Source organism: Lithobates pipiens, unplaced genomic scaffold, assembly GCF_037356315.1.
Source record: "Lithobates pipiens isolate NorthernLeopardFrog02 unplaced genomic scaffold, aLitPip1_a1.2 Scaffold_22, whole genome shotgun sequence".
Classification (NCBI taxonomy): domain Eukaryota; kingdom Metazoa; phylum Chordata; class Amphibia; order Anura; family Ranidae; genus Lithobates; species Lithobates pipiens.
The window spans coordinates 168,170,781-168,657,221 of record NW_027507784.1 but is presented as its reverse complement, the minus strand read 5'-3'; the positions used below and the strand labels follow the sequence as shown (position 1 = coordinate 168,657,221).

Below are 486,441 nucleotides of genomic sequence, written 5' to 3'. Positions count from 1 at the left end.
TCTCAGGAACACCAATGACGGGGCAGCACTATTCCTCTCAGGAACACCAATGATGGGGCAGCACTATTCCTCTCAGGAACACCAATGATGGGGCAGCACTATTCCTCTCAGGAACACCAATGATGGGGCAGCACTATTCCTCTCAGGAACACCAATGACGGGGCAGCACTATTCCTCCCGGGAACACCAATGATGGGGCAGCACTATTCCTCCCGGGAACACCAATGATGGGGCAGCACTATTCCTCCCGGGAACACCAATGATGGGGCAGCACTATTCCTCCCGGGAACACCAATGATGGGGCAGCACTTTTCCTCCCGGGAACACCAATGATGGGGCAGCACTATTCCTCCCGGGAACACCAATGATGGGGCAGCACTATTCCTCCCGGGAACACCAATAATGGGGCAGCACTATTCCTCCCAGGAACACCAATGATGGGGCAGCACTATTCCTCCCGGGAACACCAATGATGGGGCAGCACTATTCCTCCCGGGAACACCAATGATGGGGCAGCACTATTCCTCCCGGGAACACCAATGATGGGGCAGCACTATTCCTCCCAGGAACACCAATGATGGGGCAGCACTATTCCTCTCAGGAACACCAGTGATGGGGCAGCACTATTCCTCCCAGGAACACCAATGATGGGGCAGCACTATTCCTCTCAGGAACACCAATGATGGGGCAGCACTATTCCTCTCAGGAACACCAATGATCGGGCAGCACTATTCCTCTCGGGAACACCAATGATGGGGCAGCACTATTCCTCCTGGGAACACCAATGATGGGGCAGCACTATTCCTCTCAGGAACACCAATGATGGGGCAGCACTATTCCTCTCAGGAACACCAATGATGGGGCAGCACTATTCCTCCTGGGAACACCAATGATGGGACAGCACTATTCCTCTCAGGAACACCAATGATGGGGCAGCACTATTCCTCCCGGGAACACCAATGATGGGGCAGCACTATTCCTCCCAGAAACACCAATGATGGGGCAGTACTATTCCTCCTGGGAACACCAATAATGGGGCAGCACTATTCCTCTCAGGAACACCAATGATGGGGCAGCACTATTCCTCCCGGGAACACCAATGATGGGGCGGCACTATTCCTCCCAGGAACACCAACGATGGGGCAGAACTATTCCTCTCAGGAACACCAATGATGGGGCAGCACTATTTCTCTCAAGAACACCAATGATCGGGCAGCACTATTCCTCTCAGGAACACCAATGATGGGGCAGCACTATTCCTCCTGGGAACACCAATGATGGGGCAGCACTATTCCTCTCAGGAACACCAATGATGGGGCAGCACTATTCCTCCCAGGAACACCAATAATGGGACAGCACTATTCCTCCTGGGAACACCAATGATGGGGCAGCACTATGCCTCCCGGGAACATCAATGATTGGGCAGCACTATTCCTCCTGGGAACACCAATGATGGGGCAGCACTATTCCTCCTGGGAACACCAATGATGGGGCAGGACTATTCCTCCCGGGAACACCAATGATGGGGCAGCACTATTCCTCTCAGGAACACCAATGATGGGGCAGCACTATTCCTCCCGGGAACACCAATAATGGGGCAGCACTATTCCTCCTGGGAACACAAATGATGGGGCAGCACTATGCCTCCCGGGAACATCAATGATGGGGCAGCACTATTCCTCCTGGGAACACCAATGATGGGGCAGCACTATTCCTCCTGGGAACACCAATAATGGGGCAGCACTATTCCTCTCAGGAACACCAATGATGGGGCAGCACTATTCCTTCCGGGAACACCAATAATGGGGAAGCACTATTCCTCCCAGGAACACCAATGATGGGGCAGCACTATTGATCTTTTATTAAAAAGAATCAAGCGACCAATTTTATACAAAAGTAAAAAACAAAACCATATTATAAAACTTCAACAGAAAACAAAGGAATACACATCAACGTTCAGAATATATACACTATATACATAGTCCATTAGCAAAACATGTTTAGAAGACTATTTACATAAAGCAGCAGAGAGGGCCTAAGAGGCACAACCCATCACCTATGTATGCAGCCATTTATCAAAAATGAATCGTAAGTTATCTAGGGTGATAAGAGACAGACAGCCACACCCGGAAAATAGATTCCTGGTAGTCAGGGAGGCTTGAAACCCCTCCACGCCTTCAACCAAGCCCCCTGACTCCACTTCTTCTCCACCTCATGCAGAATGTCATACACCCCCACCTCAACAGGAAGGATTTTATGCCGAATGCTGACCTGACACCGTGCGTTCCAGGTGAAATAACGGACTACTAGGCTAACTAGAAAAAGTGTATCCAAACAAAAAACCCCACCAGTATTGAATGCTCCGTACGCCCACTCAGCATAACCCAGCCTGGAGAGGAAAGGGACACAGAGGGCCCGCCCCACCTGTTTGTACTCTATGTTAAAGGGGCAATGAAGCAGAAAATGGTCCATAGTCTCTTCCTCATCCGCACACTCCTCCCGAGGACAGCTACGATCCACCCCACTGCGGAATTTCAAATTGCCCCGAACATAGAGCCTCCCATGGAAGCACAACCAGGCCAGATCCCTAAATTCCGTAAGAGGATGCTGGGACTGTGACATCATAATGGGCGGGGACATCATCCGGTGATGTCCCTATATAAGTCGCCGCACGCCGTGTCCCCGTCATTGTGAGCAGAGACAGCGACGAGGCAACATCTCCTGAAGAGAAGAACAGAAGACGGCGACAGCGGAAGCGGCGACAGAAGACTGGGCCACCGCTTGTAAAAGAGCTAGAAGAAGGCGCGGTGGCCCGGCAAGAAGAACCAAAGAGGGGGACAAGACCCCCAAAGTCGGAAGAAGAGGGCGGCGGTGAAGAAGAAAGCCGGGTTCCTCCGCTAGTAAAAGAGCTAGCAGAAGATAGTGGAGGAGTCCGGTGAGAAGACCCCCGGAGTTGTGCAATAAACTATTTTAACCCTTGTGTGTTGTGTTTTTTTTGTATATTTTTTTCACAGGTGAATGGGTAGGGGTACATTTTACCCCATACTCATTCACATAGGGTGGGGGGCCGGGATCTGGGGGATCTGGGGGCTCCCGGATTCCGATAAGCCCCCCGCCCGCAGACCCCGACAACCAACGGTCAGGGTTGTCGGGAAGACGCTCGCTCGTCACCCCCTTTCCTGGCCGGCCGGGTAGCATGCTCGTATAAGGGTCTGGGGGGGACCCCCACACCGTTTTTTCGGCGTAGGGGGTTCCCCTTAGAATCCATACCAGACCTAAGGGCCTGGTATGCTCTCGGAGGGGGAACCCACGCCAAATTTTTAAAATTTAAAATTTGGCGTGGAGTTCCCTCTTGAGAGCTGATAATTCTGTCAGAGTCGCCTCCGTATAGACGGAGATCCGACTTGGAGGCGACCTCCATTGAAATCAATGGGTACCAGTTGCCTACAAGTCGGATTGAAGTAGTACAGGAACCTTTTCTGAAGTCGGAGCGACTTCAGTAGTGTGCATTAAGACGGCTCTCATTCACTTACATTGATTTTTACATGTTCTCCGACCTAAGGCGACTAAGGGCGATCTGAAGTCAGATCTGAGTCGCCCCTGTGTGAACCGGCTCTTAAGGTAACCATCCTCACCTGTGGTCTGTTTACTTGTAATTACTGTGTGAGTATAAGAGGTCAATGAGTTTCTGGACTCCTGACAGAACCTTGCACCTTTCATCCAGTGCTGCACTGACGTTTCTGGATTTTGAGTCATGGAGAAAGCAAAACAATTGTCAAAGGCTCTGCGGGAAAAGGTAGTTGAACTGTATAAAGCAGGAAAGGGATTTAGCGGCGGCTCCTGAAGAGTATGCGCTATGCGTTTTTTTTAAAGTTAAAATTGTCTAAACTGCAGTTTGGTTTGGGCACAGTTATCTAAATTAGACTTCAGCATCAGTCTGACTGGACTGTGAAATGTTCAGCCTGGTCACAAGGGGCACTGTCTCTTCTGGCAGGCACGGAACTATGGTCTGGTTAGGTGCTTAAGTTACTCTCTCTCTGAGCCAGCCCAGTGGGAGGGGTGCTCTCACTGTGCTTTCTGGGAGAAGGTATTTAAGGTGCGGATGTCACATGGTTCGGGGTTCCGGTCCAGAATGATGTACTGACTTCATGGTCCTGGTCCTCCTGACCAGCCCCCAGGAAGGCTATGGCCTGGGGTGCGGATCCACCCGACTTTGATGTCTCAGGGCTGGCTAGCCCGAGGTAAGGAAACTAAAAGAAGGATTCTGAAGTGGTTGGGTGCCGTCTCTGGTTCAGGAGAGACCTAGTGACTTCAAGCATTCCAGGGGAGGACTCTTCAGCAGAAGACCACGTCGAGGGGTTGGTTTCTTAGTAAGAGCCTGGAAGGACTGAAGTAACCGAGAGAATCCGGTCTTGTGGATATCGCCAAGCTGGCTGAAAGATCCAGGTATCCTACAAGTGTTTTCAAGCTTAGTTTCCCTACGTGTTCTACAACAACGTCTGTGGCAGAGACATTATCTTGTACATTCTACAACAACGTCTGTGGCAGAGACTTGTTCTTGAGTAAGCACCTTGTTGGCTGCTAGGCCTTGTGAGAGAGGGACTGTCCAACCCGAGTGATCATCCAGTTGTGAATGAAGGTTGAATGTGCAACCTACAAGAAGTCTGAGGGACTATGTGTCAGGGCTCCGTCCGTTCCGTGTGAGCGGATTGCCGCTCGCGCATGCGCACTCGTGCCGCGGGTCGGCGCGTGCACGCGCGACGCCGGGCGCCTCAGGCGCGCCAGTGCACGCCGTTCGCGTGCGCGCACACGTGTGCACGCTAACGCGATTGGCGCCAGTGGCCCTTTTTAAAGGTACAGCTGCAGATGTTCTGTGCTGTTCGTCTGCAGCTAGTACCTGAGGCAACCCGTTTTTCTGCCTGAAGTTTACCTGATTACCCGACCCGGCTCCTGTCTGACTCCGCTGCTCTCTCCTGCCCCGACCTTGGCTTGTTTGACCTATCTCGGACTGATTACCATTGCTGAACCTCTGCCTGTTGACGTTTCTTCTTGCCTCTCCCCTGCTGGTTCCTGCTTGTTGTCGGTCCTGTTTATTCTCCTGCTCAGAGACCTTCCTGAACCTGCTACTGCCTCTCAAGGTCCGTGGACTGTCCACCCAGCCGCGACGGTCAGCTTGCCAACCATCATCGGCTGCCATCTGCTGCTGAGGTTCCTGCATCTGGAGGATCTCCATCTCATCAGCATCCGCTGCTGCATCTGGCCAGACGCTCCTACCCCGCTGTGCTCTTGTCCCTCTGTTCCCACTTCAGGGGGACTTGAACCAGAGCCGTAAGAGAGGTCTCCTTCCACCAAGTCAGGCTCACCACCCAGGTACCTAACAGTACGAACAGCCATGGCTGTGCCTGCGGAAGGGGCCTCCGCCATGAAGGAGATCTGCTCGCATCTTGCGGCCCTCACCCAGGCCGTGAAATCCCTTCAGGATGGATACACCAGGTTGGAAGAGCGTGTTCAGCACCTATCTAGTTCCGGTCCAACAGTCACGGTACCTCAGCCTCCTCCTGCTCAGCCAGCTACTCACTCTGCCGTTATGATGCTTCCACCTGAACCAAGGGTACCTATCCCAGAGAGGTTTGCAGGGGACTGTTCCAAGTTTCGGGCATTCCGCAACGCCTGCCAGTTGTATTTCGCCCTTCAGCCCAGAACCTTCTCCCTGGAAGCAACTAAAGTGGGATTCGTCATCTCCCTTCTGCAAGGAGAACCTCAGTCCTGGGCCCATCATCTTCTGGAAAACGATAACTCCCTCACCCAGACCCTCTCTTCTTTCTTCGAAGGAATGGCCCAGCTCTATGACGACCCCCAACGGACTGCCACTGCGGAATCTGCTTTATCTGCGCTTCAGCAAGGCCGTAGAACGGCTGAGGACCATGTTTCGGACTTCAGACGCTGGAGCGCAGACACCCAGTGGAACGAGTCGGCCCTGAGACATCAATTCTGTATGGGTCTGTCTGAAGGCCTTAAAGACGAACTGGCCCGTGTTGGTACCCCAGACTCCCTGGAAGGCCTAATTGCTCTGGCCATCCAGATTGACCGGAGGCTTCGTGAGTGAAGGGCCGAACGCTCCTCTCAACCTCATAGACCAGCCTGGATGACCGCAAGAACTCCTAATCCGGCACCTTTCTTCACCTCTTCCCCTCAAGGGGGACCTGCCAGTGTTGCTCAAACCTCTGATGAGCCCATGCAGCTCGGACTACTGCGGCCCACCCTGTCACCTGAAGAGCGAGCCGGCGCCGGCAGCTGAACTTGTGCTTGTATTGTGGCGGATCTGGACATTACGTGACCAACTGCCCTGTTAAGACACGTAAGTGCCTTTCTTCTGTGTCCAACAGTTCCGTAATCTTGCCAGCCAACACCTCCCACATTGCTCTTCTACTTTCATTACAGCTTCAGGAAAGGACAGTCCGCGTCAACGCTATCCTTGATTCCGGGGCCTGCAGTTGCTTCATCGACTCTGCCTTCACCGACTTGCATTCCATACCTCTTCGGAGGAAGCCTCATGGACTTTCCATCTTCCTGGCCGACGGTTCTCAAATTAAATCCGGTCAAGTCACCCAGGAGACCTTTCCACTACTAGCTACCACCTCTTGCTAGCACACGGAACTACTAACTTTTGATGTTATTTCTTCACCACTATTCCGGTGATCCTAGGCATACCGTGGCTTCAGGCCCATAACCCCACCATTGACTGGTCCTCCGGGGAGGTGAAGTTTCTATCCCCCTATTGTCTAGATCACTGCCTTCCTGGGGTTCCTGCCCAGCCCGGAACGCTTCTCTGTCTGGACTCAGACCTGGACTTGTGTCAGTCAGTTCCTGAACCCTATCACGAATTCCTGGACGTTTTCAGTAAGCGGGGGGCTGATTCCCTTCCTCCGCACCGTCCTTATGATTGTCCCATCGAGCTTCTTCCAGGAGCAGAGATCCCGTTCGGACCTGTCTTCCCCCTGTCTGAGAAAGAACAAGAAGCCCTGAAGGTCTACATTGCTGAAAACCTTAAGAAGGGGTTCATTCGCCACTCCACATCTCCTGCTGGTACCGGAATATTCTTCGTCACCAAGAAGGATCAGTCACTTCGGCCCTGTGTGGATTACCGGGAGCTGAACAAAATTACGGTTAAAACCGTTATCCTCTACCCTTGATACCTGAACTTTTTCTTTTACAAATATTTTATTGAAAGTTAAGCATAACATATCAATACAGACATGTGACTGAGACATCAGACAGAAAAATGAGGGAAAAAGAAACAAGTGTCTCAATGAGGGGAGGATACATAGGTGTTATAATGTTCCACAAGACAATAAAGGTAGTAAAAGAAAAAAAAAAGCAAAGGCCCAGTATAAACAGATAATCATATTGTAAATTCAATTGCGTCTCAAAAAGGCCATATATAGTGCAGCCTAGCTCAGGTGACATCAAAAATATTGATATAAAGACACATAGGTGCCGGGCTTTGCTGCTAAACAGGCATACAGAAGGAGCGATGGAGAAAAATAAAGATAAAAAGAAAATGGAATTTTCCTCCCTGAGATGAGTCACCTTGACTTCAAAATATCTCATATCAGTATAATCTTCAACCACATGTCGACTCCTCTAAATGGGAGTCACCAAAAAGGACAAATAGAAAAAAAAGAGGAATAAATAGAATACAGACCGTGGGTAAGAGTGCCCACAAAGAGGGAGTAAAGAAAAAGATAAAAAGCAAAAAGGGGGGGGGGGAGAAGAAAGAAAAGAGAAGGGGAAGAGGTCCTCTGGGGCCGTGCCCACACGCCCCTAAATTGAAAGAAGTTGGTCATTAAACCTAGAGGGCCGGATATAAGTTATCCATGGTTGCCACACTCTGAGGAATTTGGCATGGGTGTCAGAGGTAAATGATGTCAGCTTTTCGTTAACCATTATGTCGTTCATGCGGTTTTTAACAGCTTCAAAGCTAAGTGTTGGAGTTTTCCACGCTCTTGCAATAGTAATCTTAGTGGCACTAAAAAGATGCTGCGCTAGCTGCCTCTCCGGGCGAAAAAGTTCTGGGATGGGTTTACATAAGAGGGCTTCGAAGGGGTCCCTTCTAAAATTAGAGTGGAGCATATTACGCAGTAGGGTATAAACCCTAATCCATAATCTGCAGGCCTTAGGGCATGACCACCAAATATGGGCCATGGTGCCTGCACTTGCACAGCCCCGAAAGCAATTGGGTGAGTAGGAGGGGATAAAGCGAGCTATCCTTGATGGCGTATAATACCACCTGTAAAAAACTTTATATGCATTCTCGAGGATGGACACATTCCTGGAACTTTTCATAAGGGACAATGTCATGGTCTGCCAGTCCTCTACATCCAACCTCCAGCCCAGGTCCGTTTCTCATTGAAGATGATACTTCCTAACTGGGGGTTTCTTAAAAGTAGTAATAAAGGAATAAATCAAAGATATTAGTCCGGAGGAATGAGGTTGGGACCTACAGACACGTTCAAAGGGGGTCAATGCGTACGGGGTAGGAAGAGCTTTGAGAAGCTGTTGAATGAAATGCTTGAGTTGAAGGTAACTGTAATGCTCTCTAAGGGGGATATCATGGGAAGATCTCAGGGAGTCAAATGTAAGCATTCTCATTGGGGTGAGCAGAGAATGGACATCCGTAAAGCCATTATCCGCCCACCAGGAGAATTGCCTAGGATTTTCACAGCTAGGGGGGAATAAAGTGCAATGAACAAGACGTAATAATGGCAGGTGGGGGGACAGTAATCCCGCCGAGTATTTGACAGAATCCCAGACCCGGAGGGAATGAGTCATACAAGGCCCAAACCCACACGGGCGGTCCTTTGGGGGCAACCATGGTATTGAGGAGATAGGAATAGGATGAGAATCAACAAGGTCCATGGTAGCCCATAAAGGCATTTGATAAGTGTCGTGAAGGTGGGCCAAGGGAGCCACGGTCGCCGCAACATAATAGGCTTGAAGGTTAGGGACCGAGAAGCCTCCATTAATTTGACGAACGTACATTATTTGCTTATGAATTCAGGGCCTAGAGGAGCTCCAGATAAATTTTAGTAATCTCTTTTGATGAAGTCGGAGGATATGGGAAGCTACCGGTACCGGTAACACTCGAAAAAAGTACAATAATTTTGGGAGATAAGTCATGCGTACCGCGACGATCCTGCCGAACCAGGAGAGCGGAAGGTGAGTCCAAGAAGATAACGAGTCAGTAAGTTTCCTAAATAGAGGAGGAAAATTTGCCTGGTACAAGCCCTCATAGGTGGGAGTAAGACGTATCCCTAAATAGGGCAGCGAGGGGAGCCACTGAAAAGGGAAATTCATTTTTAGGGAGGCCAATTCTGATAGAGGGAGATTTACCGACATTGCTTTTGATTTAGTGGGATTGACTCGTAGACCAGAGAGAGATGCAAAGGATTCCAATAGAGAGAATAGGTTGGGTAAGGAGACTCTAGGAGACGTCAGTGTCAATAGGATATCATCTGCAAATAATGACATTTTATGCTCAGAACCAGCAATCGGAATGCCTTTTATGTCTGGATGCGAGCGAATTGCCTCAGCCAGTGGCTCCAAGGCCAAGATAAACAATAGGGGTGAGAGTGGACAGCCCTGCCGAGTACCCCTCCGTATGGGAAAAACAGGGGATTCAAATCCATAGTATTTTATTTTAGCTTGAGGGGCATCATATAGGGCCTCCAACCACCGCATAAACGGGGCACCGAATCCATAATGGCGAAGCACTGACATAAGGTAAGGCCAGGACAGAGTGTCAAAGGCCTTATTCACATCCAGAGATAAAAGCATAGTCTCCAAACAGCGGTTACGAGCTACAAATTGTAAGTGAATGATTCTCCTGATGGCATCCCATGCTTGTCCCATGGGGACAAACCCCACCTGGTCCTTCTTAATTAAACGGGGAAGAAAAGAATTTAGGCGGTTAGCCAGGATTTTAGTGAGAATTTTCATGTCAAGATTAATCAATGATATGGGTCGAAAATTAGCCCAAGAGGAGTGATCTCGATCTGGTTTCGGTAGCATCACAATGTTAGCTGTCAGTAAGTCAGATGTTAGTTTTTGTCCGTTTTTAACTGCATTTAACATGTTGGTCAGAGGAGAAGTTATTACATCCACCATCTTTCTATAATAGAGGGCTGTGAAGCCATCTGGACCAGGCTTCTTACCAACCTTTAAATCTCTAATACATTGTCGCACCTCAGATTCTTGTATGTCACGGTCCATAAGCTCCCTGTGAGTCTCAGACAAGGTCGGGAGCGAGATGTGTTGCAGAAAATCTGCCCGAGCTCGCTCACTACCTGAGTCAAGAGCAGAATATAGCTTAGAGAGCCTATAACGGAATTCTTCTAGTATACGGATCGGGTTGCTGGTGAGCACGTTGTGTCGAGTGCGTAGGGTAATAGGGGAAGGTTTGGGGTTAAAAGTCCGTAGTCTTTTGGCCAACATCGCGTTAGGTTTGTTTGCTTTAACGTACCAATGTTGTCTAGACCAGCGGAGCACACTCTCCGCCTGGTCTGTGAGGCTAAGGTCCAATTCCATACGAGCCTGGTCCAGAAGCCTACGATTATTTGGGGTGGGGGATTGTTTAAAAGATGTGGAGATGGTCTCGAACCGGGATTCTAACATCGCTTGCAGTTTTAGCCTCTCTTTTTTCCGTTTAGATGCTATCTGTATAATGTGCCCCCGAAGCACGGACTTATAGGCTTCCCAGAGGGTCACCGGGGAGGAGACGGTTTGAGAATTAAGACGAAAGTATTCCTCGGAAGCTCTAAAAAGATCTTCCCTAATATCTGGGAGTGCCAATAAGGAGTCATTCATAATCCATGCAGATCGGTGGGGGTTATGTTCTAAGGACCAACAGACCACCAATATTGGGTCATGATCCGTCCAGGGAGCTGCCAAAATAGAGACGGATTCTATCAGTGGGAGGTGTTTTCTGAGCATTATCATGTGGTCTATTCTAGAATGGGAATGGTGTGGATGGGAATAGTACGTAAAATCTTTACTCGTTGGGTGAAATTCCCTCCACAAGTCTACTAAATCATGGGAACGTAGGGAATGGGAAAAAGTTTTAGCAGCGGATGTCGCAACCACACATTCCGATGGATATTTGTCCAATCTAGGATCAAGGGCAACATTTGAATCCCCGGCTAAAAGCAAGGTCACCATTTGGTGAGATAGCAAAAGAGAACAAACGTGTGATAAAAAAGGGCCCGGTTTGGAGTTAGGAGCATAATATGTCATCACAGTTACCTCAACATCCTGAATTGATCCTACCAACAAGAGATACCTACCGTCGGGGTCAGCTATTTGTTTAGTACACTTGAAAGGGGCAGACTTATGAAAAGCTATCAGCACTCCCCTCTGTTTGGTCGGTCCATTAGCTAAAAATACCTGGGGATATTGGGCGTCAAAGTACTTAGGGCTAGAGGAAGAGGAGAAATGAGTTTCTTGCAAACATGCTACATGTATACGCTGTTTTTTAAGGTATTTAAATATCTTTACCCTTTTTTGTGGGGAATTCATGCCCTGAACATTCAGGGATAACCAATGCAGAGTCATCATCAAGGGGTATTAGGCATCATATATATGGCAGCGGGCACGACCCCAAAGGACCTGAAGGAGAGCAAAGAAAAAGAGGGATGGAAAGGGAGAAGAGGTAAGCAGTAGAAGAGGAAAGAAAGAACAAGCACAATAAGGCCAGAAAAATACCGGTGTATCAATCGTGGGCTAAACATTAGTGCGAACAAACGTGGGTCCGACAGCCCACTAAAAGGTCGGTGGTTGGCTGGGACCATAGTCCCAGACAAGTATCGACTCCTTAGGGGCGCAGTGGTCCACCGGACCCCTTCGGCCTATATTATCCATAAACCATAGAAAAAAAACAAGAACAACATGAGCACACATTATACCAGTAAACATATATTACCAACGTAGTGGGAGTAAACACTAGCTCCCAAGTCAAACCTGAAATTGGTGGGGTCCTCAAGGGATCCCCCACCCAATAAAAAATAAATAAAAAAAACACGCGGTCCATAACCAGCAGGGGGAAAAGAAAACGAACAGATAAAATAATAAGTATACCCCCCAAAAAAAGTTACCATCAGTACGGCTCCAAAGAGCCTCTACGGGATACTGGACCCGAGGGAAACAACAGTTCCAGTCAGAAGTAGTTCAGGTTTTCATCCATTAGAAGCTGCCTGGAAGCGCTGGGCTTGAAGTGAGCGAAGGGCCTGGGAGCCCTGCCTGGAGACTTGCGAGGAACCGCGGAGAGGCTGAGACCTCTGTGGATGCAGAGTAGAGGGGCCTTCTTGAGATGCAGGGAGATCCAGGTGAAGTTCTTGGAAGTGGCGTTTCAGATCAGACACAGAGGAAGCTTGAACGTGGCGACCTTGGTAGAAAAAGGAAAGTTTGAAAGGAAAACCCCATCTGTATTTAATACCGTTGGATTGCAAAACTTGAAGGTAAGGTTTCAGGGTTCTCCGCTTGGCAATTGTAACCGGAGGGAGATCAGAGAACAATTGCAAAGAATGGTTTTGAAAAGAAATTTCCGGGCGATCTCTTGCTGCCTGCAAAAGTCTTTCTTTGGTGCGATAAAAATGAAGCTTTATAATAACATCCCTAGGTGGTCCATCGGTAGGTTTGGGCGCTAAGGATCGGTGGATACGATCAAATTCGAGACGTTCAAGTGGGATCTCTGGGGCCAACTCCTGAAAAAGAGCCGTGACCTGCCTTGCAAATCAGGAAGTCCTCGGATCCTCAGGTTGTCTCTGCGGGCCCTATTTTCAGAATCTTCTAATTTATCACGCAGCATATCCAGCTCAGCATGCAGTTTGTCAACTTCTTCCTCATGGCCCTCAAGAACTGTAGTAGTCAAGTCCATGCGCTGTTCTAGTTGGTTTGTGCGGTGGCCTAGTTCTTTAAGGCCCCGCATGAGGTCTGAGGAGAGCTTGCGTGAGGCTATAGTAATCTCATCCCGCACTATGGAACGAAATTTTACCAGCATATCATCATCTTGCTGATTATCAGGGCTTACCAGGTCCGAGGGATATTGCAGCAGGCTGTCCGTGGGGGAAGCAGGAGGAGCTGCAGAGAGCCTGGTAGTATCGTCTGGCTCCAGAGGTTCGGGCGCCATCTTGTCCCTCCCCGTAGCGGCAACTATTTTAGGCTGTTTAGGGAACTTAAGCTTATGTTTCTGCGAACGGTGCATATCCGCGGGTGCCCGGTGATGTCCGCCATTCCAGGAGCTATGCGGTCTGCGGTAGCTCGGCAGTAGTGCTCTATTGGCCGAAGGTGAAGCGGCCGGTGGCGCGGAGCACGGGGATTAGGCAGCCATCTCCCGCGATCGCGCGCATACGCCCCCCCTGATACCTGAACTTTTTCAGAAGCTGAGGTCGGCTACTATCTTTACCAAGTTAGACTTGAGGGGAGCTTATAACCTGGTCCATATACGGGCTGGCGACGAGTGGAAAACTGCCTTCCAAACTCGTTTTGGGCACTACTCGGGCTCTGTAACGCCCCTGCCACTTTCCAGCATCTGATAAATGATGTTTTCCGGGACTTTCTGGACATTTTTGTCATTGTGTACTTGGATGACATTCTGATCTTCTCCGGGTCTCTAGAACAACATCGTGGGCACGTCGGCAGAGTGTTGCTTCGGCTCCGGCAACACGGGTTATACGCCAAAGCCGAAAAATGCAAGTTCGAGCAGCAGAACATTCAATTCCTTGGCCTTGAAATTTCCCCAGCAGGCATTAAAATGGACCCGCAGAAGGTATCCGCTGTTCTTGATTGGCCAGCTCCCACTGATAAGAAGGGGATCCAGCGCTTTGTGGGCTTTGCCAATTTTTATAGAAAGTTCATTAAGGGGTTTTCTGCCATCATCTCTCCCATCACCCAGCTCACTAAGCAAAACGTACGCTTCTATTGGGGCCCTGAAGCACAGGTAGCCTTTGAGAAACTCAAGAACTTGTTCACTTCTGCTCCCATTCTCAGCCATCCTGACCCGTCTCGACCCTATATCTTGGAGGTCGATGCTTCCGAGGTAGCAATGGGGGCAGTGGTTTCCCAGCGCCAGGGCAACAATGATCTGATGCACCCCGTAGGGTTCTTTTCCCGAAAACTTTCTCCTGCGGAGAGGAACTACGACGTGGGGGACCGGGAGTTGCTAGCCATCAAGTCCGCTCTAGAGGAGTGGAGATATTTACTAGAGGGGGCGGTCCATCCCGTACTAATTTACACTGATCATAAGAACCTTGAGTACCTCCGTACCGCTAAACGTCTGATGCCTCTGCAGGCCTGCTGGGCCCTCTTCTCTCGGTTCTGCTTTCATATTACTTATCGTCCTGGTTCAAAAAATGTGAAGCCGGATGCGCTTTCTCGCATGTTTGATGGTTCCAAGGACACCGCACCCCCAGACACCATTCTTCCTGCTAGCACCTTTTTGCTCGTCCAGCCAGACCTGCTGTCCCAGTTAAGAGGAGCTTCCCTCATATCCTCTTGTCCCCCGGAGATTACATTGGTATCCAGAGAGGGTCTGCTATGGAAAGACAATTTAATCTTTGTCCCTAAAGACGTCCGAATGAGGATCCTGGGTTTTCTTCATGATCACCCCCTCGCAGGGCACTTTGGCTTCCGCAAAACACTGGAGCTTGTACAGCGTACCTTCTGGTGGCCTGGCATGAGGGAATTCTGCAAACAGTACGTTAACTCCTGCCCCGTGTGTAGTCGAAGTAAAGTTTCCAGAAACCGGGCCTGGGGGCTGCTAAAACCACTCCCTGCACCTGACCGACCCTGGCGAATGATCACAATGGATTTTATTGTTGAACTTCCTCCCTCTGAGAACTGTACAGCCATTTTTGTGGTTTGTGACCGCTTGTCCAAGATGGCCCATTTCCTACCCTTGAAGGGAACCCCCTCTGCATCCGAGACGGCTCACATCTTCATTAGGGAGATAATCAGACTCCACGGGGTACCCGCTAATATCGTGTGAGACAGGGGGGTCCAGTTCACTTCTCGTTTTTGGAGAGCCCTATGTGAGACCTTGAAGATAGAACTGGCCTTGTCCTCCGCTTATCACCCCCAGACCAATGGACAGACTGAGCGTACCAACCAGACTCTCGAACAGTATATTAGATGTTTTACGTCTTTTGTACAGGACGATTGGGTATCCCTTTTGCCCTTGGCGGAATTCGCCTATAACAACGCCAGTCATTCTGCCACAGGGCAATCCCCGTTTTTTGCAAATTATGGTTTTCACTTGTCTTTTCTTCCTGATCTCCTTTCAGAATCCCATGTTCCAGCAGTCCAGGACACGGTGTCCTTTCTCCATCGCAACAACCGGATCCTACGAGAAGCCATAGCTAAGGCTCAGGCGGACAGTAAGAAGGTCTTCGATCAAAGGAGAAGAGGAGAACTGGTTCTTAAAATCGGGGATCAGGTATGGCTTTCCACTTCTAACTTGAAATTAGCCTGTCCTTCCAAGAAATTGGCACCCAAATTTTTGGGGCCGTTTCCAGTTAAGAGGAGGATTAATGAAGTGTCTTATGAACTATCCTTACCTGACTCCATGAAAATACACCCAGTTTTCCATGTATCTCTGCTCAAACCTGCTGTACCTGATCCCTTTCCTGATAGAGGAACAAGACCACCTGAGCCTGTGCTGGTTAATGGAAACGAAGAGTATGAAGTGGAGGCCATTTTGGACTTCAGAAGACGGCAGGGACAAGGTCAGTTCTTGATTAAGTGGAAGGGCTATGGCCTGTAAAATAATTCTTGGGAACCTGCTGTTAACCTGCATGCTGACAGATTAATTCGGGCCTTCTTTTCCGTGCACCCGGAAAAGAGAGTCGCTAGGGGCACCCGGAGGTTGCCCCTTGTGGGGGGGCAATGTCAGGGCTCCGTCCGATCGCGCGCTCGTGCCGCGGGTCGGTGCGTGCACGCGCGCTGCTGGGCGCCTTAGGCGCGCACGGGTGCACGCCGTTCGCGTGCGCTCTAACGCGATTGGCGCCAGTGGCCCTTTTTAAAGGTACAGCTGCAGATGTTCTGTGCTGTTCGTCTGCAGCTAGTACCTGAAGCAACCCGTTTTCCTGCCTGAAGTTTACCTGATTACCCGACCCGGCTCCTGTCTGACTCCGCTGCTCTCTCCTGCCCCGACCTCGGCTTGTTTGACCTATCTCGGACTGATTACCATTGCTGAACCTCTGCCTGTTGACGTTTCTTCTTGCCTCTCCCCTGCTGGTTCCTGCTTGTTGTCGGTCCTGTTTATTCTCCTGCTCAGAGACCTTCCTGAACCTGCTACTGCCTCTCAAGGTCCGTGGACTGTCCACCCAGCCGCCACGGTCAGCTTGCCAACCATCATCGGCTGCCATCTGCTGCTGAGGTTCCTGCATCTGGAGGATCTCCATCTCATCAGCATCCGCTGCTGCATCTGGCCAGACGCTCCTACCCCGCTGTGCTCTTGTCCCTCTGTTCCCACTTCAGGGGGACTTGAACCAGAGCCATAAGAGAGGTCTCCTTCCACCAAGTCAGGCTCACCACCCAGGTACCTAACACGATGGCTATGGAAAACTACCAGTACACCAGTGTGAGCCCAAAGGCTTGTATTCACTTGCAGCAGGCACTGCCACTCCACTGAAAAGTGACAGGCAGAGAAGGTGATATTACATTTCCTCCCTGCCTGTTTTAACCCCCTAAATGCCAGTGTCAAGCGGTCTCTCTCTGTACAGGCAGTGTGAAGTGGCCTCCCTCCCTCTCTCTCTCTGTACAGGCAGTGTAAAGTGGTATCTCTCTCTCTCTCTCTCTGTGTACAGGCAGTGTCAAGCGCTATCTCTCTCTGTGCAGGCAGTGTGAAGCGGTCTCTCTCTCTCTCCCTCTCCCTCTCTGTACAGGCAGTGTGAAGTGGTCTCTCTCTCTGCAGGCAGTGTCAAGTGGTCTCTCTCTCTCTCTCTCTCTCTCTCTCTCTGTGCAGGCAGTGTCAAGTGATCTCTCTCTTTCTCTGTGCAGGCAGTGCGAAGTGGTCTCTCTCTCTCTCTGTACAAGCAGTGTGAATCGGTCTCCCTCTCTCTCTGTGCAGTGTGAAGCGGTCTTCCTCTCTCTCTGTGCAGGTAGTGTCAAACGGTATCTCTCTCTGTACAGGCAGTGTCAAGTGGTCTCTCTCTCTCTCTCTGCAGGCAGTGTGAAGCGATCTCTCTCTCTATGCAGGCAGTGTCAAGCGGTCTCTCTCTCTATGCAGGCAGTGTCAAGCGGTCTCTCTCTCTCTGTACAGGCAGTGTCAAGTGGTCTCTCTCTTTGTACAGGCAGTGTCAAGCGGTATCTCTCTCTGTACAGGCAGTGTCAAGTGGTCTCTCTCTCTCTGTCTCTCTCTCTCTCTCTCTGTGAAGGAAGTGCCAAGTAGCCCCTCTCTCTGTGCAGGCAGTGCCAAGTGGCCTCTCTCTCTCTCTCTCTCTCTGTGTGCAGGCAGTGCCAAGTGGCCTCTCTCTCTGTGCAGGCAGTCCCAAGTGGCCTCTCTCTCTCTCTCTCTGTGCAGGCAGTGCTAAGTGGCCTCTATCTCTCTCTCTCTCTCTCTCTTTGCAGGCAGTGCCAAGTGGCCTCTCTCTCTCTCTCTGTGCAGGCAGTGACAAGTGGCCTCTCTCTCTCTCTCTGTGTGTGCAGGCAGTGACAAGTGGCCTCTCTCTCTCTCCCTCTCTGTGCGGGCAGGGACAAGTGGCCTCTCTCTCTCTCTGTGCAGGCAGTGACAAGTGGCCTCTCTCTCTCTCTGTGCAGGCAGTGACAAGTGGCCTCTCTCTCTCTCTCTGTGCAGGCAGTGACAAGTGGCCTCTCTCTCTCTCTCTGTGTGCAGGCAGTGACAAGTGGCCTCTCTCTCTCTCTGTGCAGGCAGTGACAAGTGGCCTCTCTCTCTTCCTGTTCAGGCAGTGCCAAGTGGCCTCTCTCTCTGTGCAGGCAGTGCCAAGCGTTCTCTCTCTCTCTGGGGCAATATGGAGCAGTGTCCCTCTCTCTCTCTGCTGGGAATGTGGTGTAGATAGATGGTGAGCTGATTCAGAGGTTTAATGGGCCACTTGCCTGGACCTGCCCCCCAGGCCTAAGGCTGTCAGCCCTCCCCTGCAACCGGGTGCTTAATAAACACACAGAGTAGGCAACCTGCCTACATACATGTTAAAAAATATCCTGTTCTCTTTGTATTTCTTCCTTTGAAATGTGAAATTCATAGTGATCCTGCCAGTCTGTTTGCTTTACAACACATCCATCTCAGCATGGTCAGTTTTATGGCTGTGCAGGGAGCCCTGCCTGCCTGTCTCCCAGTTATAATACTTTTGCTGACACACCCTCCCCTGCATAGCCATTCGCTGGGAAGATCAGTGTACTGTTTCTCTCCACACTCATATCTCTAAGCTCCTTTTGCAGCTGAGAACAGAAATCATGTGATCATTAATAAAAAAAAAATAGTGTAGCAGGCATGTTGTAATGCAATTTTTCCTTTTGGCCACAAGATGGAGACAGAGAGATGCTGACTTATCCTTCCAGAAAACTCAGCTGAGGTAAATGAGGAGAGGGAAGTGCTGAGATGATTGAAAGGTGATTGAGAGGTTTTCCACACAGCACTACAGAGAGAGTGCTGACAGAAAATCTGAGGAGGGCTGTCTGAGGAGAGTGAGGAGAGTGGTACCAGCATCTGATAGAGGGGAGAGACACACGCTGACACCAGGGACTGTGTGACCCAACAGAGGGAGAGAAAGCCACGTTTTTCTTGAGACTACTCATTACTAGTAAAAAAAAAAATGCCATTAATCTATCCCCTAGTTTGTAGATGCTATAACTTTTACGCAAACCAATCAATATACGCTTATTGTGATTTTTTTTTACCAAAAATATGTAGAAGAATACGAATTGGCCTAAACTGAGGAAGCATTTTTATTTTATTTTTTAAGTGGGATATTTATTATAGCAAAAAGTAAACAATACTGTGTTTTTTTTTTCAAACTTGTCACTCTTCTTTTGTTTATAGTGCAAAAAATAAAAACCATAGAGGTTATCAAATACCTACAAAAGAAAGCTTTATTTGTGGGGAAAAAATAAAATAAAAATGTAATTTGGGTGCAGTGTTGCATGACTGCGCAATTGTCATTCAAAGTGTTACAGTGCTGAAAACTGAAATTTGGCCTGGGCAGGAAGGGGATGAAAATGCCCTGTATTGAAGTAGTTAAAGTGGAAGTGAACTCCCCTGTCGTTTTCAGCCAAGGAAGCTGCCATCTTTGCCTCTGTTTAATCTTCAACTGCTATGGTGCTGCACATGTGATTCGTTATGACACCAGCCATTGGATGGTTTGATAGTTTGGCTGAGAGCACAGCCAATGTGCAGTGAGCATTCCCAGCATGCCTTTTTTTTTTTTAACTGTTTAAATCGATGGGTTTACTTCCACTTTAACCACTTCCCACCTGGCCAATGCATATATACGGCCGGGTGGGAGCCGTCTACTCCTGATAGGACGTTCCTGAACGTCATTCAGAAGTAGCGGGATCGCGCGCGCGCGTGCCCGCGCAGCGGCGCGATCCCAATGTGCTCGTGTCACCCGGACACGGCACATCTGAGATCGGCAGGAGGGCTCTGTGATTGGCCCTCCTGATCACATGACGGCCGTGTCCAATCACGGCCGTCATGTGATGTAAACAAACAGCCGGTTGCTAGGCAATCGGCTCTCCTCTCCTCACACGGAAGTCATCGCTGAGGAGAGGAGAGCAGAACGCTGCAGCCGGCTGATGATCAGTGAGTATGGGCTGCTTTTTACAGCTTTTTACTCACTGATCATCAGTCTAGTGTCAACACACAACACACCACACAGTACAAACACAGTCCCCACATATGTCCCCAAACCACACATGTCCCCAAAACATACATGTCCCCAAATAATAAAAACACATGTCCCTAATAATAAAAACATGTCCCCCACATATGTCCCACTAAAATCACATGTCCCAATGATTATCTGCACACATATGTACGTGATCACCTGCACACATATGTACATGATCATTTGCGTACATATGTCCGTGATCACACAAACCAATTATTATACAGTTAACGGAATTTTTTTTACCAAAAACATGTAGCAGAATACATTTTGGCCTAAATTTATGACAAAATTTGATTTTATTGGATTTCTTTTCAAATAGAAAAAAGAAAATATTGTTTTTTTTCCAAATTTCCGCTTTTTTTGCGCTTATATCGCAAAAAATAAAAAACGGAGTCGTGAATAAATAACACCAAAATAAAGCTCTATTTGTGCAAACAAAATGATAACAATTTCATTTGGGTACAGTGTAGCATGACCGCGCAATTGTCACTGAAAGCGCGAGAGCGATGAAAGCTGAAAATTGGGCTGGGAAGGAAGGGGGTGAAAGTGCCCTGTATTGTAGTGGTTAAATGCAATCATATGGTTCATTTCGGCAAATTGGGCTGGATATTAAATATAGTTGCTGTTCTTATCTTGGAGAAAGTTAATAATTCTGAAAGGTTTACAAATACTTGCACAGACAACAAACTGAAATCATCAATCATAGCAGCTATTTCTGCTGTGCTTGTTCTCCATAATAATCAATATCATTTTATTCTTTCAGAGACAAATATAATGGGCTATAAATGGAATATAAAGGAGACATTGCAGTCGGCATCCTCACACAGTATTTTAAAAATCATTCAACATTTTCCAATTAAAAGCATTTCCAAGATGGAATGAAGATTTATCGATTTTGTTATCGATTATATATATATATATATATATATATATATATATATATATATAGTTTCTCACAAAAGTAAGAACACCCCTCACATTTTTGTAAATATTTTATTATATCTTTTCATCATGTGACAACACTGAAGAAATGACACTTTGCTACAATGTAAAGTAGTGAGTGTGCAGCTTGTATAACAGTGTAAATTTGCTGTCCCCTCAAAATAACTCAACACAGCCATTAATGTCTAAACCACTGGCAACAAAAGTGACTACACCCCTAAATGCAAATGTCCAAACTGGGCCCAATTAGCCATTTTCCCTCCCCGGTGTCATGTGACTCGTTAGTGTTGCAGGGTCTCAGGTGTGAATGGGGAGCAGATGTGTTAAATCTGGTGTTATTGCTCTCACTCTCTCATACTGGTCACTGGAAGTTTAACATGACACCTCATGGCAAAGAACTCTCTGAGGATTTGAAAAATAATTGTTTTTCTACATATAGCTAACCTAGGCTATAAGAAGATTGCAAAGACCCTGAAACTCAGCCGTAGCATGGTGGCCATGACCATACAGCGGTTTAACAGGACAGGTTCCACTCAGAACAGGCCTCGCCATGGTCGACCAAAGAAGTTGAGTGCATGTGCTCAGCGTCATATCCAGAGGTTGTCTTTGGGATATAGATGTATGAGTGCTGCCAGCATTGCTGCAGAGGTTGAAGGGGTGGGGAGCCAGCCTGTCAGTACTCAGACCATACACTGCACACTGCATCAAATTGGTCTGCATGGCTGTCATCCCAGAAGTAAGCCTCTTCTAAAGATGATGCACAAGAAAGCCCGCAAACAGTTTACTGAAGACAAGCAGACTAAGGACATGGACTACTGGAATCATGTCCTGTGGTGTGATGAGACCAAGATAAACTTATTTGGTTCAGATGGTTTCAATCATGATTGGCGGCAACCAGGTGAGGAGTACAAAGACAAGTCAAGCCAAGTCAAGCATGGTGGTGAGAGTGTCATGATCTGGGGCTGCATGAGTGCTGCCGGCACTGAGGAGCTACAGTTTATTGAGGGAACCATGAATGCCAACATGTACTGTGACATACTGAAGCAGAGCATGATCTCCTCCCTTCAGAGACTGGGCCGCAGGGCAGTATTCCAACATAACGACCCCAAACACACCTCCAAGACGACCACTGCCTTGCTAAAGAAGCTGAGGGTAAAAGTCAAGCATGTGACCAGACCTAAACCCTATTGAGCATCTGTGGGGTATCCTCAAATGGAAGGTGAAGGAGCGCAAGGTCTCTAACATCCACCAGCTCTGTGATGTCGCCATGGAGGAGTGGAAGAGGACTCCAGTGGCAACCTGTGAAGCTCTGGTGAACTCCATGCCCAAGAGGGTTAAGGCAATGCTGGAAAATAATGGTGGCCATACAAAATATTGACACTTTGGACCCAATTTGGACATTTTCACTTAGGGGTGTACTCACTTTTGTTGCTAGCGGTTTAGAAATGAATGACTGTGTGTTGAGTTATTTTGAGGGGACAGCAAATTTACACTGTTATACAAGCTGTACACTCACTACTTTACATTGTAGCAAAGTGTAATTTCTATAGGGTTGTCACATCAAAAGACATGAAATGTCACATGAAAAGATGTAATAAAATATTTACAAAAATGTGAGAGGTGTACTCACTTTTGTGGGATACTGTATATCAGTGTTGCCGACCGCCCGTATTTTTACGGGCAGCCCAAACAAATGTCCGTAGTACGGAAAAAGTGCCAGTAAAAATGGCTGTGACCAGCTCAGCTTGGAACTGCGCATGCACAAATCCTGGAGATGCCCGAGACAATCTGATCTGCACCTCTAATAATTGCTCCGCCTCTCAGCCAATCAGCATTACTGTAACCCGCCCTCCTCCTGCAGCCCGCCACATTTGACAAGAAGATGCAGGCAGCCAAAAGTGTGGCTGTACTGTATTGAGGCAGGCGGGAATTACCATCACCATTGCCATCAATCCTACTTGTTCTCCTGGCCACTCTGTGACAGAGGAGAGGCACAGCTGCAGGCTGCATGTTCTATAGAGCCTGCTTCTCCCTCTGTCAGGACCGGAGCATCTGTGAGACTGTGACAGGGAGTGAGGCAAACCCGGCTCTCTGTGATGTCCCTCTGCCCCTTCTCCGGTCAGTAGCATGAGCACGGAGATCAAAGATACACAGACAGGGCTGTGTGCATTCTTCCTCACCCTTCTTCTGCCAGCAGTGGGGGGTGAGGATTAATAAAGCAGCGGCAGGACTGAGCAGATTGTAGAGGGGGACACTGAGTTGCAGGCAATCATTGCGTAGTAACCTCTAGCAAGCGAATGGTGGACAGTAATGTGTAGTAACCTCTAGCAACCAAATGGTGGACAGTAATGTGTAGTAGTCTCTAGCAACCAAATGGTGAGCTGTAATGTGTAGTAACCCCTAGAGTACTTCTTGGCACACAGATCAGCGTGCCAGCATTAACAGCATAATTTACAGAAGCCAGCTTGTGGGATGCCCAACCTGACCGTGCACTGCCGGCCTAAAACTAGCCTGCCCACAGCGTCTATATGGGAAGGGGGGTGACACCAACCCTAGTGACATCACTGCCAGTAAGTGCCAGCAATACTTTGTGATCATGTCAAATAACCGTGTCCATGTGTCAAGTTGAATCAGGTAAACAAACTTGAAGCACCAGGAATGGGAAGCAGTAAGCATCAGTCTCTTTATTCTGTTTGCTGGGCAGGCTGAGGCTCTCTCTGTGGGAGGCACGGCAATCTGTCTCTCTGGCTGTGCAAGGTAATGTGGGAGCAGTCTCTCTCAGTGGGGTGATGTGGGAACTGTCTCTCTCTCTCTCTCTCTCTCTCTCTCTCTCTCTCTCTCTCTCTCGAGACATAAATTAAGGTAAATCTCTCCAGTTTGACATAGGTGAAAAAATACTGATGAGTTACAATAATCCGCCTTTACTATACTGTAAATAAGAAATATGTTTTTTGACTTAATATCTACTTTAATCGCATTGTTAATTGCACTTGTTACTTGTTTGTAGCCTAAATACTGAAATTCGCACTTAAACTGTATTTTTTTTTACTTTTGGAAATTCCAGTAAAAAATTGGCTGTGCCAATAAATTTTGGATGTCATGCCAGTAAATTTCAATCTGGTAGGTTGGCAACACTGCTGTGTATATATATTACATACAGTATAAAAAACATAATCCCCTATTATTAGGGAGTAGCTAGCAATACTTCCTGTACCCCCACTGGAATCAAGTGACTATGAAGATAATATTCACTAGAAATTTTGAGGACAGAAGTAGAGGTACACATTACACCCAGCTCGTGCACCATATAGCAGCACCCACCAAACTCTACACAGTACATACACCATAAAGCAGCACACACCCTACCCAGCACACACCCTACACATCACATACTTCACAAAACAGCAAGCACCATACCCAGCATAAACCCTACACAACACATACACTGCAAAGCAGCAAGCACCAAACGCCGTACACACCCTACACCAGGGCTCAAAATGTCCTGAACGACTAGCTAGGCCTCAAGGGTTATTTGCCACCCCTTGCCCCACACAACCCCGACCCTGCCCCTCCTTTAATTCTGCCCCTAAACACACCCTTATAAATTATCTCATGAAGTTACACTTAAATGTTTTATGCAGAATTAAGTTATAAAAATAAATATTAACAACTTTATCCATGCCCACCAATGCAGTCTGTGCCCACCAATGCAGCATGTGTCCACCATGCTGCCTCTGCCCACCATGCAGTCTGTGTCCACCATGCAGCCACTGCCCACCATTCAGCCTGTGTCCACCAATGCAGCCTCTGCCCACCATGTAACCTCTGCCCTTCATGTAGCTTCTGCTCTCCATGCAGCCTGTGTCCACCATGCAGCCTACCTGTGCAGGGGAGGCGAGGAACAGGAGAGCCGCCCGGATGATCAGAGCGCATGGAACACAGCGATAACAGCTTTCATTTCAATTGCTGTGTTCCCGCCGCTCAACATCACATACAGCCCCACTCCCTGGCCGCGGAACTTTGATTGACAGATCGCCCTACCTGGGATTGGACGGGTGATCTGTCTGTCAAAGTCCTGAGACCAGAAGGAGGGGCTGTATGTGACAGCTAGTGGCGGGGAACACAGCAATTGAAATTAAAACTGTTATTGCTGTGTTCCCTGCACTCTGATCATCCGGGCGGCTCTCATTTCTCTTCCCCTCTGTGATCACTGGGAGAAGGACTCCCATTTAACTTAGGCTGATGGCAGTGCTCCCCCCCCCCCCCCCCCCCCCAACTCCCAGGCAGCACTTCCTCACCAGCCCTCAAAATCTAATTGCAAAATGAGAGCAGACAAGTGGAATTTTTGAGGGCTGCCCAACACATCACATGTAGCACCCTCCCAGTTAGGCTGTTACTGTAGGTAAATTTAGTTATTAGCTCTACTATGGTGAGTGGAGTGGTTGCTTCCAATTAGGCTGTTAGAAATACTTCATTTGGCTGCACTGTAGTGAGTGGAATGGTTGTTGATTATTTGGGTCTGCTCAGGGTTTTGGAGCTGAGAATTTGATTGCCTCCCCCTGCTTCTGTAGGAAGAAGGTTCCAGAGCATAGGGAGGGAGAATTTAATGATAAGCTAAATATTTATAATACCCTGGCCAATCCCTGGAAGAGGTCATCCAGAAGGTGTCTGGGGAGATGATAGACAGGGGGCCTGACAAGATTGTTCTTTCCTCATCTAGGAGGGTTCTTGTACTCCTGGGGCTGCAGCCCCTAGGAGAAGAATCACTGAGACCAGAGACTACCGTTTAAGCCTCAGTGGTGGCTGGGCTGAGGGCCTTAGAATAATTGCTGCAGAGGCATATCTGCTGAAGGACACTGCTTTGGCGTCCTTGACTGAAGAAGGAGCTATTTTTATCTTTCTGTAGCAGACAGTTCCTGCGACATTATGAGTAAAGATCTTATTGGGACTATTATTTGTGTAAGTGCCAGAAAGGATCAGTGGCCACAGATTGCCTTGTGGACTGCAGCTGTAGGGCCTTAGACATTCCTACCATGCCTTGCTACCTCCAGAAAGCTGCTATCGAGAGACTACAGAGAAGTTTGTCCTGTGCTGTTGCTGAATGTTTTGGAGTATCTCATGACCCCAAACCCCTTCCTCCTGTTAAAGTTCTGCTGCAGTGAATCACAAAAAGACATTTGTCTTGTGTCGGTGTGTTGGTGTGATTGGTGGCCTCTGTGCTACCTTGGGAGGATCTGTTTGTTTCCAGCAGCCCCCTCAGGGATGAGTGCTATACACAAAACACCACAAAGCAGCAAACCCAGAACCAATACCAGTGCTGCTTGATAACCTTTTGCTGCTCACCTCCTACCACTGTAGATTATTTTGTTGATAATTTAGCTTTACTGTTTATTAAAACGGTTCTCCACTCTGTAAGAATAAAATTTTGTCAAATTCTGTAGATGCTGACTTTTCATAATAGGACACTTACCTGACTTCACTTACCTGATCTAGTGCTGTCCTCACCTGGGCTAGTTCTTCACTAGTCTTCAGGTTCCCGGGCGCCGGTGTTCTGTCGAGAAAGGTCCCCCATCGGATAGTGTCCACCCTGTACTGCGCAGGCGCAGCGCTTGCTCAGTATGGAGAACAAAGGAAATGCTGAAAGTCTCCGAACATAAACAGCTGTTCATAAGCTGTACTTGGTGCCTGCGCAATTAAGACTACATTGTGCCACATGCTCCTGCATTCTCCCGATGCTCGTGCAACTCTGCAAGGGGTGGGTGTAGGGGCAGATGCATACAGAAGAGATAATACATGTTTAAAAAACACACCCTTCAGTTGTGTAAACATACCCCACAAAGATGTGTAGTTTATTGATAAAATCACCCCGAAAACCAGCCCGGACTTATCAGCTCTGCCCATCATTGTAAAATATGGCCTCCTCTGTCCTCTGTTTTGTTGCACATTCACAAATTGCACAGTCTATTTGCCTTTAGTAAATCAATCCAATAGTTTCTTCATTCACAGATTCCTGTGAATGAATGACGTGGGCGGGGCTTTTCCACTGTCATAGGGGGGGAATGGGGGGGCACTTTGAATACGGGTGTAACATGTTACATGTTCCAAAGGTGTAAAACATGTAAACAGTGCTGCGCAAAAAATATATTAAATGTCCATAATCTATGGAAGACAATCCGAAAAGGTGCAGGTGGATAGATGTAGATTGATAGATCTGATATTCAGTGATCCCTTCACCACATAAAAGGATGGCCTCTCACCTCCAACCTTCGACCTAAAAGGTCACTATGCAGTAAACGATCGGCAGGATCCACACATCTTACGACCATCAATCTATTGCCAATCACTATAATGTGAACGAACGGTGAAGCAAACAGGTCCTCGTATCATGGAAATATCGGGATCCGAAGTTTCAAAAGGTCAAGTTCAATAGTGCTCTCTGTATTGCATTTTTAATAATTAAAAACGAACGGAATTGCACTTACAAACTATCTCACTCAAGCCGAGTGCTAGGCATCCAGACAACAATGTATATCAATCCGATGTGATGGCTGCGGGTAACGTCATACGCGACACCTGACCCCCTCGTACACGTTACGTCCGTAGGTGGGACTTCCTCAGCGCCTACGGACGTAACACGTACGAGGGGTCAGGTTTCGTGTATGACGTTACCCGCGGCCATCACATCGGATTGATCTACATTGTTGTCTGCATGTGTCCATGCACAATGTGGCATTTAAGTTCTTTTTTCAATTCAGTGTTCAGGGGCATGAAAAAGATGACCCAAACCTGTGTTCAGAGAAAAACCTGTTAGCATATTTTACACACATACATGCATAAACAAATGTGTATGTGTGTAAATTAATTCCAGTGGTCAGAATAAATTAAAATTCTGGCCATTAGAATATGTTTGCGAGCATGTGATTCAAAATGTGATACGCCTGTAAACATGCATAAATATATGTAATTAGCTGCCAAAACCAGCATTTTTTACACTGGGGTTTTATGCCAGCTCCTGGCAGGAAGATCCATTGTAGACAGGCATATTTTAATACGTGTGTGTTCATGAAACCTAACAAAGATCCAGGCAGCAGTAACGAGAAACTGACAGACATTCTAATTTCTAACCTTACCCATTTTACCAAAATTATTATTTTCACAAAAAAATTATTTAAAAAAAAAAAAAATTTCTAATAACCTGGAATGCATTTGAGAGGGGGAAACATCCCTAATAAGCTAAAGTAGCCTTTGTTAGAACTTTTTCCACATTTTGTAGAAGTATTAGTTAATTCCTTGCATTTCCAATTTTCAAACTGATGCACAATAGATAATAGGACTTTTTCTTCACACTTACCTGTATAATCCATTTCTTTGAGTACATCACGGGACACAGCGCAGCCATATACATTACTACCAGGGACGTCCCAGAGAAAAAGCCTTGAGGGGAGGGAGACACCCTGTATGAAAAATACCATTGAATTTATACAGCAGCCTGTAAGACACTACGGCCAAAAGCTGAGCCCTCTGCTGCCCTAACTTCCACCTCATAAAATCTTGTGAACATATGCGGCGTTGCAAATCTGCGCCACCGATGGCGAAAAGCCCAGGAGGTTCCAACACCCCTTGTAGAATGAGCTCTAAGCCCAAAGGGAGGATCTTTACTGTCCAGGCCATAGGCCTGAGTAATTAACTGGTGAATTCAACGTGAAATGGAAGCCTTAGAAGCCACTTGACCCTTCTTGGAGCCTTCTGGCAAAGCAAAAAAAGGCATCAAGACTTATGATGCTTGCAGACCTTTCCAAATAGGTTCTGACTGCACGCACCATAACCAAAAGGTGCCACTACTTCTCTTCTGGCGAGCCAGGGTGAGAGAAAAAAGAAGGTAGAACAATGTCTTGATTTAAATGAAAATCAGAAACTACCTTAGGCAAAAAGGACAGAAGAAGACGTAGCACCACCTTATCATGATATAAAATTTAATTTGGCTCCCTACAGGAAAGGGCCACCAGTTCGGAGACCCTTCTAGCCGAAGTAATTGCAAAACGAATAGCCAACTTCTGTGTCAAAACAGAATCTCGTTTATCGTTTCAAAAGGTTGCTCCTGTAACACGGACAGAACCAAGTTCAAATCCCAAGGACACAGAGGAGACTTCATGGGAGGCAATAAATAACTCACTGCTTGAAGAAAAGTTTGGATCAGGGAATGTGAAGCCAAAGGCTTCTGGAAGTACACTGATGAGGCCGAAAACTGCCCCTTGCTTATTGCCAAGGCTAATGTCTTGTCTTCTCACCAAGTACTTGCGAGGATGTCAACTTCTGGCTTCACACCAAGCAATGTAGGCCTTCTAAACCCTGTGATAGATCTTCCTGGTGACCACCTTTCTGGCATTTACCAATGTAGACATCCTTGGTCCTAAGATACCACAATCTCCTAGCACCCTGGCTTCAATAGCCATGCCGTCAAATTCAGCGGGTGTAAATTTGGGTGGAATATAGGCCCCTGAGACAGTAGATTGAACCGGAGCAGAAGCGTCCAAGGCTTGCCTACTGCTAATCTCACTATCTCCAGGTACCAGGCCCTCCTGGTCCAGGCTGGAGCTACCAGGATGACTGATGTCATCTCCTCTCGGATCCTGCTCAAAATATGTGGCAGGAGAGGAATCAGGGGAATGCATAGATCAGAGAGAATTGAGCCCAGGGAACAGTGCATCTATCCTGATCGCAAGGGGATCTCTTGCTCTGGATACAAACTGCTGAATCTTGCAGTTGAATCTGGATGCCAACATATCTACCTCCAACTTGCCCCAACGCTGGCAAATCTTCATAAACACCTGTCAGCCATCGTGACGGGGTCTGTTACCACAGACCTTCAAGGACTGGGTACACTTTTACTATGAGGGTCCACTCCCTTGAATCTATACAGCACCCTACAGGAAATTCTTAGTTCTGAGCTGCCCAGGAGTTCCACTACGCAGGGTCCAGCACCCAAAGGTTGCATTACAGGCAAAACCTCCTCGTTGATCCTTCAATCTTCTTTACGAGGCTCGGGTGCTGTTTATCTTAGCATAGTATCTTTTTGAAATGGATCCAATCTGGAAGAGCTGTCCCTTGATTCTCAGGAACCTGTGTGGGATTACAGCATGGAAGCTCACAGAGAGCTTAAAAGTTGCCATCCACCTTTTCAGACACTGGTGGAAAAACTGGAATACTTCCTGTATGGGAGAGGGTTATATAGAGGCGTACTTCCTTTTTTGGTTATTCTACCAGTGTCCATTCACCTGAAGGTGGCGTATAACCCCAGGTATAAATGTATATGGCTGCACTGTGCCCCGTGATGTACGTTATTCCTAAGGCTGGGCTCGCATATATGCAAATTTTAACCACACGCATCCAATTCGCATAACATGTGAATGTGTCTTTCAATGGAGGCGGTTCATACATGTGCAAGGTGGCCACATGTGGTTATAAAAAGGGTCCTGTGCAATTGAAAAAAAATTGCACCTGAATCACACCTAAACCTGTGAACAGAAGTGCATCGGACTGCCGCAATGGAGCACATGTGTGAACCCAGCTTTAAAGAGACGCTGTTATCTTAGCAAGTAGAGCAAGGTGACAGTGACCCTGGAAAAGAGCATCCTTAATACTCACCTTAACTGTTTTTCCTCTTAGCTCTTTGCTTCTCTGCAGCCAGCTACCTAGGGGAGCTATGACATCACCCCCCAGTCACTTCATAGTGACCAGACCTAGCAATTGGTTATTAGGCCCAGGCACCGTCACAAGGGGATAGGTCACCATCTTTCTGCTCTCCTACTGTCAGCACATTTGCAGGCTGGATATGGCTTCTACTGTAGTACTGGCCCTCTCACTTCAAGTGCTGCTGCACAGGAGATTACAAAAGTCTGAAATCAAGTTAAAATCAGTTACTTACACTAAGGGGGTTATTTACTACTTGGAAGTGCACTCACTCTAAATCTAAGGGGTAGATCTGAAATAAGTGGAAGCTCTGCTGATTTTATCATCCAATCATGTACAAGCTAAAATGCTGTATTTCATTTTCCTTGCATGTCCCCCTTGGATCTACAGCGACTTTACTTCCAAGTGCACTTGCAGTGCAAAGCGGAGTTTCCTTTAGTAAATAACCCTCTAAGTTCATATGAAAAATAAAAAAAAACAAGAAAAACAAATGTAATGATAATAAAAATGCTGTAAAAACTGTATTCAATGTATATGCCTGGAGATCAGCTTTACCAAGGCACATTTCAATATACACTAATTTGAACTATACTCAATGACAGATGCACAGGTACTTTACATACAACACAACAGGTAAAACATCATTTTGATGGGTATTTATTTAGGAAAGGGATACATTTTTTTTTTTTAGACCTTTTTAATTCTATAAACAGTTATTATAATCAGATTTTAAGTATTTACAAACATGTGACTATAGTGTACATTAGAGACTCAATGTATAATAAAAAATTAATATAGCACCGGACTATTTTAATTTTGGGCAGGTAAAAAACAGTTTTGGACACATAAAAAACAGTTTATAATAGGTGAACATTTGAAAATTAGAGAAACAAATATGATTGAATTGCATTCCCACTCTTTTTTGTTAAATACCTTGTAACTTTTCAATTGTTTTCTGGTTTTATCTAGGTATTAGTGTATTTATATTCCCAGTGTTGCTTGATTGCCTTTCCTTGTCAGTGTAGATGCGAGAATCCCTCCCACTGTGCTATTGTTTTCTGACAGCAGCGGGTCCCCCCCGCCATCAGAATACAATGATCACTGCTGGCGGCTGTAGCTGCCAGCAGTGATTTTACGAAAAAACTCTGACAGGTTGGTTGTACTGAAGTCGATTGATAGATTGACTTCAGTACAATCAGCCTGCCCATAGATTGATCGAAATGTAGCCAATTCCTGCTGAACTGGCCAAAGTTTGATCCATCTACAGCCGGAATTAGAAAGGCAAAAACAAATTGTGTTAAAGTACAAGTATAGTAATAAAAAAAACAGGCCCTCTTCCAAGCCTTCTAAATACACTAAGCTGAATCATTCACCCTGCAAGTGCTTACATTTTTTTCTCCAGACAGCAGCAGACCCCTGATTGTCTACATTCTTGGCAGTAAAAAAATTGTGCCAATTTGCATGCACTTTCACATTAACAGCCAATATTCTTGAATGGGCGTTGCTTCTGCAGTGCTGGTACAACCTTTTCTATATGACAGTGTGCGGGCCAGGCAGCCTGTCACTAGATTTTCACTTACGGAGCTGTAGACAATGCTGGAGGACGCAGCTGTCAGAGAAGGTAAGCACCTGTTGGGGGGTTGTTTTTTTAATTATTGAACAGGTTTTTAAATGATTGAACAGGAGCATGTTATTTTTAATTGTGCCCATAGTTCCATTTTAAAAGAGGATTTAACCAATTGCACTGCTATACTTTGAAATACTCTGCCAATACTCACCAATACATGCCAATACTTTGCAATAAATTTTAACAGAAAGAAAGAATTTATTTATTTATTTTACCAAATTTTCAGTCTATTTTGATTTATAGCGCAAAAAATAAAAAACACAGCAGTGATTAACCACTTGCCTACTGGGCACTTAAACACCCCTCCTGCCCAGACCAATTTTCAGCTTTCAGTGCTCTCACATTTTGAATGACAATTTCTCAGTCATGCAACACTGTACCCAAATGAATTTTTTGTCCTTTTTTTCCCACAAATAGAGCTTTCTTTTGGTGGTATTTTATCACTTCTGTGTTTTTTATTTTTTGCGCTATAAATGAAAAAATACCGAAAATTTTGAAAAAAATTCACATTTTTCTTTGTTTCTGTGATAAAATTTTGCAAATTATTAATTTTTCCTCATAAATTTTGGCCACAATTTATACTGCTACATATCTTTTGTAAAAATAACCCAAATTAGTGGATATTATTTGGTCTTTGTGAAAGTTAGAGAGTCTACAAGCTGTGGTGAAAATTATAAAAAATTTATCACATCTGATGTACTGGTGGCCGATCTCATTTCTTGTGACCCGAACAAGCCAGGAAAGTACAAATACCACCCAAATTACCCCTTTTTTGAAAGTAGACATTCCCAGGTATTTAGTAAGAGGAATGGTGAGCTTTTTGATGTTGTCATTTTTTCCCACAATTCTTTGCAATATTAAGATTTTTTATTTTATTTTAATTTTTTACACAAAATTGTCATTGTACTAGGTTATTTCTCTCACATGGCATGTGTATACCACAAATAATGGCTCAAAATAAATTCTGATACTCCTCCTGAGTATTACGATACCATATGTGTGGGACTTTTCCACAGCCTGGCCACATAGGCCCAACATGCAGGGAATGCTGTCACGTGTTCTAGGAGCATAAACTACACATCTAACTTGTTGGTTACCTATTACACTTTTGAAGGCCCTGGAGCACCAGGACAATGACACGTGACACCGACGTGGCACTGATGACAGATGTCACTGATACGTGGCATTGATGACAGATGCCACTAATACGTGGCACTGATGACACGTGACACTGACAGATGGCACTAAAATGTGGCACTGATGACAGATGCACTTATACGTGGCACTGATGACACGTGGCACTGATAACAGATGGCACTAATATGTGGCACTGATGACAGATGGGACTAATGATACGTGACACTGATGACCGATGGCACTAATATGTGGCACTGATGACACGTGACACTGATATGGCACTGATGACAGATGGCACTATGTGGCACTGATGACACGTGGCACTAATGTGGCACTGATGACAGATGGCACTATGTGGCACTGATGACACGTGGCACTGATGACAGATGGCACTGGGGACAGGTGGCACTGATGACAGGTGGCAGATGGCACTGACAGGTGGCAGTGGGGGCAGATGGCAGTGGGGACAGGTGGGCACTGTATTTTCTTTTTTCTTTTTTTACACTGTCTGTGTGAGTAGGGAAAGCCGGCAAAGAGAGATAATCTCATATGTTTACATATGAGATCATCTCTCATTGGGCACGCCGATCACGCTGTAAGCGGCCGCTGTGATTGGCCATTTACAGCGATCTGTGACTGGCTGTGTCCAGGGGACACGGCCAGCACAGAACTTCCCCGATGCGCGCCTGCGGCGGTGCGCATCGGGGAAGTTAAAGGGAGAACGTCCAGGGATGGCCTCCTGGCAGTTAGCATCCGCGCTGCAGCCGTCTTTTGGCTATAACACGGGCGTGAAGTAGTTAAATACCACCAAAAGAAAGCTCTATTTGTGTGAAAAAAAATGACAAACATTTCATATGGGTACAGTGTTGCATGACTGAGTAATTGTCATTCAAAGTGTGAGAGGAAGGGTGTTTAAGTGCCCAGTGGTCAAGTGGTTAAAGAGGAACTGCAGTCTGCTCACATAATTTGTAAGAAAAACATCTTTGCCATTCTGAAGCTTCCCTCCACTTTGCATATTTTATATATACTGTGATTCTGTACTTGCCTAATTTGCTGCAGAAATCTCCTTCCACTGAGTCTGGCTGCAACCATTTTAAATGTGGGCAGCTGAATCTGTTGCCTGTTGACTTCCTGGGTTTACATAGACACACCAAAGCACATCTGCAGTTCTCATTGGCCCTCTTATGACTCCCCCCCCCCCCTCCCTTCCTGCCAAACTCTCACAAGAGTGAGAGAGCTGTACATGATGTCATAAGCCTAGGCTTTTTACCAGACAGGAAACAGGAAGTGGGCTGTATAAATGTATTTACTGGCAGAAAAAAATGTTTACTATCCAAAGTTAAAACAACAAAGGCAGAAGATTTAATAGATGGAAAGTTGAAAAAAATGACTGAAGTTCTGCTTTAAATCCTAGCTCATATCAAGTAACTAGCCCTAGGAGATACACAGAGATGAAACAAATCCTCCTACAAAAGGTGTACATGTTTATCTGCCCTTCTCTCTTCTTTAAGCCTAGTACACACGGGCCGAATGTTGGATGACATCAGCTGGTTCTATAACAACTGGCCAACATTCGGCCCACGTGTATGGCAGCCAGCTTCTGTCAGATGAGCATTCTGGAAAATCAGCAGCCGACCAGCTTCAGATCAGCGTTCACAGCTGACTCAAGTTCTCCCCTGTCAGAACACAAAAGAACAGCAGGGGAGATCATTGTACTGACCTCAGATCGTTAGTACAGCAACTCCGATAAGAGCTCAGTTTTTGTTTTTTTTTAACTAGTGGTACCAGGCTTTAGATTCGTTCAAAGTGTCCAATTTATACAGCATGTCAAAGCTTTCAGAAAGCAGGAGCAAAATAGTGAGGAGAGCTGATTGGAGGGTGGGGACACACACCCCTCCACACGGCACCCAATCACAAGCTGTGTGCTGGAGCTTCCTCCCTTGTCACCTTTTGGTGTCAGGGAAACTTGTCAGACATGATTCATGCAGACAGCAGAGGAATGAGGCAGCAGACAGAAATGACACAGTGCTCTGGATTGAGATGAAAGGAACACACTATAGAGCAATATGCTTTGTTTATGTTTCCTGTCTGAGGTTTACAACCACTTTAAGGAAAAATGAAAGTTATGAATAACAAGAAGCTTTAAAAAAATAGGATTTTTGTACTCACCGTAAAATCCTTTTCTCTGTAATTCACCGACCGACACAGCTCCTTTCTGTAACTAAATGGGTTTTTTAGCCTGCCATTAGGAGAACTAGGCAAAAAATTGTAACACAATACACAGAACTTAAGTCCCGCCCCGGGGGGCGGACCCTGTGCTAACAACCCTCCCTGCTCCCAGGCAGAACTCATTACGTCAACAAGCAGTATAACGTAGAGAATGGAGGGGTGGGTGCGGTGTCGGTCGGTGAATTACAGAGAAAAGGATTTTACGGTCGGTACAAAAATCCTATTTTCTCTTATATTCACCGACCGACACAGCTCCTCTCTGTAACTAAATGGGACATCCCCAAGCAGTGCCAAACGAGAGGTGGGAAAAAACAGCATTAAAACTTCATCCACAATGGCAAGTGGGAACTAGTGAAACTAAACACACAACAAAACAGCAGTGTACGGAAAAACACACCGCCATAACCCGGGTATTCTCAACAGGAGAAATCCCCAACACCGCAACCTTTTTTGCGGAAGTAATGCAACAGTGCATTAACAAACAGTACTGCGTTTTTAATCAAAAAAAGGGAAAAAATCGCAATTGCAACTACACGGCCGCCTGCAAAACTTTGTGGCCAAAACAGGCATCAGCCGATGCACTGACGTCTACCTTGTAGAACTTGGTAAACGTATGGACAGACGACCAGGCCTTACACACCTGAGCGACAGACGCTTGGTGTCGGAAGGCCAAAGACATTCCGATAGCTCTTGTAGAGTGGGCCGTGACTGGAAAGGGGGGCGCCTGCCCCTTCAAGGCATAGGCTTGGACTACAATCTGTCTGATCGACCTGGAAATGGTGGCCAAAGAGACCGCCATACCCTTCTTTGGACCAGCCACCGAAACCAACAGTAAGTCCGACTTCCGAAAGGGAGCCGTGGCAGACAAGTACACCTTCAGAGCCCTAACCACATTGAGAGCGTGAAGGGCCACCTCTTTGGGGCGCTTCGGCTTAGGACACAATGATGGTAATACAGTGTCCTCATTGATATGAAAAGCCGAAACCACCTTCGGTAGAAAAGACGGTTGCGGACGCAACACCACCTTATCCCTGTGGATGACCAGATAAGGCGACTTGCACTACAAGGCCGCAAATTCTGAAACCCTCCTGGCAGATGTGATGGCCACTAGAAAGACCACCTTCTGTGAAAGGGTCAACAGGGGAATCTCCCTGATATTCTCAAATGGCAGCTTCTGAAGCGCCGACAACACCAGGTTCAAATCCCATGGGGGGGTAACGGTGGACACACCGGAGGGACTTCATGGCGAACCCCCTGAACAAAGGTACTCACTAATGAGTGAGATGCCAGGGGTCGCTGAAAAAAAGACAGTCAGGGCTGAAATTTGCCCCTTGGTGCTCAACGCCATTTTCTGGTCTACTCCTTGCTGAAGAAACAGCAGGATCCTGGATATAGAAAAGGAGCGCAGATACCACCCTTTCTCCTCACACATGGAGATGTAGGCCCCTACAGGTACGATGGTATATCTTCCGTGAAGAAGATTTCTGCGCCCTCAGCATAGTTGGAATCACCGAGTCCAACAGACCCCAGTTCCTCAGCACCTGGCTCTCAATAGCCATGCCGTTAAAACCAGCGATGGTAAAGCAGGGTGAAAGATTGCACCTTGAGATAGGAGGTCCTCTCGCAGCAGCAGTCGCCAGGGAGAGTCTGCCACCAGAAGCACCAGGTCTGCGTACCAGGGCCGCTGAGGCCAATCTGGGGCAACCAGGATTACTGGGATCCCCTCGGCTTCCACTCTGCAAAGTAGACGTGGCAACAGTTTTAGTGGAGGAAAGGCGTAGATCAGCTGGTACTGATCCCACGGAGCCACCGGCGCATCTGATGCGTCTGACCACGGATCTCTTGTCCTGGACACGAATCTTGGCACCTTCCGATTGAGACGGGAGGCCAATAGATCCACATCTGGTGTGCCCCATTTCAGGCACAACAGCCTGAATATCTCCGGATGCAATGCCCATTCTCCTGGGTCCAGCATCTGATGACTCAGATAGTCCGCCTGGCAATTTTCCACCCACGGGATGTAAATGGCTGACAGGGCTGGAACGTGTCGCTCTGCCCACCGAAGTATGTGAGCGACCTCCTGAGCAGCGGCTGAGCGTCTTGTTCCCCCTTGGTGATTTATGTACGCCACAGCCGTGGCGTTGTTGGACTGTATCCTGGTCGGACGTCCTTGAAGACCCGTCGACCACGTGTGGAGGCACAGCCTGATCGCTCTCAATTCGAGCAGATTGATCGGCAACCTGGATTCGTCCGTCGACCAGAGGCCCTGAGCCGACTGAATCCCCATCACTCCACCCCAGCCTGAGAGACTGGCGTCCATAGTGATCACCGTCCATTTCAGAGGAAGGAACGATTTCCCGGACTGAATCACTGGGGACCTCAACCACCAGATCAGAGAGTCCCTGACTGGCTGGCTCACCTGGACCCATCGATCCAGGAAAAATGAAGAATTGTCCCATTTCATCAAAATCTCCTTCTGCAGGGCTCTGGTGTGGAACTGGGCATAAGGTAGTGCCTCGAAAGAGGCTACCCTGAGCCCCAGTACTCACATGCAAAAGCAGAGCGACGACCACTTGCGATTCATCAGCAGGCTGACTGCAGATCTGAGAGTCTGCAATTTGTCTGAGGGGAGAAAGACCCTCGCTTCCCTGGAGTCCAATAGTAAACCCAGGTACTCCAGATGCTGGGTCAGTACAACCACCGACTTCTTTAGGTTCATCAGCCACCCAAATTCTCGCAGAGTCTGCATGGTGATCGCCACATCCTCCTCTAATTCTGAGGCGGAAGATGCTCTCAGGAGGAGATCATCCAGGTAACCCACGATCACGATCCCGCGTTGTCGCAGCAACGCCAATACTGGAGCCAGTACAAAATCTCCTTCTGCAGGGCTCTGGTGTGGAACTGGGCATAAGGTACTGCCTCGAAGGAGGCTACCATGAGCCCCAGTACTCGCATGCAAAATCAGAGCAACGACCGCTTGCGGTTCATCAGCAGTCTGACCGCAGATCTGAGAGTCTGCAATTTGTCTGAGGGGAGAAAGACCCTCGCTTCCCTGGAGTCCAATAGTAAACCCAGGTACTCCAGACGCTGGGTCAGTACAACCACCGACTTCTTTAGGTTCATCAGCCACCCAAATTCTCGCAGAGTCTGCATGGTGATCGCCACATCCTCCTCTAATTCTGAGGCGGAAGATGCTCTCAGGAGGAGATCATCCAGGTAACCCATGATCACGATCCCGCGTTGTCGCAGCAATGCCAATACTTGAGCAAGTACAAAATCTCCTTCTGCAGGGCTCTGGTGTGAAACTGGGCATAAGGTACTGCCTTGAAGGAGGCTACCATGAGCCCCAGTACTCGCATGCAAAATCAGAGCAACGACCGCTTGCGGTTCATCAGCAGTCTGACCGCAGATCTGAGAGTCTGCAATTTGTCTGAGGGGAGAAAGACCCTCGCTTCCCTGGAGTCCAATAGTAAACCCAGGTACTCCAGACGCTGGGTCGGTACAACCACCAACTTCTTTAGGTTCACCAGCCACCCAAATTCTCGCAGAGTCTGCATGGTAATCGCCACATCCTTCTGTAATTCTGAGGCGGAAAATGCTCTCAGGAGATTGTCCAGGTAACCCACGATCGTGATCCCGCGTTTTTTTCACAGCAGCGCTGATACTGGAGCCAGTACTTTGGTAAAGACTCGGGGGGTTGATGCCTGGCCAAAGGGAAGAGCCAAAAACTGGTAATGGGCTTCCCCGACTGCCAAACACAGAAATTTTTGATGCCGAAGGCATATGGGCATGTGCACGTAGGCATCCTAGATGTCCAAAGACGCCAGGGAGTCCCCTTGATGGAGTGCAGCGACTACTGAGCGAACCGATTCCATTCTGAACCTCTGCACTTTTACAAAGTGATTGAGGGCTTTTAAGTCCAAGATTGGACGTACCCCTACCTTCTTGGGAACCACAAACAGATTTGAGTAGAACCCCTGGAAGCGTTCCGAATCCCGGAACTGGTACAATCAACCCCTGATTCAGCAAGTACCTAACTGCCCCTAGCAGGGCCTCCCGGTGAGCTGGGGACGCGGGAGGGGAAGAATCTGTCTGGCGGCCAAGAGAGAAACTCTATCTTGTAGCCTGTGGAAATCAGGTCGCAGACCCATTGGTCGGATAACCGGGAGGTCCACCGGACTGCAAACTCCTGAAGGCGACCCCCCACCCGAAATGTGGGTGGGGACAAACCTTCATGCAGTAGCACTTTTGTTCGCAGGCTTGTTAGGCTTGCGGTACCAGGGGCGCTTCCGACCGTCCGTGGACGTCCCGTCGGGCTGGGAGCATTTTGTCGAAGCACCGGGCGGACGAAAAAGCCGCTTGTGAGTGGAAAAAGAGGGCCCTTGCCTGCGACGTGGCTCCTTAGCCTTCCTGGCCTATGGGAGTAGTGTACTCTTACCATCCCTGGTATTTTAATAACGTCATCCAACGAGGCACCAAAGAGCCGGTTGCCAAGGAAGGGAAGATCCGTCAGGGCTTTTTTGGATGCCTGGTCAGCAGACCAGCATTTAAGCCAAATCAGGCGCCTCAGCACCACAGCTGACACTGAAGCCCTGGATAACAGAGGGAGAGTATCCAGGGGCGCGTCACAAATGTACTTAAGGCCTTGCACTAGTTGGTCTGCTAGTTCCACGCAGACAGGGGAGGCATTTTGCTCTCCAAATTCGCGGTGCAAAAGTTTTGCCCACTCAGTTAGTGTCTGTGACACAAGTGCGGATGCCAGTACTGGCCGCACGGCTGACCCCACAACTGTAAACAAGGAACGAGCCACTGCCTCTGCCTTCCTGTCCATGGGATCCTTGAATGCAGGAGTCCCCTTAACCCGGATACTGGGGGGTCCACGACCGGAGGGGCCGACCATTTTTTGAGAAGGCTTTCCTCAAAGGGGTAACGCACTGCCATATTTTTGGGAACCGAAAAGGTCCTTTGCAGCCGACCCCATTCCCTGTAGATGAACTTGTCAAAATAAGCCAAATACGGGAACACCTTAGGTGAACGTGCTGGCTTGCGGGACCCAAAAGGGACTGCTACCTCAGCAGAGGGATCCGCTGGCTCCTGTATCTTCAGGGTATCATGTACAGCTGTGATAAATGCTCCAACAATCGCTGTCGTGCCCGGACCGGGACAGGGAATCATCCTCGCTGTCCGAATGGTCCTGGTCAGCCTCGTCTGATAGGTCAGAGTAGGGGTCACCAGCCGCAGCAGGGTCCAAGTCTGCATCAGAGCTTTCCCCAGAGGACGGGGGGGGGGGGATAGGGGCCGTTTACGTGCACCTTTCCTTCCATGCACCACCTCTATTTTTGCAACAAAAGAGTTAAGGATCGCCGTCAGGGTGTCCATGGGCACAGCGCTATCCGCAGGTGACCCGGTTGCAATAGCCTGGATTTCAGGGGAAGAAACACCAGTTTCTGAAGCCATGCTGACCCTACCCTGTCTGCCACCTGAAAGGGGACTTAGGATAGTGAAAGTCCCACCCTCCTGCTGCCGCCGCATGGGGGGGTAGGGGTACCTAGTGCCAGACTCACCACCCTGGGGTGTTCTGTGAATGTTACTAGCCGCGCCTGTAGTCCCCAGGAGGTTACCCAGTTGCAGAGTGAAGAAACTGTGTCAGCATCAGCTGTATAGGATAGCAGTGAAACGTTCAGCAGAGCTTGCACCAGCATTCATGGAAGAGCCATCCAGCGTCCTGTATACACAGTGGACACAGGAAACAGCATGTGAGAGCACATGTGAGGCTATCACAAGAGAACTGCGGTGAAAAGAGTGCTCAGGCTTCAAGAAAATGGCCGCCAATGCAACTAATAGGAAAATCCTATAGAAGATAGCTACTGAGGCTCACAAGGGGAACCTGCTTCGCCCACAGCCAAGATGGCCGCCGGACAGCGCCATGCAGTAACAGGAAAATCACAGAACAGTACTGCCTGCCAACAGTCAGAACACCTCCACAGACACCTTTTGGGACCCCCCAGACCAGGACCAACGCTAGCCGCACAGAGCCCCCTACAGGTGAGAGACCCAGCGAACCCCACGCACATACACCACCCACAGCACATGCAGCAACCCCCCCCCTCGGAGGGGGGAAGGAGGGGAGATACGGACGTGGGAGAGAAGAGAAGGAGGTGAGGTGGCCCCCGAATCGACCTCCCAGGGAATGCCCAGCTGCTCACCCCACCGAAGCAGGGAGAGCCGTACTTACCAGTCCTGAAGAGCTGGGAGACTTTCCATCATCAGCATTGAAGCTCACCGACCACCTCTGGAGCTGAGGCATGTTGTGGCCTGCCGAGCCTTAGCTGCGACCTGCGCACGCTCGATGGCCGGACTGGGAAGACTACAAGGATAACTTAACCAGCCTGTCACCCAGCCAGCAGTTGATAGAAGATCTCAGGATCTTTCATCTTGCGCAAAAAACATCAAACCTGCATCACAAAAATGGACCAAAGGGCCCGCAGGGTTCCTAGGTCATTCTCCTTCGCTAGGCAAAATAAAACTGAGTTCTGCCTAGGAGCAGGGAGGGTTGTTAGCACAGGGTCCGGCGGGACTAAAGTTCTGTGTATTGTGTTACAATTTTTTGCCTAGTTCTCCTAATGGCAGGCTAACAAACCCATTCAGATACAGAGAGGAGCTGTGTCGGTTGGTGAATATAAGAGAAAAGATAATTTGCATATAATTTGTTTAAAGGGTAACTCCACTTTCGTGGGGGAAAAAAATATCAAATAAAGAAAAAATAATATAGCACATATAATTGTGAAACTAATCATATTGTAATTGAATGTTATTAACCTCCCTGGCGATATTCCCGAGTCTGGCTCGGGGTGGAATTTCAGAACCAAAAGCGGTAACCCTGAGCCAGGCTCGGGATTGCATCTCAGGATCCAGGAAGAGTGTGCTTACCTGATCCCTTGGATCCAGCGATGTCCCCCTGCTGTGTGAGCAGCTTGTCCTCTGCTCGATGTATCACTGAGCCGAGCTCCGTTCCCTGTGAGCGTTGCGACGCACGCGGATGGAGAACGCCGCCAAATTCAAAAAGTGAAACACACACATTACATACAGTATAATGTAATCTTACAGATTACATTACTGTATGAAATGATTTCACATCCCTTTTCTCCCTAGTGGTTTGTCCAGTGCCCTGCATGTAGTTTTATATTATAAAAACTGTTCTTTCTGCCTGGAAACTGGAGATTGTCCATAGCAACCAAAACTGTCCCTTTACATCAAAAGTGGTTTTAGACCAGCTAGAAAACAACGATAATAAATTACTCGCAGAATTGAGCGATAGCGATTTGTGGGGAGATCCGTCATCAAACACTGAAAAGTAATGACAGCGACAATTCTGCAACTCAGCAAATTTCAGTGTTTTTGATTACATTATTAAATTATTTTTATTATTATTATATTATTATTTGGTATAATTATTTATAGTTATTTATTATATTTTAATTTATGATTTTCTTTTTCAAATTTTATCATACCAGGGATGTCTACTAGACTCTAGTTTGGACAGATTTAAGTGAGTTATTCTGAAGAATTACAGGCCTACAATATAAAATGCCAAATTTCCATGTAAAATAATTGTACTGCTTTAAGCATCAAAAATCTGAAATAATCATACCGCCAGGGAGGTTAAAAATTACCTTTCCTTTTCGATCTGCAGCCACTGTAATTTTCTGAGAATGCATTGCAAAATGACTACCAGGGGCGGATCCAGGGGGGGGGCAACGGGTCAATTGCCCCCCCGAGAATACCGGCAGGCTGGTTCCGCGAGTCCAATCGCGGCCGGTTCCGCGAGTCCAATCGCGGCCGGTTCCGCGGGTACCCGCGCGCCCGGTTCCGCGGGTACCCGCGCTGAGTGGACGGTGAGGGGGGGGCAGCTGGGCGGCTTAGGAGGGCTGCTGGCCAATCAGGAAGCCAGCAGGCAGGGGAGCAGGGAGATGACATCATCTCTCACTGCCCTGCATCCCTCCAGTTCCGCCCTCACTGTGTATGAAGATCATCTCTCTGCTGCCTATCTTCACTCTGGGACCCAAGAAAAGACCACCTTAGCAGAAAAGTGACACAGTAGGTGACAATCTGCAACGTGTGGCAGGCTACGTGGCAATCCGCAATGTGTGGCAGACTACGTGGCAAGTGGCAATCCGCAATGTGTGGCAGGTGACGTGGCAAGTGACAATCCGCAATGTGTGGCAGACTACGTGGCAAGTGGCAATCCGCAATGTGTGGCAGGCTACGTGGCAAGTGGCAATCCGCAATGTGTGGCAGACTACGTGGCAAGTGGCAATCCGCAATGTGTGGCAGACTACGTGGCAAGTGGCAATCCGCAATGTGTGGCAGGCAACGTGGCAAGTGACAATCCGCAATGTGTGGCAGGTGACGTGACAAGTGACAATCCGCAATGTGTGGCAGGCTTCGTGGCAAGTGGCAATCCGCAATGTGTGGCAGGCAACGTGGCAAGTGACAATCCGCAATGTGTGGCAGGTGACGTGGCAAGTGGCAATCCGCAATGTGTGGCAGGCTACATGGCAAGTGGCAATCCGCAATGTGTGGCAGGCAACGTGGCAAGTGACAATCCGCAATGTGTGGCAGGTGACGTGGCAGGTGACGTGGCAAGTGGCAATCCGCAATGTGTGGCAGGCTACGTGGCAAGTGGCAATCCGCAATGTGTGGCAGGCAACGTGGCAAGTGACAATCCGCAATGTGTGGCAGGTGACGTGGCAAGTGGCAATCCGCAATGTGTGGCAGGCTACATGGCAAGTGGCAATCCGCAATGTGTGGCAGGCAACGTGGCAAGTGACAATCCGCAATGTGTGGCAGGTGACGTGGCAAGTGGCAATCCGCAATGTGTGGCAGGCTACGTGGCAAGTGGCAATCCGCAATGTGTGTCAGCCAACATGGCAAGTGACAATTCGCAATGTGTGGCAGGTGACGTGGCAAGTGGCAATCCGCAATGTGTGGCAGGCTACGTGGCAATCCGCATCTGGTAGGAGGCGACGTGGCAAGTGACAATCCGCAATGTGTGGCAGGTGACGTGGCAGGTGACGTGGCAAGTGGCAATCCGCAATGTGTGGCAGGCTACGTGGCAAGTGGCAATCCGCAATGTGTGGCAGGCAACGTGGCAAGTGACAATCCGCAATGTGTGGCAGGTGACGTGGCAAGTGGCAATCCGCAATGTGTGGCAGGCTACATGGCAAGTGGCAATCCGCAATGTGTGGCAGGCAACGTGGCAAGTGACAATCCGCAATGTGTGGCAGGTGACGTGGCAAGTGGCAATCCGCAATGTGTGGCAGGCTACATGGCAAGTGGCAATCCGCAATGTGTGTCAGCCAACATGGCAAGTGACAATTCGCAATGTGTGGCAGGTGACGTGGCAAGTGGCAATCCGCAATGTGTGGCAGGCTACGTGGCAATCCGCATCTGGTAGGAGGCGACGTGGCAAGTGACAATCCGCAATGTGTGGCAGGTGACGTGGCAAGTAACAATCCGCATTTGGTGACAAGTGACGTGGCAAGTGACAATCCACATTTGGTGGCAGGCGACATGGCAAGTGACATCCTCAGGGCTCCCACTGATTCTGCATTATGGTGAGTTGAACCATTTAATTTTATATTACAATGTATTATGTATTAATAGAAATAATACGCTTCAATCATCCTGACACCATAACAACCATGGTGCCGTAATGATTGAAGCGCAAATACCAGCCATTTCCCATATAAATTGCCCCCAAAAAAACATATTTTATAGCAGTGCCCCTCCCGAGATTAGACTCTGGATCCGCCCCTGATGACTACATGGAGTTGTGTGTACTGACCATTCCCCAGAAACATAATTTCCTGCTTGTGTGATTGGCTTCACAATTTTCGCAGAAGTCTGCCTAAGATACAAGTCAGATTTCAGGCATCCCCTGCAACAAAAATTTTTTATTTTTGGAGAGATACTTTCAATAGGAGCACGTCTAATGGGATGCAGGCCCAGCAGATTTCCTCATTAGTGCCCTTCAGCAGCACACCTAACAGTTAAAGCAGAGTTCCACCAAAAAATTATTTTTTAAAAGGCAGCAGCTAAAAATATTGCAGCTGCTGACTTTTAAAATAAGGACACTTACCTGTCCAGGGTGCCCGCGATGTCCTCAACTGAAGCTGACCTGTCTCTTGGCTCCCGAGTGGAGGCGCCGCCTGGTTCCTTACTCCGCATGTGCGAATCACGCTGGGCATCCTGACTGGTTCCTCCTGTCTTCTAGGACCTGTGTTTCTCCCAAAAGACAACAGAGGGGACGAAGGAGGGGCTGGTCATGGTGCAGATCGCTGCAGATTCTGTGCGATCTATCACTGGAAGTGGGAGCAAGTACCTGTATTAAACGGGTATCTGCTCCCCCCTAAAAAGTGCCAAATGTGACATTGGAGGGGGGGGACGAATACGATAAGTGGAAGTTTTTGGGTGGAACTCTGCTTTAACCGCTTGCTGACCGCTGCACACAGATATACGTTGGCAGAATGGCACAGGCAGGCAAATGGGCGTACTTGTACATCCCTTTGAATTTGCCACAGCGGGAGCGTGCCCGCTGTCCCAGGAACTTGATGTAAACAAGGCATTTCCCTGTTCTTCCTAGCAACATAACAGATCCACTGCTCCCTGTCATCGGGAGCAGTGATCCCTGTCTTGTCAGTGGTAGCCTATCCCCCCTACAGTTAGAACACCTCCCTAGGACACACTTAACCTCTTGATCGCCCCTTAATGTTTAACCCCTTCCCTGCCAGTGTCATTTACACAGTAATCAGGGCATTTTTATAGCACTGATCACTGTATAAATGACAATGGTCCCAAAATAGTGTCAAAAGTGTCCGATGTGTCCGTCATAATGTCGCAGTCACAATAAAAATTGCTGATCTCTGCCATTACTGATTTAAAAAAAATTATAATAAAAATGCCATAACTCTTTCCCCCATTTTGTAGACGCTATAACATTTGCGCAAACCAATCAATGTACGCTTATTGCCATTTTGTCCCCCAAAAATATGTAGAATACATATAGGCCTAAACTGAGAGACATCTTTTTTTTACATGTTTTTTGGGGATATTTATTCTAGCAAAAAGTAAAAAATATTGCTTTTTTTTTTTCAAAATTTACGTATTTTTTGTTTATAGCGCAAAAAATAAAAACCGCAGCAGTGATCAAATACCACCGAAAGAAATCTCTATTTGTGGGGGAAAAACAATTACAACAATTGGGTACAGCGTCACATGGCCACGCAATTGTCAGCTAAAGCGACGCAGTGCAGAATCGCAAAAAATGCTCTGGTCAGGAAGGGGGTAAAATCTTCTGGTGCTGAAGTGGTTAATTATGAAACCACTCCCATTAGACCCACTCAGTACAGAGACACAGACAAACACACATGGATTTCTTCAGACTAACAAACGGTAGGAATCTGCTACAAAGTTTGTTATAATCCTTGCAATGTACATAGATCACCCAGAAGGGAATGTTTTTTTCTCAACAAAAGTGGAGTTGCGCTTTAAAGTCACATGGCACACACGTGAACTGGTATTTTACTGGATATGTCACTGTCCTGGTTTTCTTGAATATGTGGTTTATTTAAGAGGCCTTTAAGTAACCTAGAAAACAATACATGAATCTTTTCTAATATGGGTAATTTCACTTGGGAGACAAAATTGGAGCATGGAGCTGTCTAAATTGTTAAAGATAGCTCTATTGCAACAATGTTATTAAAATAAATCCTCAATATATGTGTACTTTATGTTTCACAAATTAGAATTTAGGTGGCAACAGCCAATGAAACAGCAACACATTTAATGGTACCCCTCTGCCATCTGCTGGATGAATTCTGAAATCATTTTATTTTTAGAAATAGTATGAAGCAGCCATTCTCAATCAGGGTTCCCCGTAAATCTAGGATTCCTCTAATGCCGTGTACACACGACCGGTTTTCCGTCAGAATAAACTCAGAAGGTTTTTCCGACAGAGTTCCGCTGAAACTGTCGTGCGTACACACGATCACACCAAAGTCCGACTGTTTAGAACGCGGTGACGTACAGCGCGTACAACAGGGCTAGAAAAAGGGAGTTCAAGACCCAGTGTGCCACCCTTTGAGCTCCTTCTGCTAATCTCGTGTTTTTCTCTTATTAGTAGAAGTTTGGTTAAAGACGATTTGCACTTTTCAGACTCCAGCTTATTCCTATCGTTTTACTGCTGTTCAGTTTGTGCTTGTGGGTTTGTATCTGGTTTTCAGTGAGTGTTGGTCAGTTCGTACCTGTATTTCAGTGCGTTCTGGTCCGCTCGTTACTGTTCTTTCTCTCGCTTTTCACAGGCCTTGCTGTTCTTTAGTGCGTTTAAGTTCGTTCTGACCAGCTGACCGTTTTGAAACCATGGTGCGGGTACGAACTCGTTGAGTTCGTGCTGTGTGGGGGCTTGGTGTTCATACTTTGACCCAATCCCGGTCCATAAACAGGGCGAAGAGGAGTTCATGGACCAAGAATTGGTTACTCCAGTGTGACCAATTCTCGCACATCTCTTTGCTTTGTGAGATCCAGCAGAATAATCCTGAAGATTTCAGGAATTATCTCAGGATGACAGACCCCGTTTTTCACCATCTGTTGGCTTTGCTGGCACCTTATATCAGCAGGCAGGATACCTGCATGTGGCAAACCATCACTCCGGAGCAGAGGCTAGTCGCCACCTTGCGGTACTTGGCGGCTGGGAGAAGACTACAGGACCTCAAGTTCTCGACAGGCATCCCCCCAGGCTCTGGTAATCATAATTACAGAGACCTGTTCTGCCATCATTAAGTTTTCTCCTTTAACATCACATTATATGTATTTAATGTTTGCTAATGTATTGTATTTATTTCATCATTCCCTAATTACCATGATTGGAATATGCTGTAAATGTCCCTTTTATCCTCATACTCCTTTTTTGGCCTGCATGCACATTTGCCTTCACTAACCTCCCCAGTAGGGATGAGCCGAACACCCCCCGGTTCGGTTCGCACCAGAACTTTCGAACGGACCCCACGTTCGTTACGAACGTTAGAACCCCATTGAAGTCTATGGGACTCGAACGTTCGAAATGGAAAGTGCTAATTTTAACGGCTAATATGCAAGATACTGTCCTAAAAAGGGTTTAGAGACCTGGCTCCTGCCCCAGGGGACATGGGTCAATGCAAAAAAAAGTTTTAAAAACGGCCGTTTTTGCGGGAGCACTGATTTTAACCACTTAAGGACCGCCGTATTGCCAATATACGTGATCAGAATGGCACAGGCAGGCACAATCACGTAGATCTACGTGCCTGCCTTCCAGCGGGTGGGGGGTCCGATCGGACCCCCTCCCGCTGGATACGGCGGTCCGTTTCCCTCCAGCAGCGATCCGTGATGAGGGGATGGCCGTTGGTTTTCGGCCACCCCCTCTGGATCGCTCCTGGCCAATGACAAACTTCCTCCCACTGTGTATTGTTTACACAGGAAGGAGGAAGTGATGTCATTCTCCTCGGGGCGGTCTTTTTGACCGGACTACGAGGAGAAGACTAATAGTAAGTGTGCACCAACACTACACTGACATGTAGGTACACACAGGCACACAAACCCCCCCGATCGCCCCCCGCCCCCCCTCCCCCCCCCCAGTCACAGTGTCACTGATTGCATTGATCATTTCTTTACTGATCACTGCATTCAGTGTCAGGCCGCGTACACACGGGCGGACTGTTCGCCCAACCTTGTCCGCTGAACAGTGTTTGGGCGGACAGTCCGCTCGTGTGTGGGCTTTCAGCGGACAGTTTCAGCGGACAGTTTGACGGACAAAGTCTTTCGGAAATTCCGAAAAACTGTCCGCTGAAACTGTGTTTGAGCGAACAGTCCGCCCGTGTGTAGGCTACTTTCGAAATGAGCAAACTGTTCCCGCTCGGAGGAAAGTCTGCTCATTTCGAGCGCGTGTGAAGGTAGGCGGGGCCCGCGACGGAGACGTCGCGGGCCCCGCCGCCTGGAATGGGCTTAAGGGGGAACCCCAACGCCGAAAAAAATCGGAGTGGGGGTTCCCCCAAAGTCCACAACAGACCCTTGTCCGAGCACGCTACCCGACCAGCCAGGAAAGGGGGGCGAGCGAGCGCGCCCCCCCTCCTGAGCCGTACCAGGCCGCGTGCCCTCAACATGGGGGGGTGCCTTGTCCCCATGTTGATGAGGACAAGGGCCTCTTCCCGACAACCCTGGCCGTTGGTTGTCGGGGTCTGCGGGCGGGGGGCTTATCGGAATCCGGGAGCCCCCTTTAAGAAGGGGGCCCCCGGATACCGGCCCCCCACCCTATGTGAATGAGTATGGGGTACAATGTACCCCTACCCATTCACCTGTGAAATAAAGTACAAAAAAAAACACAACACAGAGAAAAAATATTTTATTGCACAGCTCCGGGGGTCTTCCGTCTTCGGGGGTCTTCTCGCCGGACTCCTCCGCTATCTTCGTGTAGCTCTTTTACTAGCGGAGGAGCCCGGCTTTCTTCCTCCCCGCCGCCGGCCTCTTCTCCCGACTTCGGGGGTCTTGTCCCCCTCTTTGGTTCTTCTGCCGGGCCACCGCGCCTTCTTGTAGCTCTTTTGCAGGCGGTGGCCCGGTCTTCTGTCGCCGCTGCCTTCCGTTCTTCTGTCGCCGCCTTCGGTTCTTCTGCCGGGCCACCGCGCCTTCTTGTAGCTCTTTTACAGGTGGTGGCCCGGTCTTCTGTCGCCGCTGTCGCTGTCGCCGTCGCCGCCTTCCGTTCTTCTTCTTCTTCTTGTTCTTCTTCTTCTTCCCCAGGAGATGTTGACACGTCGCTCTCTCCGGCCGGAATGCCAGAGCCGCGCTGTGCGGTCACTTATATAGTGACAATGGGGCGGTGTCACATGGTATATGTCACATGGGTTGGTCACATGGGTTGATGTCACATGGGGACTATGACATCATAAGGGGGCGGGGTCACCATGTGACCAACCCATGTGACATATACCATGTGACACCGCCCCATTGTCACTATATAAGTGACCGCACAGCGCGGCTCTGGCATTCCGGCCGGAGAGAGCGATGTGTCAACATCTCCTGGGGAAGAAGAAGAAGAACAAGAAGAAGAAGAAGAACGGAAGGCGGCGACAGCGACAGCGGCGACAGAAGACCGGGCCACCGCCTGTAAAAGAGCTACAAGAAGGCGCGGTGGCCCGGCAGAAGAACCGAAGGCGGCGACAGAAGAACGGAAGGCAGCGGCGACAGAAGACCGGGCCACCGCCTGCAAAAGAGCTACAAGAAGGCGCGGTGGCCCGGCAGAAGAACCGAAGAGGGGGACAAGACCCCCGAAGTCGGGAGAAGAGGCCGTCGGCGGGGAGGAAGAAAGCCGGGCTCCTCCGCTAGTAAAAGAGCTACACGAAGATAGCGGAGGAGTCCGGCGAGAAGACCCCCGAAGACGGAAGACCCCCGGAGCTGTGCAATAAAATATTTTTTCTCTGTGTTGTGTTTTTTTTTGTACTTTATTTCACAGGTGAATGGGTAGGGGTACATTGTACCCCATACTCATTCACATAGGGTGGGGGGCCGGTATCCGGGGGCCCCCTTCTTAAAGGGGGCTCCCGGATTCCGATAAGCCCCCCGCCCGCAGACCCCGACAACCAACGGCCAGGGTTGTCGGGAAGAGGCCCTTGTCCTCATCAACATGGGGACAAGGTGCTTTGGGGTGGGGGGGCCGCGCGGCACCCCCCCATGTTGAGGGCACGCGGCCTGGTACGGCTCAGGAGGGGGGGAGCGCTCGCTCGCCCCCCTTTCCTGGCCGGCCGGGTAGCGTGCTCGGACAAGGGTCTGTTGTGGACTTTGGGGGAACCCCCACGCCGATTTTTTTCGGCGTTGGGGTTCCCCTTTAAGTCCATTCCAGGCGGCGGAGCCCGCGACGTCTCCTTCGCGGGCCCCGCCTACCTGTACACGCGCTCGAAATGGGCGGATTTGCCTCCGCCTTACGTGGGCGAGTCCGTTCATTTCAAAAGTTGAGTGAACTGTTTGGCAAACAGTTCGCTGAAACAGTCCGCTCAAAAAGTGCCGTGTGTGGCCATGTCCGTCCATGCTAATTTTGAGCGGACTGTTTGCCGAAACTGTTTGACAAACAAAGTTGGGCGAACAGTCCGCCCGTGTGTACGCGGCCTCAGTTGTAAAAGTAAAAACTGTCAGGGCAGTTAGTGTTAGGTCCAGGGTAGCCCCCTATCACCCCCCAATAAAGATTTAACCCCCTGATTGTCCCTAGAGTTAACCCTTTCACCCCCTTCTGCCAGTGTCACTAAGCGATCATTTTTCTGATCGCTGCAGTAGTGTCGCTACTGTCGCTAGGTAGCTAGTTATTTTTTTAGGTTCACCGCCAGGTTTTTATATCGCTAGGTACCCCGATATACTACCCAATAATGGTTTTAACATCCTGATTGCCCCTAGTTAACCCTTTCACCCCCTTTTGCCACTGTCACTAAGCGATCATTTTTCTGATCGCTGCATCAGTGTCGCTACTGTCGCTAGGTAGCTAGTTATTTTTTTAGGTTCACCGCCAGGTTTTTATAGCGCTAGGTACCCCGATATACTACCCAATAATGGTTTTAACATCCTGATTGCCCCTAGTTAACCCTTTCACCCCCTTTTGCCACTGTCACTAAGCGATCATTTTTCTGAACGCTGCATTAGTGTTGCTACTGTCGCTAGGTAGCTAGTTATTTTTTTAGGTTCACCGCCAGGTTTTTATATCGCTAGGTACCCCGATATACTACCCAATAATGGTTTTAACATCCTGATTGCCCCTAGTTAACCCTTTCACCCCCTTTTGCCACTGTCACTAAGCGATCATTTTTCTGAACGCTGCATCAGTGTCGCTATTGTCGCTAGGTAGCTAGTTATTTTTTTAGGTTCACCGCCAGGTTTTTATAGCGCTAGGTACCCCGATATACTACCCAATAATGGTTTTAACATCCTGATTGCCCCTAGTTAACCCTTTCACCCCCTTTTGCCACTGTCACTAAGCGATCATTTTTCTGATCGCTGCATCAGTGTCGCTACTGTCGCTAGGTAGCTAGTTATTTTTTTGGGTTCACCGCCAGGTTTTTATAGCGCTAGGTACCCCGATATACTACCCAATAATGGTTTTAACATCCTGATTGCCCCTAGTTAACCCTTTCACCCCCTTTTGCCAGTGTCACTAAGCGATCATTTTTGTGATCGCTGCATCAGTATCGCTACTGTCGCTAGGTAGCTAGTTATTTTTTTAGGTTCATCGCCAGGTTTTTATATCGCTATAGCGATATACTACCCAATAATGATTTTAACCCCCTGATTGCCCCTAGTTAACCCTTTCACCAGCGATCACAGTATAAGTGTCTCTGGTGACGCTGGTTAGCCAGTTAGTTATTTAGGTTCCCCGTCAGGTTTTTATATAGCGCCAGGGACCCCCATATATTACCTAATAAAAATTTGAACCCCCTGATTGCCCCTAGTTAACCCTTTCACCACTGATCACCGTATAAGTGTTACGGGTGACTCTGGTTAGTTTGCTTTTTATAGCATCAGGGCACCCACCATTTATTACCCAATAAAGGTTTAACACCCTGATCACCCGGCGGGTGATATCAATTAGGTTTTAGGGTCAGGGTCTGCGTCGCCCCAGGCAGCGCTAGGTTAGCGCCAGTACCGCTAACACCCACGCGCAAAGCATACACCTCCCGTAGTGGTATAGAATCTGAACAGATCAATATCTGATCTGATCAGATCTATACTAGCGTCCCCAGCAGTTCAGGGTTCCAAAAAAACGCATTGTTAGCGGGATCAGCCCAGATACCTGCTAGCACCTGCGTTTTGCCCCTCTGCCCAGCCCACCCAAGTGCAGTATCGATCGATCACTGTCACTTACAAAACACTAAACACATAACTGCAGCGATCGCAGAGTCAGGCCTGATCCCTGCGATCGCTAACAGTTTTTTTGGTAGCATTTTATATTTAAATCCGGAAGGCAGTGCTTGGTTTTCGGGGTCCCGTACGTGGCTAGGCTCCCAAAAAGTCCCCCACATGTGGTATCCCCGTACTCGGGAGAAGCAGCAGAATTTATTTTGGGGTGTAATTTGACTTACGCCCATAGCATGTGTGAGCAATATATCATTTAGTGACAACTTTGTGCAAAAAAAAAAAAGTTTGTAATATTCCCGCAACTTTTGGCAAAATATAAAATATTCCATGGACTCAACATGCCTCTCAGTAAATAGCTTGGGGTGTCTACTTTCCAAAATGGGGTCATTTTGGGTGGTTTTGTGCTATTTTGGCATTTTATGGCCTTCGAAACTGTGATAGGTAGTGAGGAGTTAAATCAAAAATTTGCACCCTTAGAAATCCTGAAGGTGGTGGTTGGTTTTCGGGGTGCCGTGCGCGACTAGACTCCCAAAAAGTCCCACACATGTGGTATCCCCATACTCGGGAGAAGTAGCGGAATATATTTTGGGGTGCAATTCCACATATAACCATGGCATGTGTGAGCAATATATCATTTAGTGACAACTTTTTGTAAAAAAAATTTTTATTTTTTATTTTTTGTCGTTATTCAATCCCTTGGGACAAAAAAAAAAATATTCAATGGTCTCAACATGGCCCTCAGCAAATAGCTTGGGGTGTCTACTTTCCAAAATGGGGTCATTTGGGGGGGTTTTGTGCCATCTTGCCATTTTATGGCCTTCAAAACTGTGATAGGTAGTCATAGGTAGTGAGGAGTAAAATAAAAAAATGTATGCCCTTAGAAATCCTGAAGGCGGTGCTTGGATTTCGGGGTCCCGTACGCGGCTAGGCTCCCAAAAAGTCCCACACATGTGGTATCCCCGTACTCAGGAGAAGCAGCAGAATGTATTTTGGGGTGTCATTTCACATATGCCCATAGCATGTGTGAGCAATATATCATTTAGTGACAACTTTGTGCAAAAAAAAAAAAGTTTGTAATATTCCCGCAACTTGTGGCAAAATATAAAATATTCCATGGACTCAACATGCCTCTCAGTAAATATCTTGGGGTGTCTACTTTCCAAAATAGGCTCATTTTGGGGGGTTTTGTGCTATTTTAGCATTTTATGGCCTTCGAAACTATGATAGGTAGTGAGGAGTTAAATCAAAAATTTGCACCCTTAGAAATCCTGAAGGTGGTGATTGGTTTTCGGGGTGACGTGCGCGACTAGACTCCCAAAAAGTCCCACACATGTGGTGTCCCCATACTCGGGAGAAGTAGCGGAATATATTTTGGGGTGCAATTCCACATATAACCATGGCATGTGTGAGCAATATATATATATATTTTTTTTTTTTTTTGTCATTATTCAATCCCTTAGGACAAAAAAAATAAATATTCAATGGGCTCAACATACCCATCAGCAATTTCCTTGGGGTGTCTACTTTCCAAAATGGGGTCATTTGGGGGGGGTTTGTACTGCCCTGCCATTTTAGCACCTCAAGAAATGAGATCGGCAGTCATAAATTAAATGCTGTGTAAATTCCAGAAAATGTACTCTAGTTTGTAGACGCTATAACTTTTGCGCAAACCAAAAAATATACGCTTATTGACATTTTTTTTACTAAAGACATGTGGCTGAATAAATTTTGCCCTCAATGTATGACTAAAATGTAGTTTATTCAATTTTTCTTATAACAAAAAGAAGAAAATATCTTTTTTTTTCAAAATTTTCGCTATTTTTCCATTTATATCGCCAAAAAAAAAAAAAGCAGAGGCAATCAAATACCATCAAAAGAAAGCTCTATTTGTGGGAAGAAAAGGACGCAAATTTCGTTTGGGTGCAATATTGCATGACCGCGCAATTACCAGTTAAAGCAGCGCAGTGCGAAATTGGAAAAAGACCTCTGGTCCTTAAGGTGTTTATTGGTCCGGAGCTGAAGTGGTTAATGACGATTAAAGTGAAAAAAAAAAAGTGAAATATTCCTTTAAATATGGTGCCTGTGGGGTGTCTGTAGTATGCCTGTGAAGTGCCACGTGTTTCCCGTGTTTAGAACAGTCCCTGCACAAAATGACATTTAACGGAAATAACACCATTTAAAACTGCTTGCGGTTTTAATGTTATATCTGGTTCCTGCAATATGGTTGAAAATCATTCAGAAAAATGGAATGGGTAGCCCTCCCTGCCCATTACCAGCCTATTTGGGTCTTGTACGCATATTAAGGGGAACCCTGTACGCATATTAAAAAAAGGAAATGCGTGTGGCCCCCAGGCCCTATATACTCAGAACAGCAGTATACAGGCGGTGCAAACAAGACAGGGACTGTGTAGGTTTGTTGTGTTAAGTTGAATCTGTTTGTAATTTTCAACTGGTACATTTTTAAAGTGTAGCTCCAGTCAAAAAAACTATTTTTAAGCTTTTTGGAAAACATAGGGAAGGGTTATCACCCCTGTATAATTTGTTTTGTCGTCCATCTTTTTTCATCTCACTTGCTGCTGTCTCCTTGCGTTTGCAAGTAGGAGATGTTTGTAAGTTGGATGTTTGAAAGTAGGGGCCTGCCCTATATGCTCTGCAGAAATGGCGGAACAAGGTGTTGGTTTTGCCACAACATTGTAAGCCCTCAAAGTGACTCTTGGTGGGCGCTGGAGCGCCCTGCTGTGAACGATTATATCAAGAATTGTAATTACATGCCATTGTTGAACAGTGGTAGAAAAATTGACCTTTGGTGGTTGTGGTGCTGGTGCCACAACACTATAAGTCCTCACCGTTACTCTGGGTGGGCACAGGAAGGGGCCCTCCTGTGAAATATTATATCAAGAATTGTAATTACATGTCCCTGTTAAACAGGGGCAGAAAAATTTGGCCTTAGGCACTGCTGCTGGTGCCACCACACTGCAACCTCTTCCATATACTGTAGTTTTTTTGCTGGAATTAGCCCTGCTGCAAAGCATTGCATCAAAAATTGTACTTAAACGCCCCTGTTAAACAGGGGCAGAAAAATTGGGCCTTAGGCACTGGTGCCACCACACTGCAACCTCTGCCATATACTCTAGTTTTATTGCAGGAATTAGCCCTGCTGCAAAGCATTGCATCAAAAATTGTACTTGAACGCCCCTGTTAAACAGGGGCAGAAAAATTGGGCCTTAGGCACTGGTGCTGGTGCCACCACACTGCAACCTCTGCCATATACTCTAGTTTTATTGCAGGAATTAGCCCTGCTGCAAAGCATTGCATCAAAAATTGTAATTAAACGCCCCTGTTAAACAGGGGCAGAAAAATTGGGCCTTAGGCACTGGTGCTGGTGCCACCACACTGCAACCTCTGCCATATACTATAGTTTTATTGCAGGAATTAGCCCTGCTGCAAAGCATTGCATCAAAAATTGTAATTAAACGCCCCTGTTGAACAGGGGCAGAAAAATTGGGCCTTAGGCACTGGTGCTGGTGCCACCACACTGCAACCTCTGCCATATACTCTAGTTTTATTGCAGGAATTAGCCCTGCTGCAAAGCATTGCATCAAAAATTGTAATTAAACGCCCCTGTTAAACAGGGGCAGAAAAATTGGGCCTTAGGCACTGGTGCTGGTGCCACCACACTGCAACCTCTGCCATATACTCTAGTTTTATTGCAGGAATTAGCCCTGCTGCAAAGCATTGCATCAAAAATTGTAATTAAACGCCCCTGTTAAACAGGGGCAGAAAAATTGGGCCTTAGGCACTGGTGCTGGTGCCACCACACTGCAACCTCTGCCATATACTCTAGTTTTATTGCAGGAATTAGCCCTGCTGCAAAGCATTGCATCAAAAATTGTAATTAAACGCCCCTGTTAAACAGGGGCAGAAAAATTGGGCTGCTGGCATCACCCAGAACCAAAAATGTTCTTCCAACATATCAGCGGAGGAGGAAGAGGATAGACAATCAACATAACAGGACAGTCACTCAGCATCAGCATAGGCAGTCTTGAAGGGATGTGGTATTTCAAAAAAAATTATTCGGTTACATCAGCTTCAGGTGCTTGGTAGCTGTGGGTGATCCAAGACTGATTTATCTTGATGAAGGTCAGTCAATCAACTGATTCGGTGGACAGGCGCACCCTGTGATCGGTAACAAAGCCACCAGCAGCACTGAAGGTGCGTTCCGAAAGAACGCTGGATGCAGGACAGGCCAGTAGCTCAATTGCATACTGTGCAAGCTCTGGCCAGTGATCCATCCTCAAGACCCAGTAAGCTAGAGGATTTTCGGTGGGAAAGGTGTCCAAGTCTGACCTTGCCCCTAGGTATTCCTGCACCATGTAAATCAGACGCTGGCGATGGGTGCTGGAACCAATCATACCTTGGGGCTGCGGACTAAAAAATTGTCTGAAAGCATCAGTCAGACGGCCACCTTCTCCACCGCTCCTTCTGACCGATGCCTCAGCAACACGTTGTCCAAGACCAGGAGTTTGTAACCTCCCAGTCTCTGGGAACGCGTTGCACAGAGCTTTCTGCAAGGCCTCCCGGAGATGTCTCATCCTCTGCTCCCTCTGCGATGGCAAGATAAGGTCGGCAACCTTACCCTTGTACCGTGGATCAAGGAGAGTGGCCAGCCAGTAATGGTCCCTCTCCTTGATCCGAAGAATACGAGGATCCTTCCGCAGGCTTTGCAGGATCAGGGAGGCCATGCAGCGTAGGTTAGCTGAGGCATTCGGTCCGGAGTCCTCTGGGTCACTAAGGACAACATGATCCGCAGCTACCTCCTCCCAGCCACGTACAAGTCCACGTGTTTCTTGGGACTGTAAATCATCCCTATAAGACTGCTGCTGCTGAGTGCCAGCCTCCACCTCCATGCTGACACAATCATCCTCCTCCTCCTCCTCCTCTTCCTCCTCCTCCTCCTCCTCATCCTGTGTGATGGGTGGCACAGCAGGAACACTGTCTGAATAAAGGGGGCCTTGAGAGGCAAGGAAGTCCTCCTCTTCCTGCCTCTGTTCTGCCTCAAGTGCCCTGTCCATTATTCCACGCAGCGTATGCTCCAAGAGGTGGACAAGAGGTACAGTGTCACTGATGCATGCACTGTCACTGCTCACCATCCTTGTGGCCTCCTCAAACGGTGACAGGACAGTGCATGCATCCCTGATCATGCCCCACTGGCGTGGTGAGAAAAAACCAAGCTCCCCTGACCCTGTCTTGGTGCCGTAGTCACACAGGTACTCATTGATGGCCCTCTGCTGCGTGTGCAGCCGCTGCAGCATGGCCAATGTTGAGTTCCATCTGGTGGGCATGTCACATATAAGGCGGTTCTTGGGCAGGTTCAACTCCTTTTGGAGCTCAGCCAGCCGAGCACAGGCATTAAATGATCGGCGGAAATGCACACAGACTTTCCTGGCCTGCTTCAGGACATCCTGTAAGTGGGGGTACCTGCCCAAGAACCGCTGCACCACCAGGTTAAGGACGTGAGCTACACAGGGCACATGGGTCAGTTGTCCCTGTCGGAGGGCGGAGAGGAGGTTGGTGCCATTGTCGCAAACCACCATTCCTGGCTTAAGCTGGCGTGGCGTCAACCACCTCTCGGCCTGCCCCTGCAGAGCTGACAAAACATCCGCCCCAGTGTGGCTCCTGTCCCCCAAACAAACCAGCGCAAGCACGGCATGGCATCGTTTTGCCTGCGTACTTGCGTAGCCCCTGCAACGCCTATGGAGCACCGCTGGTTCTGAGGACAGAGCACTGGAAGAGGCCATGGAGGAAGAAGAAGAGGAGGGGGTGGAGGAGAGAGGTATGTCACAACCAATAGTAGCATTTTGGAGGCGTGGTGGCGGAACAACCTCCAACACTACTGCACCTTGTCCTGCATCCTTCCCAGCAGCCAGAAGAGTGACCCAATGGGCCGTGAAAGACAGGTAACGTCCCTGTCCATGCCTGCTGGATCATGAGTCAGCGGTAATATGCACCTTACCGCTGACCGCCCTGTCCAGCGAGGCAAGGACATTGCCTTCCACATGCCGGTAGAGAGCCGGAATCGCCTTCCGTGAGAAAAAGTGGCGTTTGGGGACCTGCCACTGAGGAACCGCACATTGTACAAACTCACGGAAGGGGGCCGAGTCTACCAACTGAAAAGGCAGCAGTTGAAGTGCTAGCAATTTAGCCAAGCTAGCATTCAACCGCTGGGCATGTGGATGGCTGGGAGTAAACTTCTTCCGCCGGTCCAGCAGCTGGGGCAGGGACATTTGCCGGCTATAATCGGACGTGGGTGTACCGCTAGCAGAGTTCCCGGAAGCACTTGGCTGTGACACACCTAATTCTACACCTTCATTCCTCTCAGAGCAGGTTTCAGAGAGGACTGAAGGTCTAGTGGGGTTGGAGATGCCAGCTGATGAGGAGCAAGGAGAGGTCCGCTTTGTTCTTTGGTGTGGGTCTTTGAGGTACGCTTGCCAACGAGCTGCATGGCAGGTCAACATATGTCTGGTCAAGCATGTGGTGCCCAAGCGGCTGATGTTTTGGCCACGTGAGATACGCTTGAGACATTTGTTGCAAATAGCAGCGGTGCGATCTGATGCACTCGTCTCAAAAAAGGCCCACACCAAAGAACTTTTAGAATAACGCGCAGAGGCAGCGCTCTGCACAGGCGGAGCTCTGCGGTGTGATTCAGTTGGTGTGCTGCCCCTAAGCTGGCCCCCGGAGGGCATCCTGCCTCGTTGGACATGTGCCTCCTCCACCTCCTCCTCCCTCCTTCCAGGCACCCACGTGGAGTCAGTGCCCTCATCATCCCCTCCCTCTTCATCGCTGTAGCAAACCTGGCAGTATGCTGCAGCTTGTGGAACATGACTGCCAGATTGCTGTCCTTTTTGAGCATCCCCTCTCTCTGCGCTCACGCTACTGCCTTCCTCTAGCTGAGTGTCATCATCAGAGCCCACCAAACACTGGGCATCCTCCTGGAGCATGTACCCAACACTGTGCTCAAAGAGTTCAGGAGACTCCTCAGGAGGACGTGGTGGGTCTAGGGAAGGAGTCACTGATGATGACATTGAGAGGAGGGAAGACGATGCGTTGGCAGCTGCTTTGCGACTACCCTGAGACTGGGTGAGAGAGGATGAGGAGGATGAAGTGGGCTTGGTCATCCACTCTACCAAGTCGTTGGCATGTTGCGGTTCAACATGTCCAGCTGCCGAAAAGGACAAGCATGTCCCATGGCCACGTACTGATGACAATGCACCGCGTCCACGACCAGCACTGTTGTTTCTAGACACAGAGCCTGCTTGCCCTCTTTTATCGGCTCGCGCCTGTCTGCCTCTCCTTGCTGGCCTTCCAGACATGGTAATGGCCTGAAGGGAGTTGGGTAAAACAGCAGTTGGGTAGTTTATATTGTGCTGGAGGCACACACAACTTCCAATAACTCCTGCAGATGGCAATTGGGCTCAAATAGAGAACAGCTATGTAGGTGGATTATAGCGGTATGTACTGGGTACAGAGCACGCAGACAGCACGCACTATCTCCTAACACTACTGACTGCAAGCTCTATTATTAAAGATATATAAATATAGTGAAGTGAATAGTGAATATAGTGGTGTATACTGCGGTCAGGGCACAGACAATAACCACTACACAACAGCAAGATAGGAAATCAGCGAAAAACGATCGGTGTGTACTGTGTTGAAGGTACACAGAACACCCACTGCTTCAGATGCTAACACACTACACGAGGCCGCCTCAATGGCGGCCTTATATAGTGTGGGGCGTGCACTACACAGCCTCAGCTATGATTGGCCACAGGCATCCTGCCTGTGGCCAATCATGGCTCTCCTCGCTGCTGGCGCTGCGATTGGCCAAGCATGCGGGGTCACAGTGCATGCTTGGCCAATCATGAGCCAGCAATGCACTGCGCCATCGCAGTGCATTGTGGGCCGTGAGCGCCATGCGAATTTTGACGCGAACGGACCAAGTGTTCGGATTTCGCCGAACGGACGAACAGCCAATGTTCGAGTCGAACTTACGTTTGACTCGAACACGAAGCTCATCCCTACTCCCCAGCATGCTATCCTGGGCCCATATACACCTATAGCCTAGTCCCTTTAACAATGTATATGGTCAGCTCCTTTGTACTGCTTTCCCCGAAAAACACCCCCTAAAATGTGTCCAAATGTAATGCGAGTCCTTAAATGAATTTATAACCCTCCCCCACCCCCTAAAATGTGTCCAAAGGTAATGCGTGTCCTTAAATTCAGGCAGAGTGCCTGAAGCTTTTTTTTTTTTTGGGCTCCCAAAGTCACCTTAAACCCTTCCCCCTCCCCATACAATTTTATCAATGGGCCATCAGAAGGGGTGAGCAATCTGATAAGTGGGCCTTATAATTTTGTCTTTTTAAATACCCCTTCAAATAAATGTTATACTGATGTTGTGCAAGAATGTTTTTGTGTAATCTGCTTGCAATGTTATGTGCAAAAGTACTTATATTTTTTTTTCTTGTTTGACTCCACAGTTTCCTTCAACACCACAGGAATGGCAGACTGTGACCTGCCATTTTGCTGACCGTTAGGACTTTCCCAACTGTGGAGGGGCGATAGATGGGAAGCATGTCCACATTGTGCCACCACCCCATTCGGGGTCTTACTATTACAACTATAAGCCCTTGTATACACGGTCGGAGATTCCGACAACCAAATCCGTCTGAGTAATTCTGACGGATTCATTCCGGAAGAGGTCCGGAAGTGATGTTGCATACACACGGTCAGACAAAGGTGTCGGAAAATTCGATTGTACATAACGTGATGACGGGACTACGTTCAGGCTAGTAGCCAATAGCTTTGGTCTAGGAATTTGATCTGAGCATGCGTGGCACTTTGTCCGTCGGAGTAGGCTACACATGATTGGAGTATGTCCGATTGGAGCATTTTGTCTGAAAATTTTACCGGCAAGTTGGTCCATCGGATATTCAGATGGAAACCACACACAGTCGGAATATCCGATAGGACACATTCCGTCTGAATCTCTGACCGTGTGTACAAGGGCTTAGGGGTTTAATAGTGTAGTGTTAATGGCGGTGGTGTCAGCACACTATGAGTTCCCCTATGTGGATGTGGGGAAGAATGGCCGTATCCCGGAGTCTTTGCCCAGACTGAGTTTTACCAACGTCTCCAGACTGGTGGCCTGGAATTGCCACCTGATGTGGACAACATGGAAGGACTCCCCTTCGTCTTCATTGCTGATGAAGCGTTCGGTCTGGGCAAGCACCTGATGAGGCCATTCCCCCAACGGACCCCCTCACCCCGGAGAGGAGGGTTTTTAACTACCGGCTGGCCAGAGCGAGAAGAGTCGTTGAGAATACCTTCGGGATAATGGCCAGCCGGTTCCGCCTGTTTCTGACAGCAATCCATATGGCGGACTACAAAATCAACCACATCATCCTGCATAATTATTTAAGGAAACATTCCCGGAATTATCTAGCTTCAGTTGGGCCTGAGGCCGGACTTATTTCAGAGAGTTCCCTGACAGGCCTGGATACTGGCCATACTGGCTTGGCACCCCAAAGCGCCCGTGAAGTTTGGGAGAGATATGTTAATTGTTTTTGTAGTTACGAGTTTTTGGTACAAAGGACAAAGATTATTCATATTATACTGTGGTTTATGTATGTCCGGGGGATGTGGATGGGGCCCCACCCTGGGGATCGGTCCGCTTATCTCGCTAGGTCAAACGTGTATTAGCAACCTATGGCAGCCATTACATTTCTGACATGGAATGTCCGTGGGGTCAGGGACAAACTTAAACGCACGCCGGTATTTGGTTGCCTAAATCCTATCAAGCAGATGTCATAGTACTGGTTGAGATGCACATTACCGGCCAGCTTCAGCTAGCATTGAGGCGCACCTGGATAGGATGGGTATACCATGCAACACATACTCCTTACTCCCGTGGCGTGCCTGTCTTAATAGCTAAGACAATGCAATTCAATTTGATATCCACGCAGACGGATCGACAGGGCCGGTTCATCTTTATACACTGCACCATATATGGTAGACAATATCTTATTCTGGCTTTGTATATACCACCTCCATACACTGCTAGCCTTGTGACCAAGGGGTTGTCATTTATGGCACAACATGCCAATACCCCCGCCATTTGGCTTGGGGACTTTTAATATGGCCCTGAACCCGAGCAAGGACAGATTGCACCCTAATCCAAACCCATCACTCCCGACTGTATCCCATCTGGGTCGCACCCTCACCGAATTCTCCATGATTGACACATGGCACTATAAATACCCAGATAACCTGACATTCTCAGCAACGCACTCCACCATGTCCTGCATAGATTACATCGTCTCGGACATGTTGCTCCCCCAGTTGGAGGATGCGGGATACCATGCTACATCACGGTCAGATCACGCTCCATGCTGGGCTGCTATCCAACTTGCTCCTCAGGTGGGACCACGTATGTGGCGCCTCCATCCGTATTGGCTGACAGCACTGGGGGAGCAGGATAGCATAGCAGGGGAATGGCGGTATTTCTTTGACACGAATAGGGGTACAGCATCGGGTGGCGCAATATGGGAGGCATTTAAAATACATGCCCAATCTACTCTGTCTAGGGGAATCAACAGGTTGAAAAGGTCCTCTAAATTACTGACCCAGCAGGCATCGGAAAAACTAGAATCAGTAACACAAGATTTCATATCAAACCCCACAACGACTAACACCACGTCTCTTAAGCTCCCTATAACAGATCAGTTACACTTCGAGCAAGCCAGGCGGAAGCATTTTTTCTCAAAACAGCGTATTTTTGAACAAGGCGAGCGGGCTGGTAAACTCTTGGCATACCTGGCTCATCAGGATGCTAGGGTGCCAGTGGTGGTATACCTATTGGACGAGCGAAACGTCCTCATTTGTGATCCGACATCTGTCGCCAAGATGTTTCGGAAATATTACGCAGATCTATACACCTCCCATGTGGAGGTTACAGCGCAGGAGACCCGGGCATTTGTACAGTATATATATCATTCACACAACTGTGTGAAGCCCAGGCCAAGGAGGTAGAGGCCCCTATCACTAGTGATGAGGTTGTTGTGGCACTATCCTCCTTGGCTGTGTCTAAGGCCCCGGGTCAGGTCGGGCTACCGCTAGATTTCTATGCAACTTACTCAGAGGTGCTAGCCCCCGAGCTTCTTAACCACTACAATACAGGGCACTTTCACCCCCTTCCTTCCCAGCCCAATTTTCAGCTTTCAGCGCTCTATCGCTTTCAGTGACAATTGCGCGGTCATGCTACACTGTACCCAAATGAAATTGTTATCATTTTGTTCGCACAAATAGAGCTTTATTTTGGTGTTATTTATTCACGACTCCGTTTTTTTTTTTTTTTGCGATATAAGCGCAAAAATAGCGGAAATTTGGAAAAAAAACAATATTTTCTTTTTTCTATTTGAAAAGAAATCCAATAAAATCAAATTTTGTCATAAATTTAAGCCAAAATGTATTCTGCTACATGTTTTTGGTAAAAAAAATTCCGTTAAGTGTATAATAATTGGTTTGTGTGATCACGGACATATGTACGCAAATGATCATGTACATATGTGTGCAGGTGATCACGTACATATGTGTGCAGATAATCATTGGGACATGTGATTTTAGTGGGACATATGTGGGGGACATGTTTTTATTATTAGGGACATGTGTTTTTATTATTTGGGGACATGTATGTTTTGGGGACATGTATGTTTTGGGGACATGTGTGTTTTGGGGACATGTGTGGGGACTGTGTTTGTACTGTGTGGTGTGTTTACACTACACTGATGATCAGTGAGTAAAAAGCTGTAAAAAGCAGCCCATACTCACTGATCATCAGCCGGCTGCAGCGTTCTGCTCTCCTCTCCTCAGCGGTGACTTCCATGTGAGGAGAGGAGAGCCGATTGCCTAGCAACCGGCTGTTTGTTTACATCACATGACGGCCGTGATTGGACACGGCCGTCATGTGATCAGGAGGGCCAATCACAGAGCCCTCCTGCCGATCTGAGATGTGCCGTGTCCGGGTGACACGAGCACATCGGGATCGCGCCGCTGCGCGGTCGCGTGCGATCCCGCTACTCCTGAATGACGTTCCTGAACGTCCTATCAGGAGTAGACGGCTCCCACCCGGCCGTATATATGCATCGGCCGGGTGGGAAGTGGTTAATCTATACAAATACGTTTTTGAATCTGAGACCCTTCCTGCCACCCTCCTTCAAGCGTCAATCATCGTACTCCCAAAACCAGGAAAGAGCCCTCATCAACCTGACTTGTACCGTCCAATCTCTCTACTTCAGGTGGATATAAAAATTTTGGCCAAAATATTAGTTACCCAGCTTAACCCGAATATTCTATCCCTAATTCACCCAGACCAAACCGGGTTTATGCCCGGAAAGAGTACGGGCAATGAATATCCGTAGACTCCACATGAATTTACAGGCTTGCCATGAGACAGTAGGTAATAGGGCTGTGATAGCGTTGGATGCGGCCAAGGCATTCGACTCAGTAGAGTGGGAGTATCTGTGGAATGCCTTCGAAGATACGGTTTTCGGCCTTAATTTTATCAAATGGGTTAGATTGTTGTACTTTTTTCCCGGAGGCCCGGGTGGCGGTGAACGGGCAGTTGTCTGGGCCCCTGTCCTTGGGGCAGGGGTGCCCGTTGCCCCCGATCCTATATGCCCTGGCTGTGGAGCCACTCGCTGTGTCCCTCACAATGAATGCAAACATTTGAGGGCTCCGGATGGGCTCTCCGGTGGAGACAGTGAGCATGTATGCGGACGACATGCTCCTGTATCTGGAGGACACAGGTCCATCCTTACGGGCCACCCTCCAGACCATCGAAGAATTTGGTAAACACTTGGAGCTACGCCTAAATTGGGTGAAGTCGCAGATCCTCCCCTTGGATGTGTTCCCACCAACGCAGGACGCAGCCTCTCTACCATTGCATAGGTTGTCAACCATTCGGTACTTAGGCATTCAGATCACCAGGGAGCCCCTAGAGTACATCCCCAATAACATAGAGCCATTGATCTCCTACCTGAAAGCTAGGACCCAATCCTGGGCCAGACTTCCATTAGGAGTAATGGGTAGGATCAACTTCGTGAAAATGATTTTGTTGCCCAAATTTCTTTACAAATTCTGGCATTCACCGATTATTCCCCTAAAAATTTTCAAAACACTGGCCACCATCCTCAATACTTTTATATGGGGCTCCGGGAGGCACAAACGGGCATGGAACACCCTCAAAAATCCCACTGATCAGGGGGGAGCAGCACTCCCAGCTTTCCCATTTACATAAAACCACACAGCCACGCACACTCCCCCCTTCAAGTCCTGTTCAGGGGGAGGGATGGCAGTAGGCGAGGGGAGGGTCACAGTCCTTTGCTTGACCAACATAAACGCATATAGGAAATTGCTCAGAAAATGACCAGGGCAGACTCGGTGCACTCCCATATCCCCCTATGGCATAATCCTCAACTGAGGGAGCTCAGGTCGATACTGGGAATTGGCCTGTGGGCATCAAAGGGCAGTGTACTTACCCCACTTGGAGTGCGTAGTTTTCAGACACTGCATGGAGCATTTGGGATACCTCTGCATATGATATTCCGTTATGCACAGCTGTCCCATGACCTCCAGGCTCAATTCAGTGAGGGTTTTCCAAACCTGTGGGGGTTGTCCCTGGTAGATGTTATAGTTGGTGAAGAGCCTTCCAGACTGATTTACACCCTGTACAGCATACTTAGTACATGTTCAGTATCCCGAATCATTGATTATAGCAAAGCATAGATGGGAAGAGGAGGTAGGCCCATTGTACATCATACATAAATCCTACCTTACACTGACAAGAATTCTTAAATACCAAGCTTCTCAAAATCCATGTTGCCCGAGGTGCACAGACCACCCATGTACATTTTATCATCTAATGTTGACCTGCTCAGATATCCAGGCCTACAGTTCCTACACGACCACATGGGCTCACCCCTACAACTGGATCCTAAAACCTGTTTGCTGGGCTTTTTTTCGGATGTTCCAACTGATAAAATTCCTTACAAGAGACTGTTCAGTGCTGCTGGTAGCCAAACTATGGATGCGCACTGCTCCTCCTACAGTCCAGGCATGGATAGCTTAGGTGAATCTACCACTGCCACTATAAAAAATAAAATAAAGTTACATATACACATAGGGGTGCCCCAATAAGTACAAGATTTGGGACAGATGGCTTAATAGCACCGATACCTGCACAGATTAGCCCCACTCAACTAGGTGATAACTGGCGGGTTATGCAAGTATTACTCTACCAGGCATGTAGTCGGATTGTTCAACAACATGCTACGGTCAGGGGGGAGGACGCACGGTGCAGTGTGTAACAAAATAGAAAGGTGCTAATACTATGTGAAACCCTTGGGTGTTGGTCCTGCTGCTTTGTATTCTTTTTTTTTCTCCAGTGGATGCAATTTATTTTTCCTGTTTCTACTTTCAGTTCTACTATATTCATGGAATAATGTAGACTGTATGTCATTACATGATTTTGTTTATTATACGATGAGACTGTAAGTTCTGTTACTTTGATTGCCAATAAACTCGTTTACAAAAAAAAAAAAAAACACACCTAAGCTAGCAACAAGTGCCCATTAAACATTAAAAAAAACAAAACAAATGCAGTCAGTTCAGTTACATGCATGTGGACAGCAACCAGCTGTGGGGGGGGGGGGGGGGGGGGGGAACTTGCATTCAGCAAAAATAAGGACATGCGTCATGTGAAACAATAATTCACACACAGCCTGTTAGGACTGTGCATAAAAAAGTCTGCAAGATGCAACAGTATTCGTATGTAAAAATATTCCTTTCCACTTCTTACATTTTCCAGAATGCACACAGCATTTTGCTACCTAAATTACTTTAAATAAGGGTTTACAGCTACTTTGGGACTCGCAGGCATCGATCTAAATAAATCTGTCGCCCTTCAACAACAATCTCTATCATACCTTGTTGATATGGCTGCTAGGAACTTTGCCTTTAACCTCTTCACGCCCGCCCTATAGCCGAATGACGGCCATAGAGCAGGCGCTTTCGTCTGGGAGGCCGTCCTGTTTACTTCCGCAATGCGCGCCGCCGCAGGCACGCATCAGGGAAGTTCTGTGTTTGCCGTGTCCCCCGGAGACAGGTAAACACAGATCGCTGTAAACGTTTACAGCACGATCGGAGTGTCCAATGTGAGATGATCTCATATGTAAACATATGAGATACTCTCAGCGCCGCTCTCCCTCCTCACACAGACAGCACGTGAGAGATGAACGGCTGCAAGAGTGTGTGTAAAAAAAAAAAAAGCCATCTGTGCCACCTGTCATTGTCCTGGTGCTCCAGGGCCTTCAAAAGTGTAATAGGTAGTCAACAAGTTAGATGTGTAATTTATGCTCCTAGAACACCTGATGGTGCTCCCTGCATGTTGGGCCTCTCTATGTGGCCAGGCTGTGAAAAAGTCCCACACATGTGGCATTGTAATACTCAAGAGGAGTGGATTTTTTATTTTGGGGTGTCATTTGTGGTATACACATGCCATGTGAGAGAAATAACCTATTACAATGACAATTTTGTGGAGAAAAAAAATGAAAAATCTTAATTTTCCAAAGAATTGTGGGGGGAAAAAAATGACAACATCAAAAACCTCACCATGCCTCTTACTAAATACCTTGGAATGTCTACTTTGCAAAAAAGGGTCATTTGGGGGGGTATTTGTACTTTCCTGACTTGTTCGGGTCACAAGAAGCGAGATAGGCCACCAGTACATCAGATGTGATCAATTTTGTGCAATTTGCACCACAGCTAGTAGACTCTAACTTTCACAAAGACCAAATAATATCCACTAATTTGGGTTATTTTTACCAAAGATATGTAGCAGTATAAATTGTGGCCAAAATTTATGAAGAAAAATTTATAATTTGCCTATTTCTGTCAGAGAAACAAAGAAATATGCTGTTTTTTCAAAAGTTTCAGTCTTTTTTCATTTATAGCGCAAAAAATAAAAACCCCAGAGGTGATCAAATACCACCAAAAGAAAGCTCTATTTGTGGGGGGGAAAAAAAAGGACAAAAAAATTTGGGTACAGTGTTGCATGACTGAGTAATTGTCATTCAATGTGTGAGAGCACCAAAAGCTGAAAATTGGTCTGGGCAGGAAGTGCCCAGTAAGCAAGGGGTTAAGGCTACTTTCACACTTCAACTGCCCAAGCGTTAGCAGTAAACAGCCACAAGTTTTAGTGATGCTTTTAACCCCAAAGAAGGGGTTAAACAGCAACCACAAAGCGACACCAAAGCACTTGGTCAAGGCAGTTTGGAAGCAGAGTATACACTGCTCCTGCACCACCCCAAAGGTGCTGCTTGCGGGACTTTGCAGACCATCCCACAAGCGGACTGGCCCAGTGTGAAAGCACCTATGAGAGGTGCTATTTATAGTGCTAAAACACCTGTAAAGTGCCTCAATGTGAAAGGGGTCTTATAGCAAGGGTTCCAACACACTATTCCCAAGGCACACATTCCTGTAGTGATGGCTGTATGTATAAGTAGGTACTGAAGCGACCACCAGCTGGAACTGTGAATGGTCAGAGTGAGATGTCACCAGCACACTATAGATCTCCAAAATGGGTCCGAAGCTTTATTCAGCAATCACATAGTTACAGCAAAGTTTTGGAGCAACGCAGAAACCCCCCCCTCATCACACGCCTGATGAAGGGGTCTTACATGGCGCCAAAATATTGCCATTTGCTTTAACCATGTGATCACCGAATAAAGCTTTGGACCCATTTTGGAGATCAATGGTGTGCTGGGGATAATTTCTTACTTTTATAGTGGGGGGGGGGGGCTCACACAAAGCGCTTTCTAAGGCACTGGACCCTTGTTCAAAGACCAGGAAGTACATTGGTAGTTGGATGCTGTTAGTTCACAGTTTCTTCAAACTTGGATTTGTCTCAAACCAAACCTAATCCCTATCAATATATTAACAACCCCCACTCGCCCCCCCCCCCCCTTTTTTTTTCTTACATTGAACCAGTGAAATAAGGGTAAAAAGCAACATTACATTAGTTATATATCCGTTTAAAATGCAAGCTTCTGGGAAACATCCAATTTCTATTTTTGGGAAATGTTAACATCTACTTTAAAAGTGACATAAGTGAAACTTGTATCAACTCACATGTGATTTAATAATATCAGAGGCAAAACACTATGGATGATAAAGTTTTTTGTAGTTTTTTTTTCCTTTGGCAATTAAAGTTTAGCAACAAAGCTGCAAAGATTCTTCAATTTTGTCTGGACTTTGCAAATGATGTAAACCTTGGTGATAAGGTCTCCATTATATAAATAAAAAGTAGGGTCCTAAAAAGTTCATGAAGTGGTTGGGGGCTCATTAAGGGAAATAAATGGCCTATGACTCTGCTAAACTCCCCTTTGAAAATGCTTGTTTTCTGGTTATCGTGATCATACTAAAGCCTCATCTTTAATGTTATCTTAGTCAGGAACCTAGGAAAAGTATAGAGACAACATGCATAGTTGCAGGTCTGTGGCCAAAAAGAGTCAAGCCACTAGCATTTCCAGAAAGTAAAACAATGGCAGCCCTTTTGTCTGAGTCACATTAATCAAAGGAAGAACACGAAATGTAGCTGTGTTGCCCTCTGAATACCTGCCTCATACGAGTTTATTCGATGGTAAATAGAGATTTAATTTTACAGACCAGTGGACCAACTAGTTTTACCATAGATATGTAAAACAACCTTGACCCTACAGAGGAAAAAAAAAAAATCCTAAAATTGAATTCTACTTTGATAAAAAAAAAAAAAAAATGTAGATGTAAGCATAATGATAAAAATATTTACACATGCACAAAAAGTGCATCCACCCAAAGAAAGAATGGCGTTGGGAAAAAAGCTGAAACAGAAATCGGTTATAAAGTGAAAATTTTCCGAGGACGTCATCTTTCATATAAGAAATGTTTACAAATTTTCAAAAGATTGCAGCATTTGTATTGCAATGCACGAGAAAACGGATCCAAATAAATGATGCGCTATAAAATTAACCGAGGTATTTGTAAATCTAAAAATAAAAAATAAATGAATTTTTAGAGATCCATGCCATAATCCTTAGCATGTGAGAAGACATTTAGAGAAGCGCCTTTATTCTCATTTCCAGGATCTTCTCCAGCACTAAAATATACTGACAGCAGTTCATTAGAAAAAAAAAAAAAAAAAAGTCCACAATCTTTAATCTTCCTCCTCCTCCTCTTGCTTCACCTTTTTCTTCTTCTTCTTCTTTTTAGGAGGCTGTTAGAAGGAAGTGCAAGAAAGACATATAAACAATGATAAAAGCCAAAGTACAGTACACCTACTAACATGGAAGAATAAACGTAAGCTATTTTGATTAGCCCTTGTACCGTACATTATTTAAACAGATCTCAGCATCACATGCAAAAAAAAAAAAAGTGCGTAGAATAAAATACAACTGCTTTAAGGAGCAGATTTTGTCATATTCAGACTTACACATGCTAGCTTGAAACTTCAAAAAGGTGAAAGCATGCATGCACAAAAAAAAAAACAAAAAAAAAAAAAAACAAAAAAAAAAAGGGTAAACTGCCAAAAGAAATACTCTGCCGATGCTGCCAAACTTTTGAAAATATGCATTACAAAAATGCTTAATTCCTAGAATCAATCTCTTGCATCAGTACTCTGACCTGGAGCGAGCAAGCAGGCAACCATGGAGTGTACTCTTGATCTTTACGCTTGTTGCAGGTAAAAAAAAAAAAAAAACAAAGTACTGAAGACACTGGATATGCATGACAACCAGGTAACTGGCATTTTCAGCAGGTTGAAAATGGCAGCCTCAATATTGTCTCAGATTATTCTATCCCTGGCCATTCTTATACTACTACTCTAATTACCTCAGCTGTGCTAGTTGTAGGCTCTTCCTCTGCTTGTGCTTCCTCTACTTTTACTTTAATTTTCTTCTTTTTTTTCTTTGGGGTGGACTCAACTTCTTCTGGTTCTGGGGGAAAAAAAAAAAAAAAAAAAAAAAAAAAAAAAGGAGGACGTTGAGCCAAAATCAAGCATTTCTAAGAATCTTTTAAAAACAATCCGCATATGATCACTTGCCTTCTGCTGCTTCTATCTCTGTTATTTTGGGTTTCTTCGCTTTTTTCGCTTTGACCTCAACTGGCTGCTCCTCTTCCTGCTCAACCTCCTCAAACTTTCGTTTCTTGGGGACAGAAGGCAAAGTCGAATCCCCCGATGGGTCATAGGTCCTTACTTCACTGAAAAACACGCATACCAATAACATGTTAAAACTAGTTATTCGCTTCAATAAATAGGACTGAAAATCTTTTAATAATAAAAATTAGGAAGAGAAATACAGCTAATTTTCTAGTCATCTGATGCATCACAACTTTTGTTCTTTACCACTTGCCATAACCATATACACAGCTTGCTAGCAAGTGGTTATATCAAGATAGCTGCAGCCAAGATCTTAGTATCTTTTTGATGGCGATTCGCCGTCTAGTAAACGTGATCCAGGCAGCTCTACAGCCGCCTGACAACTTTTACGGTATTCAGAAGGGCCGTCCCCACCTCCCTCCGCTAGTAAAGCGGCCAGGATTGCTTCACACAGAGGAGATTAAGCAACAGCCATTCCCCAATCTTCTCTGATAAATGAAGCTGGAAGAGAAAGGTTGTCACTTCTGATTTCAGAACGATCACCTGTGCTTGGTTAACTGCTCTGGAGGGCAGGGGAGATATTGGGAAACTAGCAAAAAAACCTGCCCCTGTAAACAGCGACTGGACCACATATGTGACGTATCGTATCCCCAGGAACAGAGTAACTGCAATAATTATAGGGCCATTATTCATGATTAACTCACACTGATGAGCTGTTAAGACTTTTAAATCCTTGACTATAAGAAATAGCATTGTCAGGATTACTTGTACAAATGCTCCAATGCCTAATACGATACCTGGGCAGTCATGATTGATCGGTGCGGCAGACAGCCACCTCTTCTCTCTCGGCTTTCAGCTGCTTTATTGAAATCTATACAGGGACAGAGGTGCTTGTAACTACCCCACCGTAACCATTGATCACCCCCCGCCCCCCCCCCCCAATTGTACCCATGTCCTCTTCCATGTTCCCAAGGTCCTTCCTGCCCTAGGATGTAGAGTGGAGGAAGGAGTCTAAATCTGGCATGTACAGGCACCTTCCTTTTCTGAACCAACAGTCAGTGATCAGTGACTGTCCATCGTAAACAGTTTACAATGCTTCAGTTTATGAATGAACAGGAGCCTCTGTCTCCTGTCCATTCATCTTCAGTGGAGCTGAGGCTGCAGAGAAAGGGACTGGGGAATTGCTATCTTCAGTCCCTTTCCCTGTCTCAAAGGGCAGATGTCAGGGGGTCTGTTTAGACCACTGATATCTCACCAAAGCCCCAACCACCACCCCCAACTGGGTTGATTATTACAATTTTCTTTTAAGTAAAATTGTAATAAAAAAAACCACTGACACCGTCCCCCGATTTCTTTCTCATGAACCGTAAAATACTTTCAAGGCCTGGTTGACCATCCTGCTGTTTAGTGGTGCTGAGATGTGGAGATTGCAGAGCAAGTCTATGTGAGGTAACAGGCGTTTAGGATATTGGTCACCCAATGCCCAGATAAGAGGCAACTTCCAGCAGGCCAATCATGTAAAAGGTGCCTTAGTGTGGAGATTTAATTTAAACTTCATGTCTCAGGGAAAAATTCCTGACACCTTCTAAAAATTGGCCATAAAATAACCTTCGGCCTCAGAAGTATCCTCAAAAAAGGAGTACCAAGTAATATAGAAAGAAAACCGATCCAAAGCCTAACCGCAACACAACTTTACAAAATAAATTACCTTTTGTGCTGATATTTGTCTGCCCTGGCAAGTGCTTTTCCAGTGCCGCTTATTCTTTTCAGCTGGAGGGGGTAAAAAGAATAATTCAGTAGGATATCTAACATATTACCAATTATAAGAATGGAAAATCCATATACTGGAGTGACACAAAAGGTGGAAAAAAATGTCTCAGATGAGGTAGTGACTGATATTGCCCTCATAGAAATATCAGGCAATATTAATTAGTCATCATCACAGACAAGACAGCAAGTTGTACTCCATTTACATCACATACCCCTTTCTCCTCCAGATTTCGAAGACGCACTTCCAATTTTGCTCTCGTCTCTACCCCCAGCTGAGAATTTGTGTCCTCCCCAAGGGCATCATATCTGATAGCAAGAGCCGCCTTGGCTGCCAGCATACGGGATATCTATGTGGGGGGGAAAAAATAAAAATTAGCAAGTTAGTAAAGAAAATTGCTTATGGAATGCTTAAAGTGATACTAAACTCGCATTTTTTTGGTTAAAAAACAAACAAACTGCCAAACATGTTATACTTACCTGCCCTGTGCAGTGGTTTTGCACAGACAAGCCCAGATCCTCTTCTTGGGTCCCTCTTCAGCCCCTTCCCTCACAGCAAGAAGCTTGCTATGGGGGCACCCAATCTAAGCTGCAGCTCCCTGTAGCCAGACACTGAGCCAATGCCTGGCCGCACCCCCCACCCCTCTCCTCATTGGCTCACTGACAGCAGCGGGAGCCAATGGTACTTCACACTGCTGTCTCAGCCAGGGGGGTGGAGTCCCAGACAGCAGAGTCTCTTGTGCAATACCGCTGGATTGAGATGGGACTCAGGTATTATAATCCTTCTGTGTGCAGCAGCCCCATCTTAACGCATAGAATGCATCAAGATATAAAAACAGCCTTTAGAACCACTTTAAAGAAGTGACTGCAACAGCAGTTGAATCTGTTCACCCTTGTTGTTGGGCCTGTTAGCACAGCTGTTTGCCTTGTTGTTAACCATACTTCCCATTTACTGCCTTATGCCAGGGTTTATGAATATCAAGCCTGTGTGTCCTGTACTCTACAATTAGCATAAAAATGATTGATTTACCTGTAAATTCCATATCTTGGCATACAGTACAGAGCACAGGCCATCCTCCCCTCTGTTATTCTACATAGCTTGCTATAAAATTTAAGACTCATGTAGTGGTATAGGGAACCACCCAGGAGTTGTAGCCTCAAACTATTTGCCTTTGTCTAGTCATTTGAAGGTATCAGACTATAACCAAGGGTCTATAAATATCAAGCCCGTGTCCCGTACGCCAGGCTATAGATATTACAGGGCGTCAAAATCTCTCATTTCCTTTTAGCCATCATACAAAATATAGTCCTATATTTTCAGATGTCAGTGATTTCTTAGAAAGTCCATTGAATGTTTGCAGGTGGATCTAAGAAAACGAGCTTTAGCAAAAATAGGGTACAAATGAAAGTTTTGACACAAAACGACATCCTATAAATGACATACTGTCATTGCAGTTACCTGCACTGTAAAGAAGGCGGGGGTGATGGGGAATGTGATGTGAAGTGGGGGCTATTGCTTGAAAAAAATATAATATATACACACACACACGCGCGCACACACACTGACCGGACTTCCATTATAAAAGGGCTCTCGGCAGTAGAGTGTGCAACCTGTGTTGTGATTTAATACCTGGCCATCCACCTCTCTTTGCTAGTGCAGAGTCCAATCACTTGAAGGTACCATGCTCTAATGCCAGGGTTATGAATATCAAACCTGTCCTCTGCTTTATGACTTAAGAAAATCTGATACTGAAGTTGTCTGGCAGCAGATTAACCATGAACATATTAAGTACTTCGAAGAACAGGCCTCCCAAAAACAGGGTTTATGTCCATTAAAAACACTAATACCACAGAACCAATTTTCTAATGTCCATCAAAGAGGGATCAGCTAAGGCAGGAGGACATAAAATGGCTTCAAGCAGTAAATCTCACAAGACTCACCTTTCCCTTATTCTTAGGCGTAGTCTGTCCAACTAAGGAAGCATGGTAAATTAGACCATATTTAGGAGTGTCCCTTTTGGTCTTTAGTGCTCTAAACAATGCCTTTTCTGCTCCCAAGATCTGCACAGTAGAAGCCGGGTGTTTTGCTAGATTTAGAAGGGAACCTGGAAAATAACACACATGATCAGATAATCCAGAACTTTATATTAGGAGCCCACGCAGACCTGTCTTTTCTGATACACTAGTCTGTAATGCATTAAGGCAGCACAATCAAAGTTAATGAACCAGAACACATGATTGAACGTGCATCATTTTTGCCTAATGCGGCACACAATACAATACATGGCAGTACACTAAAAAAAAAAAAAAAAAATGTACGTAAGAGTTGGGAAAATGTGTTAGGGGCAACCCTTGAGAATGGAATACAACGAACCGCATTATAAGTCTCAATGGGATTTTAACCAGAGAAATGTATAGTATTAAAAAAAATTTTTATATATATATATATATATATATATATATATATATATATATATATATATATATATATATATATATATATATATATATATATATATATATATATACACATATACATATACATACACACACACATTTCTCTGGTTAAAATCCCATATATATATATATATATATATAATTATTATTTTTTTTGAGGTTTATATTTGGAGATCGCACACCCTATTGCTTGGCTATACCACTTAGGCTTATTGACAATTTTTGGCCAAGTGCAGAGTATTTCTAGTTTTTTTTTAAACCATATACAGATTTTTGCACAACAAAACTCACCTGCATGAGCAATAAGTCTGGCACCAACTAACTCTCCTACTAATATAGTAAGGTTAGGGGCTATAGCCATCATTCTGTTCTTGAGATAATCATAAAGCTGTGATCTGTACTCTGTAATCTCAATCACCTGCACACAGAAAAAAAAAAAAATACTGGATTAAAGCAAACTGCCTAAAAGTAAACATTTTACTGCAAATTAAAGAGGTGAACCCGAAGACCCCATTCACACAGATGCAACTTGTCATGCAATTTGACAGTTCCAAATCACATGACAAGTCGTACCCCATGGTCGGCAATGGAATCTTTCAAATTGGTGCGGCTCTTCTGCTGCGCCAATTTGATATAAAAAAATGTTCCTGCATTATTTTCTGCGATTTCAGATGTGACCTGCATAGACATCTGTGCATGTCAGGGAAGTCACACGATTTCAAAGCAGCATTCAGTGTTATCCATGTCTTAGAAAAGGAATTAGGTTAGGTATGAAGTACACCAACCACATACATTAGGTGGAGGTGTTCTGTATTTCAGAAGTAGCCAAATAGCTGATGAAGACTGAGATCACGCTGCAGAGTGCACAGAGCAGCACTGCATTTAGGATCAACAGGTATTTTTCTGCACTTAAAAAACAGATATATGTTTATAGCGCAAAAAAAACAAAACAAAAAAACGCAGGGGTGATCAAATACCACCAAAAGAAAGCTCTATTTGTGGGGGGGGGGGAAAGGTCAATTTTGTTTGGGAGCCACATCGCACAATTGTTGATGAAGTGGTGAAAAAAATAAAAAATACATACACCACACACCAAAATCGGCTGAACATCGCTTTAACCTTAAAAAGATGTGTGTTCCATTGCATTTTTGATGCTATTTACAGCGGTACAGTCCAGTGCAGAAAAAAATGCAGCATGTTCTATTTTTTTCCAGAACTGGCAAGCACTGGTGTGAACTATGCCATTGAAAACCATATAACTTACTTTCCATGCGTTTTTAATGCAGAACAAAAAAAAAAAAAAAAAAAAAAAGCACTGGACTGCATGTGGTGTGAACTGGCCCTTCTATTTTTGGAGAAGGACTGATTTTACAAAGCACTATGTGATAATTACCTGGTCACACAAGTGTAGGATGTTGTTTATATCCTCCTCCGATACCTCCGTACCCATAGAAATTTCAGCAGCAGCTTTAACTTCTGCCTCTACTTCCTCTGGCAAATACTCAGAGAGGTCAAATGTAGCAAAGTTAACTCGATCACCTATTGGAAAAGAAATTGACTGTAGTAAATGAGCAGGCTATGAACAAAATACTACATTCATTCAACATTTAGCATATGTATAGTCCCTTCCTGAGCCTGGTACAGACTCTGTAGTTACCTGACAAAAAACCCCATTAAAGGTGACCAGAAGCTATAGGATGTAGCAAGTGTATAGTTCTCTAACAACTTTGGCCTCAGATGAGGTAGTGACTGAAATTGCCTTCATAGAAGTATCAGGCAATTAGACATAAATCATCATCACTGGCCAGAGGTTGCTGCAAAACTAGTTTGAGAGATTCAAGAAAACATCCCTTCTTACTAAACTTGTGAATTCTCAGTTAAAGTGTTGACACCCAGCCTGACAACCATAGCAATAACAACAATAACAATAATAATAATAATAATAATAATAATAGAAATGTTGGTAAAAATCTTTTTTTTTACCAGAATTTCAAACAATTCACACACACTTTTTCAATAGTTTCACATGTCAAGAATAAAGAAATATTTGTCCCAGTTAACTAGGTTTTAAATTTTAGTTTTTCAAAATTGTCTTGGTAGAGAATTCTGCAGCCATCCCATTTCAATACACTGAAAATAGCAAGCCTACATATTACACTTCACTTTAAACAGAAATTGTAGATCAAGCCAATAAAATTACAAGTTAGTTGGACACATCCACACAATCAAAATGCAAAATAATTATACTTTATCATATTTTGTGTACAGATATGAACTTACCAACAGCTTTAAGACACTTGCAGTATGCCAGGTTATCAGTGATAATTTTGCCAAGCTCAGGGAAGTGCCAACCATACCATTCTCGGCAACGCATTATGTAATTGTTCAACTCTTTATCCAGATCATCCAGAAGAGCTTGGGTTAAAGAAAGAAGCCATACTTACTGTTACAATAAATACAATTTTCATCAGTAAAGTTTCTTTAATCTTTTTAAACTTTCTTACATATGGCTTGTACAATCATTGTATCCACTTTGTCTGGACTGAATTTGAGTTTGTATCGAGAAAGACTGTAGAAAAAGAAATATAAAACAATCAGCATCAGGCGTTATTCCACAATAAAGCAAACTGCAGAATTATAAAATTACTATCCTTGATACAAGTTTACTAAAGGCACTTAAACTGGATTTTGTAGAGGTTCACACACACAATTAGTAATCTAGCAAGAGAAACGTGAACGTAAAAGCGGAGTTCCACGCATTTAAAAGTCAGCAGCTACAAAATGTGTAATTTTTCCTGATTTAATAACCAGACTCATGATCCAGGCACACGAAGCATCGCTCCTCTCCGCCGGCATTTTAACTGTGGGCGCCAGCCACGCTGTGAATGGCTGGACATTGTGACCCGTGGCGTGTCCCAGAAGATTGGGGGTGTGTGTATATATACACACACCCCAGACCTTTGATGTGGTGGTTGAATTTGTTTCTTACCCCCCTTTTTATTGTAATCTTGCAATTAATCACTTCAGGGCTGGAAGGATTTAACCCCTTAATGACCAGAGAACTTTTTACAATTTGGCACTGCGCTGCTTTAACCACTTCCATACAGGGAGTTTTCACCCCGTTCCTGCCCAGACAAATTTTCAGCTTTCAGTGCTGTCACACTTTGAATGACAATTGCGTGGTCATGCTACATTGTACCCAAAATAAAAAAAAAAAAAAAAAAAAAAAAATCCCCACAAAGCTTTTTTCTCATATTTGATCACCTCTGCGATTTTTTTCTTTTTTGCGCTATGAACCACAAAAAAAAAAAAATTAGAAATAATTTATTCCTCAGTTTTGGCCGATATGTATTCTACATTTTTTTTACCCCCCACAAAAAAAAAAAAAAAAAAAATCCCAATAAGCGTATATTGATTGGTTTGCACAAAAGTTATAGCATCTACAAAATGGGGGATAGATTTGTAATTTATTTATTTTTTACTAGTAATGGCAGTGATCTGCGATTTTTATCATGACTGAGATTGCGGCGGACAGATCGGACGCTTGACACTATTTGGGGACCACTCACATTTATAAAGCGATCGGTGCGATTAGTATACAAGTGACTGGCAAGGAAGGGGTTAACACTAGGGGGCGCTGCATGGGTTAAATGCGTGTCCTAGAGAAGTGAATCCAACGGTGGAGGGGGGGGGGGGACTGATGAGGGGAGGAGACCGGTGTTCCTCTGTACTCTCCTCTCCCCTGACAGGACGTGGATCTGTGCGTTTACACATACAGATTCACATCCCGGCTCTGACATCGGGCAATCGTAGGTGCCCGACAGACATCGCGGTCACCGGGCACAAACACCAGGTCCCCAGTGTTGCATCGAGCATGCGCTCTACACGATGCCGGGAAGCAGAGGACGTCATACGACGCCCACCCGGAGGGAGGAACAGTTCCTGTAGCGTCATTTTACAATACGGCGGTAGGGAACTGGTTATTGTACAGTCATACGATGCTGTACCAAAACAAAATTTGCGTCCTTATTTTCCCACAAATAAAACAGAAAAAAGGCCGTAAAATCCATTTCATTGACAGACAGCACTTATTCAGAACTATAGGGACGTCCCAAACATGAGGGGTGGGGCAGTCAAACAAACCAACCATATAACTGTAGCTCAACGAGAACTGGAGCACAACCTGAAAAGCAAGAAACCCCCTAGACCACAGAACCTTGCGGCCAAATGAGGCATTTGCAGATGCCAGCACATTAACTTCGTAAGATTTTGTGAAAGTGTGCACCGACGACCGCCTTGCAAACTAGCATCGACACCTGACGGAAGGCCCAGGAGGCACTCAGCACTCGAGTGGAGTGCGCCTTCACCAGAGGGGGGGGGGGGTTGGGGGGACCCGACCCCTGGTAGAATAGGCCTACGTGTCTGATCCATCTAGACATGGTCGCAGACGAAGCAGACTCCGAAAGGACTCAGTGGCAGCAAAAAAATACACCCTGATCACCAGAACCACATCCAGGGTGTGCAAAGCTAATTTCCTGCAGATTTCAATCAGAAACGTTTGGAAGGAATGAAGGACAAGGACGAAGATCCACTTGTCTTTGTGAATCACCAGGTAGGACATACGACATAACTCCAATTCCGACAACCTGCGAGCAGAAGTGATAGCCACCAAGGCAGCCACTTTCTGTGAGAGTGAGCAGGGGAATTTATCAATATTCTCAAAAGGAGGCTTCTGTAGAACAGAAGGCACCGGATTCAAGTCCCAAGGTGGCAAAGGGGACCGCACCGGTGGAGTCACACATCGAACCCCCTTGAATGAAGGTACGGACCAGGGAATGCAAAGCCAGGGGACGTTGGAAGAAAACTGCCAAAGCCAACACCTGGCACTTGATAGTGCTCAAGGCCAAATTCTTTTCAACCCCGAAGGAATGTCAAAATCCATGCCACGGAAAAGGAATGTGGGTGAACACAGACTCCCACCATGAAACGTACACTTTCCACATCTGATGATATATCTTCCTGGAAGTAGACTTCCTAGCTTTGAGTAGTGTCTGAATCACCAATGCAGATAAGCCTCTATACTTCAGCACCTGGCTTTCAACAGCCAACGACAGTAAAGCAGGGTGTAAGATAGTCTCTTGGGATAACAGATCCTCTGAGAGGCAGCCGCCAGGGGGCATTTGCAACCAGCCGCACCAGGACAGACTAGGCCAGTCCAGGGTCACTGAAATGACTAATTCCTACGGCCTCGATCCTGCGTAACAGCCACGAAAGAAGCTTTAGGAGGAGGAAAGATCAGATGATACTGGCCCTACCAGAGTGTTTGCCAGAGGATCCGGAAGACCTGGCCACAAACCACTGCACCTGTTGATGCTAACAGATCTACCTCTGGAATGCCCGAGAGCAGGCATATCTGTTAAAAATTATCCCGATGAAGGGACCATTCCCCTTGGTCCAACACCTGTTGACTGAGATAATCCACCTGCCAGTTGTCCACCCAGGGAATGTGGATGGCAGAGATAGCTGGGACTGAGCGCTCTGCCCACCGGAGAATGCCAGCCATTTCAAGTCCCGATAACACACTCCTTGTTCCATCCTGGTGGTTGACATAGGCCACTACCGTGGCATTGTCCGACTGGATCCATACCAGGAGACCCTGAAGTCAATCTGTCCAATGATCCAAACAAAATCTGATCGCCCGGAGTTCCAAGATGTTGACAGGTAGCCTAGATTCCTCCAATGTCCAGCAACCCTGAGCAGGGGATTTTCCACGCCGAAGAGCCAGGAAACAAAGCCACCAGATCAAGGACCCATTGGTTTCTTGGCTCAGCCGAATCAGATTGTCCAGAGATCATGGACATTTGTCCAATTTTAACAGGATCTCATATGGATAGAGCAAAGGGGACCGCCTCAAAAGTACATACCACCAGGCCCAGCACCTGCATGCAAGTCTGCAGGGTAGACTCGCCTGCTGGACAGCAGTAAGCGAGTTGCTGTCTGTAACTTCTGGAGTTTGTCCAGAGCGGAATCCAGAGTCAAACCCAGATAATACAATTTCTGAGTAGTTGGGGGTAGTCTCAGCCACCCAAAATCCAACTGTCTGAATAGTGATCTCCATTTCGCCCCTCGGGGTAGCAGGAGACTCCACTCGCAGAAGGTCATTCAGGTAGCCCAGAGCAGCAATTTCCTGCTGGCGCAGCAACACCAGAACCAGGCCAACACTTTTGTGAAGACCCGAGGAGCTGAGGTGAGACCAAAGGGTAACGCCACAAGCTGATAATGCTCCTCTCCCACAGCAAAGCAGAGGAATCGCTGGCAGTGTGCACAAATTGGAATGAGCAGGTAGGCATCCTTCAGGTCGATGGGCTTCCTGATGAAGGGATGCCACCAAGCGAATGGACTATTCTGAACCTGCACAAAGCAGTTCAGGGCCTTGAGTTCCAGAATTAGTCTGCATGGCCGTTGTCCCAGAAGGAAGCCTCTTCTAAAAGATGGTGCACAAGAAAGTTTGCAAACAGTTTGCTGAAGACAAGCAGACGAAGAACATGAATTACTGGAATGGTGGTCTGATGAGTCCAAGATAAACTTATTTGGTTTAGATGGTGTCAGCATATCAGTGCTCAGACCATATGCTGCACACTGCATCAAATTGGTATGCATGGCTGTCATCCCAGAAGGAAGCAGCTTCTAAAAGATGGTGCACAGGAAAGCTTGCAGGTTGCTTAAGACAAGCAGACTAAGGACATGGATTACTGGAACCATATCCTGTGGTCTGATGAGACAAAGATAAACTTATTGGGTTCAGATGGCGGCAAGCATGTGTGGCGACAACCAGGTGAGGAGTACAAAGATAAGTATCTTGCCTACAGTCAATCATGGTGGTGGGAGTGTGATGGTCTGGGGCTGCATGAGTGCTGCCGACACTGGGAGCTAAAGTTCATTGAGGGAACCATGAATGGCAACATGTAATGTGACATACTGAAGCAGAGCATGAGCTCGTCCCTTCGGAGACTGGGCCACGGGGCAGTATACCAACATAACCCCAAACACACCTCCAAGACAACCACTGCCTTGCTAAAGAAGCTGAGGGTAAAGGTGATGGACTGGCCAAGCATGTCACCAGACCTAAACCCTATTCAGCATCTGAGGGGCATCCTCAAACAAAAGGTGGAAGAGTGCAAAGTCTCTAACATCTACCAGCTCTGTGATGTTGTCAAGGAGGAATGGAAGAGGACTCCAGTGGCAACCTATGAAGCTCTGGTGAACTCCGTGCCCATGGTGGCCACAGAAAATATTGACACTTTGGGCATGCATACACACACAATATATATATATATATATATATATATATATATATATATATATATATATATATATATATATATATATATATATATATATATATATATATATATATATATATATATATATATATATATATATATATATATATATTAGGGGTTCACCGAATCCGATACCGAAAATGAAAAATACACTAGGCCGAAAACCGATACAGAAACATTACAAAAAATATTTTTATACAGGAGATGGTCAGAGACTGGGGGACACGGTACAGGAGATGGTCAGAGACTGGGGGACACGGTACAGGAGATGGTCAGAGACTGGGGGACACGGTACAGGAGATGGTCAGAGACTGGGGGACACGGTACAGGAGATGGTCAGAGACTGGGGGACACGGTACAGGAGATGGTCAGAGACTGGGGGACACGGTACAGGAGATGGTCAGAGACTGGGGGACACGGTACAGGAGATGGTCAGAGACTGGGGGACACGGTACAGGAGATGGTCAGAGACTGGGGGACACGGTACAGGAGATGGTCAGAGACTGGGGGACACGGTACAGGAGATGGTCAGAGACTGGGGGACACGGTACAGGAGATGGTCAGAGACTGGGGGACACGGTACAGGAGATGGTCAGAGACTGGGGGACACGGTACAGGAGATGGTCAGAGACTGGGGGACACGGTACAGGAGATGGTCAGAGACTGGGGGACACGGTACAGGAGATGGTCAGAGACTGGGGGACACGGTACAGGAGATGGTCAGAGACTGGGGGACACGGTACAGGAGATGGTCAGAGACTGGGGGACACGGTACAGGAGATGGTCAGAGACTGGGGGACACGGTACAGGAGATGGTCAGAGACTGGGGGACACGGTACAGGAGATGGTCAGAGACTGGGGGACACGGTACAGGAGATGGTCAGAGACTGGGGGACACGGTACAGGAGATGGTCAGAGACTGGGGGACACGGTACAGGAGATGGTCAGAGACTGGGGGACACGGTACAGGAGATGGTCAGAGACTGGGGGACACGGTACAGGAGATGGTCAGAGACTGGGGACACGGTACAGGAGATGGTCAGAGACTGGGGACATGGTACAGGAGATGGTCAGAGACTGCACACATGATTAAGAGATACAATGATACATGACAATGCAGCCTCACCAGTGCCCGTCAGATGCAGCCAGCCAGTGTCCCCCCATTGCAGCTAGCCTGTGAAGGGAAGAGAGGAGGAGGAGCCACCTCCGTCGCCTGTTTGATCACCCTCCCCCTTGTCCGGGCACTTTGATAGACAGATCATCTGTCCAATACTGCGGGTGATCTGTCTATCAAAGTGCCCGGACAAGGGGGAGGGGCTGTATGTGATGGCGCGTGGCCGGGAACACACAGCTATTGAAATGAAAGCTGTGATGTTCCCGGCGCTGTGATCAAACAGGTGGCAGAGGCGGCTCTCCTGCACTATAACTTTTCATGATGGACGGCACCAGGGGCGGAGCTCCGTCCCCTACCCAGGCAACGCCCCATGGTTGGCTCCATTATCGGACGTTTTTCTCTTTCGGCAAATTGCTGAAAAGGGCATTTCGGCCGCCGAAACATATCGGCTGAAATTTCGGCGCATCACCTGAGGAAAAATACCTGAAAAATGCCCTAAGCTCAAAAAAAGAACACGAGCTTCTTTGGGCAAGATTATAGGCGTTTTTCTGCCTTTTATATGACCTGAACAAAATCGCGGCTTGGAAACACTCAGGAGTGAATGCAGTATAAGTGGTTAAACTTCCCTCATTTACATACAGAAGTTCATTCCTTTGATCTAAGAATGAAATATTACTTTACTTTGTTTATAGTGATCTACCAGCTTGGACAATGTTATGAAAAAATTTAGCAGGCTGCCTGGATTTTTTTTCTTTTGACAGCTGAGTGAGCAGAGAACTCTACATTTGTTTCATTAATCAGGAAATTCTGCATAGAGATCATGGGGGGGCGGGGGTTGAATCGAGATCATGCTTTTTTTTTTTTTAATGATTAATCGTGCAGCTCTAACAGAAACCCAAACGTTGGCCATTTAGTGAAGTCCTCATGGTGGCAAAAGATCAGGAGGAAATGCCCAAGTATCTTAGAGGGTTCTGGGAGGAAGTTGTGATAATATTAAATGACCTGTAGTGTCATATAACACACCTAGGCATCCACTTGAGACTGAGCTCTGAATGGTTGCACTTTTACTGTTAACGTTGAAAATTTAAACATTTGATAAGTGAATAAACTCACATTCCTGGCATCCTGATTGTTTTGCATAAAAAGGAATACTATTCAGGGGACACTCAAATAAGTGTACTGCAAGTAATAGAGATACGGAATCTCATACTTACTGTAAAGCTACAACATTGATCTGATAACCAAGGACAAACCAGTCTTACTTTTCTGTGTCACTGGCCCCTATATGAACCATAGGAATGGACAAACCCCTTGATCTGTACAGCACCCTACAGCTAACGGGAAAACAATGCCACCTAAAGATATACAGCCAATATCAATAGGTTTAGTTGAAGTACCATACCAGAGACATATGCGTATGTTTGTTCCAGGCCTTGGTTTCATTTTTTGGAGGACAGAATATAAGAATGACAGACACAGAGCCAAACAGCAATGACAACTTCCAAAATTACTCTCCTGACATTCTCTAAAATGCATCTCATTACCACCTTACTCCAAACTATGATAATTGCCAATTTAAATAAATAAAACAAAATGGCGATAAATTTGTTACCTGTGGGCCAAACCAAGAGACATAGCAGACATTTCGCGGGTAGAAATTCCTGCAACAAGGCCATCAATCTGGTTGCGGATACCCCTCATCAGCTCTGCCACCATTGTATTGTGAACACAGCTGAGGTTCACTTTGTCCTGTTGAGATAAATTTGAGAGCACTATTAGAGGAGAAGACCATTTTAACCCATCAAGGTGTTGAGTAGTCATCACCTCACCCTTTACTATAATTGCTCAGCATAAGTAGTCAAAATAAATTTGGGAGGTAGCAGGACAGACCGAGAGATAGCAAGACTATGTAAAAATGTGTAGTAATTCCTCAAACCAGGAGACTTTACAAAAGGTATGCCATTTAGTCCTGTGGTCAGAATGTTTTCAAGGATAACAGGTGTACGTTAAAGAACTCAGAAGCTGTATTTTAAAGCAAGCACCTTAAAATCTTAAAATCTAAAAGGGCAAGTTCTGCTTTAAGTGCTCCTCCTCTGCCACATTTGGATGACATTTTCTTTTGGGAGTGGCACCTAGTTTTGACAGGCGATCGAAACAGTGGTTCTCTCCCTCTTCCACCCTGCAGTCTTCTGGGACATGTCACAAGCCTGCCAGACCATTCAGGAGGGACACCGTGACTCGCGCATATGCGGCGTGCACCCGGCTGCGAAGCACCAAGCTGTCACAGCTGGGTGCCCACAGTTGAGATGCCAGAGCCAGGAGAAGGGACGGCTTGGGTGAGTACAATCGCTGGATCCTGGGAGAGGCAAGAGTGTGCTTATTAAAATTCAGCAGCTATGGTTTTTGTAGGGGTTGACTTAAAGGGACTGTAAAGTAAAATTTTTTTTTTTTTAAACAAACATGTTATACTTGCCTCCACTGTGCAGCTCCTTTTGCACAGAGTGGCCTCGAAACCTGCTGTTCTGGGGTCCCTCGGCCGCTGTCTATGCTTCTTCCAGCAGTTACTTCTGGTGAGAAGCACCTGCGGGCGCGCTCCCGTGATACAGCCAGCGGCTATAGCCACTGGCTGTAACACACGGCCCCGTCCCGCCCCCAGCTCGCCACATCATTGGATGTGATTGACAGCAGCGCGAGCCAATGGCTGCGCTGCCCTCAATCCATCCAATCAGCAGCCAGGCTGAGCAGTGAAGAGGACGGCGGGGGCGAGCGCGGGACTTTCGAGGGGTCAGGTAGGTAAAACAGGGGGGGGGGGGTTGGGGGCGCCGGCACTGAGATGTTTTTTCACCTTAATGCATAGAATGCATTAAGGTGAAAAAACATTTACCTTTACAACCCCTTTAATAAAAAAAAAAAAAAAAAAAAAAAACTGGAGCTCCTTTTTTTTAAAGCTTAAAAAGGACGCAATGAATGGCCTTACAGACCATGACTAGAAGTTATAGTTAATAACTAAAAGTACTGCTAAACAGGATTTTGACAATGGCAGCTTCTTGGAAATCTTAACATTTCAGAACTCTAGCTATAAAAACCTTCCCTCTAAACCTTGTTCTGCCTCTACCCAAAAACATTAAGTCTGCATTCTTTGAAAGAGCCAATACTGGAATCACAGAGATACAAGAGCTAGTTCATGATCACAAACAAATGGCCACTGCTTACACCTATCCATTATAATGCATGTGCTTCTACTATAGAGGCTCTCAAAATTTAGTTAGGACTACATAAACATACTGGGGTGACGTGAAGTGGCTCTGCAGCTTATGTATTTGCAAATATGTGCAAACTAAACCCCTGTTTAGACAGAATAGGTTTTTTTGCAGGCTGGTCGGCAAGTTAAGCTTTTGTTTTTCATTGTTCATGATGCCAGCCAAACTGAAATAATTTGGTGGCCGGCTGACCCTTTCAAATCTTTTTTTCAGGCTAACATACCTTGATAACGCCTCCAAGCTTGGCATCTGCAATAGCTAGTTGCTCATGTGCTTCCTTTGCAGCTATTTTTTTAAGGACTTTTCTCAGGTTTTTGCTGATCTTCCCCTCAACCAAAGCAGTGGCAGCTGTGAGGAAAAAGGAAAAAAACAAAAAAAAAAACTTTTACATCCAACATACATTTAATGTATCCTGCCCACCACTAGAAAAATGATGCCTCAGTGGTAGTGACGAAAAGTTAAGGTTAAATCATAGTATTTCAGGTTAACAAAAATCCATCACAGGCAACTGTACATTTCAATTTAAAAAATGCAGGAGCTTAGAATATTTACCAGCCAATGCTTCTGTTGTGTCTTGAAATTTTTCAAAGTGTTTAAGCTTAACTCTATAAACAAAAAAGTAAAAAAAATTAAAAAAAATAGTTAAATACTTATAATAGCACTGGAAAAATGGATTACAGAGCTGGACAAGTCTGAAGCTAGGAAGTCAGATCTCCAAATTATATTTTTTGTGAAAGAACATGTGTGGCCCCTGGCTTTATATATATGCTTTCCATATACAAAGAATTATGTGGCTACAGCATTGTACAGCACTCTGTCCATCCTTGATTTAGGCTAGGTTCACACAAATGCATTTTGCAGTTTTGGTTCAATAGATTTAAATTTTTGGAAACGCATCAAAAAGGCAGGCATTGCCTTTGATAGTTATCTGCTGCATTTTAGCTGGTGTCTGCCACATGACAGACACCTGCCCCCTAACAAAAAATCAAAACTGAAAAAACTGCACTGCAAAATGCACAGCGAAAACCGAAACCTTCATAAGTGTGAACACCTAGCATAATTTCAGAAAAGCACATTTACTAATTTGTTGCCTCAGTGGTAGTGACGAAACTGTATTTAATCACGGTTCATTCAACAATAATCCATCATTGGCAACATTACAGTATCAATTAAATTTACTCACATTAAAACAAATATTAACATTACAAAACACCCCTGTGGCCAATATCTGGTGTCCGTTCCAAATTCAAACAACTTGAAACCAGCTCCTGATAAAATGCTTTCACTTTATTTCCAGCAGAGATCTAGGTCTCCATATAGTATATCTATGTCTCTATACAGATCTATAATCTGACACACACACACCTGTAACTGATGCCGTGGTTTAAGTTAGCTGTATTGTGGGTTACCCCATTTTATTAAGATTTTTTTTGTAACACCCCCCCCCCCCCCCAAAAAAAATATTGGCTAGATTTTACTTTAATCACATCATATGTTTGTTTTGTTTTTTAAACTCAGCACAGATTCTATGTAGAACTTACACTTTGTTGGCCTTCTCTGGCGTTTCAAATTCTTTCCATATACTATCTACTTCCTGTAACTTGCTCTCATCCAGGACCTGTTAAAATATTATAAAGATTACAGTACCCAACAGCAGATACAGAGGATTAGTTATAAACTGATAACATGCAAACCATAAAGAAGAAAAAAAAAAAAAAAGTACTAAAAATAGCACCTGGAAAGTCCCTGTAAAGTGCCTCTGCTGCAACCAGTGTGAAAACCCAAGTGCTTTCACACTGGGGTGGTGCGCTTGCAGGACAGGAATAAAGGTCCTGCAAGCAGCATCTTTGGGGCGGTGCAGGAGCTCTGTATACACCACCCCTGCCCATTGAAATTAATGGGTACTGCTGCGGAAAGCGTCTGCAAATCGCTTCGGCGGTGGCGCTTTTCAGGTGCCATTAACCCTGCCGCTAGCAGGGGTTAAACCCCCCCCCCCCCCCCATCATCACTGTGTGAAAGGGATCTTACTCTTGGACCTCTCTTCTCCTTTGATACAGTTGACCATCTTACTCTTGAAAAAACTCCATTCCCTTGGTGTGTGCGACTGTACTCTTTGTTGGCTCCCAGCTCCTCTATTTCACTGCACCTTCATCATCATAACGCTCCGTACACAGGCAGAATTTTGGGAGACCTTTGCTGTTTCAAAAAAGTACTGGCCAACATTCTGCCGTTCGGCCATCTGTCAGACATGCATGCTGGAAAACCAGCAGCCGACCGACTCCCGTTTAGCGCTCTCAGCCAATGGTCAGAGACAGCTGATCGGAGTGGTGTTCTGGTGGGGGGCCGTCACCCCATCAAAACTCAAAAGCTCAGCAGGGGAGATGGCTATACTAACCTCACATGGTTATTACAGCTGACAGTTTTTTTCGTGCAACCCAAAAAAAAAACTGCAGCCTGTACCTGACTTAACTAAAACCTCCTCTCCTCTGTTTGGGGTCTTGTACTACACTCCTCCACGGGTCAGCTGAAGCTCCCAATACCATTCCTATACTGACACCCACATCTTTCTACCCCTTAAAGATGGAACTGCCACTCATTTGTCCGCCCCCCCACGGTGACACGTTTGGCACCTTTCGGGGGGAGCGGATACCTGTCCCCACTTTGGGAGACCAGGCTGCAGCAAATTAAGTCAGCGGCTCCCCCCTTCTCGCGCTGCCGGGCCAGTAGGGGAGCGCAGTGGTGCCTCGCGCATGCACATTAGGGACCAGGAGTGAAGCCGTAATATTACACTGCCGGGTTCCCTTGCCGGCAATGCCGGCGGAAGCACCTGACAGCTGTTGGAAACATCAGACACGGTGCCAACATTGCTGGACTCCAGGACAGGCATGTATCCTATTAAAAGTCAGCGGCTGCAGTATGTGTAGCTTCTGGCTTTTAATTTTTGCAGGGGTGGGCGGACCTACCCTTTAAGCTCACCCCATCAGTCTGCTAAGGCATCAAGAGACATTAGTATGACTGTCACGCTACCTCCTCAAACTCAATCAATCCAAAACTGCACACACAATACTCATATGAGCAGGGCCTTCTGATTCCTCATGTACTGAATTGTATTTTAACTGTACTGTCTGCCCCAATGTTGTAAAGCTCTTTGCAAACTGTTGGAGCTATATAAATTCTGAATAATAATTTCTCCCCCATACCTCTACCTGACAACTAAATGTCTTTTTTCTATCAGTTTATTACCTTTTGTATCATTGACACCCCCTTTTAGATTATAAGCTCTAATGGGCTCCAGTTCCTCTTGTACTGAATGGTACAGTAACTGTACTGCCTGATTTTTGTAAAGCGCTACGCAAACTGTTGGCACTATATAAATCTTGTATAATACAATTGCTTTTTTTTTGCAACTAATTAGGCCCCGTTCACAAGGGCATTCTGATGAGATTTGCTGCAAGTTTTTCAGGTGGACCTGATCGGTAGGTCTATAGGGTCCTATGAACAGATGGATGTTAATGGACCCAGCTACCTCCGGGTCTGTCCAATAAACACACAGATAAGGACTGTGTCTTCTTCCTTTTTTGTGGGCCAGATTAGAGATAGCTTAATTTTAACCATGCCAATATACGTTGGCACTTTGAAGAGGGATATCGTTATGGCAGCAGCTAGCTACCATAACCCCGGTATCTTCTCCAGTCAGCGAAATATGGTTTCAGATAAAAGTGGTCTCTGCGGCAGAACCACCACAAGATCACTTATCAGTGATGGGAGAGGGCCCTCCTTCCTCCGCCACTTACCAGAGACGTCTGTAGCAGCAGAGGCGATTGGGTCCTCTCCCTGGCTTGGTATGGAGATGAGCGAGTGGAAGATGGCCCCCACCCATCTCCATACCATTGCAGGGCAGAAGCGACGTCAAAACATCACTTCCACCCATAGCTCTTAAAGCAACTTTTAATTTTTTTATTGCATTTTAGTGTAAATATGAGAGCTGAGGTCTTTTTGATCCAAGATCTCAGATTTAAGAGGTCCTGTCATGCTTTTTTTTATTTTTCTATTACAAGTAGGGTTGAAACAACTATTCGATTAATCGACAACTAATCGATTAAGAAATTAACCGATTACTATTTTCATAGTAGATTAATCCGCCAGTAACATATTGGGGTAAAAAAAAAAAACGAGTCCTTTATGGTACAAAAAGAGCAATTGCTATTGTAAATTTTACTGTCACAGCTCTACACACACACAAAAAAAAAAAAAAAAAAAAAAACCTACAGTAGTGATATCTGCTTTGTACTATAAAAAGGTCTAACTTTAGTTTTAACCCCATTATGTGTTACTCAACATCTTAGACCTGGTTCACACCTATGTGTTTTTTTGGGGCTTTTTGCAGAAATGTACTACAGTTCATTTACATGGTTTCCTATGGGACACGTTCACATATATGCTTTTTTCAGCCGATGCGTATTTGGAAAGGGTCAGGGACTCTTAATGCAAAACTGTGCTTTTTTTGGTTCAATATACTTCATTGGAGAATCTGCAGAAAAGCATGTAATGCGTTTTTGCAGCAATTTGTTTTTTAATCTGTCCAACAACAAATCGGTCCAAAATAAAAGCAAAATCGCAGAAAAATCACATGTGCAAAAATCAAAACGCACAGCAAAAACAGATCCAAATCAAACTGCATAGGTGTGTACTAGAGGTGCAACGGATCAAATCGTTCCTCGGATTAGAGTCACAGATGAGATCATTTTTCAGATCAGCAAAAAAATAACTGAATTTGCAAAAACCTGTGAAAATTCCACTACCATATAGTCCCCACTGTAAATTCCACAATCTCCCCCACTGTAATATTGGCAGGGTACGGCTGAGTATCGCCGGGTATTGGCAGAGTATTGAGGGATGGCTGAGCATGGATGGATGTGACGCCAATTGTCACAGAGCAGTGCTGTGAGCACTACAGGTGCAGCCCACAGCGCTGCTGCCATCCGATCTCTCCCCTCCACTGTACAGATCAGTGCACAGAGGGGAGAGAGGAACTGGCGTCATGACATGACGCCGGTTTGTTTACAAGTGATCGCTCCGTCGTTTGACGGAGCGATCAAGTAGTAAACGGCCGCCGGGTGTACCAAGATGGGCGCTGCTCCAGAGTTAGGCAGAAGCCACAGACTCTCAAGGACAAGGCAGCGGAGCACTCCACGGATCACGTGGCGTGCCAATCCGAACAGGTTGACCCGTTCGGATCACGGATCGTGACGATCCGTTGCACCCCTAGTGTGTACCGAGCCTTATGCTGGCCACATTGAATATTCTCGTCTGAAAATTGAGCAGACGAAAAATCTTTGTACATTCGCTGAATGAAAGAATGTTGTTTGAAATTTTCACTCGTTTTTAACATTGTTTTTAAAATGCACAGGTAGGCATCACTGCGGACGGTAGGCTTTTTTGTAATACCAGCTGGCACGTCTGCCGGGTGGCCGAAGACCCCAACAAAGCTAATGCTTTGTTCGAGGTTCTGATCTAGTAACCCGAAAGCGATGTCATGACATCACTTCAGGATTGCTGGCATCCTAAAGGCGCCAGTTGCAGAGGAGGGGCTTGGGGTCTTAGTCCCCAGATCTGCCCCATAAAGTGTACCTGCCACTGCCTATTACTGCCACAAGGGATGTTTACATTCCTTGTGAAAGCAAGAGAAAATACGTTTTTTTTTTTTTTTTTTTAAAGGGCAGTGTAAAAATGTAAAATCTACAGAATAACAGCACCCGATATTGGGCTGAAAGGCAGAGAGAGAAGGAGGAAGGAAAAAAAAAAAAAAAAAATCGGTATTGGCCCCGAAAAGACTATATTGGTCAATCCCTAGTACATATACATGATCTGGCTCTTCTGCATAGCGGGTGCGAATGCATGCCACTGGCGACTCAGCGCGAGCCAATCAGTGGGTACCTCAGACTCAATGTCTGCCTTTGCCAATGATTTGGTAGAGGCAGAGTGTCAGTCTATTAACAAGGCAGATTACTGTTCTGTCAGTGAGAAAGGCATGGATCTTGTGTTCCCGCAAAGCCAGGACAAAAATCCATGTCTTCCCCTAGTAAAATCACCTTGAAAACTGTACAAAAACACAGGCTAGGGGCACAGTTAACCCTTTGATCGACCTTGGTGTTAACCCCTTCCCAGCCAGTGTCATTTGTATAGTGACCATGCATATTTTGGTAAATATCACTGTATTAGTGTCACTAGTTCCCACAAAAGTATCCGCTAGTGTCCGATTTGGTCCGCCGCAATATCACAGTCCTACTATAAGTTGCCGATCACCACCAGTACAAGTAAAAATTGAGAGATAGAAAACCACACTATATATATATATATATATATATATATATATATATATATATATATATATACATACATACACACACACACTAACATTTGCGTAAACCAATACACGCCTATTACGATTTTTTTTACCAAATATGTTGCAGAATACATATTGGCCTAAATTGGTGAAGAAATTAGATTTTTTTTTTACTGAATGTGCTTTAACAGAAAGTAAAACATATTTTCCCTTCAAAACTGTTTATCTCTTTTTTTTGTATAGTGCAAAAAAATAAATGCAGAGGTGATCAATTACCACCAAAAGAAAGCTCTATTTGTGAGGGGAAAAGGGACATACATTTTGTCAAGTTAAAATAACAATTCCTTGTGACAAAAATGGCCTGGTCATGAAGGGGGGTAAATCTTGCAGAGCTAAAGTGGTTGAATAACATCCGAAAACACAAATCTATAAATGCGGGGATCGTGGTGAAAATCAGCCCTTAGGGGGTATACAAGTCAGTGAATTTTGGAGGAGAGTTGTGTGAATATATTGATATTAATGGCCTCGTGGAATGATCGCACATTCTTTCAGCCATTGCACTTCATCCGGACTGCAGACTTTTTACAACATGCAGTGTCAGCCTGTCCTACAAGCCCAGCAATCATCACACTTTCATGTATTCATCTAGATGTTTGCAATCATGCCAACCACACCGCCTCATATCATACTGATAGATGGCAGCACAGCTTTCCTATGAGAGGAGTGCGCCATGTGGCCGGACCCCGGGGCACTCGCCACGTGGAAGCGGCTCCTCGTTTCCTCTGACCGGGATATAACTCTCCCTTACCTTAAATATGGCGTAACCCGCCGCGGTCTCGAACAGCACCAGCATGGCTGAACCGGGATGTCTGCGGCGCTCCGAACCCTCAGCACACCACTCGGAACCGCGCAGAACAGACACGTGTTAGCCCTAACTTCCCCGCACATGCGCAGAAAGGACCTGTAATCCTTGGCATCACTTCCCGTTCCGAGGCCGAGGGGCCGCCCACTTCCTGTCGCTGAAATTAGCTCATTGACGGAGGTCTTTTGCGCATGCTTAGTACAAGAGAAAAGCTAGTTAGTAGAGAATAATAGGACAGTGCTGTTGACAGGAATCTTCACATTGTAGTGGTGATAATTGCTGCTGGCTGTCTGTGTGTAGCGGCCATAATAACCCTTGGTAGGGCGGCCTTAGCTTTTGGGCTTACCGGTTACCTCCGCTTGGCTGGTTCTTCCACGTATAGGGGTTCCCAGATTTAGTACCCAACAACTTTGGACGCTGACACCATAAAAGTCCTTTAGAAAAGGATTTTATTTGCAGGGGTAACATCCAACAAACACAGTCTCATATGGAAACAGAGGGCAAGGGTGAAGAAACTCAGACACCTTGAACTGCTAATATCAGAAAGTCTCTAATACCACCCAGAGAGTAGCCACTCGCAGCTGGGTGCTTCAAGGCTGAACAAATCTCTAGCCAGAGATTATGGCAGTCAGCACTTTGATTTAGAACTTGTGAAATCTTTGACCTTGAGTAACTTGTAACAGAAGTGAATAGGAAAATTTTTCCTCAGTACCTGGAACATTCTCTGTCTCCTTGGCGGTACTGGAAAAAGTGTGGATTCATCAGTGTCCTTCACAACCCAGCAACCAGGCACTTCTCAGGATGCCAGCTTGTTGGCCCTCCTCCGAAGAGTCCTCCCCCGGTCACTTACACGAGCTGCAGTGCCCCTCCAAGCCGAGAGCACACCTGGACGCCTTGAATCCTCCCTCAGTTACTGCGCCTTGGACCAGCTGGTTCTGAGACTCGGGAACAGACGGATCCCTACCCCAGACCAGGCGGGTCTATTGGGGTTAACCAACCGAAGCATGCTGTGGAGTGACAAACGCTCCCGTGACCCGCTGATTGGCTCCGGGAAAGCTGATACCTAAAACGTCCAACCAGGCCTGGTTCTGAGCCTATCATGTGCACCTAACTGTACACATGACCAGGCAGAACTTTAACACAGCCCAGCCAAACTGATGTCAAAGTTAAACTACATAATTAACCCTCAGAACCCCTTTACTGTTCTGAGGCAAAAACTAAATTTGTACATGACAGACACTTTGTCCAAAGTGTCATCGCTACATGTAGATATGTTCTGTGTCTGTACAGCCAGTGTTTGCTGCTCTGTGTGTGATGTCTATGTAGCAAGGTGCATTGGGTTCTATTTACTAAAACTGGAGAGTGTAAAGTCAGACTCATTTCTGCATAGAAACCAATCAGCTTCCAACCCAAGCTTGTTCAATTAAGCTTTGGCAAAAAAATAAATAAAATGGACGCTGATTGGTTCCTATGCAGAATTGAGCCTGATTTTGCACTCTCCAGCTTTGGTAAATAATCCTCATTGTGAAGCTCTTCTATGTTGTACAAAGGTTTAGATTCTTGGAGGCTTTATAACTGGAGTGGAAACCTTTATCTCTTTACATCATGCTAAACCTGAGATCATAAAAACACAGGGGTGGAGCCTAAGGAGCCCTTCACACATGCATGATAGACCACCCCTCTTTGAAGGTACAGGGGTGTATTGCACACCCAGCATATAGCACATTTGGGTGGGCTCCCGCCAGGCTTACCTGCCTCTGCCTATCCATTATAATGCATGTGCGTCCACTGTGGAGCCTCTCAAAATGTAGAGTTATAACTGCAGTAACTACCGAGGTACCTTGACGGGGGGCTTTGTAGCTTACACATGTATTTGCAAATGTGTGTAAACTAAACCCCTGTTTTTAACATGTACCACCCCCTACCTAGGTAGGTGCTAGAGGTTAGGATTTTTGTACTGCTGGTAAATTTGGGCAGGCCTATCTGGAAGCTAGGCCTGTTTGTTTTGATCTGTGTGGGCTGGGAGTGGCTCAGAGTAGCAGCTGTAACTCAGACAGCATCACTCCACTGTCACCTTCCTCTTTCTTTTGGAGGATTCTAGAAGAAGAGGAAGGGAAGAGAGGTGGAGCTGTCTGGGGCATCTCAGGGAGCCCTGACCAATCCCCAATTAGGATTGGCAGGGGGCAAGCCTCCTTGAAATACCCGGGGTCAGACCAGCTGGGGAGGAGTTGTTGGGTGGAAGAACTGAGGATGGAGTGCTAGGCTGACTGGGTCTTTGGGGGAGCTCTGTAGGTGGGGGGGGGGGGGGTGTCGGGCAAGTCTTCAGGAGGGAACCACCAGTTTCAGCCAGGAGGGATGGTGAGTGACATGTGCTATCAGGAGGACTGGAGAGGCATGCCAGAAAGGACTGAGGAAACAGACAGAGCTGGGTGTGCAGCTAGTAGGGAGGATTGCGATGTCATGGGCAGTGAAGTCAGGCCGCTGCAGCCAGGAGGGCTGGCAGGGCCTGAAGGGGGCTTACTGGGAGCAGTAGTCCACCTATAGGACAACTAACACTAGGGACTTCCTATTCCATTGCTGCTACATTAAAGGGACATGCACTCCCTGCCTGCAAAAGGCGGTTGCTAAGGCCTGGCTGTGCCAGTGTTAGGCCTAAACATGTGCTAGCTGTGCCTGAGAAGTAAGAGATGTGCCGGAAAGAGAGTAACAGTCTGCAGGCAAGGCATGTGCTGGAGTAACTGAGTGTATATAGCTATCCCAATAATTGATTGCTACACAAGCAGCCAATCGTTTGTTTCACTGGGCATCTCATAAATTCCTCTACCCATCCAAGTGTTATCTATTCCCTCAATAAAATAACAAAAACAAGCATATGGGCTGTTCATTGTCTCCAAGGTGATTGGGAAGTGAATGCCAGGCTGGGCAGGGTGACAGGTGGGCCACAACATTCAGCAACCCCTACAGGGGTACCGCTACAAACGCATGCTGTTAGGACAAATCAGTTGATTGCAGGCTGGTCAATAAGTTGAGTCAGGAATTTCTTTGGTTTTGTTTTGCATGCGCTGCCCTTCAATGTGCCCCTTGCTGCAAAGGCCAGTTATAGGTGAGGGCAGTGGCCATTTGTTTGTACTGATGAAATATAAGCCAACATTTAAAGAGGAAGTAAACCCTGATGAGTTTACTTCCTCTTTGATTCCCTGCAAAGGTAAAGCATAATGGACTACTATGCATCGCATAGTAGTCCATTATGTGTCACTTACCTGACACAGGAGCCAGCGAAGTCACCACTGTCCCCTGTAGTCCGGAGCATCCATCTTCTCGGTGGGTCTCGCTGCTCCGCCGCTGTCATTTGATGAAGCCGCAATGATGTCACTACCGCGCATGCGCACGGGAGCCGCCACTCGTGACATATCGCCGTTTGACAGCGACGCGCTCAGTGCGCCTCCACGCCGCTGTCTACGGCACATGCGCCGTGGACAGCGGTGCCTGTGTTTTGACAAATATCTCCTAAACCGTGTACGTATAGGACAGGAATCTGAAATTAGCGGACCTCCAGCTGTTGCATAACTATAATTCCCATCATGCCTCTGCCTCTGGGTGTCATGCTTGTGGCTGTCAGAGTCTTGCTATGCCTCATGGGACTTGTAGTTCTGCAACAGCTGGAGATATTTCTTGGACCTACAGGTAAGCCTTAATCTAGGCTTACCTGTAGGTCAAAGTGGTTTGTAAGGGTTTACAACCACTTTAACATGTGTAAAAATCAAGCTGGCCATTAGACAACAAAATACATTTCTATTTCAGACCCCTTTCACAATGCGGCAGTTTTATGGCATTTTAGCAATAAAAATAGCACCTGTAATGCGCCTGAAAACTGCCTCCCATTCATTACAATGGGTGCTTTCACACCAGGGCAGTGCACTTGCGGGATGTTCAGAAAAGTCCTGCATGCAGCAGCGCTCCCAAAACGTCCCTACCCACTGCAATGAATGAGCAGCGATTCCAAAGCACCTGAAAAGCGCTTCAGAAGTACAGCAACACAGGAGTTTTTAACCACATCTTTGGGGTTAAAATCACCCCACTAGCAGCCAAAAGCCACAGCTTAAACAGTGTTGAAGTGCTGCTATAATGAGCAGCTCTTTAGCACTAACATGGCTGCGGCCTCAGTGTGAAAGGGGTCTAAAGGACACTTATATGGAGAGTACTGGGATATATCGGCACACACAGCATGATAAACAATAGAGAAGAAAAAACTATCATTCACAAGCCTATATATTTCTATCCTCAAACTGGATTTTAGTGTCAATATAATAAATAGGAATGTTTTAACTTAACTATATTGGAATAACTGAATTCATAGTCTGACCGTAGGAAAATACAGGTAATTAACAATACCCATGCACTTACAGAGCTTCAGTCTTTAGTATTTTACCTCAGCAAACTTGAATTACACACCTTGGTATTTGTAATGTGTTAAAGGACTGGTGCCTTTTTTTTTTACTATAAATATAACTAAACTCAGGTCATTTCCTAATTAACAAGGCATCCTCTTGTGGGTTCTCCAAAACTAGAGTTATTGCTATGATTGTAAAGCCCGTAACACACGGTACAATTGTTGGCAGGAGATTGTCTGTTGACAGACTGTTGTCCTAAAATCTTACCATAAGTACGCTCCTTTTGACAATTGTTGTCCAACTTTCAGCCAACAAATGTTGAATGGCAGGCTTGTAAATTTTCGGCTGACAGCAGTGAGACGCCAGATTTTCGTATGGTTAGTACATAAATCCGTCACACAAAAGTCGAAAGTACAAACACGCATACTCGGAATCAATGCTCACCAAACACTAAATTAGCAGAAGGGGCCCAAAGGGTGGTGCTCAAGAGCTGAAATTCCTCATAGTACATCACAACGTTTGTGTTTGTGGCACGACAATTGTGTACTGTTAATATGCAAGACAAGATCCTGGCACACGCCCCCTTTTAATAAAAGGCAGACACTCGGTTGGCCAACAATGGTACCGTGTGTATGAGGCTTTAGGCCCCATTTACAGTTCGCACAGCAGGAATGCTTGTTCCAGCTTGTATTTTTTTACACGTTTGTTTCACAACAAAACAGCCATCTGCTAAAGACCCATACACACATTAGATTTTCTGCAGATTTTTGTCTTCAGATTTACCAAAATCATATAATATGAGGTCAACCAGGCAGTGGTTTTGGTGAATCTGAAGACAAAAATCTGCAGAAAATCTAATAGTGTGTATGGGGTCTAACTGCCATTAAAGCTGGATACACACTATCCAATTTTCTGTAGATTTTTTCCTTCAGATTTACCAAAACCATATAATATGAGGTAAAACCTTAAGGCCCCTTTCACACTAACGTCCCGTTCAGGCCCGCCTGTCAGTTTTTCAGGCGGACCTGAACGGGTGCTCCATAGAGCTCTATGGAGCGTCGGATGTCAGCGGTGACATGTCCGCTGACATCCGACCCGCTCCGATCCGAAAAAGTGTAACGGAGGAAAAAGCTATTTTTCCATCCGTCTGCGGATCGGATCGGGTGACGACGGGCACTGTGGTCCGTCGTCATCCGATCTCCCATAGGGGAGAGCGGCGCTGTGACAGGTCCGTCCCTGCACAGTGTGCGGAGACAGACCTGTCATCTCCCTGCTCAGCGGGGATCGGCGGAGTGATCCCCGCTGAGCAAACGGACATCCACGGGGCGGATCAGAACTGATCCGCCCCGTGTGAAAGGACCCTTAGAGTTTCAATTTGTATGCAATCAGGCAGGCCCTTGCACTACATGGTTTTGGTAAATCTAAAGGAAACCAGACAACAAAAGTTGTATAGTGTGTATGGGGTCTTACAATCAATGGCATCCAAACACGTGTTGCGCATTTTGCTCCAAAACAGCTAATTTGCATGTTTGTTGTCGAAAAGTCAGATTGAGTGTATGGGCCTTAAGTGGTATGTGTGGTGAAAACCAGGCACTGTTCATCATCTGTCCAATACAGTCCCAGCAGTGAAGTGTAGTGGCAGCATCATCCTGTAGGGGTGTTTTTCAGCTGCAGGGACAGGACGAGGTTGCAATCAAGAGAAAGATGAATGCGGCCAAGTACAGGGATATCCTGGACAAAAACCTTCGCCAGAGTGCTCAGGACCTCAGACTGGGCTGAAGATTTACCTTCCAACAAGACAATGCTAAAATCACGAAGGAGTGGCTTCACAACTCGGTGACTGTTCTTGAATGGCCCAGCCAGAGCCCTGACTTAAACCCAACTGAGTGTCTCTGGAGAGACCTAAAAATGGCTGTCCACCAACGTTTATACTTACACCTGGGTCCCCATCAGGCTTCCTACTTACATCAGGGCCACCATCAATCTCCCTACTTACACCAGGGTCCCTATCAGGCCCCCAACTTACATCAGGGCATTGGCAGTCATCCCATGGAAAATCAGCATGACTATCTCCAGGCCGTGGCTTCCATATGTGCCCTTGAAAAAGCCAGGCTTTACCAGATCATCCAGCCGGCTAGGTGGGTGATATATCCGATGGTAAGTAAGGCAATCGCTGCAAAGAGACACAAAAGAACAAGATAAACAGGATAAAGAAGCCGACCATCTACTTCTTTGGTGTCCACATATGTCTGACACGGATCAGCCCCTACTTGCTACAAAGTTACAATGCATAGACTGATCACTGGGGGAGAGGAGACTGCTCCCTCCTGTTTGCAGCAGACTTATGACATCATCTCATTTTGTGATAGCATAGGGCAGGTGACAGGTCCTTTTTATGAAAATATTGGGAGTAAAAAACAAAAATGAATTATTTTTATTTATTTTATATAATATCTTTTTTACACTTTTTTTTCTACTTAACTTTATTGCTATCAGAATGGGCAAACAAACCACCATATGTAATAGCATTGATAAGATGACGGGTCATATTTATGGAGACGCTGGGGGTAAAAAAACATTATTTTAATTTAATATCTATTTTATATATATATATATATATATATATATATATATATATATATATATATATATATTATTTAAACAAACATAAATAATTTTTATTTATTTTATATATTTTTTACACTTTTTTTCTTTACTTAACTTTATTGCTATTACAAGGGGCAAATAACCCCCCATATGTAATGGGTAATATATTAGCTGTAATGGAGGACAGTGGGGAAATTGGTAGTCTAATAGGTTAACAAGCCCCCTATGTTATTGCATTGGGTAGGTGATAGGTCATTTTTATAGAAATATTGGGGGGGGGGGCTAGACACCCAATGTCTCCATGAAGAGAACCGGTCACCTGCTTAAATCCAATAACATAGGGGGCTTATTCACCTATTAGACTACCAATTTCCCCACTGTCCTCCATTACAGCTAATCAATCACAGGTCATGCTTGATTAGCTGCATCCTCGGCTCCAGTAACCAAGGAGTTGAAGCTGTAAACCCAGAAATGGGGTAATACGCATCTCTTCTGGATTCATTAATGTTAAAGGGGATCAGGGAACAAATGTGCAAGCCAAATCCTACGTTTTTGAGCATCCACAAGGAATGGGAGGGCCTTGGAAGCACCACACATGGTGGCGATGGGGAGGGTGTACCATTCAGAGCCCTATAGAAGTGATCATAAACAGGATCACTCCCTACGTCCATGTGTAGATTATCGGGCACTTAACAAAATTACAATTAAAAACCGATATCCTCTGCCTTTAGTGCCAGAACTGTTCCAAAGACTGGGGTCTGCAGTAGTGTTCTCCAAGCTGGATCTTTGGGGTACCTATAATCTAGTCCGCATTCGGAGTGGAGATGAGTGGAAAACCGCCTTCCGCACATGGTTCGGGCACTTTGAATACTTAGTTATGCCCTTCGGCCTTTGCAATGCCTCTCAGGTACTCACCAGGGGCCGAAGTGCTGAGAGCGGCTTCGCTTGCAACTGGGTGCACAGTACCCCTGAGGGTGGAACAGCGGGTACAGGGCACGAAGGGGCACGGGTTGCCAGCAGGTGACTGGTTTGCAGGAAGTCTTCTGAGGGAGGAAATGCCCGTGCAGATGGCCTTGGGATGTACTTGAAGAGAACACCCGGCAGGGGTTCTAACACCTGACTTGTGTGAAGGTCTGGAAGAGGGCTTGTGCAGGAACAGGCCGAGGGTCAAACACAAGTAATCAGTCCGGGAGCCAGCAAGGCTGAATGTAGAGGATAATCCAGAGGCAGGCTGAGGGTCAAACACATGTATCAGTCCGGGAACTAGCAAGGCTAAGTGCGGAAGACAGAGGATATTCCAGAGGCAGGCCGAGGGTCAAACACAAGTATCAGTCCGGGAGCCAGCAAGACTAAGAGCAGGAAGGCCGTTAAACAAGCCAGGGGTCAGGTCAGGAGAGAATCAGAGTAGTCTTCAGGCAATCCGGGTCACAACAGGAAGTGGTAAACAGGAACAAGAAGCAGAGGAACACAGGTGAGCTGAGGAGACAAACCAGCCAAGACACAGAGCAAATGGTTGCCTTTTATAGGCCTGCCAGAGTGATCACGTGATGTGCAAACCCGCCGTATCGCGCACCCGTGTGCACCTCTGCGCTGGTCTTCCCCGCAGGCGCACAGGGAAGCACCGACGTTGAAGTCTGTTGATCCTCTGACAATGCCCCTGCCACATTACAACACTTCGTGAATGACATTTTCAGAGACTATCTTGACCTATTTGTTATTATTTACTTGGATGATATTCTGATTTTTTTCCTCCTCCTTAGCTGAACATCGAGAACACGTTAGAAACGTTTTAACACAACTCCACCTCCACGGTTTAAACGTCAAACCTGAAAAATGCATCTTTGAACAACAGAGCATCCAGTTCCTTGGTCTGATCATTTCGGTGGAAGGCATTAAAATGGACCCTCAGAAGGTTTCTGCCATTCTGGACTGGCCAGCCCCTACTGATAGGAAAGTAATTCAACGGTTTGCGGGCTTCGCAAACTTCTACAGGAAGTTCATAAGGGGATTTTTCACCATCATTTCCCCCATCACAAGATTAACCAAGCAGGGCCTAAAGTTCCAGTGGACTCCTGAAGCTCAAGCAGCCTTTACAACTTGGAAAGATCTGTTCATCTCAGCCTCAGTTTTAAAGCACCCTGACTCGACCCTGCCATACATCTTGGAAGTAGATGCCTCAGAGATAGTGGTTGGGGCAGTGCTTTCCCAGAGACAAGGACCTAAATCCCTTCTGCACCCAGTCGCGTTTTTCTCTCGTAAGTTATCCGAAGCAGAGAAGAACTACGATGTTGGCGATCGAGAATTATTAGCAATCAAGTCTGTGCTTGAAGAATGGAGCTATCTTCTGGAAGGAGCAGCTCACCTGATCCTTGTTTATACAGATCATAAGAATCTGGAATATTTAAAGACTGCCAAGAGACTAAGACCACGACAAGCCAGATGGGCACTTTTCTTTACCAGATTCTCGTTTCACATAAGCTATCGCCCCGGGTCGAAGAACACCAAGCCTGACGCCTTGTCGCGAATGTACAATGAACCTGAAGCTCCTTTTGTCCCCAGACACCATCCTGTCTTCAGGAAACTTCCTCCTGCTCCAAGGGGATTTACTTTCTCAAATCAAACAAGCTTCCATTGGTACTGCTTCCCCACCTGACACCACTCTACAGTCCAGAGACGACCTTCTATGGTATAAGAACAAGATTTTCATTCCCCAGGAAGTGCGAGTTTTGGTCCTTAGTTCCTGTCACGATCACATGCTGGCCGGCCATTTTGGGGTGCACAAGACCTCTGAACTGCTTCAGAGCATGTTCTGGTGGCCACAGTTACGGAAGGACTGTAAGGATTATGTGGAGGCTTGTGCTACCTGCATCCAGAACAAGGGCAGCAAGTCTAAGGCATGGGGCTTGTTGAAGCCATTACGTGTCCCAGAGAGACCATGGAGGATGATCTCCATGGATTTCATTGTCGAGCTGCCACCCTCAGAAAATTGTACTACAATCTTTGTGGTGGTGGATAGATTATCCAAAATGGCTCACTTTTTGCCAATGAAGGGCACACCCTCTGCCACGGAGACGGCCAAGGCATTCATCAAGGAGATAGTGAGACTCCATGGCATCCCTGCAAATATTACTTCAGATCGAGGAGTGCAATTCACTTCCAAGTTTTGGAGGGCACTTTGTGGGGCTCTGAAGATTGACCTCTCCTTCTCCTCTGCCTATCACCCTCAAACAAATGGCCAGACGGAGAGAACGAATCAGACGCTGGAACAGTATCTGCGCTGCTTTTCCTCGTTCTCCCAGGATGATTGGGCTCCTCTTCTACCTCTTGCCGAATTTGCATATTATAATTCTGTTCATTCTGTCACTAAACAAATTACGGTTTCCATCCTCTGTTCCTGTCCAACAACCTCCCAGAGTGTCCGGTACCAGCCGTCCAAGAGAGCCTAAACTTCTTCGAGTCAAACAACAAGCTTCTGCAGGAGACTATGACAAGGACTCAGAATTACAATAAAGAGGTGTTTGACAAGAAAAGAAGGGGGAGCTTGATCTCAAAGCCGGGGATCAGGTCTGGCTATCTACCTTGAACTTGAAATTGGCATGCCCATCCAAGAAATTGGGCCCAAAATTCGTGGGTCCCTTTCCAGTTGTAAGGAAGATTAATAATGTGGCGTATGAGCTGAAGTTACCGGAATCATTTTGGATTCACCCGGTCTTTCACGTGGCCCTACTCAAACCCGCAGTTCCAGATCCCTTTGCCAACCGGAAGGTCGGTCCCCCTGAACCAGTGATCATCGATGGAGAAGTTGAATATGAGGTCGAATCCATCTTGGATTGCAGGGAAAGATGCAATCAAGTTCAGTTTCTGCTGAAGTGGAAGGGGTACGGGCCTGAGGAAAACTCCTGGGAGCCGGAGTCCAACATCCATGCCAAGAGATTTATTCTTGCCTTTAAGAAGTCCCATCCGAGTAAGATGGCACGGTTCGGCATCCGGAGGCTGCTCCTTGGGGGGGGGGGGAGGGGGCAATGTCAAGAAGGACGTCCCGGTAATCCGGCGGTATTTGGAAGACCTGCCCGCAGAATCCCTATCCTAAGAGCTAACCTGCGCACACGGGTGTGCGTTAGCGCAAACGGGCGCACAAGGGTGCGTGATGGCGCGAACGGGTGCGTGATGGCGCGAACGGGCGCACTCCGGTGCGCGATGATGCGAACAGGCACACGTGGACGTGCACAGGTGTGCGCGGGTGCCTGCAGACGCGCCGTGTGACTGTTTTTGGCACCCAGAGGGCTATTTAAGGGAATCCGTCACTGTGCCTCCTTGTTGTCCAGTCTACAGCGTTTCCTGTGACCCTGCTACCTGTTACCAGTTGACTTGATTCCTGTCTACTTGGTCTGTTCCTGACGACATCTGTTTGCTGCCTGCCTCAAACCCCGGCCTGTCCGACTACCCTTCTGCCTCTTCCTTTGGATTGAACGCTGCTCGCCTGTTACCGACCCGGCCTGTACCTCGACTACCCTTCTGCCTCCGTTTGGTACCTGCTCTGCCAGCTAGGATTAATTTGGCCTGTCTGACTCTGCCTGTGTTACTGCCTGACCTCTGAGCACCTTCCCGCAACCGGCCGATCCAGCCCTCCTGCTGTACTACAGGACACCTCCTCGCTGTCAGCTGTTTCAGAGTTCCTGCCAAGCTAAGGCACCTCCATACTTCTGCTGTTCCAGTGTTCTGCCAGATTCCTGGGCACCACTTTGCAGCCTGCAGATGCTGTGCTCCTGCTGCCCTGCAGAACTCTTCCCAGCTGTCTGCGGTGTTCCATTCACCAGTTCCAGCTTGCTGTTCCTGCCTGCCCTTCTCCTGCTACTTCAGAGGTCCGGACCAGTCCCACACCTGCTATCTATCAGGCACTTGTGCCCTCTGAACTCCTGAGTCCCTGTCTCCACTACTAGGGGTTCTCGAGCCAGAGGCTTACGAGAGGCCGCTCCCTGCATTCTGGGCTCCAACACCAGGTACGTGACATTATCTCTCACCTTGACTACTGCAACTCTACTCCTCATTGGCTCAACTTTACATAGACTATTCCCCCTTCAGTCCATCATGAATGCTGCTGCCAGACTCATACACCTTACAAACTGCACAGTGTCTGCTACCCCTCTCTGCCAATCCCTCCATTGGCTGCCACTTGCCCAACAAATTAAATTAAAAATACTAACACTTACTTACAAAGCCATCCACAACTCTGCCCCCAGCTACATCACTAGCCTAGTCTCAAAATACCAACCTAATCGCCCACTTCGTTCCTCCCAAGGCCTCCTGCTCTCTAGCTCCCTCATCACCTCCTCCCATATCCGCCTCCAGGACTTCTCCCGAGTCTTGCCCATCCTCTGGAACTCACTACCCCAATCTGTCAGACTGTCTCCAAATTTATCCACTTTTAGGCGATCCCTGAAAACTTTCCTCTTCATAGAAGCCTATCCTGTCTCCATCTAACAACTGCACTATTTTCTCCATTAGCTCATCCCCCACAGCTATTACCATTTTGTATAACTTGACCCTCCTTCCTAGATTGTAAACTCTAACGAGCAGGGCCCTCTGATTCCCCCTGTCTTGAATTGTATTGTATTGTAATGTCTACCCTAATGTTGTAAAGCGCTGCGTAAACTGTCAGCGCTATATAAATCCTGTATAATAATAATAAATAGAGGTTACATTCCACTCACTAATTGGCTGTTAGAGGTTACGGCGCATTATTACTGCTGACCAATTGGTTGCAAGAAACTAGTGCATAGCATTACTGCTCATTGATTGGCTGCTAAAGGTTACAGCACATCATCTCCTCACTGCTTGCCTGCGTATTCACATGCACCAAAATTCAGGGTGCTGTGGCACCATGTTATTTTGAAGAATCCACCTCCAATTTGCTTATTTTTGCAAAACATGATGTTAAGCTTAATGACCACAATTGTAGGCAGGACTTTCAAGCATGCTCCTTTACCTCCCCAGTGGGCAGCATTCACGGTCCACGACTATTTACATATTAATGCCGCCACTATTTACATATCAATGCAGGTTATTTACATGTAAACACAGAGTCTGCAGGTGAGTCATCTGTACATGGCAATAGGGCAGAGCTGGGCAGCAGCAGCAGAAGTTTACACTGGGATATTGGGACACAGCATGGGACTAAAACTTCAAGGGATAAGGTAATTTAAACTGGGATAGTTGGCAAGTATTATGCAGCTACTTTGGGCCCCACTACAATGATGGGGCCCAGGGCAGTTGCCCCTTTTGCCCTGCCTTAAAAACGGTCCTGACTATATTTAGGTAAACATTATAATAGCTGAAGATGTGACTCACTAAAAACACATCACCATCCCCTTTTTAATACAAATCCCCAGAGGGTGGGGGGTAGGGGGAAGAAAAAAGGAAGGAAGGAAAAGAGGAAAGAAGAAGAAAGAGGAGGGAAGGAAAAGAAGAAGGAAAAAAAGAAGAAAGGAAGGAAGGAAAGAAGAAAGGATGGAAGAAAAAAGAAGAAAGGAAGAAAAAGAAGAAAGGAAGGAAGGAAAAGAAGAAAAAGAAAAAAGGAAGAAAGGGAAAAGAACAAAGAAGAAAAAGAAGAATAAAAAGAAGAAAGGAAGGGAGAAAAAGAAGAAGAAAAAGAAGAAAGGAATGAAGAAAAAGAAGAAAGGAAGGAAGGAAAAGAAGAAAGAAGATGAAAAAGAAGAAGAATTTGTCCCCAATGTCCCCTCACTTACTCATATTGGCAGATATAGATGAATTTCATCAGGATGAGCTCCTGCATATGTTTGTGGAAAATATCGTCTAGCGTCCTCCCCAAGTCATCTCGCAGCCACGTGTGAAATCCCTGCCGGCAAAAAATAAAAAAAGCGCAAGATCATTTATACATCAATGTGCGGGGATGGCTGCTGACCGAGCGATGACAGGTCCTCCCTTACCACCTGTCACCCTCCGGACATCCGGTGATAGTCGGTCTGAAGGCTTTTGGTACAGAACTCATCCTTCTTCACCATCTGTAGCAACAAAATGATTGGTCAGCAGTGGCAGGAACACATGTAATAAATTAGCAGGAAGCTAATACTTGCTGATAATTATGTTTATTAGGATATTCCTGATATTATGATAAAATTATGATGATGACAATTTTTGGGACAGGAAACATGTATTTACAGTAGGCACAAAATTTAATATAGAATAGACAATATGAGGGTCAAGTGATTTCTATTCATTTTCTGTCTTGATAACACAACTGGAAGTGAGGGGAAATCCCATTGCCTTCATGTAATACCTGTCAGCAGCATTTGCATAGCTCCAAACTGTCCCTGATTTTGAGGGACTGGCGGTCACATGCAGGGCTGGACTGGCCTACCGGGAAATTTCCCGGTAGGCCACCTTCCCTGGGGCCGTTTTGAGCTGTGGCTGACTGCAGCGCTCCCCTCCCTTGCTCTCTCTCTCCTATGTGTCACACACACAGCATGCATCTCCCGCATTGTGTTTCACAGAGCTGTCTGGGTCTGTGTTCAGCTGTGCTGTAGCAAGGTCCCGCTCCGTAGACCGGATTGTGTGATAGTAGATGTAACACTGATTGAATCAGTGTTTTGCCTATCACACGAGCCAGTCTAGGGGGATGGGACCTTGCTACAGCACAGCTAAAGACAGACCCAGCCAGCTCTGTGACACACACACCGTGGGAGATGCATGCTGTGTGTGATCCAGGCAATGCCATGACGAGTATGTATTGATGGGCACAGTAAGGCTGCATTCATGGGCACAGTGAGGCTGCATTCATGGGCACAGTGAGGCTGCATGCATATGCACAGTGAGGCTACATTCATATGCACAGTGAGGCTGCATTCATGGGCACGGTGAGGCTGCAATGATGGGCACAGTGTGGCTGCATTCACGGGCACAGTGAGGCTGCATCATGAGCACAGTGAGGCTGCATTCATGAGCACAGTGAAGCTGCATTCATGGGCACAGTGATGTTGCATTCACGGGCACAGTGATGTTGCATTTATGGGCACAGTGAGGCGGCATGGATGGGCATTGAGGCTGCATGCATGGGCACAGTGAGGCTACAATGATTGGCACAGTGACGCTGCAATAATGGGAACTGTGAGGCTGCATTGATGGGCACTGATGAGGCTGCATTGGTCTCTTGTACCATGTCTGCAGTCTCTGACCATCTCCTGTATCATGTCTGCAGTCTCTGACCATCTCTTTTATCATGTCTGCAGTCTCTGACCATCTCCTGTACCATGTCTACAGTCTCTGACTATCTCCTGTATAATTTCTGCAGTCTCTGAGCATCTCTTGTTTCATGTCTGCAGTCTCTGAGCATCTATTGTATCATGTCTGCAGTTTCTGAGCATCTCTTGTATCATGTCTGCAGTTTCTGAGCATCTCTTGTATCATGTCTGCATTCTCCGACCATCTCTTGTACCATGTCTCCAGTCTCTGACCATCTTTTGTCAATCACACAGATGACAGGAAAGGGGGTGGATCCAGACTTCCTGTTGTCGGTATGATGCTTCAAGAAAGTCTGTAGCCCCTCCCACAGCATTTCTTTATTTGCATGTGGAGTTTATTAGGTGGATGGCCAAAGAGATATCCATCTGTCTATGACTGGTATTTTGAAACCCTTACTTTAAACCCCCATGAAAAGAGGGTCAAAGCGCTTTGAGCCAAACACGAAAGTGTAAGGCAAATGCAGCTGGTGAGTGCGAGAGCATAAGGGGAGTGGTGTCACAAGCACTGAGGTGTGGTGGAAGAGTTTTGAGAGAAAATTATTATCATCATTGTGGCTTATTTGCTATCATCCCTTGAATTGTTTATTGATACAAACTGCTTTTGTTTATTCATTAAGAGACTGACACATTGGGGGTTATTTATTAAAGGTAAATCCACTTTGCACTACAAGGGCACTTGGAAGTGCAGTCGCTGTACATTTGAGGGGGACATGAAAGGAAAATAAAAAAACGTGTTTTTGCTTGTACATGATTAGATGATAAAATCAGCAGAGCTTCTCCTCTTCCCCTCAGATCTACAGCAACTGCACATCCAAGTGCACTTCCAATACTATTGTAGTGCAAAGTGGAGTTGCCTTTAGTAAATCAACCTTATTGTCACTTGATTCACTGGGTGTTTATATTTTTATTGATTGATTAATTGTACATTCAATTATGCATATATTATTGATTTATTGTCAGTTAGTAATTTATACATATTCAAGCACTTTGCAGTTCATGTTTATAGTCAGCGGTGTACACATACACTGTTTTTTTAGCGCCACCATTTCCATTCTACTTAGGAGGAATATTGATTGCACATCTCTTGTACCATGTCTGCTGTCTCTGACCATCTCTTGCATCATGTCTGCAGTCTCTGACCATATCTTGCATCATGTCTGCATTCTCTGACTGTCGCTTGTACCATGTCTCCAGTCTCTGACCATCTCATGTACCATGTCTGCAGTCTCTGGCCATCTCTTGTACCATGTCTGCAGTCTCTCACCATCTCGGGTACCATGTCTGCAGTCACTCACCATCTCTTGTATCATGTCCGCAACCTCTTACCATCTCTTGTCTTATATCATGTCTGCAGTCTCTGAGGGAGTCTGGAGAGGAGTCAAGAAAGGGAGTGCCGCCCGGATGGGGGTCATGGGAGAAGTCAGACGTGTGTGGACTGTGGAGAGGAGACTATAGGATAAAGTCTATAAGATCACTGATCTAAGGGGGGGGGGGGGGGGGAGTGAATACAACAATGTAAGGGAGTACTGATATAAAGGTTTCCCCCTATATTATTAAACCCCCTACCTTAGTGTATCATTTCTGCAGAAGGTGGTCTCTGGTTAACAGAGCCCCCCCCCCCCCATGTTCCCAGAGTTCCTGGAGTCCCCCCTGATGATTGACCAACTTTTAACTGGAATTTGTGTGTGTATATATATATATATATATATATATATATATATATATATATATATATCTGTCTTCTCTGTTTATAATAAACTCTTAAAATATGCTTTAAAATGCATAGTTTTCCCTTTCATGAACAAGAAAATAATGGCATTTGCTGTTGGGCTGGTATAAAAAATGCTATGGGGCTGGTATGAAATTTTTCCAGGGCTGGTTTTTATTCCCAGTCTGGCCTGTAGAAAGCTAATTTCCTCTATATGCAGCCCCCTGCTGATTCTTCTATCCAACTTATTTTACTTCCCCCCCCCCCAGTTCACCTTGTGCTCCCTGCCCCCCCCAGTGCTCTCCTCCCTCGCCACACTCTCCTGCCCCCCCACAATTCTCTCCACCCCTGTTCTTTCTACCCCCCCACTCTCCAGATCTCCCCACCATCCCAGTACTCTCCACTCCCCCAAGTGCTCCCCCCTGTTCGTGCTCTCCCCCCCAGTGCTCCCCCCTATTCTTCCCCCCAGTGCTCTCCCCTCCCCCCAGTGCTCCCCCCCTGTTCTCCTCCCCCCAGTGCTCTCCACTCCCCCCAGTGCTCCCCCCTGTTCTCCTCCCCCCAGTGCTCTCCACTCCCCCCATTGCTCCCCCCTGTTCGTGCTCTCCCCCCCCCAGTGCTCCCCCCGTTCTTTCCCCCGTGCTCTCCATTCCATAATAACCTCCTAATTGGCTCTCCACCGAGAAGATGGATGCGCCGGACTACAGGGGACATCGGTGACATCACTGGCTCCTGTGTCAGGTAAGTGACACATAATGGACTACTATGCGATGCATAGTAGTCCATTATGCTTTGCCTTTGCAGGGAATGAAAGAGGAAGTAAACTCATCAGGGTTTACTTCCTCTTTAAGGATGTTCCTTATAATAGTAATCACAGTATTGATAGCTTTGAAGTGGGTTGCAGTGCTCTACGTATTTTCCCCACTCTTTCGATTTATCCACATAATAGATAATTGTTTACACTCCTGTGTAATTAAAATAGAGGGGCATTCCCGCAGGCAAAATGGTGCTCCCTGCTCCGCGCGTGCGCAATGGAGCATTGTTGGTTAGTGGAGGAAAATGGGATTGCCATTCCCTTAGTTAAAATGGTAGTTTGCTCCGCGTATGCACGTATTTAAACAGAGAGGTGCACCAATATGGCTGCTCCAGATGACGTTGTGCTGACGAAACGCCTAGGGCGTGGCCATAGGACGCACACTCTCCTTCACATACTGTAGAGGCTGGCGGCTGTTGTTTTATACTGGCGTTTTTATAAAGAGTCATATGTGAGTAATTTTCTTTCTAATAAATTTGCTATAGAAGCTTTTTACACTATGGATGTTCCTCTCTTTTATTAACAATTCGAATGAGGTATTTCCAACGGATGAAAAACTGACCTCCCAGGGAGACCCCAGGCAGGGACACAGGGGCTTACACTGTGAAAGCAAGTCCACCCCTGCAGGGGCAGGGGATCTGGTGAGGGCAATAGCATCTCTTTACATTGGAAATTCGCCCCGGGGGAATTTCTTTAAGAAGTGGCAATACTCTTTCTGCACCAGTCACCTATAAGAATTTCTTGGGAATTTTGTTGGAACTTTTAGCTGGACTATTTATTTCATTATTTCAAAACATTTTCACACCTTTAAGATTTATTGCATGTATAAGTGGACAGTTTCACATTTATGGCACATGCACTTGAGCACTAATTTTGGAGGTGCAAATTTATATTTGGATATTTATATGCACGCAAAGTGATTGATATTATCAATTATTTTATTTTTTTCTTGGTTGTCACCATCACCCGACTAATTCATTTACTGATTCACGCTCAGATTTTAGACATATGGCACACGTTGTAATTAATAGGTTTTCTACTATTTCTATATATTATTCAATTTTATAATTTTGTACATATTTTTCACTTTAAGGTTATGAAAACAGGTGCCTTTAAGGTATAGCACACTGTTGACTCTAGACACTGAGCCTGCTTGCCCTCTTTTAGTGGCCTGTGAGCGTCTGCCTCACCTTGGTGGCCTTCTGGACCTGTATATTTTGTTTTGCAACACCACACTGCACTTTATTGTGTACTGTGTACACCACCAGAAAAGTAGCAGCAACTGCACTACGGTTGCACTGTATTGTGTACTGTGTACACCACCAGAAAAGTAGTAGTGACTGCACTGTATTGTGTACACCACCAGAAGTGTCGTTTTGAGAGGACCAGAAAAGTAGTAGCAACTGCACTACTGCTGCACTGTATTGTATAATGTGTACATCACCAGAAAAAGTAGTAGCAACTGCACTATGGCTGCACTGTAATGTGTACACCACCAGAAAAGTAGTAGCAACTCCACTATGATTACACTGTATTGTGTGCTGTGTACACCACCAGAAAAGTAGTAGCAACTGCACTACGGTTGCACTGTATTGTGTACACCACCAGAAGTGTAGTAGCAACTGCACTATGGTTGCACTGTATTGTGTAATGTGTACACCACCAGAAAAGTAGTAGCAACTGCACTACATTTTCACTGTAATGTGTACACCACCAGAAGTGTAGTAGCAACTGCACTATGGCTGCACTGTATTGTGTGCTGTTTACACCACCAGAAAAGTAGTAGCAACTGCACTACGGCTGCACTGTATTGTGTAATGTGTACACCACCAGAAAAGTAGTATCAACTGCACTACGGTTGCACTGTATTGTGTACACCAACAGAAGTGTAGTAGCAACTGCACTATGGCTGTGTTATATTGTGTACACCACCAGACATGTAGTAGCAAGTGCACTATGGCTACACTGTATTGTGTAATGTGTACACAATACAGTGTATTGTATTGTGTACACATTACACAATACAGTGTATTGTGTAATGTGTACACCACCAGAAAAGTAACAGCAACTGCACTACGGTTGCACTGTATTGTGTAATGTGTACACCACCAGAAAAGTAGTAGCAACTGCACTACGGCTGCACTGTATTGTATAATGTGTACATCACTAGAAAAGTAGTAGCAACTGCACTACGGCTGCACTGTAGAAACGGTACACACACTCACATATATATATATATATATATATATATATATATATATATATATATATATATATATATATATATATATATATATATATCAAATACCCAACCTGAAGTAGATTACAAATAGTACACCAAGGAATGCACTGCAGTACATAGATCTAGGCTACACTGACTGGGTTGCTGCAGAGTATAAATGTATGTGTGTATATATATATATATATATATAAATATAAATATATATAAAATACACTGCCACTAACTGAACAACCTGCCTGCTTAATCTAAATCATACTATATCCCCGTCCATGCCAAAAACACTACACAGGGCCGCTGTGTAGGCAGCCTTATATAGTGTGGGTCATGGATTTGGTCCCCCTGAGCTATGATTGGCCAAAGGCACCCTGCCTTTGGCCAATTATGGCTCTCTCAGCAGAGGGGGCAGTTGTGATGGTGGCAATATGATGGGGCAGTTTTGATGGTGGCAGTGTGATGGGGCAATTGTGATGGTGGCAATATGATGGGGCAGTTTTGATGGTGGCAGTGTGATGGGGCAATTGTGATGGTGGCAATATGATGGGGCAGTTTTCATGGTGGCGGTGTGATGGGGCAATTGTGATGGTGGCAATATGATGGGGTAATTTTGATGGTGGTAGTATGATGGGGCAGTTTTGATGGTGGTAATATGATGGGGGCAATTTGATGGAGCAATATGATGGAGGCAATATGATGGGGACAATTCTGATGGTGGCAGTTTGATGGTGCAATTTTGATGGGGGCAGTGTGATGGGGCAATTTTGATGGTGGCACTGTGATGGGGCAATTGTGATGGTGGCAATATGATGGAGGCATTTTGATGGGGGCAATATGATGGAGGCATTTTGATGGGGGCAGTTTTGATGGTGGTAATATGATGGGGCATTATGATGGGGGTAATATGATGGAGGCATTTTCATGGGGCAGTTTTGATGGTGGTAATATCATTGGGGAAGTTTTGATGGTTTCAATTTTGATGGCGGTATTATCATGGGAGGAATTTGATGGGGGCAATTTGATGGTGGTAATATGATGTGGTAATATCATGGAGGCATTTTGATGGGGCAGTTTTGATGGGGGAAATTTGATGGGGGAAATTTGATGGTGATAATATGATGGGAGCAGTTTTGATGGGGGCAGTATGAGGGAGGCAACATGATGGAGGCATTTTCATGGGGGCAGTTTTGATGGTGGTAATATGATGAGGCAGTTTTGATGGTGGCAATTTGATGGTGGTAATATCATGAGGGCAATCTGATGATGGCAATATGATGGGAGCAATTTTGATGGTGGCAGTATGATTGTGCAATTTTGATGGGGGCTATATGCTGGGGCGATTTTTATGGTGGAATTGTGATGGGGCAGTTGTGATGGTGGCAATATGATGGGGCAGTTTTGATGGTGGCGGTGTGATGGGGCAATTGTGATGGTGGCAATATGATGGGGCAGTTTTGATGGTGCAATTTTGATGGGGCAGTATGATGGGGCAATTTTGTTGGTGGCAGTATGATGGGGCAATTGTGATGGTGGCAATATGATGAAGGAATTCTGATGGGGGCATTTTGATGGGGGCAGTTTTGATGGTGGTAATATGATGGGGCAGTATGAGGGGGGCAATATGATGGAGGCATTTTCATGGGGCAGTTTTGATGGTGGTAATATGATTGGGGAAGTTTTGATGGTGGCAATTTTGATGGTGGTATTATCATGGGAGGAATTTGATGGGGGCAATTTGATGGTGGTAATATGATGGGGTAATATGATTGGGGCAATTTTGATAGTGGCAGTATGATGGTACAGTTTTGATAGGGGCAATTTTGATGGTGGCAATATGATGGGGTAATTTTGATGGTGGCAATGTGATGGGGCAATTTCGATACTGGCAGTATGATGGGGCAGTTTTGATGGTGGCAATATCATGGGGCAATTTTGATGGTGGCAGTATGATGGGAGAAATTTTGATGGTGGCGGTATGATGGTGGCAACATGATGGGGCAATTTTGATGGTGGCAGTATGATAGGGCAGTTTCGGTTGGGCAATTTTTATGGTGGCAGTGTGATGGAGCAGTTTTCATGGTGGTAATATGATGGGGGACAGTTTTCATGGGGGCAATTTGATGGTGGCAACATGATAGGGGCAGTTTTGATGGTGGTAATATCATGGGGGCAATTTTATGGTGGCAATATGATGGGGCAATATGATGGTGGCAGTATGATGGTGCACATTTGCTAGGGGCAAATTTGATGGGGCAATTTTGATGGTGGCAGTGTGATGGGGCAATTTTTATGGTGGCGGTATGATGGGGCAATTTTGATGGTGGCAGTGTGATGGGGCAATTGTGATGGTGGCGGTGTGATGGGGAAATTTTGATGGTGGCGGTATGATGGGGCAATTTTGATGGTGGCAGTGTGATGGGGCAATTGTGATGGTGGCAGTAGGATAGAGCAGTTTTGATGGAGGTAATATCATGGGGGCAATTTGATGGAGGCAATATGATGGGAGCAATTTTTATGGGGCAATTGTGAAGGTGGCAATTTTGATGGTGGCAGTATGATGGAGCAATTTTGATGGTGGCAGTGTGATGGGGCACTTGTGATGGTGGCAATATAATTTGGCAATTGTGATGGTGGCAGTATGATGGTGCGATTATGATAGGGGCAGTATGATGGTGCGATTATGATAGGGGCAATTTTAATGGTGGCAGTATGATGGGGCAATTTTGATGGTGGCAGTATGATGGGGCAATTTTAATGGTGGCAGTACGATGGAGCAATTTTGATGGGGGTAATATGATGGGGCAATTTTGATGGTGGCAATATGATGGGGCAATTTTGATGTTGGCAGTATGATGGGGCAATTGTGATGGTGGCAGTTTTGATGGGGGCAGTATGATGGGGCAGTATGAAGGGGCAATTTTGATGTGTCAGTATGATGGGGGCAATTTTAATGGTGGCAGTATGATGGGGCAATTTTGATAGTGGCAATGTGATGGGATAAATGTTATGGGTCAATTTGATGGGGCAGCTCCTGCAAAAGGTAATTTCTTTTTAAAAGATACTAATGATATCCCTTATTTCTGTGCAGATATATACATATACATAACAAGATATATATATATATATATATATATATATATATATATATATATATATGGTATCTCACAAATTAAGTACAGCCCTCACATTTTTGTAAATATTTTATCATACCTTTTCATGTGACAACACTGAAGAAATTATACTTTGCTACAATGTAAAGTAGTGAGTGTACAGCTTGTATAACAGTGGAAATTTGCTGTCCCCTCAAAATAACTCAACACACAACCATTAATGTCTAAAACGCTGGCAACAAAAGTGAGTACACCCCTAAATGAAAATATCCAAATTGGCTCCAAGTAGCCATTTTCCCTCCCCAGTGTCATGTGAACCGTGTTATAAGGTCTCAGGTGTGAATGGGGAGCAGGTGTGTTCAATTTGGTGTTATCGCTCTCACTCTCTCATACTGGTCACTGGAAGTTCAACATGGCACCTCATGGCAAAGAACTCTCTGAGGATCTGAAAAAAATAATTGTTGCTCTACATAAAGATGGCCTAGGCTATCAGAAGATTGCCAAGACCCTGAACCTGAGCTGCAGCACGGTGGTGAAGAAGACCATATAGCAGTTTAACAGGACAGGTTCCACTCAGAACAGTCCTCGCCATGGTCGACCAAAGAAGTTGAGTGCACGTGCTCATCGTTATATCCGGAGGTTTTCTTTGGGAAATAGACGTATGAGTGCTGTCAGTCTTGCTGCAGAGGTTGAAGGGATGGGGGGGGGGGTCAGCCTGTCAGTGCTCAGACCATAGGCCGCACGCTGCATCAAATTGGTCTGCATGGCTGTTGTCCCAGAAGGAAGCCTCTTCCAAAGATAATACACAAGAAAGCCTGCAGTTTGCTGAAGACAAGCAGACTGAGGACATGGATTACTGGAACCATGTCCTGTGGTCTGATGAGACCAAGACAAACTTATTTGGTACAGATGGTGTCGAGCGTGTGTGGCAGCAACCAGGTGAGGGGTACAAAGACAAGTGTGTCTTGCCTAGAGTTAAGCATGTGGGAGTGTCATGGTCTGGGACTTCATGAGTGCTACCGACAATGGGGGGCTACAGTTCATTGAGGGAACAATGAATGCCAACATGTACTGCGATATACTGAAAACGAGCATGATCCCCTCCCTTCAGAGACTGGGCTGCAGGGCAGTATTCCAACATAACGACCCCAAACACACCTCCAAGTCAACCACTGCCTTGCTAAAGAAGCTGAGGGTAAAGGTGATGGACTGACCAAGCATGTCTCCAGATCTAAACCCTATTGAGCATCTGTGGGGCATCCTCAAGCAGAAAGTGGAGGAGCGCAAGGTCTCTAATATCCACCAGCTCCATGATGTCGTCATGGAAGAGGGCTCCAGTGGCAACCTGTGAAGCTCTGGTGGATTCCATGCCCAAGAGGGTTAAAGTGGCTGTAAGCCCATTACAACCACTTTAACCTACAGGTAAGCCTAGATTTAGGCTTACCTGTAGGTGCAAGAAATATTTCCCAAACCTAAAAGGTTTAGGAGATATTTAGGAGATATTTACAGAAATAGCGGCACCGAAAGCAGCACCGAGAGACATCGGGCACAGGTGCACTGAGCGTGCCATTTTGTCAGGAACCATGAAACAGACAGAGACAGAAGTACAATCAAATCACAATTGTTTATTAACCACTTGACCACTGGGCACTTAAACGCCCTTAATAACCAGACCAATTTTCAGCTTTTGATGCTCTCACATTTTGAATGACAATTACTCAGTCATGCAACACTGTACCCATATGAAATTTTTCTCCTTTTTTTCACACAAATAGAGCTTTCTTTTGGCGGTATTTAACCACTTTCAGACCGGACCATTTTGCTGGTCAATGACCAGAGGTCTTTTTACAATTTGGCACTGCGCTGCTTTAACTAGTAATTGCGCGGTCATGCAATGTTGTACCCAAACAAAATTTGCGTCCTTTTTTCCCCACAAATAGAGCTTTCTTTTAAAGGTATTTGACTGACTCTGCGATTTTTATTTTTTGCGATATAAACGTAAAAAGACCGCAAATTTTGAAAAAAAATGATATTTTCTACTTTTTGTTATTAGAAAAATCCAATAAACTCAATTTTAGTCATACATTTAGGCCAAAATGTATTCAGCCACATGTCTTTGGTAAAAAAAAAGTCAATAACTGTATATTTATTGGTTTGTGCAAAAGTTGTCACATCTACAAACTAAGGTACGTTTTCTGGAATTTACGCAGCTTTTAGTTTACGACTGCCTATCTCATTTCTTGAGGTGCTAAAATGGCAGGGCAGTACAAAACCCCCCCAAAGGACCCCATTTTGGAAAGTAGACCCCCTAAGGAAATTGATAAGAGGCATGTTGAGCCCATTGAATATTTTATTTTTTTGCCTCAAGCGATTGAATAATGACAAAAAAATATATATATTTTTTTTTTACACAAAGTTGTCACTAAATGATATATTGCTCACACATGCTATGGGCATATGTGAAATGACACCCCAAAATAAATTCTGCTGCTTCTCCTGAGTACGGGGATACCACATATGTGGGACTTTTTGTGAGCCTAGCCGCGTACGGGGCCCCGAAAACCAAGCACCGCCTTCAGGCTTTCTAAGGGCGTAAATTTTTGATTTCACTTCTCACTACCTATTACAGTTTTGAAGGCCATAAAATGCCAAGATGGCACAAAACCCCCACAAATGACCCCATTTTAGAAAGTAGACACCCCAAGCTATTTGCTGAGAGGCATGTTGAGTCCATGGAATATTTTATATTTTGCCACAAGTTGCGGGAAAATTACAAACTTTTTATTTTATTTTATTTTTTTCACAAAGTTGTCACTAAATGATATATTGCTCACGCATGCCATGGGTATATGTGAAATGACACCCCAAAATAAATTCTGCTGCTTCTCCTGAGTACGGGGATACCACATATGTGGGACTTTTTGGGAGCCTAGCCACGTACGGGGCCCCGAAAACCAAGCACCGCCTTCAGGCTTTCTAAGGGCGTTACAGTTTTGAAGGCCATAAAATGCCAAGATGGCAGAAACCCCCCCCCAAATGACCCCATTTTGGAAAGTAGACACCCCTAAATTTAGGGGTACACTAGTGAGACTAGGTAATAAATGGCGGGTGCCCTGAAACTATAAAAAAATAACTAACCAACCAGCGTCACCTGTAACAGTTATATGGTGATCACTGGTGAAAGGGTTAACTAGGGGGCAATCAGGGGGCTTTATGCGGTAGTATATGGGGGTCCCTGGCGCTATAAAAAGCTGCGGCGAACCTAAATACCTACCTGCCTAACTAGCGTCACCTGTGACACTAATACAGCGATCAGAAAAACGATCGCTTATTAGGCTGGGTTCACACTGGAGCGATGCGGGAACGCCACGAATCCGCGGCGGGTTCCCGCATCGCATGCCTCCCGGCGGCAGTTCACACTGCCCTATGCGAACTGCTGGGAGTGTCAGTGAAATGTTAATGACTCCCCCAGATCAGTTCGCAAATCGCAGTGCGATCTGCAAACTCGGATCGCATGGTGTGAACACCCATGCGATCCGATTCTGCTGCGGACCAAAAAAAGGGTCCCGTGCAAATTTGCGGCGGGTGCGGCGCGAATTCAGCCATACTATCTGTATGGCTGAACTCGAATCGCACAGAGATCGGATGTGATTTGCACTGCAGTGCGGTGCGAATCACATCCGTTCTCATAAACCGCTGCAATGTGAACCCAGCCTTAGTGACACTGGCGACGGGGGGTGATCACGGGGTTAAACCTTTATTTGGGGGGTTAGGGGGGTACATTAGAACTAAAGGGGGCTAACCCTAACTGCCCTAACAGTTATTACAGTCACAAATGACACCAATGCAAAAAATAAATAAAAATAAAAGAAAATGCAATTGGTGTCACTGTGACTGGGGGGGCAGGGGTAATTGGGGGGGTGATCGGGGGGTGAAGGTTGGGTGTGAGTGTGCCTGGCATGTTCTACTGTGTAGTGTCGTGTTGGTGCAACTCACCGATCCTCTCTCCTCGGTGCCGGAACGAAAAATACCGACACGGAGGAGAGATTACATCACTTCCTCTGCCTGTGTTTACATTACAGGAGAGGAAGTGATGTCACGGAGCATTTCCATTCTTCGGGAGCGATCGCGAGGGGGTGGCCATGAATGAATGGCCGCCCCTCATCCCGGATCGCTCCCGAACGAATACCGACCGCCGCAGGCACCGGGGGGGGGCCCGATCGGGCCCCCCACCCGCGGGAAGGCAGGGACGTACAGGTACGCCCATATGCCTGCCCGTGCCATTCTGTCGACGTATATCGTCGTGCGGGTGGACGGCAAGTGGTTAATCACCACTGGGTTTTTTATTTTTTGTGCTATAAAAGAAAAAAGACAGAAAATTCTGTAAAAAAATGAATTTTTCTTCGTTTCTGTTATAAAATTTAGCAGATTAGTAATTTTTCTTCATAAATTTTGGCTAAAATTTATACTACTACATATCTTTGGTAAAAATAAGTACAAATTGGTGGATATTATTTGGTCTTTGTGAAAGTTATAGAGTCCACAAGCTATGGTGCCAATATCTGAAAATTGATCACACCCGAAGGACTGACAGCCTATCTCATTTCTTGAGACCCTAACATGCCAGAAAAGTACAAATACCCCCCAAATGACCCCTTTTTGGAAAGAAGACATTCCAAGGTATTTAGTAAGAGGCATGGTGAGGTTTTTGAAGTTGTCATTTTTTCCTACAATTCTTTGCAAAATCAAGATTTTTTTTCCTTTTACACCCCAAAACACATTCTGCTATTACTCCCGAGTATGTGTGAGACTTTTACACAGTGTGGCCATATACAGAGGCCCAACATGCAGAGAGCACCATCAGGCGTTCTGGAACACCCAGGACAATTCTGACATGTCTCCCCTACATGTAAAATTCCTCATTTGCTAGAAAATTACATAGAACCCCAAAACATGATATATGTTTTTTTAGCAAAGACCCTAGAGAATACAATGGTGGTCGTTGCAACTTTTTATCACGCACGGTATTTGCGCAGCAATTTTTCGAACACATTTTAAAAAACAAAACAAAAACAGTTTTGTGCTTAAAAAAAAAAAAACAGAAAAGTTAGCCCAATGTTTTTGTATAATGTGAAAGATGAAGTTACGTCGAGTAAATAGATACCTAACATGTCACCCTTCAAAATTGCACACGCTCGTGGAATGGCGTCAAAACATTGCTACTTAAAAATCCCCATAGGCGATGCTTTAATTTTTTTTACTGGTTACATGTTTTGAGTTACAGAGGAGGTCTAGGGCTCGAATTATTGCTCTCGCTCTAACGTTCGCAGTGATACCTCATATGTGTGGTTTGAACACTGTTTTCATATGTGGGCGGGACTTATGTATGCGTTCGCTTCTGCATGCAAGCTCATGGGGACAGGGGCGCTTTAAAAAATGTTTTCTTTTTTATTGTTCATTTTACTTTATTTATTTTAGTTTGACATTTCTTTCCCCAAAAATAATTTTTTTGATCACTTTTATTCCTATTACAAGGAATGTAAACATCCCTTGTAATAGGAATATGGCATGACAGGTCCTCTTTACAGTGAGATATGGGGTCAATAAGACCCGACATCTCACCACTAGGCTGGGAAGCCTGAAATAAAATGAAAAAATAAATAAATAAAATAAAAAGATGGCAGGGTATTGCAGAGTATTGGCAGGGTATTGGGTATTGCAGAGTATTGGCAGGGTATTGCAGAGTATTGCCAGGTATGGCAGAGTATTTCAGATTATTGGCAGGGTATTGCAGAGTATTGGTGGGTATTGCAGAGTATTGGCAGGGTATTGCAGAGTATTGGCAGGGTATTGCGTATTGCAGAGTATTGGCAGGGTATTGCGTATTGCAGAGTATTGGCAGGGTATTGGGTATTGCAGAGTATTGGCAGGGTATTGCAGAGTATTGGCAGGGAATTAAGGGGTTACATTTCAGTGAGCAGGGATGTGGGCACTGCAGATGGAGCCCACAGCGCTGCTGACACCGATCTCTTCCCCCTCCGCTGTATTGATCGGTACAGAGAGGGGAGGGAGGAACCGGCGTCATAACATGTGATTTTGTCGGAGCGATCACGTGGTAAACGGCCGCGATGAGCGGCCGTTTACCGTGATGCGCCGGGTCCTGTGGACCCGGTGGTCACGGATGCTCTCGAGTGCGCGCCTCAGGGGGCGCGCGAGAGCAGAATTCTGGGAGGCCGTTAATTAACGGCCTCTCAGAGTTAAACAACCGCCCTGAAGCCGTTAATCGGCTATGGGCCGGTGGTTAAGTGGTTAATAAAAATAAAAGGTAAATAGAAAAAAGTGTAGTCAAGCATAGCCAGAGTCCAGTAGCCAGATCGGTTAGTCAGCCAGTCCAAAGTTCATAAACCAGATCGGGTAATCAGCCAGTCCAGATGTCAAGGATCCAAGGAGAGCAACTGCAAGCAGGATAGAAGCCAGGAGGGATGTCAGCAAGCCAGTCTTGAAACAAACAGCAGGAGATGGTTCCTAGTGATGTGACCAATGCGAAGGCAAAGGAAAGAGTGAGCTGGAATGCTTTAAATAGGCAGGTCAGATGAGCATCATCGGGAACAGCTGGTAACTGTGGAAAGAGAAGAGAGCTGGCAATTAGCCGACAGCTGAGCGGCCAGCCCAGAGGAGGAAGGGCTAAGCCAGCCCTGACACGTTTCTAACAGCGATGATGCCATTAGTGGCAGAACCAGCGCGCATGCACGGGAGTGATGTCATCGCGGCTCCTGCCAAGATAACCGGAAGTCACCCGGCGTTGGTACTGATAGGTACCACTGATGGATGGCACTGATGGACACTGAGAGGTGGCACTGATGGGCACTGGTAGGTGACACTGATAGGTGGCACTGATATGCAGCACTGTTCCAGCACTGATTGTGGGCACTGACAGGTGCCACTGTGGGCACTGGCAGGTGGCGCTGGTGGGCACTGGTAGGCATCACTTGTAGAGGGCACAGGTGGGCACTGAGGAGCCGGGGCACATTGCAGAGATCGGGACTGATGTCCCTCTCACTGCCGACGGTGGTAGGCCTTTTTTCCCGTGCACAGGACGACATCAATAGACATAGTCCCGGCAATGTAGGTCCACGCTGTAGCCGTCATTCGGCTATAGCGCGGATCTCTAGTGGTTAAAGAGGAAGTAAAGCCTCTTAAAAAAAAATACACCCTGCAAGGCAAAGGCATAATAAGCTAGTATGCATAGCATACTAGCTCATTATGAATTACTTACCTGAGATTGAAGCCCCCTCATCAGCCCTCGTTCACCTCCTCCAACGCGTCCGGAGGGACCCATTTTTCTGTCTCACATCCACAATAGGAGAGGCATATGGGCTCCTGGATTCCCTAATGACCCCCGACTTTTTCATTTCAGCCAACTGTTGATTTGTGCTGGGAGGAGGAATTGGGGGAGAAAAGGACTTGTTCTGAGAGAGGAGTTTAGGGGTGAAGGATGATTTGAACTAAAAGGGGGATTTGGCGTGGGGAGAGGGGGAATTTGTGTTGGGAAAGGAAGAGGATTTTTGCTTGGAGTGGGAGTTGGGGGGGGGGGGAGGGGTTGTACTGAGATGTAATTTGTTCTGAGAGGGGGAATTTTGGGATTGAAAGATTTGTGCTGCGGGGAGAGGATTTGTGTTGGGAGGGGGGATTTGGGGGTGGAGGAATTGTGCTGACCGGGGGAGAAGAGTTGTGCTACAAAGAAGTAGGTAATTTGTGCTGGGAGGAGGAATTTGGGGGAGAAGAGGATTTGTTCAGGGAAGGGAGATGGGGGGGGGGCGGCGATTTGTACTAGAAGGGGGATTTTAGGTGGGGAGAGGGGGTCTTGTGTTGGGACGTGAAGAGGATTTGTGCTCACAGGGAGAATTGACAGGGGGTTGTACTAAGATGGGGTGATTTGTGCTGGATAACAGGGGGGGATTTGGGGAGAGAAAGATTTGCGTGTGGGGGGGGGGGGGGGGGGTGTTGAATTGTGCTGAAAAGGGGAGAAGACCTGTTCTAGAAGGTGTTAAACAATTTGTGCTGGGAGGAGGAATTGGGGGGGGGGATTTATACTAGAAGGGGGATTTGGGTTGAGGCAGGGAGGGAGGGGGATCTGTGCTGGGAAAAGGAATGGGGGGGGGGGGAATTTGGTGAGAGGAAGATTTGGAGGAGGGGGTTGTTGGGGAGGGAGAAGATTTGTAAGATTTGTGTTGGGAGAGGGACGTGGTGCCACTCACATGCACATTGTTTTTTCTTATTACAACATGGATGCATGTCTTATTTTACAAAAAAAAAGGTCGCCTCTTTTCAAAGCAATGTTAGCAGATGAAGGTTTACCATTCGCACATATTCTACTGAAATGTGAACATTTCCCACAAAATCTCGCTTCACCTTGTCTTCTCTCTCTTTCTATGAAGAGAAAAGCCATAGCAGCAACATGTACGTCACTAGTGTGGGCCGGCCCGGTATGACAGGAAGTGACGTCACCCCCAGGACAGGGACACCATCGTTGTTTGAGTGTGTAGTGCTGTTATTGTGCCCGGAGGAGGAAAAGAGGAGAGCGGCCGGAGGCGCCAGATACACCGCGGGGGATACGAGGCAGCATGTCTGACCAGGTGAGGACAGGGGGGTCTGCACGGAGCCCTGGAGCCTCTTGTAGGTGCGCGCGGCTCTCATTGGCAGGAGGGGTCACTAGGCAGGGTGGCCCGCAGATTGCGCTGAGAGGAATGCGCATGTGTCAGAACTTGTAGTAGAAATATGGAGGGATGACTTATGTAAGTGCAACCAGAATGGTGACAGGTCGTGTTATATAATGGAGGATCGGGCATGGCTGGGCTGATCATAGAGGACGGAGAGGATCGTACATAGACTGGACAAGGAGGGCTCATCTCCTACACATACCGCCATGGGGTGTCTGTGGGGAGGAAAGGCATGCAGTTGTTAGGGGAGGAGCTCTGTGATGTACACAAGACTTTGTAATGGCTGACACACTGCCCACATCTCTGATTACAACTGGTGTCAGTGATCAGCTTCCTCCAGGGATCAGTGATTATCCTAGAGCTGCATTCCAGGACTCCCCTGTATTGTATAGGTCTATTGGGCCAGCCTGGCACACTACATAAGTATATCCCATGTCTGTTGGCTGCTGGGAAGCTGTAGATCACACCTAGTAGTTGGTGCTACCACAGGGATAGTGATGTGAGGTGCTTTCGCTTTACATAAAGACGGGGGGGTTGGTGACTCACTCACTTAGCACCACCATTTATAGAACACCTTTTATTGCTCTCTGATAATAGAAGGTGTTTTCTGGATCAGAGGGAGATTGTGATGTCACCACCCCTCTTCTCCACCTCATTAAATGAGAGAACACCTTGTATTTCTATTGTAAAAATGAATGCAAAGTGTTCTATAACTGGTGGAGGTGTAAAGTGAACGACCTCTGTGTGCAAAGACGAAGCCAACTGCATAGAAGCTGAGCAGGAACTGAAATTTTGCAGCAATCTTAGTAGTAACAGTCATTTTCAGCTTCCCCCAACAACCCATCTGGTATGAAATGCACATTGTGCCAAGCTAGACCAATCTAATGCCGCCTACATACGATCGGACTTTCCAGCGGACCGGAATCCGTCGGACAATTCGATCGTGTGTGGGCTCCAGCTGACTTTTTTTTCCCCCAAAAGTCCAACAGACCTAGAAATAAAACATGTTTCAAATCTAAAAAAAAGTTTGTGTGCTAGTCCGACGGACCAAATACGACGCAAGGGCAGCTATTGGCTACTGGCTATTGAACTTCTTTGTTTAGTCCCGTTTACGTCATCACGTTCAAAATGAACGGACTTAGTCCGGTTGTGTGTGGCCAAGTCTGTTTCGTTCAGAAAGTCTGTCGGACCTCTGCCGAAAATCCGTCGGGAAGACCGTCGGACCTATTCCGTCAAAAAGTCTGGTCGTGTGTACGCGTCATAAATGTGCGGTGCTGAGAATCCCTGGAGGTCCGCCTTAAAGTGGTTGTAAACCGTGACTGGTGTAAAAAAGAAAAAAAACTGTAAGGCAATTGTATAATGTGCTAGTATGCATCACATACTACCACATTATGGAATACTTGCCAGCAATGCCATCACTCCTGTGCACGGGAGCCCTCGGTTCCCGCATGAAGCTTTGACGTCTTGGCAAGGCATGCCCGGACCTTCAGGGCTCATGCAGCGGTGACGCCACCAGCTGCATGTAGGGTGAAGATTCATTTTAACTGCAGGTAAGCCTTATTATAGGGTTAAAGCATAAAACAAGTGCTTTTAAAGGCGATTGTTAAAAGGAACATTTTGGGTGCCCGGGAGCTTTTTGCCACAGTGTGCAGACTGTCCCATACCCACCCCATATCACTGTGGATATCCGGAAGATATTAGTTAAAAGGTTGTGAGCACTGACCTTATTCTCTCTGGAGAAGAGACGCTTGAGAGGGGATATGATTTCAATATACAAATACCATACTGGTGACCCCACAATAGGGATAAAACTTTCGCAGAAGGGAGCTAACAAGACTCGTAGCCACTCATTAAAATTAGAAGAAAAGAGGTTCAACCTTAAACTACGTAGAGGGTCCTTTACTGTAAGAATGGCAAGGGTGTGGAATTCCCTTCCACAGGTGGTGGTCTCAGCGGGGGGGGGGGGGGCTATTGGTAGTTCCAAGAAACTATTAGATAATCAATGAAACAACTTCAACATACAGGGATATACAATGCAATACTGACCTATAATCACACACATAGGTTGGACTTGTGTCTTTTTTTTCAACCTCACCAATTATGTTACTATGTGCTGTGATGTTGGCGCTCCCCTTCATCTGTGCTTCCATTTTCACACAGTCTTATTAAGATTTGGTGTCTTCCACTTCTTGATTGGCTGAGCTGACTTTCAGTGCATTGAGGTTAACTTCTTCCTGGGACTGAATGATGCCAAGACTGTACACTGAGCTGTGCATGACAAGGCATGGTATTTATGACAGCAGAGATTTACAAAGTCTCTATCATAAAAAGCCCACCTTTCAGCATGTTTATATCACGAGTTTCGCTTTAAAGGGTTTGTTAACCCACAGGGTACAATTTACATTATCCTCTTGGTTAATAAATCTAATGTCCCCCTATGACTGTGCTTTATAAAAAATGCAGCTATATAATTTGTTTACAGAGCGCAGAGTTGCGCTCACGTGACCCACCAGCTCTCTCCTCTCTCGCATGACAGCTGCAGCGGCTGGGGTCAAGGATCCCCCTCTGACGTCATTCAGGAGGAGAGAGGCAGTTCCGTCTGCTGCAGCTGTCATGTGAGAGAAATGAATGACGGCAGATCCCATTATTGCTGATCTGCGCTCTGTAAACAAGGTAAATAGCTGCATTTTTTTTTATAAAGCACAGTCACAGGGGACATTAGATAAATCAACCAAGGATAATGTAAATTGTATCCTATTTGAGTAGCAGAAGGGGAGGAGCAGACACAGAGCTCACAGATAGACAAGGAGGGAGGACGACAGAGGAGGAAGAAAGCAAGGCTGCGGATGACGGAGGGATGTAAACTGACCACAGTGTCAGAGCTCAGCAGCCATGATACACATGGTCAGTTTACAGGGGGAGGGCAGAACCAGGCAGGATCAGCCAGGTATTTTAGGTGTTATAGGGAGCCAAATTGCACAGCACAGTGCTGTACAACATGCTTTAAAAGAACAGGATTTTTATTTAATTTTTTTTGGGGTTAACAATAACTTTAAATTCTGTAGCCCATACAATCAGAATCTGTCTCCTACTGATCTGGAGTCAGTAGGGTGTACTGATTGAAGGGTTGTTAATACGGAGAATCGGAGGTGAGCTTCCTGATGACTGTGATTGGTGTTCACAATAATGGCAAGTTCAGGAGCCATCGACGAGGGCTTGGTCCCTGTGCTGGAAACAGTGTGCAAGTGCATTCCTAGCACAGAAACATGCTGCATATATGGAGCATCTCAGAAAAAAGTTCATATGGTGCTGCATATACACTATATTACCAGAAGTATTGGGGCGTCTGTGCGTTTGGTAGAGTTCACTGAGATTTCTGTATTTTCGATGACCAGGCACACATCCAGCATGGTATGTATCCCAGCGTACACCTGAGCAAGGACTTTCCTTTTGGCGTCCTGTATCTTCTCTGTGGCCCCTGTTTGTACAACCTAAAGTCACTGCAAATTACAGACCACCGGCACTATCTATATGCTGGTGTGAATGGCTTCCTCAGAGGGGTTGAAGACATTCCACACGGGCTCCCCAGGCTACTTGTTGCCAGTTCTGATGCAATAGCATCATGTATAAATAGGATCTGTGTCCCTGGCGAAACAAGTCAGCCTGCGAAACGTGGTCAGGTCAGCCAAAAAGTGGACCTCAAGCTCAGGAAAGTAGTAACTTGGACAAACCAGTTTATTACCTTGCTTTTAAAGGAATTAACCCCTGTTTTAAGGATTTTTATAAATCTTTAAATAAAGATGTGTAAAAAAAAAAAAAAAAAAAATGTTTGAAAACCTTTTTGTGAAGTGATTATTAAATCCAAGGAGGTACATGTAAAGTCACAAATTTTCTACTGCTGTATTCCTTTAACATTCCTACATGTAGTGGAAGGTTGGGTAGCCTGCTACAAGCTTTTTTGTGTTTAAAGGGTAACTCCGCCTTTGTGGGGAAAAAAAAGCCAATGAAAAAAAAAATGTATCTACAATTGCTACACAATTCATAGTGTAATGTTATTAAAAATTCCCTTTTCTTTTCAATCTAAAGCGCTGTTGTTTTCTGTAAAATGCAATATGGCGACCTGGAGGTGTTCTGTACACAGATGGTGTACAGAACACCCCAATGCAAGCATTCCTTGCATTAAAGCGGTAGTAAACTTTTTTTATTTTTATCTACAGGTGAGCTTTATAATGCATACCTGTAGGTAAAATTGAACCAGTGGACTCAAAATGGACATTAGGCACCTCAACACAGTCATCTAAAAGTAAAGAGAAAAGATTAAAAAGAACAAGGTGAAGTTAATTCCTAGCGTTGAGGGCTACCACATAGACATCACCATAACCATACATAGGCCGACCTGTAACTTGATAAGAAGTTGGTACAGATGTATTCCACAGTTATGTGGTAGGCCTGGTATAGGTTGATGTGAAGGATAGACTAACTCTACATGTTTCGCGCTGGCATGCTTCTTCAGGAGCTTGAAGTAATAATTCTATGTAAGCTAAGAAATCATACATAAAATACAATGCTAATAATTTGCATAAAACACAGGTATGTAGCATAAAGGAGTGACTCAAGGTATCAATCAGTGTGTGTGTGTATTGTCCAGCCAGTATACCAACGCAATGGAAATGAGCATGGGTGTGAGGACGCAAACAAGAAAAAGCACCCGCCATCACGGCGAACAAACAGACCATTCACCAAAGCTAGTTGGAAGCTTTTATTAGATCCCAGTGTTATCTCTCTATTATGGGTTGCTTATGCTTATCCGTTGGTATACTCACCGTCTAATCCTAGTTCTGCTTCCATCAAGCTTCAGTGTATGGTCTGTTTCTACTCCCAACCTGAGAAGTGGAGGTTCAGGGCCGCTCTGTGCAATTCCATTGCACATAGCAGATAAGTATATGACTGCTTGTTTGTTATTGAAAAAAAATAGAATTTACGGTCACTTTAGCCAAGATGTTACATTTCCCTAAGGCTTTTTGTTATTGAAACCTTGGACATCCCACTGACTCATTCAGTTTGAACTATCGCTTCTGTGAACAATTTGGTTTCTTTCAGCAAAAAACTGACTTGGACTAGGTTCACACACATGCAGCTCTGCAAGCTGCATTTTGCGTGGGCACGGTAGCTCATTCAATTGAATAGGCTGCCATGTCTCCAGGAATGCAAGGAAAAGGTCCTTGCATCATTTTAGTAATCAGAGCCAGCATGGGAACCGCATGTGCAGTGCGAGTCTGATTTCTAGTGCGTGGCTTTTTTTCTGTGTGGGTGGCTGCGGGAATCACCTGCACAGATGTCATCTTGAACTTAAAGCGGAGGTCCACCCTAAAGTGGACCTTCCGCTCATTGGAACCCCCCCCCCCCCTCCGGCGCCACAATTGGCACCTTTCAGGGGGGAGGGGGGTGCAGGTACCTGTACAGTACAGGTATCTGCACCCACTTCCGGCGTAGATTCTGCAGAAGGTACGCCCCTTTCCGCAGAATCGACGCCCCTTTCCGAAGGCCCCCCCGCTGCCTGCTGGGAAACACACGGATCCCAGAGACAGCGGGGACCATCCTTATTGCGCAGCGCGACTCGCGCATGCGCAATAGGGAACCGGGAAATGAAGCCGAAAGGCTCCACTTCCTGATTCCCATACCCAAGATGGCGGCGGCAGCACCCGAGAGACAATTGAGAGATCGGCTTCGGGTGCCGACATCGCGGGCGCGCTGGGCGGGTCAGTGTCATTATTTTAAGTCAGCAGCTGCAGTATTTGTAGCTGCTGGCTTTAAAAAAAAAAAAAAAAAACGGCGGACTCCCGCTTTAAAGTGGAAGTAAACTCCCCTATCGTTTTCATCCACGGAAGCTACCATCTTTGCCTCTGTTTAATCTTCAGCTGCCACGGTGCTGCACATGTGATCCGTTATGACACCAGCCATTGGGTGGTTTGACACTTTGGTTGAGAGCACAGCCAATGTGCAGTTAGCATTCCCAGCGTGCCGTTTTTTGAAACGGTTTAAATCGATGGGTTTACTTCCACTTTGAAGCACCGCATACAAGCTCATTATTAACCACTTAAGCCCCGGATCAATTTGCAGCCAAAGGACCAAGCCCATTTTTGCGATTCGGGACTGCGTCGCTTTAACTGACAATTGCGCGGTCGTGCGACGTGGCTCCCCAACAAAATTGGCGTCCTTTTTTTCCCACAAATAGAGCTTTCTTTTGGTGGTATTTGATCACCTCTGCTGTTTTTATTTTTTGCGCTATAAACAAAAATACAGCAACAATTTTGAAAAAAATTCAATATTTTTTACTTTTTGCTATAATAAATATCCCCAAAAAATATATTTAAAAAAATGTTTTTTTCCTCAGTTTAGGCCGATACGTATTCTTCTACATATTTTTAGTAAAAAAAAAAAATCACAATTAGCGATTATTGATTGGTTTGCGCAAAAGTTATAGCGTTTACAAAATAGGGGATAGTTTTATAGCATTTTTGTTAATTTTTTTTTTTTACTAGTAATGGCAGTGATCAGCGATTTTTATTGTGACTGCGACATTATGGCGGACACATCGGACATTTTTGACACATTTTTGGGACCATTATCATTTATACAGTAATCAATGCTATTTAAATGCATTGATTCCTGTGTAAATGACATTGGCAGTGAAGGAGTTAACCACAAGGGGGCAGTGTAGTGTTATGTATGACGTTATGTTTTTTTGTATTGTAGGGGGCGTGGCCTGGCATGTGACGTCACTGATCGTCCTTCCCTATAAAAGGGAAGAGACGGTCGTGACAGCCACACAGGGAAGCACGGGGAGAGGTTTGTTTACACAGACCTCTCCTCGTTCTTCAGCTCTGTGACCCGATTGCGGGACACCAGCGGCGATCAGGTCCGCTGGTCCCGCGGTCACGGAGCATAGGACCGGGTCGGGAGCGCACCCACGGCTGGGTACAGCTACGTGATTGTGCCCAGCCGTGCCATTCTGCCGACGTACATAGGCGTGAGGCGGTCCTTAAGTGGTTAAATAATTACCTTAGATTGAGGTCCCTGCATCACATACCAGTCAACGCCGAAGGAGCTGACATTTCCCCCTCTGCGTTTCTTCAGGGTTAGTGGTTTCAGTGCTGTGAGTGTCCGGAGCCGCGATGACGTCCCTCTACGCGCACGTGCGCCGGAGTCCTTGGGTTCTGGCAAGATGCACTGGATTTTTGCCGCACCTTCACGGCGAATGCGCTGTGGATGTCAGCAGCTGCATGCAGGGTGAATATATTCTAAACCGTGTAGGTTTAGGAGGTATTCATTTTACCTACAGGTAAGCCTTATTATAAGCTTACTTGTAGGTAAAAATATAAAAAAGGGGTATACGACCACTATAAGTGGACTATACACTGGTAGATTTTTCTTTTTCCAAACAAAATTTTTATCCTGCTCCTTTTTAATCTCCTCATCCCTTTTATGTCTAGACCCTACCAATGATTAGAAAATCAAATAAATGTTCCTGACACTGACGTTTTTGAATGAAATTCCAATAGCAAATGACAAGCTTAAGGCTGTATTCACACCTGAGCGTTTTTAGCTCGTAAAACACCCAACAAGCAAAATCCCATTCATTTCAATGGCACCTGTTCACATCTGAGCATTTTATCACCTGAAGCAAAAGGCCTGAAAAATGCCCTAAGCTCAAAAAAAGAACATGGGGGAGATTACAGGCATTTTTCTGCCATTTACATTGGTGACCTGAACAAAATCGCTGCACAAAATGCAGTAAAAAAAGAACGTAACCTTCAAATGCTCAGGTGTGAATGCAGCCTTAGGGCTCTTTCACACGGGTGACTGTTCTGCCGCTGTTAAAAGTATGTTTTGTTATTTTAAAATTCCAAAACTCCAGGCACAGCGAACACTTGCAGTTGTACATTGTGATTAGCTGTGTTTACTTGCGTTTATATGCAGCCGCATTTAGCTGCGTTGGAACATTCTTGCCATTTCTGATGTGTTTCCTGTTGTGTTTCTTTCCTTGTTGCTGCTGCTATCCACAGGAGAAATAGTACACTGCGATTACCTGCAGTTGTGTACAGATGGCTGCAATAAATCGGTCCTGGACGCTGTCAAATTATATTTTCTAACCGCACAAAACCCCATGTAACGAAACCGTTGCTAAATGCAGTGTATGAATGGGGCCATAGGTCATTGTGTGAGTTTAGCTGCGGTAGATAACTTTATCTGTCCGCAGCTAAAAGCTGAATTTTATCCGCCTGTGTGAAAGGGGCCTTAGGCCTTCATGTGTGTCTGTGACGAACACCTTTCCTCCATTAGCAAATGGCATGTGTTAGCTTGCATGGAAATTTTCAGAACATTTTGAAGCTCCATTCAGCAATGCTTGGGTATTGGTAGCTTCCCCCAGTTGTCTTCCAGGACTACCCGAGAGAGATGGAGCTCCTCCCCCGGACAGGAAACACATTGCCTAGAGCTCTTTAAAAGGCGCTCCCTCGCCATTCGGCATCTCAAGCGGAGGAGACATGTTACCTGGAGGAACTGTCTTTTAGGGGAGATGGAGTGGGAGAGCATCCATTATCAAGGGCTGACCAGACCAGCCGAAAATCCCCCTTACCTTAAGGCCAGGAGGCCTTCCTCTCCACAGGCCATGGGTTCCCTCCGCATTGTTATAGAGTTCCACATCCCCCATCTCTCCGGTGCCTGGTGAGGGAGTAGGCAGTGATGGGGCATTGGCGGCAGCATCAGCAGTGAGAGAGCCCACTCTCCTCACTGTAGGACGTCGTGACGCATAAAATTGCAGACGTCGCTTCCGGTGGATATGATTTCATCACTGAGCGCCAGAGATTTTGGTTCTGGCTTTCGGCGCAGAGAGCAAAGGGGAATGTCAAGACAGTGTATTTAAAAGGGCAACAACATGGGCTTTAGACGCCAACAGCAACGGAGCACCATGGAGGCATCCCATGCTTTCGGGGAGTCAAACGCCAGCTCATCATAGGAAGGCTGGCCCGGCCAGAGCCTCTTTTTCCTGTGATTCACTTATTACAAGGGGAGCTAAGAAGACCCTGGGGGAAACCACCTTTTATAGCTCTGTTGGGCACCTTAGCACACCGGGAGGAGGCCAGGATTAGATGAGTTCTTTTGTTAAACAAAACCCTCTCTCCTTCTTGTGCTCCTTTCAGAAAGAATCATCCAGATCATAGAAAGCCATTACCAAGGCAGACAAAAAGAAATGTCCTCCTTGTCGTGCAAGGCTCTTGTCTAGCTACACAAAAACCTTGTTTCCTACTTGCATCACAACCATCCTGAAGAGCGAGGAAGATTCTACTTTTTTAAAATTCCTCTGCTCCTTCAAGGATAAAATGCAATCTACTTTTCAGTCATTCAGAAAATGTATCTCCGATGCACAAGTCTCGGGCACGGTCATTAGCTAACCTGATCATGTGCCCACTTCCCCCTACTCCAGTAGGGTCAGGAAAGCCTTTAGAGAGTAGGGAGAGTTCTCTTAAACACTGACCCGGACTCCTCCCAATCGGATTCAGGACAGGGGGATTCAGGAGTACCCACAAGGTTCAAACATTCCCAGGAGGAAGTGGATGAACTAATGCGGGCCATCTATGAGACCTTAGAGATGAAAGAAGGAAAAAAACACTCTCAAGACATGACAAAATGTACCAAGGGTTGATTAAAAAGAAACCCAAGGTATTCCTGGTGCACAAAATCATGACAGATTTTAGTGCTTAGGGAGTGGGCGAAACCAGACAAAGGGCCCTTCTTTTCAAATAGCCTGAAAAGATTTCCCTTTGAGGACCCAAACTGGAATCGATCCCCTAAATGATATGCCCCCCCTAGCAAAAGTGTCAAAACACTCGGATTTGGTCTTTGAGGACATGAGGCACCTAGTGGACGAAAAAGGCAATGTAATCCTAAAAAGATCATGGGACACCGCAATGGCAAACCTCAGACCAACACTGGCAACAACTAGCATAGCCTGAAATTTTGGTTAAAACAGCTGCAAGAGCATCTGATGATGAGTACCCCTAGGGCAGAGCTGTTAAAATCTTTCCCCATGCTCTTTAACCACTTTCAGACCGGACCATTTTGCTGGTAAATGACCAGAGGTCTTTTTACACTTTGGCACTGCGCTGCTTTAACTGGTAATTGCGCAGTCATGCAATGTTGTACCCAAACAAAATTTGCGTCCTTTTCTTCCCACAAATAGAGCTTTCTTTTGATGGTATTTGATTGCCTCTGCGATTTTTATTTTTTGCGATATAAACGTAAAAAGACCGCAAATTTTGAAAAAAAATGATATTTTCTACTTTTTGTTATTAGAAAAATCCAATAAACTCAATTTTAGTCATACATTTAGGCCAAAATGTATTCAGCCACATGTCTTTGGTAAAAAAAAAGTCAATAATTGTATATTTATTGGTTTGCGCAAAAGTTGTCACATCTACAAACTAAGGTACGTTTTCTGGAATTTACGCAGCTTTTAGTTTACGACTGCCTATCTCATTTCTTGAGGTGCTAAAATGGCAGGGCAGTACAAAACCCCCCCAAATGACCCCATTTTGGAAAGTAGACCCCCTAAGGAAATTGATAAGAGGCATGTTGAGCCCATTGAATATTTTATTTTTTTGCCTCAAGCGATTGAATAATGACAAAAAAAAAAATTTTTTTTTTTTTTTACACAAAGTTGTCACTAAATGATATATTGCTCACACATGCTATGGGCGTATGTGAAATGACACCCCAAAATAAATTCTGCTGCTTCTCCTGAGTATGGGGATACCACATATGTGGGACTTTTTGGGAGCCTAGCCGCGTACGGGGCCCCGAAAACCAAGCACCGCCTTCAGGCTTTCTAAGGGCGTAAATTTTTGAGTTCACTTCTCACTACCTATTACAGTTTTGAAGGCCATAAAATGCCAAGATGGCACAAAACCCCCACAAATGACCCCATTTTAGAAAGTAGACACCCCAAGCTATTTGCTGAGAGGCATGTTGAGTTCATGGAATATTTTATATTTTGCCACAAGTTGCGGGAAAATTACAAACTTTTTTTTTTTTTTTTTTTTTAACAAAGTTGTCACTAAATTATATATTGCTCATGCATGCCATGGGCATATGTGAAATGACACCCCAAAATAAATTCTGCTGCTTCTCCTGAGTACGGGGATACCACATATGTGGGACTTTTTGGGAGCCTAGCCGCGTACGGGGCCCCGAAAACCAAGCACCGCCTTCAGGCTTTCTAAGGGCGTAAATTTTTGAGTTCACTTCTCACTACCTATTACAGTTTTGAAGGCCATAAAATGCCAAGATGGCACAAAACCCCCACAAATGACCCCATTTTAGAAAGTAGACACCCCAAGCTATTTGCTGAGAGGCATGTTGAGTTCATGGAATATTTTATATTTTGCCACAAGTTGCGGGAAAATTACAAACTTTTTTTTTTTTTTTTTTTTTAACAAAGTTGTCACTAAATTATATATTGCTCATGCATGCCATGGGCATATGTGAAATGACACCCCAAAATAAATTCTGCTGCTTCTCCTGAGTACGGGGATACCACATATGTGGGACTTTTTGGGAGCCTAGCCGCGTACGGGGCCCCGAAAACCAAGCACCGCCTTCAGGCTTTCTAAGGGCGTAAATTTTTGAGTTCACTTCTCACTACCTATTACAGTTTTGAAGGCCATAAAATGCCAAGATGGCACAAAACCCCCACAAATGACCCCATTTTAGAAAGTAGACACCCCAAGCTATTTGCTGAGAGGCATGTTGAGTCCATGGAATATTTTATATTTTGCCACAAGTTGCGGGAAAATTACAAACTTTTATTTTTTTTCACAAAGTTGTCACTAAATGATATATTGCTCACGCATGCCATGGGCATATGTGAAATGACACCCCAAAATAAATTCTGCTGCTTCTCCTGAGTATGGGGATACCACATATGTGGGACTTTTTGGGAGCCTAGCCGCGTACGGGGCCCCGAAAACCAAGCACCGCCTTCAGGCTTTCTAAGGGCGTTACAGTTTTGAAGGCCATAAAATGCCAAGATGGCACAAACCCCCCCCAAATGACCCCATTTTGGAAAGTAGACACCCCTAAATTTAGGGGTACACTAGTGAGACTAGGTAATAAATGGCGGGTGCCCTGAAACTATAAAAAAATAACTAACCAACCAGCGTCACCTGTAACCGTTATATGGTGATCACTGGTGAAAGGGTTAACTAGGGGGCAATTAGGGGGCTTTATGCGGTAGTATATGGGGGTCCCTGGCGCTATAAAAAGCTGCAGCGAACCTAAATACCTACCTGCCTAACTAGCGTCACCTGTGACACTAATACAGCGATCAGAAAAACGATCGCTTATTAGGCTGGGTTCACACTGGAGCGATGCGGGAACACCACGAATGCGCGGCGGGTTCCCGCATCGCATGCCTCCCGGCGGCAGTTCACACTGCCCTATGTGAACTGCTGGGAGTGTCAGTGAAATGTTACTGACACCCCCAGATCAGTTCGCATATCGCAGTGCGATCTGCAAACTCGGATCGCATGGTGTGAACACCCATGCGATCCGATTCTGCTGCGGGCCAAAAAAAGGGTCCCGTGCGAATTTGCGGCGGGTGCGGCGGGTGCGGCGAATGGCTGAACTCGAATCGCACAGAGATCGGATGTGATTTGCACTGCAGTGCGGTGCGAATCACATCCGTTCTCATAAACCGCTGCAATGTGAACCCAGCCTTAGTGACACTGGCGACGGGGGGTGATCACGGGGTTAAACCTTTATTGGGGGGGTTAGGGGGGTACCTTAGAACTAAAGGGGGCTAACCCTAACTGCCCTAACAGTTATTAGTCACAAATGACACCCGCCGGGTGATCAGGGGGTTAAACCTTTATTAGGTAATAAATGGCGGGTGCCCTGAAACTATAAAAAAATAACTAACCAACCAGCGTCACCTGTAACAGTTATATGGTGATCACTGGTGAAAGGGTTAACTAGGGGGCAATCAGGGGGCTTTATGCGGTAGTATATGGGGGTCCCTGGCGCTATAAAAAGCTGCGGCGAACCTAAATACCTACCTGCCTAACTAGCGTCACCTGTGACACTAATACGGCGATCAGAAAAATGATCGCTTATTAGGCTGGGTTCACACTGGAGCGATGCGGAAACGCCGCGAATCCGCGGCGGGTTCCCGCATCGCATGCCTCCCGGCGGCAGTTCACACTGCCCTATGCGAACTGCTGGGAGTGTCAGTGAAATGTTACTGACACCCCCAGATCAGTTCGCATATCGCAGTGCGATCTGCAAACTCGGATCGCATGGTGTGAACACCCATGCGATCCGATTCTGCTGCGGGCCAAAAAAAGGGTCCCGTGCGAATTTGCGGCGGGTGCGGCGAATGGCTGAACTCGAATCGCACAGAGATCGGATGTGATTTGCACTGCAGTGCGGTGCGAATCACATTCGTTCTCATAAACCGCTGCAATGTGAACCCAGCCTTAGTGACACTGGCGACGGGGGGTGATCACGGGGTTAAACCTTTATTGGGGGGGTTAGGGGGGTACATTAGAACTAAAGGGGGCTAACTCTAACTGCCCTAACAGTTATTACAGTCACAAATGACACCAATGCAAAAAAAAAAAAAAAAAAAAAAAAAAAAAAGGACATTGGTGTCACTGTGACTGGGGGGCAGGGGTAATTGGGGGGGTGATCGGGGGGTAAAGGGGGGGTGTGAGTGTGCCTGGCATGTTCTACTGTGTGTGTAGAGTGTTGGTGCAACTTACTGATCCGCTCTCCTCCGTGTCGGAACGAAAAATACCGACACGGAGGAGAGAATACATCACTTCCTCTCCTGTGTTTACATTACAGGAGAGGAAGTGATGTCACCGGGGATTTCTATTCGTCGGGAGCGATCGCGAGGGGGTGGCCATGAATGAATGGCCGTCCCCTCGTCCGGGATCGCTCCCGAACGAATACCGACCGCCGCAGGCACCGGGCGGGGGCCTGATCGGGCCCCCGACCCGCGGGAGGCAAGGGACGTACATGTATGTCCTTATGCCTGCCCGTGCCATTGTACCGACGTACATCGGCGTGCGGCGGTCGGCAACTGGTTAAAGCAGTAAGCTTCATTGCGGATGCCTCGACCGAGTCTGTAAAACTCTCAGCCAGAGCAACCTCATTATCTGTTGCAGCAAGGAGAACCCAAAACCTGGCCGGGTGACACAGCCTCCAAGTTGCGCTTATGTAGCATTCCTTTTTCAGGCAAGTTTTTTTGTTACTCACCTAGATGGAGCATACAGCCGATAGGCAAAAGACCTTTCCTGTTAAGAAAGGAAAAAATAATATCCCAGAAATTTCTGGGAATTTTTTTTTTCTCCAGGATTAAGGGGAGCCAAAAATGACTTGCCTACCCAGAACGGGTAGCGGTAACCCAGAAAGACAAATGTGTTTTTTTTTTTTTTTTTTTTTTTTTTTTTTTTTTTTTTTAGCCCTCCTGACAAAAATTTCAAACCACAATCAAGCCAGCTGCCAAGTGGGAGGAAGATTGGAGTATTTCCTTACACAGTGAAATAACTAACCTCCAACAGTTGTATTGTCCAAACAAGGAGGGGCCAGAAGTCCCATCTTAATGAGTATAGCAAAATAAATATTCTCCTGGGCAGAGGAAAATCTGGAATCTTTCGGCAATCCATCTCAAAGGAGTGCAGAACAATCTAGCCAATTTTTTTTAAGCAGTTAATCTCACAACAAGAATGGTCACTAGACTCAACAGTGTTTGTGGAAATAGTTTCCAAGTGGGCCTTCCATAGATTGGCGTTTGTTGGCAAATAAATCGATTAGCCAGTGGCAGTCGATGCCCTCCAGAGTTCGTAGACTTTCAGGCTATGTTACACCTTCCTATCTCTATAGCTGATCCCAAGAGTCCTCTCCAAATTCAGATCAGACATCCCTTATCCTAATGGCACCTTTTTGGCCAAAGAGGGCATGATTTTCACTTCTGCTATAATTCGCGGATCGACCACCTTGGATGTTACTTTTCAGTCAGAACCTGCTATCCCAGGGCCCAGTACTGCATCCCAATCCAGCCACGCTAAACTTAGTGCCATGATATCTGAAACAGAGATCCTGAAGTCTAAGGGTCTATCAAACTTAGTGATAAAAACTGCTACAAAGTAGCAAATCAGTTAGAAGAGCAAATTACCTGACAGTCTGGAGGAAGTTTAACCTCTGGCTAACAAAGAACGGAAAAAGAGAATATGATTCTTCAAGAGTTCCTTCAGGAAGGCATTGATACAAAAAACGCTCATAAATCGATTTTGTAAGGCAGTCTCTAGACTACGACCAGAGCCATGTCATAAAATTCTGACATGGGACTTGTCTATCGTGTTAAAAGCAGTCATTAAGGAGCCTTTTGAGCCGTTATAAAAAGGCATCCTTAAGACTGATTACCCTTAAAATGTTTTTTCTTATTGCTATGATGTCTACTCGCAGGGTCTGCGAACTACAGGCTCTGTCAGAGAGTCCTGACCAAGCATTTATCCCTAAGGTTGCTTTTACCTTTCACAGATATCAGGATATAGTGTTACCCTCCTTCTGTAATAAACATTCAATAGCAAAGAAGGGCAACTACATCAGCTGGATGTCAGGAGATGTCTCGTAGGCTATTTGGAAGCTACCAAGAGATTCAGAACATCAGAGGCCCTGTTTATCCTCTTCTCAGAAAATCGGAAAGGTAAACCAGCTTCTAAAAAGACAATAGCTAGGTGTATAAAGATGACCATCTCAGAAGGGTACAAAACTCTACACTTGGACCCTCCACAAGTCTTGAATGCACACTCCACAAGGGCGTTAGCCACGCCCTGGGCGGAAAGAGCCGGCGCTACCCCAGAGCAGATGTATAAGGCCGCCACATGGTCAAGCATGTCTACGTTCATTTGACACTATTGATTGGACGTTTTGGGTGATCAAGCATTTGGGAGGAAAGTCCTCCAAGCAGTGGTCCCTCCCCTAAAAATTGGGTGAGTACATATTCATCCTCTCAAGGGCTGTCCTGGAATTTAAATTGGGCCATTAGGAATGGAATTGTACAAGTATTGGTTTATGATGGATTTGATCGCATGAATAAAACAAATGTGTACTATCTATCTGGTAATATTTACAGACAATCTGAATGGACAATAATATAATGTCATGCTTTAAATCCATTATACTTGTCATGTTAGATTACACTTAACTATAAATATTGCCTACCCTAAACATACTGGGGCTCCCTCGTTGGATCTGTCTTTCTGTTTCAATATGTTTATTGAAAATTTGAATAAGTAGAAATAAACAAGAGATTACAATCTGCTCCTTGAGTGCCCTCATAGAGGCCACAAAACATGAATACAAAACCAAAGGGCAAACCATCACATTATACTTCTAATAAACACAAGATAAGGAAGGGAAATGAGTAGGGGATGATATTGAGACTGGTTCCAGTACCAAACAACTTGTTCCCTTGTTGTTTCCAGAGGGTGAGCCCTTTTCCTACTACCCCCGTCCCGGGTGGCAGCAGTATTTATTAGCAATGGGAGAGATTACAAAGGAGAGTAAAGAGAGATAGGGAACAGAAGAAGGAAGGGTAAAGAGAAGAGAGGGGGAGGAAAGGAGGGGGGGAAGTTCGGGCGTGGACGCCCCGCCAGGAGAAATTAGACCAAGCCCAAGCATGCCGCTTGGAGCGCGGGGAACTCAGGAGATGCACGGCTCCCAGATTTTTTGAAATTTAGCATGAGAATCATGGACAATACTGGACATACGTTCCTGAAGTAACATAGCAGTCATGCGGGTCTTAACCCCTTGAAAATCTACCCGTTGTGACTTCCAGGCTTGGGCAATGGTCCGCTTGGCCGCTATAAATGGATAGGTAGCCAGCTTCTGTTGAGGTGCCTCGCAGGCCAGGAGCCGGGCAATGTAGGAGAGCTAGCTTGGCGTCCCTTCGGATCGTTAGGTGAGTGTCTGCAGCAAGCCAAAAACCCTAGACCAGAACCCCACCAACCTTGGGCAAGCCCACCATGTGTGCATAACATAACCTCGCTGTCCACAGTTGCGGAAGCATCTGTCAGTACTCCCAGGGAATGCCCGAGCTGTGCGGGCAGGTACCCAATACCATCGGAACATTACTTTATATGCGGCCTCTAGGGTATTTGTGTTGAACGAGCATTTGGCGACCGTTTTCCAGGCCCTGTTTCAGTCCTTTGGGTCTACTGGAGCCCGAAGGTCCTTTTCCCATTGAGTCATATAAGAGAGGGGTGCTGATGGAGGGCGACCATTCAGGGAGGCATAAATGGCCGAAATAAGGCCTGGGGACCCTGGGGCTTGATGGCATGTATGTTAAAAAAAATTTTTTTTTGGAAGGGATAGGTGGACATGCGGCGCAATGTTGCAATCCAGTGCTTTAATTGGATAAAGTAATAATGCTCTGTAGCCGGCGCCTCTTGTGTTTCCCGGATACTCTCCCAGAAGGGGAATGAACGTGAGGAAAGAAAATTTTGGACTTGTGGGTAGCCATGCGAAGGCCACCAGGAGAATGCCTGGGGCTCCACCAGACCGGGTGGGAAAAGAGGGTTATGGGTGATGGGGAGTAGGGGTAGGAAGGGAGACATCAGATTGTTGGAAGAGCGAACTGAGTCCCACACCTGCAGACCATGTAGCAGCATGGGGCTCAGGGAGGGAGGGCGCAGATTCCTGGGAAGCCAGAGGAGTGCCTGAAGTGAATACGGGTCACAGCCAGGCACCTCCAGGAGCACCCACAGAGGAACATCCGTGGTTGCATGAAGCATAGTCAACGGGGAGAGCTGGGCCGCTATGTAGTATTTAGAGATATTGGGGACCCCCAAGCTTACCTGGAGCCTATGTGTATAAAGGGTCGCTCTAGGTACCCTGGGGCGTTTGCACGCCCATATAAATTGGAGGATCCTATTCTGCAGGAGTCGGAGGAAAAAAGCGGGTACCCGGACAGGCAAAGTGCGAAAATAATAAAGGACTTTGGGAAGGATCGTCATCTTCGCCGCTGAGATCCTCCCTACCCATGAGAGAGTATGAAATTGCCAGGCTTGCATAAGGGTGGAAACCATTCGTAACAGGGGATAATAATTGGCCGAGAAAAGGGAAGAGTAAGATGGCGTAAATTTGACACCTAAATAGTCAATCGAGTGGGATGCCCAACGGTAAGGAAAATGGTCCTGAAGTCGCTGTACCAGTTCCAGAGGGAGGTTAATAATCAGCGCTGTGGTTTTGGAGGGGTTAATTTGAAGACCTGAGAAGGCTGAAAATCGGTCTAATACTAGTTGCAGGTTGGGCAGTTGGACCTGTCTTTCAGACAGCCAAGCCTATAAATAGAAAATAATCAATGTGCAGAATTATAATGACTTCCTTGTGACACAGCATTTTACTGGATGTATTCTTGGGGTTGATTTGTTCCTGAAGATGGGCCATTGCATTGAGGGCTGCATTTCTCAGCCTTGGATTTAGAGACCACGTGTGAATATGGCCACCACTAAAAATATAGTAAGGAACGGTTAAAACTTGGGTGTTTCTTCTTTCTCTTTTTTTTTTTTTCCAGCAGCCATATTGGTGGTTCAATACTGTGTTTGTTTGTTATTTATTTTGTTAGTTTTTGATAGCTGAGAAGGGATAGAACCCCTGTCATGTCTCTGTTTTATGTCCCTGCTAGGTATATCACTCTGTTTGTCCTAGTGACCATTGTCGCCCACACAAAAAGGAATGGAAAACGCCAAAATGTTACAGAACATGAGAGCAAGGGATATTGGTAATTTTTTTTTTCTCTCAGTGGGGATCATTGATTTGGTGACAACTGTCTAAAATGGGGATTCTCCTCAAAATGTAGAGATTTATACTCCCTTCTTTGAGACCTAAAGGGAAGTAAAGAAAAATCAGGACACAGACAGAAAATTGAAAGGTTAGTTCACCTTTTAAAATATGTTATACTCCTATTCAGGGTGCAACATGTTGTAGCTGGCCCCTTCTCCTCTATGCCCCCACTCAGCGTAATAGTGGGTAGGGGTTCTTCTCCCTGCACCCGCTGTCATGTTTTGAAAATGGTGCTGGGCTTCCCCCACACAGCCACATCATACATTCGCTGCAATCTGTGAATGTAGAAACTAAAAGTCGTGTCTGTCACCATGGCAGTAGCTTAAATCAGGGGTTGACAAATTTGCTTGGAATCTAGGAGCCAGCTAAAAAAGTTAGGAGCCAGGTCCGTGATGGCGATCTGGACCTGTCCCTGGCCTGACATGGAGACGAGTGAGGGGAAGATAGCGCCCCAAGCCCCTCACCTGTCTCCAAGTCATTGCCCATAGCTATTAGAGGGACATTTTATTTGTTTTATTTTTTTCAAATGACGATTTTTTTTTTTTAAATTGCATTTTAGTGTAAATATGAGATGTGAGGTCTCTCTGACCCCAGATCTCATATATAAGAGGACCTGTCATGCTTTTTTCTATTACAAGGGATTTTTACATTCCTTGTAATAGGAATAAAAGTGACCAATACGTGCAACCTGTAGAATTTTTTAAACGTCGCCTATGGAGATTTTAAAGGGTAAAAGTTTGTCGCCATTCTATGAGCGGGTGCAATTTTGAAGCATGACATGTTGGGTATCAATTTACTCGACGTAACATTATCTTTCACAATATAAAAAAAAAATTGGGCTAACTTTACTGTTGTCTTATTTTTTTTTTTATTAAATAAATAATTTTTTCCCCAAAAAAAGTGCGCTTGTAAGTACGTTGTGCAAATATGGTGTGACAGACATTATTGCAACGACCACCATTTTACTCTCTAGGGTGTTAGAATAAAAAAGAAAAAAAAAGTGTGTGTGTGTGTATATATATATATATATATATATATATATAAGTGCACTGTTCAGCACAATTGTAGTTCATACACACTGCGTACAGCTCTGAAACAGACACGGCATGGAGCTGTAGGCAGTGTTTGCAGGAGCCTGACATTGCACCCTTGTCTGCTGATCCTGCCTGCAGGCCCCCGTTTTTAAACATTATAAATGCACAATTTTTTTACCTGCAAAAATATGTACTTTTCAAATTTTTTTTTTTTTTTTTTAAATTACATAAGAATTAAAGTATAATGCAAGCCTTTTTTTTTTTTTTTTTTTTTTAAGACAAACTATAAAAAAAAAAAATCAGATACACTTTATCTGCTTTTGTAGTAATAAATGTTAATACTGTAAAGCTGGTCACATGTATATAGTTTAACAGATTTTTCCATCCACGCAACAGAGTGCTGATTGGATGTAGGTGCTATTCAACTGAAAATTTTCTACCTGGCTTCTTAAATGTTGTACGTGGCGTGTTGTTTTTTTTTTTTTTTTTTTACATTTATATCGAAGGATTGGGGGGGGGGGGGGGGCGGCAGCTGACAGGGCTAGCCAATAAGCCAAGAGATTTGCAAAAAAAAAAAAAGGGTGATTATTAGTCCGATATTCTCATCATGTGTTTCAGGTATAATATATATAATTTAGAGGTCGGCCGATATTTGTCATTTTTTAATTAATCGGCTTCGGCCGATTGTGCTGGTAAAAAGGCCGATTTATATGTTCAGCGCGACTTACAAAAGACTTCTGTAATAGAAGTCAATGTAAGTTGCCTTAAGACATCAGTGAAGTGACTTTCCTCCTCTCTGGGCAGTCGGCCAAGAAAAGATCAAAGAGATGCAATGTTTCTTCTTCAATGGACTGAGTGCCGGTTCACACTAGCGCGATGCCAGACATCGCATTTAATTCGCAGTGCACTGCTGTTCACTTTACATGCGATGTCATACAGATAGTATGGCTGATATCGCACCGCATTCGGTCCAAACACGCACAGGACCCTTTTTTCTGTTCGGACCAGAATCGGATCGCATGTGTGTTCACACATATGCGATCCGATTCATGTCCGAACTGTCAGTTAACATATAATGACACTCCCCAGCAGTTCGCATATGGCAGTGTGAACTGCCGTGCGTGTCGGGAGCGATGCGGGAACCCGCACATGATTCGCAGGGTTCTCGCATCGCGCTAGTGTTTGGACCTAATGCGGTGTGATATCAGCCATACTATCTGTATGATATCGCATGTAATGTGAACAGCAGTGCGCTGCAAAATTACATGCGATGTCTGGCATCGCGCTAGTGTGAACCGGCACAAACTCCCTGTGTAGGCGTTCTCAGTTTAACCATTTAAAGACTAAATCTTTTCTGACACTTGTTGGTCAAAGGTAAAAATCCTGTATTTTCTGTTAGAAAATCACTTAGAACCCCCAAAAATTATATATATTTTTTTAGCAGCGACCCTAGGGAATGAAATAGTTGTTGCAATATTTTATGTGACGTGGTATTTGCGCAGAGGTCTTTCAAATGCAATTTTTTGGAAAAAATACACAGATTAAAAAAAAAAAAAAACGAAAACAGTAAAGTGAGCCCTTTTTTCGTCCAAAAGTTTTGCGTACCTGTTATGTATTTAATATATAGCGTTTGTTTTTTTTTTTTTATCTTAATTATACATACAAGTGAACTGATTGGAGGTTTGTTTTGTTTAATACATGTTTAAATGTAAGAAATTTTCTGTTTCACTTATTACTGAAGGCTGTTTTCACACTGGAGCTGGCAGGCGTTGACGGTAAAACACTACTAGTTTTAGCGGCGCTTTACCTTCATTTTAGCGGCGCTGTTCGGCTGCTAGCGGGGCACTTATAACCTAGCTAGTGGCCCGGGGAAGGGGTTAAATGCGCTTGTGAAGCGCTGCTGCCAATTCGCATTGCATGCGCTTCAGCAGTGGTGACCATTCATTTCAATGGGCAGGAGTGGTGGAGGAGCGGTTTACACGCTCCAAAGATGCTGCTTGCAGGATTTTTTTTTAATGTCCTGCCAGCGCATCGCCTCATTGTGAAAGCACTCTGTGCTATTGTTAGCCCAAAAGCGCCTGAAAAATGCCCCAGTGTGAAAGGTGTCTAACTTAGATTTTATGAGATGAAGGGTAAAAAAAAAAAAAAAAAAAAAAAATCGGCCTAACATATCTGCCCAAAAGAATCGGCATCATATATCGGCCGCCGCAATTTCTAAATATCGGCATCGGCCAGAGAAAAACCCATATTGGTCGACCTCTAACACACACGCACGTGTGCATATATATATATATATATATATATATATGTATTTGTATATGTGTGTATATATATATATATATATATATATATATATATATATATATATATATATATATATATATATATATGTGTATGTGTGTGTGTGTGTGTGTGTGTGTGTGTGTGTGTGTGTGTGTGTGTATTAGCAGTCCTTACCCTTTCCCCACATTATCCAAACAAAATAAAATTTTGGCTGGTATTCCACTTTAACTCTTGACTCTGACATGCAGGAAGGTATCTGAAGAGAGTTGTATATCTTTGTCAATTAAAGTTTTTCATGTTCTATTAGCTCTTTCACTAGAGTTCAGCTTTAATTGGTTCAATCCTTATTATGTTTAATTTTGTATTTTCATGCTTAATGACCTTTTTCGGGTTATAATTTTAAAGCAGTAATAGGTCTACACTGTGGTTTGCACTATACCATATTAAGTTACTGATTAACCACTTCAGCCCCGGAAGTATTTACCCCCTTCCTGACCAGAGTATTTTTTGCGATTTGCCACTGCGTTGCTTCAGCTGACAATTGTGCGACGACGTACCCAAACAAAATTGACATCCTTTTTTTTTTTTTTTTCCCTCCATAAATAGAGCTTTTTTTGTGGCATTTGATCACCATCATGCGGTTTTCATTTTTTGCACTATAAACAAAAAAATTGTGACAATTTTGAAAAATGTTTTTTTAAAAAAAGCAATGTTTTTTTTAACTTTTTGCTATAATATCCTCCAAAAATATAATTTTTATATATATAAAAATTTCCACAGTTTAGGCCAATATGTACTCTTCTACATATTTTTGGTAAACAAGAAAAAATCGCAATATGTGTATGCGTAAAAGTTAGAGCATTGGGATATTTTATGGCATTTTTTTAAAATTTTATGGCAGCAATCTGCATTTTTTTTTTTTTTTTTTAATATCGTTACTGCGACATTGCGGTGGCCAGATCGGAAACTTTTGACATTTTGGGACCATTGACATTTATACAGCGATCAGAGCTAATAATGGCCACTGATTACTGTATAAATGTCACTGGCAGGGAATGGGTTAAACACTAGGGGCCGATCAAGGGGGGTAACTGGGTTCCCCTTGGTGTGTTCTAACCGTGGGGAGGATGGGCTCACTACAACATGACAGATCACTGCTCCCAATGACAGGGAGCAGTAGATTTCTGTCATGATGCTAGGCAGATTGCAGATTTCTGTCATGATGCTAGGCGATTGCGGTGAGGAGAGGCAGAACGGGGAGATGCCTATATAAACAAGGCATTTCCCTGTTCTGCCTCTCCTCACCGCAATCGCAGGCTGCCGGCGAACATCGTGTTCGCGGGACCCATGAGCATGCGCCCACTAGGCGCCAATTTAGAGAGGACGTAAGGGTACATTCTATTGCCTGCCCGTGCCATTCTGCTCATGTAAATCAGCGTGAGGTGGTCGGCATGCAGTTAAAGAATAACTAATAGAGCACTGAGAAAATAACTGCTGCATATTTCACACATAACAGATTATATTAGAAATTGTTCTGAAATGTGGCCGTTTTGTTGTACCGCGATACTGAGTATTAAGTGCTGACAGTAGAGCTGCTCTGTGTGCTGTCTTGTCTGTTCTGTAGATTGTTGTTCCCTTAGAAGAATATTAATTCTCACCTTTTCTGCATGATGAGCATGCTGATTCCACGTTCTGGAAAGCTGCTCACTCCGTACGGGGCTGAATCAGCATCACTATGCTTATGAGAGGACATTAAGACTCGTGAACAGACTATGTAAAACGGGGCATTAGGCATCTGACTGCTGGGGAAAGGAGGGATATGGGAATAGTTCCTTCATCTGCCTGCAGTCCTGCTTAATGTACAAACTAGGCTTTGTATAGTTTTACCCATTACAGTGTGCGTATTGTTAACCTTTCTAATTTTTGGCACTCTAGCCAGTATTAATAGACTCTTGTCAATTATAATTCTCAAGTAGTTAGGTGTTAATTGTGCCCTATTTTCAGTGTAGGCTATACAATATATTATCAATATGTGTTTATTTGGTGCATTTCCTTTTATAATCTAATGTCCTCATTCACACGTTTGTGGGGCATTAACATAAGTCTGGTATGTTGCATGTTAAAAGACATGGGATTTTTTTTTCCCAGAATCATGCTTACCTAGGCAGGTCCAGCATTGGTCCGATGCTGCATCTGTCCCCCGCCGGCACTAACACTGAGAACCAAGCTATCAAACCCAGCCGATCACTCCGTTCTCAGGGGTCGTGAGCAGAGAGATGGTCACTGTCAGGCACCGCTGTCTGCTCTGGCCCTCCCTTGCTCACTGGAGCGCTGAGCTGTGGAGGGGATGGCCTGGCTTAGGCTTTCAGCGGCTTGCTGAGAGGATGAGCCAGGTGTCAGCCCAGACATGTGGGTGGATCCTGACTCCATTATCACAATCTTGTCCGAGCCTGGACCGACTATGTGACGCCAGTAGACTACAGCCCACCGTCTGCTGAAAACCGGTCACAGGAGTGCAGAACAAACCGCACTCCTGTCATCTATAGGAGGAGTACAGCCAAACAAGCTTTGGCTGTACTTCTCCTTTTAACTTTCATTAGATTAAAAGTAGGGATGCACCGAAATTTCGACCGCCGAAACATATCGGCCGAAAATGCCCTTTTCGGCAATTTGCCAAAACAGAAAAACGGCAGAAAATGGGGCGTGGCCTGGGTGGGGGGTGGGGCTCCGCCCCTGGTGCCGCCCATCATGGGGGTATACTATAGCGCAGGAGAGCCGCCTCCACCGCCTGTTTGATCACAGCGCCGGGAACATCACAGCTTTCATTTCAATAGCTGTGTGTTCCCGGCCGCGCCGTCACACACAGCCCCTCCCTCTTGTCCGGGCACTTTGATAGACAGATCACCCGCAGGATTGGACGGATGATCTGTCTATCAAAGTGCCCGGACAAGGGGGAGGGGCTGTGTGTGACAGCGCGGCCGGGAACACACAGCTATTGAAATAAAAGCTGTGATGTTCCCGGCGCTGTGATTAAACAGGCGGCGGAGGCAGCTCTTTTCCCTGCACAGGCTGGCTGCAAAATGGGACACACTGGCTGCAATGGGGGACAGGCGCACTGGCTGCAATGGGGGACAGGCGCACTGGCTGCAATGAGGGACAGGCGCACTGGCTGCAATGGGGGACAAGCGCACTGGCTGCAATGGGGGACAGGCGCACTGGCTGCAATGGGGGACAGGCGCACTGGCTGCAATGGGGGACAGGCGCACTGGCTGCAATGGGGGACAGGCGCAATGGCTGCAATGGGGGACACCTCCTGTACCACGTCCTCTGTCTCTGACCATCTCCTGTACCGCGTCCCCTGTCTCTGACCATCTCCTGTACCGCGTCCCCTGTCTCTGACCATCTCCTGTACCGCGTCCCCAGTCTCTGACCATCTCCTGTACCGCGTCCCCAGTCTCTGACCATCTTCTGTACCGCGTCCCCAGTCTCTGACCATCTCCTGTACCGCGTCCCCAGTCTCTGACCATCTCCTGTACCGCGTCCCCAGTCTCTGACCATCTCCTGTACCGCGTCCCCAGTCTCTGACCATCTCCTGTACCGCGTCCCCAGTCTCTGACCATCTCCTGTACCGCGTCCCCAGTCTCTGACCATCTCCTGTACCGCGTCCCCAGTCTCTGACCATCTCCTGTACCGCGTCCCCAGTCTCTGACCATCTCCTGTATAAAAATACTTTTTTTAAATATGTTTCGGTATCGGTGCGGTTTCGGTTTTCGGCCTAGTGTATTTTTCATTTTCGGTATCGGTTTCAGCACCAAAAAACCCTTTCGGTGCACCACTAATTAAAAGAGAAGTTCAGGAATGCAAAAAAAAAAAAATGAGTCGTACTCGCCTTGATGACTACATTGCTAATCCCGACTTCAGCTGTCCCCCCCCACAAATGTCAGTTTGGTGAATGTTTTGTGTTTTATTTTGTTTTCCAGGAAGCCAAACCATCCAGTGAGGACTTGGGAGATAAGAAAGAGGGAGGCGACTATATTAAACTGAAAGTAATTGGCCAGGTAAGCATTCACAAATCCGAGATTTGGGTTTTTATGTTTTCTCTAATAAAATGATCTTCATAACTATATTTAGGCAGTTTAAACTGACTGAAATGGTAAACTATAGACAATTTATAGGGTTCGCTGGGGTATCGCCTAAATGCTATTTGTTGTCATATTCCTCACATGCCTCCTGCACATGCTGTCCCTCCTATACACTTTACAGTCCTTTCCTGCATGCGCTGCCTACCTTCACCCCCCTCCCATCTTCTTCTTCATACCTTTCACTTTTCACTTTTCTCCTGCAAATGTTACCCATCCTCCATACCCTTTGCACTCTTCTCTGCACATATGGTCCCCTTTCATACCCTCCACACTCTTTTCCTGCATGTACTGCCTTCCGTCATTCCCTCCACACTCCTCTTCTTCTGCTCATACTGTGCCTTATCATACCCTCCACACTCTTCTTTCACACATTGCCAGCAGTCATAGCTTCTGCACTCATCTTTCACATACTGTCTGCCTTTAAAGTGCATCCAGAAAGTATTCACAGCGCTTCACTTTTTCCACATTTTGTTATGTTACAGCCTTATTCCAACATGGATTCAATTCATTATTTTCCTCAAAATCATGCAAACAATACCCCATAATGACAATGTGAAAAGTTTGTTTGAAATCTTTGAAAATGTATTAAAAAAAATCCAAAAAATCAAATTTACATAAATATTTACAGCCTTTGCCATAAGACCGCTTACACACTGAGCCACCACCGGCATCAGCGGTAAAGCGGCACTATTTTTAGCGGTGCTATACAGCCGCTATCGGGTTGGTTTTAACCCCCCGCTAGCGGCCAAAAAGGAGTGAATGGAGCAGCTGTTTTAGGGCGTTTTGCAGGTGCTATTTTTTAACGCTATAGCGCCTGCAAAACACTCCAGTGTGAAAAGGCTCTAACACTCAAAATTTAGCTCAGGTGCATCCTGTTTCCATCCTTGAGATGTTTCTACAACTTGATTGGAGTCCACCTGTGGTAAATTCAGTTGGTTGGACAGGATTTTGAGAAGGGTGCATAAAAAAATTCTGTAGCATAAGGCTGGGTTCACACTGCTGCGGGGGGAGATCCGGATGTGATTCGCACAGCAAATCACATCCGATCTCCGTAGCAATGCGAGTTCAGCCATACAGATAGTATGGCTGAATTCGCAGCGCTCCCGCAGCAAACTCGCACGGGACCCTTTTTTGGGTCCGCAACAGAATCGGATCGCATGGGGGTTCACACCATGCGATCCGATTCCTGTGCGAGTCGGCAGATCGCACTGCGATATGCCGACGGATCTGGGGGTGTCATTAACATAACATTGACACTCCCAGCCGTCCGCATAGGGCAGTGTGAACTGCCGGCGGGAGTAATGCGATGCGGGAAAACGCCGCGGATTCGCGGCGTTCCCGCATCGCAGCGGTGTGAACCCGGCCTTAAGGTTGCTTTCACACTCAGGCGTTGGGGGAGTCGACGGTAAGGCTGGGTTCACACTGGAGCGATGCGGGAACGCCGCAAATCCACAGCGTTTTCCCGCATCGCATGCCTCCCGCCGGCAGTTCACACTGCCCTATGCGGACTGCTGGGAGTGTCAGTGAAATGTTAATGACACCCGCAGATCAGTTCGCATATCGCAGTGTGATCTGCAAACTCGGACAGGAATCGGATCGCATGGTGTGAACACCCAGGAGAAGTGTGTACCCCTCTCCTACAGCGCTGCAAAGATGCTGCTTGCTGGACTTTTTTTTACCATCCTGCAAGCGTTTCACACTGGAGTGAGATAAGGGGCTCTTTTCAGGTGCTATGCAGGAGCTATTTTTAGTGCTGTAGCATCTGTAAAGCACCTCAGTGTGAAAGCAGTCTGAAGGTCTCAGTGAGCACAGTGGCCTCCATCAACCGTACATGGAAGAAGTTTGGAACCACCAGGACTCTTCCTAGAGCGGACCGCCTGGCCAAACGGGGATTGGGGGAGATGGGCCTTAGTCAGGTGACCAAAAAACCCGATGGCCTTTTGGCCTGAATGGCAAGCGTTGTGTCTTGAGGAAACCAGGCACTGTTCATCACCTGGCCAACGCCATCCCTACAGTGAAGCATGGTGGTGGCAGCATCAAGCTGTGGGTATGTTTTTCAGTGGCAGGAGCTAGGAGACTAGTCAGGGTCGAGGGAAAGATGAATGCAGCAAAGTACAGAGACATCCTTGATTAAAACCTGCTCCAGAGCGCTCTGGACCTCAGACTGGGACAAAGGTTCATCTTCCAGCGGGACAGTGATGCTAAGCACACAGCCAAGGTAACAAAGGGGGTGGGTAAGGGACAACCCTGTGAATGTCCTTGAGTGGCCCAGACTTGAACCCGATTGAACATCTCTGGAGAGATCTGAAAATGGCTGTGCACCGATGCTCCCCATCCAACCTGATGGCGCTTGAGAGGTCCTACAAAGAATGGCAGAAACTTCCCAAAAATAGATGTGCCAAGCTTGTAGCATCATACTCAAAAAGTCTTGAGGCTGTAATTGGTCCCAAAGGGGCTTCAGAAAAGTATTGAGCAAAGGCTGTGAATACTTATGTACATGTATTTTTGTGTTTTTCATTTTTTTAAATAAATTTGCAAAGATTTCAAACAAACTTCTTTCACGTCATTATGGGGTATTGTTTGTAGAATTCTGAGGAAAATAATGAATTGAATCTATTTTGGAATAAGAGCGTAACATAACAAAATGTGGAAAAAGTGAAGCGCTGTGAATACTTTCTAGATGCACTATGTTTGCTACCATTCCTTCTGTAATCCTCTTCTTCTTCACTTGCCGTCCTCCATCATATGCTCCGCATTCCCTTCCCATGAATGCCACCTTCTATTGTACCTTCCGTACTCTTTTCCTGTACACAGTCCCTGCCAAAACACTTTCAGAATTATTTGTAATTTCCCCAAATTTGCACCTTTTTGCTAGAGAGTAATAAATCAGATACTGCTTGTTTGTCTTTCTTGACAACCGGCTTTAACCAGACCTTTTCTGTTTAATTTGTCTATTTTTTTAGGACAGCAGTGAAATTCACTTTAAGGTAAAGATGACGACGCACCTGAAAAAGCTGAAAGAATCATACTGTCAGAGACAGGTAATTGAATTGCAGGCTGTGGCAGTTGTGACAGTTGTTTAGAACTACATATTAGTCTTTATAGTGTGTAGTCTGATCCGCCTGTATATGAAGTGTGATCAAACATTTGGGTGGGGGGAGGGAGGAGGAGATCTGCAGCTTCACTGAGGGTATATACCAGGAGTAGAGTAAGTGAAGCTCTCAAAAATCATTAGGTCTTGAAAATGAATAGCAAATTTTCAGTGTCAGTCTTTTATGTGACTGTGCAGTAATGCATACCAGCCAGTATTTTTGCCTTGTAAGTGTTTGACAAATGCCATTCAACTACCTTGATGAAGATGATAGGTTGAAAAATATCTGCTCTGTTTTCATCAGTTTAGTACTGTGGAAAATTGGTTCACCCAATTTTTGGATCAATGCGCATATGTCCAGCTCAAAGAATGGAGAAAAGATATCTATTAAGCTTGTTAGGGGCCCATTCGCACATTGCCAAGTACTTTACCACTAGGTACAGCAGTGCATGTTGCATGTGTTGGTGCAATATGGTGCCATTCATTTGATTGGTACTTAAACGCATCTAATGCCAGCCATAGATGATTCGAATCGCGGCCGAGATTTGAACCGTATATGTGCAGGCTGAATGTATCCAAGTTGATCGATCAATCCACTTGGGTACAACCAGCCTGACAGATTTTACATTTGATTATTGCTAGCGGCTGTTATAGCCGATAGCCATATTCACTGTTTTCTCCTGGCGGGGAGGCTCTGTGGGAGGGATTCCACTGTCAGCACTTGCTGTGTTAATGGGGGAAACTTTGGTTACGTGAAAGAAATTTTGCCCCATCTGTGGCCGGGCCTACTGACGGACATGCCTTGCAGTTTGCTGCCAAAAAAAAGATGCCTGTACCATTTTTTGATAAGCACCTCAACACGTCTGTTAGAAGGTGTGTAGGGTTGCCATTTAGACAAGCACATTCTAAAGTGGCTCATTTTCTTTACGGGTGACCACTGTTTTTGCCATAGAAAGATAAAATAGAGCTGTTTTGGCTGTGGTAAAGTAGTAACTTGGCCATGTATTTGTTATATGGTTATTTTATTGGGCTGTGATGTGCAAAACACAGCAGCTCTCGAACAAAAGTTTTTTTGCATATTAGTTTCTATGTGCTATTATTGCACTTTGCTGTTTTCTGTATTACATTGTGATCGCCCCACAGTTACTTCTCCTCACCTGGTAACCTCACAGTAGTAAAGGATATCTTTTGCCAAACCGTGTAACGCAGGTTCATAAAGTACCAGGGCTAGTATTATTGTTGACCCAGAGTGACTGATCACCTTACGATGGAGTTCTTCTTCATTCTTCTGTCATAAAAGGCCCATGCCTTCACCTTCCATGTCCAGTACTCTAGTATAAAGAAGATCGCAATTTTAGGTGATCAGTGTGGAGAAATCTACAATCCAGAGCACTGCAGGCCTGCCACTTGTCATGGTTTGTTTTAATATATTACTTTATAGCCACTTTTTGAGTTTTTTTGTTGTTCACTCTGGAAGATTAGGAGTTTATTTTGCTTTAGTTTTTTTTATTTTAACCATTTGCTATTGGGCTCAGAGGCTAGCAGTAACTTTTCCCCACTGTTTGGTCAATCCATCATTTTGGGCTATACCTTTTTACTAGTGTATATTAATAAAATTTTTCTTCTTTTTTTTTTAGGGCGTTCCCATGAATTCTCTAAGGTTTCTTTTTGAAGGACAGAGAATTTCAGATCACCAGACCCCGAAAGAGGTTAGTTGTGTACATATATTGCATAGTTTGTTGCACGAGTGTCATATAGAAATAGATTTGTTTTAATTATACAGGACAAAACACTGACTTAAATATATTTAGACTTTGGGTTATAGGCTGGTACCATCAGGTGACTGGACACTGGTAAAGCTTTTCTGGGAAATGCTCCCTGCATGTCCCCGCTATAACCCTACGCCACTCTGTGGGTCCTCAGTTTTTTGCTGGTGTCCTAAGGTGATGGACCTCTTTTCATCTATGGAGAAATTGATGTCCGCTAACTAGATTGTTTGTTTGTTTTACTTTGAACCTTTTAATCAACTTTTCACAGTCTTCTAATACAACAATAGAAGCCGTGTATCTGGATCAGTGTAACTTCAGTCCAACCTTGGGACTGGACCTTTGCACCAGACTAAGACTTAATTCTGGCACCGTTCTCTCCATCTGATTTTAGCTCTGTTTCAGGCACGCCACAAGCAACCCACCTAAATAAAGCAGACATTTTTTTTTTCACCAGTGTCACAATTTTTCATACAGCTAGCTGCTTTATTACAGCTATCATTGTCCATGCCTCAAAAATGCCAGACTCCTTCAGTACAGTCTGTAGTGAGTAGCATCCCAATATGCCTGCCCTGGGAGAGGCAAACATAGAAGGAAATGGGGAGGACCTGTAGGTGATGCTAGAGGAAGCCACAGATGATTTCTAACTTCATATCAAAACTTCAAGGAATATGCTTGCAGATGTGGATGTGCTCATGGTGCAAATTATCCTCTAGAACTTGCATTGGATGCTCTGGTAATTCCATGGACTAATTTCTGGCTAATCGATGCCTTTCTTCCAGTGTGCATTTTTCCTCAACTGCCCCGCATAATAGCGCAAGAGATGAGACGTGTTCCCCAGCTTGTCAGGACTGGTAAGTACAGCTCTCCATGCCTCGGTGGGGCTGAGCAGCTGAGCATTCCCTGGGAAGTCGATTCGGGGTCTCACCTCCCCCCCAGCTGCATGGGCTGCTGAGCGATGTGTGTGCCACATAGACAGGGGCCCCTGGATACTCTCCCTCCTGTTATCCAGGGCTTCAGTGTCAGCAGCGGTGCTGAGGCGCCTAATTTGGCTAAAATGCTGGTCGGCTGACCAGGCATCTAAAAAAGCCCTTACGGATTTACCCTTCCTTGGTGAGCGGCTCTTTGGACCCTCATTGGATGACGTTATTAAGAATGCCACAGGTGTTAAGAGTACCTTAATCTCACAGACCAGGAACGCTGAGGCGCCACGCCGTAGGCAAGGGCCCTCATTTTCCGCTCACAAATGGCTTTTTTGTCCGCCTGGGGCTTCGGCTGCACGTCCCCAGCCCGACAGGACGACCTCTGAAGGACAGAAGCATCCTTGGATCTGCAAGCCTGCGAGCAAAAGTGATACCGCATGAAGGTTTGCCCCCGCCCGCAACACGGGTGAGGGGGTTGCCTTCAGGAGTTTGCAGCCCGGTGGGCCTCTCGGCTGTCCGACCAATGGGTCTGCGATCTGATTGCCCCTGGCTACAAGATTGTTTGGTGGCCAAGAGAGATACTTTCTTCCCCTCCTGTGTACCCTTACTCCCAGCTCGCCGGAAGGCCCTAATGGGGGCACTAAGGGACCTGCTGAGTCGTGGGTTGATAGTACCTGTTCTGGAACTGGAAAGATTCCAAGGGTTCTACTCCAATCTGTTTGTAGTCCCCAAAAAGGAAGGGGTACGTCCAATCTTGGACCTAAAAGCCCTCAATTGCTTTGTAAAAGTACAGAGGTTCAGAATGGAATCGGTTCGCTCAATAGTCACTGCGCTCAATCAAGGGGACCCCCTGGCACCTTTGTACATCCAGGATGCGTACCTGCACATACCCATATGCCTACGGCATCAGAAGTTTCTGCGATTTTGCCTGCACATACCCATATGCCTACGGCATCAGAAGTTTCTGCGATTTTGCAGTTGGGTAAGCCCACTACCAGTTTGTGGCTCTCCCTTTTGGCTTGGCATCAGCCCCCCCCCCCCCCCCCCCCCGAGTCTTTACCAAGGTATTGGCTCCAGTTTTGGCGTTGTTGCGACAACGCGGGATCGCGATCGTAGGTTACCTAGACGATCTCCTCCTGAGAGCATCTTCCGCCTTGGAATTAGAGGAGGATGTGGCAATCCCCATGCAGACCCTGCAGGAATTTGGGTGGCTGTTGAACCTAAAAAAGTCGGTGATCGTACCGACTCAGAGCTTGGAGTACCTAGGCTTACTGCTGGACTCCATGGAAGGGAGAGTTTTTCTCCATTCAGACAAGCTGTAAAACTGTTGATAAACCGCAGGTGGTCGTCACTACGCTTCTGTATGCAAGTCCTGGGACTCATGGTGGCCTCCTTCAAGGCAGTACCGTATGTCCAGTTTCACACCAGAGTCTTGCAGAAGGAGATTTCGAAGAAATGGGACAAATCTCCGTTATCCCTGGATCGTCAGATTCAGGTGAGCCAGTCAGTCAGGGACTTCTTCCTCTGGTGGCTGAGATCCCCAGCACTTCGGTCCGGGAAGTCATTCCTACCTCTGAATTGGACAGTGATCACAACGGACACCAGCCTAACCGGCTGGGGTGGAGTACTGGGAGTACAGTCGACCCAGGGCCTCTGGTTGGAGGAGGAATCCAAGTTGCCGATCAATGTGCTCGAGCGATCAGGCTATGTCTCTCATGGTCAATAAGACTTCTAGGGCGTCCGATCAGGATCCAGTCAGACAACACCACGGTGGTGGCATATGTCAATCATCAAGGAGGAACAAGAAGCTTGGCCTCCGCATGGGAGGTCGCTCACATCCTTCAGTGGGCAGAGTGACATGTATCGGCCCTATCAGCCATTTACATCCCGGAAGTGGAGAACTGGCAGGCGGACTACCTAAGTCGCCATATGCTGGACCCAGGAGAATGGGCGCTGCATCTGGAGGTGTTCAGGCTGCTGTGCCTACATTGGGGCACACCAGACGTAGTTCTTCTGGCCTCCCGTCTCAATCGGAAGGTGGCAAGATTCGTGTCCAGGACAAGAGATCCGGTGGCTCCGTGATGTCAGTACCAACTGATTTATGCCTTTCCTCCGTTAAAGCTGCTACTACGTCTCCTTGGCAGAGTGGAGACCGAGGGGATTCTAGTAATTCTGATTGCCCCAGATTGGCCACAGCATCCCTGGTACGCAGACTTAGTTCGCCTGGTGTCGGATGCCCCCTGGCGACTGCCGTTACAAGAGGACCGTCTGTCTCGAGGTCCGATTCTCCATCCTGCTTTACCATCGCTGGTTTTAATGGCATGGCTATTGAGAGCCAGGTGCTAAGGAACCAGGGCCTATCGGACTCTGATTCTACCTATGTTGAGAGCACAGAAATCTTCTTCTCGGAAGATATATCATCGTACCTGGAAGGCCTACATCTCCATGTGTGAGGAGAAAGGATGGCGTCCGTGCTCCTATATTATATCCAGGATCCTGCTGTTTCTACAGTGAGGAGTAGACCAGCAATTGGCTTTAAGCACCATTAAAGGACAAATATCAGCTTTGGCTGTCTTTTTTTTTTTTTTTTTTTTTTTTTTTTTTTTTTTTTTTTCAGCGACCCCTGGCGTCTCACTCCTTAGTGAGCACTTTTGTTCAGGGGTTCCGACATGTAGTTTCTCTGGTGCGTCCACCCCTACCCCCGTGGGATCTGAACCTGGTGCTGTCACTTCAGAAACCACAGTTTTTGAATATTTTAGAGATATTCCCCTGCTGACTTTTTCCCAGAAAGTGGTCTTTCTAGTGGCCATTACATCGGGCAGGAGGGTTTCAGAACTGGCGGCCTTGTCTTGCAAGTCGCCCTATTTGGTTATCCACAAGGATAAAGTGGTGTTGCGTCCGCAACCTTTTCTGCCGAAGGTGGTTTCGGCGTTCCACATCAATGAAGACTTCTTGCCATCTCTGTGTCCTAAACCGACACATCCTAAGGAGGTGGCCCTCCATTCCCTGGACGTGGTCCGGACTCGGAGGGTGTATTTGTCGGCTACGGCTCCCTTTCGGAAGTCAGACTCCTTGTTTGTTTCGGTGGCTGGTCTGAAAAAAGGCATAGCGGTCTCGTCGGTCACCCTTTCCAGGTGGATCAGACAGATTGTAGTACAGGCCTACGCCTTGAAGGGGCAGGTGCCCCACTTTCCAGTCACGGCCCATTCCACCAGGGCAATTGGAACTTCTTGGACCTTCCGACATCAAGCGCCTTTCGCTCAAGTGTGTAAAGCAGCGACTTGGTCGTCTGTTCACACCTTTACTAAATTCTACAAGGTAGATGTCAGTGCATCGGCTGATGCCTGTTTTGCAGGCGGCCGTGTAACTTGCAATTGCACTTCATTTTTATTTTATTTTTTTCTGTTTTTTTTTTTGACAAACACAGTTAGCTTTTAAGTAAATGCACTGTTGCATTGTTACCGCAAGTTCCGAGGCGGTTTGATAAGGTGGTGACTCCCAGATTAAGGAGCACTTTTTGTGGGTAAAATTTTTATGCTGTTTCCCACATGCCTTTTGTGAGTGAAGTTTTTATGCTGTTTCCCACCCCTCGTTTTGGCACTGCTTGGGGACGTTCCGATGGTCTAAGTAAAGCAGCTGTGTCAGTCAGTGAACGTAAGAGAAAATAGTCTTTTTTTTTTTTTTTTTTTTGTACTTCCCATAAAATCCTTTTCTCTGTAGTTCACTGACTGACACAGCATCCTCCCCTCCTCCTATTTTTTTTTCCGTTATACTACTTGTTGATGTACCGAGGTTGCAGGATGCAGGCTGGGGGGGTTGTTACTGAAGGGACTGCCCCTTGGGCAGAACTAGAAAGTTCTGGTTTTGTTGTACATGTTAACATGTTCTGCCTAGGTGGCGCAACAAGCCGATGGTCTAAGTAAAGGAGCTGTCAGTGAACTACAGAGAAAAGGATTTTACGATGAGTACAAAAAATCTTATTTTTATAACCGCTTACCTGTAAAAATCCTTTTCTTGGAGTACATCACGGAACACAGAGCCATAGTATTAACTATATGGTTATATAGGCACCTTCAGGTGATGGACACTGGCACACCCAAGACAGGAAGTTCACTCCCTATATAATCCCTCCTCCTACCATGAGTACCTCAGTTTTTTTAGCAAAGCAATATACACAAATCCCAAAAGAGGGACCTCTGTGTCCCGTGATGTACTCCAAGAAAAGGATTTTTACAAGTAAGCTGTTATAAAAAATCCTATTTTTTTTATTGTACATCACGGGACACAGAGCCACAGTAATAACTGTATGGGTGTTATAGGCCACCTTTAGGTGATGGACACTGGCACACTCTAAGCAGGAAGTTTAAGTACCTATATAACCCCTCCCCTTACCAAGAATACCTCAGTTTTTTCGCCAGTGTCTAAGGTGTTGGTCACGAGTAAAGATTTGCTGACCTCCATTGGAATAATCCTTTGCTGGGGCAAGCCATGCAGCCAGATCCATTCAAAGTGTCTTTTCAGGCCGAATTGAATGGTACCCGGGCCTTGTGTCGGAAGGAACGAGGTTTAGCCTGTAACGCTTCTCATTTTAGAGAGCTGTACCCCAGGATCCAGTGCTTTGGTTTTTTCCAGCCATATTTCCTGGCGGGGTGCTATAAGAGTCCAAGGGTGTGGAACTCCAGATTAAAAAGGGGCCCTGGTCCTTGAAGGTTTTCTAACGGAGCCCGCCGTGAAGGGTGAAGATTGTGCCCATTTGATTTACCACAGAACCCTGCAGCAGGATAAGTTAAGTGGAGTTCCCTAAGGAATTTTTTTTAATTCTTATGGGTTTTCTCCTTTAAATAAAAGTTGTCATGCCTAAAGTCGCCACCGGGGGCTGTCAAGAGCACGTACCTGTTCCATGCTTGTCAGTCTTGCTCTGAGTCAGTAGAAGCTGCAGGCTTCCTCCAGTCCTAAGCCTCAGGTAAGATGTTGGAGGGGGGGGGGGGGGTTCTTTTTAAACATCCCCCACCTGGACAGAAGTTTCTTTTCTCTCTCTCCAGGCCAGGCAGAAGGAGCATGGAACAGTCCACTGCCGTGCTCACGTGGTTTGCTTTCCATCGGCTCTCCTCCCCAACACCCACCCCCCAAATGCCGATCTGGTCGGATCAGAGGCCCTTGTCTCTTTTCAAAAAACATTAAAAAAAGGGGGGGGGAAGTCGGAGGGAGGGGGGCAAGGCTTAGTGCGGCATCTGCATGCTTCAGCATCCACGACATGGGGCTGTGTGGGCTATAAGTGCACGACGGAGGGACACAGAGCAGACGGGGGCATGTGAGTGTTTACTTGGCATCAGGCTGAGCATTAATAGCAGTGGCAGTTGCTGGACTATTTGCTCAGTAGTGGGTGCATTTTTTTGGCAGTACCTCTGCATTGGTGCTTGGCACTATCGTTGGCAGGAAGGGAGGTACAAATACCCCAAAAAAACAAGGGATCTCCCTCAGGCGCTGAGGACCCTGGTCTTGCCTATGTAACACCACCCCCCCCCCCCCCAAAGGCCTGGGGAGGCTGGTCTGAGAGCCATGGGGTTTGTCAGGGGTTGCAACTGTTTCTAACATTCGGCCCCTGTCTATATTACTGAGGAGAAAGGTTATCAACTTTGATTGCATCTTCCCAGAGTGGGAGAAAACGCATTAGGTCCACTTCTTCTACCCAGGACCCTCAAACGGGAACAGTGGGAGGGGGAAGATGAATTGCCCTCAGGGGACCGTGAAGAGGCTGATGACTCCTCTTCCGAGGGATCAAGTGGGGAAAGACCTTCTTCAGCTTCACAATCTGAGAAATTGCTGGTGCAATCTATTACTGAAATGGTCCGCTCCACATTCAAGCTACCCTTAACTGAGTCGGCTGAAAAGCCCACTTCTTGTTTGGGTTCACTAAAGCCTCCTCAAGCTTTGCGTGCCTTTCCTGTCCATTCATTGCTGGAAAAGCTTATGTATTCTGAGTGGGATCACCCAGATAAGCATTTTTTTCCCTCCTAAAAGGTTCTCAACACTTTAGCCTATGGAGGAAAAAATTACAAAGCTGTGGGGCATACCAGGAATTGACGCTGCTATATCCTCTGTGAATAAAAGTTTGACTTGTCCAATTGACAATGCACAAATGCTTAGGGATCCAACCGATAAAAAAATTGGAATTTCTGTTAAAAAACATTTTCTCCTTTTGGCAGGTTCAGTAGCTCAACCTGCAGTGGTGGCAATTGGGGTATGTCAATCCTTGAGAGACCACTTGAGGTGCTCAAGGTTTCCCTGAGCTGCGGGCCCAGGATTTAGCAGAGCTGCCAGTGACTGTTTTTGCAATTGACGCGATCAGAGATTCTGTTCTTCAGACCCAACGCTTGGGTTGGTGTAGAATCTTATGGTTGAAAAGTTGGTCAGCCGAAGCGCCATACAAAAATCTCCTGGCTGGTTTTCCTTTCTTATCATACATCACGGGACACAGAGCCATAGACATTACTATGTGGGTTATAGGCCACCTTCAGGTGATGGCACACCCAAAGACAAAAAGTCCACTCCCTATGTAACCCCCTCCCACCACTGGGAGTACCCTCAATTTTTTTTGAAGCCACCGTCTTTCCTAACAACCTCATGCAAAGGTGAATGGAGGGATCTCTTTTCGACCTGACCATCTGCACCAGCTCTCTTATGGCATTTATCTTTGCCTAAGGCAAGAACACCTTTTTCTGGGCTGTGTCTATGATCAGACCCAAGTACTCCAGCCTTTTTAATGGTATTAAGGAAGATTTTTCTAGGCTGAGAATCCAACCAAGATTTTCCAGGTAAAGTATGAATTAAGCTGTGGCGCTAAAACCTTTTCTAACAAATATCCTGGTGTCAAAAAGGTGTGTAGAGATCTAATCAGTGTAATAAATAGATGGCCCTGTTTATTGCCCCGGAAAATAATATAAATAAATACTGTGAATTGATGTGAAATGTGTGGTCTCCTGAGGACCACCTTATAGGTGGTACCTACCAAATATTATATATATACTTCTTATAAATGCGTGTTGTGTAGAAAGGACAATTTTTCTTGTTGGCATGCAACTCAAAAAGTACACATGTGTTATAACCAAAGAATAGTGAAAATATTTCATAAAAATGTAAATAAATAAACCATATATGCTAAGTGAGAGAGATCATATGCAAACCACCAGCCACTATATTAGTGGTCTGTAAACTGTGCTCTATATTATGAGTCCCAAGAGTGACAGTCCAAGAACAGCAAAAACAAAAAGAATTCTTTCAATGCCCAAACAAACTTTTTCAAATCGCATCACACAGTTGCTCGAAAAAACGCATAAAGTCTCTTCAAGTAAAAAGGGTAGACCAAAGTGACTAGTGCAGAAAGGTTAGGAACAATCTTCTCCGGTGCGCCACTCAGTGTCAGAGAAATAATTGCGCTCACCAGACAGAGAACCCTGAAAGGGTTAGCCGAGCAGTCACAGTATAAGCCACTGTGCAGCTTTCCTTGGGCTCTGCTCCTGCTGTGCTGGGGGAATGTTCGCCCTTTTACTTCCGCAAATAGTCCGTTTAGCAAGTGCATGAGGGAGGAAACAGAAGTACAACCATAGTGCAACACTGTTTGTTAACGATTTATTTATCTAAAATCCAAACTACTCACAATATTTCATAAAACAATTCGCCTTTGAAATGGCTGCGCTGGCGTTGCTGCCTGTATAGCAGTATGAGGTGCACGTCCTAGGCCACGCCCTACGCGTTTCGTCAGAGCGTAGGGCGTGGCGCTCTGACGAAAGCACCGGAGAAGATTGTTCCTAACCTTTCTGCACTAGTCACTTTGGTCTACCCTTTTTACTTGAAGAGACTTTATGCGTTTTTTCGAGCAACTGTGTGATGCGATTTGAAAAAGTTTGTTTGGGCATTGAAAGAATTCTTTTTGTTTTTGCTGTTCTTGGACTGTCACTCTTGGGACTCATAATATAGAGCACAGTTTACAGACCACTAATATAGTGGCTGGTGGTTTGCATATGATCTCTCTCACTTAGCATATATGGTTTATTTATTTACATTTTTATGAAATATTTTCACTATTCTTTGGTTATAACACATGTGTACTTTTTGAGTTGCATGCCAACAAGAAAAATTGTCCTTTCTACACAACACGCATTTATAAGAAGTATATATATAATATTTGGTAGGTACCACCTATAAGGTGGTCCTCAGGAGACCACACATTTCACATCAATTCACAGTATTTATTTATATTATTTTCCGGGGCAATAAACAGGGCCATCTATTTATTACACTGATTAGATCTCTACACACCTTTTTGACACCAGGATATTTGTTAGAAAAGGTTTTAGCGCCACAGCTTAATTCATACTTTATCTCTGACCTACTCCTTTATTTTAAGGGGTAGATTCTAAGCACAGGCAGCTTCAACCTCTCGAGTTTACTTTTTATCTTATTCTTATTTTCACCTGTTTTTCTTTCAGTTTTGCAGTGTATAGGCATTATATCTGTCCATAGCGCAATCTTATTTACCTATTTTCAAGATTTTCCAGGTATTTGGTTGTAATGCACACACTTTGCTCCAAACGGGCCACAGACTGGTCTATTAACAATAGATTGTCCAGGTAGGCCAAGACTGTTATGCCCTGCACCCTTAGCCTGGCTAGAGGTGGAGGTGGAGCCAGAACCTTTGTAAATACCCAGGGTGCTGTAGCCAGCCTGAAGGGCAAGGCTACAAACTGAAAATGATGCTGTTCTACCTCAAACCACAGAAACCTTTGGTGAGCGGGGAATATAGGAACATGCATGTATGCATCCCTGATGTTGATAGACGCTAGAAGTTCTCCTTGTAGGATAGAAACCACCAAGCTGATCGACTCCATGTAAAAAGCGCGAACCTTCAGGAATTGATTTAGATTTTTTTTAGATCTAGAATGGATGTGATCTCTCCATTTGGTTTTGGTACCGTGAAGAGGTTTGACTAGAATGCCAAACCTTGCTCTTCTGTGGGGATTTGCATGATCACCCCCTGAGCCAGTAATCGGTCTAATGCCCGAAACGGAGATTGCCTTTTCCCTGGATCTTTGGGAACGTTTGATCTCAGAAAACGAGGCGGTGGAAACTCCCGAAACTCCAGTTTGTACCCTAGAGCTATCGTGGAGATGACCCATCTGTCCTGAATTTCCTCCTGCCAGACTTCTGAAAATTGCATAAGTCTCTCCCCCCACCCTGGCGAGCGGGGGCGCCCATTCGTAATGAGGCTTTAGAATTCTGTTTTGCAGGTTTCTGCCCCCAGGACTTCTTTTGTGCCTGGGCCTGACCCTGAGGCTTTCATCTCGGCTGTGACGGCGGAGGCCATCGCGACTGCGTAGAGGCAGATGGCCCTGGCGATGTAGAAGGCGAGCCCGCTTAAATGAAAGGCGTTTATTCCTTCCCTTTTACTGGCAAAAGGGTACTCTTCCCACTTGAAATCTTTTTGGATGTAGTTGTCCAAATCATCCCCAAATAGCCGATCCCCATGAAAAGGAAAACCAGTCAGGAGCCTTTTGCATGGTGCTTTGGCTGACCAATTTTTCAACCACAGGATCCTACGCATGTGCACAAGCGCAAGGAGAGACAACTGGTGAATAGAATCTTTAATGACGTCGATAGCAAAACAATGCTCTTGGCAGTTCGTACAAGAACATCCTTAAGGGCCTGTCTAAACTGGTCCTTCAGGGATTGACAGATGCCTGTTGCAGCAATTGCAGGCTGAGTAACTGCGCCTGCCAAAGAAAGAGGATTTTAACAGGAATTACAACCTTTTATCTGTTGTATCTGTTGTATCTTTGAGCATTGTCTACTGGACAAATTAGACTTTTATTCAGTGGATATAGCAGCGTCAACTGCTGGTACATTCCATCTTTTGGTGAATTTCTCCTCCATGGGATAGAGTACTGCAAATCTTTTTGGACGGAGAAAATGCGCTGCTTTGTAAGGCCACGTCTTGGTCCTCTTCATACCAGGTAGACGTCCAATCATCTTCTTGCAGTGGCCCACTGAAGTTGGGTCTGTTGATACCTTTGCGTCATATGCAGGGATGAACGGTAGCATTGCAGTTCTTCATGTGTGAGGTGTCATAAATGCAGTTGATTCATGCATGTCATGTTGCTATACTTTTTATTCAATTTGAATTTCTAAGCAGCAAAATAGTCCGATAGGAATACTTCCATTAACAGCCATAAAGAGATTTGCTTTTTTTTTTTCCTCCTAGGGTGAACTTTTAGCAAACTTTAGTTTACTGCATAATATGAAGAAGGTAAAGACTGTTGGTCTTGTCTCTTCTCAAACACTTGCAGCACATCTTGATGAGGTGTGACATCAAGCATGATCGTCATCTTTGTAGTTTAACTGCTACACTGTGTACAAGTAGTGTGGTTTTGTTGCTGTAACCACAATGTTACTATAATGGCTCTGACCACAGTGACTGGGCTGGAAGCTTAATGCAGTGTCTTGCAAATGGTGAGTTTTTGTCCTTTGATTGTGATACCTTGACAAAGAAGTGTTGTCAAAGACTGCTACCGTGCTAAGTACTCTGTTGGTTTTCATTTAAAACATTACAATTTTCTGATAAAGTCTTGTGATATAACCCTGTCTTTTTTTTGTTTTACAGCTGGGCATGGAAGAGGAAGATGTTATTGAAGTTTATCAGGAACAGACTGGGGGGCTCTCTTCGTTTTAAAATTTCCTGGGGTTTTTCATCCCTTCTTTTGGCACTTCCTTTATTTGCCATGTTGGATTTTTTTCTTAATTTTATTTTGTAATATGCCGTTTTTACCTTCCCTACGTACTGTTTCATTTCTCGCTGTATCAAGCCAGCTGTTGTCACCTCAACATCACTTCATTTCAGCTGCAACAGTATGTACCAAGATGAGCAACTTCTGCATACTGTATCAGTTATGGCCTATCTGTCTTCTCTGCTTCTAAACGGTGAGGATCCAGCATGGAAAAGACATGGTAATGTGAAGACAAGGCGAGAACAACTGGGGACTTTGGAACTGCTTCACTTTTAAAATAGAATAACCATGACTCCATGAATAACTTCATTGTTCCAGCGCCTGCCCAGGAGATGTAGGAATTATGTTCTTAGAGGTGTCCATGCTACACAATCCATTATGTACAAATGTTTGGTGTATCTTTTTATTTTTGTGGGGCATGGGTTTTAAAAAAAAAAAAAGAAAAAAGAAAAAAATGCGTTGTCTGTATTGGCTTAATTGAAGAAATATTAAAAAAGATAAAAAAAACACACACAAGAAACATTTGTAAAACCTGCTCTCTGCTTTGTTATGGCTTTTCCCAGTGGTATTGAAGAACACCTTCAATTTAGATATTTTCACTTTTATTTCAGTGAGTGTTTTTGGCAAAGTCTAGTTTTGCAAGTGTTTAGAGCAACTCTGTCACTGTACTAAAACAAAACAAAATTGCTATTATGCCTGGATATCAGCCTGTTCCGATGGGCAAAGTTCAAATACTTCAAGGTAGTGTTCCACTTGACTGCTTCCTTAAGTTCTTTCAACCAGTGGTCTCTAAACTGCTGCCCTTTGCTTGACTTTATCTTGCCCTTGACTCCCACTGGCCACTGTCCAACCTCCCTAAAGCTTGTTGTAAACTGGCCCTTTGCTTGGATACCTGTCTTAAACATTCCTATTATTTATTATTATTCACTATGATGGGCTGCTTCACTGGGCAGTAGCAATTTTCAGGAGGCAAAAAAAAGGGACGGTCAAGTTGCAAAACTGTTTACCGCTGAAGATTTTCAGAGCATTTAGACTGCATTCATCAAGGCAAAATGAAACAACAAAAATTTGTAATACATGCACATTTTTACTATATTTTTTTAATCCCTTTAAAAACCCTACTGAAAAATACATGTTGCTTTGCCAGAAATGCACACAGCTCCTTTGTCCTGGTGTGAGATGACACAGTGGGGTTGATTTATTTAAAATTGGAGCATGCACAATCTGGTGCAACTCTGCATAGAAAGCAATCAGCTTTCAGATTTTATTGTGATAGTTTAATTAACAAAGCTCTTGTTGCTAGACGATTGGCTACCATGTACAGCTGCACCAGATTCTGAGTTCTCCAATTTTATTAAACCCCCACAGCATTTTTGTCGACTGAGTAGTGTCAGCCCTGCCTATATGTCTTTTGCTGAACTACTCCTACCCCTATTTCCACAACATAAGCCTAATTATTTTGTAGTCCAAATTAAGAACTAGGGGGGATCTTTGAAATCCTGCAGGAAGTATACAGGAGATAAAGTTTTTGTACTCGTCAAACAAGAAATACCAACTTTTTTTCGATCGTGTATTACACAGACCACAATGGAACAAATAAGAAGTTTATTTTTGGAGTTTACATACAGTACACTTTAATGGTAGGAATTTGCATTTTATAATATACAGTTACATCTAGAGTTTGTATAGTGACAGAGTTGCTTTTTAAAGGAAATAAACCGGGGCAGATATCTACATATCTACTGCATAGTGTTTTCTGCATTTGTTGGCAAAAACTTGGAAGCCAAGGCCTGAGAAACCCTGATTCCTAAAATTTTTCAAAATTATGGTAATATGTTTTTAAAAAAAAAAGTTGTTAAAGAATTTTTCTTTTTGAGTTTTCTTTTGTCTATAAGCATTTTATTCAATGTCTATTATCTATAACAAAAAAAAAAAAAGCTCAAACCTTTTCATGCGCATTTACAGTCTGTACAGTCACCATTAGATTTGCCAACTACACAGTATGAGGGCTACCTAACAAGTGGATATAACCTGAATGGATCTTTAAGCTTTCTGTGCTACACAGTTGATTGTAAATCTAAAGCTTTCCACACACAAAACAAACTGATTGTACGTTTGGTTTTATAATGGTAATAAACCCAAAAACAAATATCTAATATATTGCAGTTTACAACTTAAAGGCGGTGGCTTCATAGTAATTATTAAGGACTTTATAGGCAGAAATGTGTTAGCGGATTGATTTTAATTCTGTTACAATAAAGTAAAGATTTGGTGGATTCTGCTGTGCTGTATGCTTGCTTTACTTAGTGTAATGCTAGATGCACTGGCAGATTTAGATGGGCTTGACAATCAAATAGGGTTGTGCCGATACTAAGCATTTTCATGAGTACTTGTACCCGTGCAAATGCTCCAATACCTAAAATTGATACCTTTTGCATTGCGATTTGAGACTATACGAAATAAATGGGCTCAAATCGCACTGCAAAGAATCCCATGTGATTTGAACAGGAATGCGGTGCGATTCCTGTCTAAATCCACATGCAAGTTTCTGCACCGCTCCTGTGTGAACCCAGGCTTGTCATAGTGACTTCAGCCTGGGTTACATAGGAGTGGTGTAGGAAACCGCATGTGATTCTTTGCAGTGCGATTTGAGGCATTTTTTATGGACTTAAATCACACTGCAAAGATAACAGTACTCGTACTCGCAGGTTAAAAAAAAAACAGTATCGGTGCAACCCTACTATCAAAGCTGAACTCCTGCTAACACTTTTTAAGCATTTAAAAACACCCCTTTTTTTTCTCATTTTTTGGGATAAGGGTTTTGCATAAATGAATAAAGAGGACTATTGTAAGCAGATGTTAGTGTTAAAGCCTAACTCCAAATTTTATTTCACTTTAGTTTGAGCCAAGCTGACCCAAACCATTTTCTGTACTAATACATGTGGCTGCTGTCAGCACTTTATAAACTGTATGTAGCATCAGCAGCACGCAGCGTATGGGCACCGTGTCCTGACAGAAACAGGAAAATCAAGTCAGGCTCAGCCATTCACAGGACGCTTTGTATTTTTTGATTGAGTTCAAGACGTCCTTTGATTAGCTGTGGTGGAGAGACAGGATGATGATGTCATGATTTCTACCTCAGAGGAAGCCTTGTACTCATTCATGAAATGCAAAGAATCCTGTAAATGGCTGAGCAGAGTTCAGCCCAACTCAATTTTGTTCCTGGGAACAGGACAGGAATTCCCTGGACCGTTGCCAGAACACAGCACTGTATAATGCGTGTAGCTAACTTTTCCAGCGTTCTTGTCTTTCATGAACAATGAAGGAATGAATAGCCCTGCATTGTATATGATAATGCTGAGGGACCACCCAAAGGGCCAGGGAGAAGTGCAGAAGCCTGGTGGAGTGAGGTGTACAGTAAGTAATAAAGCCTCTTCCAATACCCCTAGTGGGACCCCCCCCCCCCCCCCCACGGCAAGGGTTTTTTTTTTTTTAAACAATCTTAACGTTCAGCTTTAATTAGATTGTGCAGCAATTGTTTAATCATTTGTTGTGTGTCTGATGTTCCACATTATTACAAAGATTGTTGGACTATTGTGCTAGTACCTCATCCATTCCAGTTAGTCTACAAAAAATGTTTTAAAGTGGTAGTAAAGCCTTACAGACCACCTTTTGCTATAGGTATGCCTATAATAAGACTTGCCTGTAGCTACCCAGGATATCTCCTAAACCTGCACGGTTTAGGAGATATCCCTTGTATATGCATGTGCCGACATCGGCACATGCACACTGAAACAATGGCACATATGCGCCGTTGCTTCTGTGAGTGTGCTGTTATTACAAGCATGCGTGGGAGTGACGTCATCGCGGCTCCGGCCAATCACAGCGCCGGAGCCACGATACTCGGAAGTAACCCCTGGGAGTGATGTTGCTGGCCGGTGCTGTGTACGGGCACCGCAGCAAGGGCTTTGATCTCGGGTAAGTATTGCATAATGAGCTAGTAAGCTGATTATGCCTTTGTCTTGCAGGTGTTAGTTTTTTCTTTTTTTAAATGGGTTTATAACCACTTTAAGATATAGTGGATTTTACCCGTACCAAAGAGGGATGACCACTCCAGATTAAGAAAGTAACATTGTTTTATTACAAATGATTAAAAATGTTTGTATGTTAAAAACAGAGTACAATTCCAAATATTATGTTGGCCATACTTTGCAACTTGATCCAAGAGGTTGATGCGCTTCACCTTCCTCAGGGCCGCCTTCGTTTGGTAAAAAATGTGTAGGTTGACATTGTAAGACATAAGATGTTAATTTTAAAGCACTATAGGATTTATGCTCATTATTGTATGTTCTTTTCTTTAGTTAGGCTATTTTTCTTTGCAACCAAACTAAGGATGTCCTGAGGAAGCTAATGGGTGAAACAAGTTAACCTCTTGGATCAATTTGCAAAGACTAATGCTGATGGTTATGGGTATGGCCGACATGATATTTAGAATCGTATTCTAATGTTTTTAATGTACAAACATTTTTAATCAATTGTAATCTAGTGTAGTTGTCCCTCTCATGTACCATAAAGTTCAATATATCTTTAAAAAAAATTTTGTAGAATCTATTGAATCTATCTTCCACATGAAGTGTAATTTTTATTAATTGATAACCTTTGAACGTACTTTTGGTATTTATGTGTAAAATAAACCATTGTCATAATATATGAAGGATTTGGGTTAATCTTTTGAAGCAAGACTACGGTGTTAGTAAAAAAGGCTCCACAACCCTCTAGTAATATTTATGTATATGAGAAAAAAAAAATATATAAAAAAAAATTCATAGCCTTCAATGGCTGACTTTTCCCTTCTACAACACTAGTTGCCTGGCTGCCAGCCTAACCTAATTGCTGTCATGAATTACATACAGCCAGGCAACTGGCATTTTCAGGAGAAAAAAAAAATAGAGATTCTAGTGGAGAAATGTGACAGCATCAGTTGGTTTTGTATTAACTACTGCAGCTGGTAAGCACTGGGATTTCTGGTGGGAATGCTGTAGCCCCTGGGAAAGGAAAGAAGCAATTAGATAATTTAGAAAGTTTTCCAGCAACCACACAAAGCTTAAATACCACTATTTTAGGCCAGCTGCACACAGGCAAAATAATTTACTGATGTTTGTTTAGGAACTTGTTGACAAAGTCTGTGAGTAAACCTATGTGTAAAGGCCTGAGTTGTGTTGAGTATAGGTGAGTAAAAGGTATGTAAGCATATAGACAAGTAAAATCCTTCTTCATTGCCATTGTTGTACTATACTCCTTTATATTCACGTAAAAAAAAAAACCTATGTGAGTAAATTACTGAACTCAAATGTAAAATTTTATATTTTTGCTTTACTGCTCTGTACTCTGCTATATTACAGATTTTTATTTTTTGAGCTGTGTTCATGGTCCAATAGACAACAATGGATCTCATTTTGGCAATAAAACCTGGAAGCTGATTGGTGTCTTTTGCAGAGTTGCACCAGATTTTACATGCTACAGTTTTAGCAAATAACCCCCACAGTGTCACAAGATTGCTACTCAGGGCAATATCGGCCAGCTATGAAAGAGGTACCGAAAGGGAAATTTTACCAAGAAGCCGCAACCTGCAAATAATGGGATGCACACCATTACACATAACTAATTTGTTTGGTGCTGTAAAAAAAAAAAAAAAAAAGGGCTAAACTGCAGCTTTAAATATATGCTGAATTTACATGATTGTTTTTTTGTTTTCTTTGCTAATGCACATAACTTCCTAAAAGCAAACTTTTTTAAACCAACTCTCCTTCCACAGGTAGAGGCAGTCCAAGTAGTTCCAGGAACTCAAAGTAAGAGAAAACCCAAGATCTGGAGACACCTTGGGTCTGGTCCATGCCAACAGACTCCTTCATCAGTCCTCTGTTAAACTGCAGTTGTTTCTCAAGAGCTGCTGTCTGCCTGTTAGGACAAAAGAAAAAGTTACTTTTATCTATTTGTACACTGCGATTGCACAGGAAGCAATTGTAAACATTGTGGTACTAGGAACACTCCAAAGATGATTGTGGCAAAATTGTAGAGAAAGCTTTTCTGAAAATTTAAAACAGGATATTTTAAGGAAAACAACAATTTCAGTAAAAAAAAAAAAAATTATAACGCATATGTAATTTCAATATTGTTTTTTAATAATTTGTTATTTAATAATTGTTGAAATTTTCTAAACCAAGAAATATAATGTTGCTTCCTTGCAATATGACAATTTGCACCACCCTCTACCAAAAATCTTACTCGCTTACTTTTTTGACTGGCTTGCTGAAGTCTGTACAGCGCTACTTAGCCCCTGTTTGCGCCTGTGCGATTTTACGCACATGTTCTGATGTGTGGCAATGCAAGACGAGGATTACCATTATTTTCTATGGGGGTCTGTTCACACCTGTGCATTTCTCTTACATGCATCTTGGAAAAAAGAACAGGAGCTTTCTTTGGTGCAACAATGCACAATTTCAGCCTCATGGCTTTCAATGGGAACATATTAAAACGTACTGTATCCAAGATGCATAAAAAAAACACAGTAAAATGCACATGTACTAGTATGAACTTAGCTCTGATATCTCTAGGAAGACTTGCACCAAAAGATACTTTTTGATAAATGCTAAAACAAACTTAAATGTTTTTAATTACAGTAAAATAAACAATTTTTTTTAAATTAAAGCCTAACTCTGCCCAAATTTTTTTATTTTTTTTTAAGTTTTAGATAAAGTGGGTGATGGCTAGAATCGATGTCTGTTTTTTATTGCTTTTTCTCAGTCAAGGAAAACCCCCCATTTATTTCCTGTCCCCGAGAACATGCAAAAAGTATAAACAACATTCACAGTAGGGACACAGACAATGATAAAAACCTGACATGATTGTTAACTTTTCCCTTAATGCTTTTATTCCTGTTTCTGCCTCCTCAACAGTTTACACAGGAAGCAATGAAAACCAAAAAGAATGCTTAACCTTTCCCCAAACTAGCCAAAACTACAAAATAAAGTTTGGTCTTAATTAAATAATTTAAAAGTGAAAAAACAGCTTACAACAATAGAAGTATAAGAACTATGTGACTGCAAAGGAAGGTTTACATCCATGTTTCTTTCTCATCCATTGAGGTAAACAGGAAATCTTTCACCTTTGGGTTATGCTACTGCCTACAGGAGGATTGGACACGACCAACAATTCTATGCCAACCCAAGATAACCCCTTCCCACTACCAGAATGCCTAAGTATTTTTCTAGTGCCCTAGGAGGATGGATGTCTTTTCAGCTCTGCAGTATAAAAGACTAGCCAGTTTTGGCTAGCACTTTATTTTCTTACTGTTCAACATATTTTTCTTTAAAGAAGACTCTTCTGTACACTGCTGCTAGAGCTGGTAACTTCTATTGCAGCTATCTGGCATGGCTGCACTCGGCCTGGCCTCTGGAGTGCCCCATCTGAACCCCCTGGAGTGGACATTGAAGGGATAGCCTGAAAAAGATCTTATGGCACTGGTTTCTGCATAGGGCGCTTTCCAGACCCTATTTTGGAAAAAAAACGCAGAGCTGTTTGAACCAATTAGAGACATTCCTCTCTCCACTCTTCCGCACAAGTTGGTATTCCTTATTACCATCACCTCTGCAAAGGGTGTATTAGGACTGCAGTCTTATCCTGCAAGGAATCTGGTTTTCAATAGGAACAAGGTGGTGTTAAGACCTAGAAATTCCTTCTTTCTTATGGTAGCCTTTTACTTAAGCCAGGATATCTTTCCATTCATCTCTTCCCTCCATTGTCTGGATGTGTTTCAGGTCATGGAAGTCTATGTTTCTACTATGGCTTCTTTCAGGGAGACTGATTCTCTTTTTTGTCATCCCAGAAGGACCCGAAGAGGGTGCTCTGGCTTCAAGTTCCACCATTTTTTAGTTGTACAGGCAGACCATCATCCAAGCTTATGGTCCTAAGGTGCAATGTACTATCTGTAAGTGCTTCTTGGACTTTTTTCAACCTCAAGCAACTGTTTTCAGATTTGCAAGGCTGCCAACTTGTCTTCTGTTGACACTGCAGAAGGAAGGAGTAGACGTGTAGGAAGAAGAAGATGATGCAGCGTTTGAGGCAGGTCAAATGGTGGACAATGGAGGATTCGGAGCCTTGTGGAATTCCAGGGTGATAGTGTCTCACAGGCTCAGAAAGCCTTCATGAGTTCTTTATGAGAGATGGTCTAATCTGATTTGGATTTGCATCTTGTTGAATCTACACCTACGAAATGTCTGCCACTGGATTCCTGGTGACCACCGCAAGGTGCTTAGTCATTTCCGTTACCCTGCCCTTTAGAGGCACTAGTTTTTTGCAGACTGGGCTCATCCTGATAAGGTCTTTGTTCCCCCTAAAATGTTTAATGAGTAGCTTTATCCAATGTAGAAAAAGGATACTAAGAGAAGACATATGCCCTCTATGGATGTTGCGGCTTCTTGTCTTAACAAGAATTTAACATGTCCAATAGAGGATGTTCAGTTCTTGAAGGACCGGCAGCTAAGAGATTAGAGACCTTGCTGAAGGCATATTTCTCTTTAGCGGGGGCAGCTATGCAGCTGGCTGTGGCAGCCATTGATGTCTGTCAAGGGCTGGGTAAAATGCCTAGTTTAAGATACTATAGCTTCTGCAGGTCCTGAAGAGGGTCCAGTTGAGGATTTGCCTCAAACCCTTTGCTTTGCAGTTGATGCCTTAAAAAGATTCTATCCAGCAGATCTGGTTGTAGCATGGTTTCTCTGGACTACAAGTTGGTGCTCTGAGAATTTTCTCCTCCATATTTTATGCTTTCAAATATTTCTGCAAATTTCCAAAAACTATCATTGCTTTTTCAGGTGTTCTACAACCTTCTTTTGCAGGGGGTGCAGTGGGTTTTACTTGAATATCTTTATGGTCCTCAAGACAGATGGCAATGTTCAACCAATTTTGGACCTGAAAAATCTGAAAAACTTTCTTCAGGAAAAGTTTGATGGAATCAGTATGAACAGTGGTAGCCGTTCTGCAACTGGGATATTGTCAGGTTGACATAAAAGACACCTATCTCCATCTCCCATTTTTTTCTCCTCATCAGAGGTTTCTCTGATTTGCTATAGAGAATTAGCATTATCAGTTTGGTCTGGCCAGTGCCTCTTGGGTTTTTTTACAAGAGTTTTGGCTCAAATTCTGGGTCTTTTAAGGATCCAGGGGGTGCCCATTCTGGGGTACTTAGAAGACCTATTGAATGGAGTGCCAAAGATTTAAACAATTACAAAAAGGATACCTACGTTGTATCAAAATAGAAAAATTTGTGGTTTGAAGCTAATGGACTTTAATGGTACCATAACATTGGAGATACACAAGTAGATATAACAAATAAAGTTTTATTAAATCAACATCAACATGTTAAAACATATACATTTTAAAAAAACATATTGCTCTGTCTGTTCAAACATAAAAGGTGCCACCGAGAGAGATGGGAATACCAGTTCACCCTGTATCATTTATATTAGCATACTCGACATGTTTTGTGGATATTCACCGCTTCTTCAGGAGCTTTATTTGCATAATATGATGTTATTGGAACAGAAACAATGTATAGTACTACAGAAATGAGAAAAAGAAGAAATAAATTTGTCATAATAAAAACATAATAGAAAATCACATACAAGAACTACATAATAATAGGGTGGTGGTCACAGCCCTTACCCAGAGCAACAGCATGAGCGACAGTCTGAAAGGGTGGGTCCGCCCCGGCGGGTGCAGAAGCCCCCCGCAAACAAGAAGTGGAAGGAATGGAATTTATTAAAAGGTATAATGAACAAATAAAAAAAACAAATATCTGTATTCCTCAAAAATCATGAAAGAAGCTTTTCATTAAGTGTTATGTCAATAGTCAAGTGCTCATCATAATAAATGTCCACAAAGTTACATATTCTTGGTATGACTTTCTAAGGGTTACTCTGACATCAACAGCCAACATATGCTGTAAGGAAAAATGAAGGAGCAGGGTATATTCCGATCTTCAGACCATATGAATAAAATAATTTTTCTATGGGGATATATCTGCAGATAGCATAAGGAGAGCATGGTATCATCTTTACCTTTAGACCCCTTTCACACTGCAGCATTTTTCAGGCGCTTTAGCGTTAAAAAAAACGCCTGTAAAGCGCTTGAAAGAAGCCTCATCTGCAATCCCAATGTGAAAGCCCGAGTGCTTTCACACTGAGATCCCTTTCACACTGGGGTGTTTTTCAGGCGCTTTAGTTTAAAAAAAGCACCTGAAAGAAGCCGCAACTGCAATCCCAATGTGAAAGCCTGAGTGCTTTCACACTGAGGCGCTGCGCTGGCAGGGCGTCAAAAGAAGTCCTGCAAGCAGCTTCTTTGCAGCGCTTTTAGAGCGGTGAATACACCGCTCCTAAAGCGCCCCTTCCCATTGAAATCAATGGTAAGTGCCTGAAAAGCGCCTGCAAAGCACTTTTGGCAGCAGCGCTTTGTGGGCGCTTTTAACCCTTTATTTGGCCACTAGCAGGGGATAAAAGCGCCCCACTAGCGCTCGAAAAATGCTGGTAAAGCGCCGCTAGTTTAAGCTGCGCTTTACTTGCATTTTTCGGGCGCTGGCAGTGTGAAAGGGCTCTTAAAGCACTTGGGCTTTCACATTGGGATTGCAGATGAGGCTTCTTTCAAGCGCTTTACAGGTGCTTTTTTAAATACTATAGCGCCTGAAAAACACCCCAGTGCGAAAGGGGTCTTAATCCCTTTCATATGCCAGGTATCAGAAAACGGCAGGAACAATCATGCAGAGCAGATAGATAAATTGTCTCAGCTGTATCAATACTGATACTGAAGAAGCACTGAATATCCGTTAAACATGTCAAACATGCTTGCATAAATGATACAGGGTGAACTGGTAATACAATCTCTCTCAGTTGCACATTTTATGTTTGAAGAGACAGCAATTTTTTTTCTTTTTTTAACATTAATATGTTTTAACATGTTGATGTTGATTTAATAAAACTTTACTTTTTTTATCTACTTGTGTATCTCCAATGTTATGGTAACATTAAAGTCCATTAGCTTCAAACCACAAATTCTACTTAGAAGACCTGCTACTCAAAGAGCAGTCACCTCTGCATCTGCGGCACCATGTGGGCCCCATGGTTCAGTAATTGTAAAGATTTGGCGGGGAACTTAATATTCAAAAGTTTTTTTTCCTCCAGAGAAATGTGTGTCTCTGAAAAGTCAGATGGCTTCCCTCAGGGGGCTAAGAAATTCCTTGATCTGCACTTGGATGAGGGTGTTGGGGAAGATGGTTGTACTTTGTGCTCAATTTCATTCCATTGCAGGAGAACGTCCTGACCGCATATAACAGGAGATCTCAGTCTGGATTCTCTTTTTGTCCTTTGCAGAGATTCATGTTCAAGTCAAGTAGATTTGAAGCTTACCCTACCCTACCATTAAGGGGCAAATTTTAGCCTGCCTTGGCAAAATTTTTCCAGAGGCCAATTGCTTTCCACTCTCTGGTATGAGCATTTATTCAAGGACTCATATATATGGTTCCTCTAATTAGGTCTCCATTGCCCCGTGGGATCTCAACTTGGTATTGTCAGTCTTGCAGAGACCAGCATTTGAGCCAATCATAGTGCCTCCAACTTGGAAAGATACCTTCCTGGTCGCTATTACCTTGACAAGAAGGTGGCTCTTTCGAGTAGGGAGCCTTTTTTGATAGTTCATAACGACAAGGTAGTTCTCCATCCGTCTTTTTTGCCAAAGGTAGTTTCGCCTTTTCATCTTAATCTAGATATTGTCTTGCCTTCTTTTTCCCAGGCCTGAGTCACCAGGGGACAGGGCCCTTCACACATTGGATGTGGAGCGGGTTATAAAAATGTATTTCAAATTGACTTCTGCAGTTAGGCAGTCGGACTCGCTATTTGTGCTTCCCGAAGGACCAAGGATGGGTCAGTCGGCTATTAAGTTGACTATTTCACATGGACTGCTTTCTCAGGTCTGTAGCTTGAAAGGAAGGAATCCACAGTTTTGAGTGACGGGTCACTCTACCAGGTGTATAGGGGCTTCTTGGGCTATCTGTCACCAGGCCTCGGTGGACCAGGTGTTCAAGGCTACAAACTGGATTTCAATTCACATCTTTATACATTCTTATAAGATGGATGAAAGTGCTGCTGAAAATGCTGCATTTGGTTGCAGTGTCTTGCAGGCTGCTGTGTAGCTTTGGGTCTGGCAATGATGGCTATGTCTCCCTCCCTTCATGGGCAGTGCTTTGGGACATTCTAGTTAGCCATGTTTATTAAGCCTGCTCTGTGTCCCGTGATGTAAGAAAAAGAGAACTGGATTTTTGTATTTACCTGTAAAATCCATTTCTTGGAGTACATCATACAGAGGTCCGTCTCCTCTGTATTGGGAGATATTGCTTGCTACAAAACTGATGCTCTCCTGGGAAAGTGGAATTATAAAGCAAAGGACTTCCTGTCTTTGTTTGCCAGAGTCCATTTTCCAATAGGTGGTGCATAACCCAGGTAGTCATGTAAGCCTGCTGTGTGTCCTGTGATGTACTCCAAGAAATTGATTTTACAGGTAAGTACACAAACCCATGTATTCATGCTATAAGACAAATCAGGGTCATACATGCATATGACTTTACAATAAGTGGGCAATGTCTATGCCTGTAGATATCTGTAAAGAACATAACTGAGTGTATTATAAAGAAATAAAGACTATACATTAACTTTAAGGCCCCATTCATACAACAGCACTTGCTTCAATGTGCGGTGATGTGTTTATGTGCACCACTGTACAATTTTTCAATGTACATCAATGCATTTTTTTTCACAGCAGGAACCAAAATCCTTTCCATTCAACCTATTACTGTGCAGAACTAGAGGTTGACTTTACATATCTGACTCAATACATGGTCACTTACAGAATCTGTATTGTTCTTTATCAGTTTCTAGAAAAACACATCCCGAAACACAACACAGTATCCTGAAAAGGTATTATTGCTCTATTGAATTTAACCCCCTACCTTGCTAACAGTTGAGCATGTCTTTGAGCTTCTTCCATTAGCGCCTTGGCTTCTGCCTCTGCCATCAGCCTCTGACGTTCTGCCTCTTGCCTGGCTTGTTCCTCTCTTTCCTGTTTCTTCCTCAGGTATTCTTCACGTTCTTCTGCTGCCATGTCTAAAAGACGCATTCGTTCTTCTGCTTCTAAGCGCTCCTGTTCTTGTTGCCTCTGCCGTTCCAGTGCTGCAGGGTATAGTTATATTAGAGGATAATCAAACAATTTATGTAGTATCACACTTGAGAAATCACACCTGAAGAAGCTGGAACATCTTTGGTAAAGTTGTTTTTATCTGACAGGGAAGGGTAGGAAATGCCTCATCCATTATGATATATTTATTATGCCTTGTACACACGATCGGACTTTCCACTAACAAAATGTGGAATGTGGTCGGAAGGGTGTTGGCTCAAACCTATCTTGCATACACACGGTCAGACAAATGTTGGCCAACAATTACGAATGTAGTGACGTACCAGACGTACTATGTGTTTTTTCAGCTCTATACCGCCACCCTTTAGGCACCTTCTGCTAATTTCGTGTTAGTAGAAGTTTGGTGAGTGTTGATTAACGCTTTTCTTTTTGCGCTTTTGATTTAGTGCTTTTCAGTTTGTTTCTGAATGGCCGTTGGTCAACCAGACATGTTGCAGAGTCGGAGGAGATAACATGTTATTATTGGCCTTGGAGTTATTGCTTTGCCATTTTTTTTGTTGAATAATGATTTGATTTGGTATATTTTCTATATTTTTGGATGCATAGAATGCACTTTTTGGTTAAGTTTTATTGGCAGATAGCATGTCTATTTTTTTTTTAATGCACAATAATAAAAATGTGGAGAATAATACTTGGCTATGTGTTTTACTTCAAATGATAGTTTGGGAGTAGGCAGTTACATTTAAAAAAATACCATGTAAAATTGACAAGGGACATCAACATAGTTGTATCTTTGATCTTATAAACTATGGGGTAGTGGTGTTGTGGTAATGTGCACAAATAAAAACAAAAACAAAAACATAATAATATTATTCTTGATATCACAAAAAAAAGCCTTTGAAAATTCCTTTGCAATAACTCCATCAGTATCATCAGCAAAGTAGCTTCATGATTATCCCATTAAGGAAGAAGAGATTTGTGCACTGAATTTGGAGATTTCATAATTTGCCACGTCACGAATGTTAATTCTCCAGTACGAACACTAGTTTACAAGACCGACCGCTTCTGCTTCCAAGCATGCGTGTTTGTACTTTGGACTTTTGTCCGACGGACTTGTGTACACACGATCGGAAAATCCCACAACACACATTTGTTGGCGGAAAATTTTAACACATGCTAGCCAACATTTGTTGGGGGAAAGTCCGACAACAGATGTTCGATGGAGCATACACATGGTTGGCTTTTCCGCCAACAGCCTGACATCCAACATTTCCTGTTGGAAAATCTGATCGTGTGTACAGTGCTTTACACTACCTTTTCTAATACAAGAATTAAATTAATTGTAGTATACTGACACTAAAAGCACATATGCCTGAAGGGTATATTGCTATTTACTAGCAATGCCTATGACTGAAAACAGCCACAAGCACTGGAAACTGAAAATTGTTTGTGCAATTTCTGCCTTGTGTTTGGCCAAGTCTGACTACAGAACAATCCTACAAGTAAATGGTTCCACACAACCAATTACCATATCATCTTTAAAGCAATGTTTTTTAATATTATAACTTAACTGTCTCTACATTTGTATTTCCTAGAATATAAGTCTAAGGCCAGCCACACACATTTACATTCTGATTGCATAAACTCTATCACATTTCCCATCTTAGTACTGGCACCTTTCCAAACATTCCATACATTTCGGCCTATCAGGTAGTCCATCACACTATATAAATGTTAGTAAATCTAAAGGAGATAGTACAATCCGATTGTTATGTGTGTTCAGCATAAAACAGTGCATTGGTTTTGTCATCCCTAGATTTTTACATTTCGCAGGTATTTCAGCAGCAAGATCTCCTCCTCTCCTCAGTTCCTGACTTACAACTCCTCCTTCGGCATTTTATTTAATGTATAATAAATTAAAACCCAGAAATTAGGCAAGCGATAGACAGAGCATATTTCTTTCTTTCAACCACGGGCAAGTGAAAACCCATTATGATGACAATGGAAGGTTCTTGGAACTAAAGGTGCTGATATCTCACTTCAGGAATCATGGATATACTGTAAACACAGGTAATTCTACTTATTAGCATCTCCTTAACACCATAATACAAATTTTCAATGGACTGACACTTCAATGCAGCTATGTGAGTTTGTTCCATCAGATGGAGCCAATGTACATAGGGATTACTTATTATTAGGGAAATTTCAGTGTTTGACATTCATCCAATTAATGTAAGTGTTATATGTATTACTTTTAGTGTTAACTTTTGCAATGAGATCCCACGCAAGGTTTGGTTCTGGTGACATTTTTTGGTGCTGATACACAATGTATTACCACATTACCCAATCTCTCCAATTCTTCCTCCTGTTTCCGCCTCTGAATTTCTTGCAGCTTACGCCGATACTCCTCTTGCTGGAGCCGTGCTCTCTCTAGTGCTTGATGTTCCAACTGCATCCTCCGAACCTTCTCCTGCTCCTGACGCTGTCTCTCTTCTTCCTCCTGCTTTTTCCGTATTCTAAAAAAGCAGAATATACTCATTGGAAGTTAATGCACTTCCTATATGTCTGATATCTTTACACTTATTAAGAGAAAAAATTTAAAATTTGCTTGGTATATATTTTATTCACTCATTATGTTCAGCGCTAATAAATAATGTTAATTATTTGTCAGGTCAGTATGAAATATCCTGGCCTCTCAATCTCCTTAGCTTTTTTATTGTATAAAACAGTTGTTTACAAAGTTCTATAGCCTAAGCTGAAAATTACACACACAAGGGGACTCCTTTTTTGAAAGCTCTGTCCAAAGTATTAATCAGAAAAAGCAAACTGCTGTGCTGTCACTTTCAATAACCCACAGTGCTTAGGGAATCCTTTATCACGTATTGTATATGATTATTTGTAAGACAAAGACACATAGTAAAAATACAAATTTAAAATATAAATGTTAAAATTGATAAAAATATAAAAAATATAAAATATAAATATGTTTACCAAAAACTATTATAGTTTATATTGAAGAAAGATAGACTCAAAAGTGACAGCTTAGGTACGTTTAAAAAAACAACATCCAATTCACGTGTGTATTCATGATTGATTACATGTAGTTGAAAAAAATAACAAAATAGGGCTGGAATCTGTAGATTAGAAAACTAGCTGAACAGGTGATCTCTGTAGCAGGTAAGACAATTCGCAATGTGAAAGCCATAGTGAAGATACTTTAGGCGAAGCACTAACAAATAAAAGCATGTGCTCACGTTAAGAAAGTAAGTGCATTCAGTTTACTTTAACTCGAGAGTTATAACATTTCTTTAAAACCTTTTACAGCCAGAGAGAACAGGGCTAAAAAAAACCTCTAGATGGAACTGCAGCCTTTTGCCATTCCTCCAGCACAAATTAATTTATTTTCAAAGCATCCCTGTATGATTACTGGGAAAAAACAGGTTTTGTTTACCTGGACAAGGGGAAAACCTTAGAAGGTCTGTTATAGCTGTATGTTTTTCGGCACACATGGTAAATTGCATTATTAAAGCCTAATGCTACAGAATGCAAAAAAATATTTAAAGTGGTTGTAAACCCTTACAACACACTTTGACCTACAGGTAAGCCTAGATTAAGGCTTACCTGTAGGTCCAAGAAATATCTCCTAAACCTACACGGTTTAGGAGATATTTGGCAAAAGACAGGCACCGCTGTCTATGGCGCACTGAACGCGGCACCGTCAACAGTGAATATGCCGCGCGTGTCGGCTCCCGTGCACATGCGCAGGAGTGACGTCATTGTGGCTTCACCGAATGACAGCGGTGGAGCGGTGAGACCCACCGAGAAGATGGATGCGCCGGACTACAGGGGACAGCGGTGACTTCGCTGGCTCCTGTGTCAGGTAAGTGACACATAATGGACTACTATGCGATGCATAGTAGTCCATTATGCTTTACCTTTGCAGGGAATGAAAGAGGAAGTAAACCCATCAGGGTTCACTTCCTCTTTAAATAAGTAGTGCTGCAGTCCTTAAAACAGCAGATGGTTGATTTTGAGGTTTATTTGTAAAAATATCACCTTGTAATAAACAATTCCTTTTGGTTTGTTGACACTTTGTAGCATTCATTCTAGCCTCTGCAAACACAACATTTTATGTGCCTCTCTCTGCCTACCATACAATCCTTACAATTGCCTTTGTGTTATCTAGATTAATTTATAAAACAATTCCTATTCTGGACATCAATTTTCTAATGGAGTAATCCTTATTATCGTCAGCTCCATCTAGAGGTCAAAATGCTTCTGAAGTTTTCTGAAATACCTCAATGAGAAAAAAATAGCACATTTTTGCCATTAGATGGGGCCAATGATTATAGGGATTACTCTATTAAAGAAATCTCAGTGTTTGACATTCATCAAATAAATGTTTTATAAATAAATCCCAGTTGTGTATGTTACTTTCAACTTTTGTGATGGGATCCCAGGCAAGGCTTGCTTCTGATGACCCATGCATGCATGTTTGTCCATGCAATGTTGCAGAGTGGACTGGTACACTGATTCTGTCCAAGCTAAACATTTCTGCAGGTGTCTTTAGTGATATGAGGATATTCCTTGCATACATAGTCTTCAAGAATAGAGACAGAAAAACTTCCAATGGGACGTTTCGCAAACCGCGAACGCGGCCGAAAGTTTGCGAACCACAAAGTTCGTGGCGGGCCCCATTGACTTCAATGGCAGGCAAACTTTAAAAACCTACAGGTCATATTTTCAACCACAAAATAATTACTAGCTGTGCACACATAGTGCCACCACATGGCCACTGACATAACACATGTATGAAGTGAATCTGGGATCGACAACTACAAGCATTCTTTTTTTATATGTGAAATTTTGACAATTCAGGACACAGGAGCGCATGAAGGCAATGGAGGAGAGGAAAGGTCAGGGTAGGCTATGAAGAGGGTGCAGGAGATGATCACCAGCACCCTGATATTGAGCACTGACACCAGCACCGTGATAGAGTGCACTGACACCAGCACCGTGATAGAGAGCACTGAGACCACACCAGCACTGAGATAGAGAGCACTGACACCACACCAGCACCGTGATAGAGAGCACTGACACCACACCAGCACCGTGATAGAGAGCACTGACACCCGCACCGTGATAGAGAGCACTGAGACCACACCAGCACCAGATAAAGAGCACTGGAGCCACACCAGCACTGTGATAGAGAGCACTGACACCAGCACCGAGATAAAGAGCACTGACACCAGCATCGTGATAGAGAGCACTGAGACCACACCAGCACTGAGATAGAGAGCACTGACACCACACCAGCACCATGATAGAGATCACTGACACCAGCACCGAGATAGAGAGCACTGACACCACACCAGCACCGTGATAGAGAGCACTGACACCAGCACCGTGATAGAGAGCACTGAGACCACACCAGCACAGAGATAGAGAGCACTGACAGAACACCAGCACCGTGATAGAGAGCACTGACACCACACCAGCACCGTGATAGAGAGCACTGACACCAGCACCGTGATAGAGAGCACTGAGACCACACCAGCACTGAGATAGAGAGCACTGACACCACACCAGCACCGTGATAGAGAGCATTGACACCAGCACCGAGATAGAGAGCACTGACACCACACCAGCGCTGAGATAGAGAGCATTGACACCACACCAGCACCGTGATAGAGAGCACTGACACCAGCACCGTGATAGAGAGCACTGAGACCAGCACCGTGATAGAGTACACTGACACCAGCACTGTGATATAGAGCACTGACACCAGCACCGTGATATAGAGCACTGACACCACACCAGCACTGTGATAGAGAGCACTGACACCAGCACCGAGATAGAGAGCACTGACACCAGCATCAAGATAGAGAGCACTGACAGCAGCACTGATACCAGAAACTCGCTGCTGGGCCCCAAAAATATGACACAGTTCAACCTCTTCAAACAGGAGGGTATGGGCATATAGTACGGTGTGCTTTTTTTGTACAAGGAAATGAGCCAAATGTAGAAAAAAGGTCTGTGTGCTCGATTAAATAAATTGTTTATAGAGATATACATGGTCTACTGGTCACATGTGTTGAATTCCTCCGAGATCCATGCCTCATTAATTTTTAGAAATGTGAGGTAGTCAACACTGTCGTGAGCTAGGCACGATCCCCCCTGCTGCACTGAACGTCCTTTCGGACAGGACACTGGGCAAGGGGCAAACCAACAGTTCCATTGCAAATTGGGCAAGCTCTGGCCAGAGGTCAAGCCTGCCCATCCAGTAGTCCAGGGGTTCATCACTCCTCAGAGCGTCCACATCGGCCGTTAACCCGATGTAGTCGGACACCTGTCGGTCTAGGCGTTCCCTGATGCTGGATCCGGATGACACCTGTCGATGGGTCGGCTGAAAGAATGACCTCATATCAGAAGTCACCAACACATCTTCAAACCGCCCTCTTCTTGCAGGCGCTGTTGGATTGGTACCTGCAACTCTTTCTCTGGGAGTGGGAATTGCTCCTCTGCCAGCGCACGCAAAAGCAGAATGTAGCATTTCTCAAAGCAAGGCCTGGAAGTGCCCCATTCTGACAGCCCTCTGTGATGGTGGTAACATTTCCGCCATTTTGTGTTTGTACCGGGGGTCTAAGTACGTTGCCACCCAGTACTGGTCCTTGACCCTTATGCTTTTTATACGGGGGTCCCTGTTAATTTTTTTTTTTCCCACCCTCCCCCCATATTTGTTGGCCCTTCCTCCTCAGTTTATTCCATTAATACCCGGATGTAGGTTTCTGTCCTTTTGAAAATTCTCAATTTTTTCCATACTGCCCAATATTTGTTCATTTGGTTATTCTCCATTTTAACTAAATATTCCATGTTATTAATATATTCAATTCTCAACACCCACTCTTTAATGGTGGGTTTTTTAACTTGTGTCCAATTTACCGGTATCAAGGCTTTTGCTGCATTTAGCAAAAGAAGTACCAACGTATTAATTTTTTTATTTTTTCCTTTATTATTTTTCATTTGTGAATTACTACTTGTATCCTCTACTCCATAGAACAAACATTTCAGCGGGCAGCATGGAATTTTTTCTCCGGTTATTATTTCTATATAGGCTAAAATCTCCTGCCAATAAAGCTTTATTTCTGGAAATTCCCACCAGATATGCAGTGCTGTTTCTGGGGATTTACACTCCCTCCAACAGTACTTAGATCTCGATGGATCTATTTTGTGCAATCTAACGAGAGTTAATTGCCATCTCATCATGTACTTATAGTTAACCTCTCTAGACATTGTGTCGGACACCTGCCTATATACTGACGCCATCATTTGCCTCTCCTCCAATTTAATACCCAAGTCCGCTTCCCATTTTCCTATTGCTGGTATGCTATCTTGTGTCTCAATTTCCGATAGACATTCATACACTCTTAACATACAGTGTTTTACTTTTTCTTTAGAATTACATAATTTTTCTATAGATGTTAGAGAGTTCTCGTCTCTTATGGGTTTTGGAATTGAACCAACAAAATGTTGAATCTGTACATACTCCCATTCCTTTAATTTTTTCCATCTATACTTCTCCATTATATCTTGTTTTAACATCAAACTACCACGTGAAATTATATCTTTTAATTGTATATTTTCCATTTGTTTACCTAATTGAGTGCCATTTCCTGGAGTGAAAAAATCTGTGCCCTCTAGTGGAATTAATGGAGAATTGTATACCCATTTATTTCTCCGGTGTAATGCATCCCATATTTTTAGTGTTATAATCGTGATTGTGTGTGCCTTATTCGTGCCCATTCTAAATCTAAATTTTGGGGGGATCCAGATAATTTTTTTTAGTTGTGTGCCTGTTAGTGACTCTTCCATTTTTACCCACTTTTTTTCCATGTAAACATTTGCCCATTCCACCATTCTTGCCAACATGATTGCACTGTAATATCTATAAATATCTGGCAAAGCCATCCCACCATTTTTTTTTACCTAGTTAATATATTATAATTTATCCTCGATTTTTTATTTTGCCAAATAAATTAAAAAAAAAGTGTTTTTATTATTTAAAAAAAAAATGTTTGGAATATTAATTGGGAGCATTTGGAGTTTATAGGTGATTTTAGGCAAAACCACCATTTTTAAAAGATTAATTCTACCTGTCCAAGAGATTGATCCCGTTCTTATTTCCCCTAACACTGTTTTAATGTAATTTACTAATGGAATAAAATTTGCATGGTATAGGTCCTGGACTGTCTTTGTGATTTTTATACCTAGGTATATTATTTCTTTTTTTTCCCATGTAAAGGGATATTCTTGCTGTAATGCCATCTCTTCCTCGTTGTCCAATCCTATATTTAATATAACCGTTTTAATAGGGTTTATTTTAAAATTAGAAAGCGCCCCATACTCTTTTATTTCTTTTATTAAGCTAGGCAAGGACAGTCTTGGTTTAGTTATGTATAGGAGTAGGTCGTCCGCGTAAGCCGCCACTTTATGCTCTTCTTCCCCCCATTTAACCCCGGTTATATTTACATTATTACGCATCTTTGACAAAAATGGTTCCAAGGCGATTACATATAGCAGGGGCGAAAGTGGGCAACCCTGCCTTGTCCCATTTAACATTTCAAACGCGGACGACATACTCCCATTTACTCCTACTCTGGCTGTTGGTTGTGTATATAGGTTAATAATCCACTTCAGCATCTTTGGGCCTAAGCCCATGTTCCGGAGAGTTTCTATTATAAAACACCAATCAATTCTATCGAATGCCTTTTCGGCATCGATAGAAATCAATATCATTGGGGTTTTCTTTTCCCTGTCTTTATACATAAGAAGGAGGGTCCTCAGGCTGTTATCTCGTCCCTCCCTTCCTGGGATGAATCCAACCTGGTCCCCATTTATTAATTTCGGCATCAAGTTTTTTATTCTTGTTGCTAAAACCTTCGCGTATAACTTTGTATCTACATTCAACAAAGCTAATGGGCGGTAGCTGGAGCAGATGGATTCATCCTTACCCGGTTTCGGGATGACTGTTATATTTGCCAATAGGGCCTCTTTCCTCATAATCTCATCTTCGCCCAGTCTATTCCAATATTTACATAATTCAGGGACTAATTGATGTTTAAATTTCTTGTAATACCTGATTGTAAAACCATCCGGGCCTGGGCTTTTCCCATTTGGTGTTTTTTTTATTGCTTTAAATATTTCTTCTGGTCTAATTGTCTCCTCTAAACTTTTGACACTTTCTTCTGATATTTTTGATAAATCTGCTTCACTTAAGTATTGCTGAATTTTCATTTTCCTTTGCTCCTTTTGTGCCCCTGATTCTTTACTTCTTATTGAATATAGGGTATTATAATATGTTTTAAAGGCCTCTGTGATCTCTGACGATCTAAATTTCACTTCCCCATATTCATCTTTGATTTTCTCAATATAATTTAAAGCTTTTTTTTCCCGAGCTATTCTTGCTAAATATTTCCCTGACTTATTTTCCCACAGATATCTTTCTTTAGCTACATTTTTATACACACTTCTCTGTTTTTGCTCTATCAAATCATTTAATTGTGCACGTTTCTGGATGATCTCCTTGTATATCTTTTTATCTAGATGTCTCTTATGTTTTTGTTCTAACTCATAGAGTGCTTTTTTTAAATTGTCATATCTTACTTCGCTTTCTTTTTTTTTTCCCGATTCTATACTAATTAACTTCCCTCGAATTAGAGCTTTATGAGCTTCCCATAAGGTGGCTTTGGAGACTTCTTTGGTGTCATTTATTTTAAGTTATTTCTATTTCTGTTTTTATATTACTCTCAACATCGTCCATCTCAATCAACGCCTCATTTAGTCTCCAAGTCCCCCTTTCGGGCTCTTTTTTCCTCATCCTAAATTTTGCTATCACTGGAGCATGGTTCGATATCGAAATGTTACCTATCTGTACATTTACCAACATTTCCAATGTATCATGATCTAAAATTATATAATCTAATCTTGCGTAAGTATCGTGAACCGGGGAGTAATATGTATAGTCGATTTCCCTCGGGTTGCATGCTCTCCATGCATCTACAAGCTGTTGTGTATGAATTTTTTTTTTAATATTCTATGTTGTTTAATTTCTTGAGGGGAAATAACTGATGTACCATCTATTTCGGGCTTCATGGTGAAGTTCAGGTCCCCTGCTATGATCACATGGCCTTGTTTATATTTCTCTATTAATTTCAATATACCATTCAAATTTTTTTTGGGGCCTTATTGGGGCAGTAAATGTTAATTAATGTATATTTTTGTCTTAATAAGTTACCCTTTAAGAATAAAAACCTCCCTTCCGGGTTCACCTTCATCTCATCCAGCTTCCACCCAACCGCCCTTGCAAACCCAATAGCTACCCCCCTGGCTCCTTAATCGGGGAGTCGGCATAGAACCAGGTAGGATATTTTCCCGTATCAATCCGAGTGTTGGAATCTAGGGCTAAATGTGTCTCCTGTAAAAAAACAATATCAGCATGATAGCCCTCTAATTCTTCAAAAATATTAAACCTTTTCCTTGGAGAATTCATTCCTCTTACATTATATGTTACTAACTTAAGTCCAGCCATCCGGTACTTCTAAAATCTTTCTTATTTCTTTTATTGGTTTCAGGCCAACCCCCTTTCCCACCCTCCTCCCCCCTCCCATTCCCATCCCGTCATTTGATGTAATTTTGACCCCTTGGTCAGGGATAATTTCTCCGGAACCTCTTTGTTCCTTATATCCCTATGTCCTAGGGTGGAGTTCTGTTGGGCCGCGTCACCATCCATCTCGCCTATCACTTGCGAGGTGAATACTAAACATTCTCCCAGTCCGTCCGTTCTTCCTGCCAATAAGGCATGCAGGGAACCCCCAGTTATACTGCACCCCGTTCTCCTTCAGAACTGTCAATAGCGGTTTTAGGACTCTTCTTCTTTTTAGGGTGTCTGGAGATAAATCTTGGAATATCTGTATTTCCTTTCCTTCATATATAATTGGCGTTTTTACTCTTATGTTTTTCCAGAGTAGGTTCTTAACCTCTTCCTGCTGAAAACGCACTATTATGTCCCGTGGGATATCTTGTAACAGTTCTTTTGGTTTCCTTAGGCGATACAGCCTTTCGATGTTTATTGGGTTAGTTATATCTTTATTCATCAATGGATTACATATCCTTTTTATTATTTCTGTTAAATCTTCTTGCTGTTCAGTATCTGGGACACCTCGTAATCTTTTTTTTCTTTCTTTCCCTGTTTTCCTGATCCTCTATTTTGTAGGCTTGCTCTTGTTGACCTTTTTTTAAAGAAATAATTTCAACTTCTAATTTCTTTATTATGTTTGTTTCTTTCTCCACTTTTTTTTCCATTTCTTCTACACGATCCAATACGTGCGCAAGATTCTTATGCACTCTGTCCATTTCCTTTTTCATGGAGTTTTCCAATGCTGCAAACATTGAAATTATTTCTATTTTTGTAGGTAATGGTGAGGGATTTTCTAACTGCAACGAGTGCGACTGTATAGACCGTATTTTCTCGGTTTCATGATCTAAATCAACTGATTGATCCATCTCCACTTCCGGCGTGTTCTCTTGAGCTTGTAAGGAGTTATTTTGAGGTTGTTGTCTCTTTCTTTCTCTCTTTTCTTTATCCTTTTTGTCCTTATTTTCTGCTTGAGTACTTCTTGTTTGCAGTTGCTTTTCTTGTTGTTGTTGTTTCTCCGAGCCCCCCATTTGCATAACAAATTTATTCATGGAGCCAGGACTCACTACCAGGCTCCGCCGGGGTGATTTAGAAATTGTTCCGGTCTTAGGCGTCTTCCCCTTCATTTTCTGGGTATCAAAATATCTGCTCGATCCCCAAAAGTAATGTGTCACCCCTCAAACACTGTTTGTCAGCTTATAGTCTCTAAAAATACATTTAATTTATATTTGTATATAGTTTCAGGCGAAAACTCAGGCCTCGTATATCATGAAGAGATTCGTTAACAAAATGATTTTAAACTTGTTACGGCTTAATTTATATATTTTCCTGTTGTATAGGACTAGACCAGTTTGTACCAAACGCACAGTATCCACACTCGAGAGACTTTCCTCCTATTAACAAACCATTTTTGAGCCGTTTACTCCTCAATAGTATGTTGCAATGCACTCGTTTATACAGGTTCTCTTGTTGGGCATGTTAACCAAATTGCTGCCATCCTTTGCAAAAAAGAGTGCAATACAAAAGAGAATAAAAAATAAACGCCAATCTAGTGTCTCTTTATTCGCTGTATAGGAGTGTAACAGTTAGCCATAATGAATTTTTCCTGGGTTGGTCACTGGGTTGCTCGCTACAGACCCCACAGCACAACACAGTTTATTTGGGGGATCAATTTCTGTTACAGACTGTTTTTCCGCACTTAAGATGTTGATAATCATAAGCCTTTAGCATTTAGCCTTTCATTCAGTAACGAGGAAAAAAAAAAAACAGGAAGAGAAAAAAAGAAAGTTCTCCAGTGCATCACTGCAGCTTTATATCCCACATATTGCCATTTTTCTCGCTTTCCTCCTCTGTCTGAGATCTCTTTTTAACGGTCTTTCAGGTATAAGTATTTATAATTTCATACCTGCTCCTATGGTTTTCACTCCTCTGACCAGACACTGCGTTCGTAGCAAGAAGAGGGCTCCTCTTACTGCTATACCTTTCCTTCGCCGCCAGAGGGCACCAGACACCGCCGTTTCACTCCACTAGGAATCCGCTCGGGACACCGTACCTTCACGGTCCGACCCTCGCAGCAGACTCGGCTCCACTCGTCCTGGTCCACCCGGTCGTCCCCGCAGCAACGCCACCCGCTTTCCGCGCGGGGCTCCGGGAGACAGCGGCGACGTGGACAAGGCAAGGTAAGCCTCAGGCTGCAGGCACCACAGGATAGGGAACGCTGGGGGAGCGGGGAGAGGCTAGCGCAGCGCTGCCAGAGCCTCCTTCAAGCCAGGCATTGCTGCGGTATCGGAGCAGCACAGGGGGAGCCGATCCTCATCCGCACGCCTAGGTGTGGACACGCTCCCTTCCTAGTCTCCTCCCCCTCATCAGGCCCCATGGGGGTCCCTGGTAAAACACTGGAGCATGAAGGCCTCCATTTGCACCAACACATCTTCAAACCGCCCTCTTCTTGCAGGCGCTGTTGGATTGGTACCTGCAACTCTTTCTCTGGGAGTGGGAATTGCTCCTCTGCCAGCGCACGCAAAAGCAGAATGTAGCATTTCTCAAAGCAAGGCCTGGAAGTGCCCCATTCTGACAGCCCTCTGTGACGGTGGTAACATTTCCGCCATTTTGTGTTTGTACCGGGGGCCTAAGTACGTTGCCACCCAGTACTGGTCCTTGACCCTTATGCTTTTTATACGGGGGTCCCTGTTAAAACACTGGAGCATGAAGGCCCCCATTTGCACTAAACTGGAAGCGGTGTGGTGGCCAGGCTCCTGCTCATCATCCAGGATAATGTCGTCCTCCTCGTTCACCTCTCTCCATCCACGCACAACAACAGGGATCCCAGAAAGGTTTAAAGCATGCTCTTCTTGCTCCTCCTCATCCACCCCGGTACCATCCTCCTCTGACTCCTCTTAAGACTCCTGTTGTTGACTTGTCTCAGATAGAGTAGCCCCCCCTGGGAATTCATCCAGCATTGCGACTTCCTCATCTTCCCGCTCCTGCTCTTCCACGGCTTGATCAATGACACGACGCAATGCACGCTCCATAAAGAAGGCATAAGGTACCATGTCACTGATGGCGCCATGGCTGTGACTGACCAGGTTGGTGATCTCATGAAATGGCCGCAGAAGTCTGCATGCATCGTGCATGAACAGCCACTGGTGCGGTGAAAAAAAAACCAGCTCCCCAGAACCTGTTCTGCCGCAGAGTTCATACAGGTAGACGTTAACTGCATGTTTCTGCTGGAGCAGCCTATCAAGCATATAGAAGGTTGAGTTCCATCGCGTCGGGCAATCGCAAATAAGACATCTGACCGGCAGATTGTGTCGTCGCTGAATGTCAGCAAGGCGAGCCATGGCCGTGTAAGATCTTCTGAAATGGGCCGAGATTTTCCTTGCCTGCCGCAAGATGTCCTGGACCCCAGGGTATCTGACAACAAATCGCTGCGCGACCAAGTTTAAGACGTGTGCCATGCATGGCATGTGTGGAATTTTGCCTTTGGCACCGTTGTCACACACCACTTTACCAACTGTCAAATTGAGTGGTGTTAGCCACTGATCTGCCTGTGAACGCAAAGCTGAAAGGAGTGCCGGGCCAGTGTGGCTTTTGGCTTCCGCGACAACAGACGCAGCACGGCATGGCAATGTCTCACCTGGCATGTCGTATAGGTTCTGGGGAGCTTGGGCGGCGCAGCGGAAGAGACGCTAGCAGCGGAAAAGGAGGAGTCAGCTGAGGAGGAGAGGGAGGAGGATGGAGTAGGAGTAGGAGGAGAAGAAGAGGCAGGCCTGCATGCAATCCATGGCGGTAAAACCAAATCTACACGGGTGCCATGGGTTACATGCTTGACGGCCATCAGAAGGGTCACCCAGTGGGCAGTAAAAGTGATATAACAAAGTAAACAGTAACAGTACAGCGCATATAAATGTAAATAAATAAATAAAAATCAATCAGTTAATAAAGTGTGTATAACACAAAAGTCTATAAGTGAAAAAACAATCAAGTGAAGTTATCAAAAAGAGTCCGCTTGTGCAGTGTGTCTTCAATCAACAAAACAGGTGATGATGTGATCCCTTCACCAATGAGCAAGATGGACTCTCACCTCAAATAATGGACCCCTGATATATCAGACAGGTCAAAAACGCATGTTCCCATCAAGGGTTAATCACAGCAATCAGCAAACGTAACAGCAGTACTCCAAGGATAATTCCTTTCTCATGTCCTCAAATCAATATGATTCCACATAGAAGTATAAAAAACAGAATCTAGTGCTCTCCGTTTGAAACGAATTTATTAAAAAAGAAGCAGGAATAAAAATGGTACACTCACATTCTTATGCACTGATCTCCAGTGCCGAGTAATGGGCATAGAAACAAATATAATCCAGCGTCCATGCACGGATCAGTGTAACAGCTTGCGGATGACGTCACGGCTTAGGTCACGTGGTCCGTATGCGTTGTGTCCCCGAAAGTAGGCGGGACTTCATCAGCGGAGCCGCAACGGGGACGCACCGCGTACTGACCACGTGACCTAAGCCGTGACGTCATCCGCAAGCTGTTACACTGATCCGTGCATGGACGCTGGATTATAATTGTTTCTATGCCCATTACTCGGCACTGGAGATCAGTGCATAAGAATGTGAGTGTACCATTTTTATTCCTGCTTCTTTTTTAATAAATTCGTTTCAAACGGAGAGCACTAGATTCTGTTTTTTATACTTCTATGTGGAATCATATTGATTTGAGGACATGAGAAAGGAATTATCCTTGGAGTACTGCTGTTACGTTTGCTGATTGCTGTGATTAACCCTTGATGGGAACATGCGTTTTTGACCTGTCTGATATATCAGGGGTCCATTATTTGAGGTGAGAGTCCATCTTGCTCATTGGTGAAGGGATCACATCATCGCCTGTTTTGTTGATTGAAGACACACTGCACAAGCGGACTCTTCTTGATAACTTCACTTGATTGTTTTTTCACTTATAGACTTTTGTGTTATACACACTTTATTAACTGATTGATTTTTATTTATTTATTTACATTTATATGCGCTGTACTGTTACTGTTTACTTTGTTATGTGGGATTTGGTATTTTGACCTATAGTATTCTAGCTGCATTTTTTTATTATTTTTTTCATTATTTCACTATTTATTTTTATTGTGTTCAGCGCTGATTGATTTTCGATTACAGTAAAAGTGATATACCTTCCCTGCCCGTGTTTGCTAGACCACGTGTCTGTGGTCAGATGTATCTTGGCACCGACACTGTTTGCCAGAGATACATTCACTTGCCGCTGAACATGGCCATATAGCTCTGGGATGCCCTTCTGTACTTCCTTCCTGGGACCTTCCATTGTTCCAATAGCCACAAATTTTCGAAAGGCCTCCGAATCCACCAGTTTATATGGCAGTAGTTGGTGGGCTATCAGTTCTGACAAGCCAGCCGTCAACCGTTGGGCAAGAGGGTTATCCGGCGTCATCATTTTTTTGGCGTCATCATTTTTTTACGCTCAAACATTTGGCCCACGAAAGCCTGCCTTTTTGCAGAAAAACGTGAGCTTGGCATGATGGAAGATGGAGTGGAGGACAATTGTGAGGAGAGAGGAGAAGGAGAAGTAGAAGACGAGGCTGGACGGTGAGAGCCTGGAGTGTGGCTTTGTGTGTATCGTTGCTCCCACTGGGCTCGGTGATGGCAGCTCATGTGCCTTCTTAAGGCAGTTGTCCCTAGGTGAGTGTTGGGCTTACCATGACTTATGCGTTGACTGCAAAGATTGCAGATGGCAACACTATTGTCAGCAGCGGACACGTTAAAAAAAGCCCACACTGCGGAGCCATGTGCCGGCATCCTGGGAGCGCCAGATGTGACTGTACATGGTTGATGCCTCGCTCTTGATACATTCGCATTCTGCTTTGTCCCTCCTGTGCAATCTAAGTTCTTCCTGCTTCTCCTCCCTATCTGCTGGTCCATATCTCCCTCTGAACTCCCCTCCTCTTCCTCTCTTGTGGGCACCCACGTGGCATCACTAGACACATCATCATCGACGTCACCTTCCCCACCGCTATAAGTAGAGATCTCGGAGTAGTCAGCAACAGCGGGGACAAACCTCCTCCTTGGGCTGATCTGGTTACTGTCGTCAGACTGCTGAGTGGTGGTTGTTGCTACCTCCTCTTCCTGATCCAAAGCCAAGAGTGGCTGCGCATCGGAAATGTCTTGATATGGATCCGAAAATAATTCCTGTGACTCAAGCGGAAGGTATATGGTGGTGTTGGTGGTAGTGTCTTTGGGGGTGCACATAGCAGAGAGTGAAGAAGAAGGTGCAGATCGAGAGGATGAGGAGGGTGCAGAAGAGTAAGGTTGAGTGAGCCACTCAACCAAGTCTGATGCGTCCTTTGACGTAATCGCACGCACCTTCTGCAATTTGCCACTTTGGCTCAAGTCTGTTGCTCCTGCCCTACCCCTACCACCCCTGCGGAAGGGCCTGCCTCTTCCTCTGCCTGTTATTTTTTTAAATTACCCTGTGACAAAAGTCTCTAGAGAAGTGCAGTATGTATGTGGAAGAAGGTATATAACACCCCGCTTCAATCTGTTGTTTTTGGGGGCCACTGGTCTATCACACCAGTTATAATACTTTTTTTTTATTGCGTTTGTCACTCTTTGTAGTATCGCTGCAGAACCGCTCAGCAGTCACAATGCTGCACAGTGGAAATGCACTATACTATGCTTTCTATATGTGCAAGTATTTTATACGTGTATTACACACCTATATACTGCACACCAAATAGTACACCTATACCAGTCCTTACAATGACCTTTGTGGACCTAGTAGCTAGTGATTTGCAGACTGTACCTCAGTCCTTACACTGATAAAGGACTGCTGCAGAATAGGGCAGCAGTCAGCAGCAGTGCACCACAACCCTATATATTGTACACCTATACCAGTCCTTACAAGGACCTTTGTGGACCTAGTAGCTAGTGATTTGCAGACTGTACCTCAGTCCCTACACTGATAAAGGACTGCTGCAGAATAGGGCAGCAGTGCACCAAAACCCTATATATTGTACACCTATACCAGTCCTTACAAGGACCTTTGTGGACCTAGTACCTAGTGATTTGCAGACTGTACCTCAGTCCCTACACTGATAAAGGACTGATACAGAATAGGGCAGCAGTGCACCACAACCCTATATATTGTACACCTATACCAGTCCTTACAAGGACCTTTGTGGACCTAGTACCTAGTGATTTGCAGACTGTACCTCAGTCCCTACACTGATAAAGGACTGCTGCAGAATAGGGCAGCAGTCAAGTATAATATTCTTTCTATATTTGGAAGAAAGTATATTATACGTGTACAACCCTATATACTGTACACCTATACCAGTCCTTAAAAGGACCTTTGTGGACCTAATAGTAATAGCTAGTGATTAAACCGACTGTCCCTGCTGCACACAGCGTCCTGTCCCTCCCTGCACTGACAAAAGATAGGCTGCTGAAATCACCAGCACAGCAGTGCACTGAACCCTATATACTGTACACCTATACCAGTCCTTAAAAGGACCTTTGTGCACCTAATAGTAATAGCTAGTGATTAAACTGACTGTCCCTGCTGCACACAGCGTCCTGTCCCTCCCTGCACTGACAAAAGACAGGCTGCTGCAATCACCAGCACAGCAGTGCACTGAACCCTATATACTGTACTACACCTATACCATACCAGTCCTTAAAAGGACTTTTGTGGACCTAATAGCTAGCGATTTGTGTCACTACAGTCTCTCCCTGCAACACAGAGCAACCTCTCCCTATAATGACATAAGACAGAATGTAAAATGGCCGCCAGATCAGGTCTATTTATAAGGTAGGGGGAATGTCCAATTGTCCATGTGCTGAAATGTCTCAATTGGCTGTCCTGTACCCCATGATGGATGTGTCATCATGGGTCAAAATTCTTTGACACTGTAAACACATATGTCCTTGGGCGAACAGCGGCAATAGTCCGACAATCGGGCGAATCGCGAACACGCAAAATTCACTGCAAAACGACCGCGGGGCAAACAGTTCGGCCATCCCTATTCAAGAAAATCTACATTACTAAGGGAATCCAACATACTAAAACTCTTGGGTCCAAGGATAGGTATCTTCAGTGGCGGCTGGTGCTCAATATTTTGGTGGGGAGGGAGTGGGTGGGCGTGGCACCCTCCTTCATGGGAGATAGATGAGAAGGCAGGGATCCCCCCCTGCACGGGAGATGAACGGGAAAGCGGCAATTGACAACCTCCATGTGGTAGACGGACCGAAAGGCGGCTATCCCCCCCCCCCCCCGTGGAAGACAGACCAGAAGGCATCAATCAGAGTCCTCCTTACCTTAGGATGCAGGGGAAATGAAGAGTCAGGGGCTGAACAAATCTGAAAGCAGTGCAGAGGAAGCAACATTTCCCAGAGAAGAGTCCGGTCTCTATCGTCCTTCACCGCCATGGACAGAGGGGCCACCGATCACACTGGGATCAAACCCACTTCCCTGTCCTGGTTCCTGGATGGAGACTTCAGGGGGCGATGAAGAATGAGCTGCAAAGGCAGATCACAGAGAACCCTGCTCTTCCAGCAGAGGTATGGAGAGGGCTAGGACTGCAATGCTTCTTCTCCCGGCTGAACAGGAAGTGGGGCCTGAGACTTCCTGGCCAGTCAGGTCTCAAGACCCCTTGCTGATTGGCCCGGGAGGAGAATCATCAAGACAATAGCGAATATTAATTCGCTATTGTCACACAACTGGGTGGGCTCAGGGCACAGTGCTCTGCACCCCAAACCCACCCTTTTTTGAAAGCCAATTAGAGCCTCAGGCTCTAATCGTGTGCTTAAAAAAAAAAGGCCCCACTGGAATCGATGCGTCCAGCGCCCTGCATGTAAATTAGGGGCAGAGCACATGGATTAGGAGGGAGACGCCCCTGCGCCCTGCATGAATGGGTGGCCACTGGGTATGTACAACACATTTTTACAAATGAAGCAGCAGTGGATCAACTGATTAAACTCATTCATACTCCACTTTATACAGTATCTCACAAAAGTGAGTACACCCCTCACATTTTTGTAAATATTTTATTACATCTTTACATGTGACAACACTGAAGAAATTACACTTTGCTTCAATGTAAAGTAGTAAGTGCACAGCTTGTATAACAGTGTGAATTTGCTGTCCCCTCAAAATAACTCAACACACAGCCATTAATGTCTAAACCGCTGGCAACAAAAGTGAGTACACCCCTAAGTAAAAATGTCCAAATTGGGCCCATATTTTGTGTGGCCACCATTATTTTCCAGCACTGCCTTAACCCTCTTGGGCATGGAGTTCACCAGAGCTTCATAGGTTGCCACTGGAGTCCTATTCCACTCCTCCATGATGACATCACAGAGATTGTGGATGTTAGAGACCTTGCGGTCCTCCACCTTCCGTTTGAGGATACCCCACAGATGGTCAATAGGGTTTAGGTCTGGAGACATGGTTGGCCAGTCCACGCCTTTACCCTCAGCTTCTTTAGCAAGGCAGTGGTCATCTTGGAAGTGTGTTTGGGGCCGTTCTCATTTTGGAATAATGCCCTGCGGCCCAGTCTCCAGAGGGGGGGGATCACGCTCTGCTTCAGTATATCACAGTACAGGTTGGCATTCATGGTTCCCTCAATGAACTGTAGCTCCCCAGTGCTGGCACCACTCATGCAGCCCTAGACCATTACACTCCGACCACCATGCTTGACAGTAGGCAAGATGCACTTGTCTTTGTACTAATCACCTGGTTGCCGCCATACACGCTTGACACATCTGAACAAAATAAGTTTATCTTGGTCTCATCAGACCACTGGACATGGTTCCAGTAATCCATGTACTTAGTCTTCTTGTCTTCAGCAATCTGTTTGCGGGCTTTCTTGTGCATCATCTTTAGAAGAGGCTTTCTTCTGGGACGACAGCCATGCAGACCAATTTGATACAGTGTGTGGCATATAGTCTGAGCACTGACAGGCTCACCCCCCACACCTTCAACCTCTGCGGCAATGCTGGCAGCACTCATAATTCTATTTCCCAAATACAACCTCTGGATATGACACTGAGCACGTGCACTCAAATTCTTTGGTCGACCATGGGGAGGTCTGTTCTGAGTAGAACACGTCCTGTTAAACTACTGTATGGTCTTGCTCACCGTGCTGCAGTTCAGTTTCTGAGTCTTGACAATCTTCTTATAGCCTAGGTCATTTTTATGTAGAGCAACAATTCTTTTTTTCAGATCCTCAGAAAGTTCTTTGCCATGAGGTGCCATGTTGAACTTCCAGTGACCAGTATGAAAGAGTGAGAGCCATAACACCAAATTTAACACACCTGCTCCCCATTAACACCTGAAACCTTATAACATTAACAAATTACATGACACCGGGGAGGAAAAATGGCTATATGGGCCCAATTTGGACTTTTTTACTTAGGCGTGTACTCATTTTTGTTGCCAACGGTTTAGACATTAATGGCTGTGCATTGAGTTATTTTGAGGGGACAGCAAATTTACACTGTTATACAAGCTGAACACTAACTACTTTACATTGTATCAAAGTGTTCTTCAGTGTTGTCACATGAAAAGATATAATAAAATATTTACAAAAATGTGACGGGGTATACTCACTTTTATGAGATACTGTATGTTTGATTTCTCCAGTCCTAAATTCAGCAAATAAATTGTAACTGCATGAAAAATAAACCAGGGGGTGATAAAAATCTGCTCACAACTATGTTTACAGTTGCCCACACCCCACTTTAGTTGACAATTCACCAAACAATCTGAATGCACAATCTCCTTTAGGTCTACAGATAATTATGTATGTTAAGGGGCTGTGTGATTGGATAGAAATTGATTGGATTGTGTAGGTTTGTTCTCCTATTACACAGACAAAAGAGGGGAAAGGGGAATGGTGGGATTTTCGATAAAGCACAAAACCAGAACCAAATGAATCAATTAGTAGATACTATTTAATGGTGCACATGGATGCATGTGAGACAGTAAATAACATGTAATAAATAACATAATAAATACATATAAATGTATACACACACATAAGTGTTCCTACACACTAAATAATATATTTTAAAATGTATTAATTAGCCCAAACTTGCATATAGACATGATTGATTGCACACATGATAATGTAAAATTGATTCAAATTTCTTCAAGGTAGTCTCAATACATCGATATATAGCTCCACGCACATTTCGTGGATAACTTCCACTCATCAGGATCAAATGCGATAACGTGCGTAGAGCTATATATCAATGTATTGAGACTACCTTTATCGTGTGTGCAATCAATCATGTCTATATGCAAGTTTGGGCTACATTTAATATATTTTAATAAATATTATTTACTATGTAGGAACACTTATGTGTGTGTATACATTTATACAGTGCCTTGCGAAAGTATTCGGCCCCCTTGAACTTTTCAACCTTTTGACACATTTCAGGCTTCAAACATAAAGATATAAAATTTTTATTTTTTGTGAAGAATCACCAACAAGTAGGACACAATTGTGAAGTGGAACGAAATCTATTGGATAAATTAAACTTTTTTAGCAAATAAAAAACTGAAAAGTGGTGCGTGCAAAATTATTCGGCCCCTTTACTTTCAGTGCAGCAAACTCACTCCAGAAGTTCAGCGAGGATCTCTGAATGATCCAATGTTGTCCTACAAGACTGATGGTGATAAATAGAATCCACCTGTGTGTAATCAAGTCTCTGTATAAATGCACCTGCTCTGTGATAGTCTCAGGGTTCTGTTGAAAGCGCAGAGAGCATCATGAAGACCAAGGAACACACCAGGCAGGTCCGTAATACTGTTGTGGAGAAGTTTAAAGCCGGATTTGGATACAAAAAGATTTCCCAAGCTTTAAACATCCCAAGGAGCACCGTGCAAGCGATCATTTTGAAATGTATCAGACCACTGCAAATCTACCAAGACCTGGCCGTCCCTCTAAACTTTCAGCTCAGACAAGGAGAAGACTGATCAGAGATGCAGCCAAGAGGCCCATGATCACTCTGGATGAACTGCAGAGAACTACAGCTGAGGTGGGAGAGTCTGTCCATAGTACACTGCACAAATCTGGCCTTTATGGAAGAGGGGCAAGAAGAAAGCCATTTCTCAAAGATATCCATAAAAAGTCGTGTCTAAAGTTTGCCACAAGCCACCTGGGAGACACACCAAACATGTGGAAGAAGGTGCTCTGGTCAGATGAAACCAAAATCGAACTTCTTGCCCACAATGCAAAACGATATGTTTGGCGTAAAAGCAACACAGCTCATCACCCTCAACACACCATCCCCACTGTCAAACATGGTGGTGGCAGCATCATGGTTTGGGCCTGCTTTTCTTCAGCAGGGACAGGGAAGATGGTTAAAATTGAGGGGAAGATGGATGCAGCCAAATACAGGACCATTCTGGATGAAAACCTGTTGGAGTCTGCAAAAGACCTGAAACTGGGACGGAGATTTATCTTCCAACAAGACAATGATCCCAAACATACAGCAAAATCTACAAAGGAATGGTTCACAAATAAACGTATCTAGGTGTTAGAATGGCCAAGTCAAAGTCCAGACCTAAATCCAATCGAGAATCTGTGGAAAGAGCTGAAAACTGCTGTTCACAAACGCTCTCCATCCAACCTCACTGAGCTCGAGCTGTTTTGCAAGGAAGAATGGGCAAGAATTTCAGTCTCTCGATGTGCAAAACTGATAGAGACATACCCCAAGCGACTTGCAGCTGTAATCGCAGCAAAAGGTGGCTCTACAAAGTATTAACGCAAGGGGGCCGAATAATTTTGCACGCCCCACTTTTCATTTTTTTATTAGTTAAAAAAGTTTCAAAAATCCAATAGATTTCGTTCCACTTCACAATTGTGTCCCACTTGTTGGTGATTCTTCACAAAAAATAAAATTTTTATATCTTTATGTTTGAAGCCTGAAATGTGGCAAAAGGTTGAAAAGTTCAAGGGGGCCGAATACTTTCGCAAGGCACTGTATGTATTTATTATGTTATTTATTACATGTTATTTACATGTAATTTACTATCCCACATGCATCCACGTGCACCATTAAATAGTATCTACTAATTGATTCATTTGGTAATGGTGTTGTGCTTCATCTAAAGTCCCACCATTCCCCCATTCCCCTTCCCCCTTTTTTTTTCTATATGATTCAGGGATGGAGACATACAAACTCTGTAGCAGTCATTGTCTCATATAAAGTCTGAATAATTTTATTTAATGAACTCCTATTACACAGTATTGGTAAATTTAAATGAGATTGTACAGGGATTGTACAATCAGATTGTAGTTGGTCTCGCTCCCCCATGACCTTGTTAACACGGGCGTACTTAAGGGTGCACCATGCCATGCATCCCTGTGCAGGCAGTCCCATTCATTCATTCCATTGGGATGCAGTGGCTGAATAGAGGCAGCTGCTGCTCCCTATTTCACAGCCATGCAGGTGTGGCTGCACTTGAGCACCCACATGTGTATGGCTGTCAAAGTGGGAGCAGGAGCTGTGTCCCAATTGACATGAATAAGTCTGCCTGAATGGGGATGCACGAAACACCTGTGCATCCCTATGGAAGCAAACATAGTCCTTGCTTAAGAAAGCCCGTGTGAATGAGGCCCCATAAGCCCCATACACACTATCAGATTGTCTGCTGATTTTTTCCTTCAGGTTTACCAAAACCATGTAGTACAAGGGCCTGCCTGATTGCATACACATTGAAACCCCTAAGGTTTGACCTCATATTATATGGTTTTGGTAAATCTGATGGAAAAAATCAGCAGAAAATCTGATAGTGTGTATGGGGCTTTAGACTGACATAGTCATAGACTGTCTTACAGTGCCATAGTGTGTGATTACACTGTTGGCAGTTATTACACTGTTGGCACAATCTAGCTCAGACTCTTGAAAGTCACATTTCTGTGTAAATATAAGCAGAATTGCACACAACTACAACAGAAATTTGGGATCGTTCTATGATTAAATGACTGAAATCTACCACTGGGTCTATAAAAGTGGTTTATAATCATTTTAATAGCCAAACCTAATCTATTCTTTTTTTCTTACCAGACAAAATATTGTTGTAACAATGACTGCAGACAAGAGCACTTAGTGAAAGTAGCACCCTTGTGCAGATATACTGACCGTATTTCCTCTCCCCTGCGCTTCTGCTCTTCTTCCAGCTCTTCCTTCATCCTTTCCACCCTCTCTTGTTGCTCTTTCTCCAGCCGCAGCTGCTCCTCACGCTCTCTCCTCTTCCTCTCTACCTCATACCGCCTTCTTTCTGCTTTCTCTGATCGTTCTCGAGCTCTGGCCAACTTCTGTTGATGGACAGAGCTGCTGGTGGCCTGAAAAACAAACATCAAAGTTATAACAAGGATAGGTTGACTTTGTTCCTGATGTTGTCCTGAATTTTTTTTACTAATTATTGATTTGCTGGCCTCTATGGAAAAGACATTTAAAAGAACTCCACTAAAGCCAAACTTTGGCCAGCTTTTTGTGTGTATCTCTGTTGGATCTTTATTGCTGTCTGTGTCTCCTTTGAGGAAATTTCCCTTCCCTTCTTGTACTGTTTCAATAATAAAATATCATATAATATGCCTTCTAACAGCATGAACATTAAACGGATTGTAAAGTAATTTTTTTTTTTTTATAATAACAAACATGTGATACTTACCTCCACTGTGCAGCTCATTTTGCACAGAGTGGCCCCAAACCTGGTCTTCTGGAGTCCCTCAGCGGCTGTCTCGGCTTCCCTCTGCAAGTACTTCTTACGTTCATGCGAGCTCCCTCACATGGTGAGAAGCACTTGCGGGCGCCCTCCCGTGATACAGCCGGCGGCTATAGCCGCTCGCTGTATCACTCGGCCCCGCCCCAGCGCGCCGCCTCATTGGATGTGATTGACAGAAGCGCGAGCCAATGGCTGCGCTGCTTTCAATCCATCCACTCTAGCCAATCAGCGACCAGGCTGAGTGGCGAAGAGGACATCAGGGGCAAGCGCGGGGTGCCGGCACTGTCAGATGTTTACCTTTACAACCACTTTAAGTAGTTCTAAAAGTAAAAGGTCTTTTATCTTAATGCATTGCCTGCATTAGGGTAAAAAAACTTTTAATAGTGGTTTCCCCCCAGCCCCCCTCCCCCCCATACTCACCTGAACTCTTTTCTTGGTCCAGTGCTGTGCACATCTGCATCGGCTCTTCTCTCCTTTCCCGGCTCTGACAGGCTTGGCTGAGAGCATCTGGAGCCATTGGCTCTTGGTGGTGTCAATCAATATCTGTCAGCAGAGGGGGGGGGGGGGGGGGGGGGATCCGAGCTGTGTGTCTGAATAGACGCAAACAGCCTGGCTTGGGAGCGAGCTTCCTATGGGGGCACTTGGCGGGGGGAAGAACCAGATGTGCTGGTGTAGACATGAGAAGAGGAGGGTCCAGGCTGCACTGTGCAAAACCATTGCACAGAGCAGGTAAGTAAAACATGTTTGTTATTTAAAAAAATAAATTCAAGCATTACAATCACTTAAATAAGTATTATAGTTGATTCTGGGCATACTCTCCATGCACTATCATCCATTTTGGTGCCTTTTCCAATGCAAGCAAATTCAAGCAGTTCTAATTTGCTCCTCTTCTACATTGTGGCACAACACCTGCACCAAATTCAAAATAACATACTGGCAGTTTATGTCATTTGAAAGTGGAGCTAATGAAGACTTTCTTTTGGCATACAGAGACAGATTATGCAAAAAGTGTCTTGCATGCACGTCAAATTGGAGTAAGCTGTGCTACTTTTAGAAGGCATGTGAGACCCTTTCACAACATTTGTCTGCTCCAGTCTTTATAAATTCCAGTGTGTGCCCATAGACAATTCTTCCTCAGCGTGCTCTCTCCCCAGACACTGTGCCCATCACACAGATAGGTGCATGGCCAGGAAGTTTGGTATTTGGGTGGGGAAAGCCTGAGAGATTGGTGATGGTATTACTCAAATATGGCAATGCCCATACTTGGGAAATGATGAGCTCACAAGGGAGACCAACCTGATAGGGAACTAGTCCTTATGGCCGCAGTGCCTGTTTGGTGGGCAAAGTCTGATGAAAAACAGAGAGTAGTTCCCTATCAGGTGCAGACTACTTTTAATTGACAAAACACAACAGTGGGCAGATCAATAGCTGCTATTCAGTCCAATAGCAGCTTTCGACTCTGCCATTTGTCAGTCAAACCGATGTGCCTGTAGAGACTAGTTCGGTGAGCTCATCATTTCCCAAGTATGCAATATACTAGATTTGGTTAATGACATTACCATTATCTCTGGCCCCTTTATTTACATTGAGCTATTGGCCAAGGAATCTCCCAGCCAACAACTGAATGTGGTTGGGGATAGAGCTCTGTGCAGGAAGTTATCACTTTCATGACAGCTCCCCAACACAAACTTGCCTTACTCTGAGCCCTGGCATAAGTCCATACCCTAGCTCAGAGCTGGTCCTAATTCCTGCCAGATTCCTTATCTGTGAATCTGTGATTATTTAAGAATCTGTGGCAGCCATAGCAACAGCTTTTAAAAGTGGCTGTAGTATGAAGAATGTTAACGAAACTGGGGAAAATGCTTGCATCAATAAGGCAAAGCTAGTTTAGTCTTTTTTGGTAAAATTAACAAAAATGCATTCAAAATGCAAATTGACCAAATTGATGTGAACCACTGATAGCACAAGCAAACAAATGCACATATAGGTATGAATTGGGAAAGAAACTATAGTGGACTATGATGTTTTGGAAAAGTTCTACAAAGCATACTCATTCATTTCACAGCATGGTCTAATGGGACTTTTTGGGAGCCTATGGTGTGATGTGCTATATATCATTTTTAATTTAAGGTTACATGCACATGGATGTTTTAAAAAAGGGCTGTAAAGCTAGTACAGATGCCAGGAAAAAAGCAGCGTTAAAAATGCGTTTTTTCCCCCACGTTTTGCACTGAATTCAATGCACGTTAAGCCACGTTAACTTTCAGCCTTGTTTCTCTATCTCTATTCAAAAATCAATGGTTCCCTATGGGAGTCCATTGATTTGAATAGAAGTCGCACCAGAAGTCGGATCAAGATGATCCGACCTACGGTGCGACTTATGTACTGAGAATCTTGAAGGGGAAACCCCGTGAATGTTTTTTAAAATTTTTTTTAAAATTAGCGTGAGGTTCCCCCCCCAAGACGATACCAGACCCACCGGTCTGGTATGGATGTTAAGGGAAACCTCCCACACGAAAATATATATTTTTTAATTTAGTGTGAGGTTTCCCCCCAAGATCCATACCAGACCCTTATCCGAGCACGCAGCCTGGCCGGTCAGGAAAGGGGATGGGGAAGAACGAGCACTCCCCTCCTGAGCCGTACCAGGCCGCATGCCCTCAACATGCAGGGTGGGTGCTTTGGGGAAGGGGGGCCCTTTGTGGGCCCCCCACCCCACAGCACCTTGTCCCCATGTTGATGAGGACAAGGGCATCTTCCCGACAACCCATTCACCTAGGGGGAAAAGTGTCAATAAAAAAAAAACACATGGGTGGACCCCACGCCATTTTTTTACATTTTCGCTGGGTTCCCCTTCAAGCTTCTCAGCACAGAAGTCACACCGCAAGTCGGATCATCTTGATCTGGTATGACCTCTATTCAAATCAATGGGTTCCCATAGTGAACAGAATCGCCGGACAAGGCTTAACACAGCATTAAGCCTCGTTAATTTGCGTTTAACACCTTTTGGCGGTGTCTGACATTTTTACAGCTCTAATGCTGGAGCCTCAGAATGCACTGGTCCTGTTTTTTTTTTTTACAGCTTAAAAATGGCTATGCCGTTTGCAGCTCAAAAACGCCTAGGTGGGCATGAAGCCATATACTAACATGAACAGGCGTTTCTAAGCTGCAAAAAACGCTCAAAAAAGCAGCTGTAAAAACGTCTGTGTGCATGTAGCTTAATTATACGCAGTGATGTTCTGTGTAATCTGGTGCACTCTTTCCTTTAGGCCGGGTTCACACCGCTGCGATGCGGGAACGCCGCGAATCCGCGGCGTTTTCCCGCATCGCACACCTCCCGCCGGCAGTTCACACTGCCCTATGCGGACGGCTGGGAGTGTCAATGATATGTTAATGACACCCCCAGATCCATCCGCATATCGCAGTGCGATCTGCCGACTCGCACAGGAATCGGATCGCATGGTGTGAACCCCCATGCGATCCGATTCTGTTGCGGACCAAAAAAAGGGTCCCGTGCGAGTTTGCTGCGGGAGCGATGCGAATTCAGCCATACTATCTGTATGGCTGTACTCGCATCGCTACGGAGATCGGATGTGATTTGCGGTGCGAATCACATCCGGATCTCCCCCCGCAGCAGTGTGAACCCAGCCTTACTGTGTTTTTTCCATACTTCCTGTGAGTATGCTTTGAACTTATAAGGATGAGCAGACTGCTGACTGCCCCTACCATTCTTTGCTAATAATTATGTAAACGATATATATGCTGATACTTCACAATTAATTCTGTTACAATTAACGTACAATTGTTTTTCTATAAGGGTGTAGCTGTTACCTCCGATGACAAGCTGTCAGCATACTCTTCTTCATTGGTGGGAATTGTTTCAGGAACCTTCTGTTCTGCATCCTGGTTGGAAATGTTATCTGTGGCCCCTGTATCCGAGTCAGGAGGCAGGTCTTTGGGTTCTGTTGGAGAGGGGCTCCTCTTCACATGTTCAGTTACTACATAAGAGTCTTCACTTTCCTTTTCAGAATCATTCTCTTCCTCTTCTGACATCTCATGAGGTATTTCCTGAGTCTCTTGGATAGTTTGCTGCCCTGTGCCTGAGGATTTCTTTGGATAGGAGATTTTGCTTTCAGCTTTCTTCTCTTTGGGCTTGCCTGTAAAATGCCCCCCCCCCCACAAAAATACAAAGTGTTACTGGGAAAAGGGGTAATGAGAAAAAACGATTATATAATGGCAGCTATACAATCAGCTTATAATATACTCATATTTACATGACATACACAATGTGTTTCTGTCTGCATAATGTTATATGTGGATAATTATACATGGTAACACTGGATATTCAATCTGTATTTATGCATTTCCCAGGTGTATTTCTTCTGCAAGATGTATAAACAAATACCTTGGGCAATGTTACAGTCTATTTCAAAATATTATAATATATACAAATATACACACAGGTTGCACATAGAATTCAAAGGGTATTATTTTTTTTTTTTTAAGAGCACTGCAGAAGCTGTTTGATTTCAGTATCTCTGTCTCTGTCCTAAAAAACATAATGCTGCATATGATGAAACAGCATATTAATATTTTATATTTAACAAACTAAAAAAAAAGTTTTAAAATTTGTATTTTGTCAGTCCTGATTATAATAAAGAAATATATAAAAAAAAACGATTAATGTCATTGTATGAAAAAACATTAAACCGCCTAAAAAGTGTAAATCCAAAACAAACCATAATAACTTTCAAAACCCCACCCGAATGATTGCCTTTCTTTTACAAATTCTAAATATCAAACAAATGCACTATTTGTACAAGTGTACAAAGATATGGGGGGGATTTATAAAGACTGGGGAGGGACTGTTGTGCTGCTGGACTGAGAAAGTAGAAAAGCCATACAAACAAATCTCCCAGCTGACCTAGGTTTTTTTTTAATCTTAGTCTTGGTTAATCAAACATGCATCCTTATGATGCAAAGTGTTTGAGAACTGTCTGTTGAAGTAATTAGCTCTTCTGTTCAAAGTTCTAGTCTTCTATATGGTAATAACTTACCTACTACAAATGCAGCCTTGCCTTCTGTAGCAGATCCCTGACTTGACTTTTTGGTTGCTTTGGCTTGACTTTTCTCTGTTTTTTGAGTCTTCTCTGGATTGCTTTTCTTCTTGCCCTTCCCCTTTACTGTCTCTTTATTCTATGAAGTAACAACGACAACCATGTGAAAGTAAAAAATATTAGAGAAATATAGATGTGTAAGTCTACTCTGTGTATAATGACTATTGTAGATCAACTGTATTAGTCACGTGTTACAAGTACCACAAATAGGCACTCCCCAATTCAGGCAAAGGATTACAAATCTGAAATATTTTTTCAAAATCACTAAACAAACCTGTGCTTTTCCTATTCATTCTTCCTGACAGAAAGCAAAGTCACATCTCTCTAATATGGCTACATACATCAATAAAAAACAGACAGAGGCCCTCACCCTTCCATGGTCTCTCCAAAACTAAATGATTTATTTTGGTTGGAGATGGACTTTAATCAATAAGTTATAATCATGTGTGATCACTAGGAATATGTGTTACATATTCACCTTTGTGTGGCAGTTATCATTTCCACCACGATTTACCTTACAGAAGAGAAAAAAGGCTGGGTCCTGTTGTGTTGTTGAACACATGAGAACAGAAATATGGAAGCCGTCATTGCTTCAACACACTGGGGTGGATTTACTAAAGACAACTAGACTGTGCACTTTGCAAGTGTAGTTGCACCCATTTTACCCAGAGCTTAGTAAACGCGGCAAAGCTCTGCTGATTTTCATCGTCCAATTGTGTGAAAGCAAAAATGCTTTTTTTTTTTAATTTACCTTGCACCTTATTAGGTAGTCTTTACAAGGTGAAGCTTTACCACATTTACTATGGAAAATTGGTTCATATGCACTTGCAATGTGCGCAGTCTATTTGCCTTTAGTAAATCCACCCCACTATGGATGAAGGTAGCCTGTACTGATGCCCCTTTAGGGGAGAGTGCAATGATCACTGCGTTTATAACATGTCCTGGCTGGGCATCATTAAACTCAAAAGACTTGTAAAAAAGGAATACTGCAAAGGACAGCTGAGGACTAATGATGAGTATCAAAACCTAAGCTACTTTTTTATTTTGAAATTTGCATTTGGGCTTTAAACTCTATATGCTGGTTTAAAGGTCATTGACTTACTATGTGGTAAAACCTGGATACGAATGACAGCCCTGGGTTTTGTACCTTTAAAATCAAGTCAGCAATGGCACATCTCATATGTCTATCCCCATAGGTTCAGTTTAAAACCATGTTTCTTGTGCTATAATGAAACTTTTATGGCAATACTTCTTATATTTGCTCAAAGCTGAAAAGATACTTACTACAGTGTTGGTAATCTCCTCGGCATGCACCATTTCCTCCTCTTCAGTCATTTCCTCTTCAGTCATCTGCTGCTTCCTTGGTGGACTCTTTTGTTGTGTGACTTCTGCCTGTAGATCATGGCCAGGCAGCTTTTCCTTGTTCTCATTTGTTTCTCTTTCTACATCTTTGTTGCTGAAAAGAAATTGGTTAGGTAGATTAAGAATCCCAGCTATGAAAGTCACATTTTACAGACAATCTACTCACCAGCACCAACGGTCTGATTTTTCTGTTATTTCTGCCACTAGACTACCGATATGAGTGCCAGGAAGGCAGGTTATTTGTCATTGTGGTAGGCCTACTACTGTTTCTGTTAACCCAGCACCAGTGGATCAGGAACAGTATGCACAGATAGGGGCTCTTTGGGCCTGCTTAGGCATATTCAAATATCTTCTCCATCACCAATACCAACTGTTTGATTAAGTCTATTCTTTACATAATGTGCAGGGCAGTGGGGGCTACAGGGAGGGGTTTATAAGGATTGGGGCATTAGGTATAGGCACAAGCATGTTAACTGCAGAAGGAGTTACAGAAGTTTGTATATATTAAGTCTGGGCTATGGGATTAAAGATCATAGGAACTGCCTAGGACTAGGACGCAGTTGTGTCAGGCTATGCTACTGCATGCTTTACCATAACACCAATAAATGAGTCCCAAGGGCAAATGCATTATTTGCTCACATGACCAGGTTTAGTTTTATGGATAAGTCCCTTTGCAGTGGCCGCATGTGAACTAGTCACAAATCTGAATAGTGTTACAGAGCTCACACAGAATTAGTGGACAGCATGATGACCGTACTGTAGAATAAAGGGCACACACCATCCTTTAGCCAAGTGCAATGATTGTATTACTAGCAGACATGCTGCACCATGGTTTTATGGCAGAATGTCATACCCAATATATTGAAAAAGCTAGGAATGACTATGAGTGCTTAAAAGAGAAGTATGTTTTTTTTTCATACTTACCTATGTAGATGGAGCATCAGACTGATGCTGCATCTGTCCCCTGTCGCCTCTTCACTGAGAACCGAGTCAACGAACACCGCAGATAATTCGGTTCTCTCCCCTTCTCAAGCGGAGAGATGCAGCGCGTCAGTCAGCATATCTCCTGCTCAGCTCCTCCACACCCACTGGAGCACTGAGCTGTGAAGGGGTGAAGTGTGGGGGCGTCTAATCGGCTCGCTGAGACTGCCATCAGTCCAGGCAGCTGGCGGATCCAGACGTCAGAAATCGGCATGATGTGGTGCCTCGACTGAACTTGGTGACGTCATCAGAGAGCGGACTTCAGACTGCTCTCCGCTGAAAACGGGTCACAGGAGTGCAAAATGAATTGCACTCCTGTGACTCATAGGAGAAGCCCAGCCTAAAAAGCTCAGTCTGGACTTCTCCTTCAAAGCAGAGTTCCAGCCTGTAAAAACAAAAATTAAAAGTCAGCAGCTACAAATACTGTAGCTGCTGACTTTTAATATAAGGTCACTTACCTATCCAGATATCCCACAATGTTGGCACCCCTAGCTGGTTCATCCATCGGTCCTGGGTTCAGGCGCCGGCATCTCCACTAAGGGAAACAGACTTCACAGCCTGTTTATACTGCACATGCGCGAGTCGAGCTGTACTTTCTGAATGCTCCTGTTATCTTCTGGGATATCTCTGTGTCTCCCAAAACGAAGCTGGGGGGAGACAATCATTGTTCAGCGATCTTACCCCGGGTGTGGTAGCGGGTACCTGTTTCTGACAGGTATCCGCGCCCCCAAAAAGTGCCAAATGTGGCAGTGTGGGGGGGGGGGGGGGGGTTTGCAAACAAGCGGAGCATCCTCTTTTGGGTGAAGCTCCAGTTTAAACTCCAGGAGTTATTTGTATTGCTTGGCAGTATGCATTCCTCATACTGTAACAGAGTGACCGCTGGGGAAGGTGCAAATCACTGTAGTTGTAGGTGCTACTACAGCAGTAACCACAACCTTCTAATTACTCCCTTCTAAGGTCTTTGTGAGCAGCTGCACTACCCCTCCTCTCCACCTCCTCCAATCAGCATGTCCTATGAATGGTGTCAGTGCCAAGTGACTGACCCTTGTGGTCAGTGTGCAGTGGGGTGGCTGCTTGCCTAGAACCTAGCCAGGACCCAGAAGATCACGGCCATCGCTGTAGTAGCGCAGATTACTACAGCTATTTCCAGCTGCCCCAGAGGAGGTATGTGTAATGCAAGCTTACATTTTTCCAAACTGGACCAACGTAAGAAAGAAACACAAATATTTTCTGGACTTCAGTTTTAAAGGAATCGCAAAGAAATTATAATAACATGCATGACAAGCATTGATATCTGCTGCTCACATTTCAGGGATTTTCTTGCTTTTCCTGATTTCCTTTATAGTATTTTCCTTGGAAATATCGGAATCCTGTTTTATTGCATTCGTTTGTTTTACAGTACCTACAATACAAAATACAATTTTCGGCTTAAAGAACAAGAGATATATTCATCTAGAGGCCAGTTGCTCACATCATTAAATGAATCATACAATTTCTCTTGCTATCTCATCTAACAGTACCAATGCATAGAAGCTGTTATGAGATTTTTATTGCTCCTTATGTTACAACTCTCTAGAAATCTCTGCTAGAATGGCTAACAGGAGGAATGGTATGGGTCACTTTAAATGAACCTATGAACTATCATTAGAGGCGGTTCAATCTGCCCTGATCTTTGCCCATGCAATCCAATGAACATCAGAACCCACATGGGCTAAGAACGCTATTGCTTTACACAGAGTTATACAAGAGAGCAGAGTGCTGACCCCACCAGCTTGCTTCCTCTCCTTCACTGTCCAACTACAAGCTTGGAGCAGAGTGGTGACTAAACTGTACTTCTTAACTGCAGTAGACAAAAATTAGGTCACTGATTTGATTATGCTATCTGCAAGACAAGTCTGGATCACAAAAACAGTGTTCATTTCATTGATGGAAATATTTTTATTGACTAAATTAACACTATTTTAGTCGACTAAAATGTGACTTAAACTAAAACAGTTCAGATGACTAAAATACAACTAAAATTTAAATGGTATTTTAGTCAAGAGACTAAAATATGACTAAAATTAAATGTCATTTTACTCAAAAGACTATGTCTAAAACTAAATTTAAAGTCTAGATTAACACTGCACTACCACAAGAATAAGTGGGGGGCATCTACTAAGCCACTGAAAAAAGGCTTTTCTTATTTTTTTTCTTAATATTTAATGTTGGTAATATATTCAGGTAATATGTGCAATGGCATTACAGCCAATATAGTTTACCTTTTTTATTTTTTGTATATTTTAAACTTGCACTTCTTTTTCTCAAAAAGCTGAATTTTTGTTTGCTCATGAAACATGGTTTTGTTTTAAAGACATTATATATCATGGCTAAATCTGTGTCTGTAGTGCATGTTCAAACCTTAAAGAGGAAGTAAACCCTGATGAGTTTACTTCCTCTTTTTTTCCCTGCAAAGGTAAAGCATAATGGACTACTATGCATCGCATAGTAGCCCATTATGTGTCACTTACCTGACACAGGAGCCAGCGAAGTCGCCGCTGTCCCCTGTAGTCCGCCGCATCCATCTTGCTGGTGGCGTCTCGCAGCTCCGCCGCTGTCATTCGGCGAAGCCGCGATGACGTCACTCCCGCGCATGCGCACGGGAGTCGACAAATGCGGCAGCTCCATTCTTGGAACTGCCGCGTTCAGTGCGCCTGCGCGCCGCTGTCTACGGCGCATGCGCCGTAGACAGCGGTGCCCGTTTTCGGGCAAATATCTCCTAAACCATATAGGTTTAGGAGATATTGCTTGGACCTACAGGTAAGCCTTAATCTAGGCTTACCTGTAGGGCAAAGTGGTTTGTAAGGGTTTACAACCACTTTAATACCATTAATAATAACATTATTAGATTTTTACTCCCAGAGTATATAATGAGTTTGAAATTTCTAGAGAAATGCTTAGATAATGCATTACAATTGAACTAAACCCATTACATCTTATGCCGCATACACACGTAGCAGACTAAGTCCGCCGGACTTTCCGAACGAGCTACTTGCCCACACGCGGCACTTTTTCAGCGGACTAATACTACCTACTAAGTCCGCTGGACTATCCGCCATACTTTTGAAATGAACGTACTCGCCCACACACGCGGAGGAAAGTCCGCTCATTTTGAACGCGTCTCCAGGTAGCTGGGGCCAGCGAAGGAGGCGTTGCTGACGCCGTCACCTGGCATGGACTTAAAGGGGAACCCCCAGGTCCATATCAGACCCTTATACGAGCACGCTACCCGGCCGGCTAGGAAAGGGGGTGGGGACGAGCGAGCGCCCCCCCCCCCTTCTGAGCCATACCAGGCCCTCCCACCCCAAAGCACCTTGTCCCCATGTTGATGAGGACAAGGGCCTCTTCCTGACAACCCTGGCCGTTGGTTGTCGGGGTCTGCGGGCAGGGGGCTTATCGGAATCCGGGAGCCCCCTTTAATAAGGGGCCCCCGGATCCTGGCCCCCCACCCTATGTGAATGAGTATGGGGTACAATGTACCCCTACCCATTCACCTGTGAAAAAAAGTAACACACAAGGGTTAAAATAGTTTATTGCACAGCTCCGGGGTCTTCTTCCTTCTTCGGGGGTCTTCTCGCCGGACTCCTCCGCTATCTTCTGCTCTTTTGCTAGCTCTTTCACTAGCAGAGGAGCCCGGCTTTCTTCTTTGCCGCCGCCCTCTTCTTCCGACTTCGGGGGTCTTGTCCCCCCTCTTCGGTTCTTCTTGCCGGGCCACGCGCCTTCTTCTAGCTCTTTTACAACCGGTGGCCCGGTCTTCTGTCGCCACTGCCGCTGTCGCCATCTTCTGTTCTTCTCTTCTGGAGATGTTGCCTCGTCTCTGCCTCCGGTCACAATGGCAGGGATGCGGCGCGCAGTGACTTATATAGGGACATCACCGGATGATGTCCATTATGATGTCACACTCCCAGCATCCTCTGGGACTGTGACATCATAATGAGCGGGGACATCATCCGGTAATGTCTCTATATAAGTCGCCGTGCGCCGCGTCCCTGTCATTGTGAGCAGAGACAGCGACGAGGCAACATAAGAACAGAAGAACAGAAGACGGCGACAGCGGCGACAGAAGACTGGGCCGCTTGTAAAAGAGCTAGAAGAAGGCGCGGTGGCCCGGCAAGAAGACCAGAAGAGGGGGACAAGACCCGCGAAGAGGGGGACAAGACCCCCAAAGTCGGAAGAAGTGGGCAGCGGCGAAGAAGAAAGCCGGGCTCCTCCGCTAGTGAAAGAGCTAGCAAGAGAGCAGAAGATAGCGGAGGAGTCTGGCGAGAAGACCCCCGAAGACAGAAGAAGACCCCCGGAGCTGTGCAATAAACGATTTTAACCCTTGTGTGTTGTGTTCTTTTTTACTTTTTGTCACAGGTGAATGGGTAGGGGTACATTGTACCCCATACTCATTCACATAGGGTGGAGGGCCGGTATCCGGGGGCCCCCTTATTAAAGGGGCTCTCGGATTCTGATAAGCCCCCGCCCGCAGACCCTCGACAACCAACGGTCAGGGTTGTCGGGAAGAGGCCCTTGTCCTCATCAACATGGGGACAAGGTGCTTTGGGGTGGGGGGGCCGTGTGGCCCCCCTTCCCCAAGGCACCCCCCCATGTTGAGGGCACGCGGCCTGGTACGGCTCAGGAGGTAGGGGGTGCGCGCTCGTCCCCACCCCCTTTCCTGGCCGGCCGGGTAGCGTGCTCGGATAAGGGTCTGATATGGACCTGGGGGGGACCCCACGCCAATTTTTTGGCGTAGGGGTTCCCCTTTAAGTCCATGCTGGGTGACGGGGCCAGCGACGCCTCCTTCGCTGGCCCCGGCTACCTGGATACGCGCTTAAAATGAGAGGACTTTTCTCCAGGCGGGAAAAGTCTGTTAATTTCCAAAGTACGGCAGACTGGCACACACACGGCCGGATTGTCCGCCGAAATGCGAGTCCGGAGGACAGATTGGAGTGCAAAAATACTTTCTTAGTCCGCCGGACTTTTGGGTAAAGAGGATTGTTTGATCGTGTGCACGAGGCATTAGTCAACTAAAATGTACTGGAGATTTTAGTCAACTAAAATACGACTAAAACTAAAACAATTCAAATGGCTAAAATACAACTAAAATGAAAATGCCATTCAAGTCAAAAGACTATGACAAAAACTAAATTGAAATTTGACATAAAAATGAACTACACAAAACTGACTGAACACATTTATAAATTCCTTTGGCAGCTAAAATCATGAATAGATATATAAACTCTGTATTTAGTGATTTCCCAGGATTTAAATTTGATGTCTAAGAAGAAGTTGTTCAACTTTAATTATTCTTCATACAACAATTTCCTTTCTCAGTGTCCCCATTCTGTTAACTCTGTCTGTGAAGATCAGTGAAAGCAAAGACCATAATAAGTATGTTGCAAACATGTCATTCTTCACGGTAAGAAACAATGGAAATCGAAAGCATTGAAATATGGAGCCAAATTGGCTGAAACCATAACAAGTATGAACATGCATACATGAATAAAATACATGTTAATTAAAAAAGAATGATTTTATATAAATATTAGAACAAGTCTTCAAACCTTTAATGTCTGGATCTTGCTTGATGCTGTGTTCATCTTGAACAGTAGGGGGTGCCGGAGCTTCAGCATTGTAAATATTCTCTTGTTTTTCCAATGTACTCTTTCCGGTTGACGGTCTTTCATTGGTTGCCTTTACCTTTTCCAGAGTTAGTGTGGCACTTGTATCTAAAGAATGCATATAATTTTTAACAATTTTTGTGTATAAAGCAAATCATCACCCAGGAAAAGGACATTTAGATAAGTCCATGCACAATTCCAAATAGTAACAGCCTTATAAAACCCAGACACAATGATAAATGCAACCCACTGTGTCTTTTCTTGAAAATCAATGCTTACTGTTTTCCAAAATAAGAAATGACACGTAGTTTAGTTGGAAATGTATATTTATAAATCACTGCAAATTTTGGATTTGCAGTATATGATTTAAGCATAAGTCCAACCATAGGCATGCGCAGGGGGTATGCCAGGTGTGCCTGGGCACACCCTAATCACACTTTGCAGTGCTGATTCACCCTACTGTCTGGGCTTCTCCCCGTGTTGTGCTCCCCCACTGCAGTGCTGCTGGCATCTCTCCTCCCCTCTCCCCCGGCTGCTACAGGGGGGGATTTTTCAGAATGGAGAGTGGGGGGAAGGGGCTAGTCAATAAATATGCTTGTAGATTAACTGGCGTCTGTCTAAGGCCCCTTTCACACTTGTGCGACTTGGGACTACAAAGTCGCATGATTAGTCATACCCCATGATTTCCAATGAGTACCATTCATATCTGTGCAACTTCAAGTTGCAGCGACTTTAAAGTAGTTCTTGCACTACTTTGGTCTGACTTTGATGTGACTTGAGGTCCATAGACCTCAATATTACACAGGCATTGCTTAAAGTCGCATCAAAAATCGCAGCAAGGTTGCCCCGACATTCAGGTCACACAAATATGAAAGGGGCCTAAATTGGCCCTAGTATGTGTATGAATGTGTGTTAGGGACTTTACAGTGTAAGCTCCTTGAGGGCAGAAACTGATACATGAATGTACAATATAGTGTAAAGCACTGCGTAAATTTATGGTGCTATAAAAGTACCTCTAATAAAAAAAGAAATAAATGTCACTTCCTTTTCTAAATGAACACAGTGAACACAATCACTGTGTTCAATCATTACTGAAGCATTGTAAACTGTGTTTACTATGTTTCATTTTGTGAATGTTCAGGAAGCCACTCAGCGCAGAACACTATCCACTCATTCACTGTCCAATGCAGCTGAGGCTGCAGAGAAAGGCATGTGTGTTTGAGTTTTGGGGTGCACACCCTAATGCAATAGGCTGCGCACACCTATGACTCGAACCAAAATGTTTTTCTTTAACAAAGAGCTTATTGCATGAAATATATGGTAGAGGTTCAAATGTATAAGAATGCATACAAATTGAAGAGCTGAATATACATTTAAACAATGACACACTCAATTGTGATATAAATGGCTTTGTAAGAGGGGGGAAGAGTGTCAATGATAACCTAAAATAATGTGAGCATGATCAAGGTCTGGGGAATGTAGATTCGACCCATTTATTATTTCTTTTTGAAGAGAGTGGGTAAAGCTCAAGGTGAGCACTGTCAGGAATAGTAATAAACCTACAAAGGTTTTATTCTTCCCTACTCTACCCAACATTTCATAGTTTTGGCTAGTGTTCCATTTTAAAGTCAGCTCATGACTAGGGAACAGTGCCTTGCAGGTGTCCTTCTCAAGAAGCAGACCCCTTATGCTCTAGTACAGTGATCTCCAAACTGTGGGCCTTTGCTTGCCTATATCAGACCCTTGGGACACTAATGCCCCCACTGATACAAGACATTATTCCTTCTACACCAACAATGGAGCACTATTCCTACCACTGACCCCAATAATAGGGCACTATTCTTCCCAATTACACCAATGATGGGACACTATTCATCTCACTGACACCAGCTGCAGGGACACTAGTCCTTGCCCTGATATCAACAATTCAACACTATTCCTCACTGACACCAATGATTGAGCATTCTTTACTCATATTGACACCAGGGCATTTTCTACCCACAGTGGCCACAGTCTGGCTCCCTCAAATTCTGAAAGACCATAAACCGGTCCTTTGTTCAGAAAGTTTGGAGAACCCTGACCTAGGACTTTGATAGATTCAAAAAGGAAGTGGTTGCAACTTTTTCTCTTGATATCAGTAGGCCCTTGTACATCACTAACACCTACCCCGAGTAAAGTGTGGTTCAGATGTGAATGTTTTCTGCTATGAGACTCCACCCTCCTCACTGCAGAATAGAGAAGATAGGTATTGTATGACCAAACCACCTATACAAGAATATACTGGTTTATTGCCCTAGGATCTGTTAGTTGGTGGCTTTATCATTTCAATTTTGAAGTGCCATGGCAAAATGAAAATAGAATATTCACTACCTGACTTGGTGCGAGGCGTCTTGTTGATTATTGTATCTTTGGTCTTGATTAGCTGCTTGACAAACAATAAACACCAGGGATTAAAATGAGGCAGATATAAAGACTTCATTCAACAAACCAAAGAGCCAGTGTAATTTCCAGTAATAAGTTAGTATTTATCCTCCACATCGTTTTCCACCATTGATGTTCTAAAAAGAGAGAGTTGGTTATTTATTTTTATTTTTTTAAGAGAGATGGTTATTTGGAAATTAACTTTCCAATGTTTAAAGTAAAAAGTGTTTAAAAAACGTAAAACGTCTTTATTCTTTCTGAGATGACCAGTTCAAGGGTAAGTAACAGAACAGCTCTAACAAATCCAAATGAATGTAAAGATTACAGCATTGGAACTGAAACATGAGAAACATCAGTACTTTGTTAACATCAGGATTTCTGTGTCTGAGAGGCAGCATGAAGAATGTTCCATCATCCCAAACAGGTGTAGTCCAGGATCACAAGATTATAGACAGAAATAACTTGGGTGGACTGGTGCAGACAATGTCATCTAGACAGCCTTTCATGTAGACAATGTCTAGACAAAAACCTGAGCTACAAAGTAGGTAGGCTGTGTTCTCTATATGCATCTCAAGGTTTCATTTAAAAAGAAATGTACATTTAAAACAGTATTAAACCAAAAATGTAATATATTGCAGCTTGCCAATCATTAGATGTGGTGGTTGCTCTAGTTTTCTTTTTTTGTTTTTTTCACCTGATGATCTGGCCAATAACACATTTTTTCAGAGTGCCTACACTCTGGATGAAGGAGAAACTGAGACACCCTTGGCCAGCAGTATTGTCATTCTATAGGGGAGAGGAGAGTTAAGCTGTGTATACACTAAAACCAGAACAAAAATTCTGTATGTGGAACGTTCGGTCGATTATCTGTTCCTTGGTAAGGATGTCTAGAGGGATCTGCACGTGCTGTTAGCGAACACGACTGAGCTCATCCTTATTCCTTTAGTATAGTGCTTTTCAATAGCCAATCTCAACTGCTTGGACGAAAACAAAACAAAGGTAGAACATTTTTATCATACGTGAACACAACATCCAACTTTTGCCCAATATTTACAGTAATTGTACAGAAATAATAATGACGGAAAGCAAAGAATTACCCAGAAGAAGGTAGCAATGAACATCGAAATCATACAAAAGAAAGAACGTTTGCTTTGTTGTTTCCAAAGTTCTCGTACAAGTGAATACCATTGTCGTTTACATCATTATACGCACTTTTGTGGAAAACCGGACGATCGTTCAATTTACTTATAGTGTGTACCCCACGATAGATGTACTAGTACATTTAGATACAGTAACAAGCTGAAGCCAAACTCCAGCTAACGCTTTTTTTCTTTTGAGAAAAAGGTTTACATGAATAAATAAAAGCACCCCTTTCAGTAGAAAATGGGTTGTCTAATTCCTCTAGCTGCTACATCTGCAGAAAAGCATGTTCTGTTGAAAAATAACAGACTTACCAGCAGGTTCACCAGGTGAAAATAAAGGAAAGAAAGGCTAAAAAATAAAACTAATGCAGACATCACATGTAAGAATTGGTAAGCTACAGTATAATACATGTTTGCTTTTGGGCTTAATGGTGGTAAGCCGGAGGAGACCGATTGCCAGATAAGCCATTTTAGGTTATTTTTTTTTGTTTGCAATATATAGGTGGAATTAGTATTTTTTTTCCAGCTGTTTGACATCCAAGCATCTATCTGTCTAGCACAGTGAATATAAGCAACAATTTCAGCATTGATTTCTGCTCAGCACTTGTTAAGACTTAATAAAAATTAATAACTGCAGCTCCCAGGAGCAGCTAATTGCAATCTATCTATTTTTTCTTCAAGAGTTGCCTAAAGCCTCATTTGAGCCAAAACTTTTAGGCCCCTTTCACACTGTTGCGGTGGGTGCGCCGGTGGTAAAGTGGCACTATTTTTCGCTGAGCTTTTCCTTAAGTTTTGTGGCGCTATTCGGCCGCTAGTAGGGCGCCTTTACCCCCCGCTAGAGGCTGAGAAAGGGTTAAAACCACTGCAAAGCGGTGCTGCAGCAGTACTATGCTGGCGTTATAGTTGCGTAGCCCGATTGATTTCAATGGGCAGGATTGGTTTAGGAGCAGGTGTATATATCGCTCCTTCACTGCTCCAAAGTTGCTGCTTGCAGAAGTTTTTTTAATGTCCTGCAAGGGCACCACTCCAACGTGAAAGCACTGGAGAGACAGGAGCGGCGCTTTACAGGTGCTATGCAGGTGCTATTTTTGGCGCTGTAGCGCCTGTAAAGTGCCTCAGTGTGAAAGGGGTTTTAAGGGTATGGATAAGTCAACACCTCTATCGTATTTGTTTATTGCTATCTGTGTCCTCATTTGGGAGATTTCCTATCAATTCTGGAGCTTGTGACAGAAATAAAAGGGGGCATGTGTCACCAGGACAGGAAAGCAATAAAAATCAGACAGAGCTTCTAATCCCTCTCTATGTCACACTTGTCATTACTATTTTTGTGTTGGGGTGAACAGTTACCTATCCCTACTGTAGGCAGGTGGGTGGTAGACAATGCTCACACATTAACGATCCAAATAATGAGGAAGAGTTCAATGAAAAATTTATGAATTTACAATTTAACCATGCGGAAAATCTTTGGCATAGTGGACTTTTAGACCTTTGTTCATCTCTCTCTAACAGCAACATTAGAATGATGCAGAATTAGTAAGTAGAGATGGCCTTGCGGTTCGCCCGGCGGTCGGTTCTCGGCAAATTTTGCGTGTTCGCGATTTCTGCCGCTGTTCGCCCGGCAGACATATGCGTTTACATTGTGAAAGAACTTTGACCCATGATGACACATCCATCATGGGGTACAGGACAGCTAATTGAGACATTTCAGCACATGGACATACCTCCTACCTTATAAATAGACCTGATCTGACGGCCATTTTACATTCTGTCTTTTGTCAGTGTAGGGAAAGGTTTCTGTGTGGAGCAGGGACAGACTGTAGTGACACAAATCGCTAGCTATTAGGTCCACAAAAGTCCTTTTAAGGACTGGTATAGGTGTACAGTATATAGGGTTCTGGTGCACTGCTGTGCTGGTGATTGCTGAGTGCACTGTTGACTGATTCTGCAGCTGTCTTTTGTCAGGGTAGGGACAGGACGCTGTGTGGAGCAGGGACACTCAGTTTAATCACTAGCTATTACTATTAGGTCCACAAAGGTCCTTTTAAGGACTGGTATAGGTATACAATATATAGGGTTGGGGTGCACTGCTGCTGACTGCTGTGCTGCTGATTGTTGCCCAATTCTGCAGCTGTCTTTTATCAGTGTAGGGACTGAGGGACAGTCTGCAAATCACTAGCTACTAGGTCCACAAAGGTCCTTTTAAGGACTGGTATAGGTGTACAGTATATAGGGTTGTACACGCATAATCTACTTTCTTTCAAATATAGAAAGAATATTATACTTGACTGCTGCCCGATTCTGCAGCTGTCTTTTATCAGTGTAGGGACTGAGGGACAGTCTCTATCATGGTGCTGGTGCTCTCTATCGTGGTGCTGGTGTCAGTGCTCTCTACCACAGTGCTGGTGTCAGTGCTCTCTATCACGGTGCTGGTGTCAGTGCTCTCTATCACGGTGCTGGTGTCAGCGCTCTCTATCACGGTGCTGGTGTCAGTGCTCTCTATCATGGTGCTGGTGTGGTGTCAGTGCTCTCTATCACGGTGCTGGTGCTGGTGTCAATGCTCTCTATCTCGGTGGTGGTGTCAGTGCTCTCTATCACTGTGCTGGTGTCAGTGCTCTCTATTACAGTTCAGGTGATCATCTCCTGCACCATCTTCATAGCCTGCCCTGACCTTTCCTCTCCTCCATGGCCTTCATGCGCTCCTGAATTGTCAAAATTTCACAGATAAAAAAAGAATGGTTGTCTTTGTCGATCCCAGATTCACTTAATACTTTTGTTATGTCAGTGTCCATGTGGTGGGACTATGTGTGCACAGCTAGTAAGTATTTTGTGGCTGAAAATATGACCTGTAGGTTTTTAAGGTTCGCCTGCCATTAAAGTCAATGGGGCCCGCCGTGAACTTTGCGGTTCGCAAACTTTTGGCCGCATTCGTGGTTAGCGTTCGCGAAACGTCCCGTCGGAAGTTCATCCATCACTATTAGTAAGGGATACAAATATAAAATAAATGTAATCTTAAAATACATTCGGTTTTGGTATTGCATGTTAAAGTTGAACAAAAACGTAAATTTAGGAGCAATATATCTCGGGTTCTATACCTCGGTCGACACTCCCGCCACTTTCTTGACTGGCGTAGATTTTCCAGTAGCGTCTGTGGATATCTGCTGAAATAATAGTTTGCTGGTATAATATAGTTTATTAAATTACCTAACTAATTTCTCCCTATTAAGGTTTGAACACTTAGCCCTTGTACACACGGTCGGAGATTCCGACAACCAAATCCGTTGGATTTTGTCCGAAACTGTTGTATACACACGGTCGGACAAAGTTGTCGGAAAATCCGACATGATGATGTTATTTCGTTACGACGGGACTATGTTCACGCTAGTAGCCAATAGCTTTGGTGTAGGAATTTGATCTGAGCATGCGTGGCACTTTGTCCGATCGGAATTCTCTGCACATGATCGGAGTATGTCCGATCGGAGAATTTTGTCGGAAAATATTTCCGGCAAGTTGGAAAAGTTGGTCCAACGGATATTTTCCGACGGAAACAGTCTGATGCAGACCACACACAGTCGGAATATCCGACAAAACGCTCCGATCGGACACATTCAGACGGAATCTCCGACCGTGTGTACAAGGGCTAAGACCCCTTTCACACTGAGGCGATTTTCAGGTGTTTTAGTGCTAGAAATAGCCTCTAAACAGCACCTGAAAACTGCCTCCCATTCATTTCAGTGTGTCTTTTCACACTGGGGTGGTGCGCTTGCGGGACATTCGGAAAAGTCCTGCAAGCAGCATCTTTGAACAGGAGATAGTTTCTGTGATGTTGACTAAGGCAAACTCCCTGCCCATTGAAATGCATGGGCAATGCTTCCAAAGTGCCTGAAAAGCGCTTCCAAATTGTCCCAACAGCGGCTTTTTTAACCCCTTCTTCAGGTTTAAAAGCGCCCACTAGCGGCCGAAAAGAGCTGCTTAGACAGCACTAAAGGGCCGCTAAAATGGCCGCACTCCCAGTGTGAAAGGGGTCTTAAAAAAAGATAATTCTCACACATTAGACTAGGTCATTCTGCCATGGTGCAGACTGGTACTATGCAGTAAATGATGCTAGCTTTTCAAACTTGTTCATACTGGATGTGTTACCATAGATTTTACTATCCTTTCCAGCATAGGGCAAAATACATGGTCCTATAAGACAGATAATGAGTACCATTCTATCACACTAAAGGCAGCCAAACATGGCCAAGTCGACCACCCGAATTGCATTCCATGTAAATCCAATTCATATATACAGTTGTATCCACTATATACACTATATACACATAAATACATACAGTAGATTCATATATCCCTTCCATTCATAAAAGCATAAGTTGCTAATAAAAGGATGCTTGTTCATCCGATGGTGTTGTGTCCTCGTTTATGTATATGATAGAAGAAAGGACATATCCATGGTGTAGTGCATGGCCATACGATGTGCACCTTCTATACAGACAGCAGCGGCCGGTGGCAATTTTAAAACAATAGCGATCTTAATTCAGCTACATGTGAGTAGGTTTTTATTTCAATAAAGCACATTACAATTACGTACTACACCATGGATATGTCCTTTCTTCTATCATATACATAAACGAGGACACAACACCATCGGATGAACAAGCATCTCCCAGGATATCGCCAGCTAATGCCAGAGAGCAGCACAGTGGCTCATACTGTGGAGGCTTATCCACCCCAATTGGGGTAAGATTTCTGGTGAGGGCAATCATATTACTAAGCACTGAGAAGCGCACTGGGAGAAGTTTGTTCTACTGAGAAAAATTAAGGATTGCTGCACTAGTCACTTTTCTTCGTTTATTTTGTCTGTGCAGGACTTTTATCAATTGTCACTTTTTATTAATTGTCACTTTTTATATATACATTTATTTGTTTATTCAGGCATCTGCACTGGATTGTAATTTTGGTTATATATTTTTATATGGATTTTTTGTATGAATTTTATATACACTGGTGTTTTAGACACGAATAGTATTTAAATTTTTATTTATTTTTTTTCTGATAGATTTAATCACGGTCACTAAACTACTAGGAAATTGATACACGCTACAATAGAAATTATATGATGTTTAATATAATAAACATCATCATAATAATATAAATAATAATAAAGTAAAATAACAACATGCTGGTTGTTAACATAAGGTTTAGTACATACTAAACTTTCATCTAGTGATGTTGCAACTTCTTCTTGTAAACTTACAGAACTTTTGGGTGATAACTGAGGAGATCTCTATGAATATTGTTCAAAAGGCAGCATGTGACATGCTGTTTATTAATTATTATATATTATTATTATATATTATTATAATTTATTAATTTATACATTTTTCACAGACCAAGCTAGCACCAGACTTAGCGGTGGAGTTGGTACTGATCAGCATTAAGTGATATACCTGGGTGTTGGGGGATAGTATGGATTATGTAAGTGACACTGTTTTATGGTTTTATGCTATGGCAATTCTGTTATGTTCTCTCCTATTGCCAGCAGCCACAATGCTTTGCATTATGGCCACAGCAAATTTAGTTGTGGCATGTTGATGGGGGCACTGCTTGTGTCAAACAAAAACATTCAAGTCAACAGGGCTGTGCTGCAACTGTGGGCCAAATGATTGAATTAGTCCCATTATAAAATTACAATTCGGCAAAAAAAACAAAAACAAAGAAAAAAACAGGTATTCCGCAGGTGGTTCCTGAACATCTAATGCCCCATACACACGATCGGATGTAGATCGAACATTCCAACAACAAAAATCCATGGATTTTTTATGACGGATGTTGGCTCACACTTGTCATGCATAAACACGGCCACACAAAGTTGGTCGGAAATTCCGAACGCCAAGAACGCGGTGACGTACAACACGTACGTCGAGCCGAGAAAAATTAAGTTCAATAGCCAGTACGGCTCTTCTGCTTGATTCCGAACATGCGTGGAACTTTGTGCGTCGGAATTGTGTACACATGATTGGAATTTCTGACAACGGATTTTGTTGTCGAAAAATTTGAGAACCAGATCCGCGATGGAAATTCCGATGGAAACTGTCCGATGGAGCCTACACATGCTCCGAATTTCCGACAAAAAGCTCCTATCGAATATTTTACTTCGGAAAATCCAACTGTGTGTATGGGGCATAACAGTGGCTGCTTAGCCTCACTCTGAGGAGTGATCCATTGGTAATCACATTTTAGAGAATAGGCTAATGTGAACTTTGCATTAATTAAGTGCTTCATGCTTTGCAAATTTTTTCTTGTTCAAAGAACTGAGGTACCAATAGTGTCTCCAAAAAATCCTTCTCAAACTATAACATTATTTTGTAAGCATGCTCAGTGGTCATTTTTTTCTCTTCTTTTTCATAATATAATAAACATCATCATAATAATATAAATAATAATAAAGTAAAATAACAACATGCCAGTTGTTAACATAAGGTTTAGTACATACCAAACTTTCATCTAGTGATGCTGCAACTTCTTCTTGTAAACTTACAGAACTTTTGGGTGATAACTGAGGAGATCTCTGTGAATATTGTTCAAAAGGCAGCATGTGACATGTTGTTTATTAATTATTATATATTATTATTATATATTATTATAATTTATTAATTTATACATTTTCACTATTTCACTATATATATGTATCACTATATTGATTATATATCAGTACATGATCTATTCTATTATTTTTTAAGGCTATCTTCTTTGATGATACACAATTTGTTTAACTTGCTATGTATGAGCATTTGTGACATTGGAGAAATTTAAAGTGACAATGTCCCTGCTTCATCAGCAATCCTTTTAAAATAATCAAGACAGCAATTGAAATTATAAATAAAGAAGGACAGTAAGTTACATAGTTGGTCAGTTTGAAAAAAGTCCATCTAGTTCACCCAATAGAAAAAACAAACAAATAGAAGAACCACCATACACGCAATCCTATACCCACAGTTGATCCAGAGAAGGGCAAAAACCCCTATAAAGCAGGGTCCAAATTTGCTTCAACGATGTAAAGAATTCCTTTCTGATCCCCTGGATCAACTATCCCTGGTGTTATTACCTATAAATGTTAATAGCTAGTTATATTTTACCTAATAATGATAATATCTAGTTATTTTTTTTAGAAGAATATAAGCTGTAATTGGAATTCCGAGTAAGATTTTTTTTCGTTTTAAATAGAAAAGGAAAAGGTCAGAATCTCTGTCAGGTTTTCACTGTTGTCTGTGACCTTGGCCAAGAGATGTTTTATAATTTCCTGTTCCCAATACACAGGAAGGGAGATGAGATTTCTGCACTGTGGGCTAAGTCCCAATATTTAACAAATGTCACTAGAACAGATGTCTATAATGGGGAAGATCTTCTCTCTTCTTTTGTCTGGTGACAACTGTAACAATGAAGATTTACTCCTACTTTATATTTTGGTTCAAAAGGGTCATCAGGACAGAAAGTGAGTGCATCTCTTGACAAATACTAACCTTTCCTCATTCTGCCTTACTTAGTTTTAAGGCATCCCAGTGCATGAAAATGCACAAAAAAAGGATATGCCTTATTTTTCAAACGGCAGCTCTATAAAAGTCTGACTGAGAGCTACCCCCCCCCCCCCCCTCTCCTTTTTGTCCTCAAAGATCAACACCTACAGACAGTTACACTCAGGACAAGCTCTTACCTGCCGACTATGTCGGAGTCCGTCAGGGTTCAAGCCTCTCCCAGCACGCAGTCCCACATCTTAGGCTGCTAAAGGCACCAACAAGGTGGGGAACCCCTTCTGGTGGTCTTTTGGGGTCGAGGTGTTCTCTAATCTGAGACGACAATCCTCTTGTGACATGCCTGGTTTGGAGTCCGGATTCATCAGTTGGGACTGCATGATCTCTTTTCTCCTATGTAAGGCCGCGTACACACGCGGGGACTGTTCGCTCAACTTTGTCCGCTGAACAGTGTTTCAGCGGACAGTCCGCTCGTGTGTGGGCTTCAGTGGACAGTTTCAGCGGACAGTTTGACGAACAAAGTTTTTCGGAAATCCCGAAAAACTGTCCGCTGAAACTTGGTTTGAGCGGACAGTCCGCTCGTGTGTAGGCTTGTTCGTCAAACAAAGTTCCGCGCATGCTCAGAAAGAATTTATACGCCGAAGGTTGCATTGCAGTGTATAGGACGTCGTTTTCTAGTCCCGTCGTACGTGCCGTTCACGTCATCGCGCACGGTTTCAGCGGACTGTTCGTTCGTCGTGTGTGGCCATGTCCGTCCATGCTAATTTTGAGCGGACTGTCCGCTGAAACTGTTTGACGAACAAAGTTGAGCGAACAGTCCCCGCGTGTGTACGCGGCCTAACACTTTCCAGGTCTGTCAACCTCTATAAAACATTTTTTTCTTTTTCTTGCTCTCATGTATCTAAAGATCCCATACACACTGTGCAGCTTTTGTTGTCTGATTTCCTTTAGATTTACCGGGATCATGTGGTGCAGGGGCCTGCCTGATTGCATACAAATTGGGGATCTTAAGGTTTGGCCTCATATTTTGTGGTTTTGGGAAATCTGAGGGAAAAAATCTACAGAGGGTTGCATGATGTGTAGCCAGCTTAAAAGTGTCCTTTTGTGTGGATGGGCATTGGCTTCCCTCCTAATTGTACTAGCCCTTTTTTGATTAGAACAGAGGCTGGGGAGGAGTCTCACTCTCAGGTGCTCTATTTAAAGGGAGCAAATGGCCAGGTAATGGCCAGCATCTCATTCTGAGGAACAGTCAATGACAGGTAAGTCTTACTACTCTAATAATGGGGATAGAAGGGAGAGGGAGAAAGGAAGAATGTATTACTAGGGGGTGGGGGGGGGGGGTATTTGCCCAGATTCCTTTTATTTAAATTTGTTTCTCTTTGCTGAAAAAAAGCTGGGTATATATATGTATTTTTCCCCTCTCTCACTTCCCTTATTTCTTTCTGTTGCCATGCAGTCCCCCTTGCACCTTTCGGTTCTTCCGCCAACATGAGCCTAACAGCACATAAGAAAGACCCCCGCAATACCAGGTAAAGGCCAACTTTGGGTTAGTAAGATGCGGTTAAAAAAAAAGTGCATTATGCCTGGACGAGCGTGCCTTCTTGTCTTTTGCAGCCCCGGCCGCTCACAATCGTCAGGATTTTTCCAGGGGAGAAAGTGACTCCTCCAGTCCTAGCAGACCCCAGTACAAAGGGTGAAAATGTATGCTTAAGAGAAAGCACATAGCTTCTCCTCCAAGGGCTCAGCTCCCAAAAGGCAAATGTTGGTCATGTGGATATGCCAGGAAAGCTACTTTGTAGCAACTGCTTCAGGCAGCTTGACAGAGACCAGGAGTACGAGAGTCAGCAGGTGTCAATCTTGCTTAAGAAAGTAGTCCATGACTACCTGGCAAAATTTTTCGGTCGTCTCAGACAATCAGAGACAGAAGTGGACGAACAGAGTGTGGGCCCTGCACCAGGTCTAAACCAAGCCATTCAACCCTCTCTAACTAGAGGGGTACCAGGCACTTCAGGTGTGACTCCAGCCCAGCGGATTAGGTGGGCTGATTCCTCAGACCCAGTATTACAGCCAACCTTCCAGGCAGAAGAGGGAGAAGATACCACCTCCTCCTTGGCAGAGGATCCTGAACGTTCAGGCTTTGATTTTGCGATGATACCACCAATAATTAAGGTAGTAAAATCTGCACTGGAATGGGAGGATCCGGAACCTCCTCCAAAGAAGGAGAAAACGTATAACACACCATACATTCTGATTTTAAATTGTGTGGCAATCGCTACACAACACGCATTAGGTGCCTTTATCCTTTGATCGCTCCCCAAATGCAATGTGATTTATGATTTCGTGTCAAACTTTATGATACCCGGGATGTCTACTAGACTCTTGTTTGGACAGATTTAAGTGAGTTATTCCTAAGAATTACAGACCTACAATATAAAACGCCAAATTTCCATGCAAAATAATGGTACCACTTTCAGCATCAAAAATCTGAAATAATCATACCGCCAGGGAGGTTAAAAACATTGTGCAAAGCTTGTCGCCTCTAAATAGTAGCAGGGGCTTCTTTTTGCACAGGTAGGGCAGCCGAGTGAATGGGCCGCCTCCATGCGAGTTGCAACAATGCGTGCAAATTGCTCTTTGAAAATCGCATAGCAGACACACTTGTCCCCTCTACGTGATAGTATCAGATTCCTCTGAAAAGTGACCTAAGAACAAATTGCTTTTCAGTACAATAGCAGAGCCTGCTGCAAGTGTGAACAAGCCTTTGGGTTCCATAGGAGGAACCTAAAGAAACAGGTAGCTACCTTTCCTCTTATGACATAAATAAGAGGCCTGTTTCAGGAGGAATGGGAGAAGGGAGGGAAAATCCTACTCAACCAATAGGTTGCAGAAGTTGTATCCCGACATGGAGGAGGCTGCGGCTCCTTTATCTAACTCACCAACGGAGGATGCGGCAGTCACCAGACTGGCCAAGAATGTGACACTTCCGATGGGAGACTCTTCCTCCTTTCATGATATCCTTGATAGATGCATTGACATGGACTTAAGAAAGTTTAGTAGGTGGTGCCATTGCTTAACATCCGTAGTAAGCGCTATGCGAGTGTGGGAACAGAACTTGGAGTATGCAATCAGAAACCAGCTGCCAAAAGAAGAAAATCATCAAGGCTCTTGATAAGATAAAACTCTATACAGGCTTTGCAGCTATAGACATCATTCGATGGTCCTCCAGAGACATGCTCAGCTCAGTCACAGCCAAAAGAGCATTGTGGCTAAAACCATGGGCGGCCGACCCATCCTCAAAGCAGAATTGCTGTAAACTGCCTTTTGATGGGAAGGAGCGGTTTGGCTAAAAAACTGGAGACTACCATCACCAGGGTTACAGGCAGGGCCAGATTAAGAGCATCATGGGCCTGGGGCTGAGGATTTCGGTAGGCCTTTTTATGGAAATAAATAAAATGAAGATACAAACAATTTTTTGTTAAAACAAATTAGTGGCAGTCCGTCCACTGTGGAGGGATCCCAAGATGGCAAAGTTCGGTTCACATTGCTGAGACCCAAAGTCGTGTGACTTTCTTGCAGCTTTTATGATTTAACATTGCAGTCTACTGCGCCTTGAGTCACATTGATTAAGACTGCACCCACTAAAATTAATGTGTTTTGATTTTTGTCATTTTTTTACACAAATAGACCTTTTTTTTGGTGGTATTTAAACACCACAGTGGTTTTTATTTTTTGCTAAACATTAAAAAAAGACATGTTTAAATTAAAACTTAGTTTGTGATAATATTTTGCCATAAGTCATTTTTCTTCTTCACTGATGTGCACTGATGAGGCATTGATAAGGGGACGCTGATGAGGCTGTACTGATATGGCACACTGATAATCTGCACTGATATGCAGATCATCAGCGATGGGCTATGATGAGCTGCACTGATAGGCAGCACTGATGGGCAATGCAAACTTGCACTGATGAGCTGCACTGATAGGCAGCACTGATGGGCACTGATGAGCTGCACTAATGGGCACTGATGAGCAGCACTGATGGGCTCTGATAGGGGTCACTGACAGACAGCACTTATGGGCACTGATAAGGTGGCACTGGTGGGGTAGCACTATTATGTGGCAATGATGGGCACTTATGGGTGGCACTGACACTGATATGTGGCACTGATGATTAATGATAGGTGGCACTGATAATCTGCACTGATAGGCAGCACTGATGGGCACTGATGAGCTGCACTAATGGGCACTGATGAGCAGCACTGATGGGCTCTGATAGGGGTCACTGACAGACATCACTTATGAGCACTGATAAGGTGGCACTGGTGAGGCAGCACTATTATGTAGCAATGATGGGCACTTATGGGTGGCACTGACACTGATAGGTGGCACTGATATAGGCAGCACTGATGGTCAATGATAGGTGGCACTGATGATCTGCACTAATGGGCACTGATGGGCAGCACTGATAGGGCTCTGATAGGTGGCACTGACATGCAGCACTGATGGTCAATGATAGGTGGTACTAATGAGCTGGACTAATGGGCTCTGATAGGCGGCACTGACAGACAGCACTTATGGGCACTGATAAGGTGGCACTGGTGAGACAGCACTGCTTAGCTGCACTGATAGGTAGCACTGATGGTCAATGATATGTGGCACTGATGAACTGCAGTAATGGGCACTGATTAAATGCACCTATAGGCACTGATAGGGCTCTGATAGGCGGCACTGACAGGCAGCACTGATGGTCAATGATAGGTGACACTGATGAGCTGCACTAATGGGCACTGATGGGCTCTGATAGGCGGCACTGACAGGCAGGACTTACGGGCACTGACAAGTTGGCATTGATAGGCGGCGCTGATCAGCTGCACTGTTAGGCAGCACTGATCGGTGGCACTGGCACTGCTGAGCTGCAATAATGGGCACTGATAGGTGGCACTGATGAGCTACATTGATAGGTGGCACTAGCATTGATTGGATGGCACTGATGAGCTGTACTGATAGGTGGCACTGATAGAGGGCACTGGCACTGATAGGAGGCACTGATAGAGTACACTGGCACTGATAGAGGGCACTGATAGGAGGCACTGATAGAGGACACTGGCACTGATAGGTGGCACTGATAGGTCTGGAGATTGGAAGGCAGGGATTAGGATGTTTTCCAGGGGTTATTAAAACTTTACAGAGTTCCAGAAAGTGTCCATTTGACCCTAGTGAGCCAAATGTATCTAAAATTCTGTTTTTCCTGCAATCCGGAAGTGGCTAGAACTCACTCAATCAGGGCAATGTCTTCTTCTTGGGCGGCACGGGCAGGATTGTCTCTGGAGAAATTCCGCAAAGTGGCTAGCTGGTCATCACATCATACGTTCTTAAAACACTACAGGGTGCATCCAGTAGCTCTTACTACAGTAGAGTTTGGAAGGAAAACTATCCAACTATCCAGGCTTCTATGTCTATTGTTAAATAAAGACTACGCTTGCAGCATTAAACCCTCCCTCTCAAAAGCTCATTATTTATCATATGTATGCTGCCATGTTGGGCAGGAAAATGGAAAATTGGTTCAAATACTTACCGTAATTTTCCTTTCCTGGGGCCAATACATGGCAGCATACGAACCCTCCCTCTGATATTTGTGCTTTATACAGAGAATGGGGGAGGTAGCTCTCAGTAAGACTTTTATAGAGTTAAATAGGTCCTGTGGGTGGATATAGGGGCAGGGCTCATATGTATACTGCCATGTATTGGCATCAGGAAAGAAAAATTACAGTAAGTATTTATGACAATTTTCAATTTTTATGACGTGTTGCTTTGCTTAACGATGCATGTGTTAAAACATAAAAGTAGGAACATGTCTTGTGTGCTTCTTATTACTGTAAACCTGACTTGCACATCTATAAATTGTATAAAGTAAAAATGATTAAAAAATCATAAAATTAAGGACCTTATAAACTTAAAAAAATTTAAATAAGAGATATACAAAAAACTTTGTTGCAGATTCCTACCTTTTGTTATTCTGAAGAAATAACTGTTTCTTTGTCTGTGTCCATGTGCATAGTGAATCTTTATGGGAGTAGTTTTATAATTATCAATAAGTTGCTGCACCTGCAAGGCTTTAATGAGGAAAGTGGTGGGCTCTGCATCCCTTTAGATGTGATTTCCCTTTGGGAGTATCTCACCAAATATTTAATTTTTGTTGCAGGGGATGCTCAAAATCTGATTTGTATCTTAGTGCAGAATTAAGTAAGCCAATCACACAAGCAGGAAATTAAATTTTTAGGGTGCATTCTGTACGCCATCTGTGTACAGAACGCCTCCAAGTAGCCATGTTGCATTGCATTTTACAGAAAATTATAACCCTGCAGAAAGGAAAGGTAATTTTTAATAACATTCAATTACAATATAACTTGAATTGCAATTGTATATGCTATATTGTTTTTTTTTTTGCATTTTTTTCCCCACAAAAGTGGAATTACCTTTTTAAATATATTCTTCAATAGACAAAATTCACTTTGTGTGCACCAAATGCCTTTGCAAACCCAGATATTACCTTGCAATGACATTAGTGACATAATCACTGTGCTGTTTGTACCCTATGCAGGGAGCAGAGTTGTGGAGAGACCTAGCTGGACCCACCCACTGCAGGCTGCCTACAGACAACTACAAGGGGGCAGAGACATGACCAGTTATCCTGCATAAGGAGAGAAAACAGGAGTGACTGGTCTTTATTACAGGATGTCCTACTCAAAGGAAACATTTAACTTCTGTATTACTGCACAGCTCTGGAAGAAATACAAACAGCATTCCAGAATTCAAGTAAGAGTATACATGCGCTTCTACTTAAACAATATTTGCTTATTCTGGAGTTCAGCTTTAAGGCACAGGCTTACATCCCTCCTTCCCCATTACATGAAAAGAAATCACTATAAAAATAATAGACTTTATATCTAAATCTATCTTTCTTTAGAGGAGCTTTGAAATGACATAAGCATATATAAAGCCAGCTTATAAATGATCAAAACATACCTGCACCAAACGTGGAGACTGATTGATCGATCCATTATTTTGTAAATCACTTTCGATGACGGCATCAATATCTTGAAGAGTAAATGCAGCATTGCTGTTCAAACTTTCCTGTAATAATATATAAACTGGTATGTTATACTGAATAAGAAATTGTCTTGCATATGTTATCTCCTTGTAAAAAAACTAAGAAAACAAGATAATAATAGAAAGTAATGCTGCAGACTTTCCGGCAGAAAAGGTCAGACGGAATAATTTCACTGGATATTCCGATCATTTGTGGGCTTCATCTGACTTTTTTTTCAAAAATTCTGACGGACCTAGAAATAGAATATGTTTTAAATCTTTCCGACGGAATCAATTCCTATTGGGAAAACTGTTTGTCTGTATGCTATTCTGATAGACCAAAAACGACGCAAGGGCAGCTATTGGCTACTTGCTATTGAACTTCCTTTTTCTATCCCCGTCGTACGTCATTGTGTTCTAAACGAACGGACTTTGGTGTGATCATGTGTAGGCAAGTCTATTTCAGCAGAACTCTGTTGGAACTCTGTCGGAAAGACCGTCAGGGTTTATTCTGACGGAAAAACCGGTTGTGTGTACGCGGCTAACACAATAGGTAGGTATTGTATTATTATGTGAAAGGAGCACAAATCAACCTAATAATAACTTCAATTTTTATTTCATCATTGCGATTGGTTCACACCAGGCATGAATTTCCCTTTCATGGGGAATTAGGCAATAAAAAGTTCAAATAATAAGAATAATCACAAAGAAAATTAACATAATAAATAACCATAACAACAAATCAGATTCACATTCCTTACCTGACATCAGTAAACATAAATCTGATTGGTTATTATGGGTACCTAGATTTGAGCACAATCATTTACTATATAATGCACAAATGTAGCAGTAGAGATGAAAAACAGGCAGCATGGACTAATCACCTTTTACCATAGTTACTGTATGTATTGAATAAAATCCTAAATAGTATTTATTAATAGTAATTATTTGATATTCCCTTACACACAAAGACAGCCTGTTATTAAGGGCCAGCGGGGAGATGTGAAGTTTTACAGTTCTGTTAGTCTTACACTGGGATGACCATTATCCATGTGATGTTGCTCCTTTCTTGTGCAGTCTGCATGCAGGGGCATTGGGAGATGGCCACACTATATTTATTTGTTATGGAGAAAAGTAATGCTGCCCTTACACTTTTAGGGGACAGTTGTTAATGCATGTTCTGATTGCCCACAGGGCAAGCCATCTGCTGAATGCTCCACGAGCCTGTAAGGTCTACTTTCTGAAGCCGGGAACAGGGGACCAGTGGCAGTCTATCAGAGGAATACCAAACCAGGACATATTTACTTACCTGCCTGATCATTCTCCTGTCTTCTCTCTCTGGACAGTGATGTCCTTACCTCCCACATACATAAGAAAACAGCCTGATCAACAATAACCCACTTCTGTGGGTATCTCAAACAGTAATTTCAGGTAACTAGTGAATTCTATCAGTAATCTACTAATGCTGTAGACACCAAAGATTGTAGCACCAAGTTTATGAAGTTTACTCGGTTTATTTTAATTAGATACTGCTGGCTGTATGTATATATGCAATATGGGTCTTGGGTCCTAACACCAAGCCACAGCACATATGTGTGTGTCTAAGCACAGTGACCAAATTGTCACAGAAAACTCCTGGTCATTGTTATAATTGGGAGTTTCTGGTCATGTGACCACTGTGACAGACAATCACAGAAGTCATATGATTGGGAAGACCAGCTCCCAGCAAAATGAGCCTCATTGCATGTGTCTTCTGTAAGAAAGAGCCACCTTGCTCACAGTTTTGTTATTTAGACTGTTATTCCACTTTAAGGTTACTCACCTGACTGTTCATTGTAGCAGAAGTGTCTGTAGAACGGGCATCCAAATTTCTAAATTCTCTCCTGGTCCCAGTATTAGATTCTGTTGTCTCGTCACTCTGCATCTCTTTCTTGTTCCCTTTACTTTCTTCTCTTTTTTCATTGATCATCTCATGAATCTCTACAGTGACAGACTGCTGATCAGATACCTAGAAAAAAAAAAAAAAAAGAATTGTAGATATTTCAGGTACATAATTTATAGTAGTATAGAAAGGAGAAATAAAGGTAAAATACCCTGTAGTGTATACTATCACGCCTATACGCATGGCCAACAAACTCCAACAGAGGTACAAAGACAACATTATTGATTAACTAGGCCACTCAAACTTTCAGATCATTCAGTGGACTGGCTTGGTGCAGCTATGTATACAAATATATATATACAATAAAACCTTGGATTGCAAGCATAATTCGTTCCAGAAACATGCTTGTAATCCAAAGCACTTGTATATCAAAGCAAATTTCCCCCCAAAAAATAATGTAAACTCAGATGATTCATTCCACAACCATTTATTTATAGGTCCTTCAGTTTATAGTCCTTATAAAAAGATTATAGCAATGTGATAGGTTGTGTAACCATAAAATGTCCATCCACAAATGGGAGCCTCCGCAATGGGATTAGAAGCAAAATCCAGTAGGAGCTACAGAGTATTAAAGAGAAGAGAGTGTAGCAATAAGTTGCTAAATGTTGTACCTTTATTAACCACTTCAGCTCCGGACCAATAAACACCTTAAGGACCAGAGGTCTTTTTGCAATTTCGCACTGCGCTGCTTTAACTGGTAATTGCGCGGTCATGCAATATTGCACCCAAACGAAATTTGCGTCCTTTTCTTCCCACAAATAGAGCTTTCTTTTGATGGTATTTGATTGCCTCTGCGATTTTTTTTTTTTGCGATATAAATGGAAAAAGAGCGAAAATTTTGAAAAAAAAAGATATTTTCTTCTTTTTGTTATAAGAAAAATCGAATAAACTAAATTTTAGTCATACATTGAGGGCAAAATTTATTCAGCCACATGTCTTTAGTAAAAAAAATGTCAATAAGCGTATATTTTTTGGTTTGCGCAAAAGTTATAGCGTCTACAAACTAGAGTACATTTTCTGGAATTTACACAGCTTTTAATTTATGACTGCCGATCTCATTTCTTGAGGTGCTAAAATGGCAGGGCAGTACAAATCCCCCCCAAATGACCCCATTTTGGAAAGTAGACACCCCAAGGAAATTGCTGATGGGTATGTTGAGCCCATTGAATATTTTTTTTTTTTGTCCTAAGGGATTGAATAATGACAAAAAAAAAAAAAAAATTTTTTTACAAAAAGTTGTCACTAAATGATATATTGCTCACACATGCCATGGTTATATGTGGAATTGCACCCCAAAATATATTCCGCTACTTCTCCCGAGTATGGCGATACCACATGTGTGGGACTTTTTGGGAGTCTAGTCGCGCACGGCACCCCGAAAACCAATCACCACCTTCAGGATTTCTAAGGGTGCAAATTTTGGATTTAACTCCTCACTACCTATCACAGTTTCGAAGGCCATAAAATGCCAAAATAGCACAAAACCCCCCAAAATGACCCCATTTTGGAAAGTAGACACCCCAAGCTATTTACTGAGAGGCATGTTGAGTCCATGGAATATTTTATATTTTGCCACAAGTTGCGGGAATATTACAAACTTTTTTTTTTTTGCACCAAGTTGTCACTAAATGATATATTGCTCACACATGCTATGGGCATATGTGAAATGACACCCCAAAATACATTCTGCTGCTTCTCCCGAGTACGGGGATACCACATGTGTGGGACTTTTTGGGAGTCTAGTCACGCACGGCCCCCCCGAAAACCAATCACCACCTTCAGGATTTCTAAGGGTGCAAATTTTTGATTTAACTCCTCACTACCTATCACAGTTTCGAAGGCCATAAAATGCCAAAATAGCACAAAACCCCCCCAAATGACCCCATTTTGGAAAGTAGACACCCCAAGCTATTTACTGAGAGGCATGTTGAGTCCATGGAATATTTTATATTTTGCCAAAAGTTGCGGGAATATTACAAACTTTTTTTTTTTTGCACAAAGTTGTCACTAAATGATATATTGCTCACACATGCTATGGGCAGAAGTCAAATTACACCCCAAAATAAATTCTGCTGCTTCTCCCGAGTACGGGGATACCACATGTGGGGGACTTTTTGGGAGCCTAGCCACGTACGGGACCCCGAAAACCAAGCACTGCCTTCCGGATTTGAATATAAAATGCTATAAAAAACAAACTAACCAGAGTCACCCGTAACACTTATACGGTGATCAGTGGTGAAAGGGTTAACTAGGGGCAATCAGGGGGTTCAAATTTTTATTAGGTAGTATATGGGGGTCCCTGGCGCTATATAAAAACCTGACGGGGAACCTAAATAACTAACTGGCTAACCAGCGTCACCAGTGACACTTATACTGTGATCGCTGGTGAAAGGGGGTGAAAGGGTTAACTAGCAGCAATCAGGGGGTTAAAACCATTATTGGGTAGTATATCGGGGTACCTAGCGCTATAAAAACCTGGCGGTGAACCTAAAAAAATAACTAGCTACCTAGCGACACTGATGCAGCGTTCAGAAAAATTATCGCTTAGTGACACTGGCAAAAGGGGGTGAAAGGGTTAACTAGCGGAAATCAGGGGGTTAAAACCATTATTGGGTAGTATATCGGGGTACCTAGCGCTATAAAAACCTGGCGGTGAACCTAAAAAAATAACTAGCTACTTAGCGACTGTAGCGACACTAATGCAGCGATCAGAAAAACGATCGCTTAGTGACACTGGCAAAAGGGGGTGAAAGGGTTAACTAGCGGCAATCAGGGGGTTAAAACCATTATTGGGTAGTATATCGGGGTACCTAGCGATATAAAAACCTGGCGGTGAACCTAAAAAAATAACTAGCTACCTAGCGACACATGCAGCGATCAGAAAAATGATCGCTTAGTGACACTGGCAAAAGGGGGTGAAAGGGTTAACTAGCGGCAATCAGGGGGTTAAAAACATTATTGGGTAGTATATCGGGGTACCTAGCGCTATAAAAACCTGGCGGTGAACCTAAAAAAATAACTAGCTACCTAGCGACTGTAGCGACACTAATGCAGCGATCAGAAAAACGATCGCTTAGTGACACTGGCAAAAGGGGGGGGATCGGGGGGGGTTTGTGTGCCTGTGTGTACCTACATGTCAGTGTAGTGTTGGTGCACACTTACTTTTACTCTTCTCCTCGTAGTCCGGTCAAAAAGACCGCCCCGAGGAGAATGACATCACTTCCTCCTTCCTGTGTAAACAATACACAGGGGAGGAAGCTTCTCATTGGCCAGGAGCGATCCAGAGGGGGTGGCCGAAAACCAACGGCCATCCCCTCATCACGGAGCGCTCCTGGACCGAATCGGACCGCCGTAACCAGCGGGAGGGGGTCCGATCGGACCCCCCACCCGCTGGAAGGCAATCACGTAGATGTACGTGATTGTGCCTGCCTGTGCCATTGTGCTGACGTACAATGGCAATACGGCGGTCCTCAAGTGGTTAAATGTAACCATATTGCTACACTTAGAGATGACTCTCTTCTCTTTTATACTCAGTTGTGACTTGACGCTACTTGTATATCAAGATATCGCTGGTATATCAAGTCAAAATTTATTAAAACATTTTGCTTCTCTTGCAAAATGCTCTCAAACCAAGTTACTCTCCATCCAAGGTTTTACTGTACAAATACATTCACTATATAATGTATTATTTAACTACCAACATTTTGTTATACTGTTGTTAAAGAGTAAGTGCACTTAAAGTTAACTTTCTCCAGGTGAGCCGCATAACCCCCATCCAGTGTGCATGAGAAAAAGGACCCAAACATATGTACTATTTAACTACCAAAAATGGTTATACTGCTCCAGCCCTTCCATCGCACCTCTATATTATTTCATTTGTTTTTCTGAAAAGACAGTTTAAAGGGAAAAGTAGCGGTGTAACTAGAAGTATAGCAGGGGCATGTCCTTTGCCTACAAAATTTGTCCTAAAAAGGCATCACTTTTTCTCATCTCGGAAAGTTGGGAGGTATGTACAAGTTTTAAATAAATACATACAGTGCTGTTTTTATCATTTTTTGTAAATTTAGTATAGGTAATGATACAAAAGCTTTCATTTTTTTAATACAATTTTTTATTTAAAGAACAGTGGAGAGTTTATATTTTTTTGTTTGACCTTAAGCCGAGGTTCACACTTGTGTGATCTCAGACATCGCATGTAATTTGCACCCGCACCACAGCTGCCCATCACGTGCAATGTGTGTAGTGCAAATTCAGCCGTACAGTTGTAGGGCTGAACTCATATTGGATTTGCTGCAAAAAAGGTGCAGGGACTTTTTTCCTCCCACACTGCAATCAGATTGCATGGGTGTTCTCACCCATGCATTCCGATTCCTGTCTGAATCCACACTTTGCACTGTGATCTGTGAACTGATCTGGGGGTAGAGCTGCACGATTCTGGCTAAAATGAGATTCATGATTTTTTTGCTTAGGAGATAGATCACGATTCTCGTGGCGTAACATCATCTTTCACATTAAAACAAAAAAATTGGGTTAACTTTACTGTTTCGTTTTTTATTTTTATTCATTGAAGTGAATTTTTTCCCGAAAAAATTGCATTTGAAAGACCGCTGGGCAAATACAGTGTGACATAAAATATTGCAGTAATTGCCATTTTATTCCCGAGGGTCTCTGCTAAAATATATATAATGTTTGGGGGTTCCAAGTAATTTTCTAGCAAAAAATATTGATTTTAAGAAGTGCCAGAAAAAGATTTAGGCTTTAAGTGGTTAAACTTCCTACATTTACACGTTGTTGAAAATGTAGCAGTCTGCCCAGATTATTTATTTACACAGAAGTTCTATCCCTTTGATCTAAGAAAGAAGCTTTGTTACAATGTTTCAATTTAAAAAAAAACTTGGCAGACTGCCCAGATGTTTTCTTTTGACAGCTGAGTGAGCAGATAGTTTCTCCACTTGTTTATATGAAAGAATCGGCAACCTCTGCCAGAGAGATCGTCAGAGGGGATGAATCGAGATCACGATTTTTTAACGATTAATTGTGCAGCTCTATCTGGGGGTGTCAGTAACCTGCAGCAGTTCCCAGAGGGCAGTGTGAACTGGCTGGGGGGGAGATGCAATGCGGGAACCAGCGCTGAAATTGCTCCGGTTCCTGTATCACATACGTGTGAACCTAGGGTTAGGGTTAGGCATGCACAAGAGTGGCTGACAATATCATTGTTGCATCAAAGTCATTTGTATTTGATTTCTAATTTACTCTAGTGCAGTGATGGTGAACCCTGGCACCCCAGATGTTTTGGAACTACATTTCCCATGATGCTGCACTACACTGCAGAGTGCATGAGCATCATGGGAAATGTAGTTCCAAAACATCTGGGGTGCCAAGGTTCGCCTTCACTGCTCTAGAGAGACATGATCTGGTTGTTACAGGCAGGTATACGTTTTAAATAAATACCATTGATTTTAGGTCATTTATTTTTTACTGATATTGACCATAGTAGCTTTTGGAGGAGCACATGAACTATTCATCATGTTGTTTCATTTATGATATGACTGGGGACATAGCAACATTGAAGGTGCCTAAAAATGTTGTTGCTAGGAGATGTTCCCTCCTTGCCATCTCAGAAAGTTGAAAGGTTTTCTAGCGTGGTGATTACACTAGTAGATTGTAAATCTTACCATGTAACATGTTCTGAGGGAGGGCAGATCCTACAGCTGTTGCCCTTACTGTACATCTAAGACAGAGCCAGGCCTAAGGGCAGCACTGCTCAAAGGGCAGAAGGTTAATAGCTTGCACTCTTTTCTCACAATAGGGTTAAATGCACCTGGAAAGATTCTGTTGTCTGCTGCAATCAATCAGAATCCCCATTATATTTTTTTCACTATCATTTTGAAAATGTAAATAAATATTTCACAGTTTCAGATTCAGAAAACTTTAATAATCCCAAAGGGAAATGCACTTTATATAATCGTTTTGTGCATACATTTTAATAAGTGTCTTGGGGTTGTGTATATTTACACATGTCAAACTCAAGTTGTCAGAGTCCCCTTTGCTGTGGTTAATCTGCTTTGTGTTGTGTGTGTGGATGCAGTGTGGCTTATTGCAGGTGCGTTTGCACTGTAGGCAAAGCAACTCAAACTCAGCCTTTTGCATTCAAACTCATGTGTTTACATTTTGAAGCATTTAAAGTGATATTAAAGGCAGATTTAAAAAAAATGGTTTTACATAGAGAAACCCCGATCCTCCTGTTGTTGGGTCCCCCGCTGGTGCTCCTGGCCCCTCCCTTCTGCCAAGTGCCACCATAGTAATGAGCTATAGCAAGGGCTAGCTCCCAAGGAGCTGCTCTGTGTGTCTATTCACACACGGAGCGCAGCTTAGCCCCGCTCTCTTCTCATTGGAGCACTGGCTGTGATAGACAATAGTGAGAGCCAATGGCTCCCGCTGCTGTCTCAGCCAATGAGGAGGAAGAGGCCACTGCTCTTGTGCACATTGCTGGATCGAGATCAGGCTCCGATAAATATTAAGGGGGCTGGGGGGAGGGTCTTCTGCACACAGTTTTTTTACATTCATGCATAGAATGCATAAAGGTAATAAAAACCTTGAGCCTTTACAACCACTTTAACAGTAACACTGTGCACACAAGTAATACTTCAGTCAAATTTTCTAATTTCAATTTTCAAATTGTTAGTGGGGTCAATTTAATGTTCATTTTCGACAATAAAATTTGAAGGCGCAGGATGGGAAATTTATCTCAACAAAAGGTTTTTTTAACAGTTAATGTTTTTTGTTTAGGAAAGCCTATTTGTTACAGAATTGAATGTTAAAAGCAAACAAGTACTTTGGAATATCATTCGTCAAGTCTTCAGATGTACTAAGAATTTTTGTATCTTTTCGTACAAATGTTCATATGAACTTTGCTTGGAAAATCTTCTAGTGTATGGATGGCCATGGTGAAATCTGCCCTCAAGTGAGTAGTTGGGAGCATTGGGGCATGGCACAGTGATTGCTTGCTTGTTTCTTTTAAAGAAGGATTAGGATGAGGATTTGGAAGAGGATGAGGACCTACATGTCTGGCATTGAGAGTCTTTCCTTTTATTTAGTCTCCAGAGAAAAACACATGGAGGTTGATTTACTAAAACTGGAGAGTGAAAAATCTGGGACAGCTTTGCATGGTAGTCAATCAGCTTCTAGCTTCAGCTTAACCACATAACAACGGTGATATAGCCGAATGACGGCTACAGCGTGGCTTGATAACTCTGGGAGGGAGTACATTGACGTCCTCCCAGAAAGAGTATCTGTGACTGCCGGGTCCAGAGAACCCTGCGCATCACGGATCACGCTAAATGGCTGCTGACAGCGGCCGTTTACCACGTGATCACTCTGTCAAATGACAGATCGATCACTTCTAAACAAATGGCGTCATGTCCGGTTGCTCTTTCCCCTCTCTGTATCAATCGGTACAGTGTGAGCGGAGAGGGGAGTGATCAGTTGCAGCAGCGCTGTGGGCTGGACCTGTAGTGCCCACAGCGCTGCTCTGTGGCCATTGCAGCCTCATCCATCCATCACCAGACCACTTTTTGCGATTCGGCACTGCGTCACTTTAACTGACAATTGCTCAGAAAAAAATTAAATAAAAAAAGCTGCCAGCACAACATAAATCTGTGAATATGTAAACAAATGGGAAAGTGGTAAAGTGCAGCACTGAAAGTGAAGGTGAAAATGAGATTCCCCTGATGGAATCAAACTAGTAACAAACCATTACTGATGTGCATAAATCATGATAAAATACATACAATATTACTCTAATATACAAACAACAATAATGATGATGTTTACATAAACCAACAATGCATATATGCATTAGAATGAAAGTCCCTAAAGTGACTCCAATATATAAAGTGACTTGCAAGATAAATCTGTGAACTAGTTGTCTGTTGATAATCCACCACCAAAAGAAAAGAGGCTTAACAGACAAGTTGAACCCAACTAGGCATATGCCTGATGAATCAACAGAGCTTGTGGTGTAACACACCCAGGGAAGAAAATCAACATACATGGTTTCCGATGTAGACAGGGGTGTAACTATAGGGGGTGCAGCAGTTGCGACCGCAACTGGGCCCTGTGATGCAGGGGGCCCATGCAGCCCCCTCTACATATGGCCGGCAGCAGCATAGGCAGCTAGGGGTACCAGCGCACCATGCACACGGGTGGCTGGAGGTGGAGGGTGACTAGCAGAGCTCCATGCTCGACTATAGCACTGGCTGCTCTTTAGTTGTGCATTCCCCGCATAACCTGTGTCCTCGGCCGGCTCCTCAGAGTACCCCTCTCCTGCTCCATGCATTGCCACTCAGTCCGATGTCTGTCTGTTCTCCCCAGCCAGAGTCCCGCCCCCCCGAGTCCGGCCCACACTGCTTTGCATACTTCTCCCGGGTAAACAAACTTTAAGCACACAGATGCAGTGCAGCTCTATGAGAGCCGACTCCCCGGGGGACACTGCAGGCTTGTCTGCCAGCCCCCCTCCTCCCCGTCATACACAGATGATGAAAGGTCTTTCTGGGAGATATGCTGATCGCCGTCCAGCACACTGGATGGAGCCCAGGCCAATATGGATGAGTGCGAGGCCTGCAGCTTGGTCATGGTGAGTGAGAGGACCCCACCCCCCACACACCATTACATACCCCTTCCATCTCCCCTGGGGACAGGGACCCCTTCTCACGCGGAGACAGGGACCCCCACCTCCCCTGGGGACAGGGACCCCTTCTCACCTGGGGGCAGTAACTTCATCTGCCCTGGAGAAAAGGACCTCATCTCTTCTGGGGACGGGGACCCCATCCTGCCTAGGGACAGTCCCCCAATGGGGCACCTAAAAATAAAAAATAAATTATAAAAAAAACTACTGATACCAGTGGTGGAATGCCCTGGAGTTCCACTGCCGGACTCGGAGCGAAGGGCCCTGGCTGGGGTTCAGGGGGGCCCTTCATGGTTTCTTGCATCGGGGTCCTGAAGGTTCTAGTTACGCCACTGGATGTAGACCAATCAGGCAGGGGTCCGTCACAATGTATAACATCAATGGGTATTCACCAAGGGAACAGTGACCAAAGATCAAGAACAGATCCTCCCAATATTATATATGGTAAAAGGAAAAAAATTGGGCCACATAGTGTGATACCATTTAAATAAAATGCATTTTATTGAAATAAGTAAAATGGTCACTCACATTTGAGAAGGCATTAAAAGGAATGTAAATAAAATCAAATATCGCAGTGGCATCAGTAGAGCCCGTCACTTAACTAGTTCACAGATTTATCTTGCAAGTCACTTTATATATTGGAGTCACTTTAGGGACTTTCATTCTAATATATATATGCTCTGTTGGTTTATGTAAACATCATCATTATTGTTGTTTGTATATTAAAGTAATATTGTATGTATTTTATCATGATTTATGCACATCAATAATGGTTTGTTACTAGTTTGATCCCATCAGGGGAAACTCACTTTTACCTTCACTTTCAGCGCTGCACTTTACCACTTTCCCAAAAGACTTATTATGCCTCATAGATTATACGTTGGGGTGTTTTCTTTCCAAACTGGGGTCATTTTTGGGGCGTTTCCATTGTCCTGGTGCTCCAGGGCCTTCAAAAGTGCAAGAGGTAGTCAAGAAATTATATGCTTCTAGCGCCCGGGTCTTGTGGACTCTATAACTTTCACAAAGACTAAATAATATACACCAATTTGGGTTGTTTTTATGAAAGATATGTAGTAGTATAAATTTTGGCCAAAATGTATGAAGAAAAATTACTAATTTGCAAAATTGTATCACACAAACAAAGAAAATTTTATTTTTTTTACAAAGTTTTCAGTTTTCTATTTTATAGCGCAAAAAATAAAAAAACTCAGCGGTGATTAAATACCACCAAAAGAAAGCTCTATTTGTGTGAAAAAAGGATAAAAATTTCATATGGATATAGTGCTGTTGAGAGCACCGAAAGCTGAAAATTGGTCTGGTTAGGAAGGGGGTTTAAGTGCCCAGACAAACAAACTGGAAGCTTTCTATGTAGAGCTGCACCAGATTTTGCTCTCACCATATTAAATACATCAACCGCATTGTGTTATCTGCTATCCACTATACATAGGGCCCTTAGGGAGACATAATATCCTAACTAGGGATGAAGTTTGGTTTTGCCCCTGCCATGAGTTTTAGGTTACTTCTGGAGGTTCAAAATGTACAGTCTCAGTGAATTTATGTGCAGATTCACCTGGGAAATTTGTTTTTCAACCATAATGCACTGCATGACCTTTTTAACTATGGCCAGCAGGTTTAAAGGACCAGTAAGGGTGTTTTTGGATAAGCCGGCCCCTTAATATAAAAGGGGACACGGAACAGCTACAGTGTCAGTGTATTGGAAGCTATTGTAGGGAAAGAATAGGAAAACTGACATATTGTATAAGGAGTGATTAGGGTCAGTTAGGAAACTTTACCTTAATTCTGATTGTTAGTTCTTTGGGCACTTTTGTTCATAAAATTGGGAGCTTTTTCATCTTTAATTTTATTTTGTGGTTGATTTGAGGTCATCAGGTTACTTATAGCATTAGGTATTTTTGCAGAAATTTTGAAAAACAAAAAACAGAAAAACAAATGCGCTTTGGTTTCATTCAATCATGTCCCGATGGGAGGGGGGAGTCCCTCATTTATCTAATTTGTGTGGATATAGGGATCTGTTTATTTTGTTTCCATTTAGCCCAGTGGCTAAAAGAATAAAAAAAATAGCTGTCAATGGCCAGCTTACATAGTACATAGTAGGTGAGGTCGAAAAAAGACTCAAGTCCATCAAGTCCAACCTATGTGTGTGATTATATGTCAGTATTACCTTGTATATCCCTGTATGTTGTGGTCGTTCAGGTGCTTATGTAATAGTTTCTTGGAAACTATCGATGTCCCCCGCTGAGACCACCACTTGTGGTAGGGAATTCCACATCCTTGCCGCTCTTGCAGTAAAGAACCCTAGTTTAAGGTTAAACCTCTTTTATTCTAATTTTAATGAGTGGCCACATGTCTTGTTAAACTCCCTTCTGTGAAAAAGTTTTATCCCTATTGTGGTGTCACCAGTATGGTATGTGTAAATTGAAATCATATCCCCTCTCAAGCGTCTCTTCTCCAGAGAGAATAAGTTTAGTGATCTCAACCTTTCCTCATAACTAATATCCTCCAGACTCTTTATTAGCTTTGTTGCCCTTCTTTGTACTCACTCAATTTCCAGTATATCCTTCCAGAGGACTGGTGCCCAGAACTGGACAGCATATTCTAGGTGCGGCTGGACCAGAGTCTTGTAGAGCGGGAGAATTATTGTTTTATCTCTGGAATTAATCCCCTTTTTAATGCATGCCAATATTCTGTTTGCTTTGTTAGTAGCAGCTTGGTATTGCATGCCATTGCTGAGCCTATCATCTAGTAGGACCCCCAGGTCCTTTTCCATCCTAGATTTGCCCAGAGGTTCTCCCCCCCCCCCCAGTGTATAGATTGCATTCATATTTTTGCATCCAAATGCATTATTTTACATTTTTCTACATTGAACCTCATTTGCCATGTAGTTGCCCACCACCCCATTAATTTGTTCAGATATTTTTGCAAGGTTTCCACATCCTGCGGAGAAGTTATTACCCTGCTTAGCTTAGTATAGTCTGCAAATACAGAGATTGAACTGTTTAACCCATCCTCCAGGTAATTTATTATCAAATTAAATAGGATTGGTCTCAGCACAGAACCCTGGTGGACCCCACTATCCACCCCTGACCATTCCGAGTACTCCCCATTTATCACCACCACCCTCTGAACTTGCCCTTGTAGCCAGTTTTCAATCCATGCACTTACCCTATGGTCCATTCCAACAATAAACCTTATTTTGTAAACGTTTATGGGGAACTTTGTCAAATGCTTTTGCAAAATCCAGTGCGTCTACGGGCCTTCCTTTATCTAGATGGCAACTCACCTCCTCATAGAAGGTTAATAGATTGGTTTGGCAAGAATGATTCTTCATGAATCCATGCTGATTACTGCTAATGATACCATTCTCATTACTAAAATCTTGTATAGTCCCTTATCATCCACTCCAAGAGTTTATATATTATTGATGTTAGGCTAACTGGTCTGCAATTCCCAGGGATGTATTTTAGGCCCTTTTTAAATATTGGTGCTACATTGGCTTTTCTCTAATCAGCTGGTACCATTCCAGTCAGTAGACTGTCAGTAAAAATTAGGAACAATGGTCTGGCAATTACTTGACTGAGTTCCCTAAGTACCCTCGGGTGCAAGCCATCTTGTCCCTGTGATTTATTAATGTTAAGTTTCCCAAGTCTAATTTTAGATCTGTCCTCTGTTAACCATGGAGGTACTTCCTGTGATGTGTTATGAGGATAAACACTGCAGCTTTGGTTACTGAAGCCCCCCGATTCCCTTGTGAAGACTGAGGAAAATAATAAATTTAATACCTTCGTCATCTCCCCATCCTTTGTAACCAGATGTCCTTCCTCGTTCTTTATGGGGCCAGTATGGTCTGTCTTCCCTTTTTTACTGTTTACATACTTAAAGAATTTCTTGGTATTTTTTTGCTCTCCTCCGCTTTAGAGGGACCTTCTGGACATGAAGTGATCTTCTTCTGTCACATGTATGATGATTTGGCAGCATGAGGGGGGTACTTGGCTGCAGCAGACACCCTCAGGGAAGGCTTGCTGAGAGAAAAGGCTGATGACCATATTGTGCTATCTTGGACAATGATCTACTACTACCTTAGGGCCGATTCACATCTGGATTTACACAGGGACGAGGTTATATATTTATATACACAGTATATATTTTATGTATATATATATATATATATATATATATATATATATATATATATATATATATAGTATATCTTTGCCTAGAGTTAAGCTTTTAAATTTTGTTGTAACATTTTGATTTCATTTTGTTAAGGGCTTCCTGGAAACATATTCTGTTTACAGAAGGAATATATTGTGTTTTAGACAACAGATGTGAATTTTCACACGCTGCATCCCATTTAATATGTTGTATAAACCATGTCAAGAATTATTAACAGGCCCAAATTCTGCTCAGTACCAGATGGGATAATTTTCCACTGTTTGACGCAGCCTTCTGGAGTGAGGAGACACTCAGCACCTATTTCACAACTAAACCAAACAACATGAAATCTAGGGACTTCAAGGCTAGAATAGTTTGCAAGGTAGTAAATATTCAGAGAGTGCATTCATAAATAGTGCATGGTCTCCCGGCAGGGTGTCGGATCATACAGTAGATGAGAGACGATCTCACAGCTCAGAGGTGTCTGCCTGGCTCTTCCGTATGCTCTTTCATCCATAACTTCATACTACTTATTCTACTGCATTGGTCATAGTGCCAGGAATGGGGAATACAACAGCAGAACTGTGATTTAGTAGCTAAAAAAAGCACTCTTTAAAAGTTTTATATCTTATCAATCAAGACTAATTTCTACAGAAACTTTATATTTGGCAACATTAGTCTATAATGCACCTTATATTATATTTAAAAGATTCATGTATGGTAAATGGCTAGAAAGATTTTATACAGTATGGACATATGTAAGAACTAAAAACAATATGCGGTACAAAGGAAAACTATAAAATAAAAACTAGTGACAGTAACTGACTTAACATTTTGAACACTGCATAATAAACACATTTATAGTGTTTTAGGAAACATTTGACTTCTTCTTTATGTAGAGATACCTCTGAAGGAGCTGCTTAAATTAGTTCAGTCCGTTACTCAGGAATGGCCTCAGCCTTTCTGGCACACCTGGCAATGTGATTAATGGAATACCACAGTAATAACACACTGACATTGTTCAAGTATTAATATTTCTTTCAATTTACTTAGGCAGTAAGAACTCAAAATGGTATTGGTCAATCAGATCCCGGAAAAACAACCAGGATTTGGTTGAAGTGATTTTAATAATGCTTAAACAAATATGCAAATGACAGCATTCAATACAGTCAGTGATAGATAATCAGTAAATACCTTCTTCAAACTATTGAGTACTTGCAGATATTACTAATACTATAGGGCAACCACAGGTCAAACCATTAACCGTTAACTCTAATGAGAGGTCTGACCGAAAGGGAGTGGTATAAGGGCCCTTATAGCAGCAATGACAGTAATGTCTCCATTGAAGATCTGATTGTCTTCACCATCATGGAAGAGCTCATTAACTTTTATCTAATAAGGTGTAGTAGCAAGCAATAGGTTTCTTGAAATGAGGAGAGCTAAAGGTGTCTATGCACAGTGTTCACCGTAGGTTCAGCAGAGTATTGCTAAGGTAAAGATGTCTGTGCAAAGTGTCCCAGTGAGACCATGAGAAAGGATTTGTAAAGGTGGGCGACTGCCCTCTCACCAATGACCAGGCAGATATGATACATTCCGGACAGTAGTTCATGTAGCGGCACTCGTGCAGTGGAGCCGCCGTATCAATCTCCCGATGTGAAGCTCAGTACACAGGTTGGCAGGCAGCCGGAGTGGTGCTGAATGGATTTCAGACGAACAGCAAACAGAGCTAGGCCCCTCTCATCTGGGTTGGAATGTGGTATTCTGCGTGGTAGGCTGCAATCCCCCTGTCACAGCGGTGGGATGGCCTCCACATGAGGGGATCCAGGAAGCAAAGACACCTGGGCCTAATCCACCCTGTACTTTTATAGGCTTTCCCACAATTCTCTTGACTCTGCAGTGCAGCCTGGGATTTTTGGTCCGATCACCTTAAGGGCTCATTTACACTTGCTTCGGCTTTGACAAGGCTTTGACGAGGCGTCAACAAAGCTTTGTTAAAACTCTGAACGCTAGTCAAAGCTCCTGTCACTAAATAAAATGGTTAGCTTACAGTCCTGTTTACACCTGCTTTTGCTTTGCTTCAAAAATTATACCCCATGTAGCTTCAGTGGTGTTTCAAAGTGTCTTCAAAGCCTCCATAGAAGTCGATGGCAAAGCTCACTTGAAGCCCCACCGAAGCCTCATCGAAACCCCACAAAGCCCCCTGAAGCTTCACCGAAGCCCCACTAAAGCATCTTCAAAGCCCCACTCAAGCCCAATCGAAGCCCCACTGAAGCCTCATTGAAGCCCCACCCAAGCCCCATCGACGCATATGCAAAAGTCGGTGTAAATAGTGACAAGAGCTTTGGCTGGTGTTCAGAGAGCTTTAACAAAGCATGTCCAAAGCCTTGTTTTGAAACAAGTATAAAATAGCCTTTCAAGTCAGTCAGGCTGCTTTGTGCTGGGACTTCCTATCCCACAATTCTCTTCTGCTGCTTCCTGATGATTGGCTCTCCACCTCTGCCAATAGGGAGGCAAGGGAAAGAGCAGAGCAGGCTGTCTTGCCTGTGACTTAGCTCACAGTGAGAAGGAAAAAAGAAGGAGGGAGGAACCTACCCCAACAGAACTGACAGACTGTGTCTCTTCATTGAAAGTCCTGGCTAGACTGCCAATATAGTAAAAATGTCAAATGGCCGCTACATTTATATTTATCAGGACTAAAAATAAATATGGAAAATATATTGTAGGAAAATATGAAAATTGTATATATTTCATATTTTCATTTTAAACCAGCATATGGCAGTCTAGGAGTTTTCTTATGTTTATCGGGCTAACCTTAGTTGCTTTGCTGAAAAAAAGCCTGCTTACAGAGCTTGAATGTGCCAGAGGACTGTAATATGCGCACATAGCTAGTGTAATAGGCATAGGTTAGGTGTGCGCAGCTTATTGCATTAGGGTGTGCACCACAAAGCTCAAACCCATAAGCGTGTGTGCCTGTGTCATATATATATATATATATATATATATATATATATATATATATATATATATATATATATATATATATATATATATATAAATAGCAAACATCCACTTTCCCTCAGCACTCACGAATCTGTTAAAATAAACAGTTCACAGGCCCTTCAGCTGCTGCTATTAAGTGAATCAGGAAGTAAAAAATATGTCTACACACCCTAAGGAGATATAGGCATTAGCAGCACTAAACTCTTGTACCAATCCCAGAAAGATATTCATTTTAAACACATAATATATTAAATCAGCACAATGTCATCATTATAAACAAGAATAAAAAAGTATAAAAAAGTCTCTATAGAGTAATCAACTGTAACAAAATAAGCAACCGTGCGTTTGGGAGTATTGAATTTTTTTTAATTATAATTAATTCCTCAGATTCTTCATCCCTTCACCACACCACATGGGACACAGCTCCCTTAAGGTTTTACACTCACCACAAATCAGGTGAAAATCAGCCTTAAATTCCACAAATAAGCGGACTTTCTCCTCATCGGATCATGGTACCTCTTTAGCGTCTAATGTAATTTCACCAGTATTAGGTCTGTTTGGGTTCACACTGTGTTCTATCCTGGAATGCCAGACTCCAATAGTCTGCTAGTGGATCCCAAGCTCATCAGTGATCATGCCCAAAGGATAAAGAAGCTCTCATAGCATAATTCTGTTTTAAACAGTTTTTAATTAAACACCAAATCCCCTCTTACATATTGCACTTAAAAATATAATATTAAAAACTAGCATGTAAACAGTAGCTTGCCTGCCTGGTGTCGCTCCTTGAAGAGATTGTGGCGATGCCCAGGTTGAGCTCCACGAGGGTAGACAAGCCGAGTGGTCGTGTAGCCTTACCCTAACGCGTATCGTTGTAGACTTCGTCAGTGGGCCTTGATGAAGCATGTAAACAAGCTACTCCTTACATGCTCATTTTAATCCTATATTTGTAAGTGCAATATGTAAGGGGGGATTTAAAACTGAATTATGCTATGAGAGCTTCTTTATCCTTTGGGAATGATTGCTGATGAGCTTGGGATCCAGTAGAAATCTATTGGAGTCTGGCATTCCAGGATAGAACACAGTGTGAACCCATACAGACATAATACTGGTTACATTAGAAGCTAAAGAGGTAGTCCGTACCATGATCCGATGACCAGAGGAGGAAGTCCGCTTATTTCTGGAATTTAAGGCTGATTTATGGTAAAATCTTAAGGGAGCTGTGTCCCACATGGTGTGGTGAAGGGATGAAGATTCGGAGGAATTAATTATAATTAAAACATTTTCAACACTCCCCAATGCACTGTTGATTATTTTTTTTACAGCTGATTACTCTACAGAGACTTTTTTATACTTTTTTATTCTTGTTTATAGTGAGGACATTGTGCTGTTTTTATATATTATTATGTGTTTAAAATTAATATCTTTCTGGGATTGATACAGGAGTTTAGCGATGCTAATGCCTATATCTTCTTAGGGTGTGTAGAGATATTATTATTATTTTTATTATACAGAATTTATATAGCACCAACAGTTTGAGCAGCGCTTTATAACATGAGGACACACAAAACCACATTTTAGATTAGAGTAATACCGTGTACACGTGATTGGACTTTCCGACTGGAAATGTTCGATGTGAGCCTGTTGTCTGAAAGTCCAACTGTGTGTATGCTCCATCGAACATTTGCTGTCTGAATTTCCGCACACAAATGTTTGAGAGCAGGTTCTCAAATTTTTCTCAAAAGTCCAATCGTGTGTACACCAATCAGTCGGACAAAAGTTCACGCATGCTCTGAATCAAGCAGAAGGAGCCGCACTGGATATTGAACTCCCTCACGTTTGGGATTTTTGTCCAACATTTGTGTGACCGTGTGTATGCAAGACAAGTTGGAGCCAGCAGCCTTCGGAAAATCCACGGTTTTGTTGTCGGAAAATCCTATTGTGTGTACGGGGCATTACACTTCAAATAGTGAATACGTAATAATATGAGTCATACTGAAATCAAGATGAAGAATGGAAGATGTTAGTCTATTCTTAATTCAATTCTACTGACAACCCTGTTACTTATAATTGTGAAAACTTGCTTTAGGTTACTTTCACACTGGGTCGGGGGGGGGTTAGGGGTGTTAGCAGTACAGCGCCGACACTTTACCGCTGTAATAGCATTTTTCAGCCGCTAGCGGGGCACTTTTAACCCCCACTAGCGACCGAATAAAGGGTTAAAAGCACCCGCAAAACATTTCTAGGCTGACAATTGATACAGATTACTGAAGGCTGGATTTTCTGAGGTAAGGGATACATAAATATTACAAATATTGGTTATCAGCACATGCAAGGGAAAGAAAGAGGTTTGTGAATACTCAGTGAAATATTAATATCTGGGGAGTATCACTTCTACGAGCTCACACACCATTAATATTTATTTCTGTGATTTTGTTCTAGACATGCAGGACAGTTATATGGAAAACACTTCATGTACTGGAAGAGATACATTATGTACCGACTGCTTACATCATCAGCATCTTCTTGTTTGTCTGTCTGAGGGGCAGAAATCTTCCTCTGTCTATTCTGAAATCATAAAACACAGTTACCTCTTAGACATTCAGTACATGCTGGGAAAAGATTTTGTTTTTACAAGCCAGCAAAAGCCAAATACCTAAATAAAACCAGGTTATCTGATCTAGTAAAGCTGAATCGCAGGTATGGATTTTTTAGATACATTGGTCCAGCTTGGATCAATGTAAGTATGTATATTCCATACCTGGCCGATTCCCCATGAAAGTGGAGAATCAGTGTAGTAGTAGCTGCTACTACAGTAATCCTAACTTTCTTCTGGATCCTGTGCCAAGCAGCTGCCATGCTGAATAGTAATTGGACTAGGTGGAGAGGCGGGACAGTGATGTCAATCTCCAACTTGCAAACTGTCCTTTAAATGGCACCTAGGTCAAGACAGTGACCCCTGTGATTAACCACTTGCCGACCGTCTACTGCACTTTTATTGCAGCAGGTCAGGTCTATTGCGCGAAATTACATTTTTGTGTAATAGACACTGGGGGTGTGTGTCGCGCGCGCATGGCCGGAAGCAAGGTCACGCACTGATCGTACACAGGGGGTGCCGATCAGCGGGTTCGGTGGACCCGATGCCCACTGGCCATCCGCAATTGTTCCCCAGAGAGGCAGAGCGGCGATCTGCCTCTGTAATGTGGCAGTCTTGCTAAAGATCGCTAAACGCGGCCATTACTAGTAAAAATAAATAAAAAGGCCATAAAAATATCCCATAGTTTGTAGACCTGATAACTTTTGCACAAACCAATCAATATACACTTATTAGGATTTTTTTTACCAAAAATATGTAGCAGAATACACATTGGCCTAAATTGATGAAGAAATTCAATTTTTTTGAATGTTTTTATTGGATATGTATTGTAGCAGAAAGTAAAAAAAAAAATATATATATATATTCTTTCAAAGTTGTTTTTTTTTAAGCACAAAAAATAAAAACCACAGAGGTGATCAAATACCAAAAGAAAGCTCTATTTTTTCAACATTTTTATTTGGGTACAGCATAATTGTCAGTTAAAATAAAACAATGTCATATCGCAAAAAATGGCATAGTCATTAAGGGGGTAAAACCTTCCAGGGCTGAAGAGGTTAAAGTGGTTTTAAACCCTCACATATACCCAGTGAAGTGACTGATCTCAGGTGATACACAGAGATGAAACAAATCTTCCTAAATAAGTTGTACCTGCTTATCTACAGCAATCTTTCCCCTACATCCGTTCAATGTGCAGAATTTACACAGGATCTCTCAACTCTGAAAAGCAGGGGGCAGAGAGCTGAAGTTACATCAGCGAGGGGATCTCTGAGAGCTGATTGGAGGGAAGGGACACACACCTTCACACAGCACGCAGGAACATAGCTGAGGCTGTCAATCACAGTCTGTGCCCCCCCCCCCCAACACTATTTTTCTGTTGGTGTCAGGAAATACTTGTCAGAAGTAACTCATGCATATAGCAGAGGAACGAAACAGCAGACAGAAATGACACTCAGTGCACTTAATTGAGTCAAGTACACACTAGAGAAGGATATGCTTTGTTCATTTTGCATGTCTGAGTTTTACAACCACTTTAATATACAGCGGAGCAGCTACTCGGAAGACAGCAAGGTTCTCTGTAGTAGCGGCGGCTACTACACTGATTGTGCTTCTCCAGAAGGATTGTTTAGGTATGGAACATGCTTGCTTTGGCCCAAGCTGGACCAACTATACAAAATAAACCACAACTGGAATTTGGCTTTAACTGTCGCTAATGTATCCGGTGCCTGACAGTAATATTCTACAGGTTACCTGTACTGGTAGACGGCCTTTATCTATCTCTAGGTATAAAGGGGAAACCTGTCATGAGAAAAATAGCTAGGATGGCCTTTTTAGTCATGCTGATATTTTGGCTTCAGTACTTTGACCCACTGACCCAGAACAAGTAAAGAGATAATAAATGTTATGTGTTCTTTGACTTTCATTTACTGTGTGATGTGCAGGATTAGGGATGCATTAAGGATCAGGCCTAAAGCCCTATACACATGGGCAGAATGTCGGGAGACATTTTCTGGTATAAAAAATACCAGCCGACATTCTGCCTGAGTGTATGTCGGTCTGTCCAATAGAAGCCGGACAAGCCGCATGGCTTTGGTTGGACATGCATGCTGGAAAACCAGCAGCCGACGACTACCCATCAGCGCTCTCAGCCAATGGCAAAGAGCACTGATCACAGTGTTATGGCTGGAGGGCCACCCCCTAGTCAGAACACAACAGCTCAGCAGGGAAGATCGCTAGAGTAAGGTTTAATGTACACGGAACGTTTTTCAACCTCTCCTGAACGATTTAACTTGACAGATAGTAACCGACGTTTAAAGCGTCCGCTTTGCCACTTTCACATGCCGCATTTAGCCGTGTTTAGCTGCATTTGCATTTAGAAGCGTTTACAAATTATTATTTTATTTATTTTTAAATAGGCAAAGACGAAAAACGCCTGTAAACGAAACGCTAGTTACCGCATTTAGAAGCGGTTGGCGCTTGAAATGCCTCTAAACTCAGTGTCTGAACTAATTTTTTTTGCTTTCCAAAAAAGGCCTCTAAACTCAACTGCCTAAAAACAACATTAAATGAACCTGTGTACATGTACATATAAGATAACATTGGATGAGTTCAGGGGCAGCTGAAAAAAGCATCCAACTGCCTCTGAATGTCTGTTTACCTGCAGCAGTGTACATGAGGCCTAGCCTTGCATGGTAAGTACAGCGGCTCCGACCGTAGCAGTCAGTCTTTTTTCGTGCAACCCGCGGGGTTGCAGGTAAAAAATTGTAGTCTGTACCAGGCTTAACTTGGTTCCTGCCACACCCATGAGGAACTGCTAAATGATAGCAGGCTGCTGGCCTAATCAGCTGCAGTGGTAAAGTTCCACGCCTCACAGACATTGGAAAAAAAGCTGCAGGGGTGCTGATGACCTCATTGACTTAATATGGTCACAACGTCATGTTTGGACAATGTAATTGACCAAATATAGGCAAATGGCCATATTAAATTAGAAGTCTGAGCTAATACTATTTTGATTTAAGCCTGCTTCCACAGCCATTCTAAGCCCTATACTAACTAATGGAAAGATGTTTATACTTACCTTATCTAAGAGCGCTGAAGCCTGATCATGTGATTAGCTCCCAGTACCGGCTTAAGGGGAGAGGAGGGACAGAGGACAATGGATGTCTCATAGGAAGTCTATGGGTAACATCACCGTCCAGGCACTGCAGCCATTGTCGCTGGTTTTCTCTCCCCTGAAGCCATCCACTGGGGAGACCACATGACAAGATTGAAGCATGCCTAGATTGGGTAAGTATACACATCTTTCCTTTACAGGATAGTTAGTATAGCGCTTAGAATGGGGGTAGGTGCAGGTTTAAGCTTAGATAGTGTTAGCCTGGGCTTCTACTTTAGGTCAATAATGTTACCAACATTTAGGCTACAGGCTAGGGAATTCTATGGCCTTGGCTTATTGGGCCAGCAGCTTGCTATCACATGACAGATCCTTGCAGGTTTGGGATGATATGAGTTCCTCCTGAAGTCTTATCTCATTGTTAATACTGATTAGTGCCTTAGAAAGTGCTGAATTCAGAAGAGAGTTAGGAACTAGCATTTCCCGAAAGAGGTCACCAGTGACAACCTATATACTACGACAGGTGTATTTTAAAACTATTCTATATTTCCATCACTAATAATTCAGTGAATTACTAATAGTAACTGGGGAACAAAGTCTAAATTATTAGCAGTTTCAATTAATACCTTTGCTTTGTGCTTTGGTAGTTGATTGCTGTGCTTAGGTGAAGATGTTCTTTCTACTAAATTTGTTGGAATCTGAAGTGATGAGGAGTCAGAACTGTCCATTTCTGAAACAAAGATATTGAAAATCCATTAGAAATGTTGTACATACAGAAAGGGAAATAAGTATTTGATCCTTTGCTGTTTTTGTACATTTGCCCACTGACAAAGAAATTATCAGTCTATCATTTTAATAGTAGGTTTATTTTAACAGTGAGAGACAGAATAACAACAAAAATATCCAGATAAACGCATTTCAAAAAAGTTATAAAATGATTAGCATTTTAATGAGTGAAATAAGTGTTTGTCCCCTTCACAAAACATGACTTAGTACTTGGTGGCAAAACCTGGTGGCCATCTACAGGAAACGTCTGACCTCTATGATTGCCAACAAGGGTTTTGCCACCAAGTACTAAGTCATGTTTTGTGAAAGGGACAAACACTTATTTCACTCATTAAAATGCTAATCATTTTATAACTTTTTTGAAATGCGTTTATCTGGATATTTTTGTTGTTATCCTGTCTCTCACTGTTAAAATAAACCTACTATTAAAATTATAGACTGATCACTTCTTTGTCAGCGGGCAAATGCACAAAATCAGCAGGGGATCAAATACTTTTTTCATTGTGCATGGAGCCTTAAAATGGTTGTAATCCCTTTATTACCACTTTTACTTACAGGTAAGCCTATAATAAGGCTTACCTGTAGGTAACATAAATATCTCCTAAACTTGCACCGTTTAGGAGATATTCACTATACCCGCATGTGCCGACGTCATCGGCACATGCGCATTGAAGAAATGGCTCGCTCATGCCGTTTCTTCAGTAGCTGCGCCATGACCGGTGGCACCCGCATGCATGTGCAGTAGTGATGTCATTGCGGCTCAGGCTAATCACAGCCCACAAACCTGGAAATAACTCAGGGAGACATGTGGTCGGTCACAGCGGTGTCCGAGGACTGCTACAACAGCTTAGTTCTAAGGTAAGTATTTCATAATGAGCTAGTAGGCCATACATACTAGTTCAATATGCCTTTGTCTTGCAGGGTTTTTTTTGTAGAGAGTTTACAACCACTTTAAGAAGGCTTTACTGTGCAACTCATGCCTGAAAGTCATATAATGTATATACTGTAGTGTTTACTTTAAACCACTAGAGGGAGTCATCACACTGCATAGCAGATATCACACTATGTACAGAGGCATAACAGTGGTTATGTATAATGAGAGTCGTCCAGTGACAGGGTAACGCCATTATTCCAATAACAACGTATTTTCTTTATTAACAGTAATGATAATGAAAACGAATTATCTTCAATATTAATAATAAATTGTAAGCTTCTTCTTTTTATTTTATTTTTTATCATTTTTATTGATTTATAATATTATTATTACACACATAGCAAGAAAGATACATTTTTCTCTTTATATAAATAGCAGGGAGATATAAAAAAAGAAAAAGAAAAACGATAAAAATGTTTGCAGCATTGTGTAATACATTGTGATAAGTTGTAGTACATGGTGTCTTTATTGCCATAACTACCCATGCCAACCCACCCAACCCTCACACCACCCATATTGTGCCTATATTTATCTTTTATTGATTGCAGAGGCCAAGGAGGGGCATAGAGGAGTGATCAGGAATATTTCAGAAAATCATTAGAATGTTAGAAAGTACCAGGGCAGAAGACCGACTAAGCATTGCGGCGAGATGGGGGATTGGGAGCGACCGGGGGGGGGGGGGGGGGTAAGCTTCCTTAGATGGGGATGGTTTTGAATGGTTCCATATTCCATGGAATGAGCATATAGCTCCCAACTGTCCCTGATTTCGAGGGACTGTCCCTGATTTGGAGCAATGTCCCTCATTCCTCCTCATTTGTCCCTCATTTTGGTCTGATATATATATATATATATATATATATATATATATATATATATATATATATATATATATATATATATATAGTTGTATATAAATAGCACTTTTTATATATCAAAAAGTGTTTTCCAGTGCTAAACCTTTCATCTGATAATTGCTGCATTTGTAAATTCCAAAAGCCAATATAAAGGAATATTAGTGGTAAAAAAAAAAAGCACTTGTGGGTTTAACCAATCTTGTTTTTTTGTACAATTCTCCTTTAAGGGGACGTGGCAAGAGGTGTGTCTTATCCCTGCATACTTTTGCTGATAGGTGTCCCTCATTCCCATCTTAAAAAGTTGGGAGGTATATGAGCATGTAGGTTGGACAGAAATACAACACAAATTAGAGCAATTTAACAAAAGTTCTTGCGTAGCACAGAAGGTATTCACATGTCTCATTCACATATAGGAGCAGGGGCGAACTGATAACTCATGGGGCCCCCGTGCAATAGGAGATTATAGGGCTCCTGGGCAATAGGAGACTATGGGCCCCCCAGGCAATCAGAGATTATGGGGCCACACAGTATACAATCACACAGTATACACATACATGTACACACAGTATACACAGACATGTTTCTATTGGCTGAGAAGGTACTGGAGAGGTGGGGCAGCTATAATCTCAGGATTTTTAGACCAAAAGGATGTCGGTAAGGGACATCTCAGAGACAGATCTAAAAAATAAACACAGATTTTGGCATACTGTCCCTGGTTTTACTGAGGCTGGCAACCCTGATGGGGCCCCCTAGTGGCCCGGGGCCCTCGGGCAGTACCCGAGTAGCCAAATGGTCAGTCTGCCCCTGTAAAATGAGGATAATTTAAAATTTGGGACCAGTATTCAGAAGTATGCAAATCATGACTTTATGCCTCATCAGCCAGATGCATGTCCAGAGCTGCTGGTGTTAGTGCAAATATAGCCTAAAATTATAGAGCCATTTATTTCAAACTGCAGACAGCTGTTTCAGACTTTTCGGTAATCATCAGTGCAGTGTTAACCGTTTTGTCTACAGAGTAGGGCTTGGGATCCAATGAGAAATGAGACGTTAATACCTTGTGTAACTAAGAAGGCTTTACTATGTTATGCACCAATTCGGTTGGAAGACTTTTTGATTGCTTTAGTCCCTTCTCACCATAACCTGTATAGTTATACAGTCTACAAAAGTTCTTGAAAAGAGATGATCTCTCTGCATTTACTCCTAAGGAAACACCAAGATTATGTGCCCTCATTCTAGTTATGGTGAGACAATACTTGGGGTTTTAATGAGCCCTTTTTTTTTTTTTTGGTTGATTTATTGCCATTCTGTATTATTTTAGCTTTGCAAGAGAAAATTGAGTACTGTCCGTGATACTTTTTTTATTTGCACTAACATACAATTTTTCAGGACAAGCTTTCGGGTATGTCCCCTTCTTCAAGGTCCAAGCAGTACTCAAGGAGTTAGTTGATTACTAACCCTTGTGGGAGCACAGTGGTTTAGAACATCAAAGCTTGGTTTTAAATGCTGTCTGAAAAGTTCAGTGCTGTCAGTGCAGTGTGGAGGTTGTAGTGAAGACAGCCCTATGACAGAGAGGCTTATAACCAGAGAGGCAGCCTTGTGATGAGAGGCAGCTGTCTCCTTCTCTGAGACTTGACAAAGCACAGGCAGGTCCCAAAACCAAACCAAAAAAAAAAAAGCAATTCTGCATTGACACCGAGGTCACATAGCTTGTCAGACCCAAGATGCCACTATTATCTATGAAGTGAGATGGCACGTGCTGCCAGCTTACCTTCATATAACTTTCTCACAGTCAAAGGACTAAACCAAAAAAAATTTATGAAAAAAATGAAAATCGTGGTGGCAGTAGTTTCTCATAATAGCAATCATAATATGTTTATATTTTAAATTGTAAGGGGGTTATTTACGAAAGTAAAATCCACTTTGCACTGAAAGGGCACTTGGAAGTAAAGTCGCTGTAGATCCGAGGGGGGCATGCAAAGAAAATAAAAAACAGCAATTTAGCTTGCACATGACTGGATAATAAAATCAGCAGAGCTTCCCCTCATTTCAGATCTACCCGTCAGATTTACAGCGACAGCAAAAAACAGCAATTTAGCTTACAACATGATTGGATGATAAAATCAGCAGAACTTCCACTCATTTCAGATCTACCCCTAATGCCGCGTACACACGATCGGAATTCTCGTCGGAAAAAGCTCTGATGGTTTTCCCGACTGAATTCCGACGGAATTCGGCTCAAGCTGTCTTGCCTACACACGGTCACATCAAATTCCGATCATTTATAACGCGGTGACGTACAACGCGTACGACGTGACTAGAAAAAGGAAGTTCAATAGTCAGTAGCCAATAGCTTCTGTCTCATAGTTGAATCTGAGCATGCGTGATTTTTGGCGTGTCGGAATTGCATACACACGATCGGAATTACCGATAGAAAGTTTTTCCGTCTGGAAAATTGAGAACATGCTATCAATTTTTGGCTGGCGGAAATTTGGACAGCTAAATTCCGATGGAGCATACACACAGTCGCATTTTCCGATGAAAAGCTCTCATCTGTCTTTTTCTGGCCGGAATTCCGATCGTGTGTATGCGGCATTAGATTTAGAGCAACTGCACTTCCAAGTGCACTTGCAGTGCAAAGTGGATTTGCCTTTCCTAAATAACCCCCTAAGTTTGTGTAAAAAAAAATAATAAAAGAAAATCATTCAATGGGGGTGATTTAGGAAAGGCAAATCCACTTTGCACTGAAAGTGCACTTGGAAGTGCAGCTGCTCTAAATCTACATCTGAAACGAGTGGAAGCTCTGCTGATTTTATCATCCAATAATATGCAGGCTAAAATGCTGTTTTCTATTTTCCTTGCACGTCCCCCTCGGATCTACAGCAACTGCACTTCCAAGTGCACTCGCAGTGCAAAGTGGAGTTTCCTTTAGTAAATAACCCCCCAATGAGCAGTGTTCCTTGAACTGGTGCTAGCTGTTCCAACTTGAAGTCCAAAGTCCTCTGCCCTCTTATACTCCTGCAGTCACAATCCCCTGGTACTGCAGATGTTAATACAGCTGCTGAACCTGTCCCAGGCACTTTTCAAGAGTGCTGACTATGCCTGCCCTTTCTGCTCCTCTCCTCCATTCATAGCTTCCATCAAATAAAAGTGCTTTATGAATGGAGGAGGTGGGCCTTTTATTCACCTGCCTGTCCTCCATTCATAGAGAACTTTTCTTTCATGGAAGCAAGTATAACATCTATGAATTGGGGGGGGGGGGGGGGGGGGTGTTTAAAGGGCAAAACTTTTGACGAATGCATGTGACAGAACCAAAGCACCGGAAGGGTTTGAGATAGCAAAGAAAGGGAAATATAAATTAGGACAGCTGACACCAGTATAAGAACACTTCTCACTGAATTTAAGTAATATCTCTTGTGCTGAATTTTTTCTTTTTTGGCTTTTTATTGCTTTCTTATACAGAAATTGCCTGTTGAAACTGAAAGTTGTGTAATTCCTTGATTAATCGATACATTTTTTTGATCGATCAAAATTATTTTGATCGGTACTCACCTCTCCGCCGGCTTCCGGGTCTTCAGGGAGTTCCATCGGAGATCTGGTGACGTCACGGACATCGATGTCACTGGACTCCTCCCCCCTTCCCCAAGTGCCTCCATCTGCTAACGAAGGGAAGGGGGAAGGAGTCCGGTGATGTTGAAGTTCTGATTGAACGTAATGCGTACGGGGAGGAGCTACGATTGACATCACCCACTGCTGCCCTACGAAACTAACACAATTGTCGGCTTTACATGCTGTGTTTTTATCATCTTTATGGGAGTAGTTTGTGAGCACTTAGATCTTTTCTTTCTACCCATGACCTGGTGTCCTTGCTGAGATCTAAGGAGACGTGAGAGAAGTTTATGGTCTGTGCTAACCCTTTTGATACCCGCTTGCATGACCATCTGTTTGCACAGGGGTCCATGCCATAAGGTGAGAGTGATTAGTTAGACCGGAGGTGGAGGGATTGTCACGCTACTGTGGAAAAAAAATTACTTACGTCAGTGCTACAGTTTGAATTTAAAACGTATTTGTGTGAACTGTGAAGTTAAGTCATGGATTGTGGAAATTAAATAGTGTTGGGTGATTGGGTGATTGTATATAGTGTATACCACATTTACCACTGACTAATGCAGATTTGAAATGCAAGGAGTTCAGCTAAAAGTAGTTGGATCTGTATGTGCGTTATAACTAATCAAAATTAGTTGATTAATCGATTTAAAAAAAAATCGATTAATCAAACACGAACATTTTAATAAGTAACAGCCCTAATTTTATATATATATATATATATATATATATATATATATGAAAATAATAAGGTAAAAAGAAGTCAGTGTTGGCCTAAAAAGCTCACTTGGTCTAATCTTTTGTATGTCAGTTTACTGTGCAAACTTCATTGGAGCAATCATTTATTGATACTACAGAACTAAGCATACTATTTCAACCCTGTGTTTTTTTTTAATATTTAATTAAAACTGCGCTGTTTATCTTTAAGAAGTCAATGAACACTGGCCCCAGAATACAATTCTTAACTTTGATACACCAGTTTGGCTCATTCACACTAGTCATGGGCTAAAATACGTGGGCTGGTGTCTGTTGTGTAGCAATGCTTTGTATTTCTACAACACCAGGGACTGTTTGTCTTTTTATTTCTTTTAACCTCATTGAAGTACCTCAACACACCATTGTGATGTGAATGGGGGTGGAAACAAAACAATTGATTTCTATGTGTCCTTGTGTTGAGCCTGTGTTGATCTATGCCAGGGATATGCAATTAGCGGACCTCCAACTGTTTCAGAACTACAATTCCCATGAGGCATAGCAAGACTTTGACAGCCACAAGCATGACACCCAGAGGCAGAGGCATGATGGGACTTGTAGTTTTGCAACAGCTGGAGGTCCGCTAATTGCATATCCCTGATCTATGCAGATCAGCACAGATGTTGGAGATGCTGTGAACCCAGAAGGCACCCATAGACATCAAAGAGGTAGATACTATTTTTGAACACATTTATTTAATTGTTAAAAAATGTTTTGGTTATATCAATGACTATTCCCCATGAAGAAAACAAACTTGACAAACATGACCTGCAAAATTGTGATTTTCAGTTTTGGGTTAAAGTGGTTGTAAATCTTAGACATGAAATATGAACAAAGCATATCCCTCTATACTGTGTGCTTTTCTCAATCTAGACCACTAAAGCCCCATACACACGATCAGAAAATCTGCCAGCAAAAGTCAGCTGTGAGCTTTTGGTCGGAAATTGCGACTGTGTGTATGCTCCATTGGAATTTTTCTGTCAGAGTTAAAGCCAGCAAACGATTGAGAGCAGGTTCTCTATTTTTTGGTCGGAAAAAATTCCAATCGGAAATTTCAATCGTCTGTTCAAATTCCGACACGCAAAATTCCTACGCATGCTCAGAAACAATTCGATGCATGCTCGGAAGCATTGAACTTCATTTTCTCGGCTTGTCGTATTGTTGTACATCACTGCATTCTTGACGGTCGAAAGTTCCGAGAACTTTTGTGTGACCGTGTGTATGCAAGCCAAGCTTGAGCGGAATTCTGTCGGAAAAACCATGCAAGTTTTTTCCAATGGAAAATCCGCTCGTGTGTACAGGGCATAAGTGTCATTTCTCTCTCTCTCTCTCTCTCTCTCTCTCTCTCTCTCTCTCTATATATATATATATTGTGTTGCGCTTAAATAAATATAGTTCAGTGAGTCCAGGTGTCAGTAACGTGACACTATAATAATATTTCATAAACAATATACACGTGTCCAAATGTCTTGAATGCCACAATCACCAACAGGGTCCTCCACCTTGTGAATACACCACCACCAATTAATGGATGTGCTCTTACTAGAGAGCGTTGACCACCTATTACGGGGGGGTCAAGGAAGGCTCATGTATCTCATATACTCCATCAACGGTCAGTATCCAGCATATGGAAGACAAAGGACACCACTCTAAGTAGCCAGTGGGTAAACCAACATTCCTCTTGTCTCAAACCATAGTACCAGATGATGTTCCCCAACAAAAAGATAACACGCCAAATAGTGTAATACCTTTATGATTGGGCTTTATTAAAAAGTAATGCACTTACATGCCAGCAAGATAAATTCAGCATATTGAATTCCTATTGGACATGGTAACGATCGTAAGCTCTCTTCCAAGTGTAATTTCTGTCTGATTCTTCTGCTATAAGCATGAGTCACTTCTGATAATTTTTCCTGACACCAATAGAAAAATGGTGACAGGGGAGGTCACAGCATGTGATTGACAGTCTCAGCTCTGTCCCTGTTTGCTGTGTGAAGGAGATGTGTATCCCTCCCCTCCAATCAGCTTTTAGAGCTCCCCAAATGGATATAACTTCAGCTCTCCGCCCCCTGCTTTTTAGAGCTGAGAGATCCTGTGTAAACTCTGCACTTTGAATAGATGTAGGGGAAAGATGGCTGCAGATAAACAGGTACAACTTATGTAGGAGGATTTGGGGCATCTCTGTGTATCACCTGAGGCCAATCACTTCACTGGGTATGTGTGAGGGTTTAAAACCACTTTATCATACACTTTAAAGATGCAAATTAATTATAGAATGCCAATGCTATAGGCTTCAGTGGTATAGAGGGCATTCCGTTTTAGTTTGAGGTCTCTTTACATTTCCTAATTTGAAAGTCAGTTCCATTCTCCTGCTACCTGGGATGAAGTACGCCCCTTTTTAAGCTTGTTTTTAAGCAGCCGCATAATAATATGGAGCAGATGGAGACAATTTTGAGAGCAAACCACAAAATATGCCAAGTTATTATGTTTTGTAATCCCCCGCCCCCTCAGCATGAAGCTGGTTCCTTTGATAATAGAAGAGTTAAAATTTTATCTGTTTTTTGTCAATTCACAAGAGCCAAGGAGCAAAACAAAGGTCTGGTTTGAACAGCTGGAGAAGGCTGAATATGTTACAGAATTGAGTTACCCCCAAAGACACAACAAGAATCAGACACTTGGTAGAAGTCAGACGTGCAGAGGAAGCCCACTAACTTGTGTTTCTTTACCTAAGACCCAAGAATGTGACCTGTATTAACTCTGTTTCTTGTTCTACCAGATACTAATGGATTTGGACAAGGTGCGTGGGAAACATCAAAGGGCACAACTGCGCATATTTCTAATATTCATGGCAAGAGAGAGGAAAGGCAGACAAAGGCAGATAGGGAGAAAAGTGTTTATATGGGAAAATAAACCCATACCAAAAGCAAAATAGTAAAATACAGAGGTGAAATGTAGAATAATATCAAATAAATACCATAAGAAAGATGATGATAGAAAATAAGAACAGGAGACATGACAGATGGAAGATTACATTATATTTCCTAACCATCAAAATAATACTCAGAATAATAAAAATATATAACATTTTACTTACAAATGCATTGTAATATTTCCTACTTCTTTTATGTTTAAAGCTGAATTCCAGATATTGCAGTTTTTACACATCTGGACCAAAGTGAGTATGACACATACCTGTGAAAACTAGAAATCACTGTTGTAGGAACCTCTACTGCAGTGATCTCCACTAGTTTTAGGGTGCCATGCTGAGTATTTGCCCTGCTGCTTACTAAACACAGGAGGTCACTCGCTGGCATTGGTGTGTGCAGGCTATTGCATTGGGGTGTACACTCCAGAACACAAACACACATGCGTGTATTTCAGCAGAGCAGTGGACGGTGTCAGTAGAGCAGAGAGTGGTGTCAGTAGCGCAGTGGACGGTGTAAATTTTTATAATTTTTTTTTATTAATATCTTATTATTTTTTTTAAAAAATGTTAGGAGCCCTTTTCACTATGCCCTGGAAGCATAGTTTACTATGCTTCAGTTAAGAACGAACACAGGAGCGATCAGTACAGATCCCTCACTGTGTTCATTCAGTCCTCCATCCTGAAGCATCCCCTGCAGCAGAGGGCACAAGAGGAAAGGAGGGAAGCTGGCAGCACTGCAGGTGGGGGGGGGGGGGGGGGGGGAGACAAAGGGCACCAGGAAGCATCGGCACTGCACAGAGTGATTAGGGTGTGCCCAGGCACTCCCGGCACCCCCTGTGCACATGCCTATGCTCGCTCGGCACAGGTACTATTCAGAAAACCATTAAAGTAAAATGACCCCTGAGTTACCCTACAATAACTAAACTAATGCAAATATATAAAAAATGAAAGGGATTACTGGGCATCAATGTACGTAAGCCTGCCCTGGATAAACATATTTTTTATACATGGAAAGCTAAAAGGTACTTTTGCACTCAAAATAGAAAAAAACTGAAAGAAGCAATGGGGGTTATTTACTAAAAGAAAATCCACTTTGCACTGCAAGTGCACTTATAAGTAAAGTTGCTGTAGATCCGAGGGGGACATGCAAGGAAAATAAAATACAGCATTTTAGCTTGCACGTGATTGGATGATAAAATCAGCAGAGCTTCCACTCATTTCAGATCTACCCCTTAGATTTAGAGCGACTGCACTTCCAAGTGCACTTTCAGTGCAAAGTGGATTTGCCTTTCGTAAATAACCCCCAAAGTCTAAAAGAATAGGCAATATACGTATCTTTCCAGTGAACCGTGTATTTAAAGGCAGTAAAAGTTAAGTATATTGCCTCATCTTTCAGTTTTGACCCTGTAGTGATAGGATCATTTAATGTGGCTTGGTAATGCTGACACTTGTTCTACTGATTAACATGAAGTGTTAATTTTAACCACTTCAGCTCTGTAAAGGTTTACCCCCATTCATGACCAGGCCACTGCATTACTTTAACTGACAATGGTGCGGTCGTGCAACAATGCTGTAAGTCTGACAATCTTGAATAAAAAAAAAACTTTTTTTTACTTTCTGCTATAAAACACAGCCAATAAAAAAAATCTAATGTCTTCATAAATTTTGGCCAATAGATATTCTGCTACATGTTTTGGTAAAAAAATTCCCAATAAGCATATATTCATAGGTTTATGTGAACATTATAGCATTTACAAACTATGCAACATATTTATGGAATTTTTATTTTTTTTATTTTTTTTACTAGTAATGGTGGCAATCAGCGACTTATGGGGACTGTGACATTGCGGTGGTTATTCTGACACTTTTGACAGTTGGAACCAGTGACACTAATACAGTGATCAGTGCTATAAATATGTCACTGTACTAATGGCACTGGCTGGGAAGAGGTTAACATCTAGGGTGATTAGGGGTTAACTGTGTTCCTAGTCAGTGTTTGTGTGTTAACTGTGTGCTGCTTTTACTAGGGCAAGTCCTGGATTCTAGTTCCTGCTTTGCAGGAACACAGAATCCATTCCTTCCCCCCTGTCAGTAGGGTGATCTGCCTTGTTTACAGAGGAGGATCACCGTTCTGTGTTGTTTACCGACGGTCAACCCCCTGCAGGTGGAAGTTCAGAATCACGAATATATTTGTGATCCGGCACACAGCGGCTGCCCTGTAGCAGTAAAACTACTATGGGGCGGATGGCAAATGGTTAAAAGAAGTGGCAATATACTGTACTTATCTTTCCAGTTGACCATGTGTTAAAAGGTAGGACAAGTTAAGTATATTGCCTTTTCTATCAGTTTGGACGCTGTAGTGGTAGGGCCATTTGTTGTGGCTTGGTAATGCTGACACTATTGACGAATGTGAAGTGTTCATTTTAATGAAAGATCCAACTAAGGGCCGGTTCACACAGGGGGCGACACGAGGCGACACGACTTGCCGTGCCGCGATCTGACAAGTCGCCCCCGTTCTGTACAATGGAACCGTTCTAAGAGGAGCGACTCGAGTCGCTCCGTCTTAGAAAAAAGGTTCCTGTACTACTTTTGGGCGACCTCGGGGCGACTTGCATTGACTTCTATACAGAAGTCATTTGCAAGTCGCCGCTGAGGTCGCGGCAGGTCCCCAGTGTGAACCGGCCCTTAAAGTAACACGAAACAATATCCTTATTCTCCAAAAACAATCCATACACTGTAATCTATTTCTTCTGAAATGTATTGGGCTTCATGCATACAGGACATTTGAAAAGCTCTTCTAACGCTGCAAACTTGACAGCTAGTAACTGATGTTTAAAGATGTTAATTTTCCCCTTTTACATACCGCGTTTAGTGGCGTTTATGAGTGTTTGCATTTAGAAGCCACTTCCTATCCTGCCCATAGTCATATGACATCCGCAGAGGGGATCTCTTTTCCCGGATAGGTGTCATATGACGTCCTCAGCTTCTCGCTGGCATAGGGGGCATGCACGTGCTGCCGCATCACCAAGGAGTCAATGTGCATGCCCGGCTGGCCTCGATGTCCGCTGGGCACCTGCGATCGCACATGACAGAGCAGGAACGTGGATCTGTGTGTGTAAACACACAGATCCCACGTCCTATCAGGGGAGAGGAGACAGATCGTGTGTTCCTAGTATATAGGAACACTGATCAGTCACCTCCCCAGTCAGTCCCATCCCCCCCCACAGTTAGAACACACAGTCAGGGAACACATTTAACCTCTTGAATACCCCCTAGTGTTAACTCCTTCCCTGAAAGTGACATGTATACATTAATCAGTGTCTATTTATAGCACTGATCGCTGTATAAATGTCAATGGTTTCGAAAAAGTCTCCGATCTGTCCTCCACAATGTCGCAGTCATGATAAAAATCGCAGATCACCGCCATTATTAGTAAAAATAATAATAATAATAAAAATGACATAAATTAATAACCTATTTTGTAGACGCTATAACTTTTGCACAAACCAATCAATATACACTTATTGTGATTTTTTTTTACCAAAAATATGTAAAAGAATACATATCAGCCTAAACTGAGGGGAAAATTGTTTTGTTTTTTAAAAAAATTGGATATTTATTATAGCAAAAAGTAAAAAAATACAGTTTTTTTCAAAATTGTCAGCCTTTTTTATAGCGCAAAAAAAACAAAAAAATGCAGAGGTGATCAAACACCACCAAAAGAAAGCTCTATTTGTGTGAAAAAAAATGATACAAAATTGAATTTGGGTACAGTGTTGCATGACCGCGCAATTGTCATTCAAAGTGTGACAGCACTGAAAGGTGAAGTGTCCTGTATTGAAGTGGTGAAAGATAACATCAGGAGACCCTCCTAAATGCCCACAATGCATGAAAAACAAGTATTATTAACTATTTCAGCCATTTTGTGAGAGAAGAGAGACAGTGTGCAGCAGCAGAGAGACAGTGTGCTTTAACTATGGATGCCATCTCTCTCTCTGTCTCTCTATCTCTTTCTCCCTCCCCTCTCCCTCTCTCCCCTCTATCCCCCCTCTCCCCCCTCTCCCTTACTACATCTCCCTTGCTCTCTCCCCCCCCTCTCCCCATCTCTCTCTCTTCCCCACTCTCTCCCTCTCCCTATCTCCCCTCTCTCTCTCTCCCTCCCTCTCTCCCCCTCTCTCTCCCTCCCCCTCTCTCTATCTTTCTCCCGTCTATCGCCACCTCCTCCCTCTCTCCCTCTTCCCCCTCTCTCTCCCCTCCCTGCTCTCTCTCCTCTCTCTCTCCCCCCCCCTTCCTCCCCTATCTCCCCTTTTCCTCTCTCCCCCCTCTCTCTCCCCCCTCTCTTTCTCCTTCTCTGTCTATTTCTCTCCCCTCTTTCTCTCCCTTCCCCCTCTCTCTCTCTCTCCCTCTCCCTATCTCCCCCCTCTCTTCCTCCCTCCCTCTCTCCCCCTTCTCTCCCCTTCCCCTCTCTCTATCTTTATCCCATATATCTCCCCCTCCTCCCTCTCTCCCTCTTCCCCCTCTCTCTCCCTCCCTCTTGCTCTCTCTCCCTCTCTCTCCCCCTCTCACCCCCCTTCCTCCCATATCTCCCCATTTCCTCTCTCTCCCCCCCTCCCTCTCTTTCTCCTTCTCTGACTATTTCTCTCCCCTCTTTCTCTTCCACCCCCTCTCTCTCTCCCTCTGTCTATATTTCTCCCCTCTATCTCCTCCCTCCCCCTCTCTCCCTCTCCCTCTCCCCCTCTCTCTCCCTCTCCCTCTCTTTCTCCCTCTGTCTATCTTTCTCTCCTCTATCTCCCCCCCTCTCTCCCTCTCCCTCCCCCTCTCTCTCCCTCCCCCTATCTTTCTCCCATCTATCTCCCCCATCCCCCCTCTCTCCCTCTTCCCCCTCTCTCTCCCTCCCTCTCTCCCCCCGCCTCTCTCCTTCCCCACAAATAGAGCTTTTGGTGGTATAATTTGTATTCTGCTAAATTTTTTGGTAAAGAAAATCCCAATACGCCTATATTGATTGGTATGCGCAAAAGTTACAGCCTCTACAAAATAGGGAATAGATTTATGGGATTTTTATTATTTATTTATTTTTTGCTAGTAATGGCGGCGATCAGTGATTTGTAGCGGGACTGCAACACTGCAGTGGACAGATCAGATGCCTAACCGGCATTTTTGACACTTTTTTGGGAACTAGTGACATTACTACAGTAATCAGTGCTAAAAATATGCACTGTTATTGTACTAGCAGGGAAGGGGTTAACATCGGGAGTGATCAAGGGGTTAACTGTGTTCCCTCACTGTGTGTTCTAACTGTATGGGGGAAGGGGCACACTGGGACAGATCGCCAGTGGCTGGCAAACATCTAGTCTGCCAGACCCGCTGATTGCCCCCCCCCCCCGCTGGCCAATGGAAGCGCCCACAGATTGCTGTGTTCATACCTCCCAACATTTTTAGATGGGAATGAGGGACACCTACTAGCAAAGGTATGTAGGCATGGGACACGCCCCCCTGCCACACTCCCTTAAAGGAGATATAACCAAAAAAAAAGGTTAATTAAATCCATAAGGGCTTTTTTTTACCACTACTATTCTTTTATATTGGCTTTTAAAATCTACAAATGCAGCAATTTAGAATTTGAATGAAAGGTTTAGCACTGCGGAACACTTTTTGAAAGATAAAAAGTGCATTTTTTATACAACTATATAGATCAGACCAAAATGAGGGAAAAATGAGGAGGCAAGAGGGACTGAGTGATATTACTCCAAAATAGGGACAGTCCCTCGAAATCAGGGACAGTTGGGAGCCCAGCATGTATGAGCCCGACGTTCACCTAGGGTGATTTTCACAGCCGAGCCAACCTGCTGCAGTATAACTGCGGTGTGGTAGCTGGTCAGCAAGTGGTTAAAAACGCTTATAAATGCAAACGCACATAATTGTGGGTTACTGCAATTACAAACGCAGACTACAGTCCTGAACGTGATTTTTCTGCTTTCAAAAAAACATCAGTAAACTCAACTGCCTCTAAACTACTATAAACGACTAATGCCGCGTACACACGACCGGACTTTTCAAGGGACTAGGTCCGACGGTCTTTCTGACGGACTTTCAGCGGAGTTCCGATGGACTTTCCGATTGAACGGACTTGGCCACACACAATCACACCAAAGTCTGATGGATTTGAACGTGATGACGTAGGACCGGACTAGAATAAGGAAGTTCATAGCCAGTAGCCAATAGCTGCCCTAGTGTTGGTTTTTGTCCGTCAGACTAGCATACACACGAACGGATTTCTCGGTCCGGTGGAGTTCTGGTGGTAAAATTTAAAACATGTTCTATTTCTAAAGTCCGGCAGATTTTTGGCAAGTAAAGGTCAGATGGAGCCCACACACGATCAAATTGTCTGACGGACTCGTTCCGTTGGACCTTTGCTGTCAAAAATCCAGTCGTGTGTATGTGGCATAAGTATTCATGTACACATGAGATAATGAAGAGATTTTCAGCGGCTGCTGAAAAATAACGCACAACTTCTCCTAAACATGAATTTAGCAGCTGCAATGTACATGAGGCCTTACTGTGTTTTTCTTTGTAATGCTCTTTATGAGCTGCAAAGCTCTCCTATTCCCCCTCACTTCCATTTGTTTAGAACATGCAGTGCACGTTAGATGTGGTCATGTGCACTGTTCTATGCACATTACAAATCCCATAGACCATAGTCCCCTACCTCCCAACATTTTGAGTTGGGAATGAGGGACACCTACTTGCAAACGTATGTAGGCATAGGACACGCCCCCTGCCACACCCCCTTAAAGGAGAATTAACCAAAAAAAGGTTAATTAAATCCACAAGGACTTTTTTTTTTACCACTCCTATTCCTTTATATTGGCTTTTAAAATTTACAAATGCAGCAATTTAAAAATTGGATGAAAGGTTTAGCACTGGGAAACAATTTTGAAAGATAATAAAGTGCATTTTAGATACAACTATATGGATCAGACCAAAATGAGGGACAAATCAGGGGCAAAGAGGGAGAGAGGGAGCTATGATAGTCCCTAGTCCATCTTGGAACCAAGCAAGAGAGGTTCTTACATATAGTGGGACCCTGGAGCCACCCTGTAGCAGGGAGTCACATCACAGCAGAAACCAGACTTTAGTATCACTTTAATGTAAGCTCTTAGCCCTTGTACACACGGTCGGACATTCCGATGGACAATGTCCGATAGGACCGTGTTGTCGGATAATCCGACAGTGTGTAGGCTCCATCGGACTGTTTCCGTCGGAGTATCCAACGGACCAAGTTTTCCAGCTGGGCTATAAAATTTTCCGACAACATGATCCGATCGGACTTTGTCCGATCATGTGTAGAGAATTCCGATCGGACAAAGTGCCACGCATGCTCAGATCAAATTCCTAGACCAAAGCTATTGGCTACTAGCCTGAACGTAGTCCCGTCCTAACGAAATAATGTCATCATGTTAAGTACGATCGAATTTTCTGACAACTTTGTCCGACTGTGTGTATGCAACAGTTTCGGACAAAATCCGTCGGACAAAATCCGACGGATTTGGTTGTCAGAATGTCCGACCGTGTGTACAAGGGCTTACATTTTCAGTAAAGTGCTTTAAAATAAATGAAGGCATTACATTATCTGTGCACTCTCCATCAAATGGAGGTCAGCTCTGTAATGATAACGAATAACATCTCATTTATCTTGACAACAAAAAAGAATCGAATAATTATGTAGGTACACCATATTTCACCAAATCATTAAGAAATGATTAAAACATGGAAGGACTACAGCTAAGAAATAAAGTGTCAGTCTGGAAAGTTACAAAAGGAAGAATTCCAGGATACAAATGGCCTCATGTATCATATTGTCAGTACAAAGGGCTGCTGTTATATCCTCAACCACCACATTCAAAACCTTTAGATTGTAATTGTCATTTCTCAGGGTAGGTTTGGATTTGATCAGATGTTACAGCTAAATAATATCAGTTTTAGGCACAGAAACTCCGACACACGGGGCCCAAAGAGTTAAACATGCCAGTTCCAAGGAATGCAGTAAATCCACCTCTGAGCCCAAGTGACAGAGTGGAGGATGTATTGCGCTGAATGCAGTTTTATTTAAACAAATGCACAAAGGCCAATTAGTTATTGCTGGAAAGCAAACTATAATCACTTCAGTATGGGGGAAACGCTGTCCTGAAATCACAGGGAAGAAACACTGATCCATGATGTCAGGATGACCATCTGCCTTATTGTTTCCAGACATGCAGTGGAATTTGAAGTTCTCCTAATTTAGTTATACACTGTTATGACCACAGGGCACCATAGCAATATTCTTGATTTTGGGTTTGCTGGAAGATTGGATAGAATGAATAAAGCAATGTCTTCCCTGTAAAGTGTCATGTGACAAGAAAAGAAAAAACAAAACTACAAGATACACAACGCATAACAGACATCAGCACAAATTATGCAGAATGCTGGGTAACAAACAATCATTTAATAAACTGAGATCTCATCTCTATACATTTATACCCCTATTAACTGCAAAAAATTTACAGATAAGTTACACCTACAGTACATTTATGGATTTACGCACATCTTTGCGAGTTTTAAACACTCAAGTACAACTAAAGGTTTCTATATGACAGGCTTAACAAGTACGTGATGCACAAACCTCATAAAATTAACAAGAAACATCCTTTATCTTTCTTGACTGAGCCAAATCTTTCTTCATTTGCGTCTCACATGCTCCCCCTCCCCAGACACTGCAGCTCACAGAGGGAGAGTTTTAGCAACAGAGGTAGTGCTGTCAATTGAAAAAGCAGTGGGCAGGACCAGGAGTGGTGAGGTGCTGACTGTCAGGGCTTTTAAATCAGCAGTGACAATGTTGATTGACCACTTGTCCTCCAAAAATGTTTTACCCCACTATAGTGCCAGCAAGCACAGCCTACATGAGAGCGATAGCTGTTCTGAATTCAGGAGCAATGCAGTATTGTTGCCACCGTATAACAGAAAGTTGTATTAAGTGAATTTCACTGGCAGTGCCAGCATGCAGATAGGGAATTCCTGCCAGTAACCTGTGTAGGCACGACCCTGGCTTTTCTCCGGACCATGTCTCTCAGTCTGACTGATAACCTGTACTTGACTCTGGCCTGTCTCCGGACCACGTCTCTCACTCTGACTGCGCACCTGTACTTGGCCCTGGCTTGACTTCTGGACAAATGGCTTGTCTCTCTACTGGAGATATAGTCTCCACACTGCTGCATATAAGATTTGCCTCACGTGTTGTGCCCCATAATGCCGCAAGCTTACAGATTGTTGGCCATGGTTACTCTTGGAGTGTCTCTAAGACTTCTATCCACAGCCCTGACTTCATTTTCACTGGCAAACTCAATGGGTAACCACCAGCCACCAACTTCTCTGGCACCTGTGCTACGTTGTGCCTTGCACGCCTGCCTCAATACTCAGGTGTGCTTCGATCAGAGCTGCAAGGGAAGCCTTCTTGTCACTTCGGCTTCCAACCAAAGTACATGCCAGTTGTAGCGGTACTAAAAGAAAACTATAAGTGCAAATGCATGTATAAAAAAAAGCTGCAACATATATTTTAATGTGGTCTACGGTGTTACTTTTAGGTGTTAAAAGCTCAATTCCGGGTGTAATTATAAAAAAAATAAAAAAAATAGTCCACTAGCAAATTCTTGGAATAAAAAAAGTTTCTTTATTGTTTAATAAGGAACATAGGATCAGTATTTATACTGATTTGATTGGGTTATACTGGCAGCAGGTGGAAGTGGACACTTGCAATCAAAAAAGCCACATATAAACTCTCCCACTCTTAGCACGCTTCATTTATTTTGCTAGTGTCCTAAGAGGATGGAAGTCTTATGCAGGTGTTTGTCTCCTGTCATTGAAAATACAAAGAACTCTCTTATTTAAGTATTGCTCTGCAGAACAGCAATGCATAAAATGCTTTATATGTGCATTAGGATCTCAAGACCTCATCCGAGAGAGGCTGCATCCACTTCACCTAGTGTAGCCCTACCACTCTCCTGACCCTATTATGTGCCCCATTAAATGAGGGCTGGCTTCTAGTCAGCGCAATAGCTTTTTGATTATCTTTGGTACTCAGCAGAAGAAGCCTGAGCTTCAAATTGGTAGATATATTCTGCCTCTGAACTAAAAAAGAGTTCCTTTTATTTCACCCAGGCTTCTCACCCAAAAGCTAAGTTTAAAGAGGAAGTCCAGCCCCCCCACAAAAAACTAAAAGTCAGCATCTACAAATATTGTAGCTGCTGACCTTTAATACATGGACACTTACCTGTCCAGGGAGCCCACAATGTCAGCACCCCAGCTGATCTTCAGATCGGCTGTTGAGTGCAGCTGCCACCATTCATTGTACAGGATCCAGACAGTGAAGCTTTCAGATTCACAGCCAGTTCCATACTGCGTATGTGTGAAGCGAGCTGCGCTTTCTAATTGGCCTGGCGGCAGAGGAAGGAGGAGGGGGCCAAACATCCAAAAGACAGCGCCGTGGCACCAGCTCTGAAAGTGGGGAATGGTATCTGTCAAAAACAGGTGCCTGTCCCCCCCTGAAAGGTGCCAAATGTGGCACCGGAGGGGGGGGGAGGAAACGGATAAGTGGAAGTTCCACTTTTGCGTGGAACTCCACTTTAAGGAAGATGTCAAAACCTCTGCAAACCATGGGCCTCTAAATCCTCCAATCCAATACAGAAGCCCTCTTCAGTATGAAGAGACAACCCCACTTATCAAAGTGGAGGGATGTCTGTTGGCCTTTGGGAACACCAGGTCAGAAAGCATCTTGGGTGCCTGGCTAGGGAAAATAGCCAGGCACCGAAGATGCTTTCTGACCTGGTGTCCCCAAAGGCCAGGTCAGAAAGCATCTCGGGTGCCTGGCATAGTGTTCAGGTCTCTGCTTCCATCCAGATTTATTTCATACTCCAAACTTTTCACTGTTCCAAAACCAAAAGTGGGTATTTGTTCCATCCTAGACCTGAAGGTTCTACATGTCTTCATTTGAACTCAAAAGTTCTGCATTGAATCCACCAAGTCTGCCAATGACCTCGTCCATCAGAGATTTTTTTGGCCTTTGTGGAAATCAAAGATGAGTACTTGCATGTCTTCATTTTATCAGTGCATCAGCGCTACCTTTGTTTTTCTGTGGGCACTCAGTGCTATCCGTTTGTACCATCTGACCTTACTATGGTCACAGAAATTTCCCATTGCGGGATACCTAGATGATCTCCTATTGCTGGAACAGTTGGCTAAACCTTTAACTGTCAATGTAATGCTGACAGTCCAGGCCTGAAAAAGGTTTGATGGATTTTGAACCTCCAGAAATCAGCATTGGACACCAAACAGAGACTTTGTACAAATCATATTCAGCAGGAAGAACATGTTGTAAATCGCGTGGGTATTACAAGTTATGAAATCGATTGATAAAAAAAACACTATAAGTGGGTTTAGTTGTCACATTGCTTCTTAAACCTCCCAAAAAATTATACATTTCAAACAAATAGATAAAGGCATGTTCTAGGTGTTGTGATGCCAAATGGCTTTTAGCAAAAAAGCTAAATGGAACTTAACCGTGGAAGATTACCTAGAGAACCAGGAGGAATAGGTTATGGGGTGGGGCAGAAGCATGGTCTGCCATTCAGGGTGGTTCGGAACGTCAGTGTGTAGTTGGCGTGGGAGAGGGTAGAGAGGAGAGAAGAAAAAAAAAAGAAGAAAAAAAAAGGATATTCTTTATTGCCATCACGACTGCAAGATGTATGTGAGCTGGCAGCCTTGTCCTGTTGGTCTTACACAAAGATAAGGTAGTATTGCGGCCAGGTAGTGAAGGGAAGACTTTTCTTCCATCTTACTGTCCAGGTCCAGTAAATCAGAAGGACAATTCCCTTCACTACCTGTATTTAGTTTGTATGGTAGGTGTTTACCTCTCAGCGACTGCTTCCATTAGAACCTCTGACTCTCTTATTGCCATTCATGATGGTGCATGTGAATGGGTGCCAGCTTCCCGTTTCACCATCTTTTGGTGGCTTAGCCAGGTCATTAATAAACCCTATAGTCTTAAAGTGATTGTAAAGGTATAAGGTTTTTTTATCTTAAAAAGCCTTCTGTTGGCAGCCGCCTCCCTCAGTGTGCATTACGATGCACTTAAAAAAGAAAAACGCAGCAAGACCAAAACTTTTTGGCATCGAGGTGCAAACATTTGCTGCTATTGAGGGGGGGGGGGGGCTGCACTTGAGGCCTCTATAGTTTTCTAGTTGACGACCACTGCTGGAGTTCTGCACTTCATTTTACTTCAATAAATACATTTTAGCTTTATACTTCTTTTCAAAAGATGATCAGCAATAAAAGGCTTTCTTTAAAGTTTTCAAATGATCATAAGAGATACATATGTATTTGACTGTACCAAGAAGCATTTAATATTATCTGTCACAATCATATGAGTCAAATCTCACAAAAATATTTTACAAGTCCATGTCAGAATCAAAATATTATCCTGTTAAACTGGGGGGGCTCATGAAGTAAAAGTACCAGGGCCATCTTTAAGGCAGGGCAAAAGGGGCAGCTGCCCTGGGTCCTGTCATTGTTGTGGGGTTCCAAAGCAGCTGCATCATACTTGCCAACTATCCCAGTTTAAATTCCCTTGTCCCTTGAAGTTTTAGTCCTGTGCTGTGTCCCGATATCTCAGGGTGAAGATCTGGTACTAATGCTGCCCAGCTCTGCCCTATTGTTGTGTACAGATGACTCACCTGCAGACTCTGTGTTTACATGTAAATAACCGGCATTCATATGTAAATAGCGGTGGCATTACCAAGTACATAGCTGCGGCCGGCGGCATTGATATGTAAATAAAGGTGGCATTCATATGTGTATCATGCTCCCTTGCAGTGAGGAGATGATGTGCTGTAACCTCCAGAAATCAATCAGTGAGCAGTATTACTGTACAGTAATCTCTAGCAACCAATTAACAAGCAGAAATCATTTTCTGTAACCTTTAGCAACTCATCAGTGAGCTGTAATGTGTGCTGTAACCTCTAGCAACCATTCATTAAGCAGTAATGATATGCTGTAACCACTGGCAATGAATCACAATTGCTGCCTGATCTAATACAGTAATCTGATTTGAAGTCTAGCTGCTATTTATTGTATGTCTCAGAGCAGGTGCAGAGAGAAATTGCATGGGGGGGGGCCCTATAAAATTTTTGCCCAGCGTCCAATCAATATTAACCCTTTCCCGCCGAGCGTACGCACATCTGCGTACTCGGCTTCCGGGGGTTATACCGGGATGATGCCCGCACCTGCAGGCATCATCCCGGTACCGATTTTTACAGCAGGCGATTGGCTATCCAGGCATAACAACCGATGCGGCTAAAAGCCGCTCGGCTGTTATGCCGGAGGAGCGGGAGGGGACGCCCCCCCCTCCCGCCGCCTCTCGCCGCTGTTACCGGTGCTCCCGCTCGATCGGGAGCACCGATTAAAGATCCGTCGGCTCTGGCTGCTGGGGAGGAACTGGAACGAAGCCGTAATCGGCTTCGTTCCAGTCTCCTCATCGTAAACACGGAAGCGACGTCATGACGTCACTTCCCGTTTACTCGGCTGCCAATGGCGCCGGTTTTAAAAAAATATCCGGTATTCAGAATCGCCGTTTTCGGCGATCTGAATACACTGAAGTGTAAAGGAGGGGTGGGGGGTCTTTTAGACCCCCGATCCCTCCATAAAGAGTACCTGTCACCGCCTATTACTGTCACAAGGGATGTTTACATTCCTTGTGACAGCAATAAAAGTGATCAAATTTTTTTTTTTTTTTTTAAACAATTTAGTCATTTAAAAATAAATAAAATAAATAAAAAAATAAAAAAAAAATTTTCAAAGCGCCCGCCGTCCCCGCGAGCTCGCGAAGCAAAGAAAACGCATGCGGAAGTCGCGCCCGCGTACGTAAACGGTGTTCAAGTCACACATGTGAGGTATCGCCGCGATCATCAGAGCGAGAGCAATAATTCTAGCAGTAGACCTCCTCTGTAACGCTAACCTGGTAACCGTAAAAAATGTTTAAAGCGTCGCCTATTGAGATTTTTAGGTACCGTACTTTGTCGTCAATCTACAAGTGCGCGCAATTATAAAGTGTGACATGTTTGGTATCTATTTACTCGGCGTAACATTATCTTTCACATTTCGCAAAAAAATTGGGCTAATTTTACTGTTTTGTTTTTTTTTTATTCATGAAAGTGTCCCTTTTCCCAAAAAGTTGCGTTTAAAACACCACTGCGCAAATACCGTGTGACATAAAATATTGCAACAATCGCCGTTTTATTCTCTAGAGCCTCTGCTAAAAAAATATATATAATGTTTGGGGGTTCCAAGTAATTTTCTAGCAAAAAATATGGATTTTAACTTGTAAACACCAAATTCCAAAAATAGGCTTAGTCATGAAAGGGTTAAAGACGGCCCTGAAAAGCACTCCGGGGCCTGTGTACAAGAAATCTACACCTGACAGGCACTGCTAGTATGAAAAAAAAACAGTGGGCAGCAAGGGTATATGCCACATATCAATTTCCATTGTAAATTTTCAAGATCGATATAAATGTTAAGGTGGAATTTTAAGGCACAGGCACTGCTAGTATGAAAAAAACAGTGGGCAACAAGGGTAAATGCCACATATCAATTTCCATTGTAAATTTTCAAGATTGATATAAATGTTAAGGTGGAATTTTAAGTGCATTGGGGTACAGCCCTAGAATTTTACTCCAGATTCAAACATCTTCTCCCTATACTGGCTTAGTACCTATATAGCTATACTGACTTAGTAACTATACAGCGTTGTTGTATTTAAAAAGGACCTTCCATATCACTGGTCAAACAGCAGCTCTGAATGCAGAAAGGGGAAACGTTTAGTATCTACAAAACTCAAACCAAAACCACAAGAGTGGAGCTCTGGCACAATACAAAATTACTCTCAAACGAGATATCACTATTTGGAGAAATACTGTCCAGAACTTGAAAGCACAAGCCACTGCCTATCTGTGCTATATAGTTTATTAGCTGCCACTTCACACTTTAAACAGTAACCTAGTCATTGACTTATTGGCAATTACACAACTGAGTAGATTTACGACATTACAACTCACAAAAGTGTTATCAAACAGTAGTGCACCCATAAACAATGTGTCATTGTGTCAGCTCCACCAGTTATCAATGGTTGAAACCACTTTCCTGATACCCAGTTACCTTTTTCTGAATCCCTTTGGCTGCCAGACCATTGTTCTTCCTGACCTGCAGATTCCACTGGGAGGCAATCTAGAAGGCACACAGATAAGATGTGTTTTAATGGAAAAATGTCTAAATTAAACTCACACTGAACTGACATCATTCATATAACACTGATTACACATTTTGAACAATTAATGCTCAGTGCACATAAGGTCTGGCCTCCTGAGCTTTCATGGGGCTCCGCTGTGCTGGGTTAGCTGAATGAAAACAGAACGTTCAAAGCTGACCATATGTGGGTCATTGTTTTTTCTGAACAAATCATTGTACCTCTGTGAAATCGTGTCAATAAACAGTTCCTATGCACATAGTCAGATTGTTTTCTTTCAATAATTTTCAGATCTAAATTGCAGCTATACCTCTATTGAAAGAGAGATTAGCCTTGCATCTGCCGACAACATTTTTACATGGAGTTTTAAAAAGCAATTTAAAAATGAAACCTTCTGATTGCAACAATGCAATACTGGGAAATCAGAATGCATGAGTTTTATGGGCAAAACAGGCCACCAAAGATGGTCTGAACTCTGAACATTTACTCATTCATACAACTCGATTGTGAAGGGTACAACAGATGTAATTATATACGTATTGCATACACAGTACAACAATATCTTCCATCCTGACTGGTACATTTCCAAGCAGATATTTCACAGTTTTGAATTCTAGTGAACCATAAGCCCCGGTTTACACACATGCAGTGCGGGAAAACGTTATTTTTCTAGTGAAACTAACTGGGTGTTACATAACCAAGATTAATAAATTAGGTTAGAAAATTAAGTAAAAAGCAATTCTGCACCCAACACAGCATTGCAATTAGAAGTCTTATTGTGTACGTGGCAAATAAAGACTTGTTAGCTAGCACAATGGTGACAAGTGCCATAAAATAAATTTGAGTTTATTACATCTCACAGTTATCAGTAGTTTGCAAATTAGCCTATTAACATAAATGCTTTTTACAAGCCTTCCCTTTCTTTAGTGACTGACATAAATTTTATTATCTAACAAGCCATCCTTGACACTACAGGTAGTGAACACGTCAGTTCCATCAACTGCTGCAAGCTATAGATTGTTAGGGTATGCAGTGGTTTGTAGTGTCAGCTATAGCTCTTAGCCCTTGTACACATGGTCGGACATTCTGACAACAAAATCCGTCTGATTTTTTCTGACGGATTTTGTACGAAACTGGTGCTGCATACACACGGTCAGACAAAGTTGTCGGAAAATCTGATCGTTCAGAACATGATGACGTTCGTTCGTTACAACGGGACTGCGTTCAGGCTAGTAGCCAATAGCTTTGGTCTTGTAATTTGATCTGAGCATGCGTGCCACTTTGTCCGATCGGAATTCTCTACAAACGATTGTACAATGTCCGATCTGATCATGTTGTCGGAAAATTTTATATCCAGCTCTCAAACTTTGTTGGTCGGACATTCCGACGGAAAAAGTCCCATGGAGCCCACACACGGTCGGATTATCTGACAACACGGTCCGATCTGACATTTTCCATCGGAATTTCCGACCGTGTGTACAAGGGCTTAGTTAGTACTTACCCAAACTTGCCAAAGCTTCATATAATAAGTTGTAATAAAAACAGAATTGTGCAAGAAATAAAAAACAACATAAAAAATGTTTTGGGAAGTACCACAAATATGCTCTGAAGGTCTCCATATCTTTTCAGATATTCTAGAGAGTTTTTGGAACCATTAATTGCATCTCTATTGTTACATGTACATGTGAAATCTACAGCATTGTATAGCAAATGCAGGTTGTTTCATGTGCTTGCATCACAGGCAGGTTTGAGATTTTACAATGTATGCATGCTTGGTTTTATGTACTATTGTAATATACACTGATCAGCCATAACTTTATGACCCCTGACAGGTTACAGTAAGTGAATAAAATTTATTATCTCATTACAATGGCATCTGAATATGAATGGGATTTAGGCAACAAATAAACATGTTGTCCTTAAAGTTGATGTGTTGAAAGCAGAAAGAAATGGGCATCGCAGATTGTTGTGTATGGGGCTGTGAACTAGTCAGGGTGCCCATGCTGGCCTGTGTCCACAGCTGAAAGCACCTACAATGGGCACATGAGCATCAGAACTGGACCACAGAGCAATGGAAGAAGGTGGCCTGGTATAATGAGTCATGTTTTCTTTTACATCATATGGATGTCCGGGTGTTTGCGCATCACTTACACTGGGAAAAGATGACACCAGGAGGCAGTATGGGAAGAATGCAAGCCAGGGGGCAGGAGGAAGTGTAATGGTTTGAGCAATTTTCTGCTGGGAAACCTTGTGTTCTGCCATTAATGTGGATATCACTTGACATGTACCACCTACCTTAACATTGTGGCTGACCAAGTACACCTCTACATTAAAACAGTATTCCTTGATGACAGTGGCCTTTTTCAGCAGGATAATGCACCCTGCTACACTGAAAAATAGGCTCAAGAATGGTATGAGGAAAAACAACGAGTTTGAGATGTTGATTTGACCTCCAAATTCATCAGATCTCCAACCAATTGAGCATCTGTGGGATGTACTGGAAAAACAAGTCCAATTTGTCTTGCAACTTACAGGACTTAAAGGATCTTAAAGGATCTCCTACTGATGGCTTGGTGCCAGATACCACAGCATACCTTCAGTGGTCATCCATGTCTTAATGGGCAAAAGAGAGACCTATGCTCAATATTAGGTGGGTCATCATAAACTTATACCTGATTGGTGTATGTTCTATTGTTAGTCTTTTCATTAATTAAAGTTAGATTGTACAAGATGCCTCGACATAGTGTATAGCTTCCTTATGTACGGTATCTGTAAATGTATACAACTCAAACCTCTTAAAACTTTAAATGGATTAGACAGGTTCTCCGTCTAGTCTGAATGGTTGAGTGGTAGGAATTTTGTGTTGTATGTGTCATTAATAGGCTTTCCTAACCAGTGTGCACTTCCCGTGTAAATTTTAAATTTATTGAGGGCCTATACTATTTGTTGTGTGTGTTCTATGTGGCGCAAAGGGAAAGAAATGATCTTTTCTATGCAGGGGACACCGGATGAAGTCACATGATCAGTGATAATATGCATGGGGGGAGCCAGGTGACACCAGAGGGGGGATATTGAAAGTGTAGAAGGACGCTTAGTGTATTATCCTGAGAGACAGTTTGTTACATATTGCAGGCAAATTAATTTTAACATGAGGGTGCAATTTTATTAAACTTTATGGTGACTATGAACTACTACACTATGGTGGTTTCTATGTGGCTTTGAGTTCATCACACAGAGTATTAACAACATTGAAGCAGACTTTTAAAGAGACAGGTACACTATGTAGGCAGTGGACGAGGGAGCGGTTTCCAGAACCATTGAGAGGCCATTATTATCATCCCCAGGAAGTGGAGGAAGCACTCACTGACCTATTATAACTTATAGGTCAATACCTTAAGGTGAGGGTCCATTGTGAATCACGTTTGAGGTGGTGCACATTGGTTTATAAAAAAGCCTTACAGCACTGGGATTGTGGGTTCACTTACCAATAGGAGGACCATATTGTGGATGCACACATTTTCAATAGACTAGATTTGAATTGTTTGGGGACTCTTTTTTTTTACTATTCAAAGACTGAATGTTTTTGTGTTTATATGAATTTTGGCATTTCTATTTATTTAATTTATGTATTTATTTTTATTGTGGGTTGTGACCTATGACACAGTGACCCCTATCATTTAATTCAGCAGCGCAACATTTTTTTTGTTTAAGCTTTCAGTCTGCGATGAACACACATGCAGGGGGTTATTTACACAAGGCTAATCCACTTTGCACTACAAGTGCAAACTACAAGTACAAATTGCACTTGAAATTGCACTGAAAGTGCACCTGGAAGTGCAGTCACTGTAGATCGGAGGGGGACATGCAAGGAAAATAAAAAACACCATTTTAGCATGAACATGACTGGATAATAAAATCAGCAGAGCTTCCCCTCATTTCAGATCTACAGCGACTGCACTTTCAAGTGTATGCTCATGGCAATTTCAAGTGCACTTTGCACTTGTAGTGCAAAGTGGATTTGCCTTCCATAAATAACCCCAACAGTGCCTTGCAAATGTATTCATACACCTTAAAAATTTTCACATTTAGTTTTGTTACAACCAAAATTGTAAATTTATTTTATTGGGATTTTATGTGATAGACCAACACAAAGTGGCATATAATTGTAAAGGGGCAGGAAAATGATAAATGGTTTTCCAAACTTTTTACAAATAAATATATGAAAAGCGTGGTATGTATTTGTATTCAGCACCCTTTACACTGATACCCCTAACTAAAATGTAGTGTAACCAGTTGCATTCCGAAGTCACCTAATTAGTAAATAGGGTCCACCTGTGTGTAATTTAATCTCAGTATAAATACAGCTGTTCTGTGAAGCTCTCAGAGGTTTCTTAGAGAACTGTAGTGAACAAACAGCATCATAAAGGCCCAGGAACACACCAGACAGGTCAGGGATAAAGTTGTGGAGAAGTTTAAAGCAGGGTTAGGTTATAAAAAAAATATCCCAAGCTTTGAACATCTCATGGAGCACTGTTCAATCCATCATGCAAAAATGTAAAGAGTATGGCACAACTACAAACCTACAAAAACAAGGCTGTCCACCTAAACTGACAGGCCGGGAAAGGAGAGCATTAATCAGAGAAGCAGCCCATGGTAACTCTATAGGAGCTGCAGAAATCCAAAGCTGAGGTGGGAGAATCTGTCCACAGGACAACTATTAGTCATGCACTCCACAAATCTGGCCTTTATGGATGGCAAGAAGAAAGCCATTGTTGAAAGAGAGCCAAAAGAAGTTCCATTTGCAGTCTGCGAGAAGCCGTGTGGGGGACACAGTAAACATGTGGAAGAAGGTGCTCTGGTCAGATGAGACCAAAATGCATCTTTTTGGCTTAAAAGAAAAACGCTATGTGTGGCAAAAAACAAATGCTGCACATCACCCTGAACACACCATCCCACCGTGAAACATGGTGGTGGCATCATGTTGTGGGGATGTTATTTTTCAGCAGGGAGAGGTACGCTGGTCAGAGTTCATGGGAAGATAGATTGAGCCAAATACAGGGCAATTATAGTAGAAAACCTGTTATGCCCCATACACACGATCGGATTTTCTGACCACAAATGTTGGCTAGCAGTTTCTCAAATTTTCCACCAACAAAACTTTGTTGTCAGAATTTCCAATCATGTGTACACAAGTCTGATGCACAAAAATTCACGTATGCTTGGAATCAAGCAGAAGGAGCCGCACTGGCTATTGAACTTCCTTTTTCTCGGCTCCTCGTATGTCTTGTATGTCACCATGTTCCCATGTTTGTAATTGTTGGCCAACATTTGTGTGACCGTGTGTATGCAAGACAAGTTGGAGCAGACAACCTTCAAACAAAATTTGGCGGTTTCGTTGTCGGTGGTGGCAGCATCATGTTGTGGGAATGCTTTTCTTAGGCAGGAACAAGGAAACTGGTCAGAGTTGATAGGAAGATACAGGGCAATCTTAGAAGAAAACCTGTTAGCATCTACAAAAGACTTTAAACTGGGGCAGAGGTCCACCTTCCAGCAGGACAACGACCCAAACATACAGCCAGAGCTACAATTGAATGGTTTAGATCAGGGATATGCAATTAGCAGACCTCTAGCTGTTGCAAAACTACAAATCCCATCATGCCTCTGCCTCTGGGTGTCATTCTTGTGGCTATGCCTCATGGGACTTGTAGTTCTGCAAACAGCTGGAGGTCCTCTAATTGCATATCCCTGGTTTAGATCAAAGCATATTCATGTGTTAGAATGGCCCAGTCAAAGTCCAGACCTAAATCCAATTGAGAATCTTTGGCAAGACTTTAAAATTGCTGTTCACAGATGCTCTCCATCCAATCTGACAAAGCTTGAGCTATTTTGCAAAGGAGAATGGGCAAAAATGTTACTCTCTAGATGTGCAAAGCTGGTAGAAACATCCCCAAAAAGACTTGCATCTGTAATTGTAGCGACAATCGGTTCTACAAAGTATTGACTGAGGGAAGACTGAATACAAATTCACGCCACACTTTTCATATAGTTATTTGTAAAAAGTTTGGAAAAGCATTTATCATTTTCCTTCCACTTCACATGTATGTGCCACTTTGTGTTGGTCTAACTCAGCCATTCTCAACCAGGGTTCTGTGGAACTCTAGGGTTCCTCCAGAGGTTGCTAGGTGTTCTTGAACTGTGGCTGATGAACCACCTATTTGATGATGATGCCTACAAACTTCAAGGTTCAGCACCACTTAGCAAAGCCAACAGCATGACACCAAATATCTTTTTAGCTGTCTTTAAGGCTGGCATTCTAAACACCACTTTAAGGGGGCATTCTTCCTATTGACCACCAATGTAAGGAGCATTCTTCCTATTGAGCCCTGATGATTTGGTTTTAGTAAGGGTTCCTCGAGACATGAAAGTTATTTTTGGGGTTCCTTTAAGGTTAAAAGGTTGAGAAAGCCTGGTCTAACTCTATCACATAAAATCTCGATAAAATTAATTTATGGTTTTGGTTGTAACATGACAAAATGTGGAAAATTTCAAGGGTATGAATACTTTTTCAAAGCACTGTACATACTTGTGCTTCTCTAGACTGCAGTTCTGCCAAGTTCAATTGCAAAATTTCTCTCTAATTGGTCTGACATTTAGATGTGGCACACTGCCCATAAGGGGAACAAATGCTGGTTGCAGGGATTTCACAGAATGTGAAATCCCTCTTTAGTAATGATAAATAGCATCTCCAATGCTTATAGGAGCTTATAATTACCGAAGTGTAACAACATACACTGCCTGGTTATAACAAATGATGCCTACATCTGTTGCATCACTTGCTACAATCGACCATGCATGACCACTATGGCCTAAATCACCGGCAGGATACAAAAATAATTTTATTATTTAGAAAAACTCCTCAATATTTTTGTTTTTTTATTTCCTTGTCAACAGCACTGGACATCTGTTTGACATCCACCTTGTCTTGTATTCTTTGCACTCTGCTGAGACCTTTGTCAACGAGGTTTGTTTTTCTTCCTGACAATCACAGTGTGCTGGAGTCAAGTCTGTGAGTGTGGACTATTGATTTAGTCTGGAGCCGATGAGTAGATGAAATAAACTGGGGGTTGGTGGGAGTTTGTGGGGAAGGAGGGGCGGCCCGTCTATTCAATTTCTCATTGAAAATATGAGGACAGTTTTAAATAATGTCCCCCGTGGCTCAGTAATTAGTATTAATAACTCACAGCACAACAGCCCTTTAGTGTCTATGGGACTTCATTTTCCAACCCTTTCTTTTTTTCTTGACTTTAAGTGCCAGAGGAAGTCTTGCTTAATAATATTTCAGTTTCCAGTTGGTTGTCAAAATCTGTCTAGACTGCAAACAATGCTGTATATGTATAGAGATGTGTTGTGGTTGTTGAGACATGCCAAGACAAAATGGCTTCTGTTTGGCTCACATGCTGTCTTGTTTTTGTATAGGTTGTATTTGTAGGTAAACTTAAATGTGTAAATAGTACAACTACATGTAGGATGAAAGCGTTAATTCTGTTACACTAGAAGGAGCAGCACTGGCCCACCCAATGAGTGGAAGTTCTTTAAATGGATCACACATGTTTCTACATCTGTACTTGTCAGCAGCTCCCCCAAATCCGCCTCTCTTCTCTTAACCCCTCTACTGTCACAAGGGTCAGGAGCATATTGGATAGGCCACAGGTTTCAGAGGATTGACATATAAATAATTAATACATTTCACTTCCTTATGACTGTTAATAACAGGAGGCCCCCTGTTATTGTGTTTTGATTTAATACCGTAAGAAACGGACAGATGTTTCATGTGAGAGCTATTATGTCATATGTAAATGCTTTTCATCATCTATCAGGATTTTGTAAGACAAAATACTAAAGTAAAAGCTGTGCAGTAAAAATAAAATGCTTTCTACCAGATGTTAGACATGCTGTATCTAAAGGTTGTCCATATACCAGTAGATCCAGCTGTTCTTTGGCTCTTGATCTGGACCGGATCTTTGGGTTGACAGAACATGATGTGAAATAGCCACACATGGTCATATTTAAACCACTTTATGCCCAAGATAAAAATCTCTAAGCTTAGAGAGTTTTATAAGTGGCTGCATAATGATTGCAAAGCTTGATAAATGCAGTCCTAATGTGACTTGATTGTTCGTTGGGACAGTTTGTTCAGGACCACAAACCTTTGGCTATTCACACAGCTTAACACTTTGAAAGTTTTGTACCATTTTCATGTAGTATTAATATCTTTTTAGACTCCTTTATGCGACTTTGCAGCCTTCAAGTTTCCAATGTGCTGTCCCCATTCCTTTGTGTAACCAAAGCCTTCTTAGTTAGAACAACTGCTTACTTTTGTACTCATTAAGATCCAAAGACCACACTATATCAGCCATGCTTCAAAGAAGGTTCAATGCTAATATATATATATTTTTTTGCTCTTATTTCATCATCATCCTCAGTCTAATTTAGCAGCTCTGACCAAAGCTTTTAGCGCTATTAACTGTGGCATTAACAGTTGACTGTAACAAAAGGCAGTTTGTTCCCTGAAAGCCTGGAGAGTGGTACAAGGATGAATGCCTGCAGGTTGTGAAGCATGGTGGAGTTTCCTTGCAGGTTTGGGGATGCATTTCTGCAAATGGAATTTAGTAGACATGTGCATTCGTTTTCGTCCGAATGCATTTTCGCCTGAATTTCAGCAATTTTCGTTTTCGTTTTGACAAACGATAACGAAAGCACAAAATCCGAAAAACGAAAGATCCGACATAAATAAATGCTTTATTTTCGTTTTCATTGTTACAACAGTTCGATATAGAATAGGAGATTCGACATGACTCTGACAATAACAATCTGTCTATAGAACCTGTGGTCGAATGTGCCTAACCTTACCTCTATTAGTCCAAGATTATATAGAGAAAATATTCGACAGAGAGAAAAGATTCTGCAAGTTACTGTCCTAAAAAGTGTTTGGGGACCCGGGTCCTGCCCCAGGGGACATGGATCAATGCAAAAAAAAGTTTTAAAAACAGCAGTTTTTTCGGGAGCAGTGATTTTAATAATGATTAAAGTGAAACAATAAAAGTGTAATATTCCTTTAAATTTCGTAGGGGGGGGGGGTGTCTATAGTATGCCTGTGAAGGGGCTCATGTTTCTGGTGCTTAGAACTGTCCCTGCACAAAGTGTCATTTATGCAGGAAAAAAAAGTCCTTCTAAAATCACTCGCAGCTATTATGAATTGTCGGCTCCGTAATACAGAGAACACTCATTGAAAGTCATTGATAAAAAAAAAAAAAAAGCGTGGGGGTCCCCCAAATTCAATTACCAGGCCCTTCAGGTCTGGTATGGATATTAAGGGGAACCCTGCCTCAAATTTAAGAAAAAATTTGACGTGGGGTTCCCCCTAAATATCCATAACCAGACCAGGTCTGGTATGGATATTAAGGGTAACCCCGCGTCAAATTAAAAAAAAAATTGACGTGGGGGTCCCCCTAAAAATCCATACCAGACCCTTTATCCGAGCCCCCCCTCCCTCCTGAACCATACCAGGCCACATGCCCTCAACATTGGGAGGATGCTTTGGGGGTCTGTGACCCCTCAAAGCACCTTGTCCCCATGTTGATGAGGACAAGGGCCTCATCCCCACAACCCTGGCCGGTGGTTGTGGAGGTCTGCGGGCGGGGGGCTTATCAGAATCTGGAAGCCCCCTTTAACAAGGGACCCCCAGATCCCGGCCCCCCTCCCTGTTTAAAATGGTAAGGGGGTACAAATGTACCCCTACCATTTCACAAAGAAAGTGTAAAAAATAGTTAAATAAAACAAACACACTTTTGAAAAATTCCTTTATTAAAAATAAAAAAAATAAAAAAAAGATTCCAGCGGAGGTAATCCACTCTTGCTATCCAGCGACAGACGGTCATCTCTCCAGCGATGGCTCATCTTATCCAGCGCAGCGAATACATCCTTCTTCTGTCTCCGCAGAGGAGACACTGCAGGGATTCCGGCGGCCTGACGTTTCTTATATACGGAGGGCGGGGCCACCCGTCACCTGACCCCGCCCCCCTCTGACGCAAGGGGAAACCCGGGGTTCCCTGTGACGTATGGGTGACCCCCGCACCCCTCTGATGTAACACAGGCAGGTTTCCGTTACATCAGAGGGGGGCGGGGTCACCCATACGTCACAGGGAACCCCGGGTTTCCCCTTGCGTCAGAGGGGGGCGGGGTCAGGTGACGGGTGGCCACGCCCTCCGTATATAAGAAACGTCAGGCCGCCGCAATCCCTGCAGTGTCTCCTCCATGGAGACAGAAGAAGGATGGATTCGCTGCGCTGGATGAGATGAGCCATCGCTGGAGAGATGACCGTCCGTCGCTGGATAGCAAGAGTGGATTACCGCCACTGGAATCTTTTTTTTATTTTTTTTATTTTTAATAAAGGAATTTTTCAAAAGTGTGTTTGTTTTATTTAACTATTTTTTACACTTTCTTTGTGAAATGGTAGGGGTACTTTTGTACCCCCTTACCATTTCAAACAGGGGGGGCCAGGATCTGGGGGTCCCCTTGTTAAAGGGGGCTTCCAGATTCTGATAAGCCCCACTCGCCTGCAGACCTCCACAACCACCGGCCACGGTTGTGGGGATGAGGCCCTTGTCCTCATCAACATGGGGACAAGGTGCTTTGAGGGGTCACAGACCCCCAAAGCATCCTCCCAATGTTGAGGGCATGTGGCCTGGTACGGTTCAGGAGGGAGGGGGGGCCGCTCTCTCGTCCCCCTCTTTTCCTGTGGCCTGCCAGGTTGCGTGCTCGGATAAAGGGTCTGGTATGGATTTTTACGGGGACCCCCACGTCAATTTTTTTTTAAATTTGACGCGGGGTTCCCCTCAATATCCATACCAGACCTGAAGGGTCTGGTTATGGATATTTAGGGGGAACCCCACGTCAAATTTTTTCTTAAATTTGAGGCAGGGTTCCCCTTAATATCCATACCAGACCTGAAGGGCCTGGTAATTGAATTTGGGGGACCCCACGCTTTTTTTTTAATTTTTTTTTTTTTTTTTTTATCAATGACTTTCAATGAGTGTTCTCTGTATTATGGAGCCGACAATTCATAATAGCTGCGAGTGATTTTAAAGGACTTTTTTTCCTGCATAAATGACACTTTGTGCAGGGACAGTTCTAAGCACCAGAAACATGCGCCCCTTCACAGGCATACTATAGACACCCCCCCACTACGAAATTTAAAGGAATATTACACTTTTATTGTTTCACTTTAATCATTATTAAAATCACTGCTCCTGAAAAAACGGCCGTTTTTAAAACTTTTTTTTGCATTGATACATGTCCCCTGGGGCAGGACCCGGGTCCCCAAACACTTTTTAGGACAGTAACTTGCAAATTAGTCTTTAAAATTAGCACTTTAGATTTTTAATGTTGGAGTCCCATAGACTTTAACAGGGGTTCTAAAGTATGCTATATACTAGCTCCGTCGAATCTTCTTTATACATTCGACAGACACCATAAGCCTTCAAAGACAGATTCGACCGTAATTCATGTGGATTTTCGGACGAATGCAATTTTTGAACGAAAAACGAAATAAATAAAAACGAATTTCGGGAGTAACTAAATAAATTAAGTTTTCGGACGAAAACTAAATTCCGAAACGAAATATTTTACTCTGCACATGTCTAGAATTTAGTATCAGGCAAAAATGAATGGTCTCTTTAATGCTGAAAAGTACAGACAGATACTTATCCATCATACAACATCAACACTAAGGTGTCTGACCAGTCTCAGATTCATTCTGCAGCTTGACATTGACCCCAAACCTACACCTGAAGTCGCACAAAACTTTTTTCAGCAAAAAGAAGAACAAGGCGTCCTAGATGAGATGATATTGTCCCCGCAGAGCACTGATCTAAACATCATTGAGTTTTTTTGGGATTACAATTAAAGACAGAAAAACTGTGGTTAGTTTTCTCAAATGTATGTTATAACCTACCTGCTGATTAAAGAACCATGTACAAGTGTACCTAGGAGAATTGAAGCTCTTTTAAAGGAAAAGGCTGGATGCACCAAATATTGATTTGATTTACGTAGTTTGTTTTTGTTTATGCCATTGATTTGATTGATAAATAAAAACATAGATTTTTATTATTTTTGAAAGAATTCAGACTTTACAGCATTTTTTCAAGTGCCCGAAAATGTCATATTTGCTCATTACATTTACTGTACATTGTGCTTCCATCATACTCTGTACTGTGTTTTGTGCTAAGGGGAGCAGCACGGTGACTGTGACCTTCAGTCACTGGCCAGGGATACTAAAACCATACTGGTGACCAGTTCTCATTATAGAAAAAGAACAAGTTGCTTGTTTCTAGATTAGCAGGCAAAGTGCTAAATTACTGTATACCTGATTTTGACCAAATTCATTGTAGTTAGTCCAACAGATTTTCTGTTCTTTGTTATTATTCAATCATCAGTCATTAATTTCAACCGATTTTATGAAACTAGGTAGATAACAGTACATTAACTTGTCATAAAAAGTGTGTAGTCTGTGTTTCTGATATATTTGTGTATTTTTTTGACATTTTCATAGCTCCCAACTGTCCCTGACTTTGAGGGACTGTCCCTGAATTGGAGCAATGTTCCTTTGTCCCTCGTTCTTCCTCATTTGTCCCTCATTTTGGTCTGATCTATAAAGTATATAAAATGCACTTTTTATCTTTCAAAAAGTGTTTTCCAGTGCTAAACCTTTCATCTGATTTTTAAATTGCTGCATATGTAAATTCCAAAAGCCAATATAAAGGAATAGTAGTCTTAAAAAAGCACTTGTGGGTTTAACCAATCTTTTTTGTTTTTTTGTACAATTCTCCTTTAAGGGGGCATGGCAAGGGGTGTGCCCTATGCCTGCATACTTTTGCTGATAGGTGGCCCTCATTCCCATCTCAAAAAGGTGGGAGGTATGGACATTTTCATTGATTAAAGTTTATTACTAAGGGGGAGACTGCGGGTGCCTCATTCCATTCCTCTCTCTAGAACTCCTTTGGGGCTCTCCCTACTTTTTTATGCCAAGATAACAGTACGTATTTAGAAGCAGTCAGACATCTGCCTAAACATACATTTTAAGTCATTGTGCCAAGCTGTCTGTCTGTGCTGTGTATAATAAAAAATGTTTTTAACGTCATCATGTAATAAAGCATTATACAAATTATTATAATGCAAATAAAGTATGAAAATCACATTCTATAACAACCGTTTACCTTCTACGTCTTCTTCAGGAATAAAGTCAAAACGAATGGGAATATCTGTATCTCGTGTTGCCCCCATTAGGGAGAGGCAGACAATTTCCCCATCAGGATTCATTATTAGACTGCCCACAGAGCCACCTTTACAGCACTCTAAAGAAAAGAATACAATAATATTATATGATAACATTTTTGTCACATATGATGAGAATTAGTAAATCAAAATTGATGTAGCTTTTGTCATACAAATATAATCAAAGTTTTCCAATTTTTTAATGTTTGTACCAAATATATGTAGTTCTCTCTTGTATAGATAGTAAAACCTGCATACACATCTACACAACTTATATTTATGTATTATCTTGGGAGCATGATTTGAATTCCAGTTTATATTATTTATACTGCATTTACATTGTGTAGCGTTAATAAGATGATGTAACAGTTTTCAAATTTGTGGTTAAAAGTATTCAACTCCACATACTATGGGACAGGTATGTCAAAATCAAGTAAAACAGTGGTTAGAACTGAGTGAAATAAGTCTTTATTCTATTTATTGAAGGGTGTGCCTATTTCATTTCAGGAACAAAATAAAAATCGTTTCTATGTAATTAAGTAATTCAGTTACTGTTACTAGGCAATTAGCAGTATAGCAACAACTGTAAGTTACAGCATGTTGTACCAGAAAATTGGGATATGAATAATTTTGAAGTGAACAGTCAAATTGCAGCTTTTGTCAAATGGAAAACAGCTAGGCCCTCTTTTGGCTATATGTTACTTACCTTCAAATTCTTGCGCTATATGCCCTATGTGCGTTACTGTACTTACTTCTAACTCTTGTGCTCTGTTTATTACTTACTCCTAACCCCTGCACTCTGTGCATTACATACTCCTGACCCCTGGGCTCTATGCGTTAGATAGTACTGACCCCTGCACACAGTGTGTTACCTACTCCTAACACACTTCTGGCCCCTGCATTAGATACACTATGTTGTACATTACATACTCCTGAGCTGTATGCTATTTTTATGATATTTTACATTACATACTCCTGAGCTGTATGCTATTTTTATGATATTTTACATTACATACTCCTGAGCAAAGTGTTGTCTGTCTCAACAGTTGCTGGTCCTTGACTGTTTTAATCAAGTTCCTCTTTTAAGGAAGTTCAGAAAAACTGTTAGCTCTCTGTTCATATTTTGTGTGCAAAAAAGGTTTTAAATGAAAAATCTAAATTAAAAAAATATTGTGCTGTTGTTTTATATGTGTCCCATTTTTTTGGGGGTACGAGGCCTGTGGCATGTGGGTCCCATGTATACAGTGAGTAGGCTTAGATTTTATTTAACCCCTTAAGGACCGTATGACAATTGAGTGGTCATACGACATAAGGCAATTGCGTGGTCATGCGACGATGTACCCAAACAAAATTGACTTCCTTTTTTTCCCACAAATAGAGCTTTCTTTTGGTGGTATTTTATCACCTCTGTGGCTTTATTTTTTTGCGCTATAAACAAAAAAAGAGCAACAATTAAAAAAAAACAATATTTTTTACTTTTTGCTATAATAAATATCCCCCAAAAAATGTATTATTCTACATATTTTTGGTAAAAAAAAAATTGCAATAAGCGCAAAAGTTATAGCATCTAGAAAAAAGGGGATAGATTTATGGAATATTTATTATATTTTTTTGTTTACTAGTAATGGCAGCGATATGCAATTTTTAGCAGGGCTGCAACATTGCGGTGGACAGATCGGACACTTTTGACACTTTTTTGGGACTGTTGACAGTTATACACCGATTAGTGCTGTAAAAATGCACTGATTTAATGTGTAAATGTCACTGGTGGGGAAGGCTTAACACTAGGGGGCGATCAAGGGGTTAAATATGTTCCCTGGGAGATGTTTCTAACTGTGGCAGGATGGGACTGACTGTAGGGGGAGAGAGATCGCTGTTCCTAATCACTAGGAACAGCAGATCTCTCTCTACTCCCCTGTCAGAACTTGGATCTATCTGTTTACATTGACAGATCCCCATTCTGTCTCTCTGTAAAGCGACCCCAGTTAGCTGGCGTGCATCGCGGCCGCTGTCCAAGCGTATCGGCTCCAGCGCCGTGCCCCCTATTGCCCTTAAAGTGGTTGACGTACACCTACGTCGTCCTTCGCTGGAGACCCAACCTGCCACAGTATAATGACGGCGGCTGGTCCTTAAGCAGTTAACCACTCCCCTTTAAGCTACTCCCACTGTTAGCACAATTTTGGTCACACCCACCATTTGCAGCAGTGAAGTAATTGCATGCAATAGAGGTGTCAAAAGCAGACATATTTGTAGTCCAGTCTGGGTAACAGCTATGGCTCCCTCCATAGATGCAGTGAAGTAGTGATTATACTGCCCAGGGACAGAAAGTGTGTTATTTGCAGAATTACCAGGTAAAAAGAAATGGATAAAAGTCTGAATAAAATAAATAAAACGAATACAGCCACCACATCCGAGGCCTGATAAGCTTTAGTATATTCATTTTTCTGTTTTTGAGTTTGGATACACTTTTTGAACTCAAGGATATACTTTAATTTGAACTAGACAAATACCTGAAACTTTGATTTTCTGCTTCGATCTCTGTACATCGCGATCATATTATATTAATGGCAGGGTCTTTAACCAATATGAATACTATGTTTTCTACATAACTATATTACCAGCTTGTAAATACTTCAAATTGTTCGTCGCTGCATTCTAATATCTAGTGTGTCCTATTTGCCTCCTAGTGCCATAGTAGCCTGACACTGTCACCTCAGAGTCAATGGGTCAGGTAGGTAATCATTAATCTGGTCAGAGTGTGTTAATCCTTCTATTTATGTATCAGTCACATAAAGGTCAGGGGAATCTCCATCCTTATCTCACAGGAAAAAAAACAGGCCCTAGGGAAGATAAGCGCTGCAGAATGTAGAATCCTTATGGTATAGTAGTAGGCACTTTTTAAATGTAAAGTGCAAAACCAAGTGGATGAGTTTAGTTTAGTTTAGTTTAGTGTAGTGTAGCACATATTCAAGTTGGCTATTTACCATTAGATTTTCAAATGAATGTTCACATGAATATTCATACAAAAATTCTGTGTGCGTTTGATGACTGGATGAAGGTCAAAATTAAGTTTGCTTTTAACATCTGATTTTGAAATCGGAAAACCACTTACGCTGTTAGAAATGAATTTGTTTGAGAAAAAATTTCCACCCTTCCTGTCATTTTGGTAGAAAATAAAGGTCGATTTGACCTCACTAACCATTTAAAAAACTAACATATATTCTTAAACAAAAAACTTATAATAAAATTCTTATAGTGTATAGCCAGTGTTAGAACTGTATTTATATAAACGGAGCCAGTAGCCTCACAATCTCTGCCACCCAACACAACACCTTTCTGCTCAGATTAATTTTTACTCAGAACATTTTTTTTTGTTACTGGTCTTAACCTGGAATCATGATAATATGTGAATAGATGAATATTAGATCTTTTGTGCTTTTGGGCAAAAGCTATTTTCTTTCACCCAAATCTCCCCCCCCCCCCTCAACCCATACTGGTGGCCTTTTCTCTTCTTTACTCTTCCTTGTCCAAGTCCCTCCTTGCCACTAGTTCCAGTGTGGGGTACCACTGATCCAGGAGATGGAACATTTTTTATCCTGTAGAGGGTAAATGTGGAACTAGAGGAAAATTCCACAAGCTGGGTCCAGCTTAGTTACCTTAGTTCATGGTATACTGCAGGTCTAAAGGATTACTGGGGTTCGAAAAATATTTTTGTATTAGGCCACATATCACTGTTGGCTTTGATCTTGTGGCTTAGCTGCTGTAAGTTTAGCTGCTTATCCAGTAATGATAGGGTGTTGCTTGCTCTTCAACTCCTCTATTCCAGAAAATACGTTGTGTTCTTTTCAGAAAATACAAGGCTTTCTCTGAATGCATGAGGTAGAGATCTTGACAGTCATCCGCCCCTCCTCTTGTCCAGTCAGAAAAAGCCTAGTATTCAGTAAAATAATGTTTTCTAGATAGAGTTGAGGAACGAGCAGCTCCCTAACATCACTGTAAGAGCAGAGGAACTTATTAGCGGGTGTTAGCCTGCCTCTTTGTGGGCCCTAGTGGCAGCCAGAGCACCCCAACATTAAATATATTGTAACATTAAATGTATTGTATAACAGTCAAACACAATTCAAATTAAAATGATTCTCTCCAAAAGCAGGCATTAGTCTCATCTGGCTGATGAGGTAGCCCTTGTGCCAATCTTCAGGGGAACCCCATCCAGGGAAAAGGAAAGGAAAAAAATCTCTGCTTCTAGATGTTGCTCTCCTTCATGGCACTCCTTCCAGTGGCCACTGGCCAGCAACCTACCCTTCTCAGCTAACTCCTCCCACGCTGTATAAGAGATCCTGCCAGGCAGGAAGTGAACTCACTCTCTTTCCTGCAAGGATTTAAAAGGGTAACACTCTTAAGTGGGACGCCTAGTGGGTCCCAATTTAGCCTGCCTACAAACTTACAGCAGCTGAGCCAGAAGATTAATGCTCACAGTGATATGTGTCATACTACAATGAAGATTTTTAGCATTCCCACCAACCCACTGAATATAGTATACCAAGAATTGGAGGTAACTAATGTGGAGCAAAAAAACACGTTTTCCTGAAGGTCCACTTTAAAGTGAATCTGTTCACAGGGTCACCTTTACTTATAATACTACCTGTAAAAGTGATATACTTACTTTTCTAGTGGCCCATTTATTCAAAAGTCACCATATTTATGATCCCTAGCTGTTACAAGTATTCAACCATCGAATGAGTCAAATACTTGCTTCCCTCACTATTTACTGTGGTTCCAGCTGTTGTGTCCTACAGTGACCTACAAGCTGATAAGAGGAACCACATTGCTGCCGGGGAAGCAGATTTTCTACATGTCCCAAAGTGTTGAATAAATGCAGCAGCTGAAAAGGGAATGAGCAGAGGTGTTTGAAAGGAAAGTAACTTTTAATTTTTACAGGTGATGCTATGAGCAATAATGCTATAACCTTACGGTCACAGGATCACTTTAAAGTTGATCTAAACCCTAGTTTGTTAATGCATTGTATAAAATAAACAACTGTTATGTTTATTTTTTAGTAGTTTCTCCCACCACTTTGCAGTTATTTTCTGACTACATGCATGTGCTTCATAGGTAGCTGCATGTCACTGCCCAAAGTATGCCTACTGATGATGACAATGGAGAACCATGTCTATGCAATGAGCACTGCCATGGCCTATTGTAGTCTTCACAGTAAGTGCATGTCACAACAATTGGGCACATAACATTGTAATCCCCTAAAAAACCTTCATGGCAGGATCACCAGGTATTATTTTATTGAAGCTTCAAAATTATAGAGATTGAAAATGATTGAAAATGACGTATACAGTTATATAAATATGTTGAAAATGATATGACATTGGATGAGAGCAGTTGGGTTTAGATCTACTTTAACCTTTAAAGCAAGGTGGAGAAAGTATTCCTTTTGTTCTAATTCATCAAGCAGAAAACAAACACAATCAAATAAATAACCTGTTTGATGCTATTTTCCCCAACCAGGTCTATCTTGGCAGTACCTACTGGTGCCACATAGAAATTAGAGTGTCACCTAAAAAACATCTGGATTGGGCGACATCTGATATCTAGGGGCACCTTAACTGAATGTTACTTTGACGGATGCCTTGAAAGTGATATGAATAAATTTAGTTTCCACTGTAAACAAACATGGTTAGAATTGCTTGGAATTAGATGCATAACAGGTGTGTGCCTTTCCTTGTACAGCATGTTATCCCATAAACAAAGAAAAGTACAGCACATGATTTACTTTCATTCATCAACTCATAAAGACTACGCCCTCCGGCCATTCCGTTTCATACAGCTGAATATTAAACACAAAAGTTATGACTGTAATTCTATTACTTCAATTTGATAATGCATGGCACAATTATTTCTATCACATTTTATGTTATTACCTTTGAGCTCTTCAGGTAGGGATCCACGAATTATGCCAGTGGGTAGACTTTGACCTTTGGAGTTTAATGTGCTGTTGTTGGTGCCATCAGTTGCCTTTAAATTTGCCATACTGCTTTGGTTTCCAGGTCCCTTTTTCCCATTTATAGGGGGTAGTAAACTCATTGGAGGGGCATCTGGCATTGATAGAAAGTCTCCATCTTGGAAGAGAGAACACAAAAAGCTTACTTGTGATGCATGTGGTTTTAGTGTAATTTGTGCAGCTCAGTCTACTGGACATATATACATACAGTATGTGTCACTGGACGGCCAATATTTTTGTGCTGAAAGCACACTCACTGCTCCCAGCACAGAGACAAAGCTGTCAAAGACAGCTCTCGGTTCCCATTAACAACTGGTAGCTGGCAGGACGGGCTTCTGATCATGTGATCACTGTGAAAGCCAATTACAGTGGTCACACACCAGCCCCTTGAGCTTTCAGAACCTTTCAAAGAAATGCTAGGGTGAACAGGAAGGTACAACCTTGTATTAAATAAAATAATATGTATTCAAGGTCTATGAATGTATTGAAGCTGTTTGATCAACAGAGCAGCCAGGAGATTTTTAAATGGAAAATTAAGTAATGGCGGCATATTTTCTTAGGTTTCCTTTAATCATACAAACACATATAAGTGCATATTTTTATAGAACAACCATTCTCAACAAGGGCTACTCCAGAGGTTGGTAGGTGTTAGCAGTAAGCAGTGGCTAATTGACCTCTCTCTTGATGGTGTCTGCATAGTTGCAGAGTCAATGCCACTTGGCAGAGCCAGCGGCATGACATCAATGATCTTTTTATCTTTCTGTAACAGTGGTATTCTGACTATCAGTGTATGAGACATTTTTGTAATTGGCCCCCGATGACTTGCAGGAGTTCTCTGAGACCTGAAGTTTATTATATGAGTTGGTTTCCACTTGGGTATAGAAGTTTAGAAAGACTGGTATAAAAAGAGGAATTTGCAAATCCACTGGTATTTTAGACCCCTTTCACACTGAGGGGGCTTTCAGGAAATAGCCTGTGCTAAGCGCCTAAAGACCGCTTCCTATTCATTCCAGTGTGACTTTTCCCACTCGGGTGGTGCGCTTGCGGGACGTTAGATATAGTCCTGCAATCAGCATCTTTGGGCAGTTTGGGAGCGCTGTATTTAGCACTCCAAAAACATCCGGCCCTTGGAATGATTTGGCAGCGCTGCAAAAACTGGAGTTTTTAATCCATGTTTTGGGGTTAAAAGCGCCCCGCTAGTGGCCAAAAACAGCACAAAACATCGCTAAAGGGCCAAGACACACAATAACTTCCAACTCTAATGGGTCTTCTGAAGCGAAGGGCAACAGGGTATTCCATGACTGGGTGGATGCTGCCTTCCTCAGATGGGGTAATCCAATCGAAACTACAAAAAAGACAAAATGGAAGGTGCACACACCTAGTGCATTACCAATGACAATTTAATGGATAATAAAATCCATAAAAAGTGGGTACTCACAAAACACAACTCTCAATTGAGCCATAAAAATCACACAGTGTAGGGACATGTGCAGGACCATACCAGGGTAAACTGATGCATTTCGGGGGCGATCTCCCTTCCTCAGAGCTAGGCTTTTCAGGACCACCATAGGCAAGCGCTTTTATATAGAATGATAAAATGATAAAAACAAGCAGTACTTTACCGCAAACGCAGCCGCATCCCCAGTGCGAAAGGGGTCTTAGTGTGCATGCAAGCCTGGATTGACTTTACGTGTGCTTTAACCCATAAGAAATAATCAGCTTTATTTTATGCTCAGTGATTGCTTAGGTGCTCAGCTTCTCTTTCACATTTGGCCACCTCTGCTGACACCATTTTCCCATCTTTTAGGGTTCATAAACCTTTTACTTTAGCAAAATTATGATTGCATTTTTCTGTACTTTATGCTTAAACTTTGCTCTTTAGACAGCCTTACCAAATAAACTTAAAAGTTACTCGGTACTGAATTTTCCTTGTGCATACAACTGGAATGTGAGAACACATTTGTCCCATATGGAAAGGATTGCCGTACACTGATAAGGGTCTCACTAGGTGTATAGGATTTCACTTTTCTTGATTGGGTTATACCACCTTATCAGAGTGAACAAAAGGATATTTTGTTGCAACTCACCAGTAACTGAGAAAGTAGCAAGGGCACTTTATTTAAAGGAGCAGTAAATCAAAAAATCTAAACAAAAATGTACTTAAAATAGCTACTATACATTTATACATATACTGTAATGTTAAGCTAGGTGCAGTGTACACTCATATGTCTAAGGTCCTAAAAAGACCAAAAAAGACTAAAAAGATCTCCACTAAAGATTATTCTGAAAGTGTCTGAGAGCAGAATTATCAAAGGCAGCTTGTGTTGCTCCTCAGAAACCAATCAGATCCCTTTTTTAATTCTTCCATACAGCAAAACAGAATATGATTAATTACTGTGGGAAAACATAATGTCTGGGACAGTTGTTTTGTTTTTTGCTTGAAATAGTACGTTGTATATTTTTCCCATGTTTCTATGGGTTTTCTCAGGATGTTCTGTTTTTTTTCAGTGGTACTAGTAGGGTACTTCCACACGAAATGTCCCTAGAGTGTTTATATGACTGTATGCTTGTGACAGTGGCTTTAGATTGTGAGGAGTGATGGTCTGGATCTATGTACTATGTCGAAATAATTAGCTTTGAACAAATCACCTAAGTGTAATGTCAATTTTATACCTAAGTACCCCAATTCTTTCTTACATCACGTGAGCGGTAGTTTGGCTTGACTTATTCTCTGCTTTTCTTCTGGTAGAGTTGGGTTTAGGATGTCAGATTTGGCCAAATTTATTTTAAAGTTAACTTCCCATACTGTTTTAATTCCTTCAAGACTATGGGGATTGTTATCCTGGGCTTAGAGATGTAACAGAGCAATTGTCTGCAAATGCGGCTACATTATACTCCCTATGTCCCACCCAGATTCCTTGAATATTTAGATTTTTGCATATTGCAGCCAAGAGGGGTTCCAGCATGATTATAAATAGGAGTGGCGAGAGTGGGCAACCCTGTCTTGTCCCGTTGAATAATTCAAGGGGGCAAGACAAGGTGCCATTTACTCTGATTCTGGCAGTCGGATGGTAATAGAGGGACTCAATCCATCTCATCATCTTCTCGCCCAGCCCTAGATATCTTAATGTCTTAAACATGAACCCCCATTCATCTCTGTCAAAAGCCTTTTTGGCGTCAATTGACATAAGAACCATGGGGGTACCCTTCCTAATGACTTCCTGAGCCAAGAGTATAGATTTTAATGAGTTGTCTCTCCCTTCCCTCCCCTGGACAAACCCCACTTGGCCATTTCGTTAAGTATACCGTATATACTCGAGTATAAGCCGAGATTTTCAGCCTCTTTTTTGAGGCTGAAAGTGCCCCCCTCGGCTTATACTCGAGTCATCGCTGTCTGCCCGCTCGATCAGCGTGTCGAGCAGACAGACAGCGGCCATTCTGATTCAAAAGCCGCGCCTCCGGCTCCCCCTTCGCCTGTGATAGGCGGAACACTGAATTTCCCAGCAGCCTGTGTTCCGCCTATCACGGACTTCGTATCATCCTCGTACTACGGACGAGGATGATACGACGTCTGTGATAGGCGGAACACAGGCTGCTGGGAAATTCAGTGTTCCGCCTATCACAGGCGAAGGCGGCGGCGCAGCTTTTGAATTTTACAATGGCCGCCGACGAACGAAGAGGGCACGGGACGGAGGCAAGGCACAGGACGGCACGGCACGGGACGGGACGGGACGGGACCGGAGGCAAGGCACGGCGGCGAGGCACGGCGGCGAGGCACGGCGGCGAGGCACGGAGGCAAGGAGGCTCGGCACGGGACGGAGGCTCGGGACAAAGGCTCAGGACACAGGTAGGCTGGACACACACACACACACACACACACACACACACACACACACACACACACACACACACACACACACACACACACGGATACACACACACACACAGGGATGGATGGATGGATGGAGACACACACACACAGGGATGGACGGACACACAGGGATGGACGGACACACAGGGATGGACGGACACACACACAGGGATGGACAGGCATGTCTTACCCTCGGCTTATACACGAGTCAATAAGTTTGCCAGTTTTTTTGGGGGTAAATTGGGGGCCTCGGCTTATATTCGGGTCGGCCTATACTCGAGTATATACGGTAGTTTCAATATTTCTGCTATTATTTTTGCAAAGATACTTATATCTGAATTTAATAATAAAATGGGCCTATAACTATCTAGGGCTGCTGAGTCTTTGCCATCTTTCGGAATCAGAGTAATATGTGCTAAAAGTGACTCCTCATGAAGCTTCTCATCCTCTCCCACTGCATTAAAATAGTCACATAATTTGGGGAATAAATGCTTATAAAACTTTTTATAGTATAGAATGGAATATCCATCGGGACCTCCTTCCTAGCTTCCTCCTAAGGCAGTATTCTTAATTGCTCTCTCTACTTCCTCCTGCGATATGGGGGCTTCCAATACCTCCATCTCCTCTTGCTCCCCCCTCGGAAAGTCCAGATACCGTAGGTACTCCCTTATTGCTTCCCTCTGCTTCCCCCTATCCTCTCTTTGCTGCCTTATATTATAGAGGGCACTATAGTAAGAGTGGAACTTTCTGACGAAGTCCAGGGAGGAGAATAACATCTTGCCCCTCTCATCTCTAATCATCGGTATAAAGGTCCTATTCTTTTTTTCCTTAACCCTTCTCGCCATCCATTTACCTGATCTATTACCCCACTGGTATCTTTCCTTATTTATGGTATGAAATACAGATTTCCTCTCTTGTTCTAAGAGCTCTTCTATCTCTCTCCTTTTAGCTATTAGCTCTTGTCTTTCGGGTATCCCTTTAGGCCTAGCTTCTTAAAGCGGTAGTAAACCCGCAAATTTTTTTTTTTTTTTAAACCTGCAAAGCAAAAGGCATAATGAGCTAGTATGCACCGCATACTAGCTCATTATGAAATACTTACCTTAGAACGAGGCCCCGACATCTGGCCCGATCCACGCCGAGGGAGCTGACATGCTCCCTCTGCGTCTCTTCCGGGTATCGCGGCTCCGGCGCTGTGAGTGGCCGGAGCCGCGATATCGTCACTCCCGCGCATGCGCGCGGGAGATTTCAGTCCAGCCGGACAAGCGCTGCCGGATTTTCACGGCGAGAACCCCCTTGTGCGCATGCGCCGCTGCAGTCAGCGGCGCATACCGAGGGGAATATCTCCTAAACCGTACAGGTTTAGGAGATATTTTTTTTTACCAACAGGTAAGCCTTATTATAGGCTTTCCTGTAGGTAAAAGTTAAAAAATTGACCATACAACCACTTTAAACAGCATGAATGCAGGAAACTCCACTGTGGCTATTGTACTCTGACAGTCAAAGCATTTACGGCTGGTTAAATACACAAACAGTGACTTTAGCTGACAGGATTCAGTCACTGTTTGGCAGAACATTTTCCACCTGGATCAGCTGATTTTTTAAAATCATTTTTATTGAATATATAAAAGTTAGTTCAGTCAGTTTTTAAATCGACTTTTGTCGAGCGGGGTGGTGCCAGTTTAGTAATTATCACCCCAAAATTTGATGGCTAGCTTTACTAACAAATATTGGGAATGCTGGTGGGTCATTCCCAGCCCACCTTGGAAGCAGAGTTCTGGGGTTGAAGAATCTCTGCTCAGGGTCCCAGAAACCTGTGACCAAGTTGTTAGATAGTCAGACATGCCAAATCAGAATAATACCAGTGGGAAGAGGGGGCTGAGGCAGCTAAAACAATCATTTTTTTGTTCAACCAGCGATCCTATTCCCCCATCCACACATTCAAGGTGGATGGGGGAATCACTCCTGCCATGGCTTTAATCTAGTGATATACTCCCCAAGACTAAAACCCTGTAGACACGGGCTGAATGCTGGGCGACATCGGCTGACTCAATAAAAACTGTCCGACATTTGGCCCGTGTGTATGGCAGCTGGTCCGACAGAAGCAGACATTTGTCCCGCTTCTGTCGGAGGAGGATGCTGGAAAACCGGCAGCCAACTGGCTCCTGGTTAGCAATCTCAACAAATGGCTGAGAGCGCAGATCAGAGTGTTCTGGCGTGGGGCCACCCCCCTGTCAGAATACAACAGTTCAGCGGGGGAGATCGCTGTACTAATGTTGGGTCGTTAGTACAGCTGCTCCGACCGAACCTGACAGTTTTTTCAGTCATCCTACTGGTGTGTGATGCTCTGTAGCACACTCTTTTCTGTATGACATGCTTGTTGGACAAATGTAGTATACATTTAGGTAAAGCTGGCCATGCATGGTTAAAAGCCAGTTGGATTCAGGAGATGTCCTCCCAAGCCTAGGACCATGTGGAATAGACAGAACAACTTTGTTACTTTGTCTGTTTTATCGTTTGAATGTAGATATAGGCTTATTTTTTACAATAAAAGGTTATTGGGATAATGCGCTAGGCTGGTGCACCCTCTCTTTCTTCTGTTTCTTCCAGTATACTGTTAAAATTTTGGCAGGTTCCCGATGAAGCAGACAAAATTTACTTAGGAGGTGGCCCAGACAACTACTCCATCTCACCCAACATCTTTTAAATCAAAAATCCAAGGAGCTGGGTGGAATGATGTTGGCCAAACAAAAAATGCATCCAACTAAATGCAGCTGCTGTTTGGCTATTCTGACAACCGCTGGTACCAGATGCCAAAATACAAGTATAGTATAACAAATTGTCCATTTGAGAAAAAAAATGTAATACTGCTCCTTTAAATTTTCTTGTCACTGCTGTAATAAACAAACATAGATTTGACCAAACTAATAATTAGAAAACCAAAAAAATTTCCTTAAAATTCAGTGAAATTCTACTAGTGTATAACTAGCTATTAGCATCCCATAGATGATTCGATTTTCGATAGATCAACTTAAGTACAATCAGCCTGCCCATAAATGGATAAAATCTTGGCCGGTCCTCGCTGAACTGCGCAAATTTCGATTCATGTATGACCAGCTTTAGAGTTGTTTTTGTTCAGCCTTCAGGCAAGTATAAAACTTCTCTTTAGGCTGCATTCACATCTGAGCAGAGCGACTTTAAGGTGTTTTTCAACCCGCTGGGTTGAACGAAAAAAACTAGTAGTGTGTATGAGGCTTTATTATTCTCAATGAAAAGAGGAAAGATTCAGCTAGGTGACAATGACCTTAGCAAGTTGGAAGAACTATATAAACCTCAGACAAAAAGTTTCAGGATTGGATAGAGTGTCAAAGGATTAGAACCCTGCTGCGTTTTTTACTGATTTGAAATGAGATGAATTGTTGTTTATGGAACCATGCACACAGTTGAGTAAAGATCAGTAATATAGTGTTGCCTACAGAGCAGTAAAACAAAAATAGAAAATTTTACATTAGCCCTTGTACACGCGGTCGGACATTCCGATGGAAAATATCCGATCGGACCGTGTTGTCGGATAATCCGACCGTGTGTGGGCTCCATCGGACTGTTTCCGTCTGAATATCCGACCGACAAAGTTTTAGAGCTGGGCTATAAAATTTTCTGACAACATGATCCGATCGGACTTTGTCCAATCGTTTGTAGAGAATTCCGATCGGACAAAGTGCCACGCATGCTCAGATCAAATTCCTAGACTAAAGCTATTGGCTACTAGCCTGAACGTAACTAAATAACGTCATCACATTACGAACGATCGGATTTTCCGACAACTTTCCGTGTGTATGCAACACCGGTTTCAGACAAAATCCATCGGACAAAATCTGACGGATTCTGTTGTTGGAATGTCCGACTGTGTGTACAAGGGCATAGAGTGCAGTAATCTACTCGCATACGCGTGTTTACTTGTCTATAAGCATGTTTACGCGAGTATTTTACAACACTGGCAATGAAGAAGAATTTTACTTGTCTATATGCTTACTTACCTTTACACGTCTATACTCAACATTACTCAAAGTTTTTTTTAATCACGGACTGTCTGTCAACAAGTTCCTGAGCAAACATCAGTGAATTATTAATGGCCTAATGGTGACAACAGTCTCCCCAGGCAGGAAGTAACAAACAATTTGCAACAGAGACTCAGACAGCGATAAAAAGCTGACAAGGTTTCTAGTCTTTTCCTACTACTGAAAAAATATTACTTGTGTTTATGGTTGCCATCTGTCCAGTATTCACCTGGACAGTTCAGGTTTTGAATCATGTGTCCAGGTTTCAGTCTACCTGAAATCCGGATACATTATTCAGACCAGGCTGAGGCTCCCCAAGTAACCGAGATAGTGTGTTGCCACTGTGGGCGGCTGTTTGGGGGCATGTTTGGCATCACTGAAGCTATTTGGCTACACCCACTGGCGCACTCTGTGCACTATATTACTTGTAGTCAGAGTCTTCAAGCGGGAAATGCGATACTCCTAAGAACCAAGGCCTGAGGTGTGCCTTGGCCTAGCTGGTCAGTATGCCTGAGAAGAGGGCATACCCTGAATGTAAGAATAAGAACAAAATACTATGAGAATGTATGAAAGTGGGGAACGGGTGGGTGGGAACCCAGAAAACCTACCGACACTGGCCCTGACAGAGGAGGAGGTTTAAATAGCCCTCTCAGGCTCCTCCTACAAATACAGGCTGGCCTGCGGCCAGCCTTACAACTTGTAGTCAGAGTCTTCAAGCGGGAAATGCGATACTCCTAAGAACCAAGGCCTGAGGTGTGCCTTGGCCTAGCTGGTCAGTATGCCTGAGAAGAGGGCAAAAAGACACAAAATTTAGGTGAAGAAGGGAAGGTAATGAACCATCAAGGATAAAGGTGTGCTCCCGGACGGCAGCAGTACGCATCCAGTAAGTAACTGGAAAGCGTTTGCCATGGCAAAAGATCACAATGACTCCTGACTTGGCGATGAGACGGAACCCCCTATCGAACCTGTGACACTACCCTAAACCCAACTGAACATCCCCTGAAAGATTGAATTGAGCCGGATGCCCGCGACACCCAGACCCGAGAATGAACTGCTTGTGAAATGAGAGGATACAAGAGGGGAAAGGAACAAGGTCTGGCCCGAGGAACCCCCTGCAAAAGATCGCAAAATACCCCAATGAACACCAGTGAAATAGCCCAGAGACATACCCCCCCAAGAGGGTGAGTGGCAAAAAGACCACTAACAGGAGTGCTAAAAGCTAGAAACCTGATGGATGTGACGGAGTAAGTGGACAAGGCCCATGCCCATGGCAATAATACTGTCAACCTGGAAAAACCATACCGGGCGCAGGACCCAGGTCCCACCGGATAAGATCGGGTCATGCTACAGCCTGAACCCAACAGCTGGGACAGAACCCTGAACCAAGGAGGGCCAAACCCCCTCTCAGGGAAACAGTCCCCATGGCATGCAACTGACATACCCGAGCCCCCCCTATTTGGAACAAGCTGGGGATCGGAAAAGACGACTGGACTGATGTCCCTAAGTGGGACTCCAGGCAATAAGTTCAAACAAGATCAGAGCCAAGAGTGGAATCCAAAACCATTGTGACGTCTGCCCAACCTACCCCCCAAGGACCGTCACGTGGACGTGGCTTAACAAACACCCTGAGAGAGACTATACGTCCCTGGGCAGTAACCAGGGCTTCAACACAACAGGACATCAACTGAAGGAAAATGTTTTCGACTGCTTCTGATCCAAGGGTGAGCCCCGTGGTGAAATGACATCAGCACCAATCCACTAGCCCCTAACAACGGCCGGGCTGAAGGAAGTGATAGCAAGCATGGATGCTATCGGTATGAATGCCAAGACGGCCCAACCTGAAACACAATACTAGAGAAATGACAGACAGACAATGAGAACAAAAATACCCCCTGCCTAACTAAGAATGAAACATGAGCAGAAAAGTCAAGACCACTGTGCGTGAAAAGAACCCCCCCCCCCCCACCCAACATGTAAAATGGTAAGTGAGCCCGAGTAACCTGCAGTGCAGAGGCAGGTAATTAACTGAAAACTCAGGGCTAGTGTACCCACGGACCGTGGTGGGTAGTCGTATAGATGTGGTGAATGAACATGCAACGTATGACGTATGGTATACGGGCGAGAAGATTGAGGACAACAATCAATTAACAAACGAAAACCTCAGCCCGTATGGATCTATAGACGTGACAGATCCTGACGTGTGAGCCCTAGCTACCTGACCCAGGTACAAACATGACACAGACACGATGAGACATGACAATCAACAAAGACGAACGACTACCAGAGTATGCCATGAGTGGACAATGCCCCTCTGAGAAACTCTGAGACTGAACACCAAGTCTGAAATACCAAGACAGGCATGCTGGCAGCAACACAAAAACAGAAAAACGCTGAGACAGAAAACGCTGAGACAGAAAACGCTGAGACAGAAAACGCTGAGACAGAAAACGCTGAGACAGAAAACGCTAAGACAGAAAACGCTAAGACAGAAAACGCAACATGCCATGATGAAAAAACACCATGACAGAAAACACTGAAACTCCATGCTGAAGAAGAAACAAGGTGACAGAAATGGAGGCAAAACGCAATGACAGCAACAACCAAGACTGAAACGCCGAGGCATAAATGAAAAGCCAGAAAACCTGGGCCAGAAATGCTATAACAGAAAAACTGCGACAGCGACGCAACAGCAGAATCCTGGCCAGAAATGCAAAAAGCCAAAAAACACGCTGAGACTGAATGCAAAGACAGAAATCCTGGTTCAGAACGCCATGACAGAAATCCTGGTTCAGAATGCCATGACAGAAATCCTGGTTCAGAACGCCACAGCAGTCCAGGGGCAGACAGAAGTCCAAGGGCAGAAAGCTACGACAGAAATCCCGGGGCAGAACACTACGACAGAAATCCCGGGGCAGAACGCTATCAGGCATCCAGGCAGGAACGCTATGACAATAATGCCGGACAGACCACTGACAGGAGATGCTGCGCAGAACGCTGTGACGGAAATGCAGCGCAGAACGCTGTGACGGAAACGCAGCGCAGAAACGCTGTGACGGAAACGCAGCGCAGAAACGCTGTGACGGAAACGCAGCGCAGAAACGCTGTGACGGAAACGCAGCGCAGAAACGCTGTGACGGAAAGGCGCAGAACGCTGTGACGGAAAAGCAGCGCAGAGCGCTGTGACGGAAAAGCAGCACAGAACGCTGAGACAGAAACGCTGAGACAGAAATGACACGTGGAGCTAAGGCGGGGGGGAAGACCCGCCACATGAAGCTCAGGCGGGTGGGGAGACCCGCCACGTGGAGCTCAGGCGGGTGAGGAGACAGAAATCCCGGGGCAGAAAGCTACAACAGAAATCCCGGGGCAGAAAGCTACAACAGAAATCCCGGGGCAGAAAGCTACAACAGAAATCCCGGGGCAGAACGCTGGCATCCAGGCAGGAACGCTATGACAATAATGCCGGACAGACCGCTGACAGGAGATGCTGCGCAAACGCTGTGACGGAAAAGCAGCGCAGAAACGCTGTGACGGAAATGCAGCGCAGAAACGCTGTGACGGAAATGCAGCGCAAGAAACGCTGTGACGGAAATGCAGCGCAAGAAACGCTGTGACGGAAATGCAGCGCAAGAAACGCTGTGATGGAAATGCAGCGCAAGAAACGCTGTGACGGAAATGCAGCGCAAGAAACGCTGTGACGGAAATGCAGCGCAAGAAACGCTGTGACGGAAATGCAGCGCAGAAACGCTGTGACGGAAATGCAGCGCAAGAAACGCTGTGACGGAAATGCAGCGCAAGAAACGCTGTGACGGAAATGCAGCGCAAGAAACGCTGTGACGGAAATGCAGCGCAAGAAACGCTGTGACGGAAATGCAGCGCAGAAACGCTGTGACGGAAATGCAGCGCAAGAAACGCTGTGACGGAAATGCAGCGCAAGAAACGCTGTGACGGAAATGCAGCGCAAGAAACGCTGTGACGGAAATGCAGCGCAAGAAACGCTGTGACGGAAATGCAGCGCAAGAAACGCTGTGACGGAAATGCAGCGCAGAAACCGCTGTGACGGAAATGCAGCGCAGAAACCGCTGTGACGGAAAAGCAGCGCAGAAACCGCTGTGACGGAAATGCAGCGCAGAAATCGCTGTGACGGAAATGCAGCGCAGAACACTGATACGGAAAAGCGCAGAGCGCTGTGACGGAAAAGCAGCGCAGAAACGACGTGACGGAAAAGCAGCACAGAACGCTGAGACAGAAACGCTGCGACAGAAATGTCACGTGGAGCTAAGGCGGGGGGACGACCCGCCACATGGAGCTCAGGCGGGTGGGGAGACCCGCCACATGGAGCTCAGGCGGGTGAGGAGACCCGCCACGTGGAGCTCAGGCGGGTGAGGAGACCCGCCACGTGGAGCTCAGGCGGGTGAGGAGACCCGCCACGTGGAGCTCAGGTCGGGTGAGGAGACCCGCCACGTGGAGCTCAGGCGGGTGAGGAGACCCGCCACGTGGAGCTCAGGCGGGTGAGGAGACCCGCCACGTGGAGCTCAGGCGGGTGGGGAGGAGGAAGCTCAGGAGGCCCACCCCGTGGAGCTCAGAGGGGGGGAGGGGGGAGACCCAACACGTGGAGCTCAGGAGGCCCACCACGTGGAGCTCAGAGGGGGGGAGGGGGAGACCCAGCACGTGGAGCTCAGGAGGCCCACCACGTGGAGCTCAGAGGGGGGGGAGGGGGAGACCCAACACGTGGAGCTCAGGAGGCCCACCACGTGGAGCTCAGAGGTGGGGGGGACCCAACCCGAGGAACTCAGGACATGATAGTTGTAATTGGCCTGACGAAAAACGCCAATGTGAGGGGGAGGGGGTGCCGGCGGCAGCCGACAACCTCCCCCTCCAGGAGAATTGGCGGGTACCCTGCATGTGTGAGGGGGGAGGGGGAGTCGGCGTGGCCGAAAACCTCCCCCTCCCCCCGTCAGGAGAAAATATTTTGTCAGCATGGAAAAAGCAGGCTTTTTTTTCCTTGACTTCCCCATGCTCCAATTCAAGTAAGGGCCTCCTTATATTGGTGGCTTACTATCTTAGAGCTAAGAATGGGGAAGTATTCTTTCTGTAGTAAGAAAAGTCCTAATGACAGATACTAATCTATCAGACAGTAACGAAACCCCCCCCCCCCATGAGCGCCGGGCGGCTGCACGCTGGCCACCCGGAGCAGAAGGGAGATCGCAAGGCGGAGGACAACCGCCCCTCCCCACCCGGTGGGAAACCGGGGGGAGGGGCGGACTGCACGCAGGAGAGCTGAGGGAGGGGAGGATGTGGGCGAAGAAACGGCCGATCACCTCCCCCCTGGCAGGAAACACCGAGCGGACTGCCTGCTGGAGAGCTGAGGGAGGGGAGATTGAAGGATGGCCGAATCCGCCGGTGTACTGCATATGGGGGGGACGGCAGCGCGGCGCGGCCGTTTACCTCCCCCACCAGGAGAACCGGCGGGTGCACAGCATAATGTGGGGGGGGGGGGAGGGGGAGCCGGCGCGGCCGATTACCTCCCCCTCCCCCCTGCCAGGAGAATCGGCGGAACACGGCATATGTGAGGGGGGGGGGCATCGCGGGCGATTATCTCCCCCTCCCCCCCACGAGGAGAAACGGCGGGTGCTTGGTACCTGCGAGGGGGAGGCCGACTATCTCCACCTCCCCTCACCAGGAGACACATGTCCGAGACCCACCAGGCATGCGGCTCCCTAGTGGAATGATGCCTGGAGAGCGGAGCTGGCGGGCGATCCCCAGGCGGGTGGCTCCCTCATGGAGCTACATGCAAGGGGAGTAGTTGAACAACCCCCCCCCTGATGCGAGGCGGAACATAACGGAAGGACCCCCCCCCCTCTCCCCCCGGCATGAGTACCAGGAGAAGGGGGCGGGCGGCATGCCAGCCAGAGCTGTGGGTGGTGAAGGGAGGAAGTAGGACGAACGGATGGATGCATGAACTGTCCCCCAACACCCACCCAAACGCCGGGAGAAGCAACCGCCGACGGCCGCCACCCCCCTCCCCGCTGGAACATGGTTGAACAAAAGGGGGGGGTGACGGCAGGGCGGCCACCACCAGCCAGGGGACGGAGGGAGGGAGGGAGGGAGGCGGCCGACCGCCGCTCTGAAAAGACATGCTCCCCACCCAGAAAACCTACCGACACTGGCCCTGACAGAGGAGGAGGTTTAAATAGCCCTCTCAGGCTCCTCCTACAAATACAGGCTGGCCTGCGGCCAGCCTTACAACTACTCTCCCAAATTAGTTTTTTAATCCTATAGTGTTTGCAACAACAAAAAAAATGCCCTGTGCCGCAAAAGTGTTCGGGTTTGGCTTGAAGAAAAAGTGGCAACCCTACTTGTGTTGCTGCTGAAGATTTTCCTTCACTTCCTTTCTGGTGAAACCATTGTCCTCAAGGCAAGAATATGGTAAAGTCTCAAACAGAGCCCTGGATAAATAGCAGTAAAACCTGACAGAGATTCTAATCCTTACCTACTTTAGCCAAAAAAACATTTTGGCTGGACATACAGTTTATCAAGGGCTTCCAAAGGTGTTATCCTTCTGTGGTGTTGCCCTACAGATCCCCATCCTCACCCAAGAGTTTAATTGGCCATTGGATCTGTGATGGAATGGAACCATTTATGGCCAAACTAAGCATCTAACATGTTACAAACTCTGCTTACTATAAGATTGAAAATACCTTTTAAACATTTTCTGTGAATATTGCTGTCAGAAAAGGGTGTATCATAGAAGAAGAGAAGACATTTGCCAATTATTTAGAGGTCTCTGGCACCATCACCAACTGAATGAATATTTCAGGTAGTTTTAACAAGCTTAGCTTTTTCTGACTGCAGCGAGAGTACAGTACATCGCCTAAGGTTTTCTCACCTAAGTATGAAGGAGATAATTAGATAAGTACAGTAATGATCTGACTTCTCTTACCAGACATTGCTCACAAAGTCTAAAATTTAATTTAAAGGGAATTGATAATGCGTATTCGTGTTACGTTTAACCATTGGATAAAGGCTTAAGCATTTAAGCAGAACTCCAGGCAAACAGCCAACTACACAACTGAAATAAATATATCTGATCTGTTTTACCCGGCGAAGGATTTGTAAATCTGTTCAAACGCATTTGTGATTCACAGACCTTTGTCAAACTGTGGAGCTAGTTTTAGGCTAATGCCTTGTACACACGGTCGGAAATTCAGACGGAAAAGGTCCGATCGGATTATATTGTCGGAAAATCGGATTGTGTGTGGGCTCTATCGGACTTTTTCTATCGGAAATTCCGACAGAAAAAATTTGAGAGCAGGATCTCAAATTTTCCAACAACAAATAACGATCAGACTTTTTCCGATCGTTTGTAGAGAATTCCGATCGGACACATGCTCAGATCAAATTACGAGACCAAAGCTATTGGCTAGTAGCCTCAATGTAGTATCGTCGTAATGAACGAATGTCATCACCTTCCGAACTATTGGATTTTCCGACAACTTTGTCTGACTGTGTGTATGCAGCACAAGTTTAGGACAAAATCGGTCTGAAAAAATCAGATGGATTTTGTTGTCGGAAAGTCCAACCGTGTGTACAAGGCATTAAAATATTTATAATAAGGCAGGCCATACATAGTTTGAATTCAAACCGTGTATGGACAGGTGGAATGTACCAAGTTGATTGAATGTCAGCTTGGGTACAACCAGCATGTCAGGTTTTACCTGCAATTATCGCTAGCAGCTGCTATAGCCACTAGTAATAATCACTGTCATCTCCTGGCAGGGGCGGCTTTCCCTGCCCTCCCCCGCCAGGAGAAGACAATGGCCTGACAGGAGGAATTCCAGCATCAACAATGTCTGTGTTGATGGGGGAATCAAGTGAAATTCGCTCCATGTATGTCTGGCCATAGTACAGAAAATACCTCTTATGCTGCGTACACACGATCGGAAATTAGGCCGAATTTCCGCCAGCAAAAGATTGAGAGCAGGTTCTCAATTTTTCGGTAGGAAAAAGTTTTGATCGCAAATTCCGATCTTCTGTAGCAATTCCGACGTGCAAAATTCCTACACATGCTCGGAAACAATTCAACGCATGTTCGGAAGCATTGAACTTAATTTTCTTGGCTCGTCGTAGTGTTGTACGTCACTGCATTCTTGACGGTCGAAAGTTCAGCAAACTTTTGTGTGACCATGTGTATGCAAGCCAAGCTTGAGCGGAATTCCGTCTGAAAAATCATCCGTGTACCATGTGTACGCGGCATAAATCTTTCTTTTTCGTTCAACAGAAGTCCAGTCCCTGCTGAACTGGCCAAATTTCGATTTGTCTATAGCTTGCCATACATTATATAATTTTCTTGTTCAAAGTTCCTTTAGATTTACCTTCAACTATGTAGTGCAAGGGCCTGCCTGATTGTATACAAATTGAAAGTGTAATGCCTCTTACACACAATTGGACTTTCCGCCAGCAAAACCGTGGAATTTTGTCGGAAGGTTGTTGGCTCAAACTTGTCTTGCATACACATGGTCACACAAATGTTGGCCAACAATTACGAACGTAGTGTTTTTTTTAGCTCTTTAGCACCACCCTTTGGGCTCCTTCTGCTAATTTCGTTTTAGTAGAAGTTTGGTGAGTGTTGGTTCGCGTTTGTTTATGAACAGCCTTTCGTCAACCAGACATGTTTTACGTAATCAGAGGAGATAACGTGTTATTTATTATTGGCCTTGGAGTTATTGCTTTGACATTATTTTTTTGGTTGAATAATGATTTGATTTGGTATATTGTCTATATTTTTGGATGCATAGAATGCACTTTTTGGTTAAGTTCAACAATAAGTTTAAGTACACAATAACAAAAATTGTGTAGAATAATACTTGGCTATGTGTTTTACTTCAAATGACAGTTTGGGAGTAGGCAAAAAATGCAATGTAAAATTGACAAGGGACACCAACATAGTTGTATCTTTGTTCTTCATAACCACAGGATAATAATGGTGTTGCAGTAAGTTGCAAAAATAATAAAAAAAACAATAATATTATTCTTGATATCACCAAAAAAAAAAAAGCCTTTGAAAATTTGTTTGCAATAACTCCATCAGTATCACCAGTAAAGCAGCTTCATTATTATCCCATTAACGAAGAAAATTGTGCGCTGCATTTGGAGATTTCATAATTTGCCACATCATGAATGTTAATTCTCCAGTACGAACGCTAGTTTACAAGACCGTCCATTTCTGCTTCCAAGCATGCGTGTTTGTACTTTGGACTTTTGTCCGATGGACTTGTGTACACACGATCGGAAAGTCTGACAACACACATTTGTTGGTGGAAAATTTGAAAACCTGCTAGCCAACATTTGTTGGCGGAAAGTCCGACAACAATTATCCGATGGAGCATACACACGGTCGGGTTTTCCGCCAACAGCCTGTCATCACACATTTCCCATTGGAAAGATATAGAGCATTTTTTGTACAAAGTCTAGACCAGTTTAGGAGAGCTTTATGTTTTTTCCGCCAGTTAGCTCCAATCAGAAATGTGAACCAGAAGGTTTTTTTTTCCTGCCCCTAAACATCCTCAAAATATGCCTCTAACGTCCTAATGTGCATGGATACATAGGATAACATTGAGCTGCTTCTACAGGCAGAACACAAAACTCCTGTAGAAGCAAGGTTTTTTAATGCCAGTGTGCATGGAGCATTAAGGTTTGACCTCATATTATATGGTGTTGATAACTGTAAAGAAAAATTGTACACAAAAATTGTATAATATATGGCCAGCTTTACTCGTGTGTTACTTTTTAGGCAGCCTGACTGCATCAGAATAATGAAAGATAAGGGTTTAATTGCTGGAGTTGGGCTTTAATCCAGTGTCATATCCTGTGGCCCTGGACTAAACTTCTATGGCATATGCTACATTCAAAGTTATTAAAGTCTTGTTTTTTGTTTTTGTTTAAAAACAAACCTGTCATACTTATCTGCTCTGTGCAGTGTTTTTTCCTCCTTAGCTTGCTGTGGGGACACTCAAGCGGAACCGCTGCTCTGTGTATCTATTCCGTCATGGAGCTGTGGCTCGGCCCTGCCCCCTCTTTCTCCTCATTGGCTCACTGACTTTGAATGACAGCAGTGGGAGCCTATGGCACCAGCTGCTGTGTCCCAGCAAATCAGGAGGGAGAGTCCCAGACAGCCGAGGCTCTTGTGCAACATCGCTATTAAGGGGGCTAAGGGGGCTGCTGTACACTGAAGGTTTTTTTAGAATGCATTAAGATAAAAAAACTTTTGTCTTTAGAGCCATTTAAGGTGAGTACTGCTTGGACCTTTAAAAAAGGGGGTAGACCCAGAAAGCTTGTCCTGGAAATGTAACTGGTAGCGCAAATAAAAGAAAAAAGTATCAGAGATCATACTGGGCGGCACAGTGGTGTAGTGGTTAGCACTCTCACCTAGCAGTAAGAAGGGTCGCTGTTTCGAATCCCAACCATGACTCTACCTGCCTGGAGTTTGCATGTTCTCCCTGTGCCTGTGTGGGTTTCCGCCGGGTACTCCGGTTTCCTCCCACAAACCAAAGACATGCAGGTAGGTTAATTGGCTTCTGTCCAAAATTGGCCCTAGTATATGAATGGGGACCTTGGATTGTGGGCTCCTTGAGGGTAGGGACCAATGTTAGTGTGTAATGTACAGGGATAGGGACAATTGTAGACACTCAGGTTGAACTGGATGGACTGGTGTCTTTATTCAACCTTACTAACTATGAAACTATTCATCTGTGTTGAAACATTCTTCCTTTAATCCTTGCCTTTAGAAAGGGAACCTGCCTATAGAACGTACCTGGGTTTGGATTGATATTCCAATCAATATCCATCTGTAATGTTTTGATTTTTCTCCTCTCTACTCCTGCAGTTGGGATTTCCTTCACCAGTGTGGAATCTACTGGCTCCTCTTTATATGCCTCTTGGCTCTGTAGTTTTTTGCTCGTATAATCTGTAATCGAGGAGACAACTGGTAAGTAACATTCCACAAGGTATACATTTGTTTTACTGGTGTGTATGATATTTGACATAAACAATTGCTCAATTACCAAGACCTTATTTATCATAGTTCTTAGTTATGGATGGAGCAGGATACTAAAAAGGGTATTGTAGAGAAAGCCCCAAAATGAAGGTTTACATCTTATACAAACTAGCTGTCATTCACAAGCACTGGGTTGTGTGAGCCATTGTTCCAAGATTTTATTGTATTTGGAGGGACGACCTCTGTGTACATAAATTAATTTCTTCTTTAGGAAGGTAGCATTCACATCCCCCCAATTACAACTGGAAGGTAGGGGGGAGTGCCTGCATCTAGTTTTCACTATCCTTGCACCAGTGTTCATCAACCCTATCCTCAGGGCCCACTAACAGGCCAGGTTTTATGTATTACCTTGGAGAGATGCAGACTAGAATACTACAATCACCGAGCAGCAAATATCACCTGTGATGTATTTCAGTTATCTTGCAAACCTGGCCTGTTAGTAGGCCCTGAGGACAGGGTTGATGACCACTGCCTCGCACTAAGGCTCCATGCACACTGAAGCTGAAGCTCAAAAAAGCTTTTTCTGGACGGCAGATTGCTGGCAGAAAACGCTGGTTGAAAAACGTGCTTTTAACAGCATTTTGTACTAGCGTTTATGAGCGTTTATTAGCATTAGCGTTTATGGACGTTTTCAATAAAAATACACAGAGGACACTCCAAAAATCCCACAGTGCATTCCAAACTCCCACATTGCATTGAAAAAATAGAATGCCAAACACTAATTAATGCGTGTTTATGAGCGTTTATGAGCGTTTATAAGCATTTGTGAGCGTTTATTGTTTTTTGGAGGTGAAAAACGGCACTTTGAATGTGAATTTCTGGCGTTCAGAAAAAAGCCCATAAACTCCACTGCTCATTAAAGCTACAAAACGTCCATGTGTGCATGGACACATAGGTTAACATAGAGTGGAGTTTATGTGCTTTTAAAAAAAATGCCCAAACTCCAATAAACTGCAGTTTATGAGCTCCAGTGTGCATGGAGCCTAAAGATTGTCTCAAGTGAGAGTGTAGTCAGAAATGTCACGTATGACGAAACGCATATGGGAGGGCACGCTGTGACGTCACCACGTGTTACGAGAGGAGGACGGGCTCTTGTTTTGCCGGCCAGCTTGTTTTTATATGCGAAAATCTTTGGTTTTTATGTAAGTGCATTTCTATTATAATTAAAAGAGCATTGAAGTTTTTTACACTATGGGAGGCTTCTTTTCTTTTTATATTATGAATTTGGGTACTGATGAGAATGCGGAGCGGCATGTGATTCTTCAGTATATGGATCGTTCGTTCCTGAGTGACAAAGTGTTTGGTGAAGGCGAGGAGCTGTCAGTGGCTTGGGATTATAAACGCTCCTTGTGCTTTTACCGTCTGGTAAACGCACTTTTTTGTCGGTGGCTGGGCACAATAGCGATAAGGAAGTGTGGAATCACTGTGGTGCGATCGCTTTCCTTTCCTGAATAACATAAACTTTCCATGGACTTTTTCTTATAGTGTTTGGTTTATTGATTTGTATTATTTGGCGCAGCTCCTTTTTTCTTTTTTTTATCTTAGTCAGAAATGTATCAGTGTCTGGGTCCAGGTTGAGACCAAGCTAGCATTGTTTAGAGTCCAGAGATAACGTAAAGTCCATGTGATCATGGAAAAATTATACTACTTGGACCCAAAATGTTTGTATTACTAGACATGCCCATACCAAATGATAGAAGGTATCTGGCATGGTAGAGCAAAGTTGTCACAGTGAGCTACCTAGTTATGTGGACCTGGGTTAGATATACTCTATGCAAGACATTTAGTTGTGTTAACCGACCGGAGATTTTAGGAGAAACCAGTTTGTAGTTGTCTAAAATGTCCTCCCAATCCATGTCATCTAATGCACCTAGGTGCGTTTCCCATGTAGTCTTAATTTGGTATGCCAACTTGGTGGCAGAATGCAGAAGTACTTTTAATCATACAGGCAATCAAACAAGACATGGGCGAGATGCCTTAATCCTTTCAGGAATATAAGGAGCTGTCAGGTTCTTCTCTGCACCCATTTTTCCCCTGCAGCTTTCTTGCTAAATTTAGCCACAAATATCAAGAGATGGAAAAAGGATGCAAAACAAGATACGGAAGTTACAAAGATGAATATATCTGGAGGCTTGATTTGTCCTCCAACAATCCTGTCGCCCAAGGTATTACCCTACAACTGCTTTATAGCAAATACATAAATTCTTGCATATATCTAAGTTTTGAATTCATTGCTTGGATATTAGTGATTAATTGCAATGTAGTTTACAACCTGTACAATATAGTGCTATATATGCTGAGAACCCAGAGATGACTGCTATTAAAGCTTTAAAAACACTTGTGTCACACCTGTGCCTTAAACAAATGATCTAAAAGAAAAAGAAGGATGAGAGGTATTAGAAGAACAATAACACAAAAAGAGATGTTTGCCCACCCTGGATCAAAACCAACAGGAATACTTTGAATATATGTTTACTTAGGGCACTTTAAACGGTTTCAGACCATAATCCACCACACATGAGCTAAGGATTATAATTGTGCCATCTTTAGAAGTTTTTTTGTTACGAATTCAAAGCACTAATATAAAGCTATTCCAATGGAGCACTGCCATGTTTAGAAAAGGCTTTTTTCATTTATGTTTTGTGAGAAAAAAAAACATCCAAGTTCACCAGCTACTAATGGTTATTTGCTTGGCTAATAATCAACAGAAATTAATGTTTTCTTGGGATGCAAAAACTAGAACACAAAGCTTTGAGGGCTGACAGAGCGTCTCATCACTAAACGTTATTCTGGCCACAAAAATGTTTGAGGTTTGACAGTATTTACAGTCTGCAATGAAATGAGCAAATAACTTTAATGACTTTACGCATTGGAATGATTATGTTTTGATCATCTTTTTGATCAGAATCCAGTACTAGACATCTCGTGGAATTTGTACAAATGTTTTATAAAAAGTATTATTACAGCAAATAGTCAACAGGCACAGTACTTCCCACTGAAAAGAACCATATCCCCAAAAGCAGAAAACAGCACTACTTCCCAGACACCATGGCCCTATCTATAAATGTGAACTTACCAGGTGTATTTTATAAATGCAGCGTGTTTATATTCAAAATCACAAATTTGTCTACCTTCCTCAGGAAAAAAGACCCAGAGGAGAAGAATGAGACGGAGCAGTATTTTGTGTGTGTGGCTAAATTGCTAAAGAGTGGGGGGCTTAAAACTTGAGCCTACGAACTGAGTGCAGGGGTCAGAAGTATGTAATGTACAGGGTGCAGGTGTCAGGAGTGTGTAATGTAATATACCCATCCCAGCATTGATGTCGGTTGCATTTAATATACCCCTCACCCAGTATTGGTATCAGTTGGATTTAATATCTCCCACCCAGCATTGGTTTTAGTAGCACTTAATATTCCCCACTCAATATTAGTGTCAGGAGGCTTTAATATACAATACTCACTACCCAGTATTGGTAACAGTGGGATTTAATATGCCCCCCGCCCTCCATTGGTGCCAGTGGCATTTTTTATACCTCCCACGCATGCAGTCATGGTGTCAATGGGAGCTTAGCCCTTACACTCACCTGAGAGACACAGGCTCACTGTCGCCCAATGCTTCCCAGCTCTGACTAATAACATTACTGCAACTATGAAAGTAATGTTAAGAAGGAGATCCATCCTCCTGATGAGTGTTGGAATGAGTCCCAGCAACTAGCGCCAGGACATGTCTATGAACACTGGGATTTTTTAAAATACTGGGACAGTCCGGGACAGTTAGGATGAATGGACACTGGTATATTGCCAATGTGTACAGTGAGTGCTCATGCCCATTATGTCCCATGTGCACTGCACACAATAAAGATATGCCCCTGAACCTCAGTAAGTACTGGAGTTCAGTTCAGTGACAAACTAAGGGGGGGGGGGGTGTAGGGAGCAGTGGCATGCTAATGAGTGTTCAGGGGATGCAGTCCGTAATGGGTGTGAACTTGGCTGGGGGTGTTGCGGCCACCTGACATTTCTTTTTTGAGTTGCACTGTTCTATGTTGCTATCTTTTCCACTGCAGCGCTGTATCAAATAAAGAAATGTCAGCTGGTCACAGCACCTCCACTCATTGTGAGCTCCCAACTCATCTGGTAAATACCTTTTGGGAGGGGGGAGATCGGTATTTGGGAGGGGATTCTGTGCTAAAGATTCTGGGAAAGAGTCTTGATTGAGGATTCTTTATGGTACAGGGTGGTGTTTGTAATGAGGAGTCTGTAAGGGATAGGGGAGGGAGGTATGGGGGGTGTCTGCATAGATGATTTTTTTGGCATGGATGATGGCTGTCCTGAGGATTCTGTATGGGATGGAGGGAAGTTTCTGTACTGAGGATTCGATATGGAGGTGGGAGGTATGGGGGGAGGGTGTCTGTACTGAAAATTATTTATGGTATGGGTGGGTGTGTCTGTGCTAAGGATTCTATATGGAACTGGGGGGGTTGTCTGTAATGAGAATTCTGAATTGGATGGGGGGAAAGGGGGGTCTATGTACTGAGGATTCTGTATGGGATGGGGGCTATGGGGGTGTCTCTACTGAGGATTCTTTATGGGATGGAGGGGTATAAGAGTATGTCTATGCTGAGTATTTTGTATAGGATGGAGGGTATGGGGGAGTGCCTATACTGAGGATTTTGTAAGGGATAGGGAGGCATAGGGGGTCTGCACTGAGTATTCTGTATGGAATAGGATGGCATAGGGGGTCTGCACTGAGGATTCTGTATGGGAAGGGGGGTGTTTGTACTGGGAATTCTATACTTGGGGGACTAAGGGGTGCCTGTACTGAGACAAACTGAAAAAACTCAACCCACACTCAGCTGGTCTATTTCCGGATAGAATGCTGAGGGCTCATGGCTGGAGTGTGTGCTCCCAGGACATCAATCCATAAAGAATGTTAACTGGCAGCCCGGTGCATTCAAATTCTTTTTAGGCTACATATAAAAGTGTCCTGAACTAAGAGAGTATGGAGGGTCTGTACTGAGTGTTCTGTAGTGGGAAGGAGGACTGTGAAGGGTATTTAGGAATGTTAGGGGTGTCGTGTCAGTCTGTATTGGGGGGTTTGTGCTGGGGGGGTGGTCTGTGCAGGTAGGTTGGTCTGTACTGAGGTATCTATGCTGTAGTGGTCCGTCTGTAACGAAGGATGTGTACTGAGGGACTGGTACTGGGGAGGAGGGGTCTGGAAGGGGGGGTCAACCTGTACTGAAGGGTTTGTGCTTGGGCGGCTGTCTGTACTGAGGTGTCTGTGCTGTGGGGGGATTGGTCTGTATTGGGGATTCAAGCTGGGCTAGAGTCTGTACTGAGGTGGGGAATCTGTGTTGATGGGTTTGGTCTGTTCTGAGGGGTCTGCGTTGGTGGGATCTGTCTGTACTGAGCGGTCTGTGTTGGTGGGATAAACCTGTACTGGAGGGACTGTTTTGGTGCGATCTCTCTGTACTGAGGGGCCTATGTTGGAATGATCAGTCTGTATTGATGGGTCTGTGTTGGAGGAGGGGTTGGCCTGTGCTGAAGAAGTTGGTCTGTTCTGAGGAGTCTGTGCTGGGGGGTAAGCAAGTCTGTGCTGAGGGGTTTTGTGCTGGGGGGGGGGTGAACTATACTGAGGGTGTCAGGTGGGAGGAGGGATTTAAGGATCTTAAGAGAGATCTTTACTGTGGAAGGGCATGATTTGTACTGGGAAGAGGGGGGTAATGTTGGCTGTACTCTGTAAAGTGACCTGTGTTTTCTGCACTCCTGACCCTTCTACTAGAGGCACAGTCTTTTACATAAAATACTCCTGACTACTGCACTCCAATTACATAAGTCCTGAAGTTATTCTTTAAAGAAGGCTGTGTGTAGAAAAGGATGTGTAATGGAACCATTTTATTTTCATAAAATTAGTATTCTGAGGTTTGTATTTGTCTGGTAGACATGTATTGGTGGGTAAAAGGACTGTGGCATATGTGTGTTGAGGAAAGGAGAGAGTAACCACCTAACAGATTCCCGCTTAAGAGTCTTTAAGCAATCAATAAATTATACGATTTTCTTTCAACCTGTGGTTGAAGGAAACAAAATGGTTTGATTCCCCCATCAATACGGTTAGTGTTGATAGGGGAATCACTCCTGTGGAGCAATTGTGTTCTGAAAGCGGGAGGTTTCCCAGCTGTCACAATACAATGATCACTGCTGGCAGCTATAACTGCTGGCAGTGATCGCACGAAAATCCTCGACAGGCCCTTTTTTAAAGCTAAGTAGATTTTCTGTAAGTACAGAATATCTTTCGTTCCTGAGAGAAATTCATTATCTTTGTAAATGCCTGTGCACTAAACTGATATATTAAACAATGTTATCAGCTTCTCCAGCTATCTTCTGTGAATGACAATACGTCTAGGAAGGAAGGAATGAAGGAAGACAAGAAAGTTAGAGTTGTCACTATAGGAAAGGGAACGTGTTAGTGGCAGGATTATCAGGTGAAATCACACTGCATTCGAGCACCACAAATTTAAACACCTTTTAATTCATTTTTAATATTTGAAAGCAAGCTCCTCCATGTATCCATGTCTCCATGCTTTATTTTACTGAAAAATCACTTGGGAAAAACACCTCCTAGCATTTCTGTTGTGGCCATATTGAGTAAGGGCAGAAGATTCATGTAGCATTTATTTCCTGGAATTCATCTGCCTCTAACTCAAACATACAGGTAAGAGGGTGTGCTTGGCTGGGTAAAGCCCTCCCGATGTATGACAAAATTTTGGCCAATATACAAGGGACCTGTCACGATCGCCCTAACGTCTCGACTAGACATAGAAACCTTACCCGCCGGAGCCTGTCGTGGAGAGTCCGTCGTTTCCCGTCAACGCGCGTCAAAGCTAACGAACGCACTCGCGTCGACACGAACGCGCGCACGCGCACACGTAGGTCACGAACGGGTGCACGTCTACGTGCGAGGGCGCGCTGACCCGTCGTACGTTCGCTTGGCGCCCTGAAGCCTTCTTTAGTCATTGGCTCCCTTCCATCTGTGCTGTCCAGTCTACAGCGTGTCCGTGATCCGTGCTGCTTGTATCCGAAACCTGTTATCTGATTCCTGACATCCGGCTTGTTCCTTGACTCTGATTGATTGCTGCCTGCCTACGACCTCTGCCTGTTTGACCACGTCTTCTGCCTCATCCCTTGTACCTTGCTGATCGTCTCCTGCTGACCCGGCCTGTATTTGATTCCGCTGTTCCTGCTACCTACCTGAGTTCCTGCTCTACGGAACATCTGCTCACAGCCAGTTCCCGCACTTGTGCCTGCCAGCGACAGTCAAGCATCATCCGCTATACCAGCCTGTTATCTGTGCCCAGCTGACCTTCCGGACTAATACCGTCTACCAGGCACTTGTGCCCTCTGGACTGTTGAATACCTGTCTCCACCTTCAGGGGTTCAATAGCCAGGGGATACGAGGGGCCGCTCCCTGCACTCCAGGCTCGACCACCAGGTACGTGACAGGACCCCTTGTATATATGTATTGAATTAGGGATGGAGGTGTTGTTGGGGTAACCCCAGACCTTGGATCATTTGTTTCTATAATTTTGGCCTAGGCTTGGAAACCAGGAAGTAACTGATAAAATAAAATAAATAAAAAAGTTTAAAACAAGTAATTATGATATACTTTCCTAGTAGTAAGGCTAGCAGCATAAGGATTAAAAATAATCAATGTTGATTGAGAGAGTAAAGTTCTGCTTTAAATGTCCACAGTCTAAACAAGTATAAAGCACACTTGCAATTAATATTTTTTTTTTTCAATCAGCATATAATAAACACCCTAACAATATGCTTACTGGCACAAGTTACGATGGGCCAATATCCATCATTGTAACTTGTAAGTCAAAATGTGGCTTGTTTAGTCAGGACCCCTTTTATGAAGTTAACAAAGAAAAAAAAAGGTTTACTAATGCCCTTTCAGAATCAATATTAGTAAAAATGATAAATGAAGTGGGTATATGACATTCCAAGTAGATAAAAGGGAAATGCCATCCAAATGGATAGTTAATAGCTGCTAGATCTGAAGAAGACTGATTGAATTGAAGAGGATGTAAATGAAATACAGGAGATAACAAGTGACAGAGATCAATGGACACATGGGTCAGTGTAGGGGCAGTAGTGGCAGGAAGTGGTTTGAGTAGGTGGAAAGGAATAGGGTCAAAAGATTAGGTGATGGAGAAGAGGAAAGAAACCAAGTAGCCTTTTCCTGTAAAAAAAAAGGGAGAAATCAGCATGGCCTGCATTAGGATTAGAACTGGAGGTTTAAGGGATTTTCAAATGGAGAAAATCATAAGTAAATATTGTGTTAAATTAAATATTGTAGAGAAGTGCTTACCATCAACAAATGGATATATCCTTTGATTTAGGAAGGATGTGTGGGGTATAGGGGGAGAGGGGCGCTAGGAGACCAAGAGTAAATATAAAACACAGTAACAGGTTCAATTCACAAGGTAAAAAGGAGAGGCTGCCTGTGCCCAGGTGAGCTGTGTAAAGGATCCTGCATGAGATAGTGAGATAGTCCTAACCTCAGCGGCAGCTCTGTGAAGACAGGAGGGAGGACGCTGGAACCACAAGCTGAAGGGAGCCAAATGACAGCTGTCAGACTCAGTAGAATTGACCAATCAGAACTCGTTTCAGAGGAAAGTCACGCCGGAGGCTCCAGCATCCTCCCTCCTGCCTACACAGAACTGCCGCTGAGGCTAGGACTATCTCACTGTCTCATGCAGGATCCTTCACACAGCCCACCTGGGCACAGTCAGCCTCTTATTATTACTCTGTGAGTCGAACCTGTTACTGTGTTTAATATTTACTCAATAAACTGTTTTCAACTATTGGTCACCTGGTGCCTCTCTCCCTCCCCCTCTTCTGTTTCATATATAGGTGCATATAGGTGCTTAACTATATCCATTTCCACAATTCTGGACATTTCATTCACCATTCTTTGGACCTTTTATCAGACAAACTAGGGCAGCGCTGGGAATTTCTGTTTGTTTGTGTGGGGTATAGCACTAGCCTAGCTGGCCTTAGCAAAGACCATTCCCTAAACACTACACAATGGAAGACTTATGTTCACATGCATTTTTACAATCTAGGATACTCTTATCCTAGACACATGTTTGTAGAACTATATATTGTAGAACTATATTTCTCAATGACAAAGGTCTCATAGATCTGAAAAGAAACCACAAAAGTCTACAGAAAATCTCTGATTTGGTCAAAAATGTTAAAAAGATCTGGAGTCTTTGGATCTCTCATTATTTCTCAGGAAAGTAAATGACTGTTTATGGGCAATTTAACCCTTGTTGGTATCATGGGGCGATGCATTAGCTCGTGCATAGATTGTCCGAGATGGCCCAACTTAAACTTCCTTTCCTGATTGCTATCCTTCCCTACCTCCCCTCCTCCATAATTCCTGTAGTCTGTTTTCTGTACATCCTTTAAATTCAGCTCTTTTCTTTTAACTTTTTTTTTTCTATCTCTGTGGGATAATTATTTGCCTAGAGGCAAGACTATGGGGTGATCCCCTGACAAGAGCTTCCCATTGTGGATTGTACTATAAGGTTTCCCCTCCTAATAGATACTTCCTTCACCTATGCTGTGATAGGGGAATTCACTCACACCTTTTACCGGTATGTATCCTATGCTAAGATGTGTACTCCCTATATGTAAGAAGTTCATCTACGTTCCTGTGCATTGTTTATTTTTAATTATTTAAATAAAAATGTATTGAAACAGACAAGACTGGGTTTTGGAAAAATGACTAAGAAATGTGATAAGTAGCAGCTAAGGAATATTAGAAGATAATTATTATCTCATTTGCCTATATGACCATTTAATTGCTCACTATTATATTTACTTTTTTTGTCACTTTTCATTTGTGATGTTGGGTTATAGAATTGCACAACTGTGGTTACCAAGATGGGTTGAGGGCTTCTGATGACCAGAGTAAACATTATGAGAGGAACCCAATTTGACTAGGTTTATAATTCATTGGAATAAAGTGTGTTCATGGTCGAAACATAGTTATTGGAATTTTTTTTCAGTAGTAATGGATTTTTATACATTTGCACAGACTTAATTAGTCACATAATATGAACAATGAAATGGTGACATTAAATATTAGAACTTTTTAAATTTTAGCTTCACACAGCTAGTTATAAACAAATAGATAACAACCTATAATAAGATCTATGGGCATTTTTACAAATACACGGTACATAGTAAATTTCCTCCTAAATGCACTGTACCTTCATCATTGTTCACAGGTACAGCTTTTGTGTTCCCATCTGTCTTTGTCTTTTCGCCTTGGGTTATTTTCTGATTCTCAAAGCGAACAAGCAGTGGTATGACCAAAAGTTCCTTTGGTGGATCTGAAGCTTTGCGCCTCCTCTTTCTTTGTGGGAATCTGGAGGACTCTTCCATAATTGGGGGTAGCTTTAAGGGTTCCTGTATGCAAAGAAATACATCAGCAACAACTTTGCACCTAAATTGTATTATTCAGCAGTCAGCAAACCAAACATTTAATGTTATTTTTGTTATAGAAAGAGGGCCCTCCAATTTTAAATTTACCAACTATGAGCATAGCTGGATCAATTAACAAAGCCACCTAGGCAGGAGCCTAGGGATATCTGGTGGGCCTAACTACAACCTTCATGGTACAGTTGGTTTGCTGTAGGCATTTGGTGTCTGCTGAGATGGGCCAATCCAGTAAGGCAATGTAAGTAGGGCGGTTAGTTGATGCCTATTGCAATCCTTATCAATGTCATATAAAGGGATGGGTGGGCTGCTACACTGGCTAAAATTATGATTAATGGTTTTTCAATACAATTAGGGATGAGCCGAACACCCCAGTTCGGTTCGCACCAGAATATGCAAATGGACAAATAATTTGTGCAAACGTGGACACTGTTAAAGTCTATGGGATACAAACTTGAAAAATCAAAAGTGTTCATTTTGAAGGCTTATATGCAAGTTATTGCCATAAAAATTTTTTGAGGACCCAGGTACTGCCCCAGGGGACATGTAACAATGCAAAAAAAAGTTTTTAAAATGGCAGGAGCAGCGATTTTAATAATGCTTAAAGTGAAACAATAAAAATGAAATAGTTACATAGATACAAATTTGGTAAGGTTGAATAAAGACACCAGTCCATCCAGTTCAACCTGATGAGCATGGGTGCGTGTCTACAATTGTCCCTATCCCTATACATTGTGTCTCATTAAGATGCTCATCTATTATTATTATTTATTTAAGGTACCCATATAGCGCCGTCAATTTACGCAGCGCTCCACACATACATTCATATACTAGGGCCAATTATTTTATTTTTTGGGACAGAAGCCAATTAACCTACCAGCATATTCCTTTAAATATCGTTCCAGGGGGTCCCCTTAGTCTGCCTGTATAGTAGTGCATCTTCCCCATGTTTATAACCATACCGCAGAAAAATTTAATTTCGAAAGAAAAAAATGTCATATAAAATTGCTCACGGCTGTAATGTATTGCCAGATCCCAGCAATATACTTTAAAAAAAATCATTGAAAAAAACAGCGTGGATTTCCCCCCCTAGTCCATACTAGGCCTTTTGGGTCTGATATGGATATTAAGGGGAATGCCACTCTACAATTAAAAAGAAAAAATGGGGTGGGGTCCACCAGGCCCTTATCCTTATCCCTTATTCCTTATCCTTTATCCTTATCCTTATCCGAAAAAGGGGGGAGGAGAAAGCACCTCCCAGAACCGTACCAGGCCACATGCCTTCAACATGCGGAGGGTGCTTTGGGGTCCCCCCAAAGTACCTTATCCCCATGTTGATGGGGACAAGGGCCTCATCCCCGCAAACCCTTGCCTGATGGTTGTGGGGGTCTGCGGATGGGGGGCTTATCGAATCTAGAAGCCCCCTTTAACAAGGAGGCCCTCAGATCCTGGATCCCCCTTATGTCAATGGATATTGGGTACATTGTACCCCTAATCGTTCACCAAAAAAAGTGTAAAAAAAAAAAGTTAAAAATGACAAGAGACTTTTTTTTAATAAAATATTTGTCAAAAACTAAGTGTCCTTCCATGTCCATCCATCTTCAATCACGGTGCAGACGGACCCGAAAAATAGAAAAAATACTCCACCTCCATGGGAGGCGTCCCGTGACTGCTGTCTTTACGCTGTGACAGCTCTTATATAGGCAATGGGCAATATTGCCTATAAAACAGCTGTCACAGCCAAGAGGCAGTGGTCAGCGGGACGCCTCCCATCGAGGGAGAGGTTTTTTTTTCTATTTTTTTTAAGTCCATTGGCGCCATGAAGATGGATGGACATCACAGGACACTTTTTGTTTTCCTTTTTCTTTTTTAATGGTGGACTTGTCAAAAGCTGTGTATTGTGGTTTTTACTTTTTGACACTTCTTTTTGGTGAATGGGTAGTGGTACAATGTACCTGATACCCATTCACATAGGGAGGGAGGGCCGGGATCTGGGGGCCGCCTTGTTAAATGGGGCGTTCAGATTCCAACAAGAACCCCGCCAGCAGACCCCCACAATCACCGGGCAAGGGTTGTGGTTATGAGGCAATTGTCCCCATCAACATGGGGATAAGGTGCTTTGGGGGGAGCCCAAAACACCCTCCCCATGTTGAGGGCATATGGCCTGGTACGGTTCGGGGGCGCTCTCTTTTCCTCCCTTTTCCTGTGGCCTGCCAAGACTGCATGCTCGGATAAGGGTCTGGTATGAATTTTGGGAGGACCCCAAGCCAATTTTTTTTTTGAATCTTGATGTGGAGTCCCCCTTAAAATCTATGCCAGACCCAAGGGCCTGGTATGGATTTTTTTTTAATTTGAGCGTGGAGTTCCCCCTAAAATTTATACCAGACCCAAAGTGCCTGGTATGAACTGGGGGGGAACCCCATGCTGTTTTTTTTTCTTAATTCTGTCATAGGGTCCCCCTTAACCACTTCAATACACAATATTATATATTGTACACTGCACTATATACCATGCACTATATACCCTGCACTATATACCCTCCCCTCAAAATAACTAAGTGAAAATGTCAGAATTGGGCCCTTTAGCCATTAGCCATTTTCCCTCCCCGGTGTCATGTGACACGTTAGACCGCGTACACACGGGCGGATTGTCTGGCCAACTAAGTTCGTCAGATAATCCGACAGACAGTCCGTTCAAAATTTGCATGAACGGACTTGACCACACACGATGAGCAGACAGTCCGCTGAAAGCGTGCGTGATGACGTGTACAGCACGTACGACGGGACTAGAAAAACTACGTCCTATACACTGCAATGCAACCTTCGGCCGTGTAAATCCTTTCTGAGCATGCGCCATACTTAGTCCGTCCAACTTGCCTACACACGAGCGGACTGTCCGCTGAAACCAAGTTTGGACGGACAAAACCAAGTTTGAACGGACTGTCTTACGGAAATTCCGTAAGACTTTGTTCGTCAGATTGTCCGCTGAAAAAGTCCGCTGAAGCCCACACACGAGCGGATTGTCCGCTGAAACACGGTTCAGCGGACTAAGTTGGGCAGACAATCCGCCCGTGTGTACGCGGCCTAAGTATTACAAGGTCTTAGGTGTAATTGGGGAGCAGGTTTGCTGAATTTGGTGTTATCACTCTCACTCTCTCCTACTGTTCACTGGAAGTTCAACATGCCACCTCATGGCCAAGAACTCTCTGAGGATCTGAAAAAAGAATTGTTGCTCTACATAAAGATGACTTAGGCTATAAGAAGATTTCCAAGAAACTGAGCTGCAGCACGGTGGCCAAGACCATACAGCGGCTTAACAGGACAGGTTCCACTCAGAACAGGCCTCACCATGGTTGAATAGTTGATCAAAGAAGTTGAGTGCACATGCTCAGAGTCATATCCACAGGTTGCCTTTGTGAAATAGATGTTAGAGTGCTGCCGGCATTGCTGCAGAGGTTGAAGGGGTGGGGGATCAGCCTGTCAGTGCTTAGGTCATGTGCCGCACACTGTATCAAATTGGTCTGCATGGCTGTCGTCCCAGAAGGAAGCCTCTTCTAAAGATGATGCACAAGAAAGCCCGCAAACAATTTGCTGAAGACAAGCAGACTATGGACATGGATTACTGGATCCTGGTGGTCTGATTCAAATAAGATAAACTGTTTTGGTTCAGATTGTGTCAAGAGCGTGTGGCGGCAACCAGGTGAGGAGTACAAAGACAAGTGTGTCTTGCCTACAGACAGTCATGGTGGTGGGAGTGTCATGGTCTGGGGCTGCATGAGTGCTGCCGACACTGGGAAGCTACAGTTCATTGAGGGAATCATGAATTCCAACATGTACTTTGACATGCTGAAGCAGAGCATGATCCCCTCCCTTCAGAGACTGGGCCGCAGGTATGATAATGACCCCAAACAGACCTCCAAGATGACCACTGCACCCTGCCTTTGGCCAATTATGGCTCTCTCAGCAGAGCACGCTGTGATTGGCCAAAGCATGTAGGTCAGGTGCATGCTTTGGCCAATCATCAAACAGCAATGCACTGCAATTTCACAGTGCAATATGGGGTTTCCGCTGCACTCAAATTTACCACGAACGCCCCATAATATTCGCTGTTCGACTCAAACATCAAGCTCATCCTAAACACAACAATGGTCTTTCCTGGCGTAGATTATAGCCACTTGTTACTTAAAAGAAACCTATACTGAGATAGCATGAAGGCTCCCTGTGCTGACCAAGTCAACATGCTGTGTAGTTGCTAGGTGGGGATGCCAGATGATTTTGGTGGTAGTACGTCTGTATTATTGAGTATACGTGTTAGGAGTAAACTAGCCTTGTCTTGTTTTTCCAGGGAGATAGGTATTTTGGCTTCCACCTCCCAGCATCAGCTTCTATGTTTTTGGCTCTCCCCAATTTTTGATACTTGGTTAAATGTTTCTACATTATGTCATTTTACTTTCCTCTTATGATACCATCTGCACTTTGAAACTATTGGTTCTTCATTTAGATCTTCTATTATCTGCCATATCTTAAGATCATATGAGAAAGTGGATCCTGAGGAAGCAAGATTGTATCCAAAACTTTTTGATCAACCTAATTCTTTACGACATACATTGTACATTTGATATGGTAACTGTATGGATATGGCGTTTTAGTGTATTTTAATGCATAAATAAAGTTGTATATTTTTTAACTCTATTTTTGTATTGGCATACATAAAATCCCCATTGTCCAGTCTCCCTTGGTTGACTGGAAATTTTTGTCATTTATTGCCTTTGCTGACCTCTCTGTTTAGCAAAAACTACCAACCTCTCACTTTGTAACATGCATATGTGCTTTGGCTCAGTGCCTTTAAATATTTTTGAAGCCAGTGAAAGCCAGGAAACAAGCATTGTTAAGTGGAATGGCAGCAGCGAGATTTCTATCACTGTTACTATTACTAAATGATAGCAATGGATTAATCACATTTAATTCTTGAAGATAAAAAGTGTTTTTCTTTCTATAAAAATCAGTCTAATACAAATCTTATCTTTCTTAAGTTAATCAGCTGAACAACTGTATAATCATCAGATCTCTGTAAAACTATTTTATCTAAAATCATTGCATTATCAACTGATTTGACTGAATTGCTTAGCTGACACTAGTTGGTTTATATAGCATTCTTCTTTGATCTACTACACAATAAGGCCTCATTGATACTGGCACTCCTGCTTTCAGATTTTGTAAATTCAGGAGAAGTCACATGGGGACTTTAAATTACTTTTTTGCCCCCCAGATCACCTTTTCCTGTGTTTAGATGTTCCCTCTTTAAAAAAAAAAAAATATCTACCTGTGTATTTTGTAATTTCCAAAGCTGTAAGTTATTATTATTATATAATTATAGGTTCTTATATAGCACCAACAATATAGTGTACATTCACATCAGTCCCTTCAATCGGGGAGCTTACAATTTAAGCTCCTCAATTTACAGTCATACACACACACACACACACACACATACTAGGGTCAATTTAGACAGGAGTCAGATAACCTATTAGAACATCTGTGGAGTGTGGGAGGAAACTGCAGTACCCAGAGGAAACTCATGCAGGCACATGAGAACATGAACTCAAGAACTTTTGGGCAGGTAGTGTCATGGTTGGGATTCGAACTGATAATCCTGGACTCTTTCTTGAATAACTATCCTCACCAGGGCTAACTAGCTGAACAGGCATGCTGGATAATCCAGTAATTTTTGTTACCACCATTGATACCATTTATTTATATTCATTAACCTGTACGATACTGAGTTATCACAAGCAATGTTTAGATGAATGCATTATTTGCAAAAACTGCATAGTGTTGTGCCAGCTTAGCAGATGTGCTTGTTCTGTTACTAGCAAAACTTGATGTCTGGGTGGGTATGGTGTTATAGCCAGTTCTGGATAATCTGTGGGTCATGTAATTTCTCTCTGTAGTAACTGAATCTATCCACACATGCAGGAACAGAAAATACATATAAATTATTTTCATTGAAATGTAAAGCAACCAAACAATTGGGCTTATGTGGCCTTTTTTAACAACATTTAAGAATTTCTATAGGAAGCTGTAGAAAAATGGTTCGTGACGGATACTTCAGGCCAGATACAAGTCTTTCAAGATTTCTTTTTACCCAACATATGTATCAGCCACTAACTTATTTCTCCACTATTGGCACAGAGTAGAAAGGTACTGTTCAGAAACAAAAAATGTCCAACCAAGGTCAGAGGAGCTGTTTTGTAAATGTTGTCGCAGATGGCAAGATTACTCTAATTGCACTTTTATTGTTAAAAATAGGAAGGCTAGTGAAAAAGTTGCTCATGGAGACTTGTTCGATTTTTTTTTTTTATATATAGAACTAAAGAGAAATATAATTGGTCACCATGGGCAACATTGCTTCTTACAATTTGTTTTTGTATAAATAACCAACAATTCAATTGTCACCTATATTTTGTGTAAAATTCTTTTACCTTGGTATCTTTCATGACTTCAGACTCTGGACCAACAGGTTGAGAAATAGGTGGCAAGAATGACCCCTCTGGAAGATGTTCTATGTTTTCATTGTACAGTCTCAATGGCTCCTGTTTACCTGCATAGCAAAATTTTAGACAGAAAATGATGAGTATCAATAGCTTGGCAATACGTTCAGCTGATCAGTAAATGAGGAGATGTGGTGTGCTTTTAGGTGCTTACCTTCATTACAGACTTAAAGAGGAAGTAAACCCTGATGAGTTTACTTCCTCTTTCATTCCCTGCAAAGGTAAAGCATAATGGACTACTATGCATCGCATAGTAGCCCATTATGTGTCACTTACCTGACACAGGAGCCAGCGAAGTCGCCGCTGTCCCCTGTAGTCCACCGCATCCATCTTGTTGGTGGGGTCTCGCAGCTTCGCCGCTGTCATTCGGCGAAGCCGCGATGACGTCACTCCCGCGCATGCGCATGGGAGCCGACACGCGCGGCAGCTCCGTCGCTGAGAATGCCGCGCTCAGTGCGCCTGCGCGCCGCTGTCTACGGCGCATGCGCCGTAGACAGCGGTGCCTGTTTTCGGGCAAATATCTCCTAAACCATATAGGTTTAGGGGATATTGCTTGGACCTACAGGTAAGCCTTAATCTAGGCTTACCTGTAGGTCAAAGTGGTTTGTAAGGGTTTACAACCACTTTTTTTTTTTTTTTAAATTGGTTTTTATTGAAGAAAAGTTTACATACAAAAATGAGTACAACAAATACAAAGATCACATAAAGTAATTTGGGAACTTCCAAACAATTGCGACTGATATTACTTATTATAGTAAGCATATAAGCGTAGTAAAGAGTAGACAATGAAGAGACAGATAATAGTCTTACTCTTATAGAGATGAAAGCACGAGAGGAAGAGGGAAAGATCAGAGGGTGAATACACTGAGTGTGCCTTCATACAGACAATAAAAAAAATATTAAGAGAAAAGGGAAATGGAAAAGTAGAGGGGAAGAATGGGAGAAAAAGAAAGAAAAGGAGGTAATGAAAAGAGGTGAGAGAATCGGAGACAACAACCTGGTGGAGGGACACTGAGAGGAGAGGTGCTGACTATTACCCTAGAATACAGCAATAAGTTAAAATTGCGTACTTTTATTCGTAACCAGGTTTACAACCACTTTAAGTGGTGTAGGAGGTGTATAGGAGGGGTAACAACAGTGCAAGAGACCAACATGTGCTCTGTGGAGGGGAGCAGTATCAGGCTAACTTTCCCACCCACCAGCTATCTAAATGTACATTTTTTTTCCAGATAGGAGGAGTGTAGTATATATTGAATTATTATTGTTTGCAATATTGTTTGAATTATTATCATTTTGTCACTGTAGTTGGTTAGGCTTTAGAGCCCTTACAGGCTGGAATTTTACCCAGATTTGATGGAGATTGGACAGCCACCTCAGGATTGGTGTTAGAATGGTATCTGCAGTGGCAGGGGTGTAGATAATGGAGCATCCGTCCACAACACAGAAGCTAGGCTAAGGTAACTTCTCAGCTGCGGGAGCCGCACAACCACACAACAGCCCATCTCCTCCAAAGGCTAGTAGAACAGTGCAGGAGGAGAGCATACTTTACAATTTTCCTGTTTCAGCTGTCCCGCAGTGGCTGTCCTGACCTATGTCCTGGGGCGACACTGCAGCCTCCTGAAATCCTATTTTTTTCAACAGCCTAAGGCTGACCCTAAGAACCCCCCAAGAAAAAGAATATCTGCAGCCCTTGCAGTAATATTGTAATAATGTTCTGACGCTGGTGTTTTGGTGGCTGGAGGCCTTTGTTTTTATGGTGCAGATACAAAACATTTTTTTTAAAATAAATTTCCAATTCCAATAAATTTTTTTGCTTATGTTAATGTTACGTTTGACATTGTTTAATAAAAGTCTGTTGCAGCCACTTAATCCAACCCCTGGTGTTGTATGGCTTATTGGGTTATGTGAAAAAAGGTGATTTTGTGGAAATTAAGTGGGCCTGTACATCTACTATACCTATGTCAAGAGATTGTTTGTTTTTTGTCTGAAGACAAGCAAATTTAGGTAATTTTTTTAACCTCCCCAGTTTGCTGGAACATTAGTAAGAATGATATAGGGCACTCTCCATGCTAGTCTATTTAATCTACTGTAAATACTAACCAATGTTTGTAAGCCATGAAACAATTAGACAGGCTCTCTGTGTCTACTCTATACACACTCCTAGCACAGCTCCCCACTCCCTCCTCTCTGGATTTGATTGACAGAAACAGGAGCCAATGACTCCCGTTGCTGCCATCATGTCCAGTGAGGAGAGAGAGATCAAAGGCATATCGCTGAATCAAGTTCTGGCTCAGGTGTTTGGGGAGACAATCTTGGAAGGTTTTCTTTTTACCTTAATGCAGAGAATGCAAGGTAAAAAAACCAAAAAAAAAAACCTTACCCTTTACAACTACTTCACAATCAGTTTTAAGGGTCCTCCAAAAAAAAGGAGCTGGTGGATTAAATGAGCACTGACTGTTTCAGAACTCATTTATGGCAGTATAGATATGCCATCCATGACTTGGATGTCATGGCCACCCTCCTCAGTGCCCCCCCCCACCCCCCCTTCTTCTGCTCCTCTCTTTTCTCAGTCCTATCTAATCCATCTATGCCTTCTTCTACTACAAAACACTTCTCTCCAAGGGAGAGACATATACCCTTTTTACACCTGTATTACAAGGTGGCTGAAATTATCTTTTGATAAACATGTATTCTCTGGAACAATTATTAACTGTGACCAACCTTACTACCTGTACTGTTAAACTTTTACGGCTCAAAAAATAAAATTGGCTACAAATGCACTTTAAATCAAAATGAACTGCCACAAATGACCACCAACAGTAAACTGCCTGCATTTGTCTATATAGTAGTACACTGATCTTGAGAACACTGTTCAACTTATTCCCTGCAGTTATATCTGGCTTCTTTCAAAAGTTCAAAAGTACCGTGAAACATAATACTCCAGCTTTGTTGCTTTCTGCTTCTAAAAGCCAAAACAATGCGCCATTTGTTTAAACATAGTACTGTGATTTAACAAACTTCATGTTGTGGTTGTCCTAATTCTGTGTCCTTTCCAATATGTTGTGATTGTTTTATTGAGGTTGCTTTGCTGCGGACAGTCTTTCCCTGTGCATACTACCGCCCTCCATTTATTTGTTTACTGTGTGAAATGCCAGATTTTTGATATTTTCTATTTGTAGCAATTTCTCGAAGAAACCATTATACTTAGTGGATGTAAACCCAAATAATTTTTTTTGATGTCATAATGTATAGTATACAATTTCCTATCATTTGAGCCCAGTCTTGCCACAAAGAGTTAATCCAGCTCTGAGCAATCCTCTTTTATTGTTCAGTGAGATAAATCTTGACAAACAGAGAAAAACGTTGTCAAATCCTCCCCCTTGCTGTGAGCGACAGGTGATTTACATATCTCATGCACTAGCCTAAGAGACATGCATTATTTTTTAATTCTCTCCCACTCCTTTCTTCTGCTGCTCTGCAAGGATTGGCTGTTCCACAACTCAGCATGATTTGGCATGCTGAAGTCATGTGGGGACTTTTCTGGGTTTTGACTAGATGCTAGTGATCATAGCAGAAGTTCAGTGTAAGAAATACACAGGAGAAAATGTATTTTAATAAAGGGAGTTTAGAGGTGGGCGGGGAAACTCCACCCACTGAGCCCTGGAAAACAAATCCACCCACAAAATCTGCAGTTTTTCGGGTCTCATAGCAGACAGAGGGGAGACATTTGACAGATAAGTATACATGCAGGACGCATGTATATCCTTCTAGATAACCAATATTTCAGTAGTTCAGAAAGGATGAGAGTGGGTTTACATCCACTTTAAGTTTTGCCAGTGCTGGTTACTCTCATTGTTAAAAAAAAAAAAAGGCTATCACATTTAATGGGAGGACTCAGAAAGGATACCTGCCATGACACTAGTGAGAGGTGATGCTAACTGAAAAGTAAATTAGAAGGTGGAACTTCAGGTATTTTTGGAGTGAGTGGAAAAGTCTTAAAACCCCATCAGCATTTATTTGCTGACTGTGCCCCTGTTCAGAAGGTTGTTCAGAAGGTATCTCCTCACTACTCCTCACTTAATGGTCCCTGGGACAAAGAGTGATGGGAAACCAACAGGTATGCAAATAGCAATAAACCCTAATAGAAATGTTATCTCTACCCAGCTATATTACAATAAAGTCATTGTTTTGCTGTATATGTCTAGGTTGGAAATATTCAACTCACTTCCTGTCCTGCTGACCACACAGGAAATAAGGGATAATCTTTTTTTGTGAGAATACAAACAACAATTAAACCCTGACAAAGAGTCTATCTTTTATCCTAAATTAATTATATTGTGTCAAGTAAATTTCTTGTTATTGAAATAACTGTATACAGCCTGGTTACCAAGTCCTTATTTACCATAACTCAGGCTTGGGCCTGTACTTAAGGCAGCAAGGCATGAGAGGGCAGCAAAAATACAACAGTCACACTTAATTCTTTTTTTTTTATTTTTTACTTATCATTGTCTAGCAACCTCTGGACATTTAATGGTAAATCAAAGAATTTGTAGTAGTTTTCTGAGACATTCAAAGATGTTTATAGATCCCCTGAGTCACCAGTGGACTCCTCTAGGTGAAGAGACTATGGGACATTATGAGACAACCATGCACAAAAGTAAGACTCTCAGATTTAAAGCTGAAGTTTAGGCATGGCTATTTTTTTTAGAGTTCCATTATTCCAACTTGTACCAATGTAAGTATGTATATGTTATACCTTTGTCAGATCTTCATGGAAGCTGGAAATCCCTCTAGTAGGCACCAATATTACAGTGATCTCCAGTAGCTTATAGGTCCCATGCCAAGTAGCTACTCTGTTGCTTAGGCAGTCCATACATGGTTTAAATCTAGGCCATTTCAGCAGCTGAGATGTGAACCGTGTATGGGCAGGCTTAATGTATGAAGTTAATTGACCTGGGTGCAACCAGCATGCTGGCTTTTACCTACGATTATCGCCAGCGGCTGCCAGGGCCGCTGATAAGGCAGTACAACTGGTCCTGTTGTACCGGGCCTGGCCCCATCAGCTTCACAGGGGGGGGCCCGGGTAGCAATACAGTTTATTACTGCATAATAAAAAAAATGGGACTTGCTAATATTCTCCCCGCCCTTACTTGCTTATGGGGGGGCATACTTAAAATTTTCTGGGCCCCATCAGGTAAACAGAGGGGCCCAGGAGGTGAGTGTAGTGGAGGGACTTTTTCTTTTTTTGCGGGGCGCATGTACATAATTTTTCCCTAGATGTAGCTACTAAATTAGTCTTGGCTGCCGCTGCCCACTGGCTTTCCTGGCAGAGTGATACTATGATTCTCTGCTCAGCACAGCTCCCGCCGCATCACCTGCACTCAGGGGGCCTGGCTCTGGTACTGTACTGTACTCAATGTCCAGCAGGAAAACCTGCCCTATGGTCCTGGCTCCTGGAAGAATCTTCACAGCTCTGAAGTTCCCACCATGGTCCGCATACACCTGCAGGAGAGGAGCCACCCCATACAAGATCCAATTGGTTGAGGTCTTGCTTAGCACCAGTCCTGACCCGGCTTGCCTTAACCTTGCTATACCTGTTATTCTGCCTGATATCCTGCTGCCAACCTATGCCTGCCTACTGACCAATCTCTGCCTGCCGTTTATGCCATATCTGATTATCTGTTATTGACCCAGCTTGTCTGACCCTGCTCCACTCATCTGTCCATCCTGCTTCATACAGTGCCTGTTGAAGCTGTCATGCATTCGCTGTGCATCCACACCTACTGTTTCTGATGCTACCTGCTGCTCCTGACCCAGTCTGGTCTGGCTACTCATCGGCTACACATCTCTGCCATTAACAGAGGATATCGCAGGCATTCCTACCTCACTGCGCTCTCACGGCCTCTGTCGCACCTCCAGTGGTCCCTGAGCCAGGGCTGTAAGAGAGGTCTCCTTTTACACATCAGGCTCTGCTAGAAGGTACGTGACAGTGCCATTCAGAGAACACTTTCCATTCTCCCATTGAATGCAAAGCGTTCTCTGTTTGGACAAGGTGGAGATTGTAACATCACCGCCCTGACACTCTATCTCATCCAATCCGAGAAAGTTTTTCAGTAATGGAGAAAATGTGAAATGTTCTTTGAATGCCCTCTGTGCTGAGTGAGCTGCTCAGCATAGGCTCGTGAAGCTAGCAATGATCACTGTTGTAGTGATGCCTACTACAGTGATTTCCATCTTCTGTTATGTTAAAGCGGGAGTCCACCGGGACTCCGCGTTTTTTTTTTTTTTTAAAGCCAGCAGCTACAAATACTGCAGCTGCTGACTTTTAAAATAGTGACACTTACCTGTCCAGCGCGCCCGCGATGTCGGCACCCGAAGCCGATCTCTAGGTCGCCTGTCGGGTCCTGCTGCCGCCATCTTGGGTATGGGAATCAGGAAATGGAGCCTTTCGGCTTAATTTCCCGGTTCCCTACTGCGCATGCGCGAATCGCGCTGCGCAATAAGGACGCTCCCCGCTGCCTCTGGGATCTGTGTGTTTCCCAGCAGGCAGCGGGGCACTTGCGGGAAGGGGCGGCCACTTGCGGAAAGGGGCGTAAGTTACGCCCCTTTCCGCAGAGAGCTATCCCGGAAGTGGGTGCAGTTACCTGGATTATCCAGGTAACTGCACCCCCCTCCCCCCTGAAAGGTGCCGATTGTGGCACCGGAGGGGGGGAGGGTTCCGATGAGCGGAAGGTCCACTTTAGGGTGGACCTCCGCTTTAACTAGTAAGATTAACTATGCAAAATTACCCATACCTGGAATTCAAATTTAACCTTCTGGCCCTAGCTGACATTCAAGCAGAACACTAAACAATTTTTTAAGGAAGAGAAAACAGAAATAGTAATAATGGAGCAGTTAAGTCTCGTACATAAGGAGCGATCATACAATAATCTGATCGTTAGTACAGAGCTTTTGAAAGCTGATCAGGACAGTTCATCTGATACTATTTGATCGGACATGCACACATTTTTTTTCCCTATGATGCCAGATCATATGATTTTCGTTTAATCAGTACAGCTGTCGTTCGAAAATGCAATACAAATACATCACATCACTTCTGAATTTTTATTCTGTCGTACGAGAATTTTTGTGACTTTCGTGAACTCTTCAGGTTTGATTTGAGAAAAAACGGACGATCGTTCGTACGATAATCTCATCGTTTGTACCAGGCATCACACATGCCAAAAGTATCAACTTTTTTGTTGTCCTGTACATATTCAAGGCAATATGTACAAATAAACTTTAAAACTTTTGGCATATGCCATTGCTCCATTATTACCATTTCTATTTGCCCTTCTCTATAATTGATAAGTATTGGTTTTGGATTAGCTACTTAATAAATACTAATACTATGAATATTATTTGCTCAATTATTTGCTCAATTAACTTAACATTGTTCAGTATTTAGTTCTTACTTTTAATTTGTCTTTAGGGAACATTAAAAGTAAAGTATGTTATAATCATTAAAGGATAACTCCACATTTGTTGGGATAAAAAAAGAAACAATCAACTCTGTGTGATCAAAGTAAATTGCAAGGATTTTAACAAACTTTGTTGAAGAATTCTGCTCTGAAGGAATAGCTGTATGTTTGAGTCAATGGATCTGTATGGGAGTGACTTTTTCATTATTAATCAGCTGATGCACTTGCAATGTTCTAATGGCGAAATTTGTCGTGTCTGCATCTCTTTAGAACTACTGGTAATTAATCCTTTGGGAGTATTTTGCCAAAAGTAATATTTTTGTTGCAGAGGATGCCTAAAGTCTGACTTCTATCTATCTCAGTGAAGATCTCTGGAAAAATCAGAGAGCCAATCACACAAGCAGGAAGTTATATTTCTGGGGAAGCTCTGTCCTCCAACTGTGTACAGAAGGCCTCCTGGTTGTGACATTGAATTTTACAGAAAATCACAATGCTGCAGAATAAAAAGGAAAGGTCGTTTTTAATAACATTAAATTGCAATATGGTCTGTGTAGTTATTGAATATGCTATATTATTTTGAATTGCTTTATGTCTATAGGCAGAAGTTTGAACAGAATCTAGCACACAAGTATACACTAGTATACCTTATTGACTATGCAGGCCAGATGATCAGTCATAGTCACATACAGTAACATACAGTAACTACAGCAATGTATATTAACTAATGTTATAAATACGCATACAGATACTGGCAGATTAAAACTATAAATATATATATATATATATATATATATATATATATATATATATATATATATTTCTGCAACCATTGTTTTAAACATCAGACTGACTGACATTAAGGGTCTAAGTTGGCTACTCACCATAAGGGTATTTCCTTTGACCAGTAAAAGGGCCACCATAAAATGTAGCATGTGACTTCTGGTAAGAGAGTGAAGAATTATCCTTCCCAAATGTCACCTCCAAAGGAACAGGAGGCTTTTCATAATAGTCAGTCCTGTTACTTACTGTATCATCTTCATTTATTTGACTGTACTTTGTCTCTCCCTGCTGGATGACAAAATAATATTATCACCTCAGCAGTGTAAGGGCAATTATAAAAGATATTTACATAAAGCAGTTAATGTATGGCTACATCCTGATACAATATTGTCCTGTTTTGTACATGGAAAATGTAATAGAAAAGTCTATAAATGTGTGTATATTGGTAAAGTACATTGTAGTACATACAGTATATACAGCGCCTTGAAAAAGTATTCATACCCCTTGAAATGTTCCACATTTTGTCACAACATGTTACAAACAAAAACGTAAATGTATTTTATTGGGATTTTATATGATAGAACAACACAAAGTGGCACATAATTGTGAAGTGTAATGAAAATAATAAATGGTTTTCAATTTTTTTTACAAATGAATATGTGAAAAGTATGGCGTGCATTTGTATTCAGCCCTCTTTAGTCTGATAGCCCTAACTAATATCTAGTGGAACCAATTGCCTTCAGAAGTCATCTAATAGGTAAATAGTATCAACCTATGTGTAATTTAATCTCAGTATAAATACAGCTGTTCTGCGAAGCCCTCAGAGGTTTGTTAGAGAACTTTAGTACATAAACAGCATTATAAAGACCAAGGAACACACCAGACAGGTCAGGGATAACGTTGTGGAGAAGTTTAAAGCAGAGTTAGGTTATAGAAAAATATCCCAAGCTTTGAACACCTGACGGAGCACTGTTCAATCCTTCATTCAAAAATGGAAAGAATTTGGCACAACTGCAAACCTACCAAGACATGGCCATCCACCTAAACTGACAGGCAGGGCAAGGAGAGCATTAATCAGAGAAGCAGCCAAGTGGCCCATGAAAACTCTGGAGGAGCTGCAGAGATCCACAGCTCAGATGGGAGAATATGTCCACAGGACAACTATTATGCTGCGTACACACAACCAGTTTTTCCGTCAGAATAAACTCTGACGGTCTTTCCGACAGAGTTCTGCTGAAACGGACTTGCCTACACACGATCACACCAAAGTCCGTTAGTTTAGAACGCGGTGACGTACAACACGTACGATGGGACTAGAAAAAAGGAAGTTCAATAGCCAGTAGCCAATAGCTGCCCTTGCGTCATTTTTGGTCCTTCGGAATAGCATACAGACGAATGGTTTTCCCGATAAGAATTGATTCCATCAAAAAGATTTAAAACATGTTCTATTTCGAGGTCCGTCAGAATTTTTGAAAAAAAAAGTTAGATGAAGCCCACACATGATTGGAATATCTGATGAAATGATTCCGTCTGACTTTTTCTGACAGAAAGTCCGGTCGCGTGTACGTGGCATTAATCATGCACTCCACAAATCTGACCTTTATGGAAGAGAGGCAAGAAGAAAGCCATTGTTGAAAGAAAGCCATAAGAAGTCCTGTTTGCAGTTTATGAGAAGCCATGTGGGGGACACAGCAAACATATGGAAGAAGGTGGTCTAAAACTAACACTACACATCACCCTGAACACACCATCCCCACTGTGAAACATGGTGGTGGCAGCATCATGTTGTGGGGTTACTTTTCTTCAGCAGGGACAGAGTTGATGGGAAGATGGATAGAGCCAAATTCAGGGCAATCTTAGAAAAAAAACAGTTAGAGTGTGCAAAAGACTTGAGACTGGGGCGGAGGTTCACCTTCCAGCAGGACAATGACCCTAAACATACAGCCAGAGCTACAATGGAATGGTTTAGATCAAAGCATATTAATGTGTTAGAATGGCCCAGCCAAAGTCCAGACCTGAATCCAACTGAGAATCTGTGGCAAGACTTGAAAATTGCTGTTCACAAACGCTCTCCATCCAATCTAACAGACATTGGGATATTTTGCAAAGAACAATAGGCAAAAATGTCACTCTCTAGATGTGCAAAGCTGGTAGAGACATCCCCAAAAAGACTTGTAGCCGTAATTGCTGTGAAAGGTAGTTCTACAAAGTATTGACTCAGAGGGGCTGAATACAAATACACACCACACTTTTCACATATTTATTTGTAAAAGATTTTAAAAACCATTCATAATTTTCCTTCCACCTCACAATTATGTGCCACTTTGTATTGGTCTATCACATAAAATCCCAATAAAATGCATTTACATTTTTGGTTGTAACATGACAAGATGTGGAAATTTTCAAGGGGTATGAATACTTTTTCAAGTTACTGTATATATGATAGAATAGATGCTACAATCTTCTAAATGGTCTTTTTTTTAATGCAAAATTTTCAAGCTGCTACTTTTAGTTTTGGCATTTATACTCTCTGGAGAAATAAAATAAAAGAAGAAGATAATTCAATGTTGTTGATTTTTTATCCAGCAGGTAAAATACCTTGAATGAAATTAATTGTGTGTGGTGTTTATGCTATATGTCTGAACCTTATGTATATGGTTACGAATAGACCTGTCACATTCTATAGCAGCCTTTCTCAACCTTTTTACCCCAGTGAATCCCTTGAAATAGTTTTAAGGTCTCTAGAAACCTCTGCTAAAATCAATACAATTGAAAAGAATGTCCATAATATTGAGGACAAGTGGGAAGGATGCACCCCTTTCAGTGGTGGTCATAATGCCACCCCTACATACACCTAAAAATATTGTTGCTGTAATGTCGCTTGCTTTGCTAAATGGTAATGGCTTGTAATTATTCAAGCACCATGAGATTGTATGTAAATCAGCCATAGTTCAAGATACACCTAGAAACCTCTGGAGGAACTCTAGAGATTCACAGAACCATTGTTAACCACTTGACCACTGGGCACTTAAACACCCTTAATAACCAGACCAATTTTCAGCTTTCGGTGCTCTCGCATTTTGAATGACAATTACTCAGTCATGCAACACTGGACCTATATGAAATTTTTGTCCTTTTTTTCACACAAATAGAGCTTTCTTTTGGTGGTATTTAATCACCGCTGGGTTTTTTATTTTTTGTGCTATAAAAGAAAAAATACCGAAAATTCTGTAAAAAAACGAATTTTTCTTTGTTTCTGTTAGAAAATTTAGCAGATTAGTAATTTTTTCTTCATAAATTTTGGCCAAAATTTATACTACTACATATCTTTGGTAAAAATAAGTACAAATTGGTGGATATTATTTGGTCTTTGTGAAAGTTATAGAGTCCACAAGCTATGGTGCCAATATCTGAAAATTGATCACACCTGAAGTACTGACGGCCTATTTCAATTCTTGAGACCCCAACATGCCAGAAAAGTACAAATACCCCCCAAATGACCCCTTTTTGGAAAGAAGACATTCCAAGGTATTTAGTAAGAGGCATGATGAGTTTTTTGAAGTTGTCATTTTTTCCCACAATTCTTTGCAAAATCAAGATTCTTTTTACTTTTTTTTTTTTTTTTCACAAAATTGTCATATTATCAGGTTATTTCTCACACACAGCATATGCATACCACAAATTACACCCCAAAACACATTCTGCTATTACTCCCAAGTATGGTGATACCACATGTGTGAGACTTTTACACAGCGTGGCCACATACAGAGGCCCAACATGCAGGGAGCGCCATCAGGTGTTCTGGAGCACCCAGGACAATTCTGACATTTCTCTCCTACATGTAAAAATCATCATTTATTTGCTAGAAAATTACATAGAACTCCAAAACATTATATATGTTTTTTTAGCAAACACCCTGGAGAATACAATGGTGGTCTTTGCAACTTTTTATCTCGCACGGTATTTGCGCAGTAATTTTTCGAATGCTTTTTTTTGGAAAAAAAACAGTTTTGTGCTTAAAAAAAAAAACACAGTAAAGTTAGCCCAATATTTGCATAATGTGAAAGATGAAGTTACGCTGAGTAAATAGATACCTAATATGTCACTCTTCAAAATTGCACACGCTCGTGGAATGGCGGCAAACGTCGCTACTTAAAAATCCCCATAGGCGACGATTTACATTTTTTTTACTGGTTATATGTTTTGAGTTACAGAGGAGGTCTAGGGCTAGAATTATTTCTCTCGCTCTAACGTTCGCAGCGATACCTCACATGTGTGGTTTGAACACCGTTTTCATATGTGGGCGGGACTTACGCATGCGTTCGCTTCTGCATGCGAGCACATGGGGACAGGGGCGCTTTTAAAAAAACATTTTTTTTTATTGTTCATTTTACTTTATTTATTTTAGTTTGACATTTTTTTCCCCAAAAATAATTTTTTTGATCACTTTTATTCCTATTACAAGGAATGTAAACATCCCTTGTAATAGGAATATGGCATGACAGGTCCTCTTTACAGTGAGATGTGGGGTCAATAAGACCCACATCTCACCTCTAAGCTGGGAAGCCTGAAAAAAAAAAAAAGATTCTGGCTTTGATCGTATTAGCGATTCGGTAGAAGCACCGGAGGGCGGAGGGCGGCGGGAGATGTCTATGGCTGGGTATTGCAGGGTATCACCGACTATGGCTGGGTATCTCAGAGCATGGTGTTGCAGAGTACTGCGTTGCAGAGCATTGCAGGGTATTGGCGGGTGTTGCAGAGCATTGCAGAGTGTTGCAGGGTATTGGCGGGTGTTGCAGAGCATTGCAGAGTGTTGCAGGGTATCGGCGGGGGTTGCAGAGCATTGCAGAGTGTTGCAGGGTATCGGCGGGGGTTGCAGAGCATTGCAGAGTGTTGCAGGGTATCGGCGGGGGTTGCAGAGCATTGCAGAGTGTTGCAGGGTATTGGCGGGTGTTGCAGAGTGTTGCAGAGTGTTGCAGGGTATTGCAGAGCGTTGCGGAGTGTTGCAGGGCATTGCGGAGTGTTGCAGGGCATTGCGGAGTGTTGCAGGGCATTGCGGAGTGTTGCAGGGCAATGCAGAGTGTTGCAGAGCAATGCAGAGTATTTGCAGGGCATTGCAGAGTATTTGCAGGGCATTGCAGAGTATTTGCAGGGCATTGCAGAGTATTTGCAGGGAATTGCAGAGTAATGCAGAGTATTTGCAGGGAATTGCAGAGTAATGCAGAGTATTTGCAGGGAATTGCAGAGTAATGCAGAGTATTTGCAGGGAATTGCAGAGTAATGCAGAGTATTTGCAGGGAATTGCAGAGTAATGCAGAGTATTTGCAGGGAATTGCAGAGTAATGCAGAGTATTTGCAGGGAATTGCAGAGTAATGCAGAGTATTTGCAGGGAATTGAGGGGTTAATTTTCGGTGAGCAGCGATGTGGGCACTGCAGATGCAGCCCACATCGCTGCTGACACCGATCTCTTCCCCCTCCGCTGTACCGATCGGTACAGAGAGGGGAGGGAGGAACCGGCGTCATAACATGACGCCGGCTTGTTTACAAGTGATCACTCCGTCATTTGACGGAGCGATCACGTGGTAAACGGCCGCGATGAGCGGCCGTTTACCGTGATTCGTGATGCGCCGGGTCCACTGGACCCAGCGGTCACGGATGCTCTCGTGTGCGCGCCCCAGGGGGCGCGCGAGAGCAGAATTCTGGGAGGCCGTTAATTAACGGCCTCTCAGAGTTAAACAAACGCCCTGAAGCCGTTAATCGGGAATGGGCGGTTGTTAAGTGGTTAAAGAGGAAGTAAACCCTGATGAGTTTACTTCCTCTTTTTTTCCCTGCAAAGGTAAAGCATAATGGACTACTATGCATCGCATAGTAGCCCATTATGTGTCACTTACCTGACACAGGAGCCAGCGAAGTCGCGCTGTCCCCTGTAGTCCGCCGCATCCATCTTGCTGGTGGCGTCTCGCAGCTCCGCCGCTGTCATTCGGCGAAGCCGCGATGACGTCACTCCCGCGCATGCGCACGGGAGTCGACAAATGCGGCAGCTCCATTTTTGGAACTGCCGCGTTCAGTGCGCCTGCGCGCTGCTGTCTACGGCGCATGCGCCATAGACAGCGGTGCCCGTTTTCGGGCAAATATCTCCTGTAGGTCAAAGTGGTTTGTAAGGGTTTACAACCACTTTAAGATTGGCTGTATGATACTTGTTTTAGTGGTTATAAAGTCCAAAGGTTTTTTTATCTTTTATTTTGCTTTAAAGTGATTTGTAAACATATATATTTTTTAATAACAAAAGGCTTGATCCTGAGCCGTGCTCTGTGTGTCCATATTCATACATTGTGGCTTGGCCCTGCCCCCGGCTCTCTGTTTACTGGCCAATGGTTCCCACTACTGCCTCAGTATCCAGTGGAGAGAGTGGAGAAAGCTATCTCTTCTTTCACAGACTTTCCTGAGTACAGCAGAAGCCATTGGCTCCTACTGATGTCAGTCAAATCCTGTGAGGAGGGTGGGTGGGGCCAAGCCTTGCTGTGGTGGGCACATGCAGAAGAGGAAGAGCTGACAGCAGAGGTAAGGGACCCCAGAAGAGGAGAATTGGGGTTGCTCTGTGGAATACTATTGCAGGTAAGTATAAACATCTTTTTTATTTGAATTCAAAAAAAATTTTGACTTTACAACCACTTTAAACACTAATAAAATTCATACAATGTATGCCAGATTATGCCATTGCCTATAAATGTTAATTCAACCTTCTTTGATAGGAGTAGATTATAGAAAAAAATACACTTACTTTTGATATTCTGTGTTTGCTCGGTATAGAATTGCCAGTAATGTCAGTAATGTCAGTAATGTTTTTTTGTGTCTATATATTGTCTTATTAAAATGAAATGACAAAAAATATATACACTTACGATAGAAAAATTTATATTTGAAGATTTCCGTTTTGTGTTTACTTTATTCAAGGCGTCAATATTCTATAAAAGAATGCCTAATGTTTCAGTGGTTGTCAGTGCATTAAAAGAATCCTGTACTGACAAAATACCATAGCCATTTCCTACTACCAAAAATAAGTGTTTTTATTGCTGCGCATCCCATTTGAATGTTTCCTCTCGCTTCCTGTCCTGGTAACACATTGTCACTGGGAGAGAAAGTGACATGATCGGATTTTCCGACAACACGATCCGATCGCACATTTTCCATCGGAAAGTCTGACCATGTGTACAGGGCATTACTTTTTGGTTGTAGATAAACTTTAAGCAAAAATAACAATTGAATATTCAATAATGAGAACAAAACATTTTTAATAATGATCTCAGCAAGTGATTAGAATAAAAAAAAAAAGGATTCTCTGCTCCCCAGTGCTTCTCGAGCTACAGGTGCCGGAAGTAAGCATGCTTGGAGTAGAAGAAGAGGCTACCACCCACTGGTTAGATCACAAGTGTTCCTGTTTATTGTAGAAACTGTCCACAGACATGGCAATGGGGCAGATCTAAGGAGGAGAATGCCATTGCCATGCCTGTGGACAGTTTCTACAATAAATGTGGATGCCACTGTCATCTATCCAGTGTTAGGCCGCCTTTTCTTCAACTCTCCCTGTAGGTGTTTAGAGCTGAAAACATATACGGTACATAAATCTTGATAATGAATTTTTTTACAGATACTAGAAGCTGATAGTCAATTCAACCTGTCTGAATGTGCTAAGAACTAATAAGGCAGCCTTGGGTTGACATAACAGATAGTAATGGTTTTACCATGTGTGAGTTATATTGCTCCTTGGTTTTCCACGAACTTTGGGTAGCATGTGATTTGGTTCGTTCAGGGCTTGACCTCCTAAAGATTCCAGTACCAGGTAATGTTACAGTTGTGTTCTTTCCATTTACTTCAAGGATTTCACTGTAAGCTCCCAATTCTTCCTCATTTCCAGTCTCCTCCTCAACCGGGGTACAACGTCCTAATGAGAACATATCATAAGTATGTATTAGGCTGCTAGGCATGGCTAAGTAAATATAACTGTACATAGGTTGATATTCCCAGAATAATAACATAAAAAAGCTATAGAAATTTTATGGGCACTTTAGCGCTCTTTAAGTGGCACTTTTCAGCCACTAGTTGGGTGCTTTTATTCTTAAAGAAGGGGTTAAAAGCACCCATGTTGCGGTGCTTCTGAATCGCTTTTCATGAGCTTTGGAAACAATGGCCATTTATTTCAATGGGCAGGGCCTTTTGGGAGCGCTAAATACAGCGCCCCCAAACCACCCCAAAGATGCTGCTTGTAGGACTTTTCCTAACATCCTGCAGCGCACCGCACCAGTGTCACACTGAAATGAATGGGAGGCGGTTTTCAGGCGCTTTACAGGTGCTATTTCTAGGACTAAAATGCCTGAAAACCACCTCGGTGTGAAAGGGGTCTAAAAGTGGTATTATCCCCAAAAGCAAACGTGTTATGTTGCAGCTTACCAGTTTTTATATGTGATGACTGCATTTGTTTTCTTTTTTATTTTCAGTGATCTAGCCAGTAAGTGTGTGTGTGTTTTATTTTCTTTTTTCAAAAGAACAAACAGTTGGTATCAGTTACAGGAATGAGACAAACCATTTACCACTGACAGGGATGGTTACAATCATCAGCTTTTATTTATTTATATGAAACCTTTATCAAAAAAGGAAAAAAAGCAGTTGCTGTAACTGCTTATTAGGTAGTAGCAGGAGTTGTATTCAATTTGTTGGTATATCTAAATCTGCTAGTACATCTAATGCTAGATACTACACAATTGGAATTATGGTTGGAAAAAGGTCTGATGGTCTTCCCGACGGAATTCCAACGGAATTTCGCTCAAGCTGTCTTGCCTACACATGGTCACACCAAATTCCGACCGTGAAGAACGCGGTGACGTACAACACATATGACAGGACTAGAAAAAGGAAGTTCAATAGCCAGTAGCCAATAGCTTCCGTCTCGTAGTTGAATCTGAGCATGCATGAGTTTTTGCGCGTCGGAATTGCATACACACGATCGGAATTTCCGATAGAAAGTTTTTCCGTTGGGAAAATTGAGAACACGCTCTCAAATTTTTGCTGGCGGGAATTCGGCCAGCTAAATTCCAATGGAACATACACACAATTTTATTTTACGATGAAAAGCTCTCATCAGTCTTTTGCTGGCTAAAATTCCAATCGTGTGTATGGGGCATAACACTCCCCTCCTTGCTGACTGACAGTGCTACTGTCCTTATGTAACGCCTGTGCTCCTTCATCCAGTGGGGCACTCTAATGCAGGTACTGGCTAGATAATCAGGTGAAAACAGAGGGGAAAAAAGCCTAAATAAACAAAATCAATGCAGCCACCGCATCTAATGATTGAAAATATATTACATTTTACAGTTCCCCAGCACTGACTCAGTATAAAGTCCTTTAGTTAAGGCTCAATTCACAAAGTTAACACACCAGGATAAGAATCCATGTTTTGAAAATAATAACAGTTATTTTCAGCTGAGTCAAATAAGATTTTAAAATTACTGTCAGGTGTAAAGGTTCATGAATTAAGCCCATTAGCATTATTGTTTTAAAGTGAAGCCTTTCTTGTATGCCCTGTTCTAATGCCTGTGGGCTATCACGGGGCATTGTTATGACATTCATTTTGGATAACAGGTCTCTCTTTCAAAATCATTCCCAAAACAAAATGAAAAAGAAACGATTTACAAATCTACGTGGGCAAGTTGGTAAAATAAATAAATAAATAAAAATAAAAAATAAACTCCTGATTAAATATTTATTTTGCTGACTTGATTATTTTCACACCCTGCAGGTTGTTGACATGCAGACATTTGGGTTCAATGATTACCACTGAAGTAAAAAAACTACAAACATCTGATAATTGTAACTCTTCTTTAAAGTATAAACAGTAAAATTACAGCTATTAAGAGATGCATGGGTTACAGCTAGCACAGATGGTATTATGCCATGCTTAAATATTAAAAGGAAAGGTGTCTTTTTAACCACTTCAGCTCCGGAAGATTTAACTTCCATCATGACCAGGCCATTTTTTGCAATACGGCACTGTGTTACTTTAACTGACAATTGCGTGGTCGTGTGATGCTGTACCCAAATAAAATTGATGCCCTTTTTTCCACAAATAGAGCTTTCTTTCGGTGGTATTTGATCACATCTGCGATCGGCAGACAAGGTCCTTAGTCAGGAAAATGACCAAGAACCTGATGGTCTCTCTGACAGAGCTCCAGCATTTGACAATTGTGCTTTTTTTGTGTCTTCCTATCCTGATAACAACTGCCCCACTTCTGTTTCTTTTACGAAATTGACAGAAATGTTAATTCTTCATCCTTCTAAGGAAAAGTAAAAAAAAAGTCTGGAATTAGGCTTCAAAGTAAGATAAAACAATACCTAGCTATAGTTTTTATTTGTATAGAGTGTATAGATATAGTGCATCTAAAAAGTATTCACAACACTTCACTTTTTCCATACTTTGTTATGTTGCAGCCTAATTCCAAATGGATTAAATTCACTATTTACCTCAAAATTCTACAAACAATACCCATAATGACAATGTGAAAGAAGTTTGTTTGAAATCTTTGCAAATTTATGGAAAATAAAAAAAATCACATGTACGTAAGTATTCACAGACTCGCTCATCGTCCTTTGAGATGTTTCTACAACTTGATTGGAGTCCACCTGTGGTAATCTCAGTTGATTGGACATGATTTGGAAAGGCACACACCTGTCTATATAAGGTCCCACAGTTAACAGTGTATGTCAGAGCACAAACCAAGCCTTAAAGTCCAAGGAATTGTCTGTAGACCTCCAAGACAGGATTGTATCGAAGCACAGATCTGAGGAAGGGTACAGAAAAATGTCTGCAGCATTGAAGATTCCAATAAGCACAGTGGCCTCCATCATACCTAAATGTAAGATGTTTGGAACCACCGGGACTCTTCCTAAAGTGGGCCGCCCGACCAAACTGAGCAATCGGCAGACGAGGGCCTTAGTCAGGGAGGTGACCAAGAACCCGATGGTCACTCTGACAGAGCTCCAGAATTTCTCTGTGGAGAGAGGTGAACCTTCTAGAAGAACAACCATCTCTACAGTACTCCACCAAAGGCCTGTATGGTAGAGTGGCCAGACGGAAGCCACTGCTCAGTAAAAGGCACATGACAGGCTGCCTGGAGTTTGCTAAAAAGCACCTGAAGGACTCTCAGACCATGAGAAACAAAATTCTCTGGTCTGATGAAACAATGATTGAACTCTTTGGCCTGAATGGCAAGCGTCATGTCTGGAGGAACCCATGCAACGCTCATCACTTGGCCAATACCATCCTTACAATGAAGCATGGTGGTGGCAGCATCATGCTGTGGGGATGTTTTTCAGTGGCAGGAATGGGGAGACTAGACAGGATTGAGGGAAAGATGAATACACCAATATACAGAGACATCCTTGATGAAAACCTGCTCCAGAGTGCTCTGGACCTCAGACTGGGGTTCATCTTCTAACTGGACAACAACTTGAAGCACACTGCCAAGATAACAAAAGGAGTGGCTACAGGACAACTCATGTTGTCATTATTGGGTATTGTTTGCAAGATCTTGAAGAAAATAATGAGTTTGATCCATTTTGGAATAAGGCTGCAACATAACAAAATGTGGAAAAAGTGAAGTGCTGTGAATACTTTCCGGATGCACTGTATGAGCAGCCATGTTTGTTCTACTTTTGCCATTGTTTGTATGGTGTGCACCATGACAGTCCGGTTTTACCAACAAACAAATTCACTATTGATGTGGTTGAGATTTCATTGGTCATTGATCAGAGAGATTAAGTGACTTCAGTGAAACACAACAGGAAAAAACGTAAAGATATTTTTATGGCATAAGGAAAATATGGAATATCAAGCATATAAAAATGTTGAAGTAATGGAAAAAATTGTTTTAAAGCGACCCTTGCATAAAAGGTCAACTTAATGCCTAGTCCCGACTCCCCACCCATACAAACAAAAATGCAAGTTAAAACTTTGTGATCCCACTGGCAGGCCTGTGACATTGTTCTTGCTTAGGTGAGCCTGCCAGAAGTCAGGGTTAAAAATAAGTGTTTTTTTTTTTTACATATTAATGTTTAATTTTTAAATATATTTTGGGTAGATATACATTAGTGGATCTTGCCTTTTCTTACAAGGCTTGCTTTAAGGTTCACTATTCACTAATAGTGCAAAGAGCAGTATGAATTAAATATACACTAGAAGTTTCCTTACAATTACAACTACAAATTTTTTGTGCAAAAAAGATCTTAATCTAAGAAATTTGAAATATGTAGTAGGTAATATGATGCAACAGTCTGCAGTCCTTTTCAAGCCAAGGTAAACATTTTTTTGAGGTGGTAAGGGTCAACTTTAAAAAAAAAAGTATGTTTGCTTTTCAAACGTGTTATTTATAACAAAATGGATAGTATATTACCGTATATACTCGAGTATAGGCCGACCCGAATATAAGCCGAGGCCCCCAATTTACCCCCAAAAAAACTGGCAAACTTATTGACTCGTGTATAAGCCGAGGGTGAGACATGCCTGTCCATCCCTGTGTGTGTGTCCGTCCATCCCTGTGTGTCCGTCCATCCCTGTGTGTCCGTCCATCCATCCCTGTGTGTGTGTGTGTCCATCCATCCATCCATCCCTGTGTGTGTGTCCGTCCATCCCTGTGTGTCCGTCCATCCCTGTGTGTCCGTCCATCCATCCCTGTGTGTGTGTGTGTCCATCCATCCATCCATCCCTGTGTGTGTGTGTCTCCATCCATCCATCCATCCATCCCTGTGTGTGTGTGTCTCCATCCATCCATCCATCCATCCCTGTGTGTGTGTGTCTCCATCCATCCATCCATCCATCCCTGTGTGTGTCTCCATCCATCCGTGTGTGTGTGTGTGTGTGTGTGTGTGTGTGTGTGTGTGTGTCCAGCCTACCTTTGTCCCGAGCCTCCGTCCCGTGCCTTGCCTCCTTGCCTCCGTCCCGTGCCGTGCCTTGCCTTGCATCCGTCCCGTGTCGTGCCTTGCCTTGCCCCCGTGCCGTGCCTTGCCTTGCCTCCGTCCCGTGCCCTCTTCGTCGGCGGCCATTGTAAAATTCAAAAGCTGCGCCGCCGCCTTCGCCTGTGATAGGCGGAACACTGAATTTCCCAGCAGCCTGTGTTCCGCCTATCACAGACGTCGTATCATCCTCGTCCGTAGTACGAGGATGATACGATGTCCGTGATAGGCGGAACACAGGCTGCTGGGAAATTCAGTGTTCCGCCTATCACAGGCGAAGGCGGAGCCGGAGGCGCGGCTTTTGAATAGAATGGCTGCTGTCTGTCTGCTCGACACGCTGATCGAGCGGGCAGACAGCGATGACTCGAGTATAAGCCGAGGGGGGCACTTTCAGCCTCAAAAAAGAGGCTGAAAATCTCGGCTTATACTCGAGTATATACGGTAGTTACAATTTAAACGTATTAAAAAACAGTTTGTAGGCAAAAACAAAAATAAATACATTTACAAACTAGTTTAAAATTCATGCTAAATTCATAACTGATTTTATTTAGCATATCTTGGTCACCATGGACCATGAGACTTTAGCCTGGGGACTGCTAAAAGTATATTGGAGTTCCAAGGCACATCCAAATACTAGAATCCAGTGGCCATAGTCATGTGGTATGTATGTGTAGCAACCCCTAGCTGTCTTGCTAGGGTGTTAGTGTTTTTGTTAGTGTAGGAAAATTGTCAGACTTGGCTATCAGCCAAGCCTGTGTTGCTTGTTGATCAGGGTCAAGTGAGTGACTCGGGGAGGCTGGTATGACTCACAGGCAGCATCTCTGATACCTCCCATCCTTCTGGAAACTAACAGAAGATTCCAGAAGGATGGGTCTGGAGGGGAGGAGCTGTCTGAAGTATTCTGAGGGCCCTGATTAATCCCCAACAGATGGGTTGGCAGGGGGCAGGCCTCCTCAAATACTCAGGGTCAACCCAGCTAGGGAAGAGTGAGTTTGGGTGGAAGATGGAGATGGAGTGTTAGGCTGTCACAGCCCTGCACCCGAGCCTGGGCTCGTGTGCAGAAGGGACTCCTTCTCATGACACATGGAGGGATCCTGACCAGGAGGCATCGGAGCAAGGAGGGGACAGCAGGAGAACACTACCGGGCAAATCTCTAGGGAGAAAGACAGCCAGGAGGGAAAGTGAGTGTTACAGTCAGGGGACTGAGAGGCATGTCTGAAGGAACTGGGTTCAAGCAGTCTGGGATGAATGCAGAATCAGTCTGGGAAGACTGTGGAGAAGTAGCCAGGAGGGCTAGTGAAAGGATCCAGATGCATCCATGGTGGGCTGGCATTGCCTGAAGCGGTGGTACTGGGATCAGTATCCATAGGAATAGGACAACTAAGCACTAAAGACCTCTTTTCTGCTACACTACCAAAGGGGGCTGCGGTCCCTGCCTGCAAAGGGCATTTGCTCTGGATCTGACTAAGTTTGTGTTGGATCAAATTGTCAGTGCTAGCTGTAGTTGCTAGTTCTACAAGCAAGATTGTGCAGGAGGTAGAAGAGAAGAGTATATATATTGGATGTATATAGTTGTGTCTCTGAAGATTTCCTTGTTGATCAAGTGGTTATCCCATTATAACCCTATCTCCATCCAAGTTCGATCGCCCTAATAAAATACAAAAACAAAGCTGCAAGGATTCCTGTCTCCAGAGTGTGTGCCTGGCTGTGCAGGGTGGGAGATAACAATATTCACCAGCGGCTCCTACAGGGGTAGTGTTACATATGTGTCACCTTCAATGTAAGGTGAGATTAGCATCAAGGACAAATTGTTTTAAGGAGTCAGTCGAATCATCAACATATGTTTCAGGGCTCCCTGCCCAATTCCTTAAAGTGATTGTAAAATCTTGTTGTTTTTTTTTAATTAAAATAACAAACATCATACTTACCTGCTCTGTGCAGTGGTTTTGCACAGAGCAGCCTGGATCCTCTTCTTCTCGAGTCCCTGGCCCCTCCCTCCTGCTGAGTGCCCCCACAGCAAGCATCTTGCTATGGGGGGATACAAGTTGCAGCTCCGTGTATCCATTCAGACATGGAGCTGCGGATCGGCCCCGCCCCCTTTCCTGATTGGCTGAGTTTGATTGCCAGCAGCAGGAGCTAATGGCGCCGCTTCAGTTTCAGCCAATCAGTAAGGAGAGTCTCGGGTGGCCAAGGCACATGTGGACATCGCTGGATAGAGAGGGGGTTCAGATAAGTATTAGGGGGGATGAGGGGTGCTGCTGCATACAGAAGGCATTTTATCTTAATACATAAAATGCATTAAATGCAACCACTGGCCAACCAGCTCATGCAGATATACTGCGGCAGGTCGGCTCTTTCTGTACGGCGGCTTGCACAGGCGCAGTTGCGGGCGAGTGCGCACCACCCGCATTGCACTCTCGCTTCCGCTGCATGCTGCAGGGGAATGCCCACAAGTCAGGCAGTCTTCATGTTCACTGGTGACCTGCATTTGCGGTGAGGAGAGGCTGAACGGGGAACTTCCTATGTAAACAAGGCAATTCCACGTTCTGCCAGATGGCATGACAGAGATCTATTGTTCCCAGTGATCGGGAACAGTGATCTCTGCCATGTCTCAGGCAGTCCATCCCCCTACAGTTAGAACAAACCTAGGGAACACAGTTAACCCCTTGATCACCCCCTGGTGTTAACCCCTTTCCTGCCAGTGTCATTTTTACATTGATCAGTGCATTTTTATAGCACTGATCAATGTAATAATGTCACTGGTCCCCAAAAAGTGTAATTTGGGGTCAGATTTTCCGCCTCAGTGTTGCAGTCCTGCTAAAAAATTGCAGGCCGCCATTATTAGTAAAAACTATAGAAAAAAATAAAAGTCCCTAAATCTATCCCATAGTTTGTAGACACAATAACTTTAGCACAAACCAATCAATATACGCCTATTGAGATTTTCTTTCATCAAAAATATGTAGAAGAATATATATCGACCAAAACTGATGAATACATTAGTTTTTTTTATATATATATTTTTGGATATGTATTATAGCAAAAAGTAAAAAAAAAAAAAGTTTATTTCAAAATTGTCGCTTTTTGTTTGTTTATAGCGCAAAAAATAAAAACCACAGAGGTGATCAAAGACAAGCAAAAGAAAGCTCTATTTGTGGGGGAAAAAAAGGATGTGAATTTTGTCAGTTAAAGCAACGCAGTGCTGTATCACAAAAAATGGTCCAATCATTAAGAGAGCAAATCCTTCCAGGGCTGAAGTGGCTAAAGCCGCGTACACACGGGCGGACTGTCTGGCCAACTTAGTCCGTCATACGATCCGACGGACAGTCCGTCATACTTTCGAATGAACGGACTTGCCCACACACGGCACTTTTTGAGCGGACTAATACGGCGTACTAAGTCCGCCATACTATCCGCCCTACTTTTGAAATGAACGGACTCGCCCACAAACGCGGAGGAAAGTCCGCTCATTTCGAGCGCGTCTCCAGGTAGGCGGGGCCCGCGAAGGAGACGTCACTGACCCCGCCGCCTGGTATGGACTTAAAGGGGAACCCTAACGCCAAAAAAAATCGGCGTGGGGGTCCCCCCAAGTCCACAACAGACCCTTGTCCGAGCACGCTACCCGGCCGGCCAGGAAAGGGGAGCGAGCGAGCGCCCCCCTCCTAAACCGTACCAGGCCGCGTGCCCTCAACATGGGGGGGTGCCTTGGGGAAGGGGGGGCCGCGCGGCCCCCCCACCCCAAAGCACCTTGTCCCCATGTTGATGAGGACAAGGGCCTCTTCCCGACAACCCTGGCCATTGGTTGTCGGGGTCTGCGGGCGGGGGGCTTATCGGAATCCGGGAGCCCCCTTTAATAAGGGGGCCCCGGATACTGGCCCCCCACCCTATGTGAATGAGTATGGGGTACAATGTACCCCTACCCATTCACCTGTAAAATAAAAGTACCAAAAAAAACACAACACACGAGATAAAATACTTTATTGCACAGCTCCGGGGGTCTTCTGTCTTCGGGGGTCTTCTCGCCGGACTCCTCCGCTATCTTCTTGTAGCTCTTTTGCTAGTGGAGGAGTCCGGCTTTCTTCCTCGCCGCCGGCCTCTTTTCCCGACTTCGGGGGTCTTGTCCCCCTCTTCGGTTCTTCTGCCGGGCCACCGCGCCTTCTTATAGCTCTTTTACAGGCGGTGGCCCGGTCTTCTGTCGCCGCCGCCGCCGCCTTCTGTTCTTCTTCTTCTTCTTCTTCTCCAGGAGATGTTGCCTCGACGATCTCTCCGGCCGGAATGCCAGGGACGCACTGCGCGGCCACTTATATAGGGACAATGGGGCGGTGTCACATGGCTTTATGTCACATGGGTTGGTGTCACATGGTGACCCCGCCCCCTTACGATGTCATAGTCCACATGTGACATCAACCCATGTGACATCAACCCATGTGACATAAAGCCATGTGACACCGCCCGCCGCGCGGCCCCCCCTTCCCCAAGGCACCCCCCCATGTTGAGGGCACGCGGCCTGGTATGGCTCAGGAGGGGGGGCGCTCGCTCGCCCCCCTTTCCTGGCCGGCCGGGTAGCGTGCTCGGACAAGGGTCTGTTGTGGACTTGGGGGGGACCCCCACGCCGATTTTTTTCGGCGTTGGGGTTCCCCTTTAAGTCCATACCAGGCGGCGGGGCCAGCGACGTCTCCTTCGTGGGCCCCGCCTACCTGGATACCTGCTCGAAATGAGCAGACTTTTCTCCGAGCGGGAAAATTCCGCTCATTTCAAAAGTACGGCGGACTGGCATACACACGGGCGGATTGTCCGCCGAAATGCGAGTCCGACGGACAGTATTACGGAAATTCCGAAATACTTAGTCCGCCAGACTGCACGCTGAAAAGCCCACACATGAGCGGACTGTCCGCTAAAATGTGTTTCGGTGGACTAAGTTGGCCAGACAGTCCGCCCGTGTGTACGCGGCTTAAGAAAAAAAACCTTCTACCTTTACAACCACTTTAATTTCTCAAAAAAATAGAACAGATGTTTTTTCCACACAAGAATATCTTTCAGCAAGACAGGGCAACATGCACAACATGGCCAGCAGTATGTTAACATCCCTCTACATTATTAAGTTCAGACACACAAAGCCAAGTCCATTAATTCATGGTTTGATGAGTTTGGTGTGGAGGAACTCAAGTGGCTAGCACACGACCTCCGCCTTATTAACCACTTGAGATCCGCGCTATAGCCAAATGACGGCTACAGAGCGGATCTCCTTTTCCGGGACTACGTCTATTGACGTAGTCCCGTGTATGAGCGGCCTGCGCGCCCTGTGATCGGCGAGTCCATGAGACTCGCCTGATCACCGATCTGTGCAAGGGGTCGATCCCGACCCCTTATCACGTGATCAGCTGTCAGCCAATGACAGCTGATTAGGTGATGTAACGGAGCCGGTAATCGGCTAGTATTCCTCCTCACGCTGACAGCGCGAGGAGAAAAAAAAAAAGCCGATCACCGGCGGCCGTGATCGGGACATCAGTCCCGATCACGGCCAGCAATGCAAGCGCCCACCTGCCCCCTGCCAGTGCCCACCTGCCCCCTGCAGTGCCACCCTAATAAAAAGTAAGTGCCCCCGTCAGTGCCACCCAGCAGTGCCCATAGTGCCACCCAGCAGTGCCCACAGTGCCACCCAGCAGTGCCCACAGTGTCACCCAGCAGTGCCACCCACAGTGCCACCCACAGTGCCCACAATCTGCCTCAAAGGTGCTGCACCCCAGTGCCGCCCATCAGTGCCCAGCAGTGCCGCCCATCAGTGCCCAGCAGTGCCGCCCATCAGTGCCCAGCAGTGCCACCTATCAGAGCCACCTATCAGTGCCACCTATCAGTGCCCATCAGTCCCATCTATCAGTGGTACCTATCAGTGCCCATCCGTGCCACCCATCCGTGCCATCTTATCTGTGCCCATCTTTGCCCATCAGTGCCGCCTTATCTGTGCCCATCGGTGCCGCCTTATCTGTGCCTATTAGTGCCGCCTTAACTATGCCTATCAGTGCCCACCAGTGCAGCCTATCAGTGCCCACCAATGCAGCCTATCAGTGCCCGCCAATGCAGCCCATCAGTGCCCACCAATGCAGCCTATCAGTGCCGCCTAATCAGCGCACTTCAATGAAGGAGAAAAATGACCCGTTTGCAAAATTTTATAACAAACTATTAAAACATGATTTATTTATTTATTTTTTTGCATCTTTTTTTGTTTGTTTAGCAAAAAATAAAACTCCGAGCTGTAACTAAATACCACCAAAAGAAAGCTCTATTTGTGGGAAAAAAAATGATAAAAATTTCATTTGGGTACAGTGTTGTATGCCCGCGCAATTGTCATTCAAAGTGCATCAGCGCTGAAAGCTGAAAATTGGTCTGGGACTGAGGGGGGTTTAAGTGCCCAGTAAGCAAGTGGTTAAACACCTGTGGGATGAACTGGAACTCCAATGGCGAGCACCAAACATCAGCACCAGACCTCAGAAATGCTCTTTTGGTTAAATAGGCACAAATTCCCTCAGACACATTCCAACGTCTTGTGAAAAGGCTGTCCAGAAGAGTGGACTATGATTTCGAAATGGGATGTCATATACCGTGGTGTGAAAAAGTGTTTGCCCCCTTCCTCATTTCCTGTTCCTTTGCATGTTTGTCACACTTAAGTGTTTCGGAACATCAAACCAATTTAAACAATAGTCAAGGACAACACAAGTAAACACAAAATGCAATTTGTAAATGAAGGTGTTTATTATTAAAGGTGAAAAAAAATCCAAACCATCATGGCCCTGTGTGAAAAAGTGATTGCCCCCCTTGTTAAAACATACTATAACTGTGGTTGTCCACACCTGAGTTCAATTTCTCTAGCCACACCCAGGCCTGATTATTGCCACACCTGTTCACAATCAAGGCATCACTTAAATAGGAGCTGCTTGACACAGTAAGGTCCACCAGAAGATCCTTAAAAGCTACACATCATGCCGAGACCCAAAGAAATTCAGGAACAATTGAGAAAGAAAGTAATTGAGATCTATCAGTCTGGAAAGGGTTATAAAGCCATTTCCAAAGCTTTGGGAATCCAGCGAACCACAGTGAGAGCCATTATCCACAAATGGCGAAGACATGGAACAGTGGTGAACCTTCCCAGGAGTGGCCGGCCGCCCAAAATTACCCCAAGAGCGCAGCGACGACTCATCCAAGAGGTCACAAAAGACCCCACAACAACGTCCAAGGAACTGCAGGCCTCACTTGCCTCAGTTAAGGTCAGCGTTCATGCCTCCACCATCAGGAAAAGACTGGGCAAAAATGGCCTGCATGGCAGAGTTCCAAGGAGAAAACCACTGCTGAGCAAAAAGAACATCAAAGCTCGTCTCAATTTCTCTACAACACATCTTGATGATCCCCAAGACTTTTGGGACAACATTCTGTGGACCGATGAGACAAAAGTGGAACTCTTTGGAAGGTGTGTGTCCAAGTATATCTGGCGTAGAAGGAACACTGCATTTCATAAAAAGAACATTATACCAACAGTAAAATATGGTGGTGGTAGTGTGATGGTCTGGGGCTGTTTTGCTGCCTCAGGACCTGGAAGACTTGCCGTGATAAAAGGAACTATGAATTCTGCTGTCTACCAAGAGATCCTGAAGGAGAATGTCCGACCATCTGTTCGTGTACTCAAGCTGAAACGAACTTGGGTTCTGCAGCAGGACAATGATCCTAAACACACCAGCAAGTCCACCACCGAATGGCTGAAGAAAAACAAAATGAAGACTTTGGAGTGGCCTAGCCAAAGTCCTGACCTGAATCCTATTGAGATGTGGTATGACCTTAAAAAGGCCGTTTATGCTCGAAAACTCTCTAATGTAACTGAATTAGGACAATTCTGCAAAGATGAGTGGGCCAAAATTCCTCCAGGACGCTGTAAAAGCCTCATTGCACGTTATCGCAAACGCTTGGTTGCAGTTGTTGCTGCTAAGGGTGGCCCAACTAGTTATTAGGTTTAGGGGGCAATCACTTTTTCACACAGGGCCATGATGGTTTGGATTTTTTTTCACCTTTAATAATAAACACCTTCATTTACAAATTGCATTTTGTGTTTACTTGTGTTGTCCTTGACTATTGTTTAAATTGGTTTGATGTTCCGAAACACTTAAGTGTGACAAACATGCAAAGGAACAGGAAATGAGGAAGGGGGCAAACACTTTTTCACACCACTGTAGGTGAAGGCCCAGTGTCCCCAAATGTTTGGTCTGATATTATAGGTCAGCATTACCAATTTGAAGCTTCCTAGCTAACTAAACTTCCCTAAACCTTAGCCTTTTGCTATATTAAGCCTATCAGGGTTTGTTTCACTCACACTAACTGTCCTAACAGTCCTTGGATCAAGACCTCCAATTTATTTTGGGTTCTTGTTCATTCAGCCTCAGAGAAGCGCATACACACACTGCCAGTGTGTTGATCTAACATGCTGTTTCAGCAGCTTTGGCCTACGCAGGACATCTGTCTGATTGAAGCCTCCTGTATGTGCCTTGCAAGCGTTATTATACATAGGTTCCTTCCAAAGATCTTACAGAAGAGGTTATGCTTACAGAGTCAAATGCACTTAAATGTCCATCAATGAAAAGTACAGCATTTGCAAAATACATCTTCCCATAGGATGCATGCTTATTATTTGGCTAAATATTCACAAACACAGTAATCCCTTTAAAACCCCATGGCAAAATAAATGCTCAAAGCTTCTAAAATGTTCAGAGCCCTAAAGGGAGAGAAACATGGATGTTGCTATTTCTGACCTCCTTCTAAAAAGAATTTTTGGCTAGCTGACTGTCTTCATTTTCACTAGTCGGTGAATCACTGAACCAAAATCAGCATGCAGATCAGGAAAGTCAGAAGGAGACAGGGCTCCTAATCTGTGGTCTTGTTCCAGACCAGTGACTTAGAAAGTACTTTAGACACTGATTCAGAATGACAGTCAGGCAGCTAGAAGTTCAGAGGGAGAGGTCAGCAATGACAGCTTACATACCTCAATACAGGTTTCCATAAAGGTAAAGATGAAGCGTAATATCTAAAGTCACTAACACACAAAAATACTCATCTGTACAAAGTTGTTAGTCTTCATTACCAGGGGCATAGATAAGGTGGAGTTAGGGAGGTTGGGGTTGTTATTGCATCCACTGACACCAGTGTTGGAACTCATGGTCAATTTAAGGAATAATTCCAAGTATGTATATTTTATACATAATTACATTATTCTAGCTTGGCCCAATGTAAACATTTGTAGTGCTACCCCCATAGGAGCTGCTATTTACTGTATTTGGGTACTCTACCCTGTCCAGCCCTATGTGAGGCCTCCACTTCACTGACACCACTAGTATACCTTTCTGTAAACCTCAGCAGGTACACAACAATTGGACCCATAACTCTAGAAAAGATAAACAGACTGTATTGGCAGGTTAAGGTCATGAAATTTACATTGGCATGTGAACATCAATCAGCATGAACACAATGATAACTGAAAATTGACCTCACAGATCCTCTTAAACAAACTTCAGACTCCATTATATACTGTGACCCCCATAGGCATAAACATAGACAGCTAGGCCACTTCATAGCTTTCAAACAAGGAGGCTAGATTTAGGCCTGCAAAGTAACAATTTAGAATTAGACACAAATCTGCCCTCAGGTTAGAGTGGTTTTAGTAAGCCTTTGTGGTGGATCTTCTGCCAGCTACTTTGAGGCCCTTTAAGAAAGTTGGTGTGCAAGATAGTGGGGGTATGTCAGTGGAATGAGTATTGCAGCAGTGTGTCTAGTAGACTGATCTTAAGGGTGAAAGGGACTCCTTAAGTGTATATGAAGAAACAGACCAAGTTGTAGCAGCCAGGTGCTAAGGCGTGCCCAGTGGCAATAGTTAAATGTAAGGGTGGGCACGGCTGCAGTAGTGGGATGTGATGGTATTCACAAAAATCAGCATTTTGGGGAGCAAATTAAATTAAACTGGACTGTGTTAGACCTGGCCTATAATAGCATAAACAGTTCACCTAACAGCAAGATGTAGGTTAGTTGTGAATGGATGCAGCTTAACAGTGGGTCTGTGACCCTCTACAGCTTTCTCTCTCGATAATTCTCTAATGGTTGTTGGTTGGATGAGCAGAGAGCAGCCCCCTTTCCTGTAGTTGACTGATGGTAGAAGCAAGTAGGATAGTGACCACCTCAGTAGATCTGAAGAGTAGTGACCTGGATCAAGCAAGTGTGTCAGGGTGAGCACCAAACTAATAATGCAGTGAACTCTGCCCAGTGCAGCCTCCTGGCTCTTAGATTTAGCAGTGTCCACCAAACTCAGCTCAGGAACAGCTCGGCCAGGAACACGGCACAGCCCTTCCTCTCTCTCTATCTTCACAATAGTGAAGATAGTGAAAGAAAGTCTATTAATGGTTCCCAGAGAGTCAAAATGCTGTCACCAAATCCTCTGTGCTCCCAGAACTCTCACCACATAGGCATGAAATATAAGCCTTAGATACCAATGGAATAGGTATCAATAAATTCCCCTTCCGGGATCACAGCTGCAGCTCTTCAATAAAGGATTCCGTCCCACATTACCTTTTCTGCCCCCAGATCGTGCAGTGTCTTCTCTCTACGTCTTAAAGACACAAGGATGAGCTACGTCATTGAAATTTATTCCCTATATTTAATCATTTTTAAGGTTGTGCATAAGATCACTGTAAATTATATATGAAAAGGTAAATTGCCTCTTAAAGGGCCTCCAGGCATTCAGATATGGTGCACCTCGGCTTATCGTATTTCAGATTCCATATCACGTCTAAAGCTGGGGTCTGTAGATTCTTGATCACTCTTTGGCTCTTGATAGTGTTGGTCACCTCCCACTCCTTGGTTGATCCAGGTGTCGAGGACTTGCCAAGAAAGAACATTAGTTGCAACTAGTTGGTGTGGCAGAATTCTTCACAGGGGCTTTCTTTAAGCTTCCCAAGCTCGGTCAAGAGGGAAGATAAGAGCCCATCAAATGTCATGGCCGAGGCGGGAGTGGCCATCTCTGGGTCAGGCATGGTTAGCCCAGAGCTTTCTGGATTCAGCCCTGGTCTGTCTGGTTGAATCAACTGGGTTTCGGCTGAATCATTCAGGAGGAATCTTCCTCCTTGTAACACGGAGGAAACTCTTTCTTCCATTATGTCAGAACGTATGTGTGAGGTCTATCTGGATTTGCCTTCACATCAAGTATAAACACTCAGTGGTCCAGAACTCTGCTATTGCCTGTTTTACTTGCTCTTCTGACCAGGTACTCCCGAGTATATCAAGCAACACACACAATTCTGTTTGACCGGTTTGGCACGTAATCATCCCCATCTGCTGCCTATTGCAGCTTAACTTCATTCTCGGTACCTTCTTTTTCCATTGAGCCTGGTGAATATTTTAGTGGCCCTAAGAGCAGTGTTTGGAGACCTCATTAAGGACGCCAAAGAGGCCTGATATTCCTAACACCAGACATACATGTTTTTGACCCCCCAGACTGAAAATCTCTCTGATATGAGAGGGGAGTGTGGCACACTTCACGGCATGTTTACTTGAAGCCCTTCAGTACTTTGTTTATGGAATTTAGAGCACTGAGTACTTTATATGTGATTTTTTGGATTTTTTGTTTGGTTTTTCTGGTTATCACTGTTATACACATACATAGATTTTGGACTGTAAGCGCTGAACTATTGATATTTGATTTATGAAGTGATTTAGCACTTGGTGAACAGCAGCTGCAGGATTTAGATTTTTTTATTTTCACATAGCACAAGCATTTATATGTTTTTTCATTGTTTACAATTGTCGTGATCTGCTGAGATTGCCCACAGTGATCACATGATGCTGGCAGCAGGCTGGTATATTGATCAGTCATCGGTTGTGTCTGGTGGACACAGCTCGTGACAGATTGTGCCGCTGTGCGGCCCCTTCTGATAGAACGTCACATGAGTTACTCAGAAGGAGGGAAGATATAAAAAAAAAAAAATATATATATATATATATATATATATAATTTTTTTTTTATTTAAATAAATTGTAAATTCACCAGCATTTAGTTTCTTGAACTCTTTTGTTTACCATAAATATACATTTTAACTTCTAATATGCTGTGCAAGCCATATTAGCTAAAAGCACTCCAGTTACCTGAATTTGTGAAAGCATTGGTATTTGTCCACTGGGGAAGGTAAGTAAAAGCAGGCAGGTGTTGATATTTCAAAGGAGTAGATGACAAGTCTGGATGTCTTCCACCATTCTCTCCCAAATAGCTGGCCAGTTGTTGAAGCTGAACTGAGTCCCTAAGGCTTCCTGAAAATACATGCAAACAACAACAGAAAATTAAGGAGCTCTGTATTCAACCAGTATGGCAGGTCACAGTTCTGCCCAGGGACTTTCTCTGATGTTTTCAAGTCCTCTGAAAGACCTCCAAGCCTGCATATTTAAAGCTCCCTTTAGGCATTCCTAAATATTGCTTACACAACATAAAAAGAGCAACAAATAGGAACAATGGTATCAGTATCACAAGGTCTGTATATTTACCTTCAGGGGGGTTTGTGGTCACAGCACTGTTTATTAAAGATTCAAGTTTTTAATTAAAAAAATAAATTAATTAATAAATAAAAGAGCGGACTTGTCACAAGGCTTTCAGGTATTGGGGTCTATAAAAACCCCTGTTGTGACAAGACCCGGTCCCAGTTGTCCTGGATCGGCTTGGCTGGAGCTCCGCTATAATACTGAGCTATACTACTGCTCACCGAGCCGTGACAGGACATGAAGTCCTTAGTGTGGAAGGTATTGGAGAAGGAAGCATCCGAAGGTGGCAATGAATGGCTACGGCGGTGTCTGCCAATGGCCGAAGATGATCGGGCGTTTAAAGTAGTGGCGTCGGAACAGATGTCTCCTCAAGGAAGACTGGTGTCGGAAGTCTGAGTCAGTGGTGGATCAGAGGGGTAGGTCCCACCCAGCAGTAGAGAAGGAAGATGACGTATCTGTCGCTCAGTGCACCGGCCAACGTGTCAAGAGGAGGAATCAAATCTTCTCTCCATCCCAATACAGAGCAGCGAAGGACGAGGGCGGGTACGTCGTTCCCTGCATACATCGAGTGTTACTCTGCCTTCTGCTGAGTTAACACCACCCACCGTTAGAGCCACTCCGCGCATTCTTTCTACAACAAGTGAGATCCTGCCCGCAGTAGAGGTGACTCCGCCCCCAGTTGCAGCACATTCTAGGCATACCGCTTCAGTTTCTAGAGCAACGGCATCACAGACATCCAGGCTGGATAATGTGAGGGCTTCTTCTACCACAGCATCACCAACAGGGTCTGCGGGCTGCTGGCTGCGTCCCGCCAACACAAGGAGTCCACATTCCAGTAATCTGTACACATCCGGTGCCTAACCAGGTGGGTGAGTCCTCTCAAACTTATTTAATAAACAAATTGCTTAATTCTCTCAATATATTTAATGAAGTTTTATGGGTTCAACAACCATCGGCTGTCTCACCTTCTCCTGCTAATGTTTGGTCCTCTAATTCCGTCTCTAATATTAATCCTGTATCTACAATTACTAACGTTCCTGTCAGTTTGCATCGATTCCTGTGTCATGTTTTAAGGAGGTTTTGCCATGTGAAATGTCTCCATTAGGTTTTCACTTTGCTCTTTCAGTTAAGGAGAAGATATGGAGAGGTGAGTTTTTAGATCTGCTATCTTTATTACCTATTTCAAAATAATTTTCTAGCAAACTGGACAAGAGGTCTGAGGACAGTGTTGAGAATAATAGGCACTGCCCAGTTTCTAGATCGTTTTTTAACTAATTGCAGGCTTTCTGCATTTTTTCAGCAGTAATGGGTGAGAAGCATCCTGAAAAATGTAGCGGATTGTTTCAACATTTAGAACATATACTTGAAGCTTAAAAAAGCTATGGTGGTATGGGATGGTTTAATTACGAAGAATCTTTCTGTCAAAAAATTGCTATTTATCCTACTCTTACTGGTTGGGTTTCAGTATATAAGAAAGGTACATGTTATGCTTATAACAAAACTCAATGTAAGTGGTTAAATTCATGTCATTATCAAAATGAATGTTCTTTTTGCTTTGAGAACCATCCAGTTTCCAAGTGTTTTAAAAGATCTTCCAACATTCAGTTCAACAGAGATCATTCCAAAAGCCTGCACACCAGTGAGGCTGTCCACAATGTATCATTGGCTAATGTTATACCCAGACAAAGCATAATGTTTATACCCAGAAAACACAGCTGTTAATTGAGGGTTTTTCTACAGGTTTCAAACCTCCAATTTTTTCAGGTTAGGTTGCCAGTTGTCATAAAATGTAAAATCGGTCTTAAGTCATACTGATATAGTGAGGGATAAAATAATAAAAGAGATTTCAGCTAACAGAGTTGCTGGCCCTTTTATTTCCCCTCCTTTTATGAATTTTCGTGTTTCACCATTGGGAATGGTCCCAAAAACAGAGCCTAATTCTTATCGCCTCATACATCATCTTTCACTCCCTGTAGGAAATTCTTTGAATGATAAAATTGATCCATTATCAGCCTCAGTCACCTATGTTACTTTCGATGATGCTATCCAAATTATTAAAACATTTGGTCAAGGTGCATTGTTAGCAAAAGCTGATATCAAATCTGCCTTTAGATTATTGCCCATAGCTGTTGAATCTTATAATTCTTTAGGTTTTTATTTTGATGGATTTGTTCCTTGTCCTGTTATTATTTTGAGGTTTTTGCCACTTTTCTTCAGTGGGTAATAAGCTATGAATCTGGTCATAGTGGAATAATTCATTATCTTGATGATTTCCTTTTTATTGGTCCCTCAAACTCTTTGGTTTGCTCTTTATTATTACGAGTATTTTTTCTCATATCAAAATTTTTCTGTATTCCTCTTGCAATTGAAAAAAACCTCTTCCATCCCCGTTTATTGAATTTTAGGTATCAGAATCACACTTTTATTTAAATTTGGGCTTCCTTAGTTAAAAATTGATAGGCTTCAAGGGTTGATTTAGTTTTTTCTCTGTCGGAAGAAGATTTTATTGAAGGAGCTTCAATCCTTTTTAGGTCTTAAGAAGATTATCTCAAGCCATGTCCATCCTTCAAATCTGAAGTGATATGAATGTGAGAAAAAGGAGGTCATGAAACTTTTACGTTATTTAGATCTTTTATGTCTAAAATTACATTTTTGAATAAATGCGGAAAAATGTGCCAGGTAAGAAAAAATTAATTGCCGATGCCTTATCTCGCTTCCAGATGGCTTGCTTCAGACAGCTTTTGCCGGACGCAGATGTGGTTGGGCATCCTTGTCCGAGTCATCTTTGGGATCTGATCTAACACCAGTTCTGTCAGCTAATAAAAATTTGATCACTCCAAAAACATGGACTGAATACTCAGTTGCATGGGAATAATGGCTGTCTTTCAATATGGATTTAGGTTTTCCAGGGTTTTCTCCCACTGAACATTCCAGTTTAGCTTTTATTTGTTCATTTATGCAGTTTCTTTTAATTATATCAATAAGACATTAGTTGGCGTTTCTTTTTTCCTTAAACTTCTCAATTTACCAGCCTGTAATAGTTTCTTTTTGGTTAGGCAGGCTCTAAAAGGATTGAAAAATTAAAGGTTGGTCCCTACGTAGACCATTTACATTAGACATATTGTCCAAGCTGTGCTTAGTCACATCTAGTATTTGCATTTCAGAATATAAGGCTTTGTTATTTCATGCAGCTTTTGTTTTCATTTTCTTTGCTGCTCTTCGTATTTCTGAAATGTTACTAAACAACAAAAAAAGTTTAGTCCTTTGCCCCTGTTTAATTCTTAGTAGATAGCTTTCTTTTAGACCAGTTTCTGGAGGTAAAATTTTAGTTCATTTGGACAAATGTCAATGTCAAATGTCAATTTTCAGCAATTTTTAAACGTTGTCTTGTTCTTTTAGGTTTATCTCATTTGAAATTTTCCCCTCATTCTTTTTGCATTGGAGCCGCTACAAAAGCTGTTAGATTGGGTTTAAGTGATGAGGTCATTATGAGATTAGGTATATGGGAATCTTGTAGGTTTAAGATTTATATTCGTCCTAATTTATCTATTTGATTTATAGGTTCCAAGTCTTATATTGGGATAGGTGGACATTCATATATATATATTGGGCTCAAAAAAGAGCTTCTCGGCGTTGCTGCATTTCCAACCTATCCTTACCTTGATCTTTTATTTCAGCTCTCTACTTTGTTTAATTCCTGGCCTTCTCCATCTATTTTAATACTGCACCTTGGAGGTAATGATGTCGGTAAGATGAAAACATTAGACTTGATGTTTTTAATAAAATAGGATTTACATCGTTTGAAACTTTCCTTTCCAGACACCTGCATTATTTTCTCAGAAATGGTTTCCTATTTGACTTGGTTATCTTTTCCGGGAAGTAAAACACTTGAAAAAATAAAAAATAGAGTCAATCACTCTCTTGAAAAATTCATGCTGCTATTGGAGGGGTTCTCTTTCCGTCACGTTGATTTGGAAGGAGGCCTCCCTGGTCTTTATAGACAGGATGGTGTACATCTCTCTGATGTTGGTTTAGACATCTTTAATTTAGTCCTTCAAAATAGCATTGAAAGGCTGCGGAGCTGGGGTAGCTGGATTTGTTTACAACAGGGGTGCCCAACCTTTTGAAGAGTGAGGGCCACTTAAGTGACTTGGTAACTGGTCGCGGGCCACACTGAGCAGAGCAGAAGGATGACAGTTCCATGTCCACTCTGCATAAGCAGAGCGGACACGGATACAACCCACTCTACTCTATGGGCCCTTGGATCCCATCTGCCCAGATAGAAGTGGATGGATCGGATTGGAGGTAGGTGGGGTGTAAATGGCCACATATCCGTTTACATCTACGGCTCAATAGAGGTGAACAGAGGGTCAGACCGATAGTGTCAATTGGGCCTAAGGCTGTTTTCACACTGATGCGCTGTGGTTTACTCACATAGAGGGTGCAGGCAAGGGCACCTGTGGCTTTTCTGCAGGTTAGCTGTACTTTTCCATAGACTTCTATTATATCCTGCAGGTGTGGTGCACTTTCTGAAAGCGCACTAAACTTGCAGGTAATAACAGAAGTCTATGGCTCAGTGCAGGTAACCCGCTGATGTTCTGCACTGCACCTGCGGATCAGTTTGAAAGCAGCCCAGTAACCACCGCAGAACAGATATGCCCAAATATATATTGTACAATATTATACATTGTGATTTAAGTAATAAACTTACCTTTAATAACAGTCTTCAATTCAGGTATATCGCCGGCTGTTGTCCCAGGCCATAGCGCATTTGGTATCGCTCCACCTGTGATAGGAGTTGGCACTATACAGGAAGCACTGGCTTATGTGGCTCTGCAGCCACTTGCTTCCTCTACCAGTGGCTTTTTTTTTTAACAGAAGCTCTAAAAGTGGATTTATTCACAACACTGATGCTCTGGGATGGCGGGTTGGCAACCCACAATCTGGGCTTGCCAACCCGCTATCCCAGAGCAGGAGGTCGCGGGCCACTTCAGAGGGCTCCGCGGGCCACATGGGGCCCCCGGGCCACTGGTTGGGCACCCCTGGTTTACAACAAGCCTGGCTAGGTGGGGACTTTGTTTTAATGAAACGATTCATTTATAACTCGAGTTCTATGACTGAATGAGTTTAGAGTTTGTTTTTAAATTTTTAATATAAGTTTATTTATTTATTATTTGATTGCTATTTGAATAAAGTTATTCGATTTCAAATTTGAATACCAATAAAGGTGCCACGGTCTTTTTAATACCAAATCTGTTGTTCAGTGTTTTTATTAATAAGATGTTTAGAAAATGTATGTGTGTAACCTACAATCCCATGGTAAAAATCATGTTTTTCCATATGCTATGTTGTTCCCTCTTGTAAAAAATCCATTATCTGGTGTTAAAGTGACCACTAGCTTATAAAATCCACCTCATAAAAAATATATACATCAATGTAAATGAATCTTGAGCGTGTAAACCAGTATTAGCAGCTGGCTTTTCATAAACATTATTTTACAGCAAGATAAACTGTGAAGCTATAAAAAAAGGCAAATGAGTACTTTGACCAAATCATCATTTTTATGCATATTGTCCAACTTCAAGCTGTATAAACTTGAATGCTTATTGGATTTAAGCATATCAGGTGATGTGTATTTGTGTAATGAGGGAGGGTGTGGCCTAAGGAGATCAACACCCCTATATCAAGGTGTGCAAAATTATTAGGCAGCTTCTTTTCCTCAGGCAAAATGAGTCAAAAAAGAAATTTAACTAACTCTGAAAAGTAAAAAAAAATGAAAAAGTCTTTCAGAGGGATGCAGAACTCTTGAAATTGCTAATATTATTGGGGCGTGATTACAGAACCATCAAACATTTTGTTGCAAATAGTCAACAGGGTCACAAGAAACCTGTTGAGAAAAAAAGACACAAATTAACTGCCAAAGATTTGAGAAGAATCAAATGTGAGCTACCAGGAACCCATCATCCTCCAGTGCTGTAAAATTCCAGAACTGCAACCTACCTGGAGGTTGGTTGAATACACTGAAACACACTTGGTGGTTGCCGCTGTACAAATATCTGATCGTCAACAGACCAAGAAACTGTCAATCTCCATAAAGGCTTATGACTCTTAGGGCCGGTTCACACTGCGGGCGATGCGAGGCGACACCGACTTGCCTCGCCGTGACCTGCCGCGACCTCAGCGGCGATTTGCAAATGACTTCTGTATAGAAGTCAATGCAAGTCGCCCCGAGGTCGCCCAGAAGTAGTACAGGAACCTTTTTTCTGAGTCGGAGCGACTCGAGTCGCTCCTCTCAGAACGGTTCCATTGTACAGAACGGGGGCGACTTGTCAGATTGCGGCGAGGCAAGTCGTGTCGCCTCGCATCGCCCGCAGTGTGAACCGGCCCTTAATGAAAAGAAGGGTGGCTATATTGGTCACTTTATATTGTTTATTTATTATTCTCATTTTAACAGATGAAAATAAACAAGTGAGATGGAAAAAAATTTTGTTTTTTTATTTAGTTGCATGATAATTCTACACACATAGATATTCTCCTACGAAAGCCAAAACCTAATTTTTACCTTCTTAAATATTTGAGTTTGAGGTTTATTAATATTTTGGATTGACGAGAACATTGTAGTTGTTCAATAATTTAATTAATTCTCAAAAATACAACTTGACTAATAATTGTGTATTCTGAATATGAATTTCTTTTTACATCACATTCTTTATTAAAAATTTTTACAACATTTACTAGTTTACTATTACCAAGTTGTTTAGCAATGTGACAATGACAGGGATTGGGACAAATTATAAAGGTATATGAAATAAAAGAAAGAACATTCTGTACTGGTATTTTTATACAAGAATACAACACTTTTCAATTTAGTGATACTTTCAAAACTTTCATTCATGGCTAGCAAAATATTTTTCAAAGCTAACCTGTTTGTTGCAGCTTGTAAAGGTAGTTTGGATCCCAGGTATGGAGAAGACGCGTAAGATATCTCTTGGGTGAATAGCCAGGCCGGATCTGTCTGTTATACTGAATATCCTCTTCATTTAGAAAATGTAGGTATGGCTGCCAGTTGGAATCTATATGGCCCTTCTGGACAAACAAAACAGTGGTTAGAAGCATGCATTATTCCTAGTCAGCAAAGATCAAGTCCTCTGTCAGTCTCTTGCTGTCCTCAGCAATGTTCTGTTGTGTGATATCTACCAGTACAATCATAAAGTCATGAAAGGAAAATAGCTATCACCTACTTTGTCTATTTTTTTTGTTATTGACCTCACATGGAATACTAATCACTTTTTTTCAGAAAAAGTAAGGCAGTAAGTTTAAAGACAGAAGAATGGCAGTAATGCATACTGAAATTCTCCACACTATTGCATTGTGGTAATGACCGCATTAACGAAAAGCATGGCAATACATGTTACTTGTGCTGGTGTGATGCAGTATCAATTATTCTGAAAGGCACTCCCACGTACCTTCCCAGTGGACCCGTGCTATAGCACTAAAATGTGTTGCTGTGCATTACCAGTAAAGTTGCAGGTACGATTTCTGGGATGTTAAGGTGTGTTGCCAAGCCCATTCATTTGAATAGGCTACCATACACATGGCAGGTTAATGTACCAAAAAGAGCACATTAACGCATGCGTTAATGTAACACACCCCAGCAGAAAGGTGTGAATCTAGCCTAAAAATAAGGTGCACAGTATAAAGATGCATAGTAGAAAGGCAGTTTAATGGGCATAGTAAGAGTCCTATGAATATAAATTACTAATCACACATTGCATTTTAACCAAGGACATTGTACGCTTCACATAATGACTGTCTATATCCATGCACTCCAGTGGCAGATGCATGACATTTGTCAGAAACATTTTCCTAACAGTGACAACAGTAGACCATGCCATTGCAGTGTGCACTGGAATGCCGCATACACACGACTAGGTCTGACGGTCTTCCTGATGCACTTTCGGCGGACCTACCGAATGAATGGACTTGCCCACACACGAAGAGACTAAGTCCGTTAGTTTTGAACGTGATGACATAAGACGGGACTAAAAGAGGAAGTTCAATAGCCAGTAGCCAATAGCTTCTCTTGCGTTATATTTGGTCTGTTGGACCAGCATACAGACAAATGGTTTTCCCGGTAGGAATTGAGTCCGTCGGACAGATTTGAAACATGTTCTATTTCTAGGTTTGTCTGATTTTCTTTTAGAAAAACAATCGGATTAGCCCACACACGATCGGATTGTCTGACGGACTGATTCCGTCGGACCTAGACTGCCGGAAAGTTTGGTCGTGTGTACGCGGCAGAACAGTTGCTTGTATGGGGGTCTTCTTGGAAGAATTGCAGCCAAAAGACCAATCCTCCAACGTCAAAATTCAAAATATTTGGCTGTAGCAGGGGGAGTTTGCTCAACGAAGGGCAGGAGAGCGGTACAATATTGAGTGCCTGCAAGCAACAGTGAAGCATGGTGGAGGTTCCTTGTAAGTTTGGATCTGAATTTCTGCAAATGGCATAGGATATTTGGTCAGGATCAATGGTGTCCTCAATGCTGAGAAATACAGGCATATAATTATCCAGCTTGCCATACCATCAGGGAAGTGTATGATTGGCCCCAAAGTTATTCTGCAGCAGGACAACAACCCCAATATATACAGCCAATGTCATTAGGAACTATCTTCAGCTTAATGAAGAACAAGGAGTCATGGAAGTGATGGCTTGGCTCCCACAGAGTCCTGATCCCAACATCATCGAGTCTGTCTACAAGAAGAGAAGGATTCGAAGCAGATGTTTGGAACAACCTACCTGCTGAATTCCTTCAAAGTGCTAGTGTACCTAACTAATTGATGCTGTTTTGAAAGCAAAGGGTGCTCACATCAAATATTGTGTTGATTTGGATTTCTCTTCTGTCCATTTACTTTTGTTTTGTTGATAAAAATAAACTATTAAGGCTTCTATGTCTGGAAGCATTCTTGTATCCTTTATGTAGGAAGTGACCTAAAAGTGAGAAGGCATTGTTGATGGAAAGTGTGATGGTGCTGAGGCATTGGGTGGAACATGTGGGGTGCTTTGGGAGGTACATATTTGTGTGAATTTTGCAAAGATAGTTTTTAGAGTGCGTTATAGCTCAACCAGTGTTAGGCTCCATGCTCCCTGGGTGTTTATCTGCTGTACCTAGCATCAGTGGTGTGGCGTGGTTTGTCAGCGCATGGGGCGAGGCAAGTAATTTACACTCCCTTGACCCACAGACTTACCTATTTTCAGCTAGCTCCAGTCTGGTCACATGATCCCCTGTGTGAGACAGTGGTGGATGTAGGGGAGAGGAGAGCATGCTTGACAATCACTGGTAAAGCCTGGAGTGGTGACATCATGCATCGGTTCCTATGTCCCATCTGTTGTTGGTGCTCCCTCCTCTCTCCTGCATACACCACTGGCTCACACAGGGGATAACATGACTGGACAGCCTGAAAATAGGTGTTTACATCTTTTCTACACATGTTAGCCATCATAGGCATTAGATGGGGGGGATATATAATATTAATTAATGTCATGTTCACACTATAATACTTGTTGCAGCACCGTGCCGTTGGGGTCAATACCCCAACGGCACGGTGCTAAACAAGTATTATAGTGTGAATATGACATACTGTATGTAGTTCCCATTAACTGAAATATTATGAAAAAAAAAACTTGGTAGTTAGTCCTAATCACCAATGCTGCAAGAAACCGCAACCTCATTGTGCAAATAAAGCACAGGAGATGTCATATAACAATAAACAAACACATTTCATATAATAATCAATAAAAAGCATCCAAAAAACATGGCTATGAATGGACTTTATGGCTATGGATGAAATTTTTATTGATTATTATATAAAATTAGTTTGTTTATTTATATATTTGCACAATTGTGTGTTTTTGCAGCACTGGTGATTTGGATTCACTGAGAGAGAGGCAGAGAGAGACATTGGGATCAGAAAGACGGTGGAGCTGAGGGAAAGAGGGGGGGGGGGGGTGAGAGAGGGAGAGGGGCCTGATGGGGAGAGGAGAGAGACTGCTAGCCCTACCTTCTATGCCAGTCTGTCTCCTTGGGGTGCTTTGATCCTTCTAGAGGCTCCCTGGCAACGTGCACCTCCTCGCAAGTCCTCTGGGTCCTCGGTCAGCCTATTATCCGGGCCTCATGTTAGTGCAGAGAGGAAGTACGAGCAATCCATGCCCTGGAGGCACGGGAGATGCTGCGTCTGCCACTTCTCCTCTCTTGGGGGGGGGGGTCGGGGGGGCTAGGTAAAGGAGGAGGCGGCTGTGGTGGGACTATTCTCCCCAGTTCCGGGCTCTCAGGCGGCCATCCTATCTGTCCTTGGCTTGGCCCCTCGCTGATCACCACCATAATATGAATCTCTCAGCTGCCTGCCGCACCACAAGAACGGCCGCTCTTGCTGAACAATGTGGATTCTCCGGCATCATAAGTTTAACAAGGGGCTTTTATGCCCATGCTAGACGGTCCCCCACTCGTGACAACGCCCCTCTAAATTTTGCGCCCGGGGCGGTGGCCCCCCTCACACCCCCCACGCTATGCCACTGCCTAGTATTACTAACATTTAGGGCAGTATACATTCAGGGAAGAATTCTAGAACTTCTTGCTTCAGGGCATTTGTCCCTTGGTGCATATTGCCCTAAACGATCATGCTGCAAGGTGTACCGTCCAGCTGTCAGCCTCTCATAATTTTGACAGGCTGCCAGCAGCAGCAGTGCACCTATGCACATCATGAACCGGGGCTAAATGCTGAGTGTGCATAGGGGTTTAATGAGGAGGTAGAGACTCATCTCATTACACAGATAGAAAGGGCTGCAAGGACTAGGGCAGTGTTAATATTAGGAGATTTTTAACTAACTACTCTTAAATTGACGAGTGTTAAGCCCCATACACACGGGCAGAATGTCGGGAGAGTACAAAAAATACCGGCCGACATTCTGCTGTGTGTATGTTGGTCTGTCCGACAGAAGTCGGCAGTGGCAGCCTGTGCATTAGAGGTGCCCAGGCGCCGCCCCCTCTATCCACGCATAGCATGAATCTATCCACGGCCGCCGCAGCCACCACCTATTTATGTGTCAGGACACCGGGCGCCTAAATTCCAGCAGCAGCAGAGGTGTAACTATAGGGGGCACAGCAGTCATGACCGCGACCGGGACCTGTGCTGCAGGAGGCCCGTGAGGCCTCCTCTACATATGGCTGGCAGCAGCATAGGGGTACCAGTGCACCATGCGCATGGGTGGCTTGAGGTAGAGGGTGACTAGCAGAGCTCCATACTCGACTATCGCACTGGCTGCTCTTTAGTTGTGCATTCCCCGCATGACCTGTGTCCTCGGCTGGCTCCTCAGAGTCCCCTTCTCCTGCTCCATGTGTCGCCGCTCTGTCCGGTGTCTGTTCTCCCCAGCCAGAGTCCCGCCCCCCCAAGTCCAGCTCACACTGCACTGCATGCTTCTCCCGGGTAAACAAACTTTAAACACACAGATGCAGTGCAGCCCTATGAGAGCCGACTCCCCGGAGGAAATGCAGACTTGTCTGCCAGCCCCCCTCCTCCCCCGTCATACACAGATGATGACAGGTCTTTCTGGGAGATATGCTGATCACCCGTCCAGCACACTGGATGGAGCCCAGGCCAACAGCCCGGCCTGCAGCTTGGTCATGGTGAGTGAGATGACCCCATCCCCCACACACCATCACATACCCCTCTCCATCTCCTCCTGGGAACAGGGACCCCTTCTCACGTGGGGACAGGGACCCCCACCCCCCCAAGGACAGTGAACACATCTCCTCTGGGGACAGGGACCCCTTCTCACCTGGGGGCAGGGACCCCTTCTCACCTGGGGACAGGAGCTCCATGTGCCCTGGAGAAAAGGACCCCATCTCTCCTGGGGACAAGGACCCCATCCTGCCTAGGAACAGGAACCCCATCTCCCCTGGCAACGGGGACTCCATCTTACCTAGGGACCCCATCTTCCCTGGGGGCCAGGACCTCACCTTCCCTAAGAAAAGGAACCCCATCTACAGACCATGCTGACTGGCAGGACTGGTGTCAGCCACCCTAGGGTGCCAGGATGGAGGAAGGGGCAGAACACACAGCAAATGTGAATCCCCAGCCATTTGGGGGGTGTACCAGCAGGGGTCACTTGACACCAGGTGATGGGGAAGGTACAGCAGTACCAGTGTGGGGAGGTTGGAGGACAGACCATGGTCTAGCAGTACCAGTGTGGGGTGGCTGGAGGATGAGTCTCTATGTACCTGAGGCTGCAGAGAAGGAGATTGGGGGCTGTGTCCTCAGTCTTCCTCTTTGTCTCAAAGGTGGAACATCAGAGGTCTGTTTAGACCTCTGATATCCCACAAAAGTCTCCCAATGGGACTCCTAAAAAATTGTAAAAAAAATAATAAAAAAAACTACTGATACTAGTGGTGGAACTACAGGGCTCACAAAGGTCATACCTGTGACCGCGCTCTGTTGTTCCACCACTGGACTCGGAGGGAAGGGCCGTGGCTGGGGTTTACGGGGGCCCTTCATGGTTTGTTGCATTGGGGGCCCTGAAGGTTCTAGTTACGCCACTGAGCTGCAGGGGTGTTTTTTTGAAGCAACTGATTAGAGCCATAGGCTTCAAAATAGGGTGGGCTTGGCGCAAAGAACATTGCACCATGAGCTCACCTAGGTGTTACAACAGCGAATGAATATTTGCTGTTGTAACACTAATCCTCAATCCGGCCAATCAAAAGCAGGTCTGAGACCCGTTTTGGAGAACGTCTGCAGAGCAGAGAAAGGGAAAGCTGACGCCGCCAAGCAAGGAAAGCCACTGGTGAAGCGCTGCATAGATGGGGTAAGTGCACCAGACCCACTGACTGACTGCCACCGGTACTGTTTGCCCCCCCCCCCCCCCAAAAACATTACCACTATCCACCACTGGAAGCCAGCCATGCATGCTATAAAACCAGCAGCCGACCGACTCCTGATCAGCGCTCTCAGCCAATGCCAGAGAGTGTTGATTGGAGTGTTCTGGTGGGGGGAACCCCTCTGTCAGAGCACAACAGCTCAGTGGGGGAGATCACTGCCTTAACCTTGCATGGTTAGTAGAGTGGCTCGCGACTGGAGCTGTCAATCTTTTTGTGTGCAACCCACGGAGTTGCATGAAAAAAACAAAACTGTAGTGTGTACCAGGCTTATTAAGGGTACTTTTTTAATGGGCATTTTTAATCCTATTACAACACTGGTACAGTTTATTGCCTAATGAAGATTTGGCAAGAGGCAGAGTTTATGAACAGAGTGCAGATAGTGGGGCTCCTGATGTGGAGTAGCTTTTGTATCCCGTAAGAGCAGTAAAACAGTTAATGGGCTTACCCACTCACACTAGATTAGGCTAGTGATTGGTACAGATTTATGGATCATAATAGCCTCCCCCCCATGAGCAGGGAGTAGTATAGGGCAAAAGATCAGTTTGTAGTGTCTATAGTTTAAGAGGGAGAGTGAGGGTAACTTGGCCTTGCACCCAGTCGTGTACTTTATTCTTTATTTTACAGCATACCATGATTTCATTGCCTATATACTGTACATACTTCATTGTTTCTTGGGATTAAAAAATAATAATTCTAGGCATGTACATCTTAATGTCAATTATGTGTATAACTTGTTTTTTGATGTAAGAAATAAAAAATAAAGCTCAGGATCAAACCCTTGTTGAATCAAAAACAGGCAGATTCACCTATCACTAGTGTTCTACTATAGTGCTAGGTCTCAGACATGCTATGGGGTGGAAACCACTGATAATCACCGAATAAATGTCAGTTGTAATTAGTGTTGGCTCTCCATGTATCAACTAACATTCCATGTCATATGTCGCAAAGCCATAATAATCTAAGGATGGGTAGGGCACTTTTAGTTGAGTAGTAGTGCAACTGAAAAAAATGTATTGCAGAAAATCTCTAAGATCTCTAACTGTGGCAAATACAGTTGTATAATTTCTGTAAAATTTTACAATTGCCAATTCTATTATATTAACATTATTGATATATTATATTTATTTTTCTAGCGGTCACGAATAGTTCTCAAGAAATTGTATGTGTTGTCATTGTTTTACATGTTTGCATTTGTTAACAGACTTTACTTAGCAATAGTAACTGAAGCAGCTTAGCAACAAAGGTGTGTGTGAGAACAGATTATGGCCCTTCAATTACTCTTCATTCCAATGAAGCCAACCATTCATTTTAAGAAAGCCCGTCAAATTACTTTGCGTTTTAGGAACACGCCCATGTTATGAAATCCCATTAATACAACAAATGCTTATACGAAGCAAATAAACGATGGGTGGGTTAGGAGAATCACTTGTATCACTGGTTATCCATTGAGTTCAGCCAAATTCCCAACTGTCAGGATATTTGTAATAAATGACAGATATCAGAGAGCCGTCTTTATTTACAATGATCTCCAGACACCCATCATGGCCAAGAGTTATGGATTCTTTTTATCAATGCTATTTATCACACCCTGTCACTAGGTCATCATACAGTGTTACCCAGTCAATTCTGTAAGAAAAAAAACAAACAAAAACAAAGTGTGTGGCCTGGCTATATTTTACAGTCTAAGTCTGGGTAAAAAAAATAAAAAATCATCCCCCTCAAGTGGTTTAAATAATAATAAAAAAAAAAAGCAGTTCTGACTGCAATTGTCACCTCCTCTTTGGTGCTGTCCCCTGCAGTAATCCCTTTCTGCCACTATATGCCTTCAGACTTCCAAAGTAGATGACACCTAGCGTAATCAAACCTGAAGACTGAAGACATTCTGTGAGCGTGGGACATTATAAACTAGCACTGTGAATGGGTGTCAATGTGACGATCTGCATCCAAATGCAATAATGCATGATGATACTTGCACATTTTCTGACTTGCCTAAAGGCACCTAAAAAAAGGTTAGTAAAGACAAAGTAAAAGAAAAAAAAAAGCAGTGGGCTTCCTGGGAGATCTTGGAGTTTGCCTTTAAGTGAAGCCAATTCTAAGGCCGCGTACACACGGGCGGATTGTCTGCCCAACTAAGTTCGTCAGACAATCCGACAGACAGTCCGTTCAACTTTTGAATGAACGGACTTGACCACACACGATGAACAGACAGTCCGCTGAAAGCTTGCGCGATGACGTATACAGCACGTACGACGGGACTAGAAATACGACATCCAATACACTGCAATGCAACCTTCGGCCGTGTAAATCCTTTCTGAGCATGCGCCATACTTAGTCCGTCCAACTTGCCTACACACGAGCGGACTGTCTGCTGAAACCAAGTTTGGACGGACAAAACCAAGTTTGGACGGACAAAATTACGGAAATTCCGAAAGACTTAGTCCGTCAGACTGTCCGCTAAAAAAGTCAGCTGAAGCCCACACACGAGCGGATTGTCCGCTGAAACACGGTTCAGCGGACTAAGTTGGGCAGACAATCCGCCCATGTGTACGCGGCCTAAGAAGCATCCAAACAGAAATGTAATCAAAACTGTTTTTTGTTTTGTTAAAAGTGGTAAAGGGTAAAAAACCACCACCAACTTTTATTCATTGCTGTTTGTGTCCCCATTTAGGAAATTTCCCCTCGGATTTGTATATTTAATTGGTTTTAGACAGAACAGGAAATGATCAAATCATAATTTCCTGTCTAAGATGTCAGACAGAAGACCTCAACTCCACAGACTAGGCACACTTGAAGAACCCCATCTGAAATAGTGTCATACTCCCCTGGGCGGGGGGAACCTGCAACCTGACTACATGGCACCTTCTCAAAGTTCTGTCATGCCACTTTTTTGAGTCACACATATCTACCAGACATCCTCATTTGGCAGTGGGCAAAAAAGCAGCAACAAACAAACTGATAATTCATGTCTCTGCTGTAAACTAGAGACTGATTATTTCTGACTGTTAACTCTCCCTCTCCAAGTCTGAGTCCTGCTGTGTAGGGGTTGGCAATAGGCAGGTATTAAAGGCAGACTCAGGTACATCATTTGGCCATACACATAGATTTATTTTGTTCAGCTGACAGTTGAAAATGGATGAATCTACTGATGTTGGCTATCAGAATATATCAGAAGAGAATGTGGAATTCTCTTCTACAAGCAGCGATTTCAGACTCAGACTCAGGTCCATAATTTGGCCATACACATATAGATTTCTTTTGTTCAGCTCACAGTTGAAAATGGATGAATCTCCCGATGTTGGCTATCAGAATATCAGAACGGTGCCTGTAACTGATTGATGAAAGCATTGTTCAGTCAACAATTTTCTATCTGGCAGCTTTAACAAAAAACTGATTGAAGGATCAACTTTTGTAGATCTGAGTGTACCCAATAGGGCCATCCATGGATCAAATTTTGGCTGATTCAGCATAAATTGTCTGAAATATGATGCATGTATGGCCAGATTTATTCTGGTTGAAGGAAATGTATTTATTACATTTAAAGGAAACCACAATTACAGTAAATTACATATCGTTATATCTGCTTGAAGTTCTCTGTCAAATAACTTTTTAGTTGAAATGTGGGAATATTGGTCATTTAAATTAAGGTTTCACCTATCTTTACTTAACTATACACCTTTGAAGTAATAACATACAAAAGTGATGAAGTACATTTTTCCATTCAGGCACATTCTTTGTCATTAGTGTTGCATTATTTTCATTCCCAAGCAGGTATAGCACCGCTGGAGATTTATTCTACAAATACCCATATCTAAGAAATGATTCACATATTTGGAATATTTGCAATACATTAGCCACAGGAGGGAAATACACTCAGTGCAAAGCTATGTGAATTGGATAGTCCATTTTCTATAGAATTTAATACAGAATGACAATATCTTTCACTACAACTTGTTTCCACCAATCAGATTCCAGAAAGCAGACCGCTGTCTTACAGAGTTGATGCTTTGTGTTGATAGCAGAGCCAGTTAGGGAAAACAATGTAATATTTTTGCAGGCTAGAGGCATGTTTCAGCAGGCCCTAAATATCCATCACCCTTGTGATGGACATTAAGCAGACCCTGACAGCTCCCTTATACTTGTGTTAAATAGAAAATGAAACACTCAGGGATGCATCAATCTGCCATGTTACATTACTTTAATTAAGGCTGCAGTCAAGCATTAGTAGGGATTTTTAAAATGTGGCAACATAAAGCCAAAGGCTGGTTAAAGGTTGAATGCATATTAAACAACCACTCAGTTAAAAAAATACGTTATAGGGTATACACCTCTTAAAAGTAATTGTTTCTTCTTTCTGTCATTTTTTAAAACACCTGTATTAGGACCAGTTCACTTAGAAGCTGACGTTCAAGCGCGACTTCGGCATGACTTGCATACGACTTCTTTAACAGAACTCAATGCAAATCGTGCTGAAGTCGGACCAAAATTAGTGCAGGAACCTTTTTTTAAGTCGGAGCGACTCAAGTCACTCCTATTAGAATAGTTCCATTTCACTGAATGGGGAGAGATTTGTCATGCAAGATGTGCTCTTAAAGTTGGAGTGTATGTCGTACCAGTGTGAACCGGGCCTTACAGTGGAACTTAACCCACTGATGTAACTGTTTCCAAAAACAGTTACATTCAAGGCATGCTTTTGGTGATAATGGTTACAGTTGCCAGTGTGCTTATGTCAGCTCTGTAATCAACTTTTAACCAGTCCCCGTCCTGCCTATAGCAAAATGATGTCCTGGTCAGACTTTTTTTAATCCAGGTGGACATCATATGATGCCCTCCCGAATTGCACCCTGCAACAGAGCCGATGAATGAGCAGTGTACCAGCCAGCTGCTGGTATCATATGATTGCTGTCAGTGGTGTTGCTATGTGGGTGCGTGGGGGTCGGCCCACACCAGGTGACACCCACCAGAGGGGTGACACCGGAGCAGTGTGAACAGGGCACCCAGACATGCGGGGGAGGCTGCCTATAACACTCCTCAGTTAGCTTAAGCTGTCACTTGGGGATCTCCAATATCTCCCAAGGCAGCTGGAGTTGGTGGGCAGAGCTGGGTGTGTGGCTGCCTTTTTTAAACCTCACCAATTATGTAACTATGTCACTATATGTAACCTGCCCTATACCACCTCAACCTGCCATGTTCCACCCTAACCTGCCACTATATCACACTAAACTACCCTAACCTGCCACTATACCACCCTATACTATCATTTACAGGGGCCAGTTTGGGGTGTGCCCCTATGACTGTGCACTGCCTGCAGGGTGCTGGGCAGCCTAGACAGGAGGGTGGGTGAATTCAACCTTAGTGACGCCACTGATCACTGTGACCAATCACAGCAGATCACGTGACAATTGTAAACAATGGGTGGCTTGGGGAACTACCCGGTAGGGTGCTGGAAGGTCAGTTGACAAGATGTTCTTTGTTATGGTGCATGTGAGGTAAAGGACTATAGCTATTCTGTATTACTAAATGTAATCAGATATGACTTTATACTTAATTTGAGATGATATGGTATAATGTGCATGGACTCTCTGGAACGTTATTTTCTATGTTTTCTGTGGTTTCATGACTTTCTTCAATAAACTTATACTTGATTCAAAAAAATAAAAATAAAATAGAGGATTAGATAGAGCCATCTTCAGCTCTAAAGGATAGGATGGTTTGATTGTCTATGAATGGCATTCCTGCAAAGCATTCATACGGACACCTCCTGTTACTCTACTGGCAGAAGTATCTTCTGCATTCATTCTGGGAGTTTTGGATGCTAGGTCCCTCTCTGGGTTCTTTTCTCCATTCCAATATTACTACTATATCCTGTTGTGACCTAGGGGCTGAGCAGTCACAGAGTACATGGGAGAATGCTGGCCTTCTACACACGCGCCTGTAAGTTTTGAATGTACAAGATCTTTCAGCAAGCTTACATTTCAACTCTTACTCGTGCACTGTAAGGGTAAATAACTTATTTTGTCTAGGGGAGAGGAGAAACTGTTATAATTACCTGATCCTCCACTCCTATGGCAGGTGTTGCTCTCTCACAATCTGGTGGTGAACTGTCCATTGGTATTCTCACATCCAGAGCAGGGCTGTGGTCCCTGCTCTGGTCTGGATGACATCAGGACCATAAACTGGTGGAGTTGGGGGTGTGTATGCTGCAGGGACTGGACTAGCTGCAGGGAGGAGCGGAGGATCAGATAAGTAAATCTCCATGTGTTTTCCCCCTAAGCATAAACAAGCAATAACCCTTGCAGTGTGGGGCAAAGGCCCACTACCAGGGATAATTTTTCATTTGTCCAGAGTTGGGCTTAAAGTAGAAGTTCAGCCTAAAACTAACTAAGGCTACTTTCACACTAGGGCGGGCAGGTGCCAGCGGTAAAGTGGTGCTATTTTTAGTGATACTTTGCTGTCGTTTTAGCAGTGTTATTCGGCCGCTAGCAGGGCAGTTTTAACCCCCTCTAGCAGCCAAGAAAGGGCTAAAACCGCCCAAAAATCGCAGCTTTGCTGGCGGTTTGGCGGTGCTGCCCCATTGTTTTCAATGGGCAGGGGCGCTTTAGGAGCGGTATGTACACTGCTCCTACAGCACTGCAAAGATCTGGCTTGCAGGACTTTTTTGAACGTCCTGCAAGCGCATCGCTCCAGCGCACCGCTCAAGCACTCGGGGCTTTCACACTGGAGCGACAGGTTAGGCGCTTTACAGGCGCTATGCAGGCACTATTTTTAGCACTGTAGCGCCTGTAAAGTGCCTCAGTGTGAAAGTAGCCTTACTCTAAATCGACTGGCAGACACATTTTAAGACTAATCTATCTAACCCTGTAAAGGAAAAATTGCGATACTTTTTTTGCAGCCAATCTTGTCCGGTCTCCCGTGGCGGATGCTATGTGGAAGAGACAGCAAACAATGACTGGGAAATGCTTGGAAAGTGACTTCACCCATAGACTTACTATGGGGCTTCTGTTGTCGGCTGCCTCTTCTGCACATACATACATAGAGAAGCCGCTGACTGCTTAGCGTGGGACTGGACCGGAGAGGCTGCAGAAAAGGTATATATAGCGAATTTTGGTTTACAGAGTTAGACAGATTAGTCTTAGAATGTGGCTGCCAGTAGATTAATGCCCCATACACGCGATCGGACATTCCGACGACAAAATCCATCTGATTTTTTCAGATGGATTTTGGCCCAAACTTACACGTGGTCGCACAAAGTTGTCGGAAATTTCGATCGTTCAGAACGAGGTGACATAAACCACGTACGACGGGACTATAATGAGGCCAGTAGCCAATAGCTTTCGTATCGTAATTTATTCTGAGCATGCGTGGCACTTTGTCAGTCGGAAATGTCTACACATGATCGGAATTTAAACGATCGGATTTTGTTGGAAAATTTTAGATGCAGCTGTCAAACTTTGTGTGTGGGAAATTCCGACGGAAAACATCAGATGGAGCCCAACACAATGATCCGATCGCACATTTTCCATCGGAAAGTCCGACTGTGTGTACAGGGCATTAGAGTTGGTTAATTAGTTTTAGGCTGAAGTTCTACTATAAAGAACGTCAATGCAGTGCAGTTTGGTGGTGCAGGCAGCATTATAGATAAGCATTAATAGCTTGTTTTGCAGGAAGAACTTATTTTGAGCTTACAAAATAGTGATAGAGTTGCTTTCTATTTTTTTTTTTCTTTTTTTGTAGGAATACCTTTAATATAGGTATTTAAAAAAAGTTACAGTCATTAAAAAGTAAAAATCTAGGGCAAACTAAAAACTGTTTTTAAATACATATATATATATTTTATATTATATATTTATATTTTATATATAGTATATAAATTACTGAACCAGGAATGTAAATTGCTTAATTAGGAACTACATATATTATCTGTACAGCTTTGCAATGTGACAAATGTGTGTAAATTAAAAGACTGGCTGTACGGAAGTACAAATCCTTTGGCAGATAAATAATAAACATATCTATTTCACAAGTGTGTTTAGCTGTTTGCCTAGAGCTTCTCTCTAAATAGACATATGCGTTATGCCATTAATAATGCAGTTGGAAAAATCAAGCTTTCAAATAAGAGCAATCATGTTAAACATAGTATGCCATTTTTTTTTTTAAATAACCATACAGTGGAATGAAGTCCTTGAGAGGGGTTATGCATCTATCAGTAAAATGTATGCATAGATATAAAAAGTGTAAAATGTGTTTGTGCGCTACTACTAAACCAAATTGTTTAACTGTTGGCTGCTGCTATCACAATATGTGTTCCCACATTCAATAAACAATATTAATAAGCATGAAGGTGATTGCGCTGTCCAAAAAACATGACTAATAACACAAACAATCTAACATTATCAAAAATAAATGTAAGTGCAAGATATTTATCAATGTAGATCCAAAAATAAACAAAAAAATTGTAGCGAATTAAAAGAGGAAAATAAGAGAAAAAAATCAGGATAAATGCCAAAGCCCAAACAGAAAGTCTAGTAAGCGTCTTTACAGAAGAATAACAATACAGATTTTTAGATCTCCTTTGTTCTCCAACATGGCATGCAGTGGTGCTCCGCCACCAGTTGAAATGGATGCTCACCTTATTGCAAGACCCATCTCTGGGTCAAGACAGCATTTGAGAAGATAATGTCTCACACATCAAACGTTGATCTTCCTTTATGGTCCTCCCTAATTCGCATACCAGCTCTGCAGAGTGTGCAAAGGAAAAATAGGGAGGAGAGAGCTCCAATAGTGTAGTATACCATTAAGCACAAATTACACTAGCCAAAACTTTAAGAATTAAACTCAAGTTTACTAATAAAAACAAACATGTATGTGGAATGCAATCCAGCAATATCTCACTTGCTCCAATGGTATTCACATAGTAGTGATGGACGAACTTCCGACGGGACGTTTCGCAAACGCGGCCGATAGTTCGTGAACTGTAACGTTCGCAGCGGGCCCTATTGACTTCAATGGAAGGCGAACTTTACAAACCTACAGATCATATTTGCAGCCACAAAATAATTACTAGCTGTGCACACATAGTCCCACCACATGGCCAATGACATAACACATGTATGAGGTGAATCTGGGATCGACAACTACAAGCATTCTTTTTTTATATGTGAAATTCTGACAATTCAGGACTCAGGAGCGCATGAAGGCAATGGAGGAGAGGGAAGGTCAGGGTAGGCAAAGAAGAGGGTGCAGGAGATGATCACCAGAACCATGATATAGAGCACTGACACGTGCACCGTGATAGAGTGATCTGACATCAGCACCGTGATAGAGAGTACTGACATCAGCAGCGTGACATAAAGCACTGACATCAGCACCGTGATATACAGCACTGACACCTGCACCGTGATAGAGTGATCTGACACCAGCGCCGTGATATACAGCACTGACATCAGCAGCGTGACATAAAGCACTGACACCAGCACCGTGATATACAGCACTGACACCTGTACCGTAAGCAGCCCCAGGAGGAAGTCAGCATAGCACAGGGATGGTGGGAGCCCCTCATAATGAGCATAGCACAGGGATGGTGGGAGCCCCTCATAATATGCACAGCAGAGGTACAGCCCCAGGAGGAAGTCAGCACAGCACAGGGATGGTGGGAGCCCTTCATAATATGCACAGCAGAGGTACAGCCCCAGGAGGAAGTCAGCACAGCACAGGGATGGTGGGAGCCCCTCATAATAAGCAGCCCCAGGAGGAAGTCAGCATAGCACAGGGATGGTGGGAGCCCCTCATAATAAGCAGCCCCAGGAGGAAGTCAGCATAGCACAAGGATGGCGGGAGCCCCTCATAATGAGCATAGCACAGGGATGGTGGGAGCCCCTCATAATGAGCATAGCACAGGGATGGTGGGAGCCCCTCATAATATGCACAGCAGAGGTACAGCCCCAGGAGGAAGTCAGCACAGCACAGGGATGGTGGGAGCCCCTCATAATAAGCAGCCCCAGGAGGAAGTCAGCATAACACAGGGATGGTGGGAGCCCCTCATAATAAGCAGCCCCAGGAGGAAGTCAGCATAGCACAGGGATGGTGGGAGCCCCTCATAATGAGCATAGCACAGGGATGGTGGGAGCCCCTCATAATGAGCATAGCACAGGGATGGTGGGAGCCCCTCATAATATGCACAGCAGAGGTACAGCCCCAGGAGGAAGTCAGCACAGCACAGGGATGGTGGGAGCCCCTCATAATAAGCAGCCCCAGGAGGAAGTCAGCATAACACAGGGATGGTGGGAGCCCCTCATAATAAGCAGCCCCAGGAGGAAGTCAGCATAGCACAGGGATGGTGGGAGCCCCTCATAACGAGCATAGCACAGGGATGGTGGGAGCCCCTCATAATGAGCATAGCACAGGGATGGTGGGAGCCCCTCATAATATGCACAGCAGAGGTACAGCCCCAGGAGGAAGTCAGCACAGCACAGGGATGGTGGGAGCCCCTCATAATAAGCAGCCCCAGGAGGAAGTCAGCATAACACAGGGATGGTGGGAGCCCCTCATAATAAGCAGCCCCAGGAGGAAGTCAGCATAGCACAGGGATGGTGGGAGCCCCTCATAATGAGCATAGCACAGGGATGGTGGGAGCCCCTCATAATGAGCATAGCACAGGGATGGTGGGAGCCCCTCATAATATGCACAGCAGAGGTACAGCCCCAGGAGGAAGTCAGCACAGCACAGGGATGGTGGGAGCCCCTCATAATAAGCAGCGCCAGGAGGAAGTCAGCATAGCACAGGGATGGTGGGAGCCCCTCATAATGAGCATAGCACAGGGATGGTGGGAGCCCCTCATAATGAGCATAGCACAGGGATGGTGGGAGCCCCTCATAATGAGCATAGCACAGGGATGGTGGGAGCCCCTCATAATATGCACAGCAGAGGTACAGCCCCAGGAGGAAGTCAGCACAGCACAGGGATGGTGGGAGCCCCTCATAATAAGCAGCCCCAGGAGGAAGTCAGCATAACACAGGGATGGTGGGAGCCCCTCATAATAAGCAGCCCCAGGAGGAAGTCAGCATAGCACAGGGATGGTGGGAGCCCCTCATAATGAGCATAGCACAGGGATGGTGGGAGCCCCTCATAATGAGCATAGCACAGGGATGGTGGGAGCCCCTCATAATATGCACAGCAGAGGTACAGCCCCAGGAGGAAGTCAGCACAGCACAGGGATGGTGGGAGCCCCTCATAATAAGCAGCGCCAGAAGGAAGTCAGCATAGCACAGGGATGGTGGGAGCCCCTCATAATAAGCAGCCCCAGGAGGAAGTCAGCATAGCACAGGGATGGTGGGAGCCCCTCATAATGAGCATAGCACAGGGATGGTGGGAGCCCCTCATAATGAGCATAGCACAGGGATGGTGGGAGCCCCTCATAATGAGCATAGCACAGGGATGGTGGGAGCCCCTCACAATATGCACAGCAGAGGTACAGCCCCAGGAGGAAGTCAGCACAGCACAGGGATGGTGGGAGCCCCTCATAATAAGCAGCCCCAGGAGGAGCAGGCACAAACTGGACCAGCGGTGCATGACAGACAATCCGCTTCTCTCTTTCTCATCTAATGAAACTTCGTATTTCGGATAGGAAATTCTTCAACGGAATTTCGTATATCGGATAAAAACCAAACTTCCATCAGCATCGACTGTCATATTGAGGTATATTTTTGCCTTTAAATTCATCGTAACGAACGTTGTTCATACAAATTAACGAACCTAACGGAAATTCGTATTTCGTACGAAACTAAATGGAATTTCGGACACGAAATATGAGGTACGAATTAATTTTAATACGAATCGTAACGGAACAGAACGAAACAAATTTATTGACGGCGCCCATGTCTAACCCAGCACCGTGATAGAGAGCACTGACATCAGCAGCGTGACATAAAGCACTGACACCTGCACCGTGATAGAGTGCACTGACACCAGCACTGAAATAGAGAGCACTAACAGCAGCACTGATACCAGCAACTTGCTGCTGGGCCCCAAAAATATGACAGTGCTCAACCTCTTCAAACAGGAGGGTACAGGCATATAGTATGGTGTGCTTTTTTTGTACAAGGAAGTGAGCCAAATGAAGAAAGAAGGTCTGTGTGCTCGATTAAAAAAATCATTTATAGACATATACATGGTCTACTGGTCACATGTGTTGAATTCCTCCGAGATCCATGCCTCATTCATTTTTAGAAATGTAAGGTAGTTAACACTGTCGTGAGCTAGGCGAGTACGCTTATCGGTCACGATCCCCCCTGCTGCGCTGAACGTCCTTTCGGACAGGACACTGGACGAGGGGCAAGCCAACAGTTCAATTGCAAATTGGGCAAGCTCTGGCCAGAGTTCAAGCCTGTCCACCCAGTAGTCCAGGGGTTCATCACTCCTCAGAGCATCCACATCGGCCGTTAACCCGATGTAGTCGGACACCTGTCAGTCTAGGCGTTCACTGATGCTGGATCCGGATGACACCTGTCGATGGGTCGGCTGAAAGAATGACCTCATATCAGAAGTCACCAACACATCTTCAAACCGGATTCTTCTTGCAGGCGCTGTTGGATTGGTACCCGCAACTCCTTCTCTGGGAGTGGGAATTGCTCCTCTGCCAGCGCACGCAAAAGCAGAATGCAGCATTTCTCGAAGCAAGGCCTGGAAGTGCTCCATTCGACAGCCCTCTGTTGCCACCCAGTACTGGTCCTTGACCCTTATGCTTTTTATACGGGGGTCCCTGTTAAAACACTGGAGCATGAAGGCCCCCATTTGCACTAAACTGGAAGCGGTGTGGTGGCCTGGCTCCTGCTCATCATCCAGGATAATGTCGTCCTCTTCATTCTCCTCTCCCCATCCACGCACAACAACAGGGTTTAAAGCATGCTCTTCTTGCTCCTCCTCATCCGTCCCGGCACCATCCTCCTCTGACTCCTCTTCAGACTCCTGTTGTTCACTTGTCTCAGATAGAGTAGCCCCCCCTGGGAATTCATCCAGCATTGCGACTTCCTCATCTTCCAGCTCCTGCTCCTCCACAGCTTGATCAATGACACGCCGCAATGCACGCTCCATAAAGAAGGCATAAGATACCATGTCACTGATGGCGCCATGGCTGCGACTGACCAGTTTGGTGATCTCCTCAAATGGCCGCAGAAGTCTGCATGCATCGCGCATGAGCAGTCACTGGCGCGGTGAAAAAAACCCCAGCTCCCCAGAACCTGTTCTGCCGCAGAGTTCATACAGGTAGACGTTAACTGCACGTTTCTGCTGGAGCAGCCTATCAAGCATATAGGAGGTTGAGTTCCATCGCGTCGGGCAATCGCAAATCTGACCGGCAGATTGTGTCACCGCTGAATGTCAGCAAGGTGAGCCATGGCCGTGTAAGATCTTCTGAAATGGGCCGAGATTTTCCTTGCCTGCCGCAAGATTTCCTGGACCCCAGGGTATTTGACAACGAATCTCTGCACGACCAAGTTTAAGACGTGTGCCATGCATGGCACGTGCGTAATTTTGCCCTGTTTCAATGCGCTAAGCAGATTGGCACCGTTGTCACACCCCACTTTACCAACTGTCAAATTGAGCGGTGTTAGCCACTGAACTGCCTGTGAACGCAAAGCTGAAAGGAGTGCTGGGCCAGTGTGGCTCTTGGCTTCCAGGCACAACAGACGCAGCACGGCATGGCAATGTCTCATCTGGCATGTCGAAAAGGTTCTGGGGAGCTTGGGCAGCGCAGCGGAAGAGATGCTAGCAGCGGAAAAGGAGGAGTCAGCCGAGGAGGAGAGGGAGGAGGATGGAGTAGGAGGAGGAGGAGAAGAAGAGCCAGACCTGCATGCAATCCGTGGCGGTAAAACCAAATCTACACGGGTGCCATGGGTTACATGCTTGACAGCCGTCAGAAGGTTCACCCAGTGGGCAGTAAAAGTGATATACCTTTCCTGCCCGTGTTTGCTAGACCACGTGTCTGTGGTCAGATGTATCTTGGCACCGACACTGTGTGCCAGAGATACATTCACTTGCCGCTGAACATGGCCATATAGCTCTGGGATGCCCTTCTGTGAGAAATACTTCCTTCCTGGGACCTTCCAATGGCCACAAATTTTCGAAAGGCCTCCGAGTCCACCAGTTTATATGGCAGTAGTTGGCGGGCTATCAGTTCTGACAAGCCAGCCGTCAACCGTTGGGCAAGAGGGTTATCCGGCGTCATCATTTTTTTACGCTCGAACATTAGGCCCACGGAAGCCTGCCTTTTTGCAGAAAAACGTGAGCTTGGCATGATGGAAGGTGGAGTGGAGGACAATTGTGAGGAGAGAGGAGAAGAAGTAGAAGACGAGGCTGGACGGTGAGAGCCTGGAGTGTGGCTTTGTGTGTTCCGTTGCTCCCACTGGGCTCGGTGATGGCAGCTCATGTGCCTACTTAAGGCGGTCGTCCCTAGGTGAGTGTTGGGCTTACCGCGACTAATGCGTTGACTGCAAAGATTGCAGATGGCAACACTATTGTCAGCAGCGGACACGTTAAAAAAAGCCCACACTGCGGAGCCATGTGCCGGCGTCCTGGGAGCGCCAGATGTGACCGTACATGGTCGATGCCTCGCTCCTGATACATTAGCAGTCTGCTTTGTCCTTCCTGTGCAATGTAAGTTATTCCTGCTTCTCCTCCCTATCTGCTGGTCCATGTCTCCCTTTGAACTCCCCTCCTCTTCCTCTCTTGTGGGCACCCACGTGACATCACTAGACACGTCATCATCGAGTGGCGGTTCTTGCTACCTCCTCTTCCTGATCCAATGCCAAGAGTGGCTGTGCATCAGAAATGTCTTGATATGGATCGGAAAATAATTCCTGTGACTCAAGCGGAAGGTATGTGGTGGTGGTGTTGGTGGTAGTGTCTTTGGGGGTGCACATAGCAGAGAGTGAAGAAGAGGGTGCAGATCGAGAGGAGTGAGCCACTCAACCAAGTCTGGTGCTTCCTTTGACGTAATCGCACGCACCTTCTGCAATTTGCCACTTTGGCTTAAGCCTGTTGCTCCTGCCTTACCCCTACCACCCCTGCGGAAGGGCCTGCCTCTTCCTCTGCCTGTCATTTTTTAAATGACCCTGTGACAAAACTCTCTAGAGAAGTGCAGTATGTATGTGGAAGAAGGTATATAACACCCCGCTTCAATCTGTTGTTTTTGGGGGCCACTGGTCTATCACACCAGTTACAATACTTTTTTTTGGATTGCGTTTGTCACTCTTTGTAGTATCGCTGCAGAACCGCTGAGCAGTCACAATGCTGCACAGTGGAAACGCACTATACTATGCTTTCTATATGTGCAAGTATTTTATACGTGTATTACACAACTATATACTGCACACCAAATAGTACACCTATACCAGTCCTTATAAGGACCTTTGTGGAACTAGTAGGTTGTGATTAGCAGACTGTACCTCAGTCCCTATACTGATAAAGGACTGCTGCAGAATAGGGAAGCAGTCAGCAGTAGTGCACCTCAACCCTATATATTGTGGACCTATACCAGTCCTTAAGGATTAGCAGACTGTACCTCACTCAACCCTATAGACTGTACTATGCTATACCTTACCAGTCCTTATAAGGACCTTTGTGGAACTAGCAGGTTGTGATGAGCAGACTATACCTCACTCAACTCTATATACTGTACTACGCTATACCTTACCAGTCCTTAGAAGGACCTTTGTGGAACTAGTAGGTTGCGATTAGCAGACTGTACCTCACTCAACCCTATATATTGTACTACGCTATACCTTACCAGTCCTTAGAAGGACCTTTGTGGAACTAGTAGGTTGTGATTAACAGACTGTACCTCAGTCCCTATACTGATAAAGGACGGCTGCAGAATAGGGAAGCAGTCAGCAGTAGTGCACCTCAACCCTATATATTGTGGACCTATACCAGCCCTTAAGGATTAGCAGACTGTACCTCACTCAACCCTATAGACTGTACTACGCTATACCTTACCAGTCCTTATAAGGACCTTTGTGGAACTAGTAGGTTGTGATTAGCAGACTATACCTCACTCAACCCTATATACTGTACTACGCTATACCTTACCAGTCCTTAGAAGGACCTTTGTGGGACTAGTAGCTAGTGATTAGCAGACTGTACCTCAGTCCCTATACTGATAAAGGACTGCTGCAGAATAGGGCAGCAGTCAGCAGTAGTGCACCTCAACCCTATATATTGTGGACCTATACCAGTCCTTAAGGATTAGCAGACTGTACCTCACTCAACCCTATAGACTGTACTATGCTATACCTTACCAGTCCTTATAAGAACCTTTTTGGAACTAGTAGGTTGTGATTAGCAGACTGTTCCTCACTCAACCCCATATACTGTACAACGCTATATCTTACCAGTCCTTATAAGGACCTTTGTGGGACTAGTAGCTAGTGATTAGCAGACTGTACCTCAGTCCCTATACTGATAAAGGACTGCTGCAGAATAGGGCAGCAGTCAGCAGTAGTGCACCTCAACCCTATATATTGTGGACCTATACCAGTCCTTAAGGATTAGTAGACTGTACCTCACTCAACCCTATAGACTGTACTACGCTATACCTTACCAGTCCTTATAAGGACCTTTGTGGAACTAGCAGGTTGTGATTAGCAGACTGTACCTCACTCAACCCTATATACTGTACTACGCTATACCTTACCAGTCCTTATAAGGACCTTTGTGGAACTAGTAGGTTGTGATTAGCAGACTGTACCTCACTCAACCCTATATACTGTACTACGCTATACCATACCAGTCCTTAGAAGGATCTTTGTGGGACTAGTAGGTTGTGATTAGCAGACTGTACCTCAGTCCCTATACTGATAAAGGACTGCTGCAGAATAGGGCAGCAGTCAGCAGTAGTTCACCTCAACCCTATATATTGTGGACCTATACCAGTCCTTAAGGATTAGCAGACTGTACCTCACTCAACCCTATATACTGTACTACGCTATACCTTACCAGTCCTTTGAAGGACCTTTGTGGAACTAGTAGGTTCACAGATTGATTAGCAGACTGTACCTCAGTCCCTATACTGATAAAGGACTGCTGCAGAATAGGGCAGCAGTCAGCAGTAGTGCACCTCAACCCTATATATTGTGGACCTATGCCAGTCCTTAACCAGATGCTGACCGCCGGCCGTCAAATGACGGCCAGGCGGCGCACCTATTGTGGCAGGAGGCCGTCATATGATGGCCTCCCGTTTAAACAGGGAATGCGCTCGATCGTGCGCGCGCATCCCTGTTTCTTCGGTGGCGGCATGTCATGGAGACACCGCTCGCCACCAAAGGGGGTGAACAGCTATTGGTTATGGCTGTTTACCACGTGATCGGCCGTGATGAAGTCACGGCCGATCACAGATGGTCACACCCCGGCTGTACACATCGCATGCGCGCGAGCGCGCTGCGTGTGCACGTCGGTGGCGGCGTGTTCCCCGGGAACACTGCTCGTCACCGACGCTGGTAAACAGCCATTGGCCGGCTGTTTACCCACGTGATCGGCTGTGATCCTTTCACAGCCGATCACTAAAATGTAAACAAACCGCGGTAACGAGATGTTACCGGGTTGTTCTCCTCCTCACACACCGATCGTGTGTGAGGAGGAGATTGCGGTAACATCTCGTTACCGCCTAGTGTACACCAATCACACTGATTGCCCCCCCCAATAAAGAGGACCTGTCACCACCCCTCATAGTACCTGTCAATCACAGTCCATCAGAGTACCTGTCACAGTCCATCAGAGTATTTGAGTACCTGTCACAGCCAATCAGAGTACCCGAGTACCTGTCACAGCCTATCTGAGTACCCGAGTACCTGTCCCAGCCCATCAGAGTACCCGAGTACCTGTCACGGCACATCAGAGTACCCGAGTACCTGTCCCAGCACATCAGAGTACCCGAGTACCTGTCCCAGCACATCAGAGTACCCGAGTACCTGTTACGGCCCATCAGAGTACCCGAGTACCTATCACGGTCCATCAGGGTACCCGAGTACCTGTCACGGCACATCAGAGTACCCGAGTACCTGTCACGGCACATCAGGGTACCCGAGTGCCTGTCACGGTCCATCAGAGTACCTGAGTACCTGTCACAGTCCATCAGAGTACCCGAGTACCTGTCACAGTCCATCAGGGTACCCGAGTACCTGTCACAGTCCATCATGGTACCCAAGTATCTGTCACGGTTCAACAGTGTACCCGAGTACCTGTCACAGCCCATCAAAGTCCCCGAGTACCTGTCACAGCCCATCAAAGTCCCCGAGTACCTGTCACAGCCCATCAAAGTACCCGAGTACCTGTCACTGCCCATCAGAGTACCCGAGTAGCTGTCACAGCCCATCAGAGTACCCGAGTACCTGTCACAGCCCATCAGAGTACCCGAGTACCTGTCCCAGTCCATCTGCGTACCCGAGTACCTGTCCCAGTCCATCTGAGTACCCGAGTACCTTTCACAGTTCATCTGAGTACCCGAGTACCTGTCACAGTTCATCTGAGTACCCGAGTACCTGTCACAGTTCATCCGAGTACCCGAGTACCTGTCACAGTTCATCTGAGTACCCGAGTACCTGTCACAGTTCATCTGAGTACCCGAGTACCTGTCACAGTTCATCTGAGTACCTGTCACAGTTCATCTCAGTACCCGAGTACCTGTCACAGTCCATATGAGTACCTGTCACTGCCCTTCAGAGTACCCAAATACCAGTCACCAAGCCATCAGAGTACCTGTCACCAGGCCATCAGAGTACCCGAGTACCTGTCACCAGGCCATCAGAGTACCCGAGTACCTGTCACCAGGCCATCAGAGTACCCGAGTACCTGTCACCAGGCCATCAGAGTACCCGAGTACCTGTCACCAGGCCATCAGAGTACCAGAGTACCTATCTCCAGCCCATCAGAGTACCCCAGTACCTATTTGCAGCCCATGTCTCATAGAATATACGTTGGGATGTTTGCTTTCCAAAATGGTTTCATTTTGTGGGTAAATTCACTGTCCTGGTGGTCCAGGACCTTCAAAAGTGTGATAGGTAGGAATGAAATGAGATGTGTCATTTATGCTCCTAGAACGCCTGAACGTACTACTTCAATGTTCGGCCTCTCTATGTGGCCAGGCTGTGTAAAAGTCCTACACATGTGGTATCGCCATACTCGGGAGGAGTAGCAGAATGTGTTTTGGGGTGTAATTTTTGCTATATACATGCTATGTGTTAGAAATATCTCATAAATTGACAATTTTGTGTAAAAATAAATGCGTTTTAATTTTTTTCCACATATTACAAAAACTTCTGGAAAAAAATTAACCATTTAAAAGACTCATTATGCCTCACAGATTATACATTGGGGTGTTTGCTTTCCAAAATGGGGTAATTTTATGGGCAATTTCATTGTCCTGGTACTCCAGGGTCTTCAAAAGTGTAATAGGTGGTTGAGAAATGAGATGCATAATTTTTGCTCGTAGAACGTCTGAAGGTACTACATCAATGTTGGTGCTCTGTAAGTGGCCAGGCTGTGTAAAAGTCTCACACATGTGGTATCGCCGTATGCGGGAAGAGTAGCAGAATGTATTTTTGGGTGTAATTTGTTGTATGCATATGTTGTGTGTGAGAAATAACCTGATAATATGACAATTTTGTAAAAAAAAAAAATAATAATAAAAAAAATCTTAATTTTGCAAAGAATTGTGGGAAAAAATGACAACTTAAAAAAACTCATCATGCTACTTACTTAATACCTTGGAATGTCTACTTTGTAAAAAGGGGTCATTTGGGGGTATTTGTACTTTCCTGACTTGTTAGTGTCTCAAGAAATGAGACTCACCTGATGTACTGAAGGCCTGATCAGATGTGATCAATTTTCAGCGATTGGCATCATAGTTTGTAGACTCTATAACTTTCACAAAGACCAAATAATATATACTAATGTGGGTTATTTTTACCAAAGATATGTAGCAGTATAAATTTTGGCCTAAATGTATGAAGAAAAATTACTAATTAGCAAAAATGTATGACAAAAACAAAGAAAAAGGCATTTTTTCACAAAATTTACGTTTTATTTTATTTATAGCACAATAAATAAAAAACTCACTAGTGATTAAATACCACTAAAAGAAAGCTCTATTAGTGTGGAAAAAAGGACGCAAGTTTCATATGGGTACAGTGTTGCATGACTGAGTAATTGTCATTCAAACTGTGAGAGCGCTGAAAGCTGAAAATTGGTCTGGTCAGGAAGGGGGTGTAACTGCACTGTATTGAGGTGGTTAAGGATTAGCAGACTGTACCTCACTCAACCCTATAGACTGTACTACGCTATACCTGACCAGTCCTTATAAGGACCTTTGTGGAACTAGTAGGTTGTGATTAGCAGACTGTACCTCACTCAACTCTATATACTGTACTACGCTATACCTTACCAGTCCTTAGAAGGACCTTTGTGGAACTAGTAGGTTGTGATTAGCAGACTGTACCTCAGTCCCTATACTGATAAAGGACTGCTGCAGCATAAGGGCAGCAGTCAAGTATAATATTCTTTCTACATTTGGAAGAAAGAATATTATAAGTGTACAACCCTATTACCATACCAGTCCTGAAAAGGACCTTTGTGGACCTAATAGTAACAGCTAATGATTAAACTGACTGTCCCTCACTGCTACATACAGCATCCTGTCTGTCCCTCTGTACACTGACAAAACACAGGCTGCTGCAACAATAACTTTAATAGCAGTGCACTCAAAGCTATATCCTGTACTACACCATACCAGTCCTGAAAAGGACTTTTGTGGCCCTAATAGTAACAGCTAATGATTAAACTGACTGTCCCTCTCTGCTACACACAGCCTCCTGTCTGTCCCTATCTGCACTGACAAAAGACAATCTGCTGCAACAATGACTTGAATAGCAGTGCCTCAAACCTATATCTTGAACTACACCTACACTATACCAGTCCTTAAAAGGACTTTTGTGGTCCTAATAGAAAGCGATTTGGGTCACTGCAGTCTCTCCCTGCTCCACACAGCAACCTCTCCCTATAGTGACAGTAGAAAGAATGTAAAATGGCCGCCGGATCGGGTCTATTTATAAGTTAGGGGGAATGTCCAATTGTCCATGTGCGGTAATGTCTCAATTGGCTGTCCTGTACCCCATGATGGATGTGTCATCATAGGTCAAAGTTCTTTTACACAGTAAACACGTGGGTCCGCCGGGCGAACAGCGGCAACAGTCCGCCGATCGGGCGAATCACCAACAGCCGAAATTCGCCACGAACCGACTGCCGGGCGAACAGTTCGGCTATCCCTATTCACATGCTCCCTGGCTTTGCCTCAATCTGTGCATAATGAGATACTACACTATTATACCGTGTACACACAATCGGAATTTCAGCCAGCAAAAGACAGATGAGAGCTTTTCATCAGAAAATGTGACTGTGTGTATGCTCCATCGGAATTTAGCTGGCTGAACTCCCGCCAGCAAAAATTTGAGAGCATGTTCTCAATTTTCCCGATGGAAAAACTTTCTATCCGAAATTCCGATCGTGTGTATGCAATTCCGACACGTATAAACTCACGCATGCTCAGATTCAACTAGGAGATGGAAGCTATTGGCTACTTGGTATTGAACTTCCTTTTTCGTACGTGTTGTATGTCACCGCGTTCTTGGTGGTCGGAATTTGGTGTGAACGTGTGTATGCAAGACAGCTTGAGCGGAATTCCATAGGAATTCCGTCGGTAAAACCATCAGACCTTTTTCCGACCATAATTCCGAGCGTGTGTACAGGGCATAACAGTTCTCTCCCCCCTTTTTTTTCCTTTGAGCACTTTACAGAGTTGTACTTATGGGAGCTGGTAAGCTAATTAAGGAGGACCATAGAAGAAGATCAACATTTGGTGTGTGAGACCTTATCGTTTCAAAAGCTTTGTTGACCCAGATATGGGTCTTGCAATAAGGTGAGCATCCATTTCACCTGGTGGTGGAGCACCATTGCATGCCATGTTGGAGCACAAAGGGGATTTAACAATCTATATTGTTATTCTTCTGTGAAGAAGCTCACTGCACTTTCTGTTTGGACTTTGGGATTTATCTGGATTATTTTTTTCTTATTTTCCTCTTTTCTTTCTTTACAATTTTTCTGTTTATTTTTGGATCAACATTGACAATTATCTTGCACTTACATTTATTTTTGATAACGTTATATGGTAGTGTTTGTGTTATTAGTCATGTTATTTGCACAGTAAAAATTTGTTTGCGCTAATGATACATGCCCCATCTCAGTATTTCAGTGTTTGTTACATTTTACTCAGCAAACCGTCTCCTGTTGGCATTGAACATCTTATGCTAAGACTTCTAGATCCAACTGCAAAACAGAAATTAGAGACAGTCACTCATTTGATACCTCCTCCTTTCAGAATAGGCTTTACAGTCATCTTAATGGATGCAGGGTGTTCTGTGTATAAGGGAGGGGAGACCATGATGTTCATCCACACTTCCTCCAATTACAAAGTGCCTTGCATTCACAGAATAGAAATCGGAACTACAAGTCTCCGTGATGAACATTCGCTGCCAACAAGAGACTGCTGCCTGAGAAAAAGCAAGATATTTAACACATGCTGCAGCAGCCAGATATGGGTCACGCATCATTAGAGCTAACTTATTTTCACTCTGACAACATTAATTTCTGGCCATACTTTAGCTTTAATTAGTTGTATAGTAAATATGGTTAGGTTGTAATTTTTGCTTGCCTGTGATTAGATGATTGAAGATAATTCAACTTCACCTTATTTACTGATCTATGTGAACATTTTCTAGGTCTTTAGTAAATCAACTCCAGTAAATGAATGCTTAAAATGGAAAGAGTATCCTGGCTCTTCAGATCTATAAAAAACAAATTTATTTAGAGAACACGGGCTCCTTTCTATACATGTCAGCCCTTCATTAGCTCTTATGCACTTTTACTGCGGTTTGTGCTGCTTTCCCTCCACTTGACAGATGGCAGATTTTGCTGTTTAACTTCAATGCTCCAATATTAACAAGGTACAGAAGGTACAAACCAGAGTTTGAACCTTGTTACTTCATTTACCAAATATTGCTCACTGAAATGTTGTTTTCTATGCCATTTTTAACGATAATAAAAACATATGCAGCAGGATTACTTACAGTAAATTGGATAGTTGCTTATTATATGCATTCTTTCGATAGCTGAACAGCAGCAGAAGTTTTTGGCCTCTGCTAGCAATCATAGTTTATGCCAACAATCAAATGGTTTTATGTGGCCTCATATGCTTGACATTTTATCTGTCCAAACTTTTACAGTTTCTTTACTGTAGCTAGGGCCATTTTAAGACACTGGTGGGCCTTAGAGCAAAATCGCATCTTTTCATTCCCCAAACACAAAAAAGAATGCTAACAGCAAGTATAGAAACAAAGAGTAAAAGATACTGAGTTCGTGGGTACGGTTTCATGTACACGGGCAGTTTGGCCAATCAGCATCAAATCATGGCAATTTTGGGCACCTAGGAGTCACGGATGGAGTGTACAGACCCATTGCCAGCTACCTGTTAACTTCTATGACTGGCTACGGAAGGGAATGGTCACTGTACCAAACAGTACTCATTGTTAGGGCTGTATGAATTCAAGGATGTACATCCCGAAAAGCAGAATTCCTCCATTCATGGTATACATTCATTAGCGCATATGGCCCCAAATGCTCTGTACATCATTGAACCCTAATGCCGCGTACACACGACTGGACTTTCCAGCAGACTAGGTCAGATGGAATTAGTCTTTTGGACAATCCGATCGTGTGTGGGCTACTCCGATTGTTTTTCGGAAAAAAAATCAGACGGACCTAGAAATAGAACATGTTTCAAATCTATCTGACAGACTAAATTCTGACGGACTAAAAATCGGGAAAACCGTTCGTCAGTGTGCTAGTCTAATGGACCAAATATGAAGCAAAGGGCAGCTATTGGCTACTGGCTATTGAACTTCCTTGTTTAGTCCCGTTTATGTCATCATGTTCAAAATGAACAGACTTTCGAATGGACTTAGTCCATTCGTGTGTGGCCAAGTCTGTTCATTCAGAAAGTCAGTTGAAACTCCGCCCGAAAGTCCGTTGGTAAGACCGTCGGACCTAGTCTGCCAGAAAGTCCAGTCGCGTGTACATGGCATAAGAAGCCCCCACATGTATTTTAGTTTGACATAGACTTTAAGAGACTGCTGGCAGTGGAGCTGGATGTTGCATCTGTGCCTCCCAGGTGCTTGACTGGTGGTGGCCTTGGATTCCCTTAGATGGGGCTTCTTTTCTCTTTCATGACTCTCTTCTTCTTGATTTTCTACTATTACTCTTCTTTTCTGTTCCTTCTTTTTTTACTTCTTATTTTTGGTTAGTTATAGCCAGAACCCCATGTGTTATTGTTTTCTTGCCACACTTTCGGGGGTAAATTTTTTTTCTGCCCTTTTTTTAGCCATTTTTGTATAGATATATTCTCTAAAAAATGTTGGTCATTGAGAGGAATCTCAGACTTTATTCCAAATACGAACATAGGTCAATCTCAGGTATTGTATGATATTTGCTACATAATGATGTCTGGAATATTGTTTGCGTAACATACCTTCTAGGCTATGACCATTCAGAGCTATATGGTTTGTTATTACCCCATAGACTGTAAAGGTGCTGAGGCATCCTCACCTGGTTACCTTTTGTCTTTGTTTGAAGCTACTAGCTACACCATTTAAGACACCTACTTGTCTGTGGTATGTATGTTATCCTCCTCAAATTACTGTTTGCCACTGGCTTTGGCATCTGTTCACTGTTTTGTGAGTTTGTTTTTATCCAATAAAAATATTGTGAAAGAAAATGCTGTGATTTGATGCTACCATGGGCATTCATGTAACCTAACAGCTTCAGGTGCTCCACCTTGGGTGAAGAAATTAGGTATTTTCTCACTCTGAATGGTGCCAGAGAGATCTCCTCTGACTTCCTGTTGTTTCTCCAGACAGGAAGTAAAGGAAAATAAAAGAGACACAGACAGCAAAAAAAATAAAAAATCTGACAGGGGTTGAGGAGTTTTCCAACTATCCTGTAAAAAGTATCTTCTGAAGTTGACTCTTTCTAGATGCAAAATGTGCAAATAGTTTCCAGGTTTATAAACTGAGACAAGAGTCTTACATCATTGGCAACAGAAACCAAGTCCAGATAGCATTTTGAAACTTCAAAGAGCAATTAGTAGAGTGCTCTAACCTATAGCAATTAATTAGTAGTAATTTTTCATCCTTCTAACTGCTCAAAACTGATAGAAAGTAAATTCTAATTAGTTGCTTAGAGTTTCTTATCTTCCTGCCACACTGCACAGTCTCCTGTCAAAATCCTGCTGGCCGGGCCAATGAACTTTATTCTCTACATTTAATCCTACAGAGAATTTGTACTCCATGCTCAAGTATATAGAACAAATTCTCTATAGAATTCAATAGTGAGTGTACGGCACATGGAAGGATGTTGACAAGAGGCTGTGTGGTGCCAACAAGCTGTACAGCCAATATCTTGTTGGGTCAGAAACCGTTTTATAAAAATTGGAGGAAGGAGTGGCAGGAGTTCCTCACAGAATATGTGTAATTGCACCAAAGGTGTACATTTTAGTTATATGCAATATGTTCATGTATGAAATTATGAATGTGTATATCTGTTAATATATGTCTATCTATAGGCAGTCCTTGACCAGGCTGTCCTATGTAAATGCATGTATTACGATACCTAAATCGAAGATTAAAAAGGAAACATTCTGTAAAAGAACATGAAGAGTTGAAGACCAAGGAAAAATTTTAGAAGGACAAATAGGTTCTACAATATTTTATTACAAGGCCTGTTGGTGGTATTTCCACAAATTCTGTAGCAGTATGAAGTTCAGATGTATATGTGGGATCCAGGGTGTAAACATATTAGGAAGTCAGCAAGGACTTTTCCCCCTTTTTTGTTCCCTTTGATGCATAATTGATTCAAAATGTCTCTGGATTTTGCTTAACGTTCCTCTGGATTCAAAAAGCTGTGATTCCTGAAGCAAACCTTAGGGAACCCCCTATATTGGTGAATTCCTTTAGATTATTGCACTTTATTGGGGATTGTCCAAGGGTTAGCCTCTGAGTCACAGGGATTTATTGCAAACATTTTGAAAATCCACTCCAAACAGTCTGTAATTGCACTTTTATCTCTCTCCCTCAGCCTGTTTTTCCCTTCTCTTCACCCTCCAACATATTCTCATTACCCTCTCTCCTAAAACTCTCATTTATTTACCCTTGCTCACCACACCACAGCTTATACCTATCACCCTCACTTCTGCCCTGTCAGTATTAACATCTCCTGCTCCTTCTGGGGCCACATAAGCTCCCCCCTCCCGTGTGTTCTCTGGAATGCCCACTCAGTCTCTTACAAACTGGCCTCTGACGATTACCTTTACGTTTCCAACTACCTCAGCCTACTTGTTACAGCCTACTTGCTGTTACTGAAACCTAGCTCCAGGAATCCAATTCTGCCCCTCCAGCTGCCCTCTCCCATGGCGTATTCCACTAGACTCACTCACCCAGACCCAGTGGGTGAAAAGAAGGTACAGATACAGTACAACTCCTACCTCCACACAGCTAAATAAACCTACTACACCACTATCATGAAAACCCTCCCCCCTTTCTACCCTTAATTCTCTACATCCACCCAAACGAGCCCTCACTCACTAACTTACTGCCCAGGAGATTCCCAATCATTTAAAAAAAAAGATTGATTCCATTTGTATTGAGATCTCCAGTGCCCTGCTTTCTTTTCCAACTGACATACCAAGTCCAACACCACATTCAACACTTTCCTCCTTTGACCTCGTTACCACAGGAAAATGCCAAACTCCTTTCTAAGGCCCACCTCCTCACCTGTCCCCTCACAACTATTACAGCCCCCTTCCTGCTCTATCCTACACTCTCTAACCCACATCTTCAGTCTCTCCCTCTCTACCAACACCTTTCCCTCCCCACTCAAACATGCACTTGCTTACTTAAAAAACTCATTGGACCCCACCTGTTTGAATAACTTAAGACCCATCTCTCTGCTCCAGTTTCCCTACAAGCTTTTTGAATGCCTTGTCTATAATCGTATGAGTTGCTGCTTCACCGATAACAACCATTTCAACCCCCTACATTCTGGCTTTCTCCAGCAACATTCCACTGAAGCTGACCTACTAACTGCTAAACCAACTGCCTTTACTCCATACTCATACTCTTAGACCTTTTCACTGCCTTTACAACATTGACCATCGATTCCTCCTAAATAAAACCAACTGCCTTGGCCTCTGTGACTCTGCTCTTTCCTGGTTTTCCTCCTACCTATCTCAGTGCGCCTGCAGAGTCACATACAACTCTATCTCCTCCGCTTCTCTTCCTCTTTCTGTTGGGGTATCCCAAGGCTCTGTCCTTGGTCCCCTCCTATTGTCTCTCTACACCTCTTTCTTGGGCCAGTTGATAACCTCCCATGGCATTTTTCTCAAATTCAATCTGTCTAAAACTGAGCTAGTAATATTTCCTCCTTCCTAATCCCCCCATGACTTTACAATTGAGATCAATAGCACAATTATTGGTCCCTTCACACACGTCAGGGTGCTAGGTGTAATCGTAGACTCAGACTATTCTGTGATTTAGTTTCACTTTGCTACTGGGTCTTGACTTTATGCGGCTTCATAGCTTAACCCTGTCAACTGGAATTCCACTGTCCAATACAAGATCAGTGGGGGTCCCTGGTTTGACACAAGAGAGGTGTCAGGGCTGGCTTAGCCCTTCCTCCTCTGGGCTGGCCACTCAGCTGTCGGCTAATTGCCAGCTCTCTTCTCTTTCCACAGTTACCAGCTGTTCCCGATGATCCTCGTCTGACCTGCCTATTTAAAGCCTTCCAGCTCACTTTTTCCTTTGCCTTTGCGTTGGTCACATCACAAGGAACCATCTCCTGCTGTTTGTTTCAAGACTGGCTTGCTCACATCCCTCCTGGCTTCTTATCCTGCTTGCAGTTGCTCTCCTTAAATCCCTGACTTCTGGCCTGGCTGATTACCCGATCTGGTTAATGAACTTTGGACTGGCTGACTACCCGATCTGGCTACTGGACTCTGGCTATGCTTTTTTCTATTTACCTTTTTATTTTTATTAATAAACAAGTGTGATTTGATTGTACTTCTGTCTCAGTCTGTTTCATGGTTTCTGACAAGAGGTTGTTCATAAATAATAGCTCCATAGTATGGGAAAGCCAGGACCCATTAACTGATTGAACTAAATCCTCAAATCCGTTGGTGGGTCCCCTGGACTGATGGGTTAGGGCACTGTCCCTTTTACATTATTTGATAATATGGCCCTGGCTGTTAGTGCCATTGTTCACACTCATCTCAAAAGCTACACATAATTGACGGCCTCCATGAGTCTAAATATAGGATTACCTTTGTATTCTTGTTAATTTGTTCTGTGTTAACATTTCCATTTCATGGATAATGTTGTTATTTATCTCACCTAAATTGCCCTGTGGACTTGCACAGTCCAAAATGATTGCTGTAGTCAATTATTCTTGCACAGGCAAAAGCTGTATTTTACGATAATTTAACACTGTCTGTGTTTATTTAACCACTTGCCGACCAGCGCACAACGATGTACGTCGACAGAATGGCACGGGCAGGCAAATGGGCGTACATGTACGTCCCTTTAAATTTGCCGCCCTGCCACCGGGCGCGCGCAGCCGGCGGCGCGCTCCCGCGCTGGTCGGGACCCCCGTGAGTCCGGTCGCGGGACCCGCGGACTCGATTGCCGCGGGCATCCCCGCGATCGTCTCACGGAGCGGCCGAATGGAGAAGTGCCATTGTAAAAAACAACATTTCTCCATTCTGCCTAGCAACTAGTGACGCTGATCTCTGCTCCATGTGATTGGAGCAGAGATCAGTGTTCACTAAATGAAAGCCCAACCCCCCCACAGTTAGTAACACGCCCCTAGGAACACTTAACCCCTACACTGCCACCCACTGGTTAACCCCTTCACTGCCAGTGTCATTTACACAGGAATCACTGCATTTATATAGCAGTGATTACTGTATAAATGACAATGGTCCCAAAAATTTGTGAAAAATGTCCGATGGGTCCCCCACAATGTCGCAGTCACAATAAAAATCGCTGATCGCCGCCATTACTAGTAAAAAAAATAATAAAAAATTATTAATAAAAATGCTATAAAACTATCCCTATTTTGTAAACGCTATAACTTTTGCGCAAACCAATCAATAATCGCTTATTGCGATTTTTTTTACCAAAAATATGTAGAAGAATACGTATCGGCCTAAACTGAGGGAAAAAATTTTTTTTTTATATATTTTTGGCGGATATTTATTATAACGAAAAGTAAAAAATAATGCGTTTTTTTCAAAATTGTCGCTCTATTTTTGTTTATAGCGCAAAAAATAAAAACCGCAGGGGTGATCAAATACCACCAAAAGAAAGCTCTATTTGTGGGAAAAAAAGGACGTCAATTTTGTTTGGGGAGCCACGTCGCACGACCACGCAATTGTCAGTTAAAGCGATGCAGTGCCGAATCGCAAAAAGTGGTCTGGTCTTTGACCAGCAAATTGGTCCGGTCTGAAAGTGGTTAATTTGTAGGTTAGATTATTTGTAGACATTAGAGAGCAGCTGGATCTTGCCTGCATGACAGAAGGTTTTCAAAGCATTACAAAGCACTCCTTTAAGTTGAATTACAGGACTTCAGCTCCTTTTAAAAAGTGAAGGCACACTATGAGTTAAGTCTAAGAAGGAGCATGACACCCGAGGATGCCTTTTGCTCTCTTTTCAGGAGCCCAACGCTGACCCTTCTGATCTCTACTTCTTCAACAGTAGAGTCCCTGTAGCTGTTTTGCCTGCCCCTCACGTCCTCCTGCCCAATCACAGAAGTCTTAGTATTATGTGATCACATTCACAAAATACAAAGGCTTTTGTGCATGTGTAGCAGAGGAGAGAGGCGGGCATATTTGCTCTGTGTGCTTCTCTCCTCTTAGATCCCAGAGTGCCTCTCTGCATAGCAATAAACCTGTCAGATGTAAATAAAATAAAATTGAACTCTGGAAGATGTCATGCACCTAGTTGGACTTAACTCAGTGTGCATTCTCTTTTCACAAAGTGTCTGAATTCCAGGAATTTAGCTATAAACTTGTAAGGTCTGCTCCATATATATTTCTTTTCTTTAGACTATGGGCTGAAGGAAAGAAATCTAACAGATTCAGCCATCCAAGCTAACAGCACAGAGAGACGACGTTCCCCCTGCCAGGCTATTATATTCTGACAAATGGATGCTGTAGGCTTTCTGAATAACCGAACAGTGTCTGTACCTGGTTAGATGCAGGCACTGTTCAGCTGGCAATTTTCCAACAGGCTCCTTTATCAAAAGCCGATTAAAGCAACTCTGTCACTGTTTAGAAAAAACAAAAAACTAAATTAAGGTATCCCTGAAATGCAAGCAATAATTACCTATGTAAGTTCTAAGCTTGCTGAAAAATCTTCAGCAACTAGCACAATTCTGGATGTCTTGGATGTCTGATCCTCCTGCTCTGTGTTTCTTTTTTATTGGCTCTTTCCACACTACTGTGTCATGAAGTAATGTAGGGGCCAGCTAAGGAAACTACAGAGCACAATGGGTGACACCAACATCCAACACTCTTAGAAGGGACAAATGCTGGACATTTAATGAGGAAACTATGAAATATTGCACATGGATATTTTGCAGTCTGCTATTAGTTACAAGGTAGAACTTTTGGCTTCTTTTCACATTTCCTTGTTTCTCATTATTTCTTGACATAAAAGCATGATTTACAGCACTCAATAGCTTAAGCTAAAATTTACACACACACACACACACACACACACACACACACACACACACACACACACACACACACACACACACACACACACACACACACACACACGTGAATAATGCATACGTGTGACTCCTCCCTTATGGGATAGTTCTGTGTGAGGTTTAAAATAGGACAAAGGGAAGTTTGAGGCAGGGGCTGCTGTTATGCTGTCTCCTATAATGCCATGGAAATCTTCTGTCGTGTAATAAATCCTTATATATAAAACAAACAGTTTATATATCAAGTAAAATAGATGTAAAATATTACTTTTAAAATTAACCCAAATCATTATAGCATTCCTTTAAGACACTCAAACGATTCAACGTCCTACCTGCAATGCACACATCACCGATATAGCCATGACTCCAGATGACATCAAGTACCCTTACAATACTTTTATTTTCTCCAACTAAAACAGAATGCTTTCTTACGCATTCAGACCATTGTCAAAGTGTGAATAAATAACACATATTTTATCTAAAGCACATAATGATACTTCTATTATATTGTGATAAAGTTACCTTTCTAGCAAATAAGTGTTAACTAAAGTTCAGGCTATACAGTTTCTTGGCTCTTAGCGGTAGTAAATTGTAAAAAATCAAAAATAAACTGATCCCCCTACAGGTTAATGTCATAATGTGCCAGTATGCACTGCAGGGTAGCACATTATGACAGTCTTACCTTAAAAAAGGAGCTCTCCAATCATGGCTAACAGGGATTTCATTTCCACTCAGTCTTCCTTTCCGGCTTTGTGTGCTTTGGCTATTTGGGTGAGCCACATTGACGTCACTCCTGCACATGCGTGCCGTAGTCGCAGAGCATTCTCAATGGCCAATACTCTAAAGCAGGAGTAGGCAACCTTAATAAGGTGGAGATCTACCTGAACAAATGTGGGAAGTCAAAGATCATCGGGCACAGTGTCTCCTCCTGACACCTGATTTAAACCCCTAATTGCTGTACTACCGTGTTGCAAACCCGAGCATTGCATGGCAATCATGGGTTTAATTCAGGTAGTGAGGAGGCAACACATTGCCACCTCACCACCTGTCAAACACATTTGGATCGCTTTTCAGTGCTTGCTGCACTTGTGAATGAGCCCATCGTGGCAGTGCATCAGTGTGAAAGCAGCCCTACACTAAGATGCCCAGTGTATTGCTTTACTCTGACCTGAAGATCTGTTCTTTCCTGCTGCTGGCACCATTCTGGAGACCACTAGCCAGAATAAGAGGTGGAGTGCAGTTGGTATCACTCCGCATGGGACAAGAGCCAGTACTACGAAGGAGGAATCAGCTTATAGGGCCCCTGCTCCCTACTAACTACAGCTCAAACTTTACAAAGGGTCCCTCTGCATTGCACTCTGTTTGATGCTCTGGGATGGCTGATCAGTAAGCCAAGACCGCAATCTACCATTCACCTGTCTGCGATCTACTGGTAGATCTCGATCTACAGGTTGCTAACCCCCACTTTAGAGTGTTCCATCTATTCAGAATGTAGTGTAAAAACGCTGGTGAAGTCACCAGCTGCTACACATATGAATATCTCCTGAACGGTGCATGTTAGGGAGATGTTAACTGTACCTAGAGGTGAGGCTTATTAATGGCTTTTCTGTAAGTACAAGTTGTAAAGTGGAGTTTACTATCGTTACCTGCTCTAACTGGCCATATACACATAGATTTTTTTTCCTAAGAAATTCTAACATTTCTCCATCAATGGATCTCCCAATGTGGCTACTTTATTCTGATGCTGCCAACTGTCAATACCCAAACAGTGCCTGCCTCTGATTGGATGCAGGTGCTATTTATCTGTCATTTTTCCATCTGGCTCCTTCAATTTTTCAATCAAGGGATTTTGGAAAGGAGGACACCGACAGGGACACCCATGGAGAAAATTTCAGACAGTTCATTGGGAACTGGTCGATATTCACTTTGTCTATGACCAGATTTAGTTCTGTCCAGCTACCGATCAGAAAAATATGTACAAGACAAGGGGTATGGAGATACCAGTATGACTATAGAAGGCAGATGTAAAGGAGGGAAAACCTCTTCAGATAACCCATCTCTTGCAATGTGTTTCCAATATAAGGATTCTGGAAACAGTATAGTTTAAAATAAAACTTTGTGTGCACATGACTTTGATGAATATTGTTCCAAGCTGAGCTCCAAGCATAGACATTTTTATTCAGATATGTTTGTCAATAAAAACACATGATAAAACACCCCTTTGTGTGTACCAAATGCCTTTGAAAGCTCAGATATTACCTTGTAAAAGTAGCAATGACCAGGGATCGACAAGGTGCCCGTACACGGACACTGGTGTCCATGAGCAGTCCTTGCAGGGATCGTGGCTGCCCCTTCTGCCCCTTTTGTGTTGGGCCGAGGGGAGTTGGTCAGAAAAGCAATATTGCAGAGCTAAATTGGTCATGTCATGGGACTTTGAATGAGGCATGCCACAAATGAAAAAGTAACAATATAAATCACATAAAAGGGTACATAAGTAAAAATATTTATTTTACAAGCTGAAACTTTTCATTATCTCAAGGTAAAAGATACAATTGGTATAAGAACAGATCCCCAAAAAGCCATACTAAGCTGACACATGACAAATGACAAATAAAGTTTTAGAGATAAATACATAATGATGTTTTTCATGCATAGGTACATGATGAGTGTTCCTTATGGAAATCGAGAGACTGAGGGCATGATGTGAACTCTACGCACGTTTCCTGGATTTGTCCACTCGCCAGGAGTATAATGCCACAAATAGATATAGAGCTAAATGAAAAATAGTGTATTGGTAAAGAGTTACCTAGGTTTATAAAAAAAAAGAAGGAGGGGGGGGGGGAGGCAAGGAATCCCATACTTACATGCCAGCACAGAAAGCCAGCCCAGTCACTGATAGGGGAAATGGAGGATGGCAGATACAATGCTAGGTCCGGGGCTGAGGCAAAGTGCTTGTATCTAAAAATGTGTCCTGCCTCAAGTAAAAAAATGCCCCAGTGCATAGATATGAGATACCGGGGGTGATAACACCATAAATGGGTGTATACTAGTAAAATCTGAAATGTAAAAAAAAAAAGGGTGAACAAGTGCCCAATAATAAATGCAAAGAGGGAGAAAAATAAATATGTGAACAAAAAATACTGCAACAAAAACTTACTGATGTAGGGTGATTGCTCAAGTGAATAAAAATCAAAGTGTCTCTGCAGTGGAGAAACATCATTATGTATTTATCTCCATGAATTACCGTAAGCTTTATTTGTTATTTGTCATGTGTCAGCTTAGTATGGCCTTTTTGGGATCTGTTCTTATACCAATTGTATTTTGTACCTTGAGACAATGAAATGTTTCAGCTTGTAAAATAAATATTTTTACTTATGTACCCTTTCATGCAATTTATATTGTTATTTTTTCATTTGTGACACACCTCATTCAAAGTCCCATGACCAATTTCTCTCTGCAAAACATGCAATTAGGGATGGAGGCTTGCCACAGTGGCAGGTCACATTGTTTTTATATGGTCAGAGAAGCAGTCACAGCAACCACTGATCCACCTCCCCCACCGCTACCCGCTGATTGGAAGGATTTCAGGCATCCTATCAACAAATCAGGTGCTTGCCCCACCCCCAGGCCCTGACATTCAGAGGAGCAGAACGGAACTTCCACCTTTAAACCTGCCCATGCCCGGTCTTTGTGCCCCGGCCCCCAGCTTCCTTGTGAGTCGTGTATGTGTTCTATTCCTATAGCTCCACTAGAAGAATTGGATCATCATGTAAGGGGAATCTATGGTGGAGCCTGCTCTAAAGGGGGATCTATGGGGACCCTGGCCTGCTCTAAAGGGGGAAAGGGGGATCTAAGGGGACCCTGCTCTAAAGGGTGATCTATGAGGACGCTGCTCTAAGGGGGGATCTACGGGGACCCTGGCCTATGCTAAAGAGGGATCTATGGGGACCCTGCTCTAAAGGGAGGTCTATGGGGACCCTGCTCTAAAGGGGGATCTATGGCCAGAGAGTAGACAGAGTGTTTTTTGGTGGTTTTAATTTGAAATGTACATTGGTGTCCTTCACTAAGGTTTGCACTTTGGAAAATGTCCGCCACAGTCTTGGTCTGTGCCTATCCCTGGCAATTACATCACTGTGTCGTGCATGGCCTGTGCCGATAGCAGAGCTGCGGGAGGGGCCCAGCAGGCTCCATTTACTACAGGCTGCCTGCAAAAAAACTACAGGTGTGGGTGGAGACAAAACCAGTCATCCTGCACAAGGAGAGAGACCAGCAGTGTCTGGTCTCTATTACAGGAAGCTCCTGCACAGAGGAACATTTTCACATTGGTTTACTGCACAGATCTGGAAGAAATACGATAAGCATGCCAAGATTCATGTAAGAATACACACGCCTCTTGTATTTAGACAATATTCGCCAAACATGGAGTTCTGCTTTAATTTCATACTATGCAGATCAAAATGTGCAGCTCCAATTTTAGCTCCTTTCCAGTGTTATGAACGTGTCTTTAACTTGCCAAACGTAACCTAATGTCTCCATGCTTCTATAAACAGCAGGGCTGGTTCTAACCAGAAAAACATGCTAATTGGCTTCTGACAAAATTAGCTCTACTATTTATGTGCACACTTGTAGTTGGGAAATTAACTTGGTAGCGCCAGTAGCATAAGAGAGACGTACAAACTATCATAAGACTTTACACAGCTGGGAATAATAATAAATATATATTAAAGGACCAGTCCCCCCAATACCGATATCCTAATGCCGCGTACACACGAGCGGACTGTATGGCGTACTTAGTCCGTCATACAATCCGACGGACAGTCCGTCATACTTTCGACTGAACGGACTTGACCACACACGGATACCCAAACAGTCTGTCGAAAGCTTGCGCGATGACGTGTACAGCACGTACGACGGGACTAGAAATAGGAAGTCCAATACACAGCAAAGCACCCTTCCGCCGTGTAAATCCTTTCTGGGCATGCGCCATTCTTAGTCCGTCGTACTAGCCTACTGACGAGCGGATTGTCCGCTGAAACCAAAGTACGACGGACAGAATTTCGAAAAAATCTGAAATACTTAGTACGCCAGACTGCACGCTGAAAAAGTCCGCTGAAGCCCACACACGAGCGGACTGTCCGCTGAAATGTGTTTCGACGGACTAAGTACGCCATACAGTCCGCCCGTGTGTACGCGGCATAAGTTTTGTTAGATGCTGGAAATAAATCAACAGCCAGCATCTTATATCTCTGCTAGTTAAATCACTGTGCTTCATTTTCTTTGTCTTTATACCTCCTGTGACCATTACAAGGGGCTCACACTCTCTGTTTTGGATTTTTAATTCATGCCATATTATGAAGAATGCAATAGGAGATGCAGAAGTGGGTAGGAACACCCTACATTCCAGGTAGAGCGGAGCAAAGTAGGAAATTAGGCAAAGAAATCTTATTGTTGGAGCAACTAAAACATATAGGAAGTCAGGGGCTGACACAGCCCACCATGATCGACTTGAACCTAATATAACACTTTTGGACTGAAATATCGATACTGATCATTTTTTTTATTACCTGGAATTGCTACTTTACCTGTTTTCGCCCATAAGATAGAATAGCTCCAGATAAGTCCAGAAGAGTGCTGAGTTCAATCTTGAACTTTTTTCTCTTGTATCGATGACTTCTATGACCATGTTTGTCCTGTGATGAATTCCATGCTGGCAATGCCAAATCCTCAGAATAAAGAACAAGGGGCCCCTTTTTAGTACTGTAGGTTTTGTGTGTGGGAATCGCCCAATAGTTGTGTGAAGCACATTTTCCATTCAGGAATCTTCTAAGCTGAAAATCATGGTGGGATCTCCAGTTGAAGTAATCCTAGATAATTGTAAATGTACACACATATGAGAACATGTGCATGACTAAGCAACAATACATTTTTGTTTAAAATGTATGCCAAAATTAAATAAAAAACATATTTTGTCCTCTACACATGCACAATTTGCCTTGTTTTAACCCTTTAAACATGCTGCAGGTACAGAAAAATACTTGCTGATGATGATAAAAGTTGATGCTCTTGGTCTCAACAACACAGCATGGTGAATTTACTAAGACGGGAGCAACCAGAATCTGGAGCAGTTGAGCATGGCAACCAATCATCTTCTATTTTTCTTTTTTTTAAGCTTAGATGAACAAGCTGAATATGGAAGCTGATTGGTTACTATATACAGCCACTTTAGATCCTGTCTGCTTCAGTTTCAGTAAATCCCCCCCCCCCCCCCCCCATGTTCTTGGCAATGAATTCCAAAGCGTGTGTTGTCAGCCCTGCCTACTTCAATTCTGATAGATCAGATAGAACACAGACATTTCTTCATCTCCCTCCTTGTCTCCATAACTCCTCCTTGTACTTAGGCAGAGAACACAGGAAGTTATCAGCTCACATGATTTCTAGCAAAATCAATTTTGAATTTACAAAATAGATATAACAAAACAGTTTCAGTTCTATACTTAGCAAACCAAAAGAAAGCAAATAGGAGAAGCTAGGGTTTACACGCATGTTAAGGGTCCATGCACACCAGGCTTAAAAAAATGCCTGTAGAAGCAGCTCAATGTTATCCTATGTGTTCATGCACATTAGGATGTTTAAACTCTCATAAACTGCTCAATACAGACATACTGGTGAAGGGGCTCCAGTAATTTGACATATGCTGTGCCGTTTGTAAAAAATACAGCAATACAGCCTGTAGGCCATTTCTGTCATCCATGAAGCCTGGCTGAGTTACTCCCAATTCCTAATCCTGGCTTATTTTCAGGACATTGGCTACAACAAAATGACCACTGAGCCTACATCACTAAGGATACCTAAAGTGAAAATCTCTTTAGCTGGAGGCCCAGTGGCTATTTTGTTAGTGCCCAGAGTATGAGATGGAAAGGGGCTATAATAGTGTGAGAATCCGGGTGGAGGTGCCAATGGAGTGACTTTGCTGCAATGGGTGAGAGCGCACTGCACATGTGTGGAAACATGCTTGCACGTGTAAGTGCCAAATGACAGTCATGTCCTGGAAATAAGCCAGGACATAGAAACATAAACATTTGGAGTATTTCAACTGTGTTTTATGGGTGGCAGAAAAGCCTACAGGTATGGCATTTGCATTAAGCAATATTTTTACAAAAAGGTACAGTGTATTTTAAACTATCGGGGCTCCTTCTCTGCATGGGCCAGTTTATGTAAAAGGGTAATATAGCCTTAAATCAATGAGGACCACCTGACAGCCCTCTTATCTAAGTTATTGCTTAATTTTCATTAAAAATGTAAGTCATTCCAAAGTTGACACCAACACCATTACCTTCATTTTTTCACTCAGTTTAATGCCAAGGTGTGGCAGAGGTAAGAACCTCTGGATCCAAAATAGTTTAAATCTCACAATAAAAAAAAAAATCTATACTGTAGAGTACATTTATTTATTAAAGGCACTTATTTATGCAGTGTTTTACATACATGTTGTACATTGACATCAGTCCTTGCCCTCAAGGAGCTTACAATCTAAGGTCCCTAACTCACATTCATACATATACAAGGCCCAATTTACTTACCAGCATGTCTTTGGAATGTGGGAGGAAACCTTTGCAGGCACATGGAGAACATGCAAACTTCATGCAGGTAGTCCTGTGGTTGGGATTCAAACCCACAACCCTAGTGCTACTAGGTGGAAGTGCGAACCACTTAGGCCTCTTTCACACGGGGCGGATCAGTAAAGATCCGCCCCGTGATGATCCGCTCACTCAGCGGGGATCGCTCCGTTGTCCCCGCTGAGCCGGCTGCGGACAGGGCGGTCTCCGCACACTGTGGGGGGACCGCCCTGTCAGCTCTCCGCTCTCCTCTATGGGGATCGGACGAGCACGGACCGTGTGTCCGTGTTCATCCGATCCGCTCTGCAGACGGACAGAAAAATAGGATTTTCCTCCGTCTGCAGAATCGGACATTTGCGGAGGCGGACAATAGCGGGTGTCTGCGGATGATCATCCGCAGACACCCGCTATCCCATAGGGATGAATGGATGTCCGTATTTCATCCGCAAACGGATGGATGAAATACGGACATACCATCAGCATGTGTGAAAGGGGCCTAAGCCAATGTGCTGCCTATTAACCAATAAGATTTTAGGGGGCACTTCAGGTGTGATAAATGAGGTATAGCAATAAGGGAGTGCCAAACAAATGCTTAGAAATGGATCAGTAATGTCCACAACACATCTGACCAATAAAATGATTTGGACTTTTAAGCATCAGTTTGGTGTTCTCTTCCTTTTTTCATAACTTATGCCAAGGTATGGCAGTGTTCTATTTATGTATTTAGAAAAATTGAGCACGGACAAATCAGTAGATGTGGGTGATGAGAAATTTTAGGAAGAGCTCTCCACATAGATGTTTAAATGTTATAATTACAATAACTGACAGATCAATGAATTTATCAAAGTCACTGAAAACATTTCCAGTTCTGGGTGGACTTGTTCAACAGAATTAGTACTCTTCACCTGTATATAAAAAATTAACAAATCATTGTTTATAAGGGTCAAAGGTAACTAGTTACTGGGAATCTTTATAACCGAGGCTCCCATCCAGTAAGGGAAACAGCCATTGCCTGATCCCTTCAAATAGCGCAACTGATGGATCATGCCAAAGTATGCTGTACCCTAGACCTAGCACCACTATTGGAGGGTGCCCCCCACTTCTGGGTGATGGGCGGTGGCTGTCTCTAGTGCTGGACAGGAGCCTCATCTATAAGAGTTAATGGCTGAGGAGATCCAACTTAAAGAATTAATTAAACTTTTCACAAAAAATGAAAAGGTGACCTAACATATAAAACCTCCCCCAACCCCAGTCCTTACTGGACTTAGCTACTTCTTTATAATTAGAGCTCTAAATATATCAGCACATGCCAGAAGAACCATATTCTATGGTGAATGAAGGTTATCATACACACACAGCACATGTTAGGGCTGCAACACTCTTCTGTAGAGACAGGAATGCTTATCCATTTACTTCATGAATATTTTAATCTGAAATTGTTACACTGAGCAAATTATTAAGGCATACTATCTCTCTATTTATGGATACCCTAAAGGAAATCTGCAGTGAGAGAAATATATAGGCTGCCACTGCTTACATCTCCCTATGAAATGCTAATTGTTTGGCTTTCAATCTATTGTCTTCAATACTATATGGGTACTTGACTTAGGTGAGAATTAACATCAGGCATACGTGTGTACACTGATGAAATAAATTGCACTGGTAGCAAGCAAAAAGTCCATAAGTGATAAATCCCAACACCAAATCGAAGTGCTCTGAGATGAAACTTATAGTTCTTCCACCACGAGTGCTCAGTAGAAAGGTGGCCACTCACCAGAGATGTTTGACCCCTTTTTACAGGACGGTGTTGGGATTTATCACTAATGGACTTTTTGCTTGCTACCATTGCAATTTATTTCATCAGTGTACACACTTATGTCTGATGTCATTATACAGATATTCTTTGTGAAACGTTTTTGTGAACATGTATAGCGCCTTATCCTTTATTTCAATATTTTACACAGTTTCGTGATTTGTTCACTTTTAAAAGGGCAGCTGTTTGCTATATGTTCCCATCCCCACAGGGCGCCATTATTGGCATATATATTTTTTATGTAGGTGAGAATTAGATATTTGTACATTGATTTTAGGAGGGTGAACCAGAGATCAACAAAGCCAAAGAGGCAGAATAACAGCCAGGCAACAAGGATTTTTTTTTTAAATGGAAAGGTCTACATGTTTCACTTGCTACAGAATTCCTTTAAATTATTCCTGTAAGTAAGGAGTCCTCTCAAAAATCTCATTGTCCGTGTTAAACATTGAAAGAACTTTGCTGCGCAAACATAGAGGCTTTTGCATATCACAGTAAAACTACTATATTTAAACTCATGGCTTCACTTTCAAGCATTGCATGCTGGTAACATGATTACTTTACAGGATGTGACATTTGCAAATATTTAAACCTTTTGGCTCATAACCATCTCTGGGATCAAAGGAAAACATGGAGGAGCTGGCGTAATGACCATCAAAATTCATAGCAGCTGTGCTCAGGTCCGTTCCAACACCTGATATGTGACACATTTAAGCTAATATCTCACATCCACATGACTGTTTCAGTTTTGTATAGTTCACTCTATGTCCCGTGATGGCACAAACAGCAAAAAATAAATAAAAAAATGTACATATAAAATGCATGTATTGTATAATTATGAAGCACTCCTAACATCGACATGATTCAGTGAAAATATATCTATTATCATGATGTAGTATGCTGGGTTTCATTTCTGGTAACAAAAATATAGGAGCTAGTCCATTTTGCTTTGTGTTATATCCATGTATATACAGACTGGAAACACATGAAGAGGTATTTTGTAACATGGAAGAAATAATGCACATTATATTGTTGCAAATCTCTACTGACTTTTACTGAGACCAACGTTGACGGTTATTATTACTGTCACTGTCACCAATGTTGGGGGTTATTATTACAGTCACTGACAACAATGTTGGTGGTTAAAGTGGTTGTAAAGGCTTTTTTTTTACCTATGCATGAAGGTAAAAAACCTTCAGTGTGCAGCTCCCCCTAATATTTACCTAAGTCTGATCTCGACCCAGCAAAGTACACGAGACCCTAGGCTCTCCCAGGTCTCTCCCTAGTGATTGGCTGAGATGCAGCAGCAGGAGCCATTGGCTCTCACTTTTGTCAATCACAGCCAGTGAGGTGGGAGCGGGGGGCGGGGGGGTTACTGAACCGTCTGTGTCTTGTGGATGCAGAGCGTGAGCATGCACAAGTGCCCCCACAGCACAGCAAGCGGTTTGCTATGTGGGCACTCGGCTGGGAACGCCTGGGGGGGACCTGAGAAGATAAGCAGATAAAGCAGATAAGTTTGACATGTTTGTTATTTTTTTAATACAATTTCTTCCTTTAAAATCACTTTAATATTGCAGTCACTGCTGTCAACGTGGGGGTCGCTGCTGGCACTGACATTGGGGTTAATATTGCAATCACTGACACCAGTGTTCAGGGTTGATATTGTAGTCACTGACAACAATGTCAGGGGTTGTTAATGTAGTTACTAACACCAATGTTGGGAAATTACACTGCAGTCATTGACACCAATGTGTATTTAATATTGCCATCACTGACACCAATGTTGGGGGCTATTATTGCAGTAACTGACACCAATGTTGGGGGTTGTTATTGTAGTCACTGACTCCAATGTTGGGGGTTGTTATTGTAGTCACTGACTCCAATGTTGGGGGTTGTTATTGTAGTCACTGACTCCAATGTTGGGGGTTGTTATTTCAGTCATTGGCTCCAATAACTTACTAAATATACCTCTTTCTGATTGACAAAAGTTGGCCCATCCTTGCTCTATAGTGAATACTATAATATGTTTATGAAAAAGATTCTAAAGAAATACTCTAAGCATTACACTTTGGAAAATACAGATGCTTTGATTGGTTCGCCCCAGTATTAACACATTATACAGGTGGAAAACTGATACAATAACCCAAGAAACTAGGACACATAAATTGATTAGGAGACAAAAGTGGGGTCACTGGAGTAAGATCACAGAGAGCCAGGTTTGTAGGGGGAAGGCAGAAGGGATTTGAGCCAAAAATGCAACTCGGGACAAAGTCAATAACAGAGGTTGGCAATAAGAGACAGGATGCAAGCCGGAATTAGAAATAGGGAGGCAAACATAACCATTCCTAACCAGGTCACAATGAAGGTCAGTCAGCTGATCAAAAATACGGAACAGCATACTGATGATCACTCAGCAATTATGTCAAAGCCTATGGGTCCTTATAAAGAATAGAGAAAATAGACTGGTGTCTTTCTGCATATTGATATGAATCCACATCCTTGGGTAGATGTAAGTACGTACAAGTTTCCATAAGGCACGCATGCCTTTGTGTTTGGATAGCTAGCCTAAGTAGAATTTGGGCTCAACATGCCACAGTATACTGTCCATGACAGCAATGTTTGTGGAGCCTTCATAAAGGCTAGCCAAAGTTAAATGGTGTTCATGCACAGATGGATGGGCATGGATATGTTTCTACACAGATGGGTGGGCAAATGTGAAGATACCTGGACACATACACAGGTTGCAATACGGCATCCACGCCTGTATGTACAAACACCTGGTATAACTGGCAAGAAATCAGACAGTGACTTTACCTTACTGATATAACCCACACCAAATGTCAGATTATACTCTACTGATTCATAAAGAATATATGCTCTATGTAGCCTAACTAAATTAGTTTATCCTATTAGTTGGATGCTAACGGCACTAATTAACATACAATTAGCAACCAGAGTGAAAAGCTTCAAATTTGTATATTAAATACACTTATAAAAAATAGAGCAGCCTAGCATGTAAAATGTGTTGGTAACATCAAAGATGAATTTGAGGCATATATAAAAGAACGCCGGTCTGTATTCAATGATACATAATCAAAAGTATTTTTTTAAACATAAGCTGTATAAATACCTACAACTGAATTGGTATCAGCCTCTTAAAATTCCATGTATAGCAGCACTCAGGCTGTGAGATGGAGGGGCAGCACAAGGAACCAGACTGTTGTTCTGTATTGTTAAAAAGGATTACTGAAAGGTAAAGGGAAAGCAGAGTGACAGAAATGAGCCAATGGGAGAGAGTTAGAAAAACTGCTGCACACAGAATCAGCTTCCAGGTTTTATTGTCAAAGCTTCATTTAACAAGCTGAAGTTAGAAGCTAATTGGTTACTATGTAAAGCTGCACCAGATTCTGTATGCACCAGTTTTATAAAATCTCCCCCAATCTGTCTGCTACATCTCCTTTCACAGGCTAGGGGAGGGACAAGACCTTTAAGGCCAGCCATAGACAGGGCGATTTTCTTTTCTGCAACTGCAGAAGGAAGCTATCCCCACCAGGAGAACACAGCGATTATTGCCAGTGTCTATAACAGCTGCTAGCGATAATGGCATATAAAATATGATAGGCTGGTTGTACCCAAGTTGGTCGATCAATCAACTTGGGTACATTCAACCTGCTCATACATGGTTTGAATCTCGGAACCATCTATGGTCATCTTTAGTATATCCTAAAAGTCGCAGCAAGAAAACGGGTATCCTGACTTGCCACACAGTGTTGTGCTGTGGGGCAGGGTTGTATAAATTTCAGAACTGGATAAACAGAAATATCAATTAATTAGCAAATAAAACAGCCCATATACTGTATATGTATTTAATCTGTGTATTTAACTGTTTGACTGGAGTTTAGCTTTAAACAGTGGCGATGGCTCATACAGGGCTCAGGAGCGCCGCCCCCCCCCACTAATCGATGCATCACGCCCCTAATCTACATGTAGGATGCTGGACGCATAGATTCAATTTTATTTTTATTTTTTAAGCACATGATTAGAGCCTGAGGCTCTAATTGGCTTTAAAAAGGGTGGGCTTGGGGCACAGAGAGAATTAATATTTGCTAATGTCTTCCTGTTTCTTCTCCCAGCCAATTAGGAAGTGGGTCCTGAGACCTGATTGTCTAAGACCCAATTGGCTGCAAGTCCTAAATTCTGATTGGCCGGGAGGGGAAGCGACTGCCGGGACTCGGGAGGAGACGCGGGGGGGCTGTCAAAGCCGCAACCTGGATATGGTAAGTGTGAGGCAGGTGGGGGGGCCAAGCGGGCAACAGGTGAGCGAAGCAGCGATTGATCGATCACTGGGGGTGGGGGGTGGCGTGGACCGCCCCCACTAGAAAAATTGAGCACCAGCCGCCACTGGCTTTAAAATTTAACTTCATGTATCCTTTGAAATAATAACTACTCAAAGAAAAAACTGTATTACTTCCCTTCACAAACCTACACACAAAACTACGGCTTGTCTGGCTTTAGCCTGTAAACGCCAATTCCCATAGCCCATCCAGCATACATTTCAAGATCAAAGTCAACAAAACAAAAATAATTAAATTTTGCTATCACTAGCCAGTAAATGATAGCTAAAAAAAACATAGAAGCCAGTATTAAATAATTACTACATTTTTAGCAGGGCACCCTTTTTGTGGAAATAGTTTAGGGGCATTCTTTCGTTTGGGTTCCAGACATGAAAATCAGCTTTCAACTTTTAAAAAAACTTTCATTTGAACTGCCTTTTGACAAACACCACTTCTTGTTTGCTAGCAGTCTGTCCGCCAAAGTGCTCCAGAATAGATTTATCAAGTGTTAGAGAAGGGTTGCCGAGCTTTCAGACACAAATCCCGACAGTAAATGGAACACGTTTTTTCATCTCATTAATCACACTTTGTACATGCTGATAACAATGTACAGCCTACAAGCTCCATCTGTCCCTGTAAGCACCCTGGATCAATCTAATTTCCAAAGTAAAAACATATTCACTTGGTACAGCCCTTTCCAAACGTGTGAACATAACAGTGATCATTTATCAAGTCATTGGATAGACTATCCATTGGAAACATCAACAGATACTTGGATGACATTGCCAGCTTAACCGCTGGCAGTACTATGGAACATGCTGGCTTTCCAATATTAACATTTAAATTACTATAAAGTTATATAGTATGTTTATTTTTGACCATAAAGGTATGTAAAATATTTATGCATGTTATGGTGGCTTTTTAAAAATATAGTAACAAGGATGGGTAGTCATTATGAGACTGTCAAAACCAGTAGGTAACCTTCAATCCATGGGGCACAGAATCTCGGGTACACCAGGTACTTGATTGAGCCCCTTTGCAGAATGAGTGAACTAGGCAGTGAACAAGAAGTCGAATAAGAAGCTAAACCACCAACAGAAGAACTAGTCAGTTATTTGCTCAGCATAAAAAAGGAATGCTGAAACTAAAGATTGATTAGTAAGCACTCTATGGCCTGGATCATTTTCCTTAGTTTGCCTACTTAATGCTGTTGCTTGCACTGCCAAATAGGTTGATTAGAATATGTGAATCCAGGTGGTATGATGACTGACAGTTCGCAGTTCCAGGATGTGTTTGGTGAAAGGAATGAGTAGCAGGCACACTGGTGGCTGATTCCCAAGGAGTTGTCTTCTGGGTCGAAACCTTTCCATTTGGTGAGGTAAAGCACCTGATTAAGCCTTTTGCAAGAATCCAAGAGGCCTCATACTCTTCTTTTATTTTTAATTTTAAAAGGTCCTGGATGTGCTGAAAATGTATTGAAGAATGAGCTATTAAATGCTCTTGAATTCCTTGCATGGCTGAGAAATCAAGTTTGAAGATAACTGGACTAATTGCAAAACTAACATGAAAAGAATTTATAAAACTGAATGGGAGCTATTTTAGGCATTGACATTGGAGCTTAAAATTTAACTAAAGGCAATTTTTATTTTAAGAGGTGGGGGGGGGGGGGGGGGGAACACTGCGCTAACACAATATGTAAAATCAAGAAGGCACAGCAGCTGATACTCAAGCAAACAAATCTAAACAAAATGCAGAATAATTAGTGTAGCGCTAAATAATGTGCAAAAAAATTGTGTACAAAATGTAAATATACATACGAAGTGCCAATATTGCTGAAAAGCAAAATAAAAAAGTAAATAAGTAAATAATAAAGGGATGTAAAATCCCAAAGAACAAATTTGTACAATTGAATGAAACTTTGACTAAATATAGTCTGTACTAAAGAAATGGACTTCCGTTAGTTCTTCCACTGAAACAGTCCTCATAAAATGGCAAATGCAAAAATATAGATGGAAATCTTCCCGTGAGGTGACACCAAACAGGTATAAGGACTGCGTGGGCCAGCATTCCTTGTACCTCAAATTGATTTTACCTTTTTATTTTATTTTGTGATCACTTTTAATAATATTTTTTGTGTCATTTATATACAGTGCCTTGCGAAAGTATTCGGCCCCCCTTGAACTTTTCAACCTTTTGCCACATTTCAGGCTTCAAACATAAAGATATAACATTTTTATTTTTTGTGAAGAATCACCAACAAGTGGGACACAATTGTGAAGTGGAACGAAATCTATTGGATATTTTAAACTTTTTTAGCAAATAAAAAACTGAAAAGTGGTGTGTGCAAAATTATTCGGCCCCTTTAGTTTCAGTGCAGCAAACTCACTCCAGAAGTTCAGCGAGGATCTCTGAATGATCCAATGTTGTCCTAAATGACTGATGGTGATAAATAGAATCCACCTGTGTGTAATCAAGTCTCTGTATAAATGCACCTGCTCTGTGATAGTCTCAGGGTTCTGTTGAAAGCACAGAGAGCATCATGAAGACCAAGGAACACACCAGGCAGGTCCGTAATACTGTTGTGGAGAAGTTTAAAGCTGGATTTGGATACAAAAAGATTTCCCAAGCTTTAAACATCCCAAGGAGCACTGTGCAAGCGATAATTTTGAAATGGAAGGAGTATCAGACCACTGCAAATCTACCAAGACCTGGCCGTCCCTCGAAACTTTCAGCTCAGACAAGGAGAAGACTGATCAGAGATGCAGCCAAGAGGCCCATGATCACTCTGGATGAACTGCAGAGAACTACAGCTGAGGTGGGAGAGTCTGTCCATAGGACAACAATCAGTCGTACACTGCACAAATCTGGCCTTTATGGAAGAGTGGCAAGAAGAAAGCCATTTCTCAAAGATATCCATAAAAAGTCTTGTCTAAAGTTTGCCACAAGCCACCTGGGAGACACACCAAACATGTGGAAGAAGGTGCTCTGGTCAGATGAAACCAAAATCAAACTTTTTTTTACAATGCAAAATGATATGTTTGGCGTAAAAGCAACACAGCTCATCACCCTCAACACACCATCCCCACTGTCAAACATGGTGGTGGCACCATCATGGTTTGGGCCTGCTTTTCTTCAGCAGGGACAGGGAAGATGGTTAAAATTGAGGGGAAGATGGATGCACCCAAATACAGGACCATTCTGGATGAAAACCTGTTGGAGTCTGCAAAAGACCTGAAACTGGGACGGAGATTTATCTTCCAACAAGACAATGATCCCAAACATACAGCAAAATCTACAAAGGAATGGTTCACAAATAAACGTATACAGGTGTTAGAATGGCCAAGTCAAAGTCCAGACCTGAATCCAATCGAGAATCTGTGGAAAGAGCTGAAAACTACTGTTCACAAACGCTCTCCATCCAACCTCACTGAGCTCGAGCTGTTTTGCAAGGAAGAATGGGCAAGAATTTCAGTCTCTCGATGCGCAAAACTGATAGAGACATACCCCAAGCGACTTGCAGCTGTAATCGGCTAGGTTTGGACCAGGAGTGCCTGTTCGGTTTGAGTCCTAAGATGGAGAAGTAAGGACTGCCTACCAGGATCCATTCACTTTACTCCACAGAGCCCGACTGGGACCTATTGGGATTACAAGCTTGACTGACCCACTGTCATACGATAGGTGGGTCCAACACCATCGGTAAGAGTACCCATCTTTTACTTGTGAAAGATTGATTGTCGATACAACTTCAGTCAACCGCCTGTTGTTGCCGTTTTCATTGCTCCGCACAGTCCTTATACCTGTTTGGTGTCATCTCACGGGAAGATTTCCATCTATGTTTTTGCATTTGGCATTTTATGAGGACTGTTTCAGTGGAAGAACTAACGGAAGTCCATTTCTTCAGTACAGACTATATTTAGTCACAGTTTCATTCAATTGTACACATTTTTTCTTTGGGATTTTACATCACCTTATTATTTACTTATTTACTTTTTTATTTAGCTTTTCAGCAATATTGGCACTTTGTATGTATAGTTTCATTTTGTACACAATTTTTTGCACATTATTTAGCGCTACACTAATTATTCTCCAATTTTTATTTTAGCTTTGGATAGAGTAGAGAGGGATTAGAACTTTTGTCAGGTTTTTACTGCTGTCTGTGCCCACATTAAAGTGGTAGGAAACCCATTCTATTCTATGGGTGCTCTGTGTGGATGGCTTCCTACCATCTTCCTTTCAGTATAATCCTTTGTTTTCTGAGCAATGATGTCACCAGGGCATGCGCTCTTAGTCCAATTTTTCCGGAAAGCTCTTCATGCCGAAACAATGGCATTTACAATGCTGGAGTTATGTAATTTCCTTTGCTCTGCGCCGGCACGTGATCCCGCAATACTACTTGGTTGTCATGGTAAAACTGTAATGAAAACAAGGCTTGGCTTTGGAAGTGCTGCGCACGTGCGGGAGTAAGGGTAGAAATAAAAAATGATTTGGACACGGACGATAGCAGTTATGACAGCGGCTGTAAATGAGCAGGAGCCTTGAAAAAATGTATATTTTATCAGATCATAAGCGTTCTATTTACCTTCCCTATGCGGTGTATTGCTTCACACTAACTACATGTATTACCCTACTTGTAATTTGTAGTAGATCTGAGTTTACTACCGCTTTAAGGAGATTTACCATCTCCATTTGCCCTGTTTACCATTATCATCAAAAAAAAAAGTAAAAAGTCACAAATTTTGGGTTGACACCAGAACAGGAAGATAGGGAAAATCTTCCAATGGGGATACAGGGCGGAGATCATATTTGAAAAATAACTTAGGGTTGAAACACCTTATCTGTATATTGTGAGACTTCCTGTCCCACTTCCTCCTTCCTGTTTTCGGCTGCCTAGGCGACTCCTCTTCTCGCCCTAGGTGGCCGCTCCCTGTAGCGATCTTCTGGGACACAACACAGGTCTCACAAGATTGGCTGGCCAATAGCAGAGTGCTTTGCGACTCGCCCATGCGCAGTGCACGCCTACCCGTGAAGCCGTCAAGGAGAGGAGGGGAAGAGGAGCGAGACACCGGGTGGCTGCATCACTGGACCGTGGGACAGGTAAGTGTTGGTTTATTAGAAGTCAGCAGCTATGTTTTTTGTTGCTGCTGACTTTAATAAACTAAAAGACAGGTGGAACTCTGCTTTAAGTAATTACTACCTGTGCTATAGCAGATGAACAGCTACAGTGCAGGCCTCCAGTCTAGGAGAACACCCATCAGTGTCCTCCCACATGCATGCCTCCCACACCCCCTGGGGTGCAAATAGGGCATGCTCTGTGACCACTTTGTGCTTAGGACACAGCTAATCACCATGCCTATAAGTGCCGCCTATCAGTGCCCATCAAAAATTCCTCATCAGTGGAGCCTTGTAAGTGCCTCCTCATCAGTGCCCACCAGTGCAGCTTATCAGTGCCCATCAACCTCACCTCATAAGTGCTGATCAGTGCTACCTCATCAGTGTAGCCTCATCAGTGCCCATCAGTAATGCCTCAACAGTGCAACCTCGTCAGTGCCTCCTCATCAGTACCAATCAGTGCAGCTAATCAGTGCCCATCAGTGCCACCTCATTAATGCAGCCTCATCAGCACCCATCAGTGTAGCCTTTATCAGTGCAAAAATTCCTTATTTTTTCTTATTCCTAATTTTATACCAGAAACTAAAATTTTCTGTCTTTTTCATTTATTTAGCAAAAAAAAAAACCCCCAGTGGTGATTAAATACCACCAAAAGAAATCTCTATCTGTCTAAAAAATTTGGGTACAATGTTGCATGACCGCGCAATAGTCATTCAAATTGTGACACAGCTGAAAGTTGAAAATTGGCCTGGGCTGGAAGGGGGTAAAGGTGCCGATATTGAAGTGGTTAAATTTGTTTTGCATTGGAGCACACCGATGTTGCTTCCCTGTCCTATTACAGGGGATGGAACAAGCATATTGAGGGGGCGAGTAGGCTGGACTGTTTTCTATGCTGGAGATCTGAAGCACCCGTCAGGATCTTTCCAAAATGAAATACTAATTTTGGGTGGATTGGCCTTTTGTAGGACATTCATAAATTATTGAATTTTAAGTTGGTGACACTTGTTATACAGTAATACAATACCAACTGTTCAAGGTAAAAAAAACTTCAGATAATAGAAGTAATAGTTTTCTTACCTGCGGTTCATAGCGGATTTCTATCCTCTCTTGGGTAGTTTTGATCACCTTGGCATTCCCTCGGCTCAGCAAGGAGAGAGTTGACATCTTTCATGGCCGAGTTCTCCTGAGACCTCCAATCCCAGCAGCCCCCACCACACTCACATTCCTCTGCTTTGAACAAGAAGCTGGTTTTGATGGAATGCTTTCTTACAGATCCACAGCAATTGTCCAGAATTGTTGAATGATTTATATTTAGGTCAGAAAACAAAGTTTTATAGAAGTGTTGAAGATTTCTGAACTGTGCTCTCAGACCCGCCTATTGCTTACACTGTTTGTGTTGTCTTTGCTGCACTGGTTGCTAGCCTGCACCATCTGAACATCTCTCATACTCCTCACTGCTCTTCATTGTTAAAAGGGATTGTTTCTATTGTTACCTTGGTAGCAGATTGGGAAATCACTCGGGGACACTGAAAATGCCAGCACTTTAATACTGGTGCAATTCAGATGGCAAAAACGAGCTAATGCATAATCAGCTCAGAAAAATTCAACAGTTTGGTTTTAACAGTTATAATTATTATAGATTAGTATCTAGTATACAAATATACATTTATTGCAAAAAATATATACCAGTGCTAAATCTAGAAGACAAATATTGTTTTAAAAATGTGTTAGCTTTCTGTGTGTTTTCTAGTTTACTTATTGGAAAAGTAAAATGATGTGTGTGTTTATTTTAGGCTGTTAATAAATAACTGATTGCCCCTTGTGTAAGCAGCTATGCCATTAAGGCTGCTGCTAGATTTTTGGCATGTCTGACTTAAAAAATGCAGCATTTAAAATGTAACAAACATATCCCAACAAAGAACAGTCTCTACCAGGGGGTAAGAACGTGAGGTCGATCAAAATGTAACTGCATAAGAAAACATCCTTCCCTATTTCCATGATTTCCCATGCTATACTTATAATCGACGGCTAAAACTACACCAGAAAATACGCAGCTTTCTTTGCTCTCACGTGTTTCAAGAACCACAAACATGCTAATACATGGGAAAATCCATTATTAAAAATTCTACTGATACAGTGCAGTGTGTACCAAGATAAATAAACTCATCTCTTTAGGGCCGGTTCACACTGCAGGCGAGGCGAGGCGACTCCGACTTGCCTCGCCGCGACCTGCAGCGGCCTCGTATAGAAGTCAATGCAAGTCGCCCCGAGGTCGCCCGAAAGTAGTACAGGAACCTTTTTTCTGAGTCGGAGCGACTCGAGTCGCTCCTCTCAGAACGGTTCCATTGTACAGAATGGGGGCGACTTGCGGGAGCGAGGCGAGGCGAGTCGTGTCGCCTCGCATCGCCCGCTGTGTGAACCGGCCCTTAAAGTGTATGCATAGTCAAAACAATTTTTTAGAACCATAGATAGAATAGTGAAGTGTTATGCCCTGCACACACGGTCGGACTTTCCGACGGAAAATGTGCGATCGGATCGTGTTGTCGGAAAATCCGATCGTGTGTGGGCTCCATCTGACTTTTTCCATCGGAATTTCCGACACACAAAGTTTGAGAGCTGGATCTAAAATTTTACGACAACAAAATCCGATCGTTTAAATTCCAATCATGTGTAGACAATTCCGACTAAGAAATTGCCCCGCATGCTCAGAATAAATTAAGAGACCACAGCTATTGGCTACTAGCCTGTTTATAGTCCCGACAGACATTTTCACCTCGTTGAGAACGATTGGATTTTCCGACAACTTTGTCTGACCGTGTGTATGCAAGACAAGTTTGGCACAAAATCCGTCTGAAAAAATCCCTTTTTAGTTTATTTTTAGTTTATTTTTTGCTGCATGCGTTTCATTGAGGAGATTTCCTTTTACTTCCTGTTCTAAAGAGGCAGAAGGAAGTGAGAGGAAATTATCTTCTAAGGTCTTGTGCACACTAATGGCATGGACTGCTGAATCAAGTATTTGTAAATTGAAATCATATCCCCTCTCAAGCGTCTCTTCTCCAGATAGAATAAGTTCAGTGCTCGCAACCTTTCTTCATAACTAACATCCTCCAAACCCTTTATAAGCTTTGTTGCTAATAAAATGTTTAAATAAAACATTTCTGTTTTCATTACACACATGATTTTAGAACCTGTGACATTATGACTAAGGCTCTGTGCTTCTGGCTGATGGGAGGGCCAGGAAAGTGCTGTACATACTGTAGGTTCCTAGAAACATCACAGTATCCTGCCTCAGTGCTCCTCTCTGGAACCTTAAGCCCTGGTGCAAGTAGGCTTGCTCTTGGGGGGAGATGTGCAAGTTTGGGGGTGTGGGCGTTCCTAGGCAGACTGCATTTTGTCCACCTTAGATATCAAAAATATGATTGATAAAAGCCTCATGATTGAAAGGACTGAAATTGAATGACTGAAAGGGGCAGTCTGACGACAGTAAAGCTGGGGAGGAAAGTGCTAAATGATGGTAGACATCCTCTAGCCAGGAAATGAGGCTGGCTCTATCAGACTGTTGCAGCACCCTATGCGTACAGTGAGAAGCTCATCGTGTTCAGTCAAATTAAACTAAACAATTTCATTACAGAAAAGAAGCACATGCAATTATTTATGCGAATGAGTCAGGCATATTTTTTCATTACTAATGCAAAAAATAATGTAAGAGCAAGATTGTAAAAATGTGAGAGACAAATCAAAAATCACTTTAGGTTAAACACTGCAATAATAATTTAACATATGTATTTGCTTAAAATACATCAGACTTTTAATTTATCCTCTCAAAATGGAAGAGAACTTGTAAAAGAAAAAATTTTGCCAAGCCCATCTTTATACATAGAGGGAGGAAGTGTGTTTGTATGTTATGTGTAAAAAATAAATCATTAAGAAGAATGTTATTCAAATATTTTATGAGCTTAAAGATGCTATCTCATGTAGTAATCTAAAAGTAAACACTACTCCTTTACTTTGTTCAAGTCTTCAGCCTTGTATACATCACTAGTTTTTTTCGAAACTAAAAAAAAACCTGACAGCTACTATGGTCAGCTCTCTCAGCCATTGGCAGCTGGTCAGCAGACTTTTTTCGGTCATAAGCCTTCGACAAACTGACCAAACGACTTCTGTCGGACCGGCTGCCATACACATAGGCCAAATGTCATCCTGTTTCTAATGAACTGGCCAATGTTGGCCAACATTCAGCCCATGTGCACTAGGCTTCAAGCAGGTATGTATGGACAGTTTTTTTTATTTCAACCAATAAGGTAAACAGGATAGGGGAGAGGGGAAAGCCCTGCCAGGTTGATTTTTCTGGTTGGGGAAAAAACGTTTGGGGTATTAGACATGAGCATTATGGTAAAGAACCTTCAACAAAGATAGGACATTTTCCTTTAATTACCTTTTAATGAGAACATAGTGTAGTTAGTCCCATAAAATAGCATCACATGTCTCATAAATGTCCTTAGGCAGAAGTATTGCAATAAAGTTTTTTGGTGCACGAGATAGGTCAGATGGATATTTTTGTGGGTATTGTCTTATGCGTGTCCATTGGTGGTTGATGAAGTCAACCTTTATAAATCAGTGTTTCTAAAAACACGTTAAAGCTAAATGTCATATTCCTGATATGTGCCAGTTGTATCATGTACCTGTGGTAAAATGTATCCTGTTCTCTTTGCATTGCTTCCTTTGTGTGAAATACCTGGTGTTCCTGCCATCTATCTCGGCGTGGTCTGTTTTCTGGCTGTGCTGGGAGCACAGCCTGCATGTCTTCCAATGATCAGACTTCTGCTGATACACTTGCCCTGCACAGCCATTCACTGGGAAGATAAGTGTAGTGCTGTTTCTCCACCTCTAGCTCTCTAAGGCCGCGTACACACGGGCGGACTGTCTGACGGACTTGTCCGCTCATGTGTGGGCTTCAGCGGACTTTTTCAGCGGACAGTCTGGCGGACTAAGTCTTTCGGAATTTCCGTAATATTGTCCGTCCAAACTTGGTTTCAGCGGACAGTCCGCTCGTGAGTAAGCTAGTTCGACGGACTAAGTATGGCGCATGCTCAGAAAGGATTTACACGGCCGAAGGTTGCATTGCAGTGTATTGGACGTCGTATTTCTAGTCCCGTCGTACGTGCCGTACACGTCATCGCACAAGCTTTCAGCGGACTGTCTGTTCGTCGTTTGTGGTCAAGTCCGTTCATTCAAAAGTAGGACGGACTGTCTGTCGGATTGTCTGACGGACTTAGTTGGACGGATAGTCCGCCCGTGTGTACGCGGCCTAAGTCTCTTATGCAGCTGAAAACAGAGATCGTGTGATCACTTATAAAAAATGACCTTGCCTATTACTTGACTTATTTAAAGAGGAATGGGAAAGTGAACCTATTAAGCATAAGAGTGTTCTTGAATATGTTTCCCAAATGCAGAAAAGGATCCTAACCGTTATGCGACTGGTCAAGGAACATTTACAAAAAGACCAGGAGGCTCAACAGCCGGTCTTTAATAGGTCTGCTAAAATAAGTGGTGGCGTTGATTCCCACTGTGGAAAATAAATTCTTGGCCCTATGGCAAGGTCCCTTTGAAGTTGTAGAAAAAATGGGGGAGGTAAATTATAGAGTCCACCAGCCAGGCAAAAAGAAACCATATCAGATATATTATGTAAACTTGTTAAAGCCCTGGATGGACAGGGAACCGGTGACCTCCCTGGCTGGTGCGAGACTTGAGCCTCAGGTTGGGGTGGAGAGAGTCAAAGTGACAAATACCTTGTCTAAAATTCAAAGTCAGCAAGCAAAGGAGTTCTTGCAGAGAAATTAAGAAACATTTTCAGACTTGTCGGGTCTGACTAATGTCATAGCGCATGATATTATCATCACAGAACCAGGAGTCAAAGATTGTGCCTAGCCTGGAGATTATTGAAGATTCGCAGAGTAAAAGGTCTAGCCCGATTGTGTTGGTACCAAAGCCCAACGGGGCTCCCTTTGGAAGGAAGGGTTTACAGTGAACCCTGAAAAATGTGCTTTGGGAATGGTGGAGGTGAAATACCTGGGGTATATCGTGTGTAAAGGGCTGGTGAAACCTCAGGTCAGCAAGGTAGAGGCTGTACAGAACTGGCCCCGCCCCCTCACAAAGAAGCAGGTATGTGCATTCCTGGGCATATTTGGATACTACAGGAGGTTGTACAGGTCGTGGGTGCTGGGTCCTGGAAGGACGCTATATTTCCCCTCTGTTTGGACAGGGTTAACTCATTGGTCAAAGGAAGTGGGTTTAACAAAAAGACAGGAAGTTGTAGGAAGGGGTGTGGCGGAGCATAGAGGAAACTGTGGATGGTGGATTTGTGTGCACCTGTGAAGGTGCATGGCAGTATCCTGCCTGGAAACCTGCTGGCATGGGAAGCTACCCTCTTCAAAAATTGGGGACTGTTTAACTGCAATGGCAGTTCTGAACTCTGCCAGTCGGTGAGACTTTTTCCCTTCTGTTGTGTTATTTTTGCTGCCGTGAAGCTGTTTAATAAACATTACTTTGATTGCAATGCCTGTATCCTGCGATCTAGCTGGTTTCCCATAACTTCACAATATATATATATATATATATATATATATATATATATATATATATATGTACAGTATCTCACAAAAGTGAGTACACCCCTCACATTTTTCATGTGACAACACTGAAGAAATTAAGAAATGACACTTTGCTACAATGTAAATTAGTGAGTGTACAGCTTGTATAACAGTGTCAATTTGCTGCCCCCTCAAAATAACTCAACACACAGACACCAATGTCTAAACAGCTGGCAACAAAAGTGAGTCTAAGCCCCTGTACACACGGTCGGACATTCTGCCAACCAAATCCGTTGGATTTTGTCCGACGGATTTTGTCCGACGGATTGTGTCCGAAACTGCTGCATACACACGGTCGGACCAAGTTGTCGTAAAATCCGATCATTCAGAACGTGATGACGTTATTTCGTTACGACGGGACTATGTTCAGGCTAGTAGCCAATAGCTTTGGTGTAGGAATTTGATCTGAGCATGCGTGGCACTTTGTCCGATCGGAATTCTCTACACATGATCGGAGTATGTCCGATCGGACCAGTTTGTCGGAAAATATTTCCAACAAGTTGGAAAATTGAGTCCGACAGATATTCCGACAGAATCAGTCCGATGCATACCACACACAGTCGGATTATCCGACAACACAGTCCAATAGGACACATTCTGATGGATTCTCCGACCGTGTGTACAAGGGCTAAGTGAGAATGTCCAAATTGGTCCCAATTAGCTATTTTATCTCCCCCCCCCCCCGATGTCATGTGACTCATTAGTGTTGCAAGGTTTCAGGTGTTAATGGGGAGCAGATGAGTTAAATTTGGTGTTATCGCTCTCACTCTCTCATACTGGTCCCTGGAAGTTCAACATGGCACCGCATGGCAAATAACTCTCTGAGGATCTGAAAAAAATAATTGTTACCCTACATAAAGATGGCCTAGGATATAAGAAGATTGCCAAGACCCTGAAACTGAGCTGCAGCACCTTAGCCAAGACCATTCAGCGGTTTAGCAGGACAGGTTCCACTCAGAACAGGCCTCGATCAAAGAAGTTGAGTGCATGTGCTCAGCATCATATCCAGAGGTTGTCTTTGCAAAATAGATGTATGAATGCTGCCAGCATTGCTGCAAAGGTTGAAGGGGTGGGGGGGTCAGCCTGTCAGTGCTCAGACCATATGGCGCAGACTGCATCAAATTGGTCTTCATGGCTGTCGTCTCAAAAGGAAGCCTCTTCTAACGATGATGCACAAGAGAGCCTGCAAACAGTTTACTGAAGACAAGCAGACTAAGGACATGGATTACTGGAACCATATCCTTTGGTCTGATGAGACCAAGATAAACTTATTTGGTTCAGATGTTGTCAAGTGTGTGTGGTGGCAACCAGGTGAGGAGTACAAAGACAAGTGTGTCTTGCCTACAGTCAAGCATGGTGGAGGGAGTGTCATGGTTTGAGGCTGAATGAGTGCTGTTGGCACTAGGAAGCAACAGTTCGTTGAGGGAACCATGAATGCTAACATGTACTGTGACATACTGAAGCAGAGCATGATGCCCTCCCTCTGGAGACTGGGCTGCAGGGCAGTATTCCAACAGGATAACGACCCCAAACACACCTCCAAGACAACCACTGCCTTGCTAAAGAAGTTGAGGGTAAAGATAATGCACTGTCCAAACATGTCTCCAGACCCAAACCCTACTGAGCATCTGTGGGGCATCCTCAAACAGAAGGTGGAGGACCGCAAGGTCTCTAACATCCACCAGCTCCATGATGTGGTCATGGAAGAGGACTCCAGTGGCAACCTGTGAAGCTCTGGTGAACTCCATGCCCAAGAGGGTTAATGCAGTCCTGGAAAATAATGATGACCACACAAAATATTGACACTTTGGGCCCAGTTTGGACATTTTCACTTAGGAGTGTACTCACTTTTGTTGCCAGCGGTTTAGACATTAATGGCTGTGTGTTGAGTTATTTTAAGACAGGGGTGCCCAACCAGTGGTCCGGGGGCCATATGTGGCCCGCGGAGCCCTCTGATGTGGCTTGCGACCTCCTTCTGTGGGATGGCGGATTGGCAAGCCCAGATCATGGTTTGCAGACCCGTCATCCCAGAGCATCTGTGCTGTTAATGAAGCCGGCAAAGCAAGCAGCTGTGGAGCAGAGCTGTATAAGCTGATGCTTCCTGTATAGTGCCATCTCCTGCCACAGACGGAGTGATACCAAATGCACTCTGCCTGGGACAGCAACAGCAGGCGATACCTGAATGGAAGACTGTTATTAAAGGTGAGTTTATTACTAAAATTGCAGTGTATATATGGGCATATCTGCACAGTGGTTACTGGGCTGCTTTCAAACTGATCCGCAGGTGCAGTGCACCTTCAGGTTACCTGCACTGAGGCATAGACTTTTGTTATTACCTGCGGGTTTGGTGCGCTTTCAGAAAGTGCACCACACCTGCAGGATATAATATAAGTCTATGGCAAAGTGTAGCTAACCCGCAGGAAAGACACAGGTTCAATGCGCTGCATTAGTGTGAAAGGCCCATTTCACACAATGGGTCCAACCCAATCGGACCCTCCATTCACCTCTATGAAATGGCAGATGTAAACAGATTTGTGTCCTTTTACACCTGCCTACCACCAATCTGATTCGCTAAAAAAAACAAAAAAAAAACAGAAGGGGATCAATCCCCTTCCATCTGTATGGATCGGAGGTCCCATAGAGTAGAGTGGGCTGTGTCCGTGTCCGCTCTGCACAGACCTGTCATCCGCCTGCTCATTGTTGCCCGCAACCAGTTACCAAGTCGCTTAAGTGGCCCTCGCTCTTCAAAAGGTTGGGCATCCCTGTTTTAAGAGGACAGCAAAATTGCACTGTTATACAAGCTTTACGCTCACTACTTTACATTATAGCAAATGGTAATTTCTTCAGTGTTGTCACATGAAAAGATATAATAAAATACTTACAAAAATGTGAGGAGTGTACGCACTTTTGTGAGATACCGTATATATATATATATATATATATATATATATATATATATATATATATATATATATATATATATATATATATACTGTATATAAATATTTTTCGTTTCTTTTCTATTTTAAACAGGTAAGGTTGTTTTACAGGGTGAGGATTCATGTGTAAGTACAATACAGTATCTAAAGCTTGAAGACAGGATGCTAGGAATTATTTTGTATCTATGTTTAGTAATGAAATGGTCTATAATTACGAGAGTCTAGCATGTCTTCGCCTGCCTTTGGTTTCATGGCCATAGTGAAAGAAGGGTGAAAATCTGAATGCTGATTATGTAAATGTGCTTAATAGAGAGTTGAAATTTATGATCAATTTTTGTAGTATAGCATGGAAAAACCACCTGGGCCTGGGGTTTTGTTAGAGTTAGAGGCATTTATAGCTGAAATTACAATTTTAGTAGTGATATCAGCTTCTAGCCTTTCCATCATATTCTATGACAGTGTTTGTAAGGAGATGTGGCCTAATGGATCATCTGCAAGATGGACTGGAAAGTATGGTACAGTTTAGTGAGGATGTTTACTATAGTGGATGCATGGTCATCCGCAGAACTTTTTTTGGGGGGGGGGAGGGGGGTTATGGCATCATTTTCACATCACCCATGCTCTGACCCTTTTTGATAATGTCATTATCACATTATCATGGTCAGAGACTGCAGACTTAGTACAGGAGATGGTCAGAGACTACAGACATGGCACAAGAGACTGTCATAGACTGCAGACATGACCCAAGAGACTGTCAGAGACTACAGACATGACCCAAGAGACTGTCAGTGACTGCATACATGACCCAAGAGACTGTCAGAGACTGCATACATGGCCCAAGATACTTCAGAGACTGTATACATGGCCCAAGAGACTTAAGAGACTGCGGACATGGCACAAGAGATGGCAAGAGACTGCGGACATGGCACAAGAGACTGTCAGAAACTGCATACATGGCTCAAGAGACTATAAGAGACTGAGGACATGGCACAAGAGACTCTAAGCCCTTGTACACATGGTCGGACATTCCGACGACAAAATCCATTGGATTTTGTCCGATGGATTTTGTCCGAAACTGGTATTGCATACACACGGTCAGACAAAGTTGTCGGAAAATCCGATCATTTGGAACGTGATGACGTAATTTAGTTACGATGTGACTACGTTCAGGCTAGTAGCCAATAGCTTTAGTCTAGAAACTTGATCTGAGCATGCGCGGCACTTTGTCCGATTGGAATTCTCTACAAACGATCGGACAAAGTCCGATCGGATCATGTTGTCGGAAAATTTTTATATCCAGCTCTAAAACTTTGTTGGTCGGACATTCCGACGAAAAAGTCAGATGAAGCCCACACACGGTCGGATTATCCGACAACGTGGTCCGATCGGACATTTTCCGTCGGAATGCCTGACCGTGTGTACAAGGGCTAAGAGGCTGCATACATGTGGGGGGGTGACAGAAAGAGAGAGAGGGGGTGACAGAGGGGGTGACAGAGAGAGACACAGGGGCTGACAGACAGAGGAGTGTGACAGAGAGACAGAGGGGGTGACAGAGAGGGGTGATGGGGGTCCCTGTATGCAGTTCCTCAATTGCCTATATGTCCCAGTGGTGTGTGTAATGCTCAGTACGGTACCTTGCATGCCACTAGTATGTCCATGATGGCCAACAGCTGGCAAGACCCTTTTTCATTCTGGTTGAGGTCAGGAGGTGCTCTATCCTTCCATCGGATCTATGATGTGACATGGAGTGGTCCCTGGCTGCTTGCATTTCCTGCCCATTCTTGTTCTCTGAACACCCAGTCATTCTGTCCTCCAGACCTGGGAGCAGTGAGGAGGTTTAAGGAGTCCAGGGGTTCCAGGCTCTGGGAGGCGTTGTGCCCGCTGTTCTTGGAGTCTTGCTGCTCTCCTTTCCCTGGCTTCTGTCTCCCTGGGCTGCTCGCTCACACTATATTGACTTAGAGGCCTTCGCTGTCCCGCTCCTCGCACCAGCTGTCACCGGCCCTGCTAAACTGTGTACAGGTGTGAGCAGGGCCGGCGCTAGGATAAAGATAGAGTGGGGAACTCCTGATCTGATCGCTGATTCCAGGGAATGTAGGGATCGGATCAGGAGTTCTGTAGGACCTGTCGGGGCACTTGCCCCCCCTTGCCCCTACCTGCGGACGCCCATGAGTGAATGGGTTGGCAGAGATTGTGCCATCCAGTACCCAAGTCTGATTGTCATTGTGCTATTTGGTTTACAATTTGGTAAATTAGCCAATTTAGAATAAGGTTTGTTGGCTCTAACGTAGAAGTTAATCTAAGTTTAAAAGGATAGTGGGAAGTTCTCAAGAGTTCTATATGATAGAGGGCAGGGACTTGTGTGAATGTACAATATACTATATATGTAAAGTGCAGCACTATATAAGTACCTGTAATAAATAAATAAAATAAAATATCCCACTCTGTAAGCTATCATTTGATGTAGGTTTGTGTTTTCCATTGTGTTTGATAATGTCTTGATTTTGTTTAATTTCCAAAAGCCTCTGGTTTCCCCTTTCCCCTCTGTTTCACTTGGTGATCTGGACAGTATCACATCTCCTGTATTAGAGTGCCCCCACTCTGGATGAAGGAGCACAGAGGCACCTTTGGACAACAGCATTGTCAGTCTGGGAGGGAGGTGAGTGTTAAGCCTCATACACACGATAGGACTTTGTACAAACTTTCCCTTGGATTTTTGTACAAAGGGCGTCGGCCCTGAACTTGTATTGCATACACACAGCAGGACTTTTTCAGCCAACTTTCACCAAATCATGTGGTTTTTCTGCTCTTTACCGCCACCTTTGGTCAACTACTGTATTGTTGTCTGATCTTTTGCATTGGTTCTGAGCATGCCTGTTAGTACTTTGTACAAAAGTCCTATGGTTTTCTGTACACACGATCAGACTTTGCTCCATCGGACTTTTGTTGCCAGAAAGTTTGTCCGTTCGCACAGCCAACAAAAGTCAGATGAAAACCAAAAAAGTTTGTCCGATGGAGCGTACACACGGTCGGATGTTGCTCCAAAACAGCTAATTTGCATGTTTGTTGTCAAAAAGTCTGATCGTGTGTATGGGCCATTAGACGTACTAGCAGATTTAGATACACTAAAAAAATTAAGCTAAACTCTAGATAAGCTGTTACAGCAAACAGTTTTTTACTTTTGGGATAAAGGTTTTACATAAATGAAAGCTGATCATTGTAATCAGTGCCAAATGGTCTCTCTCACCCCTCTAACTACCACATCTGCAGAACAGCTTGTTCTGTTGAAAAACAACAGACTTACTGGCATGATCACCACTTGAAAAAAAAGAAAGAAAGTTAAAAATGTTTGCTTTTGGGTTTGATACCACTTTATGGTCAGTGACAAATCGTTCACTTTACAATTAATGAAATGTTGATCTCTTGTTCCCTAAACATTTGCAGAGTTACCTTACTGTATTGAAGTCACTGCTTTCTCATGCACAGATATGGAGTTTAAACATAAACATTAGATTAAGAAACAAAAACTGGCAAATCAGGTTTCTTCTTCAATGAGCTTCAGTGAGCTATGGCAGTTTTGTGATTATTGCATTGTTCATAATGCCAGCCTGTTGCTGGTGGGTAGTGTGCTCTTTTGCCACACCATTACTCTAAAAAGGAGCTGCAGGCGAACTGGAACCCCCAGATGTAGAAAATGAAAATAATGTTTTTAGGTGTGGGTAGGCTTCCCCCCCGGAAGAACACGATAGCTCCGCAGAAGGGATTCCCCCAACAAAGACTGTGTTGATGGGGGAATTGACTGATTTTCTTTCCTGCAACCCATGGTTGCAGAAAAGGAAAACGCTGCATTTATTGCTGGCCTAAGGGTTCTGATGCAACAGCAGAGGCAGATGTAAGGCAGAAACAGCCTTTGGGTCCTTTCTCTCAGAAGAATTTGGGAATTCAAACAACCAAAAAAACTCACTGAAATTCAGATTTGGTTTGAGAAATTTGAATTAATTAATTTGATCCAGTTTTAACTTCATCCAAATTTCAGGATCAACTCTAATAAATACACTGGATCGTTTACACATTCAGTCTTATACAGAGAATAAAAACTTTATTTAAAAAAAATATATAGTATCCCCTCCACTGCTTTATTAAAATAATTGGTCTTGTATCCTGATCTTGCTTTTCTTTATTAAAAAAAACCAGGGACATTAATGTCATTTACATCTTTACTCTGTGGCTTCCAGTCCTGCAATGAGTGAATCATATTGATAATAATTGTATTGCCTATAATATATGCTTCTGGGAGATTTTCAGACTCTTGTTTTATCATTTTACTTATGCAGTAAACCCTTGGATTGCAAGCATAATTTATTCCAGAAACATGCTGTAATTCAAAGCACTCGTATATCAAAGCAAATATCCCCATAAGATATAATGGAAACTCAAATGATTCGTTCCACAACCATTTATTCATAGGTCCTTTTATAGTCCATATAAAAAGATTATAGCAATGTGACAGGTTGTGTAACCATAAAATGTCCATCTACAGATGGAAGCCTCCACAAGGGGATTAGCAGCAAAATCCAGCAGGAGCTACAGAATATGAAAGAGAAGAGAGGCGCCTCTAGGTGTAGCAATATGGTTACATTTAATGAAGGTACAACATAAATCAAGTCACATGGTTGATGATTAAAAGAGGCACATCTAAGCCCCTGTACACACGGTCGAAGATTTCCACAACCAAATCCGTCGGATTTTGTCCGTCGGATCTTGTCCGAAACTGTTGCATACACACGGTCGGATTAAGTTGTCGAAAAATCCGATCATTCCGAATGTGATGACGTAATTTCGTTACGATGGGACTACGTTCAGGCTAGTAGCCAATAGTTTTGATGTAGGAATTTGATCTGAGCATGCGTGGCACTTGGTCCAATCAAATTTCTACACACATGATCGGAGTATGTCCGGTCGAACCAGTTGGTCGGGAAATATTTCCAACATGTTGGAAAATTGGGTCCGACGGATATTCCGACGGAATCAGTCCGATGCATACCACACACAGTCGGATTATCCGACAACGCGGTCCGATAGGACACATTCCGACGGATTCTCCGACCGTGTGTACAAGGGCTAAGTATGCAGGTATCTGGGGTAAAGCTGTCCACATAGACCATCCCCACACCACCGGCTCTCACCGCTGTCAGTCTGCAATCTTGACCGGGAAGACTACCCTGCAGTAGAGCGATCTGAAATTGAGGCTTGTATCGCTCGTGGAGCGCAGAGTGGAAGGGATGATGTTGATGGCGGTGAGGAGGATGGTTTATGTGGACAGCTTTACCCCGGATTCCTGCCTACTTAGATGTGCCTCTTTTAATCATCAGAATGTGAGTTGCTAAATGTTGTACCTTCATTAAATTTAACCATATCGCTACACTTAGAGGCGCTTCTACACTCTTTTATACTCAGTTGTGAGATGAAACTACTTGTATATCAAGACATCGCTTGTATATCAAGTCAAAATTCATTTAAAATGTTTGCTTGTCTTGCAAAACGCTCTCAAACCAAATTACTCTCAAACCAAGGTTTTACTGTACATTGGACAATGAGGGGACACACAGCCTTTCCAATTCCTCTGCTTCCTTTTAGCAGCAGAGGTTGTGATGAAGAGCCCAAGTGTTTATTAATGTATTACTGATCTTCTGCTAAAACACCTGCTTTAAACTTACAATGCCAGATTTAACCCTAGTTAGGAGGGTTTCATTGGCAATTGTATAAATCTTTCTTTATGCATTTTTTTCTGTCAACCAACCCTCCTAGCCCAACCAAATACATTTTATGCTTATTGCAGAATGCCCTTTCCTCATCCCCTTGGATTCACCCCTTTATTTTTCTTTCTGTCTTTCAAATACCCTCTTTATTACTTACTGGTTCGGGTTTAATCCAATTATTTGAAGTTCTTTATCATTTGCTTGATACTTGCAGCCTTCCTTGATGTTGGGCACCGATAACCCCTAGGCAGGCTAACTGTTTGTACATGTTACATTTATCCAACTGTTTGTCCCAGCACATTGATTGTATAACAATATGCTTGACATATTTTACTTTTTGCCCTTGATGTTTGAAAATTCTATTCTCAATAAATCTTGTCTGAAAAAAATAAAATAAAAAATTAGCATGCATTTACATACCAGGGACCTCACATAGCTCTTTGCTTTAGCAATACTAGCCTATAAGCTGATGCACTAATTTCTATAGGCCAAGACATTATTTTGAGTTTAATTAAAAATTGTTTCAAATATACTTAAATAAAAAAAAAAAAAGATCCAAACCTGGCTAATTTGAGTTTGAAACAGATCAGAAAACTGTGCACTTTACATTATTCACTCATCTGCAGAATATCCAAAGCTAACTACTTTGGTACAAAACTGAACTTTTATTTTTTGACTTTCTACTTTCATTTCAGTCCCTCCCCAATGAATCTGCTTTGAAGATAACACAAAGACCCTGAATTTAGAGTTGGACCTTTTAATTATAGCCCTTTTTATGTCAAGAGAGCTGGGGAGATGAGGTATGAATACAACTGCTTTCTCATTGATGCCAGCATAAAAAGAGTTAACAAAAGACTTTGGTCTCTGCGATCCTCACATGGTTTGTATTCTTCTGCTACTGGAGAGGTCTGTTCAAGGCATCTGCTTCCCTGGAAACAGCTTACATTGGATCAATCAAAGCCTTTTCTTCTAAAGAAAGACTCCTACTTTGAAGCCCTTCACCTCCGCTAATCATGCCATCCTAACCAGGACAAGAAGGTGCCACCAGTAATAACCCTTCGCGTACTAAAGTTTCAATGCAATAAGTATGATACTAAACATTGCCATAACAATTTAGGGGGTTTTACTTTTTTTTCCTGAAAGTGGAAACCCTGCCTCCCTGCTGCTGATTGCTGGGGGTCTCACTGTTAGCTCAACCCTTCCCCCGCTGCCAATCAGTTGTTTAAGCAGCACTACTGAGCCACTCTTAGGCTACAATTGATCAGAAAGCTGCTACCCTTCTATCCATGTGTAACCTATGGAATAGCAATGGGTTCTAAAGGCTGGATTATGTTATTCCATACAGTGCCCACTAGTCCTGAGTGGCAATAGCATCATCAGTGTTATTACAATGGTTGACGGTTGGTCTAAAATCACTTTGGAGAGGGGTGGACTGACAACTCATGGGGCCTCGGGGCAATAGGAAATTATGGGGCCCCCAGGTAATCCGAGATTATGGGGCCACACAGTATACACACACACAGTATACAATCACACAGTATACACATACATGTACACACAGCATACACAGACTGTATGTGTTTTGTGTATTTTAACTTTTTTGAATTTGGCGCCGATCTCCGCTCCCGTGCGCTGTAACGTCACAGGGAACGGAGCTCGGCGGCACTCGGGCACTGTGTGAATCGAGCGGAGGACAGCTCGCACACACAGCGTGGAGGACATCGCTGGATCCAGGGGACAAGGTAAGTAAGTCTCCCTGTATCCTCCCTGTATCCAGCGATGCGATCCCGAGTCTGGCTCGGGGTTACCGCTCGTGGTACTGAAATTGCAGCCCGAGCAAGACTCGAGATTACCGCTAGGGAGGTTAAAGTGGTTGGAAACCTCACGCATGAAATACGAACAAAGCATATCCTTTGTTAATTGTCTCATTTAGGAGCACTAAGCATCATTTCTGTCCACTGTTTTATTCCTGTGCTATCAGCATAAAACACTTTTTAACAAATTTTCGTGATGCCAACAGAAAAAAGGTGATGGGGATGGAGCGACAACTGATGACAACTTCAGCTCCTGTGTGCTGTGTGGGTGTGGTGGGTGTGTGTCTCTTCTCTCCAATCAGTGCTCAGAACTCTCCTCACTGAGTTCTGCAGAGTGTAACTTCACTTCTCTGCCCCCTTTTATTCTGACATTGCAGACAGGCTTTAGTAATTCTGGACTTTGAGTGGCTGTAAAGAAGAGAAGACTGCAGAAAAACAGGTACAACAGGTGAAAATCATGTAGGAGGATTTGTTTCATCCCCATTCAGGCCAGTCACTTCGCTGGGCATATATAAGGATTCAAATATGAACTGTTTCAAAATAATATTATGTAGTCGTCATCCAGCTAAAAGGTAGTAGGCCCCTGACCCCCTTCTGGTCGGAGGTCCATCACATTACACAGAAGTTCCCAGACCAGGATTTGCGCAGGACTCCTGAGTTCTTGCTATTACACCATCATGAAATACCGAGCAAGGCCTACAGGAAATCAATCCTACCTCTATTGGTCACAGCGGCGAAAAGTTGTATCTCCCTGTTCTGGAAACGGACGGAGCCTCTGGGGGTGGATGTCTGGTTCAGGAGGATAGCTGATATCAACAAAATGGAGGCTCTGATGGCTGCCAATAGGGGACTCAGAGAGCAGGTCCTCAAGAAGTGGTTCTATTGCCTCAAATTCTTCTATTCGGAGGAGTATGCCAGGCTGATGACCCATAGTTCGCCCCCCCCCCCCCCCACTACTTAAGTATAAATCGGAGCTCAATTTCACACGGAACACAGAGAGCTCCCTAATCTTGAGGTCTGTCACCAAGTTCATGATTATACAGGTATCAAAAAACAGTCATATCTTGTTATTTGGTTAACATGATCAGACCTGTCGAGTTATACCTAAAGTACAAACAAATTGTTGTATTCTTTGTACCAATGTATGTGTGCTATTTGTATCTTATTTCTTTGCAAATAAAGAATTAAAAAAAAAAAGCCTTTAAGGAAACCTATACTGAGAGAAACATGCAGGCTACAACTTCTGACCCCTTACTGAAAATGCCAATTGCCTGTTTGTCAAAAAGCACTGATGTGTTCTTTAAATAACCCATAGTGTTCTGGGAATCCTGTGTCATATTTTTTTTTTGTAAAACCAGTTTTTTTTTTCGTTTTTTTTAACAGATACTTAAAAAAAGAGCTAAAATGATAGTTTAAAAATGTATAAGGTTTACAGGAAAAAACCCAACTAAATTAAAATTTACCAAAAAATATGATACTTTCCTTGTTCAAGTGAAAGCAATGTCAAGAGGAACATGTGGGCTGAAACTTCTGACCCCTCCTTAAAAAGCTTGTTGACTTGGCCTATTATGCTTTCCCTCTGACTTCAATACTTAGGCTGGTCATACATTTAAAAATTCCTCTTGTTTTGCCATCCACATCAAATAGAATCCCCATCCACCCTAAACAGGGTGGATGGACAAACTTCCCACTGATGGATGGCTATTGTATTTTGCAAGCCAGATTCCAAGACTGTCAGAATACAACTGATTGATTGCAGTCACTGTTCAGCCGACTTTTTTCCACCCAGCAAACCTAAGTATGTCAAGCCACATGGTGTCAAGCAGGGCCACCCTCGGTTTTAATTGCATCCAGTGACTTAGAGAGTACCGAAGGCAAAGAAAGCCAGGCAATTAGCATTTTCAGAAGGAGTCAAAATGGTAGACTGCATATATATCACAGTACAGGTTTCATTTAAAGTTTTTCAAGCATGGCCTAGGGCTCTACACAAAATCTCTGCTAAATGCAATTCTGTGGGCGCTGGAATGCAACCTTAAGCAGTTTGTGCCTGCCAATGGTTGCTCTGGTATATATAGGTATATGGTGTTTACAGTAATCATTATCCCTCAACAGGTGAATAGGGATTTCAGCGACACTGTAGTTAGCTGTGTGCACAGAATGGATATACTGATCATCATAATCTGTGGGCTTGATGTCGTTGTACGTAAAGGTGTCCATTGAGAGGTAGAGCTTTGCTGAACTACTCCCACCAGAGCTGCTAAACCAGAATTTTCTTCCCAGCATGGCTAATGCATTCCATACCTTTCTCTACATAGAAAAGTCAAGGGTTCTTTCTTTTTTGAAATGAAGGAAAATTTTGAGTTGTAACAAGAACAAGACTAGAGGGGCAGGCAATCTTTCAATGAGGTCATCTGTTCCAGTGACAACTGTTTAAGAGGGAGTCTCCCTCACATTGGAGAGATTTCCTCAGATTTTGCAGGGCAAGGTGACAGTTTCTCTGCAAAGGACATCGCCTGACCCCCTTATATTTACATTACCTGCAGCTCCTGTCTTTTCCATAGCCAAAAATATAATCAGCTATGTTGGTGAATAGGGGAAGCAGTGATGTTACTCTTCCAGTCATGTAACAGTGTTCCCCTGTTACACTGCCCATATCTGGCAGCTATGTACTAGGCCAAAGCAGCATCACAGAGGATCATATGTTCCACCATACCGGATGTGCCAGGTATTCTTGCTACAGAGGATCAAGGCAGGTAAGTTGAGTATAAGGGGGTAGGGGTATGCCATTCGTGGAGATGTTGTTACTTTGCCCTGCAGAGCCAAGGTGATTGTTTCTTTTTGACTTTAATGGGGGGGTTCAACATTGATATATACTTGTCAGATAATTTACTTACATCAGAGCCTGAGCCATACATATTACAACCCCCCCTTCAAATCCACTGACAGTATACATCACATGGTCCATGTGATAAGGAAGTTCTGCATGTTAGTGAGAAGAGACTCGTGGAGGTTGAAGGAAGCAAGTATTCGTTTCACAAATGCCAAAAGGAAAGGATGACAGGATGAGACCCAGATAAACAAAGAACGGTATGTGCCATGTTGAAGGAAACAAGGCTAATTAAGGCCATGTGCTGGCAGCCGATTTTTTTTTGTCTCACATTTTTACAAAATGGGTGAATGGTGAAATAAGGAGGTAGGGGAGAGCTGGAGGGCAATGGGGTTTATTTACTAAAGCTGGAGAGAGCAAAGTCAGGCTCACTTCTGCATAAAAACTAATTAGCTTCCAATATTTATTGCCAAAGCTTAAAATGGGAGTAACCTCCCACGGTTGATATCTACCTATGGAAAACCTATAACAAGGCTTACCTATAGGTACAGTAAATATCTCCTAAATGTGCACAGTTTAGGATATATTTACTTGTGAATGGGCTGGTGACATCACCGGCGCATGTGCTGTGACAGATTGGCATGCCCCCATTGAGTCCTGTGCCGTGAATAGTGGCTCCTGTGCGCATGCGCGGAAGTGACGTCATCGGATGCGGCCAGATAGCCGGAGGACACAAATCCAGAAGGAAGACCGGGTGAAGATGGAAGCCCTGTCAGCAATGACAGCTCATCACTGGAGGGCTTTGTTTTAATGTAAGTTTCACATAATGTGCTAGTATATGATGCATACTTGCACATTATAACTTTACCTTCCAGGTTTCAAAAAAAAAAAGCATTGCGGTTTACTACCGCTTTAATTGAACAAGCTGAGGTTAGAAGCTGATTGGTTTCTATGCAGAAGTGAGTCTGATTTTGCACTCTCCAGCTTTAGTAAATACACCCCAATTTGTTTTTTTCTCACATTTTTCTGCTTAACTGAAGATTTCATGGGGAAAATGTATCAACTTTTCCCCAAAGTAAGGCTCCACAAAACAAGCAGCAGTACATTTTATAGGATAGGATTTCCTATAGACAAAAATCCTAAGCACTTGTGTAGTTAGCACAGCTAGCTAGCAAAGAGAACTATGAATACTTTTCACCATTGTACTGCAGTAATGAAAGAAAACACTCACCTAGTACTACATCTACACACTCCAAAGACATGCAGGTAGGTTAATTGGCCTCTGTTCAAAAAATTGGCCCTAGTATATGAATGGGGAACTTGGATTGTGTGCTCCTTGAGGGTAGGGACTGATGTGAGTGTGCGATGTACAGGGATAGCGACAATTGTAGACACTCAGGTTGAACTGGATGGACTGGAGTCTTTATTCAACCTTACTAACTAAGTAACATGCTGATTGTCGGCCATACTTGCCATTCTAAAGCTTTGAATATGGAACTGTGAAATCAGGCAAATTAGAAAAAAATTTGGACAACAAAACAAACCGCATATACAGAGTAGCATGAACCCAAGATTATAGAATAATAAACAACCTAACCAAGCATTAAAGTAGACATGAATTATGCAACAAAAGTTTACAGTGATGCCACTAAAGATCCCGGCCATCATCAATCCTGTAGGACACTCACAAGACTATGCCTTGCCTGGTCACCGATGAACAGCAAAATGAGGAAGCATAGAGGATCTACAAAGATACATGCCAGAAAATGGGTGTTTTAATCATAAATAAGCCTCATAACATCAGCAGAAATCACAAGAAACCTTGATGTGTTTTACAACAATGGTGCTTAATCATAAGGCCTTTGGTGGGAAAAACATCAAGGTTTCTTGTGCTTCCTGCTGATGCTCTAAGCCTTATTTACGAAAAATGTCCAGTTTCCTCACAAGTATCTGTGCAGACAATCTCTTCTCCCTTATTCTCTAGTAGTTCATACAAAAATAACTCCTCCTGGGGAAAAAAAAAGAAAAACAAACAGAAACCACCTAACGTGTTACAAGTTTGCCTTTTAAGAGTTGGTGCATTTAAATAGGACACACGTTTGGTGGCATTATATTTTCACCATTCTCCGCACACTGCTTATTTTATTGGGTGGTCCTTCAAGGGTAAAGTAATGTTCATGTTATGTATTGCCCCTCTCGCTGTTCTGGGTGAATTTTGATCATGAGTTTACACAGTTATATTAATATATACATAACATTTTTGAAAATGATATTTTGTATGTTTGGGTATATTCTGTCAGTTAGTTCAGTAGAAAAAGGCAATCGGCAAAGCACTTGCTTTGTATCACTTAAAGAATTGAGAGATGTCCACCAGGGAGATCATTTGCACTGATGCATAATTTGACTTTGTTCTATTTATTTAAAGTGCTTTATTTTGTTCACATGCAGGGCCGGTGCTACCATTAGGCAAACTAGGTAGCCACCTAGGGCGCACTGCTGCCTAGGGGCGCCCGTCTGGTGGTTTCCCTCCACATCTGCATGCTCTGCAGGCTGCAGCATGTAACTAACTCAGTCTCAGGCAGATGCTCCGTCCGACCAGTAGTATAATTAGAGATGCAGCACATCACTGGAGCCAATGCTTCCTGTATAGCGGCGCCTTCTGTCACATGGGCAGGGCAAAGGGGGTGGAGTCAAGGGTGAAGCCAATGGGGCGGCAAAATTAGGTTTTGCCTACGGTGCCAAAAATCCTTGCACCAGCCCTGTTCACATGTACTATCTACATATTATGCCTGTATACCCTGTAATCTGCATGGAACACTGTACATTGGATCTTGTACTGTATATTAAAAAATCCTATCAGTAAAAGGAAAAACATATTAATACCAACTGTTTTGCCTATAGATAAAATCGTTCAAAGTGATCTCTCCACCATATTTTAATAGTCCACTATACAGTGCACACCGTTTTTAGTAAACTGTGCTCTTTTCATAATGTTTTTACAATTTACCTTGTTAGGGCAAAGTTCAGAAAATGGACACGTTTGGTGAACTTTATAAACTGACTTAACTGTCAGTAGTAATTGTCTTTACCTACATCCACCAATTAGGTCCTGAATTTCAGACTCCAGTTGTCATTTTCCTGTGCAGATGTGATCTAATTGGTGGATATAAATAAATAACAACAATACTTGGAATAAATCTCTGATACATGCGGTTCCCTGCAAATTGCTTCTAGTAAGATTTTTTTTTTAAACTGCCATAGACATAAGGTTGACAGATTATTGCTCAATTACTCTGTAAAGTCGGCCATAGATGGTTCGAATCTCAGCCAGTTCAGCAGGGACAGGACAGGATTCAAACCATGTATGGGCAGGCTGATTGTACCCAAGTTGATTGATCAATCAACTTGGGTACAACCAGCCTGTCGGATTTCACATGCGATTATTGTTAGCTGTTATTATAGCTGCTAGCAATAATCACTATTTTCTCCTGGTGGGAGCAGCTTCCCCTACCCCACTTCAGTGAACACAGTGGCTCCACAGGAGGGATTCCCCCATCAAAACTGACTGTGGTGATCAGGAAATCGAGTGATTTTCTTTAGAAAGAAAAACGCTCATTCTATGGCTGGTTTAAGATTAAGCCCCACACACACAAGCAGAATATTGGGAGACATTTGCCGGTACAAAACACAAGCCGACATTCTGCCCGTGGGTATGTTGGTCTGTCCGGCTAGTTGCAGGAAAGAGAAACACCTAGTCCAGTGGTCTCCAAACTGCGGCCCAGGGGATGGATGTGACCCTTTGCTTGCCTTTATCCGGCCCTTGGGGCACTATTCCTCTCACTGATACAATACACTATTCTGCGGGGCACTATTTCTTCCCACTAACACCAACAATGGGGCACTATTCCCTCTGCTGGGACAAGGTCATCCAGCTCCTAGGGCAAAGATGCCAAACTGCACCCCACCATTCATGATGTGCAAGCTTAGGGGATCCTACACCCAACAGTCACTTGCTTGTCAAAATCACTGCCGCTGTCACTACTGCTGTCAGTCTTGTAACAGAAGGAAGGCGCCCCCATCCCTACAGTAAACCATTGTGCCCAGGGCAGCCGTGCCTCCTGCCCACCCCTTGTCTCAGCCCTGACTATTCCTCCCAATAATACCAATGATAGGGCACTGTTTCTCCACCTAATACCAAATGTAATGTTTTATCCCACTGATGCCAGGAAATTTTCCACTCCCACTGGCCACAGTCCAGCCCCCCTAAAATCTGAACAACAAAAAACTGTCCCTTTGTTTAGAAAGTGTGGAAACCCCTGGCTTAGTCTTTGGCCGGCTTAAGAATAAGCCCTGTACACACGGGCAGAATGTCAGTAGACATTTACCCGTACAAAAAATACCGGCTGACATCCTGCCCATGTGTATATCGATCTGTCAGCCGGCTTCTGTCAGAAGTGCATGCTGGAAAACCAGCAGCCGACCTGTCAGAACACAGCAGCTGAGCAGTGGAGAACACTGGACTAACCTTGGATGGTTAGTACAGCGGCTCCCGATCAGAGCTGTAATTTTTTTTGTGCAACTCTAAAAAACTGTAGTGTGTACCAGGCTTAACTGTGTACAAACACGTGTCCAATCACTTCAAATTATGCAGCATGTTTATGTACAAAGCAGATAACCTGTGTAATAGGTTGACAAAAGTAACTGGCAAGGAAAATCTATTTGTAATCATTGAATCATTCACTTGTTCGATCAGGGGAGTGTCTACATGATGCATACTGCCAATAGCCAAATTAAGGTATTCTGACCTAATGACTGGACTGAACAGAACGATATAGTGTCTGTAGGCTCCTTTATCCTGCAATGAATAAAAATATGGAATAATCCATCAAAACTAGGATTCATAGCAAATGTAGATATGAGGGGTTATTTACGAAAAGGTAAATCCACTTTGCACTACAAGTGCACTTGAAAGTGCAGTCGCTGTAGATCCGAGGGGAACATGCAAGAAAATAAAAAACAGCATTTTAGCTTGTACATGATTGGATGATAAAATCAGCAGAGCTTCCCCTTATTTCAGAACTACCCCTCAGATTTAAAGCGACTGCACTTCCAAGTGCACTTGCAGTGCAAAGTAGATTTGCCTTTGTAAACCCCCCCCCCATGGTGTCACTGATTCAGGTTTTGTACAACTTTGGAACCTACACATGCATATTTGTAGAGGCAGTAAAATCTCTTTAAGACAAAGGTAACATAATAAATATATTAAATGTAATATAATAAATATATTACTTTATATACAGCTATGCATATGTATCATTCTCCAGACAGACCATAGATTTATTTATGACTAAGTGTAAATAAGGTCAAAAACCTTATTTTTTTAGTTTTGGATAGAGGATAGATGGATTAAAACACCTGTCAGCCTTTATTGCGGTCTGTGCACCGTTAAGGAGATTCACCCTATTTGTCCTCTTTACCATTATCATTGAGAGTAAAAGAAAATTTTATATTTTGTTTTGCCCCCAAAAATTGAATATCAACAGTCTTTTTTTTTTCTCAAAAGGATTTTTTTAAGATAAACAAGGAAATCCAATCCAATACTGTCAATTCCAGGCACAACATTGTCATTTACAATCAGACATAGAAGCACCATCCACCATTAAAACAATAACTATAAGTTTGCTCTGTTTCATCCCCCCCAACCCTCCCACAACACCTTCAAATAGAGGTAATATATCCAAGGCTCAAGTCCTGCGGGAACACATGGGAACGGAGTTCCTGTACTTTTTCCACAACAGGAACTCAGTTCCCGTTAGCAGCCGCGTCCTGTAAGACTTTGCCGCCGACACAGCTCACAGCTCGCAATAGTAAGTGTGGCACACCTGACCATTCAGGCATTGCCAGTATGGGGCCCCATGACAGCTTCCGCTTCAATCTACCTGTCAATCACAGCTAGCTGATGGGTAGTTTAGCTATTCTGCTCACAGGACATGCAGGGAGGGAGGTGAGCTAAGGGTGGAACATCAGTTTGGGGTGGTAAGCTGAGCACCATACCTGGCAAAGTTTAATGCCAGGAGGGAAGTTTATGTGGAAATATGTGAAGGGCTGGAATAGCAGCCAGTGTGTGTTGGAGCCCTGCAGAGTTTGCAGCCCCCCAAGCTAACATACATCTCCTAAGCAGGAACACATCACTATCTCCCCAAGCATTCTGTCCAGATAATGTGCAGTTAATTTACGACCTTTCCGGTTAACTGTGTTATCCAAACTCTGTTCAATGAAAAGTGTAAACTTACCACATAAACACTCTATATACAAAATAAAATTCCCCAATAAAGATCAGAACATGATGTCCACATTTGCATGGAAGCACAATTGAATGAATGCGGATAATTCAGAGAATTACCGTATTTATGTTTATTGAGGATTTTTTTTTAATGTAATAACAGTTAAGCTTCATACACACAATACGAAAATTGGATGAAAAATACCACTTTTGAAGCATTCATGCATATGAGTGTATCATTTTATTAATTTTTTGGTGGGGAAGTGGATCTTGGGTGGGAGTTCCCAGACTTTTATCCCCAGGACTTGACCCCTAAATATATCCCCCCGATACCCATCACATGTGCATTCTGAGTAAAAACAATCTCCATGTTACAGGAGAAGTCTGTCTAAAAGAAAATTGACGGGAGAAAGACTGGCAGTGCCTAACCATGGAGACCTTAGAGCAGTGAATTTTCCAGGGTGACCCCTATGCTGGAAAATGTATTTCTCCAACCTTAGGATGTCCCCCATTTAGGCAATCCATTCTCGTAAGGCAGGAGGCTCTTTTGCTTTCCAGTACCTGAGGATAAGCTTATGTGCCTGGAAAAGAGCTCTGGCTATGGCCTGTTTAGGGATGTCTTCAATAGGAAGGTCATCTAAGATACCTAATAAGCAGGGCTTAGGGTCCATCTGGATATCGACCTAAAATACCCTGTTGATGGTATCAACAACTCCCATCCAGTAAAGATGTAGCTTGGGACAGCGCCATAAAAGGTGAATAAGGTCTCCATGGTCCTTGGAGCACCCGGTACACTCAGAGCTCTCTCTGACCCCTATTTTATAAAGCCTTGGGGGGGTAAGATACACCTGCAATACAATATACAATAGGGACAACCACTGTGCCACCTTGATAGAACATAATTGCACTGCCAGCAGGGCCTCCTCCCACTGCTCCTCCTCAAATGTGCCCAAATATTTTTCCAGATTGGCTTCTGCTTTAGAGGGGAAGCCTTTCAAGTGCATAGACAAGAGCATAGAGTAACACCACATTATAAATCCCTTGTATTGAGAGATTCTGTCATATAATGAAAAATGAGGGCTAGAGATTGCATCCACCATACTCCTTCTGACTGTGCTCTAACTGTATGGTGTACCTGCATATAGGGAAAATACATTCATTGAGGGAGGTTAAATATAGTCTGTAAATCCGTGAAGGTGTGAAATTTGCCATTGGAAAAAATGTGTACCATTCGTGTGACTCCATGTAATTGCCATCATGTTCGACATGTAAGTGTCTATATTTATTCCATGTCTTCTACATCAAGACATGTGTAGGAAAAAATGTATTGGATTTAGTGTAGACCAAAGTCTCCATGCCCATGGCCACATCACGTGACGTGATGCAGAAGAGCCATGACAGGGTCGATGGACCCCCTCCTCTTTGGCTGCCTCCAGGGGCAAAGCCCTGTCAATGTGTTGCAGCTGGACTGCCAAGTAATAGACCCACGAGTTGGGCAGTACCAAACCACCTGCCTCCTTAGGTTTTTGTAGTTGCTCCAACTTAACCCTCAGAGGTTTATTCAGCTATATGAAAGAGTGGAACACTGAGTTGATGATCCTAAATACTTTAAGTGGAACAACCAATGAAGTGTTATGTAGGATATAGAGAAATTGTGGCATAAAGATCATTTTTAGAAGGTTCACTCTACCCACCAGTGACATTTTTGATCAACATTCTTAATTCTAATATGTTTACTTGCATTACGAAGTACCTCCTGAACAAAAAAAAAATGTTTTTGAGCTCCAACATGCGACCAAAAGCCTAGGCAAAGATCACATGGTCTCTGGCTCCCAAAAGCACTGTAATGCTTTCCCATCAATGGTGACTGCAGACAACTGTCAGACTGAACCTGTCTAGTAGACTTGCACAGAAAAGACGATTAACAAGACACAACCATTGAGCAGAAAAATTAAGCAGGAAGCTGCATATGTAAAAAGCAAATCCAGCTGCCCTATGCATGTAGAAAATTAGCAACTATGTAAAGTTTTCAAAAGTAATACATATTAATAGGAATATTTAAATTTGGCTGACATTTCCATGTGTACATACAGTATAGAAACACTTTTGTTTTTCCTTAAGACTGTGTTCAGGAGGGTCTGCACATATATAAATATCTGAAAGCTAAAAAGCATTTTATGTTAAGTAACTCATAGATCTTCTCTGCTTCAGATGATGTTTTTTGCTACAAGCTGTGTATAATGTCTCAGATTGTCAGCAAGCACCTGTGGCTATAAATCAAGCAAGTGTTAGAGGGAAAAAAGGAAGTAAATACACTGCATATCCAGTCTATCCTTGCAGGAGGGTCATGAAGGTCCTCCTCTGCTGTCAATCACTCTGAAAATGTAGACATTTCTTTGGCGTGCTGTTGATGTGGAATGCAGTCTGTGTAAAAAGCAAACAGTCTGTTAGTTGAAGGTATTTAAATAACTAGAATACACATAACTGTAGCTCTGCATTACAGCAAAGCTTTAGAAGGACCGTAGAACTGTTTTACTAATTTCATCGTCAGCTCTGCATTTACAGTATTTTTTCAACACAACACAGAAAACCTAACTGAGCTTGTGCAGTCTGTTAAAGGACAACTAAAGCCGCAATTAGGAATTGGGTTGTTTGTCATTGGGCAAGATACAGTATCAAACAACAGTGAGTACACCTGTCACGTACCTTACAGCAGAGTCCGAAATTCTGAGGATGGCCTCTTGCGCGGTTCCGGTCCCAACACCCCTGGTAGTGAGGACAGGGAGTGCTGGGGCAACAAAAGGGTGCAAGTGCCTGCAGGCTGAAGGCTGGAGCTCAGAGATACAGGATCCTCTCGGAGGAAGGCGTGAAGACTAATCACCAGAACTGTTTAGCGGAAGCCAGGCAGGTATTCAGGAACAACTGCAATGTCAAGAACAAGCAAAGGTTGGCAACGGCCTGGCAGCAAGGTACAGAATCACGAAGCAGACCTGTAGTAGAAAATCCAAGCCGAGGTCTGTATAATCAGTAAAGGTAGATAACAGGCAGGGGTGGAGCAGGAGAATGGTCAAGGTTTGGGTTTGTCAGGAGCAAGGCAACAGAACAAGCTGAAGATGACCCAGCACTGGTATCAGGCAGAGACTCTGTTTCTATAGGACGTCATGCGCCAGGATTGGTGGACGTGAAAGTGCCCACACAAGTGCGCGCACGCGTTCACATGGGTGCACGCGTTCTTTCCGGAACTTGTTCGCCTCTGACGGGGACACCGCGCATGACCATTGGCATTAGCGGAATTGGAATTAGCCACTGCTGCACATAGACGGGCATTAGCACTGTGAGTTCTCTGACAATGTCTATTGGCATTAGCGGAATGGAAATTAGCCACTGCTGCACGGAGACGGGCATTAGAGTTCTCTCACAACACCCCTCATATGTTTGTAAATATTTTTGTACATTTTTTTTCAGATCCTCAGAGAGTTCTTTGCCATGAGGTGCCATGTTGAACTTCCAGTGACCAGTATGAGAAAGTAAGAGCAATAACAACAAATTTAACACACCCGCTCCCCATTCACACCTGAAACCTTGTAACACTAACAGGTCACATGACACCGTAGAGGGAAAAACGCTAATTGGTCCCAATTTAGACATTTTCACTTAGGGGTGTACTCACTTTTGTTGCCAGCGGTTTAGACATCAATGGCTGTGTGTTGAGTTATTTTTTTGGGGACAGCAAATTTACACTGTTATTCAAGCTATACACTCACTACTTTACATTGTAGCAAAGTGTCATTTCTTTAGTGTTGTCACATGAAAAGAGCTAATAAAATATTTATAAAAATGTAAGGAGTGTACTCACTTTTGTGAGCTACTGTATGCTTTACTGTACTTACAGTATACATCTTGTAGCTCTACTGTTTAGATTATCGTGTCTCCTCCAGCAATCTTCACTCTGCCTAGTCTGGTCTAGGTAAAGATGGCATGACATGACAATATCACATCTGTAGATAATAAATAAAAGAAAATTGTGCACAGAGAACTGAGTGAGCTGCCACCATTTCACTAGACACAAAGTGTATACAAAATAAAAACAAATAGTGTAGCGCTCAAAGATAAGTGAATGTGAACATTAATTTCATGGTGACAAAAATAATAATAAGTCAAATATAACATATGAGATAGAACATACTAGTCCATCTTGAATACAACATATAGAATAATGGTAGTTAAGGAAGTCTATAAGTGATGAATCAAAAATTAAGTGATAAACTTTGGTGAATACTTGATCGTGACGTGCACACAAGAGAAGATTAAGATTAGCATGCTTACCAGACAAGATGGACACACGTACTGTATAGCACGTGACTCGAACAGGCTTTGTTGAGGAAAAACCTCAAAGAAAATCATCCATACAAGGCAATGATTGGAGGATAAACTTCAATAAGGAACAGGTAATCCCTCCTCAAATGATAAATTCTGTAACGAACAGCAAGTATATCCCAAATGTGAATTTATCCCATGACATCAGTCATGTAAGATAAATAAAATCTGCATAGTATAACACTGTATGGTCTTTTTATGGAAAAAAAAGAGGGGTTCACATTTTGAATTATCAAAATCAGTGTATATTATTTAGTCTGTAGGAAAGTTATAGAGTCCACAATCTATGGTATTATATATACTGTATTTGAAAAATAGATCAATCCTGATGTACCGATCTCATTTCTTGAGACCTGAAAACACCAGGACAGTACATGTGATCAATTGTCCTGTGATCTGCTGTGATTGGTCACAGCAATCACATGGTACCAGCAGTGAGCCAGTACACTGATCAGTCATCAGCTGTGTCTGGTGGACACAGCCAGTGAAAGATTGCATAGCAGCATGGCCCTGGGATCTGGGAAGACGTCAAATGATGTCCACCCGAACCGACAAATGTTCCGCTTGGCCAACATTTTGCTATAGGCCAAGCGGAAACTAGTCAAGTGAGTATGGAAAATAAGGGGGGAGGGGGGAAACATTTTGCCAAAAAATAGCCTCTGTAGTCAAGGGGTCTCAGTGGATATTAAAAAAGAAATATGTGCAATTTTATAAAATTTTCATAAATGTTGTCATAATACCTGTAAGCAATCTGGGCCCACCTATAGGCCCAGCTAAAAACTTCCTATCTAGAAATCCTCATGTCCTGCCTTGCTACTAAAATGTGAAACTGTTAGCCCTTGAACACACAGTCGGACATTCCGACGGAAAATGTCCGATTGGACCGTGTTGTTGGATAATCCGACCGTGTGTGGGCTCCATCGGACTGTTTCCATCGGAATATCCGACCGACAAAGTTTTTGAGCTGGCCTATAAAATTTTTCTGACAACATGATCCGATCGTTTGTAGAGAATTTCGATCGGACAAAGTTCCACGCATGCTCAGATCAAATTACGAGACCAAAGATATTGGCTACTAGCCTGAACGTAGTCTCGTTGTAACGAAATTACATCATCACGTTCTGAACGATCGGATTTTCCGACAACTTTGTCCGACCGTGCAACACCAGTTTCGGACAAAATCCGACGGATTTTGTTGTCGGAATGTCCGACCATGTGTACAAGGGCTTAGAAGCTCAACCACTATATTAATGGAGTAAAAAGCAATGTTTTCATCTCCTAGCAAAAAGATAAGATGCAGAGATTTCTAACTAGGAGTTTTTTGAGCAAGCTTCCAGGGGCACACAAAAAGCCTACAAATAAAATCACATATGTGTGGCCACGGTTTCCAGGATGGGATCCGGTGCATTCCTGTTCACTGGTTCAGGTGAAAATCAGGTTTGAATTTTTGCCTGACCTCAGCCACCCCAGACATGTGTGAACCAGCTCCATTGCGAGCCGGGCACAGTCGCATGTAATGCAAAGCCGGCTTTAGTTAGATACGATTACTTTTCAGTTCCAATATATTTGCTTCTCAGGTTCTTTTTGGTTTTCTGTCAGATATTTATTAGTGCTGGCACAAAATATGCACAAAAGTACTGTACATTTTATTTTTTAAACATTAAATGACCACTAGATACAGGCTTCAGCTTATGTACAAAGCCTTGAATAAGTATTCATACCCTTTGAAATTTTCCACTTTTTGTCATGTTACAACCAAAAACATAAATGTGTTTTATTGGGATTTAATGTGATAGATCAACACAAAGCGGTACATAATCGTTAGTGGAAGGAAAATGATAAAAGTGTGGTGTGCATTTGTATTTAGGCCTCCCGAGTCAATACATTGTAGACCCACCTTTCACTGCAATTGCAGCTGCAAGTCTTTTTGGGGATGTCCCTACCAGCTTTGCACATCTAGAGAGTCCCCATTTTTGCCCATTCTTCTTTGTAAAATAGCTCAAGCTCTGTCAGATTGGATGGAGAATGTCTGTGAACAGCAATTTTCAAGTCTTGCCACGGATTCTCAATTGGATTTAGGTCTTGACTTTGACTGGGCCATTCTAACACATGAATATGCTTCGATCTAAACCATTTCATTGTAACTCTGGCTGTATGTTAAGGGTCGTTGTCCTGCTGGAAGGTGAACCTCTGCACCAGTCTCAATTCTTTTGCAGACTCTAATGCCACATACACACGACCGGACTTTCCGGCAGAATAAGTCAGATGGTCGTGTGTGGGATAATCCGAACGTTTTTCTAAAAAAATTCCCACAGACCTAGAAATAGAACTTGTTTCAAATTTGTCAGACGGACTCAATTCCTATTGGGAAAACCGTTTGTATGCTGGTCCGACGGACCAAATATGACACAAGGGCAGCTATTGTCTACTGAACTTCCTTTTCTAGTCCAGTCTTACGTCATCATGTTCAAAACTAAAGGACTTTGGTCCGTTCATGTGTGGGCAAGTCCGTTCGTTCGGAAGTCTGTCGTAACTCAATCGTAACTCCGTCGGGAAGACCGTTGGACCTTTTGTACTAGAAAGTCCGGTCGTGTGTATGGAGCATAACAGATTTTCTTCTAAGATTGCCCTGAATTTAGCTCCATCAATCTTCCCATCAACTGCTGCCACCACCATGTTTCACGGTGGGGATGGTGTGTTAAGGGTGATGAGCAATGTTAGTTTTCCACCACACATAGCGTTTTGTTTTTGGACCAATAAGTTCAATATGGTCTCATCTGACCAGAGCACCTTCTTACACGTTTGCTGTGTCCCCCACATGGCTTCTCGCAAATTGTAAACAGGACTTCTTATGGCTTTCAACAATGGCTTTCTTCTTGCCACTCTTTCATAAAGGTCAGATTTGTGGAGTGCATGACTAATAGTTGTCCTGTGCACAGATTCTCCCACCTGAGCTGTGGATCTCTGCAGAGTTACCATGGGCCTCTTAGCTGCTTCTCTGATAAATGCTCTTCTTGCCTAACATGTCAGTTTATGTGGATGGCCATCTCTTAGTAGGTTTGCAGTGGTGCCATACTCTTTCCATTTACAGATGATGGATTGAACAGTGCTCCGTGAGATGTTCAAAGCCTTAGATATTTTTTTTAACCTAACCCAGCTTTAAAGTAGAACTTTAGTCAGAAAATGAAGTCCTACTAGATCACATCATGCTGGCCCCTTTTTTAGGTATATCTGTAAAACATTAACAATAAGTGACTATACTGTTTAAAATCCAGTAATACTGTCTCACCCTGCTTTGCACATGCTCAGTTGCTCTGTATTTTTAAACTCTGATGAGTTTGTAGAGGACAATCTTCTGTCAGCCTTAAAGCGGAATTAAGCCCTCCTATCCTTTACAGCCAAGGAAGCCACTTCTGTTTAATCTGCAACTGCCAGGTGCTGCCCATGTGATCAGTTATGACATCAGTCGTTTGATAAGAATGTATGTTTTTTTGAATTGTTCAATTAATGTGTTTAGTTTAACTTTACGATTTACTAATGATCAAGGGGCTCCGAGCTTCAAAAAAAAAAATGGTAGCCTCCATCAAGAAGAAACATTAGCAATGCTGGAGGCAATTTACAGCACACATGTAAATTGATGGCATAAATATTATTGTGGAATGTATATTACTTCCCAAAGAGCATTATTTTTTATCAAGGTGTTGTGGGTAATTTCACTTTAAACTTCTCCCTGACCTGTTTGGTGTGTTCCTTGGCCTTCATGATGTTGTTTGTTAACTAAGGTTCTCTAACGTAATTCTGAGGGTTTCACAGAAGAGCTGGGGCGGTGGATGCGTCGGTAGTAAAGCGTTGCTATTTTTAGCAGCACTTTACCATCAATTTTGCGGCTCTATTAGGCTGCTAGCGGGGTGCTCTTAGCCCCCCCCCCGCTAGCGGCCAAGAAAGGGTTAAAAACACCCACAAGTCCCTGCTGCAGCAGCGCTTTGCCGGCGTTATAGCCATGCTGCCCATTGATTTCAATGGGCAGGAGCGGTATACACACACACCACTCCAAAGATGCTGGTAGCAGGACTTTTTTTTAGCATCCTGCCAGCGCACCGCTCCAGTGTGAAAGCCCTCAGGCTTTCACATTGGAGACACAGGAGCGATTCTTTCAGGGCGCTTTGCAGGTACTATTTTTAGCGCTGTAGCGCCTGCAATGCGCCCCAGTGTGAAAGGTGTCTAATTATACTGAGCTTAAAATTCACACACAGGTAAACTTTCTTTACTAATTAGGTGACTTCTGAAGGCAATTGGTACCACTAGATTTTAGATAGGGGTATCAGATTAAAGGGAGCTGAAAACAAATGCATTTCAGATATGCATTTGGAAACAATTTTGAAAACCAGCTATCATTTTCCTTCCACTACACAATTATGTGCCACTTTGTGTTCTTTTACATTTTTGGTTGTAACATGACAAAATGTGGAAAATTTCAAGGGGTGTGAATACTTTTTGAAGGCACTGTCAGGGCAATGTGTATAGCAAGCTTAAGGAATTTTTAAAGAATTTAAAGTTGTTTATTTTTGAGACATTGTACACAGGAGCTAATGGGAAGGAAGATTGTCAGCATAGAGAATCACTGCTTTCAGTACAGTTACAGTTCACCAATTAGTTGCTGTTGAGCTACTGCTAAGCCATTGAATAAAAACAAAAAAGCTGCTTGCATGACAGCCTAACCACACAGTTTTTTTTTTTTAATTGTGGCAGAGCCCCTTTAAGTCATTTAGTGTTAGGTCAGCTAAACATGGACCGATCTTTTCATCAGATACAATGAAAGATCAGAGAAGTACCTGTTCGTATTACAGTGGCTGACCTGCAAAATTTAAATCCCAACTCAAACAGTTCTCTCCAAGAGGTTTTCTTCTGAACAGATTAAAGTCAAAGTGCTTGAAAAGATCTATAATCTCACATGAGCACTTAACCATCTCCTACACAATTATCACTGGTAATTTCACCTCAAAAGCTCAGCTTACTTTGGCAGAAATTGGGGGCAATTTGTAAACAGGCTGTTCACCCAAAGTGAATTTTCACTTTGCTTTGTGAATGAGGTGAAGCTCTACAGACTACTGCGTATTCCTTGCAAAGAAGTTTTCACCACATTCATTAAGCAAGATTCAATTAGTATAGTCAACATTATCTACAGCTTTGATAAATCAACCCAGTCACTATACGCAATGGTTTGTATCTGTTTAAGAGGCTACCAGAAAATTAATATAAATTTCTAGGAACTCTAAAGAGAGCTAATACACCGTAGAATGTGGTCACAATCCCATTTGTTTGGGTTCTCTGCTACATCTGAAGAATCCAGCAGTAGGAGTATACCTACATTACTATTAGGTAAAGATAAGGTAGACAAGTAAAAGACAGAACAGTGGTATGGAGCCTAGCTCTCCAAGGTAGGGTTCCCCCATGAGTAGGTAAGGCAGGCCAAAGCCTGTGCAAATTTCTTTCCTATAACCACAGGTTGCAGGAAAGAAATTTGCACAATTTCCTCATCAACGCAGACAGAGCTAATTGGGGAATCCCTCCTGCCAAGACATTGTGGGGGGAGGTTTACGAACATTGGTGCACTCAAACTGGTGCAGCTGTGCATGGTAGCCAGCTTCTAATTTTAGCTTGTTCAATGAAACGTCAAAAAAAAAAAAAAAAAAAAAAAAAAAAAAGGCGAAAGGTGATTGGTTTCTGTACAGAGCTGCACCAGATTTTTGCACCGTACAGTTTTAGTAAATATCCTGTGTTCTTATGGTGGGGGCAGCTGGGAGAAGACAGTGATAATTGCTGCAGCTATAGCAGCCGCTAGTGATAATTGCAAGTAAAATCTGTCAGGCTGGTTATACCCAAGTTGATGGATCAACTTAAGCCTGCCCATACACGGTTTGAATCTCGGCTGGACCAGCCATGATGATTCGAACAGTCTATGGCCAGCCTAAATTATTATAAAGTAAGAAATAAACATTTTTTGGTTAGAAATACAGGGGGATAGCATTTGTGGTCCTAAAAAAGGTTAGTTCTCGTCACTCATCTGAACACGTAGCAAATAATAAGGCAGAACTCCTGATCTGCATACGTTTAAGAGGAGTTTCCCAGAGAACTTATTGAAGCCACTGGAAGCAATTCAGCATTGAAGCAAGTCAGCCAGGCAACCAGCAGCGTCATGAGGTCAGCAATGACTAGCGCCACATTGAGGTTTATTTACTAAAGTCAAATCTACTGTGCAGTAGACTAGATCTAAGCGGAAGCTCTGCTGATGTCTATCATCCAACCATGTGCAACCTCCCCTCAGAACTAGAGCAAGTGCACTTGCATTGCACAGACTATTTAACCTTTACTAAATTAACCTCACTGTCTCAATACAAGGTTCCTTTTTAAAATGATCATTGTGTCCCAGTTAGAGGCAATGGAGTAGATAAATAAAAGTAATGAAATAAAATTATGGTTGAGCCCAGTACAGTAGCAAATTGCATTAATACTACTTTATTATACACCATGAGATTAAATTTACTAATTTGGTGCCTGGGAAAGTTCTACAGCCAACAATTTAACAATAGTAACAGTGACACCTGCAGGCTGTAAGCATCACACCTTAAAATGTAATATTCAAAAGATGTCCAATTCTACCAAAATTCCATTATCTGGATATAGAGATCTATATCTAAAGTATTCATATTCTTCAAAAAAAAAAAAAAAAACACCCAAACAGTCTGGTGCACATTTAGGCTTTCGTTTTACCTTTTAATTTTAAGTGAACTTGAGATAATAGTTATGGTTATAATTTTTTTTGTTTTTAACCTACCCATGTAGAACTTACTGGGCATAGTTAGATTAAATGTAAACTGCGGCTGTTCAATTAATTAATACGTTATATTTTCTCAACAGGTATTTATTTTTTGGGGAAAAAAAATAAATACCCCCCAAATTCCAAAGCCAAAAAAGCCGACAACTTGGTTTTACGCATTTTACGATTTTTTTCTTTACCCATCTATGTTTTCCATTATCAAATTAAACACAACCAAAAAAAGTACCTAAATGTAGGCTTTATTTAGTGAACTGTACACAAGATAAAGTGAGGCTTAGAAACATATAAATACATATATATCTTCATACAAAAAGTTACAATTATTTACAAAAAATATATATATAAAACAATGTCTTCATTTGCAGATAGTTGACATGCACATAAAAAAAAAAAAAAAAAAGTCTCTTAAGGTCATACATAGTATTTGACTTTTCAAAAATACACATTATGCAGCAACTGTTGCAACTCCCTGGATATTTAGGATAATGAAATCAACTAAAGTCAGTAAAAAATTGAAAATAAACAGGGCTGGATTTAGGATTTATGTACTGGACATTGTGGCACTGAGCTGAAAACATTTCACATAGGAAATATTGTTTAACCAGTAATTTTATAAAATTTAAATTAATATTGCCACCACAGAAATGTATTCTGCAAGTGACAGCAGCAAATATTAAATGTGTAATACTACTAGAGAAAAAGCAAATGAAATGTAAACATGATATGAAAGGGGAGTTTGTCACCTTTCATGTGTACTCTGCTGGGGTGACCCCTAAAAAAAAAAAAAAAAAAAAAAAAAAAAAAAAAATACTTTGTGCTAGTGCTATAAAGAACATTAAAAAAAGAGGCATAATGTATTTTAAAATAATTAAAATAAGCCAGTTTTTAACATTCCAGTAAAATTGTAATATTAAGGCTATTACCCACACAAACATGGGTGGCACATTTAAAGGAATCTCAGAGGCGATTTGGCATTTGTCTACAGAGGAAATGCTTTAACCCCATTTGCAGCTGGAGAAGATAGCAAAGCCTTGCAAAAGGAATGTGTTGCTGGCCCAGAGTCTAAACTCTTTTAACCATTTCTCACCTACCCAGCCAGAACACTGCATATCTTACATTACAAAAACACATCATTTACCAAGTGATAAGAATATCAAAAGGCATATAATGTACACCTTATAAGGCTGTAGTAATGTAATTTGGCATTATTGCAATATAAAAATAAAATAAAAAATAAAGTATAATATAGTCACTTTAGTGCCTGCATGGAGATTTAAAGCTGTGTGAAAAGGTTGTTGACATAGCAGTAGGAGACAGTAACACCAAAAGGCATTATTTGCCCAGCTGCTGGGTAGGTGAAACCCTCTCTGAAGAACTTTAATTAACTGCCTGCAGGGTGCTTAAGGGACCCAAACTTATTTACCAAGCACAAGACTTGATCTGTTAGGTAAACACAAAAATCCTATGCCTGGCAGCTGAGTAAATGACAAATGCAAGAATGTGGGGTCTGTTCCTGCACTTTACGCTGTATACAACCCTACTGTTCATGTAGCAAGTTGACCCCTTTGGCCATCACAAATCGATTAACCACAAATTAAAAATTTAAAAAGCTCCTTACACCAGAGTTTCAGCACACTGACTCCCCAGGTGTTGCGGAACTATAAGCCCAACACGTGGAGAGCAGGGTATGCTTAAACTTGTAGTTCAACACACTGCCCAAGCACAATACTAGACAGGACGCCAGCCCCAAATCTCTTAACGTTTCCTTTAAAAAAAAATAAAAAATTTTTGATGGTGATCTGGAATAATCAGGGTAAAGAGCCAAAAAAAAAAAAATTATAAAATAAAAAATCTGCATGGGGACCCTCAACATGATCACACTGTCCACATAAAAATCAATCACAGTGCTTCCTTGGATCTATTCCTGTAGAACGGTTTCTGTGGAAAGCTGTGCACCGAGTCAAGAAGTTTGTCAAGGCAAGATCCACAGTTACTGAGTACCATTGAACGAAGTCCCTTTAACTCCATAGCAAGGAGCAGAAAAGTCCCCAGGGCTCATACAGCGGTCTCCCCTTTGCTGTTGTTGCTTAGTCTGTGGTAGAATTTGCGCCAGGACTGCAGGGTCTTGCCCGACCAGATCCAGAAGCTGGAGGTGATGCCCACGATCATGGTCATCAGATACTTGATCATAAAAACAGTAAAATCCGGGCTCATGGGAGCAAAGTGATGGTTCGGGCAAGGGATGGCAAAGCTTTTGCAGGTCTGCATGAGCCACGTTTTCTCCCAAGTGTCCCTGAAGGCCTGCTCATAGAAGTAGCAGGCCAACACGATGGTGGCTGGCACCGTGTAAAGGACGCTGAACACCCCGATACGGACCATCAGCCTCTCCAGCTTCTCGGTCTTGGTACCGTCGTGTTTCATGATGGTGCGGATGCGGAAGAGAGAGACGAAGCCGGCCAGCAGAAAGGAGGTGCCGATGAACAGGTAGACGAAGAGGGGCGCCAGCACGAAGCCACGTAAGGAATCCACGCTGTTGATGCCCACATAGCACACTCCGCTTAGAATGTCTCCGTCAACTCGGCCCATGGCAAGGATGGTGATGGTTTTGACGGCCGGCACGGCCCAGGCTGCCAAGTGGAAGTACTGGGAGTTGGCCTCGATGGCTTCGTGGCCCCATTTCATGCCAGCAGCCAGGAACCAGGTAAGGGATAGGATGACCCACCAGATGGAACTGGCCATGCCAAAGAAGTAGAGGATCATGAAGAGGATGGTGCAGCCCTCCTTCTTGGTGCCCTGGGCCACCGTGCGGTAGGTATCGTCCGAGAAGCGATCCAGGCACACGCCACGCTCCTCCAGGAGGAATCCAGCAGCATAGGCCACGGCCACCATAAAGTAACAACCGGACAGGAAGATGATGGGGCGCTCAGGGTAGCTGAAGCGCCTCATGTCCACCAGGTAGGTGAGCACAGTGAAGAGGGTGGAGATGGCACACAGGATGGCCCAGATGCCCACCCAGAGCCGGGCAAAGCGGACCTCCTCCTCCTTGAAGTACATAAGTCCATTGGCTTTGCTGGGCTCACAGGGGGCCCCACAGTCCTTCTCCCCCAGGAAGCGGTAACCCAGGTAGGGGGGCACTTTGAGCTGGCGGGGGCAGGTGAAGTCCCGGGGTGGGGAGTGAGGGTGGAAGGTGATTAGGTCCGGTAAGTAGGGGGTGGGGTTGGCGGTAGGTCTGCTGGGGGTGTCTGAGGTGTTTTGGCCCACACAGATCTCACCTGCCCCATGTACCGGGAAGTTCTCACAGCGGAGCCGCTCTGGCCATTGGAAGCCGAACTTGTTCATCAGGGCCTCGCAGCCTTGGCGGGCCCGCTCACACAGAGACCTGCACGGCGGGATGGCCTGCTCCAGGACCGTACACACCGGGGCGTACATAGAGCACAGGAAGAAGCGCAGCTCGGCCGAGCACTGCACCTTCACCAGCGGGTAGAACTGATGCACCTCCAGCCCGGCGTCCTCCTGGTTCGTGTGGCCGAGCAGGTTCGGCATGATGGTCTGGTTGTAGGCGATGTCCGTACACAGCGGGATGGAGATGGGCTGGCAGAAGCCGTGGTCCGGGACGGAGATCCCCTTCTCCCCGTGGTAAGGCTGAGCGCCCGCGCTCAGGACACTCAGCAGCAGCAGTGCCGGCGGGGTCAACGCGCTCCATAGGCGCCCCGCTCTCCTCATCCTCACCGGTCTGTAGTAGCAACAAGTGGGGGTGTACTGTGCTTCACCGGGCACCAGGAGGCGCTGATTAATCCGGGCTGGCCGCACACACTGGCCGCGGGTCCACTAAGTATCTCGGCGGACTCCGGCTTGTCTCTACAGCAGTGTCCTCCGATCTCCTGACTTTCACTTTATCCACTACATCAGCCCGGCGCCGCTCTCCTTATAAGAGGGCGTAACTTTGGAACAAGGAAAAGGGGCGTGCTTTCCCACTCCCTCCCCGCCCACTATTCCAATCTGGCCAAGAGACCCCCCATTCACAAACCCGTGGCTGAGCGGGGAGGGCGAGGACTCCGGAGCAGGGGAGTACGTCCAATCGGAGCCTTTGTTTTTCTACACAGCCCCCGTCCTGATTGGCCGCTGCGGGGTGGAGGGATGAGGGAATGGAGCAGGGCGGGATGTTGGAAGATGAACAAAGCCAAGGGGCGCCTGGAAGGGGGGAGGGCGAGGTCCTGTTTGTAGTGAAACTTGCATTAAAAGTCTGTGAGGGAAATGTAAATAAGTTTTGTTCTTTCCTTACAAAACAAAGTTAGAAGAGTTCCCACAAAGCCGTGTCATGGTGGAGAAGGGACTGTGCCATGCTATAGAAGGGAAAGGCTGGTCTGTGCTGCTTGTCCCACAGATAAGGGCAATTGAAGGACGTCCATATTGTCATTCATATCTCCTCTCAGTATGCTCAGACCATGATGTGCAGACATACATAACTAGTACCGGTATGAGCATGGCGGCCCTCAAATGTTTTATACAAAGGACCATTCAATGTCCATCGCACTGCAACAAGTCAGAGTACAACATGACACCCGGTCAGTGGGAGAAGAATAGTGCCCCATTGTGGGTGTCAGAGGGAGAAGAATAGTGCCCCATTGTTGGTGTCAGTGGGAGAAGAATAGTGCCCCATTGTGGGTGTCAGAGGGAGAAGAATAGTGCCCCATTGTTGGTGTCAGTGGGAGAAGAATAGTGCCCCATTGTGGGTGTCAGAGGGAGAAGAATAGTGCCCCATTGTGGGTGTCAGAGGGAGAAGAATAGTGCCCCATTGTGGGTGTCAGAGGGAGAAGAATAGTGCCCCATTGTGGGTGTCAGAGAGAGAAGAATAGTGCCCCATTGTGGGTGTGAGTGGGAGAAGAATAGTGCCCCATTGTGAGTGGGAGAAGAATAGTGCCCCATTGTGGGTGTCAGTGGGAGAAGAATAGTGCCCCATTGTGGGTGTCAATGGGAGTAGAATAGTGCCCCATTATGAGTGGGAGAAGAATAGTGCCCCATTGTGGGTGTCAGAGGGAGGAGAATAGCGCCCCATTGTGGGTGAGTTGGAGAAGAATAGTGCCCCATTATGGGTGAGTTGGAGAAGAATAGTGCCTGATTATGGGTGTCAGTGGGGGGCAATAATAGTGCCCCATTGTGGGTGTCAGTGGGAGAAGAATAGTGCCCCTTTACTGGTGTTAGTAGGAGAAGAATAATGTCCCATTACTGGTGTCAGTGGGAGAAGAATAGTGCCCCTTTACTGGTGTTAGTAGGAGAAGAATAATGTCCCATTACTGGTGTCAGTGGGAGAAGAATAGTGCCCCTTTGTGGGTGTCAGAAGGAGAAGAATAGTGCCCCATTGTGGGTGTGAGTAGGAGAAGAATAGCGCCACATTGTGGGTGCCAGAGGGAGAAGAATAGTGCCCCATTGTGGGTGTGAGCGGGGCGCAATAATAGTGCCCCATTGTGGGTGTGAGTGGGAAAAGAATAGTGTCCCATTACTGGTGTCAGTGGGAGATGAATAGTGCCCCTTTGTGGGTGTCATAGGTAGAAGAATAGTGCCCCATTGTGGGCTTGAGAAGAATAGTGCCCTATTGTGGGTGTGAGTGGGAGAAGAATAGTGCCACATTGTGGGTGTCAGTGGGAGATTAATAGTGTCCCATTGTGGGTGTGAGCAGGAGAAGAAAAATGCCCCATTGTGGGTGTCAGTAAGAGAAAAACTCAGCCTTCAAGTCAATGGGAGGAATAGTGTCCCATCATTAGTGTCAGTGGGAGCAATAGTGGCCCATGATTGGTGTCAGAGGGAGGAATAGTGCTCTATTTTCTGTGTCACTGAGATTAGGAAATCTCCCAGCACTGGTGTTCAGTGTTCACTACCATTGTATGGTATGTGCACCATGTTATGCTCTGCTCCTCAAGTGGCTAGATGACATCACAGTGGGAATTGTATAGACATTGTTGGGCAGGAGGCCACCTAACCATACTGGCTAAAGTACATGGCCTGGAGCTGGAGCTCCCTACATTGCCTTCTACCTGCTGCCACTTTGCATGCAGACCTTCAGGATAAGGGCTGGTAAAAGGAAGGCAATGGGTCGTATGTTTTCCCTGAGTGGTAGTTTAGACTGGTCTAGCTGCACTGGCTGTTGATAGCTGCTTAAATTTGGCACTAAACAGACAAAAGATTGTCTTGCATTCGGACAATCTTTGTGCAACTGTATGATAATACTTACATATATGGGCTCCCACTGTTCAATCCATGGGATGCTTGTCACCTGAGCAGATCCAGTGGGTGGGAAATGTTTCAAACACAAGGTCATACACAGCACAGATAAGCTGGCAGAAGGCTGAACTATGCATTGTAAAGCCAGTGTGTGCAAGTTACAAGAGGGAAGAATCAAAGGATGTGATTGTTTTTTTTCAAGCTGCCCATAGATATGGGATAGGAGCAGACAGTGCCTCATTGGGGGTGTTAGTGGGAGGAATTATAGTGCCTCATTGTGGGTGTCAGTGGGAGAAAGAAGAGTGCCTCATTGGGGTGTCAGTGGGAGGAAGAAGAGTGTCTCCTTGGGGTGTCAGTGGGAGGAAGAAGAGTGTCTCCTTGGGGTGTCAGTGGGAGGAAGAAGAATGTCTCCTTGGGGTGTCAGTGGGAGGAAGAAGAGTGTCTCATAGGGGGTGTCGGTGGGAGAATAATAGTGACACCTGACTAATTACATTTGAGCAGCATGTAAGCCTCTATGCGTGTGCGTATTTCGAAGATTATAGAGGTACCATCATCCTTTTATATATTTGTATTATTTTTGTTTAATAATTGGGTACCAAGGTAGTCCATTGTTCTTCCTACTGGGAGTTTTTCAGGGGTCATCTCTAGTTACTCTTCCCTATTTATTTTTGAACATTGATAGGACAGGTTGGAAATCTTGATGATAATAGGCACTGCTTGCATCACTCTTTCCCCCCTCATATCTCTATTTACTTGTCTCCATCTTCATATGCTTGCTCCATGAACACGTTTTATGGTAAGGACAACTTTCATATTTATGAGCATGACACCCAGTCCTGGTGTCTGATCACATATACACTCCAGATTTTTGCCTTGGGTCTATGAACATTTTAAAATCTCTGTGCATGAAGTTCCAGGAAAATCAGTGGTGTAGCTCAAACCACTGGTTAGAGCTGCAAAGTAGTAACATAACCACATGTGTAAATTTTTGTGTTCAGCATGGTGAAAATCATCCTATATGGAGACACAGTTCGGACACGTAATGCCACTATGGTGGAATGGAAGTGGGTGGTACCTCTGTTAAAAAGGCTTGCTTGAAGCTATTTTCTCAAACCCCTCATGTAGTAAGCCTTATTTCTTTCTAAACACCTATAAAAAGCACTGTACAAAAATGGGATTTGATATACATGTGCATGTATTCTAAAGGTCTTGTGCTTCAAGTGTTGTGTTGTGTTGTAGACTTGTTGGAGTGCCTCTGTGCATGTATTTTAACATTTACTGTATGCACACAGAAGAGAATGAAGGGGCTAAATACTTTGTGCACATGTTTACTGCTGTGTGTCCTTGTTTCCTATAAAAGTAGCCTAAACAATAAGAATATCTCTCAATTACCGCAAAGGATCAGCATGTGAATAAAAATGTGCACGACAGACAAAATCAGCTTGGCAGGCTGTAGTGGACTTTAAGAAAATGGCACCCAGGGGCGTAACTATAGGGGGTGCAGCAGTCGCGACCGCAACTGGGCCCTGTGCTGCAGGGGGCCCATGCAGCCCCCTCTACATATGGCCGGCAGCAGC

The 486,441-nt window shown here is 43.7% G+C and overlaps 4 protein-coding genes and 2 non-coding genes across 18 annotated transcripts; 1 reads left to right on the top strand and 5 right to left on the bottom strand.

The window, feature by feature from the left end:
• Positions 1-71,153: 71,153 nt before the first annotated feature.
• Positions 71,154-95,949, bottom strand: NOP58 (NOP58 ribonucleoprotein). Its single transcript, XM_077448606.1, has 15 exons — positions 95,787-95,949; positions 90,174-90,250; positions 89,185-89,237; positions 88,856-88,980; positions 86,985-87,121; positions 79,420-79,484; positions 79,196-79,330; positions 78,309-78,454; positions 77,207-77,333; positions 76,400-76,563; positions 74,674-74,808; positions 74,400-74,461; positions 72,635-72,792; positions 72,424-72,527; positions 71,154-71,809 (listed from the first exon to the last, which is right to left on the bottom strand). Exons 1-15 carry the CDS (start codon positions 95,829-95,831, stop codon positions 71,750-71,752), a joined length of 1,593 nt encoding a protein of 530 aa, XP_077304732.1. The 5' UTR covers positions 95,832-95,949; the 3' UTR covers positions 71,154-71,749.
• On the bottom strand, positions 78,642-78,724 carry LOC143925870 (small nucleolar RNA SNORD11B). The gene has a single exon (XR_013262085.1). It is a non-coding gene; the product is annotated as a small nucleolar RNA SNORD11B (small nucleolar RNA).
• LOC143925851 (small nucleolar RNA SNORD70) lies at positions 89,713-89,792 on the bottom strand. The gene has a single exon (XR_013262072.1). It is a non-coding gene; the product is annotated as a small nucleolar RNA SNORD70 (small nucleolar RNA).
• Positions 95,950-127,434: 31,485 nt separating the features above from the next.
• SUMO1 (small ubiquitin like modifier 1) lies at positions 127,435-172,886 on the top strand. Its single transcript, XM_077448605.1, has 5 exons — positions 127,435-127,597; positions 153,888-153,965; positions 157,013-157,090; positions 158,778-158,849; positions 170,487-172,886. The coding sequence occupies exons 1-5, from the start codon at positions 127,586-127,588 to the stop codon at positions 170,553-170,555; spliced, it is 309 nt and encodes a 102-aa protein (XP_077304731.1). The 5' UTR covers positions 127,435-127,585; the 3' UTR covers positions 170,556-172,886.
• A 3,077-nt stretch (positions 172,887-175,963) lies between these two features.
• On the bottom strand, positions 175,964-442,649 carry KIAA2012 (KIAA2012 ortholog). Of its 13 annotated transcripts, none has more exons than XM_077448591.1 (28): positions 442,239-442,649; positions 427,875-428,156; positions 385,372-385,534; positions 378,062-378,223; positions 360,634-360,833; positions 352,992-353,178; positions 344,582-344,700; positions 337,872-338,070; positions 327,350-327,502; positions 308,534-308,731; positions 302,546-302,683; positions 289,184-289,252; positions 264,714-264,817; positions 260,894-260,950; positions 242,407-242,592; positions 240,522-240,629; positions 232,460-232,534; positions 229,062-229,127; positions 224,777-224,831; positions 222,350-222,514; positions 218,070-218,166; positions 215,706-215,877; positions 214,362-214,500; positions 213,136-213,461; positions 208,719-208,921; positions 186,190-186,362; positions 183,662-183,881; positions 175,964-176,568 (listed from the first exon to the last, which is right to left on the bottom strand). In XM_077448591.1, exons 1-28 carry the CDS (start codon positions 442,323-442,325, stop codon positions 176,403-176,405), a joined length of 4,269 nt encoding a protein of 1,422 aa, XP_077304717.1. In that variant the 5' UTR covers positions 442,326-442,649; the 3' UTR covers positions 175,964-176,402. The 13 variants fall into 13 exon arrangements, with proteins under 13 accessions (XP_077304717.1, XP_077304718.1, XP_077304719.1 ...); XM_077448592.1 differs by having other exon boundaries at positions 224,777-224,828; XM_077448593.1 differs by having other exon boundaries at positions 229,062-229,124.
• A 36,219-nt stretch (positions 442,650-478,868) lies between these two features.
• On the bottom strand, positions 478,869-482,675 carry FZD7 (frizzled class receptor 7). Its single transcript, XM_077448590.1, has one exon. It carries the CDS (start codon positions 482,366-482,368, stop codon positions 480,701-480,703), a length of 1,668 nt encoding a protein of 555 aa, XP_077304716.1. The 5' UTR covers positions 482,369-482,675; the 3' UTR covers positions 478,869-480,700.
• Positions 482,676-486,441: the final 3,766 nt, after the last annotated feature.

Excerpts from the sequence above, each read along its gene's own strand:
- NOP58 (XM_077448606.1), bottom strand. The coding sequence starts at position 95,831 with ATGCTGGTGCTGTTCGAGACCGCGGCGGGTTACGCCATATTTAAG. Across the intron at positions 72,528-72,634 it reads AGAGATAGAAGCAGCAGAAG|AACCAGAAGAAGTTGAGTCC; the intron begins GCAAGTGATCAT and ends TTTTTCCCCCAG. Across the intron at positions 71,810-72,423 it reads CTACAACTAGCACAGCTGAG|CCTCCTAAAAAGAAGAAGAA; the intron begins GTAATTAGAGTA and ends TCCTTCTAACAG.
- SUMO1 (XM_077448605.1), top strand. Across the intron at positions 153,966-157,012 it reads AACTGAAAGTAATTGGCCAG|GACAGCAGTGAAATTCACTT; the intron begins GTAAGCATTCAC and ends CTATTTTTTTAG. Across the intron at positions 158,850-170,486 it reads ATCACCAGACCCCGAAAGAG|CTGGGCATGGAAGAGGAAGA; the intron begins GTTAGTTGTGTA and ends TTTGTTTTACAG.
- KIAA2012 (XM_077448591.1), bottom strand. The coding sequence starts at position 442,325 with ATGTCAACTCTCTCCTTGCTGAGCCGAGGGAATGCCAAGGTGATCAAA. Across the intron at positions 260,951-264,713 it reads TACCAAAGCACAAAGCAAAG|AATAGACAGAGGAAGATTTC; the intron begins GTATTAATTGAA and ends TTATGATTTCAG. Across the intron at positions 176,569-183,661 it reads CATGCTCAACTGTTAGCAAG|GCAGACAGCAGCTCTTGAGA; the intron begins GTAGGGGGTTAA and ends TTGTCCTAACAG.
- FZD7 (XM_077448590.1), bottom strand. The coding sequence starts at position 482,368 with ATGAGGAGAGCGGGGCGCCTATGGAGCGCGTTGACCCCGCCGGCACTG.